Source organism: Amyelois transitella, chromosome 16 (assembly GCF_032362555.1).
Source record: "Amyelois transitella isolate CPQ chromosome 16, ilAmyTran1.1, whole genome shotgun sequence".
In the NCBI taxonomy this organism is placed as follows: domain Eukaryota; kingdom Metazoa; phylum Arthropoda; class Insecta; order Lepidoptera; family Pyralidae; genus Amyelois; species Amyelois transitella.
The window spans coordinates 2,787,442-3,328,835 of NC_083519.1; the positions used below are offsets into that span (position 1 = coordinate 2,787,442).

General features: G+C 36.7%; 36 protein-coding genes and 2 non-coding genes across 49 annotated transcripts; 13 read left to right on the forward strand and 25 right to left on the reverse strand.

Moving 5' to 3' along the window:
• Positions 1-44,855: 44,855 nt before the first annotated feature.
• On the reverse strand, positions 44,856-287,022 carry LOC106143309 (furin-like protease 2). Of its 3 annotated transcripts, XM_060948389.1 has the most exons (15): positions 286,775-287,022; positions 181,413-181,453; positions 135,890-136,156; positions 81,610-81,714; positions 64,409-64,579; positions 63,365-63,499; positions 62,339-62,646; positions 60,466-62,262; positions 60,065-60,298; positions 57,770-57,928; positions 57,164-57,303; positions 56,513-56,768; positions 53,731-53,825; positions 51,951-52,114; positions 44,856-48,656 (listed from the first exon to the last, which is right to left on the reverse strand). In XM_060948389.1, the coding sequence occupies exons 3-15, from the start codon at positions 136,049-136,051 to the stop codon at positions 48,477-48,479; spliced, it is 3,906 nt and encodes a 1,301-aa protein (XP_060804372.1). In that variant the 5' UTR covers positions 136,052-136,156; positions 181,413-181,453; positions 286,775-287,022; the 3' UTR covers positions 44,856-48,476. The 3 variants fall into 3 exon arrangements, with proteins under 3 accessions (XP_060804372.1, XP_060804370.1, XP_060804371.1); XM_060948387.1 differs by lacking the exon at positions 181,413-181,453; XM_060948388.1 differs by lacking the exons at positions 181,413-181,453; positions 286,775-287,022 and adding an exon at positions 255,151-255,306.
• Trnag-gcc (transfer RNA glycine (anticodon GCC)) lies at positions 101,819-101,889 on the forward strand. Its single transcript has one exon. It is a non-coding gene; the product is annotated as a tRNA-Gly (tRNA).
• Trnas-gcu (transfer RNA serine (anticodon GCU)) lies at positions 112,648-112,729 on the forward strand. The gene has a single exon. It is a non-coding gene; the product is annotated as a tRNA-Ser (tRNA).
• On the reverse strand, positions 142,453-146,806 carry LOC106131326 (uncharacterized). The gene is made up of 3 exons (XM_060948533.1): positions 146,491-146,806; positions 145,081-146,023; positions 142,453-143,260 (listed from the first exon to the last, which is right to left on the reverse strand). The coding sequence occupies exons 1-2, from the start codon at positions 146,594-146,596 to the stop codon at positions 145,086-145,088; spliced, it is 1,044 nt and encodes a 347-aa protein (XP_060804516.1). The 5' UTR covers positions 146,597-146,806; the 3' UTR covers positions 142,453-143,260; positions 145,081-145,085.
• Positions 287,023-287,766: 744 nt separating the features above from the next.
• Positions 287,767-295,893, forward strand: LOC106143312 (secretory carrier-associated membrane protein 1). The gene is made up of 8 exons (XM_013345363.2): positions 287,767-287,980; positions 288,054-288,155; positions 288,504-288,635; positions 290,369-290,573; positions 291,037-291,295; positions 291,894-292,011; positions 292,614-292,773; positions 293,593-295,893. The coding sequence occupies exons 1-7, from the start codon at positions 287,924-287,926 to the stop codon at positions 292,767-292,769; spliced, it is 1,029 nt and encodes a 342-aa protein (XP_013200817.1). The 5' UTR covers positions 287,767-287,923; the 3' UTR covers positions 292,770-292,773; positions 293,593-295,893.
• Positions 295,894-296,028: 135 nt separating this feature from the next.
• Positions 296,029-299,698, reverse strand: LOC106143311 (pre-mRNA-splicing factor RBM22). The gene is made up of 7 exons (XM_060948390.1): positions 299,552-299,698; positions 299,406-299,459; positions 298,805-299,298; positions 298,514-298,687; positions 297,967-298,109; positions 297,218-297,330; positions 296,029-297,048 (listed from the first exon to the last, which is right to left on the reverse strand). Exons 1-7 carry the CDS (start codon positions 299,603-299,605, stop codon positions 296,845-296,847), a joined length of 1,236 nt encoding a protein of 411 aa, XP_060804373.1. The 5' UTR covers positions 299,606-299,698; the 3' UTR covers positions 296,029-296,844.
• Positions 299,699-301,423: 1,725 nt separating this feature from the next.
• Positions 301,424-304,093, reverse strand: LOC132901764 (pre-mRNA-splicing factor RBM22-like). The gene is made up of 7 exons (XM_060948583.1): positions 303,882-304,093; positions 303,728-303,781; positions 303,084-303,577; positions 302,793-302,966; positions 302,403-302,545; positions 302,088-302,200; positions 301,424-301,866 (listed from the first exon to the last, which is right to left on the reverse strand). The coding sequence occupies exons 1-7, from the start codon at positions 303,933-303,935 to the stop codon at positions 301,669-301,671; spliced, it is 1,230 nt and encodes a 409-aa protein (XP_060804566.1). The 5' UTR covers positions 303,936-304,093; the 3' UTR covers positions 301,424-301,668.
• Positions 304,094-305,808: 1,715 nt separating this feature from the next.
• On the reverse strand, positions 305,809-308,478 carry LOC132902644 (pre-mRNA-splicing factor RBM22-like). The gene is made up of 7 exons (XM_060948584.1): positions 308,267-308,478; positions 308,113-308,166; positions 307,469-307,962; positions 307,178-307,351; positions 306,788-306,930; positions 306,473-306,585; positions 305,809-306,251 (listed from the first exon to the last, which is right to left on the reverse strand). Exons 1-7 carry the CDS (start codon positions 308,318-308,320, stop codon positions 306,054-306,056), a joined length of 1,230 nt encoding a protein of 409 aa, XP_060804567.1. The 5' UTR covers positions 308,321-308,478; the 3' UTR covers positions 305,809-306,053.
• A 1,715-nt stretch (positions 308,479-310,193) lies between these two features.
• LOC132902647 (pre-mRNA-splicing factor RBM22-like) lies at positions 310,194-312,866 on the reverse strand. Its single transcript, XM_060948587.1, has 7 exons — positions 312,652-312,866; positions 312,498-312,551; positions 311,854-312,347; positions 311,563-311,736; positions 311,173-311,315; positions 310,858-310,970; positions 310,194-310,636 (listed from the first exon to the last, which is right to left on the reverse strand). Exons 1-7 carry the CDS (start codon positions 312,703-312,705, stop codon positions 310,439-310,441), a joined length of 1,230 nt encoding a protein of 409 aa, XP_060804570.1. The 5' UTR covers positions 312,706-312,866; the 3' UTR covers positions 310,194-310,438.
• A 1,712-nt stretch (positions 312,867-314,578) lies between these two features.
• Positions 314,579-317,248, reverse strand: LOC132902637 (pre-mRNA-splicing factor RBM22-like). Its single transcript, XM_060948576.1, has 7 exons — positions 317,037-317,248; positions 316,883-316,936; positions 316,239-316,732; positions 315,948-316,121; positions 315,558-315,700; positions 315,243-315,355; positions 314,579-315,021 (listed from the first exon to the last, which is right to left on the reverse strand). The coding sequence occupies exons 1-7, from the start codon at positions 317,088-317,090 to the stop codon at positions 314,824-314,826; spliced, it is 1,230 nt and encodes a 409-aa protein (XP_060804559.1). The 5' UTR covers positions 317,091-317,248; the 3' UTR covers positions 314,579-314,823.
• Positions 317,249-318,967: 1,719 nt separating this feature from the next.
• Positions 318,968-321,640, reverse strand: LOC132902646 (pre-mRNA-splicing factor RBM22-like). Its single transcript, XM_060948586.1, has 7 exons — positions 321,426-321,640; positions 321,272-321,325; positions 320,628-321,121; positions 320,337-320,510; positions 319,947-320,089; positions 319,632-319,744; positions 318,968-319,410 (listed from the first exon to the last, which is right to left on the reverse strand). The coding sequence occupies exons 1-7, from the start codon at positions 321,477-321,479 to the stop codon at positions 319,213-319,215; spliced, it is 1,230 nt and encodes a 409-aa protein (XP_060804569.1). The 5' UTR covers positions 321,480-321,640; the 3' UTR covers positions 318,968-319,212.
• Positions 321,641-323,364: 1,724 nt separating this feature from the next.
• On the reverse strand, positions 323,365-332,145 carry LOC132902642 (pre-mRNA-splicing factor RBM22-like). Its single transcript, XM_060948581.1, has 7 exons — positions 331,922-332,145; positions 331,768-331,821; positions 325,024-325,517; positions 324,733-324,906; positions 324,343-324,485; positions 324,028-324,140; positions 323,365-323,807 (listed from the first exon to the last, which is right to left on the reverse strand). The coding sequence occupies exons 1-7, from the start codon at positions 331,973-331,975 to the stop codon at positions 323,610-323,612; spliced, it is 1,230 nt and encodes a 409-aa protein (XP_060804564.1). The 5' UTR covers positions 331,976-332,145; the 3' UTR covers positions 323,365-323,609.
• Positions 332,146-333,842: 1,697 nt separating this feature from the next.
• Positions 333,843-336,523, reverse strand: LOC132902633 (pre-mRNA-splicing factor RBM22-like). The gene is made up of 7 exons (XM_060948572.1): positions 336,301-336,523; positions 336,147-336,200; positions 335,503-335,996; positions 335,212-335,385; positions 334,822-334,964; positions 334,507-334,619; positions 333,843-334,285 (listed from the first exon to the last, which is right to left on the reverse strand). Exons 1-7 carry the CDS (start codon positions 336,352-336,354, stop codon positions 334,088-334,090), a joined length of 1,230 nt encoding a protein of 409 aa, XP_060804555.1. The 5' UTR covers positions 336,355-336,523; the 3' UTR covers positions 333,843-334,087.
• A 1,697-nt stretch (positions 336,524-338,220) lies between these two features.
• On the reverse strand, positions 338,221-340,900 carry LOC132902640 (pre-mRNA-splicing factor RBM22-like). Its single transcript, XM_060948579.1, has 7 exons — positions 340,678-340,900; positions 340,524-340,577; positions 339,880-340,373; positions 339,589-339,762; positions 339,199-339,341; positions 338,884-338,996; positions 338,221-338,663 (listed from the first exon to the last, which is right to left on the reverse strand). The coding sequence occupies exons 1-7, from the start codon at positions 340,729-340,731 to the stop codon at positions 338,466-338,468; spliced, it is 1,230 nt and encodes a 409-aa protein (XP_060804562.1). The 5' UTR covers positions 340,732-340,900; the 3' UTR covers positions 338,221-338,465.
• A 1,714-nt stretch (positions 340,901-342,614) lies between these two features.
• On the reverse strand, positions 342,615-345,295 carry LOC132902635 (pre-mRNA-splicing factor RBM22-like). Its single transcript, XM_060948574.1, has 7 exons — positions 345,073-345,295; positions 344,919-344,972; positions 344,275-344,768; positions 343,984-344,157; positions 343,594-343,736; positions 343,279-343,391; positions 342,615-343,057 (listed from the first exon to the last, which is right to left on the reverse strand). Exons 1-7 carry the CDS (start codon positions 345,124-345,126, stop codon positions 342,860-342,862), a joined length of 1,230 nt encoding a protein of 409 aa, XP_060804557.1. The 5' UTR covers positions 345,127-345,295; the 3' UTR covers positions 342,615-342,859.
• A 1,709-nt stretch (positions 345,296-347,004) lies between these two features.
• Positions 347,005-349,684, reverse strand: LOC132902643 (pre-mRNA-splicing factor RBM22-like). Its single transcript, XM_060948582.1, has 7 exons — positions 349,466-349,684; positions 349,308-349,361; positions 348,664-349,157; positions 348,373-348,546; positions 347,983-348,125; positions 347,668-347,780; positions 347,005-347,447 (listed from the first exon to the last, which is right to left on the reverse strand). The coding sequence occupies exons 1-7, from the start codon at positions 349,517-349,519 to the stop codon at positions 347,250-347,252; spliced, it is 1,230 nt and encodes a 409-aa protein (XP_060804565.1). The 5' UTR covers positions 349,520-349,684; the 3' UTR covers positions 347,005-347,249.
• Positions 349,685-351,396: 1,712 nt separating this feature from the next.
• LOC132902641 (pre-mRNA-splicing factor RBM22-like) lies at positions 351,397-354,076 on the reverse strand. The gene is made up of 7 exons (XM_060948580.1): positions 353,854-354,076; positions 353,700-353,753; positions 353,056-353,549; positions 352,765-352,938; positions 352,375-352,517; positions 352,060-352,172; positions 351,397-351,839 (listed from the first exon to the last, which is right to left on the reverse strand). Exons 1-7 carry the CDS (start codon positions 353,905-353,907, stop codon positions 351,642-351,644), a joined length of 1,230 nt encoding a protein of 409 aa, XP_060804563.1. The 5' UTR covers positions 353,908-354,076; the 3' UTR covers positions 351,397-351,641.
• Positions 354,077-355,774: 1,698 nt separating this feature from the next.
• Positions 355,775-358,455, reverse strand: LOC132902636 (pre-mRNA-splicing factor RBM22-like). Its single transcript, XM_060948575.1, has 7 exons — positions 358,233-358,455; positions 358,079-358,132; positions 357,435-357,928; positions 357,144-357,317; positions 356,754-356,896; positions 356,439-356,551; positions 355,775-356,217 (listed from the first exon to the last, which is right to left on the reverse strand). The coding sequence occupies exons 1-7, from the start codon at positions 358,284-358,286 to the stop codon at positions 356,020-356,022; spliced, it is 1,230 nt and encodes a 409-aa protein (XP_060804558.1). The 5' UTR covers positions 358,287-358,455; the 3' UTR covers positions 355,775-356,019.
• Positions 358,456-360,153: 1,698 nt separating this feature from the next.
• Positions 360,154-362,834, reverse strand: LOC132902634 (pre-mRNA-splicing factor RBM22-like). Its single transcript, XM_060948573.1, has 7 exons — positions 362,612-362,834; positions 362,458-362,511; positions 361,814-362,307; positions 361,523-361,696; positions 361,133-361,275; positions 360,818-360,930; positions 360,154-360,596 (listed from the first exon to the last, which is right to left on the reverse strand). The coding sequence occupies exons 1-7, from the start codon at positions 362,663-362,665 to the stop codon at positions 360,399-360,401; spliced, it is 1,230 nt and encodes a 409-aa protein (XP_060804556.1). The 5' UTR covers positions 362,666-362,834; the 3' UTR covers positions 360,154-360,398.
• Positions 362,835-364,531: 1,697 nt separating this feature from the next.
• Positions 364,532-367,211, reverse strand: LOC132902638 (pre-mRNA-splicing factor RBM22-like). Its single transcript, XM_060948577.1, has 7 exons — positions 366,989-367,211; positions 366,835-366,888; positions 366,191-366,684; positions 365,900-366,073; positions 365,510-365,652; positions 365,195-365,307; positions 364,532-364,974 (listed from the first exon to the last, which is right to left on the reverse strand). The coding sequence occupies exons 1-7, from the start codon at positions 367,040-367,042 to the stop codon at positions 364,777-364,779; spliced, it is 1,230 nt and encodes a 409-aa protein (XP_060804560.1). The 5' UTR covers positions 367,043-367,211; the 3' UTR covers positions 364,532-364,776.
• A 1,714-nt stretch (positions 367,212-368,925) lies between these two features.
• On the reverse strand, positions 368,926-371,605 carry LOC132902639 (pre-mRNA-splicing factor RBM22-like). Its single transcript, XM_060948578.1, has 7 exons — positions 371,383-371,605; positions 371,229-371,282; positions 370,585-371,078; positions 370,294-370,467; positions 369,904-370,046; positions 369,589-369,701; positions 368,926-369,368 (listed from the first exon to the last, which is right to left on the reverse strand). Exons 1-7 carry the CDS (start codon positions 371,434-371,436, stop codon positions 369,171-369,173), a joined length of 1,230 nt encoding a protein of 409 aa, XP_060804561.1. The 5' UTR covers positions 371,437-371,605; the 3' UTR covers positions 368,926-369,170.
• Positions 371,606-374,773: 3,168 nt separating this feature from the next.
• On the reverse strand, positions 374,774-377,468 carry LOC132902645 (pre-mRNA-splicing factor RBM22-like). Its single transcript, XM_060948585.1, has 7 exons — positions 377,240-377,468; positions 377,086-377,139; positions 376,447-376,940; positions 376,156-376,329; positions 375,769-375,911; positions 375,438-375,550; positions 374,774-375,216 (listed from the first exon to the last, which is right to left on the reverse strand). Exons 1-7 carry the CDS (start codon positions 377,291-377,293, stop codon positions 375,019-375,021), a joined length of 1,230 nt encoding a protein of 409 aa, XP_060804568.1. The 5' UTR covers positions 377,294-377,468; the 3' UTR covers positions 374,774-375,018.
• Positions 377,469-378,011: 543 nt separating this feature from the next.
• On the forward strand, positions 378,012-382,379 carry LOC106136026 (superkiller complex protein 8). The gene is made up of 7 exons (XM_013336458.2): positions 378,012-378,206; positions 378,286-378,407; positions 378,994-379,160; positions 380,840-381,075; positions 381,365-381,552; positions 381,827-381,998; positions 382,257-382,379. Exons 1-7 carry the CDS (start codon positions 378,189-378,191, stop codon positions 382,344-382,346), a joined length of 993 nt encoding a protein of 330 aa, XP_013191912.2. The 5' UTR covers positions 378,012-378,188; the 3' UTR covers positions 382,347-382,379.
• A 1,768-nt stretch (positions 382,380-384,147) lies between these two features.
• LOC106136034 (superkiller complex protein 8) lies at positions 384,148-387,997 on the forward strand. 2 transcript variants are annotated; one of them, XM_013336466.2, is made up of 7 exons: positions 384,148-384,292; positions 384,368-384,456; positions 384,625-384,773; positions 384,990-385,225; positions 385,823-386,010; positions 386,632-386,800; positions 387,850-387,997. In XM_013336466.2, the coding sequence occupies exons 1-7, from the start codon at positions 384,275-384,277 to the stop codon at positions 387,952-387,954; spliced, it is 954 nt and encodes a 317-aa protein (XP_013191920.2). In that variant the 5' UTR covers positions 384,148-384,274; the 3' UTR covers positions 387,955-387,997. The 2 variants fall into 2 exon arrangements, with proteins under 2 accessions (XP_013191920.2, XP_060804487.1); XM_060948504.1 differs by having other exon boundaries at positions 384,168-384,292; positions 384,348-384,456.
• Positions 387,998-390,581: 2,584 nt separating this feature from the next.
• On the reverse strand, positions 390,582-391,526 carry LOC106136035 (larval cuticle protein A2B-like). Its single transcript, XM_013336467.2, has 2 exons — positions 391,515-391,526; positions 390,582-391,160 (listed from the first exon to the last, which is right to left on the reverse strand). Exons 1-2 carry the CDS (start codon positions 391,524-391,526, stop codon positions 390,582-390,584), a joined length of 591 nt encoding a protein of 196 aa, XP_013191921.2.
• Positions 390,909-400,438, forward strand: LOC106136033 (cuticle protein 8-like). The gene is made up of 3 exons (XM_060948482.1): positions 390,909-391,802; positions 399,331-399,456; positions 399,743-400,438. The coding sequence occupies exons 2-3, from the start codon at positions 399,445-399,447 to the stop codon at positions 400,436-400,438; spliced, it is 708 nt and encodes a 235-aa protein (XP_060804465.1). The 5' UTR covers positions 390,909-391,802; positions 399,331-399,444.
• A 1,617-nt stretch (positions 400,439-402,055) lies between these two features.
• On the forward strand, positions 402,056-403,169 carry LOC106136021 (cuticle protein 7). Its single transcript, XM_013336452.2, has 2 exons — positions 402,056-402,067; positions 402,732-403,169. Exons 1-2 carry the CDS (start codon positions 402,056-402,058, stop codon positions 403,167-403,169), a joined length of 450 nt encoding a protein of 149 aa, XP_013191906.2.
• Positions 403,170-423,452: 20,283 nt separating this feature from the next.
• On the forward strand, positions 423,453-425,424 carry LOC106136022 (forkhead box protein L1). The gene has a single exon (XM_013336453.2). The coding sequence runs from the start codon at positions 423,454-423,456 to the stop codon at positions 424,396-424,398; it is 945 nt and encodes a 314-aa protein (XP_013191907.1). The 5' UTR covers position 423,453; the 3' UTR covers positions 424,399-425,424.
• Positions 425,425-448,942: 23,518 nt separating this feature from the next.
• LOC106136042 (ubiquitin carboxyl-terminal hydrolase 3) lies at positions 448,943-469,089 on the reverse strand. 3 transcript variants are annotated; one of them, XM_013336479.2, is made up of 10 exons: positions 468,828-469,089; positions 467,276-467,420; positions 466,431-466,767; positions 465,883-466,236; positions 463,927-464,072; positions 463,051-463,165; positions 454,163-454,294; positions 453,175-453,317; positions 452,448-452,597; positions 448,943-452,059 (listed from the first exon to the last, which is right to left on the reverse strand). In XM_013336479.2, the coding sequence occupies exons 1-10, from the start codon at positions 468,916-468,918 to the stop codon at positions 451,900-451,902; spliced, it is 1,773 nt and encodes a 590-aa protein (XP_013191933.2). In that variant the 5' UTR covers positions 468,919-469,089; the 3' UTR covers positions 448,943-451,899. The 3 variants fall into 3 exon arrangements, with proteins under 3 accessions (XP_013191933.2, XP_060804386.1, XP_060804387.1); XM_060948403.1 differs by having other exon boundaries at positions 467,276-467,426; positions 468,828-469,088; XM_060948404.1 differs by lacking the exon at positions 468,828-469,089 and adding an exon at positions 468,729-468,820 and having other exon boundaries at positions 467,276-467,426.
• A 1,068-nt stretch (positions 469,090-470,157) lies between these two features.
• Positions 470,158-471,690, reverse strand: LOC106136032 (small ribosomal subunit protein eS17). Its single transcript, XM_013336463.2, has 3 exons — positions 471,551-471,690; positions 471,257-471,408; positions 470,158-470,427 (listed from the first exon to the last, which is right to left on the reverse strand). Exons 1-3 carry the CDS (start codon positions 471,551-471,553, stop codon positions 470,181-470,183), a joined length of 402 nt encoding a protein of 133 aa, XP_013191917.1. The 5' UTR covers positions 471,554-471,690; the 3' UTR covers positions 470,158-470,180.
• Positions 471,691-474,086: 2,396 nt separating this feature from the next.
• LOC106136044 (46 kDa FK506-binding nuclear protein) lies at positions 474,087-480,972 on the forward strand. Its single transcript, XM_060948391.1, has 9 exons — positions 474,087-474,302; positions 475,806-476,033; positions 476,351-476,523; positions 476,841-477,001; positions 477,470-477,581; positions 477,995-478,108; positions 478,342-478,509; positions 478,925-479,097; positions 480,516-480,972. Exons 1-9 carry the CDS (start codon positions 474,293-474,295, stop codon positions 480,595-480,597), a joined length of 1,221 nt encoding a protein of 406 aa, XP_060804374.1. The 5' UTR covers positions 474,087-474,292; the 3' UTR covers positions 480,598-480,972.
• Positions 480,973-481,730: 758 nt separating this feature from the next.
• On the reverse strand, positions 481,731-482,413 carry LOC106136036 (UPF0729 protein AAEL015238). The gene has a single exon (XM_013336468.2). It carries the CDS (start codon positions 482,226-482,228, stop codon positions 481,962-481,964), a length of 267 nt encoding a protein of 88 aa, XP_013191922.2. The 5' UTR covers positions 482,229-482,413; the 3' UTR covers positions 481,731-481,961.
• Positions 482,414-483,929: 1,516 nt separating this feature from the next.
• LOC106136031 (uncharacterized) lies at positions 483,930-501,875 on the reverse strand. The gene is made up of 4 exons (XM_013336462.2): positions 501,719-501,875; positions 501,546-501,628; positions 486,478-486,664; positions 483,930-485,729 (listed from the first exon to the last, which is right to left on the reverse strand). The coding sequence occupies exons 2-4, from the start codon at positions 501,576-501,578 to the stop codon at positions 485,098-485,100; spliced, it is 852 nt and encodes a 283-aa protein (XP_013191916.1). The 5' UTR covers positions 501,579-501,628; positions 501,719-501,875; the 3' UTR covers positions 483,930-485,097.
• Positions 487,916-489,702, forward strand: LOC132902653 (uncharacterized). The gene is made up of 2 exons (XM_060948609.1): positions 487,916-487,964; positions 488,331-489,702. The coding sequence occupies exon 2, from the start codon at positions 488,332-488,334 to the stop codon at positions 489,700-489,702; it is 1,371 nt and encodes a 456-aa protein (XP_060804592.1). The 5' UTR covers positions 487,916-487,964; position 488,331.
• Positions 501,876-507,496: 5,621 nt separating the features above from the next.
• On the forward strand, positions 507,497-515,983 carry LOC106136037 (uncharacterized). Of its 6 annotated transcripts, none has more exons than XM_060948454.1 (3): positions 507,497-507,624; positions 508,953-514,721; positions 515,055-515,983. In XM_060948454.1, the coding sequence occupies exons 1-3, from the start codon at positions 507,618-507,620 to the stop codon at positions 515,888-515,890; spliced, it is 6,612 nt and encodes a 2,203-aa protein (XP_060804437.1). In that variant the 5' UTR covers positions 507,497-507,617; the 3' UTR covers positions 515,891-515,983. The 6 variants fall into 6 exon arrangements, with proteins under 6 accessions (XP_060804437.1, XP_060804438.1, XP_060804440.1 ...); XM_060948455.1 differs by having other exon boundaries at positions 508,953-514,031; positions 514,377-515,983; XM_060948457.1 differs by having other exon boundaries at positions 508,953-510,212; positions 510,570-515,983.
• Positions 515,984-516,862: 879 nt separating this feature from the next.
• LOC106136038 (chondroitin proteoglycan-2-like) lies at positions 516,863-518,402 on the forward strand. Its single transcript, XM_013336471.2, has 2 exons — positions 516,863-517,019; positions 517,373-518,402. The coding sequence occupies exons 1-2, from the start codon at positions 517,013-517,015 to the stop codon at positions 518,338-518,340; spliced, it is 975 nt and encodes a 324-aa protein (XP_013191925.2). The 5' UTR covers positions 516,863-517,012; the 3' UTR covers positions 518,341-518,402.
• Positions 518,403-518,781: 379 nt separating this feature from the next.
• On the reverse strand, positions 518,782-522,193 carry LOC106136046 (uncharacterized). The gene is made up of 3 exons (XM_013336483.2): positions 522,140-522,193; positions 521,040-521,779; positions 518,782-519,048 (listed from the first exon to the last, which is right to left on the reverse strand). The coding sequence occupies exons 1-3, from the start codon at positions 522,144-522,146 to the stop codon at positions 518,965-518,967; spliced, it is 831 nt and encodes a 276-aa protein (XP_013191937.2). The 5' UTR covers positions 522,147-522,193; the 3' UTR covers positions 518,782-518,964.
• Positions 522,194-523,514: 1,321 nt separating this feature from the next.
• LOC106136024 (voltage-dependent calcium channel subunit alpha-2/delta-3) lies at positions 523,515-539,311 on the forward strand. Of its 2 annotated transcripts, XM_060948459.1 has the most exons (25): positions 523,515-523,746; positions 524,297-524,561; positions 524,848-525,013; positions 525,238-525,369; positions 525,533-525,816; positions 526,297-526,526; positions 526,841-527,063; positions 527,417-527,557; positions 527,837-527,929; positions 528,006-528,029; positions 528,444-528,470; positions 528,789-528,869; positions 528,940-529,014; positions 529,378-529,485; positions 530,574-530,836; positions 532,080-532,237; positions 532,831-532,968; positions 533,504-533,697; positions 535,755-535,889; positions 536,235-536,504; positions 536,945-537,038; positions 537,264-537,430; positions 537,803-537,967; positions 538,554-538,697; positions 539,081-539,311. In XM_060948459.1, exons 1-25 carry the CDS (start codon positions 523,520-523,522, stop codon positions 539,273-539,275), a joined length of 3,999 nt encoding a protein of 1,332 aa, XP_060804442.1. In that variant the 5' UTR covers positions 523,515-523,519; the 3' UTR covers positions 539,276-539,311. The 2 variants fall into 2 exon arrangements, with proteins under 2 accessions (XP_060804442.1, XP_060804443.1); XM_060948460.1 differs by lacking the exon at positions 528,006-528,029.
• Positions 539,312-541,394: the final 2,083 nt, after the last annotated feature.

A 541,394-nucleotide genomic window follows, 5' to 3' on the forward strand; every position in this document is an offset into this window, starting at 1 on the left:
CTGTTAATTCTGTAACCTCGTTATTTTATCACAGCGCCGGCGCGCGATTGATTTGTATTTTGCGTGACCATATTGTTAATTCAGTTGTTATTATTATTTCTTAAGTTTAAATTAAAAACTAACAAATGGGCAGATAAAGAATTTATAGAACACGAGCGAATTAATTTTAAAGCCTTTGTGAGATTAAAATATTTATTGTTTCTAAGTATATTTATTATACGTTTCGTGTGCCATTTGGTTCCCGGCACCAAAGAAAAAAAGATAAGAACCACTCCTTAGCCTAACAGCTGAACGTGGCCTGTCAGTCTTTCAAGATTGCAGGCTCTGTCTTCTTCGCAAGCGGTATAGACGTGATTATATGAATGAAAGAATAATATTAATATGGATATTTCAGTAAAGACCATAAATAATAAATAAGAATCCCAAGTTTATAAGCATATGACTTAGTAACCTTTTACGACATTCACAGGAAAGAGATGGAGTGGTTCTAATCTTTTTTATATTGGTGCCGGGACCCACACGGCAATATTAATTAATAATAAATTAGGTAATATTATATAAATGTAAAAGTGTGTTTCTGTAAATGTTAGTCCGTCTTTTACGTCAAAACCACTTAATAGATGAAATTTTGCATACAAGTAGTATGGAGAGAAGGGTAAGTTTTCACGCGAGTCACAGGCGAGAATTAGTCTTTTTCATAATTTTTTAGGTCATCAAGGCTCTCGCAAACGATATGAATACAAATGTCTTGTTAATTGAGGTCAGGGTAATTTCTTGCAAATGAAACTTTAAGTTTCAAGTTGATGACTTTGTTATTTACATTTTTATGGCCATGACGGATTATTATATATATTCATTTATAAATTTAATAAATTATAGCTACAACATGTAAGTCAGATGCCGAAATTAATTGTAGAAATTGGCAAATTAGAATTCTTTAATTTCTATCGAAATTTTTAATGTCAAGTGTACTATAATATTTGTGTTAATAAATTGCTCTTGCACGAGGCTTCTCTCCCGTGGGATTTACTAGAAATAAAGTAGATTACTTCTGAAGCTTTTGTTTATCTCTGTGCTAAATATAATCAAAATAATTCCAGTTGGTTTTGCCTTTACCCGTCAGAAACAAATCTACAAAACTTTACCTTACGATATTATACATATATTGTATTAATTTTCTATATTGGTATATTGTATTTGTATTACATTTCTGATGTTTAAAAAACACCCTGTATAATCACAACGTCTCGTTTTCATTTCGATCGTAACTTTTAAAATTCAAATGCACCCCGCTACGTCGTAGCAGTGCTACGATCAGCTACGGTGCTACGACGTAGCAAGCATAGCCGTAGAATACAAATTTTTACTAAATGGAATAGTGAGGTTGGTGCATTCCACGTATTATTCTCGAGATAAAAAATAATGCACTTATCTGTGAACTGAGAATAAAGTCGCGGGAATAATAAGTGACATATTTTATAGACGTTAAGATGTTTTTACATACAAACAATCACGTCTATATCCTTTACGAGGTAGACAGAGCCAACAGCCTAGAAAATAGTGAAAGGATTTGCAAAAAACTTGTATTATTTTGCAGGTGGCGCTAAATTCGACGCTTTTTGAAGATTGCGCTAAATTCACGCTAAAACACGCGAAACTGCGGGTAAAAACTAGTGAGCTTATAAGTCCCATCAAGAAAATTATGTCAATTGTTAATTGCATTGTCGTTCAACACGGCGTGTAACATTCAACGGCACGTACCTGAACCGACCCTTAATGAATTCGTTAATGAAAATTAACACTACGTTTCAATATGAACGCCGCCTGATAAAGAATCGGGTTATTCCTGACGCAATTTGTTTGATAGCTTTTTTACCTTTTAAATTTTGCTCGTGTTCTGAATTTGAACGTGATATTTAATTCATGCAGCTTTGTTTGTTTTATTTATTACTAGTTTTTGCCCGTAGCTTCGTCCGCGTGTATTTAGCGCCATTTATAATATGCGACGAATTTAACGCCATCAACAAAAAAAAGACGAAATTAGCACCTCCTACGATAAAGCAATGAATAACGGCCCAAAATCACCTACAAAAGTATACAAGTATTTCGCAAATCCCACGGGAACAATAGCTTTTACGATTTATGAGATTCAAATAGTGATAGGTTGCGAGCCCATCGCCTTAAATACGAATCCCAAGTTTATAAACTTAGGCTTAAAAGCCTATCCCTAAGTCGCCTTTTACGACATCCATGGGAAAGAGCTGGAGTGGTCCTATTCTTTCTTCTATTGGTGCCGGGAACCACACGGCACCAAATACCCAAGAATTTAATAACAAAGAATAACTCTGTTCCATCGCACCGCGACCCCGTTTCTACCGCTAGTCTAGTCATCGCGGGCAATTCACATAAAAATCGTGCCAAATTACCGAAATTGAGAAACAGCTTGCATTCATGGCCGCATTTAAAAGTTGAAAACGTTTCCAGTTTCATTAACGATTATACCTCGGCTTTACGGCACTAATTATGCACGCAATTTGGCTCGAATTTTACTAGCTGACACGGTCGGCCTTGCGCGTACGTATGTCAGTCGATGGAGCCAATTTCATCATGTAAAGTTCTAGATTTTACAAGCGGACCTCAGGCCCAAAAGCACTATGGTTGAGAGAGCAATATGAATTTTCCCAATTTTCAGGAAATACCTACGCGTGCGCAACGCGTAGGAATTTCCTGAAAAATGGTATTTGTCAAGGTTATGTTTGCATATGCCAAATATGACCGATCAAATAAGTAGTTCTTATTTATTATTATTGATTTAGTATTCCTAAACCTTCCCATGGATATCGTAAAAGGCGACTAAGGGTAAGGTTAATAAATTTTGTATATTTATTGTTGGCGACTACCCATTAATTATTGCTTTTGATACCATTCTCAGATAATCGAGTTAAAAAAAATAAACAATCTCTTTATTTGACCTTAATTACATCCCTCAAAATAAGATTTAACAGAATTACACTTTTTATCTCGTGATCAATCAAGTTTTGTTTCAAATTGTTTTATTTACTCCAGAGGCGAATGCCGAACGGTTTCGGAGCTTTTCCGAAACGAAAAAGTTTCAATGAGATTGTATTGGCCACCACCCAACATAAAACTCGCACCCTTACCACTTAGATTTAAAACAAAATACTAACTTACAAACATACATATGGTCATGTTTATATCCCTTGGAGCCACGTTTAGCTTTATGGTTAAATGACAGAATTGAAATTCAAATAGTGACAGGTTGTTAGCCTATCGCCTAAAAAAAGAATCCCAAGTTTGTAAGCCTATCCCTTAGTCGCCTTTTACGATGTCAATAGGAAAGAGACGGAGTGGTCCTATTCTTTTTCGTACTGGTGCCGGGAATCACCATTTTTTTTTCGCCATTTATTAAGTATTTCGAATAATAAAAAAGTGCTAATGAAAAAGTTTATTTGTTCCTTAAGATGAAAAAACTGCGACGAGTGGGTGCGAGAACCCAACTTGCTAGAACTGAATCAGTTTACTATGTTACAAACGCAGACTCGATTGAAAGGTATTATCCACTAACATTACTTTTCAAACGTGCTGGATTTGAAATACATATCTAAATATAGATTTAACTGTTAAGTGTACAGAAAAAAAATTAAAGTATCAAAATCCGCGATCCTAAATACGTCATATCACCCCGGCCGGCGGAAAAGCGACGCGTAAGATTCAGAGGTCAACGACACAATTCATTCAGCTGAGCTATTTCGACAACTCTTGATCTTGATACTAGTAAAATAATTTATTTTTCAGACATTTATTTACATGTTTAGTTTTAATTTCTTTTTGTAGTATTGGTCTTAAAGTGTGTGACATAGTTTTTGAGGGTTTTTTAAATGTGAAAATGATGACGTTTAATTTAAATAAAAATAGGCTCAAACAGCAAGTTAAACAACAGTCTATGTTTAAAAGAATGCAGTTGTTTTAAATGTCACCCTGTAGATATACTTCATATAAAAAAGGGGAAAAAAACAGAAATATGGACTAATGATTACTCAAAAGCACGTTTTTCGCTTCATTCGTCATCCATTTCTCAATACGAAAATACGGACAAGCCGACAGGTTAATACGATACATCGTAATTCTCTTTGTCGGAATGAGCAAAAATACAACACACAAAATGACTGTCACGTGTCATGAGCAGAGAGTCAAAGCGAATTATAGAGCAAATTCGATGAAAACGTTGCGGAGATGAAATTTATCTTCGAACTTTATCAAATTTTATTAATCGTATACGCTAATTTATATATAAACTGTGTGTGGTCCTATTCTTAAGTGTCGTGAGGTTCCCAGCGCTTTTGTATAGGACCATTCCATATCTTTCCCATGAATGTCGTACCGTGTGGTTCCCGGCACCAAGACAAAAAAGAATAGAACCACTCCATCTCTTTCCCATGGATGTCGTAAAAGGCAAATAAGGGATAGGCTTACCTGTCACTAGGTATATGAATCTCGATTCTATCATTAAGGCAAATAGCTGAGCATGCCCTATCAGTCTTTTCGAAACTGTTGGCTCTGTCTACCCCACAAGGGATGTAGACGTGACCATATGTATATATGTAATGTCGTGCCAACAGTCCTGAAAAAACTGGAAGAGCAAGTCCAGCTGTATGGTTTTATGTTGGAATTGAGATTTAAATAGTGACAGGTTGCTAGCCCATCGCCTACAAGAGTAATCCCAAGTGTATAACCCTATCCCTTAGTCTCGTTTGTAACAAGTCAAAATATATATACGAGTATATAACCCTTCACTTGCACAGTGGGTCAACTTAACACCAATGGCGTTATTATCGCACGAAATCACAATCAACCGCCTTTGTTCCGTGGACATCAGTAATCAGGCGAGTTGGTCTAGCAGCTGTGGTTTTTGGCAATTTCGCTCGTGTAAACCATATATGTTACTTGTTAGTTTGTAAATATGTGATGTAGCAGCTGTATGATGGAATTGAAATTCAAATAGTGGCAGGTTGCAGCCTGTAATCTGCAAGAAGAATCTCAAGTGTACCAGCCTACTTCTAAGTCGCCTTTTACGACATCCATGAGAAAGATATGGAGTGGTTCTATTCTTAAGTGCCGGAAACCATACGACACTATTGAATTGTAGTTAAGGCATAATTCTCGTGTCACAATTTTCGTTCGTCCTCCGAAACACCTTAACCGATTGTCATGAAATTTTGTAAGCATATTGAGCTAGTTTGAAAATCGTCCAACATCTATTTTTCATACCCCTTAGTAATTTTAGTAGTGGGTTGTCCACCATTAACATTTTTTTTTAACTAGAAATACTTAAAAAATATTTATATGGCAAAACAACGTTTGCCGGGACAGCTAATATATACATATATGCCCTGGAAATAAAACCAATCTTATAAAATGTCTGTCTTGTTATTATTGTCTGACTAATACAAAATTTAAACGACAAAAACGCGTCACCGCCAAAATTATTAGGTACTTGATTAAGATACCTGAGTTATAGCGGTGCGTTTACTTCCAATTTGTCAAAAAGATAACATTGTTAGGTACGTGAGGGGAATTATCTTAAACAGCATTCGTCTTCCTGAATAATTACTGGCGACTTTTTTTTTTGAGTTTCGAACGGGTGGAGACAAACTTTTTTTTACTTTTTAATATTTGTCAAAAAGTGCGACAGCTATGTTCAAGTGGTTTTGATACGGTATGGGTACGGAAGCCTGTTTGGGATACTACTAAGGACATATAAGTAATTCAAGAGTATTTTTTTACTTTTTAAACTTAAAATAACAAATATAGATTAACAAATTAGTATTTTATCCATTTTCTACATTTTTTTTGGATTGATCTAAAAAATTACTTAGGTATATTAAAAGCACATGTGAAGACGAACAAGCTACGCTACAGCTTTTTCTTCAAAGTCTTTAAATAACAAAGAATAATCGAAAATCTGAAACGTAAACTAAATATTTGCTAGAATTTATCCAATATTCCTGACTATATAAGTATTTAGCTGTATTCGCCTTTGTAGATTAAAGAAGCGATAGGCTTAATCTTGGGATTCCTCTTATAGGCGATGGCTAGCAACTTATCACTATTAAAATCTCAATTCCATCATAAAGCCATACAGCTGAACTTAGTCTTTCAGTCTTTTCAAGACTACTCTGTCTACTCCACAAGATATATAGACGTGACTATATGTATGTATGTTACCGAGGTCTGCTCAAAAAATTACCTAAATTAGTAGAAAATACCCGAAAATATAACTAAAACCTAACTCTATTCGTCGCCTACCTAACGGGAATACAAAAATCACAATGTACGAGTAACATTCCGCAATCTCCTCTCTAATTGGTGTCAAACAAACCAATAATAATTTCTGGAGTGAAGCGAGCTTACCAAAACGAAATTCCGATTGTATACCCCGTCGCATTTACAACAACCAAGAAAGCTATGAATAAATTTCCAAGTTCGTTACCAAGTGGATTGACTGGCTTGCCACTGAGGTGCTGGCTTCCGATGCAAATTATTTTATAGACTGACACCCAAGCCTTTCTGACGTATCTATAGGCATTGAGTTAATATTTATGGAGTAGAATAGCCAATGTGCTGAGAGGAGGTCTTGATTTTAAACAATGGGCTTAATCAAAAGTCGCTCGGGTTTTCTTACCACTTCCTCGTGATATTATTCACAGTCACATCCTCACACACATCCAGTTGCTTGAATGTGCAGGTTTCCTCTCCGTAAAAGCGTAGGTTAGCACTCAAAATGCGACTTACTTATGAAATTACCATGTTTTATACACATAAATTGAAAAAACATCCACCTAACATTATAGATGAGAAAGTATTTATTTGTGTGTTTGTTACCTCTTCACGTGTTATCTATTGAACCAATCTTTCTGCAATTATGCGTTAATACAAAACCTTTATTCTTTTGCAGGTGGCGCTCAATTTGCGCGGACGAAGCTGCGGAAAAAAGCTAGAATATATAATATATAAAAATAGTTTTACTAAATTTTAATTGGTATTTTCAAGACTGTTGGCTCTGTCTACCCCGCAAGGGATATAGACGTGACCGTATGTATGTATGTTTAATTGGTATCAACTCAGCGCAAAGGTATTGTTCGCAACGTCTGTTCTATACGCTTGTTATAATACTTCATTGACAAACACCGGAGCCTCTCCAATGTAATATGATACAGCTTGCTTCTGTCATTTACGTCATTCTTTAATTTCACGCTGCAGGGTTCTAGTCTGGTTTGACAGACATTTGAAAGGCAGTCTATATGTTATCAAAGTTTAGTTCATTCGGCAAGTAATTCTTGTTCCCAACTTTGAGAGTTGATTCTCGGTCAGATTATTTATTATTATGACGGAATAGGGTGTGTTTTGATGCTGATTTATTAAATGTATTTCTTTAGTATCTTTATTATTATGGTAGTCCTTAATACGGAAACACTTATTACAGTGATAGCTCAATTTATAAGGTTTTATCCTTTATACTTAACGAATTAAAGAAGGTATTTGTGGATTTTTTTTTCCGAAATAAACTTTGCAGAAAGTTTTAACAAGGCCCACTGCATCGCGTTGTATTGTTGCAGTACAATTTCACGGCCAATACTTTATATTTTAAATCGCCCATCTAGTAGGATGAAATAATAACCCCAGACGTTTTACGAACGGTATTTTTTATGTTACCTTACCGAGTTTATTGCCAAATGTTTATTGTTTATAATTATTTTAAATATTAAATTTATATTGAGAGGAGGTTGTTTGAGTTATTCCATTACACTCAGTTGTCACACTCAGTCACTCAGTTAAATCTCCTTTATCTTGCCCGACTTACGAATCTCCTTCTCAGTCTGACGTCTAATTAATAATAATTGACAACAATCAATAGAATACTAAACAGTATTGTCTATTTAACTCACTTAAATATATGATGTAATTAACTTTAATTTTTACAATCGAATCAGAAGTGTAAATACTTTTTTAAACTAATGTTTTTTTACTAACTCTAAAATGCTAAAAAAACCTTATAAAACACCATAAAAATAAAGTCTATCTATTGTAATATTTACGTGCAATAAAGTTTAAATAACGATTTTAATTATATTTATTAATATAAGTATATTGATGACTCGAACTACTATTTAATGTTACAAGTGTTTTTTACTATCTGTCATTATCAGTAATATGTGTCTAACAAAGTAAATAAATGCGATAGTTTCATTAAACTATACTAGTGGATGGGAGCCAAACCTAACCGCATTAGCAGTCAGGTCTTGCAGCCAATCGCTGCACCAGATATACCAGAATAAATAACAGCATATCTAGCTCAACATCTAGTATATCAACTAGTCAACATGCAAGTTATACAACTTTATAGTAACAAAATATAACAATTTTGAAATTTCATTTAACATTAAAATTTAAAATGTACGCAATTTTTATTTAGTGGCATACATTAGTTTCAATCGATATAGCCTTTACAGAGAGACAAATAATATCATGAGTGGACCTGCACATTCAGGCAAATGGATGTGTTGCTAGCAACCTGTGATTGGCATTCGAATCTCAATTCCATCATATCATGAAGCAATACTTACAAAGTTCGGCGAACGTGGTCTCTCAGTCTTTTCAAGACTTTCGGCTCTGTCAACCCTGCAGGGATGTAGACGTGACAATAACTATATATGTACATAACGAAAAAAAAAAACCTCATACTTAAAAAACCTTACTCCTGACCCAAAATTCAAAATTCTGTATATTTCAACTTGATAAATTACCATCCGCAAATAATTCACAAAACGTTAGACCGACCCTGCCCAATTATATAAAATGTATATTTAGCCTTAACAATGAATTACTTCGCGCTGGTTACAATGAAATTGCATTAAATATTTATAAGCTTCAACATTTTAATATCAAAAGCTCCTGGATAAAGCTCACATATTCTTTGTGGCTTCCGAGCTCTCCTTGGTAGCCGCTGTCTGGGTATTTTAAGGACTTTGCGTTGTTCTTGACGTTGGCTTTCTTTATGCACTGGAGAAAATTTACTGAGCCATGAAAAAAATAAATTATAACTACTGAATTGATTAATAAAAAGAAAAACAAAAACTTGATCATTTAAAAATTAATGATCATATTAAATCAAGTTTTATGTTAATTCTAGAACACGTGAATAGAGAACTGTTTTCAGTATAAACCCAATTTTATTTTCAATACAAAAATCTAAAATTAAAGTTTTCTGACTATTTTTATACCTAGTTAATAACGATATCAAATTTTAATAAAAGCTCACGATTGCTTTAGAGAACTCAATAAAATTATGTTTATCATGATATATGTAGATAATATTATGACATTACTCGTATACTGTCCGTATTTATAATTAAATTGGATGAATCGTATACCTATTTAATCAAATAGGATTGTCTAAAGATGATTTGAACAATAATAATAAACAAAGACATTTTAGCAAATTTTTCTTCTGTTAAAAAAATCTTATTTTGAATATTCAAATTTCGTAATGAAGAATCTATAGGTGGCAGCCGGCGGCGTTAAACGTTGAAATATTCACAGATTAAAAATTTAAGAAATTAAAAAGAAATTTGTTACTTTGGTGCTAATGATAATTATTCCTAAACGTCCATTTAAAAATAATTTTGAAAAATTCACGTCAGCTTTATCTTTTCCTCCATTGTTCTGCTCATTTAGCCTAATTACAGAATAATAATTGAGAGATTAAATGAAAAATTCTGGTAGAGCATTAAGCTACGATATAATTTTTAAACAAAAACTTACCCAATCCAGGATCATGGTCAAATTTGCGTACCTTCTCCTCTTCCGAGAGGAAAAAGATTAAACAAAAATTATTATAATTCAATAGCATCAATGGACTCTGATCTAACAATGCAAAAAAAATTGTCGAATTGAGAACCTTCTCCTTTTTTGAAGCCAGTTAAAAAACTAGACACAGTGAAGAAATATTATGAGAGCAAAGATTATTTTTATTTAGACTTTGTATTAGATCTTACACTTTTCATGGTCAGGTATCACACGCTACCCGCGGATCTAGCATCGTATATTTCACATTTCTTAGGGAAATTCCCCTTTAGGGAAATTTCTAGTCAACAAGCCCGACTAACCAGAAAAGAGAATCATTCATTTGAAATTCGAAAATAGACCGTCGAATGACACAAATTCCCGCTTTTTTTCACTCAATCCTAATGTACATTTACGGAGCGTGTAAATAAAACGGCTACTAAATTAATACCCCTGTTTTCATTCAATCAACATCTGACTCTCCAATTAACGATTTCAGATTTATTGCTTCACAATACTGTTCCATTCCGGATTTCATTGCAATCAAATTAAAACGAAGTGTCGGAACAAAATGGCAAACAGAAGATGATGCTGTACAATTGTACAATTTTATGAATTGACTTTTGACAATACGCAATGTCTGTTACCCGATATTAAATGTTGAAACATTTACCGTCTTATACTTAATGGTATACATACATAAAATCATGCCTCATTTCCGGAGGTGCACTACATTTTCCTCTGTCGCGATCTCTGCTTATTTCTTTGGCATTTCCCACATTCATTACTCTCTTCATACAACGTGACCTTTGACACCCCGTTGGATCTAGGTATGTCCGTGTAGACTTTCCCATTCCGAAATTTCCATTCTTTTAGAATATTTCCTTTTTCATCCTCTCCAAATGACCATTAGGTATTTACTTTTTCAGCTCATCCAGCAGCTTATATTTTATAATACTACGAACAGTCGAACATGTCTCTAGCTCTAGTTCAGCCAAATACAGTGTCTATGATCTAGTGGTCTACGAAAAGTATATAAAATAAGATTTATCAATAATATAACTCGCCTTAATTTTTTTAATTCGCATTTATTCTGTTAGGTAGAAAAATTCTGGCAGTAGGTAAAAAAAATGACTTATGTCATTCTAAACATAAAAGAAGTAAAAACATTTCTCGTGTTATTAAACCAAATCTTATTTAAAAATTAAATCGTTCCATTTAAAATAAAATTGAGGACGGAGTGTGCACGGGCGATTCTGTCACCTAGCGGGGATGAGTGCCCGCGAAAAGAGATTTATTTGCCTCGCCACACCGCAAGTCCGGTGGAGGGGGTCGAAGACCGAATTAGTGTTACCAGCATGGAAAATATATGGGTTATTGAAAAGAGTAAAGATACGGTGTGAAAAGGTGAATAGCCGTGATTTATTTTGTGCTGCAATTTTTCAGTGTTAATATTTGCAAAATGTTTGAGGAGAAAGGCGAGAATTTATGTGTGCTTTGTCACATAGGTATATTTTTCTTTATATAATTTAATTTTACACAAAATTTACTGAGTATAGTAATAAAAAGTTGTCGCAATACTGAAACTAAGTATTCAAGGTAAAACTCGACTTCGATTCTTATCCTTAATTTTATTAAGATACCTATTTAACCTTCAAATCTACCTTAAACAAATGTTGCCAGGTCGCTGTTTTTCTCTTAATTTAAAGATACTTAATAAAAGTGATCGCTATAAAGAATATTGGCATTACGGTTTCATCCATCGTACCCGCGTGGTCCTCAGCATTTTAGAGGTTAATAACTACTTAGGTACTCCCTGATTTCTGTTGGCTGTAAAGATTTCTGCAGAATGATAGGACCATTGCAAAATAATTTGACATCTTTCACAATTTTTCTGCCGGACTAACTAAACCACGTGAAAGTAATTTTCCGACCGAACATTACTTACCTCAGGAGGTAAGTAATGTTCGGTTAAAAAATTACGTTAAATTTACCCAACAGCTCAAGAGCTATTGAGTTAAAAGAACAAAGGAAGGATTATTCCATGCGAGAAAAATCCTCATATAAAACTAATTCTACTTGGAGACTATTATTCCACCAAATGGACTGGCCTGATAAAGGTGTATTTCACCTCCTTTGTAACCAAACCTTTGTTTGTGCACGTATATATTGAACGCGTTGAGCGACACGACGCGACGCGACCAAGTTACTTTATATGGAAACTAGAAGACTTTCGCGGCTGTGTCCGGAAAAATCTCGTTAATTCCCATTCCCGCGGAAATTTCGGGAAATACTCTCTTAGCAACCTTGGACTGTATCAGGAACCTCCATAAGTCTTATATGTGTGTATGTGTATGGTACATAAAATTATTATTTAAGTAATGATTGGAAAAAAAATATGTATAATTCACGATGATAATTTGTTAAAAAAATGAACTTACATAATGTAATATTTTTTTTGGTAAGTAGGTATTTTATTTCATTGGAAAACAATATGTTTAACATACAAAATTTACTATAATTTATTAATCAAAATAAAAACACAACATTAAATCTGCGAATTTAATTTCTCAAATTTTAAATCTCGAATAATGCATTAATTTATTTAACAAAAGAATGCGCCGCGCCATGTAATTATCACACATTTCATTTTGGAAAGTTACGAAACAAAAACATATTTAACTAAAAAAACGCAAAACGCAAACTGGTGGTATAATAAAAAAACAGTAGTTACAAAGATAATTACTAACTAACAGCTACGTATTTTACGCGCCAAAAAACGAGCTAACCTCAAACTGACTTTCTTGTTTCAGCGCGTATAAAATAATAAAGCTCTCTCACTCGCACATAACCTTTTCCGTACATAAACGCTTTAGCACCCTGCTGGCAAAATTGAACATTTGTTAGTCTGTGGACGTAGCGGTTTTGAATTGTAAAGATAATATTTTCATTCTTTACAGCTTAGTTTGAAATGGAAAACTGCAATTTGTTTATTTTTGCAGCATCGCGATGGCAACACTTGAGTATTTAAAAACAGTACTGTTTCAACCATAGAATTCAGAATAATATAATACTAGAAGTTGGTAGTATTTGAATCCCAGGTGAACGTGGCCTTTCAGTATTTTTGAGACTTGTAGGCTCTGTATTCCCCTGAGGCTAAGGATAAAGACGTGATTATATGCATGTATGTAAAGAAGTGCTTAGTACTGGTGGTGAGGTCACTCACAACTGTTGGTAATGACCCCATAACATTTTCATTGTACCTCTCAATTCTAAGATTTATTTGACAACTTTACAACTGCGCAGAAATAATTCCCATTCTTACAAATACAGTATGGCATTTCTATTTATCCTATTATCCTATATTATTCAATTCCCTATGGTTTCAACAAACGTATCGATTACCTTTTGGTTTTTTATTAATAAATTAATAAAGCAACATTTTAAATACGCTATTATACCCAAAAATACCAAACAAATTCGAGAAGTAGTTAAACTAAGCTAATAATATACTTAGACCGTAAAATCTTAACAGATAACGTTCAGGCCGCTGAAATTGAATAGAAAGCAGCGAAAGATTTATGGCACAACCTCTTGGCGCAAAAATCTTAAATCTAAAACAACTACAGTCTGCTCCTCAGATGATAAATTATATTTTGTACAATATGGCATGTTTCAGTCGTCGAAAACTCTGCTTGTGACGTAGGTAATTTTAACTCGTGAAAATGGAGGGTTAAGTTGTCCATTGGAATGTCGTTAAAGCCGACTTTATGTTTAGATTACAATGCATCTAGATTATATGTGTAGTGTTTTAGTGTTGATGTCGTTGCGTAAAATCATTGTATGTGGCAGTCTATTCTTGTTCTACGCGGTTTGTAAAAGGCTATTAAAAATGGGCTTTACTTGTCATTCTTATTCTCATTCACCATCTCTGAATCTTAATTCCTTTGATTTGGCTAAACGTTGCCCCAGGGATAGGCCTCGAAATAAATAAGTATGTTCGTTTATATATCCCAATATTAATCTAAAAGTTCAAATGGAAGGCAATATAATCAGCGTTGTGTGAAATTTATTAAAGGACATAAAAGGTCTATATTTAAAATCTAAATCCTGTCATACGATATGAAAGATTACCTGAAAACAAACCACGGCAGGCGGTTGTTCCAGGTGATAAGAAAAACCGAGTAGAAATAAATAATTGATTCTAACATAATATTTATACAATTTTTCGTTAGCCATTTCTTTCGTCTGAAAGCTTGGCATTTTGTTCTTCAGTCGTAAGCTTTGTTGAAAAAAAAACAAGCTTGTGACATAGCAAATAAAATACCTACAAGATAGCTATCTTCATTGGTAGGTCCAAGGTCATAGCACTTCCGCCTGACCCAGGCAAACGAAGCAGGCTCAAGAAATCTGGCCTCGACTTCGCGAAAGATGCAGGCCAGTTGCTTTAAACTGAGGAAGCCCAAAAGTGATCAAGTATGTATCGGAAAGTAATCCATGCCAGTGTCCCGTTTTTTGTCTTAACTAACTGTGCCCGCGACTTCGTCCTCGTGGAATTGTTATTTTGGGCATCATTGAAGCCCTCAAAGATGAATCATTTTTTTCTCACATTTTCCATTATTTCTTCGCTCCTAAAAGTTGCAGGGTGATGTTATATAGCCTAAAGCCTTCCTCGATAAATGGTCTATTTAACCCAAAAAGAATTTTTCAATTTAAACCTGAAGTTCCTGAGATGAGCGCGTTCAAACAAACAAACAAGCAAACAAACTGTTAAAAAGCGGAACAGCGGTAGTTTTTCGCGCGATAAAAAAGGTGCCGCGCGTGTCATGCTTCGGGGACTGGACTCGAAACATATCATTGAAGTGAGCAACCAAGACCACACTAATATGTGAGAGAGTAAAACCAAGAATTTTTGCCAACGCTACAGAAACCGCGGACAGAATTGAGTCTCAACATAATCTTAAATTTATCACCTAAGACTGAAAAAGAGAATGACACAACTTCCCTTTTAACGACTGACATGCACTCGATACAAACAAATTGGCACTTATTGTTACTTTTATTGTTTGTTATATATATATGTTTTATTGTAAATTATATTTATTACCTTCTCCTTTTAGCTAAATACTATAGTTTACTATTGTTTATTGATGCCTTGATTTATTAAACTTACATAAGTAATTTTAGGTCTATTTTAGAAGAGCGGATACTCCTAACACAAGTGGATTATGCACTTAAATAGAGGCTCCGGCCACTAATTTGTTACCCGCTGAAGGCTTATAACATCACGCTGCAACTTTTAGGAGCGGAAAGAAACGGAGAAAATTATTCATCCTTGAGGGCTTCAACGATGCCGAAAATAACTATTCCACGCGGACGAAGTCGCGGGCACAGCTAGTGCAATACACATGTAGTGCACTTAAATGGAAACTCCAGCAACTAATTTATTACCCGCTTGAAAGTTACTTTTTTTTTTAATTTTCATAATTTTTATTTTTATTTTTTATTATTTATAATCGCCGCCTCTTTTGCCTCACCATGAAGATGGCTTTGGGGAAACTGCTCAATTCAGAAACACATGTGCGTGTCACGCTGAACAAGATTGATGGTGGCACCTGCTATATCCTCCCAATAGAGAAAATTGGCTGCGACGTCTTATTTGATGAAATGTACTGTAATTATACTAAACATTGGTTTGTCTTTCTTGAAACTAAAAAAAAAATTTGACTAACAATTTTTTTTTTACTTTTGTTTGATTAAATTTGTCAATTAAACAAAAACGTAAGTGTTGTTGACTCGAAATTAAGAAGGCATCACCGAATTTCAAGCATACTTAAAAAATATTATTTTATATGATTGTTTTTAATTTAATTTACCTCAAACAGAATAATTTTTAATTCTTATTTTTATCAACACCATTTTATATAAAATTTTCTTTTCTTTTGTATCTTTCGATCAGTGTTTAAATAATTTGCATTCTGCGTTCATCTATATTCAGGTAGGCATTTCACGCAATAATACTCATTGTATTCGTCCTATGGAAAGTTCTCGAAGCGTTTTCACACACGCGTCACGTCGCGTCGATTTTCGAGTTTGTCGCGACGACTCCGTTATTCTTATTTCATCGCGATTTAGTCCTGACGACGTATGCTTTTTAACGGCCTCAGGAAAATCCCTTACTGTCACTAAAATTATTTACTTGTCTTATATAGTCGCTAGTTGATTCCGGTCACGTACTGCGGACGCGTCAGAGCCTTCGCGATGCTGATTTGAGGAAGGTTTGTTATGTCGATTGTGGAAAATGGAATCAAGTACTGTGTTATAAAGTATAAAATCAGCTGTGTGTCTTCATCCTGGCGTTAATATTGCTTATATAAATTTCTAAATAATTTCCTTGTAAAATCTATCTATTCTATACTTATAATAGATTTATTATATATGTAAAGAGGTCAATTCTGTACATGAAATATATTTCCAAAATAACTATCGGGGGGTGATTAGGGATTGATACTGATGCCAAAAACGTAATCAGTAAATTTAATGTCTGTCTGTCTGTATAACCATTATAGAAACAAAAACTAGTCGACTGATTTTAATGAAACTTAGTGTAATTATTTTTTCATACTTCTGAGCTTTTATCACGCTTTTAGAATATTTTTTATACGCAATAATTACTAAGAGCAGAGCAGTGAAGAGAAATATTGGGAAAACGGGAGAAGTTACTCCATTTTCAAGCTTCCGTCGTGTGTGCTACCTTAAATTATAAATACCTACATTTTTACGGCACTTTCAACTTTTTAACACGTTATCAGAAAAGTGTATGAACATTTGCAACTAGGAAATATTATCATAACAAACGATATCCATATTTATTTTTTACTGACGAAAATTATCTAGGTACATACTTAAATAATTTCAAAATAAAGCGCATAAAATTTTTAAGAAGCATATTATTTTTATAGTTTAGGTAGTAATAAAACAAAATATTTTTGCTTAGAACCGAATGAAGTCGTAAAGTTAAAGCAAAACGTTACTACGCTATAAAAATGGAGAAAACTTAAGTAAGGAGGTGTAGGTACTAACGGTTCATAATAAAGTTAATGAAATAAGTATAAGGGGAAACTTTAATTCTTCTACCGCCACGGATTGTAGTGAAACAGGAAATTAAATTTACTGGAAATAGTTAAGGTTTATTATAAGCTTACTAATTGTTGCACGTTTAATATGTAAAAAAAAATCAACTTATAATGTTATTCCAATATCTAAGGTTTAACCTTTATAAGTAGTTTTAGCTTTACTTTTAATTTGAGTTAATTTTAATTAAGATCTCTATTTATGAATCAATTTAAATATTGACTAAGTAGATACACAAGTTTCAGTGTGATTTTAGCTTAAAATATATTTAAGAACTTTATTTACTTTATGACAAAAAATTGAATGAAATAGTAAAAAAAAAGTTACTGCAAAATTTTAAAAATAATCTATTTAGTAGTTTTTCCATCTTTTTTCCATGGATGCCGTAAAAGGCGACTAAGGGATAGACTAATAAACTTGGGATTCTTCTTTGAGGCGATGGGCTAGCAACCTGTCACTATCTCAATTCAGTCATTAAAGCAATCAGCTGCACGTGGCCCATCTGTCTTTTCGGGACTGTTGGCTCTTTCGACCCTGCAAGGGATAAAGACGTAATCATATGTATGTTTGTATGTAATTTTCTGCGTAAAAGTGTAACAAACACACACACACACGTTTCACACATCCGTACAAAGTTTCGCACAAACAATATAAGTAGCACCATTACCATTCAATCATTAAGCTGAATAGCTGAACGTGACCATATGTACATATGTATGTATGTATTACCCCCACTTCTATTCACACGTGTTAAAGCATATTGTTTAAAGTTGTATAACGCACTGGCCGCTAAGAAAAAAAGAAAATTTTTAAAAAATGAAAAAGACAACCTATCCTGTTGTTAATTTTCAAAACAATAATTTAAGACGAATTGAAGTTAGGATTATTTTTAATACAATTACTTTGTCCAATTTAATTCTAATTTTTTTACACATATTGATCATATTTTCACGAATAAATACATTCATAGACTGTTTGTAAAAACCCCGTGGAAGCCTATAAGCTTCAAATTAACATTATCAAGGTTCCGTTTCATGTACCCGGCTTCGATTCCCATTTGTACCCTTTCACGCGTACTTAGCTTTGAAGGTACACTTACCTTTAAAGCCCTATTGATGTTCAAATTCTTTCACAATACTTAACACCCGACAAAGAAGAGGTGTGTTATAAATTCGACGTGTCTGAACTGGAGTAATTTTGTTTGGCTAGCATAAACATATTTTGTGAATGTAAATTAGGTTAAATTACACATTGGAATTATAATTTAATATAACTACAATTGATCACACTTGGAAATGGAGGGGAAGGCAGATACTATTTTTATATTTGCACTTGCAACGATCCCTGCATACTTATTTCGCTTCATCTAACTGCACCAACCTTTTCATGCCAAGTCATCAATTTAGGGTACTCTTAAACTTTCCCTAGAACTCAGAGCTGTCGCATCTAGAATAATAGATCTATGAACTCAGGTGCCCAATACAATTTCATAGAAAGTTTGCGGAACGGAACGATTACCGGCATCCATCGGCGAAACATCTTCAATAAATCAAAGGGAGTGTTATTAAGGAACACGTCTCGGCTAATATCCCAACTTCGCTTCATCTCAACGTTATGGATTAAAATTATCCTGCTTTGCCAGTGTTGCCAATTCTCAAAGAATGCAAAAGTAAATAAATAAATATAAACAGGACGAATTACACATATAAAGTTGGCCTCGAAGTAAGTTCGAGACTTGTATTACGAGATACTAACTCAACGATACTATATTTTATAAGAAATACTTATATAGATAAACATCCAAGACCCAGGCCAATCAGAAAAAGTTCTTTTCTCACCATGCTCTGGCCGGGATTCGAACCCGAAAAAGTGCAAAATTAAAGCGCTGAAGATGGTTAAGACAATATTGACGAGCAAAAAAGAAAAAACCACCACGTGGACTTGATACCAAAACCATCTTACATTTTAATATCACAATTTTAAATGTGCTACTGTTGGGCGCTGACGAAGTCTAAAAGGCGCTAAATCTAGCGCCAATGGCACTTAGTTGGAAACACTGTTCTTTGCTCCACTTTGTAGGATTTACGCCGGTTTTTGTGGAAAGATTGTGTCCCATTGCAATTATAATAAAAGGCAAGTGGAAATGCCACAAGGATTTGTCGAGGAAAATAAACGTAGATAATTTATTTATCGATGCATATATTTGTTTATACTATAACTCCGTGTTAACGATGCCGTGTGGTACCCGGCACCCATAGAAAAACAAAATCGCCATCTTTTTCCTATTGATGTCGTAAAAGGCGACTAAGGGATAGCCTAATAAACTTGGGATTCGTCTTTTAGGCGATGGGCTAGCAACCTATTTGAATCTCAATTGTATCATTGAGGCAAAAAGCTGAACGTGACTTATTACCGCAAGGTTGCGGAGGTCAAATGGCAGTCGCTTCGTGTAAAAACCCGACTCACCCAATCCAGGATCCATGGTCAAAGTCATATACACCGGGCTCCACTCCATAGTGTTGAGAATGCAACCGGGACTAAAGTCAGATTACAAAATATTTTTGAAAGACAATTTTTCGATTACCTTAATTGGCCTTCCAAGTCCTATACCTACAAGCAGGCCTTAAAACCTTTAAATGTCTGTCCCTTATATAAATTGTATGGTTATTAATTACTAACACAATATATTAAAATATATATTAATAGCCCTTGATCTAAAAGATGGTACGGGGATTTCTTTAAACAGAATTTAGCTTCACATATGATTTCATTTATACTTATAGTCTTATTAAAAGTTGCTAATTCTACTTTACATAAAAAGAGCTATAATGTATTCCAGAGTAAAATAAATTTAAATTGTATCCAGATTTAACTAATGGATAAAGTTTTAAATCCGTTTTAACAGAATTGGAGCATTGGGAATAATTGGGCTGTAATAGACATACCTTTGTGGTTTGAAAAGATTAAACGCTTGTGTGGTATTTCATTTGATAAATGATTTTAATGCATAGGTATTAATTGTTTTAGTGGGAACAATAATGGACTTAGTCGTAATACTAATTATTCAATTATTAGCTAATTTCACTTGAATTACTAATTAAACTATCCAAAAAGGATATAAACAATAATTGGTACACATTATTATAAAGTGCTGGCAGTTATATTTGAATACTATTTTGTAGAAAATATTAGATAAAATAATTACATGCAACTGAACGTGGCCTTCAAAATTTTCTTTGAAAGCTCTGCCTACCCTGTTATAGATAGTATGTTATAAAATATGCCCAACGATAGGTACCTGCTGATTTACTTTAATGTTACGTTCTTGATTGTATTTATGTAGGCATTTTAAGTAACTTCCTGCTATTGGTATAATGCCTGTAATAAAGTGCAATAAAGAGTTTACAAACAAACAAACAAACCTATTATTTCCATATTCCACAATCGACATAACAAACCTTATTAGAACCAAAAGGCGCTGACGTGTCCGCAGAACGCGAACGGATTAAACTAACGACTATATTAGACAAATAAATTATTTTAGCGACAGTAAAGGAATTTTCCTGTTACCGTTAGAAAGCAAAGATCGCCACGATTTAATAAATTAATATTAATAATCACGTCTCTATTACTTACGCGGTAGACAGAACCAATAGTCTTGAAAAGACTGTAAGGTCTCGTTCAGCTTAATGTTGGAATTTACTAGCACATCGCGTAAAAGAAGAATTCCCAGTTCACCCTTGATAGACTTTTACAACCACGGGAAATTAATCAAACGACACACACTATTTATTGTTTTCTTTTTACCAAACCAGGACGGAACCACACCAAATAATGCTTTCTCTCTCTTTTTCATCAATACAGGTTTCAAAATACAAAGTAATATTTTACATAACCCTTACCAGTCGCTTTGTACATAATTAAAAATTTACGTAAGTATAAAATTTTCCTCAAAGTTGCCGGCTACAAGGCTTATTTCACTTGCGCAACGGTGCGTGATCTTACCCCGTGTATGTATCAAATTGATTAATTTACACCACAAAACACTCCACGGTCACACGTGTATGAGAATTCGCCAATTAGCACCTCTTGTTCGTAACTTCAAAGGCGTTCGTTTGGCTTCGACGCCATTGCAAGTAAGGTGGAAACAAGACGTGTACTTACTGGGTACTTATATGATACTAGCTGTGCCCGCGACTTCGCCCGCGTGGAATAGTTATTTTGGGCATCATTAAAGCCCTCAAGGAAAAATAACTTTTTGTTTCACATTTTCCATTATTTCTACGCTCCTAATAGTTGCAGCGTGATGTTTAATAGCCTAAAGTCTTCCTCGATAAATGGTCTATTCAACATAGAATTTTCCAATTCGAACCAGTAGTTCCTGAGATTCGCTAATCTTGTTTAATAAAACACAAACAAAACAAACAAACAAACTCTTTAGCTTTATAATATTAGTAAAGATAAATGGTTGTGTATAATTTTATAAGCGTAACTTTCATGAGATCCGTTATATCGATGGCTTCAGAAGCTTTTATTCTTTGTTCTTGGTCTACTTATCAATATGTATATTATATCAAAGCGAAAAACACTCACACATTGACTAACTTACTGATTACGAAATCTCAAAAACTGCTGAGTCTATGCCAAGATGGATTATATCTAGGAGATGCCCGCTAAGAGAGGATTTTTGTAAATTCCCGCGGGAATGGGAGATAACGGGATTATTCGTTTTACGCGGGAGGAGACGCGGGCGCACACTAGTTAATATATAATGAGTTCAAAAATATTTCCCTAAGCTGAAAATTCGATACAATTAATGCCCAATTGTGATCCAAACAGTAAAGTTCCTTCTAACAATGTCAAGTAGGTCAGACGGGAACAGCACTGTATAACATTATTTTTACTGGCTCTGTCTACCACGCAAGGGATATATCTCATATATATTACAAGTCAAATTCCCATAACTCGAAGAAATTGTAAGAAACTTTTTTCAATAATAGGCAAGTTGTTTCTTAGATTTAATTTTATAAAACAGTTTACAGAGATTGGCGTCTAATAAATCAAGTTCAAGGCGTCTTTTCTTGTTGTCACTTCACTTCACTTTTTAATATTAAGGCTCCATCGTTCAACAAAACGATGATTTTGCCAATGTCAAGGTTGAAAAATACACGTCTTAGTCAAAATTTGATAGTAATTTTTGTATATTAAAAATGTCAGTCAGTTTTGTTCATCAAAAACTCAAGTCAAAGTGTCTGTCTGTCTATGGAGGCTGAACGGCCGCTATATACCTAAAACCTAAATATATATATGAAGTCATTTAGTTATTTCTTTACTGATTATTCTGTAATCTAATATCTACAATCATTCAATTCTATTGCTTTGTTCACTTGAATATACGCGGTACATCTCCATTATTACCAAGCCTTAGGGCAATCAAACACTGGGAATGCAATCTCCACCAGCGAAGTGGCTTGGTCACTTTCTGCCAATCTTCGATCCTGACCAATGGTTTATTCTCTCAATAAAATTAGTACTATCGTGAAATTCCCGAGTTTTAATCAGATTATATCGAACCGTAGTTATGGTAGCATTGAAAATGTACCTTGAATCTGTTAATTTTATAATTTAAACAATATTATTTTTAGCATCATTCAAGGCATTGGCCAAATTTATTCACGATAATCTCATTAGTAATTTTCATCTCAACAAAGCCATATCCATCTTAGCATATCAAAATTTCAAACTCTACTTTTTATGGGAATATTTTTTTTTATACTTTTTTAAAATTAGAATTGACACTTTGACATACATTCAGAAATTAGGTAAATGTTGAAGATTAAAAAAGGATAAATCCGATATATTGTTATCGCTAACTTTACGATTCGAAATTGGAATTATGTAGACACCAGAATAATCCCGCAGCCGCCGAAGCATTGGCGAATCCAAATCAAACGTAGTGGCATCTTGGAGAAGCCAGCGAAGTGGAAGTGTCCAATAAACGGCTAATATAAATTGAGTCTCTGACTACGATTGGCTAGTTTATTAGATAAGTCAAGAGTGTCCTGAATTGACATTGCAGGTAGATAGTTATGAATGTGGATGTAGCGAAAGAAATATGCAGGGATCATGGCAACTGGAAAGCTGTCCACATTCTATTCTAAGTTTGGATATTTGTGAAATTGACGTTGTTGAAGAAAATGCTACAGTGCAGTTTGTTACCACTTTTTCTGCACTGACGCCTTGGCAGCGGCAGTAAACTTAGTTTTAAGTCATTTTTGACGTCAAACAATGTTGTGAAACCAAAAGATTTGACAATTATTAATCGTTATGAAGTATCCTATAATAATGAATATATGTTTTGAATAAGTCTTCCCCCTGGCATCAATCCAGGTTCCATTCTTACCTCACTTGAGAGGAACCAGGGGTGAGTTTAATCATTCTCACAACATACAAGAAACACACACACACCCACCTTTTAGTAAGGTTTTAATCCTAAGAAAGAAAGAGAAAGAAAGAGTCAAGTGGAGTTGTGTTTTCTGCCTCTTAAGAATTTTAAGAAGTCAACAAGACCGAATTCCCTTTAACTATTTTAATTTTAATATAGTGCCGTGTGGTTCCCGGCACCAATACAAAAAAGAATAGGACCACTCCATCTCTTTCCCATGGATGTCGTAAAAGGCGACTAAGGGATAGGCTTACAAACTTGGGATTCTTTTTTAGGCGACCGGCTAGCAACCTGTCACTATTTGAATCTCAATTCTATCATTAAGCCAAATAGCTGAGCGTGGCCTTTCGGTCTTTTCAAGACTGTTGGCTCTGTCTACCCCGTAAGGGATATAGACGTGATGATATGTATGTATGTATGTATGTATGTATTTTAATTTTATGCCATAGTATAAACACTTTACTAGGACCACTCCATAACTTTACCATGAATGTCGTGAACGGCGATTAAGGCTCTGCAAACCAAATATTGTTACTTTATTTTCAAATAGGCACATTAATGTATTGCAGCTTTTACTATGAAAAAATGAATAAAGGTAAGGTTTCGCTGTGAGGGAGGTCAGACTCGAGTTGCTTCGTGGAAAAATCTGACTGAACAAGTTCAGGATCGTGGTCAAACAACGCACCCCTGGACTCCTCTCCAGAGGGGCAAGGATGTTATCATAATTATTGACAGTAAGAAGATAAATGCGTTTGCGCATACCAGAGCCTGAAGTAAAGCGGTAGAAGGTCCAACTGGGAAAAAGAGAGGGAGTGACACATTTAATATTAATTTTGAATCAAATAAATCTACATTCATACTCATAGTCACGTCTATATCCCTTATCCCTTGTCTAACAGTCCTGAAAAGACTGACAGGTAACGTTCAGCTGTATCGCTTCATGATGGAATTGAGATTCAAATAGTGACAGGTTTCTAGCCTATCGCCTACAAGAGGAATCCTAAGTTTATAAACCAATCCCTTAGTCGCCTTTTACGATATCCATGGGAAACACGTGTAGTTATTATATTCTAAAGTGCTGGAAACCACACGGCACATTATATACAATAAATTTAATAAGGAACATTTAAATCTATTAGCAAAACAAACAAATTCCAAGACTTCCAATATAGAACTAGACTTCCAATAGGCCGTGTGGTTCCCGGCACTATTACAAAAAAGAATAGGACCACTCCATCTCTTTCCCATGGATGTCGTAAAAGGCGACTAAGGGATAGGCTTATAAACTTAGGATTCCTCTTTTAGGCGATGGGCTAGCAACCTGTCACTATTTGAATCTCGGTTCTATCATTAAGCCAAATAGCTGAACGTGGCCATTCAGTCTTTTCAAGACTGTTGGCTCTGTCTACCCCGCAAGGGATATAGACGTGATCATATGTATATGTATGTATCCAATATAGAATTGTGGTTTGAACTCGAAGTCCAGAGTTCTGGAATGATCCGGAATGCTGTGGAGCGTCACTAATTGGTTCTCTGACTTTAATTACTGGATTCTAACTGACTGACCGCTACAGCTTCACCTGCCTACCTTTAGTTTGAACTGTTTGTAACTAACTAAACTATAAAGTTAGGTATATTCTTAAGTACTAACTATATATATATAGGGGTGCGCGGTGCGCTTCTTAACGTACCGGACGTGTTAATGAAGCTCGTGTGTTTATAAATTTTAAATGTGGTGTTTCCTGAAAGTTGAGTAGTTGAACTTCGATAACCAGATTTCTAACTTTATAATTGTGTGTTTCGTGTTTATTTCGTAAATGATTGGATGAAACTGGCTGTGTAAAGTGGAAAACATTTAATACAAATTCAATGAACAAAGTGTATATGCAGTGACGGTGAGGTAGATGAAAGATAAATCATCGCTGAAATCATCAAGTGACTCATAATCTTGCAGTGAACGTTTAGTATTACATTGAAACTTTCGTCACTTGAAATTAACCGCAGTTGGCTGTGCGGAAAAGTGCACGGCTGAGACGTGCGTCAATGATCACCGGTTCAAATCCCGCTCGACTCTTTTTTATTTTTTTATTTTTTCCTTTCTAATTTTATTTTTATCTCATTCACGACTTACCCTGTTCGTTTTCAAGTTTTGTTACTCAAAATGGAGATCAATAATAATTGTGCCGGCTGCCTAAAACCGATTGAAAAGGGCCAATTCTTAATATGCTGTTCTTGTAAAAAGAAATACGACCTTATTTGTGCAAATGTATCGGAGCAGCGTTTCTATAATACTCTGACACACGAGCACAGAGCATCCTGGAAATGTCCATTGTGCATATGCAAGCTGCCCAGGTCGGATAACACCAATACACCCGTTCGAGGTTCGGAAAATGGTGTGACGCAGCGTCGCGGGGCAGCGGTAGACAGTCCTCGGGAGCGGCCGGCGATGCTGCCTATATCATCTGACCTCAACAACACAGCTCTTAATGATACGCTGGACATCGCAGATACCCAGATGTTGTTCCTCGAGCTTCGTCAGTTTCGGGAGGAGTACAGGGAGGATAGGAGTATTGATAGGGCGCATATGAGGATGCTAGCGGAGTCTCTGGACAGGATTACGATGCGACTTGATGAGAATGATAAGAAAGTTGAACAACTACAAGTGCGTGTTGAGAGCCTTGAGAATCTGGTAGGAAGGCAAACTATGGAACGCGAGACTGTGACTGATGAGGTTGAGAAATCCTTGCTAAATACTATAGCAGATTTAAAGTCCGAAATTAATGATCGTAATCAGGACCACTTGCTCAATGACGTTGAAATCACCTGTGTGGCGGAGCATCCTGGAGAGAGCCTGCCTCATATCGCTATCACACTCGCTGAAAAGTTAGGAGTCAAACTCGTTTGCGAGGACCTCGTCGACGTGTCACGTGTGGGTTCTCCCGCAGTGACTCTGGACGTCGCTGCGACAACTTCGCCGCCGCGCCCCAGACCGATTGTCGTACGGCTAGCACGTCGAGCACTCCGAGATCAGTTGCTGAAGGCAGCACGTGTTCGCCGTGGCGCCACTACCGAAGGGACGGGCCTTCCTTCCCCCCCGCGCAGATTTTATGTCAATGAGCGCCTGACTAAATTAAACAGGCAATTATTTCGACGAGCGCGTGAGTTGGCGACTTTGCACAAATGGCGTTACGTCTGGACTCGAGATGGCCGAATATACGTACGGCAGTATCAATCACCGGATGTGCCGCGGCATCGTCTGCGCAATGAACAGGATATCATGCGGGTTTTTGGGCTGGAAACAATTCGCGCTACTGAAAGCACATAAACGGGGCTTCGACTACTTCCTTGCCTCATTTAATCTGTCTTGTTCGTTTACCTTCCTCCATTATCGTTGGATGTTTGTGTTGTATTTTATTTATACTGTTTTTGACATACTTCCGGTCGCTGGTTTAGTTGTGCTTAACACTTACCGGAGTATGGCGTTCTCGTTCACTCATCCATCTTTATGTACTAAAAAGAAATTGTTTTCCATGTTAACAATCACTGCTTTTAGTGAGAATTTTTTCTTTGAATTTGTCTTGTTATTAATATTTAATTGCTGCTGCTATTTTATATCTATTTCTTCACGATTTTGTCAGTGCTTCGTCCAGAATGATAGTGTCATCCTTCAACTACTTGTCTTCATCTTGTTGTTTATCTGGATAGTCACTCTGTGTTTTGCAGTAATACAAAAATGTGGAATAACTTACACGACACGACAACTTACTATTAACCACTCTTTTTCTTTACATTATACAATTATAATTTCACACATTCGCATGTTTATTTTAATACAACAATTATCTTATCATATATATATTAAATTTCTACTATTGGAAGTCAAATGTAATTCCCTGCTTCACTACTGTCTCCCTCCTTTGCACCTTTCATCTTATATGTCGTCACAGTAATGACACACAAGACTAGATATTTTGGTCTTGGACTTTTTAATGCTGGTTCTTTGAACACTAAACAAGATGACTTCCTAATGGCTATGGCCCGTTATCAGGCTGAAATAGTTGCAATTAATGAAACTTGGTTGCCTTCGGGACATGAGGAGCGGGCGCCTGCTCCACCTGGTTACCGGTTTCTCACCTCTCCGCGCCCTAATCACTTGTGTGGCGGTCGTGGTGGTGGGGTTGGTTTCTACGTGAAGCGTGGACTGCGTGTCCGCGTCGTCAAGCATCCTGAGGCAGACATAGAACAGATGTGGTTGTCCACGCGAGTAAATGGGTATTCAATCGCAGTCGGCACTGCATATAGATCTCAGCGGGTGAAGGTCGACATGTTTATTGATGCTCTGACTGAGTCGACTGTATTTTTCTCTGATCACGATCTTGTTGTATTCCTTGGTGACGTTAACATTGACATGTTAAATCCGGCAGAGGATAACACATTGAAATTCCTAAATTATCTGGATTGTATGGACCTTAACCAAGTAGTCAGTGAACCTACTCACTTCACTTCGCACTCTGCAAAACTTATTGATGTGGTCTGCACAAATGCCCCTACTCGTAAAGTCTCAGTTACTAATATAACTGGTTGTGTGGATGGTCACGCGATGATCAACGTCGAGGTGCTTTTGAAAAAGGCCAAAGTACCCTCAAAATATATTTATTATCGGCCCTTGAAAAAAATCGATATGAATGAATTTAATGGTGACTTGGCTTTAATAGATTGGACTTCTCTTTCTGATATAGCTGATATCGGGGCTTTGGTCGACAAATTCAGTAGAACTGTGCTTGAGATATTTGATAAACATGCTCCAGTAAAGAAAACAAAAATTGTTCATGGACACTCTCTCCCTTGGGTAACGGATACCTGTAGGCTTATGATAGATCTACGTGATGAGGCCCTCAAAAAATTTAGGAAATCAAAATCTGACGCTGATAGAAAACATTATATTGAATTTAAAAAACTGGTTAAGACTAGTATTGCCAATGAAAAGACTGCTTATTTCAATCACTACATTAACTCACAGATAAGTAACAGCAAAACCTTTTGGAGCAATTTGAAGGAAAAAATTCTTGTGGATGCCAGCAGAAATGACAGCTTACCTAGTAGTTTTGACAATCCCCACGTAATAAATAATCATTTTCTCAATATTCCTGTCAGTAATGTAGCTAATTTATCTAATCTAACATTTTATGAATTTAATCGATTTAATGATTCAATTTTTTTCCAATTTAAACCTATATCTGAGAATGACGTTGGCAAAATTATTCTTGCAATTAAGTCAAATGCCGTTGGATATGATGGGATCAGTCGAGATATGATCATCCTTACTCTTCCTTCTACTTTAAGCATTATTACTAGGATCATTAATTTGTCTCTTCTTTCTGGCGAGTTTCCTCCTCAATGGAGGGAGGCTGTGGTTACTCCGATCCCTAAGACTAACAATCCCAGTAGCTTATCTGAACTTAGACCAATAAGCCTGCTATCTTATCTTTCGAAGGTTCTTGAAAAAGCAGCACAGTTACAACTTTCGAAATACATCGAAGCAAATAAAATATTGCCTACGTTACAGTCTGGTTTTCGCAGGAGCCGTGGCACCCTCACTACTTTGATTGACGTCACTGATAATATATTGGCTGAGCAGGATGAGGGTCGTGGTACTTTGCTCACTTTACTGGATTATTCGCGTGCTTTTGATAGCCTTGACATCTCTCTGCTTCTTTCAAAGTTAGCGTATTACGGCCTAGATCATCATTGCGTCAGATGGTTTCATAGCTACCTTTTCGGCAGATCGCAGCGAGTTAGACTGACAAGAGAGGATGGTTCATACCTCATGTCTACTCCCAAACCAGTGAACCGTGGGATCCCTCAAGGATCTATACTCGGGCCCCTCCTCTTCATAATCTATAGTGCCGATCTAACTAACGACATTAGGCATTGCAGATATCACTGTTACGCGGATGACGTACAGTTATACATTTCACATAAGCCAGAAGAAGTATCATCTGCAGTGGTTAAAATGAATGAGGACCTGGAACTTATCGCCGATTGGTCAGCTAAAAACTCGTTAGTACTTAACCCTTCGAAGACTAAAACGCTAATCCTTGGTACTAGAGTCCAAATTCAGAAGACTATAAGCAGTAATCCTAAAATAACATTGCTAGGTTCAGCTGTGGAAAGAGTCGATGAGGCGAAAAACCTGGGCATAGTTATGGATGGTGAGCTTCGTTTTGAGAAACACGTGTTGGAGGTCGTCAGAAACTGCTTCTTTCGTTTGAAGGTTTTATACAAGGTTAGAAATTTTTTGTCAGAGAATGTACGTATTAGGTTGTGTGAGGCTCTGGTTTTATCGCGGCTCAATTACGGGGATGTTGTCTATGGGCCTCGCTTATTGGAAAGAACTCGGCGATTAATTCAACGTGTACAAAATGCATGCTGCCGATTTTGTTTTGATATTCCACCTCGAAGTCGCATTACGCCATACCTTAACAAGGCCTCCATGTTAAATATGGACTCGCGCAGGCAACTACATCTTGCTAGTTTATTATTCGGAGTTATAAGACACGGGATCCCTGAGTATCTCCACTCTAAAATAAAATTCAACACCCAGCATAACGCGAGATCATGTCGGCCCCCATTACTAACTTATCGACACAAAACGGCTGCATTCAGGGGCAGCTTCCGCTACCAGGCCACTAAATGTTGGAATAATATACCTCCCCCCATTAGGCTTCAAGCATCTATCACTTTGTTCAAAGTTAAATTCCGCAGGCATCTTTTGGATCTGCAGAACTTGCATATTCGGCACTGATGGCGGTTTCTGCTTCTCATGTACTCTTTTATTCCATTCCCATTATATATTTAAATAAATGTTTCAAGAAAAAGGTTTATAACGTTACACAAGCGATGCCGGGGCATGTGTTGAATTTTCAAATATTTTGGATACTCTTTTGGTTATTATGTCGCTACATTTATCACACTTATACAAATGAAACTTTTAAGTCACGATCACGACACGAGTCTTTGTTTATTTTTTATTACGTACTCAGATTGACCTGCACTAGCACCTAGGTCATAACTGAAAATCAGCGTATTGCTCTATAGCAATAAATTCGTTGAGTTGTGACCTTTTTGTATTGCTGCAACTCACACCCTAATTAATTTGTATTCCGTATGTTCATTGTAAATTGTGTGTAGCAATTCAAATAAATGAATTATCTATCTATCTATCTATCTATATTGAAATGGATATATACTCGCGCCATACAAATGGGATTACTATATAATGTATTGTTCCTACTTAAATCCTGTTACCATTATTTGCCTATCCCTTAGTCCCATTTATGAAATCTATGTATCTTTTTAAATTAATAAATATAATATATTTATTAATTTAAAAATTGGTATTGTATATTATACAATACCTACCTACATTATGTCGCGTGATTGTCCTTTACTGTCCAACAGTCTCAAAAGGACTCAGATATTCTGATATGATTTGTCTCCCTTGGTCAAACTTTTACAATCTTCACGAAAAGAGAAACAGCTAGAACACAATATGTTTTTTTTTCTAACAGACGGGCACGGAATCACATTACGCATTCTCTCTATGCTTTTTGAAAATTCGCGTGATTATTAAACAATTTGGCAAAGGTCTTATAGGTACCATATAGAGAAAGATAAATCGTTGGGAGAGTGAGACAGAAAGATTATCAAGTCAGTTTCAAGTCTAGATCACTTGATATCTCGATACAAGAACACAACTTGCAGCCTAACATCGGGTTATAGCACATTCAATGCTCTTACTACGAACTCGCGCCGACCTCCTGATATAAAAATAAATCCTTACTATTTACGAGTAATTTATTTTCCTTTTTTTTAAATGCAGATATTTATTTATGAAAATGAACTCAACTTGAAACTAATAATTGAAGCTTTAGTTTTAATTTGAGCAAAATTTTATAACATCTTATAAAAAAGAAAGAAAAAAAGATGATTACTAACTCAAATTTAATTTAAAAAGTGCACAGTCCCCGCATATCATATAGTTAATAAATATAATACATGAAGTATGTTAGAGATACCAGAATCACTGCAAAAATCAATAGTTGCGTTCAAGGTGTTATATATGTGCCGTGTTGTTCCCGGCACCAATACAAAAAAAGAAAAGGACCACTCCATCTTTTCCCCATGGGTGTCGTAAAAGGTGACTAAGGGATAGGCTTATACACTTGGGATTCTTTTTTAGGCTAGCACTAGCTAGGCTAGCACCCTGCCACTATTCGAATCTCAATTCTATCATTGTTCCAAACAGCTGAATGTGGCCTATCAGTCTTTTCAAGACTGTTGGCTCTGTCTATCCCGCAAGGGATATAGACGTGACTTTACGCACGTACGTACGTAAGATGGTTCATCTAAGCATTTGCGAACGTAAACCGATCATATTTCATAGTAGGAGCTCAGATTACCGCGGACCGATAGTGAAGTGTTTGATTTCCATGACTTTACTAACTGGCCGGATAGGACCGGCTGGAAGTGACGAAGTCACTCTGACTTGTGATATAACAGTTTGACCTAGAAATACTTGACGTTGATAATTGTTTATGAAATATTTGGTGAATTTGATGCGGTTGTTTATGTGACCTGTAGCATCTGTAGCAGCTGTCTCGTTTCACGTCATAATAAAAAGCGAAAGAGCGATAGTTTTTCGCGCGAAAAAAAATTATGCACTTTTAATGCATATTTGATAATGAGGTACACTCAACTGCATATCAAGTTCCAGAACTCTGTACCGTTGCGTTGTAATATGGTTGAATTGGCAGTGAATTTGTGTAAATCGATTATGTTTTTGCCTGTACTTAACTCTGACCTTACACGTCCATTTAATACTGAACATTATTTTTATCCCTTACGAAGCAGATAGAGTAAAAGTAATAAGATATAACTGGATGATATAATTATCACGTACATAAACACAATTTGCCTGCCAGTATTTAAAAATTTAACGTTTCAAAGCATTTTTGTTGGCGTTCCTACAAATGGTGCTCTAAATGGATCACGTTTACGATGCCCTCTGAAAAATGTATTGCAACATAGATGAATGAGAGCGTCGGGGATTGCATGATAAATAATTGAAACACCGCCATTGTGATGTGGCAACACCGACAATGTTGTTACATAAGTTTTGTAAAACAAACAATGATACCCCACGGTTTTGGCAAACATTTTGTTAGGCCGTTGTTTTGTGCCATGTTAATTATTAAACTATAGTTGGTAAACGCAGTTTTTGTGTTAGTAGTTTGGATGAATTTTTAACTTGTGTAATGGCGACAGATTTTGACAGATTCTCAGCAGAATAGGTTAGAACTTAATATGAGCATTTTGTATGTAGTGGGGACTCATGGCAAAAACATTAAGTAAGTATTATTTGCTACAATTTTTCAAGGCGCCTACATAATTGGTATGCTAATAATTTGGGATTCTTCTTTTAGGCGATGGGCTAGCAACGTGCCTCTTTATTGAATCTCAATTCTATCATTTAGCCAAACAACTAAGCGTGACTTATCAGTATTTTCAAGAATATTGGCTCTGTCTACCACGCAACGGATATAGACCTGATTATATGTATGTTTGCATGTATTTTTGAAAAAAAAACCTGGAAACCTTACATTCCAAATTTCAGATCGTTAGACCTAGCGGGTTGGGTTGTAGGTACGTTGTTTTATATTAAAGAAAAAAATAATTTTGTTCCTGTTGTTTGCAAATTAATTTTGATCTTATTAATTATTAATTCTAATGAGGGCTTAAGTTTATGACGTAACGTGATCACGATTGTGAATCGGATGCTGATAACATCTTAATTACGTTGGCTACGTTAAAGGTTGAATTATCTCAGCTACACATATCTTTTGACTAAAATAGGCTTCAAATAATTATTATTTATAAGTTTGTCTTTACATCTAGTAGTTATCTAGACTGATAGGCCACGTTCAGCTGTTTGGCTTAATGAAATAATTGAGATTCAAATAGTGACAGGTTGCTAGCGCATCGTCTAAAAGATGAATCCCAAGTTTATAAACCTTTCCCTTAGTCGCCTTTTACGACTTCCATGGGAACGAGATGAATTAGTCCTATTCTTTTTTTTATTGCTGCCGGGAACCATACGGCGCAAATCAACAACACTATGTTGTATATGTTGTGTTGTGTTGTATAAAAATATATATTATAGCATCAAAATACGTGACAGGCTTTATTTTCAGGTTTTATTGCAAAACAATGTCTGTAACCCCTCACATTTCCACGCGGGTATAAATTGGCACGCTTTTCGTTTCGAACAGTGTGACCAACGACCAACTATATCCGTTTCCTGCATTTTTTCCCCCCTTTTTTGCAGAATTTATGCTACACTCTGCTTTCATCAATTTTTAAAATGGGTGCATATCTATAGAATTCTCAACTGTTGAAGTTTGGTATAAATAGTAATTTTCATCCATTTTACGTTATTCCCGGTCACGTTCTTTCCTCACCCGAGAGAGAGAGAGAGAAGAGAGAGAGAACCCTGGGTGCGCCTATGACCATGATTCTGGATTGGGAAAGTCAGGTATTTACACGAAACGAAGGCCCGTCTAACCTCCGCAACCATTGCAGTGAAACTACACTTATATTGAATCATCTATACTTCTATACTAAAATTATAAAGCTGAAGAGTTTGTTTGTATGTTTGAACGCGCTAATCTCAAGAACTACTGGTTCGAATTGAAAAATTCTTTTTGCGTTGAATAGACCATTTATCGAGGAAGGCTTTAGGCTATATAACATCACGCTGCAACTATAAGACGCAAAGAAATAATGGAATATGTGTAAAAAACGGGGAACATTATTCATCCTTGAGGGCTTCAATTATGCCCAAAATAACTATTTCACGCGAACGAAGCCGCGGGCACAGCTAGTGTTTTATTGCCTGAATGAGCAAATTTCCTCATGATGTTTTCTCTCACTATAAGGGCATCGGTTAGCAAACTATGTAGGTATATAATTAGAAAGAATCATACTTAGAACATGCTTTGAACCTCTAACACGGTTTTCAGTCGAGCTTAACCCTTCGACCACCCGTGCTCTAAAAACAAAAGTTAAACGAAACTTAACATACGAAAATTTACATGACTTTTTTAATATAATGCAGTGTTATATTACTTTTTTCATTAAATTTATCAGCATGTCAAAGGGAAGCGAGGCAAAACAGTACCGAATAACGCAAGTAATTTCATCACTCACGACTTGTCACGCGCTGTACATTTTTAACCCACTTTAATAAGGTAGGTTCTGTAAACCAATGTGCTCGATACAGCTTTTTTTGGAAATCGAACATATTTTTAAAAATATTAGGATTTTTTTATCTATATGATGAAATTAATGATGAAAATATGGAAGCTAGTCTTAATAATATCTATCTTTTGCACACGACTCCGCCCGCGTGTAAAGTACTATTGTTCTCCATACTCCGCACCATTTGATTGCAAAATGGACAAAAAACACACTTTTACACTAATAATATTACTATTTACGAGTATATATTGATGGCATAAAAAGTAACACAAAGAAAGTTAACTACATCTGTTTATAACTGTATATGAAACGAATGCACAATAAACAAAGTGCTGTACATCATTTGATTAATGTATCGGCAAAAGCAGCGAACTTACCGTCATATTTCATCAGTTAGGTTAGTTTTAATCAGTCGTTAGGAGAGAAACTCCCCAAGGCATCGTTAACAAATGCCAACTATACTTTTTCACATCTTGTCCCGAAAAATCTTGTACTGAACTGTTTATATTTTTATTACATCTCGACCCGAAATTTAAACCGTGCTTTCTGAAGGACCTTTTAAAATTTTGTTGATAAAGTCAATTATTGTACTAATTACTAGCTTGCCGACGCTTCATTAATAAACTGCTCCAATAAATTTGTTTACATATTTGAAACACAATTTGATTATCACTGTTATTATTCAGTTTATAAGCCTAAGTAAAATAGAATAATTAGCTTTATTTAGCAGATCTTTTTTATGTTTTTAGAGTCAAATGAGATCGAGTTATATAATATTTTTATGCAAAATAAATGGATCATTTATTTATAGCCACAATAACATTAATTCGGGCCAAGATATAAATAAGCTAACTTTGTGTCGTTCCACGCAGAATCCAGATGGTTTAAATAGCTTTTTAACACAATTACACTGACTTCATGGTACATTTTGAGACATTATGTTTATTGTTATTTACTGTGAGCACATTTTTTATAACTTTTAGCCTGAAACTGATTAATTTAGCCGGCGTAATGCGGAGGAAGTTTAGCACAAAGGGAGCATTTTTATTAAATATTTCGACCTTCAAGTTCAGTGGAGTTTTTATTTGACAGCCCAACTTGTATTGTAAAAAAAAACGTTATACTTAATCTGTGCAAATTTAGTAGTCGAACTTATGAAATAAATTTATCGGTTTATAAGTACTTAAGTTTCTAAGTATTAAAAAATAATTATTATGGAATTAGGATCCTCCCTATCTACTGATATGCATTTTTTTAATGAATTAGTTGTTAGCGCTTATGTCCTTTAATCACCTCCTATGACATCAACAAGAAGAGTGGTTCCATTCCATTATACCGGAAAACGCAAGGGACCCAACACACATACTATATTTGAAATAAAGCTATTTTTACGATATTGTGTACACATAAATTGTCACCTTACCTTTGTATTGTAATACCAACAATTGGTGTTTACCGCAGTCGAATCTTCATGTGGTACAGTCGATGCGAAATTGTAAAAAGAAATTGAATTTAAAGTGCTCTTATTCACGAATATTAAATAAAAAAATATGTGTCATATTATTTCTCTTTCCAGCTTTTAGGTTAACTAGAGTGGCAACAAAATAAAAATAAGGCATATTATGAGACATATTGCCTTTCAACCTTTTACAAATAAATGGCCGAGCATCAGGAGTAACTGGTGAAGGCATCGTCATAATCCCACGAAGTTTAATAGCTGATGTTGCTACTCGCATGCAGATGAAGAAAGACTATTCTATAATCAGACAGTGGTATTATTTTGTAATTCTACTATCGTATCAATAATAAGCACAGCCATTTTTTCTTTTTTATTTGAATCAAATTTTTTTTTTTGGATTCTGAATATGTATTTAACTATGACAGTTTTTCTATTTTCAACGTCGGTGGTCGAATCGGTAGGGTGTCTGGTTAAAATGCGTGATGCGGAGAAAGGCCAGGTTCGAATCCCACCAATAATTATTTTCTAAGTTACGTACATTAGTTTATATACTAACCGAAGCTCATACGGCAAGGGAAACATCGTGAGGAAACCTGCACATTCAAACAACTGGATGTGTAACCATAATCGGTTTAGCTACGGTTAAGTATATATTAAGTAAAGGTTGCGGAGGTCAGATGGGAGTCGCTTCATATAAAAACCAATCTAAGGCATACCCCGGGCTACTCTCCAGAGTGGTAAAGATGCAACCAGCACAAAAACCAGGAAAAGAAGAGATTTTTTTATTTCCAAACATGGCAAAGATAGGTACGCGAGATTAAATTCAAATTTTCTACCCGACTGTACGTCAGCCTCTTGTCTGAATCAAACACAAGGAACGAATCACAAAGCATGTGGGGTAAGTCCCGAATCCCTTTGTTCGCGTCGCTATAAATTAGTGCCGCAGTGAAAGATGTCTTATCTCCCAACTCCATCATAGACATTGTGCCCCCTGGTAATTAAATATGTGAGTGTACATACATAAATAGGCCATTTCTTTAGGTATAAAATTAAAGGAAACACGTTTTTGTCGAAAAATACATTTCTAAAATAAAGTTTGAATTCAAATTCAATATGATCCATAATCTAAACCAAGTTAAGTTCTTCTATAGGATCATGGAAGGGACTTACTCTCTCCAGAATCACAAGCAAATCTCGAGGGAGACCTTAAAAAATGTTTTCCTCCTTATTTCCTTAAAAAGGATAATCAATATTTTATTGCATTATAAAAGACAGAAAGTAAATAAAAATATGATGCTTCCTTAGACTAAGAAACTTAATAATGAAATAAAATATTTGGCCTCTGTGGCGCAGCGGTAGTGCGCTTGTCTGTGACACCGGAAGTCCCGGGTTCGAATCAGGGCATGATGAGAAACGGACTTTCTCTGATTGGCCTGGGTCTTGGATGTTTATCTATATAATAAGTATTTAATATAAAATACAGTATTGTTGAGTTAGCATCTCGTAACACAAGTTTCGAACTTACTTATAGGCTGAGTTAGCCTCAAAGTAATTTCTAATCTGTATAATTTGTCCCGTATATTATATTTATTATTTATTTATAATTTTAGATTAAAAAAAAAATCATATTTCATTGAAACAAATATTTGTTCCAAGCTTAATCACTTAGATATTAATGCTCAATTTAATATCCTTCAAATTTCTCACAATTTGCGCTCATTACGTCACAACTCAGCCGGCACCCGTCACATTAACTTCAAAATTAAATGCTACACGTAAAATTATCACGTTAGGTTCCCAAGAAACACATCAGATTTCATAATGCCGTAGAATTTCTTGGGCTTGATATTATCTGGCGCGAGTTGACACGTAATTAGTAAATGGTACAGTTCTACACATAATAAGCTTCAATATTATGATGCGTAAAAATAATAAAAGTTGATTAGAATCCGTGCCGTCACTGTAGAATAGGACCACATCATATCTTTGCTATGGATGTCGTAAAAGGCGACTAAGGGAATGGCTAATAAACTTGGGATTCTTCTTGTTGGCGATGGGCTAGCCTGTCACTATTTGAATCTAAATTCCATCATTTAGCAATACTTCTGAACTGGCTCTGTCTAGCCCGCAAGGGATAAACATGTATGTATGTATGTTGATGAGAATCTATCTTCGTTTTTCTTGTTCCGTCCCTAAGTGCTTTTAGGTACCGAATCAAACTGAAAACATGTCACATAGTCCGTGGCGTGGTGGAGTGACATATTTATAAATACCAAATAAATAATAATAATATAATTTAATAATATTTATTTTTATTTATTGCTATTTATTTTTAATGTAACGCGAATGTTTTAAATCAGTTATTCGCCATTGACTGTACCTACTAATTATTCAGAACAATGAGTTTTATTAAGGGCGGAGTAGGCGCCGCTATTAATTACTACTGCAAAATTACAGCTATATAACAGTAGGCGTTGAGCTACCTTAGCTAATAATTTATTATTTGTTTTGTGCGAGGCATTCAGTGCTGAGACCAGGTTTAGTCTTTTAATTAGACAGACATACACACAAAAAGGCTAATGTGTTCCTACCCTTTTTTTAGGCGACAAGCTAGCAACTTGTCACTATTTGAATCTCAATTCCATCATTAAACCATAAGCTGAACGTGGCATATCAGTTTATCACGACTGTTGGCTCTGTCTACTTCGCAAGGGATATATATATACGTGATTATATGTATGTCTTTACTATTTTTTCGTCGGTGTAAATAATTTTACAAATGGACATTAACCACGTAATTTGACATTTCTACGGAAATTAAATACTTATCATTATTTATTCCCAAATTCAACTTGGAATCCACTACTCGTATAATGTAACCAAATCCAGGCGACCCGAAAAAGAAAACAATTTCAGGGGACCAAACTGTGGAACACTTCGGTAAATTCATATCGAACTTTGCGAATATTTTCTTGTAAAAGGCATACATTATTTATGTTCCGAGTGATCTCGTTGGGGGCATTGGGGATGCTTTGTTTAGAAGGTATGGGACGTGACGCATGCCATAAAAGTTGGCTAGAGTTACGTAGATCCGGTGTGACGTGACGGCAAATAGTTTTGGTAACACAAAGTATTAAAAATACAATTTTGATAAAAGTATAAGTCTTTGGGGCTCAACCTTGAGACTCTCAAGAAATTATCAATTACAAGAAAAAAATATTAATAAATTGAAAAAAATAAAAATAAGAAAAAAGCTCTTAATTTGTAAATTGTGTAATGTCATAAATATTAGCATAAATCATTAGCGCGCGGCAACGTGCCAAAAAAGCTGGTCGCATTGCCACGTTGGGTGGCTCTTTCTTTGGTCTAAAAAGTTTCCAGCCAGTCAGGAGATACCTCGATATGCCTCTAAGAAAGAAAGTTAAAAATCTGAGGCTGACATACCCCAAGGACCCAAGTTTTCCATCCCAAAAGGCTCAAAAATATAGTTATTAGAAATACATACATACATACCTCATCTAAAGTTAATCGTCATGGCCGCAAGCGAACTAACACATTATATTATGATGATGAAGAAACTGTATTTTAGCCAACCACCAAAAGCAGAGTAAGTATATAATAGAGCGCGTAGTGTATCCGAGCCTACGTTTCTACTATGAAATAAATTGAATTATCTTCGGCGTTCGTTCGACGGCGGCGTGTCCAGGGACGGAGTTATTGAATTTATTTACATAGGGGAAAGAGGCTATTAGATATTGTGAAAAATTCGGGTATATTTCAATGGAACCCTTTTATTTTTCGCTTTTCTAGTTGACATCACAAGTAACTATATCAAGTATTATTGACGTAATATGGATTTTTCTTTATTGTTTCGCAAGGTAGTAACAAGCTAGTCTTTTACTCATTCATTGATGTCCTGTTTGGCGCAGTTCCTGGTTCTGAACTAGAGGAACTGGGTTTATCACCGGTCAGGTCATGGCGGAAATCGAACTTGTGCTTAGTTTAATTTGTATTTATAAATACTATATTAAATAATATTTAAAAATATAAATTCTTAAATTTAAATAAACATAGTATTATTAAGTTCGTAACTCATAACACAAATCTCTTACTTACTTTGAGGATGTCAGTTGTCAGTGTGATTTGTCCAAAATTTATTTAATACCTATAAACATAATTATCTTTCGTTGTACAAATTCATTCAATCTTAGTTTGAGTCTCATTAGAACCATCGTCTGACTTTTCGAAGATTCTAAAGCTAGATTTTTGAGTTCACAAATCGAAACAAAAAGTCTAGAAATGGACCGATCGAATTACCGATACGCAGAATACTGAAACGTTACGAAATTGGCACGTATGGAGGGAATAGAATTTCAAAGTTAAAAAATTGAACTAACATCGAATATTTCAGTTGCCATTTTAAAAATAAAAGCAGTAGCGTTCTACGTTATTTGTAACTCTTTTTCTCATCTTTGCGTGTTCCCAATTGCATCCTTCGCCTCTATGTTTAAGAAATCGAGGATTATTTTCTCACAAGTAGTGGAAATAAAAAAATTGCCAAAATAAAGAAGAAGAATGTAATTTCAAGGAAAAAAACACGACTCTGGTTTGTCCTCTGCAACCTTTGCAGGTGAACCTAACCGCTATAGCAATTCTCTATTATATATATTAGCGACCCGCCCCGCCTTTGCACGGTTAGCATTTATACATATAGATACGAAGTCGCGGGCAACAGCTAGTTTTAAATACATACATACATAAAATCACGCCTCTTTCCCGGAGGGAAAGGCAAAGACCTCTTTCCACTTGCCACGGTCTCTGCATACTTCCTTAGATAAACTTTTTTAACAAACATATAGTTTTTAATATTTGAATAAAAATCCCACGAGAGCGACGCCAAGCGCTAAAGCTACTAATCAATAACTCTAAGCAATAGGATCCAATTTAGCATCAGGTGGATGCGTAGGCTGAAAAACATTTACAAAACCAATAATTGCTTTTCGACAAAACGCAAAACGCTAACAATTCTTGTTAATCCGATAATCCATCAACCTAACAACATATTGATTTTATCAAAAGACTCTTTTAAATTACGTATAACTACTTTTTTTAACTTACATTTAAATAACTACGTATTAAAATGATATGACGTGGTAACTACGTTTTCATCCCTGACGGAGGGGACAGAGTTAATAGTCACAAGATTCTCATAGTCACGTCAATATCCCTTGCGAAAACGACAGAGCCAACAGTCTTGAAAAAGACTGAGATTCAAATAGTAACAGGTTGCTAGCCCATCGCCTAAAAGAATCCAAGTATATAAGCCTATCCCTTAGTCGACATAAATGGGTACGAAATGGAGTGGTCGTATTCTGTTTTTTTATTGATGCCAGGGACCACAAGGCGTTATGATTCAGAGATACTAAATAGGGAATAGAATTTCTTATATGTACAATTTTACCATGATACAATCAGGTATGTAGTGGAAATTCGTATAGGATTCAATAGTACCTACAGTACCTGACATACCTTATCTAGGATCCATGTTCAACGGCGTACTTCGACTTTCTCTCCAAAGTGGCGAGAATGTACATACATATAATCACGTCTTTATCCCTTGCAGGGTAGACAGAGCCAAAAACGAGACCGTGGTTCCCGGCACCAATAAAGAAAAAATAATAGGACACTCCGTCTCATTACCATGGATGTCGTAAAAGGCGACTAAGGGATAGGCTTATAAACTTCGGATTCTTCTTTTGGACGATGGGCTAGTAACCTGTCACTGCATGAGTCTCAGTTCTGTCATTAAGCCAAACAGTTATTTCAAGACTGTTGGCTCTATCTACCCCGCAAGGGATATAGACGCGATTATATACATACATAAAATCACGCCTCTTTCCCGGAGGGGTAGGCAGACACTATCTCTTTCCACTTGCCACGATCTCTGCATATTTCCTTCGCTTCATCCACATTCATAACTCTCTTCACGCGATTATATGTATGTAATTATATAATTTAATGTAATTCAAACCATTCTTTGTATGTATAGAAACCAAATGAATGTCTCACCGGCCGCCCCCGTGGTCAAAGGACCGACAAAAACCTTAATTTATCTTTGTAGGCTCGAGGGACGAAAAGAAAGGTAGAATTCCGATAATGCTTTTTTTCCCTTCTATATGTTAATGATGTGGTCTATCAAATGTCTGTCTGTTAGGAGTCGTTCGTTCCATAGGGTAAATTGAATTTACTTGTGACATAAAATAAATATATAAAAAATGTTTTTTAAGGAGGATTTTGTTCTAAGAAGTCTAATTCATCCATATAACTATGTCGGATCAGTTCACCTGGGTAAACTAATATGTTATTCTTTTGGTAAAACATCGAGGTATATTGATCAAATTAAGGACGTCCTGGCAAAGGGTCAAGTCAAGCGTACCAGAAACTTGCATGAAGAGAGTTATTAGTGCGGATGAAGCGAAGGAAGTATGCAGAGGAAAGAGGTAGTCTCTGTCTACCCCTCCGGGAAAGAAGGCGTGATTTTATATATGTATGTTTGTATGTATTACTAAATATAAATGATTGCCTTCTTTTTATCACTCCCTGGTATTAGTACCGGTTACGTCCTCTGCACTTTGGAGAGAAGCCCAAGGTGCGTCTATGTCCACTTATCCTGGATTGGGTAAACAAATATTATAAATATAAATAAATATATACGGGACAAATTACACTGATTGAGTTAGCCTCGAAGTAAGTTCGAAACTTGTGTTACGAGATACTAACTCAACGATACTATATTTTATAATAAATACTTATATAGATAAACATCCAAGACCCAGGACAATCAGAAAAAGTTCTTTTCTCATCATGCCTTGACCGGGATTCGAACCCGGGACCTCCGGTGTCACAGACAAGCGTACTACCGCTGAGCCGCAGAGGCCATCAAATATTGGATTTGTAACACGTCCAGTTCTTTGTGAGGTGCAGGTTTCCTCACGACGTTTCCATCGCCATTAGAGGAGTTAGAAATCAAACCAAGTTTATTGTACAGTAACAAATTTATAGGTTATTGACCTGCATGTTAATAAATCTACAAAATTATCGCTTCATTCGGAATAAAAACGAAATAAAGTTGTTGGCTGCCAACCAATAAATCAGCTATCAGTACCAACGTCCATATCTATAGACAGACAGACAAAATAGCCATTTTAAATTCTGTGCTTGCAAATAGAGACTCGATGATGAATGGAATTATTTTTATTTGACTTTCAATATGTGTGTGTATTAAAAGAAAATTTCCTGGCAAAATACGGGGAATCTTTTATTTTAAAAAAATATATTGCGAGTAGACAACCATACTATTCTGATAGTAAAATTAAAAATTCCGTGATGTACACGCGACTACCTAAAACATGTACACGATACAAATATGTACATGTACACAAAGATTAAAACATAACCCAACGGACCTCTATTACATTGTGCAACGAAATTCCTATACGAGGCCCTTACATTTCGACCGCGACGACATTTGTATTATAGTTGGGCAGGTAGGGTCAGAATATCAGGCGCTTGTTATTGGGCTCGCATATATTACCGGCCCAATATCGCGTATTTGCATAGTATTGTCCGCGGCATTAACATTTAGACTGGGCCCAGTACCTTTAATGTTGGGATGTATTGCGAGACGGGTCTATTTCCGGAGGGCCCAATTTTCTTTTACAATTTCGAATTTGGAAGAACTTTTTTTTTAGTCGTAGGCTATCTATAGCTTCTTTCAATCTACTGGAGAACGTCAAAAAGAAATAGTAGTAGTACGATATTCTAGTAGTTCCGGGAACAACACGGCACTGTTAAATCTATGAAATAATTAAACTTTAAAACCAACAGTTGAATATGCAAACGCTGTGATGAAAGAGATAATAAAAATTCAACTAAGTTAGTGCGAATTGCTCAGATTTTTAAATTTACCTTTTGCAAGTTTTATTTCCAGTTAAGACAACATTCATTCCGTTCTCAAAAGAAATCTTACCTTTTTTTAAAACGCAATAATCTAACAACGCATCTTAAAAGTATCCTTCAGTTTGAAGTAAAGTTAAATGCATTTAAAAATGTCTAAAGCTTCAAAGGTCGTTTCTATAAACGCAAGATGAAAACATGATAAATAAAGAAAAAAGTTAACCAGAACGCCATTTGAAAGCGTAAAATGAAAACTGAAAACTTAGATGGAGTGTGAAAGGCTCCTCGATTTGTACACGGCAGCGGTGCATTGTGTGTTTGAGACGGGCTTTTTATTCCCTTTTTATCGGCGCCCACACACACCACGCTTTAGAAATAAGACGAAAATATTTACTAACAGCTTCTTAGGTTAGAAATTTTTTTCTCTTTAATCTTTGCCCCTTCGCAGTTGCACCTTCCACCAAAGGGCTTCAGAGCCTGGGGTCCGCTTTCCTATATTTATCTTTCCACTTTGTCCTGTCTTCGACGTCTTCAGTATTCAGACCATTGGCACACATCTTTAACGACGTTAAGCAAGGTTTTCTTCGGCTGGACTGAACCTAGAGCCGGCTGAGGCGGCATAGTGAAAAAGGAAGAAAGGAAAATGGGATCTAAAAGACATTTCAATGAAAAACTATATGACACAGACTTCCTTTTTATTACAAATATTAATTGCACATAAGAATATTTCATACAAAAATATATTCTTAATTAAAAAGATTCCCACTAAAACAAAGTACAAAACTGTAATAGACCGCGTCTATTACAGACAAAGGATTTCATATAATAAGCTTAAATATTCCAAAATAATTTTAAAATCTCATAGACGCTCAGATGTCAAGATGTTTTCGCAAAACTAACCATAATTAGCATAAATAATTAATAATAATTTACACAATTAATTCTGATCATTGATGAAATATTGAGACCAAAATACTCGAAGCTATAATATAATAGCTACAAAATAGAACATTAAATTCGATTTACAATAATAGTAGTGTAACTGACAGTATGTTTTACACATTAAAGGTATCCCAGCTGAATTGTGACCTATTTCCAAAATAACACGTAATGTATAACGCCAGTACAATATATTCTATTAATAATTCATTTATTAACAATTCAACAATCTAGCTAACTCTTATTATATACATTTGTGACAAATGGTAACATTTTTTTTTATATTCATCCTTATAAATGAGGTGGCCTATTTTCAAAGAATCGATTTCGATTTGAAAGCAATTCAATATTATTAGAAATCAATTTACGAACGCCGAGGCACCTTAGACCGATGAAAAATAGACACTCCAATGAAATTAAGTATCAGAAATTACTGTCCTGTATTTTTGTGGCAAATCGAATTCTTTCCTATTTGAAACCGATGGCTTCGTGAGAATTATTTGAAAATATCAAAACTGCTCTATTTATCATTTTATAGTTATAAATACATGGCCAAACTAGTTTTTATAGGCAAAAAATATTAACTCCTAGAACTTACATACATACAAACATATAGTCACGTCTATATCCCTTACGGGGAAGACAGAGCCAATAGTCCCGAAAAGACTGAATGGCCACTTTCAGCTGCTCGGCTTAATGATAGAATTGAGAACTGAACTCCTAGAACTTAAAGTCGCAAATGAAGAGAATTCATTAATAACTCGCTGAAAATTAAATCAATTTTCCAAAACATATCGAAAAAACAATCAATAATACGTCGTTCTAAAAGAAATTTAAAAGCCACACTTTTCGGCGTTATCAATTTATTACTATTGCCATTCAAATCGAAAACGGGGACTTTATTTTTAAAACAGATAAACTGTAAAAACAATGTTGATTAGAGCCAAAGTTAGGATTTATTATTATGACTATAAAATTCATCTTAGAAAATTCTAGCTTGTAACATAACGATTGAAAAACTCAGCATAGGTGAAATGACCTTATAAAATTTCACTATTACATAAACTATCCTAAAAATAAGCTTTACTACTTAGAATTAACTTTAGAATTATGACGAGGTGTAAGTTATAAGAATATATTTGAAATTATCATCAGGTTTTATTTATTTGAATCATAGAACCAGATATTGAGTAGAGGTGGTCTGGGCTTAATTTTTTTTTATCTCTCTCTGAAATGTACTGTTATTGATAAGAAATTGGACAAATAAACAATCCACCTGATCAGTGGTTTTCTAGAAGTGTAGTGTAGGTTATATTTTGCTTTACCCATGGCTAATGAAATCCTTCATACAGTTTAACAAGAACATTTAGCAAATTAAAAAATATAAGACATATTATTATGAGATTGACTAAAATGCTTCAGTTATTTCATCCACTTCTACTAAATATATATTCTATGATTTCAATAATATAAAGTCGGATATCAAAAAAAAATATTGTACGTTTATTCATTTCTACGGTAACTTCTGGTTCTAAAACTACTTTATAATTAAAATAATGTAAATTATAATAATATACAGGTATTGTGACATCGATTTGGAGCCGATTGAGGTATTAAATTCAATATTGATGATCAATTTGTGGCAATTACTATGGCTTGGACGACCAAAATGACTTTAGATTTATACGTTCGCTGTTACTTTTTAAATTGATTGAAAAAATATTGCCCAAAAACAGGTTACAGGTTATTAACGTTTGATATGACTAGCTCAATTACATTAATCATCTAATTAATAATTTAATACATATTATTGAATTTAGAGAGCTTATATTCGGTTCCACGAGATAAATTATTAATATTTAAACAAACATACGAACATTCATTATGAATGAGTGATTTATTTGGTGTTGAATCGTATTACATTGAATTGAGGTCAGGCAGGCGGCAAAACTTAAAAAATTGACAAATATTTTCAATGCATGTTAATTGTAATTTTCATGCTATTTATGGAATAAATACTTCATTAATGTATAAAAAATAGGTTCATGCAAATAATTTAAATATTACTTATACAATTTTATTTTGAATCCATGTCATACAAATGGAATGTTTAATACCTGGTAAAAGAGCTTAAGGCTTGCTTTTTGGAAACCAATACTGTGTAGATTATAAATAAATTTTGATTTCTTCGTACTTCCCTTCTATCCTTCGTAATTGAATTTTTAATAAAAGTATTTCTTGAGAATTCCTTTTCTTGAAAAGATTTACCTTTCCATTAGCGGATATAGTCAATTTTAACGCAATGAAAACTAATCTTATAAGTTTTTCGTAGAATATTTTGTACCGCTAAGAAAATGCCTAAGGTTCGTTGACACATGCATGATTGATCCAGGTCACGTTTGGAGATATCGATTTCTTGTCGAGTGCCGGCTCTAAACGTAAGCACGACTTGGAACAAATTGTTTACAGGAATCGGACAATTTCCAATAGGTACATTAAATACGATTTGCAACGTTTTTTACTTCTATATTATCCACTGCCTGCCTAGTTTTTGAGAGATAAGAAATGGGGATAGGTACCATTTTACAAAAAAAATAATCGATTATACAATTTAAAAAGTAACAGCACGCAGTTTCCAAAAGACCAATTCGCACGACGCTGAGATTACCCGACAAAATGTGTTAACTGAAAAACACATTTGGTTGGTAATAAATTAATTTTTATATATGTCATGCAAATCGATCTAAATATAAGAACTAAGCTTGAATATCACATAACACGGCAAGGGGTCATTGCCCCGTCGTACGAACATTTTGTTCAAACTTACAATTTACACCTAGCTAAGTATATTACATACGTAAATTTACGTCCCACAGACTTCTGTACAAGATCCGCGCGATATTCGAATAGCAAAATTAAATTCTATTGTTGACATGTCACCGCGACAAGAAATAGTGATAGAATCAATGGTGAACGAACATGTTTAACACGTTACGTATAGGCCACGAGAACTGGCTATGCGACAATTCACACATTTGGAATCGCACACGTTTGTTTTGTCGTCACACCGCGCGATTCGCCAGGGAAATTCGCCAGTCGCCAGTCGGCGCTGCGTGCGGCTTACGTACAACATTTATTTATTTGTTTCTACCTTTAGTCGCTTCTTGCTATTTTTGCTGCGACAAATTGTTCTTGGTAATGTGAGTGCGCGTCTGTATTCGCTCCGCCAACCACATTGCTTGGAAAAATCGCTTCATAATTAGGAAGTTGTGATGTATCACTACATTTTTCTTACCGCTACCCGCGTCTTCGCACGCGGAGCACAAGTCTACGTACACTTACGTCTACGATCACAGCGCGCTATATAGAATGTTCTAGAAGTGGCTCGTGTTCTTGTTCGAGGTTGTCGTCGAACTCTCTAGAAGGGAACGCGTGAGACTTCACTATGGTCACCTCACCGTCCTCGTTGCAAGCGAGCGGCGAGTACAGAGCGCCGCGGATAGCTCGCGAGTCCTTGCGCGGTACTCGGGGACTGCGCATCTGTTGAAGAAAAAATAGCACGTTAGCACAATTGAAAATAGAATTAATGATCTAGAAAATACGAGTGTAATTGGACTGAATGATTGTTGTGAAGGTTAAGTTAATTTATGTATTAATCAGAAATATTATTTTTCGTCAAAACCCGTTATACGTTTAAAGTATTTTATTCTTCAGTCTAAGGATTTTTTTAAGACTTAGTTTATTCATTTACCAAGCAAAGCGAAAGTTTTCCCACTCCGTTCCTTTGAAATAAGCTTAGTCTGGAGAAATGCAAATATTTTTATATAACATAAAATTCAATAAGTACATAAACAAAACCGAACTTTAAAAATATTTTGTATCAGACAAATAATGCCTTTCGGCCGCCATGGCAACTAAACTTCGCAACCAGTTGAGAAAAAGACATTTTCATTCTTTGTCGGCAACCAGTTATGAATAAGGATTTTTTTTTCTTTATAAGCAACTAGTTGCCAACAAGGAATTTCTCAAAAACACTAGTTGCAGTATAAGAATTTAATTTCTTCTTACGCAACAATGTAGTAATGTCCTCATCGAATACAAACACTGATCAATAAGTACATAGATTTCGTACTAGCTGTAGCCCGTGACTTCGTGAACGCTCAAACCACTACCTACACCACGGAGGCGGTTATTGTCCCTGTTATATTAAAACAAATATATTTTAATAGTGTTCATTTATTTATATTAACTGAGTGACTTAAACCGCTAAAACGAAATTGCAAAAGGGCTAATAATCTCCAAACAGTGACCAACAGATATCTTTTTTTCTACTAATTCACTCAACGCCTGGTCAATCTCCTCGTCAATTGCCTTATACTCTTTATTCTTTTTACTTTTAATATTTAAATCATAAGATTTATATTCTGTTGACAGAATATCCAATAATTGTGGCAACGTTGGATATTTTCTTCCAATATATCTATTAATTTTCGCATGCCATCCTTCAAGGCTATTATTAGTTCTTATATTTTCGTTACCACAAGAGCAAGACATCATCATTTCATTTTTCTTTATCCATTGTTTATTAAAGTATTTATTAAATTTTTGCAACCCGTCAGATGGATTTCTAGGGTTTTTGCTCATAACATATTCATATCCTTTTTCTATGTATTGAACAGGAAGACGAGCTAAACCAACGCACCGTGCAACATGCCTCTTTTCGGTTCTTAATTTGACATTTAAAGCTTTTGCTTTTTTCCATAAGCAACGATTAAAATGAAAGTAGCAGCCTTTGAATATAATTTTTGGAAATACTTTTTTAATTGCATTTATTGCTGCCACTTCGAAATCAAGGGTTATTTTTTGGGGGTTCCAACCGATGCTTGTCTTGATTAGGCTGAACAAAACTTTGTATGTTTCTGTTTTTTTATCCGGCAGCAGAGCAAAAATTAAAGGAGCTACTGAATTGTTATTCTTATTGTATCCATGTATTGAATATAGTTGATAAAATCCTTTCGGACAACACTTAAAAGTGCCGTCAGCGTAAAAATGATGATACTTATTCATCTCCTTTCTGTTTTCATTAGAACAGAACACGATGATTCGTTTATCGTCATCCACGTAGTCAGCAACACAAAAATTTTTATATTTAGTGGGTACAATAAAATCATGACAATTATTAAAACGTGACTTTGCAACGCCCAAAACTTTGTTTCTTTCATTATATAATCCCGTCTTTATGTTATTAAACTGTGGTATTTTATTTATAAATTGAAAACCGTCGTTTTTGAGTCCTTTGACAACATCCTCATACTGTTTTTGAATCGATATAAAATTACAACTGCTCCTTTGCTTCAAGTCGTCCATCTTTTTCAAAATTAAATTTTTTCCAATATCAGCTTCACAGTCTGCGTCATGTTCCTTTGTTATTTTAATTATTTCATTTCGTGCATTTATGGTTAAATTACCTCTGCATCCATTTTTAACATAGCATTTATAAAATGAGTCTCCATTTTTATATATTTTTTTACGATGATAACGGCGTCCTTCATGTAATATTGATACACCTCCTCTTCTTGTAGTTATATATTCTACTGTAGAGGAATTTGGATATATGTTTGAAGTAGACATCACAATGAAATAAAATTCGTTTTTTTTCAAGCGAGGCTAGTTCGCGACAAAATATGTGTACTGACTTGACAGGGAAAATTAATGACATATTATTTAATTGACATATATCAATTAAAAGGAAAAATAATCCTGGCCAGTAATTCTAGAAATAGGATTTAATATAAGTACGGATTGACCGCAAAGATTGTCAACCCATTACTTCCCATTATTTTTGACGCAACTTGTTGTCAAGAAAGAATTTTAAATCATTTTTCACAACTGGTTGAGAAACTCAGTTGCCATGGTCGATAAAAATTTTCTTGGTTGGCAACTAGTTGCTTACAAAGAAAAAAAAATCCTTATTCGTAACTAGTTGCCGATAAGGAATTGAAATGTCTTTTTCTCAACCGGTTGCGAAGTTTGGTTGCCATGACGGCCGAAAGGAAATAATGCAATGAAAATATTGCAGAAGCGTGGTCATTAAAATAAAGAGTAAATTTGCAATCAACTTATTTATGACTCGGCGAGCAAAAGCAACCGTCTGAAATGCTGTTACTGTCTGTCTGTTACACCGTAGCGAGCGATAGATACTAATAGGAACAAGTCTAGAGTTCATTCGAAAACTTTATTTTAATATGTCACTACAATACAGAAGAGTTCATAGTTCGTAAAAACATACTGAAGCGGCTTTATAATTACTGTTTTCTTTGAATAATTTCTAAATAACAAACAGCCTTTTGAAAATCCTGTAAAAATCAAGTTTTTTTTACCGAAATTTCAAGTCAAAACAACTTGTTGTAGGGCTACGTAAAAAACTCATTTCTAATTACATTTTATATGGCAACTAACACGCGATGACGGTGTTATTCCGTAATCTAATGTGGCTGCCGTGTGAAGGCGTATTTCATGTTTATTCCTGCCGTTAATGTTTAACGATCAAAAAATATCAATTTATCGCGGCTATATAGCTTAATTACAACGGGCATAAGGTTTTTTTTATGACAATTTGCAAAATGGAAAAAGTTTTTATTTTTGCTATTTTAATAAAGATAAAATCCACTTCATTCCATTTTGTTCAAAACTGAACTAAAGAGACGCTAAAGAGAATTCGTATAAAGTGAACGAAAAAATGCACAATCAGAAGAATAAAGTGGGGGCAGCGTACCGGCTATTTGGCTTATATAGAAAAAAGTTGCGAGCGTTATAGGTTGGTACACTACTTACCTGTAATACCAACAGAACAGCTAAAAATAATCCAGCGGCAACCGCGCACACTGTCAGAGTGACAGCCGCCACGCTCGGCGCGGCGCGGGCGCTCGGCGCGGTGTGAAGCGCGGACCACTCCGCTATACGTCGCTTGCCCGCCACCGATGAATTTATACATTCACCTGTAAATAATTTTTCTGTCGATAAAATTGTAAAACAATTGATCGGATGAAAGTGGCTGAATTGATACAATTCTTTTGACATGTTAATGTGATGTTAATACGGCTAAAGAAAAGTTGTCGTGTAAAATGTTTTTATTTAATTTACTGCAACACGGTGTGTGATGCAAAAAAAAATACAATAAAACACTTTGTTTTCATAAAAGTCTATTACATTTTTTTTTTAATTGTTTATCAAAAAAGCTGATAACAATATACCTTTGCCTTCTCTATTTAAATGCACATTAATCTAAGACCATAAAGCAATATCTGTATTACATTATACCAAAAATTACAAGACACAAAAGAGTTCAAAACATTTAAGATAATAGACCACTTTCTTCGTGTGGAATAATGAAGAAAGTTCTGTACAAAAATGTTCTTTTCAACCACCAACACAGCGTAAATTTAGTTAACATCTACTCCCTTATTACGTTTAAAATTTCGCATTCAATTTAGCCGTTCGCTCATAACTGTGTACAAGCGGTCCGTTCAAGTTCGCCTCTTGCCAGTCGCTGATGAGCTTACACACTCGCGAAAATAGAATAACCCAACAATTTTGTCCTATCACTATCTCATGTGTCGATATGATGAATAACCCCACTGGATTCTACTCACTGTACGATGCATTATTAAAATAAATAAAATATTAAACTGCGAAATATGAAACTCATTTACACACAACAGTGTTGTTTAGAAACTACAACATATATAGGTAATAGAAACTTCTTTGCGAAATATTCCTTTTCCACCCTTCACACAAGGAGGATGGGCACTTTTAGTCCATGCTAAAATAAAAAAAAAACTTTAAGCGGTCACCTCTTGAACCAATTTAAAAGCAAGTTTTGTTAATTTTTTGTACTTCATATTAAATAAGGACTGTAACCCTGATATACGGCTCATGAATACCCAACAATGTGTACTATCACTATCTGTAGCGATTTTAATGAATCACCCCACTAGAACCTACTCACTGTACTATGCATTATTGAAACTAGTATTGTACCTACATGCACTGAAACGCTTTGTTTTCAAGATTGATTGATTGTGTTTTGTTTTGTTTTGTATATTTTGATCGATGAACGTGGATTGTGTTCTCAATTGATGTACATCGATTTTTTTTCGAATGAATTCAGCTAACTACGAAAATAGAATAAAAATCCAATATCCTTTGATGGCGCAGCCATGAAGGAAATTTCGCAATCTGCTACCGCGAACTAGTTATTTTCCCTGTTAGGACGTTGTAAGTAAGAAATGAAAGTGTATATATACTTATGGGCTTTACTCAATAGTAACTCTAAATTTCATATTATTTTTCAGTAGGTACTCTGGATTTTTCACGTTTATTTCTCAAAAATCTTTTTATTGCATACATGTACTTTTGGCATTTTAATTAAAATCTTTTATAGAATATAAACTACTCGGCGTTCGCAGTTTGAAGCAGAGGTAAATTACACCAAAGCCTTGTTTATAGTACATCGTAACAAAAAATTTGGATACTCTTAGAAATGTCAGCAACGCAGGCAGTGTGGCAAACTTAAGACTCACGAGTTTCATGTTTTTTTTTTAAATCAACTTACCTGTATCGGGGTGACAGTGGCAGCAATCCGGCGCAGGCGTCGAGTTGGTGACCGTGCTGTGCTCTGTGCAACACGGCACGCATTGGTTGTTTAGTCTGAAACAAAAATAACATGTAAACGAAATCTATGCTGTGAATGTAGCCAAGCTTTATTCTTCATTGTAGCCTAAGTAATACGCAATTTCGGGGCAAGTTAGTTTATTTGGTTAAGGTTTGACTTAACTAACAGTGATTCACGACAAAAAAAAATATCTAAAAGAAAACTAACTGTAAAAGCAGCTGTGTTTGTTTTTCGCTGCGAGGAGAGATGAATTTTGGATAGGTATGGCGTGTGCGTAAATATCTTTTAACATATTTTACTAAACATACATGCTAATACTTACATAAATAAATAGGAACAATAAAATAAACAATGCTTTTATTTTATAAAATTATTATTTTAGCTACATAAGGATAAAGCACATTGAAAACGAAGCACATTTTTAAATAACCAACATTTGTACATTTATAAATAACAACACAATGTACTTTATCCATCGATCGGTAAGTAGTATCTGGTTCCACGAATACAGCAACCACGCCGGCATTGGAACACACACATCAGGGGCGCGGAACATTCCCGTTTGTGTGAAAGTTATTTCGCCAATTCGCCCGAACGCGTAGCATACCGCATTGTAGATTTCAGACCGGAGTTATGTTAACAGTCGAATGTTACTCCGAATTGTTTAAATGTGAATAAAATTGTATGGAGATGTGTATTTAATGTCACACAATACACTATTTCGCAAACCAAATTAAAGTTTTATTTTGCGGATAGTGTTAGAGTAAATTAAATTTATTTATTACAAATGTTAATTTGTTTGTTCTTGTTTTCAATTCTATTATTACTTAGTAGGTACATGTATTACTTATATTTAAGCGAAATTCTAATGTGATCTTTCACTCATTAGTCAATCTTACGTATTTTCTCTACCTAACTAGACGTTCACCGCGAGTTGAGACCTCGCGAACACATAAATTAGTGAATACCTATCTCAAAAACTTCTTGACCGCTTTGATGCCCCGCGAACTTAATGCGCGGTAAGGAGCCAGATAACAGAAGGTTAAAATTTCTATGGACAGATCCTACATAACTTTTAATTTCATTAAAATCAGACTTACTCACCAATATGATTGTAAATACTGATAGAGATCATTACATCATGGACTGGATATAAAATTTTTATTCGATTAATTTTACATATTCTTAAAAACATTCTTTCAGGACTTTATTGCCTTATATTACTGGTGATTTTCACAAATTCTTTACTTGACGAGGTTCAAGAATGTTCTCAAATATACAAAAGGGCTGCCACCCTATCTGTTAGGCATCCTTACGAGGGCCGTTAGGGCCCATAAGTCTTGAAGAGGCTAAAAGAACACAGATTACGGCCGAAGAATACTTTTACGAAACAGATTTTCTATACAGGTAAATTTGAGCCTGGGCCCAATCTGTGTAATCTGTCTGTACCTAAACACAGTGTAAAGAAAACCCTATCCAATCTGCGAAGGTTCTATTTATTGGTTTCTTGCCAAAAAAAAGTACCTACAATTTTTTTTAAAAGTACTTATATAATAAATATAAGGACGGTGTTAGAAAATGATTTTAATGAATTAAATTGTTTTACGGAAACATAAATGGCAACACTAAGACGTGCCGATTTAATTTGCCCCTAGACCGGTGTTGCCACCTTCTTTGAATTTGCTTAATACTTGATTTTTATACATGTCATTCAGATTTTTGTAAAACATTATTTTTTAGTTTCTATATATATTTATATAAGTACCTACCGCTTCGAATAATTCGATAAATATTACTTACGAAACCAAAAAAGTTTGCGAAATCGATATATCATAAACCGATATATCATAAAGAAAGAAGTCAAAGAAATAAGAATAGAATCACCAAGGGATTCGGTAACATTGTGAAGGAATATTTTCGCGCCTAAACTTAGTTACAATCTCGTGGGAAAAACATAGATCCAAGATCATTTTTGCAGGTAAATTTAGATATAGGAATTTGTCAATATTTTATAGACAAGAACGTATCAACATAGATGAAGTATAATAAATATACATATTTATAATTGCTTCTACCATCAGCCAAATGCATGCAGCATTTGCCTAACAACTAGTTGTCTAACCAATTTGAGGGGCCGAAGAAGTGTAATCACGATCCTGGATTGCATAATCCAGACTACCCATCTGACCTCCGCAACCTTTTAAGAGGTGACACATCCAGTTACCTCAATGTGCAGGCTTCCTCACCTGTCTAGCCTCAAAGACGGGTTGCAGCTAAACCGCCCCAGGCCGGATGGTCCTGCAGGAAGAATCGCAGCTTCTATACGCCGCACTGCCAGTAGTACAGTACTGTCGTAGTACTGGGACCCCAGACATTCCATGCAAAATCCCCCGTCTATCATAAAGTGGGTCTAACACAACTTGAAATATGAAGGCATCTTGTATTGTACCGAGGAACGTGTCTTCAAAAGGAAGAATCCTCTTGGCGTTAGTTCTGCTTACGGTTAGAACTTTCTGCAGAGGAGACCGAATCAATCAACACGTTCCTTGATTGGATAATTCAGGTTTTTACTGGCAAACGACTCCCGTACCTATGACTTCCGCACTTTTTGCAGAGAAACCTTACCTATATTAGATCATGGTTACACTGCCCATCCAGTCGCCTTAATGTGCAGGTTTTTCATAAGTTTTCCGTCTCTGTAAAAGCAATATATGTATCTCACCTGTCCAGCCTTAAAGGGCGCGAGCAGGCTGTACAGCTGAACTGGCCCGGGCCAGAGCAAGTCCTGCAAGAAGTATCGCAGCCTCGACACGCCGCATTGCCGGCGTCGTAGTACTGGGAACCCAGGCACTCCATACATAAACCCCCGTCTAACATGAAGCGGGGTGGGCACGACTTGCAGTGGAGGGGGCCGGAGCCGTCACACTCCCGGCAGTAGTGGTGGCAATGCCGGCAACCGCCTAAGCTCTGGTAGAAGCCTGTAACGAGATTGAAAATTAGTAATTGTTCAAAACGAACCTCGTTCGATCATTTTCAGCTAGTAAGAAATTTCTGTACTTTCTTTCATATCTCGAAATCTTCTGAGCTACTTTTGATGCAGAGTGATCTTACTAATTGTGTAACAATTTCATCAAAATTGAATCTACAGAAAAGGCTTTCCATAAATAATTATCTTTCTTGCTTTTGATTTTACGAACAGCCTACCTTACTTCGAAGATATCGTGGAAAAAAGACGCAGGAAGCGCATTCCAAATTTTAGTATTTTGTATAATAAAAGTTTTGGTGAAACAAAAGGTGCGTTGGACATACATTTAATTTTGTCCACTTATCGTCTGACAGGGGAAAGTTGCGAAGGGCATTATTAAGACCTTACCCTGTGGACATTCAGGATGGCACTCGCCAGCAGCCAGCCTCCATCCTTGGGGGCAGGAAGCGCACTGATCTCTTCGCGGACCGATGCACGTCCGACATGATATGTAGCATTTTGAGCAGACGCCGCGATCAGCGTAGAACCTGTTGGTGATGGTGAATTATTTGGATTAAAATGTGTCGATTGGTCGAACAGTATTCGATGCTTTCTTCATTAACAGAGCTATGGATTTAGAATTGAGCAATCTCAAAACATGTAACGTAGCAGTTAGGTACTTTTCTTCGTGGATTCAAAACGTATAGAGAAGATATGTTGGAATATGGGCCACGTCGCGGACTGATTCTGAACCATAGAGTAAAAAAACATTATAAATAAGAAAAGAGAAAATACAAGCTGCCTTTCTGCACGCAAATACTACTGACCGGGAAGTGCAACCAGTCCTGTTTATATAATAATTCCTACCAAGAAATACTATTTTGTCTCCTCCGATTTTTTCTATCCATTTCTTTTTTGGTTCTCGGTAATCTCAATTTTCAGCTCGTATGAAACTTGGAAAATCAGGTTTTAAATATATGATCAAACACAAGTAATTAAGCAAAATGATCTTACCCATCTGCGCATGCGGTTCTGCAAGCGCCGGACTGTAGAAGAAGGCTGCCGGCGCAGGCAGTACAGTTCAGTCTCGAGACACACTCGGAGCAGCCGTGCACACAGCGCATGCACTTCCCCGCTTCAGCGTAGTACCCACGCCCGCATTCCGTCACGCAGCTGAATGGAACAATTGAAACCATACTAATGTCGTAAAGAGAAAAGGTTTGTATTTTTGTTAGTAACGAATAAACTGAAAAACTTCTGGAAATATATTGAAGATTTGGCACAGATATAGAACAGAGCTTCAAGACTAGCTTTCTGTACTGTTTTCTGGATATTTTTCACGGGAACGGGGTTAATGTGAATTTAACGTCTGTGAAACATATATATCATAGTAGAGCCAGAGACTTGACTGGAAGTTAATTATAACGCCAATAGGAAAATGTTTGGTTAGATTAAATTTCCTTAACAGGCAGGTGTTAACCCGTATCGTGCTGAAAGTGCGGGCATCATCAACAGAGTTAAATCAGTTTTGCGCTGCAACCGGCCACCGCCCGACAGCTTGACGTATTCAGTTCTTGCTAATTCGGTCACGTACTAGGAAAAATGGATTGTAAATTGCGTTTTTTGTTCTTACGGGGACTTAGTGCCAAAAATTTGGAAAATTGCTTTTAGTGGTGTTGGCGCTGGATACTTCTTTTTGGCATTGTCCTGGTTGCAGAAGAGAGATCAAGTCATATTACAGTGAAGCGATAGCTCTCTGAACTTCGACGACTTGACACCATATCGACACATGTATTTTTAACAGACTTAACCCCCTTTTTAGATCTTCAAGGCAAAACCCCCTTGTAAATGGCTGTTAATTATGTAAGTAGTCATGAACAGAGTTAAATCAGCTTCGCGCTGCGGCCCCGACAGGTTGACGTATCCAGGTCTCGCTAACTCGGCCACGTGCGTCAGTGGATACAGCGGGCTTCCGTTCAGGAAAGTGGATTCTAAAATACTTTTAATACATTTGATTTTTTGTTTAGGCAACATAATTTGCCAATTATTAGATTTATTATGTTGATTGAATTTACTAGTTTCGGAGCTAGAAAAAGTTGGATAGATATAACGTATCTTGTTTAAGGGACAGATTAAGAGTACCCTAAAGCAACGAGTTGCATGATAGATGTATAGAAAACTAAATAATTATGCAAGGATCGTCGCAAGTGGAGCGACTGTACTGAAGTGGCCTCTGTCTACCTCACCAGGATAGGGAATACAGTTTAAATATACCTAAGTATATGATTCCTTTGATTTTGGCAAACGCCAAAGTGATACAATCTTAATTATTTGCACATGGATAAACGTTCATGTTATTGAGATAGTCGTATGTTTCCAATTGATAACATAAAATGTTAAAACTAAGTAGATTGCCGCGTGGTAAAATAGAGCCACTATATATTTTCCCACAGATGACACAAAAGGCTAATGCAACTAATGGATAGGCTTAGGATTCCTCAAGTAAGCGATGGGCTAGCAACATTTCACTATTATAATCTAAATTCCATCAAAAATCCATACAGCTGAACGTGGCGTTTTAGTCTTTTTTAAACTGTTGGCCCTATCTGCCCCGCATGAGATATAGACGTGACTAATGTATGTATGTAAGTTTTACATCGAGAAAATAGAATATACCAGGAAGAAAATACAGTTTTAATTGTAGATTTATCTTTATGAGGGCATTCCCAGAATATGTTAGAAGATTGTTATACCTACACCAAAAGTTTGGTAACAAATGCGTGTACCAGGTAAATTTTTCTAGAACTTATTTAGGAATTTATTGGAATGATACTTTTTGAAGCGTAATAAAATATTCTTTCGGTTGTTTAGCGTCTTATGTCAACTTATTTTGTACCAATTCTAATAACATAAAATACTTAATGTTAAGAACGTATTTCAGTCGAAATAGGAATGCTACCACGCAATTATGTCATTCACAATACGTTACATTTCTCTTGAAATAAGGTAATGTCAAATATATTTCCTATATATTATTGGTAACATACATACATGTAATCACTTCTATATCCCTTGCGGGGTAAACAGAGCCAACAATCATGAAAAGACTGATAGACCACGTTCAGCTGTTTGGCTCAATGATAGAATTGAGATTTAAATAGTAACAGGTTGTTAGCCCATCGCCTTAAAGAAGACTCCCAAGTTTATAAGCCTATCAATTAGTCGCCTACAAAATCCATGGAGTGGTTCTATTCTTAAGTGCCAAAAACCATATGGCACTATATTAACATGATAAACAATCACAAATACCTATAATCCTGCAGGAGATCAGGCGACGGGCATGTCAAACAGTGTCCGTCGTCTTCGCCATAACAAGACTCGCACGCCTCGTGACACCGACGACATCTCTGTCCGTCGATGAACTCTCCCGCGGTACACCTGTCCGAACCTTGGCGGGTACATTTGCCCTTCTTGTTCAATTCCCAACCGGAATCGCATGTGAGACAAAAGCCGCTAGTGCAGGCACTGCAGCCTATTGGACACCTGAGAGTTAAGAAAAGTTAAGTTGTAATATCAAAATTAATCTGCTATTAAATAAAAATATTCTTAAAGCTGTCCAAAAAATATTATTATTAAAATTATAATAGACCGATGCGTTTTTGAAATAACGATAGTTTATGGGAAATGATAGATATTTATGTGTTACTTACTTCATACACTCTTTCCTCTTCTTATCAGCGTAATAGCTTGCAGGGCATGTGGAGAGGCAACGTCCATCCAACAAGTAACTCGACGGATGACACGTGACGCATTGAGCTTCTCCCGGCCCTTCGCAAGTCACACACGAGTTGTGGCATTTCGCGCAAGAGTAGTCTTCAGTTTCAAAGTAAGATGGCGGACAAGACGCCGCGCACGTCCCATCGTGTAGAACCAAATGGTGTTCACACGAAGTACACGCATCAGCTCTGTCAGAACAGGTTGCACAATGCGCTGCGCATGGACGACAAACTGAAGATTCACTGTCCTCCCAATAGCCGTCAGGACATTGCTGCAAACACACCGCCAAGTCCGCCACCAATAAGTGAGCCGGAGCACAAGTCAAACACGAGTCCTGACCAGGCCCGACGCAAGTCTCACACGACTCGTGACACGGCCAACAAACTCCGCCCTGATTGGCGAAACTCCTCGGAGGACATCTCGACACGCAAGCGTCGTCTAATCTATAATGCTTGCAAGCGATACATTGAGTCGGTCCTTTACCATAGCATCCTTGAAGATCGCATTCGGGATCACATTCGTGTATGACGCGCTTGTCATTACTATCAGCGAGGACATTCTCCCCATGCGGAGAAGGGACGTTATGTCCGTCGAGGTTGGCTACCGCTTTCTCCGGGTTTGAGCCGGAGGCAAACAAAGCGGGAAAGTTTTGGTAATTAGCAAACGCGTCACCGTTGTAAAAAGGGTCCCCGAGAGTTTCGTAACCGTCCGCTGCGGTTGGGAAGGCAAACGGCGGGGCGACCGCCGATGGTCTCTTTGATCGTAATCTTACGGGGTCCACTGATGTACCGTAGAATATCAACTGCCATTTTTTTAGGATTCCAGGCTGATTCACATGTCTGTTTCCACCGTTTACAATTTGTAGTTTCCATCTACCTTCGGCATGTTCACCCCAGAAGTGAACGCTGAGGAATGGCCAATCGTCAAAGTTAGAACTGACGACATCACGAGGTCTTTCAAAGAGTAAAGTCGAAACCGTTCCCATTGGTGAAGTGAGCAGTATGCGCAAGTTCCCTCGAGGGAAAAACCTCAAGGATATCTTGCATTGAACATGTTCTAGATGTCGTACTTCATTAACTGTACCACTGCAACCATTAACATCCATATGAGTTGTGAGGGTGTAACCAAACGACGAATCAATTTGTTTGTCTTCATTTATTTCTTGTGATTTACAAATGTGTTGTGGTGGGACGGAAACCCATTGTTCTGCTAAATTTACCATTTCTGCGGCATCCATTAAACCATATCCGAACTTGTGGCTTACTTTTCTCTTTACACCGTTAACTATCCAACCACTTTCTTTCTCCAAAGGTTGTGGCCTTGACGTGAGTACAACTAAATATTGCATGTCTCTCCATGTCAGATCAGGGTTAGCTTCTAAAGCTAAAGCACATATGCCAGCTGCTAATGGAGCAGAAGCAGAAGTTCCAGTATGTTCGACAGTGCAAATATGATCAGGTCGTAACCTTCCATCCATATCGACCGTTGCTACACTCTTGTCATGTCCAGGAGTTCCAGAACTATATGTCGTAGCAAGTGTAGAAGAGCATTCTTCTAAATACCAAGGTTTATATCCACCTTGTGTAGCGCTAGAGATCGATAGAGTAAATATGCTGTTCGTATAGCCGTCACAATTACAAGAATCAGTATGTCTGCCACCATTTCCTGAAGCCCATACGAATATAGATCCTTTGCCGTTACGCCCGCTTGTGACTCCGTAAATGAATGCCCTGATGAAGAAAAACACACCGTTTATAACAATTTTCAACATAGATTTATATTATTATTAAAAACACAAATACTCACCTTCTTGCCAACGGTCCTGGCCCATCTACCGTCTTTCCATCATCTTCAGGTCCCCATGACGCGCTGTAGATATCAATATGATCTGGATTAAGTCCTAACGCTCTAGCTTCTACTGCATCGTTGACCACACCGTCCAACATCCTGACTCCACCAATACTGGCATTGTATGCAACTCCTACGCCACAGTACTGATTGTAGGCGACTGCTGCTACTTCGCCGGCGCAACGGGTACCGTGTTTGTTATCGCCGTTGTCTTGGGGCATGGGATCATCATCATTGCCATTGATATCTGTTGATGCGTTGGGGTCCTAATAGAAATACAACATTTTAATTTCTTTGAAACTCAGGGCATGATTCAGATTACCTACCACCCAATAATTCCCAGAAAATCTTTGATGATAGCTAAACGTAATAGTTTACTGGCCTTTCACTTCCAAAGTAAAATATTTAGAAATGTATATAAACAAATAACAAAAGCTCGCGTCCAAAATAACAACAGTGTCCCACCAAACCATATTTCTAAGAAAAGATTAGTCTAATTCAAGTTTCATGGTATAATGTTTCCTTATTAATTCAATTAACTTGAGCAAGAAACCCAAATTTTATGCAACAATGAGCAGTTTCATGTTGCTGATGAAATTATAAACCTTTAACAAGTGAAAGTAATCTGGTGGCTTTACGGGCTAACTTAGGACACAGTATGCGGGCAGTTTGTCTATATTAAGCTCTTACCAACCATAGGCTTAACAGAGATGGTAATTAGGTCTGTAACAGTACTAAACTAGGCTTCCTGCTCAGATGTCGTCAATAAATTGTGATAGTCGATTTCACTGTTTCGAAGTTATGGTTTATTTACTTTGTATTTTAAATAGAATAAAATTAAAATGATAGTTTAGAGATTTTACAAAAAAATTACAGAATAATTACAGTAAATAAATATATACGGGACAAATAGCACTGATTGAGTTTCTTCCCGTATATTTTATTATTTAAAATTCCCGTAAAATTACAATAGTTAGTACTCACATAATTTTGCGCTAAATCAGGGTGGTTTGTCTGTATTCCATCGTCAAGTATGGACACGACGACCCCTTTCCCTGTGTAGCCTTTCTGCCAGGCCGGGACCACGTTCATGTCTAACCCATCCTTGGCTCCACCGTTCTGTTGGTAATTTACATTACATCAACATCTTGGCGTTATTGCTTGTCGCGCTCTCTCTCTCTATGGAGAGAGCTTACGGTCATGATCCAATAATAGAGAAGTCAAATAAACAGAACAGACCTTCCATACCCCGTTGCAATGGCACGCGTTTCACATAATAATAAAAAGCTAAACAGCGATAGTTTTTAGCGCGGTTAAAAAAGGCGTCACGCGTGCCTTAGTTTCGGGGGCTGATACATTTTTTTTTAACTTCATGACCAATAGATGATGATGCATCTTTGCAACTCAAAAAGGTCTTTTTGATCCTGGGCTCAATATCCGGTTAGGACAAATCCTATACACTCAATTCGACGTAGTATAATATAATTCGAATAAGTATTTTCACAGCATGTAAATGATGCTGCACATGCATTTGAATGCTGTATTTCTCGAGTTCAAAGCTATGAAGCTAAATCCGAGAACTGTGATATAAAAGGAACTGCTGGGCACTTTACACACCTTTAACCAAACACCTGTACATTTCAAAAGTCTAATCGACAATCGGCACAAAATTTCGCATCCGTATGCAAGAATGCAAAACTTAGTGCCCAATCCGAGTAAAGTGCCGTATACATACATATAATCACGTCTATATCCCTTGCGGGGTAGACAGAGCCAAGTCTTGAAAATACTGATAGGCCACGTTCAGCTGTTTGGCTTAATGATAGAATTGAGATTCAAATAGTAGACCTGTGTAAACAGGTCGCTAGCCCATCCTCTAAAAGAAGAATCTCAAGTTTATAAGCCTACCCATTGATCGCCTTTTACGCCACCCATGAGAATGAGACGGAGTGGTCCTATTCTTTTTTTATTAATGCCGATAAACCACACGGCACAAAAGTATAATTTGCTCTAAATTAAAATACTTACCAAATACCACTCCTCTTTGTACAGTGGATCTGGGAAGAAGATAGGGGCGGCGAGGGCCCTATTCTGCGTGCGGTGCGGCCTCCGGGAGATCTGCGAGAATAGACCCCCGTCGAAATGATTGTAGTCGCGTTTCACTCTCCGCCGCTCTCTTTGCTGTTGGACCCATCGGACCTGAGGCAAGAAATTAACAGTCTTTAATATGCATTCATACATATATGTATACAGCTACGTCTATATCCCTTGCGGGGTAGACAGAGCCAACAGTCTTGAAAGACTGATACGCCACGTTAATATGCATTCATACCTGTATACAGTTACGTCTATATCCCTTGCGGGGTAGACAGAGCCAACAGTCTTAAAAGACTGATAGGCCACGTTAATATGCATTCATACATGTACACAGTTACGTACCCTTGCGGGGTAGACAGAGCCAACACTCTTGAAAGACTGATAGGCCACGTTAATATGCATTCATACATGTATACAGTTACGTCTATATTCCTTGCGGGGTAGACAGAGCCAACAGTCTTGAAAGACTGATATGCCACGTTGACCTGTATGGCTAAATGATAGAATTGACATTTAAATAGTATCTAACAGGTTGCTGGCTTATCGTCTACAAGAAGAATCCCAAGTCTTTAATATGATTTTCGTGAAAGTCCCGATGTAAAAACAATATACATACATATCTGTCTATCGGTCTGTGCTACGTTTGTAACAAATTCATAAACATTAGTCATTCATTAAAAAAAAACAAATAAAATGTATCCAACCACTGCCTATTACCAGTATTGATAATAAAATTTCAACGTACAGATTTTATTTAAACGACACAGAACACAGCAAACCAAAGTAATAATTCCGATATAGCCGTAAAGGATCCGTTCGTTTCGTGACCTGAATGCGATTACATTCGGTTCTAAGTACTTTAAGAGGTTTTTTTTGTGGACTAATAGGTCTTTATTATCGCCAGTTGGCTTCCCGCCAAGCATTAGAGGCCCGAACAAAATGTCCCCGTCAATTAGTATAATCCTCCTTTTGCTGAACGCGGTCAATGGGCAAGTAATTATGTAATTGTTATTTCTGGATTATTCGTGTCACATACGAAATTACACTGTTGTACGGGCCTGTGATCCTGTAGGAATTTTCAGAGAAATGGTTTTGTAAATCCTGAGTATATTTATTCTATATCGCGTCGAGTTACAAACGTGAACGTAGCTTTTCAGTTTTTTCAAGCTTGTTGGCTCTGTAGACCCCGCAAGGGATATAGAAGGGACTTTTTGTATATATGTTGGTTACAAAAAAATAATATTATTAAACACATAAACATTACAAGCAATACACAAAGAATGTAACAGTGGACAATAAATATGTAAAAAAACAGTGAGCACCCTTTAAGAAGATCTTTTCATTTATAATGAAAAGTTTGATCAAAACAGATGAAGCGAAAGAAGTATGCAAAGATCTTGCCAAGTGAAAAGATTTCGTCCCTACATAAGTACCCCTACGGGAAAAAGGTGATATTGTATTTATGTAAAATAACAAGGTGACAAGCTAACAAACAAGAAACGAAATCACAATTCTCAAAAGACCTCTTACAATGACACAAGTCTATGTTTAGAAGCGGCAATTTCACAGTAACACGCGTTCCGTAGCTGCGCCGTATTAGCATAAGAAAGGCTGCATTTTCATTGCTTTTTAAAATGTCAAGTTTAAAAGGACGTAAATTGGATGCTGGATGCGCGATTTTATTGTACTAGTAATGGATAGTGGTGTTTTTGTCAGACGTTCACTTAGCTGGCGGAGAAGAAGCACAAACGTGACCTAACTAGGAACCATTTCTATTAAAAGTTCACAGAATAATACACAAAGAAAGTGCCGTGTGATTCTCGACCCTTAAGAATATGACCATTTCTTTCCCTTGGAAGTTGTTAAAGGCGATTAAGTGAATAGACACATTTCCGTAGTTCAGCTTTTATAATGATCTAATATGGGTTAGGTTCCCTTGCTAAGGTTGCGGAGGGCGTTGTGCTCAAAAACCTGACTTAGCCTATCCAGGTTCAAATCTAAAGTCTTCAGAGGAAGAACCAAAGACAATATACTAGGACTTGATTATGAATGATATGGTTTGGCAGGGTTCCTAGGCTCGGGGTCTACTCAAAACCATAAACTACACGAAACACAATTAAAAATATATACTTTCGAACACATATAGCTACGAAGCGGATGAGAATTCTCTACGGTATTTCACAAGTTCCTATCTTACCGACACACGAACAGAATCATCTCACAATTAACACAAACGAGGGGAAAATATCGCGCGAACTTTTTAATAAAAAAAAATTCGCCACGTTAAATTGTATTGTCTTGGCTGTGTGTACTCTAATTTCATTAGCAACAGTGGCAAGTAAAAATGCCAGAGTGGAAAGCGGGCGGTGGGTAGTCTAGGGAGGTAGAGGTCACACGTATTTTATCGGAGCGGTTGGCGGGCATATGAACAACCAAGAAACGGCCACTGTTTGTCACACCCACGTGTAATTTAATAAAAAAACCAACGCATTCATTCTCCACACTTTTCTGCGGCGCTTGTAAAAGAAATTAGACAGCGTGACATATGAAAAACATACGTGGTTAGCCATTCTTGCTCCGAGAGAATAAAGACTTTAAAATGTTTTGCGCTTATATTTTTATCTCGTTGTTGTTTAAAAAAATATACCTCCCTTTGGTATCTTCTATCCCATTATTTTGCGTCGGAGAGAGTCATTTATTCAAATTATATTTCATCAATTGAATTATGGGAAACAAGGGAAAAAGAGAGAGCCCTGTGAAAACAGCATTTTGTTTGTCAGATAAGAATGTTCCGTCATCGTATAACTATGTTATAAATACCTATAAAGGATGAAAATATTCGGTCGGCGCGGACGAAAATCATTTCTGTTTACAAATAGCGCGGCGGGCGCATTGTTTTCAGGGAGCGCGTTCAGCTGAGCAAACAACAGATGTCGCCTACACCAAACATAGTTATCTCCGTCTTGGGGCGGCAAAAAATATATGCGGAACGAACGTACCGAATGAGGTTTAATAAAGCTCCTTTGTGCTTATACACCACGGCGTAATAGGGTCCTAAACTAATAAACCGGGCTCGGCTGCGGTCGCGCGCAAGACGCACCGAACGGCTTTAAACAGATTTGCGAAGGAAAAAATGGCACGCTCATATGTATAGTAGTTGACCCTTGTCATTGTTGTGGGACCCAATTTGCAGGGCTAACAAATAAGGTCGGTATTTGTTGTTCGGTTAAAATTGTCACTGGCGATTAAGTGTGACAAAAATAGGGTATTCCGTTATGAATAGGTCGGGAGAAGGTCTCATCAACATCAGAACGGCCGAGCGGGGGATCGGCCACGCCTAGGAGTTTTATTAGGCCATGTCCGGCGGTCCAAGTTCCCCGGCCGCCCCGAGCCGTCCCGGCTTGTTACTATACAAAGACACGACTCTGTCATGGTACGTTAACACCGCAAACTTTGCTTACAATAAATTCAAACTTGGAAGAGCGAGGAGACTAACTGTGTTTTGGTTGGTACGCGAGTGCCAATTTATGCGGTGCGTGTCTGTAAGTATATATATGTATAAACGCAAGTTAGAGGTTGAAATTTGGTTTAGTGGCGTAGAATTATTTATAATTTGAACTTTAGGAGGATAATCTGGATAATATATTACACTTTTGTTTAATGTTTGACCATTAATAATTTTTTAAAACCCGTGTTTCTATTTATCATACCCGAGATTTTAAAAGTAACAAATAATTCAAATATCCATGTCCATTCAAAAATGTCTAGTGTCAACTGAAATACCAATAGACATTATAGTGTTAGCAACGCCAATAGAAATAGATCCGATGCCGTATATTTCCCGTAAACGGAAACGGATATGGGTGCGTGGGTACGTTGCGTACAAAAATGTATGTATATTCAGGCCCAATTCGCTATCACGCGATGACTTATTGTCAAATACGTCTGTAATGGAAAAATAATGCGTCCGATCTCATTTTACACATGCGCTTCAGAAGTGGAGTAACACACACTTTGTTATTTGTTGTTTAAGGCTCTGAGAAACAAAACAAAAACGAGTATAAAAAGAAAAATTTGTTTCGACTTATACCGCACTGGATTTTTCAGCAAGGCTGGCTATCCTATGTAATAACTGTACACATCGTTAAGTTTTTCTCTTTTCATTTACTTTCCTGTTTCTACAAATAAAAATATTGATGTTCCATCTTACTTTACTATAAAAGTTATAATAACATGAGCTACTTTACAGCAACCGAGGTTTTTTAATATATAACTTAAGATCGCTATTTTGTTTATCACAGAAATGTAATTTTAAGTAAAAAAGAAATGTATTTTGAAATACAGAAAACATTTTGAATTTTATTCGCCTCAAAATGTCTAATGTATAGAAAGAATACCTACCTTTAATTTCCAAGGGAGCGTGGCGTGGCGATTTTAATTTGTCTTCTAGGAAAAAATCTTATCTTTTAACATTGAAATCATGCCTTAATCATGCCTTATTATTTTTATGATTTCATAACAGAAAAAATTACGGCGTTTTATTAAATCGAATTTAAATAAGCATTCAGCATACTTACAAAAAGAGAAATTGGATAAACTTTGTTGCAAAACATTGTAGCTAATGCGAACCAACAAACCGCCATATCTGTTGTTCACTTTATTTTACACTTTTCCTTAAGAGGCTTTTATTATTAATCTTCTATATGCCTGTCTAAGTAATTCATGTTCTACCAAATATCTAAGTGGCATCGAGTTTTCTCTACGGTACGGCTCTTATATCCTTTTGAAGAGAAAATGGTCTGGTGTATTTGGAAATCTTATACTGTTATTGGTAGTAATATGTTTTGCCTCCACAATCTGCCCGAATCGTACGTACACGTTGTCAAGTATAATAAAATACTCGGGACTAAATAATACACTTTTATCTTGTGCCTTAAAGCTTTGTATGTAGAGTCCAATTTCGCAGGCAAATTTTCTTTGTTGTTTGATCGTATCATTTTATTTTCATTCTTCGTGATGATGTTATTGTTATGGCACAGTCGCTCACAGTTCTGCGATGTTCAACAATTCGTAAAAAAGTCTTTATTACGTCGTGTTATGATTTCATTTTCGGTGTTATGGTCATAGAAACTACAAGAAATTATGGCGTGTTTAAAGCCCTGGATAAATATGGTAGCCTTATTTTGTTGACCCCTTTCGCAAATAGCATACCTAATAGGTATTTAGACGTTTTTAATAGCTTAGTGCGGCTCAATGGCATATCTTGTTATTGCTCGATCTTCAAATTATTTAAACCGGCATGAATTGGAAGTATTTCTGTCTGTTCGCCATTATGAGTTAACTGTCGAAAAAAAAACTAAATCTAGACAATTCAAGATCCGAAACCAAACTCATAAACTAAATTCTTATCATACGAAACCTTGGAAACAGTATTTTCTAAATATAATCTGTAGAACAGAAATAAAACATATACTTGTAAAGTTGACGTTGTTGAAGAAAATGCTGCAGTGCAGTTTGTGGCCGCTTATTTTGCACTGACGCTTTGGACGCGGCAGTAAACTTAGTTTTAAGTAAGTTTATTTGACGTCAACCAATGTTGTGAAACCAAAAGATATGACAATAATTAAGTGATATTCAAGTGTCCCATAATAACGAATAAAAGTTTTGAATTTGAATAACAATTTATTTTTACTTCCAACAATGCACTACTTCAAGCATTCTTCTACTTATTGAAAAGGTTTGTTATTCCCCTTTTGTACGATGCATGCTGTTAGTTTTATAGCTTCATAGTTCTCATACTTGTGATTTCGTCGTGAGTAGAATAACTTTTGAACCACAGCGGTAACGAGGACTTTGTAGGAGGTCGTATGTTCAAATTGTAATAATAACTTGTTCAAATTGCAGCATATACAGTGGGTTGCCAAATTAATAGGGACAGTCGAAAAATATTGTTTTTTTACACTTTATTGGTCCATAACTAATTAAAAACGTTGTTTTGAGTTATAATTATATTTAATAATATTAGACACACATCTTACAAGTAGTTTAAACAAAAAAATAACAGTCTTTGGGTAATTAGAAAATATTAGCAGGTATTACGAAAATGGCAATGAGATATTGCTAATATTTTGTCACATTTCCTTTAGCCTGAATGAGTGCTTCGATCCGCCTCGGCATACTTTCTATGCACTGTTTGGCACTTTCCTTTATTTTAGGGTTGTGGTGCCACACATTTATTAATTTTTCGATCAGTTTTACCTTGGTGGTTATCACTTCCTTGGCAATTTCCGCCTTGGTAATTTCCCATAAGTTTTCGATGGGGTTCATGTCTGGAGAATTGCCAGGCCAAGGTAAAACTGGTATATTGTGGTCTGCTAAAAATTTTGTTACACTCCTTGCTTTATGGCATGGTGCTGAGTCATGCATGAACATGAATTCCTCCCCCTCTGAGAACCATTCCCGGAGTTGCGGCAACAAGCGAGTTTCTAGGACCTGCCTGTATTGGTCCTGTCTCATGGTTCCCTGGACAATGTAGAGACGCCCAACCCCTTTAGCACTTATGACAGACCATACCATTATTTTAACAGGGTGTTTAACGCGTTCCACAATGCAGTCAGGGTGAAATTTCTCGCCTGGGCGCCGCCTGACAAAGTTGCTTTTGTCGGCAAGAATCTCAAATGTTGATTCGTCTGAGAAACACACCTGAAAAAAAATATTTATAACTTATATGAAAATCTTTTTAGATAATATACCATAATATTAATATAAATTATCAATTGACATTAAAACTGACCTTGCTCCAGTCTTCAACACTCATCAGACGGTGTTCACGAGCCCAAGCAAGTCGTTTCTTCTTCATCGCCTCTGTCAGTCGCGGTTTTTTAGCTGGGCGATGTCCGGTCAGGCCTTCCTCTGCCAACCTACGCTGTACAGTTCTCTTCGAAACTTGTATTCCAGACTCCTGTACCATCTGGGTTAACAATCCAGCACTTTTCTTCCTGTTTTGCAAACACATATCCCTGATTTTCCTATCGGACCGTGGTGTCGTAATCCGTTTTCTTCCGCATTTGCCTTTTCTTTTGGGCAAAAGTGGCTGATCTTGATCCAGATTTATTTTTATTTTATTTACTACCGACTTAGAAACACCAGCCAGTTCTGCTATCTTCCTCTGAGAATGACTTGTGTGCAAAAGAAGGGTTTTAACCTCAGATTTTTTTCTTGGAGACAAATCTACCCCTCGACCCATAGTGAAAGCTGTAAAAATAAAAAATTAATTAATTTCGTCCTAAAATCAGCCCCAAAATACTTAAGATTTAATAAAAATAAAGTAATACTTACTTGCAGTCAATAATAATTTCACAAAATCACAAAATAACTTTTTAAAATAATTAGTTACTTATTTTACTTTTACACGTGTGAAGGACTGCGCGTCTCTCCCGATAATAAAATATTTTTACAAAATAAACAAATCCCATAACACTTGAAATTTACTTTCAAGTTGATCTGTAGAGGTGCTGTGAACATAAAAATACATTCCAGGACCACTTACACCACTTGAAATAGCAGTCAAACGCGCCTGAAGAAAAAATATGATAAAAAATGTGACTGTCCCTATTAATTTGGCAACCCACTGTAGTACTCGCCACTGACCTCTATTATCGCTGGACAGAATTCGAGTGGAGTGACAGTTCGTGTATCGATTCAAACGAGATTCGAACGCCTGTCAACAGCAGATATACTAAAGGTGATTGGCTGTGCAATGCACTCAAATCAATATTCGATCATATTCCATGTTTGAACTTTTAAGATTCAATTGTTTACACGTATTGGACAATAAGTTCTAACTCGGAAAAAAATTGTCTGTCAAATTTGTCGAAATTAATACCTCTCAAAAAGTAATGTTAGAACCGTCACCACTAGAATTACGAAAAGAAAACTAAAAAACAGCAATCGTAATAAAAGTTCATATGATTTAAACAGACCACATCTCACCCGGAAGACACTCACACTTTTATTATTTGTTGTTAGTTTCACATCCATTATCGCTGGTGTGGTTCCCGTGTGGTTCCCGGCACCATTACAAAAGAATAGGACCACTCCATCTCTTTCCCACGGATGTCGTAAGAGCCGACTAAGGGATAGACTTGGGATTCCTCTTTAATGTAAATCCCTGCCAATCTAAGGTCTGCCGCGCCGATGGATGCATGGCTAGGGGCGAGCCTAGTCTCGAGCGTGCCACTTCCGCCATGGGGTTGGGCGACCCCCAGGTAATGGCTAGCCTTACCCTGGCATGCGGGGCTCTGCTGGGGCGGACAAAATTTTTCCCTAGCGTCTCGTGGGAATCGCATGGATGCAAATTTTTTGAAAGAGCACCTAGATGGCGGCGATGGTGTCCGCACCCCATCACGTCTCGTTCCCGGCGGGAGCGGTATGCGGTCTGCTGAAAGCCGCTTTGCGACGATTAATGTAAGAGGAGGAATGAAGGATAAGATTGAGGAAGTATGCCAGATGATGGATGAAAGACGTTTGGATGTGTTGTGCGTGAATGAAACGAAGCGGATAGGATGCGACGCGACGCAGCACGGCCCTTACACGGCGTATTGGTCTGGAATTTCCAGTACCAGCCGAGGCTGTCAAGGGGTCGGTCTAATTCTTTCTGCACGAATGGCTGAGTGCGTGAATGAGTATGAGTGTGTCAGCCCTCGTCTTCTATGGATTAGGCTGAAAGTTGGAATCACTCGGATCTTCGTTCTAGGTGTTTATGCACCTTGGGATGTGGGTTCGAGGGGTACAACATCAGCAAAAAGCGAAAACGAGGAGTTCTGGAATAGTGTAAGAGAAGTATTGAAAGTTACCAAGCCAAATGAGAAGATTATTATGTTAGGTGATTTTAATGGATGGGTGGGTGTAAAGCGTGATGGATATGAAAAGGTGCTTGGTGCGTTTGGTGACGAAAAGGTGAATGATAATGGAAGAAGTGTATTAGAAATTTGTCTAGAGTGGGATCTTTTTGTGTCGAACTCAATGTTTCAACATAAAGAGATCCACACCTACACAAGAGTGGAAGGTATTTTAAAAAGTATGATAGACTTTGTGATTGTAGATGAAAGATTGAAGAACAAAGTGCTGGATACCCGTGCATATCGCGGTGCTGGCATTGACTCGGACCATTTACTGGTGATATCCCGGATAAGGGGTATCTTCAATCGCTGGCGGCACAGGGTAAGGGAGCAAACCAGCGCTTTGGAAAGAGTAAAAGTAGAAAATTTGCAAGATATGGATGTAGGTTAGAAGTATATTAATAGACTGAAGGATGAATTTGAAGATTTAGAGGAAATGAGCGATATTGAAGATGGATGGAAGGAATTTAAAGAAAGAATTGTGAAAGTAGCTGTTGAAGTGTGTGGTGTAAGTAGAAGAAGGAAAGGAAAAAATCACAAAAATGCGTGGATGAGTAAAGATGTGCAAGAACTTGTGCGATTAAAGAAGAAAGCATGGCTGGATTTGTTAGCAGCAAAAGCTAACTTAAGAATGCAAGAGGTTATAGATGAAGATGTGAATGAAGCACGTAAGGAATATAAGAAAATGAAAGATTTGGTTAAGAAAGCTGTGATTAGAAAGAAAGAAGAGTATAAAGAGGATTTTGATAAAAGGCTATCAGAAGACTTTCAGTCAAATCTGAAAGTATTCTGGAAATCCGTAAGGTCAGCCCGAGGAAATACTATAACCAGAGAGCTGACTAGGATCAGATGCCAGGATGGTAGCGTTGTGAAAGGAGAAGAATGTGTACTAAAGATATGGAAGGACTATTTTGAAAGTTTATTTGAAAAAAAGGAAGGAAATAAGAAAGATTTCTGCTATAGCGAAGAAAAAGAGAATGAGATGGAAGGCGAAATTGAAATGTTCGAAATTGTGGAAGCACTTAAGAGTATGAAAGCGGGAAAGGCTGCTGGGTGTGATAGAGTGTCGGTCGAGATGCTTAAAGCAGGAAAAGGCGTAGTAGCTAGTCAGTTGTACTGCCTTTTCAATTTGTGTTGGAGAAGCGGCCGAGTACCAAAAGATTGGTGTAAGGCTGTTATCGTGCCACTTTACAAAGGAAAAGGGTCACAGCTGGACTGCAAAAATTATCGTGGTATAAGCCTGCTTAGCGTCGTCGGCAAATTGTATGCTAAGGTATTGATTAATAGAGTCAGGAATGAAACTAATGACAAAATATGGGATGCTCAAGCGGGATTTCGAAAGGGAATGGGATGTACTGATCAGGTCTTTTCCTTGCGGTGCATAGCCGAAAAGTTTTTGACCAAGAGTCAAAAAGTCTATTGCACATTCGTAGATCTGGAAAAGGCCTATGACAGAGTTGAGAGGAATGAATTGTGGTCAGCACTTTCTATGCATGGGGTGAGCAGTCTCTTAATACGAGCACTGAAATCCTTATATGAGGATTCGAGTGCTTGTGTCAGGATAAACGGAGCGCACACTGAGTGGTTTAAGATTGAGAAAGGCGTTAGGCAAGGATGTGTTGCGTCACCGTGGCTGTTCAACCTATTTATGGATAGCTGTTTGACAGATTTGAAAGAGTCTAAAAGTGGATTAAGGATGAATGAGTTACTCGTCAAATGTCTGCTCTATGCCGACGATCAGGTTATACTGGCGTCATCAGCGGAGGAGTTACAGGAGATGGTAAACTGTATGCATGAAGCTTTAAAAGAGAAAGGAATGAAAGTGAACGTAAGTAAAACTAAAACACTGGTTTTTGAAATGGAGAAAGAAATGACAGCATGTAATATTTTGATTGGAGGAGAAAAAGTGGAGCAAGTGAAAGAGTTTGTATATCTAGGATCAAAGTTTACATCAGATGGCAAGTATGATAGTGATATTGAAAGGAGAGTGAACGCGGGGAACATGGTGAATGGAGCTTTGCATGCCTTTATGAGCAGTCAGAAACTATCCAAAAAGGCTCGACTGGCTGTGCACAGGGGCGTGTTGGTCCCGACATTAATGTATGGGAGTGAAAGTTGGGTATGGCAAAAGAAGCATGAAAGCAGAATAAATGCAGTGGAAATGAGAGCGTTAAGGAGTATGATGGGTGTGAAATTGAGTGACAGGATAAGGAACAGCGTGATAAGGGAATGTTGTGATGTGAAAGAAGATGTAGTTACAGGAATAGAAAAGGGTATGTTAAGATGGTTCGGTCATGTGGAGAGGATGAATGAAAGCAGTTTGACTAAGCAGATATACAAGGAGAGTGTGGAGGGAAAGGTCGGAGTGGGAAGACCTAGACGAACGTATCTTGATCAAATTAAGGACGTCCTGGTAAAGGGTCAGGTCAAAAGTACCCGAAACCGCCGAGCTTGTATGAAGAGAGTTATGAATGTGGACGAAGCGAAAGAAGTATGCAGAGATCGTGGCAAGTGGAAAGAGGTAGTCTCTGCCTACCCCTCCGGGAAAGAGGCGTGATTGTATGTATGTATGTATGTTCACATCCATATCCCTTGGGTAGACAGAGCCAATAGTCTTGAAAAGACTGATCGGCCACGTTCAACTTATATGTACATAAAATCACTTCCTTCGCTTCATCCACATTCATAACTCTCTTCATGCAAGCTCGGCGGTTTCGGGTACTCTTGACCTGACCCTTTACCAGGACGTCCTTAATTTGATCAAGATACGTTCGTCTAGGTCTTCCCACTCCGACCTTCTCCTCCACACTCTCCTTGTATATCTGCTTAGTCAACCTGCTTTCATTCATTCTCTCTACATGACCAAACCATCTTAACATACCCTATATAACATGTTACAAATACCCTATATGTTACATGTATATAAGTTTTAGGTCGCATTTTTAGGTCTGAATCGTACCTGAACAATTATTTCTAATTACCAAGTCACTGTTTCGTAAAGCTTAGTACATATTTTAGTATGTCAATGGTTCTAGCGTACAAACTATATTTGCATCGTGCGTCGCAAGCAACCTTTATGTTCCTCTTGAGGATTGCTATTGTAAATGTTTAATTCTGCAATATGAGGTAGGATTTGGTTTGTAACACCTGGCATTTAACGACTAAGGAAATTATTGTTATTCCCAAGTTATGTCTTTAGAACTGCATGGATGCAGTTCTGTGTATGCTAAGAATATGTAGCTTTACCGTGTATGCATGAAACAAAAAACTTTGGTTATGTAACTATTTGAACCACACCTAGCTTAAAACCCTTGCTTCGCCCGGGTGAATTTAGCGCCATCTACAAAAGAGCTAATTTTATATGAGTAATTTGTAAAATTACAGGGTAGGCAATAGCAAATACGTTACTTAATTATATAAGAAACGGTAATTGACTATGATTAGCAGACGAAGCTGCGGCGAGTATTTATTAAATTAAGAGCACGTTTTAATGTTTTGACAATTTGTTTTTTGTTAAAAATACACACACATTTAATCACGTCTTATCCCTTACAGGAGAGACAGAACTAACAGTCTGAAAAGACTGAAAGGTCATGTTCATTTGTATGGCTATATGATGGAATTGAGATTTAACTAGTGAGAGGTTGCTAGTCCATCGCCTAAAAAAAAGAATCCCATGTTTATTGTGCCAGAAACCACACGGTAAAATAAAATGCATAAAATATTTGTAACATTTTCTTTCTTGTTTTAATTTAATGCAACGTTTTTGATAAATAAAAAGGAACGGTTTGCCATCAGAAAAACAATTTCCAGATCTCATCTAGCTTGTAACCTAGGCTTAATTCTAGATATTAAGACTTGACTTGACCCCACGACCTTAACCGCCCTTGAAGTGCGGCCATGATTAATTGAAAGAATGATTTATTGCAATAGTAAGACGCACTTAAGATGCTCATTTTGGGACGTTTTATACCACTAATGCGCACTTTAGCTGACTGAATGCGTGAAATCTTGACATACATACCGAAAGGATTAGAATTAACTTAGATGATGGAATGTCGCCTAAGCCGCTTTTTGCTTTTTTCCCTCTAGTTCAAATCGTGAGAACTTTTTTTTTTCAACGATAACTATCAACAATTTGGGTTTACAAGTGCAAAAGTAGTCTGCCTATACCTACCTCCGGGAAAGAAACGTGATTTTATGTTTGTACTAAGAGTCACATAGAATCAATCAAACATCGTGAAGAAACCTGCACATTCACGCAACTGAATGTGTAGCCATGATCGATCCAATACTGGTTAAGTTTAACTGTAAAGGTTGCGAAGTCAGATGGAAATCGCTTAGTGTAAAAACCTGACTCGTCCAATCCAGAACCCATGCTCAAAATGCATACTCCGTACTTCTCTCCAGAGTGGTGAGGATGCAACCGGGACTAAAGCCAGGAGGGAAAATAGTATGTCCTTAATATGTATCGCGACTGTACATATATATGTACATTTGTATATTGGCAACTGTGGGGGGTACATCTTCATCAACTGCTTACTGTATTTTATTAAACTCTCAAACAAATGGACAAACCTAATCAAGGATTGTTCTCGCGTGTAATTCTATTTGTTCTAGATGGCTAACTTCGACTGGGACGTCTGGGCAAACCCTAACCCTTGACCTTTTTGTTGGTACCAAATACTAATTTGTGTGGCACAATGGAGTTGGTATAGTTATTTGATTTAAATGCCGAATGTGTAATCCAATCTGATTATAACATTCATTAAAATGTAAAATGGCTTAAGAATATTTCGGCATGAATTAAATATGTGTGTGGTGGTGTAATGTAAGTTTAAAAGATCGAATAACAAATATCGATGTAAGAGAAATGTGTGGAGTGAAAGAGGATGTGCTGACCAAAATTCAAAAGCGTAGGTTGAGACGGTTTGGACATGTTGAGAGAATGGATGATAAAAGTGGGGCAAGGCCGGCCTTATCCAACTTTCAAGGACCAAATTTTAAATGTCTTAATAAAGAGAGACATTAGGAGTAGCAAGTGAAAATACATACATAGTATCTGCCTACCGCAATGGGAGACCGGCGTGATTGTACGTATGTATGTATGTTAAAAGTGTGTTGTATTCTTCCATAATTTATATTTTTCCAATATTGATTATTGTAATCAATGCATGCTTATTCACGGTCACTTGATAATTCAAATGACCGTTAATAAGCATGAATTTAAAGAGATTTTACAAAGAATGCCGAAATAAAGATTCCAATGCTATTACATTGACGACGATGAAGATGCCTGCATACTTTTTTCATTTAACATTATAAAATTGTGGAAACGCCAAAATATATTCCTTGTTTATGAACGGATATTTCGAGAAAATGAATAAACACAACACTTCTTTTTGGACAGTCGAGTAAAAATTGGAGACCTCCAAGTCCCTGTCACGCACATCAAAGCGAAGCCATAATCCGACGGAACTAAGTAACAAGTTTTTGATGTGTTTATCTGAAGATCCGATAACTTTTATCTGAGAGGACAAAGGATGCCGTAATGAATGGTCCCCCGTCATTTGGAATGGTCTGCGGAACTTTTTATATGTACCTATACAGTAACAATATCTCCTTTTAGAGACTACGAAATATATTCACAAACTGTATTACATTCTATCTCTCATCGTCCTCCTTCTGGTTCTTTACTTCTACATACAAACATACATATGGTCACGTCCCTTGCGGGGTAGACAGAGCCAACAAAATTGAAAAGACTAAATGGCCACGTTCAGCTATTTGGCTTAATGATAGAATCGAGATTCAAATAGTGCTAGCCCATCTCCTAAAAAAGAATCTCAAGTTTGTAAGCCTATCCCTTATTAGTCCCCTTTTACGACATCCATAGGAAAGAGATGGAGTGGTCCTATTCCACGATGAGAACACTTTTTACATAAACCACTAACATAATAAGAATGTCAAGAGTTTATTTTTATCGTAATTCAATAATGCGATAAGAACAATAAACACATTTTGATCATTACCTACACGATTAGTTCGAATTCGTAAAATACTCAGAAACGACCATTAACTTATTACAGTAAAAAGCGGTCCAATCAATCAACTTTATTACAATGATTTAATCTGTTCCATTCATATTGACATATTATTGGGTTCCCCCCTTGACCAGCAAATTAACGTTGACGTTAATCCATTAAGGATTATATTTAGGGACAATACGAGCATCGAAAAGATACAATATCATATGTCTATTAATCATATGTCTATTATTTATATTTTGTTAGACTTACATAGAATTGTAATGTATTTCTCAAATGAGTTTTGGATATTTTTTATCTTGTTAATGTTTTTTTTTTTTGTCTATTTGTAAAAAGAAATGACAATGAATAAGGTTGTTTAAAAGAAATTAGTCTTTTGCTCAATATGTGGCAATAAATATAATCGTTGAAGAAAATTCATGTCGATTGAACTTTCGTGAGTAAATTAATATTACGTATTTGGAAAAGTAAATTCTGAACCAAAACGAGAAATAATCTTTTTCTTCCACCTGGCGTTAGAGTCCCGGTTAGATTCACATCTCAATTTTTTTAATCGGCGTGTATTGGGTAAATCAGGTTATTTACCTAAGCCGTATTATTGGATTATGGTTACACATCCAGTTGCCTGACCGTGCAAGTTTCCTCACGATATTTTCTCTCACCGTGAGAGCGAAATTGAATGTCCGATTGTAACATAAGAGAGCTTTTTTGTTTTAAAGTTATTAGTTGAACTCTAATTATAGAAATCAATTATAAATTGAAAGTAAACAATGAAATCTTACAGCTGACATATTTGTAAATACGTCTCCTATTAACATTCACAACCAAAATTGTTAGATGATATACTATCAATCTGTCACGTTACCTGAAGCTGAACACAGCCTTCCGAGTGTTATGACTTTTGACTCCGTCTACGCCGTAAGACATAAAGACATGTACACGATCCATTCAAGCTTTTATTAAATATTCACAGTGCGAAACGGCACACAATACGATTTACGCCTTTTACAACGCGTGTCGCGAATTGCTTGCAGACTAATATAGAGAGATATACAGGGTACTATCAAAGTGAGTGATAACAACATTTTTTCAGCAGTCCTTCGGGATATTAAGATCCAGACAGTAAATATTACAGCTACGACAATATTGGAATAAACGAATAAAAAGGGTGCACAGTTTGTTTAGCGCGACTGCGATCTTAAAAGCTGTATTAGGGATTGTATTGCGTAAAAGGTTTATACAAATTTATATAGGGTGTTATTGTTTTCATAGTGACAATTTATTCGATAATTTCAAACCAACCGTGGGTATTATATTTTATGCCTGGTCTATTTGACACGTAATAGACAACAAGAATTCAATTGAGATATTTAAAATACATTTACAATTTACAACAATACTTGAGATTTTTAAAACACCTTCTATAATTTTTAATGAGCATGTAGGTACCACTATCCTGGGAGTCTTCTCCTGTAAAAACCTAATTTAGATCACAGGCGGACCCAGGGTTCTTCTCTAGAAAGGCGAGGACGCAACCGGGACTAACTACAAGATGAATATGAAAATATTTCACTTTAGATATTTTATTTATTTTTCAATTTAGAGCCACGTAGTTCCCGGCACATTACAAACTATTCCATATTTTCGTTCCGTAAAGAAATCCGTAAAACGCGACTAAGGGTGAGGATAACAAACTTAGGATTCATTAAGGCGATGGGCTAGCTAACGGTGACTATTGGATTTTCAATTGCACCATTACCCATACAGCTGGCGTAACGTTATGTCTTTTTGAGACTGCTGGTTCTGTCTACCTCGTAGGCAATAAAAACTATATGTATGCAGATATTTGATATGCTTAACATACATACATACACATGGTCACGTCTATATCTCTTGCGGGGTAGACAGAGCCAACAGTCCAGAAAAGACTGAATGGCCACGTTCAGCTATTTGACTTAATGATAGAATTGAGATTCAAACAGTGACAGGTTGCTAACCCATCGCCTAAAAAAGAATCCCAAGTTTGTAAGCCTATCCCTTAGTCGCCTTTTACGACATTCATGGGAAAGAGATGGAGTGGTCCTATTCTTTTTTGTATTGGTGCCGGGAACCACACGGCACCAATATATAATATGATATGCCTAAAGTTGCCAAATAAAGGGTAAATGCACTTTTATTTTGTTACCTGTGGTTCATCATTCAGCCTCCGATGGTGTTCATGGCTGGGCTCAATTGATCGTTTCCTGACTTCATGATGGGACAGCAAGTAGTAATGTTTCAGGGAACCAATCTGTAACAAGAAAAAAATAAAAAAAACATTAAAACATACCGATGTAAATAAAGGTTTTAGAGGTACACATAAGCTAATCACAACATATTATAAGTCCCCTCGTTTGCTCTGTTTGTATGTTTGTGTTAATCTCGGAAATTTGTAAACGAATTTCAGTCCTGTTTGTAATGTAAGAAAGAGGGTTTTTTGCGGAAGGTTTATTTCTATAAATGCTACCCGTGCGAAGCCTTGGCGCGTAGCTAGTAAATGTCTTAAGTGATTTCAAAAATTTTGTACGAAAACCAAAATAACTCATACAGTGCTTTACAAAGATTTTTTCTTTTTTTCTACCTGATAACAGTCATTCATATATTATGTGTGTTCTTAGCTTAATAAATGAAATTACAACTACAAAAACCTGATGAATCCTGCTACATTTGTAGTATGAAAATATTATCCTCAAACCTACAACAGTTTTGTCCGTCCTGTGCACAAAAATCCTCATAGAGTGAAATCCTTAAATCAAATCAAAATTTGAACTATTTGATTAAACTTATAGAAAAAGAGAGAAGATAAGACAAGACATATCAATGTCCGTAAGTAGCCTCAATGAGTATTTAACGCATTTAGTCACCTCCCAATTTTCCTCCCATCATTCTCCCTCAACGCAAAACCATTGTTAACCTTTAATATTCACGTTCATTAACCCTTCCGTAATAAAGTGCGCAATAAAGTTTTCGGCGTCAAAAATGATCCCGCTGAAACTTTTAACACTGAAAAACCGATTACGTAAGCGCGCGTCCCATTTTTCACGATGGCCGGGAATTTATCTCGGGACGTGCAAGTTAGGGTTGCAACAATATATCGCAAAATCCGATTTTTCACAATCTTGATATGATAATTCGATTCATTTGGATAAAATATCGTTAAGAATTCATAATGATAATATAGAAGAAAGTGTATAAGGGTAATTTAAAAAAAATGAATCTTAGGAGCGTATAAACTTATTTTTGTAATTTCATAGGTATTCAGATAGAGAATTGAAGATTCGGATGAGCTTTTTTTGTGTGATTTACTGAAACTCCACATATTACAACTACGATTCAAACTGATCATATAATCGATTATATTCATCAATTTAGCACAATTATCGATATACATATCGATATTAGAACCACCGTGCATCCCTAGTGTAAAGTCCGAAATACACCCCGATTTAATTTTGTGGCCCGCGTGCGCTGAACAGCAGGGAAAGTGCAAAATAAAAGCAGAATAATGCAGTTTCGTATGCAAGTGAACATTTCTAGGTTTGCATCGATAGATGACGTATGACAGTTATTAAGCTTTCTTAGCGAAGATAATTTTTTTTGTATATAATATCATGCTTGTTCTAGAGACATACATTTTATACAAACGAATAGTGAGACTTATTTAATTGTGAAAGTTTTAAATTCTAGTGAGAGTAAAGGCGACAAAGGGATAAGCTTATGAACTGGGGATTCTTCTTTTAGGCGATGGACTAGCAACCTGTCACTATTTGAATTTCAGTTCTATCATTAGGCCTAACAGCTGAACGTGGCATATCAGTCTTTCAAGATTGCTGGCCCTGTCTACCCCGCAAGGGATATAGACATGATTATATTAATGAATGAAAGTGTTTGGATAAAAACATATTAGCGCAAACGCCATAGTCAATAATTCATCTGCCCATATGAGGCACAAGGCTCGACACGCCCTTGGCCATTTTTTATTTAAGACTACAACAAAATTAAAGGCATGATAATCCTAAATGTATTCCCTCGACAATCATACAATATTTGGACAAACTCACGGCGCGGCGTTTCACAAAGTTTGCGGGGCTCTCACTCAACAAAAGAGGAGAGTAAATAATATAGTACCTACTTTTATTACACATTATACTTACATAAAACCTTGGCCTTTGTGGCATTTCAAATATGAGCCGGTTTCCGGACGCCAGACCCGCGGGCAACACATTACACGTCCTAAACTAAGCCCGCCCACTTCCGACCCGGCGTCCTATATACGGAACATTTAACGTGCAGAAATGAAGCTTGATTGGATGAACAGTTCAAGTTACACATTCGATTTTTAAATTTTAAAGTGACCCTGTTTAAAAATCCAGTCTCGAACCGATTTTGAGGCCTATTTCAAAAATTCTATTGACAGTACCTTAATACCTTTTAAACCTGCATCACATACCTAAATAATTAGACCAACAACGGTTCAAAAACTATCGCTTAACATAGAAAAAAATATTTGTGGCCAAGGTTGACTTGTAGACCTTGTTCGCTTCGATCGCTCGGTCAATTATATCTTCATCTTGGCAAAATTTCACTAACTTTAGAATTGTTACTTTTCTAACATTATCACGAAATGTATTTTCATTATTTAGCACTGGCAACATTATCACACAGCTTATCTCACAAAACACACCTTAGAATTTATTTAAAAATGAATTTCATTATTGAATCAAGAGTTTTTAATTTTTTTACAAATTGTAAGGGAAGAACCAAAAATATTATTATAAAAGGTGTTAATATATAAGATGCATTATTTCTATACTTATTATGTTTTCTCATCTGACGTGAATTAATATACTAGAATTTATTTGGGTTATTCGGAAGAGATTGCGATGGTGAAGGTGTTTCAGTCTTTTTATTAAGCGATTAATTTGTAATTAGGTTAGTTATTAAGCTACGAGTTTTATAGACACAAATATAAAATCTGAATATTAACGGAATACATTACTGACGTAGCATTTGGGTAGTCTTGACCTGACCTTTTGTCAGGACGACGACCCCTTTCGAATCAAGGTAAGTTCGTCGGCTTTGATATAGCAACGTGCATTCACACTCTCCTTGTATATTTGTTAAGTCAACCTCCTTTCATAGTTTAGTCCTCACTTATTATTAGAAACTAGCGACCCGCCCCGGCTTCACACGGGTGCAAAATTCGGAAAAAATATACATAAAACCCTTCCTCTTGAATCACTCTACCTGTTACAAAATACCGCATCAATATCCGTTGCGTAATTTTAAAGATTTAAGCATACAGACAAACAGACTTAAATAGCGACTTTGTTTTATACTATGTAGTGATAATGTAAACGGCTCGACGTTATCAAACTCCTTCGGTACTTACATATAATCACGTCTTTATACCTTACGGGTATACAGAGCCGGCAGTCTAATACTATATGAGAACTGAGATTCATGGTAGTGGCAGGTTGAAAGCCCATCGCCTATAAGAATGACAAGTTTAGCCTATCCCTTAACTAACTTTAAAAAATTTTAGAAAAGAAAAACAGCTGCTACATAGAATGTTTGTTCTTTGCCATCTATCCATATTGGAACCTCCTTCCACTCCTTGAGTAAGTTTGTATCAACACTATTCCAGTACCGAAGCCTATCCGTCTAAAGCTGCCTATTGACGATGGGATCACGACAAAGTCACGCGTTGACGTAAAAACGTAATAACGCCGGGTGCACACTGACGGATACTATATTTCATACGTTACGTTATATTTTGATCTCGTCCCGTCGGCTTATCCGGGCGGTGTCGGATTTTTATGATTGCCATTGCGGTATCAGTCGATTTTTATATTGGTATATCGACTTTTAGAAATTTCAGATAGGTAGTAGTTTCGTACACAAAGGAACCACATTAATTTCTCAGTTTGAATAGATGCCACGATTTTCACTTTTCACACGTGACCACTTGCTTGATATGCCTTGTAAAATTTTAAACAACTTTTTTAATTAATTTTGTCTTTAACCCTTACGGAGTAGACAAAGTCAAGAGTAACCAGAAAGGCCACGTTCAGCTGTATGGCTTTAAGATAGAATTGAGATTCAAACAGCGACAGGTTGCCAGCCCATCGCCTAAAAGGAGAATCCCAAGTTTATTCCCATTCCCAAGTCTATCCCTTGGTCGCCTTTACTAGTGGAGAGCCCTATTCTGAAGTGCGGGGAACAACACTTAGAAATATCAATAGAATAATTATCTACCGACAAATCAAGAAACTGTTACCCAAAATCAAGTGCCACCAAGAAATGCTATAGATTTCCTCGACACGAATGAACGGACAGACATTCAGATTGCATTGGTTATGAATATTGGATATGTTTGAAGTACCCCCGATCCCCGGGTACAACATAACGAGTGGCCCGCTCGAATTTCATTTCAGATATTTTGCATATGACGTGTATTGCTTTTATTCATAACTAGTTTACAAAGATTCGGTGTCAATTCACTTATAAATAAAAATTACAATCTATATTATTTATTCTATGCACTCTAATAATAGAGAGAAAAGATTTGTGATTTTGTATGTTTGTAACGAATAAACTCAAAAACTACTGGACTGATTTTCTCGAAATTAGGGACAGTTACAGAATAGACCTTCAGTAGTAACTTTTGTCAGGAATTTCCCACGGGAGTGAAGCCCCGCGCAAAATCTATTTATTTATGTGTATATAAATATATATACCTATATACGTATTCGTATATAGGTATATATATATATGTAACGTACGTTAGAATCTTTCGTTTACGCGAACAGAGCTGCGGGCAAAATCTACTACATATTTTTCAATACTTTCGCAATGCTCAAAAACTATTCAAAAGTTTTAATAATGATTGAGATATTCAATGAAAACAATTGAAAATAACTTTCATAACGGAATTTTGTATTAATTAAAAAATCGAGTTAGTTTGTCATTTTGAATTCCAATACTACTTTTTTATGGAATAGCTGAATAGAGCCTACGAGAAATAAGAAACTGCACATCTAACTGGTCTCAGACTTTTTGAATCTCAAAACTCAATAACCTTTAAGGCTTAAGGCTGCAACAGTTGAACTTAATGCTAAAAGCATTCTTGAAGCATCAGTTTGAGATCGAATACACAACAATCACATAACCTTTAGTGCACGAAATCTTATGTTATTAAACTCATTAAAAAAACATTAAAAATACGGACTTATAGCTGTAGCTAACCTTTACTTCCTTACCTTGATATGATTCTTGACTGACCTGGTTGACTGGAAGAAACCCCTTATAGGGATAAGTCCGCCATTGTGCATTTTTTATTTCTTATTTTGTACTACTAAAAATTTTAATAAATATTTACAAACAAACAAACTTAAATTAAATAAACAGCTGAACGAGGCTTTCAGTCTTTTTAAGACCATTGGCCTTTGTTGGAAGTTGTCTACCCCGCAAGGGATATAGACGTGATTGTATGCATGTATGTATGTTAAATTAAAGCGCGGTACGGACCAATCATATCATTTATAAACAAAGGTATATAGAGCAAATATAAAAATCCTATTCAACCCTAATAGTAGTAAATAGAAAATACTGAACTAAAAATATTTCGTGTAACATTTTCCCGATACGGCATATTGAAACGGTAGGCTCCGCCGCCGATAACTTATTTTCGTGGGAGATATATCAAAATAAATAGATGCACGGCCTACAGAATATTGAAGTGGAGTGAGCATGAATAAATGAATTTATATCACATTTTGTAACATATAAGAATTACATTTGATGGTCCAAAATACCACCACCACCAGAGTGATTTTGGTGGTGGTGGTATTTTTTGGCCACAATTATTGGTAACTAAATATTTTACGTAATTCACTTAAGATTTACAAATATGTTGACCACTCCATCTCTTTCCCATGGATGCCTTAAAAGGCGACTACGTAATAGGCTTATAAACTTGGGATTCATCTTTTAGGCGATGGGCTAGCAGCCTGTCACTATTTGAATCTCGATTCTATTATTAAAACAAACAGCTGAACGTGGTCTATCAGTCTTTACAAGACTGTTGGCTCTGTCTACCCCGCGAGGGATATATTCAACAACAAAATAAAAATATATTGACAGAGCCAAAAGTCTAGTAAAGACGGGAATGCCATGATTAGAATAATATATAGACGTCAATTTGAACACGATTGAACCGGGCGGAATCTATGTTTTTTTTTGTCAGCACTCCTTTTTTTTAAAAATTACCCATTGATAAATTATTAATTCAACGAAGAATTCTCCATCTTGTTTAGTAGCTCCTTGTCCATGACCGTGAGAGAAGCGGCAATGACTCTCCGAAGCCGACTGAGGAATACAGAATAACCCATATTAATGATACCGGATGGTGGCGTAAATCCTTATGGCGTATTATGACCATGACTGGTTAGATTTACGCTTTTACTTAAATTTGGAAGGTCAAATCTTTAAAGTAGAAATGCAGACCCTGGGTCTTGAAGCATGCAGTGGAAAGTTCCATTTATAACGCGTAAAATAAGAAAGAAAATATAAATTTGCTAACATTAATTTAAGAAATCGTCTAACACTACGTTAAAAAAGTATATAATGCAACTCTACTATTGTTTACAGTTCAACGTTCTCAATTCAAATTCTCTAAAAAAATACGTACTGTTTTTTTAAAGTTAAAATATACATCAATTCTTATTGATGACTTCTATCGAAGACTTCTATTGAAAACTTCGTGGAAATCTATAATTGACTTCACGTCGCGTAAGCCTCCAAACGAAATCGCTCTCTCACACCCCTTTTATTCAATAAAATGGCAATAATAGAAGACACAAAAGTGATAGGCAACTTGCAAACATATTTCTGACATGGAATATTAAAATTCAATGTCACACTTGGCGTTTCATTCCCGAGCAAAAAGCCACTTTAACTATTACATTCAGAGTTGAGATTCGTTTGTGAAAAATTTGGCTTTCTTCAAGGGAAGTTGGAGCAAAATGGTCGTTATGAAAGTTGGAAATTGTGAGACACGCCATGTGTAATGAGTTTTATCATGAACTGCGTCGGAGCATCGTCGCGTTCCGTTTGACACTCGCTGGATTTATGAAGGCTGTTCCGCTACAAACTATGTTAGCACATACTCAATGTAATAATAGCGTTATTTCGCTCGAAATGCCAAGATTGCTGATGATTTATGCTGATAGTATCCGAGTTCTCGTATGAATTGATATGTTTCGAATCTAGATTTAGGTATAGTGAGTAAGGTTGAATTATTTATTGGAAGCGTATCATTGAAGCAGTTAAATTTGTGTCTCGAGACATTATTGGCTTTGCAACATGTTTCTCGTAAATAATTTTATCTAATTACTCACAAATAAATAAAATTTGCATCTCTTCAATGCAACTTAATAAATAGGGAAAGTTTAACTGCTATAACAAATTGCACTTAATCAAAAAATAAATAGTATGCAAGTTAAAAAGAATTGCTTTTTATATTTTATATACTATTATTTTTATATTTCTTATTAACGAGTAGCTGATCCATGCTATGTCCAGTACATAGAGCAGGTATGTTTGGTCAATTATTATACTCATAGAATATATACAACTGGTCTGTGTTCCCATAACAAGGGGTAACCTATAGGGGGCGATAGCGCACCATAATGCTATGCGACAACTATTGTTAACATGTCATTTTTAATCTTGACAGGAGATCATATTGCAAGAAAAATTATATCACTTGTGTTAAAGCACATTCTATTCAGAATGTTTCACCGTACCTTCTCGTACAGATGTGAATCAGCTTTGAGTTACATTCGTCTAGATAAAAACCCCGGTAGCTCCGAGGCGGGGAGGCACCCTAAGCCCTTCGGTGAGGGACCACCTGTCTAATTTCCAACTTTCTGTGTGATATCAACTTTTTGAAGAGAAACGGCTTGGGCTTACCGGTATTCAAGTTTGTTCTGTTAACATAATATGCATTTTTTATTTAAATGAAAATATTGTGCTTTTATTAAAACTTTTCCAGTGATGTATGTATACTTTTCGAACGCGAGCTTCTATGAATTGTAAAAAAAATTCGTTTGAAAAACATGCGTTGAATTACAAAATCTTTTTTACTTTTTATTTGCTAGGCATCATATTTGTATAGAGGTTCTTAAAAACTTCCTCCATAGAACATTATCCATTAATAACAATATAATTGTGTTAAATAATATTGAAATGACATCAAAGAGAAATCTAGGGCGATTAACAAAAAACAACGTCAATTAAGCGAGCCTTAGGCTCAATTAAAGGAGAAAAAATCATCACATAACAAAAACCATCATACGCTGAATAGCAGTACCCCATTATAACTCACAGTTTTTAAACGAACATGTAATTTCAATTCCATCAATTCACAATAAACATTCACGTTATTCGACAAGTCCTCATTTTGAATCGTATTAGAAATAAATAAAATCGCTTTTTGTGCTAAAAAATACTGTAACACGTTTTTGCTCGCTATTCACAGACATAACTATAACATGTCGCAATAAATATTCTAACAGCCATAGAGTAAATAAAGATTGGCAGAGCCGCACACCTGAGCCGCGATGTTGTTAAGCCGTAGATACCTACGAGTAGTCGTTATTTTATTTATTACTTAGATAGAACGCACTCACACTTATAAATACTAATAACGAAACACACATTTTCAAGAGATATTGAGACAGTAACGTGTTTGGTAAAGGCATGATTTTAATGTTTTAATATTTTATTGATGACATACCTAACAGTCTCTGTCTACCCCTCCGGGAAAGAGGTGTGATACCTCTTTCCCGGAGGGGTAGACTGAGACTGCAACTTTCCACTTGCCATGATCCCTGCATGCTTCTTTCGCTTTCTTCTGCATATAACATTCATTACTCTCTTTATGTAAGCTCGTCAGTTTCGGGTACTCTCTGACCTGACCTTTTGCCAGGACGTCAACGTTTGATCAAGATATGTACGTTCGCCTAGGCCTTCCCCCTCCACCAGTTTCCATTCACACTCCCTTTGTATATTTGCCTAGTCAACCTACTTTCATTCATCCTCGACATAAATTTAATTTCCATCACGTCAAATCGCCTAAACAGAGTTCTATGAATTCGTCGTTAATAACATTATTAATCGATTTTTCAAATTCTTACAGAAAAACTAGTTGTTGCGCTACCGCTAAGCAAAAGTATATCTTCTTGGCTATACCATCATACGGTTTAAGATCTCGAGTAGTGTTACTATCGATATAAAACATCGAGCCGCTTTATGATCGATATCGCGTGTTTATTACCGTCGCATCAGGTCTTCTAGCCGTAACAGAACAGTTAACTTTCGTCTGGAGAGCCATAAAATATGTAGGATAACATGACACCTCTATAAATGCAGATATTTATTTTGCACGATTAAGTGCCGTAGGGATACACTAGAGGATAGTAGTACCACTCCATTTCTTTCCCATTGATGTAATAGAGGCGACTAAGGGAATAGGCACATTTATCTAGTGCAGCTTTTAACATGTTCAATATTGGTTAGGTAAGGTTCCTCTACAAAGCTTATGGCGGTCAGATGGGAGTTCGCTTCGTGTAAAACCTTTTCGGGAATATACTAATAAATAGTTTTTGAGTTATGTGATTAGGAGCATCGGTTAGTATTCAAACTATTGTACACAATTTCGAAAATAGTATTTGGTACAAGGCCGAGATGGAATTTGAACCTGTGCCATTGCATTTTACATGTGCATTATAATCGTACAATTTACCTATTCGACCGCCGACGATCTTTTTGTCAAAATACAACAAACAACACTAGAAATTATCTTTGTGCTATTGAACAACTAGTATATACTATAGCACTAGACTCCGATGGGGTTTTTCTTTTTCAAATTAAAAGCAAATTGAACAGAGGCGACCCCTTTCTCATCAAAAAGGCTGCTATTGTAGGCCTCGTAACGATAATACGTTTACAAGATGTAAAAGGGAAAATTACTTCATTGAAGAGATAACAGCTTTTTTGGCAACCGAGTCAAATATAAAATACACAACATTCAATTTCGGCAAGTTTATTTAGGTCCTAGCAACAATTTTTAGCCGTGTATTATCCGAACAGTAAAATAGAATCACTTCATATCTTTCTATGGGCATTGGAGCGACTATAGCACGGTACACATATTGTTCCCAATAAGGTGTTGTCAAGATGATACAATTACCATTATATATGTAGTATAATGCCGTCACGGACGTTGACGGACCTGCAGTCCTGCAAAGACCAAAAGGCCACGTTCAGCTGTATGGCTTAATGATATAATTGAGATTGTGATGAGTTGCTACAGTGTCCATCACCTAAAAGAAGAATCCGAAGTCTATTAGCCTATACCTTAGTCGTCTTTTACGACATCCATGGGAAAGAGGTGGAGTGGTCACATTTTTGGTTGTCAGGAACTACACGACACCAGTGTTACCAAATTATTTCAAAACATTTGAGCAAATTATTACAAAACAATTTACATCCAAGAAAATTTTCGTAATTTCTTTCTTTCTTGAAAATCAGTGGCCTTAGCTATCGCAATATAATTTTAATATCTTTTAAGTATATTAAAAAATCACATTGAAACAAAAACCAGACGCCTGCGAGCAAAGTTCCAAACATCACCGAACTTCTGAGTCATATTTGACGGAGTTTCAAGATTCCTTAAATTTGATACTCACCCTTCAAACTCATTGTTCTGATATTAATTTCGGAGTTCGATATCAGAGGAAGAGTATTCGAAACTTGGATAAATCTTGGAATTTACATTGTTGCTGTCATTATGAAGATGCCAATTAGACCGGGATCTATTACACCTGAACCGACTGAATGTCCTTTGTCCAAGTTTCGCCTAATCGTACCTATGTAAGGCGTATCCATTAATGAAGTCTTAGAAGACGTGTTTGGTGAAACCCTTAATTAGTTTCGAACAGAGTAGAGCAACGGCCCTTCATACATGTAGAATGAAGCTTGTCCGACACCAAAAATTTGTTTTACATAGATATGCGCAGTTGAAATATAAATATATATGAATGAAAACAGGTTGACTAAGCAGATATACATGGAGAGTGTGGAGGGAAAGGTCGGAGTGGGAAGACCTAGACGAACGTATCTTGATCAAATTAAGGACGTCCTGGTAAAGGGTCAGGTCAAAAGTACCCGAAACCGCCGAGCTTGCATGAAGCGAGTTATGAATGTGGATAAAGCGAAGGAAATATGCAGAGATCGTGGCAAGTGGTAAGAGGTAGTCTCAGCCTACCCCTCCGGGAAAAAGGTGTGATTTTATGTATGTATGTATGTTTATAAAAAGCAAGTTAACGCCATATACAAAATGAAATCAAATAAAGAGATCTCATTCATTAATTCCACTGCTCACATTTTTCGCGTCATCAGAGCCCCTGTAATAATAACAATTTCAATATTAAAATAACCGCACTTAATTACGTAATCGTCGAATTTCACCGCAAAGCGGCTGGCACGCTATTAATCCTCAACAGAGTGCTACTTGCTATAAGCATCCACTTTAAGCAGATAATAACTTAATCTGACGTCATAGCGAGGCTGAGTTCTGGTACATAAATTGTGGCCGAGTGAAAAATAGACGCGGTCGACGAGTGGACTCCCGCTGTTCTTGTTGGTTTTATCCCCAGTATATTTGTGAAATTGGACTATATGTTTTCTTGTATGCATGGTTTATATATTTTTTATGTAAATACTTTGTAAAAGGAAGCGAAATGACGCCCCAGATTGAGATAAAAGCAAAAAACGAATATAAAAGTATCTCACAGTCTCTCAGCAAACAGAAAAACAGTTTTGATATAGTGCAACACTAGAAAACATTGTATATTTCTTATTCGCCCATATCGTAGGTTGGGTTAATACCGACTTATAATAATAATAAAAAAGCTTTAAATTATGTGTGCATTGTATGCTTATAATCCAAAACTACGAATCGGCGCTTCAAATTAATTAAGACCTGTTTTACAATACATACATACATACATACATAAACTCACGCCTCTTTCCCGGAGGGGTAGGCAGAGACTACCTCTTTCCACTTGCCACGATCCCTGCATACTTCCTTTGCTTCATCCACATTCATAACTCTCTTCATGCAAGCTCGGCGGTTTCGGTTTTACAATAAGACACAAAAAAACAGGCTTACGCATTTAAGATTTAAATAAAAAAAAAACCTAATACAAAACTGCGGTGATAAAGGAAAAAAAACATTCAAAAACCTAGCGGCAGGCTCCGAATATATGTATCTTGAATATTACAGTGCCCACGGCGGGCGAATCGTGAAAGTGCTCCACTCTACTAACGTATGAATTTATTTTTAAACTGCGGCCCAATTTATTGACTCTACAGAAGTAATGGTAAATATTACCTTTATTTTTGCTAAGGCAAAAGATTATGTCCTGAAATCTATGATCTAAATGGACACAGTTGTCAACAGCTTTGATACAATGCGTTTTTTGTCCGATTAAATTCAATAACGTAAAGAGCAATATTATGGATAGATTAATGAAAGTGATTATCATGTAAAATATTTTTAAGTAGCGTTTTTAAGTCACTTGTGAATGGCCTTAATTACACTACCTACTTGCTTGAAGTCAATCCAAATAACAAAACGATACCCTTAATATACACGGACCTATCACGCCATTATCCCTTCTAAGTTTGACAGCGCCAAGTCACAGGACTCGAAAGCGATGTAACATATATTGAACCAAAATGGCGGCGGTTTAGTCAAATGTTTTAGTAATCAACCACACACGCATACTATGCCTATGTTTTTCCTTGTAAATGAGCACATTTTAAACAGTGTTCAAAAAATAAAATTCTTTTTTCCAGAACATTTCATTTCAAGAGACTTACGCAGTTCACTACAAAGAAAATTTTTACGTAAAGCAATATTTTACCTGAAAATAATGAAAAGAAGTCCAGATCTCCTCTGATCGGAGATAAGGCCACAGAAATAATACTTTGATAAGCGACGCCATCATTCAATTTGAACACAAATAATGAAAATACAGAAGCGATTCTTAGTATTCTCGCAGTACTATGTAACATACAAATATTGTTCTCAAACTAAGTTATATTAGAAAATATGTAGCGTCCTTATTGCACAAAATCCTTTAAATCAATGAAAGTTGGATTTAAAAAGAAAGCCATAAAGAGTAGATTTCAATTTCTCATTCTGTTCTAAATTAAGGAGTAAATAATATTTTGTTAACTTTCTTCTTGTACAAAAACTATATCTACAAATTTCTTTATACGAGAATTAAATAATAATTAATAATACTATTTTCTGTGATATCGTTATTGTACACTTTGAGTGATACTTTATTTTGTGTAATATGAAAAGACAACGAACCATCGGAATGATAACGTCTTTACGAAAATTTAAATGTATTTTTGTTTCAAACAAATATTTTTGTTTATTTTCTGTGCTGTAAACGAAACATAAACATATTGCTTCGATGACACCTAGCCTCAGAATGGTCAGAAACTTAACATGCTTCGGCAAAACACCACAATGAATGTTAAAAGAACTTAAAACAAAATGGGAGACAAAAATTCGCTTGGCCTATGTATCAAAACCATATTAGGCATTGAAAAATTTTATTTGGATTTATGAAGAGTTGGTATAAAAACAAACAATAAGTATCTATAATTATTATTTTAGATAAAATATTCTAATGTATGTTTCGGGGGTAATATAATTTATTTCGTAAGAATAACAACTAACAACAAGCAAGCTATTTAGATAACAAAAACAAGAGAACTCTCAACTTTTATATTAAACGAGATTCTAATTTCCAAGTTTTCTCAAAAGTTTGATTCGTTTCTTTGATATGAAGTTTCTAGAAAACCAATATTGTTTGTATTGAAATATTAATTCTAACTAAATGAGTTACGTTTTCTATGTACTTTTACTGAATTTTAAGGACTAAAGTTCAAAAATATCTACAAAACACAATATTATAAACTTAAAACGACCTTCCCAGCTTGATGAGATGTATTTATTTATGATTTGGTTGCACCTAAATCAAAACACGATCATCATTAAATCTCCGGAACTGCTACAAGTTTATAGGCATGCCCGTAAATTTTGGGAGCGTGCGAACTAATAAAGATATAATATCCTAATTCCACCTGTACGAGGTCCGCGCCAGAATTAACAAGATCCTCGCACCTCTCGGGCACATTACCGCCTTAACGTCTAATCCGACACACGTCTCACGAAGGACCAACGTCGGAAATTATTAGTCGCTTGCCTTACAAATTATCCGGCCCAATGTGGACTCCGGGTAACTCAGTTACAGGAACTCGCGCCGGTTAATTTACAGCGCACCCCTACAAATTAATATCTCTGATTTGGACCCTTGTCAGCGGGAGGCCAACAACGGGTCCCAGGGTTCGACCCAAGTTAAAAGAGCCGGCGATATCGAAAACTTTGAGAGCAGCACAGGATTTCCGAATATGCGATTTATGGCGATGAAATGTCGATACGAAGTTTTCTTTTAACGATATCTCACAAAATGTTGGTGAGAGTTTTGAACGAGTGAATTAAATCTAATATCGAAGTGAAAATGAGTTCTGTTCATGAAGATTTATGGTCGTCAATTTTAGAAGCGTAAACTCGCAATAATAAATTATTCCAAACATTATAAATTTGCTTTCTGTGTAACATGGAAAACTTTTGAGGGAGATGTTATTCCAAATGTTAAACAAAATTATTGTTTGTTCGCGTAGGTGACAGATAGAAACATCATGATTTCGCATCCGATTCATCATTCAACCACAAAATTAAGCTACGCCCTAAGTGTGAGACGAGCATGTAAACACCTAATATTGGTGAAACAGAGTAATTGTAACGTGGCGTCACCCTGCCACCATTAGCCCACCACACCGCAAATAGCTTCAGCAATTAGAGCCCAAATTACCTAACTACTGGGTTATAGTTCTGAGTGGTCAATTATTGGACGTGCAATTCTATCTTTGTTTGTTCCGACTGCAATTACTCGTACCGATGACGACACGTCGTTTACCTATTGGGAAAAAGGTTTGAGAGTGATTGACAATCGATTCCAACTAAAAATAGTGAGGTTTGGTTTGTAAAAGAAGAATTTGGTGCTGCAATGATCATTATGTGTCAAGATAGATTCATTGTTACAGCTATGAACTTAAGAAAACATATATAACCCTAATAGCTATTTAGGTGAATTTCCCACAAGCAGGCTCTTTCAATGGAAATAGAGGAAAATAATGGGGGAAGAATAAAAAAATTTGATGAAATAAAGCAAAAAGTAAACTATACAACAGAAACTAAAAAAAATAATTGAGAAAAGGGATGAATGGAGGAAGCTCTACTTAACTCCAAGAGCTCTTTCATTTAAGAAGAAAAAGGCTGAAATTGCTGATATAACATGCCTCGAGGCTAACTCAATCTGTGTAATTTGTCCCTTATATATTTATTTTTAAGAGACGCTCTCAACACGGTAACATTCCTTCTTACATCCAATGTAGTATAGCATTATACGTTCACCCAACACAAACAGTCTTTTCTTGCGTTTCACATAAATTACACTACAAAATTAATGAGCGTTGAGAACACACCGTAGTTTGCATCCAGACCGGCTTCTACATTTTCAGCACTATTAATTCAACATCCTTTTTACGAAGTATTTGCCATAGGTTCACCCAAATTACTCTTAATATCATCATCTTATAAACTTGGGATTCTTCTTTTAGGCGTCAGGCTAGCAACCTATCACTATTTGAATCTCAATTGAACTCAGCTGAACGTGGCCTATCAGTCTTTTCAAGACTGTTGGCTCTGTCTACCTCGCAAGGGATATAGACGTGACTATATGTATGTATGTATGTTTCAGAGAAATTTCACTTCAAAACTAATGTGTAACGAAGCCGCCGAGACACCGTAGCTTGCATCCAGGCCGGCTCCTAGCCGTAAAGTGCGAGTGACGACATATTAATCTCTGCCTGAGTCGCTTTAATATTCAGACTGCGCCCGTCTCGAACAAATACCGCTCTGCCTGATAAATCTTGGCTTACTTAGTTGTATGAGAAATGTGAAATACTAGTTCTAGAGTTAGATTTTTTAATCATGTAAAACGTATACCAAACAAAAATTATAGAACTGGGCCTATGTAAGATTGATATATCACACGACTTTTCACTCAAAGATCATATTATCTTCGATGACATTACATTAAATAGGAGAATGATGACAAAAACTACATCTTTTTACTTGCCACGATCCCTGCATACTTAAATTGCGTAATCCTCATTCATAACTATATTCATACAATCTCGGCTATTTGGGGTACCTACTCTTGACCTGATTTTTTAACCAAGAAAAACACAAAATCATTTTCTAGCATAATTTGTTTCTGACGTCAAAATAACAGAGAAAGGCCAATCGTTAACTATGATTCAACCAACTAGAACGTGATTATTGAATAAATCTTTTAATTTTTCCATTGGTTTTTAAGTCAATGTTATACTTAAGAACGAAATTTGTTTTACAATTTCTCAATCCTGATCAGTAAATATTTCACATGCAAATTCGTGTCTCCTCAATCGGATTATGATCCTGCTTGCTCAGTGCATCTCAATAAATCATGGGCACCCAACGTCTAAACGGCAAGTTTATGTTACGGTTCTGTAACTGGATATACCAAGTGAATGGGCCACCTGATACTTGAATGCAGATTTGTTAACCGTCTTATATGAAGTGCAGTGTGGTTCCCGGCACGAATACAAAAAAGAATAGGACCACTCCATCTCTTTCCCATGGATGTCGTAAAAGGCGACTAAGGGATAGGCTTATAAACTTGGGATTCTTCTTTTAGGCGATGGGCAAGCAACTTGTCACTATTTGAACCTCAATTCTATCATTAAGCCAAATAGCTGAACGTGGCCATTTAGTCTTCAAGACTGTTGGCTCTGTCTACCCCGCATGGGATATAGACGTGACCATATGTATGTCTTATATGAAGTCCGTACAAAATATTTTTTAATACTTACTTATAAACTATTTTTTTAAGTTTTTATCTATTCGTTAGATATTTTGTAACGCGACAGCGAAGCGTACAACTGTCACTATTTGATTCTCAGTTCCATCGTTATGTCATACTCAGCTGAACGAGCATTTCAGTCTTTTTGAGACAGTACATGTATGTATATAAGCCTACAACAATACTGTTACCCACCCAGTTTATATTGGTTTGGTTTGGACAAATGTGTTTATGGAACTAATCGCGTAGTTTTAGGCAAAATTTGAAGAGAACCACATTTTCTTAACTAAATTACTTTTATAAAATTAAATAATACTCGCAAAGATAGTGTGAAGAAAGATTTCAGGAATACGTTGTCCGAAACAGAGAGAGGAATTGTAGAGAAGACATATCATACTCTCATTACACATCTGAGTTGGGGCTGACCTGACAGTAATAGTATAGTTAAGAACACTTCTAAAACCTTACACGAAATTGAAAACCCTAGTATAAAATATAATACGTTATCGGTGAAATATCAATATCGTATTCCAAGCACCCATACAGTCATACATATTGAACTACATCTGTCAAATCCAAGTGTGCATCGGATGTCGGGAATAAAACGCGTTTCCAATACCGAGCGATTCGTCCACCACGGAGTAATGTATTCGAGAACGATGCTCTATACAAACGATGGATTTTTATCGATTCTAAGGCTGGTTTCAGAATAACGCATTTGATCAGCGCCGGTCACACGCGCGCTTACAATTACACTAGGATAATAGTAACGCAGTTCAAACGCGCCCATCGTAAGGCGTGTGCTATCGTGGTTCGGTCAGCGCTGCCAATGCGCCTGTACACACGGCTCAAGAGATACCTGGGCCACCTACCTTATACACTAATCAAGGCGAAGTGGTACATCTATCTCCTGAGCTCACCGTATTTTGAAACAAAACGCAATACTTGTTTCACAGCGCTCCGCCGGACAAGCGCGTTTGTGGCCGGCGCTGGCCCACGGCGCATCTCGCCGGCGTCACTCTACAACCAGCTTAACGACGGGACGGATTCGAGTCGTGTAATCGTTTGCTTCTGCAATATTTGTTTACAGGAAATATCGAAACACGAAGCCTGAATTTTAAGTTGTGGTGATTTTCCGAGAAATGAGAAAGAATCGTAATTTTTATGTCTTTCAGATTTTACTCGAAAATGTCTATTTGTACAACGATTACCTTCCTATAAATAGTCACAAAGGCAGCCAAAAGCGTAACAAGAATAGAAACGTCAGCATGAAAACTGTCGAAACCCGAAAGTATCGAGGTCTAACACAGCGGGCTATCGTGACAAAAAAAAATTGTACAAAAGTATACATACATACATACATACATATGGTCACGTCTATATCCCTTGCGGGCTAGACAGAGCCAACACTCTTGAAAGACTGAATGGCCACGTTCAGCTATTTGGCTTAATGATAGAGTTGAGATTCAACTAGTGACAGGTTGCTGGCCCATCGCCTAAAAAAGAATCCCAAGTTTGTAAGCCCATCCCTTAGTCGCCTTTTACGACATCCATGGGAAAGAGATGGAGTGGTCCTATTCTTTTTTGTATTGGTGCCGGGAACCACACGGACACATACAAAAGTATAAAAAACAAATTTATACTAATAAAAATTACTTGTTGTTTGCACTTTTTCCCAAGTCCATTAGAGGCCCGGGTCCGCTATCAACATTCTTTTATCACTGTTTTGTGTATATGTGTGCACATCAGAATTGAGTTATTCATAATTCTGAATTTTCTAGCGATCCGTTACATTACACCTCAGCATTGCAGAAAGATAGGGTTCCTAAGGTTAGCCTCGATCTTAACTTAACTCACCGCTTAGTAACCTCGCAAATCTCCAGTGGAAAGGCAGCTTAGAGCTGGCTTAGCGAAGATAAAATATCAACCTATAGGATGGCTTCCGCTTTATTTTACTACCCTCACTAAACGTTTCTCTGTTCCAATGGAAAGTGGCTTAACGTAGCTAAACAAAGCGATTCCCAGTTTATTTTAAAAATCCTTTTGAAATTTACCCAGACAAGATCGGAACAACGATTCTGACGAACTTTGGAACAATTCAAATTGGTAAAATAAACTCCCCATTTTCGCTAGGCCAAACGTTAAGTAAATAACTTGTGTACGCTTTCCCTACACGGCAAATGTTTCTCAAAGTTGTCATATAAAAACGTTGTTAGAATAAATATGTGGCGCACGTCAGCGTAATGTATTCATCCTAGCTCGGAGCGGATGTAGGTATATCCCATTGGATGATACCTTATCGATTCATACAGGGATCGGATACATTTGAGGTGACGTTTGAGTACCCTTTTCGTGATGCTGCAATAATGTATTACAGTATGTTTTGTAAAGTATAATGTAAGCTATAGAAGCTCAAAAAAAATTACTATTTATAGATTCCAGAACCTATTTTATAGGAACTTGCGAATATTTTTTATACACGGCATTCTTGCCTACTTTGTAGTAAATATGTAATATGATCAGCGAGCGAAAAAATCTTTATTCTTTAGGTATCTTTCACCTCATTTAGAATAATCTTTTTTTCACCAATACAAACCTTTCTCATCATCTCATCGAAATCTCAAACATGCCTTGAATTAATTTATCTAAAATAAAAATTGCATAATATGAAGATTTGAGGCGGTTTCGTCCTGAGGGAAGGCTCACCGTAAGATCATCAAAATTAGCAACTTATTCGCCGAAAAGTTATTATTAGTACATTTATATATATAGGCGTGAGTTTATGTATGTATGTATGTATATATATAAATGACCACGGTAAAATCATTGAAACGGATATCTTAAACACTCGACCATCGATGCTCTTCAATCCACTATTGGGTATGTTCCTGTAAAATGCAGTAGTAGAATAGGATATATTTTAAAACCGTTGGGATAGACGAAATCCGAACCGAACAGGTACGACACGAGAGAGAGGCGAACAAAAGTGCCGGTACGTAGCATAGATGAAAATTCTTTTTCTTTTTTAATCCGACGCCAGTTTGAGAGCAACTGTAGTAATTTTAATGAATTTGACAACGATACATACATACAGTGCTTAAAAAATGTACTGGAAATAAATTAAATTACACAATCAGTAATTCAATAACTTCAAGGTTGCAGAAATGTGCTGATAATGAAAATGTTGAATCAAGTGTTCTATTCAAGCGATACTTAAATTTAGCAATTACTCACGTAGCATCGGTGGTTCAGTGGTAGAATGCTCGCCTGCCACGCGGGCGACCCGGGTTCGATTCCCGGCCGATGCAATTGTTTTTATTTTATCTGTTATATTTTTTATTTTATTTTATTTGTAAGAAACTGCGAAGAATAGAAATCGCTCATAACGTAGGTCGATAATCCAATAATCCTAAGTTGGTATGGCGTGACGGCCAAGCGGTTCCGTAATCTCCGGCTTAGGTGTTACAACATTAGCGAAAGCAATATCGCTAAATTGCGCAGTTGTGTTCACTACACTAAGCTAACAGGTAATACATACTCCCTTAATAGAAAGAATTTTTTTTCTCATAATAATTTTATTTTCGAGTATAGTTTATATTGTTGTATATTTCTTTAAAAAAAATTACTTCCAAAAAAGTTTGTGTAAAAATATTGATTGTCATTTTTGCCACATTAATATTCTTATTTGGACTGTTGACATTTTGAAAACGTTTATGTTAAACATAATTGATATTTTGGTTCTTTAAAATATTCCGTTCGATCAACAACGACGAATACCTGGGCAGTAGTCTAGTATCAAGAATTTAAATAAAAATTATCAATGTAGTTACAAAATAATTGTCTATGGTTCTCATGCAGTCTTGGATCCTATAATCTAGTAACCTGATATCCCAATGGATTTAGGATTCAGTAGCACCAATAGTAGCTGCAGCATTAGCAAAAGCGCAATTGTCGTCATTTTTAGAGCAAACAAAATGAATTAATTGGATTTTAAGTTCGTTTAAGTATGAACATCAAATTATATATTTAGCAATTGTACTGTAAAAAAAACATTGCTCGGAATATGTGTGTGAAATATGGCTATTCAAAAATCGCTGAAAATCTAATAGATCCGGTTCAATAAATATTTTTTTCTATGATGATCATACATAATATTTGTATATTATTCGTGCAATAAAATTTTCTGAACGATTTGCTGTTAGGTTGAAAACCACCCATATAAACAAACGTATAATATATTTTTTACACCTTTGAGTTTCAAGTTTAGTACTACTAAATTGAGTGTAATGTCACCCAAATTATTTCGTCTAAAAAAAGTCGTTTAAAGCTATCATTAAAAATAAGTAAAACCCTAACTTAAATCACTTAATTCCGACTTCACCTCGCCAACTCTTCAAATCCGGACTGCTCACACGCGAGAATCCGAGTGAAAAGTAGATTTTTGTTCGGCCTCAGTTGTTCACCGTCGCGTCTAATGTTAAGCACAAAGGTCTGACTCTATCATTAAAGAAAAAAAAAACTAAAATCTGACACTAAATCGCTTAATTCCGACTTCATCTCGTCAACTCTTCGAATCCGGACTGCTCACACACGTGAATCCGAGTGAAAAGTAGATTTTTGTTCGGCCTCAGTTGTTCACCGTCGCGTCTAATGTTAAGCACCCTCGTTTCGAGAGCTGCCTTTGAGCACGGCTCTTTGCTACTAAAAGTAAATGACGTTGCAGCGAGAGGCGCATTCACGCGGTGTCGATGCGACCTATTTTTGTCGCTACCTTCCTACGAATTGTCTGAATGTGGAATTGACACTGACAACTCGGATTCATTGGGTTGTGGTCAACGTTTTTATTGAATTTTTTTGACAATTTGTTTGCCATTTCTAGTTGGCATCGATAACTCATCATTGAGATTTTCATATTTTTTTTCTACTTTAACTAACCAGTTATAGATTCATATTATTGTTTTGGTACATTGTTATAATTTTAAGAGAGACGTTCTAGTAAAAGGTCAGGTCATGAGTACCCGTAACCGACGATCTTACAAGAAGACTTATGAATGTAGATGAAGCGAAATAAGTGTGCAGGGATCGTGGCAAGTGGAAAAGTCTCCTATTGGAGAGAACGTCTTTTGTCTACTACATAGGGGAGACCTAGGAAGGTTGTGACAATTTTTGCTTTAAGGAGTATATCTCGACGGAGAATCATAGCACAATTATAAACTCTATATCATATTATAGCGTAACTCTTACTCTTTCAAAAACTATCACATAAGTCAATAAAAAGTGGAAGGTTTCTGAGCATTTCCACAAAAACTGGAGGTACTCCTTTTGTCACAACTCTCCTAACACCGAGGTAAGTTGTGACAATTCTATTTTTAGACTTTTTGTGATAAATAAAAATAATATTATGGGAATATAAACAAAAACACACATAATTTTGCATAAAAGTAATATAATTATAATTTTTGCCATGAATATAGGAATTAGAACGATATTAAATATTAAAAAAAACATTAATTATTTTTTGTTATTGATAAGCGATCAATAGTTTTATAAGGAGGTAAAATTATTAATCTAATCGGACAAACAATTACGACAGACTATTATTGCAGCTCGCCTCCAGTGCAATCTTCGAGAGATCAACCTTTGCATTCAAGGCACTGAACCCACTTCTCATTTGATCTGCTATTTTCATAAGGTTCAAGGCAGGCAGCATAAGCAAAAGCAATCATTTTCCGCATCTTCATCTATATCGCCTTCACCCTTCTTGTTGATTTTCTTGGCTTCCTTAGGTTTCTTCTCTTTTTCGGTCAAAACACGATTTTTCACACTTTTTAACTTACTTTTTTTTCTATAGCAGCAATTTCATTCTTGATAGGTGTGTCGGTTAGCACCGTTGACTTGATCTTGCGTCTATTAGGCTTAACTGATTCTGGAGAGATCACATTAGAGACCGTAGCAAGAGGAGTACAAGCTGTAGACTTATTTTTGCCACCTAGGAGAGTTGTGACAGCGTGTCACAACTCTCCTAGGTGGCAAAAATCAGGACACCGTCGGAATATTATTTTGTAAATTCGAAACAAGATGCAAACACAATAAAATATTACCATGCTTAGAAACTTAAATAGACATGCTCCATAAAAAAATAATGAAAACCCACGTTAGTGTTATAGGTTGTGATATAAACACAATCAAAATATTTATGAAAAACTTACTTTTTGGATATTTTTTCGTGCCGTCGTCGTGCTCTCGCAACCGCTTGCCATGGGCCCCCGTGCTTACTGCGTCAAATGGCGCGTCACAAGAGAGACTATTGTGGACTGTTGCCGTCCAGCTAACGGTCACGAATTTTCAGAAATCATCGCTGTCACAACTCTCCTCTGTCACAACTCACCCAGGTCTCCCCTACTACTTATAGTATTTTAAGTAGGTAGTTTTATATTATCTACTATTAGTACGACTTTGCTTACATGTACAAATTACTTAGTTCAATGACCTTGTTGACGGTATCTACTTATCTAGATTTTTAAGTAATCCTTTCTTTTCCCAATAAACAATATTGTCGTTTATATAGCCTCAAGTTAATATTAAAATTCAACCCACATGACACTTAACAATGACTTGGCAAGCGTTTTACGACTATCCTTAGGGTACAAGGGCCATAAACAATACTCGGAAGAGTTTCAATGTGATAACATCTTTATGGCAATTTGATAAGGGCGTGTGAAATGGCTCACATGAATCCATTCAATCCACTCAATTTATTCAGGATTCTCAATGTGAATATCTCAAAAACTATTTAACCTATTTCAATGCCCGATTAAAGTCGTAATTAAAAACTATATTAACAGATCGTACACACATTTTAAGTTTCATCAAAATCAGACCAACAGTTTGAAAGTTATTGCGTTACAAACATACATACAAAAAGGTATTGTCGCTCCAAATTATAAATAAACTCTCTTACAGTAGTACCCCATTTCGATTGGTATATTTTTTCGTTTGTTTATAATTTGATCGGAACTTGATTGGTAGATTACAATGCATTATTTAAACCTCATTGCATTATTCCTATATATAATCCGTTAGCCATTTAGCTAGCGGTTCGTTACGGAGCTAAATAGAGTAAATACAGGATTTAATTTTATCCTAGTTATCGTTTTCATTACAGTAAGTACCCACTGCGCTAAACGGAATGCATTCGCGACTGCAATGTGCAAATAAATATGCATCGCAAATACCTCTGTTTGAAAGTTTTCTATGTGGAACTTGTAATTATAGTTACATTTAATCATATCATATTATTAACAATCATCAAATTTTAGTTCAATGACTTTGTTTGATTGAAAATAAATAAATAAATAGATGACTAATTTATTGGTTGATTCACTTCACATAACTAATATGAAACTTACAGAGATCTAATTACGACAATGGAAGCTTGTATTATACACAAAAATACAAATACAAAGTGATCTGCATAAGATCATGAATAAGCGGTTAGGAAAGCATAAGCCGACCTATTTCGAATACCTACCTAAATTCTCAAAATAATGAAAAATAATTGCCGCGTTTCTCAGCCATACCTACCAATGCGCAAAATAACAATGTGCCATAAACGGAAATCGAACCCGGAACCAGGCGTTGGCGCGCCGCCAGCGGCCGTCGTCGGTGAAATTCAATCAAAATGCTGGGATATGCCGAAATCCGTGCTCATGAAAGATTTTTTTCGACCGATAGGCTCAGGCGGGTGGCATGCGGTTTGAATATTGCCACCTAACTAGGTGATGCGGTTCTGAAGAAGTGACTGATGTGATGCATGGATAAAACTTGACGACAAAATACAATTTATAGGATAGATTTTGGAGTTGTACCTGTCGTTGCCTCAGAACGCGGCGTTCAAAGAAGTAACCACACATCAGCGCTGTGGGTGGAATGTAACTCGTCCGGCGCCTTAAAATAACGTTTACTATCATGTAAATTCGACGACACACGTGTTGTCAACGGAGCTTCAATGTCAATCCAAAGAAAATGAATATACTGCAGAACTACTCTAGTACTCGTATAATTCTTACTCATAATGTATAATCTAGATATGATCTGAGCGACAAAATATTTTATGCAACTAGGTAAACTCTTGTACGAGGTGGTTCTGTCTACCCCGCAAGGGGTATAGACGTGACGATATGTATGATCTTTCTTCTTCTATAGCCTATTTAACCATCTCGGTAAAGATCTCTTTCAACCATTGCTTTTGAAATTGACTTTTCTGAATCTCATATTAACCCGACTATCTTCATCGCGACTTATTTATATGCCACCTATCTATTCTTTGCTAGATTAATGATTAATTTTCTCACACGTAACTTATTAGCTAATTTCCATTTAATTACATATCGCTGACAAACAAATGCTGTTTCCTATACAAATATAACGGGAACATAATGAAAATAATTGTCATACACAAACTGTTGTGGAGGGACAATGCGGATGGAGTACAATGGGCCGCCTCCAGCCCTTGAGTTTTAATAGCATGTATTTACATTACAGCTATTCACAACCATTCTCAATTAACATCATTTGATTAAACACTCGCATAACAAGGGTTGAGATTTTAATTTGATGTCATCTTTATACCTGAATGGGCAACGCGGTTATTTTTCGTAATATATTTTTGCTGAAATTTATCAATATGTTATAAAAAAACATTGGATGACACCAATAAAAATAGAATAGGACCACTTCGTCTCTTTCCCATGGATGTCGTAGAAGGCGACTAAGGGACTGACTTATAAACTTGAGATTCTTCTTTTAGGCGATGGGCTAGCAACCTGTCCCTATTTGGATCTTAATTGTATTAAGCCAAACAGCTGAACGTGGCCTATCAGTATTTTCAAGACTTTTGGCTTTGTCTACCCCGCAAGGGATATAGACGTGAATATGCATGTATGTATGACATAATATACAATCGTTACCTATTCAAAATATTGATCGACATTTTGTTTGTAGTTTTAAAATATATGACACAAGATCTTTGGAAGATCCGTTGATAGCGATCGAAACGCCTTCTCAACACGGCGCGACTAAAATAAATATTTCAACAAATTCACCTCACATCGAAATATATAAACAATAGGCCAACAACACATCGATCACTCACCTCAAATAATACAAGCATTCGTACGTAAACGAGCATCGTACATCAAGAGGTTTCCTAACGTCCGTAAATATCTCCCGTTTTCGAGGCACCTTATAATAAAAACATCATCCCCCCGAGGAAGTCCCGTCGTCTGAGAGAAAAATAACGCCACATTAGACGCGATAAGTTCGCAAATGCGTACTATTCTGAATACACATACAATGAGCGCGATAAATGTGAGAGGGGCAGGAGCAGGTGCGCGCTGTTGGCCCGCTTCGGGAGATACATGCGTTTGCGAAGAAATGGCGTGAAAAAATTATGTTTCGTTTTTTTTTTTTTTTTTGGACGGATTGTGTATGTTTGCAAAGAGTTTAGACTATTTTTTTTAGAAAAATATTCAACAGTTGAACTTTAAGCTCATGATATTTAAGGTCTCTAATAAGATTTGAAGTAGATTAACGGAAGATGTAAGATTTTGTTCTACAGTCCAATAAGCTCCTGATGTTTTTTCCGGGGGTCTCCATGTTTATTTCAAATAGCGACAGTCAATATAATTATTCTGCTTTTAAAGAATTCTTTCCAAATACTTTAAAAAGTGTACGTGACGTCAATAAATGTATCCAATTTTCAACATATATCTATTCTATTCTTATCTACATATATACGTTATAATGACAACGGTTATCGTACACCTCTTATATTGAAACGACACGCTAAATGGTCTCGATCCAGGGAGAAAGCATTTTTCAAATTGCTTACAATCCCGTCTGAACCTAAAGTTGCTATACCCTTAATCTCCTTTTACGGCATACACGAAAACATAAGCAGTGATCCTAATCTAAAGTTCCGAGAACCACATTTAATTCAGATGTATTAAGTTACTTGTTTCCACCCTTATTTCCGGATCAATACAAAAAGTTTACTGCCTCTCCCATTCAGCCACCTTTTATTTATTACTGTTCAGTGCAGTCACGGCAACTTAAGTACACTTAATAGTGTATTCCTATGGAGTAACAAGAAAGTTTTAACGGTCACACTTGGCGGGCCGCAAAGTTGTGGTTCACCGACATGCGGGCTTTGGGAACTGTCACAGTGAAAACTCGACTACATTGATGTTAATACAGGGTGCATTTTTATTCGTTACAGAATGTTTACTGTATGATTGATTGGTCGATGAAGCTTAGTGGGTTTTCATATGAACAAAAATAATAAAGTGGAACTCCTGTAAAAGGTTGATCAGCTGATCGGTCTTGGTATAGCAAAGAAAAATTATTTTTTGCTCTTTGTTATTATGTTTTTATGGGAACCAATTCAGTTTCATCTTCTGAATTTGAGTGTAAACTTTATGAAAGATGACATTATAAAAAAGAAATAATATATGCACAAAAAATAAATACGAAAATGCACAAAAACACTCATCGATTCGCCCCGTCAACTCGCCGATGCGCTCCGGGGCCTGATTGGCCCCTCATTTGGCCCGATTGTGTCCCCGAATACATAATCGCGGGGCCATTAAGATAATCTGCGATGTACGCATGTGGGCCTTATCACTGATTGCTATGCTGAATGCGAGACAGGACCATCGATCGAAATGATTAAGGGATTATTGAAGTATTCAAATATATTGTGTACGGTTTTTTCAATAACATTGTCATAGCTAATTTGAACCCCAATACCATCATTAAGCCTAAATGGTAAATGCTGTATATACTTTTGTGTACTAAATAAATAAAGCCATAAACTTGCACGTGGCCTTTCACGTCGGAACGGAACGTCTTTTCTAGACTGTTGGCTCTGTCTATCCCGTAAGGGATAAAGACGCGAAACTATGAATGTAGAATAAAAAACACATCAACTCTTACGGTGAGGGAAGACATTGCGCAAAATCCTGCACTAGATATGTTACCATGTTCCAATATAAGTTGGTTTTCTGCAATGCTTGAGGAGGTCAGATGGGAGTCGTTGCGTGTAAGAACCTGCCTCACCCAATACCGGATCATGGTCATAGGAGCACACTGGGCTTCTCTCTTCTTCTCTCTCTCTTCTTCTACTAGAGAAAAAATTAAAAACACTTACGAAGAGACTTTACGAAAACTTTTAATTAAGAATGACGTTCTGAGCAAACCGCACTTTCCCAACCAGTTTCCTTACCTGAAACAAAATAATACTCAGATTAGCGTATTTTTTTTAAACTATTTAGTATTAAATAAATTAAAAAATAACCATCACACGGGTTTTTTGCTTTACCTTCAGAAAAAATCAATTAAAACATTGTAAATTAATAAAGTACTAAACCCAAACAGGTTCATTCATATAAATGACATGTGAAGCACGAAGTCACAGCAAGTATACCCTCTTTTAGTATCGTAGATAAAAAACAAACCATTTCAACGTTTGTATGAAAAAAAATGGTCTCTGGTTCCTCATTCCAATTATGAGAAAGTATTCCAATTACTCAGACAGACCGTTATGTAAGTTCTAATGAAAGAAACTACAGGTCCATTAACAGCGAATATACATTCGTGGAAAGTAGCGAGCGTATAATAATGATATCTAGATATTGTTATAGCTCCTATGTAAGCGGAATTAATTCCTGGTGTGCCCCGTAGATGAACGAAAAAGGGAGATGAAAACGTGGTTTCGATCATTCTGGTGAATGATGTGAACGTTATTGTCTTGATCAAGTGGATGATAAAGAGCACTAAAGTACTCAATGTTTTATCAAACAAATAGTACGTAATTTAGATTGGTTAAAGACTTAATAATTAAAAAGGTTAGTACAATGAAACTTAAAAAAAAATATCGGATCCTAAATCGGTGAACTATATTTGCGGTAGTATGTCATCGCTCATATAGCATATTAAACACGACTGCAGGTAAATAACCAATAGTAGTACAGTAGGCGGGTGAAACCTTAAGTTCACATCATAAAATACATTGATGCATAATTTTAAAGCTAATAGTAAAAGATAATATTTGTAGGTCTTATGAATAACACATCTCTCTCCTTCCATAATCTGTAGATGTTACCGTCACGGCACGGCATAATGAAATTATGCAGTCAGTAGTTTTATTTACAAGGTCTTAACTTGCTGTCTGTTTCATTTTAACTAAATTTTGCTAGAAATATTTGTTGGAAAATATGTTTATTTTTCTTCGTGAACACATAATAAAAAAGTTTTCTTCACAGTTTTAAATTAAAGTAGCTTTATCCCAATCCGAAAGTAAGTTTGTTTATTGCCTCTTTACACGTCATATACTGAACCGATCGGTTTGAAATTATATATATTACATACATAAAATCACGCCTCTTTCCCGGAGGGGTAGGCTATTATATATATTAATTATATATCGGGAAGTGAAGGACAAAGGGTACCTTTTATACCAGTAAAAACGTGGAATTAGCGAAATACCTACCTATTATTTTTAGTTCCCAGTCAAAATAAAAAAAAAAACAAACTGATTTAGCCTAATATATTACAACCAATACCGATTTTACACTCCGTGACACACCACAGTAGCACAATCAATTCAAAAGACAAACTTTCGATAAGTACCCAAATAAATTCAGCTATTAGATTCGCGAGTTGAAAATTTGCGAGGCAAATCCTTGGAAGTTTTACGCGCCTACAATTGGTTAGCGCTCTTGAAGTGAGCGTGAATTTAGGCAATTCATCGGCATATGAATATTGGTACTCCGTTAACATCTTATATAATCCGTGCTATCCACATTTAAATAAAAACGTAAAGTAGGTAATGTAGTGAATTAGTAGGCTTTCAAGAGAGTAACATGTTTAAAATATTAACCCACCCGGGAAAGGCAAGAGGTATACATACATACATATAATCACGTCTATTTCCCTAGTGGGGTAGACAGAGCCACCAGTCTTGAAAAGTCTGAAAGGCCACGTTCAGCTGTTTGGCTTAGTGATAGGATTAAGATTAAAATAATGACAGGTTGCTAGACCATCGCCTAAAAGAAGAATCCTATTTTTATAAACCTATCCCTTACTCGCCTTTTACGACATCCATGGAAAAGAGATGGAATTGGCCTATTCTTGTCATCTAATAGTGCCGGGAACCACACGGCACAGATGCGAGATGTATGCAACACTTAATTCACTGAGATCGACGTGACGTATCCCCATGGACACAATTTTGTTCCGTTACCGCAGTACGTACGGACGTTAAGTGGACGCAAACAGGACGCCCGTCCCCATCCCGTGTCCCACTTAGGGGACATTTTAAATTGCCGTTTTCAGGCACATACATTGACATTTTTGTAAGTGAACTGATTGGGATTCTTCGTTTTGGCGATGGGCTAGCAATCTTTCACAATTTGAATCACAATTCTACGACTAAGCGATACAGCTGATCGTGGCCTTTTCGAGACTGTTGGCTCTGTCTATCCTTTACGATAAACACGTGATTATATCGAGCGATAGCTCCCCTCTTATGCTTTATTTAAAATGTTAGCGCCCCTCGTCTGGAGAAGCCAAAGGTCACGAACTGACCTGGGTTTGAACCCGGGGTATACAGATTCAACGGCAAAACCACTATTACTGCAACAAAGAACCTTATTAAAAAATAAAAAGAACTTGGAAGGTACTTATTTATTTACATAACAAGTATTTTTTATTTGATTGACGTAACCAATTACCTTATAACTGATGTAAGTACTAAGCTAATAAATGGTATACTTTGTACGTCTTATACCTAGATCACGACATCACGCAAGTACGTGATATTACACTATAATTAAAAAGATATAACTATAATAATAATCAGTAGGTACGATAAGCACATAACCATTTCAATTATTTGTTTAATTGTCATCATTAAGCAACTGAACAAATATGATGAAGTGGTACATGTAGCACAATGCATAGTGCCTTAAAAGATAGTCGTGTGTAATTTCGTCACGCCGTCACAAGACGAGGTGGCCGAGAGGTTAAGGCGTTGGACTGCTAATCCAATGTGCTCTGCACGCGTGGGTTCGAATCCCATCCTCGTCGTATTTTTTTTTTATTTTAATTTTTAATATTTTCTTTTTGTTTATTTAACGTGATATGTATATTTTTTATTATTTGTGTGGCAGTTAATTTGCGAATAATCAAACTCAATACTATTACGGAACATAGGAAACAGAATACTAAATTATGAACCTTCCAAAATTTACAGATTTTTAATGAAAAAAATGATGCATTTTTTCTTATTATCAACATGAGTATTTACACGAAACTGTGATTATTTTAAATTTGAACATTGGAAGGAAAGGAACAAGACGAACGTACCTTTATCAAATCGTGGACGTCCTGGCGTAAGGTCAGGTCAAGAGTGTCCTAAAACGACAAGATTGCAATAAAGGAATACTTAAGTCTCTGTCTACAGCTCCGTGAAAGACTGTGTTTATTGTTCCCTAAATAAAAAATAAAAAAAATAACCTAAATTATCGAGAAAAATGCTACACATTTAAAAAATTCAGCTCGAGTCTGAAACAGAAATTAAGGGGACGCTATATTGAATTTGTGTGTGTATTTGTTCGTCTGTACGAAATTAGATAAATTATTTTTACAAAAAAGATTCGTACAAAAGCAGCTAAAGAATGGGAAGCAATAAACTTTGCGAATGTCAAATTCACTCCGAATGGTAAATCGAGGCGTCTTAGTAAACGTCGCAGTTTGAAACACACGAGCGGTTTTTTTTACTGATGGATTAGGACCGTGACTCCCATTGCGGAAGGGAATTTCCTTATCTGGTACTCACAAGTTAATATTATGACATAGGGTGATGATTTACAAAAAGCCAAACATCTTTGTGTTATGAAGGAACTAAAGCACTTCAATTAAAATGTAATTTAATAAACTAAAATAACAAAATGCCAATCTTCTGCTCCGACTAAAGTCGTCCTTTGCTGTCTTTTGTTGAAAAACAATTTTTATTTAATGTATGCATATACATATATAGTCATGTCTATATACCTTGCGGGGTAGACATAGCCAACAGTCTCGGCAAGACTGAAAGGCCACGTTCAGCTGTTTGATCAGATGTATTAGTGTAAAAAATGAAAAATATCGCGTTATAAAACCAACAAACTACGTTTGAAATTTAATAATCCTAACCTGAAAATTTTGGGAAAACGCCTCTGCGAATAATTGTTAAGTATTTAGAATATTTTCAATAGAAACAATTAGTAGCATGCGCACGTACACACCACAGATAAAACAAACAAAGGGCTTAATAACGAAACGTCACTGGACAACATACAGAACAACACGCCTATAAAAGTAAGTCCGTGTTCCTCATATTTTTTCTTACTTACACAAGCAATTTGAATATTTTTTTTATTCAAATAAAATATAGCTGCATCTTTTTCAGAAATGAAATAAAATAAAAAAAACTTGGCGTAATAAATGACATACATACATACATACAGTCACGTCTATATCCCTTGCGGGGTAGACAGAGCCAACTGTCTTGTAAAGACTGATAGGCCACGTTCAGCTATTTGGCTTTAAGATAGAGTTGAGATTCAAATAGTGACAGGTTGCTAGCCCATCGCCTAAAAAAGAATCCCAAGTATGTAAGCCTATCCCTTAGTCGCCTTTTACGACATCCATGGGAAAGAGATGGAGTGGTCCCATTCTTTTTTGTATCGCGTAATAAATGAACATATAATAAACATGAAGGATATTTAGTATCATTCCCACTCACTTTAATTAAAAAAAAATGGTAACCAACTTTAAATTTTAAAATTTGCGCATAGTGAGAAGCCACTGACACCCAAAAATTTTTTCTTCGCAGCCACGCCAATGAAGTTTATTTTAATGGTTATGTCAGTATTTTATATTTAAATTCCATAAAGCTTTATCTCCGTATTGGTCTGTGACGACGCCCGTCTGCTCGGCGAAGGATCGTCCTCCGTCGGAAATGGCTTTGTTTCCTTCGCGCGGAACAGACGCGCGCCCATCCGACGGGAAATAAAATAAATGAATATCACATTATGGGGGCAATGTAAAAAAAAAACCGGCCAATTACGAGTAGAATTCGCGCAAGTTAGGTTCAGTACGTCATTACGTTTGTTACTTTAATATTTATTTGTTTCATATTCACGTTTGTACCTGTTTATTGAAATCAACCAAATAATTGCTTACAAATATGAAGAAATGCCAAATGACATACAATTTCTTGGATTTTTATAACAACGCCATTTAACGCAAATCGGTAGAACTACAACGCAGTTAATACATACCACGTTGCATGTCCACTCCTCTCAATCAAGAGAAATCTCTAAACTTATGAGGAGTGGACTTATGAGAGAGCTTTATTTAAAGCGGATTGCACTATCGATAGACAAAAACAAAATACGTTTGTTCTATAGGAGTCCCCCTTTAATAATTTCATTCATGTTATTTAATTATTTATTTGTGAAAATTTTGAGCATCTACCTGTTACTATTATTAGGTAATATTGAGCAAAACAATACGAAAAAAGCACTTTTATTGTATGGGGTCCCTTCATTTATTTAATTTTAAATTTTGATTATTTGTTGTTATAGCGGCAACTGCAATATTTAATTTAAAAATATTCCAGCTTTCTAGCTATCACCAATACAGCCTAGTGACAAACAGACAGACAGGTAAAGGCTTTGTAATAAGGTCCCGTTTTGACCTTTTTGGTATGGAACCCTAAAAAACGTCAGCCGACGTTACAGGGGGAAGTTTTCAAAGTGGCAAATCAGATATTTTAAAAATATTTTTTATCTTGTGGAACGCAGAAAAATCTCAAAAAATCTTTTCATCCCTTTTCCCGAGTGTGTTTCCCGAGTAGCAAGGTAATTACTGGCGGAAAGTCGTAATTAGGTGTGACAAAAAGGAAGAAAAAAGAACTACAAAGGTGGCCTAAGACCCTAAAAATACGGGGCCCTAAAAATGGATAATCGCATTCATTCGCCTTTTAAGTATAAAGAAATCAAATTGCATTTTAAATTATGTTAAATATAAAATTCTTTATACAATAATATCACTTGGGTTCATCAAAACTTGAAACTCTTCTCGACATTGAGTATCTTTGCCTATTTCTAAACTTCGGCAAGATTAATAAATAAGTACTTACTTCATTATGCTAATCGAGGAAGTCCATTAATGTAACAAAATTAATAATTAGCTTTGTTTTGTTTAATTAACGCGCTTTTCTTTGAAATTTGATTGGCTGTGAGACTATTAGATGATTTTGAACATGATTTCTTGGATATTTCCTTCTTAAAATATTAAGGGCCATTAAAATTTATAGGAATCTCTAAATAGGAAAGTTTCGATAATTTTTATATGATAAATGATATTTGAAAGAGCATCATATTATCTAGCATCGTAGCATCATATAACTACGTTATTGAGATGATGTCGCAGCGTCATAAATCAGTTGAAATAAATCTTGAACCGAATTTGATATTCGAACCAGATCAGATCGATACATACTCAGCGATGAAACAACAGTACGCTATTGACGATAAAAACGTATACGACGACGGTATAATATCGCACGCGAACGGAATTCTGATAAAAACACTTCGATCAACCGTTCGCAATGGTTCATCGAAATAAAAACTGCAGCTTATTCATTTCATGGCCGACTTGCCGCGCCCCGTATACAAAATCCCGAAAGTATACTGCGATATAAAGGTGAGTACCCATTAGCACACATTAAGTTACTTGTCAAGCCTGTTATGTGAATATGCGCTTATATAGGTACACACTTTAATATCTGTACTCATCCCATACATACATATACTTAATCATCTTAATAATTTAATGAGCTAACAAAGCCAATAGTCTCGAAAAGCCTAAAAGGCCAGGTTTACAGGTATGGCTTAATGATGGAATTGAGATTCAAATAGTGACAGGTTACAAGCCCATCGACCAGTTGCATCATGTAATTAGCTGACTTAGCCTATATCAAGCCTAGTTATCAAGCGAGGTAATCCAGGGTTCTCTGCCTTTTCGGCGAAAATCGTTTGGCAGATCATCACTTGCCAATCAACGTTTCGCAGAATTTTATTTCGCGGAATAATCATTTGCCAACTATATCACTTAATTTTGTTTCATTTCCCAACTTAACTATTGCCAACTGTACGTTTGGTCTGGCTTTTATAATGACACTTTTCACAAGGCCAACTTTCAAGTAGCGAACGTTTCAGTTAGAGTAATATTCATTTAATTTTATGTAATGTTTACCAAATAATATATTATTGTTTTTTTTTCCATAATTATTTTTCTACTGTAGCTAATATTCAAGTGCCCTGTGTAGTGAAACAAAAGCGATTCGGTTCTGGCACTTCGCCGGCCGCTGCCGCGGCACGCTCGCTTCGCTCGCTCGGCTCGTGCGTTGATGGTCGCAGTTCTAACCTAACCTAACCGATTTCTTTCGATTTCACCTCAACTACGTTAATAAAGGAAACCGTTGCCAACGAGGGGGAAATAGAAAATATATTAACAGGTGTCCCACCAGAACCTAAGAAAAAAAAAATACTTAGACAAAGACGAAAGAATCAACAGAATTCTTGAACACAAATCTTCATATTCACATGAAAATTATTAATGTGCATTGCTGCTAATTTAAAGTGTTAATTTTTTTTGTAATTCTTTAATAAAAATTGCATGTCGAAATTAGTTTATTTTATATCATAATATAAATGTACGAAAAAGGTACTGTTATACAGACGAAACGTTATTCGTCTAAAAGTTGTCTGGCCTAGTGAAGGATTTGATAAATGATAAGTGCCCGAAACGTGTTCTGTCATTATAATAATGAGCTTAACAATAATTCTACCAAATGAAACGTTATCATACAAAAACTTGACAATCGTTAGTTGTCAAAGTGAAAATCAGGCGAACCGTTGTTTGGCAAGTGATAATCCGCTAAACAATTTTCGGCGAGAAGGCAGGATACCGTAATCCAGATTATTATCTCCAGAAATAACAAAACCAGGAAGAAAAAAATTGTCAAATCAAAGTTTCCAAATTTTATGGAAATTTTTTTAATGATTCTTTATACAATAAATCATTCATTCATTCATTTACAAAAAGTCAGAAATATATAATAATATTCTACGAATGAATACTACAGTAACGGCTTAATGGACGGCCATCTTGATATACTCATCGTCCAATGGATACGTATCAATGTTTGATTCTGAATATTCATCGGATGCACGGAGCGCAAATTCGGAGTACGAGCGCATGTAAATAGTAAACACAGGTTAAAAATACAGATATTTTGTTTCTAAAACAGGGCTGGCGATTTGCATACTTTAGAGAAAACATCAAACGAAAATAGTGTGTTAGAAAAGCAGCCGAATAAACTTTTCGAAGAAAAATATTGAAGCTGAATGACCACAGAATAGTTAACGGGATACATTAACCTCTAGACTTCCACAAATATCCTTTAGGGGTAGACAGAGCCAGTAGTCACATGGTCGCATTTAGCTGGATGACCTAGTGATAGAATTGGCCTTTACTGATGGTGATACGTTGCTGCCATCGCCAATAATAAAGTCCCGCTTATGGGACTGGTGGAGCGGGAAGGCCTAGACGAAAGTATTGGTCAACTCGAAGACGTTCTGGCAAATGATCAGGTCAAGAGTACCCGAAAAATTATGCAGAAGTCGTGGCAAGTTGACAGATGTAGTCTCTGCCTACCCCTCTTCTCTTACGGGAAAGAGGCGTGATTTATGTTTGTATGTAAACACAATTAAAGGGATTATAAATTTTACGATGACTTCATGATAGCTGTTAAATTTATAAATTTTTATGTTCTATCTTTGTCGCTCTTACGTAATGGTCAAATATCTGTCCTGCTGTTATATTAATCGAGTTATAATATTTTAATATGTTTATATCGCTTGACTATCTGAAAAACTTGAAAATTTACACCACTCGGTCGATTGACTGGCAGAAAACGTCCTAGACTTTAACACCACCGTTTATTTATTTTATTTATTTATTTATTTATTCTTTATTGTAACAATTACAATTTGTAAAGTACAATAGGCGGACTACCGTTATTCTGTTTACTTTTACCGCCGCAACAGCTTAGGGCTAAGACATACTTCAGAGTAGCGTACCTTAATAAACGAGTCCAAAAAGTGTTTTTTGTAATGAAGTTATATAAATAAAAACACGTTCACACTCTCGCCAGCCCTACGCGTTATAATCGTGATGGTCATACATTGATCGGTACTGGAGAAGCAAACATAAAGGTTTGCCCTCTGTATTAATGCAGCGTTCGTACTGAATAACTAGCCATTTGAGATATTAACCCGCAATGAATGGCAGACGTTTTATTATTGTCCATATATGTATCTCGCCGCTGAGGAAAAAACCTTTCAAATTACGATGCGGAGAGCTTTGTTCTGTTAGTTTAGGTTTAACGGAATCGTGCATATTTCTATTGTGACATTGGCTTTTAACAGATTTATAAAACTCTTTCCTTGACGAGTAAGTGACTGACTGACAGACAACACACAACCCAAACCGCTGGGTCTAGAAACTTGAAATTTGGCATGTAGGTACCTTGTGTGGCCTAGGGAAGTACTTAAAAGGTTTCCCGCGAGAACGAATTCCCGAAATTTGTATTACGCGGGTGTTCTGTGGGTAGTTGTCAATAAACGCGCAGCCCAAATAACTGGGTCTAGAATTTTAAAATTTAGCATACATCCTACAGATAAGCACGTCTATATCCCTTGCAGGGTAGACAGAGCCGACAGTCTTGAAAAGACTGATAGGCCACGTTCAGATGTTTGGCTTAATAATGGAATGAGATTCAAATAGTGACAGGTTGCTAGCCCATCGCCTAAAAGAAGAATCCCAAGTTAATATCCCTTAGTCGCCTTTCACGATATCCATGGGAAAGAGATGGAGTGGTCCTATTCTTTTTTCTATTGGTGAACTCGGGAACCAAACGGCAGCTAACCAGCTACTCTGTAATACTCGTATGTATGGAAATTTGAGTAAATGTAGTACCTAACCTTAATCTTCGTATTTCAAAATTTCAACGCAAACGGAGTTGCGGGCAACAACTAGTTTATAATATAAGTAGGATAAAACACTGCATAAAAAGTAATTATATTTCAACGAGTGTACACGAAGCACAGAATTCATGTTGCATTAGCTGCACGAACTAACAACATTCACAGAAAACACTAACATAATTATTGACATGTAATTGGTTTCTGACATGGACATGCATCAAGTTGACACATTAAAAAGTGGTCGAGTGTGTTTGTTGTTTGCAAAGAAAGGTTCCGTAAAGAACAAAAGAATTAAAATAAAAAGGTATACTTATACGACAAGTTTCAGTTGTGTTTTTTCGTAAGCGATTTACTAAGCATAAATTTACTAAGTTTTCGACAGAAAACATAAGACACTCAAAACTCGAGTGAGATTTAAAAAAAGTCTTGTATTATTGTAGCAGTTAAGTTTATTTTATGATCATAATGCGCATTTTCCTTCCTATGCGCTTCCCAATACGCCTTAAGAGAAAATGAAGTTTTGCTTAAAAGGAAAAGTACATAAATACACTGTGTCATTTGGCTCCTTTGTTTCAAGACCAGTGGATAAAAGAAGAATGTGACTAAGTAACTGACTGACATATCAACGCATATCCCAAACCTTCGTCTCTTCGTCGTTTGTCGAGAGACTTATAATTTGGCGTGTAGGTTTTTTATGTGGTCTAGGGGTGCACTAAAAGATAATTTCCCGAAATTCCCGCGGGAATGGGAACAATAGTGATTTTCCGTTTTACGCGGGCGGAGCCGCGGACGTCCTCTCGTACTAGACAATATACATAATATACATGTTTTATTCCTTACAGGGTTGCTTGGGTTCAATATCGAAATCGAAATGGTGCAGTGGAGTTATACCTTTATTTACAGGTTGCGTGTGAATTTTAACACGTAAGGCATACGGCGGTTCCCACGACTGTTGTGTTTGTACCCATGCCTTCGGATAAATAACTGATGACTGAATAACAAACTTCAGTCAGAAATTTAAAGTGATATATCGGTCATCTTACAATTATTTTCAGAATACGTAAATAAATATGATATAAATCTCACTCTTGCAGATAATTAAAAACGAAACAAATCATTGAACAACTGAACACACATTGACATGGGAAATTTTTCCAAAATAAGAAGATCTTTTTAACACAGTAAAACCGAACTGAACAAAAAACCACAGACGTCTCAACAAGCTAGATAGGACAAACTAAATTTAAAAAGAAAATAGAGCTGACCGCAATACCTATAGACGTAATAATATAAAGATAAGATAAATAAGATTTACCAAATTGGTCGTAAAATGCTATGAATTTAAGAGAATCACATAATTGACTCGCTTCAGTTTTTTAAACTCTCAAACTTCACTCTGTAAACATGCCAGTAAATAATGATAGGCTGCACTGTATTTAGTTTTCCGAGTAGCAGTTCACTGCAAACTAATTGTTGTGTGGGCTCTTATTTTATTTCCGATCACTAGTGGCTGAAAAGAGCCAGCCATTAAACGCTTGTACTTAATTTAGCACCAGAACTGGCGCTGTTTCGTTGGTAAATATACGGTTGTATAGAGTTGTTTGACTGAGGAAAACTAATATTGCTTTACGTCAGCCGTTTAAGGTGAGAAAATTTCAACAATATTATCGTGAACACTCTGTAAGCGTTCTTATTTTGCAAGCGATTTAAACTTCAATGAATATAATTATTTTATTTACTCATTTTAAATGTGAATAATATGTATAATAATAATAAAAAAAATAGACATTTAATATGTTTTTATTCAGATTTTGTTCGACACGACCGCATCGATTCCGGGCGGCCGCAGAAACATTACAAATTCGCTCCACTTCCGACCGACCCCAAGCTATAACTCACTTTTATTTGTCCACGACGAATTCCTTGCATGTGTTTACTGTTCACATCGAGAACCTGATTATTATACGAATATAATTACGTATGTAGTGGTGGCGCCGCTGTGGAGGCCCTATGTTGTGATTTACAGCGGTGTGGTGTGCGATTACCGATTTCAGACGGTCCAAACACCTTGATATTTGACACGCGATATAGTTTTCTTTTTTTTTATTTTGATCCTATACTTAGTCTAAACGATCGAGCCATAAATATTATCGTGGCAGGAAACGAAGAGGTAAGTTCAAGCAAAGCTTATATTTATGCTTCACCCCTACCTATTAATAATTCTGTGACCCTGTACTAGATTTATCTGTTACCAAAATATAGAGTATTAATTTATTTATCAAATTAACATATTATCCAACTAAACTAAAAATATAACATATGAGTATCAATGAAACTGTTTTTTTTACTTTCATTACGTACGCAAATTTTTTGTAGCACGAAACGTCAGTCACCCTTTCTACGCGAATAGAGTCGAAATCCTTTGCTCCTGTCAGACATAATGTAATATCTTTCTGAAAGGCGCCGGTGACAGGTGCTCGGAGCGTACTCCAAATCTCGCTATGAAAAATGCGCACAGGTCTAAGGAGAATTACATAATGCAGGAATGTGTCAACGGGCGTCAGTGTTACCAGCTTACGGCGTTAAATCTGGCGTTTTTTTTGCGTTATATTCGGAGTTTAATAACGCCTAGCGACCATTCGCAGAATTTATCGCTTATAAATTCAAGCGTTTAGAAAGTCTGAATAGGTGGCTAAAAAAGTCAACTAAGTAAGTAGCATTTACTCCTTACAGCAGACCTACTTTACTTCAACACCAGATGAATTATCTTTTGACAGCTAACATCTCAATTTAATGTAATATACATTGGTGCTTTTTTTATCTACATCAAACCTCTTTCATCTTTACGTGTTCACAGTTGCTCGCTCCCCTACTACTTCAAGATCCCCAAACTTCGAGATCTGAGGTCCGTTTTTTCCAGATTTCTTTCCAGTTTGTCTACCACGTCTTCCTTTTGTCTTTATTTAAATCTAGCTTATTTAGCGCGCTTTCATCAAAGAGTTGGCAACAGCAACGGGCGCGAACATGCGAATTTCAGATTCTTTGTGTCGGTAATAAGAGGCAATACGCCAGATGCTCCCCCCTGGATGTTACATACAGCCGCCCGACATTCTTCACGAACATGTGTTTATTATGTCTCCTTCTATCTGCGTAAATATGATTTTCATTGTGTGTAATAAAGTCATAATAAAGGCCGGGACGGAAGGAAACTCGGCCTTTCCTGTCTCGCCCCGCAAATACGGTAATTCTCTTGTGTACGGCGAAGTAATGGGCTTTGTGAAATTACACTCGGATTTTAATATCGGCTCCGTGAAAGACTGTGTTTTTTAAACACGCGTATTTTTAATGTGTATACCGAACGTAAGGTAACGGAATAAGACTATCTACGTTAATTCCTCTATTTCTCTCCTAAATGGTCCTAATTGTACCCTCAGATTTTGCGCTTTGACGCTTTGAGTCAGCTATAAGTTAGTTACTTTGTTAAAAAAATAACAACTCTTTCATTTGCTCACAGCTTAGTGAACTTTGCTTCATAAAATCTTCAGATAGCATAAACGGGGTCATCCTGTATTCAAGTTAAACTAGACACTTCTATGAAGTCAAGGGATGTCGACCAAACAAAACCAAAACCATCTTACACCTCGTCTCACCTTCGTCACAAAGTTTACAGTTCGGCAACCCTAAAACTATCTAGCAACTAATTCCGGTGTCATTGTATCTAAAGTACCGATACCCAAACAAACTGACCGACATGTTGACGACTCGTCCATTTCCATATCGTCCACTTTATCACCAGAAGCCGGCCCCTCAATTAATCATTAGAATCAACTAAATCTAAACTTCGATTCGATCGTCCAGCCCTTAGTCCCTCCCTGTGTCCAATTTATGTAGGGTTAACATACATTGGTTAGTGTATTGTTAAATATATATTATGTTAATGTGTATATACATATATCAGCGAAATAACACAAGAACCGGGAATATTTTGATGTAAAAAGGCTTTTATCATCAATCTGTGACAATGATGATCAAAAATAACACAAGGCTATTAGCTGTTACGTACAAGTCATGATTTTATTTAACAAGCAACTGATTACATTGATATACTGATACACTGATACAGGTAAAACATTATAATTCCGTGGCAAACAACGTCAGAGCACACACCATAACGGTAATTACTCGTATCATCTTGAAATCTATATCCTGAAATATCCTGAACCTCGCTTGCTCATTTGAAGCGGTATGAGACTACCAACGTCATTCTCGGTACTTCTACAATCATCCTTCTTCCTACTAATATTATGTATGCGAAAGTTTGTAAGGATGTGGATTCATCCATTCGTATAATCACGTCTATATCCCTTGTGAGGTAGACAGAGCCAGCAGTCTTGAAAGACTGATCCTATTATCCTTTAGTATCCTTTAGTCGCCTATTGCGACATCCATGGGAAAGAGATATGAATGTAAGTTTGTTACTCTTTTATGTAAAATCTACTACACATATTTTGATGAAATCTTGGTACTCGGGCAGAATATTACCTCGAACGACATAATAAGTTTTTTTACTCCGAAATTTCAACGGGACCTAACCCCGGAACGCAGCTAGTAATCCATAATTTTCCTAAAATACGGCAACCCTAACTCGTGATCCGAACGTTACGCCGAATAAACTTAAGTTGTGTCTAATTGAATTAGACGCGGCCCTTTTACCCCGGGGCGGTGCCGACTATCTCCGAAATACTGGATCATGGTATGGACCGGCCCCAATATCGTAGGGTTGATGGCCGTTCAGGGTCACTTATCTGTGGAAATGTAGAAAAAACATGCAAGTCGAAAGACTCGCTAAATTTCTAATCTTCTATTCCTATAATTTCTATCATTCGCTATCATTTCTATTAAAAATATCTTCGCGTTACCCCTGGTTGGTTCTCACAAAATATTGCGCCTTTATCTCATACGGGTTAGACAGAGCTCATTGTCACTAGACAGCCATGTTTAGATGACATAATGATAAAATCTAGCTGAAGAGGAAATCTCAAATTTCCTTCGAGAATAAAAATACCGACTACGGTTCACACCAGACGGGCGCATCTAGTGTGTTATTATACAACCTATTAATAATGATATCCTATCTTTAATTAAAAGTATTGAAAAAATGCCATGTGGTTCCCGGTACCAATACAAAAAACAATAGGACCATTCCATCTCTTTCCCATGGATGTCATAAAACGCAACTAAGTGCTAAGTAACTAACTAAGGCATACAAACTTGGGATTCTTTAAAGGCGATGGGCTAGCAACCTGTCACTTTTGAATCTCAATTCTATCATTAAGCCAAATAGCTGAACTAGGCCATTCAGTCTTTTGAAGACTGTTGGCTCTGTCTACCCCGCGACGGATATAGACGTGACCATATGTATGTATTGAAAAAATTTTGGCGATACCACCAATAACATCGTTAAATCTATGAGAAATCAAACAAAGCGGTCGCGTTCCGTTTCGCATTTCGCTCATGGAGGCCCATAAAATCAGTCTATTTTATTACGCCCCATTATTTCGCTCCATGGCCCGCGATACCTTTAGTTACCTGTGAACAGTGAGGGAATAAACCCCACGCCCTTACTCGTACTTTATTTGTTCGCGATTTCAATTAATGGCCCGCTTGGTGGTGAATCTAGAATGAAGGAAGATTTATAATCGTGATTGAAGTGAAAAACGTACATACTCGTATTATAGAAATCGTGTCAAGTCTGCTACCTACAGTGAAAAAGGCGTTATATATATATGACGTGAAACGGGAAAGCGATACGCGATAAAAACGGCGTCGCATGAGCCATGCTCGTCCCGCAAATATGATGCACTTCAGGCAGTCGCTGGCAAGAATATGAATTGTCAACAAGTTAATCGTCAATCTATTATAATTAAGGTTTTCCTCTACGCATGGTACTTTTGTTGGCAAATGGGATATAACGCAATATGTCATGGAGTGTAGCGACATTTGCAATACATACCGCAATTCAATGATAATGACTCCATGTTGTAATCTTTAAATTGTTATTCGCGTAGGTATAGATAATAGGTTCTAGCAAATTGGAGTCACTCAACCTTTGCCGGCATCGAGACTGGATCAAAGGTCAATACATGACTTTGTATCATAATTTTGTCTTTGCGATTCATAACTTTTCGCTTTAATACTAAGCAATTTTACCTGTGGATGATTCTGAAGTGGGTAAGTCAAGTTTGATACGAAGCAACTCTTGTCTTACCCCGCAACCTTTACAACCTAATCTTTAACTATATTAGGTCATGGTCACATATCCAATTCCGTGAAATGCAGGTTACTTATAGTAAGATACGAACCTGAGAATCATGCTTAAAGTCTGATATCTGAGCCATTCGTTTGATTCTAAGACCGTAAACACAAAACGCATCTAGTTCCACTATAAACATTCAATAGCGCGTCATTGTTGAGAAGTGTCTCTAAACACTACTGCGTTCTGCAGCCGTGTGTGACGTGCCCCGGTAAATCGCACCGCAAGGACTCTCGTGACGCGTAACGCGGTGTGCGCTCACCTTAAGAGAATTTAGTGAACATACCTTTAAAGTTGGCAAACACAGCCGATGTAAACATTAAGTTCTTTTGGAAGTGAATTTTAAATATGTTATACATTTCTCTGTTACATTATGCTTATACTGCAAAACAACTGAGTTCAGCTGCAGGTGATTTAAACACCCAAAGCTACATCGTTTATTGCAGTTAATTTTCTAAACTTTCATACAAGTAAAGTAAAGGGTGTCACAAAAAACTAGTTCCATCACAAACATTCAAAAGCGTGTCATTGTTGAGAAGTGTCGCTTAACACTACCCCGTTTTGGAGCCGTGTGTTCGACGTGCTCCGGTGAATCGCGCCGCAAGGACTCTCGTGACGCCCGACGGCGACAGTGTGTGCTCACCTTGAGAGAATTCAGTGAACGTACCGTGTAGTTGGTAAACATTCGTTACGGGATGTTCTTTTTACAGCCGAAATTTCAAAGTACTTTGGAAGTATGAGACGAACTATGAAGAGTTTTAAAACTGAGATACATTGCTAGTTTCCTAAAATAAACAGCTTGCTGAAATTTTATTATGAAGCAAAATAAATAATAAATATTACATAATTTTGTGTTTTTCGTATTAACCAACAATAAAAATAATAACTTCATTAATTTTTTAACTAGATTTGCAGTCTACTTCTTTAAATTTAATTGCGACATCGCACTTATAGCGAGGCGAGGATGCATCTAATATTCACACGGCTGTGATCAGAACATCCTTGTACCCAATTGAAATCGAAATGCACTACGTATTGTGACAATTAATAAAAAATAATTTTAATGTACTTAATTTAGATTTTCCATAACCACATCCAAGAGAAGAGACAAAGTCTTTAAAATTTAATTGCGACATCGCACTTGTAGCGTGGCGAGGGAACATTAAATATTCACACGCGGTGTGTGGGCTGCGATCAGGAGCTCCTTGTACCGATTGTGTATATCTTTGTATTTGTTGGTTTAATTACACTATAGACAGGATATTTTAGGTACGCGTTGCTGCCTTATGCACATTCACACTAATAATAAAGAGAAAAGATTTGTATACAGAACGAATAAACAGTTTGTCAAGAAATTTGGCACCGATATAGAATTGACCTTTGGTAGTAACATAGGCTGGTATTTTTTTTCTAAAATTTCCTATGGGAGCGAAGCTCCGCGCATATGCTAGTTTATAACAACTCAAGGGTCTAAGATTGGAAGTCATAAGATGAGAAAGAGATTTTTTACCAAAAGCAATTACATAATTTACAAGAATAGAGGACAAACTAACACAACACATGTTGCGGCCCTACAGCCTCCATGGACAGACAGACTTAAGACTATTACCAGAGAAAATACAGTTACTTATGTCTGATGCTCTCATCAGTTTCATAATACGTTTAAGAGCCTGTCAAATATTTAACACTCATATCGGCAAACGATTATATTATTACAGCTGTAAGACAAAGGTTATATAATGACACGAACACCATCCCGACGTGGTGATAATTGGTTATTGTTAACACCTGTCAAGTGTTAAGACAATGGAATGTTATGGGAGACGTAACGTTTGGTTCAAGTTATTGTCTATAATAAAATTTATTAAAAAGCTATGTGGCATCGAAAATGCGATTAACAAAATAAAGCGTATTAACCAAAGTAAAAGGTGGAAAATACATACATACATACATAAAATCACGCCTCTTTCCCGGAGGGGTAGGCAGAGACCACCTCTTTCCACTTGCCACGATACTTCCTTTGCTTCATCTACATTCATATCTCTCGAAAATACATCGAACTTTAACGACAAATTAAGAATCAAAATTTACAAAACAAAATTTTAATTTAACTGTTCTCAGAAGAAAGAGAATATTTGACATCTAATCTCTAACAAAGTCTTAATAATGTACATCGACATCTGTTTTTTTAATGTTTAAATTTTTATTGTTTCTGGAAAAAAATCAAAATTTTAATGTGATATATAATTCCATATCACTCGAGATATTCCTGTCGTAAATTAGAGGAAACTATGGCTTAAAGACTTAAATAAGCTGTGAAAGAGAAAGGCCTCCAAAAAAATTATTCCGAGTATTATATTACTTTCTTGTTACATCTATAGAAGCGAAGCCTTATAAGTTCTCTCTGTAATTTAAATTTGACTTGCTAATAGAACTACTAATCACAATAAAGCAATTTCTTCCAGAATGTTAAAACCGTATCATTTGAATCGTAATTTAAGTTCTTAAGTACTGTATTGCGTTTCTTTTATCCAAGGACATATTGCAAAGGGTTGTTATAAAACTATTATGGTTAACGTTAAGGTTCAAGTCATAAGAAGTTGACCTATATAAGCAATCATCTAATTTTAGCCTCGTAATAGCGTCGCGGTCAAATCGGTAATGTTATTTAAACTCAGGTTTACCTGCAAAGGTTGCGGAGGTCAGATGGGATGGATCGCTTCGTGTCAAAACCTGACTCACCCATCCAGGATCCATGGTCAAAGGCACACCCCGGATTTCTCTCCCAGAGTGGTGAGAATGCAACCGCCACTCGCAACACTAAAGCCAGTAGGGAGAAGATCTAATTTTGGCTGTCTCAACATTAAAAGACATTTAATATCTCACTATCCATCCATCAACGGTAAGTAAACAAAATATTTTATTGGTTATCTTCAAAGATATGTCATACAAACGGCATTACAAAATCATCAAAATAAACCTACTGCCATACTTTTTACATTCATTTGAAGTTAAAAGAAATAAAACAGCTACACGATCCTCAACAATGTTCAAATGCATTAAACCGGATTATATGCTCATATAAATTTCTAAATCACATTATCAATTCTAGATTTTACAAATCAAATATAATTCGCTATCCGCATTCTCCTAAACCTTGTGCCACACCCCAAACCGCCGCTAAACGCCCCTCGTCTCCGAGTTTACGTTTCGCATCACGTACTGCCGTCGATGGCCCTCGGAGGAGCGCCATTCTTCCCATCCGTTTTATAAGTATTCAATGGTGTTCCCGAACGGGCGCCAGGAGTAGCTGTTTACCCGGGATCTGTAGTTCGTACACATCATTTTATCGGTCTTATCGGTTGGGCGTTTTGTAACTTTGTTTTTTTTTTTTTTTGGCAATATTATTATGTAGTTTTTATGCGAATTTTGGGGATCGAAGTCAGTGTAAGTCGAGAGGATTCGTGCATCAACTTAAGCAAGCTTGGCGCAGTAAGCTAAACCGTTTTTGACTAGTTCATAACTAAAGAATATGGATCTGAATCAATATCAAGATTATTTATTTGTTTAATAGACCCAATGTGTCTTTAATTAAATTATATTCATTGATTCATATAATCACGTCTATATCCCTTGCGGGGTAGATAGAGCCAGCAGTCTTGAAAGACTAATAGGCCACGTTCAGCTATTAGGCTTAAGGCCTAAAAGAAGAATCCCAAATTTTATCTTTAGCCTATCATGTCTCTTTAATTTTTTTAAACATTTTGTCCATAATATTAAAAGATTCATTGTGATTGAAGCTAAGCAACACACGCCAGTAATCTCATAAAGATCCCATTTCATAAAAGCAGTCCCACCCACGTCTTCGCTTTTAATACTGCCCATTCTTTAAAGTCACTTAAAATCCTGTAGACTACAGTCTCCATTTTCCGACAAAAACTCTTACTCGACACGACGTGTCAGTCGCCTTAAAAACTGAGACAGAAGACGTGACAACTGTAATTGCGCATAGCGTCGAGCAAAAACCCAGTTTATTGCGTTTCCGTAAATGAGAGCAGTCGACTTATTTAGACAGACTCCTCCTTATCTAAGTTCGGGGTTTTTGTTTCTTTGTTTGTTATATCTTTGTTGCACAGAAATTTACACAGTCACAAGAAATATAACATAGTCGTAAAAGAAATAAAATAAATCACTTGCAATGGCGGACTTATCCCATGAAGAGATCTCTGCCAGTCAACTGGCGTTTTGTGTGTGTTTGCCTTTATATCCGCAACGTCGAATGATTCGATTTTTACTTTGATTTTTGACTAGAATATTATCTTTTTCCTCCTGGCTATAGTTCTTGTTACACCTCACCTGACCTCTAGAGAGATCATTGACAAGATAAAGATTCTAAATTGGAAAGTCAAGTTAACAGTAAGCGATAGTTCCGGTTGACCTTCCCACACACTATGTAGGGGTACCTAACCTATATTGGATGGTTACACATCCAGTTGCCTGAATGTGCAGGTTTCTTCACAAATGTCTCCTTCACCGTTAGAGCATCGGTTAGCACTCAAATAACATTGATATAACACAGCAAAGAGTCATTGGTCCATGGTTGTGTGTCATGGCTTGTCGTGGTAGGATTTTAAACTGCACATTTCTTTTCCTTATAACCGTCGACGTTCTTAACAATGCAATCATTTATATACGTAATTTATACGTGATATATTGTGTACGTGATATATACATAGATATAAGGACCTTTCATTTAACTATAACATTCAAGTTTTATGCATGTAATGCGGTCATTACGTTTTGCATCTTGGCATGTGATTGCACTTTATTTAGCTTTACTGTACTTTACGTGAGTATGTTGCAATAAATGTTTATTATTTCCTCAATTTCATTACATTTTTTATTGTAGTAACAAACATTTAGATGCCAGTGATGATAAGGTAATGCTGCAAATTAAACATTATGACTACTCATTTATATGACACATTATGTTACTTTCTCATATGACGCAATATCTCAAAACACACAAATATGATCTTGCCTCTTTCCCGGAGGGGTTGGCAGAGAAATTTTTTTATTCGCCAATAGTCCCTGCATTTTTCTATTGGTTTTTCCACGTTCATCAATCTTTTAATGAAAGCATACATTTTGGTCTAACTTATACATATTTGCTACTGCTAGCATTACATCAACCTACCAAAATTCACTGCGACTTTACATACTTCTTTTTCGCTTTTAACCACAAAACATAAATGTAGATCCTGAATAAGAACGTAATGTTGCATAAAATTGTTACTACTTAAATCACGAGCTTCTCCAAATTTAAACTCGTCCAAGTGTTTGTCGTTAACGACTTGCATAACTCGGCTGTACCGTGTCTTTGACGGCGGGCCAGACAGCCATTTATTTATTTACTAATTTATGTACACAGAAAACATCGAGACTGATAAACACAAGAAACAAAATTACAAAGGCTCTGCTGATTTCAAAAGAAATCTCTTCCAGCAGACCCTTTAAAATTATACAGCCATTTAAAATTATACATTTTAAAAAACTTCCAGAATTTTCACCATCTTGTCTATTTTGTGTCAGTTTTGTTATAGTGGATGAATAAACCATGTATAACTGTATATTACACGTGACACAAATAACAATATTTCCTTAGACAAAATTACGTCGCACAGTAATTCAGTTGTGTAGTGAAATCTCTACGCCACTTAGTGAAAATGCTAATTTTGGATTGGATATCCATACATCCTCCAACTTAACTTTTTAATTTTTTTATGTTAAGTTATTTATATGTTGCGCAGTTTTAATAAAATCCTCCTGAGTTTTGGTCCAGTTGTTCACAGGATCCAGAAGTTAGAAAATCATGGAATTACCGATTTGTTTCCTCCGTCCATATTTCAGTGTTAACATTTATAAATCCAGCAGAAAAGTGGGAAAAGTTTACTTTGCTATCAAGCATCACGTTCTCTCAGGGTTCACACACTTGCGGCATAAATCATTTGATTTGTTTTGCATCATAAAGAAAGCAAAGAGTCTATAATGCGACAGGAAATATGATTCATGCTCGCTGGTTATTCCCAAAGAGGTGGATTAAATTGAAGACAGTATAGAACTGCCACTTGAAACAGTATAAGATCCAAAGGACGCACAGACACATCCTAAGCGGTGTTGTCTCGCGGTAAATGTACATGAGGTGTATAAAAATTAAAATATTACATGTATAAACGTTTTTTAGATAAGCTGTTGCCTGACAATGACTGAAATTCATTATTTACTGCCAGCTTAAAGAAACAAACGTGGGCTGATACGAAAGCCTAAGCGTAATATCACATAACATTTTATCTCTTTAAACCTAACGGGGAGGTTTTTCCTATCAATTCGTTTCTCTCTTTTTACCATAGAACCTTCGAGACTGTTTTGGCAGAAAACCCTCAACATTATTGTCCTCACACACGAGTTATTCTTCTTCACAATCATTATTCCACAAACGTTGGAGCACTCAAGTTGTTTCTGTACATTTCCCGACTTCAAATTCAATATACCGGCATAACCGGCTTCGGACCATCAGTTCTGGCTAGGTAAAAATTTGATATCGGAAATGTTCGAGCAATGGCTGTGTCTGACACTTGTGGAGTTATTCCTGGACTGGCTTCCATTAATGCCGGGGAAAAGGAGAGGTAGTGGATTCTGAGAAAAGCGGCGGCTGACATCCTTGTGGTGACTGTATGATTTTATGGGCTGTTAGGCAAAGAGGTGGAAGTGATAGTTGTTGATTGGTACATGCAGGATCTGGTCTTACTCTTTTTTCGCCGCATCTATTTGTCTTTATGCAATAAATAGGTCTATCCTTAAATCATAAAATCTCTGCAATAACTGGTTGTAATCCTGCTTAACGTGGCCATTTTGAAACTGTTAGCTCTATCTGCCCCCTACATACATATGTATGTTTCAACAGGTCGGGTCGAAACAATCTAAAAGTTATTTGAACTACTGAATGGTAATAAATTACGCACCTTAATCAGCATCTCATAAATCATTCCGCATACTTTAAAGCAGTTAGAAAACGACCGATATTATTGTTCGTTAATCATCGTGTCAACAAACTAAACAATATACATATAACCAACAAGTAAGCGTGGCCACTGACACAAATCTAGGTAGATACCGCCAGTTCACGGTGTTCTACGGTGAAAACCAATGACTGTCAAGTTTTATTTTACTGTCCAATATAATAATTTAGAGTCATTTGATAGCGTCTATTCTGGTAACAAAGAAAAACCGCAGTGTTTCCCAGCTGCTTCTCTGCCCGTGTACAGTTTAGACAACAAAGAGTTTTCACACTTACAACTCGGCTTAATAAAATTTTAAAGGGTCTAGCTAGATCCATGTCTGTGCGCGTGGCTGTCTTTCCAGACGTCCAATTAAGTTTTCTCAAGTGATTAATGTTTCTAATATCTGTTTCGAGGTTTAGTTTCTGAACTTCTTTTTGTCTGGACTGGGCTTGGACGTTGGACGTCTTTGTTCAAATAGAATTTGAAGTAAACTAGTATAAAATGCGAGCTTATTAAAGCGATTTGGACTTTTTTTTTTTTCATTTTATTCTTTGATTATATTTACGCTCAGCGTATGTCACCTAACAAAGAATAAATATTTTATACACAATAGAATTGTTCTTTAGGATTTACCATATACGAGAATATAATAATTTATATTCTTTAATTTTACGTCATATTTTAGAATGTGTCGTAATTACATTTTCTAAAAAGTTTATCTACAAAACGTGTATGTGTTGATCGTAATAAGTATGGGCTAAATGTTTCCTAAAATAAGGTATGCTCAACACTATTACGACTAACAAGTCGTGTGTGTTGTGTTTATATGTTGTCTACAAATGTAACAACATTTGTAGACAACATATAAACACAATTCTAGAAAAACTATGTAAAAATTGGGAGCAGACAAGAAAAAAGTGAGCAGACAAGACACCCAATGAGCTGTAACATGTAAAATCCGTACTTACAAAAAGTTCCCGCAGAATCTGCCGTATTTTCGGGAGCAAAGACAATTTGTCGTTTACCAACGGTTCCCTACGAGGTGACAATGTCGCCGTCGACTCACATAGTTGCGTAATATCCCGACTTCTCTCTCCTGTTCACGGTACATTTGGCAGGGAAGTTTTCCTATCAAATTATTTTACTTACACAGTGTAGCAATGTATAGGTGTCCGAAGGTTTAACGCAGAAATTGTCGACCAAATATATTTTTTTTCTTTACGCTAAAACTGTGAAAGGAATTTAAGGGTTCAAAATGTTGAGTTGGTGGTCTTTCGGACTTTTCGAGCCTGTTGGCTCTCTGTCAACCCCGTAAAGGATATAGACGTGATGAATATATAATGTATTAAAGCATTTTTCTTTTATAAATATCCTATTTACTAGCTGTGCCCGCAACTTCGTCCGCGTGGAATAGTTATTTTGGGCATCATATTTATTTTTGCAAACATCCTCCTCGGCTTTATCAATTATAGCTGCTAATTGTTATGCGACTCGGTCAGGCGGTCACGCGTATTAGAAAGAACGCTGGTTCGCCGTATTAAGCTGTTTCGCTGCAAATTGCTTATAACGACTATATCTCAAAACCTATTCGTCTGATTTATATACTGTAAATGGCAATTTTAGTCTACATGAAAAGCCGAAAGTAATAAACATATTTATTTGGATAAGGATTAATACTGAATTAAAGCAAATTGGTTTCAAAATAACTTATGTTTATAATGAAAAAATAATCTTAAAAAATGAACATAAAAGTGGTTATTGTAAGTAAACCTTAAGAGATAGATATATGCTCTCGCGGACTTTTTTGTAGCAAAAAATGAGTACTTCACATCTTTAGTACATTGTTTTACTATATCTTTGTTGGTTTGCGCAGCGTTCGCGTGGAAAGCTCGCAGATGGCTGACTCATTCAACTTTCACCTGCATTGTTGTCGTTTCCCGTGGGAAATCCGGGATAAAATGTAGCCTATAGCCTTCCTCGATAAATAGACTATCTAACAGTGAAAGAATTATTCAAATCGGTTCAGTAGTTTCTGAGATTAGCGCGTTTAAACAAACAAACAAACAAACAAAACAAACTCTTCAGCTTTATAATATTAGTATAGATATGAATAAGAAGACTTATTAATAACCAAAAATTATACTTACGTTACTGTTGTTATCAACTGTTAACCGCAACTAAAAGCATCTTCCTACATTCGAAACAATCATTTTACTATTGATTATTATACACAAATTTTAACTTTTATGCTGTGTGGTGTCATGTGGAGCCATCGCCAAAAATAAGAATCCCAACACCTGGTATTATTCATAAACAGTATAATATAACGCGAAAATTAAAAAAAAAAGTTAAACGAAGTATCCCACGAACCGAATTAATCAGAACAACATACCTGTCCATGATTGTGGAAGCCGTGCCTCCTGGCGATGTCGTCCACAGCACCAGGGCCGGCGGGCACGTGCACCGCGAACTGGTCGTGGTAGAGCGTCTCCGGCAGCCCCTGAGACACCTGCAGCGCGGCCAGCAGAGCCAGCGCGTACATACATATAGTCACGTCCCTTGCGGGGCAGACAGAGCCAATAGTCCTGGAGAGACTGACAGGCCACGTTCAGCTGTTTGGATTTATGATAGAATTGAGATTCAAACAGTGACAGGTTGCTAGCCCATCGCCTAAAATAAGAATCACAATACCTGGTATTTATACTCGTAAATAAATAGTATACTACAACGCGAAAGCTTAAAATCAGTTAACCGAAGGATCCCTTGAACATACCTGTCCATGATTGTGGAAGCCGTGCCTCCTGGCGATTTCGTCCACGGCACCCGGGCCGGCGGGCACGTGCACCGCGAACTGGTCGTGGTAGAGCGTCTCCGGCAGCCCCTGAGACACGTGCAGCGCGGCCAGCAGAGCCAGCGCGCACCATGACGGCACCATCACACAAACTGACACCGCACTAATGGCACAACGACATCTGTCGACCGATTCGCGAAACTACGCAAACTTAGTTTCGTTCCGAAACGCTTGCATCCCAACCGTTAACTGTGGACAAAAAGACAATGTTGACTTTAATGAATAGATCTTTTGAACATGCAAGGGTTAGGGAAGTAGATACGCAAAAGAAGTATGGAAAGATCGTTGGAGTCGGACAGCACTTGCCATGACGATTTTTCTTAATTGTTTATATTCATTCATGACCTTATGCAAGCTAGATTTAGTGTACCTGCTCTGACCTCTCAGGTCGGGACGTCCCCAATTTAATCATAAACCTTTCCAAAATCTCTATTAGACTTTCATCTAAAGAATACAGAAGTAAAATACATTTTATATTTCTTCTATTTTTCTTAACAAGCAAAATTTGGCTTAATATCGTGCCTTCAAAACTTTAAAAACCTAACTTTTGACCTAAAACTGATTTCCACATATTATACTCCAATTATATAAGATTTCAGGGAAACAGATTATCGGCTTTCAGGAATCCAAATTAAATACCCAGTTCTTGGACTTTTCCGTCAGAAGGAATATATACTAAGAAACATTTTCATTCGTAATAAAAACAGAAGTTAATAATTTTATTGGAAAATATTACTCATAACAAATACTTAAATATTAATCAATTGTTAAAAAAATTAAATTAGGCTATGAACGGCTTAATTTTAAGCTCCCTCTAATTGTAACAGCCACGGCTCTCGAACACAAAAGGCGAGAGATATTAAATTTTAATAAAGAGTAATACCCGCCACCGTGCAGGCTTTATTTAGCCTTATTTTTATGTTCAAGGGAACTCCATAAATATAGGAGAAATTTTGGTTACGATAAACATATTTGTCTGCGAAGGCACCGCGGCAAATCACGCGCCAGATAGAACGCAATAAGCGGACGCACAAACGCGAACAAGTTAAAAAAATCCCGGCCAAATCCCGAGATAATCCAGATAAGCCACGCGGGCAAAGTATGAAAAGCCTGACCATGAATATATCACGGATATTTATGAAATTTTATTTGGAAATTCATCCGGCCGAAGTAAAACCTTTCCTTCCTTTGTCGCGTTACGGCTTCGCTTTAATAGATTCTTAGATATGATTGTGAATATTTTAAAGAGCACTTAAGGTCCATCCAGTTATTTTTTAAAAATTGGATAGGATCAATTATGAGATAAGTATTTCGAATTGTGATGAGTGCTACTGTGGGCGATCATTTAATTTGCTGTTATCGCTATTGTGTTTATTATGTTGCTCTGGCGATGTATTTGGCGAAACTAAATTCTAATTAATATGGGTCATGTAAGGCGACTGAGAAACTTACATAGCATGCTCAGTTATATAGCACTTAAAAACGCTGTCAGAAATAAATATCACTAGAAGTGTATAAACATGTATACAACAAATTAAACATATTCTAAATATTATAATCATATCTGCATTACACAAAGCCATCTCCGTCAAACAAGTTATCACATTCATTCTCGTCACTTCGCAAATGAACTCCCGACTCGGCACAACAGCACAGAGTTACGATACAGCTAAACTTTAGCTCAAGTTCTGGTACCTAGGAGGAAGTTAGCTTGGACGGGGAAATGCCTAGCTACTTGGATTTACGCTACAAACTTGGTTCCTTAATTTGAGATTTCCCGGATTTGTTTTGTATTTAAGTAGTGTTTTTTTTTTTTTAGTTTTTATTAAAAAAATTAAAAATTTATTAAACATTGGAATATAAATAAATCGGAACAATATAATTATTCCCATTTCTGTTTTCTGTACATGGTTAATTTAATTTTTAAACAACGCTTAAAGGAATCAACTTTGTACTCCTAAAACCTCAAAATCCCTTTCATCGGCTGTAAAGCGTAAACTACCTTTTAGGTTACTCCGAAAATATATGTAGATCTAATTCCGGATCGTTTTGAGATGATATTAATTTCACCGTCACAGTAGGTTATAAATAAATTGCTAACTAGAACAAAGTTTGTCAAACTGGCAAATCAGTTGCGGTTAGATATTTGAGGTGACAAGAGTTAGGTTTATTTTTGCCAAGAAAACGCCTATTATATTATGTAGAGTTAGTAAGCATAAACTATTTAAACAATTTCTGAAGATACTGAATAATTTAACGTTTATTTGTACAATAAAACTGTTATGAAAGTTTATTGTTACGAGTTAAATGAATACGAGTTAAATTAACCGTAATGATAAAAATAAACCTTTTGTATTATTACCAAACAATCACACATCACCCGAATCACACATTATCACGATCCATGCATACTTCTTTCGCTTCATCTATATTCATAACTTCAACCGCATACAAATTCAATAAACATCATAACAAATCGTCCACAAGTCATAAATTTGTCAGAAAATTTAAGATTAAGAAAACAATACTTGTCAGAAGAATTCTAATATCCGTGGCATTTACCCCCACCATAGCGTGCTATGGCTATGACCACAGCTTAACACTGACATAAAATGCTTGGAAATATTGGCGTGGTTCCGCACTGCAGATTTTCACTGGCGGTTTTACGGTTATGTCGCACTCTGCTGGGTGTCCCCGCCAGAGATATGATTCGGGGAATTTTAATATCCTGTTTAACAAAGATACCGTCTGAGCCTGTTATATCTCCCATATATTGTCGAGTTAAATACGCGAGGGGCGCTTCCATCAGGGGCGACTTTGTTTTATACTAAGTAGTGATAAACATTGGAATATAAATAAATCGGAACAATATAATTATTCCCATTTCTATTTTCTGTACATAGTTAATTATTTGTAAACAACGCTTAAAGGAATCAACTTGGCAGTCCTAAAACCTCAAAATTCCTTTCATCGGCTGTATAGGGTAAACTACCTTTTAGGTTTCTCCGAAATAAGATCTAATTTGATCGTTTTGAGATGATATTAATTTCACCGTCACAGTAGGTTATAAATAAATTGCTAACTAGAACAGTTCGTCAAACTGGCAAATCAGTTGCGGTTAGATATTTGAGGTGACATGAGCTTGGTTAAATTATTTTCGTCAAGAAAACGCCCATTATATTATGTAGAATTCTTAACTATTAAAATAATTTTGAAGATACTGAATAATTTAACATTTATTTGTACAATAAATTGTGAGTTACGAGTTAAATGAATACTAGTAAAATTTACTGTAACGATAAAAATAAACCTTATTTATTATTACCAAACCTTAGACACATATATACATATAATCACACATCTCCCGCAGGGGTAGCCAGCGACTATATTTATTAACTTGTTACGATACATGCATACTTCTTTCGCTTCATCTATATTCATAACTTCAACCGCATGCAAATTCAATAAACATCATAACAAATCGTCCACAAGTCATAAATTTGTCACAAAATTTAAGATTAAGAAAACAATACTTGTCAGAAGAATTCTAATATCCGTGGCATTTACCCCCACCATAGCGTGCTATGACCACAGCTTAACACTGATATAAAATGCTTGAAAATATTGGCGTGGTTCCGCACTGCAGATTTTCACTGGCGGTTTTACGGTTATGTCGCACTCTGCTGGGTGTCCCCGCCAGAGATATGATTCGGGGAATTTTAATATCCTGTTTAACAAAGATACCGTCTGAGCCTGTTATATCTCCCATATATTGTCGAGTTAAATACGCGAGGGGCGCTTCCATCAGGGGCGATAGTGAATCTGAGGAAAATTTTGCAATATCAACTCCGTATACTAATGTAGTTATGTTAATACCAAAATAGCGCCGCCCTTGTTATTTAATTCCTTACGTATGAATTCGTCTTTGAGTTTCTTATTATTACAAAGTAACATCCAGAACATGTAATATTTAATCTGTTGATATTTGTGGTTATATACATCACAGTGAACGATTTTTACAGATAGACTTAAACATCGCTCAGAAGTCGCTTAAATTGATCATTGTATCACTCTATGACACGGAATTAAAAAATAAATTAGCTTATAAATCAAAAATTGAAAATTTGTTCAACAACAACTTAAATCAGTGTCCCTTTATAAGTAATAAATATGTTTTAATTTTCTCATCAAAGTGCTACAAATATCGAATGAAAATTGTAATATACTTCTAACGTCGAAGCAAAGTAAATAACGAACTGAACCCCAAACCGCACGGAAATTCGAAATTCATTAACACGATTCCTTAAATATTGCTCAATTTTCGCACAACATATTTGCTTTATTCTTATTAAAATGGTGTCAACAGAGCTAACTCGTTGGAAAAACAAAAGGGCTGCGTTTTCCATAAAATGGCGGGTGTTACTCGCCCCGGGACGATATTTAAAAGGGCTTGCATTAATTCGACCCTCCCGGAATGTTTCTATTACTTGTGGTCAAGATATGTATACGACTTAATTTATTTGAGTACAAACCTTTATTGTATGTATATGCTTTTTACATAATAAGCCGTATCACCGGAGTTTAAGATGCAGTATTTGTAGTGATTCGAGTAATGTAAAGATGAAGTACTTAAATTTAAAAAGTGTCTATCAAGTTTCAAATGTAAGTGAGGAGTGAAGCGATTAAATGGGTTAAAAAACGCACATAGAAATCTTTTATATCAGAAATTCATAGTGTAATTAAGCACTATGTCTTTAGGATGCGGAAGTAACTATTTGCACGATTAAAATAAAATGACTGAAAAAATTGACAAGACCTTATGATTTCCTTCTTTTTGTAGGCTGACTTAGAATGTTGAATCTGTCTGCCCCGTTAAATATAAAATACATTGCATATTTGAAAAATACTCTAAATAGTTTTATTTAGAGTGTGAAAGAGACAAACTTATTAGTGAATATGAAATACATAAATTGAAAAACAGATTTTAAATATTCCACCGAAATTCATTGTATTTTTGACATCCGTGCTCCCCATAAAAAGCAAAATTTTCGTTGCATTAATTTACGAGTATCACGAACTGGAAACTTGGTCGGCATTGTATGAGGTCACCCTAATTAGCGGGTGTCGTTGCATTATCATACAAACTGCATTAAGCTATGAACACGAGTAAAACACAAGACACTGTGAAACATACATACATAATCACGTCCATATCACTTACGGGGTACACAGAGTCAACAGTTTTGAAAAGACTGAAATGCCACGTACAACTGTATGGCTTAATGATGGAATTGAAATTCAAATAATAACAGGTTGCTAGCCCATCGACTACAAGAAAAAACAAAGGCAAAATAAAGCATTAAATTCCAAAACATAAAAGCACACCGTAAGGTTTCGTACCTGCATTACCAAGTTAACGTTTCTGGGAAATCTAGCGCAAATAAACCAACTGAAGCCTTAGAGGGGAAACTCACAAATAGTTGTTGGTTCGACACGCCATACAGCCAACGTCAAAGAACGCGATCATTCTAACTTTTTAAACTACGCCGCTGCACTTGTGGGACTTTATCCATAAGTTGAATAAAAGGAACTTATGCTATCTCGTGATAAATAAAAATCTCGAAGTAAACTTTGGCCATGCGTTTATTTTGAAAGTTTTTATATTGTTGATATACTGCCGCGCGATGTACAATGTAAGTTTGGCGTTTACTTTTTATTGTAGCGAAAAGTTGCACACTAGTATATTTTTAATGATCCGAGCCGTGTCAGGTTTACCTGATAATATATGATCAAACGAACTTCACAAGTGAAGTTCGATCAATATTATATGATTCGCTTCATTCGAAGATATATTTAATACTAGTAGTCCTTTTAGTCTACAAGATAGCTCACGCACGATTTTTAAGAGACAATCGATGTTTAAATCGATAAGTCAAATGAAATCGATTGATTCAACCACTCATCGTTCCTTGTTCCAACCGTCATTCTTTTAGAGATAGAGACGATGCAGAACTTTGCTTTCGGGAAAGGGTGAGGGGGGACCTTATATCTTCGAATGAAGCGAATCATATAATATTGATCGAACTTCACTTGTGAAGTTCGTTTGATCATATATTATATTTCTTCGCTTCATTCTTCAGATATATTTAATACTAGTAGATGTTAAGAGAAAAGTTTTGCAGTCGACTAAATAAAACAATTAAGGAACTTCTACTAATCATTTTAATATGTACTCAAGGTACGTTAATTAAGGATACATTCTTACTTATAAATAGAACAATAATAACCACAAACCCTGTTATTATCTCAATCTTGTAATATTGAATGAGCAAAAGTATGATCATCTAATATTGGTCGATGATAGAATTGAGCGAAAACCTTCGACGCATTTGTCCAGCCGGCAGCTTTCCGTATGGTATCGATAGAGGTCCCACGAGTGGCAGCTGTGGACGTGGCTGCGTGTCGTGTGCTGTGCGCGCTGAACGTCGACACGTCTACACCGCTTTCTGCTAGCGTCTGCTTTATCCATCTACTTATTGACTGTGCTGTCGCGCTCTTGTACGGGCGCTTCACAGTTATTAAGAGATAAGGTATATTAGCAGGTCGGTCTTGTTTTGTAACGAGAATGTAATCTTGAAGAACTGTGGCAGGACAAATGCGTGGATTTTCATGAAAAAAAGGTAGAAATAAACATGGTTGTTCTCTGCCTGGAGCGGATGTCTTCAACATGTCTTTGATTTCTATGTTAACTCCTGTCGAAGTAATGGTAATATTTTCTAGCTTTATAAGAGACATGGTTTGAACTCGCTGTGCCGTGCATAAAGCTAATAAGATCACTAGTTTTTTTGTAATTTTTTCTCGGCTGAGTTCTTTATTGGGATACCATTCGGAAATATAACTGAGAACTACTTGCGGATCCCATGTATTAGAGTATTTAGGAAAGCTAGGTCTTAATTTAAATGCTCCTTTAAGGAGTCTTTTAATACGGTCATCAGATCCAATATTACTACCTAGTAAAAGTGATAATGCTGATCTGTGATTATTTAAGGATCCATATGAGGCTCCATTATAATACTGCGAACTTAAGAAAGATAAAACTGTCGGCACATAGCAATCAAAGACATCTAGACTATTGTCATTGCAATATTGCCACCAGAGCTTAAATGAAACATTATATTGTCGCATAGTATTCTTGGCCAATGATGCTAACATGAGATCTAGGGTCGAGTCTGGAGCACCCCGCGAGGAGAACGCTTGCCTGAGAGAATCGCGGCACCCAGGGTAAGGTGATTTCTGTAACACGATTTTATACGATGAACATTGGGATTTAACCAAACTATATCGGAGGTGGTCATTCTCATTAATTGAGGATACCATGGCTGAGATGGCCAAAAGGGGAATACTAGTATTCCGGTAGCATTTTCTTGTATTATTTTTTGAAGACACTTAAGAATAAGTGAAAATGGTGGAAAGGCATAAAAAAAATATTTATTCCATTTTACTGTAAAAGCATCAATAGAAAAGGCGTCAGGATCTTTTCTCCACGAAATGTAGTTGTGGCATTTAGCATTGGCCCGAGAAGCAAAAAGATCTATTGCTGGATATCCTAAGCGATTAGTAATCTTTTCAAAAGCCAAATCGGATAATTGGCATTCCGTATCTGGATTGAGTTTACGAGACTCTTCATCTGCTTCGAAATTATCCTTTGTATTAATGTAAGATGCAAACAACCAAATATTTCTTTCCTCGGACCATTGCCATATTTGTCTAGCCAGATTGTTCAAGTGGGGGAATTGTATACCACCCATACGATTAACGTAGCTGATCGCTGTCGTGTTATCAATACGTAATAAAATTGAACAATTAGATTTTTTACTTGCAAAATATTTGAGACCTAGAAAAACTGCTAATAATTCTAAATAGTTTATATGCGATTCGAGTTCATCGGACCTCCAAGCCCCGTTTGTTCTACTTTTATTGCATACTGCACCCCAGCCAGTACGAGATGCATCTGTGAATATTTCCAAATCAAAGTCTGCTATTTTTAGGGAATTATTACAAGTTAAAACATTAAGCTTCCACCAGTTAAGGTCTTCTAAGATTACAGAATCAAAATTGAATTTTGCTTCGTAATTTGCGCATTTCTTAAGTGCTAGAAATTTTTGACGTTCTAAAATTTTTGTGTATAACCAACCGTATTTAACTGCGGGGCAAGCAGCTACTAGAATTCCTATAATTTGAGCGAATTCTCTTATAGTACATTTCGGGGCTTTTGAGAATTTCGTTACCAAATCTAAAATCTTGTATCGCTTTTCAGAAGGTAAAGACAAAGTTTGATGAACTGAATCATATATAAATCCAAGAAATTTGCATGACTGTTTAGGCTCTAATGAGCTTTTTTCGTAATTTATAATAAAGCCCAGACATTTTAAGAGTTTTAGTGTTATTTTAACGTTATTATAACAATCATTATAGTCATCTCCGATGCACAAAACGTCATCTAAATAAAATACATTTTTAAAGCCCTGGGAACGAAGATAAGACATTACTTCTTTCATAATTTTAGTAAATACTCTAGGAGCGACCGAAAGACCATACGGTAATGCATTGAATTCATATGTACTAATATGGTCATTTTCGTCCTGATGAAGAAATCTTAAAAACTTTCTATCAGACTCATAAATTGAAACGAGAAAATAAGCTTCTTTAAGGTCAATAGTAGCCATGAAGCCATTTTGTGGTATAAGTTTAGATGCCGTCCGGAAGTCCTCCATTTTAAAATGTTGTTTAGAAACAAATGTATTTAATTTTCTTAAATTTAAAATAAAACGTTTATCGCCATTTGGTTTTGGGGCTAAGAATGTTTGCGATATGAACTCACCAACACAAGGTTCGCAAGAGCGAATCGCACCGAGATCTATAAGTTTATTTATAGCCACAGTCATCTCTGCATTTTCGGAGGCTGTACGTGACAATAAAGGAACATGTGTCTGTATAACATGAGACTCAAAAGGGATAGAAAATCCAAAACGAATCCAGTCTAAGACTACAGGATTTGATGTTATTTTAAGCCAGCAGTTATAGAAATAAGAAATTCTACCAGCATGTTGTACCTGGTTCACTGACGAGTTGCGGTTGTTTTCGATTTGCTCGTGACCGCTGTGCTCGACGATTGTTGCGCTTGAGACCGGCGTGTCACAGGGGCAATCGTCCTGCTTGGTCCTCGGCGCCCCCCCCTGTTCTGATGGTAGCGCGAAGACCCGGTCCAGTTTCCCTGGTATGAGCCAGTTTGTTTGGTCTGGTAATGCGAGCGCAGAACTGGTGTTGGGTGTTCTGTATTAGACGTACTTTTAGAAGTCTTTACAAATTTTTTGATAGAAAGGCCTTGTTTTTCAATCGTTTTTGAGGCCTTTATTTTTTCACCCAACTTATTCCCGTACAACGTGTCATCTCTTTCGCTGCCTTGGACAACATTAAGGAATGGTTTCGCGAGAGAGTAATTAATAACACTAATACGCGCCTGCGTCTCTTGAAAGTGAAGGTCAGTAAGTATTCGGCATCCATCGCTTAATATTTTAATGGCTTCTACTTTATTATCCGAGGTTAGCATCGATGTCAAAGCCTTATTAATAGCCGATATGCCAATCCCTAATTGCTGCTGCGCAGTCTCCTTCTTCTTGTCCCGTTGCCTGGCTGCCTCAGCTATAGCGGCCGATACCTCACGATTCAATTTTGGCGCTTGCAATAAAGTGTAATTTTCGGGTATAAGGTACTCCTTCATCAGCTTCTCCTTTGCTTCTTTTGGTAAGCCTTTTTTAAGGATAGGTTCCCATCGCTGGGCTAGATTACGATGAATAGCTTCCCCAAATTTACTTTTATCCTCAATTTCTTCTCCAAGCGCGGTAAGTACATCCGGGTCAAGTTCCGGGGTGGCATCAGCATCGGCGTTATTTTCTGGTACCGGTATTGAGAGTTCATCGATAAGTACTGGGGCAGACTCTCCAGGTGTACCGTTATTCGGGGTTGGCGAAGTGGAACTGCGAGACGAGTTATCGTCTGAAAAATATAAAACGATTTGTAATCGTTCAGCGACCGTTTTAACCATCGTGTTAACTCACGGTTAACCGCCCGGTATTTGGTCTATATAGAGAGGTGACCTTCGTGTTAACTCACGGTTAACCGCCCGGTATTTAAACTCTATACACAGGTGACCTTCGTGTTAACTCACGGTTAACCGCCAGGTTTTAAGAGATACCTACTATGAATACCAGTAGTTACATAGTAAGTACTTGCGTAAATAAAATAAATCCCTTGTAAAAGTTGCTATTACTGTATGGCGGATTTATATTTTATGTTTGAGGGTAGGTTAAAAATGCATTTTCTATGTACTTATTTCATATAAGGGATTTTGATATGGTCTAAAATTATAAATTGTTAGCAAGGCATTTTAAGTGTACCATTTGATAAAATTTTCATTTCGAGGAAATGATATTTAAACAATGGGTAATGTATTAGTTACTCACCAGTATCTGTTGAAGATTCTATAAAAATTCGACGGCGTTTCCGTTTTTGTTGATCTTCGAGCTGTTTAAGTTTTTTCTTTAAGTATTGTAGATCACGTTTCGACATTTTTTATGAAGAAATAAATTTTATTTTTTCCGAGTAGGGTATGCGTGTGTAAGCTATCTCGCACGAAAAAAGAATGACGGTTGGAACAAGGAACGATGAGTGGTTGAATCAATCGATTTCATTTGACTTATCGATTTAAACATCGATTGTCTCTTAAAAATCGTGCGTGAGCTATCTTGTAGACTAAAAGGACTACTAGTATTAAATATATCTGAAGAATGAAGCGAAGAAATATAATCCATGCTTAAATCGTGGCACCGTGTCAAAGCAACAGGTATATATGGAAGAATTAAGTATTTAAAATGAAAGCATTATAAAAAAAACCGTTTTAAAATACTTATTGAATTAAGCAAGAATTGATAACCACACTAAGCTTTATAGGGTCAAGACTGACGAGCTTGCATGAATAGAGTTATTAAAGTGGATGAAGCGAAAGAAGAGATGTAGTCTTTGTTTTCCGAAATAGTAAACTCCGTAAAAGAGGCGTGGTTTTATCTAAGTATACAGATAACATTATAATTGAAAACTATCAATAAGTTACACTAATAAGTGATATCATATGTTTATTTTTTATATGTGCTTCAATTTTAAATTTGAACCGGAATTTTTAAACCAATAGATCTGAGGCACGTGTAAAGTTCAAACTAAGGTGATCGCTCCCCGCATGTAGGTTACAAACATAGTTGCATAACGCTGTGTAACATGATAATGTTATTGAACAAGTGATACATAAGTTATCCGCAAGGTGTTCTGCGAGGACGGATATTTTATCCAGGAATTTGGGGACAAAATGCCACAATGTCTTGAAATATTAAAGTGTACTTCCGACTTCGTATGCAGTAAAATGTTATTTGCGACTGAATGTTGGTTATAAATTAAAGATAATTTTTATTTATTTAAAATATTTTCTTTGGAAGCATAAGAAAAATAACTTTTTGTTTTTTGTATGGTAAGTTATCTTTTTTTATATCGGAGCAATGAGAATTTTTAACATCTATAGTTGTGTATGATTAATAATTTTGAATTTGTATATTACCTTGCGATACTTTCTAACTAGAAATATAAGTAATGGTTAAGTTATTTAGGGTCGCGATGATCAAAAAAAGGTCTAGTTAGAATAATTTGCTAAAGAAACTTCTGTTTGATAACACTTTAAAAGACAAGAACTTATAATCAATCGGTAGAAGGGTTCTATTTTAGTGTAAATAGAAGTGGCTCGTAGATTTTATAGCCACGGCGATTTCCAATCGGCCATAAAATCTTTGGGCCACAAGACACTGATTTTAGCACGTTTTGTAGCTAAAGTATTATTTCAAATAGGTACTTATGCGCCTTTGTAAAAGCCCATAATGTGTTACTACAGCCACAGGCTATTTATCCAACAGCAGTGAATCAAGGTTTTTCAAAGCATTGAACTTGGTACTATATCAGATTTATTTTAACCATTTACAATGCCAAAAATATTTAAATGAAACCTTTACCAAACCAAGTCTGTCTTCTTCATTAGGTCAGAAAATCGCATAATTACGTATGCACGTCGATTCTTCCGCGCGCCCTCATCCAAAGCGCAGTTTAAACCAAACGAGCGAACACCTCAATAATTAGTCCGTTATTCGCAGCCGAGCATCGCGGCATGAATAAAACATCGTTTACGAAACACAAGTGCCATTACGACAACCACTAAAACTAGACCTACCCACCCCCTCCCCCTAGTATGGACAAACGACGCGGAAGATTGTTGTCGAGAGTTTCCTAGGGGTCCACCGAGACTGGTCTCGATTTACAGGGCCTTCGAGTACGAGGCAAATCAAACACGCTCCAGGCAAACAATCGGTGACGTGGCAAACATAGCCCACTATTAATGCGATTAATTGGAATGTATTTAGCATTGAATCAAAGTATTAATTATGTATTATGCTTTGCGGTTCAATGTGTAGAAATATGTTTGGGGAACAAAGGCGCGCGGAACGCATCAGCGGTATTCCACATGTACGATTACGGAATTTAAATCGACCTAGTAAATAAGCTGTTTTGATTGTACTAGTACATGTAATTAATTTAGGATATATCTAGCGCAAGGAGACCATACAGTTTGACAGTATTAAGTGATGCTTACAATCTACGACGCCAACATTGTCACATTTGTACTACAAGAAACTTTTTCATATAGGATCAAAGTCCTATTTCTGTTCCTATCTAAGAAAAACGCAGAAAGCCTTTAATTAAGACAAAACATCTGTTTGCTCTTGAACAATCTAATCTAATCTCCAGCTGACCCAAGACTCGTGTACACAATTCAGTTAAATTCAAACTGCAGTTAACATAGTCTGTAACTGCATATACGTAAACAGCACACGAGTTGCAAGTTGGCATAACTCAATCGATGAAGTAAAATATTAACTCGCCCGCCAGCTGAGGCGGGTGAGCAAACATGACGTCTAATTCGGCCTCAGATCAGGGTATAAGGAGATATGATTAAGAGCCTCTAGACACACAGAGCGGGTTTTTATCAACTCCGTCTGTGATTGGATATGAAACGTCCAAAAGCAGCAAGTAGACAGCTATTGATACATACATATGTATACATATAATCAGTGATAGGCCACGCTCAGCTGTTAATAATTAATGATAGAATTAAGATTGAAATACATCAATAACACAGCTATAGAAGATGTTCTTTTTTTAAATTGTTTATTTTTTATATTGAAACTTCAGTTTCTCTAACACATTAAGAGTGAGAATCATTGATATTATTTTCTTAACTTCTTAAGGGATCCAACATTGCGGAAACCTTATACTGATATACTTATAAGGTATGAACATATCCTGTACAACTTCAAAGATATTTACAGTCATAAGAAAGAAGTTAAGACATATTTCGATAACAATTGTGAAATATTAAATCTGTATCTACTTTTTCAATGATCTCTAACCTGAACTCCTTCGGTTTCTAGTAGTTTGTGTGGTGCTAGTGTGGTTTCCCGATTAAAGCTGATCAATGTCTTAATGATATTGGATTCAGATTATTTCGTAATTACTTTTTAAAATATCATTGTGAAAATCTTTTCATTTATAACTTGTTAATTTATAGAAATGTTTGGTTTTGTTAGTTATAGAATATATTTCATGCAATAAGATAATTTTTGTTTAGAATCATGTATTCATGTAGGTATATATTATTATTCTGATAGCGAAGAAAAAACGAGTGGATAGCTTTTATAACAATGAACATTTCATACGAGAAAGTTCAAATTGTATATGAAAGATAACTTATTTTTCTAGACAAGTTAGGCGGCTAAGTTGAACTGTAGACTCGCCACCTGAAGTTTAAATTTGAACTGCGATACTTCCCAACTCGCTAACACATTTATAGAAATGCAGCGACAAAAATAGAGTGGGAAATGTGTTTGTACATTGGCTTGACATCAGGTGATTGGTTTGTATATATGCCTGCTTAAAATACATGTATGAGATACCACGTCTTCAAACCTCACAGGGTAGATAGAGTCGAAAGTCTCAAAAAGACTTGAAGTTCATCTTTTAAGTTTTTTCATGCTTTAAGTTTTACCCTAATGAAATTAATAATTCCATCAACTATCAATTCATCTTCATACTTCAAAACAGACTGAACCGATATGGTTGCTCTACAAACTTAAAATTTATTGACATTATATCCTTCACATTTTTCAGAATTTTAATTTCATCAAAATCAGACGAACGGTTCGAAAGTTATCGCCTTACAAACATACATACTAAAAAGTCGTTTCACCCCCAAGTTCATTGGTAGACCCCAATCGCTTCGTTCGCTCAGTAAAAAAAAAATACATGTGATAAAAATGACAGTCATAAATTCATTACGAAGTATAAAAAAAAGAATTTTAATAACGAACACGTACATTTTTTTTCGTGGAAAATTTAATACGAATCACTATGAAAAGTCAATTAGAGCTTTAGAGCTTTATTTACCTGAATGTTATATCGATTCTAGGAACTAATGAAAACAGGAAACATATTTTGTAGTAAATTCGTGCTTTCATTTTTCAGTTCATTGCTTTTTGAATCAACTTCCACAACATATACTGAAAATTATTTTCGCTATACTCGAATATCTGGTGCGAAAATTACTTCGTTATAACAAACTATTAAAAGTTCATGCTAGTTCAGTTTTTTTTTTTATTAACTCATATAGTCACGTCTATATCCCTTGCGGGGTAGACAGTGCCAACAGTCTTGAAAATACTGTTAGGTAGGCCACGTTCAGCTGTTTGGATTTATGATAGTCTTGGGATTCAAAGAGTAACAGGTTGCTAGCCCGTCGCCTAAAAGAAGAATCTCAAGTTTATAAGCCTATCCCTTAGTCGCCTCTTATGACACCCATGGGAAATGAGATGGAGTGGTCCTATCCTTTTTTATATTGGTGCTGAGAACCACAAGGCAAAATCATTTAAATAAACTACATATATGTATGTAGTCTATATCCCTGACGGGGTAGACAGAGCCAATAGTCTTGAAAATACTGAAAGGCAACGTAACAAACTGTATAGCTAAATGATGGATATTTGTAAATTACCTTATATTGAATTTTCATTCTAGCAGGAAAGGAATATTATATATTATTACTATCACCCACATAAAGGTTCTCTGCTTAACCCGATGGTAGACTGTTAGATAGAATTGAGTCCGGCTATTGTACTTTACAAATTGTAAATGTTATAATAAAGAATAAATATATAATTAAATAAAGGCAATATTGAGAAGAAAAATACGTGATTTTATATGTATGTGTACGAAACTAGTTTTAATATTGCCACTACTACAATAAAACAAAAGGAAATATTGAGGGCTTATTATGCCACAGCACGCGGCGTAGCGCCGCGTAGCACATTGCTCTCGACGTGCTACGAAGTGCTACGCCTACATAATGCTACGTGCCTACGAAGCTACGAGAGCCGGCAAAGTGCAAACGGCCAACAAACTAGCCTAAGTTTATGTACGCTCGACGTCAAGTGGTGTATAATATAGTCATACTTTTTTTATATATTATTATTAAACTTCAATAATTGATTTTAGTGCCGTGTGGTTCCCGGCAAGCAACCCATCACTATTTGAATCTCAATTCTATCATTAAGCCAAACAGCTGAACGTGGCCTATCAGTCTTTTCAAGACTATTGGCTCTGTCTACCCCGTAAGGGATAAAGACGTGATCATATGTATGTATGTATGGTTCCCGGCACCACTACAAAAAAGAATAGGACCACTCCATGTCTTTCCCATGGATGTCGTAAAAGGCGACTAAGGGTTAGGCTTACAAACTTGGGATTCTTTTTTTAGGCGATGGGCTAGCAACCTGTCACTTTTTGAATCTCAATTCTATCATTAAGCCAAATAGCTGAACGTGGCCATTCAGTCTTTTCAAGACTGTTGACTTTGTCTACCCCGCAAGGGATATATACGTGACCATATGTATGTATGTATGTATTGATTTTATAATTTACTAGGATCCAGGAGTATGTCTGTCTGTGTGCCCAAACTATGCAGTATTTTTGTTTATTCCCTACCTTGTTTATGGACCAATGTCTGTACTGTATGTCTGTGTAAGTCTTCCTACGGTGAATTATGTTATGCTATTTTTTTTGTTGTTATAATATGTTATGTTATGTGTGATTGCGATTGTGATTGTAAGGATTCTTGTAGAAGAAGGAATAGTGGAAATTGTACCGTATAAATAATAAATCAAAAACTGAATTTAAATAGATAGTTCTTAAAAAATGTCTTATCAAACTATCGCAGTTTAAAATTTACTTTAATAGATTCTTCTTCTTCTCACCCTAAAAGAACAAATATGATTTCTGTTGAAAACTTGAATGTCAAACTACTTAAGCACTTACAATATTTACACAAGATTCAAAACAGACGAAAGTTAGTAGAAAGTACGAAACTTTGTCTGCAAAATAAGGGAAGATTCAAAATTTTAGTGAATGTTTTTGGTGAATAATGAATATAATTATTGTTCGCGAAATGATATTGTTTCTGAAATTAAATCATACTTTCATTAATTTATTCCACATTTTGAACAAGGAGCTTTAACATATTGATTGGAAATGTATTTTTATTCTATAACTAGCTTCCCCCCGCGACTTCGTCCGCGCGGAAGTCGGTCATCGCGTCGATGGTTTATTTCTCCATTTTGAGTAACTCTGACAATGACATCTTATAAATATCTATTGGACCCAATTACGGCTAGGCCTATAATAATTAAGGAGATCCCTCTATTAAACTACTGCTGTTGAGTTCGCGTTCTGTAGTAAGTAGTCCGGTCAATTTAGACCAAAAAATAAGAATGAAGCTACATTAATTCCCATCAAGTTGAAAATGAGTATAATTGTTTAAAATACAATCAAAAGCATTATTTCAAAATTCCCCATGATTCCGGTTTAAGGAAAAAATTACCCAAGGACAAAGGTAAAAAAATGGGGTTTTCACGATTTTCTTCAAAACGGTAAGTTTTATCGGAAAATTACCTCAGACATAGATTGTAGATCATAAAGTTATCTATAAAAAGGAATCAATAATTTTTTTCAACAAAGCTACCGTTTCTGAGATATAACGATGGAAAAAGTTGCAAGCGTCATAATATGCATAAGCACGTCTCGTAGGTATATACTCTGTGTAGCAGTAATATAAGTAAAAATATTGTTCTGTCGGTAATTTTAACTTGAATTCAAAATATAAAATATACATAAGTATAATGAAACCCAGTCCCTTCATTTATACTGTAGTGAAACCTTGAGACAACATCTGTCTCTCTGTTTAATTGTGTACGTGGCTAGGGTCGTATACCTGCTTTATCTCAGAATGCTCAACACATGAAATACCGTTAGTCTTTAATAATAGTAGTCCTTGCGGGGATACCGTTGACGGCTATGGACACCACGGCCTCTCATGCCCTAGGAGTGCCGGCCGTTTAGGGCGCCATGCCGCCCTAAATAATATAATCCTCCGTGCTTTTGCCACCATCCATGTTCCAGCCGTTCTAGAACCAAACGGTCTGGCTCGGGATGATGCCAAGAGACCGGATGGTATGACTTCGGTACCCTGGAGATTGGGGCGGCCTTTGGTGTGGGATGCTACTTGTGTCGACACACTTGCACCGTCTCATTATCAGGGTACTAAATCTAAGGCCGGTTCTGCTTCAAATGAGGCAAAAAACCTCAGAAGGCGCAAATATGTAGGTATCGGTAATACCTATACTTTTCAACCTTTTGGGGTAGAAACTCTGGGACCGGGGAGCCTATCTGCCCATCAGCTTTTCTGACAATTGTCGAAGAAGCTAATTGAAGTATCTCTTGACCGGAGGGCTGGAAATTATCTGGCTCAGAGAATCAGCATTGCCATTCAAATTGGTAATTCTGCCAGCCTTCTGGGCACACTCCCGCATGTTGATACTATGCAGGGATTGTACAATTTATAAATTAAATTTTAGTTTGTAGTCATCTTTTTTCTTTCTTTTTATAAGTAGTTTTAGTTTTAATTTGATTTAATTGTAATCTCTATTATTGTCCTAAGATGATTTTCTTCACTTAGGGTTATTATAATTTTTTTAAATAATAAAAGCAAAAGTCTAGTCTTGAGTGCCACTGCGTAGTGAAAACACGTGTTTATTCTAACCTATTTCAGACTTTTTCATGTTTAATAATAAAAATGTTAAAAAAATGCGCTAATAGTACACTACCTCAGAGGTGGCGTGGAAACGTGTGCATATTATGACGCTTGCAACTTTTTGCATCGTTATATCTCAGAAACGGTAGCTTTATCGAAAAAAAATTTTGATACCTTTTTTTATAGATAACTTTATGATTTACAATTTATGCATATACATACATACATATGGTCAAGTCTATATCCCCCGCGGGGTAGACAGAGCCAACAGTCTTGAAAAGACTGAATGGCCACGTTCAGCTCTTTGGCTACATGATAGAATTGAGATTTAAATAGTGACAGGTTGCTAGCCCATCGCCTACAAAAGAATCCCAAATTTGTAAGCCAATCCCTTAGTCGCCTTTTACGACATCCATGGGAAAGAGATGGAGTGGTCCTATTCTTTTTTGTATTGGTGCCGGGAACCACACGGCACAAATTATGTCTGAGGTAATTTTCCGATTTGAAAAACTTACCGTTTTGAAGAAAATCGCGAAACACCCATTTTTTACCTTTGACCTTGGGTATTTTTTTTTCCTTAAACCGGAATCATGGGGAATTGTGAAATAATGCTTTTGATTGTGTTTTAAACAATTATACTCATTTTCAGCTTGATGGGAATTAATGTAGCTTCGAATGTCTAGATTGACCGGACTTAATTATTTTTTTCATAGTAATTGCAAAGCAAACGGTTCAAGCTATATCCGACTTTCGGCGCTGTAAGTTACGGCGCTGAATCCACTGCGGGTAACGTAACGTGTGTTCGCGGTTCTACAGAACAACGTCTATGGATAAACTGAATAATTAAGATTTTTTTTTCTTCGTTTTTTTTTCAGGATAAAAAGTATCCTATTTTATGCCCAGGATAATAGGGTATAATTATACCAAGTTTCATTAAAATCGAACCGTTAGTTTTTACGTGATGCCTGAACATACAGACAGACAGACAAAAATTTTTTTAATCACATATTTGTGTTTGGTATCGATCCAGTAACACTCCCTGCTATTTATTTTTTCAATATTTTCAATGTACAGAATTGACCCTTCTACAGATTTATTATATGTATAGATAAGATATTTTCCCGGGGCGTTTCTCAATTCAATTCAATTCAAAATCTTTATTGCATATCATAAAGTACATCAGTTGAATTACATGAAAACACACTTCGCATGTCATCATGTATATTTTTTATTGGGAATTTTATTGCGTTTTTCTTTATCGGTGTAAGGTATTTTTGTCCTGAGGTTTTAGTGAAAATTTAGTAATTTGCTAAAATTTTCTCTTTTTTACAACTTCATTAAACATGTTTTGAGAATTGTTATAAATACTTACTTAAAATCGTTTTTTAACTGTTGACGGTGACAGATAACATTATAAGGAAACATAGATACAGTTTTTTATATTGGAACTGGGAACCACACAGCACAATATTAATCAACAAAAATATATTAGCTAAACTAAGTGCCGTTTTACGGAAAGCTTTTTGTAAACGACATCGCAAAGTTGTAACAAGTTTTGATTGAAACGCGACTTCAATTAGTGCGCGGTTCGACTTGGCTGTTAGTGCGGGTTCGCGGGTAACTAACCTGATAATAATATAAAATCTGCGTTAACATCAAACGAATTTGGAACGGGAATGTTCGTAATAGTTTAACTGCCGTTTGAGGAAAGAGATACAATTATATCCCATTGTTTCAAAACGCTTATGACGCATTTAAGATTTAAAATGCTGCAGTGTATTTTACGAACTCTCTTCAAATTTAACCGTTACAAAACAAGGCTTCAACTGTAAGAATAGAAAAGAGTGGAATAGATTTATTTTCAAAACTGAACACAAGGTATCACTTATTGACGTCACATCACTCAAATCTTATTATTACTGCTACCGCTTCTAAAGCGCATGTGTAGAAGAAGCGGCGGAACAAACTACACTGCAGCATTTTCACTGGACGTCAATTTACAAATATAGATCTCTTAAATGCGTCATAAGCGTCTTGAAACAAAGAACTGTACTTGTAAATATAGATGTCTTAAATCTAAATCGTGAAGGAATCCACATTGTCTACATTAAAAAACATAAATGAATAAATATTAAAAATATTATCCTCAAAATCATCCTGTAAATAATATTCCCGTTAAAATAATTAAATACAGCTCACAAACCAATGTAAGTACACACGTAACATGGTACCGTACGAGCGATTGATTCTAAAGGGGCTTATACACGGCCGCAGCTAAGAGCCTATTGTGTAGAAGGGCTGTTGTGTAGATGCGAGGGTTGGACGGTCATACAACGATGGACGATGAATTTCAAACTTATTAATACGAGTACATACATCTCTTTACCATGGATGTCGTTAAAGGCGACTAAGGGATAGGCTTACAAACTTGGGATTCTTTTTTTAGGCGATGGGCTAGCAACCTGTCACTAGTTGAATGTCAATTCTATCGTTAAGCCAAATAGCTGAACGTGGCCATTCAGTCTTTTCAAGACTTTTGGCTCTGTCTACCCCGCAAGGGATATAGACGTGACCATATGTATGTATGTATAATAATGAATAAAAATTTTGAATTTGTATAAATACTGCCTGTACTATACTTCTAGATGTTATACCTCCATGGGCCTTACGAGTAGCTCACAGCGTGGAGAGCTCTTTGTTTACAACAGGAGCTAGAGCACTTGGCGACAGGGAGCTTGGCCCGGGGGATATCGCAACGCATTTATGAATTTTAAATAGAGATGTGTTATAATAAAGAGAGAGTAGGCAGTCGAACCGTTAAGATGTCTGAATATGACAGCGTGATGTACCCGGGTAGCAAAGATTCAATTTCAAGTAAATATCACACACATGATGGCATCTCACTTCTCTTTGTGGAGTCCTACTTTTTGGTACCATTATATTTTTTGCTCGACTTGGCGGGCGCACTGCCGTGCCCCTAGAAAATTATACTTTCACGTAACACGTCATGATGATCATCAAACAATAACAGTCGGTAAAAATTGGCAACGACCAAAACGAGAATAACAGCTGAAACGTGACATACCCGCAAATTGCAACTATTATATCGTCTCTCACATGAAAGCACCCTTAATTTGTCCCGCGCCGTGTGAAAGGTTTTTCAAAATAGATTCTGTGAAATCTTTCCAAGTAACATTCTATTATAGACATCAGAGGCTGACCTTAAGCCCGTTTCTACGGAGATAAGTTCATGTCATAATGCTAATTTAAGATATATATTTACGAACACTTTTCTTTTGCGGAACTTGGCCTTCTAGTTTCCTTCGAATCTTTTCGATACTGTTGGCTCAGTCTCCCCGTAAGTAATATAGACATTAAATGTATATGTTTACAAGAAATTTTTGCTTTAGTTCGAAAATTAAAAGGAACTAAGTAGCTTTTACCTGATTTATGTAGACCGCATGTAAGTTTCTATTGAAATTTTATGTACATTGTAGTTTAAACGAAAGTCAACTATATTGCCTACAGTTATGACAAAGAAATAGTAGTCTAAACAACAAAACTATATTTGTTTTATAAAGTGAAATTATTTATGTTTATAATTGTAACGAATACATTAAAAGGGCTAAAATTTATTAACATTTAACACAGCAAGACCTTCAGAAATTATATAGAATACTTTGATTTTGGGAGATTTGTATCAAAGACAAAGCGATATTTCGAAAAATTGTATTTTAAATTATATTTTTACTGTAAACAAATGATCAGAATTGACTGTAGTTTTCCAAAAAGATTTTCGATTAAATTTTATCACATTTTGAATTTAATCTCATAAATGTAAGGTTAAATCAACAACGAATAAATTAAATTCAGCCCGGGGCCGTACCGAAAGTCGGAAACTCAACATGGTATATCGTAGTCGAATTATTTTAAATTCATCAAGTGAATTTTATATTTGTACTCCACAACATTTTATTTTGTGCTCTCATGATCCGATCGTTGGCTTGTACACTTTAATTTACTGAATAAATAATGCAATTCGAATTTTACAGGTTTTATTAAAAATGCATGCAATTTGTAGGGAAAGCTGAATGTGGACATCGGAGCTTAACGATCTCTCGCTAGGATGGTAAGTACGATTAATATTCTCGGTGTCATGGCTATTTATTCATCTTCCTCTTCTTATCTAGTTGAAAGGCACATACATTCATAAAATTACGCCTCTCAGAAAACTAGATTACTATTAATTTTGTTTAAACTTGTTTCACTCACCTAAGCACAATTTGTTGGTGGTAGAAATGGTTATATCATCCAAATATTAGTCGTGTCCTTTCAACCTCACATTACTCATACACAGATGCTAATGACGAGTTTGTTTTGATTAATGCTTACCTGTAACAAAAAAATTTAAATTTAGCTTGTTGAATATAAAATATTGCAGAAGAGACCATTATTGAATTCAAGTTACCTATTAAAAGCGGATCCAATGTTGTGAAACCAAAAGATATGACAATTATTTAGTGATGTATGAAATGTTCCATAGAAATTAATATTTTTTTTAGCTAGAAGCAGTAGAAAGTGTAAAGATGTAATTTATAAAGCTTAAATATTTTATACATACATCGATTGCGCAAATTTATCAATATGAAAGAAAAAGAAAAGAATTAAATGCTACACTATTTTAGAACACTATACTTAAAATAAGAAACATAATTAAACTTATACAAGTATATAAATATGACGAAAAGCTATAATTATCTTAAAATACATACTTCGCATTGGTTTCAAATTAAATTTTCGTTCAATTTTCGGCTCCGAATACTCAATTATGTCTTGTGACTGTACCAAGCCAGCTCTTGAAATACACCGGCCTTAAAACCGTGAATCCGACCGGAGGTATCGACAGTCATACGGCATTAAGACATATCGTGTGCGACGTACCGAATTATTGCCAATCCGATATATTGGACAGAAACCCGAACTAATTTGTCAGGCCAATGACAACCGCTTTGCATATTCACGACACGAGAGCGAAGATCTCACGACTCCCAGATATTATTCATATTAGCCCGATATCCCACGGGAGCCAAGGGAAGGCGAAATTAGACGGGAGTGGATTAGTATCTAATTTATAAGCTATTCTCCGGAGTAATTTGAATTGTAAAATTTAATGCTACATGCCATAACGATCATTAATTTATGAGGGAAACCGATGAACCGAACTCTCAGCGAATTACGTATTCTCCAGGAAATAGCTACTTTGTTAAGATGTACTTTATTAAATATTACATTACAAGACGCGAACAAACATGCCGCTTTTATACTGAGAGGTTCCAAGAAACATAACTTTATCAAATAACCTAAATTAGATGTGATTACTCGGAATCGATGGGAATGTTGAATTATGGAAGTGTAATCAGAAGTAAAAATACTTTTGTTTCAAGAACCAAGTCAATTGAATTCTCGATTGTTTCGTAAAGTTAATTTTGAACTTCAAATAATATTAGTGTAGGCACAAAACAGACAAAAAAAAATTCAATTATCAGTTATTTATAAAATTAAAATAAAAAGCTATCGTGTAGTAAATAGGAAAATAAATATGAAAACGATTTTTTACTTCTTTTCAATTAGAATCACTTTTTATATAACAAAAATCTGTGCCCAATCAAATCACCCTGGCAATAAATGAAACGCCAAAGTGTGTTGCCAATTTAATTGTAAAAAAAAAAGTTAAAATGGATCATCGCAAATTGTGTTTCGTCGAGTTCGGAAAACGGGGGTGAATTTCTTTGCAAATTGGACAGTGGAAAAGTTGTTACCTTAAAGTAAGTAGAGCGAACTATATTGAAGCCAATTTTCTTGGCATTAAACTTTGTGAGGGGTCCAAAAATGATATTTGTGACGTCGATGTTATCGGCTATTTTGAGCAACCTCTTAGGGGAAAAGCCTCCTTTAAACTTAAACTACTTTTTAAATGAAAAAACAAAATAAATAACTCCAGTGTTTAAAATAATTTTGATATTTTTGTATAATAGGGTTGCACGTAGTTCAGTCATATCAGTCTATTAACGTCAGACATCAAGTGACGTCCTTTTATCTTTTATCAAGGTAGTTTCGGAATCATTTGGCACAGCATGTTAATAAAGGACTACTCCTACCAAGCGCTCCACCCACGTAAAACAGGACAGTTAAAATATCTATATAGCAAGTTAAACTTGTAAACTCTATTCACGTCCGCCGTGTATCGGCGCCGTGGGTAATGTATGCAAAACGAGCTAATAAAACGGGGGCCGACGTTAGCGCAGTAAATTCGAGAGCAGTGACGTTTATCCAAAGTTACATCCGTTACAATAACAGTGACTGCAACGATATCCGAGCGCGGCCGTCCATTTGTTCTAGTTCCGGTGCTGTTCTCTAATGTAATGGAAAACTTTGCACAAACACGTACTGAGGCGTCGCATTAGACGTTCAGAGTTTGAGGTATCGCACCCACATGTTCTTGAAGTAAGCGAAGCCAGTTGCTGCTGTTAAATCAATAAACAATCATAACCTAATGCATGCTCTTAATAATATGATTGAATTTTAATCGCTTGGTTGGATATTTATATTGCGTGTTTGAGTAAAATCGTGTGATTTATATGATGGAGCACAGACCTTGATTCTCTAAGAACGAATAATATTTCCGGGACTGGATATTATGTAATAGAGAAACCTGCAGATCCAAAGCTTTGTATCTTGTATTGACTAAATAAAAACTCATCTATATACCTCAAATTTACATGGGTGCGAGCCCTCCCTTGAACTAAACGGCTCGCCACGGCCAAGCTCCAGTTTAAAACGTCATTAAAATTCAGAACGTGGCCAGCGCTTGTATCTACTCGAGTTCAAAAATATTTCACATTACGCTGTATCCGAGGCGAGCGTTTAATCAAGTCTACCTACATACGAGGAGCGCTTTGTGCGCCAAATTATTTTAATTAACATGTCTTATTGTTTGATGGGTTTTAGTACACGATGATGTTTTTTTTGCACTAGAGCGGAGTCAATTGTAGTCGGATCAATCTGTTATACAGATTATGGAATTCACTTCAAGCCTTGGTACCAATTTTCTACAAATTTACATTATCTTGTTTGATACACATTTAACGATTGCACTTGTATAGTCGTATTGAAAAAGACGGTTTAAATTTCATTCAATTAAATCAATCAATAAATGCATAAGCAGGTAGAAGACTGATGACTTAATTCGGGCTCACGCCGTCCTTTTTGTCCCACTTTTATACGCGTTCAAGTAACGCCCGGAGGAAATGAGAAGGTTATCGGTATCTAAATCCTCGCCGTGGGGTCCCTGAATTCCTAATAGATATATAAAATCCGGGGCGTCGTATAATTCAATTTCGGTCGGAGGAATGGTCGGACGGTCGGAGCAATTTATGTGTGGACACGGCAGGACGGTACGACGTGACGATAGCGCGCGGTCCGCACGTCGTTTCGGACGTGTCTGTGACTGCGGCCAGCTCGTCGGCAATTCGGCAAATATTTACACCGAAATCATACGGAGACATGTAGACCGCATGTCGCGTGTTAGAGACGCAGATATGTAATTCACTGCGGCTAACTGCCTCTGTGATTCGTTCGGTAAGGCAGGTATGTAATGGGTGCGTTGAGGGTTTAGTCCTTTAGTAAAAAAAAATCAAGTCTTACATCGTGAAATTACTGGGTTACACATTAATTTTCAAAGAGAGAGAGAGTGTCAGCACGGACAGAATGAACTTGTCAACTCTGTGATAAAAATCTATGGGTCGGCGCGCAAGGCGAGAGTCAGATGTTTTAGATTTTTATTACTTCAAGTAATCTTTATTTTACGATCTGCGAAGAATACATGATGCCATTTCTTCGCTCTCAGTATATATAGAAACAAGCACGTTCTCCGCGAAATACAGGTAACGCATTTGGGACACTAAGCGCTTTACCTAGGAAGAAGCTTTGAATTACGGTAAGCGTAGTACTGGGACCATAAGAATCCTCGAGTTGTGAACAAAGCTAACACAAGCCAGCGCTGTATCGCTTTACAGCTTACGCTTGAATTTATTCTCCAATATCTCTTTTCTAATTTACTTCTTCCGTTGAGCGAACGTGTTCTTAGAATGTGCCGGTATTTTCTGAAATTGCCGTATGTGTTTGGTTATTACACTAATATCGTGAAGATATCAACGGTATCGATAGTTTTTAATAATATAAAGCAATTTTGGAGATCATTAATAAGATCAAATAACTGTACATGTATTACTCCTTTACCCGCAAATGTGCGAACGTCGGTGGTCGAATAGGTAAGGTGCCTGGTTGTGTGTGGCGCAAAAATGGCACAGGTTCTAATCCCACCATGGCCATGTGACTATTTTCGAATTAATGTACATACGTTTGACAACAAACCGACGTTCTTACGGTAAGAGAAAACATCGTGAGGAAACCTGCACATTCAGGAAACTGGATGTGTAACTGTGTGATCCAATACGGTTTAGGTTTAGTTGAAAAAGTTACGGAGGTCAGACGGGAATCGCTTCATAAAAACCTCACTCACCAAGCATACATGTTCAAAGGCACACCCCGGGCTCCTCTCCAGAATGGTGAGGATGCAACTGGGACTAAGAGCCAGGAGGAAGAAGTGCGATAAAATCTGATTAAACATTAAATTATAACCCACGGTTTGAATAGAATAGAACAGGTTTATTTACAAAATTGGATACAAGGTATCACTTATTGACGTCAACATCACTTAAATCTTATTATAACTACTACCGCTTCCAAACCGCATCTGTAGAAGAAGCCAATCATTTTACGTCAATTTACAGTTTGCGATAAACGAAAAACGTTAAACGTAGTTAAACTTGTCAAGGCTAGTTAACTGTTTAAGGCTTTCTAGCCTTGTCAGTGCGCACGTGCAATGACAGTACACGTACGTCGTCAGAACATCGGTGATGACGACAAATGGTAACGCTCCCGACTCACAGACATGGTTTATTGCAGCGGTCGCTCGTATGGTTTATTGCAAGCACACTAAGTCGCTTGGGCGATAAGTCATAGAATTCGGATTTTCTTGTCTCAGTGTTAGTTAGTTTGTGTGTAGTTACACACAAAATGATTGAATTGAATTAAACACCTCGAGTTCAAGACAACAACCGTTTTATTCAAATATCCACCTCACGATAATAAATAACTACACAACATCTTTCCCTTAAAATATTTACTACAATATTACCCTTTACAAAAAAAAAAATGAAAATGAAACAACATAACTTTAACTTCTAATTATTTTCACTTGCCCATATAAAGATATTACCTACACCTAAATATTAAGTTTAGATTTATAAAGTATTTATATGTGATTAAAAAAACATGTAATTATAACTACACAACACTAACATTTGTAGACAGAGCCAATAGCTTGCTATTTTAATCACATCACGTGACAGAAGCCTCGTTTAATTGGTAATGGAATGAAAAAGAAACAGGATGTCTCATCACCAAACCAGTGCAATTTTGCTGTGAAACCAAAAGATATAACAATTATTAAGTGATATCAAGTATCCCATAATAATGAATACAATTTTTGAATTTGGAATTTAAAAAGTCAAATTTTGTAAAATCGCAGGCAACGAATAATGCAATTTTTAAAAAAGGCCTTTCACATCCATTTAATGCCATTTTCAATTACCCCCGAGACTCTTGAATTAAGAATAGCGCCATAGAAAGGCAAATTGTATTTTGCTTCGAACCTGTCGTCTGGCTTCTAAGACTAAGATAAAATCAATAATGCACATCTTGAACTGAGGATCCTCATCGTGGTAAAATTGGCGTGCTGCAAATCGGCTCGACGGATAAAATAAGTTGATTCACTTTATTACTGCTATTATTGAAGATGAAACTAATCGTAATGCATTCATATAGTCACATCTATATCCGCTATGGAGTAGACAGAGCCAACAGTAATTTTCCTAAGATATAACTTGTTTTTCAGAACGAAGTCATGACACAGCCATTCAGTCTTTTCATGAAAGTCAAGTCAGACAAAATATTGACTATGTATGACTATATGTATGTATGTGAAGTCATAACGAAGACCGGCAGTCCGAAAAATATCTCTCTTTTTTCCGTCATATTTCCTTCAACATACAACGGCATATAATTTGGCATACGTATAACATAGCTACTTGGTAATTTGTCTTGTAAAAACCCTTAACGTAAGCAATTTTTAAAAGCATCAAATTAAAAAAGGTGAGTCAAATATTTTGTGGAATAAATGTTGAAAATTCGCAAACATAACCTAGCTTTTAATAGCTTTAAGAACATTTAAAAAGACATTACAGGCAAGTAATTCCAGGCAATTTTGGAAAGCACCTAAAACCGCGTCATTTCAAACCGCATTTAGCTATCTGAATATGCAAACACAAAGCCAAGTGAAAATTGGGTCTCTTTAAACCGATAAAGTATGGTGACACGAATGTCCCGCTGCCGTATCAACGTACTGTGCCAAAGTAAGCCGATTTAGTGCTAGTTTTGGGCTTGAATTGCTCGTTAGTTAAAAAGATAGCCGTATTCCAGCCCTATTTTGAGAATATTAGGGAATTCAGCAAGGAGTTTAAACTATTAGAGCTGTCAAAGGCTTAATTCACGTTATTCACATGTTCATTTTGCATTACTCCTCCCGAAGTTAGTCTAAGTTACATCCTCACCTCTCTGGAGAGGAGCGCCTTTGACTATGATTTTGGTTTGAGTAAGTCAGATTTTTATAGGGAGCGTTTTCCGTGTGACCACTGTCACTTGAGCCGGGAACTCGCAAATATTATATACCTTAACTAAAATATACAAAGTATATAAAAAGTAGTTAAGAGACAAAGACCTCGTTTAGTAACTTTAGAGACCAAAGACCTAACTTTAAGCCTTTATCAGTTTTAAACTTTAGAATTTTAGTCATATCCAATATCAATTTTGTAGTGAAACCACGTCTCTTTATCCCATAAATTATGGCGACACGAGTGGGTAGCTGGGAATAAACTCAGAGCAAGTTGTCGGAATATGAATTAAAATGCGTACTGCTGTATAACATTGGAGTAATTGAATCGCCCAACGAATGTAAACACAAAAATATTTTAATTTGATATAGAAATTAATTTATTTTCAAAATGGGATACATAGTAATGACGTCAACATAACTTATCTAATTATATAAATAGAACCGCTACTAAAATGTAGAAGAAGCGGCGGAACAAACTACACTGATGAATCGTATAGACCATGCAAGTCGACTTCTAATTTATTCTAAAACGTAGGCAGATTTAGAAGATTCAAATCTAAATTGTCATAATTTTACGCCTCTAAAACCGAAGAACTATTTACATTCGGCGCACTTGAACATTGAAACCACGACACAAAATTGTTGAAACATGAAAATATGTTGCCAGCTGTAAACATCACAGGATCGTGTGTACCTTTGTACTCTATTGAAACCTGACTACCAACTTTCATATTAGACGGTACCGTGCAACTTAACTGTGGAACTATGTGCGATCAGCCTTATTCTATATTCAACCCGTCCGAATGTCAGAACGGCGATACTAAGCGAGTGTTGAATAGTTGTGCTGCTGTAGAAATATCGCGGAATCGTGGCATAGTGTATTGCCGGTACGGTCGCCTGAAGAGAAGTTTGAACCTCTACGGTCGTCATATTGCTCTGCAGGCGACTGTACATGCAGGAAACACATAACTATCTGGATATATTGACACGATTATAGCAATGTGGTGATCCATGTGTATCGAGATAAGTTATTGCCTGCAGTAAGCCGATACCTTGGCACTCAAGTTCTCAACTTTCATATAAGACATTCTCTATGGCACGTGCATTGTGTTCTGTGTTTTTGAAAGTACATTTTCCCTATAGTTTAATTCATATTTGGTGTATAGGTACTCTATGCAAGTGCAGTTGTTAAAGACCATTTATGCAGCGGGATGGTACCTTGATCAAATCGAAGACGTTCTAGCAAAAGTTAAGGTCAACAGTACCCGAAACCGGCGAGCTTGCATGAAGAGAGTTATGAATGTGGAAGCGAAAGAAGTATGCAGGGATCGTAGAAAGATGTGGTCTCTGCCTACCCCTCCGGGAAAGAGGCGTCATATGTGTATATACGTATGATAAATGGATATCGTTTATATATTCCGCTATTTTGTTAAAATATTTACATTCTAATGACTTCATAAAACACAGTTAAAATATTAATCTAAAACTTACAAAACGAACTTAATTATTTCTGTAAAATTTCATATGAATTAATTTCATAACAATGTATTATTTCATCCACATTTCTATTCTAAGTTTGAATTATTGTTAAGTTAAAGTTATTGAAGTATATGCTGCAGTGCAGTTTGTTACCCCTTCTTCTGCACTGAAGCTTTAGAAGCGGCAGTAAATTAAGTTTAAAGTAATTTTTTAACGTCAACCGAAACGTTAAAATGTCCCATAAAAATGAAAAAAAAATAGTAATTTTTTTAATCTCTCAATATCTAAAACAAAGAACAGCTTCAGCGCTATGAGACGTTGAAGTTAGTTCAGTTACTTTAATAAACAGTTGTAAAAATAAAAACTAACATCTCTATGTTAGTTTTTAACAAAAGACAAGGAAGAGCTAGACAAAGATCGAGAAAGTTCCAGTGTGTCCAGTCCGAGAAACGAGAACAAAGGATTTGCAACTTACATGTTTTAATAGCGGCGGCACTTAGCGTTTATTACGTCGTCTATGGCTGACTCTAAAAGCCTAATCTAGGAAATTAACTGTGGTTTTTATTAACAAATATGTCAACAATACAATACTTTGCAAATTATATTTATTTGAAGAAACATACATTATGAATATGTTGAGCAAAGGAGGACTTATCGCTAAGCAATCTCTTCCAGCCAACCTTTGGGTAGTGAAAGGTAAAAACCTGAAACCGGGAAGAATACTTGCAGTACATTTTTAACGAGTGAAAGTTTAGCTAAACGCCACCTACAACAGAAAACTGGTTTTTCACAAATCCCACGAGAACTATAGTTTTTACCGGGATGAAAAGTCCCTTCTCCAGACTCTTAATTGTAAATGTTTATGCAAAATTCCAATAAGTGTCGTTCAGTAGGTAATGCGTGAAGAGACAAAAAAAAAAAAACTTTTTACAATATTAGTTAGTATTAAGGATGACGTATCACTGAATCAAATATAATCGCTGTGTGCCGTTTTTCTTTCACAACGAATTTAATTGCTATACTCGTACAGCATTCAAACGCTAAAAGCATCATGGTGGCCTTTGTGCCTAGAACGGGTCTTGTTAATAAAATATTTTGATGGAGTATATTGCTTATGAAATTCTGTAGTCAATTTGACGAAGCGAGTAGGTGACAAACAATTGCTGATTTTCTATAGCTTTTTGACCATGCATGTAGCTAAAATCTGTTTTTTTTTTAATTAAACTTCATAAATAAATTTTACAGATAAAATTCAATTTGAAAATTTATTTATTTATTTATAAACTTTAATTAATCGGCATAAATTAATTAAACTGCAGGATATGGAATAAATTATTAAATAAATTACTGTCACAATTAAATGAAGACAATATTATTACAACCCTGTTGTTTCCGTGCTCTGCGTTCCGTGTCGTCGTCGCGTGCACATGCAGATAAACGCGTGGCATTCAAAAACAAACGTTTGCGCGGGGCTTAATTGAAATAATATTCCTTTGTCCGCGGGCCAAAGGAGATTGAGGGCAGGACATGCGGCATTTTTGTTGTTTTTCCTCCCGCCAAATGAGAAATACTTCCCTCTTTGTGATATACGACGCCCACCGTCCGATTACGGCCAAATAAAAAAAAACAGGCACCAAACTTCCTAAACAACATATTTACGGAGCTTTTGTGGATTTGTTCGAGTGTGATTGTATTGTCGCCTTATGAAATAAGGTAATGATGATTGATTATATGAGCGAAATCATCTTTTTTTGTTTGTTTGTTGGTTCCGCGTCCGAGAACTTCTATAGAAATACGTAAAGAGCAGTTACGTCATTGTCCCAAGCACTAATGGTCAGTCATCAGACGTACAGATCAGCCAATGTTTTACAAAATTCCGTTTAGTTCCAGATACTAAATATTTATTGACATTTCAACTCTATGCTCTGTAAATTTGCATGAAGTTATTTGCAAATTTCCTATTGTACGTCTGATCATGTTCAGAACCTCAAACGGCGTTCCTTATCTTTGAAATGCAAGAGTAAAGACACCTCTCCATTAGTTTGGATACGCTATACCTAGGAATGCACTGAATCGACTTGGTATAGATTTCTGATCTACTAGAAATAAATCAAATAGCTCAAGATGGCTACCAAATGCTTAATCTTAATTTTATTTGGCAAAATCTGTGTGATGTTTTTTAAAAAATCATAGTTGCCATATTTTATTTAAATTAAGAAATCAGGAAGATTATAGAACCTCAGGGCCCGAAACTCAACAACTGATGATATAAGTGAACATAAAAAGATTAGAACCGAAGCACAAATGTTACGAAGAGATCACGACCCTCAGCAACTAAGTACGGCATTAGAAGAACTTAGCGTAGCTTTTATAGCCGCACTCTTCTATGAAACTCCAGCCTTACCGATCCGTGAGAACTGATGCAATAAGATGGGTTGGTTGTATGCAGAATGCCGCGTAACTACTACGATGTAGAACATAAACTGTAGTTAACTACAAGTTAGTTTGTATGCACGTAGCGAGTTGCATTGGCTTACAGTTCGAATAAATTAATGAACGCATTCTTAATACGGGGAAACTTCAATCATTGTTATATTTAAATTATAGTTTATTATTCAGTTCAGGATTAATATATGTATTAATACATGTATCAAGATTTTATTCAGCGAAACCAAAATAATAAATCCGGGTTAATAAATGAAAAAGCAGCATTCAACCTCCGTACCATGCGCGCCGCCGTTTTTATCGCGCGAAAAAACTATCGTTGTTTCGCTTTTATTATGACATGAAACGGGACAGCCATAGTACGATAAATACGGCGTCGCGCGTGTCATGCTAGAGGGCAGAAGTCCAAATTTAACTCTAACCTTGGGGCATGGATCCGAGGGGCACAAAGACAAATTTAGATGTAGTCAATGTCAGGGACTTGTCCATATGCTTTATATTTGTATGATCAGGCCACGTTCTTCTGTCGTTGACTGTACGATGTGCTAATAATACAGTTTGATTTTGATTCCAAGTGACGACTTCGAATCAAATGTTGTGTTCGCCTTTTCGCCATGGAGGTAATCAAAATAATTCTGAATCATTAAAATGCAGAACAACTAATAACATTATGCAGATAAAATCTGTCGTTAGTCACTGCGTGTATGGAAAATCCGGATTAGTTATCGATGTGATTTCAGCCAGTGTGCAAATTACCTTATTACATTGATAACGTTTCCACGTTAATTTGTCGTTATTAATTTTCATATTTTACAGTTCGCAGCGTAGACACTCCGTAAAATTCATTAAAAAGTTAGGTATTACTATACCATCTGTGAATTATTTCCATCGGAGATGTCCGGTTTATGCGTAAAGACAAACGGTAAGAGAGTGCCTAATTAATTTAAAACCAAGAATCTTCGTTTATAATTTTCCAACACATCAATTGAAAGAAATTGAGCAATCTTTTATTTTTCGCATACTTTAGATATGACATGCATTATACTTAAAGAGAATATTTTTCATTCCGATAATATCAATTTCACTCATTGACAGATATTATGACAGGGGATCTCGTAAAGTAGGCGAATATTCGGCATTCGTATCCCAAGTTGATATACCGCTGAGATATTATTAGGGTTTTGGAGTTATCATGCCATATGGGGTAAGAGTTAGAAGCCAATATTTCTAAGAAGGCTATGAATTTAACAAGTCTAATAAAGAGAGAAAAATTGCGCCAAAAAAGATAGGGAACAAAAGTTACTGACAAAAAGTTTAACAAGTGGGAAAAGATAAATATATTTTATATGAACAATATCGAGAAAGAGATAAAATAAATGTTCATGTCAATTTCGATAAAAAAAAAATATATATTAAATAAAAAAATTTAAAAAAATATTAATTACATTGAGAGTTTTCAATATACCAAGTAGATATTCAAAAATAAATGTTTTGCAAAATCTATTCAAAGAGAAAGGTTAGGTATATACCGTTACATGAGACAAAATCTTTGAAATCTTAACATTTAACGGCTGAAATATCCCGTTAAATGTTAAGAGAGAATAAAAATCACCTCAGTTAGGCAATAACTTGGTCCAGTGTCAATAAACCACCAATAAAAACAATTTTAATAAGCTAACAAACATTCATATTTTGGGAGCTGCTCATTACACACAACCACTGCCCAATTAATACACTAATGAATGCCGATATCAAAATGTGCAAATTAATATCATTTCAATCAATAATAGTCGGGGAATCTATGAATGCTCATAAGGTTGTTTAATAACTGCGATCATGATCGTGTGGCGAAGTGGCCGAAGGGATTGAAAATGAAAATAGGATTAATTTAAATGCTAATCTAAATGATGCAACAAGGCCCGAAGGTAAATTATGTTTATGGTTAATTAAGATAACATGTAATGTTAGGAGCGCCGGTGGTATGATCGGTAAGATGCCCGATAAACATGTAATCAGCAAAGGCACAGGTTCAAATCCCGCCGTACCTATGACTATATTCGAATTTATGTATATAAGTTTGAAAACCAACAGCTGCTCTTACGTTCAGGCAACTGCATGTGTAACCATGATGATCTATGATCCAATATGACTAAGGTTCCTGCAAAAGTTGCGGAGGTCAGATAAGAGACGCATTACTGTAACAAAATTAATAAAAAAAAAAAGTAGAATTTGAATCCATGGTCAAAGGCATACCCGGGCTCCTCTGCAGAGTCGTGGCGATGCAACCAGGTCTATAATCAGGAGAAAGAGAAGAAAAATGAAAAACCTTTGAGGTGTTTGAAAATGTTTAATATAAATATAAATAGAGGCACCCTGCCTAAAAGGCGCACCCCGGGTTCCTCTCCACAGCGGTGGAGGATGTAACTGGTAACGCTAATAGAAGGCACTACATGTAACATCTAATACAGACCAAAATCTGGGGCATACCGAAGCCTGGCCGACGACGAGTCTCCTAGTTTAAAATCTATATTAATGGTATACAATGGGCACAATAACAAGATTTCGATTAGGCTTCTTTAAAGTACCGGTAGCGTTGATGGGTTTGAATTCTCAAGTCATGATTATCATGATGACCAAGTTTTAAAGAAGTAGTCCTTTATGGTTCATTGAGCAAGGAGATAATAAGCAATATGAACGACCCCAATGTTCAAATAACAGCGTTTATAAACAATAGACGGATAGCTATTGAGCATATTTCGCAATCAATGAATAGGAATGTTAAACTCTATGTTGGCCAAGGGCGTATAGTTTCCTAGATGGCTGTAATTGCTTAATGCTTACAATGCTACTAAATGTTGTTGAGAAATTTAATATTTCTTGAAATATTGAACGAATTTGAAAAGAAAGTGTAAGAAAATTGAACGCGAGCTTTATAATAAAGAATGTAAGAAAACTAGTAAAGACTGGAGCAAGAAGTTGACAACGGCCAAAATCAAAAAAAATTGTTGGTAGGTTGGTTTGTTTATAGCTTTTGAATCTCTGATAAACTACATATAATTAAAACTAAAGGACACCTGCGGCTCCGCCCGCGTATAGCGAAAAATAACCATAATAAGTAAAAGTAAAGAGAAAACAAACAAACAGAAAAACTTACTTTCGCATTTACAATATTAGTTGGAATTTTAAAGATGTATATATACCATTCAAAAATGTTTATTTAAAAATAAAACTGTGCTCATTTTCAAAGCTATTCAAGCACATAATCAATTCTTTCAAAGCTATTTCGAAGAATTACAAATTGTGGCTAAATCATAAGTCTGCTAACATTAAACTGATTCCTAGAATAGCTTGCAGCGAACACTTTCGGCATAAAAATTTAAACGCTTTACTATTGACGGACATGATGTGAAAATTGTAGCTATTTGTAGCAAGAGATCAATACTTAAGCTTATTCACTACATTCAGCGTTACGAATTGGCCATTAGATAAGAAAAAAAACTACACTAATGATAAGGAGGTCTTATATAATCGTGCTTTAATTTTGTGAAATCAATATTTTTGTTCACTAGTAATCTGTTACGGAAGTTATATAAATGAGGGATTATAATGTAACTTCTAGTACTATGCTAGTTTATCATTTGATCAATTCAAAAGATAAAAAAAAAATTAAAAATGTGAACATTTATAAGCAATGTCACCAAACAAGTATGTGCAAAAACACGTGTGCATACGAGTATTTTACAAAAACGACAACATTCACAAAAATATGTATGTTGATAGTAAAACGCAATTTCAGCACTTAGTATTACGAGTCCGCACAACGGTATAAATGGAGATATTACGCGGGGAACAACTAAACATGGCCGGCTTACCACCTACCGGTAGCATTAATTAAAAATAACCGCCAAGTTGCGCTTCCAACTAATGGAATGGAAGCTCTGTCCGCTACCAACTTCAGAGCAACTCTTAAATGTAAATAAACTAATTTCACTCCGTTTCGGTGACACAGTGCCGTTTTGTTTGTTTCGTTCGTTTGCGGTTGGACGTTACGGAATTGTGAATTTTCAGCTGCTTTTAATCCATACGTATGTATAATAAAATTGTAGCTTAATTGATTGTACTTGAAATATATTGAGGAATATGACGAACAACAGCAAAAAAATATGATATTTTTAAATTGTCTCTGTCCGTATGTTTGTTTATACTCGCATCGAAAACTATTGCTTCGATTTTAATGTGGTTTTCTCTGACGTGTTAAGCTTGGTACAAAAACTGGTATACAAAATATTCTCCCTCCACCCCTCTAATGGGCAATACAGGGGGTCAGCTCTTGTGTATTGGTAAATAAAGTCGCAGTTAACAGCTAGTTACTTAATGAACGTTTAATTTCGACCAATTATAGCTATCACATGACGAATATCGCCAGGCACAGCAATCGAGCACCAATTTGGTTGCCGACGTGGAAATCTTCCGGTGAGCTGCCAAATTACCGAGCGATGCAAATGCCTATGCAACTCTGTCCATTGGCACCGGCAAGGCCAATTAAAACCTGTGCTGCTGTGATCAAAGAACAGTGTGCGGACCTGAGCCGTGTGGTTTTCGTCAGTCAGTAGAGATAAATTAAAATCAATCCATCTCTTAGTTTGCGTAAATACATCATCTAGTCTTTATTCCTTACGGCATAAAGTGTCAAATACTGGAAGGCTACCTTCAGCTGTTTGGCTTAACGACAGAAATTAGATTCAAAAAGTGACAGATTGCTAGCCCATCACCCATAAGAGGAATTCCAAGTTAATAAGCCTTTCTTTTGATTGACTTTTACAATATACACGGTAAGAGAAGCAGCTGGCAGATATAACGTTTTTTCGGGAACCACACGCCACCTTGTAATAGATGTCGCATTAACTGAACTTAATAATAAAATGCATCAGAGATTTGCACGACTGATGATCTTAAATTTTTCTTGCGTAATCTTTTAACAGTATCATTTAAATGCTGTCCATAGCCGACACTTTTCGCTTCACTTTGAACAGCAAATGTAATCAATACGTTTGTAGCGAGAGACGGGTGTGCCGTCAAAAGACCAATACGCCATTGAAGATATTAGTTTGTTGTGTAAAATGCCAGTGTTGGTGTCGAGCGTAACCGCAAACTTGAAATCAAACCGTTGGCGTATATTCTCTCAACGCGAACTTTTAATTGCGGCTCCCAGTTATACACAGTTCATATCTGTGAGAAAATTCGTGTTAGAGTTTAATGAATTTTGTACAGCGAAATTCGGCGGTATTCACGGAATGGTTATGTAGGTAAGTAATATTGCCTCGTGAGGGAATTAAGGAACCTTGCAAAGGTTAAATAAGTTGGTGGTGCACCCGCATTGCTTTGCTGTATAAAGTCATTATACAGACTGACCAAGGTCGCATTGCTTCATTTCTAGGTTGGTTGGTAGTGCGGTTTTTAGTGCTTCTTTTTCCTGCTTTTGTAATTTCGTATCTTTTATTTGAATTAATTTTTTTTGTAATTTCAAATATATCATTGTTTCATAGTCCTGTCAACAAGGATGTGTGACATGACGATTTTGTTTTTTTTTTTCAACTTGCTCGTATGTCACAAGGCTTATAACTTTATTTGTCAGTCATGACAATAAGGTCTTTTTATTCACACAAATATTTCAAATTAATAGCAAATGCATAACAGACATAAACTTTTATAAAACAAAAATTGCAATCTCAATTCACGTTATTCACGCCGCCTCCCGACAAAGCTCATGCAATATGGGCCAACGAATCTTTTTCAACATTAAAACGAAAGGATGTAGGTCAATGAATGAATGAATGAAAAACTCTTTAAATATAATAAAACATCATGTATGAATATTAAAGGCTTATAAACGCGGGATTATATTTTCAGACGATTTGCCAACAACCTGTTTGTATATCTGTATCTCGATTCATTTTTAAGCTGTTCAGCTAAACGCGGCCTTCAAATCTCTGCCTACTCCGCACGGGAAAAAGACGTTCGAAATGTAGGTACATTATGAAAAGTACAATATAAAGAAGAACGTAGGCGCTATATATATTTTTATACAAAAACTATTATACAAAATGAGATATTGAGCTTAGTGGAGTCGTATCATAAAATACGGCGATGTCAAGTACATCTGTCACATTATACATGCCACTGATAACAATGAGATGCCTAGGAATGGCGGCATTATGCGAACGGCTGAATAATAATAGGCCCAAATGATGTATAGAATTTATAGTGCAGACCTTATGATCAAAGTGAACGTTTATGTGATATGTCATGATAGTAGTCTTTGAGCCGACAAAGCTCATGCAATATGGGCCAACGAATCTTTTTCAACATTAAAACGAAAGGATGTAGGTCAATGAATGAATGAATGAAAAACTCTTTAAATATAATAAAACATCATGTATGAATATTAAAGGCTTATAAACGCGGGATTATATTTTCAGACGATTTGCCAACAACCTGTTTGTATATCTGTATCTCGATTCATTTTTAAGCTGTTCAGCTAAACGCGGCCTTCAAATCTCTGCCTACTCCGCACGGGAAAAAGACGTTCGAAATGTAGGTACATTATGAAAAGTACAATATAAAGAAGAACGTAGGCGCTATATATATTTTTATACAAAAACTATTATACAAAATGAGATATTGAGCTTAGTGGAGTCGTATCATAAAATACGGCGATGTCAAGTACATCTGTCACATTATACATGCCACTGATAACAATGAGATGCCTAGGAATGGCGGCATTATGCGAACGGCTGAATAATAATAGGCCCAAATGATGTATAGAATTTATAGTGCAGACCTTATGATCAAAGTGAACGTTTATGTGATATGTCATGATAGTAGTCTTTGAGGTAACGCGAGATTACATTCCCTGTGCTTATTCAGTGTTTGGATGTTATTTTAAATTAACAATCTTGAATAACAAAACGAAATGAGAATTAAGGATATCAATACAATAATTCGAATCAATTTCTCAAAACTCGCAAAAATTTCTTTCTTAGAAAACGCAAAATTTTCGTACTGGCCATTTAGCGTCAAATGTCATTTTTTCTATGACAGTTCTGTGTAAAACTTTTAAATCAGATTCTAATCTATGGTTCAAGGATCTTCATCTTCCTCCCGACATTTATACCAGTTTCATCCTCACCTGTCATCAATATGTGCCTTTTGTCCCTAGATTGGTAAGTTTTCACAGCTTACAATATTTCCATGAGACTTATGGGAAGTCACTGATCGTCACGACACAGGGAACTAGTGTGGCGGACAGTGATACTGTTATTTTGTTAAATGTATTTTTTGTGCTAAATAAATATTTCTTTCTTTCTTTCAAAACTATACTAGTACTACCCAAACATACAGTGACGCATTAAATTAAAGCCAATACAAAAACCAAACGGATTAATATCGATTACCATTCAAAAGATAATTAGCGAACGCATTCACGTGTTGTACAGCTAACTGTATGTCAAGTTACCCTGCACTAAACTCAAATTCGGTGGTAGAGGCAAATTCGCAGTGTATTTGGGTAGGTTGATATGCTATTGACCGTACAGCAGATGACAGATAATCAGAAGAGATAGAGGCTTCACGGGCCGGCCCCAAATTAATTAAACCGAATTAGTGTCGTATACCGTGTCATTGATAACACTGTGATAATAGACCCTGGCGCTTATCGATGGAACTGACAGATAACAGAGTTGTCGTGATAATAATTTATCATCGAACTTAAAAATTAAATCACACATAGTTTGGGCACACATAAGAGCGATACGGTCTTATGCCTGATGACCTGACTCACCCAATCCAGGATCCATGGTCACAGCCATACCGGGCTTCTCTCCAGCGTGGTGAGGATGCAACCGGGACTAAAGCCAAGAGGAAGAAGCACATGGAGATCTTTTCTATTCACTAGAACACTACACATGACGAATTACTTACAGAAATATATTTTTACCCGCTGTGTAAGTTGCCTTCCTATTAGCAATATTACAGTTTCAGTTACACAAGTTGAATACAGCAAAGAACGAAACGAACGCTCCGCAGATTCTTTTGTACCATCTGTATCTTGACTCATTTCGCTCGCGTTCACTCACACAATACCACTGAAGAGCAATAAGTACTAATCTTCATTTTGAATTACATCGTACGACGTCAATTGTTGCCGTTGAGGAAAATTTCAATATGGCTGTGGAATTGAAAGCCTTTCAGGGCTATCGAGATCGTGATGTACAATTAAATATATCGACGGTTGAAAGGCTAATTGTGGTAAGCGCCATTTTGTGAAAGCTGAGAAAAAGCGGTTTAAAGTTTTAATTTTTGGAAAAAAATTCGCTGTTAAAAAATGGCTTGACCGATTTTGATAAAATTAATACAGTATATTTATAAGGTTAAAAAGTACGTAAAACCATTATTTCTGTTACTATTTAGCAATATTTCAGTAATTTTATGGCGCTTACATCAAAATGACACTTTTCCAGGGAAAGGCAAAATGGGTTAAATGCTTGAAATGAACAAATAACTTGACAGCAAAATGAGTCAAATGCTTGAAGTGAACAAATAACTGGACAGCAAAATGGTTCAAGCGCCCATCCCATGTAATACAAAATAATTGAAAATGATTTAAATGCCATGTAATTTTCAACACTAAATTGATATTTCAGTTTAAAAGACAAAATAATACAAAAAGAAAATTGAGCAATTGAAACAAACGGCATGCCAATAGAAAGGTGATCATGACTTTAGGTTCTTGTCATCAATACAATAATTTTTTTAACATTTAATAACGGTTATTTTTAAATAAAACAAAAAAGAAATCCTTATATGAGGATTCGAGTGCTTGTGTCAGGATAAACGGAGCGCACACTGAGTGGTTTAAGATTGAGAAAGGCGTTACGCAAGGATGTGTTGCGTCACCGGAACCGTTCAACCAAAGAGTCTGAAAGTGGATTAAGGATGAGTGAGTTACTCATCAAATGTCTGCTCTATGCCGACGATCAGGTTATACTGGCGTCATCAGCGGAGGAGTTACAGCAGATGGTAAACTGTATGCATGAAGCTTTAAAAGAGAACGGAATGAAAGTGAACGTAAGTAAAACTAAAACACTGGTTTTTGAAATGGAAAAAGAAATGACAGCATGTAATATTTTGATTGGAGGAGAAAAAGTTGAGCAAGTGAAAGAGTTTGTATATCTAGGATTAAAGTTTACATCAGATGGCAAGTGTAATAGTGATATTGAAAGGAGAGTGAATGCGGGGAACATGGTGAATGGAGCTTTGCATGCCTTTATGAGCAGTCAGAAACTACCCAAAAAGGCTCGGTTGGCTGTGCATAGGGGCGTGTTGGTCCCGACATTAATGTTTGGAAGTGAAAGTTGGGTATGGCAAAAGAAGCACGAAAGCAGAATAAATGCAGTGGAAATGAGAGCGTTAAGGAGTATGATGGGTGTGAAATTGAGTGACCGGATAAGGAACAGCGTGATAAGGGAATGTTGTGATGTGAAAGAAGAAGTATTGACAGGAATAGAAAAGGGTATGTTGAGATGGTTCGGTCATGTGGAGAGGATGAATGAAAACAGGTTGACTAAGCAGATATACATGGAGAGTGTGGAGGGAAAGGTCGGAGAGGGAAGACCTAGACGAACGTATCTTGATCAAATTAAGGACATCCTGGTAAAGGGTCAGGTCAAAAGTACCCGAAACCGCCGAGCATGCATGAAGAGAGTTATGAATGTGGATGAAGCGAAGGAAGTATGCAGAGATCGTGGCAAGTGGAAACAGGTAGTCTCTGCTTACCCCTCCGGGAAAGAGGCGTGATTTAATGTATGTATGTATGTAGAAAGAAATGACAGCATGTAATATTTTGATTGGAGGAGAAAAAGTTCAGCAAGTGAAAGAGTTTGTATATATCTAGGATCAAAGTTTACATCAGATGGCAAGTGTGTTAGTGATATTGAAAGGAGAGTGAACGCAGGGAACATGGTGAATGGAGCTTTGCATGCCTTTATGAGCAGTCAGAAACTATCCAAAAAGGCTCGACTGGCTGTGCATAGGGGCGTGTTGGTTCCGACTTTAATGTATGGGAGTGAAAGTTGGGTATGGCAAAAGAAGCACGAAAGCAGAATAAATGCAGTGGAAATGAGAGCGTTAAGGAGTATGATGGGTGTGAAATTGAGTGACCGGATAAGGAACAGCGTTGTAAGGAAATGTTGTGATTTGAAAGAAGATGTAGTTACAGAAATAGAAAATAAAGGAGCATGCATGAAGAGAGTTATGAATGTGGATGAAGCGAAGGAAGTATGCAGAGATCGTGACAAGTGGAAAGAGGTAGTCTCTGCCTACCCCTCCGGGAAAGAGGCGTGATTTTATGTATGTATGTATGTACAACTTCGTTAACCGCCGGCGTTTGACTGACGCCGAAGACGCGCGCGAGCGCGAGCGAAACATGCCTCGGTAGCGCACACAACACGATAACTACCTACATCGTGCAACAAAATGTGTCAAACGACATGCGTGTGTGGGGCGATGGAAAACAAAAACGGCTAAGCGACGAACATCAATATTATCTTAGAAATCAAAATGGGTCAAGCGACCATATCCTATAAAAAGCGAAAAGGCAAATTGGCGCAATCGCCTCTGATTTTCAAAATAGTATGATGCAATGTAATCCATACGCCTTGACACAAAAATTATGATAAAAGTCAAAAAGGTTTAAGTGGCAGATCCACAAATTTACCCAAATCTTTGTCGTTTAGATCAATGACCGCCAAAATGAGACCCTTTTTTGCGGTTGTGTCAAGCGCCAAAAAAATGCTCAGAAAAATATGAGAGTGAGCCCAAACGATGGAGAAAAATTCGCTGATTCCAAATATGTATATAACTCAATATCTCAAAAAATGTCGCTTGACACAATTAGCCTTTCAACCGTCGATATAATAATAAAATAATACAATTATATATTTACTGCATTCCAAACGCAATCGTTCCGCCATTTTTTTTTATAATGGTATTTTGCTTGAACAGGAACAGTTATAGTAACACACCTGGATTGGTATAATGACATGAATAAACCTACTCCTATTCTAAAGTCCAGGAACCAGACCATGTAACCCAATATATATTATTTTCATTAGAAGTTTGGCTCTGCCTGATGGGAATCAATAAGATGTATGAAGTTAATGAGATGAATGAAAAAAATGATGATGAATAAGACGTATGAGTGAGAACACATTACTTATTACTTATTCACTCTTGGCTTGAAAATAGAGAAGCTGAGAGGAAATAATATTACGAGTAATAATATTACGCGTATTACTAAGAATTTATTCCTATTTTCATACATCCTTCGTTTGAACACACATATTTCATAAGCCACCTCGGAGAAGCTATTTTCTATAGTTCTGGCACGTGTCTCCGCGACACGTCTCACGCCTCATCCATTTTACTAGTAAAGGCATATTTCTTTTCATAAATAATTCTAGAAAATTCCCTTTATATTCCGTGATGCTTTAGCTAATGAGATGGTTTCCACAGAAAATTATTCGTGAAGCTTATATTCATTTTTTCAACTAATATGTACGCGGTTATTTAAATTTTGCTTTGCCCTCCGCATACGTTTATTTAAGTAAAATCGCGCTAGAAACTGAATTGAGATAAAATTCCTAGGTCTTCAAATTCTTAATCAAAACTTATCCGGTGACTGCTTACTTGCCAAAAAACCTAAGAATTAATTATTTACGATATTGTTTGAAAACGAATTAGCCTACTGCGCGAGTCGAAACTAATAGTATTTGTAGTGATTTATATAACTTAAAACATAGCTTAATTCATTGACTATAAGCACATTTCGAGCTCAGTTGGGCTACATTCCCAGCGTTCATGTTGGCAGAACAATAAATAGCATGTTTTTCCTTGGACATTACTTGTTCCCAGTTTGCGAATAAAGCGATTCAATTTACAAGGCGCATGTCTACGCTATAGCCGGGAATTTCTATTGCAATTTGTTTCTGGACCGTCCAGATGGTTGGCGGAATTCAGTTTTAGTCTTCCTAACGTCTTATAAAGAAGGAAATATGTATGTTACTCAGTTAACGATAAACGGAAAATATTGGATGATCTAATTTCTTTACCTTTTGTACCTACATACGTACAATGAGAGTAGGTAACCGATGTAGATGACCAATAAAACAAAAAAACAGCAACCAGAGACTATTTTTTATTTTATTATATTATATTCTACTTGTTTCCCAAAGGGAGGTATTATTATAAGAAATATGGTCATTGGTCGTACCAATAGTAGATCATATTTGATTACCAACGTTTACTATGCGTAAATCATTATCGAAATGTATCAAAGAGTTTGATCTAAGTTAAATGTTTACTTCTCTTATTTTACTTACGTAAATGTACTTCAGTTCAAAATCAGGTCTCAGGAGCTTACCTGTAAAATAATAAGAGTACCTATTACAAATTATGTCTAAAATTAAATCATGAAATATCGATCTTGGGTAAAAAATATCAATCAAAAATGTCGAAATAAAACACCTAATAATAAGTCTTTTAATATAACTATTGCCTTTGATAAAGTCTACTTAAAGTCATACATTTCAAGCCTTACAGATACCCTACTGACATGCTGTACACGTTAAGCGGTCTCTTATCAGTGCGAAAACTGTATGTACTACAAATTACACTCAGAGCTCATAAAAGACTTGCATTTGATCCTCAAATTCTAAATAAAAGAAGAAAACATAATGTGGCACCAATACAGGCCTTTAAAACAAAATATGCTCACAGACAATTCACCTATCAGTCAGCTCATTTGTACAATGTATTAAATAGTAAATTGAACACATATCAGATGAATAAGTATAATTGTAAAAAAACTGTTACTAATTGGTTAAAAACACAAAATTATGAGGAAGTCGAATCAATCATCTATACGTCTTAATAGGAAATATCTGTACTAATTAACTATCTACTAACTTGTATATTCACATATGTACAAATAAAATATAATAACTTTGATAACTTCACTATAACAAACGTACCATTTTGACTTATTACAAACAAGACTGTACCAAAATTTTTTACCTAAGACAACGAAAATGTTATAATTTCCCACAAACGACTGACATGCACTCGATATAAACAAGTTGGCACTTATTGTTACTTTTGTTATTTGTTCTATTTATATTTTATTGTAAATTATATATTTTTTTAGCTTAATACTATTGTTTATTGATGCCTTATAATTATTTAACTTACATATGTAATTATAGGACTACTTTAGAAGAGCGGAATCTCCAAACACATGTGCATTATGCATTTAAATGGAGCCTCCTGCCACTAATTTGTTACCCGCTTGTAAGTTACTTAATAAATTTTTTTTTCATTTTCATAAACGGACTTTATGTAACATACCTACGTACATTAATCTTTTGTTTATCCCTTACGAGGTAGCCAAAACAGAATCGAAAAATCTAAAAGACCGCGTTCATTTGTATGGCCTAACGATGGAATTGAGATTCAAATATTTACCTAAGCAGTAATATAGCTTACACATCAAGCAAGCGAAACCGCTAGTGGTAGCTAGTTCACACAAACACAACAAACCCGCGTACAAAACAACTTCTCATCTAATTCCGTGACATGCACGTTACATCTTGATTACGTCAGCCATCCGTCCGTATGTCTGCTAAGTCAATACGGACAATTAAACATTAATATGACATCAATCCTACCTATTATCGTTGGTAATCGAGTGGAGATTTATGTACATAGATTATATTGCAGAGCTTAGCCAAATGACATTTCAATACTGATAGCAATATTGGTGAATACGGTGTGATTTTCGCTGATCGGATCAAATGACTACGCAACCGAATACTCATCAGCATTAATGCGAACTAATATTGGTGTGCATAATCATGAACTTAGGTAATGCTAATGAAGCGATTAAACTTTTCGTTTTACGTAATCCATTTAATTATAGGGAGATAATTCGCACCTTATCCTACAAATATTATATATGCGAATGTTTGTGAGTATGTCAGTATGGATGTTTGTTACTCCTTCACGGAAAAAATACTGAACCGATTACGATGAATACTTTTTATCCCGATATTCCCGCGGGATTGATAGGGTTTGCTTGCGGAAGAAGTCGCGGGCGGTCTCTAGTTTATTACATTTTGGTGCCGTTTGGTTCTAGGCGCTAAAGAATAGGACCACTCCATCTCTTTCTCATAGATGTCGTAAAATGCGACTAAGGGAAAGGCATATAAATATGGGATTTTCTTGAAGGCGATGGGCTAGCAACCTGTCATATCTATTTGAGTTTCAATTCCATTTCGAAGCAGGTGAACGTGGCTTATCGGCCTTTTCAAGACTGTTAGCTCTGTCTACCCTGCAAAGGATATATATATTCGTGATAATATGTATGTATGTGACGCGGGGCACACAACCAAAACTATAATGGATTAGCTTTAATCGCGTCAAAGTCAGCCGATAATTCCAAAATCGTCAGTATCACAATGTGAATGTCACCGTGCATAATTAAATAGTTATATTATCCTGACGTAAGACGTAATGAGCATCCATATCAGACCTTCCTTTGGTAAAAGCGGACCTACTCTCATAGCCTGTTACGGGCATGTTCAAAGGTTTAAGACTTTAATTCGCTTTATTAGATTTTTTCTATCTACAAAACTTTATACCCGAAAATCCCTTCCTCCTCCTCCCTTCAAAGTCGTGTAAAGTCCAGTATGTGTATAGGAATATAAATGAAAATACTTCATTGGTGAATAGCAAGCATTTAATTAAAATACTTTGAGTAACGAAGACACCTGCAAAAGTTATAAAACCGTGCCGCAGATGGCAACTCCCACATCCCGGATAATGTAAAATGGTTTGCTCCTATATTATAGTAACTGTCTGGACATACAAATTAACTTGTATACGTACTTGCTTTAATGCGAATAGTTGTGAAATACCTGACGTTGACAAATAGAGAGAATTTCCCTCCCCCTATATAGAGACCTAGCTTTTTTTTTTTTTAAGTTTTTCGAATTCAGCCGACTTACACATACATACATACATACATACATATGGTCACGTCTATCTCCCTTGCGGGGTAGACAGAGCCAACAGTCTTGAAAAGACTTAATGGCCACGTTCAGCTATTTGGCTTAACGATAGAATTGACTGACACATATGTACCTACATATCATCAGACACGTCAATCGTAACGTCATCCCCCTGGAGTTCTCTACTTTCTGGAGAGGAGCCCCCGGATAGGAAGCTTAGCATTATAATTGTAAGATTGGGGAAAATATGTGGATTAAAGGTACATAACATCCTTCATTTTCAACAAGGTTAAATAACTACAGCAACATTAAAAGATCCTTATATTAAGCGAAAATTACCTTCACTGGCATTGGATTATGAAACCTTTTCAATATCTTAAAGCTTTGCTTCTGAGATTGCAACATTACGTCGCCGGAGAGCAGGAATAGAAGCTGTATCGAATTGAACTGCATCGTCGAAGCCTCCTTTGATCCTTTAAGCCTGTATTTGCTTAGGACATACATACATAAAATCACGCATCTTTTCCGAAGGGGTAGCCAGAGACTACTACTCCCTTTGCTTCATTATAGATTACAAGCTCTCTTTATACAAGCTTTTTAGGGTACTCATACTGCTTAGGACCACACCAGCGATTAGTTTTACAGTATTTGTTTCTATTTTTATAAGTTTTATAGAATTTTATGAAATTTACACTTCTTGGTTATTTCCATATCCAGGTCTCATAAACATTAAAACACAGACAAACTAACCCATCACATTCTTGTCACTAATTTTACTGGCAACGCTGAAATTTTCAAAGACGAATAAACTTCTTCATGTCTATAACTAAAAGATTATAAAACAACGATAACTCAGTCTTGGCTCTTAATTTGTTATGTTATGTCACCGGAGAATAGAAATAAGTTTCTTTTCCTCTTCCTAATGAAGTTAATTCCTGTAATATCCTAATCACCTGAGAGAGGTCCAAGGTGCGTCTTTTCCCATGATACTGGATTGGTCAGTTCATGGTCAGGTTTTCACATCTGACTCTCGTCGTCAGACCTCCGTAACCTTTTTTTTTCCTACGTACGATAAATTACATAGATTGTGTAGGCCTCTTGTGTTACGAGATACTAACTCAAAGATACTATATTTTATAATATAAACTTATATAGATAAACATCCAAGACCAATTAGAAAAAGTTTGTTTCTCATCATATCCTAGCCGAACCATATAAGAGGAACCTAACCCATATTGGATCATGTTAAAAGCTGCACAAAATGAATGTGCCTATAAATATATATAGAATCTGTATCGAGTAGGGATGCATCTCCACAGTCTTCTTTGATCCCTTAAGCCTGTATTTGCTTAGGAGCACACAACGAGGGTGTCAGTGTAAATATTTAAAATGATCTATTGTGTTCACGCCTTTGCGGTGACATTGTTTGACTGTTCTGTTTTATTAATTGAAATTGTAATTAATTAATTTGAGACTTTTAGATACTTGCTTCTATTTTGGTATTTTCATGTTTAAATTGTTGAGATAAATCTCAAAAATTCCTGAAATTGCTTCTAGCATTAAGTCCGCCAATTGTGGTATACGTTTGTATTTTTTACAATAAAGTTTAAAGAAATAAATAAATTAAAACACATAGATTTTTTTTTCTGATCTCCTTCTTTACCGCGATGTAAGATAAAACAACTTAAACTATACAATTTCAAATTAGCGGTACAATTTTATTTTAGTGTCAATTAAGATTTTATACAAATATCTGAAATTAACACTTTTATCCAAATAGCCAAATGTGACCTCTCAGTCTCTCGAAGACCGTTGGCTCTGTCTGCCCTGCAAGAGATATAGACGTTCCGAAGACCGTTGGCTCTGTCTACCTCCCAAGGGATATAGACGTGACCACATGTATGTAGAAAAAAGAATTTCGTATCCATGCCATAAACGGGACAGAGGGACGTATAAGGGCCGCTAAAACGGAATTTAAAACATACGCTGCTGTCTCTCATTTACGCCGTTCAAAAAGAATAATGCGGCAATTAGTTGGCAAAACAAAGGACCGGAGTTACAACGCTTTTTCAACGGCTATGGCGACACGTTTTTTTAACACAAGAATCGTAATTTCGTATTAAATTCTTTCTAATCGTAACGCATTCTCAGCTCTTGTTGTACAATTATTTTAGCACGATTGTTCGTGAGTATTCTCTCTCTCTTTCTCGTCATTGTGTGTTGCATCTCCGCCTTCATGTCTCAGGCCCTTTGGTCCGCTCTTCGGGGCCTAGGGTCTGCTGTTGTTAAGTGTTCGCCGTCAATATTTAAAAAAAGAGATAAACTGTCCACCAAGTCCTAATGAGACTTCGTTTTCAATCGAGACAACACAATTCCTGGCTTTATAAGATTCCCTTCCCTGAACTTCAATCTTGTAAAAGAGCACAGAGTAAGCAACTTTGTTCAGTGCTCTGTGCAAGAATGGAATACCAATCGTTTCGAGCCGCGACAAAGACCATTACTCGCATCTATTGAATTTGTTGACCAAAAAAAGGTAATTATCGGGAACTTCACTGTCATTTTGTATTAGGAAGCTATTATACAAACCTAGGCATTCATACAAAAATAAACTAATTAATTATCGAGGTAGTGTCTGCCTACCCCTCCGGGAAAGAGGAGTGATTTTATGTATGTATGTATTATCGCCCTTAAACTTTGCTCTCTCATAAAAAAACACAAGAAATACATCAGGCACGATCTTGACTATGGGCGTTTCAGTGCTCTGTGACACAGCGGAATACAAATCGTGTTGAGTTGCGACAAAGACTATCACTAGCATCTATTAGCAACAGTGACGGGTTAATTACTCAGCGGAACCGGGTTCGCACTCGCAAAGGCGCGATAAAATCTCACCTAGTGTTCAGTAAACCTTGTTGTCGAGGGGTTAATGTATTTGACTGTAAAAAATGCCCTTCAAAAGTGGACAGATTCCATTAAACTAAAATAACAATAAGATACAATTCAATACTAAACTAAAAAAAAATTCCATGCTGGTCTGCATATAAGCATATTAGAACATACATAAGTGTATGCTGTCAAACAAGGTACAGTTGATAAACTACAACCTACCCCTATCTCTGAATCGCAATTCTATCATTAAATAAAAGGAATTATTGCAACACCAAATTTATTACTTTTTAAGAAATGTTTTGTAAAGTGGCAACATTGACTTTTTCTCTTGCTTGTCCCGGTATTTGGTTAGAATACACGTTTAATGGAAGCCCAACAGTTTTATTTACCGCAGCGAGCAAACGCCAGCCGTACCAATATAAGATACAGTCCAAGAAGGTCGACACAGGAATCTTATTTCATCATTAGGCCATACAGCTGAGCGTTGCCTTCCACCTTTACGAAATTTTTGGCTCTGCCTTCCCCGTTCCCGGATACTGGCCAGAAATGTGTGTGTACGATGTAAATCAATGGAATTTCATATATTTTACAAACAGCGAATGAAATTGTAAAGCTATAGTTATTTTAAGAGGATATTATATTCTCAGAAAATAATATTACGAAACGATGATGTATGACGCATTTTGTTATTTTCTAGGAAGGATTACATTATTAAAATTATATAGGTATAATGTAACAATGTGCACCGTACACGTGTAAGTTATAAATAAATTGTATTGGTTTGGATTTATTCAAGAATTGTAAAGTATGTATTAATAAAATTTCATTTGTGTAGGATCATCACAAAAAATTATATGTTTTAACTGTTTTCTTTTCGTATTAAATAAAAAATGGCTGATGTCTATTGCTCTGTTCATACTTTTTCTTTGAGAATTATGAGTAACTCGGTGAGTGATCATCGAGTTACTTATAATTCCATCAAGGTAATTCATTTCCACTTCTAAATGTAACCATCTTACATTCATGCGTAGTTTTTTCTCTACGAACACGTTCAATATAATTACACAAATTCTGTCAGAGATTCCCAAAGCGTGATGCTCCACGCGTCACGTAATTATTCGGTACATCAGTTAGAGGGCGTGACGGCGACAAGTCGACGTGATGGAAATACCAACAAGTGTTTATTTTACCGTGATAAAATTAGTAAAGCCTATTACCGACCAAGAAAACATTAAATGCTGACTCCGTTCAGAAATAATGTTGAAGTAAAACACAGGCCGAAAGGAAAAGGTTTAAGGAAAATTCTGAAAATTAATAAAAAATGTCAACAGTAAAATGTTGCGATGTCGAAAAATATCAACTCAAGTCGAGCCTAACTTTCGTTGCAAAGTCAATGGGCTAAGAAGTAATTCATGAGTGGCAAAGCGCACCTAGTTGCTGATGAAATATAATAAAGAATGTGTGTAAATATTCATCTCTGTAATTAAGCACTTATAAAAGAATAAGTAATATTAATATTCATTGAAGAATTATTCATTAAATATTATAAGAAAAAGTGAAATTTATTCAAGGGTAAGTTTATTTATATTTAGGTAGGTTATATTATTTGAAACTCCGTGAACATAAAGATCATTTATTAAAGTACAAAATCTTACGGGCGTAGTAAAAATAAACTTAGCATTAACAGCACCAATAAACGAGGCGATAACAAAACTCCGAGACGAACGTCGTCCAACATTAATTACTGTGGAGCCCACAAAAGCTAGTCGCCTTGTCAAAGAACTTGTTCGGCGACTTGGCCAAGTTTGAACACCGCTGGCTGGCTTACTTTTTCCCTTCTTGCACAGAAATTAGAGTACCTATGCTATGATTCCTTTCATCCATAACAACCGCTGAAACTCGTCAAGCGCGAGTTCGCTTTGCTTTGTTTTTATATCGCCCGTAAGCGATCGTTGTAGTTGGACGGAACAATGCAAAGTTTCGCTCCCAGTTGAGATTGAAAATGAGACGAAATTACGAGGAAATTGGGATCTGCGGCAGCGGACTTCCGCAATCAAATCGGCAGTTGATAGCCGAAAAGTGGGTAGCTTAAAGTCCATTATATCATCTATTTAAAGAAATCACATTGTAAAAGACACCTGATTAATTTAATTACCAGGCCAACAATCAAATTAATTAGGAAAGGGGGATAAAGATCTCTTTCAATCCGGGGATCTTCTGAGCGCTGTTGTCTTTCCGACGTAGCCCGAAATCGGCTTTTCATTAATTGTAAGGTGTTATCGCTTTTCCACAGGGATCACAATAGCCGAGTAGGGTATAATTATATTAATCGGGATAGACAGTGCGAGTGATATGACATACACGGCCCGAAATATAAGGTGGATCAAAATAGCGGCGATCTGCCATACTCCTACCATACCTGGAGTAGGTAGGTACTTTTACATTTATTGGTTGGCAGGCTATCTCTGGAGAGACGTCCGAATATTTTTTGTAGTAAAAAAAACTCAACATCAGCCTGATCAATCGGATTTATTGAGTTCTAATATCTGCTCGACCAGTGTATATCCTCAATAGCGGCCACGGACCCTCGTGTAGCGTAACATCGACGCTGATCTGACGCGAACCGACAGATTAATTTATTAGCCGATGGTTGACTTGACTGAAAATCGACCACAGACTTAGAACTAGCTAGACCCCGCGAGTGTTTACTTCGCGTACCAAAACCAGAAGGCCATGGTCACAGGGTTAGAAACTGATTTTCTCGATCGATCGAATTTAATAAATATGTATGATCTTCATAAACCGAAGTATTAAGATTTACCATCGCTATATCAAGCTGTATCAGAAAAATATACCCGAAGTTATGAAAAAAAATCAAATGAAGTGTGTTAAACATTACACCCTAATAATTTTACAAAACGCAGGATATTTTATAAGCTTTGCTTTTATACAGGTGTGTGAAATAGCGTTATCTAATTACATCTCTCTCTCATCCTTGCGTATTCCCAACTGCACCCTCTGCCACTATTCTTCGAGGCACGGCATCGTCTTATGTCGATTGATTTGACGTTGTGGTGGTATCTAGCTACATCCATGTCTGTGCAATCGAATAAGTTATTAGTGTCATATTTTCCTCGATCGCTGTCTTCTGAGGGATTTATCGGCTCCCATTATCGACTCCTTGTTTAATTCACGTGGATATAAATGTTATTAATTTTGATCAGATTTAATTTACTACGGCTTCTTTATTTGTCAATCAGGATCGGTAAAGGCTCGATTAATTATGTTTTGCCGAGTGAGTTGTTAATTAAGATTTAATAAAATTAAAGGTGTACAAATTACACTAAATATGATAACATCAAAATAAGGTATGGTGAACTGGAATATAATAATAATAATAAATATATACATGCTTAACAACATTTAGTATTTAAAATTGTGGGTTCCTTGTTATAATTATAACACTAAATAAATTTGCTTTAAGGTATCAGGCATCAATATTACAATTGATAAAATCAAATTAAATCCATGTAAAGTTAGGTCTATTAGTCTACTTAAACGATATCAGAGTAACCGGCGCAGATTGCGTAACACAAGTTTTTCTTTACTAGCAGCTCTAGCCGCATATCATCATTATCAAAGCGTAAAAGTTCGTTAATAGTGATGCCCAGGCGGTTAGAAGCCATTATTAAAAGTTGCGGTTAGTTTCACCTTAAAGTTCGCTCATTAAAACTTAGCACCTGAAAGGAACAAAACATTCTTCCCGCTCGCCCTAACGAAACTGTGCACCACGCGTATAAATCAAAAACTTTCACATTCCCTGTTTCACTCATTTAAATTGTTTGAAATATTTCGTCTGTTTTATCTTGTATTTCTTGATACATATATTAACTGTGACACGCGCAAAGCAAACGTTGCGGCGTCTGCAAAACATCGCGAGATTATGTTGTGTCTGTTATTGCATTTAATTGTTGGTTTTACATTGTGCCGTGGCTGGAGTCACGTTTCGCTTTATCGGCATTGGCTGAGTAATTGGCATGCCGGAGATAGCGAACACAAATATCCAGAGGATGGATAACACTTTTCCAAAAATTTATAGTTTCATTTCTTTGCTCCTCACTATTAGCTTCAATACAACGATGCAACTACATATCCGTTAGATTTATTTGCCTCCAGTCAATGATCACGGTGTTGTTATATAAAAGAGGACAACGAAAGCAGTTACAGCGAATGGAATGATATTACATGATTTTTTGTTTCAAGAACCACGAAATCATTAAAATAATAAACGACAAATAACGTTCAAATCTGCCTGAACAAACTGAAACAATTATAATGTGCAAGATTGTGGTAGAGTGATATCTGTTAGCAGCCTCAATTTGTACTTCAATCGAAGTGAACCTGCGGCATACATCCAACTGCAACTGACATACACGTATCCTCTCACGAAGCCGATCAGCACACCTCAAAAATAACGTATCGCAAAACCGCAAAATTTTACCCAATTTGTGAAGTCTCGACAACAGCGGCAATCAGAAATTTCATCCCGACATTTGCGGCGCCCGACGTCTGTTTTATACGAAAGCTAATAATGTGGTGTACATCAAATTTGTTTATGTACGTAACGTGTCTCGCTCGCGACGTGCACGAATAATAAATGCCAGCGTTATTCCGGCAGGAGCGGCGGAGACACGGGCTTACAGCCGCGAGGGGTTCAGCCATTCTTCACATTTTTGCGGCGCCTTTGCCGTCGCACGCGGAAATACTCTCGAAATTTCAGTCTCAGTCTCGCTAAAAAGGTACGCTTTGTGCATGGCTACGTTAAGCCGACTGTTTTGATATTCCCCCACAGGTGGTTCTGTGCGTTTTTATTTCGCTCGCTAAGAACAAAAACTAACAATGCCACTTGCGGAACTAGCAGCTTATTTAACTTACATAGGTCAAGCGACGTCTACGCCAACGTTGCTCGTGACATTTTTGTTTTGAAACGTTAAAGTTGTTTATTTATTGCGAAGTTCAGACGTACGTTGTTTTCTTTTCTGAAAACATTACGGTAGCAACAACATTTTTCATCTAACAACCGTCGTCATCGATGCGAATCGTATCGTATCGGCGATTCGGAACGTGTTTGTGCAAACTTCCCCGTTCCGTTTCACGCTATACATGTTTGGACACTCCACGAAACTAGCCTGAACTAGAAATTATAGGCCACGTTGTTTTTGGCACAATTCGCGAGGATTTATGCTACTCCCAGACATCAACTGCACTCATAAACAGTGCATGCGTTCGCAGCAGTGAATAATGGCTCCTCTCTTGTTGAATACATAGTTCGTTTACACGTCGCCGTAAATTTTCCAAATAGTTGTTGTGACAATTTAATACACTACGCTTGGATATTTTTGATTTCTATTAGAGTCAGTCTAGTTATGTCATAAATAAATAAAATTTGTAATCTTATCATTAATATTTGACTTATCAAACGAATTCTAGAACTAGACTGTGAAAAAAAAGGGTAGATCTATAAAATATAAATTTAAATTATTTTTGACATTTGGATACAAATGTTACCTGTTTTCACAAATAAAAATATTGATTGATTTTTACATTGAGCAAAATTTCCCGGTCCATTATAAAATAAATTTATGGATACATAAATCGTGTCTTTATTCCTTGCTAACAGTTTCAAGACCAAGACTCTTTCAAGCGGGTGCCTAAATAACGATATTGAAAATCATCTTAAAAAACTACGATGAACAACTACGAATTAAAAATCTAACAGCAGTGCTAAAAGAAATCGCATTCCCGTAAGCCCGGACAATAGGCTCTAATTAACCATTGTCAACAGACAAGTCGGGTCGCGGTCGGCGTACGAACTCGGTAAGTCACGTAATCGTCCGGAAATGGTATAGCGTCGCTCCGGATTACGGCCGATCACGTCCCGCGGTAAACTGTTTAGATCAGATTTTTTTCTATTGGGCTTTTGTGGAACCGAATATACGAGTATGTGGAGGCTGCACTATAAGTTACTAAATTTTTTGGAGGTTTTGGGTATTTTGACCTTACCAGTCGCCAGGACGTCTTTAATTTGATTAGGGATTTTGAATTTTCGTCCAGATCAATACTATTATTAGCTACGAACTTAGTCATATCAGTTTTAAGAAATACTAAACGTATAGGTCCAAGTAAATATGAACATACATACATACATACATATGATCACGTCTATATCCCTTGCGGGGTAGACAGAGCCAACAGTCTTGAAAAGACTGAATGGCCACGTTCAGCTATTTGGCTTAATGATAGAACCGAGATTCAAATAGTGACAGGTTGCTAGCCCATCGCCTAAAAGAGGAATCCTAAGTTTATAAGCCTATCCCTTAGTCGCCTTTTACGACATCCATGGGAAAGAGATGGAGTGGTCCTATTCTTTTTTGTAATAGTGCCGGGAACCACACGGCATTCGAAACGATTCATTATTACTATCGTTAGCGTCCACCGCCAAAAATCGACGTCCATTCATTTATATAAATAAAACTTGTGTGCGAGCAATATTGGTCGTATTTCAGCGATCGCGCCTTATCATCGTCGCTGTACAAAAAGTCCAAGTTCATAATTTACCCGTACCCTGTGGAATAACCACCCAATTGAATGGGTAGACCGATAGGCAAGATTAATGATAGTGAAAATAAAATATTTATTGGTGTTAGAATCTTATCACGCAAATGTGGGGAGTGTGTGAGGTAATAGCTTTTTGTGGATAACGTAAGCTTTTGTGCATTGCCATCACATTTAAATAAAAATTTATGTCCTGATAAAATCAAATAGACAGATAAACTTTTTATAGCATCATACGAGTAAAACATACAAAACAGCACAAAAAAGACAGGGACAGGTACAAAGGCGGATTTATCGCTAATGCAATATCTTGCAAGTCAACCTTAAGGTGGTAGGTAACCAAACAGTAGATTGGCGTTGGCGCAGGGCAAAATAAATAAATGATACCATGATGACCAGATACGATATAACTATCTATTTCATTCAATTATTCATATAATCACGTCTATATCCTTTGCGGGGTAGACAGAGCCAGCTGTTTTAAAAGAGTGACAGGCCACATGCAGCTATTAGGCTTAGTGATAGAATCTACTATCTATTTCTTGCCCAAAATAAAAAGACGGACTTTACTATTTATCTTGCCAAACATTAAAATAAAGTCATTTCAACAAGACATTTTTATACAATAATTGTAAGATAATTTGAAACATTAAAAATACAAAAAGTACTTTTAAGAGTATTGTATAAAACAATAACCGTGATCTGAAGGAAGGAAGGATAGTTTTCAATAAAGCGTGGTATTTACAAAACTGGCAGGATCCATCTGCCAACAAGCCAAGCACTCAGACTCAGATATTCGATTTAACGAAATAACTTCGGAGCAAATAAACACGTACTGCGGAATCTACTCCCGCCGGGCGGAATGCAAAATGTGATTTAAGCATGTGTTAAGTTTCGGATTAAATGGGTCGTGGACCTACAGTTCAAGATTATTACGAATACTTTCTAATAATATACATACAAAAGTAACTATACGGTTTTTCTATGAACATTGCAAAAAATAATTGAAGGGGGATAAGATACCCGGAATCGATATGTCTGGTGTCCGTATCAATTTACACGTGTATAGTGCAAGATGGATATCAAACCATCGTCGGTTTGTAGTAAGTAAAAAAAAAATATCAGTAGCTGTAATAGCTATTTAAACGATTCTTATGAATTTTAAAAAAATTAATGAATACACCTTATTTATACCTAACAGAAGAAATGAAAGGAAATTATAACACTCTCTAAAACAAAGTACTTTTTAGATTATCTTGTGAAACAGGATTAAGTCACAGATTATGTATAAGTGAATCCTGCCTCATGCACAACCTAGTTACACATAATTCTTAATAAAAAAATTATTTATTTATCCTTTATTATTGATAACTTCCTGTTCGTTTCATCCTTAGAATGGACTAAGGTTACTTACTCTCCCGGCAAGTAGTCACGACAAAAAGATGTACAGCCCATTTTTTTTTTGCATACTGAAACATAACTTAACAATCTTGATTCTTGATAAAATATACATTTTTTAATTGATTTATAACCATGAGAAGAAAAAGCAAGACCTGTTTTTAACCATACTACAATTTATAAATGTATTTTTCAACAAAGACTTATTACCTTAATGAAATGGACTATACGATACTTACGCGTTCAAATTATTTATCAATGCTCACAGTAAATCTCGAATAGTTCCTAAACATAAGCTTACAAGTGCTATATGTGTTATGTGTGTGTGTGTAGTCACGCTATGTGGCGTGTTGTCGCGGTGATGAACATGTAATTACTTCTCCGACTGAGAACAGGGCTGCCTGTAGCTTGATACATAGGTACATACATAAAATCACGCCTCTTTCCCGGACGGGTAAGCAGAGACTTCGTTTTTCCACTTGCCACGATCCCTGCATACTTCTTTCGCTTTATTCACTTTGATAACTCTATTTATGTTAACTTGAAGTTGGAAAGATTCGTCGTATTTATCAGTAAATGTCGAATAGTTTCTAAACATTAGGTAACATGTCCTATGTGTTGCCACGCTGTGTCGTGTTGATGAACATGTAATCACTTCTCCTACTGGGAACAGGGCTGCCGACTTAATGAATGATGCCGGGTTATGATTTAAGTTGTCTCAATTTTTTGCACAACTTTAAAAACTAAACGGTAGATTTGAAGTTTGCCACACACTTGAACGTTAAAACCAAACTTTATAACTTATAGTTAAAAAACTTAACTCTAAAACCAGTATCTGAAAAAAACAATCAGAATGTCACGTTATTACGGCGTTACATGTTTACTTATTTATACATTTTCAATTCCTTTATGAATGGAGTTACGAAAATAGTTTGAACCTTTTCGAGTTATACACAATTATTATTATTTTTCAATTACACGCAGTTTTTAACGGACCTTAGGATTAAAAACAACTGCGAAAGTATTAAGAATTTATTAATAATTAATTTATCACGACATTAATGCAGGAGTCATCAGACCTGTCATGCTGTATGGAGCAGAGTGTTGGGCAACGAAAGCGACGGATGAAAGAAAACTGCATGCAAGTGAGATGCGAATGTTACGATGGATGTGTGGAGTGACAAGAATGGATAAAATACGTAATGAGTATATAAGAGGAAGTATAAAAGTAGCGCCAATAAATGAAAAGATGAATGGTAATAAGCTAGGTTGGTACGGACACATCATGAGAAGAGAGGAAGGTCATGTTACTAAAAGAGCCTTAAATATAAAAGTGAAAGGTTCAAGAAATAGGGGAAGAGCGAAAAAGAGATCGATGGACGGCGTAAAGGATAATATGAGGAGAAAGGGAGTGACCAGTGAGATGGCAATTGACAGAAGTCATTGGAAAAAACTAACATACTGTGCCGACCCCACGTAGAAAGTGGGAAAAGGTAACGACGAAGAAGAAGAAGATTAATGCAGGAGTCAGAGATTTTTGATTTGATGATTGATTTCTCTATTAAAATTATTTTGGACAACCCTAAACATATTTACTACAACTCCCCCACTCCTACAGCGTACACAGAGTATAATAATTGAACCATTCACCATACATTCGTAAGCACCATAACAGAGTGACTAATTACCATAACAAGTGTCGCGCTATTGACTGCTGAGCTTCAAATTATGACGGGGTGATGTTCATTAGCTAAATTGATTTTCATCTTATTCAAAATTTATCAATTAAGTTATTAACTCATGTTATAAAGCTTCCAACTTGATGCACATCGCCGAAGTTACTTATCATACATAGATTAATATTTTCTTATGTACAATATAGTCATTTATTCATCCAAGCTACAGCTACAGCGAAAAAAACAAAGAAAAAAAATTTGGTACACATCATTAAGACGATACGCAATGAGTTAGCAATATATGCTGTATCTTACATACATACATTTCTTCATATTACTGAATGTGGCTTTCAGATCTGGTGGCTCTGTCTACCCGTCAGAAATAAATACTTGATAAATGTGTGTACATTATTAACAAACACAAATTGTATTCTAATAGGAAAGACACAGTTAATGTCACCGATAACGACTTCGAACTGAATTCCGAATTACCCAACTTCGAGTATAACTGATTCACGTTTGGCTTGTGATAAAACAAATTTAGTTTGTGTTGTGCCGTGTGGTTTCCGGCACCAATACAAAAAAGAATAGGACCACTCCATCTCTTTCCCATGGATGTCGTAAAAGCCGACTAAGGGGTAGGCTTATAAACTTGGGATTCTTCTTTTAGGCGATGGGCTAGCAACCTGTCACTATTTGAATCTCAATCCTATCTTAAAGCCAAATAGCTGAACGTGGCCTATCAGTCTTTACAAGACTGTAGGCTCTGTCTACCCCGCTAGGGATATAGACGTGATTGTATGTATGTATGTATGTATGTAGTTTTGTTAATTTAATTTTTATCACCATAAATTTAACAATTTGCTGATTATATGAAACTAGTTTTTACCCGCAGCTTCGTCCGAGCGGTTATTTAGCGCCACCTATTAAAGAATACAGGTTTTTCGCTTACCCATTAGAACTATAGTTTAACCGAGATGAAAAGTACCCATGTCTTTCTCTAGATTCTGAATTATACGAGTATAAACACAAAATTTCTTTCAAGAATATTGTTTCAGTAGATCACGCGTGAATAGACAACAAACAAACAAATAAACTTACTTCCGCAATTATATTTGTTTGTATATATGCATGACGTCTATGAAAAACTCATTTAAGGAAAGTACTAATTTAAAAAAATATATCAAAGTTAAATTATGCTGAAACAACTGTATTTGAATTAGTTACTTACCCGTGTATTACGTGACTTGCATGGCATTTGTTGTAATTATTCCTAACTCCAACATGACATATCACGACGAGTTGTAATTACGGACTAAAGACCAATTCGTGACTTGATGATGATTTTCAAAGCTTACATTTCGGCGGTTTCGGGTACTCTTGACCTGACCCTTTGCCAGGACGATTGATTTAATTATGTAATGTGACTAACCAGTAGTTCATGAGAGTAAAACTGAAAACAGTTATCTCATCATCATTCATTATCTTTGTCTTTGGATCATAGGTCATTGATAAAGCATGTTATACTGACGATAGACAATGTTAATACACACTTAAGTTTATCATTTCATTTTCAAACGAGGTATTAGACTATATTTTCAATTTAGTAATAATAATAACTAAAGTAACTACAATACTCTATCCTGAATGTGGAATTTAACACAAGTTTACTGAGGAACAAATTACATACTCGTGTTAGAACTAGAGCCTTATAAAGGTTGAAAGCCTATTTGTTGTTACTATTCCAACTGAAGTTTTAACAGGACACTACAGGGTGTGCACGAAAATGGGTAAATCCAAATTGGCGGGACAGGCGGTGCCGCTGGACACGGGAAGGGACTTTGATAAATACCAACAAGAACGCGACCTCATTTGTTACTTAGAAACAATAGTAAGCCTTGGCACTAATTTCGTTGTACTTAATAAGAACTGATTGCGTCTGAGAATCTCCCTAATTACATAATTCGAGTAAGATTTTTTTAATTACAATAATGAAGTAATGCCTTGTCCAGTAGGCTTTTCTTAAGAAAAAGTTGGATTGATCGTAATAATTTTTCCTTTTATGTATATACAAAGTAAATCAACTTTTGCTTGCTGAGTTGTGACTGCGATGAGAGTACTTAAAATAATTTGACTATTAAACTACGCTTGTAAAATTTGTTAGAATGTCTAGGAATTACGTTTTAAATTTTAGACAGTACTAAACGCTTGAACGGCGTCTTAAATGTCATAGACATCTATGTACATAAAGTCATACTGATACATCGGTCGGCCGAGGACCACGCCAAGCTTGTCAGGCATTCGAACAGGACATTCGATGTGTTCACAAATCGTTCGATACCTGAACACAACTGCTCTGAATTCAGACAGATAGGTAGCACATATAGGAATGAAGTCAAAGTTTTGATGAAAGAGAAAATAGGAACAGACGTAGTTTCGGAATTAATGTTTTGGAATTTTAAATATTGATGTTTAGTGAAACAGCCGAACTTGCATGAAGAGAGTTATGAATGTGGATGAAGCGAAAGAAGTATGCAGGGATCGTGGCAAGTGGAAAGATGTAGTTTCTGCCTACACCTCCGGTAAAAAGGTGTGATTTTATGTATGTATAGTTTATGTATATACATAATACAATTTTTCTTTTAATTTTACGAAACTTTCCGTTTTTATTTTGTTCACTATCTTCACAAACACACATGAAATTTAACGAAAGCAAAATACTGATATGTACTTAATACTGCAAAGCAGCCAAATATTAACGACTTTACATTTCCTAAAACTTTTACATACCCCAATAAAAGTAAAATGATATTCCTTCAGTGTGAGTGAAAATTGAGTGTATCCTGTTAGCTCGGCCCAGCGGTGCATAAATTGCGCACCGGCTTGCATGCCGATGCCACGGATTTATCAGACGTCTGCGTTTGCAGGAGACAGCCGCCATATTGCGGGCTTGATGACAATCATTTCTACCCCAAAAAATTGTGTACTTTTTTCGTTATATGCTTGTTTGCGGCATATTTTACATTTAATGCCCATGTGTTGGTTTATGTTATGCATGATTTCAGGGATTTATCAGAAATCTGCATCTGCAGGAGACAGCCGCCATACTGCGGACTTGATGACAATTATTCCTACCCCAAAATCTGTTTTGTGTCGTTATATTAGGCGGCTTGCTTGCGGTTTATTGTACTTCTTTAATTGGTAATTTAGATATCAATTGATATCTATGCATTAACAAATATACGTATTTTATTATACATAACACAAAAAGTATAATATATACATAAATGTTTTCATGTGTTTATTCTTTGGGTAATATTTTGAATGACAATAATAATAAGAAAACAATATATGAGACCAATTTTACAGAATGTTTATTTTGATATTGATGTAGACAAAATAAATATACGTTTTGATCTTGTCACGAACACTTCAACTATGTGAAGTCATGACGCAGCACCCGCGGTTCCGAGTACTCCGGCCACCGTTGTCGCTGCATGGGAACGGGTTGCGCAACGTCCATCGTCCGACCGCCCGGCAACTTCAGAGAACTCATTCCGTATCCTCACATCGGTTCGGTCTCACTTGTATTGTTATAATTTAACATTGTAGTAATTTTAAATTAATATATGTAATTCTTTAGTTCATTATTAAATAGTTAAAAAGATTTTGGTTTTTTTTGAAAGCTGCGGCTATCACCCGCTTAATTGGCGCAGTCGGTAGGATAGTCAAAATATACGCAGTGCGTGGCGCGAAAGGACTCTAAAATCGAATTCTGTCGGCTCCGCATAGCCGCTGCGTGACTTTGATATCTACGTGCGGGAAGAAGCTGCAGTGATCCAGACATCGATCATCAAAGATACCAGAATCATGCTGTAAGTACTTTGAATCTTTCAAGTATTTGCTAATTCCTATTCCCAATAGATTATCCCATAGAATAATCCTTTTATATTTTATGTGTGTAGTTTTACGCTTTTGTTTCCTTATATATAATTATATGCTATCGTTTAATGCCCGGTTCAAACATCTTTCATCCTCGCGAATCTAGAAGTTTTAGTCCTAGTAGGAGAAGTGCTAATAGAATAAATTTGCTAGACGGGCATAGGAATATTAATATTAGTGAAACCATGGCTAATGACGGAGTAGATATTATTTATAAATCCTTGAGGTTATTACCAGAATTTGATGGAAATCCATACATACTTACACGGTTTCTTAACTTATGCGATCAACTAGTAGTTAAACATTTTAGTGTAGCGCCCGGTCATGAGCTAACGAACTCAGCGCTTATCAATGGAATATTAAATAAAGTTACAGGACAAGCTGCTAGGCTTATTAACTCTAGTGGCATACCAGAAAATTGGAGTAGCATTAGACAGGCTCTTATTAATAACTTTGCAGACCATCGCGATGAAACAGCCCTTTACAATGACTTATCACTACAGACTCAAGGGTCAAGCAGTCCCCAAGAATTTTATGAGCGTTGTCAAAGCCTCTTTAGTACTATAATGACCTACATAAATCTACATGAAACTATCGAGACTACTATTGAAGCTAAACGTAAATTATATCAAAAACTAACTCTTCAGTGTTATTTACGAGGCCTTAAAGATCCATTAGGAGCTAGAATTCGTTGCATGAGACCTGAGAGCATGGAGAAAGCATTAGAGTTTGTTCAGGATGAGCTTAATACTCTCTATTTACAACAGCGCAACTCAGGAGGTCTTAGTAAGAATGATTGGCAATCACATCAGCCTAGACAATTTAATTTACCTTTGAATAATTTTACTATGCCTAAACCTATTGGAAACCAAGGATTTCAAATGCCTAAACAACAAAATAATCCGTTTAATGCGCCCGGTCTATCAAGGCAGGTCCCGCCTTCATATCAGTTTCAGGGCTGGAGGCCTAATCAAACTCCCTTTGCTGGTCCTAGCCGTACTCAACAGATTTTCCGCGCGCCCCCTCCAAATTATAGGGCCCAGAGTAATATGTTCCGGTTGCCCCCTAAACCGCAACCACAGCAATCTAATGCTAATAACTTTCCGCGTCCTATGAGTGGAGTCAGTCACTTTGCCACTAAACCATTACCACCATCAGGGCATGACTGGCGTAAATCAGGTAATCCGCCACCCTCAAATTATTTCAAGACTCGTGAAGTCAATTTCAATGAATTTGATAATGCGTTTGATGTCTTAGATTATGAACAACTCTATAACAATGACTATTACTATGATGCTATGTACAATGATTACGAGTATCAGCCTGAATATTACCTTGCCGATAATTATGAACACCCTAACTATGCCGAATCTACCATTGTCGAAGAAATAAGCTCTAATCCGATTTCTGCAAATGATGAAAATTTTCCGAAGGTCCCCAAATCCGAAAAGCCAAAATAGAAGTTAATCTCCAAACCCAAAGGCAACTTGCTTATGTCCAGATTAATGAACCCCCACTTAAATTACTAATAGACACTGGTGCTAATCAATCTTTTATAAGTCCTTTAGCGATAGAAAAGTATTTTGGCAACATCCCATTAAACTATGAACCTTTCAAAGTGACCAGTATTCATGCGACTAGTAAAAATAACTATTCCATTACATTACCATGTTTTTCGGAATTTAATGAACAAGATAACATTACCCTATTTGTTTACGACTTCCATCAATTCTTTGACGGCCTTATAGGACTAGATTTACTTAATAGTTGGGAGTCTAATATAGACTTAAAGAACAATATATTATTAACTAAGAATGCTAATATACCTATAAAATTATATGATTCGCGTAATGTTAATCTTTATGAAGATATAATCCCGGCTCAGTCTTCAAAATTAGTAAGATTACCAATTAACGCTAAAGATGGTGATGTATTAGTGTCTAACCAAACTATGTGTAACTGTTTAATATCGGATTGCTTAACTGAAGTAAAAGACAGTCGTGGTTGGGTTGAGGTCACTAATCCAACAGGTAATGACGTCATTTTCTCTATGGATCGTCCCGTGTCAATAGAATTATTTAATGTTGAGTTTACTAGTAACGATTATACTGAAATAGCTAAACGCGCCGAACTAGTTTTACCTAAACTCCGTACTGAACATTTAAATCCTGAAGAACTAGCTAATTTAAGAGCGTTATGTGAGCGTTATGCCGATGTATTCTACCTAGAAGGTGAACCTTTAACGTTCACTAATAAGATAAAACACAGCATTAAAACCACGGATGAGGCTCCAGTATATACTAAGAGTTATAGATATCCCTTTGTGCATAGACAAGAAGTTAAAGATCAGATAACTAAAATGTTAGAGCAGAATATCATACGTCCATCTGAGTCCGCTTGGAGCTCACCCATTTGGGTTGTTCCCAAAAAGACCGATGCTTCAGGTAAGACCAAATGGCGATTAGTAGTAGATTTCAGGAAAGTTAACGAGAAAACAATTGATGACAAGTACCCTATCCCAAATATAACCGATGTATTGGATAAGCTAGGCAAGTGCCAATATTTTACTACCTTAGATTTGGCTAGTGGCTTCTATCAAGTTGAAATGAACCCTCAGGATATCCATAAAACTGCATTTAACGTTGAAAATGGGCATTACGAATTCTTGAGGATGCCCATGGGATTGAAAAATTCGCCATCAACCTTCCAAAGGGTGATGGATAATGTGCTCAGAGATCTTCAAAACGATGTGTGCCTAGTTTATTTAGATGATATAATAGTGTATAGTACATCCCTCCAGGAGCACATGGTAAATCTAGAAAAAGTGTTCAAAAAACTACGAGACTCTAATTTCAAAATTCAGCTTGACAAGTCCGAATTTTTGAAGTTGGAGACTGAGTTTCTTGGTCATGTTATTAGCGCAGATGGTGTGAAACCTAATCCTAGTAAAATAGAAGCCATAGCTAAATATCCCTTGCCTAAGACTACTACTGAAATCAAGCGTTTTCTCGGTTTACTAGGGTATTATAGGAAATTCATCCCTGATTTTGCTCGTGTCACAAAGCCCCTAACTCAGTGCCTAAAAAAAGGTAGCAAAATTACTTTAGATCAAAATTATACACGTTGTTTTGAACACTGTAAAACCCTTTTAACAAATGACCCCATTCTTCAGTACCCCGATTTTAATAAGGAATTCTTGCTAACGACTGATGCCTCTAATGTCGCAATAGGCGCGATTCTATCACAAGGCCCAATAGGGTCCGATAAACCAATTTCATATGCTTCACGCACATTGAACTCAAGTGAACTAAATTACAGTACTATAGAAAAAGAACTATTGGCTATAGTTTGGGCAACTAAGTATTTTAGACCTTATCTATTTGGACGAAAATTTAAAATTTTAACTGATCATAAGCCTTTACAATGGGTAATGAATCTTAAAGAGCCCAACTCGAGACTTACAAGATGGCGTTTAAAATTGAGTGAATACGATTTCACAGTTGCATATAAACCAGGAACACGCAACACTAACGCAGATGCATTATCTCGCGTTGAGATTAATAATGAGATCGCTAGCTCAATAGCTGTTAACCCATCGGAACAAGACCCTCTCGATGGACCTGATACAGGAACAGTACCGGAAATTGCTGGTTCTGAAACTCTCACAGCTCATACAGATGCAGAAGCTCCCATCTTGGAAGTCCCGATCACAGATGACCCCTTAAATAAATTCACTAGACAAATGGTTCTTACTGTGGTTAACGATATTAAAGCTAAAACAGTCGCTACCAAACCATTTGATACGCATTCTAGATTTTCTATACAAATTTCAGAATCCAACCTTCAGGAAGACGTCATAAACGCTATACGTGAATACGTTCACCCTAAAATTAAAACTGGCCTATTAATTCATCCACCTACAGCTATGTATTCTATAATACCTATAATACAAAATACCTTCAAAAATTCAGCTATGAACCTTGTTTTAGCTAAAAGAGAAGTAGAGAATGTTAGAGAATACCTTAAGCAACAAGAAATTATCAGTAAATACCATGATGGAAAGACGAACCATCGCGGTATAAACGAATGCTTTTTAGCACTATCTCACAAGTACTATTGGCCAAAAATGCGCGAACACATAACTAAATTTATTAATGATTGCACAATATGTGGGCAAGCTAAGTACGATCGAAATCCAGTACAACAAAAATTCTGTGTAGTCCCACCTGCTAGCAAACCTTTTGAATTAGTTCACGTAGATCTTTTATCTATACAAAATGAAAAATTTATGACGATAATAGACGCCTTTTCCAAATATGCTCAGGTCTATTACTTGAGAGATGGTACTGCGGTAAGCGTAGTTCAAGCATTACTAAAGTTTTCTACTCACCATGGTATACCTATAACACTAGTTTCTGATAATGGGCCGGAATTCACAAATCAGTTACTTTCAGAATTTGTAAAACTTCATAAAATTCAGCATCATAGGATAGCACCCCATACTCCAAATGAAAATGGTATAGTGGAAAGGTTCCACTCAACAATCCTTGAACATCTCCGTATTTTAAAAATCCAGCATAAGAATGAATCTACTATTAATTTAATGCCATACGCCCTTCTAGGTTACAACCATAGTATACATAGTTTTACTAAATGTAAACCAATAGAGTTAATCACTGGGCACTTTGACCCTCGAGACCCTATTAACATCGATCTATCTGCTCATTTGTTACAACAATACATTACCAATCATAAGAATAGAATGAAGATAGTCTATGATTTAATTCATGAAGCTGGTGTCTCATCTCGCGCAGAGATAACTAATAGACATAATAAATCCCGTGAAGCAGAAGTCAATTATTCCCCAGACCAGCAGATTTTTGTGAAAAATCCGATGGCGTCTAGACAAAAACTGGCCCCACGCTATACACTTGATAAAGTCATGACTAATCTTCCTATTCATATATACACCCGTAAGAAAAGTGGTCCCGTTGCTAAATCTAGATTAAAAAAATTACCAAGGAGTGCAAATTTGTTGCAGGATCCTCCTGATGCTTCAGGTGCTTCTTCTTCGCACAGCCCTCACACAGGAGATAAAACTTGAAAACCTTGGAGGTAGCCCCGGTATACTGCCCTTCAAGTTGGGTCCCACTAAGCTAACATCTCATCATCATTCTTTTATTCAGAGCATAAATCTTCTAGAATTACAAGAAAAAGTAAATTCAGTAAAGAGTCAGATAACTAGTATGAGTCCTGAACTAAATAACAAAACCCTATCGTTATTTGAGCCTCATGTCATTTATTTAAGAAATAAGCTTCAAAGTGTCTCTGATCAGTTAGAAACATTTGAAACTAACCGCGTAAAAAGAGGACTAATTGATGGGCTTGGATCTGTGGTGAAAAGCATCACCGGTAACTTAGATTATACTGATGCTTTACGATATAACAAAGCTATTAAAGTTCTAGAAGACAATGAGAATAAAATTGCTATGGAATACAATAGTCATGTCAGCCTTACTAAGGACTGGATGGCCCGTTATGGTAAAATAATAGAAAGTATAACTAGTAATCAGAATAGGATAGAAGAACTTTTTTCTAAGATTAGTCAATCGATTGCCACTAGGGATAACGATTTAGTTAAATATGCACATCTAGCACAAATGTTTCTTATTTTAGGAGATAACGTTGATTATATTGCACAAGAGCTAGTTAAGTTGCAAAACGTTTTAGCTTTTATAAGAGCCCGCACCATGCACCACTCTATTTTAAGTCTAAAATCTTTACATGAACTAATAGATAAATTACGGAATTTATATGGATCTAGTAGAATTATGGACATAGATTCGAGAGAATATTATAACATTATTAAAGTCGGATCCTACTACTTACAAAATGAAATTATTATAGTCTATAAATTTCCTATTGTCCTTTCTGAAACGTATGATTTATATAAATTGTCTATTATCCCAAATAATCACTCTGAAATCCTAGTTCCACCTTCCCGTTTCTTAGCAATATACGAGAAAGACTTCAGGTACATAGAGACAGAATGTCCGAAGACCCATAAGTGGTATCTTTGTGAACAAGACTACAACATGCAAAGTCAATCATCCCCGGATTGCATCCAGCAACTCATAACTACTCAGAAGAAATCAGAGACCTGCAAACCAACTATGATCACACTTCAAAGACCAGCATTCGAAGAATTAGACAACAGACACTACGCTATTAGCTTTCCACGCCCTGTTAAAGTTCATCTATCTTGTGGACAAGACCTATATAAGGAATTACAAGGCAGCTACCTAGCTGTCGTCCCGCACAGTTGTTATCTAGCAACCACTGATTTTACAATCACGAATACGGATGATCACCTGAAAGGACAAGCACTAAAAATTATCGACATTCCTGAAGATTTGCCAAGCCTACAACCATCACCTGCATTCAAGCTGAACTCTATCAATCTCAATGAGCTACACGCTGTCAGCACGAAGATCTCTATGCAACCACCTATATCTATAAACAGCACCAATGACAATGGGTTATACCATACTACGATACCAATCTACACTGTGTTACTCGGTGCAACTGCACTAATTATTGCCCTAATATATCGCAAGTACCGTGCCAATCGAATTGCAATGACTGCTAACACTATCGCATTGGAACAAAATGAAATGCATGAAATGAATGCTACTATAAATAGCACCAGAATAGATCCTGCTCAACATCCAGCTCCTTTCTTGACCAAAGTCTTCAATAGTCGCTGTTCTACGGGGGGAGATGTCACGAACACTTCAACTATGTGAAGTCATGACGCAGCACCCGCGGTTCCGAGTACTCCGGCCACCGTTGTCGCTGCATGGGAACGGGTTGCGCAACGTCCATCGTCCGACCGCCCGGCAACTTCAGAGAACTCATTCCGTATCCTCACATCGGTTCGGTCTCACTTGTATTGTTATAATTTAACATTGTAGTAATTTTAAATTAATATATGTAATTCTTTAGTTCATTATTAAATAGTTAAAAAGATTTTGGTTTTTTTTGAAAGCTGCGGCTATCACCCGCTTAATTATCTTATAAATATTGACTTCTCAAGTCTCGAGTAAACACAAGACAAAGACAATTCTATAGGTCAGTTTCTATTTTCAAAGGCGTCTCAAAGGTATGTCACAATCTTGGTATAGTAGCAGGGACAAATGTGAAATATTCCGTGCACTGTCAGACTTGCAATCCGAGTCGATCCGACGGAGGTACCTTAACAATGCAAGCGTTTACAATCTGCGGCGAGAGACATTGTACGAGTATGCTCTTGATGCCAATTAGGCGTGCAGGTAACCCAAATTCTCTATGTCGTGTTTCGATTTTAGGACTGAGGACTATGTATGGATAAGACAAGTGATTGAACTTTTTTTATTGAAGTTTTGAACACATGTAGTATATGTAGTGGTATTGCAGAATATATACATTAAAACGTATAAAAGGGATACTTGCTACTGATCGCGTATTTTGAATGCCTGACATCGACGTTTCTATATGCAGAAGACAATTGTTGAATTCAAAGTGTAAGGGAGTGGAGAAATCAAAATAACAAGAAATGCATTAATTATACAGGGTGCATTTTTAATATTCATCTTTAGTCGATGACTTATTTAGAATAATAATGTCGATGCAAATGAAAATTCGACCATTCATAACTATTTTGACAGATACTGTAAGACCACTTGAATTTAAGTAACAAGTTCTCCAGAACTATTAACAGTGAGAGCACTTCAATAACAAAGTACTGGAAACATTCACAAATCTAATAGTTGGTCAAGTTTCGATTGGAATTATGAACAGTTTACGAGATTCCGAAGCAAAAACAATAGTCAACAACGCAATTTACAATTTCAAACAGAAACATGTAAAAGTTTGAATTAATAAAAGTTAAAGTAGATGTAGAAAAAAGTTGGCGAAAACTCTTTGTTTAATTAGCCGCTACAAAGCTGAGGCTACCAAGTTTAGGATTAAAATGAACACATTGAAGTTTCCATGCATTTGCAATAAAAAGTTTATACTTGTACAATTTCGCATTTATGCGCGTCTCGTGAGACATTAATGATAATTTTAATCGATTAATTCTGAATGAATGTACACTTTTATTGTGCTTGATACTCGAAGACGAAATTTCGAAAAATCATTCTTTATCAACTTTTATTATGACGTTGACAAATTTCTGCGAAATCTTTCAATGATTTATTTTTTATTTTTTACCAATTTCCGGCGTTTGCTTTATCAATAGTCAGTTAACACAGTATTTACAGATGTAATTGCACAATATAAATGGATTTCGAGATTAAATTAGACTATATAATGATCTTTCTGTAACAAAACAAGTGATGTTTGCACATTCACGCTTCACATATAATGTCTCAATTATTGCACCATAGTTGAGTACTACTATTCCACCCAACATTACCATATTCAAATAGGAACATCAAGTTAATTTACTGCGGATCTTAAATTACCTTTGAAATTAGATATATTTCGCCGCCAGGGATGTAATTTACATTTATTATCGCCGCTTGAATATTCCTTGTAGGAATTTCTGGCTATTTGAGTACTTATCGGAAAGATTAAATGGTGTCTTAATTAAAAAATGGAAGTCCGCCGTCTCCGAGGGCCTTCCCAGTGTTTCCAGGGTGATTTAATTAAGAGTCGCGTGGCAACGCGGTTTAGCTTCGTGCTGGACAAAAGGGATTCAGTGCGGCATAAAGCCAACTTACAGTGCTGGATACATTTTTCATATTGACGTGAGGAAAATCTTTATGACGTATGATTTACATACCACTCATAGGCCGATGTTTACCTTGAATCTAATATTATGGAAAAAAAGGTGACTATTAATTAAGTTGCGTCGCAATGTGGTCTAGCTTCGTACTGGACAAAAGAGATTCAGTGCGGCGTAAAGCAAATTTATAGTACTGGATAATTTTTTCAGATTGACGTGAGGGAACATCTATAACGTTTGATTTACATTCCGCTCATAGGGCGTCGTTTACCTGAATCTAATATCATGGAAAATAGGTGACTATTAATAAAGTTACGTGGCAATGTGGTCTAGCATCGTACTGGATAAAAGAAGAATTCTGTGCGGCAATGTAAGATTTTAGAGACACGATTATTTTCCAATTTTCGTGTGGGCAAAAACACCTCACTATGCTATGCAAACTCTTCGCCTAATATGAAAAAATAAGGTGACTCACTTCGAGTCAACTTACCTCATTAACACTCAAAGTAGTATCTTGAAAAAAATATATTTTATAAGGCCGCAATTGTTTTTAAGTCGGATTACTTTAAGTCGAACTTAATACGATCATCGCAGCTCTTTATCCGAAATGTTAAAACGTGTAATATTATATACCCTCAAGTGTTTAACATAATGTCAGAGCATTACACAAAATGAGGAACCAATATAAATCGATTTAATCCCTTGTCGTCGCGCAAACGAGACGTTGAAATCTCATTAAATATTCCCTAATACGAAACCCTATGCTTGCCACTCAAGATTCTGAATAAACGATTTCCATGAAATGTACGTAGAATCATCTTAAGAACGAAAAACATTAGGTGGATTGTGCTTTGAAGTAAGTAGTGAAACATTATAAGGTTTTCGAAAGGAATAATAATTGTAATGAATTAGTGCTTATATGACTTAATAAAGGAGTTGATTGTTGTTGAGGGAGATGCAGATAGCCACAGTAAAAGTTTTTTTCTAGTCGCGTTAGGTAACCACGAGGTTATATCCTTTTACGACCATGATCCTGAATAGGGTGAGTCAAGTTTTTACATGAAGCGACTCCCATCTGATGTCTGCAACCTTTGCAGGGGAATCTAACTCATATAGGGATCATGGTTACACATTCAGTTGCCTGAATTTGCAGGTTTCTAAACGATATAATACCTCAACTGAAAAGCATCGGTTAGCACTCAAACTAATATACACAACTCAAAAAAGAGTCCTAGGTACGGTCGCGTTCATAATTGCAGTCATAGTTCGCAAAACTTTATAGCTTGCAGTCACCGCTATCACTCACACATTCACACAAATAACACAATAAACAACAAGCGGTGAAGCGTTGGGTAGGGTAACGCGCCATCAAGAAGAGGGTAGTGTAAAAAGTCGCCGCGCAGCGTCGTTCGCTTAGTAACACAGCGACACGCCACATAGCGGAGATCCATGGTGGAACAGTACGAAAATAATGGCTTCATACCGACCTGAAAATTTGCGGAACAGTTCGACACATCAGTGGTTACTGTTCGTCGAGTTTGCACCGTGAGGGACTACACCACAGACAGCCAGCAAGAAATAAATATAATAAAATAAATATATACGGGACAAATTACACTGATTGAGTTAGCCTCGAAGTAAGTTCGAAACTTGTGTTACGAGATACTAACTCAACGATACTATATTTTATAATAAATACTTATATAGATAAACATCCAAGACCCAGGACAATCAGAAAAAGTTCTTTTCTCATCATGCCTTGACCGGGATTCGAACCCGGGACCTCCGGTGTCACAGACAAGCGTACTACCGCTGAGCCACAGAGGCCGGCCCTAGAAAGCCGTATTTATCCGAAATAAATAAGCAAAAACGTTTAGAATTTGCTCGGGAGTATTTGGATATTGTCTGGAAAAAAGCGATATTTACGGATGAAAAGTTCGTTTACGTCATCGCATCACGGTAGGCTTCATTTATGGCGAAGAAATGCAACTCGGTATAAAGAAAAAAATATTATGCCAAATATGGAGTCTGGACGCATATCAGTAAATATGTGGGGTTGGATGAGTGCTGCTGGACCTGGGGAACAGGTGTGGATAGCAGGACGCGCTACAGCTGCTCATTATGTGCAAGTGCTGGAAGAAACCATGTTGCCAACTGTGCGGTGTATTTATCCGATTGATGATATGCCAACAATATCATTTGTGCAACACAACTGCCCTGTGCATCGAGTCTATATAGTGCGTGAAAGGTTCTGCCAGTTTATGTTAAAAGTACTAATTACTTAGATAGTATTTTAAGGACAGCTTCAATATCTTTTCTTTATGAAAACGAATAATTAAGCTGTAACCTTAATAACAGGAGATAAGTGGATGATACAATAAGTGTAATATGCTGTATGTATAGCTTTATATAATCATCAATATGTAAACAAAACTATAGGCAAACTGTTTCAATAAAATTTACTAATTTTAACTAATTATTGAATGTTTTATTTTCCTCCCTCTTGTTTAATATTTCTTGCTGATTTCCGTGTTTGAAGGCACGGGTATTGAAATTCTTAGATATCAGTTAGTTAGTTAGTCAGTCAGTTACTTAGTTCAAATGGCACCTTGAAACATTAAAAATTGTCAGTAACACTAAATTTTTTTTTAAATAGACAAAAATATCCTTGATTAACTTCGGAATCCAAGTAACGCTAGTAACTAGAACAAGCGAGTGTGAGCAAGCGAGATTATCTAATATATCTTAGATCTCACTTGCTCACACGAAGTAATAAAATTGCTACCCAATAACTTTCAAAGGAACCACTACCTATGTTAGGGTCGTGTGCAGACAAACTTTCAACCTTATTGAAATGACATAAGTCTGGCAGTCGCAGGCGTCCCTCTATAGGCAAATCTTATGCAAATAATGAGAGACGACGATATCTCGATCGACAATTATCGGGCCCAGTTCGGCCATCGTTGATTACTGTCTCTTTCTGTTTTGTTATGTTATATGTCATAGAATAATAAACTGTTTTACTTAGTAATCATTGGTATTAAAGACCGTATTCATTTGATGGAATATTTATTCTTTTTAAATATGCATGTGTGTGTGTATCTAGTGGAACCACAGTGCACGCTATTTTAACCCGTAAGAATTTTAAAACTATGACTGCAGATATGAACGCGATCGTACATGGCCAAGGTAAAATTTGAACCTATGTGTTTCATTTCTTGCTCATTAAATTAATGTAACTTGTACAAATTTCACTGCAAACTTTTATTAAAAATATTAATTGGAAACCTCTTGCAAAGGGTTTCAACAATTTGTGAGCAAAATGAGTTTTCGATTCGTGCAGTCATTTAATAATGAGCTGACATTGTGTCACTAACGCAGTGCTTTCCTTTGAACGTAGTGCTCGGGTCAGTTAATTAATTAGTTATGTAAACAATGAATTTGTAAAACCATTTTCACAATATTTTAGCTGCATTTATTACAATAAAACAATGAATATACTTATAGTCAATATTTATATATTACAAGATGATATGACTGAAGCGTAATATAAAAACAAAACAATTTTTTCTGAGTTTCTGTGGGAATTCCGAATATTCCTTTTAGTATCCCTAGACTTTCCAACACATGTCAAATTTAATTTTTCTACGGTTTATAATTCCGGCAACACCTTATCTATGAATAAGTCAGTAACATATAGGTATCTTATTTATATTAATGGATTATAAGTAAATTAATTTTAGGATTCACGTAAAACGGAGCTTAAAAACTTGGCCCCATCGCCCGATAGACATTCATTTGAATAAGAAATTTGGAAAACAAGGTGTTAAATCCGGCAAAGCCAGTAATGGCTGCCAAAATGGCAGTGTGACAGTGGAAAAATTCATCCAGCCGGGGCAGTAATCTGTCAAGTTTTAGCTTCACATTAACGTAATGACTACGCCTGAAGCGAATGCCATTTTGTCTCCTAAGCCATGTACGACGACCTTTATTTTGTATGGCTATAAAACAAGCTATGACGAAAAAATAAATGTCCGAAGTCTTGAAGATACTGCAGTGGAGTACGTTATTATGCATTGAACTATGGTAAACTTAGATGTTCTCAGATGCATTTTGGGAAACGTGGAATCACAATTTTCCCTAAAAGCTCAAACGTTAGTTTGTTTTGATTCTATAGTGAATAAGAGCTACTGCATAATTAAGACTGCTTAGTTTCCACTGTTATTCATTCCAAGTTCTATTTCTTCAAACCACAATCCTACTTCTTCTGTCCCGTCAAAGCCATATAACAAGAAGTAAATGAGAGTTCTTGTTATCTCATAATTGAGGCAATACTTTTCACGTTTCGAACACAAATTTGCTTGTTTTGTGGCCCTAATCTAATACAGTGCGACAGGCTTTTTGCTATCCGATAATTCGGCGGTGCTCCACAGCGCACTTTTTCGTCGTTCACTGATCACAGCCGGGATTTCGCTAATTCGACAGCTTAACTACAAATGTACCGCTAGAGATGACTTTCACAGAGAAATTTCTTTGATTGAACGATTTGTGTCCATTGCGTAACAGAATTGTTTTAACTTATTTATTTTTTTGTGCGGATCACTAAAATAGACGTACAGTCAATAGAACAGTATAAATATTGAAGTTCTTGAATTATTGTTTTGAAGACGATTGCTGAGAGTGAATGACTACTCCCCGCTCAAACGTTTCCATTCGTATCAAACAAAGACTTTCATCGATTGTATAAATACGAATCCTAAAAATTTTGGATATAAATATTACCCGCAACGAAAGCTATTTGGAACGATGAAGGCAAGACAGAGTGGAAATGTCCAATGCCCACGTTGCCGATCTCACTCAAGATGTACAGACATCATCCAGTAACCCACAAGGCCATTCCAGCGTATTTACACACAATGCAATGTAAAAATATCGCAAAAGCCGCAACCAACAACAAATGATCCATGGAACCGTACAACTGAAAGTGTACAACTGAGAAGAAGAAGAATAATCATTCGTTTTCCTGATTGTCCTACCACAAGATGTCTGCTCATGACCTCAATCTAAAGATGACGGGAAGCGCCCCTCCCGTCTAGATTTCCGAGCTCCTGTTAACAAAGAAACCTAGCCTAGTTAAACCAAACTAGGCTAGGTTTCCTTGTCGTGTTATTCTAAGAAAGAGCCTATTATTTAAATTGGTTCAAGAAATTTTCACTGCAAACAAATAGTGTTTTAATCTAAAGACCTTAGAACCACGGCACGACATACATTTAGAGAGCATATTATATTTTCTTCCAAAAAGCGAAAACATTAGATTGTTTATCCGACTTGTCTAATTAGGACATGTAACGTATACAAACTAACAGTGTACGTCAACAAATAAACCAACGGAAACTTACAGATAATAATGATGTTTGTAAGTAACCCGCTATCGATGCTTACCTGCAAACAAAAGAAATAAGTCACGATAAATAGGAGTTAACATAAAAACTTGTACATATAAAAATTCTTAATCGCAAATTATCATTAACATGTGATGATTGCAAACTAGAGATCGGGAAACTGTATGTATTACGCAGTCTGACCGAATACTGTCCAGTGACTAGAAATTATACTGTCGTGTAATTAAAAAGTAGTGCCCTTGTACTAAATTCTCTTTAGTTTAAGTTCTACCCTTTCTTTTTCGTGATATACAAAAAATTATAAATAAATAAATACTTTGTTACAGATAGAACATAACAAAAACAATCTTTTTAAAACCGAATTCCAATCATCCAATCAAGCCACGTCTCACTTTATGTCACATAAAATCATAAAGTTTAGCGCCGTGCCAATGCCAATAAATATTACATCGCTGAAAAAGGGTCACACAGCAAATCTTGTAACTTATAGGTATACATATAGAATCTAAAATTATCCAGGCTAGTCACAATAACGGTGTTCAGATGGACACCTGCCAACCCTTGTCCCGGTGGCCAGAGGACCCTCTTTAACCACTCCTTACGGCCCGAAATAATTGCCGATACACGAATTATTTCTAATAAGGATTACCATTGGATACGTATCCGCCTTTTATAATTGAAACGCGATACTTCGCCGTAATAATAATTGGGTCTGCTTCCAGGAAAAGCAAATCTAATTAATGCCAAAGGTAAATATACGCGGAGATGGTATTATTTTTTTGTTTTTATTAGGATAGGTGTATTTGTAGACTCACTTGGTTATTGGAAATAATAACGTTGTTAAGTCAATCAAACGTGACGGTGATATGGTATATAGCACTTACTTATGTTACAATGTAGTATTTCTCCCTAGTCAGGATATGATGCCTGATTTAGTGTTTAATATAAAATAAAGTATGATTTAATTTGTATCTCATAATATTAATTTGAAACTTACTTTGGAATTAGATCCAGTATTTATTTGTATAAGCAATTCAGCGTTTTAAAGATGCCACTGCCTCATTTGTTACATTTTCATTTACAACGGTTAATACTCCTAAGTCCGAAAGTAATATCCCACTGTATTACATTTCAAACACTTTAAGATGAAGACATTACATTTATCTAGATAACAACGAAAATAGACAGCCTCGACGACTAAATTGGTCCATTAATTAGAGCTTATTATCTTGAGTGCATCCTGCAATTAAGGAATCCAGATTTAGCCACTCGAAACATCGGAATCGACTTCCAGCCACGATATTCTGCAATGGAACAATCAAATTTCATTTGTCATTGGGAATACAAATAAGTTCTTCATCTAGTTCCCAAATCCTACATCTCTTGGAATACATTCAAGATGTCGTTTGCAATTTTCTTGTAGTTCAAATATATCTTTCATCTGTTCATTGGCTTACTATCCATGATGAGCTGGAATAGTGGCTATGGTGTTTCACGTAAAAAGAAAAGAATTTGTTTATTAAATAACACATTTCCCAAGAAATCGATCCGAAATGACGGGAAGTATTCGAGTTGTCAAACTTCACACTAATTAACTGCTTTTGATAAGGAAGGGCTCGTCAGTCGTATCAGACAAAACAGTGATTAATAACTGCTTCAAGTTCATAGGGCCGGTTGTCCTGTGAGGGAAGGCGTTTAAAATTAATATCGGGTTGTCATAGAAACGCAAGGTAACACTTCCGAAGCGACATTTGGCTAGGGTTGTGCTGAATATCGTGGTATTAAACTGGATAATTTGTTTGATAGGATGTCAATAAATCCTTGAATTTATTAGCTCCTTTCCCAGTTACCCAGAACAAACTACCAAGATTATTGCAATTACGAACTTGTAAGATAGGTACTGAATAAATAATACTTTTACAATTCGAAATGCTATCGACAACACTTGTAGAAATCTCTTTATTAAAACATTAACTTTAAGCAGGTTCGATATTGATCAAGAAACTTTGTATGGAGGAATGATCATCAAAAAACTTTGTTTTACCGTTACAGCTTTACCATAACTCATAAATGCAGACAAGCACGATAACCTTAAACAAATTAACCGGCAATATAATACAATCACTGGAAGGGTTGAACCACAATCGGGAGTCAGTCACTCGTGTCATTACTAAAATATCGCAAACCGGAATAAATCGAGTACTTAATACGATTATCGGCACAGCCCTATTACGGCTTGAGCGATGTGAATCGATGGCGTTCATTCCTTGTTGCCATCACGTTTTCAATTAGTGTATTCAGGTTGACTCGGGCTTGCAGATGTTCCGCTGAACGTGGGATTTGAACGTTTCGTTCATGCTTCGCAGATCATACTGTCGTTATGTCGACCGTTTCAGTGCAATTTCGGACGAAAACGGAACGTTACTTGAGATGGTAAACTCCGAGTATATTGAAATTAATGTTTTAGTCCGGATTAATAACGTCTGACCAAATAGAAGGGGGTTGTTAGTTTGACATCTCTGATCTGAGTGTCAGTTTTATTGAAATCCGTGTCTGACAAGTCAAAATTGTTGCTGGCGCTGAGGTTCTTTATGCGGTTTGGGTAGAATAAAAGATAATTTCTCTTAATTCCTACTCATCACACCGTTTTCATTATACGCGGGCGGAGCTGCGGGCGCAAATACTATAGTAGTAAATAAACGTAGACATGTTTAACTATACAACCTCCAAGCATACACGAACGTCTTCATAACTCTGTTGTAGGTAAAACAAATTATACGTGTACTTGTTGCCAGACACGTGCTGTGGAAACTAAACTAATAACTGAGCGAAATTAAATGGAATGTAGTATGAGTTGAATATGTATAGTTTAACTAGAAACTTGATTATTATAATCGAGTTTGTTTTGATTTGATAAAGAAAAGCCTGTAAGAATACTAAAAGAAAAAAAATGTAAATAAAACATAAATAAAAATAAATAAATAAATATAAACGGGACAAATTACACACATTTCGAGACTTGTGTTACGAGATTATGAACTCAACGATACTATATTATAATAAATACTTATATACATAAACATCCAAGACCCAGGCCAATCAGAAAAAGTTCTTTTCTCATCATGCCCTGACCATGTCACAGACAAGCATATTGCCGCTGCGCCACAGAGGCCGTCGCACATACGCATTCATGTTTCTATTTTTTTTAAACAGATCAATGCAATAACAAACCGACGATTGCATGAAGAGAATGGCGAATGTGGATGGATAGAAAGAAGTTGGCTGCGATCGTGGCTACGAGTACATTTAGAGGAAAAAAATATTTTTTTATAATTTTTGAAACTTTTTAAAATATTGTTAAATACTCATGAATAAACGTCGCACCGTAGATTCAAATTAACCTTTCGTTCATTTATCGAGAGATATTCAGATATTCCAGAAAAATCTCCGGCCCCATCCATCAAGCACGTCAACATAGGATCCGGGGCGACACGTGTCGGTTCGGCGCCAAACAACGACGCGATGCGATGCGACGCGATGCATAGCGATTATACATGATCGACGAGCGACTGACGTCCAGGCAGGACGTTAAAGCTTTTTGTGCAGATATTTCAAATATAATACAAATATTACATAGTGCAGATCATTTTCTAAAATATGATCAACATTCCAACAGTAGATGTAAACAAATAGCTGATTAATTTCAAATTTTTATACGTGTGGTTCCCGGCACCAATACAAAAAAGAATAAGACCACTCCATCTCGTTCCCATGTATTTCGTAAAAGGCGACTAAGAGATAGGCTTATAAACTTAGAATCCTTTAAGGCGATGGGCTAGCAACCTGTCACTATTTTAATCTCAATTCCATCATAAAGCCAAACAGCTGAACGTTGCCTATCAGTCTTTTCAAGACTGTTGGCTCTGTCTACCCCGCAAGGGATATAGACGTGATTATATAGATAGTGAAAAAACATCGGTACTACCTTTACCAATAACAAATCAAATAAATTCTTGAGTTTATTCACGTTTGAAACTCAATATTTTTACTGGAGTGCAGTAACAAAGGGATAGTTTGCAGATCGTAAAATCACAGTCTGCACTTTGCATGTAAAGTTACTGAGAGCAGACACTGATCGGGGGGATCGGATAAACAAATAAACGTGTTGAGACGGTAGCATAATATCACAAAGGAATGACGAGGATACAAGCCAACGCGACCAGGAATATTTTTCTTTTCAACATTAAACTTCTTAATGAGGTTGGCAAAATAATTGTTGTAACACTAGGAAGAAACAGCGTAGCGTTAATTAAAAACAGCACCGCAATGGAGGGTCGTGGTCAGAGGAACATGTAACATAAATAATAACGCGGGCCCAACACAAGAGTTGAATGTACAACAAAAAGGGGCCAACGCTACAAAAGTTCTGGATCCTTTCATAACTTTTTTGAGAACCATTTTTGCGCCATTATTTTATTATGCCTCATTTGACTAAAAGAAAGTCCGAGCGTCCATGTTATATGTCGGTCCCTTCGCTTAAAATATGTATGGAGTTGGTACTACGGACAAACTCAACCCTAAAGTTGCGTTTTTAAATCAACAAATTGGATTTGCGCCGCGTCCCCGTCCCAAGGAAGGTTTTGTTTCGATTCGGACATTTTATCCGATTGTTGGATATTGGTCAGAACGCATATTTTTTTATTGTATTAGATTTATATATGAATATGAAGGATATTTATTGTCAGTAGGTAGTGTTAACTTACATTGACCAAGAGACATACACAACACATTTTAGCTTCCTACGTCTAGTACTTGCGGCATTACCTTGCCTGTTAGCCAAACACCAAAGAGTAACAGATAAAACTATAAAATTAAATTTAAGCTCTTTATGAAATTAGTTTTCCATCAGGGGTGAACTAAAAATAAACTAAGCAATGTTTTCATGTGCATCAGCGGAGAAACCCAATAGCGGTCAATTTATAAAGCTTCCAACGAGTGGATTCCACTAATGGCGGGCGCAGGGCACTGGATTACCGGCGATGGAAGTGACAAGAGACCAGCGGTTATAAAAAGTAGTGTATTTTAAAACATATATCATAGTTATTCCCTCCCCCGTTAATTCACCGTTTATTCATAAGGTTACATAAATCACATCTCTTCCTGAAATAGTATGCAGAGATACTCGTATTATGAACCTTATCAATGACGTTTGCAGGCCGAAGGATATTGCCTAATGTCGCCGTGAATGCATCTTTTAATATGTTTAAGAATAATCCGTTTGTACTGCTTATGAGCGGTGAAGAGAATTTCTTTTGTTTTTATTAGAGTTTAGTGCGAAACAGTTATGTTCAGTTATCATGTTCCTGGCGTTTTATTTGCTGTTTAGTTAATTTCACATTGTAAGTGTAGCAAAAAATTAGACTCCGCTGATCGCTTTCATTAGTATTCACACCAAAAAAATAGTATTGCAAAATAAACCAACTGTTCATCACGGTCTGGTCAACAGAACTATTCATTACGTTTTAATGTAGATAATAGTTAAAATTAAACAGCGCGCAATCAAAACAATTCATAGCCATTTTCATTAATTATTCTTATGAATTTGGCTGATGATGATTAATATTAAGGATATCATGTTACAAATTTCATTTCAGTTTATTCGAATGGATTGTTGTTTTTTAGTCACAAAATGTTTTTGAACGTAGAACTCTTACGTTTCGGAAGCTCGAACATCAAACCCCTTTGCAATATATACGAAAGAACGGTGTTCTTGATTTGCCTTATCTAATATCACACTGCACAATTATTTAAAAATGACGCAGTAGACATAGATCTAACAATAAGTGCGCAAAAAAATAAAAAAAGCAATTTGGCATAAAGAATGATTGTACAGCTTTAATCCTTAGAGGAGCAACAATATTTGAGCGATGCTTCAGGGTCGTATCTATTGGATGAAAGGATCCCCGGCTTTGTGAGCATGTGTTTGACGTGCAAATAATCTTGACACACAAATATCACCGAGCACTATCCCGTCTGGACTGATTATTTCCTTTACATCTATTTGAGCCATATTTTTGCTGCACAAATATGAGCCCGGCTTGAGCAATCATATTACATGCCTCCTTGTCGAAATTGCGTTAGTTGTGATGAATACTTCTTGATTGTTAGTCATAACATATATTGACAAGTTCCTTATTGTGTCTAAAGAATATATAAAATGTTAAGCAGTTCAGTCAACTGTTATGAAATACATTACAAGGGGATTTCTGATGTGTCCTGGCCTCTCTCTGGATAGAGCTCGCGGTAGACCCGAGACCACAATCGCAGATTGGTCAAGTCAGATTGTTACACGAAGCGACTTCCGCCTTACCTTCACAACCTTACAGGGGTCTGCAAATCTAGCCCGCATCTGAATACAAAAATATGGCAAACCAAAACGCGCGTAATTGGCGTAAATCCAGATATCACTATCACTACATAGTATAAAACAAAGTCGCCCATTTTGTCTGTAGTCCCTTCGTATGCATAAAACTTTAAAACTACGCAACGGATTTTGATGCGGTTTTCACTAATAGAAAGAGTATTTTCTCCGACAGGTTTTTATATATAATTGAAATACATTGAAACTATATTAGCTGAGTTATAGCGATTTATGTCCAAGAAGTCAGAAAAAAAATCTAATTGAAGATTGCATTTGTGCGTGCGCCGCTTATACCGTTGGATACAAGTAAGAACAATGTATAGCAAAAACATTGGTCTTTATTAGTTCTACAAAAAAGTCCGCGATGACATATATCCAGCTTTTTTATTTAAGTCACAAAAACTACTTTTCTGTATTAAAAAACATTTAATTCGTTGGGTGATGTTTAACTGGTGATATGACCAATAATACATATATCCTTATCAAAATAAGTAAGTTCATCATCACGAGCATTTAATTTAGATTATTTTTGCAGTTTACAGTGTGTTATTTAGACATATAGTTTAGGAGATATCACGATATTAGTATTGCGGCACGGTACGGGCCGGCCGCGGCGGCGGGGGCAGCGTCCCTATAAATAGCGCGTCGGCGGCAGCGGCTCCCCGTTTGCATCCGCTCGCGAGTTTGCATTGCTCGCATTGCTCAAAGGCAAAGTCCAAAGCCGAGGTTCGTCCCAACTGGGAGCCCCTTGCGCGCTTTTGCCGAAAAGGCTGTTAGGAGGAGCGTCAAGCCCTCGCCTAAAAACGTCCCGCTGTAATAGTGAATGCCCCTCAGGCAAACTATGTTCTCATAGTCAAAAAAAAAAAAAAAACAGCGGCTCCCCATTAGCACTTTGAAATTGGAAGCGATCGGACGCGTTTATTTATCGCAGCTCTTTGAGAAAAATAAAACGTGCTTTTCAGCGCGACAACAATAATTGTATGATAATAGTAGGTATTGTATTCTAAGGTTAGTATTAAATCGCACTTATTAGTAAGATTAGTTTTTTAAAATATAAAACCGTAATTTATGGATTGATATTTTCTATTAAGATTTTGGTTAAAATTTAAAGTTAGGTCAATTTAATATTAGGGAAATAATTAAAAAAAAAATCGTAATTTAAGGTAAGATAAGTTCAGAAAAAGAACTTAATATAATAGGTATCTTTCTTTTGTTTCTAAGTACATATTTAGATATTTTTTTACTGAGGCACATGCGAATAATATGGGAGTTAGTGTCATAATGTGTGTGTAATAAGTAGCGGGATACACGCAAACGAAGTTGCGCGGGTCAGCTAGTTTAAAAATATGATAAGAAACTAGTGATAAAGATTGCTTGATGTAGTACCTATACGTTTAATTAGACTAAACCGTTTTTCAATAACAACTCACTAAGATGTTTACTTTTCAAATTTAAGATCCATCTATCATTTCCAATATTATTGTAGACTTACATTTGAATCACGTTTTCGTACCATCAGCAGGAGACCGTAGAACTCTCAAGTCCTACATGTGCATACCGAACTAATTAGGCACCCGCTTGGAACAATGGCGAACGGCGGTGTTTCGCCGAATTGAGAAATTGCTGCATAATTTAACATCGCGCACGGCTTTTATGGCACCCCTAATTTCGAGTGGCGGTCGTGGAGCTTAATTTCCTCAAGTTTCTTACATGGATGGAGCAACATTATTTTGACCGTAGAAAAAGGAAAATAAAATGATCATCTTTGGATAATTCGCTAAGCACTAATCTTATACAACTGGCAAATGAGCGCAGATCCGCTCGCGTAGAAAGAAACCCTTTTTAATTTTTTTTCTTTTAACTTGCTACCCTCAGTTGTTTCGGCTGTACGTCTCCGTCAGTTACTAAGTAACACAAAAGTTTTATAAAATGCAATAATGACGATTACAAAATTCATAAATCCATTAACATTTTACAAGGTTTAATATTTTTGTAGATCTTTATTGCCGTGTGGTTCCCGGCACCAATACAAAAAGAATAGGACCACTCCATCTCTTTCCCATGGATGTCGTAAAAGGCGCCTAAGGGATAGGCTTACAAACTTGGGATTCATTTTTTAGGCGATGGGCTAGCAACCTGTCACTATTTGAATCTTAATTCTATCATTAAGCCAAATAACTGAACGTGGTCATTCAGTCTTTTCAAGACTGTTGGCTCTGTCTACCCCGCAACGGATATAGACGTGACCATTTGTATGTATGTATCTTTATTGCTTCATAGCAATTGCAATCTATTCCTAAACACTTCAAGGGACTCGTCTACAAGTTTAATATTTGAGATGAAATTTAATCAACCATATCTTTGTCTGGTTGTGAAACATAAAGCCTTAAATTCCAAGTATGTACAGCGTAGAAATCCACATTATTATCTCGTAACTTATTAGGCTTCGCGTTTACTATCGTGTTCTATGAAATATGAAGGCAAGCAGATGCGAGTAATGACAGAGAAACTATGTTTAACGATAATAAAACGCTCCTCTGATAATAAATTGTAACAAGCAAAACAAATATTTTAAACAGTAATTGTAAAAGGAGCCGCACGGAGTTAATTCAGATATGATACTAGTTTCGGTTGTTTCATAATTTATACGTGTGTGGAAATACTTGAACAAAAAGTACTGGTTCATAATATGTACATTAGTTTGAGTGGTAACCGATGCTATTACGTAAGGGAAAACATCGTGAGGAAACCTGCACATTCAGGCAACTGAGTTTACAATATAAAGTATGAATGAAGAACAACAATATGAGTTAGATTCCACTGCAAAGATTGCCGAGGTCAGATGGGAGTCGCTTTGTGTGAAAACCTTACTCACATAATCCAGGATCATGTCGAACCCCGGGCTCCTCCGGAGAAAGGTGAGGATGTTACCGAGACTAACGCTAGGAGGAAGAAAAACATCTACTGGTTCAGATTGTGTTCTGTTAATAATAAAGGGTCATAACTTTCATCATGTACTTGACGTTCAGACTGTCAGAATCACTGTTAGGACCACAATCTAGGAAGTTGATCACAGCATATTTCTTTTGTGGATATGTAATCTTCCCTAAACGAAGACTAAGACTTATCAACTAGCTAAAGAATTAAAAACAGAGCCTTTAAAAAATAAAAACACAACGAAGTAGCCCTTAAAAGCTGATGCCGATAAAATTACCTTCAAAATATAAACTTACATAAAACGGAACGTGCTAATCCTCACTCGATTTTCGATCGCTGCGAGACGCTAGCATTAGTCCGAGTAAACCCCGTTCCATCTTACGCGTTAAAAGCTCCAGCTAAAAATACTAGAGCTGAGCCATTAAATCGGGCGACGTGTCGGCATCTCCGGCTGTTCATACACCGACAGGGGTCACCGATTCTCCCGGCTACCCAACATCATCAATCAAGTTTACTCCCGCATTAACGTAATGACCGGCCCTGGCGGATGTCGCCTTATTTTCCCTTTTTTTCAACACTTCCTGTCGGGAACGTCCACTCGTGTCTTCTTCTTCCGGGCGTTAATCCCGGTTACATCCTCAACTGTCTGGAGAATCCATGATCTTGGATTTAATAAGTTGTGTTTTAACACGTAGCCACTCCCGTCTGACCTCCGGAACCTCTGCAGGGAAACCAAATCCACATTTGATCATAGTTACAAATTCAATGTTTGCCCGACTGTTAAAATATCTTTTGCGGGAGCAACAGAAATGTTACAGATACAAGTCTATTTGAATACACTATCCTTATACCTTCTCTCTGACACAAATCTGTACACGACAATACAAATTTTATTTTTGCAAAACCGCACTTTTTTAAAATCTATGTTACATTGTCTTTTCAAGAGATTTTCATTCATTTCAACATTTCATTCGAGTGGACGCGCCCCTCTCTTGAAGGCAATTTTGTACCCGATACTCTACGTTTCCGCACTGATGGAAATCTATGAAGGATAACCACTATTATATGTTTTTAATTTCCATTCCGACGCGGTTATCAATCTTCGTTATATCGCGAAATGGATTTGTAATGTGAAAGTTCATTTGTTTTTCAGATAGTTTTTTGCACAAAACAACAAATATAGAAAAAAACAAGTGTGTTAATTTCCCGCATAGATTTTTTGGAACAGAACAGTTTTGATTTAAGATCTTCATTTGTAAATTGACGTAGGTATATGATTTTAAAAAAATACTGCAATGTATTCTGCGGTAGTAACTTTATTCTAAGTATCTTTTGATATCTTTAATTGTCCTTAAAGACATGAGACAGACAGACATAAGACCTTGTTGGATACTATTTTGAAAATAAATCTATTTCTATTTAATTTACAGGAACACCCACAGATACAAATGTTAACATCAGTCACAACCAACATTGAAAATTTATTTATGCACTCTCTATGTTTTTATTTCTCGTTTGTTATTTTCTGGAGATTATGGGAAGATAAGCGTCGGTCGAGACGGTTAATCTCGCGATCTCTGTGTTTGTACTGTAGATAAGAACAGAATTCAGTGGAAAAAGGAAATGGTTCAACGTCGAGACGCCTTGATAGCCATTTGAATAATGCATTGAAACGAATCCGCGTTGGCAAATCGGCGGACAAAACGGTTGCTAATGAGAAAATAGAGGTATAATTATTTTATTTTACTTTCTCAAGAGAGAAAATTGGAATCGCTATTTTTTGTGGAAGCTAATTCGGATGTTGTCAGATGCTAGCGTCTTATACCCAAATTAATAAGCCTTTGTCTATCATGACATTAACAGTCTGATCGGCAGGAAAAGCAGCTGGTACACACTATGTTTCCCTTTGCTACCAAACCAATATGGAAGACATAAATTTTATTTATATTAAAAAGCGCCGGTGAAAATCAGCATTATGTAAACGCCGCGAGCAAAGTCAAGAACCTCCTACTAAATTCCTGCAGGAATGTGGATTCCTTGAAACCGCAGGTTGCGTAATACGCAGCGTACTAGTGTGTAAATTGTAGAGATGTTTAAATTTCTGAATATATTATTGAAATCAGTTATGATATTTTTTTATTTTATGAAATGAATTATATATTTAAAATATTCAAAAGCTTGGTTCAATAAAGTAATGATATTATTTTTCAAATGAACCTGAAACCACATCCCGGAACTCAGTCTACTCAGTCCTACTTAATCGTAAAGTTGAAACTTTACTACCAACATTGTGTTAAATAGTTTTCGGTACAGGACCATTCCAACTATATTCCGTGGAAGACATAAAAGGCAATTGAAAGTATAAGCACCTACATCAATACGTAACATTAGCATTTAGCATTTCTATAGAGGGTTGACATCAGGCAGGCAATTGTAAAACTAAGTCAAATATTTAAAATTGATAAGTAAATATATACGGAACAAATTACACAGATCGAATTAGCCCCGAAGGTAAGTTAGACACTTGTGTTAAGGGAACCCAACTCAACGACACAAAAATGGAAAGTGAAGGGTAGGCAAGCAGACCCCAGGCCAAAACACAGTATCGAAAAGTAAAACACACGTTAAAATAAGAGAGAGAGAGAGAGAGAGAGAGAGAGTAAAACTACAGCTTTTATTTCACGCGCAGACCATTTTCACTAACACCGGGAAATTCCTTTAGGGAATTCATTGCATAATTTAGTGCCATATTATAAATTAGCTTCCCCGCTCCCGATCATTATTTTAAACAGTTACCTTTACGATATTTGTTGAAAGGCAATTTGTATTCCAAGTTAATGGTACTAAGGTTCAGATTACAGACCATTGTTAAGCCATTGCAATCTTGTTTATTGGCGGGTAGCTGTGCCATTTTCTTAAATTAAGTGCTACTACAAACATGCATAAAAATAGAGTAATTCTCCTAATAAGAGCCTAATATCAATTTAATCATGAAGCCAAAAAGCTAAACGTGGCCTATCAGTCTTTTCACTGTTGGCTCGTTCTACCCCGCAAGGGATATAGACGTGACTATATATATATATATATGTATGTATGTACCGGGAAGAACTGATTTACATATAATGACATGCATAAACTTAAGTTTTGAAATGTTAGCCTTTATACGCCTCTAAAGTATAATCTATCTCAATGATGGAAATATTAAAAATAGTTCATCTGTTTATCATGTAAAAGATACATATCTGTACACGTTTTTGTCATAATAATCATTATTTACATACCTTTTAATTAGAAAATTATGATTTTCATTTACTATTTTAGACATAGCAGTACATATAGGCGATGGACATTTATAATACAATAACAGAATATAATAGACTACAAACTTATTTTGTCTATCTAGAATAGTTGGTCAACGAACCATAAAATAAGAGACTTTGTTGCAGATAATGAATTTGCGGAGATAGACGTAGGCTAAACTAAATTAAAAAGCCTTCGGGCGCCACTGAAAGTGTGTTACGGACTATCGTCTTAGTATAAAATCCTGAAGATTGAATTACCCGACGGCATGATGCGAAGTAGTAGGGTGCAAATTGCTCAGACGTGAAATAGGTCACAGCACACAGCCTAGGAAGACTGAGACGTATACAAACATTACTATCAGTAGTGGCATAGTACTTCTGACTGCCACACTCATCACTGCATCACATGTATATTTCCGCTTACAGATTAATATTATTAAGGAAATTTGAAACTTTAAATTGAACATTCATTGTTTCAAGCAGATGTACACTGATAAAATGTAAACAGACACGAAATGGCCAATCGAATCACTAGTCACACAAAACAGGCGCGCACCAACCAATCATTATTAGAACCGATACATAATTAGCGATGCTGTTTATTTAAAGCGATCGTAGTAAATTGGCGCAGCGGCAATAATGTCCATCTACAAACAGAATGTCCTATTAGTCGTCTATAAGCAAATAGGCATCAAATGCGACCACAGTATGTAATTAGAGTAGTCATGCGCCAACAAACAAAATAACGCGGTCGCATACATTGCGCGCCCATAATTATCGTTTGGCCGAAACGGCCGTAATGTATTTGGTCGTTCGCGTCGCTATTAAATTATAAATCAAAAGTGCAAACCGGATTAAGTTCAGCGGTCGCGTAGCCGAATGTAGTCAGGAGATAAGCGATATCTAAAAACAATCAGCAAATGTATCAATCAAACAAAAATCTATTCCGCTAACGTCACACGCTGAAACTGCGTGTGTGGAATCACAAATAAAAACGCAGACCGAATGCTGGCACATGTTATCACATTTATTCGCAATCCGGTATGCATGATGCTGAGGGAAAAAGTGAAGCGCAGGAATCGAACATGCCATCAGGAATCTCGTTTTGTGGTAGATATTTCTTCACATTTTTCACAATAGGAATACAGTTGATTCAGATTCATCTGTAATAAAACGTCACGTTACCGTTAGAGCGTTTATCCACATTGAACATGAACAAATGTACAAAAAATAATTCACTATCAACAACCAAGCGAGTTCCTTAAAACAATATATCTACGTTTGAGAAATGTCTAGAATATACAAAATTACACAAAGTTTTCTTTTATATATCTTCAGAAATGGAAACATGAAAGAACACAAAGGAATTTTCTGCCCTGACATGTGAGGTCCCGAGATCAAATGCCTTGTTCTGTGTAGACGCGACACTGCTGGGACAACCACTCAGCTGTTTATTCAATATGAGCACACGAGAAAACATGTGCAGAAATGGCCTGAAAGAATACGAGTAAGTACTTAATATTATATTAGAGAAAATATATTTCTGGGCGAAGAAAATTCTAGAGTATTTCTTGGCCTCGGGCGTAACGGTTTCAATGTTCATTTTACTTATTTTTAGCATTACCAAGTTTATGTTTTGTAATTTTCCATCCATCCATTTAAGTGATGGTGTTAGATTGGCTATGCAGATTTATACAAAACGTATTTTATTGTTAAGCAAATTTGCAGCTTTACTAAGGAAATACTAACTAAGAGTAGATGTGCAGTAGATATATTAAGAATTTATCAAACCAGTTAGCCCATAAACTATAGTCATAAAGAAAATCCTTCCTGATAACGGGCATGTCTCTAAAATAATTTCCTTTCACTTTCTAAAACCACTTTCAAAATCCAGGGATACACTGCAACTGATACGGCGAATTACATAATCGTAGCTAAAACCCGAGGGCAATGCAATATTCGGGTTGAACCACAGACATAGAACCAACTAGACCCTGGGAATGTATGTATACAGTCACCTGCAGATAAACTTGCCTCTTTTGATATCGGTTTGTAGGAACATCATGATTCATTTGGTGGTCATTTTATATACCATTGACTGTTCTTTACATACTATATATAGCATATTATGGACTTCTTTTTGTAATTATTGGTATTGATCTTAATTAACTAAAGTATATATGGATTCTGGTGCTGTTACGCGTTGTTAAAGAAAAGTCTCATTAAAGATTTAACCCCTTATTTTGCTGTGTTAACTTTACATTCCAAATTTGATACCCTTGGTATTCATATCGCTGAAACGGCTGTATCTAGCTAGATGTATGTCTGTGGATTGTGGGTTTATTTCATAATAGACATTTGTGCAGCTGCATTATTACAAGACCGTATGCAGTGTGCACCGTAGTTATTCAGCACAAGGACTTGCTTACGCGCAGTTCACCATTATGTAGAGGCTAGTAAATTAACTAAAGTTGTATTGAAATATTAAATTAAATTTGATAACACTGAATAAAATTATAGTAATCTAAATAAGTTGAAGGCTAGGTAATAAGTGATGAAACCGAAACAATGACCATTCTCTCATAGATGCCATTGGTCTCAGTCAGTCCGTTAACTTAATGTCTTGTTTTAATAAAAATCCGCCCGAGCGTAGGTACTTCTGTCGCGCCTGAACGTTTCACTTATTCATGACGCTTAGATTAAATGGCCCGGAGCTTGATAAATCGACTGTACAAAAGCACCAAATTGGGAATAAATTTTCACTACGAAAAAATATCACGCGACAGCCTGACAAAACGGACAGTTTGAAAATTAATTGTTTAGGAGATACGGTATTAAAATTGATACAATACCACACATTGAATGCATAACGTAACGTATTTGTTCACTCCAATAAACCGTTTGCATTATTCAAAAGGCTGTATGGATTTCGCAGGTCGGGGGCCGAATTTAATTTCACTCGTAATTCACCCGTGTCCGCGGGAGATAGCCATCGAAAAATAAATTCATTACTTAATTCCGCGCGTAAACAATACACCGGTCCCCGCCATTCGGATGGGTGTCATGGTGGGTAATTATTATTTTGGACTGTGATTGCTTAAAGGAAAGTTACTCAAACTGTACTACGTAATTGGATATAACAGCCGTTCAGACCGTCTGAACCTTGTGTATCCCACCGCAAACACCAAGACCCTTCTAAAGTTTCAAATCCTTAATCGCCTTATTTGTTTGTATCGATGCTATAGATAGCCAGCGTAACCGACCAATAACGGCCCACACGGAAGCGAACCCACAAAACCTTAAATTAAAAGCCAACAACGCTCCAATTGTTGTACAACACGGAAAAGAGAAATGCGTCTGTTCTAATTGCATTTCAAGAAGAAAAATGGCGTACATTTTCTTGCGGGAGCAGGGTCCCATAGAGAGCGCGAGATCGCGTCGAATTGACATTGAGCGATTGACACGCCGGTCGACGGTCGTCCGAGCGTGAATTATAGACTAGCAACTGGCGTGTTTCGGACAGATCCCGTCGATATGTGCCACCGCATATTATACCATCTTTCCAAATGGAAGCGAAGACAGTGCACGTCGAGGCAAAAACATTGGCAAGATTACCGATTAGAGCTGTTCGCATGATACAAAGCCAAGAAGGGAGGTCAAAGCAAATTAATTCATTGATATGTCTGTGTCCAGCCGTGAGCCTGTCACGTATCTTTGTAATGCTTCAGACGGTTTCAATTAGGAGTGTGATTTGTCTGACATTGGGGAATGAAGCATGTTTGAAACAGAATCCCGCGACCCATCTCAACACAATGAAGGTAAGATTCAAAAGGGACGGCCTCTCTAACAAGGTGTCAGCTACCTGACACTATTGTGTGATGTGTGATACTTTGAAGGGCGAATATTCACGATCCAATAAACGACCCATATAAGCCTAGCGGTTCAATTGTATAGAAATGTACCCATTTGGCGTTTCTACGTTGTAGGACTTGCATGTTATTATACCAAAATATCAACGATACAAAAGACTAATCCATCAGCAATGTAGTGTAGAGCATTAGCGCCCCTTTTCAGCTAAGAATTTCTGATCGCTTGAACGATCAGGTCTCGCTTGAAATACTCAACTGGACAGAAACATAACAGATTAAAAGGTCGTCTCGTCGTCTTTTTTAATGTATTAATTATAATAGCAAACCATATCTTAAAACTCTTATAATTATCTTATAATATGTAAACCTCGATGCGGCCGCAGAATTACCATCACACACTCCATTTACAATTATAATCAAGTCTCGAGCTTTATTCCCATTGTACCTGGCAAAATTAATTTAATTCCATTAACGTAACTCTTGAGCAAATATTTGAGATCTAATCCTGAGTTTGCGTAACTCTCACGTACATAATAACATATAACAACATTATAGAACTCAGGATATGTAAGCATCGGTATAGCCTGAAGATTTCACGACTACATGTACAGGTAACTGAAGATGATAACAACTAACAAGGAGGCATCTAATTATCGAGTTACTATGCTGTTCGAGAAGTTAACAACTCGTGTTACCTACATGTGAATGCACACGCTTATAATGTCGTCAGATGCAAACGAATTGCATTACAAACATTAAAGCAATGAGCAATGCTTCTTGCTTGTTTGATTTGGGTAATAGGGGAATCAAGACTAGAATAGAATGGAATATACATTCATTTGCTGTAATGCCTCACTAATTCTTTTCTCGCAGTAAGAGTTAGGATTGCTTATTAACGTGCTTGAAAAATTTACAGTGTCAAAAAGCGGTTGTACAATTAGAACCCGGCACCTTTCAAAGTTCAACATCTTACGCACCAAAGTCTTCGTTATTTAATACATACAATAAAATCACGTCTCTTTCCCGCAGGGGTAGGCAGAGACTACCTCTTTCCAGTTGCCACGATCGCTGCATACTTCCTTCGCTTCATCCACATTCATAACTCTCTTCATGCAAGCTCGGCGGTTTATTCAATATTTCAATCTAATTAATTAAACAATCTAGTTGTCATTTAAAAAATTAAATAATTTTATGTGAACAACAAACCAATGAAACCAGTCATCATTCTATATATTGACAATTCTTCAACGTGAGCCATTAGCATATTAATGGTAAATACGCAAATAGCTTCGTACACCAGTGATATTGAATATCGATGTTTCGGACCCCAATTTTCACACGTGGCCGGACCTGTTCAACCTTTTCGGGGCCTTTAACGTTTTCATATTACTCGTAAAAGCGGTTCCATAGAACTGCAGACATCACGTTGACATTTCACATAGAGATGAATAAATTTAGACATCCCTTTCAATTACCACGCAAATATTAACTTGAGCTTCTACTTTTAAAAATTTAGCCACTATTGTTTATTTTAAAACAAAGAGTGAAAATCACATAACAAAAAATAGGACAACTTTATTCGAATCATATGCTCTATAATTATTACTTAAAGTGGTTACTTCTTCAGAGTACCTAATTTTATCAGTTTTTAGAACCACTTAATAGGATATTCATTATATCGTGTACTAAAATTACATTACTAATTTTGAATACCTAGAATGAAACGTTTTCTCTGCTCATCTCAATCAAGTTCTTAAGCATAAATTGTAAAATAAAAACAAACATAATTTCTTTATCTTTGAGACAAAGAGAACTGAAAAACAGCATTCCAATAAGAACATTAAGAGGACAGCCAGTGAAAGTGAACGGCGCTGTTGGACTCTCGATTTGCCACAGAATGCGAACTATGACATCACACAACTTTGTATTACATGGCGGCATACAAAGAACTTACTGAATGGCTCGCAACCGATTTTGAAAAATTTGATATTATCACTTGAGCTACACTACAATTACATGTAATTTAAAATACTTATACAATTTTCACAATCAATGGAAAAGATTTAGAACTAGATTCATGATTCGCGGTAATAACATAGAAGTTCCTAATGTTTACCTAAAGAACCTAAATTATAATTTAAATATGTCTATGACTTTTGCCATAAACATAACTTCACTTATTTTTATTGTTCCATAGAACCTTGGCATCACCCAATTGCTATTCACCACAGCAAGACAAACTTCCGATTGTATGATTCGCGTCATGACTATTCATCACACACATATAACAAACGAAAGTGAAGCCGCAACTTGTATGTGCATCACGCAGAGTAGGTCCATATCTTGTTTCGTAGCATGAACACCGCTTTGAAAGCTACGCTCTTTAAGCTCTCAAACCATCAAAATTTAGAGATATTACAGCCTTTTCTATGAAAAGTTGTATAAATCGCTCCGCCATATCTCTCCGAGTTTTGTCGATGGTTTGAAACAATTGTCGCCGTTTTCGTGAAAAAACCTGACTCATCCAATCCAGAATCCACCATCAAGGGCGTAACCCGAGACTATAGCCAGGAGATAAGAAGAAGGTTTTAAATGCTCTGTGAAAGGCGGCATATATAGCGTCCGAAATACTGTCGGGATGCCCGAAGCGTGATAGCATACTTTGTAAACAAAATCGACATTGGCATAGGTTTTAGTTAGTAGTTTTAGCAATTTTCAAATTCGACGTGCGCAACATTGTCAAAATGTTGCCATAAAAATAGGTTATTCTGTCTGCGCATTGTACGTACAATATCAATGCATCAAGTAGAAAGTGACAGCGCGTTTCAATTTCGGCACAGCGGAAACGCGTCTGCGGCGGTTTTCGTACATTTAAAAATACCGTTAGCGTAAATGTTTCATCCATTATTTGAATTGTGATGATAATTTGTTCAAATAAAAGTTAATGTTAATATGTATGTACAATGGAAGATAAAACAATGGTTGTTTAATTAAAAATATTCCCATATGCATTTGGATATCGTGTCAACACTGGTGGCAACTCATTTTAATAACTGCGGTAAATATGGGACAACAAATTTAACGGGACATCATCTACTTACTTTTACTTTATACAAAAAAAAAGGAAAAGCTGTGAACGAAAACAGAAAGAATTAATATGATGCATGCAGCGAAAGATGTATGCAGAAATTGTGGTAAGATGTAGTCTCTGCCTGGTGCCTACCCCTCCGGAAAGAGGCATGATTTTATGTATGCATGTGAAAAACAAATTTTACATACATACATATAGTCACGTCTTGCGGGGTACACAGAGCCAACAGTCTTGTAAACACTAAAGGCCAAGTTTCGTTGGATGGCATATTGATGGAATTGATATTCAAATATAATAATAGTGACAGGTTGCTAGCCCGTCGTCTACGTAAAGAATCCCAAGTTTATTAGCGTTTCCCTGAGTCGTTTTTCACACAATCATGGGAAATACGTATATAGTGCTCGTATTCTCAAGTGCCGGGAACCACACGGCGCACAAATTTTACGTCTCTCATTGACAATTCCATAATTTCATTAATAAAACAAATTATCATGTAAATACTGGCTAAAAGCTGCAGGTGAAAATATTAATTTGCGAGGCGCCGGCATTAACACCTGCGAAGTATTAAGCCATGTCACAAGTTCAAGCCGGCTTACACCGCGGCCGCAGCTTTGTAACACGTTACAGTATGCAAATTGTATCGCGATCACGTATCAAATTATACGGAAATTTGAATGTTGAGGTTGAGACGACGGCTGACATTTCTACGCGTGAATAATTGATAGTGCTGATTGATTAAAAAAACTCGTTTCAGGAGATGGAAATACTCGTACAATTAGTGCCGTTTATAGAATCCTATATTGTTTTTAACAATGTTACTACTAGAGTTTTTAATAAATTAAATCAACGAAATCTTTATTGACTGCCAAAGATTAGATTTTTTTTTCAGTTTTTCAATTATTTCGTCATAATTATTGTGCCCAGTAATTGTACTGGCCGATAATCGATAGTGTCGATGTAACTTCCCGTGATATGGGAAGAACATGAGAATTGAATTTAAAGTACAACTGTCCCAAGTAAAATGTTGTGTCCGCATTAATGACATATCACTACCCAAGTCACGCACATACGAGTAGCTCTCAAGAATGAGGAAGGTATTCTTTTGACGTCCAAAAATTGATTGAAATGAAAAAAAAATGTTACATTTAGGTAATTCAAGTCGTCGAAAATCTCCGCAGAGTAAAATGGAACGGGTATTCGCAACAAATAAAGGCATTCCACGGGAACTATTGTTCGTTTGACAATCGCAAAGGAATCTGTAGGGGCGCGGTCGGGCGGCCGCGACTTTACGGCAAAGCGAATTGACTTTCTATTTTATTGTGTTGCCACTAACGCGACGTTGACGGCGGCACTTATTGCACTTCGCGAGACTTTTTATTCAGCACGACGTGACCGAATTGGCCGCAGCGAAATTGGACGTCTTCTCAGTACTATGTAGCCGTTCTTATTGAATGATTGCACTTGTCCTTTGGTTCGTGGTGAGAGAAACATTGAGATAATTCGACGACATTCACACCATTATGTGGATTACACGTGTTATATAAAAAAGGCATTGCGAATGGCGATTTTTCATACTTCTCGGTTCTATACCACAGTGAAATTTGAATGGCTAAAATAATCAAGGCTGAGAGTATTAAATTGAGAGAGTAAAGTGTTCTAATAAGAGTAGTTCGAGAAAGTATATTCATTAAACTTTCTTAGTATCACCTCCTAGTCTTCAAGTGCACATATGTATTTGTCATAGTCTTGTTATCACATATGTTTGTGCAATGTAAGTAAAATCAATATAAACTTAGCATAAAACATGTACATATTGACATATACAAATAAGGGACTCTGCATCAGTATTACTTACTCCCAAATGGAAATGATTATCGGACGATTGGGTCGTATACTCTATACAAATCTCCATCTCGTACTTACCTGAAACAAACATAACATATCAACAATTATTTTAGGTCAATAAGATTGTGATTGGTAGTAAACTCAAAGAATTGTTTACATAGCCTCCATCAAGAACCTTGCGCAAAGCAAACAACGAAAAATATTCAATGTTGGCTCACACACATTTTGTATTCCTATAACCAAACGCAAACACATAACGTACATTTTTACATCGCAAAAATAACCCTTATTGAGTGCAAACATTTGCAATATCGTCATTCGACAGCCCTTCCGCAATACGTCGCCGACGTATAGTCGTCCCATCGAGGAAACGATACGAATACAGCTAAACAGATTGAATCCGAACAAACAAATCATCCAAACGGACGTTCTGTATTCAAATCAGTAAATAGCTATAGCGTCCGGCGATGTGAGTAGAGTTATGATACAAATGACGAGTTTAATCGAAAAACAAGCGGAGCATAAACATCGTGGTAAACGGACCACCGCGCGCCTCTTGCTAAGGGGTGCGAAAAAAGGTTTTAGATTAGCTCGCAGTCACCTGGAAATGCGTCTGTTGATCGATCGAACGCCATGAAAAATTGGAATTAAAAATCATTTACCTACAGGAAATTCAGCAGAACTTTTATTAGAGCAAGAAATGATTTAACTTGAAAAAAATTCAAGAGAACTCTCTCGTGATTGCAACTCGCACGAAACACATACTGTTTTAACATTTATTCATTTGATATAATTAAAACTCTATCATCTGACACTAGTAATTGGATCATCAATGGTGAAAGGATTTCGGTAGTAAATCAAAGTCGTTATCAAAGTCACATCACTATTATGTGTAACAGACAGTGCAGATCCGGTTATTTCGCGAGATTAAACACCAAACTTCGACCTGATAATGGCTGGGTTAACGGTTTCCAATAATAACCCACAATGTTTCTTAATTGACTCACTAGGAACAATGTTACAATCTGCCATTCATTACGTATTTGGATATGCGCGTTTGGCGCAGATTAAGGGTTTATACACAACGCAGATATATTGCTTTGGATATGCTTACGATAATAATAATGGCAAAATTTAACCGCAATTTATTATCATTTCAAAGAACTATATTTGGGGAGGACATGTTTGCAGATTGGCATGAGTGTCTGGACGCAAGCCCGGATATTGTATCCGCGATATGTTCAAAATTGATGTCCGTGTTTACAAAATGGCCTCCGCACCCCTTGTGGATGCCACGGTAATTTACCTTTAGGGATTTGTTGCAGTGTAGGGGGAAGTCCCCCAGTGGCGGACACCTAAGGTTATTTCAAAATAAAACATAAAATATTTAAGGAATGTTTATAAAATTATGACTTATATTAGATAACAAAGTTAGAAATCAAATTAATTTAACAAAAATGCAACCTCTGCTAAAAAATAATGAATACTAACAAACAAACTTTGGTAACAAAAAACATAATTTTAAAAAGTGGCACCTAGTACCGGACGAATATTTGTGCACGCAACTGACACCAGTTTCATCACAGTTATAAATTCTTGAGGGTGTGAATGTTGTACTGTTTCATCAGCTTTTCAAGGTTGTCGTAGAAGAGATCCACTCGTGGTTTGTTAAATCCTAGGGGGCGCATCATGCTTGTCGATTCCGGTGTTCTCAACGAAATGTCAGAATGCCTTTTCATGAAGTCGTAATTTTTTATTGCGACTTTTATTTTTTATTTATCAGCACTGCCTTTTTCTTTATTAAATCGATGAGGAATCTTCATGACTTCAGCTAAGTCGTATACTAATTTTAGAAACTTCTTTTTCATGAGCGGCATGCATCTATTTGATAAATCTTTAATGTGGTCCACCAAGACTTCTTCATACTCTGCTGAGAAGGTGTTAGTGAATCTACCTAATTTTTTGTATTTTTTTTTTCTCGATTACTGCCTTTATTTAATGTATAGTGCTTTTAGGAATATTGTATCGCATTGCAGCTTGTCTTACACTCAGTTCTTTTGACATAACTTTATCAATAGCAGTTTGTAAGCTCTGTGGATCCCAGGATCCTTTCTTTTTCTTCTCTTCCATTTTAACTATCTTCTTTCTTTTATACTCTAAAACAAAATTAAATAATTAGAATAATATACGTAATTTCTTACAAGAAATATCAATATGTTTACTGTCCGGCACTAAGGGACGACTTAGTGTCCGGTGCTAAGGGACACACATTTTCGTTTATTAGATGGTACCTACTAAAATTGTTTAAAAGATGTAATAATATTCTACCATTTTACGGATAACAATCGAGTACTGATTTTATCTTTGAATACCACTCAAATGTTAATGCATAAATATACTAGAATTACTTACATTGATATTTAGGTGACGCCGTGATTTCGAGCCTAAAACAGCAAATGGTTACTCCTGCCGCGGCCGTGTGCGTCGCTGGCGAGGCACGGCGCGTGATCTTGTACCTGTATGCCCCAGCACCCCTTTCACTTGTATTTTGAATCGAACTGATTTGTACTCGCTTGAATAGTACGAGTGTCCGGCGCTAGCTGCCGTCCGGCGTTACGGGACTTCCCCCTAAGCTATTAGCATGAAACGAGCATTGTTTGCTTGGTATTAATAAGTGTTTAGTACGTAAACTCTAAAAGCATCTTCTGCAAGTATACGCAAGCAAACGGATAAGAAATCAGTTGAGGAATGCAAAAATTTTGCAACTAAATACAAATCATGTTGATCTAGATACATAAGCGCTAATATTGTTATCATTTATAAGTTAACTAAAATTACTCATGACATGAAGCATTACCATCTGGATCTCCAAATACTAATGCCTAAAGAAAATAGATCCCAAAAGACGTGACTGTTTTAGAAGATTCCTTATAAAGAAAAAATATCGCAAAGGTAACTTTCTCTAACTCGCAGACAGTTGCACAATTCCCTACAGGGCTGTCGCTTACTGTATCGTTTCTCATGACTCACCCTTTGCGGCGCTGATTTCAGATCTTTGAAGTGATGACGTTGTTTGATGTTGATCATAAAGATAATAGAGGGATTTGATACAGTGCAGGTTCTATTTATATTTATTTGTTTTCGAAAAGCATAAATCAGTATAGTTCAACCAACCACATTTGCCTGACACTTCGTAAAAAAGCATTAGGTATATATTACTACAGTTTTTTTTTTTTTGTGGAATAGAGAAAAACATAACAAACTTTGTGCAATTACACTTCCCAAGATATATAGGTACATGTGAAATTTTAAGTTCGTTAGTTTATAATTTTTATTACTGTTCATTGTTTGTCCGTCGCTCATTACTCATCAGCTCTCGGTCGAGTTTTTATACATTCAGTGATTGAGACATAAATTCATTGACCTTCGTGAAATAATGTGGAATTAATAATAATTAGCGAAAACATTGCAATATCATCCAGCGAGCCTTGTAATTAGTGCTGGTCGAAGCGGTAACCTTGCAAATGATGTAGGTGCTAATTATCCTTTATAATGAACACGTCTGATCAGGATCATAGTCCGACACGAATCTCGTAAAAAAAATCTCTATTTATTTATAAAACTTAACTACCTTGTACGATGTATCATAAATACAATGTACTTTCGCTTTCATTTCCAAATGTTAAATTGGATTGCAATGTTTCGCCAACGATTTCTCCTCACGTATATCGCCTTAAAGCTGCAAAATTTAATAAAGTTGAGTCGGTATTAAAACAATAGGCTAATTTTTTGGAAAAGGTACATCAGAGAGCATTGTATTGTACCTACTTCAAATCATTTTGGATAAAACATGTAAATGTCTCTTTCAAATTATAATGAAAACATAATTTCGTCGAATTTCAACTAACACTAATAAAGACACAAGTTTAAACATGTTTATGTTCAAAATTAGGTACAGGAAGTCATTTGCTTATGCCGTTGACATTCCAGATATTACGGCCTGGGTACGCGCACGCGATCACAACTTGAGCAATTTAACAATCCTGTGTTTTAACAGATTACTGCCAAGTTTGTGCCTCACGGAATTACCATTTCAATAAAAAACGTCGCACGCAAACCACAAACAATGTATGTAGTGATTAAGTTGCTATTGGATATTGTTGATTCGCAAGTTCTAGACTTTAAGCATTCAATGTAAGTTATCGCTTTAAATGGAATTGTAGAAATGTTAACAGGGGTCTTTATTTAAGTACACTTTTTTTTTCTGGCGAGAAACTAAATCATATATAGAACCAACAGTTCCCAATATGAACTTTCCAGACGGGACTGCGTTTTAGTTACATATTGTACTGTACAATACACCGTATATGGCCACAGACATGGACCAATTGCCGTGTACCATGTGCCGTGTGGTTTCCGGCACCAATACAAAAAAGAATAGGACCACTCCATCTCTTTCCCATGGATGTCGTAAAAGCCGACTAAGGAGTAGGCTTATAAACTTGGGATTCTGCTTTTAGGCGATGGGCTAGCAACCTGTCACTATTTGAATCTCAATCCTATCTTAAAGCCAAATAGCTGAACGTGGCCTATCAGTCTTTACAAGACTGTAGGCTCTGTCTACCCCGCAAGGGATATAGACGTGATTGTATGTATGTATGTATGTATGTACATGGACCAATTCCATGAAGAGATCCTACCGGTACAAAAGCTAAGGGGAAGATGATAAGTTTATTTGTTACCTATTCATAGTTAAACCACCGAACCGAACCATAAATAGGAAAGTATCTCAAAAGTGGTGTTCCGAATGATGAACAAAATTTCATTTCTCGACCCGCTGACTCGACACGAGTCCGATGCTCTAACTCGCAAAAACTGTAAATGTAACGTCAGCTCTGATTGGTGCGGGTGACATAAAAACTTTCACATCGAATCAGTTTCGATGTCACCGAGTTGAAGCACGGTAAACACAGTTTATATCAATGCTCATTTATAGACTTGGCTATTTGGGTAAAAAGTTTAATTTGTCATTAAAAAGAATGACGCCATTGATCTAACTGGCGAAAAGTGTAAAAGTAACGTCAAATCTAATCGGTGCGGGTGGCATAAAAAAATTCACATTGAATCAGTTTTAATGTCACCGAGTTGAGACATGATAAACACCATTTGTTTTGATGCTTATTTATAAAAATTGCAAGTACGGTTATTTATATTCCATTGTCTTCTTGCTACTGGATACAGCGGCACTCTCAAAACTAAGTATAATAAAAAATTGAACTAAAAAAACTTTCTTATAAACACATATACATTATCAAACATACCAGAAGCACTATTCAGGCAGTCGTAATTGGTCCTTGGCACACAGTGGCTTTTACGATCAAACTGTCCATCCATTTAGCTGGTAATAGGCCATCGATGTCCTGTCCTCGGTAGTTACTTTAACGATCGGATTAAGAATGGGTATGCGACTCTGCCAGCCCTTCTAAAGGTCGTGTGACGTCATCACGGAATAGGTATTCTTCCCCCAATAGAATTTTCAAAGCTAACGCTAATTACTTAATTAATTCTTCCATAAATGGAATTTTGCGTGCTGAAGTAATGTTAGTACAGTAAAAATATTATCTGGTATATATTTATGAAGAGCAGATAATAGACAATCCTTGTTATCCTTAATTAGATATTCACTCAGACTGTACAATAGATGCCTGTGAATAATATTGTAGACTAGCTGTTGCCCGCGACTTCGTCCGCGTAAATTTCAAATTTTTCCGCGTATACTTATTTCCAGGCAAACTCATGCCTTGAGTTCATTCAAATGACGATAACTTTTTATTTAGTGTACCTACTTTAAATATTTTTCTGAGTTAAAACAAATCAATTGTTAAAAGTTTTAAGGAAATCGGTTCAGTACTTTCGGAGATAAGAGTGAAAGAAAAAATTATTTTGCTTTCTATTATTCATTCAAAGTGTCCCTCTATCCATTTCAGTCAAAAATACTAAATGTACAGACAAAATATTTTTACTGTTTTATTATATGTATAGATATATAACCAAATAGAGAAATGATGTTAATGAATATAGACAAGTTTGATGGAACAAACGCGACGTGTTTTACTGCTTTCAGAATAAATTCGGTTACCATTGCCACTGGGCACGAATTTTTACTACGTCCATTCACAAAGCCTCTTATGCCCATTTCGAAACCTACATAGTTCGAATAATATTTCAAAGCAAATAGAAGCGAAATAGGTTTAAATACATTTGATAGTTGGAACTAACAATACGTAGTGCATCCCAGCACAAAGGCTTTTGTAATTGCCATGGTGAGTGCATTGTCATAATACAATTACTATCTATTGGCACTCCCGTTTATGACCTAGTGCCGTCAAAATAGAAGCCTCTGTTTTACCGGCACACAAAATAATTACACATGCGCCATTTGAGGCATCTAATTATAGGGAAAATGGGGATATGGTATCGTCGAAATGTTTCGGCGTTGCAGGATTCGGTGTTATGTGAAAAAAATATAAGTGACAGATTTGGTGAAAATTTCAGTGTTAAGTCAATAATTGTGGTAAAAATTTATGCTGCTCATCCCCCCGGCTAAGAGGCGTAAAAATGGGCATGATTTTGGATGTATTATGTATCTTGGTAAACCACCTTTAAAATATTATAAACATATATAACTCTGAAAAAATAAAACTAACATACTGTGCCGACCCCACGTAGAAAGTGGGAAAAGGTAACGACGAAGAAGAAGAAGAAGATAACTCTGAAAAAGTCCTGGCTGCTGTAGGAATCAAAATATTCATCACGATTTTCACGATCAATACAAAAAAAAAGCTTAATCTCGTAGAAAATGTTGCAAATTATAACAATTTATCGCATAAGCTTTCAAACGTGAACTAGTTACAAGGCAACAATGACTGGCGCTCGGTCGTTTTCAACAATTCTCAAACTACTTAAAGTTTCGTACAACTTTCGTTGATTGCTATTTCAATAGGAACAGCTACTGTACCAATTCAGCCTTTGTTAGTACGGAGAAAGTGGAGTCGCCAATGATTCCTATTCTAGTAAATTATAAAGAACATTGTTCACTGAACCTGCGTTATGCGCCTGAACAAAGAAATTATTCTCGTCAGTTTTTTAAAGTCGTAGTCGTGAATTCGCTTTCGATCTTAGTCAAACAAGATTCATCTCAACCATAATCTAAGTCATTCGTGGTTTCATTCTTATAAATTTAAAATTAAATCAATCAAGTCGATTGCCAATATTTTAAAAATACACGCAATAATAAGCAAACTTTAACTTTGCACGCTAAATGTTAAACGTCGATTCTAACTTAATATTCAGTACATTACATAATATATTGTTGTGTGTTAGGAATTTCCAACTTTGCATGTTGAAGCATCTCCAAACACATCACCCGCAATAAATAACGGAATTATGAAGGCATAACAAACCGGAGCATACAACTGTAAGTAGATAAGAAATGTACAATAATTTGAAACATTGCGGTAATTCTAAGTTAAACGGAATAGTATTGTAAGTAAGGAACTATGAAACGCGGAACTGCCATTGACACTAAACAAGTTTCGAGCAACTTAGAACTAGGGTTGTCATCGGATGTTTTGGACATTACAACATTGGTCAAGTTCAAGTTTCAATGAAAGCGAACTTGAATTATTGGCAAGGTCGGCCAGCAAGCCGTGTCACTCAATGAATCTACATTATAACAAGACTGAGTTTGTAATATGTATTCTATACACTTTGATGAATCCTCATGATTTTGTTACAAAAGATTGCGACAAAATTATACCGAGACTACAACGATGCAAAACCTCGTGTTAAAGTAAATGCCTTATTGACAATTCCAAAATTATTTAAAAAATAATGCTCTTTCTACTTGCATCATTTTAAGCATTTCCTGAGACCAGCTTAAACTTTAAACAACTAACTATACCTTTAAGTTATTATCAAAAAACAATATTATCAGTCAAGAACGAATAAGAACAAGACTTAAGAACAAACAGTGAAATAAACCGAAAATTCCAGATAAAATCAATTTCTACGCGATAACCCTAAATACAAGACAGTGACAAGTCATTAGAGATTTACGTACTAACACACAATGCACATTAGGTAGTACACCTATTTCCTGAGGGGCTTTGGCATGTCAAAACTGAACTCAGTGGTAACCCTATTGACAAAGGCGTACACTCGCGAGCAAGTTATTCGCGAGGACAAGTTAAATGAGACAATAAGTAACAGTAGCGACTCACACGAGTCACACGAGTTCAACTGGCTCCAGCTAATATCACAGTTGTATTTAAGAAACACGAGACTGAAAGTTGAGCAGTTTATTTTAATGAACATATAGACTTTAATGAAATTGTAATCTCAAGTGTCGAGTAAATGAGGAAATATGTAAAACTAGCTGTATGATACCTATGTTGCGGTTAAAAATACCCGAACAGATTGCCTCTGTCTAAATCAGAACGTAAATAGAATCAGCTGAACTGAGCAACTAAAGCATCCCTTCCACATTTAGAACTTCTCACTTAGCTTTATCTAAAATATAATATACTATTCCACATAAAGAAAATAATCATGTAAAAAAACTGAATGATGTAAGGATGATATTTAATCTGGCTAACAATTAGCCAAGCCACTGAAATCTTCGACAAATATTTTAAGATCAAACTTACAAAAACATGATTTCACAATTAAGACTTTTATAATTCGTACTTCGCCATCTTGGATCATAGATATCACAGTCGTCATTGTGATCACTTTTAACAAACCATGAAGAACTGAACTAAACTCATCTGATAAGATATAAGACATTTTCTTACGATGTACTACCGAAGTAAGGCGGTGCATTAACTGTCCGACCGAACCTCCTTTGTGGTGTAAAAATAGTAGCTGTCTTGGTACAATAGGCTGCTCGGAGTGCCTCCGTGAATTCCCGCATTCTCTCTGCGGACAGCTGACGTTGACAAATGATGGTTTAACACTTGAGACTTAGATACAAAGACAGGTGATCCGGCAGGAGCGGCCATTCGTTCGGCTTTATTTGTAAGTACTCCGAACGCTAGACTTAGAACACTTGGTATAAATGGAAAAATAAAGAATTTCTTTCGAAGCTTACCACCAAGAGAAACATTTCCAGTTATTGATAAATATTAGAATAGATTGGCTTTTCCTCGAATTGATTCTGCGGTGGTTTGATATTTGATTGGTATTTATTAGTCAGTTGGTTACTTTGATTTTATCAATACTTAATCATATTTCTGCGAAAAGTGTTAAAGTAATTTGATAAGTTGATGGATAAGGAAATCCTAATATGCTTTACATCTTTTTATTATTCGTTCTGGGAAGATAACAACAGATCCATTACACTTTACCTTTTTTAAGCATCTTCTTCTTTTCAGTGTCATAAATATCAAAAGCAGAAAGGATTCGATGATGTACGAGAAATAGTGACAAAAGTGGGTCAGTGTCACTGGGAGGGACATTCATTCATGCATTCATGCTGTGTGTCCATCACAAATACAGATTGAGAAACCATGTGCTCTACATTTGATAAACATTTCAAAACATCAGTGATGCAAAAAAGGCTTGACCTACAAATAAAAAGCGCGATTACTTGGACAAAATTAACTTTCACAATTGCATTACTAATTATGAATCTTCATACTTGAACTACAAATGCAGCCATGCAATATGATAAACAGTGAAACTTTTTATATATTTTATACATAATATTCTTGCAAACTTTTCGAAACTCTACTTAAACCAAACTTGGATGCGACCAGCAATTTTCGCTTTATATTATAACATGAAACAGAAAAGTGATAGTTTTTAAAAACGGCGTCACGCGTGTCATGCTACTACTGAATCGCTGTTAACTCTTCTCTCCAGAGAAGTGAGGATGTAACAGAGACTAACGTCAGGAAGAAGAAATATACAAACAAGCATTATATACGTAGCGTAACAAGATCCACAACCGTATTTGAAGTCAAAAATAACCAGAAAACAGACTTAATAAATACAGATAAAAGTAATGTGTAGGTAATTAATATAAAATGAGTAATGTCGTAATTGGTCGAAGTCGGTGCAGATTCGCCGCTTGCGTCAGAGCATCTTGCGCAACGATCACGTGTAGAAAGTGTATCCGCGTTACACTGAGTGCAATGATTCTTGACATTGGTGCTTTCAAGTGCATTTATATTTTGTTTCTGGCGATCTAAAGCGAATCTTCTTTTTTTAATAAGAGCGTAGCCAAGCTACTAACACTGAAAATAGTTATACTGAGATTAATAGAAAGTTATTAATAATTATAATATAACTTAAGAACTATAACTCTAATTTTGATGAAATTTAAAATGTATGATCTGACAATAGAAGTGTCCGCGAGGTCTTAATCCCCGGCGAGCGTCTAGTTAGATAGATTTCAGCTGCTTTTCTCACTCTGATTAAGAGCACATGAATAATTAATATATACCTACTACTATACAAGTCATTTGACTCCAGTTTGATTTCAAAAACAAATGTGCAAGCATTTGAAACAAGCTATTATAGCGTCAAAAGTTATGGTAGGTTCGGCACTTAGTATCGCTTTATAACAATGAATTGATTTATACAATACCATGTATCATTCAGATTTTCTTATTTCAAAATTGCCAAATTATGGAAGTTATAATAATAATTATGGACCTAATATGCATAAAAATTGCAATTACATTATTTTATTTAGGCAATTAATTTAATAACATTTTGCGAAGCTTCAAGACTAGAATAGCATTTTCAAAGAAACTATTTCGATATCGAATCAAGAAGTGACCTCACTTTACTCTTGAAGTGAAAGGTACGCAATGACGCTACCTCGAGTATTCCTTTTATCTTTCACTCGGTTCTCGAATTTACAAATCTAGAAAAGCAAAATCGGCACTAACTTGGGAGCATTCACCTTACCAAAGTTAAAAGCAATCGTGAAATAACCAAAATAAGAAACCAAACAACACCGAGTTAGTACCTAGTCTTGAACTCGGATTATGTCGCTAGACGGTTTTTACTAAAATTGGTTTCAAACATTGTTTTGTATCAATTTTTCACAAATTGAAATTCAGTTGACATCGTCTCACTGCGCAGAGACAGAGTTGGAATATAAAATATGTACTTTATAAAGATCCCTAGAGATGTTGTGTTTTTGAACAACATAAAAGCTTTTGCACCACAGCTGAATCTGAATAACGTAGTTTTTAGTTTTAATGAAACAAAATTAAATCATTAAAAGGCCTTTATTCAAAGAGTGTGTGAAATACCAAAAGGTTCCTGACATTTTACCCTAAATCCTTCCTGGCTTATTTAATAACACAATAATAAAGGGCAGAGATTTCACACATTTATATTCTTCTCGCGAGCGTGCCGAATCCCAAAGCGTTCTTATCACGAGTGAGTTACGAACTAACTCGAAGTATTCTCAACTTCACGCCGCCACATTACTCGATAATTGATAAAGTTTAACATACTATACTCGTATGTGGTGTTGACTATGTATCTAGAAAGACAACGCTTCCCATCACTAATTCATAGTTAGGTACCTAAAGCTAAAATAAAAAAAATCCAAATTAATAAGAAATGGCAACTTGCCACTTAAAATTTCAGCCTAACTTTACAGCTTATCAATTGAAATCATCACACAATTTTGGGCAATGAATTATTGCACTAATCTACCTTTCTGTGAAAAACAATCTTTTCAAAGAGTCTCTACAAAACAATTTTTCCTTACATCTTTGTTTTATACATTTCAGCAAAGTGATATGCATAGATTTCATTAAAATGCTTTGCTAATAGCGATCAGTTATCTATTTCTATAATTGTCAATGTCGTGTGGGGTAAATATTGGTAAAACTGTTCGGGTGAAACCGGTTAAATGGCTTGAACTGAAGTCGTACGCTGAAACGCCGAATTTAGCTTAGTTTCATAGGAAATCTAACTTGGGAATCGCAGATTCGGTCGCAATTTATCGCGTATTATTTTATAATATCCGTGGCTGAAATGTATGAATCCAGCAGTACATATAGACAAATAAATACAACTAAACATTTGAGGTAATAGCTACTGTTACAATCGGGATGTTTAGTTTCTAATCTCCTATAATAAGTGTTTTGTCTCGTATTGTGTTACCTACTGAATGAGTGACTGATACACGGAGACGCGTAGCTGAAATTATTATGTATAGGTAGCTGAAATTTCATTTCAATATTGACATGTATTTTACTTTTGTGAATGGATACCCCAAAATTTTCAACACAACAGAAAATAAACGAGATTGTTGTAAAACGCAGACGCAGCTGTTTGGATAATCTGGTCCCTTGCAAATTATAAATCAATTATTCATTAAGAACTAGTACTGCTACATCAATACTAATTAGAAATATGATAGGCTATATTTACGTAAACATCCCAATCAGCGGCGAAAACAAAGGCAATTGTATTCTAATCATATTGGGTCAACAAATGATTCCGATTCACGTGACGAGATCTAAATACTGAACTATTTATTTACTTACACACAGAATACGATAGGCTTACCTACATTCATGACACTATTATATTCGGTCTTATTAAAAGGTCACATACCCTTCCCGGTATTTCTGTAAGGATATAACTAATCTAAGGTATATACATAACTATTTTACCCCTTTACCTTTCGATCAAATCATGAGATGCTTTACACCTTTCTCTCCAATGAAATGGTATAAATATGTACATTGCTACGAGTTATCTATTTATAAAGGATAATCTGGAGAATAAATAAGACCATTTCCAAAGATATATGCATATTAAAATAGGAATAACCATCCAGCTGATTTTCATATTTATCATATTCAATGTAAATCTAGACGCAAAAATGAGAACAACATTCGCAGTGACACTGCAATTTATACGTGTCACGTCTCATAATGTTCTGGAGGGGACACGTTAGAAGGAAATACATTTCTCGAACAATCTGTGGAGCTCATCCTTCTTAGAACACAATGCGTGTCAGCCCACTAGGAAGAATACGTGGAGAATGAGGCTTGACCGGTGCATTACATGCCACTGGTCGGTGGGTTACTTTATGAATCACTTGATATTTTGATACATATAAAAGAGGAGGGAGTGAAATGCGAATAATTTTTTATTCGAGCAGGAAAATATGCTGCGGTTTTTGTACTCTTACACAATGACTTGTTTTAAATGAGTTTAATTCAATCTTTATACAATGAATTTCAAACTTAATACTTTACCTACATTGCTTTAATATATTTCGCAATTTGCAACTTCTCTCACGCAATGCGATCTGGCGGTTTAATGGCCGTCAGTCGCCAATAGGGTTGACATAGCTGCAAGTTTCTAGAGATGATAGAAGATACCCTAACATTTGGGTAAAAACTGGCAGGTTGAATGGCGACGAGCGGGGGTAACTTCAGCGCTCAAAGAACTACGCTCGCTCGTTGGCAAGCCAGATTGCGACATGAGTCTCAATTCAAGCGCAAATTTGGGCCGGACACGCAATCAAAAGCTTCTTAATACCGTTTTTAGCTGATACGTGTTTATCAATTATTCTTACATTTTAAAATGTTCATCAAACAGTTATAATTGTAAATGTTTTGGAGCACTTATCACTGTTTCGGGCAAGGAGCTCTTCAAATGCACAACACGATTTGGTAGAAAGTGTGCCCTATGATTGCTAGCACACTAACGCTTGTTTAGTTTTAAGAAGCGCCTTCTCAGAAGTAGTTTTTTTTTTTTTTTTTTGCAAACATAACCCCATTATTTTCTACATTGTAGTAGTTTACCCGGACGCCTGGCAACCCTAATTGCCAGTTGCATGTGCATGCGACACGTGACGCAACAGTCGCGTGCGAGCTAACTGGAGCAGAACCAACACGATACCCTCAAGGTCGAACGTTACCATTAGCACGGTTTCCGTCCACTAAACTGCTCAAATCATCTGTTTAACAAGTGTATAAGATCTAAGTTTAGTACAGATAAACTGGTATTGTAGGTACCAGACCATACAAAACAGAAATTGATTAAAATACAGCAATCTATGTATAAATTATATACGCACGTATCGAATGTTATTACTACTTTAGTGTTGGAACGAATAAAAAAAACGATCAAACAGTTCGCATCAAAACCTGTTTATTAAAGACGCTGCTATGAGATTCAGAAAAATAAGCAAACTAATAAACACTCACCCCTTCCGATAGGGGGTTAAAGCCCAATATTCATTGCTACAACGAGCGCTTTAACAATTCATACGAACGAGATCGGTATTTGATTGATTGCTGTTCCACTCACCACGCAGGCTTCAATACTCAAAGCTAAACTCGACCAATTAATTAAACAGGAACTTTGCTTGGCAAATACTACAAAAAGATCCGCGATTCCCCCCGGTACTGATTAATTAAGTGCCATTATGGAGCCTTTGAAATATTACGCCGGCTTCTCATGATTGTCAAAAACAATAATGACGGGCCGGCAAAAACGGGGCCTTTGTTCATACTATGCGGTAGTAAAAAATTGTAAACTTACGTCAGACAAATCATTGTACTTTAGGTTTACACATACAAGTTATGTCCACGAATATAACACATTATTGTTATAGGAATAAATAAACGTGCCGTGTGGTTCCCGGCATTAATAGCAAAAGAATAGGACCACTTCATCTCTCTTCCATGGATGTCGTGAAGGGCGACAAAGGGATAAGCTTATGTCCTTGGGATTCTTTGTTTAAGCGATGGGCTAGCAACCTGTCACTTTTAGAATCTCATTCCTATCATTAAGCCACCAGCTGAACGTGGCTTTTCTGGCTTTTGAAGACTGTTGGCTCTGTCTACTGCGCGAGGGATATAGACGTGATTATATGTTATGTTATGAATAAATAACTTGAGCACTGTGTAACCATGATCCAAATCAAAATGAGGTTCCCCTGAGCTAAGTTTGTAGATACGGGTGGTTTAAGTGCAGCGATTCCTCGCTTTCCAGTTTATTTCAACATGTCCTATTGCGCAGAAAAAAAATAACTGAATGGTACAAATCACGTTCGGAAATTGAGATTGTCAGTAGTTTTGAAGAATTCCTTTGCATAAAGAAAGAGCATCTTTCAAGTTCCAACTGCAAAATAACTTGCATTGGGCACATGCCATGCATATTGCATGGTGCATGATAAACGTCTAGTCACGAAGTATTAGAACCCTGACATCAATATTGGAATGCTTAGAACCAGTCTCTTACATAAGTATATTTAAATTCAGAATTATAATGCCAATGTATGGTTATAATACCGATAGCATACCGAGGTATTTAATGAATTATTAAAAAGGTTATAGGGAACTTCTTAATTGAGAAAAAAACCCCGTGTTTATAGGAATGATATGGTGCCTACGTGTTTTATTATTTTCATATCGTGGTTCGTACCTATTTACAAGAGAATTTGCTTGAATTGTACTAAGCTTTAAAGTACTTCGAGTATGTTCTGATGTTAATTCAATTTTATGCGTTAAGGTAATAGTGCAATCTATAGACGTTTCACACTTACAATAACTGCTGAATATATATACATAAATATGGTCATGTCTATATCCCTTGTGGGGTAGACAGAGCCAACAGTCTTGAAAAGACTGATAGGCCACGCTCAGCTATTTGACTTAATGATAAAATTGAAATTCAAATAGTGACAGGTAGCCAGCCTATCGCCTAAAAAAATTCTAAGTTTATAAGCCTATCCCTTAGTCGCCTTTTACGACATCCATGGGAAAGAGATGGAGTGGTCCTATTCTTTTTTGTACTGTTGCGGGGAACCACACGGCACATATTTATACTACATTTATTATTTATTGCACCCGCGACTTATAATGTTCAGCCTTATAATTCTATATTTTTTGTAAGTGTTTTCAACCATGACCGATCGAACACCATTGCCGTGTAAACTGTCTCAATGCTAAGCTAATTGTCATGCAATACATGTCAAGAGCAGTTAAGCCTTGAATACATTGATTTCAACACAAATACATTACACGAAACAGTGCTTTTGTTTTATAAATTCACGTCCGTAAAACGCGGATTTTTCTGTGTATTGGATATTAAAAACCATTAGCCGAAAACGTATGCACATATAAATAAAGGTGACTGACTGTACTTACACATATTGAATATTCATCAAGTTCGTTTCAAATTGAATTTAAATACACAAAGCTAATTCCAGCTGACGATATTCGTGAAGGATTTAATAAAAAAAAATTACAAGTATTCCAATACTGATATAATGTAGATTATTTTGTAACTATATTGGTTACCTAGCTCAGTTAATGTCACTAGTCCTGTGGGACTAATGGGAATAAAAATAGGACACAAATGGGACACCTGAATAGTGGGATAAGACTGGCTTTCTTATATTCTTAGTCGTGGATCATTAATGAAAATAACATGAATTTGATAATTTTTTTTCAAGAAGTATTGTAACGATTTGATGGATATGATGTACTACGTAATTAAACCAAACGAGGTTGCGTTGCCCAATAACCTCAAGTGCAACTGAATATAACTATACTCGTATATAGCGTTTCAAAACGTTTTGGTTTTACTTGGGAGTTTGAAGGAGTTTTCGAGACCATTGGCTCATCTTCTTCATCCTGACTTTTTAGTCCCGGTTGCATTATTATCACTCTGGAGAAGCGTAGGTAGCGGGGTATGCCTTTGACCACGGACCTTGGATTGGGTGAGTTAGGTTTTTACACGAAGCGACTCCCGTCTAACCTCTGCAACCTTTGTAGGAAAACCTAACCGGTATTGCACCGATCATGGTTACGTATCCAGTATACGTAACCATGATCGGTGCAATACCGGTTCCTGAATGTGCAGTGCAGGTTTCCTCACAATGTTTTCCCTCACCGTACGGGCTTTAGCTCTGTCTACACTTAAAAGAAAAAGACGATGATACATGAGGAGTGGCATGCCGATACGTTCGCTACGCCTCCATTAGATGCGCCGTGCGATAAAGACATTATTATCAAACAAGTGTCACACGTACGACTTTCTCAACACGACATTAGTTCCAGCCTCCGGAGATGATCTTCAACAAAATCACTAAGCATGACTCACAATTCGGCCGTAATTTATTTTTTTGTGTTAAGCAACTATACAATATAATTCCTAAAATAGACTTGTAAAAAAATATTAGCGAGCAACGGACCGATTAGAGTCACCACGCGACGCGATCCATCAACACGCCGAAACTAAGATGGATGCGGAAAAAACGCTTTGCTTTCGGCGAGTGACGATTTGACCAAAATGAGACCACGGGAATAAAACTGCTCTTTTTGTTAATTTATTTATTTGTTATCGTGAGATGCATTCTGTTCAAACTGGAACGGAGGCAAAATGTTGAAAATTTGCATAGTGTTTCTCTTCGTCTTGAAGACTTTAAAAGATGTTAATAAGCGAAGAGGTTGTAATTTTACACATGTTAAGTATAATGTAGCATCAGTTAGTTAATTTTGAGATCAGCTAAATTATACACGCTTGTTCTTATTCAGGTTTGGGCAAAAGAATTTTGAAAGAGCAGCCAAAAAGTAACTAATTTCTACTCGGTAAATATGAAAGTAAATCTGGCCGTTCGACTGTAGCAAGAATAGAATAGAATACATTTATTTTAAAAATTGGATACAAGTTCTCACTTATTGACGTCACATCACTTGAATCTAATTATAACTACAACCGCTTCCAAATCGCATGTGTAGAAGAAGTTGAAGAAACAAGTTAATATAATACCTAAACACGCTAATAGTTGTTTCTACGCCAGGACTAGTTTTAGCAAAAGGCAAAGCTCCCTTAAACTGCATGCATAAACTTCAATCTAATGCTCGTAGCTTGAAACTATTGCCTTACGTAGTGAAAACCAGCAAGGCGTAACTAAGTAAGATTCAGAAGTCAACACTTGCCGCGTATAACTTAGTATCTGCACGATAAGAACATCCTGTCAGGGCATGATTAAAACCGATTTTTTGCTGGACTGGATCTTGGGTGTTAATCTATTGTTTTTATTAGAAAATATGTTCTCATCTCTTACTTTTAACTTTCATTATCACAACAATACTTATCATAAGTAATGAAAGTTAAAAGTGAGAGAGAATGGTCCGAAAACGGAAGACGTCGCAGACCGGACAAAAAGAAAAAACAAATGTTAAAGGAAAGCGGAACCCAAAACACAATGATAGAGAGTGCAAATGGGAATGCGCATGCGACATGAGAGAATCGTTGAGTTTATATCCCCCCATAACACGAGGTTCAAACTTATATTGGGGCTAGCTCAATCTGTGCGATTGGTCGCGTATATATTTATTTTATCAAACACTATCGTGTTGTGCTGATATTAATTTACCAGCACGGTCGGCCGACAATGCACCGGGGGCTGGCAAAACTCCAACGATCACCGTCGTGACCACCCCGGTCGATAAGACACTTTGTAACATTTCCAACATTAAGACCACGAGATTCCAAGGTTTACGCGATTCCGGGCCATTGATTCTGCCACATTGTCGACACAGGATTGTTCATTGCGGAACTCTTGTTTAGAGTTAGCTTTCTTATTTATAGTCAAACTTGAGTTTAGCCGCGGCTCCACCCGCGTTAATTGAAAAATTTCATTATTTTCCTTTTTCTACAAAATTCTAGATTACATCTTAGTGCACCCCTTGATTACTTACATAAAAAAACCTACATGCCAAATTTGAAATATCTATCCAGCAGTTAGAGCTATGCGTTTATATGTATTAATTAGTATGTGACTCGTTTTATATATTTCGATTTACAATTTATATATTAAGATAGATACCCACCGTATTGAAATCCAAATGTTACCCACAAAACAAGATTTCATTAAACACTTTGCACGAAAACACTGAACAAATAGCAACACTGCACTAGCGTAAAATACTCAAAACTCGTGATTGGCTAGCAGCCGCAGGCGCAGTCCGCGGCAGCCGATCCGTAGATTGACCAAGACCAACTGACAGCTCGCTGGAACCAACTTGCGTAACCGACAGAACCGTGACCTTTGCCGTAACACATTCGCCGTGCCTACGATCACTTCAAAACACGACGTCAGTCAATGTGTTCTAGACGAGAGCCTGACCAATCGGTTACGTGAACATCGATTACGGCTCCTTTTACTCGCTTTCTATTACGTACGCTTAATGCGTTAGGTAAATACATACACTTCACCTGTACGAGTATTAAGATATTCAAGATTCACTCGTGAAATTTTTATCGTTTTTTTTTAAATTTGGTTTGTTTATTTGTAACTAATTAAAGCAATTAGCTTGTTACGTCACTATACATGAATACGAACTTACATCTATCCGTTATACAATAATGTTTCTTTATAATATTTGGATGAAAAAAACTACTTAGGCTACTTACACGGCGATAAAAGCTCAAAGTAATATTTGCGTAAATAACCATTTGCAAAAATTTTATAGCAAAGACTGTTAGAACAGCAGGCATCAAAATGAATCGGCAACAATCACAAAGCACTGCATTACGCTTCCGCATATAAATCCTACTAAGTGTAAAAAAGGACGTTAAAACACTGAGTGTTCCTAACTATTTGTCATATGAATTCATTTCGCCGCCGCAGAACTGTAACACTATTTTTACGAGTGTAATAAATTGACCGCTGAAAACGTTCGCATTGAGTTCATCCCGGGTTGCGCCGCTGGGGAAACTTTTAAGCATGATCACCAACGACTATTGGATAAAGTGCCAATATCAATTTAACGTGTGGGAGACGTCATTAGGCGACGTGGAAGAGTGCCAAGTTGTGCAACACGGCCAAGTCACGGCTGGGGTGGCCATGCAAGCCTCCTTTCAACTGCTTAGTAAACTTTTCAAGGGAATTCAGCTAAAGGTAGATGAATATTACGAGTATCCTTGGGCGCTCATTGACATTCATGAAATATGCTTCCTTAAGCTTGGTTTCTCAAGAATTTAAACCATATGCTGGTTTGAACTGATTTAGTGTTTTATTCTTAGGAAATAGTTTGGTCTTTCTAGAAAAAATATTAATAATATATTTGTATTATGCCAGAGAAGCAGTACTTATACATTAATATACGTCACTTTCAATTCCTCATAAATAAATAATTACTTCCGAGTTGCACTTTCACTGTTACTTAAAATCAAATAACATGACCAAAGATTAAACATAAAAAATTGAAAATTGTTATTTTCAGTTTATTTAAATCATAAGATTATATTGTGAACAGGTTGCAAAGAATACTGTATTGCATTTTACAATTTAACTAACTGGCCGATTTATCATAAAAATGATCTCGGCTTGAATACCTTACTCGCATTATTATACTCTACAACACAATAGAGACGTGAAGCGAAGATGAGCTATTCTATTTCTAAACAAAGATGTGAAACAACATCTAGCTGAACTATGAAAGAATCTAGGGCGACCAGTTTATAGTACTGGAGCATGCAAGCGACTCGTTCCACGTCGGGGTTTTTTACTGCCATAATTCCAACTCAATAACTTTTAGTTATCGTTACAAGCGAGAAAAAGTCTACAATCGACCTTCGGTTCAATGCCAGGCTCACTATCAATGCTGTTTTGTTACTTAAAACGAGAACGTTCACAGCAACAGCAAATGTAGAAATAGGCGGAAATATAAACCGAAGCAACCTTTAATAAATTCAGAGGATGTTGCTATTAGTCAGCTAAAAATGTATAACACCGCAACGGATTTAACCAATCCAAAATTTTAGCAACGCTTGCTAGTAAGAACTAATGCGAGGAATTTTAAGCCTTATTACTCTGGTGGAAGGTCGGTCATATTTATGAGTACAGTAGACACTTTGGCAGCAGCATGTGAAAGCCTTTAGTGGCGTTATATTTTACACTTCGGTCCATTTAGACCTGCGGGCCGGCCATTATAATGGTGTTAAAGAAAATTACTTCCGACTCGGCACACGCGAATCGGTCAGCCACGCGAGCTTTTATTAAGAATAAGGTAATATTGGTAAGTAATATGTAATGAAATTTAACATCCACAAATAACTTAATAAAAGTAACTTGTTCCAAGATACGTTTTATTTTTCTCATCCTTGAAAGCGTTAATTCTATTTTAGTCATTAGGTAATGTGGTAAATATTTTTTAATACATTTGATCAATGTTAATGGAAGAACGGAAGACGCGCGCAGGTGCTAGTGTCTAATACCAACATATTAATATTAATAACTGGTTGTGACTTTTTTGGCTAAGAAGAAAAGTATCAATAGATCATATCATCGTCCCCCAAATATTCCAATAAAGAATAATATTAATAACTTCGAAAATCGGACCCAGTGGAAAGAGAAAAGTCGGAAGGCGGACCCCGGGACCCGAAACATTTCTGTGGTGGGTGCAACCGGGATCACGCAGAGATGAAAAAGAGAGCACTATGCTATTTCATTTCAATTAACAGATTTTTCAAAAGCCACAAATTTCCCTCCATATCTCGATTTGGTAGACACATACAAAATTATATTCTCCAAGACATACGAACCTTTATCGCCAAGAAAAGTGAGCAAGGGAAATTCCGGCATTAATAAAATCTCGCTTCGCCTCTTAATAATAAATGATAAATGTTACTTAAGCGGTGTAATGTATTCAATATCACTTTCACTAATGTGTTGCGAACGCTTCCGTAATTTATATTTTGGGTGTTAACTGATATCGTATTGAGAGCCGGTTTCTCTCTAAATCGTAAAAATATTTCTTCTCTATTTAATAAACTCTATTTAAGATGGGTTATGTTCTTAAAATTAGTTCTTTCTACATACTAGTTAATGTAGAATAGAGAAATGAACAAACTTCTGTTTATCGCCTTGTTGCGAACAAGAACAGACATTAAATTTCATAATGTTCATCAAGAATTTCATTCACACCTCTAAATTAGTCATACGCATAATCTGAAACCATTCCTGACACGTAGTGAACGTAATAATGCAAATAAGACGCTCGAACTTAATCACAACAAAATATGCTTCGGCTAGCAATACACACACGTCGCGACTAATCTTCTCGGGCAAACACGTCCGCGTACATAAGCATACTTTCATTTACTTAACACTACGTATAAGGCACACAATACACTGCGGAATTGCTGCAATTCAAAATTTATCCACTTTATTTCCTTCATCCTCCTAAGTATTCTTATTTTCCTAATAAGCCTTCGCTGTTAACTGAGAGTCGTTAAAGAGCCTCATACAAACATATATAAAAATGTTCAAGAGAGCTTTCTTTTCCATCATGTACTATAAAAAAAAAACCTTTAAAAGCCGTTGATATATACGTGGCGTTCGATTCTTGTGATCATTCGTTCTGTCGACCACATAAGACGTCGATATGTGGATAATTCCCCTCAAGCACCTCCCTTACGCATCGGTGAAAACCAAGCGTTAAACTGTAACAGACGTGACAACACATTCAATTGGCAGCTTTAGGGCCTGGATACGTTACGTCGTAGTCAGTAAATCACCCCATAATTAGCACGAGCAGGCTCAACGTGTCACTCTACACCTCCTAAGGCGTTTATAATGAGATGTTTAGAATGGGATTACAACTCGGAATGCTCTTAGCGATAGCTGTTTCGTTGAAGGGGTTTATTTATAACGATTTGAGTATCGAGGGGAATTCGTTGAGACTGTGGCAAGTGGCAAGTTCCCCTAGGGAAACAGGCGTGATAAATATGTATGTTTATTCGAGTCACATTAATCATTATAAGACATGACTTAGATGAACATTTATGTTATCTTAGAAAAAAAATATCCGAAAATTGTAACATTAGATTGGCCAGACATACTAACAGGTATAACAACACTTATACTTATTATGACCTGATAAATATGCAACGATAACAAAGAGAAATTTTAACCTTGGATTAATGGTATCCACTAAGAAGGCCTTTTCCCCTCCATAGCGCCGCAACAGCTGAAGTGGAAAAAGTAAACACTTCTAAAGAATCGAATGCAATCTCTGAAGCAAGTTAAGCTGACATTACAACGCTGATAGCACGAGTAACGAGTGGCCGCACTATCCAGCTTTAAAACTCGATGCACATCGCAGCTGCAGTTTCATTGCACTTATACGACTGCTATAAAACTGTGTTTTTTTTTAATCTACTCGTCCATAAACAATTATCTTTGGTTTTATATCTCCTTAACGTTTCAATTGGTATCAAGAGTGGAAAGCATAGTGCTGAGTGGAAAGTAAAGTGCTCACAAATGTTAAAAATAAAATCGTTGAGAGCGTCTTTATATGACTGTCAAAATTATAAATTGATAGGTCATAGCTGAACTGATAGTGATACTTATTTCTGTATCTCACAATACAAAGAGACGACGGTACATTGTTTTTCAGTCCAGCTTAATTCAGAACCAATCGCAATTGTGTCGGATCCGTAATTTAAAATGACCATCCTAATGCGCTTTCATCGTTTGGTAAACCGATCGTGCCATTCCATTAGTACGGATATTTCCTTGATGTTATAATCGAATGATGCAAATACGAAGATTATCTTAAAGACACGTAACGTCCTAACAGTTCTTATTTTATTTATACCTACCAGATGAGTTGATAATAGCCCTAGTTGAAATGAACTCTATTATTCAAATTACACCCCTTACTGATACCTCATGAGACTGCTCTTATATCAAAACTACAGATAGTATTGTCACATATAAAATTAATAGAACACATAGATATGATATGTAGTTAAGCTATATCGAAGTGCTCGCATGAAGACAGGCTTTGGAGGCATAATATCTGTTCTGTGCTCAATTGTTTAATCACTGAAGTTCCCCGATACAGGCCGCCGGCGCGGAAACTTCTACAGCTGATAGGCCAGGCTCGTTTCGCTTAATGTGCAGCCTCTGAAGTGCACTCTACTCTGTAATTACAGCGGGCTACACACGAACCTATAGTGCAACGTTCTGTCATTCGACTGTCTCCCGATCGTATTATGGATTCTGTTTAAATTGCGGTACTTGGCCCCGATATCGTTTGAATGGTTCTTGTGGTAGTTATAGGGATTTAGTTTCAAGTAGATCTACTTCAAATTCCAAGTACCTATTTGCTGCAAATTATAAACATCCTATTGCTAGTGCAACAGGAAAGCATTTACAACATGTCAGAAAGTATCAATGACATTTCGAATTGTATATTTTATATACAGCAACTTAGCTTCAAAATTGCAAACATTTAAGAGCTACAAACGTCCGTATTTATCAGAGATTTAGTAAAGGTTCGGTACAGAAACGGCCGCTTTTCCTCCATCAATCTTGTTGACGTAGTCGATAAATGACGTATTTGAGATGAAACAGGAAGATTTAAATGATGAATTAAACCGCTTGTGGCATTACTTTTTATGTTTCTCCTGATTCTTGGACGGACTCCAACCAGACGATATCTGATAGATTAATGCGTGTTTTCGAACAAAATACATTAATCTTTGAAACAGAAACAAAGCGGTACGAATTGGGATCCAAGTCTGTTTGACCGCAGGATAACTAATAGCCGAAGCAGTTTAATTTTGGAAAACCTAGTGTTCTGCTTCGGGTTTACTTACACACGCTCTATGATGCCTTGCGAAATCAATATTCCGAGTAGTGCAGAAACTAAAATCTATTTGTGAAAAAGTTTGTTTTTTTTTTTAAGGAAATATCATTGACTATGCACACCACAAGTTTGGTGAAGCCTTTCGACAGAAAGAGTCTTTAAATTTACAGTCTTAAGTACGCAGCAACTTCTACAAAATATGTAGTACCTACACACTCTCCTCCCAAGACTAGGTGTGATCAGCAATGTATTCTGTCCCATCATTCAAATTTTACAGGTAGTATTCACGTGTATTGGTTGTAATAAAGCCATTGTCGACTCTGGGATGCAATCGACAAGGCCTGAATGGCTCGCCATAGCCGTGCCAGAACCAGACGTACATTCGACGGCAGCCGATAGCTCAGCTAGCTTATCGATATTAGGTACAACGAAATCTCTGTAATCATGCTGTATTCTCTCTTTAGACACTTTACATGGTGTATAAAGATTTTGGCTTTTAAACAGTCTGACTTTTTTACCTTCTCCTATAATACTCGTACAAAAACTTACTTTGACCGATAGATACAAGTCAAACCTTCCATCAATTAAGAGATAACCTAACCCCTGAAATTCTAAATATTAAATAGGAAATTTATAGTATGTTAAATTAAATAGCTTCTCACAGATACATTAGCGGATACGCTACCTCACATCTTCCCACGCCGGAACACTGCCGGTGATGGTGTCAGCCGGCAAGCTATTCACAGCACAGCCTTCTGAAACAGCTGCTTTGTTTACCGATAGTGTAATGGATAGTTAGGTACCTGTTCATACACATCACTTCTTCATTCCTTCACTGTAGAAAAAGTCAATAGTCACAAGACTCAAAGGCCACTTTAGCTGGATGGCTTGATGATGGAAAAAGGTAATTTAACATAATTTTTCGTGCTTTAATATAATCCTAATTGCTCAGATTCATTAACAAAATCTCAATATTGGTTTTGTCCGTAGTGAGTTAGTTCGGTCTTCTGGGTAACATCTTGTTTAGCCCAAAAACAATTTTAGGCGACTGGAGTTACATTTGAAAATCTTAATAAATAAGAAATTTTCTTAATAGCTCTTATTATTAGCTTATACAACTCACATCTTAGCTCATGCCGGAAAGCTGTCTGTGACGGTGGCAGCCGACAAGCTATTCACAGCACTTGTCTTCTGTGACCTGCTTTGTTTACCGATAGCGTATGTACATTTTGTAGTTCAACCGGAATCTTTGACGAGCTGTATCGTTGGAAATCACCTGTGTTGTTTTGTGAAATCGAATATTACATATGGTGAAGTATATTAAACACAACGGATAACTATTTAACCAAAAAAAAATTTAAAACTTGAGTTTATGAATTGAAAAGTAGATAGTAAGTCTATTGAAAAATGTGATGATCGCAGTGTGATTAAGATATTGGACTCCTGACTACAATAAAACTAAAACACTTGCTTTGTGAGCTATTACTTCATTCACCCAATCTATGTAACCCAAACTTACATCATATTTCATTGACTCTAAAACTGTATTTATTTTCCCAATTAATAAATTTAATACCCGTTCAGAAACCAAGTCAACAGGAAATGTCTAACGTCGTCAGACGGCAGTTCCCGCGGACTTCCGCCACATTGACACCGTGTCACGTGACTCGTTTCCCAGCATCCGTCCTACTACAATCTGCGATGACCTGCCTAATTATGCTGTTGTTGTTCAACAAAGACTTTGAAGACTAAATAGAAGGTATATATTCGTCTTGCTAAGCGCGCAGGCAAAACGTAGAAAAACATCCAGTTGCACATTCGGGTAACTAGATGTGTTACCATGACTCAATATGGGTAACGTTCCCCTGTAAAGGTTGCAGAGGTCAGACGGGCGTCGCTTCAAGTAAACTCCTGGATCTTGGTCACAGGCGTACCCTTTTCAGTTAATTGAGGACGCAACCGGGACTATCGCCAGGAGGAAGACGATGACATTAGTTCTAGTATGAGTCTTGATCGGAGAGTTTTAATTGTACTAATTAAGAAATCTATAGCTAAAGGGTAAATTCCAAATGATTGATGTCATGGACTATTACTAATTGATTTGTAATTTTCCGGTTCTCTTTCTTAGTTTTTAATAGTTCATAGATATGTATGTATGTTACATAAGGTAATGCAGTAGATCACTTTTCTAGGTTCTCATAGTTCATAGAAATATTAAATGAGGTGAATAGTTCTCTTATCTAAGTTCAAATTCATAGAAATTTAAAATGAGGTAATGCAATAGATTACCTGTCTGTACTAAAATGTTAAATATTGATAGTAAAATATATATAGCAGACGACTTTATGCCAAAGCTATATCAAATAAGCATACTAAGCAATCAAGACTAGAAAGCAAAACTTTCACAGTAACATAGAGATCGCTAAGAATAAATTTCCCAAAATTCCCACGGGACAGAACAGGAGGCGCGTAACCAAAGTGTTGTAAAAGAGGTCGCACGCTTTCAATTCAAACTAGGCGTAACCGATGAACTGCCATATCTGACTATTTGCGTAGTGAACTCATTATTATCTATTAGCACTGATAATAATACTCTATTAGGTTATCGCTACACTAGTGAGACTCGCCTTCCTATAGTAAATACTAGTGGAATCGTAAAATACGGACGAATAATCAGTCTTATATTTCTGTAAGTAGAATCTTATGTACAAGTACGGCGTAACATACCTGAAACAAACAAAATCTTTGTTAAAATATAAAATCAATACTTAACACATGTATGTACATTTTTATCATCAAAACGTGGTACTCTTTTTATTGAACACACCATCAAACAAGCATCATCGCCCCTAAAGTTGATGCAAATTTATAGATATTTGCAAAACTGACAAGATATAAAAGCAATCCAAATATCTAGCTGTTTAAATATGACCAATCCAATATAATTTAAAAAAAAAAACTCCATCTCAGATCACCTCTTTATCACCAAGGTGCTCAATAGTTTTATATCACGAAACGACACGCAGTAACAACACTATCCAGAACAATTCGCACTTACGAATGAATAACGACAGTGTATCGCAATTCACGCAGAATGCGAGGAAGTCAATCATAAAGATAAAGCTGGTGCCATAAAGACCACAGATATAATTTACAACAAAACAGGCGATTCCACATGTACTGACGACAATCAACTTACAAGTAATTTTAGTCTTTATGACGAAGCAATAGATGTTAAAATACCATGATTTTAATGAATTTATGTCGCAAGTATTTTTTACGATACGGATTTTCAAGAAGTTTCTATTGTAAATTGAATATGGGCAACAGACAAAACTGATGCTATGGTTTTTTTTAACTATGCTACTTTGACTCTAAAACTTTGACCAATAACTTCAAAATCTTCCTAGTAGTTCTATAAAATAGTGGTGAGGCAACATTAATAAATGAACACGAACAATTTAGTTTGACTCTTATAAAATGTCCTACTGCAAAATAATTACACCGTCAAAGGCTTTCAATGTTTTAGAATTTTCAGGATTCCTTTCAACTTGACTCCTGCAGCGTACGTCGCAGTATATGAGATTCAACAGTTTTATCACGTCGTAAAGCGGTTCCGGGTAACGGGAACGACAGCAGTTAATTGCTATATTTTCGGGATAAATGCGGGAATTAATTTAATATTCATTGAGCCCCGAATCAGGGGTCGTCGAATACTTCAAGTGCCACAGTCGCGGCCTTTACAGTTTGTTGTGAATGTACAATATATCTATTTTGATATGTAATCAAAATAAAACGCCAACATACGCTATAATGTATTTAGTTGTATACAACTGTGGTCAAGTATCAGTTTCTTTTTATTAAGTAAGTGAATATAAATAAGTCATAGTATAGTTTCATAGTCTTATATGACCATGATCTTGAACAGATTTTCCAATTGCTTAGACAATGATTGACTTAAACCGAATAGTGGCCTAGTAGCGATTAAATTAATCCGATTCACTTCATCTTTCTCTTCATTCATGCAGACAGTTGTTGTATAGCTCCAGTTACACTTCATACTCAAACAATAATTAAAGTTGAGTCATAACACAGAATGCATCAGACTGGGCGAGTTTACTGGAAGATTTGGAATGATTTATGAATGCTGAAAGAGAAAAGGCAATTTTTTATTGTTTATATTAGAAGAGTGACTAGCATATTTCAAAATTATTGATATACTTGTACAAACAATATTGAGACATCGTTAAAAATTTTTTTCACAATGTCAAGATTTAATTTACATTGAATATTTTTGAAACCTTCCACGAGAAAGAAAAATCTTAATAAAAGTCTTGCAAAAAATAACATACATACATACATTCAAAAAATCACGCCATTCATCGCTCTCTTCACGCTAGCTAGTTACGAAGAATTAACCATAAATATTTGTATCAAACTTATGGTTTCGTTTTAATGATAATGACTCAAGCGACTTCAACACATGCCAAACGAATAATATAGCAAAGAATAAAAATACAAACACATAGTAACGTCTATGCGGAGAGAGGAGACAGGGCCAACAGTCTTGAAAAGTCTGAAAGCTGTACGATAGAAAGAATAAAAAAATAAAGAATACCTATAGCGAAAAAATATTACGTCTCAGTTAACTTGCCTAATGTGAGCACACTCCGCTGTCGCTGACATGCGTCGAGGTGACATAACTCACACTTAGTAAGCAAATGTGACAATTTATTAAGCCTTCGCATTTCGCGCATGTAACGTGGAGTTCGCTAGTTTCAAATGTCGTGAGATTAATGATAATGTGCCGTCAGGTGACACACCGCCCTGTCTGAAACGGCGCATAATTATGTGGATATCTTAATTACTCTGAACTAAGTTATCGCATGTCGACATTATCAGAACTAGACAGATATACGAATAATGAAGTGAGGTTGGAAATTTAAAAGTGGTGAAATACCTTTGTATTTATCGGATATTAAAAGGTACCTTAATAATATGGCAAAAATTTCTTGACAAGTTTATTTTATTAAACGGAAGCATTAATTTCCGGATGAAAATCGCATTAAGCGTTTTTAATTTGTAAGGAATAATTCACAATGTTAGTGCAAATTTAATTAAACTTTCTCATGCCATATCGTACAACACGTTTCTATATGTAACAGGAGTGAAAACTCAATGGCATGTGATGGAGTGAACAGGCTTCACTAGCTAAAGTGGGACGGTCACCAAAGAATGAGAGAAGAGAGATATAACTTCTTTTGACCAGAGATGTAAACGAAAAAATTGAAACTTAGATATAAACCTTTTTAGCTTTTACTGCAATAACTGACCGGGTTATACTTACTTTAAACATTTTGTGAGAAATGTTTCTTTTTGACACTCTACTAATATTATAGTAGCTTGCATCTATACTAATATTATAAAACTATGTTTGTTTGTTTGAACGCGCTAATCTCAGGTTCAGGAAATTCTTTTTGCGTCGAATAGACCATTTATCGAGGAAGGCTTTAGACTGTATAACATCACGCTGCAACTATAAGGAGCGAAGAAATAATGGAAAATGTGAAAAAAACGAGGGAAACTATTCATCCTTGAGGACTTCAATGATACCCAAAATAACTATTCCACGCGGACGAGGTCGCGGGCAGAGCTAGTTAATCATATGATGCTAATTCTGCGTTTTCATTATTTCGTGTGAGCTACGCAGGCAGTTAAGTGAGTACATTGTAATCGCACATCTGATCCTCGGATTAGAGTCCTATTCTGCAACTACTCGTTCGTAAGCCCAGTAATGATCGCCGTAGTTCGCACGCTTTGTCCCGCCCCGCCGACCTCCCACTGGCATGATAAAATAAGATCCTTTGTATCATGTCATGCGGTATACCGAACGCCCGCTCACTCACTACAATGCATAGGTTAAGACCCAGTGTCGTCTTTAACGATATCTAGTTCGCAAGATATGGAATATTCTCAGAATTGTGCGAACTGTCTTTGTGTTTATTAATTTTAGTAGTTTCATTCATCAGGCTTAGAAATGACATTTGCGGTTTTAAAATATTTCACAATATTTCAAAAAGTATTTCACAATAGAATTTTAAGTTATACCAGTCTGTACAATGTAATAAAGATCAGTTATAAAACCACGGGTTTATAGAACCAATTTTGGAATAATGACCACTCTTTGATTGGGGCTACCACGGGTATTTTGGGTCCTAGATTTATCACATTAGTCTTAAATCGCCTACCTAGTCACAGGAATTGAAAAGGGTATGGTTAGATGGTTTGGTCGTGTGAAGAGGATGCAGGAATCCCGGTTAACTAAGCAAATATACAAGGAGAAAAGGTTGGAGTGGGAAAGCCTGGACGAACGTACCTTGATCAAATTAAGTATTCCTGGCAAACGTTAGGTCAAGAGTACCCGAAACCGCCGAGCTTGCATGATATTTAAAAAAAAGGATGAATGCGGATGACACGAAAGAAGAATGCAGAGATCGTGGCAAGTGGAAATATGTACCCCGCCCTCCTCCGACCTCCGGGAATGAGGCGTGATTTTATGTATGTACATATACGTAAAATATAACGTACACACCATCGCAGACATTAGTTATATAGTTTTTTCATTAAAGTAAAGATACATAGCCAAATCTAATTCAATATAGGCATCGCCATTCACTATGAGCGAGCATTGTAAATCACCTAAGCCCTGACTGAAAGCTGGCATCCTATCCACTTTATAGGTCATTTCATTCATTCCATTCACTTATTCCCTCGAAGGGATCTCCGTTACGACCGACTGGGTTTCTCAAATATACCTAATTTTATCGTAACAATAAGATGTTTCTTTTCAATTTAACAAATTAAATGGTGCGTATAGAAGTTGAGCTGGATAATCCTACTGAATTCCGAAGGTCGTGATAAATGGTGGCACTTGATAATTATCGTCGGCTCTTCAAGGTTTAATTTGTAAAATGACACTTTACAAAACAAAGTCGTTTAACTTCACGCTGTCTGTCCCAATGTAATGTATGCTCAACATTAATCACGTCTTGATACCTTACGGGGTAGACAGAGCCAACAGTCTCACAAAGACTGAAAAGCTACGTTCAGCAGAATTACTCAAAGAAGAAATTGAGATTAACATAATGACAGGTTGTTAGCCCATCGCTTAAAAGAAGAATCAAAAGTTTATTAGCCATCTCTATATATGCTTTAAAATCTAAAATTACCCCATAAATTTGATTGCGGATTCTTTAAAGTGACTGATTCAAGAGAAAAGTTAATATGACGTACGTATATTATAACATTAGCATTGCACCAGTGCGAAGTCAGGGCAGGTTTAAAATAAATTCCAAAAAAAAATCACTCAAGCTATCATTACCTAGTAATGATAATTTCAAAAATCCAAACATTACGAAAAACGAGAAAAGCCTGTAATTAGTTAACTTATCTTAAAATTTATTATTTCACGGCCGAAAACGAAATGGCGTTGATTGAAAAATAAAAGCAATATTCGCTTCGGCGGCTTAATCGATAATAAAATACCATTTGGACGTACTTATTTAAGCCGCGTTTCCAATATGAATTATTTAATATTCCCACAGGAGCATCGGTCGTTGCAATTTTCCACCGAGTTGCCTGCGCGCCACAGCGTCGCGTTGTTTGAATAAAAGCCATGATTACACTCGCTCATTAATGCTACAGTGCATTGCATATGTTACACAAAAGCACAACTAATCGATGTGTTCAAACTTAAGTTACCTATTAAATCACGTGTACAACATTCATTCGTTTAGGAGTTGTTCAGACAACAAGATACTTAGTCGTTCGCCGCAAACTTAGACCTCGCAAACATTTTTGTATTTTTTTTTTTAATGAAATAGTGAATTTTTCAAAATCTGATTGACCGATGTCGATGCCCTAAGAACTTAAAAATTCTACTGAGAAATCCTACATACATTTTAAATTTCAACAAAATTAAACCAACAGTTCAAAAGTTATCGCATTACAAACAAACGAAAAATGTATTTTCAGCCCAAGTTGATTGGTAGATAAATGTAATAAATAGTAACATATCCATTACACATTGATAAAGTTGACGTTCTGTTTTCTTTCATTACGTTGGTACTACAGTCACGTGATTCACACGTGCAACTGCACAATGTCTTTTAAGCGTGCTGCAGCTAATTCAAACTTTATTGCACAAACATGGCAAATATTTCTGCTAAATGTCAATCTACGACGGAGTGACTGACCTTTCTAAACGAAACACCACGAAATATTAGCAAATTTCAAATCTTGCTAGTGAAACACCGAAAGCAGTTTATCTTCTTTCTCATGAAGGATTTTTTATCAAAGACTTATTATATTATTTTCAGACTGAACTTAATAAACCATGTGGACGTTTTCCCTTTAGACTTTTACATTCCACACATTACACTTTACCTCAAAGTTCCTATACTTCCATCAGACGATCGAACCATCGAAAGGGGTTTCACCATTTATATTTTTCAGTAAGCAATCATTAGAAAACTCTAGTTTGCAACTATTTACGATTGTATGTTTTTGATAAGCGTCAACACCATGAACAATTTTAAGAAGCGTAAACCATATTATTGGGTTAAACTGTAAGACTAATTACCCGTTAAATTGACTACAATAGCCCGTAAAGCAGCAATTTGCATCGAAACAATTTATTATGCGGCAGTTAAATTAATATTACGTTACAATGTTGTGTTTATCGCCAATACTACGACTTAATTAACGCAATTAATATAAGGAGTAGTAACTAATGTGTCTGCTTAGATGAGTCAATAGTAGGTAGATAAGATGATACACTTACCAACAGGAAAATACAGTCATTACAGCAAAGGAAACATGAAAATGAAACAAAGGCAGACTAATCATTTATAATAAGAATGGGCTTTTAACGGCTTGTAATTTTTTTTTGTATCCCAAAACACATTAAAGGTTCATGAAATACCTACCTTATAAATCATTGTTATCCTCACACTTTGCTTTCTCCGCTCAAAATTTCTATCCGAAATGGCAAACGATAAAAATTAGGCGTACCAACCAACAAATTACTGTTATTACTCGTCATTACGCATTCGGGGCCCGCGCAAATTGCGCGTCGACAGCCATAAAGAACTTTTCCTAAAATGAATCTCTCTCGTTGCGTCACCGACTTATCTAACATCACGTTTTTATTCGCACTGGCTAACGATCCAGTGTACCAGGAAAATACTATATAAGGGTGACGTGAACGCATCATAAAATAAAATGACGAAGACGTCGGCAAAAGCAGGTTGGTTATGTTCGTGGTGAAGCACGTCGTAACTGAATATGGTCGATTTGAAAGAAAACTTAAGAAGTTTATATAACTAACGGTATTGATACATTTAACAAAATAATCCTATAATCGCAAATTTAACAAAGTAGATTCGGTAAATTCGTGTTTTCTTAATTTGTAATAATACTGAACCAATCAAATTTCAATCAACACTGTTTCGATGACAATATGAATGCAAAATACGCGGCATATTTAAAAAAGCATTTAATCCCCTAAAATTAAACACAAATCCCATAAACTGTTTTTATCAAAATTGGCCTCTTAATTGTACACTGTAGTGCGAACGTAGAGTACTGCAAGGTAGAATAGAAATTGTTTTATTGGGTAAGTTGGTTCAGTTGGCGCAAGCCAAGAGTCGCGTTCATTAACTATTCTGCGCAGAGGACTATTGTTTACCGGTGTATTGTGCTCACCTTCAGAATTCCAGACTCGCTCATGATATTCCAGAACTTTTGCGGTTTGATACATCACATAATTGTGAATAAAATCTAGTTAGCGAAAAGTTCTTCTTTAAGCGAACACTTGCATTGTGGTAAGCGAACGCTGCAAATCAAAAAGTGAATCATCATCTGAGCGTATTCCCAGTTGCATCTTTAACGGCAAAGCTTCTAAGCCCAGGTATATGGTAGTAGCTAGTAGCCAGTTTATTCCAGTAACTAATTCGTTTCCGTTGATCTAAGTGATGTTGAATTAGCGAGATTAGTGGTTAGTAGATTATACAATTGCCATCGAATCTACTGAAGTTCTAAACTTCTTAAAAATAGTAGATAACTAGTCCTCGAATATTAAGACTATATTTTAAATACATTATAGTTATCGTTTATTTGACGCAGTTAGTCGTTTTTACTCTGTAAAAGCGGCACGAGCGTTAGATTTTCAGTTGGCATTAGCTCGATCTGAGTTTATAATCGTAGGCTTACTGCTCCCCCTTTCTTATTTGAACCCACTACCTCTAGTAGACAAACTCTTTTAGCGCAGGATCTTTTCTGTCATAAAACATTTGTTGTTACTACATACTTACAAGCGGCTTATATCTGGAAGCAACACGTCTTGCGTGATCTATTGACCTGGGTGTAAAAAAGCTCTAAATGGTAGTATACATAGTATTGTAAATCAAATTTTATCATCTCGTCCTTGATTATTCTAATCCACCTGTTTAAGAACTAGTTTGGTAAGAAACCTGAATGTTGTCAAAATATTTCAATTCGCAATATTTCACACCAAAATTACCACCGATTTTATGAGAATCAGTCACCGTTTTATTACCACCTTAAGTAGCAATAAGCGAAAGTTATAAAATATTTATGCTAATTTTATTACCCGATTTAGGTATAATTTCATACATACCAAGTAGGTCTGTCTTCGATCGTTTCCGTGGTGATTTATGGGTTTAGGGTATTAAGTTTTAATTATCATTTATCAATCCGATAAAAATTAAGCAAAATTTTGTATACATAGTTAAATGAGTTCTGGCCAATTGGCAGAAAATATCTGAAAAATACAAACTCAAATTACTATCACAATTATAAACAGTCGGCAAAGAACAGCAAATTCTAACACATTTCATAGCGAACGTCAGATCAAAAATAAACTTGTGAAAAGTCTTTGAAGCTAACAAATAACGGGTTTCCACCAAAAGGATAACAATACTAATGACAGAGGTTCTCCAATGTCCGGTGTAGGAACAGACATGAATACACTGGTCGGCATTGTCTCGCTTCCGAAGCTACATTTATAAGTTATTGGAAATAAAACTTGGCTTGGACATGTCACGGGGCAAACAAACTTGGGAATTAGTGGAGCTGGTGCCAAAAACGTTGGCGACCGGCGACGATAGCACAATGCTGAAATGTGCTTATGCACTTTCTGAAACAGTGAATTTGAACCGTTGATCGCCTATTACGTTAAGTTAATATTTGTTACTTGCTTATAAAAAAAAGAAACCGTGCCGTGTGATTTCCGGCACCAATAGAAAAAAGAATAGGACCACTCCATCTCTTTCCCATGGATGTCGTAAAAGGCGACTAAGGGATAGGCTTACAAACTTAGGATTCTTTTTAGGCGATGGGCTAGGAATCTGTCACTATTTGAATCTCAATTCTATCATTAAGCTAAATAGCCGAACGTGGCCTATCAGTCTGTCAAGACTGTTGTCTACCCCACAAGGAATATAGACGTAATCATATGTATTGTATATATGTAAAAAAAGAAATAACAATCGTTCAATAAAAAAAGTCGAAAAATTTCTACGATCTTAAATGAGTTCAAAGATTAGTAGCCAAGCGTTGCTCAATTAGAACAAGATCTTACTCATCTAATCGATTTGGCCTGTATCCAACGCTGCATGACAACAAACAACAAAACGTACGTATGTACGTGACAAGCAATGCATTTTAAAATCGAAGAATTAGATATTTACGTAAGACCCACGTGAGTGTTACGAGGTCTAGTCTAGGGAAAAACAGACGGTGTGACGGAACGTGACTAGCATGGTACCTGCAAAACAAATTTTACTGGACGCCTGTTTAATGAAGTTTTGAGTCACCCATTCGATAAGCGGACTTTTAAGTTTCATGTTGTTTTAGATGAATCTCGATCAAGACAAGAGTAACGAACTTTTTCTTATTCGCCGTCTTGGATGATTATCTTTGTAAGTATTTATTATAAATATACTAGGTATATAGTATAGTTGAGTTAGTATCTCGTAACACTAGTTTTCCAAGAACTAAGTTCGAGACTAACTCAATCTGTGTAATTCGTCCCGTTTGTACCTATTTATTATTTATAGATTCAGTTTCAGCTGTATGAGACGACTATATTTCTGACTGAATTCAATTAATTTTTTGTTAAAAATGCAATTATACGTGTTTTAGATTAAATCTTCTTTCATTGCTATGTATACTCGTAAATCTATTTTCAATACAAATATAAGAAATTTTACATAAAACCCATATGAAATGGGAGACAAGGAAATTCGATGAAAAACAAACGTTGTGGTGGCATTACGTGACTGGCTTGGGGAACCGCAAATTTCACTGGCCGCCTCTTGAATGAAATTTTGACTCTGCAGACGGCATTTTGCATCGCTAACATGTAATTCCTATTTAGTTCTGTTTTCCTGGTCAGTTTCAGCCGTAGAGCAATACCAAAAATTTATTTATTTACGATCTTTATAATCAGTTCTTTTACTTTCATATTGATTATGGATCTTCTTTTACTTTCGAATTATCCAAGCCCAATTTTTATTTTTAACGTTTACTTTTATTGTTAATATTGGTTCCTTACATTTTTTTCTTTACAAACATTATTAACATACTAAAACCTAAGGGCGCTAACCTAAAAAACACCCGAATCAACCGCAACATTTCGAGAGCGTACTATTTTACTTAATCGTAATATTATTCATGAACTCCAATTTCGTAGTTTAGCCTGAGGTAATATTTAGTATTATTTAGTGCTTTACAAAGGCTATAACAATAAACCGCGTCAGCGCTGCACTCATAAACCGTTATCTCAAAAGTTATACCGCTGCAGGATTTACTGACCACTTCTCGAATTGGGGCGTTTTTAAACCATGAATATGCAAGAAGGTAAAAGAGAATTTTAAGAGTGGTATTGCTTCCGGTATTCAACTTGTACCGGTACCGCAGCGTTATTACCATGCGATTTACAACTCTTTACCGGCAAACAATGGGGTATTTTTAGAGTAGCTATCCTGCAGAGCTCATCGAAGATCAAGTCGCATTGGCGGGTTACATTGAAAATCAATGGTTTTACATCAACCAAAAAGTATTTTAAGAAATTAATGATAGTGTCGGTGTTTCTACCTATTATTTTTTAATACTTTTATTATACACAGGAACATTTTTAACTGTTTGTATTATAAGGTTTAATACAGGTACTCTGGCAGCTAAAAGTAGAAAGCATGGAAAAAGGTCCCACCAATAACAACAGAATGCATCTTAAATTTGAGATAATGATTAAAGAAAAATCTCGAAAAAGGCGATATTTTGTATGTATAACTTGGCCCTATATAATTCTAACCCTTTTCATGCATACCCTCTAATTTGCGCGAGCTCTACTCTTTATGAGGGTTCTATTTACGCCGGCGACGGGGAGACGAAGGAAGTCCGGGCCCACTTCCCACCGGGATACGTGGAAATTTTAAAGGTAAACACCGATGACTTGCCCTCTTCCAGCAAAGCGAGTGCGCCATTGTTTATTGAGGATTCCTCCTTGTTAATAGACAATGGAAGTTTGTTTCGTTTGCGTTGTATCTTCATACGAGACTGCGTTGCCAACGAGTTGAGTTTCTAACTTCAAAATTTGAAACGGAAATCTTTAAGTCAACATTATAATAATGAGAGGAAACTTGAACCGCAATAGATCGGGGATATTGGAATCTTGGCGATTTATCTTACCACACGTTTCTGGCTTAGTGGAGATATTATAGCGTCATGTGACGCGTGGCTCACGTTCGATCTTATTGACGCATTGAAAACCAGACATATGTACGTGATATTGACAAGCAGTAGGGGATCAGACATACATGTTCATTTACATAAGCGAACATGCTAATATGGTAATAGATTCTAATACAGATCCAACGTGGTTGCGAAACAGTACTGACTTCTACTTTGGAATTCTATTTTTTATAACCCCACATAAACAATGAACGTGTAGAAATTTACTCCGCTACGTGGTCAGCCGGGTCGTGGCGACGAACATGCGGCTTTCAGTTTTTCTCCTACAATTTACAACCGCTAAACTGGCGAACAAAACCGCAGCTTATTTACACGCCGCCATCAAAAGGAAGTCCGAACGAACGGATGGCCCGCCACCGAGGAAAACTGGAATAAATCACTAGATTTACGACATCTGAAACGCTACTGTTTTAAAAGAAAAACACGTTTGCAAACAAGTCATAATGGCAGCGGGCGGCTTCCCCTAATAGGCAATTTTGGAAATTAACTTTGTTTGCAAAACAAATAATTTGTTTAAGCTTTATATACAGAGATATTCGGAATACAGTAAACGAGTGTTGTGTTTCGCTCGCGTTATGCAAACAAACAAATTACGCACGAGAGCACAAAAAGCGGCCGCAGAGCTGGATTCTAAGAAGATTCCAGGGTAATGTTGACCGAGCAACTTAGAGTTGTGTAATCCGACAATTTGCCGTTCCTAACTCGCAAACATAACAAAACAAGGCGAACATATTCCCGGGCCGAAAGGAACTACACTCGAAAAGGCAACTAGCTGCGAGAGAACCTTATATTGTTCAATTTATGATATGTTCTGCCACGCTCCGATTTTTGCGTTCATTTTCACAGTATCTGGGCGATATTTCGCTGAAATGATAACGGTATACGGGTGACTGGATCGCAACACAATACCTAAAATGTCGGTTGTTCTCTTACGGTAATCGTCGTTAAATGAAAACAGTCATAATACAATGCAGAGGCAAGTATAACATTGAAAAGAAAATATCACACATTAGTGTTTGGTTTACTTAACAACTTCCAATAGCAAAAAAATGAAATGAACAAAAACAAAAAGCAAGCAAGTAAGCAACACACTAACTACATTAATACGTTAGATGTTTCCAGTTTAATGGAAGAAGACAAAAATCACGTTAATTGTGGCCAAAAAGGCCATCTGGTATTGGTAAAGCTGCACTAAGTCACAGTCCATAAACCGATTTAGATAATTCAGACACAAACACAACATACAAGGTTTAATAAAAACAATTCAAAGCTAGGGTTTCGTTTACATAATTATCGAGGACAACGATGAATTTGCAACTACTTTGCTCTGGGCATTACCGAAGTTGGGTCAAAATATCCTCAGATAAGTGTTTATTGGTCAATTAGTGGCAAACGAAATAGGACTATGGGGTGAGCGTAAACCTGATAATGGACAAGATACGATCACAGATACGGACAGTGCCTGTTTGCGAACGTGCGCCCATTGTCAATGAAATATTGGCGGCTTAAATTGAGTCCTAGTTCTACAATAAGTCGGCCATTTAGTTGCCTATTGTTTCTTCATAATTATTGTTTGCTGGCTTGATTTGTTTGTCAAATATGAATAGGACTTAAAGCCTTGTACTTAGTTTTTGAACATTGATGCAGTCAGTGCCAGCAAAAGATTACATACTTCCTTATTATGCTATTTCTGGAATCAAGTTAACATCAGACCTTTAAAAACATAACCAAAAAGTGTAAAAATATAACGAATCTATCCGAAATACGACTTACCAAGATAGACAGTACTATTGCAATCATCCTACTAACTAACAATGTCTCTACATTGCAACTACCTAGATCTTCGGTTTCTCACGATCTGAATAGTTTAATGACACAAAATAATGTTAGTGCAGAAGTAAAACACGTCACCAATTCATTTTTTCAAACATTTCGCAAAAGCACTGACTATCTTAATGCAACGGTTACCTATATTGATGCTTGTTGCTGAACATACTATACAATAAGTGTGTTGAAATATAAATTTACTCCATTAATTAAATACGTACATAAATTGATTTTCAAATTCATTAGTAATTAATAACATATAATTACACAAAGACTACGCAGGTGACATGCGATTTGAAACGTCTATGTCCTGAGACCGGAATGATTTAATTTTGAAAACTATTTGATGTTTTATCGCACGTTGATATAACAGAAAACCAAAACAGATTGCACTTTGTAATATTTTTTATATTTAGTTGCTTCTATAACAAGACAAGAACAAGACTTTAAAACCCCATAAAACTACTCGTATCAATTTTGAATGCGGTACCAATTCTGTAATCTATTTAGTTTGTAGTTCGCTCGTCACGCGAGGCAAGTACAGTTTGAATGTCATCGTATTTTAACCTTTGACGTTAAAGACCTGTGTTATCTCACGTTTTTACTTATCTAATAAAGATATGGCACAGAAAAAACGAATATTAACTATGCCCCTTCTTGGTCTTTCGTGGCCGAGGTCAATAGCAACCGGCTGTGTTGTAAATGCTTCAATGACTTTTTACAATGCTGATTTTTTAATTAAGGAAGTTATGTCAGTTTTGGTTTCTAGTAACGTATATAAAAAGCAAAAAAAGTGCTTAAGAGAATACAAATATTTAAATATTTTGGCTTTGTAAATAAATTATATAGCTTATAGATATGCTATTCATACGTCTTACCTACAAAATAAGTTTAATACTTATTGCCGATTTATTTATTAACCCTCTGCCATTTTACGACACCATTCTATTGTATTACAAGCGTGGCCTTACTTAACAGCATGGCTGATTTATGATTGAGATGGCAATTCACGATCGATTGTGCAAATAAACTAACAACTCACTCTACAGGGAAGAGAATGTTACAATATCCTTTTTCTATCTTCTTTGTCCTGGCGTTAATGCCGGTTACATCCTCACCTCTCTAGAGAGTTTTACATGAAGGGACTTTTGTCTGAACTCCGCAATCTTTGCAGGGGAAACAATAATGAATCATGGTAAAATTTGCACATGTTGATTGTGGCTATTCCCTTAGTCGCCTTTAACCACATCCATGGGAAAGCGATGGAGTGTTCCTATTCTAAAGAGCACATGACACAAATCCTTCTTGACGCTGATAAAAGATGCCTTATTTCTGTTAATGAAGATAAGATTTAGCATAGTTTGATATTCTGCTGTTTGTAAATGTAAATGTAGTTCGCAGATGACTTATCATGCGATCGTATAGTCAACTTGTAGCAGCTAGAATCATGCTTTGTTTGCATCGTTCCAGTAGACTTGCTCGTGTATGGATACTGTTACTTACTGGATTGCGTTACTTTACTCATAGCCTAATATTGCAATGTCGACGAGTTAATTGCATCAACCAGGAAATAAATCACTTGATATATATTTGCTTTTTAAACTACGAGCATCATTATATTTTATATTTATTCTCTTTTTCGAGTTTTGTATTCTTTTGTTCCATGCTCACTGATAAGCAAGCAAAGCAAAGGTCCGGAGGCCAAATGTTAATCACTCCACAAAATTTTTGACTTTACAATTGGATCGTGGTCAAGACTAAGCGTCTAAAGTATGAAAAGTTGTTGATAAAGAAAATAAAAGCTAATTATGGCTATATTTTTTAAAGTATAAAATCTGCAAACCATGCGGTACCATCAATCGGCCTGTATTTCACCTTTAGTAGAGTACACATTAAATGGTCCTATCGCATAAAGAATCCAACACGAAACTGTTGGCCAGTAAAACGGTGTGTATCGATCCACGCCAAATGAAATAAACGTGGCATGCTATTTTTAGTCCAAACTTACTTATGTATGAGAATAAGTACTAAGCGGGTAATAGCGTGACCACAAGCGATCCAAACGGTTTACAATTAAAACCTTCCATCAAGGACCCGCAACTGGGAGCAGGAAGTATCTTCCATAACAGTGAATCTCTCAAGTCCGCATTAAGTCCAACAATCCTTTGTGGAAGACGAACTACTTACTTATTTACAAATAACTACGAGTAAGTTTCCTCCGCAAAGTCCTCTTCATTCAGAGTGAAGTTTTTCATGTCTTGCACATTAATTTTTCATTCACAATGGCCGAGTTTAAAATAAGGTATTGTGTCAGAGTTTATTATTATACTAGAGGCCGCCCGCGACTTCGTCCGCATGGAAACCCTATCAATCCCGCGGGAACTCTGGGATAAAAAGTAGCCTATGTGTTATTCTGGGTCTTCAGCTACCTACATACCAAATTTCATGGTAATCGGTTCAGTAGTTTTTGCGTGAAAGAGTAACAAACATCCATACATCCATACAAACTTTCGCCTTTATAATAGTAGTAGGATAATAGTAGTAGGATGTATGTATGTGGTATAGTCATGTGGAATGGAATGTAAAAGACAAAGGCGGGACAGGCAAAAGTATACGGAAGACAAAGATGGGTTTAGACGGGAGATAAGGCTAATTATTTAATTTTATTGTGAGATCACAGGAAGGTCGCGCTTAGGCGACGGCCTCCGTGACAGGCGTCCAAATTGCGGCTCGGCTGCGAATTATTCAGTTCCGTGAGATAATTGCCGGTCGTATATCGTTGCTGTAAACGGAGGTCTATTTACGCATATATTTGCCATTAAACTATCTTAGTTTCATTTAAAAGGATTAATATACAAAATGTCAAATTTCGTGAAATACGAGAAATGTTTGGGACAAAAAAATTTTAGCAACAAACATGTACGTGTCGCTTGAGCGGTTTCAAATTGGCACATATAGCTGCATTTTAGTAAAGACCATTTTATTTACGAACAAGCTCGGCACGAATCACATCGTAACCGGCAACTCAGTGAAAATTGTACAGTCCTGTACAAGACTTATAGTTGACTACGAAAATTGTGACCACACAAATAACTTTTATAGGGCAATTTGCAACGAAGTTCTGTCATCAGGAACCCCCGTAAATCGCTGAGCGAATCGTAAACGAGCGACGATTACACTGGCGGCCAGTTACACTTCTACTGAGACAATAAAACGAAATATGACAGTTGACAATTTATCACCATTAGCTGGCAATTCTTACTTCAACGCGGAATTTATTATTCGCCCGAGAGCCTCGGAGATTCGCGAAAGGAGATATTACTCAATGTCAACCGGCACGGTAAAGTTACAGTCCAAACCCCACAGCTACTAGAAACGTGAAATATGTAGATTATAAAAAAATACAAAAGTAAAACTCTTTTATTTTACTGCGATACGAGAAAATCGAAACCAGTTTTGCGTTTCACTTCTTCCATAATGACGGAAAAGTTAGGAAAAAATATCACACAAAGCGAAGAAGGAAGTGGCATTAAGATGACATGTTTTATCCTTCGTCTTATGTTTTGCGTACAAAAAGTTATGTTTCAGATCTGACTATTCTGAAAATTTTCATTCAATCAATCTGAAAATTAAAAATTGTGATGTTTTTCTGAAGGATACGACAAAACTTTCCAACACTTAGAGAACAAACAACAAGCCATGTAGGAAATACATATATATATCCGCAGCAGATAAAGCGATCTTTTTGTCCGTACCAAATCCTGTACAATTCGTCTCGGACATCGCGTGCCAAGCACTCGCACGTAACTAATGGTATGGCGGGATAATGGCGACATTAGCTAGTTTAAAACCGCCGGCATTGTCCCAGTAAAAACACATATTACACAAAATGTACGTATACTAGTAATTCCTTGTAAAAGAGGTTAAAATCAATAGGTACTTAGACACAACATCATCACTTGAACGTCATATGACGAGATGAGACGAGGAATGAACGAAAAAACGTTAAGTTTTACTGTAGTAACTAATCTTCCTAAATATTTAAAAAAATACACATTATTTCAGGTAAATCTTGTGTGTATTTTTAATCTGTACAATTTAAATTATTGAAAACATTTTAATGTTTTCCTCCTCAAATTAATAAGAACTTGTGAATGTAGTTGAAAAACCATGTAACCTTCTATTGCGTCGACTTTTCTGCACATTTATTATTTTGTGCCATAACCAGTTGCCGTTGTACTGTAGATTTAATAAGTTGTAGCCTGACAGACAAGGTCGCCCGTTCACTGCTTCTATTACTTAAACATATCCGCCTTTTAAAATGTCGCGTATGTTAAGTTCTTGAAGGAGCTAGCTAGGTAATAACTAACTAGAACTGGTAGCCTGTAAGACTAAAAAGTATTTTTAAGCAGATAAAGTCTGTGTTATGTGAGGTAACCTCAAGACCTAATTTTTAAATACCTATTTAGAGCATAGAAGAGTTTAAAAATAAACATACGCGGCAATCATTTTAAATAAGATTTACTGATAAGTATCTTATTCTCCTACTCGATAAAAATAACTTTTCTGTCTAAAAAATTATAATAATATGTACGTATTAGTTATTTTTAGGTGCAATCAAGTGCATTTTCCTAATGAAATTACGCCATATTTTCAGATTTCCCGCGCAAATATCTAAGTGTTGAACAGCCTTCTATTTAGCCCGGCACTGCGCTATAATCGTACATAAAGCTGAAAGGATTTGGAACAAAGCGAACTTCCTATCGATTGAATTCTCCCCAATTGTAGGTACTTAATTAAATTCTATTTTACTGAAAGGTTTCCTTCTTGGAGTTTGAACTACAGAGCTAAAAGTAGAACGCCGTCGCAATGCTTTGTTTCAGTGCAAGTTCAAGTGGAAAACTGTTAACTGGCAGTTAATTTTCAATAATAATCATCTGGTTATCCATACTTTATTTTAATCTCTCTTGTATTATAATTTTTTATTACTTAATTATTCTATCTAGGTAAGTACTTAACGTATTTTTTTTACTTTCCAACATGTAAAAATCACGATTATTGCCTCACTTAGTCAGAACTACGGGTATCATTTAAAATTAAAAGGATGCTAAATGAAAATATATTAATATTTTTGTAAAAAGTATTTGAAAGTTTATTTCAGAACAAAGTTGTTGGTCTTTTTAGCAACTAATCGGAAAAATTTTTTCGACCCGCTTTCCAATGACCCTGAACCTGTTATTTAGGCTCAGCACTGATTCCATCAATCCTGATATAGTGACAAAAACAGCCATTTCCTCGAGTTGATTACATCACAAACTACCTTTCGACCACTTGGCCGGGACTTATCGTGACAAATAGTGCCATCAGTTGCGGAGAAGTCGAAAATACGAAGCTCGGTTAAATGGTGTTTGAGATTCTCTTTTTGGGGAAAACATGTGAAAAAAAAAACAATTCATAAAGTTTGTACTTATTGTAATAAGTTTTAGTAGTGGTTGTTGGTTGAAGTGGTGTGTTTGTCAAACTTGATTCATTGACACAACTGCTCAGACTGGTTAAGATCATTAAAACATTTGACCGTTTGGTACACAAAACAATCAAATCCCAATCTTCTAATTAAAAAAAATATGCTTAAAATCGGAAAGTACTAAGTACTGGCAGATAAATTTACGTCCTTTTATATAGCAAGACAGCAATAAGTTTGATTTTATCTAGCCAAAAAGCCTGATCTAATATGGCGTCACATCGACGCCTATAGACGTTCATCGGCCGAAATCATCGACAAAGTTGAGCTATACGAGTGCAGTGGCCCGTAAAGATGGTTCCTTGCGTAATCCGCTCTACATAGCAAACGCATTTTCACGCACATTCATTACGCCCCGGATAAACGTAAAATTGACCTTTACGCCTGTTCTATCTTAGAACTCATTTAGAGCAAAACATTGAAAGTACAGACGTACAGCCATATTGAAAATATCCTGAGACGTTCTGAAATATGCTGGTTCTCCAATGACTTTATTCGTTGGTATTCTCTATATACGAAAGTTAAATTAAAATTATTAAATTGATGGTAAGCTATCATGGTCTTACGATAAGGGAAACATCAAGAGAAAACCTGCACATACATTCAGGCGAACCATGGTCCAAGCTTGGTTAGATTCCTCTGCAAGAATACACATATTGACATCTACATAACAAAAGTCTAATCATATCTAATACCGCTTCCAAAGCGCAAGTGTAGAAGTAGCTAGCAAGTTTTACGAGGTAAGAGGTCAGAGTCGGATCACTCCCGTGTAAAAACCAAGCCAATCGGCTTGTCCACTTCAGAATAGTGCTCACAGGCGGAATCTGGGCTCCTCTTGAGGAACGTAAAGATGCAACCGTGACAAACACCAGGAGGATGGTGATACGAATATTCAGAAATGTAATTTGCGAGATAAAGCTTATCACATAATATTGATCGGAGAGAGTAAGTAGTACTGCATTCGTGCCTACATGTTTACTATATTTGTTACATGTTTACAGTTCGATTGAATAGCTGTTGTCAATTCAATGAGATCATTTTAATAACACAATGATAAACGAAACCGGTTAATGAACAAATTCATTAACAAAATTAATTATTTGATGAGTTATTACGATTTCTGCTTCATGTGTAAAACTGCACGTTTGAACCAATTCGTAACACCGATATAATATTGCAACTTATATTGTGATACGTATGTTTTACGAAACTATGTAGGTATCTAGTGGCTATATGGTTTGAATGATAAAGTTTCAGACTAGTGCCACAAAAATAAGAAAAAGATAAATTTAAAAAAAAATGTGGGATTGGTGAAAGTAAAACAGTGCGGAATTATATCGTAAGTCTTTTTATTTTATTAGACTTCTTCAAAACACATCTTTTAACGTCTTACATCGTACCACAGACTCCCACAGACAGAAGAGACATTCTATCTTTTAATGTTGCCAGTATAAAAATAAGTAAGAGGTCGGCTAACAAAAAGGATATAAACAAAAGCAAAAAACAACAAAAAGTCATTTTATACTAAAAATTTTTTTATCGTTAGCGTCGAATTAAGTTCGAAACTACTACGTACTAAAGGGATAGGCTTACAAAATTGGGATTTTTTTTTAGGCGATGAGTTAGCAACCTGTCACTATTTGAATCTCAATTCTATCATTAAGCCAAATAACCGAACGTGGCCATTCAGTCTTTTCAAGACTGTTGGCTTTGTCTACCCCGCAAGGGATATAGACGTGACCATATGTATGTATGTATAATAAACACTTATATATAGATAAAAACATCCAAAACCCAGGCCAATAAGAGAAAGTTCGCTTCTTATCACGCCCTGGCTGCTATTCGAACCCGGGACCCCCGGCGTGACAGACAAGCGCTCTACCGCTGCGCCACAGAGGTCGCCAATTTTACATCGATAATAAAATAATCCAAGACCATGCATGCGGACAACCGCTTAACACTTCAAAGTAAAGATTTTCAAAACAAATTACCACATTGACTTTTATTGGTGACATACAAATGAAAATGGGATATAGTCATAATTATCACTACATAGTATAAAGCTAAGTCGCTTCCCGCGTCTGTCTCTCTGTTTGTAGGTATGTATGCTTAGATCTTTAAAACTTCGAAGTGCGAAACCGGGGCGGGTCGCTAGTAAAATACATAAATAAAATTTACACTAAAAGTTTATTCATTATACGTTACCCGCCGGCTACTATATTTCGAAAAAGAAAGCGATAAATATTCATATTGTTGGCCTATTATTTTCAAGTTTCGTCCCATCGACCAATTAGCTAGCTACAACTTTAAGATATTAATTATATATATGTAATTTTTTATAATTATTCATAAATGAGCTTTACCTCTGTATTACCTTTGCTTTGTTTTCATAGTTTGTTTTTGTAGAATCTATGTTTTGATTGTCTTGTGAACATTCAATAGTGGGTGTGTACTAGCATCTCACATTGTCTCAATGGGAAGTTCCCATTCCCATATAATTCTATTGCTGACACATCCATTCTGTTATAGCTATAACAGCAAAATACAGAACATTTACAGTGGGGCCATATATAAAAGTACCTATACCACTTTCATATGAAAGTCATATTGTAGGTGGTATACTTTTCTCTGTAGCCCACTGTAAATAGAACAAGCCTTGGTGCAGCCTTAATCCCCTAATAATAAGTGATAAGATGTTTGAAACTGAGTCAAACTTCATTAGCATAATGAAGATATGTGGATCAGACAAAAATTGTTTCCCTTCCACAATTCTGTCTTCATTCATCTACATACATCTTGATATTTTGTTTACATCATCAGTTTAGAGCACTCCTGACTTGACCTAACCTTTCACTAGAATGTCACAATTTCATCAAGGTATATTTGTATCTGCAAAAGGGTTTTTTTCTTGATGATTCCACCGGGTTGCACTGACCATGGTCACTGTTTTAATATCATGCAACGGAAAAGTTTAAAAGTATTAAAGGTGTGTTTATTTTAGCCTCTAAAAGACATAAATAATAACAATTAACTAGAATTCAGGTTGCAATACGAGAATGGAGTTAATAGGTTATTAAAACTAGGTGCCTCATTAGAACTTGTATACATCACAGAATATTAAATGGAAAGATTTCAAATTGTTATAAAATCCAATATATTAACTGAAACACAGTTCAATACAAGATGGTATTTATCTAGTGTAGCTTTTACAATCATTCAATTAGGATATTTCTGCAAATGTTTCAAAGGTCAGATGGGAGTCGCATTGTGGTACCCAATACAAGATCATGGTCAAGGCACGCACTGGGCTCCTTTTCAGTAAGGTGACAATGTAACCATGATAAACGCCAGGAGGAAGAAAGATTATAAAAAAATCTTTAATCTCAGTGTTAACACTGATGTGAATTGTCATTTTTAATAGAGTAGGCAGATTCTTGAGTATGAAAACCTTGACTGTCAGTAAAATGAAAAAATCTTACTTAACTATGTAAATTTATAGAGATTTATGTCAGTTGGATCTTGGACCTATTAAACTAACTACCTATTAAAATTATTTCATCAATACTCAAGTATAAAAATAAATTTATTTAAACTGTTATCAATGAAATGAAGGTCACTGACTTGCTAGAAGCGATGCCCTTTAACACTCGGATTTGATATGACTTTTGTGTGTTGTTTTATTTCATACTTACATACACTCATATACAACATGATAATGCTATTGTAATGCAATTTACCTTAAAAAATACAAAGCAATTTCTACATTTTTTGTTTTTTTTTCTGTTTTATACACAATCTTAACATTTTTGTACCTCCGAAAATAAATAAACTTGTAAGCAGCAGAGAAAGTAAAAATGCTCAATGTTTTAAGATAGGATATGCAAATTTGATACTTCTGGTTTTGATAGTGAAAGCATTTTTTTTTTTTTTTTTTTTTTTATTTTATTAAAGAAACCAACAGCGTATACATTAAATATTAATACAGTATTAAACTTATGCTATTATAAGGCCAATGACAGGTTTCTCTTACTATTACTGTAATAAAGTCAATAGTTACTGATGAACTGATGACTATACTGATGATTATAACTTAACAACAGGTTGTAACTAATGGTTTTGTTAGTTTTTCTTTTAAAATCTTCTTTCATGCAAGTACTAATTACAATCAGATAATAATCTAAGAACCTACAAGGCATGATAGTTTTAGGATAAAAAGTATTGAAACCTATGGAAAGAGAACTATTGATATAGTAGGTAACTATTAAGGCCAAGAAATATTTTTAGGTCTTTCACCAGTCCTTGAGAACAAATCCACGATGTTGGCAAACTCAACATAACAAGAGACCGATAAATTATCTCAACATGCGCAATAACTTCCTGGATATCAAGTTAAAACAACTTTCGCTTCGTCTGTGGCTGCGCACGCGTCTATGACAACGGCCAGACACTACCAGTTGCGCATGCGGCGCACCTCCAAGGAATACCAACCAGGACATATCATGAATTACATCGTACACGTACTTAAACCACTTCTACATTACGCAAGTCTCGAGGCATGCTCCAAATGCAGTTAACAAGTGGCCACTATTTTACCCCTTTTAAACTGCATACGTAACCGAAAAATCTCAGTGCGCTTGACCATGATATGTGAAATAAAAAGGCAGTACTCACCGAAATGTTTATCGTTCCAAATCCCAAACAATATAAAAACTCACTCACACAGTTAGTCCACAATACACAGATTATTCACCTCTTGACATCTGACATCGTTCAATTAATTAATTGTTGCACGGTTATTTTTCACCCGATGTTAAAATGAGTAAAAGCGTGAGCAATAAAAACAATACTGTATAACAAAAGTTGAGAAAACGATCGCAAAATAACGCCAGAAAACGTAAACAGCTGGCGACTTTGACAGAATTCTCACACAAACTGACACTTGTAAATTGCCAACTTCAAAATTCACTTTCGCCTTCCCACAGTTAGCCAACGTTTCAAAATAAAAGGACAGGCGATCACAATCATTCAGAAAAATATGTTAGTTGTAAGGTTATGTACCTTAAGATATAAATTATAAAATAATTCAGATAAATATCATATATTATGTATGATAAAATCCTAGATAAAACTAATTGTTGTTCAACGTCATATCGTGTAGATATGAAATCCACAAGCATTTATAATTTTGTTATGATATGTAGTGAACAAGTAGCTTCCAATAAAAATAATATAATGAATAAAATGAACATCTAAATCTAGAAAACGTAAAACGGCCCGTAGCCAAATTTTATAGTATTTCGATATACATGCACATTTGTTAAAGAATCTCCAACTCTCACACGTAAGAATTGTATTTTTAAAGACATAGTATTTATATTTTATATTATGAAGAAAGTAATTTTTATTCTTCTATTCTAATGAGGAATAAATCTTGCTTTTATTTATATTTCATAAACCTACTTACTGCAATGATTATCTAGCAGATATTTTGTTTTTTAAATAAAATACGTAAAAAGAAGCAAGTACAACGGGAAGAAGATAATATATACACTAGGAAAAACAACTTCATTTATGTACTTTGATTAAATTGGAATTTTATAGACTATTTCTGCGATTTTAACAATGTCAACAAAATATTATTTTATTGGTAGCAACATCTTCATTAACTGTCAATAATCGTCACATCAGCAGATCTGTCATTTCGGTCGATTGTTATCTCTATTTTATGCTAAAATTATTTATTCATTTGTGAGGTGGCTTTTTCCTTTGTTTTTGATACTTAATTAGGAGTAAGAAAGTGGCTTAATTAACTTTGTACCAATGCCTACGTTCGAGGATAATCCGTTTAGTGATCCAACCATAGACAATCCATTTTCTGTGAGTAAGCCTGTGCTGCGAAATAAATATTATTTTGTCGTTCTGTTGATATATTTTCGAAGTTGTGTTTCAGGATCCAGCGGTTCAGCAAGTTGCAAGAAGTACAACTAATGCCACACGAGGTCTCGACGACTACAATCCATTCGACGGTCAACAAAATGCAAATCAGCCTACGGTAATTTTTTCTTATTGGTATTAAGTGGGAGGTATGCACACAGATTTCGGCGATACATTTACGAAGACCAGTCAAAATGCACTATTATGAGTCATATTTATATCGAAGTTTTATACTTACCCAATTGTTGTTGCTTAATAATTTCTTACATGTGATTTGTGTTAATGGCTCAATATTATGATGAAGTGAAAAATTATTAGTACTGTAGTGTTAAAGCTTACTAAGTAAATTAAATTGGGAACATTGAATCTGTTCTAAAAGGACCCTTTTGTGAATTCTTAAGAATTGTCATGGTTGTAATAAAAAAAAATTATATAAGATTCTATTAAGAATTTTTTCATTTTTTAGGCACCGCAACAACCCACACAGCCTGCCATCATGCAGGCTGTGTCTCCCCCAAGTGGTAACTACCAGAGACCACAGCAGCCGTCACAGCAGGCACAGGGAGCTCCACCAAACTTCACCACTGCAGACTTTCAGGTAACATGTTTAAAATAAAATTTTAATAATATAACGAAAAGCGAATGTATTCCCCAAAATGTTCTTGAAAGGTTCCAACTCAAAATGCCTAGTACTATAATAGTCATACATTGGTGACACAGTCATTGTATTAACTTAGCACATATATGTATAGAACTTTGTCATTGAAAGTATTGAATAATAAATAAAAGTCTTACAAATAGAATAAATTTCTAAGACATTCCTGCAAGGTAAGAAAAAAAAGTTATTTATTTATAACCACCTTCAAAATAATACAAGATGAACCTTTGCCAGACTCTAAATTATATATATGTGAAATTTCAAGAAGATTGAACCAATCTTAGATAATACATGAAGAGATAACAAACAAACTTTCACATTTTTTATATTACTTGAAATAGGAATAAATAGTTATATAGTTTTTAAATATTGATAGGATGTTTTCTTAGTGTGAAAATCAGAAATGTATCTTATTCAAAATTGAAAATATAGATGTTCATTATTTTGTAAATAGAACAATTAGTGTTTAGCTAACGCATGAAATTAACACGTTTTTTGCTTTTTCACAATGCACAAAGGAGCTAAAGGTAAATAATCACTTATGACTCATTCATTTTTTATTGTATATCTTCTATTGCCTTGGACTATCATTTCATTGATATGACATCACATATGTTTTTTACTTAGTCATTAAAAAAACCCTTATCAAAGTTTATATTTATTTATTTTTTGTATATGTTTATGTGAAATTTCATTCATATGAGTTTTCTTTATTTGTATCTTGGAGTATTATAGACTTAATTATGATTTAATAAATAAAAGTATTTAGCCAATGACAGATTGAGCAAAAAGGTGGTATAATCTAAGGCTTCACTAACATAGAGATTTTATATATCTTAAACAACAGCTTGATTTTGTCTTTCAAAATAACACAGATTAATTGATAACAAATTAATTTATTTGATAAGTAGATTGCAAGATGTAGTGCTTGTTTACTTATACATATTTTGGTAAGATACTAACTGAATAAGATAAGAGACTTAACTTGAACCATTTCGTGGTCCTTGTGGCATCTTTAGTGATAATGCTTCAGAGCTTGTGGTCTTTCTGAGGTGGATTCGATAAAAGTAAAAAAGTAACTTATCCATTCCACCTATTTTCACACATTGCAATTACTGTCTTCTTATCTTTAAAGAAGTCCAGAGAGAAAATAATCTACATATATGAATGTTAAAAAAAGAATATATAAGTATTAAAATGCTTGACATAATAACGCCCTGGATAAATTGGCATAAATTAAACGCCTACTCCCGTCAAATACCGCAATGTTAGTTCCATTTTGCACTTGCTATCATCTCCTAGTCAATTCACAGTTTGAGTGTCTTATTTTGTTTTTTGGTTCCATTTAATTTTTAATGATTAATTATAATCCAATTAGATCATATAATGGTTTCGCTGTTTTCATTCGTAATACGATAAGGAGGGACTTCACTTATTCACCAAGCATTAAGATTAAAAAATGTTCTATAATTTGCATCACATTTTTTCCAACTAATAATTGTATTAAGTTCGGCCAGTAAAAGTTTTAGATCTAATTTATAACCAGCCGAGCCAACTGTGAGCACGTTCTTTATTCATAACTGGCTGGTTAACAATAATTACCTTCATAATTTTCACCTCTCTGTCCTTACCTTAAATTGTGACAAAAAATGATGACTGAAATCGATCTCCAGCGGAGACAAGAGGAATTAGAACGCAAGGCTGAGGAACTCGCGCGGCGGGAGGCGGAACTAAGAGCGGGCTCCGCCGGCAGACGCAACAACTGGCCGCCGCTGCCCACCTTCTGCCCCGTGCAGCCCTGCTTCTACCAGGACATCAATGTGGATATCCCGTTGGAGTTCCAGAGGGTCGTGAGGCACTTGTACCATTTGTGGATGTGTGAGTATCTGCTCTTTTATTTGTTAAAATTATATAAATTTAACTTCTCTGGCGTAGGAGTTTCGGGATGAAAAGAACTTATTATGTTATTCCAGGGTAAACATATACCAAATTTGATCAAAATCCGCCAAATCTATGATTTTGTGTCAAAAAGGTTCTAATACACATCCTTACAAACTTTGACATTTATTTAAGTAGGACGGTAGGAAGAATGTTCTGTTTTTTGATGAATTTTCAAACTTCAAAGAAATTGATAAACATTTTTTGCATACAAATTGAGTGTGGTGCTGTTTATAAACAAGGTCTGAATTTTAAGTTGTTGTTTTAAGTTATCCAGCCAGAAAACATTGTTATCACCATCTTCGAAGGCTTAATAATATTTCATAAAATAATTTTTCAAACTTTCAAAGCCACAAAATTCATGTAATGGGCCAATTTTTTAATTACAAAATATTGTCCACAGTCCACGCCCTGGTCTTAGCTCTGAATATCATCGGGGCCATGTCCCTCATGTTCGTGGATCAAGGGTTCACGATCTTCGGCCTGTCCATACTCTACTTCGTGCTGTTAACACCATTCAGTTTCATCTGTTGGTACCGTCCCATCTACAAGGCGTTCCGAAGCGACTCCTCCTTCAACTTCATGGTGTTTTTCTTCATATTCCTGTTCCAAATCATCATCACTCTCGTCCAATCCATCGGATTCAGCGATGGAGGGTCTTGGTAAGTCACCTATGTTATTTGAATCTTCAGTGTTTTGACTCTAATTTCATTTTTCTTCATCTAGTTGACTGATGCTGTATGATCACTTTATATGTTGGAATTATGATTTTATATCCATTTAGTTTCATCTGCTAGTAAGTTTAATATTTATTTGTGCAAACAAGTGTTTTTTAAAGATGGTTAAAAGGTGTTTAGAGATATCAGTGTAATTAAAGCGCAATTAAATGGGGTCATTAACTTAATATAACGTATCAATACCCATTTGTAATGATTGTTTTTAATTTTATAATAAGTTTTGCTTTAGTACCTCTTTTATTTAAGTGTAATTAATTACTGTATTAGTAGCTTATAGTATAATGTCACTAGTGTTGATTTAATTCATCTGAATATTTATTCTATTTGTATTACTTACCTAATTAATTTTATATAAGTGATAGCAATATCTAGGTTCGAAAACAGTATAGAATATACATATATTCCTTATTTGTAATGACTCAGTTCATATCAATATAAAAAATAAATATTTTTGTTTTTTTCTTAACGAATTAACTAAATAACTTCTGGATCGAATTCGATTATTCTAATTAATTGTTCACAGCGGATTAATAACGAGCATCAACGCGTTCAAAGTGAACGTCGCTGTGGGGATCATCACTATGCTGGTGACTATCGGCTTCATCACGTGCGTGGTGGCTGACGTCATGCTTCTCACTAAGGTATTAAAATTCTAGTAAAACAGAAAAATAAACGTGCTAAGTGCGATTCGTACTCGCGCAAGAAGGCGAGGTTCCATGCCATTCATATTATCTATGAGAGAAAAAAAAATATTACATTCATACATATGGTCACGTCTATATCCCTTGCGGGGTAGACAGAGCCAACAGGCTTGAAAAGGCTGAAAGCCACGTTCAGCTATTTGGCTTAATGATGGAATTGAAATTCAAATAGTGACAGGTTGCTAGCCCATCGCCTAACTAAGAATCCCAAGTTTGTAAGCCTATCCCTTAGTCGTCTTTTACGACATCCATGAGAAAGAGATGGAGTGGTCCTATTCTTTTTGTATTGGTGCCGGTAACCACACGGCAAAAAAAAATATTATTATTTTTTTGTTGAATAGCGGCAACAGAAACACCGTCGATTAGTTACCATCTTTTAGTAAGTGTTTGTCTGTAACACAGTTATGTATTTCTGTCTAAGAGAGGATATCCCGAAATTTCCGTGGGAGCAGAAAATTACCGTGCTTTTTCGTACCGCGGCCGAACGCTAGTTACCTACTTAAAAGTATAGCAATGTCCACACATTTTTTTTTCTCTTCCAGGTGCACAGAATCTACAGGTCAACGGGCGCTTCTCTAGCCAAAGCTCAAGCGGAGTTCACAACGGAAATACTCCGCAACCAACACGTTCAGACCGCCGCCTCTAACGCGGCCGCAGCCGCTGTCAACGCGCAGATAGCAAACGCCAACAGATACTAGACGGGTGTGTGTTGCGGAGACTTATACATACATTCATACATATAATCACGTCTATATCCCTTGCGGGGAAGACAGAGCCAACAGTCTTGTATAGACTGATAGGCCACGTTAAGCTGTTTGGCTTAAAGATAGAATTGAGATTCAAATAGTGACAGGTTGCTATCATCGCCTAATAGAAGAATCTCAAGTTTGTAAGCTTACCCCTTAGTCGCCTTTTACGAAATCCATGGGAAAGACTTTTATCGCACCAAAGCCCGTGGCGCTACCAACCTTCCGGTTATAAGAGCCGAATCATGGGAGGAGTGCACTGCTAGAGCGTTAGCTCTTTAATAGCGCACCCTTTCTTGACCCCCTACAGAATAGAATAGATACATAAATCACGCCTCTTTCAAGGTGGGTTAGACAGAGACCACATCTTAGAATAGAATAGAATAAATTTATTTTCAAAATTGGATACAAGTTATCACTTATTGACGTCACATCACTTAATATCTGCTATTGTTTTAGTAGACCAGCTGTCAAGCATTTTTTTTTAAACGTCTTCTAAAAATAAGGAGGTTCTCGGTTGGACCTCTATGTATGTTTGTCTGCGATTATTATCTCGCGCTTTGCCGAACTGATATAGATGTTGTTATTGGGAAAGTTTATTACAATTAGGAGAAGGTTTTCAAATAAAAAATTAAATATTGAACCGCCTTTAAAAATTAGTATATTGATTGGAGCCGGTTCTCTTATTATAAAAGTCATGATAGTTTACAAGCCTTTTTGCCTTTTTTTGTGCGTGTCCCCGGTTGCACCCTTAACATTTGTATTTTTGTTACAGTTATAAACGATATGACAGGGCAGCGAACGCCGCCCGACCGGGAAGTACAATCTATCAAGATAACGCTTTCTGATATAAAAAAGTATTTATTATATTCGCCTTGACACTGTAAATTGTAAGGGTTTGACTAAAGAAATCACTATTTTCACTTCGCATATTCCTATGAACAATATCCTTTTTAAGATAATAGCAGTTACTTTCTCACTGGGTAATTATGTGGAGTGGCTATAGCCAAAGGAACTGACTTTGCTGGAAAATGGTTCAGAACAATTACTTATGGAATATTCAGAAATTACCAACCAAATGACAACCAAGCGGTCATATGCTATCGCGAGACTATTATTTTCAATTATTCTGAAGAGTCATATAGAAATTGATGTTATCGTGTCTCTCTCTCTCACTCTAAAAAGTAGATAAAGATGGCACGAGAGTTGACAACGTCATGCTTGGCACGTAAGTTGATTGTTCTACTTATTCTATTGATCTATACGCAATACAGTGATGTATGAAGCGTTAACGTCTGTTGGCCAAAGTATCTGCACGTACCGCCGCCATTTTGGTTCAACTTATATTCTGAGTGTCTGCCTATACGTTTGATTATTCAGTTATTTAGAAATTAATTTTCACGATCACGTATTTAAAAAGAGATTGGCAAAGTTTTATTATTTATATATAATTTTTTTATATTTTTTTAGTATGATATTTGATGAACTTATATTGAGTCCTTTAACTGAATTATATTATAATCGCTTCTATCGTTAGAAAACAATAAACTATTATGATCAAAATTGTATTAAATATCATACTAAAACATAGGAAGTAGCAGTTATTTATAAACTGATTAGTTATACGGCCAAAATGTGATATGGCTGTGTATTTATAATTCTTGGGATCAATTCATACTAACGCAAAGTCGAAGAATATATTTTTTTAATAAGTTGGCATACGAAATACAAGTCTTATCTTTACTATGATTGTTATAAAGAAGCCTGTGTTTTGAAAAAAATACTTAAATTTGACAAAAAGGTCAAATAATCCGAACAATAGCTGAAGAAATATTCAGAAAATTTCAAAACTAAAGCGTCTTTCAAAATTATTATTTGTTGATTTTTTATGCTAACTATAATAGTTTGAGACACTTTAACTCTGCGCCAGTATGTATTGAACTTTAATGTTATTGTATCGATCTTAAAATGTTTTCGCATTTCATTAATTACCTATATTAAATGTTTGTAATAAATATTTCGATGCTAGCTATGCAATGATTTAGTTTTATTAATTGAGCTTATTGACGCTATAACTATAAAATAAAATCGTTAATTGTTAAAAATTCAATCGTGACACATCTGGATTATAATTTAATCGAGAGGTTTTTCAATAATTTTCATTAATAATACGTACATTTTCATTGGTATTAGAAATTTTATATCGTGTGAACATTCCATATAAAGAATGTGTTAATGAATGTGTTTAACTTTGGAAATTGGTGTTACGGATTTTCAGTATCGTGATTCATATTGAATTTTCTTAAAGTAGATGTGTTCGATTTTCTACTTCATAGTTGTATTGGACCATTTACTTAACCTTTCCCAAATTTCCGAAGCTCTTGCCTAGTGTGCAGTCTATCTTTAGCACAACACTAGTATTTATATCATTGTATAAAAAAATTAGCGTAAGATAAGCATAACTAGTCAATTGACTATATTGCATTGAAATCCCCATGGGAATTGGAATAAGACAATGGAAATGTCATGTTGTATTACATACTATAGTAATGTGTCGTCGTCTTGCAACACAATTTACTGCGCAGTGGTAAAGCTGAAAATATAAAACTGGGTTTTTAAGTTATGGTCTCTGATAGTGGTGATTAAATAAAGTCAACAGTACATCAACCTACCCAAATTCACTGCAAATTAGCCTCTATTATCACAGCATAGAGTTCCTGTGCAGGGTAACTTGATATGCGATTGACTGTACCACAAAGTTTGCACCATAGTTTATCAGTGGTAGGTACCATCAGTTGCGATGACACATTTGTCACTTTTTAGTCTCATTCCGACTTCTATGGAAGAAACCGCTTAATTCATCCAATTGATTGTATCATGACTGTTACTTGTTAGGACACAATAAGTAGGTAATATATATCTGGGCCTAGACTAATGTAAATTATTTATAATACCGTCCTTACCCAGATAAATGGTAAGAGAAGGCACTTAGTAGATATATCTAAATGTTTACTGTTTTATAACGATTAAGTCATGTTATAAACTTATGATTAATAATAAATATAGTTTCAGATTATTTGTTTTTATTAATTAGCTTTGAAAAAAGCCATCCACCGTTCAGAAATCTGTGTAAATTTCGCAGCAGGGATCTTAAGAAAACTGTTTTACAGTATGTATAAAATGGAAGTTAAAAAAAAAAACAAAAAAATTACATTACACCGTTTATTATTCTTTTTTTGTTATTTACAGAACATACATAATGTATTATTACAAAACATTATTTATTATAAGTCCTACTGCCCTATTCATACACAAATATGCTAATTAAACATTTGATCGCAAACATTTCATCTGAAAAATCCTCATGCTTTATAGTTCTTATAGTCTAGTCTAGAATATATATTGTCTAGAATAATGAAGATCTACGTCTATAGTAAATCTTTATTGTAAAAAGTAGGTTTAAAATAAAAAAGAGTAATTTAAAAGTATAAGAGTACAATCATATGTACAATATAATTTTTTTTTGCTTTTCGAAAAATACATTTAGCAGTTCACCAACATACTGGCTTTCCTAGCTTTTGTTGTATTTGGTTCGTTTGGCGAAAACTGATGCTTACATGCAAGTTGTTACGCAAATTTATTCCCAACTTGCGTAACAACTTTCAAACGCTTCCAAATTACAGTTGTTCACATAAATTTAATAACACGCATATCTAAAAATTACTATTAGGGAAGAAGTAAACTCAAAATAGAAAGATCAAGTTATTAATTAAGCTACTATAACTTAGCGCTCAACTTTAAGGCTCAATTCACCCCGAGATTAAAGAGACGGCACGCGCGCGAGAGACGCTGGACACGTGCGCGGGCGCCGGCACTGCGCGCCGTTTTCATACGATTGTAAAACGAAACGATGTATTCTCTCTGCTTTGCTTAAAACCGCTTCTATCTCGGTGTGAAGTGAGCTTTACACAACTTATACCTTTCAATAGGTATGTCTTAAACATAATCATTAAATTTACAATTAACACTATGCTTGAGGCGTGTTCGCGTGTGCGTGGGCCCCAAGCCTGCTGGGGTCCTGGCTGGGGTAGTGGAGCCCCGCCGGCGGGGGCGGGGGCCCTGGGGGCGGTGCCCCGGGTCCCATCGGGGGTCCGCCCCACGCCGGCCAACCCGGGCCTCCATAATGGTGAAGGTTGAAAAAGTCGTTTGGACGATTTGGAGGTGGCTGCATCTGTAATATAACAAAATTATTAATCTTCTTCATTATGTAAAAGGACTACTAGAGTGCAATTGCCCATAAACAGCAAACGGCCAAAAAAAATTTGCTTATATTACTTGGTTGGTGCATACAAATTAACTCGCAATTCAGAAATTCCAATACACGTGGAAGAAATACATACCTGAGGTGGGAATGAATGCAAGAATGCTGGCGGTGGAGGCAATGTGCCAGGAAGCCCAGGCACTGGCTCCAACCTGGGAGCCATATCATTTTGCTCATTTGCACCTTGTCGACCTGTAAATTAAAATATTGTTGTCAGTTTCGAAATCATACTCCTGTTAACAATGATTGATGCAAAAAATATTTCATGTTCCCTAATGAGTAAGGCATTACACATTCCATCCAGTCACTCAAGATGTTATCCCTCACAGTAAGAGAGAGAAAGAAAACAAAATTAAAAGTCCCTTTTATTCGAATATATTTTATTTATTTATTTTATTTTATTTTATAACACACTAGCAGCTTATTAAGCTGATGCGTGTGTATCCAAAACTTTGGAGATTTTATCTAATCTATTCTTAAAACTGTTGACCGAAGGTGCAGTGACAACACTCTCATTGAGCCGGTTCCAGTCTCGAACTACACGATTTGATATAAAATTTTCCTTGGGTTTCCTCTTTGCTGAAGTGCGATATAATTTCAAAGAATGACCCCTTAATCTATTGCTTCCCGCGAGTTTGAACAGATATTGCAGATTAGGTACATCATAATGTCCTGATAATATTTTATAGGTCTCGATCAGGCGGCCTCTCTGTCTGCGACGCTCCAAGGTTGTGAGATTCAGTTCCTTTAACCTCTGTTCATATGGTTTGTTTCTCAATAACTTTACTAGTTTTGTTGCTTTCTATATAATGAAACATTGTGTTTTACCTTGCGATTTTCCCCACTTGATGGTAAGCCTCTTTTCTCCGATCACGAGCCTGTTGAATGTCTTCTCTGCTGCATGTTCCGCTGCACTTCTCGTTGTGTATTGAACGAAGGCACATTGAGCTCGAGGCACTAGAGTTACGGATCTAGAACAAACAATAAATTCTTGTTGAAGATCATGTGTTACCTGTTTTGGTATTAATGAGCTTAATGAAGAAACTTAAAGGGGGACCACACCCAAGATTAGGCTGTTTCCTTCAATTTAAGAGAGCTACTATACTGAGTGGAGTCTGCCTGTATCAAATTTAACCCTATTACAAGAAACCATGATATAAACGTACAATTAACAAGTTTGTTAGTATCATAATATGTACTACGTAAAAATTAAATATACTTAAATACTTGTTGTTATTGAAGAGCGGGATCTCCTAACACAGGTAATTCCTTACTTAAAAGGAGATCTCGGTCACAAATATTTTTGATCTAAGTTGGTACAGAAATAAAGAAATTATTTATTTATTTTATCATTTATTTGAAAAGAAGCATTTACCTTATTTCTCCATACTGATAGAAATGGCCCCTCAGTTCCTCTTCGTTGATGTTGTCCGGAAGGTTGCCCACATACAGTGTTGTGACCGTGTTGTCTTCAGGTGGAGGTAGTGCCGGCATGGCAGCTGCTCGACGCATCAACTTCTCGGCTACAGGGTCATTTACGCCATAATATCTGTTTTTGAAAAAAGATTTAAATTAGTGACTCGTACACAAAAAACAACTGATAAACAAGGTATTCCTTTGTAAAGAGTAATCTAAAAAATAAGCACAAATAGATGGTTATACTTGCCTGTCTTTGATGTTCTGGTCGGCCAATGGGTCATCTGGGTCAGTGGGCTTCTCGTGGCGATATGGACATTCTTCACCACGACGACATTCTCCTTTCACCCAGAAAGAGCAAACATGTGGTCTATTTCTCTTATAATAAGGGGCTGTCCGAGCCAAACGTAACAACAGATCCGAAGCACCCTTCGATTTCAAAGCAGAGTTACTTGGCTGACTTGCATCAGACTTTGACATTTGATTGTCCAGATTCTGTATGTAATACTCCTTATTGACTTCGTTTCGTGGTAGATCATCTTGAATTTTGAGAGCAGCGTCTCTAACTTGAATCGGAAGCCCATATTCAAGGTCCAAAAGGCATGTTTGGCACACATTCTTCAATTTGGAACAGGTCTGGCAGATTTCCGTTTTCTTGAAGCGCATGCGGGATCCAGGGCACCAACGGAATACAGTGAAAGGACGTACACATATTTTACACTCCTTTCCATATTTTTCCTTGGTCTGAAACGAAAAACCAAGTGTTAAGTTATATTAAACCACTATTATAATGTTACAAAAATATATATTAGATATGTATATTATGAAAGAAACAGAAATAAAACAATTACCATTCGTATATATGGGTTATCGCCCAAACACGTCTGACATAATATCGGGAAGTCCTGCAAAGACAAATAATGGTTAATTAGTTTAATGGGATTTCACATACAGGAATACTTATGAAAAAATTTATTCTGAATCTTTGATTACTTACAGAATCTTCCCAATTTTGTCGGTTGTAGGTGTTCGTAGACTTCGAAACTGCCATCTCAGATACTAACTCAAATATCAGCACGATAGTAATAACATAAAATGACCAAATCCTATATGACAAACCACGACGATCAAGCAAACTGACAGACGTAACTCTAACGCAGTGAAGTGAACGATTGAACGTTACAACATCGATATTTCAACACGTGAAACATCGATTAGTCGACGACACTCGATATTTATCGATTTCCGACGATCATCGATGTATCGATGTAATATGAATATATTATACATAAATTCATATAAATTCTAGTATTCAATGACCAATGTGTTGAAAGAATCAAAGAGTCAGCATGTTCGAAAAGTGCAAAGAGTTTTATAAATCAGCAGTAGATTGTTTGGTAACATTATCTTATTTTACTTTAAGTAAATACCTACATGTATAAATGTATAAATATTAATATACATCGTAACATCGATGATACGGGCACATACAGTTTTTTTTGTCCCGGACACCTAATCTAAATCGTAATGTCGATTGACAAAAAAAAAATGAAGTACCTAGTTAGATTTTTTTATGTGTTCCCCCCGAAAAAAAATTCAATGATTTAAATGAATGAATGATAAACAATTTTTATGGTTGTTTTATTGATTGCTTACGCCGCAGAACACCTTGGATGACGTTCGCAATAACATCAAATCAAATGTCGCATGACATCGATATTATGACTTCGATAATCATCGCGTGTCGATGTTTGGCTATCGATGCCATCATCGATGTTTTTGCAACACCGATCACCCCTACGTGCACAGACAATGATAATAATAATATTGTAATGTCAGGGAACGCGGTGTTGCCAACTGCTGCTCTGCATTGCCGTACCACCCACACACATTTGTCAGGTAGAAACTCTGATTGCTGACTCCGTAGGTATCTTTTTTCCGTGGAGATCGTAGAAGGCGACCAAGGGGGACGGTTAATAAACTTGAGGTTCTTCTTGTAGGCGATGATGGGCTAGCGACCTGTCACTATTTCAATCTCAAGACTGTACCTACGCTCTGTCTACTCCGCAAGGGATAAAGACGTGATTATATGTATGTAACTAGGTACGCGCACGTTTTATTATTATTATCGTGTGTGGTTCCCGGCACACCACCAGGCAGTTCAGTCTTCTCGAGACTGTCGATATTTTAAATCATATCCACATGTTAATTATGTAGGTACTTACATATGTATATGCAAAGGTGTAATGAGTCATTACTACACACTTCTATGATCTCTCTACTTGTCCAAGTACCTACGGTATAGTCGCCGGGCGGGGGCACTACTTTCTCGATTGACGATTGTTACCTAATATCGTACTGATCAGGTGACCAACGTGTGAACGCTGTTTGCGTAACGCGCCGAGATGACTTAGATGTGTGCTCAAAAAAACGACAACGTTTCGAGAAATGGCCCCCTACACATCGGTGGCCCAACGTGTACAGGGCCCTTTAGACACATTTCATAAAATGTTGATAGATTGTCGGATTTAAATTACCCCAAAAAATTTCTAGAAGTAGATAAATACTTACCTATATATAACAGTTGGTTACACACGTTACAATAAAATGTATGTAAATTTTATATATCATATTCCTATTTATTACGTGTCGAATGGACGGAATACTGAGTGTGACCAGCGACACTACCCCATAGGATCAGAAGAATCCAAACTTACAATTGACATTTACAATTTGCTTCTCGTGCAAGAAGCAGGCCGCCAATCATATACAAACTATTTTTTAAGTGGTACGTACCTACGTACGTACACCAAGTATGAATCGTACGTAAAGAACTAAGACGAGTGGAGATTTAAAAGGAACAAAACAATTTAAACGTTAAACTTGTATATTATTCACATACGATACTAATGTATCATTACAAAATATACCTTATTAATTCTATTTTCCTATTTATACACACGCATGCTAAGTGTTTAACATTTCTTACAGTCTGGTCCTATTTGGACCTGTGCCTAATCCTACTTGATTATTATCGTACAACTTCTTATTTGCAAACAGCTTTTATCTACAATCAACAATTCTTAAACATGATCGCAAAGTTTACAATTACAATTAACACTGTGTTCGAAGCGCGTTCGCGTGTGCGTGGGCACCAAGCCGGCTGGGGTCCTGGCTGGGGTAGTGGTGCCCCGCCGGCGCCGGGGGCGGTGCGCCGGGTCCCATCGGCGGTCCGACCCACGCCGGCCAACCCGGGCCTCCATAATGGTGAAGGTTGAAAAAGTCGTTCGTACGATTTGGAGGTGGCTGCATCTGTAATATAACAAAATTATTAATTTTCTTTATCATGTAAAATGACTGCTGGCGGGCGATGGTCCATACACATGTATTGCATAGTTGCAAGTAGAAATGTTACATCACAAGTGAAGGTACACAGCAAACGGCCAAAAAAATTTTGCTTATATTACTTAGTTGGTACGTACGAATTGTACTCCCAATTCAGAAATTCCAAAACGTATGGAAGTAATACATACCTGAGGTGGGAATGAATGCAAGAATGCTGGCGGTGGAGGCAATGTGCCAGGAAGCCCAGGCACTGGCTCCAACCTGGGAGCCATATCATTATGCTCATTTGCACCTTGTCGACCTGTAAATTAAAATATTGTTGTCAGTTTCGAAATCATACTAGTGTTAACAATGATAGATGCAAAAATTATTTCATGTTCCTTAATGAGTAAGGCATCACGCATTCCATCCAGTCCACTCAAGATGTTATCCCTCACAGTAAGAGAAGAGAGAGAAAAAGAGTCCCTTTTGTTACAAATAAATAATGAAACGTTGTGTTTTACCTTGCGATTTTCCCCACTTGATGGTAAGCCTCTTCTCTCCGATCACGAGCCTGTTGAACGTCTTCTCTGCTGCATGTTCCGCTGCACTCCTCGTTGTGTATTGAACGAAGGCACATTGAGCTCGAGACACCAGAGTTACGGATCTAGAAAAAAACAACAAATTCTGATTGAACATCATGTGATCTCTGTTTTGGTATTAATGAGCTTAATGAAGAAACTTATTAAAGGGGGAGCGCACCCAAGATCAGGCCGATACCATCAATTTGTGACAGCTACTGTACTGAGTGGAGTCTGCCTGTGTCAAATTTAATCCTATATCCACAAGAAACCATGATATAAACGTACAATTAACATGTTTGCCATTATCATAATTTGAAAAGAAGCATTTACCTGATTTCTCCATATTGATAGAAATGGCCCCTCAGTTCCTCTTCGTTGATGTTGTCCGGAAGGTTGCCCACATACAGTGTTGTGACCGTGTTGTCTTCAGGTGGAAGTAGTGCCGGCATGGCAGCCGCTCGACGCATCAACTTCTCGGCTACAGGGTCATTTACGCCATAATATCTGTTTTTGAAAAAAGATTTAAATTAGTGACTCGTACACAAAAAACAACTGATAAACAAGGTATTCCTTTGTAAAGAGTAATCTTAAAAATAAGCACAAATAGATGGTTATACTTGCCTGTCCTTGATGTTCTGGTCGGCCAATGGGTCATCAGGGTCAGTGGGCTTCTCGTGGCGATATGGACATTCTTCTCCACGACGACATTCTCCTTTCACCCAGAAAGAGCAAACATGTGGTCTATTTCTCTTATAATATGGAGCTGTACGAGCCAAACGTGACAACAGATCCGAAGCACCCTTCGATTTCAATGCAGAGTTGCTTGGCTGACTTGCGTCACACTTTGACATCTGACTGTCCAGATTCTGTATGTAATACTCCTTATTGACTTCGTTTCGTGGTAGATCATCTTGAATTTTGAGAGCAGCGTCTCTAACTTGAATCGGAAGCCCATATTCAAGGTCCAAAAGGCATGTTTGGCACACATTCTTCAATTTGGAACAGGTCTGGCAGATTTCCGTTTTCTTGAAGCGCATGCGGGATCCAGGGCACCAACGGAATACAGTGAAAGGACGTACACATATTTTACACTCCTTTCCATGTTTTTCCTTGGTCTGAAACGAAAAAGAAGGTGTTAATGCATGTTATATTATTTTATCACTATAAGTATAATGTGACAAAAATATGTGTATCAGGTATGTACATATATACCTACATATAAGTAGGTATTAAATTAAATAAACAGAAATAAAATGATTACATACCATTCGTACGTATGGGTTATCGCCCAAACACGTTTGACATAATATCGGGAAGTCCTGCAAAGACAAATAATGATTAGTTAGTTTTATGGTATTTCAAATACATGAATAGGTACATATATAAAAATGTTACTTCTGAATCTTTATGATTACTTACAGAATCTTCCCAATTTTGTCGATTGTAGGTGTTCGTAGTCTTCGAAACTGCCATCTCAGATAATATAACACCAATATCAGCACCACAGTTAAAGGTGAAAAATATTAAATGATCAACAAATAAACAATGTAGGCACCACGTAAGTACGACGACTGACTGAAGCCGAATGACTGACGTGGATCGTGGACAGTGGACTGACTGACGTGACTCAAACGCAGTGAAGTGAACGATTGAACGTTACAACATCGATATTTCAACACGTGAAACATCGATTAGTCGACGACACTCGATATTTATCGATTTCCGACGATCATCGATGTATCGATGTAATATGAATATATTATACATAAATTCATATAAATTCTAGTATTCAATGACCAATGTGTTGAAAGAATCAAAGAGTCAGCATGTTCGAAAAGTGCAAAGAGTTTTATAAATCAGCAATAGATTGTTTGGTAACATTATCTTATTTTACTTTAAGTAAATACCTACATGTATAAATGTATAAATATTAATATACATCGTAACATCGATGATACGGGCACATACAGTTTTTTTTGTCCCGGACACCTAATCTAAATCGTAATGTCGATTGACAAAAAAAAAATGAAGTACCTAGTTAGATTTTTTTATGTGTTCCCCCCGAAAAAAAATTCAATGATTTAAATGAATGAATGATAAACAATTTTTATGGTTGTTTTATTGATTGCTTACGCCGCAGAACACCTTGGATGACGTTCGCAATAACATCAAATCAAATGTCGCATGACATCGATATTATGACTTCGATAATCATCGCGTGTCGATGTTTGGCTATCGATGCCATCATCGATGTTTTTGCAACACCGATCACCCCTACGTGCACAGACAATGATAATAATAATATTGTAATGTCAGGGAACGCGGTGTTGCCAACTGCTGCTCTGCATTGCCGTACCACCCACACACATTTGTCAGGTAGAAACTCTGATTGCTGACTCCGTAGGTATCTTTTTTCCGTGGAGATCGTAGAAGGCGACCAAGGGGGACGGTTAATAAACTTGAGGTTCTTCTTGTAGGCGATGATGGGCTAGCGACCTGTCACTATTTCAATCTCAAGACTGTACCTACGCTCTGTCTACTCCGCAAGGGATAAAGACGTGATTATATGTATGTAACTAGGTACGCGCACGTTTTATTATTATTATCGTGTGTGGTTCCCGGCACACCACCAGGCAGTTCAGTCTTCTCGAGACTGTCGATATTTTAAATCATATCCACATGTTAATTATGTAGGTACTTACATATGTATATGCAAAGGTGTAATGAGTCATTACTACACACTTCTATGATCTCTCTACTTGTCCAAGTACCTACGGTATAGTCGCCGGGCGGGGGCACTACTTTCTCGATTGACGATTGTTACCTAATATCGTACTGATCAGGTGACCAACGTGTGAACGCTGTTTGCGTAACGCGCCGAGATGACTTAGATGTGTGCTCAAAAAAACGACAACGTTTCGAGAAATGGCCCCCTACACATCGGTGGCCCAACGTGTACAGGGCCCTTTAGACACATTTCATAAAATGTTGATAGATTGTCGGATTTAAATTACCCCAAAAAATTTCTAGAAGTAGATAAATACTTACCTATATATAACAGTTGGTTACACACGTTACAATAAAATGTATGTAAATTTTATATATCATATTCCTATTTATTACGTGTCGAATGGACGGAATACTGAGTGTGACCAGCGACACTACCCCATAGGATCAGAAGAATCCAAACTTACAATTGACATTTACAATTTGCTTCTCGTGCAAGAAGCAGGCCGCCAATCATATACAAACTATTTTTTAAGTGGTACGTACCTACGTACGTACACCAAGTATGAATCGTACGTAAAGAACTAAGACGAGTGGAGATTTAAAAGGAACAAAACAATTTAAACGTTAAACTTGTATATTATTCACATACGATACTAATGTATCATTACAAAATATACCTTATTAATTCTATTTTCCTATTTATACACACGCATGCTAAGTGTTTAACATTTCTTACAGTCTGGTCCTATTTGGACCTGTGCCTAATCCTACTTGATTATTATCGTACAACTTCTTATTTGCAAACAGCTTTTATCTACAATCAACAATTCTTAAACATGATCGCAAAGTTTACAATTACAATTAACACTGTGTTCGAAGCGCGTTCGCGTGTGCGTGGGCACCAAGCCGGCTGGGGTCCTGGCTGGGGTAGTGGTGCCCCGCCGGCGCCGGGGGCGGTGCGCCGGGTCCCATCGGCGGTCCGACCCACGCCGGCCAACCCGGGCCTCCATAATGGTGAAGGTTGAAAAAGTCGTTCGTACGATTTGGAGGTGGCTGCATCTGTAATATAACAAAATTATTAATTTTCTTTATCATGTAAAATGACTGCTGGCGGGCGATGGTCCATACACATGTATTGCATAGTTGCAAGTAGAAATGTTACATCACAAGTGAAGGTACACAGCAAACGGCCAAAAAAATTTTGCTTATATTACTTAGTTGGTACGTACGAATTGTACTCCCAATTCAGAAATTCCAAAACGTATGGAAGTAATACATACCTGAGGTGGGAATGAATGCAAGAATGCTGGCGGTGGAGGCAATGTGCCAGGAAGCCCAGGCACTGGCTCCAACCTGGGAGCCATATCATTATGCTCATTTGCACCTTGTCGACCTGTAAATTAAAATATTGTTGTCAGTTTCGAAATCATACTAGTGTTAACAATGATAGATGCAAAAATTATTTCATGTTCCTTAATGAGTAAGGCATCACGCATTCCATCCAGTCCACTCAAGATGTTATCCCTCACAGTAAGAGAAGAGAGAGAAAAAGAGTCCCTTTTGTTACAAATAAATAATGAAACGTTGTGTTTTACCTTGCGATTTTCCCCACTTGATGGTAAGCCTCTTCTCTCCGATCACGAGCCTGTTGAACGTCTTCTCTGCTGCATGTTCCGCTGCACTCCTCGTTGTGTATTGAACGAAGGCACATTGAGCTCGAGACACCAGAGTTACGGATCTAGAAAAAAACAACAAATTCTGATTGAACATCATGTGATCTCTGTTTTGGTATTAATGAGCTTAATGAAGAAACTTATTAAAGGGGGAGCGCACCCAAGATCAGGCCGATACCATCAATTTGTGACAGCTACTGTACTGAGTGGAGTCTGCCTGTGTCAAATTTAATCCTATATCCACAAGAAACCATGATATAAACGTACAATTAACATGTTTGCCATTATCATAATTTGAAAAGAAGCATTTACCTGATTTCTCCATATTGATAGAAATGGCCCCTCAGTTCCTCTTCGTTGATGTTGTCCGGAAGGTTGCCCACATACAGTGTTGTGACCGTGTTGTCTTCAGGTGGAAGTAGTGCCGGCATGGCAGCCGCTCGACGCATCAACTTCTCGGCTACAGGGTCATTTACGCCATAATATCTGTTTTTGAAAAAAGATTTAAATTAGTGACTCGTACACAAAAAACAACTGATAAACAAGGTATTCCTTTGTAAAGAGTAATCTTAAAAATAAGCACAAATAGATGGTTATACTTGCCTGTCCTTGATGTTCTGGTCGGCCAATGGGTCATCAGGGTCAGTGGGCTTCTCGTGGCGATATGGACATTCTTCTCCACGACGACATTCTCCTTTCACCCAGAAAGAGCAAACATGTGGTCTATTTCTCTTATAATATGGAGCTGTACGAGCCAAACGTGACAACAGATCCGAAGCACCCTTCGATTTCAATGCAGAGTTGCTTGGCTGACTTGCGTCACACTTTGACATCTGACTGTCCAGATTCTGTATGTAATACTCCTTATTGACTTCGTTTCGTGGTAGATCATCTTGAATTTTGAGAGCAGCGTCTCTAACTTGAATCGGAAGCCCATATTCAAGGTCCAAAAGGCATGTTTGGCACACATTCTTCAATTTGGAACAGGTCTGGCAGATTTCCGTTTTCTTGAAGCGCATGCGGGATCCAGGGCACCAACGGAATACAGTGAAAGGACGTACACATATTTTACACTCCTTTCCATGTTTTTCCTTGGTCTGAAACGAAAAAGAAGGTGTTAATGCATGTTATATTATTTTATCACTATAAGTATAATGTGACAAAAATATGTGTATCAGGTATGTACATATATACCTACATATAAGTAGGTATTAAATTAAATAAACAGAAATAAAATGATTACATACCATTCGTACGTATGGGTTATCGCCCAAACACGTTTGACATAATATCGGGAAGTCCTGCAAAGACAAATAATGATTAGTTAGTTTTATGGTATTTCAAATACATGAATAGGTACATATATAAAAATGTTACTTCTGAATCTTTATGATTACTTACAGAATCTTCCCAATTTTGTCGATTGTAGGTGTTCGTAGTCTTCGAAACTGCCATCTCAGATAATATAACACCAATATCAGCACCACAGTTAAAGGTGAAAAATATTAAATGATCAACAAATAAACAATGTAGGCACCACGTAAGTACGACGACTGACTGAAGCCGAATGACTGACGTGGATCGTGGACAGTGGACTGACTGACGTGACTCAAACGCAGTGAAGTGAACGATTGAACGTTACAACATCGATATTTCAACACGTGAAACATCGATTAGTCGACGACACTCGATATTTATCGATTTCCGACGATCATCGATGTATCGATGTAATATGAATATATTATACATAAATTCATATAAATTCTAGTATTCAATGACCAATGTGTTGAAAGAATCAAAGAGTCAGCATGTTCGAAAAGTGCAAAGAGTTTTATAAATCAGCAGTAGATTGTTTGGTAACATTATCTTATTTTACTTTAAGTAAATACCTACATGTATAAATGTATAAATATTAATATACATCGTAACATCGATGATACGGGCACATACAGTTTTTTTTGTCCCGGACACCTAATCTAAATCGTAATGTCGATTGACAAAAAAAAAATGAAGTACCTAGTTAGATTTTTTTATGTGTTCCCCCCGAAAAAAAATTCAATGATTTAAATGAATGAATGATAAACAATTTTTATGGTTGTTTTATTGATTGCTTACGCCGCAGAACACCTTGGATGACGTTCGCAATAACATCAAATCAAATGTCGCATGACATCGATATTATGACTTCGATAATCATCGCGTGTCGATGTTTGGCTATCGATGCCATCATCGATGTTTTTGCAACACCGATCACCCCTACGTGCACAGACAATGATAATAATAATATTGTAATGTCAGGGAACGCGGTGTTGCCAACTGCTGCTCTGCATTGCCGTACCACCCACACACATTTGTCAGGTAGAAACTCTGATTGCTGACTCCGTAGGTATCTTTTTTCCGTGGAGATCGTAGAAGGCGACCAAGGGGGACGGTTAATAAACTTGAGGTTCTTCTTGTAGGCGATGATGGGCTAGCGACCTGTCACTATTTCAATCTCAAGACTGTACCTACGCTCTGTCTACTCCGCAAGGGATAAAGACGTGATTATATGTATGTAACTAGGTACGCGCACGTTTTATTATTATTATCGTGTGTGGTTCCCGGCACACCACCAGGCAGTTCAGTCTTCTCGAGACTGTCGATATTTTAAATCATATCCACATGTTAATTATGTAGGTACTTACATATGTATATGCAAAGGTGTAATGAGTCATTACTACACACTTCTATGATCTCTCTACTTGTCCAAGTACCTACGGTATAGTCGCCGGGCGGGGGCACTACTTTCTCGATTGACGATTGTTACCTAATATCGTACTGATCAGGTGACCAACGTGTGAACGCTGTTTGCGTAACGCGCCGAGATGACTTAGATGTGTGCTCAAAAAAACGACAACGTTTCGAGAAATGGCCCCCTACACATCGGTGGCCCAACGTGTACAGGGCCCTTTAGACACATTTCATAAAATGTTGATAGATTGTCGGATTTAAATTACCCCAAAAAATTTCTAGAAGTAGATAAATACTTACCTATATATAACAGTTGGTTACACACGTTACAATAAAATGTATGTAAATTTTATATATCATATTCCTATTTATTACGTGTCGAATGGACGGAATACTGAGTGTGACCAGCGACACTACCCCATAGGATCAGAAGAATCCAAACTTACAATTGACATTTACAATTTGCTTCTCGTGCAAGAAGCAGGCCGCCAATCATATACAAACTATTTTTTAAGTGGTACGTACCTACGTACGTACACCAAGTATGAATCGTACGTAAAGAACTAAGACGAGTGGAGATTTAAAAGGAACAAAACAATTTAAACGTTAAACTTGTATATTATTCACATACGATACTAATGTATCATTACAAAATATACCTTATTAATTCTATTTTCCTATTTATACACACGCATGCTAAGTGTTTAACATTTCTTACAGTCTGGTCCTATTTGGACCTGTGCCTAATCCTACTTGATTATTATCGTACAACTTCTTATTTGCAAACAGCTTTTATCTACAATCAACAATTCTTAAACATGATCGCAAAGTTTACAATTACAATTAACACTGTGTTCGAAGCGCGTTCGCGTGTGCGTGGGCACCAAGCCGGCTGGGGTCCTGGCTGGGGTAGTGGTGCCCCGCCGGCGCCGGGGGCGGTGCGCCGGGTCCCATCGGCGGTCCGACCCACGCCGGCCAACCCGGGCCTCCATAATGGTGAAGGTTGAAAAAGTCGTTCGTACGATTTGGAGGTGGCTGCATCTGTAATATAACAAAATTATTAATTTTCTTTATCATGTAAAATGACTGCTGGCGGGCGATGGTCCATACACATGTATTGCATAGTTGCAAGTAGAAATGTTACATCACAAGTGAAGGTACACAGCAAACGGCCAAAAAAATTTTGCTTATATTACTTAGTTGGTACGTACGAATTGTACTCCCAATTCAGAAATTCCAAAACGTATGGAAGTAATACATACCTGAGGTGGGAATGAATGCAAGAATGCTGGCGGTGGAGGCAATGTGCCAGGAAGCCCAGGCACTGGCTCCAACCTGGGAGCCATATCATTATGCTCATTTGCACCTTGTCGACCTGTAAATTAAAATATTGTTGTCAGTTTCGAAATCATACTAGTGTTAACAATGATAGATGCAAAAATTATTTCATGTTCCTTAATGAGTAAGGCATCACGCATTCCATCCAGTCCACTCAAGATGTTATCCCTCACAGTAAGAGAAGAGAGAGAAAAAGAGTCCCTTTTGTTACAAATAAATAATGAAACGTTGTGTTTTACCTTGCGATTTTCCCCACTTGATGGTAAGCCTCTTCTCTCCGATCACGAGCCTGTTGAACGTCTTCTCTGCTGCATGTTCCGCTGCACTCCTCGTTGTGTATTGAACGAAGGCACATTGAGCTCGAGACACCAGAGTTACGGATCTAGAAAAAAACAACAAATTCTGATTGAACATCATGTGATCTCTGTTTTGGTATTAATGAGCTTAATGAAGAAACTTATTAAAGGGGGAGCGCACCCAAGATCAGGCCGATACCATCAATTTGTGACAGCTACTGTACTGAGTGGAGTCTGCCTGTGTCAAATTTAATCCTATATCCACAAGAAACCATGATATAAACGTACAATTAACATGTTTGCCATTATCATAATTTGAAAAGAAGCATTTACCTGATTTCTCCATATTGATAGAAATGGCCCCTCAGTTCCTCTTCGTTGATGTTTTCCGGAAGGTTGCCCACATACAGTGTTGTGACCGTGTTGTCTTCAGGTGGAAGTAGTGCCGGCATGGCAGCCGCTCGACGCATCAACTTCTCGGCTACAGGGTCATTTACGCCATAATATCTGTTTTTGAAAAAAGATTTAAATTAGTGACTCGTACACAAAAAACAACTGATAAACAAGGTATTCCTTTGTAAAGAGTAATCTTAAAAATAAGCACAAATAGATGGTTATACTTGCCTGTCCTTGATGTTCTGGTCGGCCAATGGGTCATCAGGGTCAGTGGGCTTCTCGTGGCGATATGGACATTCTTCTCCACGACGACATTCTCCTTTCACCCAGAAAGAGCAAACATGTGGTCTATTTCTCTTATAATATGGAGCTGTACGAGCCAAACGTGACAACAGATCCGAAGCACCCTTCGATTTCAATGCAGAGTTGCTTGGCTGACTTGCGTCACACTTTGACATCTGACTGTCCAGATTCTGTATGTAATACTCCTTATTGACTTCGTTTCGTGGTAGATCATCTTGAATTTTGAGAGCAGCGTCTCTAACTTGAATCGGAAGCCCATATTCAAGGTCCAAAAGGCATGTTTGGCACACATTCTTCAATTTGGAACAGGTCTGGCAGATTTCCGTTTTCTTGAAGCGCATGCGGGATCCAGGGCACCAACGGAATACAGTGAAAGGACGTACACATATTTTACACTCCTTTCCATGTTTTTCCTTGGTCTGAAACGAAAAAGAAGGTGTTAATGCATGTTATATTATTTTATCACTATAAGTATAATGTGACAAAAATATGTGTATCAGGTATGTACATATATACCTACATATAAGTAGGTATTAAATTAAATAAACAGAAATAAAATGATTACATACCATTCGTACGTATGGGTTATCGCCCAAACACGTCTGACATAATATCGGGAAGTCCTGCAAAGACAAATAATGATTAGTTAGTTTTATGGTATTTCAAATACATGAATAGGTACATATATAAAAATGTTACTTCTGAATCTTTATGATTACTTACAGAATCTTCCCAATTTTGTCGATTGTAGGTGTTCGTAGTCTTCGAAACTGCCATCTCAGATAATATAACACCAATATCAGCACCACAGTTAAAGGTGAAAAATATTAAATGATCAACAAATAAACAATGTAGGCACCACGTAAGTACGACGACTGACTGAAGCCGAATGACTGACGTGGATCGTGGACAGTGGACTGACTGACGTGACTCAAACGCAGTGAAGTGAACGATTGAACGTTACAACATCGATATTTCAACACGTGAAACATCGATTAGTCGACGACACTCGATATTTATCGATTTCCGACGATCATCGATGTATCGATGTAATATGAATATATTATACATAAATTCATATAAATTCTAGTATTCAATGACCAATGTGTTGAAAGAATCAAAGAGTCAGCATGTTCGAAAAGTGCAAAGAGTTTTATAAATCAGCAGTAGATTGTTTGGTAACATTATCTTATTTTACTTTAAGTAAATACCTACATGTATAAATGTATAAATATTAATATACATCGTAACATCGATGATACGGGCACATACAGTTTTTTTTGTCCCGGACACCTAATCTAAATCGTAATGTCGATTGACAAAAAAAAAATGAAGTACCTAGTTAGATTTTTTTATGTGTTCCCCCCGAAAAAAAATTCAATGATTTAAATGAATGAATGATAAACAATTTTTATGGTTGTTTTATTGATTGCTTACGCCGCAGAACACCTTGGATGACGTTCGCAATAACATCAAATCAAATGTCGCATGACATCGATATTATGACTTCGATAATCATCGCGTGTCGATGTTTGGCTATCGATGCCATCATCGATGTTTTTGCAACACCGATCACCCCTACGTGCACAGACAATGATAATAATAATATTGTAATGTCAGGGAACGCGGTGTTGCCAACTGCTGCTCTGCATTGCCGTACCACCCACACACATTTGTCAGGTAGAAACTCTGATTGCTGACTCCGTAGGTATCTTTTTTCCGTGGAGATCGTAGAAGGCGACCAAGGGGGACGGTTAATAAACTTGAGGTTCTTCTTGTAGGCGATGATGGGCTAGCGACCTGTCACTATTTCAATCTCAAGACTGTACCTACGCTCTGTCTACTCCGCAAGGGATAAAGACGTGATTATATGTATGTAACTAGGTACGCGCACGTTTTATTATTATTATCGTGTGTGGTTCCCGGCACACCACCAGGCAGTTCAGTCTTCTCGAGACTGTCGATATTTTAAATCATATCCACATGTTAATTATGTAGGTACTTACATATGTATATGCAAAGGTGTAATGAGTCATTACTACACACTTCTATGATCTCTCTACTTGTCCAAGTACCTACGGTATAGTCGCCGGGCGGGGGCACTACTTTCTCGATTGACGATTGTTACCTAATATCGTACTGATCAGGTGACCAACGTGTGAACGCTGTTTGCGTAACGCGCCGAGATGACTTAGATGTGTGCTCAAAAAAACGACAACGTTTCGAGAAATGGCCCCCTACACATCGGTGGCCCAACGTGTACAGGGCCCTTTAGACACATTTCATAAAATGTTGATAGATTGTCGGATTTAAATTACCCCAAAAAATTTCTAGAAGTAGATAAATACTTACCTATATATAACAGTTGGTTACACACGTTACAATAAAATGTATGTAAATTTTATATATCATATTCCTATTTATTACGTGTCGAATGGACGGAATACTGAGTGTGACCAGCGACACTACCCCATAGGATCAGAAGAATCCAAACTTACAATTGACATTTACAATTTGCTTCTCGTGCAAGAAGCAGGCCGCCAATCATATACAAACTATTTTTTAAGTGGTACGTACCTACGTACGTACACCAAGTATGAATCGTACGTAAAGAACTAAGACGAGTGGAGATTTAAAAGGAACAAAACAATTTAAACGTTAAACTTGTATATTATTCACATACGATACTAATGTATCATTACAAAATATACCTTATTAATTCTATTTTCCTATTTATACACACGCATGCTAAGTGTTTAACATTTCTTACAGTCTGGTCCTATTTGGACCTGTGCCTAATCCTACTTGATTATTATCGTACAACTTCTTATTTGCAAACAGCTTTTATCTACAATCAACAATTCTTAAACATGATCGCAAAGTTTACAATTACAATTAACACTGTGTTCGAAGCGCGTTCGCGTGTGCGTGGGCACCAAGCCGGCTGGGGTCCTGGCTGGGGTAGTGGTGCCCCGCCGGCGCCGGGGGCGGTGCGCCGGGTCCCATCGGCGGTCCGACCCACGCCGGCCAACCCGGGCCTCCATAATGGTGAAGGTTGAAAAAGTCGTTCGTACGATTTGGAGGTGGCTGCATCTGTAATATAACAAAATTATTAATTTTCTTTATCATGTAAAATGACTGCTGGCGGGCGATGGTCCATACACATGTATTGCATAGTTGCAAGTAGAAATGTTACATCACAAGTGAAGGTACACAGCAAACGGCCAAAAAAATTTTGCTTATATTACTTAGTTGGTACGTACGAATTGTACTCCCAATTCAGAAATTCCAAAACGTATGGAAGTAATACATACCTGAGGTGGGAATGAATGCAAGAATGCTGGCGGTGGAGGCAATGTGCCAGGAAGCCCAGGCACTGGCTCCAACCTGGGAGCCATATCATTATGCTCATTTGCACCTTGTCGACCTGTAAATTAAAATATTGTTGTCAGTTTCGAAATCATACTAGTGTTAACAATGATAGATGCAAAAATTATTTCATGTTCCTTAATGAGTAAGGCATCACGCATTCCATCCAGTCCACTCAAGATGTTATCCCTCACAGTAAGAGAAGAGAGAGAAAAAGAGTCCCTTTTGTTACAAATAAATAATGAAACGTTGTGTTTTACCTTGCGATTTTCCCCACTTGATGGTAAGCCTCTTCTCTCCGATCACGAGCCTGTTGAACGTCTTCTCTGCTGCATGTTCCGCTGCACTCCTCGTTGTGTATTGAACGAAGGCACATTGAGCTCGAGACACCAGAGTTACGGATCTAGAAAAAAACAACAAATTCTGATTGAACATCATGTGATCTCTGTTTTGGTATTAATGAGCTTAATGAAGAAACTTATTAAAGGGGGAGCGCACCCAAGATCAGGCCGATACCATCAATTTGTGACAGCTACTGTACTGAGTGGAGTCTGCCTGTGTCAAATTTAATCCTATATCCACAAGAAACCATGATATAAACGTACAATTAACATGTTTGCCATTATCATAATTTGAAAAGAAGCATTTACCTGATTTCTCCATATTGATAGAAATGGCCCCTCAGTTCCTCTTCGTTGATGTTGTCCGGAAGGTTGCCCACATACAGTGTTGTGACCGTGTTGTCTTCAGGTGGAAGTAGTGCCGGCATGGCAGCCGCTCGACGCATCAACTTCTCGGCTACAGGGTCATTTACGCCATAATATCTGTTTTTGAAAAAAGATTTAAATTAGTGACTCGTACACAAAAAACAACTGATAAACAAGGTATTCCTTTGTAAAGAGTAATCTTAAAAATAAGCACAAATAGATGGTTATACTTGCCTGTCCTTGATGTTCTGGTCGGCCAATGGGTCATCAGGGTCAGTGGGCTTCTCGTGGCGATATGGACATTCTTCTCCACGACGACATTCTCCTTTCACCCAGAAAGAGCAAACATGTGGTCTATTTCTCTTATAATATGGAGCTGTACGAGCCAAACGTGACAACAGATCCGAAGCACCCTTCGATTTCAATGCAGAGTTGCTTGGCTGACTTGCGTCACACTTTGACATCTGACTGTCCAGATTCTGTATGTAATACTCCTTATTGACTTCGTTTCGTGGTAGATCATCTTGAATTTTGAGAGCAGCGTCTCTAACTTGAATCGGAAGCCCATATTCAAGGTCCAAAAGGCATGTTTGGCACACATTCTTCAATTTGGAACAGGTCTGGCAGATTTCCGTTTTCTTGAAGCGCATGCGGGATCCAGGGCACCAACGGAATACAGTGAAAGGACGTACACATATTTTACACTCCTTTCCATGTTTTTCCTTGGTCTGAAACGAAAAAGAAGGTGTTAATGCATGTTATATTATTTTATCACTATAAGTATAATGTGACAAAAATATGTGTATCAGGTATGTACATATATACCTACATATAAGTAGGTATTAAATTAAATAAACAGAAATAAAATGATTACATACCATTCGTACGTATGGGTTATCGCCCAAACACGTCTGACATAATATCGGGAAGTCCTGCAAAGACAAATAATGATTAGTTAGTTTTATGGTATTTCAAATACATGAATAGGTACATATATAAAAATGTTACTTCTGAATCTTTATGATTACTTACAGAATCTTCCCAATTTTGTCGATTGTAGGTGTTCGTAGTCTTCGAAACTGCCATCTCAGATAATATAACACCAATATCAGCACCACAGTTAAAGGTGAAAAATATTAAATGATCAACAAATAAACAATGTAGGCACCACGTAAGTACGACGACTGACTGAAGCCGAATGACTGACGTGGATCGTGGACAGTGGACTGACTGACGTGACTCAAACGCAGTGAAGTGAACGATTGAACGTTACAACATCGATATTTCAACACGTGAAACATCGATTAGTCGACGACACTCGATATTTATCGATTTCCGACGATCATCGATGTATCGATGTAATATGAATATATTATACATAAATTCATATAAATTCTAGTATTCAATGACCAATGTGTTGAAAGAATCAAAGAGTCAGCATGTTCGAAAAGTGCAAAGAGTTTTATAAATCAGCAGTAGATTGTTTGGTAACATTATCTTATTTTACTTTAAGTAAATACCTACATGTATAAATGTATAAATATTAATATACATCGTAACATCGATGATACGGGCACATACAGTTTTTTTTGTCCCGGACACCTAATCTAAATCGTAATGTCGATTGACAAAAAAAAAATGAAGTACCTAGTTAGATTTTTTTATGTGTTCCCCCCGAAAAAAAATTCAATGATTTAAATGAATGAATGATAAACAATTTTTATGGTTGTTTTATTGATTGCTTACGCCGCAGAACACCTTGGATGACGTTCGCAATAACATCAAATCAAATGTCGCATGACATCGATATTATGACTTCGATAATCATCGCGTGTCGATGTTTGGCTATCGATGCCATCATCGATGTTTTTGCAACACCGATCACCCCTACGTGCACAGACAATGATAATAATAATATTGTAATGTCAGGGAACGCGGTGTTGCCAACTGCTGCTCTGCATTGCCGTACCACCCACACACATTTGTCAGGTAGAAACTCTGATTGCTGACTCCGTAGGTATCTTTTTTCCGTGGAGATCGTAGAAGGCGACCAAGGGGGACGGTTAATAAACTTGAGGTTCTTCTTGTAGGCGATGATGGGCTAGCGACCTGTCACTATTTCAATCTCAAGACTGTACCTACGCTCTGTCTACTCCGCAAGGGATAAAGACGTGATTATATGTATGTAACTAGGTACGCGCACGTTTTATTATTATTATCGTGTGTGGTTCCCGGCACACCACCAGGCAGTTCAGTTCAGTCTTCTCGAGACTGTCGATATTTTAAATCATATCCACATGTTAATTATGTAGGTACTTACATATGTATATGCAAAGGTGTAATGAGTCATTACTACACACTTCTATGATCTCTCTACTTGTCCAAGTACCTACGGTATAGTCGCCGGGCGGGGGCACTACTTTCTCGATTGACGATTGTTACCTAATATCGTACTGATCAGGTGACCAACGTGTGAACGCTGTTTGCGTAACGCGCCGAGATGACTCAGATGTGTGCTCAAAAAAACGACAACGTTTCGAGAAATGGCCCCCTACACATCGGTGGCCCAACGTGTACAGGGCCCTTTAGACACATTTCATAAAATGTTGATAGATTGTCGGATTTAAATTACCCCAAAAAATTTCTAGAAGTAGATAAATACTTACCTATATATAACAGTTGGTTACACACGTTACAATAAAATGTATGTAAATTTTATATATCATATTCCTATTTATTACGTGTCGAATGGACGGAATACTGAGTGTGACCAGCGACACTACCCCATAGGATCAGAAGAATCCAAACTTACAATTGACATTTACAATTTGCTTCTCGTGCAAGAAGCAGGCCGCCAATCATATACAAACTATTTTTAAGTGGTACGTACCTACGTACGTACACCAAGTATGAATCGTACGTAAAGAACTAAGACGAGTGGAGATTTAAAAGGAACAAAACAATTTAAACGTTAAACTTGTATATTATTCACATACGATACTAATGTATCATTACAAAATATACCTTATTAATTCTATTTTCCTATTTATACACACGCATGCTAAGTGTTTAACATTTCTTACAGTCTGGTCCTATTTGGACCTGTGCCTAATCCTACTTGATTATTATCGTACAACTTCTTATTTGCAAACAGCTTTTATCTACAATCAACAATTCTTAAACATGATCGCAAAGTTTACAATTACAATTAACACTGTGTTCGAAGCGCGTTCGCGTGTGCGTGGGCACCAAGCCGGCTGGGGTCCTGGCTGGGGTAGTGGTGCCCCGCCGGCGCCGGGGGCGGTGCGCCGGGTCCCATCGGCGGTCCGACCCACGCCGGCCAACCCGGGCCTCCATAATGGTGAAGGTTGAAAAAGTCGTTCGTACGATTTGGAGGTGGCTGCATCTGTAATATAACAAAATTATTAATTTTCTTTATCATGTAAAATGACTGCTGGCGGGCGATGGTCCATACACATGTATTGCATAGTTGCAAGTAGAAATGTTACATCACAAGTGAAGGTACACAGCAAACGGCCAAAAAAATTTTGCTTATATTACTTAGTTGGTACGTACGAATTGTACTCCCAATTCAGAAATTCCAAAACGTATGGAAGTAATACATACCTGAGGTGGGAATGAATGCAAGAATGCTGGCGGTGGAGGCAATGTGCCAGGAAGCCCAGGCACTGGCTCCAACCTGGGAGCCATATCATTATGCTCATTTGCACCTTGTCGACCTGTAAATTAAAATATTGTTGTCAGTTTCGAAATCATACTAGTGTTAACAATGATAGATGCAAAAATTATTTCATGTTCCTTAATGAGTAAGGCATCACGCATTCCATCCAGTCCACTCAAGATGTTATCCCTCACAGTAAGAGAAGAGAGAGAAAAAGAGTCCCTTTTGTTACAAATAAATAATGAAACGTTGTGTTTTACCTTGCGATTTTCCCCACTTGATGGTAAGCCTCTTCTCTCCGATCACGAGCCTGTTGAACGTCTTCTCTGCTGCATGTTCCGCTGCACTCCTCGTTGTGTATTGAACGAAGGCACATTGAGCTCGAGACACCAGAGTTACGGATCTAGAAAAAAACAACAAATTCTGATTGAACATCATGTGATCTCTGTTTTGGTATTAATGAGCTTAATGAAGAAACTTATTAAAGGGGGAGCGCACCCAAGATCAGGCCGATACCATCAATTTGTGACAGCTACTGTACTGAGTGGAGTCTGCCTGTGTCAAATTTAATCCTATATCCACAAGAAACCATGATATAAACGTACAATTAACATGTTTGCCATTATCATAATTTGAAAAGAAGCATTTACCTGATTTCTCCATATTGATAGAAATGGCCCCTCAGTTCCTCTTTGTTGATGTTGTCCGGAAGGTTGCCCACATACAGTGTTGTGACCGTGTTGTCTTCAGGTGGAAGTAGTGCCGGCATGGCAGCCGCTCGACGCATCAACTTCTCGGCTACAGGGTCATTTACGCCATAATATCTGTTTTTGAAAAAAGATTTAAATTAGTGACTCGTACACAAAAAACAACTGATAAACAAGGTATTCCTTTGTAAAGAGTAATCTTAAAAATAAGCACAAATAGATGGTTATACTTGCCTGTCCTTGATGTTCTGGTCGGCCAATGGGTCATCAGGGTCAGTGGGCTTCTCGTGGCGATATGGACATTCTTCTCCACGACGACATTCTCCTTTCACCCAGAAAGAGCAAACATGTGGTCTATTTCTCTTATAATATGGAGCTGTACGAGCCAAACGTGACAACAGATCCGAAGCACCCTTCGATTTCAATGCAGAGTTGCTTGGCTGACTTGCGTCACACTTTGACATCTGACTGTCCAGATTCTGTATGTAATACTCCTTATTGACTTCGTTTCGTGGTAGATCATCTTGAATTTTGAGAGCAGCGTCTCTAACTTGAATCGGAAGCCCATATTCAAGGTCCAAAAGGCATGTTTGGCACACATTCTTCAATTTGGAACAGGTCTGGCAGATTTCCGTTTTCTTGAAGCGCATGCGGGATCCAGGGCACCAACGGAATACAGTGAAAGGACGTACACATATTTTACACTCCTTTCCATGTTTTTCCTTGGTCTGAAACGAAAAAGAAGGTGTTAATGCATGTTATATTATTTTATCACTATAAGTATAATGTGACAAAAATATGTGTATCAGGTATGTACATATATACCTACATATAAGTAGGTATTAAATTAAATAAACAGAAATAAAATGATTACATACCATTCGTACGTATGGGTTATCGCCCAAACACGTCTGACATAATATCGGGAAGTCCTGCAAAGACAAATAATGATTAGTTAGTTTTATGGTATTTCAAATACATGAATAGGTACATATATAAAAATGTTACTTCTGAATCTTTATGATTACTTACAGAATCTTCCCAATTTTGTCGATTGTAGGTGTTCGTAGTCTTCGAAACTGCCATCTCAGATAATATAACACCAATATCAGCACCACAGTTAAAGGTGAAAAATATTAAATGATCAACAAATAAACAATGTAGGCACCACGTAAGTACGACGACTGACTGAAGCCGAATGACTGACGTGGATCGTGGACAGTGGACTGACTGACGTGACTCAAACGCAGTGAAGTGAACGATTGAACGTTACAACATCGATATTTCAACACGTGAAACATCGATTAGTCGACGACACTCGATATTTATCGATTTCCGACGATCATCGATGTATCGATGTAATATGAATATATTATACATAAATTCATATAAATTCTAGTATTCAATGACCAATGTGTTGGAGAAAGCATTAAAAGAATCAAAGAGTCAGCATGTTCGAAAAGTGCAAAGAGTTTTATAAATCAGCAGTAGATTGTTTGGTAACATTATCTTATTTTACTTTAAGTAAATACCTACATGTATAAATGTATAAATATTAATATACATCGTAACATCGATGATACGGGCACATACAGTTTTTTTTGTCCCGGACACCTAATCTAAATCGTAATGTCGATTGACAAAAAAAAAATGAAGTACCTAGTTAGATTTTTTTATGTGTTCCCCCCGAAAAAAAATTCAATGATTTAAATGAATGAATGATAAACAATTTTTATGGTTGTTTTATTGATTGCTTACGCCGCAGAACACCTTGGATGACGTTCGCAATAACATCAAATCAAATGTCGCATGACATCGATATTATGACTTCGATAATCATCGCGTGTCGATGTTTGGCTATCGATGCCATCATCGATGTTTTTGCAACACCGATCACCCCTACGTGCACAGACAATGATAATAATAATATTGTAATGTCAGGGAACGCGGTGTTGCCAACTGCTGCTCTGCATTGCCGTACCACCCACACACATTTGTCAGGTAGAAACTCTGATTGCTGACTCCGTAGGTATCTTTTTTCCGTGGAGATCGTAGAAGGCGACCAAGGGGGACGGTTAATAAACTTGAGGTTCTTCTTGTAGGCGATGATGGGCTAGCGACCTGTCACTATTTCAATCTCAAGACTGTACCTACGCTCTGTCTACTCCGCAAGGGATAAAGACGTGATTATATGTATGTAACTAGGTACGCGCACGTTTTATTATTATTATCGTGTGTGGTTCCCGGCACACCACCAGGCAGTTCAGTCTTCTCGAGACTGTCGATATTTTAAATCATATCCACATGTTAATTATGTAGGTACTTACATATGTATATGCAAAGGTGTAATGAGTCATTACTACACACTTCTATGATCTCTCTACTTGTCCAAGTACCTACGGTATAGTCGCCGGGCGGGGGCACTACTTTCTCGATTGACGATTGTTACCTAATATCGTACTGATCAGGTGACCAACGTGTGAACGCTGTTTGCGTAACGCGCCGAGATGACTCAGATGTGTGCTCAAAAAAACGACAACGTTTCGAGAAATGGCCCCCTACACATCGGTGGCCCAACGTGTACAGGGCCCTTTAGACACATTTCATAAAATGTTGATAGATTGTCGGATTTAAATTACCCCAAAAAATTTCTAGAAGTAGATAAATACTTACCTATATATAACAGTTGGTTACACACGTTACAATAAAATGTATGTAAATTTTATATATCATATTCCTATTTATTACGTGTCGAATGGACGGAATACTGAGTGTGACCAGCGACACTACCCCATAGGATCAGAAGAATCCAAACTTACAATTGACATTTACAATTTGCTTCTCGTGCAAGAAGCAGGCCGCCAATCATATACAAACTATTTTTTAAGTGGTACGTACCTACGTACGTACACCAAGTATGAATCGTACGTAAAGAACTAAGACGAGTGGAGATTTAAAAGGAACAAAACAATTTAAACGTTAAACTTGTATATTATTCACATACGATACTAATGTATCATTACAAAATATACCTTATTAATTCTATTTTCCTATTTATACACACGCATGCTAAGTGTTTAACATTTCTTACAGTCTGGTCCTATTTGGACCTGTGCCTAATCCTACTTGATTATTATCGTACAACTTCTTATTTGCAAACAGCTTTTATCTACAATCAACAATTCTTAAACATGATCGCAAAGTTTACAATTACAATTAACACTGTGTTCGAAGCGCGTTCGCGTGTGCGTGGGCACCAAGCCGGCTGGGGTCCTGGCTGGGGTAGTGGTGCCCCGCCGGCGCCGGGGGCGGTGCGCCGGGTCCCATCGGCGGTCCGACCCACGCCGGCCAACCCGGGCCTCCATAATGGTGAAGGTTGAAAAAGTCGTTCGTACGATTTGGAGGTGGCTGCATCTGTAATATAACAAAATTATTAATTTTCTTTATCATGTAAAATGACTGCTGGCGGGCGATGGTCCATACACATGTATTGCATAGTTGCAAGTAGAAATGTTACATCACAAGTGAAGGTACACAGCAAACGACCAAAAAATTTTGCTTATATTACTTAGTTGGTACGTACGAATTGTACTCCCAATTCAGAAATTCCAAAACGTATGGAAGTAATACATACCTGAGGTGGGAATGAATGCAAGAATGCTGGCGGTGGAGGCAATGTGCCAGGAAGCCCAGGCACTGGCTCCAACCTGGGAGCCATATCATTATGCTCATTTGCACCTTGTCGACCTGTAAATTAAAATATTGTTGTCAGTTTCGAAATCATACTAGTGTTAACAATGATAGATGCAAAAATTATTTCATGTTCCTTAATGAGTAAGGCATCACGCATTCCATCCAGTCCACTCAAGATGTTATCCCTCACAGTAAGAGAAGAGAGAGAAAAAGAGTCCCTTTTGTTACAAATAAATAATGAAACGTTGTGTTTTACCTTGCGATTTTCCCCACTTGATGGTAAGCCTCTTCTCTCCGATCACGAGCCTGTTGAACGTCTTCTCTGCTGCATGTTCCGCTGCACTCCTCGTTGTGTATTGAACGAAGGCACATTGAGCTCGAGACACCAGAGTTACGGATCTAGAAAAAAACAACAAATTCTGATTGAACATCATGTGATCTCTGTTTTGGTATTAATGAGCTTAATGAAGAAACTTATTAAAGGGGGAGCGCACCCAAGATCAGGCCGATACCATCAATTTGTGACAGCTACTGTACTGAGTGGAGTCTGCCTGTGTCAAATTTAATCCTATATCCACAAGAAACCATGATATAAACGTACAATTAACATGTTTGCCATTATCATAATTTGAAAAGAAGCATTTACCTGATTTCTCCATATTGATAGAAATGGCCCCTCAGTTCCTCTTCGTTGATGTTGTCCGGAAGGTTGCCCACATACAGTGTTGTGACCGTGTTGTCTTCAGGTGGAAGTAGTGCCGGCATGGCAGCCGCTCGACGCATCAACTTCTCGGCTACAGGGTCATTTACGCCATAATATCTGTTTTTGAAAAAAGATTTAAATTAGTGACTCGTACACAAAAAACAACTGATAAACAAGGTATTCCTTTGTAAAGAGTAATCTTAAAAATAAGCACAAATAGATGGTTATACTTGCCTGTCCTTGATGTTCTGGTCGGCCAATGGGTCATCAGGGTCAGTGGGCTTCTCGTGGCGATATGGACATTCTTCTCCACGACGACATTCTCCTTTCACCCAGAAAGAGCAAACATGTGGTCTATTTCTCTTATAATATGGAGCTGTACGAGCCAAACGTGACAACAGATCCGAAGCACCCTTCGATTTCAATGCAGAGTTGCTTGGCTGACTTGCGTCACACTTTGACATCTGACTGTCCAGATTCTGTATGTAATACTCCTTATTGACTTCGTTTCGTGGTAGATCATCTTGAATTTTGAGAGCAGCGTCTCTAACTTGAATCGGAAGCCCATATTCAAGGTCCAAAAGGCATGTTTGGCACACATTCTTCAATTTGGAACAGGTCTGGCAGATTTCCGTTTTCTTGAAGCGCATGCGGGATCCAGGGCACCAACGGAATACAGTGAAAGGACGTACACATATTTTACACTCCTTTCCATGTTTTTCCTTGGTCTGAAACGAAAAAGAAGGTGTTAATGCATGTTATATTATTTTATCACTATAAGTATAATGTGACAAAAATATGTGTATCAGGTATGTACATATATACCTACATATAAGTAGGTATTAAATTAAATAAACAGAAATAAAGTGATTACATATGTGGCTACCAGCATACTTACCATCAAGTACCAACATACTTACCAACAAGCTTACCTTACCGAATAACAAGAACAACAGTTACCTTCACAATACCCAAACCTTACCAGGATATAATAGATATAATACATATATATATAAGAGATGAATAAAACAAATCAAGCACTTTAATATCATGCCGACTTCGTTGCCCAGAAACCAGAAGAAGCTAGTTCTGAAAAGAACTGTTTTGTGAGTGCGTGCACATGGACATGCCACACATCGTGCATCAGCAGTTCTTCCAGGCAGCATCAGCATCTTCACACGCCAATTGTTCACACTGCATTATTGTCCATCGGATCTCCGTCCGAAACAACACAACTCAAGAGTTCGACGCGCACACTGCACTTCGCGAGAGCATCACGAGCGCGACCTCACGCCGCAAGTTCAAATTAACACTGAGGCGGGGAGCAAGCAGCAAGACGGTTTTATACGCAAGCAAGTTTCGCCCAACAAACATCGCGTGCACACCGCACGTGGCGCCCTCGGCGCGCCTGCGGCCGCACCGGGCGTCACAGAAACTCAAGCTCGACACGTGTAGCGGAAACGAGACGGAGCTATCCAGACTCAAGAGACAGCAATGCAAAATTCTCAGAAATCTATGCAAATCAATTTTATTATCCTCAAAAACTTTTCGATAGATTTCTACTTGTAAATACAATCACACTATTGGCTATAATTCGATATTTCTGATTTGTTAAAAATAATCTCTCTTCTTCATTGGTAATAATTCCGTATTTATGATTCGTCCTTGCATTTTCCTTTGTAAATAGTTTTATATAAATATGTCCAACTTTTGTAAATAAACCATTCCATTCTCACCTTCTGAAACGGAGTATTATTCTGAACTACAAACCCTGGAGAATCTCTCTCTCTCTCCAAATTGGTGACCTCCGACTGAACAACATCAAGAAGAAGAATCCCTGCTCGTCGGCCCAGCGGAAAAATTCCTGAAGAAAGAAAATTTCAACGCGGAATCTCTGCCCGACTGCAACAAAAGAAGGAATCATCATGGACGCCGAAAAATCTGCCGCAAATGCCGCCGCCGCCGCCGCATCGCAGTCCACACAGCCCGATCCAGCCCACGTCCACAACCAGCCCGAAATCGCCAACATATCCCTCGCTCTGCGGATACCACCATTCTGGCGCGACCGACCACGTCTATGGTTCTACAGTTTCGAGGCTGCCACCCACGACCAAAGGAAGGGTGAACAGAAGATGGCGCAGATGGTCATCGCTCGTCTCGAAAAGCAAGACATAGAGCAAATCAGCGACCTCCTCTACAATCCGCCAGAGACGAACCCATACCAGGCGATCAAAGAGCGTCTCATCACCGCCTATGAAGAATCGGACAGCCGGCAATTCCAAAAGCTTCTGTCCGAAATGGAGCTAGGCGACCAAAAACCGACCCACCTGCTACGGCGGATGCGCGATCTCGCTCGAGACAGAATTCCCGACGCCACACTACGACTCATGTGGACCAACCATCTACCGGCACATATTCGCTCTGTCCTCGCCGTAAGCGAATCGTTCAGCACGACAACCGCATTAGAAGAGCTTGCCCTACTTGCCGACAAAATGATGGAACAACATCGGGAAATTTCCGCCATCAACATAACCACGTCGTCGCAATTATCATCACAAGCCCAGTCATCATCGCAACCGTCAGATACACAATTTCTTATAAATGAATTAAGAAAACTTTCCGTCGAAATCGCCGAACTGAAATCAAGGCCGCCATACAACAACAACAACAACAACAATTATCGAAGAAATCGATCCCAGTCCCGGAACCGCAACTATTCTCGTCCCAACTCACGAGATAATTCGCCATCGCCACATTGTTTTTACCACCGACGTTTTGGAGCACAAGCGAGAAAATGTACATCGCCCTGTTCCTACATCGAGAAGCCGGAAAACTAGACCGAACGTTGGCCGAGGCGGAACCCAGCGTTCTCCCATGTACATACCGCCTATTCGTCACAGATAAAAAGACTGGTTTATCTTTCCTGGTGGACACCGGTGCGAACATTTCGGCTATACCTAGGCTAAAAACCAGCCTAACTAAGCCGCTACCCTACAAGCTGTATGCCGCCAACAACACCGTCATATCAACATACGGCGAAAAAACACTCGAACTTGATCTCAACCTACGTCGTCCATACAAGTGGAAATTCATCGTTGCAGACGTATCGAAGCCGATCCTGGGAGCCGATTTTCTCAAACATCATCAACTCATCGTCGATCTCAAAAACAAAAGACTAATCGACAACGTTACGAGTCTAAAGGTCAACGCCCCTGTTCGAGCAACATCTGTACCTACAATACGCAGTATAGACTCGAATAATTCGTATCACGCGATACTCGCCGATTATCCCGGAATTACTCGTCTCACCGCCATGAATATCAACAATAGCAAGATCAACGTTCAACATTACATCGAAACTGAAGGTCAACCTGTTCACTGCCGAGCTCGTCCCATACCACCTCATTGCTACGAGAAAGTCAAACAAGAGTTCCAAAACATGATTGAACAAGGACTTTGTCGACCCAGCAAGAGCCCATGGTCATCACCACTTCACGTCGTACCAAAGAAGAACGGAGACATCAGAGTCTGTGGTGATTATCGCCGTCTCAATGCGATCACCAAACCCGACCGCTATCCAGTACCAAGGGTTAAAGACTTCACCTACCAGCTTGCCGGGAAGACCATATTCTCAGTTTTGGATTTAAATCGAGCTTATCAACAACTGATGGTTCGTGAGGAAGACATCGAGAAGACAGCCATCATCACACCGATGGGACTATTCGAATTCCCACGAATGTGTCCAGGTCTCAAGAACGCAGGCCAAACCTTCCAACGTTTCATCCACCAAGTACTCAGAGGACAACCTTTCGTCTTTCCATTCATCGACGACGTACTCATAGCATCAGAAAACGAAACCCAGCACCGTGAACACCTACGGCAAGTACTCGAACGACTTGAAGAACATGGCATTACCATCAACCCAGCAAAATGTCACTTTGGCCAACCTGAAGTAAAGTTCTTGGGCTACATCGTATCCAAAGATGGTATCAAACCACCAGCTGAAAAGGTAGACATCATCTCAAAGTACCCCAAGCCCAACACTATCGAAGAACTACGGCGTTTTCTCGGTATGTTGAATTTCTACCGCGATCACATACCTAACGCCGCATCTATCCAAGCACCACTCAATGCACATCTCCACAACGTCAAGAAACGTGACAAAACCGTCATACAATGGACACAAGAGTCATCGGACGCATTCGAAGCATGTAAAAACAGCATATGCAACGCTGCTTTACTCGCCCACCCGTCCCACGATGCTACTTACGCCCTATTTTGCGACGCTTCGGATAAATCAGCTGGCGCCGTGCTACAACAATACATCGACGAAAAATGGCAACCACTTGGCTATTTTTCTAAGAAGTTTTCCAGCGCACAAACAAAATATTCAACATACGACAGAGAACTACAAGCAATCTACATGGCCGTCAAACACTTCCGAAAAATGTTCGAGGGACGTCCACTGATCATCTTCACCGATCACAAACCTCTTACGTTCGCTATGCACAAAATAACGTCGACTACAGAAACGCCACGCCGTACCCGACAACTCCTATTCATCAGCGAGTTCACAACCGACATACGCCATGTGAGCGGAAAAAACAACATCGTAGCCGATGCCCTAAGTCGCATAGAAGCAGTGTCATTCCCGTCTACAATCAATTACGAAGAAATTGCAAAAGCCCAACACGAAGACACATCTGTACTCGACTTACAAAAACAAGACAACATCTGTCTCAAGAAAATCATCATTCCCAACACCGACGTCGAACTCTACTGCGAAACATCAACATCGAACATACGACCATACATCCCCGAACAATATCGTGAAGAAGTATTCAAGAGTGTACACAACATCAACCACCCCGGTACACGCACAACACGGAAGATGGCATCTCAGAAATATTTTTGGCCGTCAATGAATAGCGACATCTCAAGATGGACGAAAAGCTGCATCGATTGTCAAAAAAACAAAGTTCAACGCCATACCTACAGCGAAGTTTCGAAATTCCCGCCAACTGAACGTTTTCGACACGTACACGTGGACATCGTCGGACCGCTACCTACGACACCTCAAGGTTATCGCTACCTAGTAACCATGATTGACCGCGAAACGAAATGGCCCGAAGCAATACCTACCGAGGAAATAACAGCTGACAAAGTTACCGAAGTAATTTACAACCACTGGATTACGAGATTCGGATGCCCTACAACACTCACCAGCGACCAAGGACGTCAGTTCGAAAGTCAACTTTTCAACAACCTTATGAAGCTTATGGGAATCACGAAAAATCGCACTACGGCATACCATCCGCAATCAAACGGTATCGTCGAACGCTGGCACAGAACACTGAAGACCGCACTACGCACCCGGCTATCAAGTTCAAGGTCATGGATCGACGAGTTACCTACAGTACTATTCGGATTACGCGCCACCCTACGCACAGACGCTGAAGTTAGCCCAGCCGAACTCACATATGGCTATAACTTACGTCTACCGGGTGAATTTTTCACTACGTCATCAATACCTACATCAATGGACTACAACTTCGTCGAAAAACTACGATCTACCATCAAAGAACATAGCCCGCAACAGTCAACAGTACATCACAACAGCAATCCACGCATCTTCATTCATAAAGACCTACAAGATTGCACACACGTATTTGTTCGTGTCGACGCCGTTAAGAAGTCACTTCAATCACCATACGAAGGCCCTTATCGAGTTATCAAGAGACTAACGGACAAGTACTACACAATTCAACTACCGGATCGCGAGTCAAACATTTCAATCGACCGACTCAAACCTGCCTACCTATTGCAAGACGACGACATCGCAAATTCATCAACAATGTCAACACAAGTTCAAGCTCAAGCTACACTAGGTCAAAGTCAAGCTATCGCTAAGGCACAGGCGCAAGAAAGTACCTCACCACAGAAAATTCCCGCTCCGGTCAATACGAGCAACATGACGCCACAACAAATGGATAAGAAAACTCGTGTCGGCCGTGCCGTCAGGTTGCCGGTACGTTTCACTTGAGGGGGAGTACTGTGGCTACCAGCATACTTACCATCAAGTACCAACATACTTACCAACAAGCTTACCTTACCGAATAACAAGAACAACAGTTACCTTCACAATACCCAAACCTTACCAGGATATAATAGATATAATACATATATATATAAGAGATGAATAAAACAAATCAAGCACTTTAATATCATGCCGACTTCGTTGCCCAGAAACCAGAAGAAGCTAGTTCTGAAAAGAACTGTTTTGTGAGTGCGTGCACATGGACATGCCACACATCGTGCATCAGCAGTTCTTCCAGGCAGCATCAGCATCTTCACACGCCAATTGTTCACACTGCATTATTGTCCATCGGATCTCCGTCCGAAACAACACAACTCAAGAGTTCGACGCGCACACTGCACTTCGCGAGAGCATCACGAGCGCGACCTCACGCCGCAAGTTCAAATTAACACTGAGGCGGGGAGCAAGCAGCAAGACGGTTTTATACGCAAGCAAGTTTCGCCCAACAAACATCGCGTGCACACCGCACGTGGCGCCCTCGGCGCGCCTGCGGCCGCACCGGGCGTCACAGAAACTCAAGCTCGACACGTGTAGCGGAAACGAGACGGAGCTATCCAGACTCAAGAGACAGCAATGCAAAATTCTCAGAAATCTATGCAAATCAATTTTATTATCCTCAAAAACTTTTCGATAGATTTCTACTTGTAAATACAATCACACTATTGGCTATAATTCGATATTTCTGATTTGTTAAAAATAATCTCTCTTCTTCATTGGTAATAATTCCGTATTTATGATTCGTCCTTGCATTTTCCTTTGTAAATAGTTTTATATAAATATGTCCAACTTTTGTAAATAAACCATTCCATTCTCACCTTCTGAAACGGAGTATTATTCTGAACTACAAACCCTGGAGAATCTCTCTCTCTCTCCAAACATACCATTCGTACGTATGGGTTATCGCCCAAACACGTCTGACATAATATCGGGAAGTCCTGCAAAGACAAATAATGATTAGTTAGTTTTATGGTATTTCAAATACATGAATAGGTACATATATAAAAATGTTACTTCTGAATCTTTATGATTACTTACAGAATCTTCCCAATTTTGTCGATTGTAGGTGTTCGTAGTCTTCGAAACTGCCATCTCAGATAATATAACACCAATATCAGCACCACAGTTAAAGGTGAAAAATATTAAATGATCAACAAATAAACAATGTAGGCACCACGTAAGTACGACGACTGACTGAAGCCGAATGACTGACGTGGATCGTGGACAGTGGACTGACTGACGTGACTCAAACGCAGTGAAGTGAACGATTGAACGTTACAACATCGATATTTCAACACGTGAAACATCGATTAGTCGACGACACTCGATATTTATCGATTTCCGACGATCATCGATGTAATATGAATATATTATACATATAAATTCATATAAATTCTAGTATTCAATGACCAATGTGTTGAAAGAATCAAAGAGTCAGCATGTTCGAAAAGTGCAAAGAGTTTTATAAATCAGCAGTAGATTGTTTGGTAACATTATCTTATTTTACTTTAAGTAAATACCTACATGTATAAATGTATAAATATTAATATACATCGTAACATCGATGATACGGGCACATACAGTTTTTTTTGTCCCGGACACCTAATCTAAATCGTAATGTCGATTGACAAAAAAAAAATGAAGTACCTAGTTAGATTTTTTTATGTGTTCCCCCCGAAAAAAAATTCAATGATTTAAATGAATGAATGATAAACAATTTTTATGGTTGTTTTATTGATTGCTTACGCCGCAGAACACCTTGGATGACGTTCGCAATAACATCAAATCAAATGTCGCATGACATCGATATTATGACTTCGATAATCATCGCGTGTCGATGTTTGGCTATCGATGCCATCATCGATGTTTTTGCAACACCGATCACCCCTACGTGCACAGACAATGATAATAATAATATTGTAATGTCAGGGAACGCGGTGTTGCCAACTGCTGCTCTGCATTGCCGTACCACCCACACACATTTGTCAGGTAGAAACTCTGATTGCTGACTCCGTAGGTATCTTTTTTCCGTGGAGATCGTAGAAGGCGACCAAGGGGGACGGTTAATAAACTTGAGGTTCTTCTTGTAGGCGATGATGGGCTAGCGACCTGTCACTATTTCAATCTCAAGACTGTACCTACGCTCTGTCTACTCCGCAAGGGATAAAGACGTGATTATATGTATGTAACTAGGTACGCGCACGTTTTATTATTATTATCGTGTGTGGTTCCCGGCACACCACCAGGCAGTTCAGTCTTCTCGAGACTGTCGATATTTTAAATCATATCCACATGTTAATTATGTAGGTACTTACATATGTATATGCAAAGGTGTAATGAGTCATTACTACACACTTCTATGATCTCTCTACTTGTCCAAGTACCTACGGTATAGTCGCCGGGCGGGGGCACTACTTTCTCGATTGACGATTGTTACCTAATATCGTACTGATCAGGTGACCAACGTGTGAACGCTGTTTGCGTAACGCGCCGAGATGACTTAGATGTGTGCTCAAAAAAACGACAACGTTTCGAGAAATGGCCCCCTACACATCGGTGGCCCAACGTGTACAGGGCCCTTTAGACACATTTCATAAAATGTTGATAGATTGTCGGATTTAAATTACCCCAAAAAATTTCTAGAAGTAGATAAATACTTACCTATATATAACAGTTGGTTACACACGTTACAATAAAATGTATGTAAATTTTATATATCATATTCCTATTTATTACGTGTCGAATGGACGGAATACTGAGTGTGACCAGCGACACTACCCCATAGGATCAGAAGAATCCAAACTTACAATTGACATTTACAATTTGCTTCTCGTGCAAGAAGCAGGCCGCCAATCATATACAAACTATTTTTTAAGTGGTACGTACCTACGTACGTACACCAAGTATGAATCGTACGTAAAGAACTAAGACGAGTGGAGATTTAAAAGGAACAAAACAATTTAAACGTTAAACTTGTATATTATTCACATACGATACTAATGTATCATTACAAAATATACCTTATTAATTCTATTTTCCTATTTATACACACGCATGCTAAGTGTTTAACATTTCTTACAGTCTGGTCCTATTTGGACCTGTGCCTAATCCTACTTGATTATTATCGTACAACTTCTTATTTGCAAACAGCTTTTATCTACAATCAACAATTCTTAAACATGATCGCAAAGTTTACAATTACAATTAACACTGTGTTCGAAGCGCGTTCGCGTGTGCGTGGGCACCAAGCCGGCTGGGGTCCTGGCTGGGGTAGTGGTGCCCCGCCGGCGCCGGGGGCGGTGCGCCGGGTCCCATCGGCGGTCCGACCCACGCCGGCCAACCCGGGCCTCCATAATGGTGAAGGTTGAAAAAGTCGTTCGTACGATTTGGAGGTGGCTGCATCTGTAATATAACAAAATTATTAATTTTCTTTATCATGTAAAATGACTGCTGGCGGGCGATGGTCCATACACATGTATTGCATAGTTGCAAGTAGAAATGTTACATCACAAGTGAAGGTACACAGCAAACGGCCAAAAAAATTTTGCTTATATTACTTAGTTGGTACGTACGAATTGTACTCCCAATTCAGAAATTCCAAAACGTATGGAAGTAATACATACCTGAGGTGGGAATGAATGCAAGAATGCTGGCGGTGGAGGCAATGTGCCAGGAAGCCCAGGCACTGGCTCCAACCTGGGAGCCATATCATTATGCTCATTTGCACCTTGTCGACCTGTAAATTAAAATATTGTTGTCAGTTTCGAAATCATACTAGTGTTAACAATGATAGATGCAAAAATTATTTCATGTTCCTTAATGAGTAAGGCATCACGCATTCCATCCAGTCCACTCAAGATGTTATCCCTCACAGTAAGAGAAGAGAGAGAAAAAGAGTCCCTTTTGTTACAAATAAATAATGAAACGTTGTGTTTTACCTTGCGATTTTCCCCACTTGATGGTAAGCCTCTTCTCTCCGATCACGAGCCTGTTGAACGTCTTCTCTGCTGCATGTTCCGCTGCACTCCTCGTTGTGTATTGAACGAAGGCACATTGAGCTCGAGACACCAGAGTTACGGATCTAGAAAAAAACAACAAATTCTGATTGAACATCATGTGATCTCTGTTTTGGTATTAATGAGCTTAATGAAGAAACTTATTAAAGGGGGAGCGCACCCAAGATCAGGCCGATACCATCAATTTGTGACAGCTACTGTACTGAGTGGAGTCTGCCTGTGTCAAATTTAATCCTATATCCACAAGAAACCATGATATAAACGTACAATTAACATGTTTGCCATTATCATAATTTGAAAAGAAGCATTTACCTGATTTCTCCATATTGATAGAAATGGCCCCTCAGTTCCTCTTCGTTGATGTTGTCCGGAAGGTTGCCCACATACAGTGTTGTGACCGTGTTGTCTTCAGGTGGAAGTAGTGCCGGCATGGCAGCCGCTCGACGCATCAACTTCTCGGCTACAGGGTCATTTACGCCATAATATCTGTTTTTGAAAAAAGATTTAAATTAGTGACTCGTACACAAAAAACAACTGATAAACAAGGTATTCCTTTGTAAAGAGTAATCTTAAAAATAAGCACAAATAGATGGTTATACTTGCCTGTCCTTGATGTTCTGGTCGGCCAATGGGTCATCAGGGTCAGTGGGCTTCTCGTGGCGATATGGACATTCTTCTCCACGACGACATTCTCCTTTCACCCAGAAAGAGCAAACATGTGGTCTATTTCTCTTATAATATGGAGCTGTACGAGCCAAACGTGACAACAGATCCGAAGCACCCTTCGATTTCAATGCAGAGTTGCTTGGCTGACTTGCGTCACACTTTGACATCTGACTGTCCAGATTCTGTATGTAATACTCCTTATTGACTTCGTTTCGTGGTAGATCATCTTGAATTTTGAGAGCAGCGTCTCTAACTTGAATCGGAAGCCCATATTCAAGGTCCAAAAGGCATGTTTGGCACACATTCTTCAATTTGGAACAGGTCTGGCAGATTTCCGTTTTCTTGAAGCGCATGCGGGATCCAGGGCACCAACGGAATACAGTGAAAGGACGTACACATATTTTACACTCCTTTCCATGTTTTTCCTTGGTCTGAAACGAAAAAGAAGGTGTTAATGCATGTTATATTATTTTATCACTATAAGTATAATGTGACAAAAATATGTGTATCAGGTATGTACATATATACCTACATATAAGTAGGTATTAAATTAAATAAACAGAAATAAAATGATTACATACCATTCGTACGTATGGGTTATCGCCCAAACACGTCTGACATAATATCGGGAAGTCCTGCAAAGACAAATAATGATTAGTTAGTTTTATGGTATTTCAAATACATGAATAGGTACATATATAAAAATGTTACTTCTGAATCTTTATGATTACTTACAGAATCTTCCCAATTTTGTCGATTGTAGGTGTTCGTAGTCTTCGAAACTGCCATCTCAGATAATATAACACCAATATCAGCACCACAGTTAAAGGTGAAAAATATTAAATGATCAACAAATAAACAATGTAGGCACCACGTAAGTACGACGACTGACTGAAGCCGAATGACTGACGTGGATCGTGGACAGTGGACTGACTGACGTGACTCAAACGCAGTGAAGTGAACGATTGAACGTTACAACATCGATATTTCAACACGTGAAACATCGATTAGTCGACGACACTCGATATTTATCGATTTCCGACGATCATCGATGTAATATGAATATATTATACATATAAATTCATATAAATTCTAGTATTCAATGACCAATGTGTTGAAAGAATCAAAGAGTCAGCATGTTCGAAAAGTGCAAAGAGTTTTATAAATCAGCAGTAGATTGTTTGGTAACATTATCTTATTTTACTTTAAGTAAATACCTACATGTATAAATGTATAAATATTAATATACATCGTAACATCGATGATACGGGCACATACAGTTTTTTTTGTCCCGGACACCTAATCTAAATCGTAATGTCGATTGACAAAAAAAAAATGAAGTACCTAGTTAGATTTTTTTATGTGTTCCCCCCGAAAAAAAATTCAATGATTTAAATGAATGAATGATAAACAATTTTTATGGTTGTTTTATTGATTGCTTACGCCGCAGAACACCTTGGATGACGTTCGCAATAACATCAAATCAAATGTCGCATGACATCGATATTATGACTTCGATAATCATCGCGTGTCGATGTTTGGCTATCGATGCCATCATCGATGTTTTTGCAACACCGATCACCCCTACGTGCACAGACAATGATAATAATAATATTGTAATGTCAGGGAACGCGGTGTTGCCAACTGCTGCTCTGCATTGCCGTACCACCCACACACATTTGTCAGGTAGAAACTCTGATTGCTGACTCCGTAGGTATCTTTTTTCCGTGGAGATCGTAGAAGGCGACCAAGGGGGACGGTTAATAAACTTGAGGTTCTTCTTGTAGGCGATGATGGGCTAGCGACCTGTCACTATTTCAATCTCAAGACTGTACCTACGCTCTGTCTACTCCGCAAGGGATAAAGACGTGATTATATGTATGTAACTAGGTACGCGCACGTTTTATTATTATTATCGTGTGTGGTTCCCGGCACACCACCAGGCAGTTCAGTCTTCTCGAGACTGTCGATATTTTAAATCATATCCACATGTTAATTATGTAGGTACTTACATATGTATATGCAAAGGTGTAATGAGTCATTACTACACACTTCTATGATCTCTCTACTTGTCCAAGTACCTACGGTATAGTCGCCGGGCGGGGGCACTACTTTCTCGATTGACGATTGTTACCTAATATCGTACTGATCAGGTGACCAACGTGTGAACGCTGTTTGCGTAACGCGCCGAGATGACTCAGATGTGTGCTCAAAAAAACGACAACGTTTCGAGAAATGGCCCCCTACACATCGGTGGCCCAACGTGTACAGGGCCCTTTAGACACATTTCATAAAATGTTGATAGATTGTCGGATTTAAATTACCCCAAAAAATTTCTAGAAGTAGATAAATACTTACCTATATATAACAGTTGGTTACACACGTTACAATAAAATGTATGTAAATTTTATATATCATATTCCTATTTATTACGTGTCGAATGGACGGAATACTGAGTGTGACCAGCGACACTACCCCATAGGATCAGAAGAATCCAAACTTACAATTGACATTTACAATTTGCTTCTCGTGCAAGAAGCAGGCCGCCAATCATATACAAACTATTTTTAAGTGGTACGTACCTACGTACGTACACCAAGTATGAATCGTACGTAAAGAACTAAGACGAGTGGAGATTTAAAAGGAACAAAACAATTTAAACGTTAAACTTGTATATTATTCACATACGATACTAATGTATCATTACAAAATATACCTTATTAATTCTATTTTCCTATTTATACACACGCATGCTAAGTGTTTAACATTTCTTACAGTCTGGTCCTATTTGGACCTGTGCCTAATCCTACTTGATTATTATCGTACAACTTCTTATTTGCAAACAGCTTTTATCTACAATCAACAATTCTTAAACATGATCGCAAAGTTTACAATTACAATTAACACTGTGTTCGAAGCGCGTTCGCGTGTGCGTGGGCACCAAGCCGGCTGGGGTCCTGGCTGGGGTAGTGGTGCCCCGCCGGCGCCGGGGGCGGTGCGCCGGGTCCCATCGGCGGTCCGACCCACGCCGGCCAACCCGGGCCTCCATAATGGTGAAGGTTGAAAAAGTCGTTCGTACGATTTGGAGGTGGCTGCATCTGTAATATAACAAAATTATTAATTTTCTTTATCATGTAAAATGACTGCTGGCGGGCGATGGTCCATACACATGTATTGCATAGTTGCAAGTAGAAATGTTACATCACAAGTGAAGGTACACAGCAAACGGCCAAAAAATTTTGCTTATATTACTTAGTTGGTACGTACGAATTGTACTCCCAATTCAGAAATTCCAAAACGTATGGAAGTAATACATACCTGAGGTGGGAATGAATGCAAGAATGCTGGCGGTGGAGGCAATGTGCCAGGAAGCCCAGGCACTGGCTCCAACCTGGGAGCCATATCATTATGCTCATTTGCACCTTGTCGACCTGTAAATTAAAATATTGTTGTCAGTTTCGAAATCATACTAGTGTTAACAATGATAGATGCAAAAATTATTTCATGTTCCTTAATGAGTAAGGCATCACGCATTCCATCCAGTCCACTCAAGATGTTATCCCTCACAGTAAGAGAAGAGAGAGAAAAAGAGTCCCTTTTGTTACAAATAAATAATGAAACGTTGTGTTTTACCTTGCGATTTTCCCCACTTGATGGTAAGCCTCTTCTCTCCGATCACGAGCCTGTTGAACGTCTTCTCTGCTGCATGTTCCGCTGCACTCCTCGTTGTGTATTGAACGAAGGCACATTGAGCTCGAGACACCAGAGTTACGGATCTAGAAAAAAACAACAAATTCTGATTGAACATCATGTGATCTCTGTTTTGGTATTAATGAGCTTAATGAAGAAACTTATTAAAGGGGGAGCGCACCCAAGATCAGGCCGATACCATCAATTTGTGACAGCTACTGTACTGAGTGGAGTCTGCCTGTGTCAAATTTAATCCTATATCCACAAGAAACCATGATATAAACGTACAATTAACATGTTTGCCATTATCATAATTTGAAAAGAAGCATTTACCTGATTTCTCCATATTGATAGAAATGGCCCCTCAGTTCCTCTTCGTTGATGTTGTCCGGAAGGTTGCCCACATACAGTGTTGTGACCGTGTTGTCTTCAGGTGGAAGTAGTGCCGGCATGGCAGCCGCTCGACGCATCAACTTCTCGGCTACAGGGTCATTTACGCCATAATATCTGTTTTTGAAAAAAGATTTAAATTAGTGACTCGTACACAAAAAACAACTGATAAACAAGGTATTCCTTTGTAAAGAGTAATCTTAAAAATAAGCACAAATAGATGGTTATACTTGCCTGTCCTTGATGTTCTGGTCGGCCAATGGGTCATCAGGGTCAGTGGGCTTCTCGTGGCGATATGGACATTCTTCTCCACGACGACATTCTCCTTTCACCCAGAAAGAGCAAACATGTGGTCTATTTCTCTTATAATATGGAGCTGTACGAGCCAAACGTGACAACAGATCCGAAGCACCCTTCGATTTCAATGCAGAGTTGCTTGGCTGACTTGCGTCACACTTTGACATCTGACTGTCCAGATTCTGTATGTAATACTCCTTATTGACTTCGTTTCGTGGTAGATCATCTTGAATTTTGAGAGCAGCGTCTCTAACTTGAATCGGAAGCCCATATTCAAGGTCCAAAAGGCATGTTTGGCACACATTCTTCAATTTGGAACAGGTCTGGCAGATTTCCGTTTTCTTGAAGCGCATGCGGGATCCAGGGCACCAACGGAATACAGTGAAAGGACGTACACATATTTTACACTCCTTTCCATGTTTTTCCTTGGTCTGAAACGAAAAAGAAGGTGTTAATGCATGTTATATTATTTTATCACTATAAGTATAATGTGACAAAAATATGTGTATCAGGTATGTACATATATACCTACATATAAGTAGGTATTAAATTAAATAAACAGAAATAAAATGATTACATACCATTCGTACGTATGGGTTATCGCCCAAACACGTCTGACATAATATCGGGAAGTCCTGCAAAGACAAATAATGATTAGTTAGTTTTATGGTATTTCAAATACATGAATAGGTACATATATAAAAATGTTACTTCTGAATCTTTATGATTACTTACAGAATCTTCCCAATTTTGTCGATTGTAGGTGTTCGTAGTCTTCGAAACTGCCATCTCAGATAATATAACACCAATATCAGCACCACAGTTAAAGGTGAAAAATATTAAATGATCAACAAATAAACAATGTAGGCACCACGTAAGTACGACGACTGACTGAAGCCGAATGACTGACGTGGATCGTGGACAGTGGACTGACTGACGTGACTCAAACGCAGTGAAGTGAACGATTGAACGTTACAACATCGATATTTCAACACGTGAAACATCGATTAGTCGACGACACTCGATATTTATCGATTTCCGACGATCATCGATGTAATATGAATATATTATACATATAAATTCATATAAATTCTAGTATTCAATGACCAATGTGTTGGAGAAAGCATTAAAAGAATCAAAGAGTCAGCATGTTCGAAAAGTGCAAAGAGTTTTATAAATCAGCAGTAGATTGTTTGGTAACATTATCTTATTTTACTTTAAGTAAATACCTACATGTATAAATGTATAAATATTAATATACATCGTAACATCGATGATACGGGCACATACAGTTTTTTTTGTCCCGGACACCTAATCTAAATCGTAATGTCGATTGACAAAAAAAAATGAAGTACCTAGTTAGATTTTTTTATGTGTTCCCCCCGAAAAAAAATTCAATGATTTAAATGAATGAATGATAAACAATTTTTATGGTTGTTTTATTGATTGCTTACGCCGCAGAACACCTTGGATGACGTTCGCAATAACATCAAATCAAATGTCGCATGACATCGATATTATGACTTCGATAATCATCGCGTGTCGATGTTTGGCTATCGATGCCATCATCGATGTTTTTGCAACACCGATCACCCCTACGTGCACAGACAATGATAATAATAATATTGTAATGTCAGGGAACGCGGTGTTGCCAACTGCTGCTCTGCATTGCCGTACCACCCACACACATTTGTCAGGTAGAAACTCTGATTGCTGACTCCGTAGGTATCTTTTTTCCGTGGAGATCGTAGAAGGCGACCAAGGGGGACGGTTAATAAACTTGAGGTTCTTCTTGTAGGCGATGATGGGCTAGCGACCTGTCACTATTTCAATCTCAAGACTGTACCTACGCTCTGTCTACTCCGCAAGGGATAAAGACGTGATTATATGTATGTAACTAGGTACGCGCACGTTTTATTATTATTATCGTGTGTGGTTCCCGGCACACCACCAGGCAGTTCAGTTCAGTCTTCTCGAGACTGTCGATATTTTAAATCATATCCACATGTTAATTATGTAGGTACTTACATATGTATATGCAAAGGTGTAATGAGTCATTACTACACACTTCTATGATCTCTCTACTTGTCCAAGTACCTACGGTATAGTCGCCGGGCGGGGGCACTACTTTCTCGATTGACGATTGTTACCTAATATCGTACTGATCAGGTGACCAACGTGTGAACGCTGTTTGCGTAACGCGCCGAGATGACTTAGATGTGTGCTCAAAAAAACGACAACGTTTCGAGAAATGGCCCCCTACACATCGGTGGCCCAACGTGTACAGGGCCCTTTAGACACATTTCATAAAATGTTGATAGATTGTCGGATTTAAATTACCCCAAAAAATTTCTAGAAGTAGATAAATACTTACCTATATATAACAGTTGGTTACACACGTTACAATAAAATGTATGTAAATTTTATATATCATATTCCTATTTATTACGTGTCGAATGGACGGAATACTGAGTGTGACCAGCGACACTACCCCATAGGATCAGAAGAATCCAAACTTACAATTGACATTTACAATTTGCTTCTCGTGCAAGAAGCAGGCCGCCAATCATATACAAACTATTTTTTAAGTGGTACGTACCTACGTACGTACACCAAGTATGAATCGTACGTAAAGAACTAAGACGAGTGGAGATTTAAAAGGAACAAAACAATTTAAACGTTAAACTTGTATATTATTCACATACGATACTAATGTATCATTACAAAATATACCTTATTAATTCTATTTTCCTATTTATACACACGCATGCTAAGTGTTTAACATTTCTTACAGTCTGGTCCTATTTGGACCTGTGCCTAATCCTACTTGATTATTATCGTACAACTTCTTATTTGCAAACAGCTTTTATCTACAATCAACAATTCTTAAACATGATCGCAAAGTTTACAATTACAATTAACACTGTGTTCGAAGCGCGTTCGCGTGTGCGTGGGCACCAAGCCGGCTGGGGTCCTGGCTGGGGTAGTGGTGCCCCGCCGGCGCCGGGGGCGGTGCGCCGGGTCCCATCGGCGGTCCGACCCACGCCGGCCAACCCGGGCCTCCATAATGGTGAAGGTTGAAAAAGTCGTTCGTACGATTTGGAGGTGGCTGCATCTGTAATATAACAAAATTATTAATTTTCTTTATCATGTAAAATGACTGCTGGCGGGCGATGGTCCATACACATGTATTGCATAGTTGCAAGTAGAAATGTTACATCACAAGTGAAGGTACACAGCAAACGGCCAAAAAAATTTTGCTTATATTACTTAGTTGGTACGTACGAATTGTACTCCCAATTCAGAAATTCCAAAACGTATGGAAGTAATACATACCTGAGGTGGGAATGAATGCAAGAATGCTGGCGGTGGAGGCAATGTGCCAGGAAGCCCAGGCACTGGCTCCAACCTGGGAGCCATATCATTATGCTCATTTGCACCTTGTCGACCTGTAAATTAAAATATTGTTGTCAGTTTCGAAATCATACTAGTGTTAACAATGATAGATGCAAAAATTATTTCATGTTCCTTAATGAGTAAGGCATCACGCATTCCATCCAGTCCACTCAAGATGTTATCCCTCACAGTAAGAGAAGAGAGAGAAAAAGAGTCCCTTTTGTTACAAATAAATAATGAAACGTTGTGTTTTACCTTGCGATTTTCCCCACTTGATGGTAAGCCTCTTCTCTCCGATCACGAGCCTGTTGAACGTCTTCTCTGCTGCATGTTCCGCTGCACTCCTCGTTGTGTATTGAACGAAGGCACATTGAGCTCGAGACACCAGAGTTACGGATCTAGAAAAAAACAACAAATTCTGATTGAACATCATGTGATCTCTGTTTTGGTATTAATGAGCTTAATGAAGAAACTTATTAAAGGGGGAGCGCACCCAAGATCAGGCCGATACCATCAATTTGTGACAGCTACTGTACTGAGTGGAGTCTGCCTGTGTCAAATTTAATCCTATATCCACAAGAAACCATGATATAAACGTACAATTAACATGTTTGCCATTATCATAATTTGAAAAGAAGCATTTACCTGATTTCTCCATATTGATAGAAATGGCCCCTCAGTTCCTCTTCGTTGATGTTGTCCGGAAGGTTGCCCACATACAGTGTTGTGACCGTGTTGTCTTCAGGTGGAAGTAGTGCCGGCATGGCAGCCGCTCGACGCATCAACTTCTCGGCTACAGGGTCATTTACGCCATAATATCTGTTTTTGAAAAAAGATTTAAATTAGTGACTCGTACACAAAAAACAACTGATAAACAAGGTATTCCTTTGTAAAGAGTAATCTTAAAAATAAGCACAAATAGATGGTTATACTTGCCTGTCCTTGATGTTCTGGTCGGCCAATGGGTCATCAGGGTCAGTGGGCTTCTCGTGGCGATATGGACATTCTTCTCCACGACGACATTCTCCTTTCACCCAGAAAGAGCAAACATGTGGTCTATTTCTCTTATAATATGGAGCTGTACGAGCCAAACGTGACAACAGATCCGAAGCACCCTTCGATTTCAATGCAGAGTTGCTTGGCTGACTTGCGTCACACTTTGACATCTGACTGTCCAGATTCTGTATGTAATACTCCTTATTGACTTCGTTTCGTGGTAGATCATCTTGAATTTTGAGAGCAGCGTCTCTAACTTGAATCGGAAGCCCATATTCAAGGTCCAAAAGGCATGTTTGGCACACATTCTTCAATTTGGAACAGGTCTGGCAGATTTCCGTTTTCTTGAAGCGCATGCGGGATCCAGGGCACCAACGGAATACAGTGAAAGGACGTACACATATTTTACACTCCTTTCCATGTTTTTCCTTGGTCTGAAACGAAAAAGAAGGTGTTAATGCATGTTATATTATTTTATCACTATAAGTATAATGTGACAAAAATATGTGTATCAGGTATGTACATATATACCTACATATAAGTAGGTATTAAATTAAATAAACAGAAATAAAATGATTACATACCATTCGTACGTATGGGTTATCGCCCAAACACGTCTGACATAATATCGGGAAGTCCTGCAAAGACAAATAATGATTAGTTAGTTTTATGGTATTTCAAATACATGAATAGGTACATATATAAAAATGTTACTTCTGAATCTTTATGATTACTTACAGAATCTTCCCAATTTTGTCGATTGTAGGTGTTCGTAGTCTTCGAAACTGCCATCTCAGATAATATAACACCAATATCAGCACCACAGTTAAAGGTGAAAAATATTAAATGATCAACAAATAAACAATGTAGGCACCACGTAAGTACGACGACTGACTGAAGCCGAATGACTGACGTGGATCGTGGACAGTGGACTGACTGACGTGACTCAAACGCAGTGAAGTGAACGATTGAACGTTACAACATCGATATTTCAACACGTGAAACATCGATTAGTCGACGACACTCGATATTTATCGATTTCCGACGATCATCGATGTAATATGAATATATTATACATATAAATTCATATAAATTCTAGTATTCAATGACCAATGTGTTGGAGAAAGCATTAAAAGAATCAAAGAGTCAGCATGTTCGAAAAGTGCAAAGAGTTTTATAAATCAGCAGTAGATTGTTTGGTAACATTATCTTATTTTACTTTAAGTAAATACCTACATGTATAAATGTATAAATATTAATATACATCGTAACATCGATGATACGGGCACATACAGTTTTTTTTGTCCCGGACACCTAATCTAAATCGTAATGTCGATTGACAAAAAAAAAATGAAGTACCTAGTTAGATTTTTTTATGTGTTCCCCCCGAAAAAAAATTCAATAATTTAAATGAATGAATGATAAACAATTTTTATGGTTGTTTTATTGATTGCTTACGCCGCAGAACACCTTGGATGACGTTCGCAATAACATCAAATCAAATGTCGCATGACATCGATATTATGACTTCGATAATCATCGCGTGTCGATGTTTGGCTATCGATGCCATCATCGATGTTTTTGCAACACCGATCACCCCTACGTGCACAGACAATGATAATAATAATATTGTAATGTCAGGGAACGCGGTGTTGCCAACTGCTGCTCTGCATTGCCGTACCACCCACACACATTTGTCAGGTAGAAACTCTGATTGCTGACTCCGTAGGTATCTTTTTTCCGTGGAGATCGTAGAAGGCGACCAAGGGGGACGGTTAATAAACTTGAGGTTCTTCTTGTAGGCGATGATGGGCTAGCGACCTGTCACTATTTCAATCTCAAGACTGTACCTACGCTCTGTCTACTCCGCAAGGGATAAAGACGTGATTATATGTATGTAACTAGGTACGCGCACGTTTTATTATTATTATCGTGTGTGGTTCCCGGCACACCACCAGGCAGTTCAGTCTTCTCGAGACTGTCGATATTTTAAATCATATCCACATGTTAATTATGTAGGTACTTACATATGTATATGCAAAGGTGTAATGAGTCATTACTACACACTTCTATGATCTCTCTACTTGTCCAAGTACCTACGGTATAGTCGCCGGGCGGGGGCACTACTTTCTCGATTGACGATTGTTACCTAATATCGTACTGATCAGGTGACCAACGTGTGAACGCTGTTTGCGTAACGCGCCGAGATGACTCAGATGTGTGCTCAAAAAAACGACAACGTTTCGAGAAATGGCCCCCTACACATCGGTGGCCCAACGTGTACAGGGCCCTTTAGACACATTTCATAAAATGTTGATAGATTGTCGGATTTAAATTACCCCAAAAAATTTCTAGAAGTAGATAAATACTTACCTATATATAACAGTTGGTTACACACGTTACAATAAAATGTATGTAAATTTTATATATCATATTCCTATTTATTACGTGTCGAATGGACGGAATACTGAGTGTGACCAGCGACACTACCCCATAGGATCAGAAGAATCCAAACTTACAATTGACATTTACAATTTGCTTCTCGTGCAAGAAGCAGGCCGCCAATCATATACAAACTATTTTTAAGTGGTACGTACCTACGTACGTACACCAAGTATGAATCGTACGTAAAGAACTAAGACGAGTGGAGATTTAAAAGGAACAAAACAATTTAAACGTTAAACTTGTATATTATTCACATACGATACTAATGTATCATTACAAAATATACCTTATTAATTCTATTTTCCTATTTATACACACGCATGCTAAGTGTTTAACATTTCTTACAGTCTGGTCCTATTTGGACCTGTGCCTAATCCTACTTGATTATTATCGTACAACTTCTTATTTGCAAACAGCTTTTATCTACAATCAACAATTCTTAAACATGATCGCAAAGTTTACAATTACAATTAACACTGTGTTCGAAGCGCGTTCGCGTGTGCGTGGGCACCAAGCCGGCTGGGGTCCTGGCTGGGGTAGTGGTGCCCCGCCGGCGCCGGGGGCGGTGCGCCGGGTCCCATCGGCGGTCCGACCCACGCCGGCCAACCCGGGCCTCCATAATGGTGAAGGTTGAAAAAGTCGTTCGTACGATTTGGAGGTGGCTGCATCTGTAATATAACAAAATTATTAATTTTCTTTATCATGTAAAATGACTGCTGGCGGGCGATGGTCCATACACATGTATTGCATAGTTGCAAGTAGAAATGTTACATCACAAGTGAAGGTACACAGCAAACGGCCAAAAAATTTTGCTTATATTACTTAGTTGGTACGTACGAATTGTACTCCCAATTCAGAAATTCCAAAACGTATGGAAGTAATACATACCTGAGGTGGGAATGAATGCAAGAATGCTGGCGGTGGAGGCAATGTGCCAGGAAGCCCAGGCACTGGCTCCAACCTGGGAGCCATATCATTATGCTCATTTGCACCTTGTCGACCTGTAAATTAAAATATTGTTGTCAGTTTCGAAATCATACTAGTGTTAACAATGATAGATGCAAAAATTATTTCATGTTCCTTAATGAGTAAGGCATCACGCATTCCATCCAGTCCACTCAAGATGTTATCCCTCACAGTAAGAGAAGAGAGAGAAAAAGAGTCCCTTTTGTTACAAATAAATAATGAAACGTTGTGTTTTACCTTGCGATTTTCCCCACTTGATGGTAAGCCTCTTCTCTCCGATCACGAGCCTGTTGAACGTCTTCTCTGCTGCATGTTCCGCTGCACTCCTCGTTGTGTATTGAACGAAGGCACATTGAGCTCGAGACACCAGAGTTACGGATCTAGAAAAAAACAACAAATTCTGATTGAACATCATGTGATCTCTGTTTTGGTATTAATGAGCTTAATGAAGAAACTTATTAAAGGGGGAGCGCACCCAAGATCAGGCCGATACCATCAATTTGTGACAGCTACTGTACTGAGTGGAGTCTGCCTGTGTCAAATTTAATCCTATATCCACAAGAAACCATGATATAAACGTACAATTAACATGTTTGCCATTATCATAATTTGAAAAGAAGCATTTACCTGATTTCTCCATATTGATAGAAATGGCCCCTCAGTTCCTCTTCGTTGATGTTGTCCGGAAGGTTGCCCACATACAGTGTTGTGACCGTGTTGTCTTCAGGTGGAAGTAGTGCCGGCATGGCAGCCGCTCGACGCATCAACTTCTCGGCTACAGGGTCATTTACGCCATAATATCTGTTTTTGAAAAAAGATTTAAATTAGTGACTCGTACACAAAAAACAACTGATAAACAAGGTATTCCTTTGTAAAGAGTAATCTTAAAAATAAGCACAAATAGATGGTTATACTTGCCTGTCCTTGATGTTCTGGTCGGCCAATGGGTCATCAGGGTCAGTGGGCTTCTCGTGGCGATATGGACATTCTTCTCCACGACGACATTCTCCTTTCACCCAGAAAGAGCAAACATGTGGTCTATTTCTCTTATAATATGGAGCTGTACGAGCCAAACGTGACAACAGATCCGAAGCACCCTTCGATTTCAATGCAGAGTTGCTTGGCTGACTTGCGTCACACTTTGACATCTGACTGTCCAGATTCTGTATGTAATACTCCTTATTGACTTCGTTTCGTGGTAGATCATCTTGAATTTTGAGAGCAGCGTCTCTAACTTGAATCGGAAGCCCATATTCAAGGTCCAAAAGGCATGTTTGGCACACATTCTTCAATTTGGAACAGGTCTGGCAGATTTCCGTTTTCTTGAAGCGCATGCGGGATCCAGGGCACCAACGGAATACAGTGAAAGGACGTACACATATTTTACACTCCTTTCCATGTTTTTCCTTGGTCTGAAACGAAAAAGAAGGTGTTAATGCATGTTATATTATTTTATCACTATAAGTATAATGTGACAAAAATATGTGTATCAGGTATGTACATATATACCTACATATAAGTAGGTATTAAATTAAATAAACAGAAATAAAATGATTACATACCATTCGTACGTATGGGTTATCGCCCAAACACGTCTGACATAATATCGGGAAGTCCTGCAAAGACAAATAATGATTAGTTAGTTTTATGGTACCTATTTCAAATACATGAATAGGTACATATATAAAAATGTTACTTCTGAATCTTTATGATTACTTACAGAATCTTCCCAATTTTGTCGATTGTAGGTGTTCGTAGTCTTCGAAACTGCCATCTCAGATAATATAACACCAATATCAGCACCACAGTTAAAGGTGAAAAATATTAAATGATCAACAAATAAACAATGTAGGCACCACGTAAGTACGACGACTGACTGAAGCCGAATGACTGACGTGGATCGTGGACAGTGGACTGACTGACGTGACTCAAACGCAGTGAAGTGAACGATTGAACGTTACAACATCGATATTTCAACACGTGAAACATCGATTAGTCGACGACACTCGATATTTATCGATTTCCGACGATCATCGATGTAATATGAATATATTATACATATAAATTCATATAAATTCTAGTATTCAATGACCAATGTGTTGGAGAAAGCATTAAAAGAATCAAAGAGTCAGCATGTTCGAAAAGTGCAAAGAGTTTTATAAATCAGCAGTAGATTGTTTGGTAACATTATCTTATTTTACTTTAAGTAAATACCTACATGTATAAATGTATAAATATTAATATACATCGTAACATCGATGATACGGGCACATACAGTTTTTTTTGTCCCGGACACCTAATCTAAATCGTAATGTCGATTGACAAAAAAAAATGAAGTACCTAGTTAGATTTTTTTATGTGTTCCCCCCGAAAAAAAATTCAATGATTTAAATGAATGAATGATAAACAATTTTTATGGTTGTTTTATTGATTGCTTACGCCGCAGAACACCTTGGATGACGTTCGCAATAACATCAAATCAAATGTCGCATGACATCGATATTATGACTTCGATAATCATCGCGTGTCGATGTTTGGCTATCGATGCCATCATCGATGTTTTTGCAACACCGATCACCCCTACGTGCACAGACAATGATAATAATAATATTGTAATGTCAGGGAACGCGGTGTTGCCAACTGCTGCTCTGCATTGCCGTACCACCCACACACATTTGTCAGGTAGAAACTCTGATTGCTGACTCCGTAGGTATCTTTTTTCCGTGGAGATCGTAGAAGGCGACCAAGGGGGACGGTTAATAAACTTGAGGTTCTTCTTGTAGGCGATGATGGGCTAGCGACCTGTCACTATTTCAATCTCAAGACTGTACCTACGCTCTGTCTACTCCGCAAGGGATAAAGACGTGATTATATGTATGTAACTAGGTACGCGCACGTTTTATTATTATTATCGTGTGTGGTTCCCGGCACACCACCAGGCAGTTCAGTCTTCTCGAGACTGTCGATATTTTAAATCATATCCACATGTTAATTATGTAGGTACTTACATATGTATATGCAAAGGTGTAATGAGTCATTACTACACACTTCTATGATCTCTCTACTTGTCCAAGTACCTACGGTATAGTCGCCGGGCGGGGGCACTACTTTCTCGATTGACGATTGTTACCTAATATCGTACTGATCAGGTGACCAACGTGTGAACGCTGTTTGCGTAACGCGCCGAGATGACTCAGATGTGTGCTCAAAAAAACGACAACGTTTCGAGAAATGGCCCCCTACACATCGGTGGCCCAACGTGTACAGGGCCCTTTAGACACATTTCATAAAATGTTGATAGATTGTCGGATTTAAATTACCCCAAAAAATTTCTAGAAGTAGATAAATACTTACCTATATATAACAGTTGGTTACACACGTTACAATAAAATGTATGTAAATTTTATATATCATATTCCTATTTATTACGTGTCGAATGGACGGAATACTGAGTGTGACCAGCGACACTACCCCATAGGATCAGAAGAATCCAAACTTACAATTGACATTTACAATTTGCTTCTCGTGCAAGAAGCAGGCCGCCAATCATATACAAACTATTTTTAAGTGGTACGTACCTACGTACGTACACCAAGTATGAATCGTACGTAAAGAACTAAGACGAGTGGAGATTTAAAAGGAACAAAACAATTTAAACGTTAAACTTGTATATTATTCACATACGATACTAATGTATCATTACAAAATATACCTTATTAATTCTATTTTCCTATTTATACACACGCATGCTAAGTGTTTAACATTTCTTACAGTCTGGTCCTATTTGGACCTGTGCCTAATCCTACTTGATTATTATCGTACAACTTCTTATTTGCAAACAGCTTTTATCTACAATCAACAATTCTTAAACATGATCGCAAAGTTTACAATTACAATTAACACTGTGTTCGAAGCGCGTTCGCGTGTGCGTGGGCACCAAGCCGGCTGGGGTCCTGGCTGGGGTAGTGGTGCCCCGCCGGCGCCGGGGGCGGTGCGCCGGGTCCCATCGGCGGTCCGACCCACGCCGGCCAACCCGGGCCTCCATAATGGTGAAGGTTGAAAAAGTCGTTCGTACGATTTGGAGGTGGCTGCATCTGTAATATAACAAAATTATTAATTTTCTTTATCATGTAAAATGACTGCTGGCGGGCGATGGTCCATACACATGTATTGCATAGTTGCAAGTAGAAATGTTACATCACAAGTGAAGGTACACAGCAAACGGCCAAAAAATTTTGCTTATATTACTTAGTTGGTACGTACGAATTGTACTCCCAATTCAGAAATTCCAAAACGTATGGAAGTAATACATACCTGAGGTGGGAATGAATGCAAGAATGCTGGCGGTGGAGGCAATGTGCCAGGAAGCCCAGGCACTGGCTCCAACCTGGGAGCCATATCATTATGCTCATTTGCACCTTGTCGACCTGTAAATTAAAATATTGTTGTCAGTTTCGAAATCATACTAGTGTTAACAATGATAGATGCAAAAATTATTTCATGTTCCTTAATGAGTAAGGCATCACGCATTCCATCCAGTCCACTCAAGATGTTATCCCTCACAGTAAGAGAAGAGAGAGAAAAAGAGTCCCTTTTGTTACAAATAAATAATGAAACGTTGTGTTTTACCTTGCGATTTTCCCCACTTGATGGTAAGCCTCTTCTCTCCGATCACGAGCCTGTTGAACGTCTTCTCTGCTGCATGTTCCGCTGCACTCCTCGTTGTGTATTGAACGAAGGCACATTGAGCTCGAGACACCAGAGTTACGGATCTAGAAAAAAACAACAAATTCTGATTGAACATCATGTGATCTCTGTTTTGGTATTAATGAGCTTAATGAAGAAACTTATTAAAGGGGGAGCGCACCCAAGATCAGGCCGATACCATCAATTTGTGACAGCTACTGTACTGAGTGGAGTCTGCCTGTGTCAAATTTAATCCTATATCCACAAGAAACCATGATATAAACGTACAATTAACATGTTTGCCATTATCATAATTTGAAAAGAAGCATTTACCTGATTTCTCCATATTGATAGAAATGGCCCCTCAGTTCCTCTTCGTTGATGTTGTCCGGAAGGTTGCCCACATACAGTGTTGTGACCGTGTTGTCTTCAGGTGGAAGTAGTGCCGGCATGGCAGCCGCTCGACGCATCAACTTCTCGGCTACAGGGTCATTTACGCCATAATATCTGTTTTTGAAAAAAGATTTAAATTAGTGACTCGTACACAAAAAACAACTGATAAACAAGGTATTCCTTTGTAAAGAGTAATCTTAAAAATAAGCACAAATAGATGGTTATACTTGCCTGTCCTTGATGTTCTGGTCGGCCAATGGGTCATCAGGGTCAGTGGGCTTCTCGTGGCGATATGGACATTCTTCTCCACGACGACATTCTCCTTTCACCCAGAAAGAGCAAACATGTGGTCTATTTCTCTTATAATATGGAGCTGTACGAGCCAAACGTGACAACAGATCCGAAGCACCCTTCGATTTCAATGCAGAGTTGCTTGGCTGACTTGCGTCACACTTTGACATCTGACTGTCCAGATTCTGTATGTAATACTCCTTATTGACTTCGTTTCGTGGTAGATCATCTTGAATTTTGAGAGCAGCGTCTCTAACTTGAATCGGAAGCCCATATTCAAGGTCCAAAAGGCATGTTTGGCACACATTCTTCAATTTGGAACAGGTCTGGCAGATTTCCGTTTTCTTGAAGCGCATGCGGGATCCAGGGCACCAACGGAATACAGTGAAAGGACGTACACATATTTTACACTCCTTTCCATGTTTTTCCTTGGTCTGAAACGAAAAAGAAGGTGTTAATGCATGTTATATTATTTTATCACTATAAGTATAATGTGACAAAAATATGTGTATCAGGTATGTACATATATACCTACATATAAGTAGGTATTAAATTAAATAAACAGAAATAAAATGATTACATACCATTCGTACGTATGGGTTATCGCCCAAACACGTCTGACATAATATCGGGAAGTCCTGCAAAGACAAATAATGATTAGTTAGTTTTATGGTATTTCAAATACATGAATAGGTACATATATAAAAATGTTACTTCTGAATCTTTATGATTACTTACAGAATCTTCCCAATTTTGTCGATTGTAGGTGTTCGTAGTCTTCGAAACTGCCATCTCAGATAATATAACACCAATATCAGCACCACAGTTAAAGGTGAAAAATATTAAATGATCAACAAATAAACAATGTAGGCACCACGTAAGTACGACGACTGACTGAAGCCGAATGACTGACGTGGATCGTGGACAGTGGACTGACTGACGTGACTCAAACGCAGTGAAGTGAACGATTGAACGTTACAACATCGATATTTCAACACGTGAAACATCGATTAGTCGACGACACTCGATATTTATCGATTTCCGACGATCATCGATGTAATATGAATATATTATACATATAAATTCATATAAATTCTAGTATTCAATGACCAATGTGTTGAAAGAATCAAAGAGTCAGCATGTTCGAAAAGTGCAAAGAGTTTTATAAATCAGCAGTAGATTGTTTGGTAACATTATCTTATTTTACTTTAAGTAAATACCTACATGTATAAATGTATAAATATTAATATACATCGTAACATCGATGATACGGGCACATACAGTTTTTTTTGTCTCGGACACCTAATCTAAATCGTAATGTCGATTGACAAAAAAAAAATGAAGTACCTAGTTAGATTTTTTTATGTGTTCCCCCCGAAAAAAAATTCAATGATTTAAATGAATGAATGATAAACAATTTTTATGGTTGTTTTATTGATTGCTTACGCCGCAGAACACCTTGGATGACGTTCGCAATAACATCAAATCAAATGTCGCATGACATCGATATTATGACTTCGATAATCATCGCGTGTCGATGTTTGGCTATCGATGCCATCATCGATGTTTTTGCAACACCGATCACCCCTACGTGCACAGACAATGATAATAATAATATTGTAATGTCAGGGAACGCGGTGTTGCCAACTGCTGCTCTGCATTGCCGTACCACCCACACACATTTGTCAGGTAGAAACTCTGATTGCTGACTCCGTAGGTATCTTTTTTCCGTGGAGATCGTAGAAGGCGACCAAGGGGGACGGTTAATAAACTTGAGGTTCTTCTTGTAGGCGATGATGGGCTAGCGACCTGTCACTATTTCAATCTCAAGACTGTACCTACGCTCTGTCTACTCCGCAAGGGATAAAGACGTGATTATATGTATGTAACTAGGTACGCGCACGTTTTATTATTATTATCGTGTGTGGTTCCCGGCACACCACCAGGCAGTTCAGTCTTCTCGAGACTGTCGATATTTTAAATCATATCCACATGTTAATTATGTAGGTACTTACATATGTATATGCAAAGGTGTAATGAGTCATTACTACACACTTCTATGATCTCTCTACTTGTCCAAGTACCTACGGTATAGTCGCCGGGCGGGGGCACTACTTTCTCGATTGACGATTGTTACCTAATATCGTACTGATCAGGTGACCAACGTGTGAACGCTGTTTGCGTAACGCGCCGAGATGACTTAGATGTGTGCTCAAAAAAACGACAACGTTTCGAGAAATGGCCCCCTACACATCGGTGGCCCAACGTGTACAGGGCCCTTTAGACACATTTCATAAAATGTTGATAGATTGTCGGATTTAAATTACCCCAAAAAATTTCTAGAAGTAGATAAATACTTACCTATATATAACAGTTGGTTACACACGTTACAATAAAATGTATGTAAATTTTATATATCATATTCCTATTTATTACGTGTCGAATGGACGGAATACTGAGTGTGACCAGCGACACTACCCCATAGGATCAGAAGAATCCAAACTTACAATTGACATTTACAATTTGCTTCTCGTGCAAGAAGCAGGCCGCCAATCATATACAAACTATTTTTTAAGTGGTACGTACCTACGTACGTACACCAAGTATGAATCGTACGTAAAGAACTAAGACGAGTGGAGATTTAAAAGGAACAAAACAATTTAAACGTTAAACTTGTATATTATTCACATACGATACTAATGTATCATTACAAAATATACCTTATTAATTCTATTTTCCTATTTATACACACGCATGCTAAGTGTTTAACATTTCTTACAGTCTGGTCCTATTTGGACCTGTGCCTAATCCTACTTGATTATTATCGTACAACTTCTTATTTGCAAACAGCTTTTATCTACAATCAACAATTCTTAAACATGATCGCAAAGTTTACAATTACAATTAACACTGTGTTCGAAGCGCGTTCGCGTGTGCGTGGGCACCAAGCCGGCTGGGGTCCTGGCTGGGGTAGTGGTGCCCCGCCGGCGCCGGGGGCGGTGCGCCGGGTCCCATCGGCGGTCCGACCCACGCCGGCCAACCCGGGCCTCCATAATGGTGAAGGTTGAAAAAGTCGTTCGTACGATTTGGAGGTGGCTGCATCTGTAATATAACAAAATTATTAATTTTCTTTATCATGTAAAATGACTGCTGGCGGGCGATGGTCCATACACATGTATTGCATAGTTGCAAGTAGAAATGTTACATCACAAGTGAAGGTACACAGCAAACGGCCAAAAAAATTTTGCTTATATTACTTAGTTGGTACGTACGAATTGTACTCCCAATTCAGAAATTCCAAAACGTATGGAAGTAATACATACCTGAGGTGGGAATGAATGCAAGAATGCTGGCGGTGGAGGCAATGTGCCAGGAAGCCCAGGCACTGGCTCCAACCTGGGAGCCATATCATTATGCTCATTTGCACCTTGTCGACCTGTAAATTAAAATATTGTTGTCAGTTTCGAAATCATACTAGTGTTAACAATGATAGATGCAAAAATTATTTCATGTTCCTTAATGAGTAAGGCATCACGCATTCCATCCAGTCCACTCAAGATGTTATCCCTCACAGTAAGAGAAGAGAGAGAAAAAGAGTCCCTTTTGTTACAAATAAATAATGAAACGTTGTGTTTTACCTTGCGATTTTCCCCACTTGATGGTAAGCCTCTTCTCTCCGATCACGAGCCTGTTGAACGTCTTCTCTGCTGCATGTTCCGCTGCACTCCTCGTTGTGTATTGAACGAAGGCACATTGAGCTCGAGACACCAGAGTTACGGATCTAGAAAAAAACAACAAATTCTGATTGAACATCATGTGATCTCTGTTTTGGTATTAATGAGCTTAATGAAGAAACTTATTAAAGGGGGAGCGCACCCAAGATCAGGCCGATACCATCAATTTGTGACAGCTACTGTACTGAGTGGAGTCTGCCTGTGTCAAATTTAATCCTATATCCACAAGAAACCATGATATAAACGTACAATTAACATGTTTGCCATTATCATAATTTGAAAAGAAGCATTTACCTGATTTCTCCATATTGATAGAAATGGCCCCTCAGTTCCTCTTCGTTGATGTTGTCCGGAAGGTTGCCCACATACAGTGTTGTGACCGTGTTGTCTTCAGGTGGAAGTAGTGCCGGCATGGCAGCCGCTCGACGCATCAACTTCTCGGCTACAGGGTCATTTACGCCATAATATCTGTTTTTGAAAAAAGATTTAAATTAGTGACTCGTACACAAAAAACAACTGATAAACAAGGTATTCCTTTGTAAAGAGTAATCTTAAAAATAAGCACAAATAGATGGTTATACTTGCCTGTCCTTGATGTTCTGGTCGGCCAATGGGTCATCAGGGTCAGTGGGCTTCTCGTGGCGATATGGACATTCTTCTCCACGACGACATTCTCCTTTCACCCAGAAAGAGCAAACATGTGGTCTATTTCTCTTATAATATGGAGCTGTACGAGCCAAACGTGACAACAGATCCGAAGCACCCTTCGATTTCAATGCAGAGTTGCTTGGCTGACTTGCGTCACACTTTGACATCTGACTGTCCAGATTCTGTATGTAATACTCCTTATTGACTTCGTTTCGTGGTAGATCATCTTGAATTTTGAGAGCAGCGTCTCTAACTTGAATCGGAAGCCCATATTCAAGGTCCAAAAGGCATGTTTGGCACACATTCTTCAATTTGGAACAGGTCTGGCAGATTTCCGTTTTCTTGAAGCGCATGCGGGATCCAGGGCACCAACGGAATACAGTGAAAGGACGTACACATATTTTACACTCCTTTCCATGTTTTTCCTTGGTCTGAAACGAAAAAGAAGGTGTTAATGCATGTTATATTATTTTATCACTATAAGTATAATGTGACAAAAATATGTGTATCAGGTATGTACATATATACCTACATATAAGTAGGTATTAAATTAAATAAACAGAAATAAAATGATTACATACCATTCGTACGTATGGGTTATCGCCCAAACACGTCTGACATAATATCGGGAAGTCCTGCAAAGACAAATAATGATTAGTTAGTTTTATGGTATTTCAAATACATGAATAGGTACATATATAAAAATGTTACTTCTGAATCTTTATGATTACTTACAGAATCTTCCCAATTTTGTCGATTGTAGGTGTTCGTAGTCTTCGAAACTGCCATCTCAGATAATATAACACCAATATCAGCACCACAGTTAAAGGTGAAAAATATTAAATGATCAACAAATAAACAATGTAGGCACCACGTAAGTACGACGACTGACTGAAGCCGAATGACTGACGTGGATCGTGGACAGTGGACTGACTGACGTGACTCAAACGCAGTGAAGTGAACGATTGAACGTTACAACATCGATATTTCAACACGTGAAACATCGATTAGTCGACGACACTCGATATTTATCGATTTCCGACGATCATCGATGTAATATGAATATATTATACATATAAATTCATATAAATTCTAGTATTCAATGACCAATGTGTTGAAAGAATCAAAGAGTCAGCATGTTCGAAAAGTGCAAAGAGTTTTATAAATCAGCAGTAGATTGTTTGGTAACATTATCTTATTTTACTTTAAGTAAATACCTACATGTATAAATGTATAAATATTAATATACATCGTAACATCGATGATACGGGCACATACAGTTTTTTTTGTCTCGGACACCTAATCTAAATCGTAATGTCGATTGACAAAAAAAAAATGAAGTACCTAGTTAGATTTTTTTATGTGTTCCCCCCGAAAAAAAATTCAATGATTTAAATGAATGAATGATAAACAATTTTTATGGTTGTTTTATTGATTGCTTACGCCGCAGAACACCTTGGATGACGTTCGCAATAACATCAAATCAAATGTCGCATGACATCGATATTATGACTTCGATAATCATCGCGTGTCGATGTTTGGCTATCGATGCCATCATCGATGTTTTTGCAACACCGATCACCCCTACGTGCACAGACAATGATAATAATAATATTGTAATGTCAGGGAACGCGGTGTTGCCAACTGCTGCTCTGCATTGCCGTACCACCCACACACATTTGTCAGGTAGAAACTCTGATTGCTGACTCCGTAGGTATCTTTTTTCCGTGGAGATCGTAGAAGGCGACCAAGGGGGACGGTTAATAAACTTGAGGTTCTTCTTGTAGGCGATGATGGGCTAGCGACCTGTCACTATTTCAATCTCAAGACTGTACCTACGCTCTGTCTACTCCGCAAGGGATAAAGACGTGATTATATGTATGTAACTAGGTACGCGCACGTTTTATTATTATTATCGTGTGTGGTTCCCGGCACACCACCAGGCAGTTCAGTCTTCTCGAGACTGTCGATATTTTAAATCATATCCACATGTTAATTATGTAGGTACTTACATATGTATATGCAAAGGTGTAATGAGTCATTACTACACACTTCTATGATCTCTCTACTTGTCCAAGTACCTACGGTATAGTCGCCGGGCGGGGGCACTACTTTCTCGATTGACGATTGTTACCTAATATCGTACTGATCAGGTGACCAACGTGTGAACGCTGTTTGCGTAACGCGCCGAGATGACTTAGATGTGTGCTCAAAAAAACGACAACGTTTCGAGAAATGGCCCCCTACACATCGGTGGCCCAACGTGTACAGGGCCCTTTAGACACATTTCATAAAATGTTGATAGATTGTCGGATTTAAATTACCCCAAAAAATTTCTAGAAGTAGATAAATACTTACCTATATATAACAGTTGGTTACACACGTTACAATAAAATGTATGTAAATTTTATATATCATATTCCTATTTATTACGTGTCGAATGGACGGAATACTGAGTGTGACCAGCGACACTACCCCATAGGATCAGAAGAATCCAAACTTACAATTGACATTTACAATTTGCTTCTCGTGCAAGAAGCAGGCCGCCAATCATATACAAACTATTTTTTAAGTGGTACGTACCTACGTACGTACACCAAGTATGAATCGTACGTAAAGAACTAAGACGAGTGGAGATTTAAAAGGAACAAAACAATTTAAACGTTAAACTTGTATATTATTCACATACGATACTAATGTATCATTACAAAATATACCTTATTAATTCTATTTTCCTATTTATACACACGCATGCTAAGTGTTTAACATTTCTTACAGTCTGGTCCTATTTGGACCTGTGCCTAATCCTACTTGATTATTATCGTACAACTTCTTATTTGCAAACAGCTTTTATCTACAATCAACAATTCTTAAACATGATCGCAAAGTTTACAATTACAATTAACACTGTGTTCGAAGCGCGTTCGCGTGTGCGTGGGCACCAAGCCGGCTGGGGTCCTGGCTGGGGTAGTGGTGCCCCGCCGGCGCCGGGGGCGGTGCGCCGGGTCCCATCGGCGGTCCGACCCACGCCGGCCAACCCGGGCCTCCATAATGGTGAAGGTTGAAAAAGTCGTTCGTACGATTTGGAGGTGGCTGCATCTGTAATATAACAAAATTATTAATTTTCTTTATCATGTAAAATGACTGCTGGCGGGCGATGGTCCATACACATGTATTGCATAGTTGCAAGTAGAAATGTTACATCACAAGTGAAGGTACACAGCAAACGGCCAAAAAAATTTTGCTTATATTACTTAGTTGGTACGTACGAATTGTACTCCCAATTCAGAAATTCCAAAACGTATGGAAGTAATACATACCTGAGGTGGGAATGAATGCAAGAATGCTGGCGGTGGAGGCAATGTGCCAGGAAGCCCAGGCACTGGCTCCAACCTGGGAGCCATATCATTATGCTCATTTGCACCTTGTCGACCTGTAAATTAAAATATTGTTGTCAGTTTCGAAATCATACTAGTGTTAACAATGATAGATGCAAAAATTATTTCATGTTCCTTAATGAGTAAGGCATCACGCATTCCATCCAGTCCACTCAAGATGTTATCCCTCACAGTAAGAGAAGAGAGAGAAAAAGAGTCCCTTTTGTTACAAATAAATAATGAAACGTTGTGTTTTACCTTGCGATTTTCCCCACTTGATGGTAAGCCTCTTCTCTCCGATCACGAGCCTGTTGAACGTCTTCTCTGCTGCATGTTCCGCTGCACTCCTCGTTGTGTATTGAACGAAGGCACATTGAGCTCGAGACACCAGAGTTACGGATCTAGAAAAAAACAACAAATTCTGATTGAACATCATGTGATCTCTGTTTTGGTATTAATGAGCTTAATGAAGAAACTTATTAAAGGGGGAGCGCACCCAAGATCAGGCCGATACCATCAATTTGTGACAGCTACTGTACTGAGTGGAGTCTGCCTGTGTCAAATTTAATCCTATATCCACAAGAAACCATGATATAAACGTACAATTAACATGTTTGCCATTATCATAATTTGAAAAGAAGCATTTACCTGATTTCTCCATATTGATAGAAATGGCCCCTCAGTTCCTCTTCGTTGATGTTGTCCGGAAGGTTGCCCACATACAGTGTTGTGACCGTGTTGTCTTCAGGTGGAAGTAGTGCCGGCATGGCAGCCGCTCGACGCATCAACTTCTCGGCTACAGGGTCATTTACGCCATAATATCTGTTTTTGAAAAAAGATTTAAATTAGTGACTCGTACACAAAAAACAACTGATAAACAAGGTATTCCTTTGTAAAGAGTAATCTTAAAAATAAGCACAAATAGATGGTTATACTTGCCTGTCCTTGATGTTCTGGTCGGCCAATGGGTCATCAGGGTCAGTGGGCTTCTCGTGGCGATATGGACATTCTTCTCCACGACGACATTCTCCTTTCACCCAGAAAGAGCAAACATGTGGTCTATTTCTCTTATAATATGGAGCTGTACGAGCCAAACGTGACAACAGATCCGAAGCACCCTTCGATTTCAATGCAGAGTTGCTTGGCTGACTTGCGTCACACTTTGACATCTGACTGTCCAGATTCTGTATGTAATACTCCTTATTGACTTCGTTTCGTGGTAGATCATCTTGAATTTTGAGAGCAGCGTCTCTAACTTGAATCGGAAGCCCATATTCAAGGTCCAAAAGGCATGTTTGGCACACATTCTTCAATTTGGAACAGGTCTGGCAGATTTCCGTTTTCTTGAAGCGCATGCGGGATCCAGGGCACCAACGGAATACAGTGAAAGGACGTACACATATTTTACACTCCTTTCCATGTTTTTCCTTGGTCTGAAACGAAAAAGAAGGTGTTAATGCATGTTATATTATTTTATCACTATAAGTATAATGTGACAAAAATATGTGTATCAGGTATGTACATATATACCTACATATAAGTAGGTATTAAATTAAATAAACAGAAATAAAATGATTACATACCATTCGTACGTATGGGTTATCGCCCAAACACGTCTGACATAATATCGGGAAGTCCTGCAAAGACAAATAATGATTAGTTAGTTTTATGGTATTTCAAATACATGAATAGGTACATATATAAAAATGTTACTTCTGAATCTTTATGATTACTTACAGAATCTTCCCAATTTTGTCGATTGTAGGTGTTCGTAGTCTTCGAAACTGCCATCTCAGATAATATAACACCAATATCAGCACCACAGTTAAAGGTGAAAAATATTAAATGATCAACAAATAAACAATGTAGGCACCACGTAAGTACGACGACTGACTGAAGCCGAATGACTGACGTGGATCGTGGACAGTGGACTGACTGACGTGACTCAAACGCAGTGAAGTGAACGATTGAACGTTACAACATCGATATTTCAACACGTGAAACATCGATTAGTCGACGACACTCGATATTTATCGATTTCCGACGATCATCGATGTAATATGAATATATTATACATATAAATTCATATAAATTCTAGTATTCAATGACCAATGTGTTGAAAGAATCAAAGAGTCAGCATGTTCGAAAAGTGCAAAGAGTTTTATAAATCAGCAGTAGATTGTTTGGTAACATTATCTTATTTTACTTTAAGTAAATACCTACATGTATAAATGTATAAATATTAATATACATCGTAACATCGATGATACGGGCACATACAGTTTTTTTTGTCCCGGACACCTAATCTAAATCGTAATGTCGATTGACAAAAAAAAAATGAAGTACCTAGTTAGATTTTTTTATGTGTTCCCCCCGAAAAAAAATTCAATGATTTAAATGAATGAATGATAAACAATTTTTATGGTTGTTTTATTGATTGCTTACGCCGCAGAACACCTTGGATGACGTTCGCAATAACATCAAATCAAATGTCGCATGACATCGATATTATGACTTCGATAATCATCGCGTGTCGATGTTTGGCTATCGATGCCATCATCGATGTTTTTGCAACACCGATCACCCCTACGTGCACAGACAATGATAATAATAATATTGTAATGTCAGGGAACGCGGTGTTGCCAACTGCTGCTCTGCATTGCCGTACCACCCACACACATTTGTCAGGTAGAAACTCTGATTGCTGACTCCGTAGGTATCTTTTTTCCGTGGAGATCGTAGAAGGCGACCAAGGGGGACGGTTAATAAACTTGAGGTTCTTCTTGTAGGCGATGATGGGCTAGCGACCTGTCACTATTTCAATCTCAAGACTGTACCTACGCTCTGTCTACTCCGCAAGGGATAAAGACGTGATTATATGTATGTAACTAGGTACGCGCACGTTTTATTATTATTATCGTGTGTGGTTCCCGGCACACCACCAGGCAGTTCAGTCTTCTCGAGACTGTCGATATTTTAAATCATATCCACATGTTAATTATGTAGGTACTTACATATGTATATGCAAAGGTGTAATGAGTCATTACTACACACTTCTATGATCTCTCTACTTGTCCAAGTACCTACGGTATAGTCGCCGGGCGGGGGCACTACTTTCTCGATTGACGATTGTTACCTAATATCGTACTGATCAGGTGACCAACGTGTGAACGCTGTTTGCGTAACGCGCCGAGATGACTCAGATGTGTGCTCAAAAAAACGACAACGTTTCGAGAAATGGCCCCCTACACATCGGTGGCCCAACGTGTACAGGGCCCTTTAGACACATTTCATAAAATGTTGATAGATTGTCGGATTTAAATTACCCCAAAAAATTTCTAGAAGTAGATAAATACTTACCTATATATAACAGTTGGTTACACACGTTACAATAAAATGTATGTAAATTTTATATATCATATTCCTATTTATTACGTGTCGAATGGACGGAATACTGAGTGTGACCAGCGACACTACCCCATAGGATCAGAAGAATCCAAACTTACAATTGACATTTACAATTTGCTTCTCGTGCAAGAAGCAGGCCGCCAATCATATACAAACTATTTTTAAGTGGTACGTACCTACGTACGTACACCAAGTATGAATCGTACGTAAAGAACTAAGACGAGTGGAGATTTAAAAGGAACAAAACAATTTAAACGTTAAACTTGTATATTATTCACATACGATACTAATGTATCATTACAAAATATACCTTATTAATTCTATTTTCCTATTTATACACACGCATGCTAAGTGTTTAACATTTCTTACAGTCTGGTCCTATTTGGACCTGTGCCTAATCCTACTTGATTATTATCGTACAACTTCTTATTTGCAAACAGCTTTTATCTACAATCAACAATTCTTAAACATGATCGCAAAGTTTACAATTACAATTAACACTGTGTTCGAAGCGCGTTCGCGTGTGCGTGGGCACCAAGCCGGCTGGGGTCCTGGCTGGGGTAGTGGTGCCCCGCCGGCGCCGGGGGCGGTGCGCCGGGTCCCATCGGCGGTCCGACCCACGCCGGCCAACCCGGGCCTCCATAATGGTGAAGGTTGAAAAAGTCGTTCGTACGATTTGGAGGTGGCTGCATCTGTAATATAACAAAATTATTAATTTTCTTTATCATGTAAAATGACTGCTGGCGGGCGATGGTCCATACACATGTATTGCATAGTTGCAAGTAGAAATGTTACATCACAAGTGAAGGTACACAGCAAACGGCCAAAAAATTTTGCTTATATTACTTAGTTGGTACGTACGAATTGTACTCCCAATTCAGAAATTCCAAAACGTATGGAAGTAATACATACCTGAGGTGGGAATGAATGCAAGAATGCTGGCGGTGGAGGCAATGTGCCAGGAAGCCCAGGCACTGGCTCCAACCTGGGAGCCATATCATTATGCTCATTTGCACCTTGTCGACCTGTAAATTAAAATATTGTTGTCAGTTTCGAAATCATACTAGTGTTAACAATGATAGATGCAAAAATTATTTCATGTTCCTTAATGAGTAAGGCATCACGCATTCCATCCAGTCCACTCAAGATGTTATCCCTCACAGTAAGAGAAGAGAGAGAAAAAGAGTCCCTTTTGTTACAAATAAATAATGAAACGTTGTGTTTTACCTTGCGATTTTCCCCACTTGATGGTAAGCCTCTTCTCTCCGATCACGAGCCTGTTGAACGTCTTCTCTGCTGCATGTTCCGCTGCACTCCTCGTTGTGTATTGAACGAAGGCACATTGAGCTCGAGACACCAGAGTTACGGATCTAGAAAAAAACAACAAATTCTGATTGAACATCATGTGATCTCTGTTTTGGTATTAATGAGCTTAATGAAGAAACTTATTAAAGGGGGAGCGCACCCAAGATCAGGCCGATACCATCAATTTGTGACAGCTACTGTACTGAGTGGAGTCTGCCTGTGTCAAATTTAATCCTATATCCACAAGAAACCATGATATAAACGTACAATTAACATGTTTGCCATTATCATAATTTGAAAAGAAGCATTTACCTGATTTCTCCATATTGATAGAAATGGCCCCTCAGTTCCTCTTCGTTGATGTTGTCCGGAAGGTTGCCCACATACAGTGTTGTGACCGTGTTGTCTTCAGGTGGAAGTAGTGCCGGCATGGCAGCCGCTCGACGCATCAACTTCTCGGCTACAGGGTCATTTACGCCATAATATCTGTTTTTGAAAAAAGATTTAAATTAGTGACTCGTACACAAAAAACAACTGATAAACAAGGTATTCCTTTGTAAAGAGTAATCTTAAAAATAAGCACAAATAGATGGTTATACTTGCCTGTCCTTGATGTTCTGGTCGGCCAATGGGTCATCAGGGTCAGTGGGCTTCTCGTGGCGATATGGACATTCTTCTCCACGACGACATTCTCCTTTCACCCAGAAAGAGCAAACATGTGGTCTATTTCTCTTATAATATGGAGCTGTACGAGCCAAACGTGACAACAGATCCGAAGCACCCTTCGATTTCAATGCAGAGTTGCTTGGCTGACTTGCGTCACACTTTGACATCTGACTGTCCAGATTCTGTATGTAATACTCCTTATTGACTTCGTTTCGTGGTAGATCATCTTGAATTTTGAGAGCAGCGTCTCTAACTTGAATCGGAAGCCCATATTCAAGGTCCAAAAGGCATGTTTGGCACACATTCTTCAATTTGGAACAGGTCTGGCAGATTTCCGTTTTCTTGAAGCGCATGCGGGATCCAGGGCACCAACGGAATACAGTGAAAGGACGTACACATATTTTACACTCCTTTCCATGTTTTTCCTTGGTCTGAAACGAAAAAGAAGGTGTTAATGCATGTTATATTATTTTATCACTATAAGTATAATGTGACAAAAATATGTGTATCAGGTATGTACATATATACCTACATATAAGTAGGTATTAAATTAAATAAACAGAAATAAAATGATTACATACCATTCGTACGTATGGGTTATCGCCCAAACACGTCTGACATAATATCGGGAAGTCCTGCAAAGACAAATAATGATTAGTTAGTTTTATGGTATTTCAAATACATGAATAGGTACATATATAAAAATGTTACTTCTGAATCTTTATGATTACTTACAGAATCTTCCCAATTTTGTCGATTGTAGGTGTTCGTAGTCTTCGAAACTGCCATCTCAGATAATATAACACCAATATCAGCACCACAGTTAAAGGTGAAAAATATTAAATGATCAACAAATAAACAATGTAGGCACCACGTAAGTACGACGACTGACTGAAGCCGAATGACTGACGTGGATCGTGGACAGTGGACTGACTGACGTGACTCAAACGCAGTGAAGTGAACGATTGAACGTTACAACATCGATATTTCAACACGTGAAACATCGATTAGTCGACGACACTCGATATTTATCGATTTCCGACGATCATCGATGTAATATGAATATATTATACATATAAATTCATATAAATTCTAGTATTCAATGACCAATGTGTTGGAGAAAGCATTAAAAGAATCAAAGAGTCAGCATGTTCGAAAAGTGCAAAGAGTTTTATAAATCAGCAGTAGATTGTTTGGTAACATTATCTTATTTTACTTTAAGTAAATACCTACATGTATAAATGTATAAATATTAATATACATCGTAACATCGATGATACGGGCACATACAGTTTTTTTTGTCCCGGACACCTAATCTAAATCGTAATGTCGATTGACAAAAAAAAATGAAGTACCTAGTTAGATTTTTTTATGTGTTCCCCCCGAAAAAAAATTCAATGATTTAAATGAATGAATGATAAACAATTTTTATGGTTGTTTTATTGATTGCTTACGCCGCAGAACACCTTGGATGACGTTCGCAATAACATCAAATCAAATGTCGCATGACATCGATATTATGACTTCGATAATCATCGCGTGTCGATGTTTGGCTATCGATGCCATCATCGATGTTTTTGCAACACCGATCACCCCTACGTGCACAGACAATGATAATAATAATATTGTAATGTCAGGGAACGCGGTGTTGCCAACTGCTGCTCTGCATTGCCGTACCACCCACACACATTTGTCAGGTAGAAACTCTGATTGCTGACTCCGTAGGTATCTTTTTTCCGTGGAGATCGTAGAAGGCGACCAAGGGGGACGGTTAATAAACTTGAGGTTCTTCTTGTAGGCGATGATGGGCTAGCGACCTGTCACTATTTCAATCTCAAGACTGTACCTACGCTCTGTCTACTCTGCAAGGGATAAAGACGTGATTATATGTATGTAACTAGGTACGCGCACGTTTTATTATTATTATCGTGTGTGGTTCCCGGCACACCACCAGGCAGTTCAGTTCAGTCTTCTCGAGACTGTCGATATTTTAAATCATATCCACATGTTAATTATGTAGGTACTTACATATGTATATGCAAAGGTGTAATGAGTCATTACTACACACTTCTATGATCTCTCTACTTGTCCAAGTACCTACGGTATAGTCGCCGGGCGGGGGCACTACTTTCTCGATTGACGATTGTTACCTAATATCGTACTGATCAGGTGACCAACGTGTGAACGCTGTTTGCGTAACGCGCCGAGATGACTTAGATGTGTGCTCAAAAAAACGACAACGTTTCGAGAAATGGCCCCCTACACATCGGTGGCCCAACGTGTACAGGGCCCTTTAGACACATTTCATAAAATGTTGATAGATTGTCGGATTTAAATTACCCCAAAAAATTTCTAGAAGTAGATAAATACTTACCTATATATAACAGTTGGTTACACACGTTACAATAAAATGTATGTAAATTTTATATATCATATTCCTATTTATTACGTGTCGAATGGACGGAATACTGAGTGTGACCAGCGACACTACCCCATAGGATCAGAAGAATCCAAACTTACAATTGACATTTACAATTTGCTTCTCGTGCAAGAAGCAGGCCGCCAATCATATACAAACTATTTTTTAAGTGGTACGTACCTACGTACGTACACCAAGTATGAATCGTACGTAAAGAACTAAGACGAGTGGAGATTTAAAAGGAACAAAACAATTTAAACGTTAAACTTGTATATTATTCACATACGATACTAATGTATCATTACAAAATATACCTTATTAATTCTATTTTCCTATTTATACACACGCATGCTAAGTGTTTAACATTTCTTACAGTCTGGTCCTATTTGGACCTGTGCCTAATCCTACTTGATTATTATCGTACAACTTCTTATTTGCAAACAGCTTTTATCTACAATCAACAATTCTTAAACATGATCGCAAAGTTTACAATTACAATTAACACTGTGTTCGAAGCGCGTTCGCGTGTGCGTGGGCACCAAGCCGGCTGGGGTCCTGGCTGGGGTAGTGGTGCCCCGCCGGCGCCGGGGGCGGTGCGCCGGGTCCCATCGGCGGTCCGACCCACGCCGGCCAACCCGGGCCTCCATAATGGTGAAGGTTGAAAAAGTCGTTCGTACGATTTGGAGGTGGCTGCATCTGTAATATAACAAAATTATTAATTTTCTTTATCATGTAAAATGACTGCTGGCGGGCGATGGTCCATACACATGTATTGCATAGTTGCAAGTAGAAATGTTACATCACAAGTGAAGGTACACAGCAAACGGCCAAAAAATTTTGCTTATATTACTTAGTTGGTACGTACGAATTGTACTCCCAATTCAGAAATTCCAAAACGTATGGAAGTAATACATACCTGAGGTGGGAATGAATGCAAGAATGCTGGCGGTGGAGGCAATGTGCCAGGAAGCCCAGGCACTGGCTCCAACCTGGGAGCCATATCATTATGCTCATTTGCACCTTGTCGACCTGTAAATTAAAATATTGTTGTCAGTTTCGAAATCATACTAGTGTTAACAATGATAGATGCAAAAATTATTTCATGTTCCTTAATGAGTAAGGCATCACGCATTCCATCCAGTCCACTCAAGATGTTATCCCTCACAGTAAGAGAAGAGAGAGAAAAAGAGTCCCTTTTGTTACAAATAAATAATGAAACGTTGTGTTTTACCTTGCGATTTTCCCCACTTGATGGTAAGCCTCTTCTCTCCGATCACGAGCCTGTTGAACGTCTTCTCTGCTGCATGTTCCGCTGCACTCCTCGTTGTGTATTGAACGAAGGCACATTGAGCTCGAGACACCAGAGTTACGGATCTAGAAAAAAACAACAAATTCTGATTGAACATCATGTGATCTCTGTTTTGGTATTAATGAGCTTAATGAAGAAACTTATTAAAGGGGGAGCGCACCCAAGATCAGGCCGATACCATCAATTTGTGACAGCTACTGTACTGAGTGGAGTCTGCCTGTGTCAAATTTAATCCTATATCCACAAGAAACCATGATATAAACGTACAATTAACATGTTTGCCATTATCATAATTTGAAAAGAAGCATTTACCTGATTTCTCCATATTGATAGAAATGGCCCCTCAGTTCCTCTTCGTTGATGTTGTCCGGAAGGTTGCCCACATACAGTGTTGTGACCGTGTTGTCTTCAGGTGGAAGTAGTGCCGGCATGGCAGCCGCTCGACGCATCAACTTCTCGGCTACAGGGTCATTTACGCCATAATATCTGTTTTTGAAAAAAGATTTAAATTAGTGACTCGTACACAAAAAACAACTGATAAACAAGGTATTCCTTTGTAAAGAGTAATCTTAAAAATAAGCACAAATAGATGGTTATACTTGCCTGTCCTTGATGTTCTGGTCGGCCAATGGGTCATCAGGGTCAGTGGGCTTCTCGTGGCGATATGGACATTCTTCTCCACGACGACATTCTCCTTTCACCCAGAAAGAGCAAACATGTGGTCTATTTCTCTTATAATATGGAGCTGTACGAGCCAAACGTGACAACAGATCCGAAGCACCCTTCGATTTCAATGCAGAGTTGCTTGGCTGACTTGCGTCACACTTTGACATCTGACTGTCCAGATTCTGTATGTAATACTCCTTATTGACTTCGTTTCGTGGTAGATCATCTTGAATTTTGAGAGCAGCGTCTCTAACTTGAATCGGAAGCCCATATTCAAGGTCCAAAAGGCATGTTTGGCACACATTCTTCAATTTGGAACAGGTCTGGCAGATTTCCGTTTTCTTGAAGCGCATGCGGGATCCAGGGCACCAACGGAATACAGTGAAAGGACGTACACATATTTTACACTCCTTTCCATGTTTTTCCTTGGTCTGAAACGAAAAAGAAGGTGTTAATGCATGTTATATTATTTTATCACTATAAGTATAATGTGACAAAAATATGTGTATCAGGTATGTACATATATACCTACATATAAGTAGGTATTAAATTAAATAAACAGAAATAAAATGATTACATACCATTCGTACGTATGGGTTATCGCCCAAACACGTCTGACATAATATCGGGAAGTCCTGCAAAGACAAATAATGATTAGTTAGTTTTATGGTATTTCAAATACATGAATAGGTACATATATAAAAATGTTACTTCTGAATCTTTATGATTACTTACAGAATCTTCCCAATTTTGTCGATTGTAGGTGTTCGTAGTCTTCGAAACTGCCATCTCAGATAATATAACACCAATATCAGCACCACAGTTAAAGGTGAAAAATATTAAATGATCAACAAATAAACAATGTAGGCACCACGTAAGTACGACGACTGACTGAAGCCGAATGACTGACGTGGATCGTGGACAGTGGACTGACTGACGTGACTCAAACGCAGTGAAGTGAACGATTGAACGTTACAACATCGATATTTCAACACGTGAAACATCGATTAGTCGACGACACTCGATATTTATCGATTTCCGACGATCATCGATGTAATATGAATATATTATACATATAAATTCATATAAATTCTAGTATTCAATGACCAATGTGTTGAAAGAATCAAAGAGTCAGCATGTTCGAAAAGTGCAAAGAGTTTTATAAATCAGCAGTAGATTGTTTGGTAACATTATCTTATTTTACTTTAAGTAAATACCTACATGTATAAATGTATAAATATTAATATACATCGTAACATCGATGATACGGGCACATACAGTTTTTTTTGTCCCGGACACCTAATCTAAATCGTAATGTCGATTGACAAAAAAAAATGAAGTACCTAGTTAGATTTTTTTATGTGTTCCCCCCGAAAAAAAATTCAATGATTTAAATGAATGAATGATAAACAATTTTTATGGTTGTTTTATTGATTGCTTACGCCGCAGAACACCTTGGATGACGTTCGCAATAACATCAAATCAAATGTCGCATGACATCGATATTATGACTTCGATAATCATCGCGTGTCGATGTTTGGCTATCGATGCCATCATCGATGTTTTTGCAACACCGATCACCCCTACGTGCACAGACAATGATAATAATAATATTGTAATGTCAGGGAACGCGGTGTTGCCAACTGCTGCTCTGCATTGCCGTACCACCCACACACATTTGTCAGGTAGAAACTCTGATTGCTGACTCCGTAGGTATCTTTTTTCCGTGGAGATCGTAGAAGGCGACCAAGGGGGACGGTTAATAAACTTGAGGTTCTTCTTGTAGGCGATGATGGGCTAGCGACCTGTCACTATTTCAATCTCAAGACTGTACCTACGCTCTGTCTACTCCGCAAGGGATAAAGACGTGATTATATGTATGTAACTAGGTACGCGCACGTTTTATTATTATTATCGTGTGTGGTTCCCGGCACACCACCAGGCAGTTCAGTCTTCTCGAGACTGTCGATATTTTAAATCATATCCACATGTTAATTATGTAGGTACTTACATATGTATATGCAAAGGTGTAATGAGTCATTACTACACACTTCTATGATCTCTCTACTTGTCCAAGTACCTACGGTATAGTCGCCGGGCGGGGGCACTACTTTCTCGATTGACGATTGTTACCTAATATCGTACTGATCAGGTGACCAACGTGTGAACGCTGTTTGCGTAACGCGCCGAGATGACTCAGATGTGTGCTCAAAAAAACGACAACGTTTCGAGAAATGGCCCCCTACACATCGGTGGCCCAACGTGTACAGGGCCCTTTAGACACATTTCATAAAATGTTGATAGATTGTCGGATTTAAATTACCCCAAAAAATTTCTAGAAGTAGATAAATACTTACCTATATATAACAGTTGGTTACACACGTTACAATAAAATGTATGTAAATTCAAATTCAAATTCAAATTCAAACTTTTATTTGCATAATATGAGTACAACAAGGTCTTAAATATAATGTATAACAGATCTTCATATTTACCCTTTCGGGTGTTGCAAACATTTTTATGTATTAGTAGACATACAAACTTATACATAAAGGTACCTACTTAGTATCACATTATAATTTTAAATCTAATTAGAATTGTTTAAACCTAGTATTGCACAATTTATATTTATCTGTTAATAGGTGCTTATTTATTATTATTGTAAATATTTATAATGTTCTAATGTTTTCAAGTTTACAATGTAAAACTATTATAATCTTACTACCTACTTATTTAAATTAAGGTACTCATCTATAGAATAAAAATTGTTTTGAAGAAGCATAGACTTAATTTTTTTATTAAAGTGAGTTAATTTATTTTCATTTTTTATAGAATTTGGTAGTTTATTATAAATTTTTATTCCCATATGAAATGGGCTTTGGTGGAGCATTTTTATTCTTGCAGGTTGAATGCATAAGTTATTTTTATTTCTTGTGTGATATGTATGTGTATCTTTTATTTGAGTGAATAAATGCTTATTTTTGTGTACAAATTGACATATATCCTGAATGTAAATTGAAGGTAGTGTTAGTAATTCAAATTTTTTATAATATGGTTTGCAGCTTTCAGTATTTTTTATTTCTGCTAATATTCTAACACATTTTTTCTGTAATATAAATACTTCATGAGCGCTACTGCTATTACCCCATAGCATTACCCCATACTTTAGCCAGGAGTAAGCATACGCATAGTAAGCCGATAGTGCAGTTTCAAGATTTGTGCAATGTTTTATTTGATATAGTGCATATATAAATTTACTTAATTTTGCTTTGACATTTTCTATGTGACTTTTCCAGTTTATATGAGAATCTATATGTATACCTAATAAATTAAAAGTATTCACTGTTTCTATATCTGTTTTATTATATTGAATAAGAGAAGTATCTAATGGTGCTTTGTTTACAGATGTAAATTGCATTAGCTTTGTCTTTTTGTAATTTATTTCCAGGTTATGATCACTAAGCCATTTTTCAGCTATATTAAGTTTATCTAATACTATTGATTTTATATCTATATTACTATTATTATCATGTCCAATCAAAATTGACAGATCATCTGCAAAAAGAATACTAGTTGTATTTTCTTTATCAAAAATTTTTGGCAGGTCATTAATATATATTATAAATAGTATACATCCTAATACGCTCCCTTGAGGTATAGCACATGTTAAACTTGTTTCATTAGATTTTATTATTTCTATTGTATTATTGTGGTCATTGTAAAACGTTATTTGTACAATTTGTTTTCTATTTTGCAAGTAAGATTGGAACCACTGATATGCTCGTCCACGAACCCCAGATCCATATAATTTGGACAATAATATTTTATGAGATACTTTATCATAAGCCTTAGTCATATCAAGCAAAAGACCAAAGGCATGTTTCTTCTCGTTAATATGTCGTAAGGCGTTTTGAATATAATACTGAGTGTGACCAGCGACACTACCCCATAGGATCAGAAGAATCCAAACTTACAATTGACATTTACAATTTGCTTCTCGTGCAAGAAGCAGGCCGCCAATCATATACAAACTATTTTTTAAGTGGTACGTACCTACGTACGTACACCAAGTATGAATCGTACGTAAAGAACTAAGACGAGTGGAGATTTAAAAGGAACAAAACAATTTAAACGTTAAACTTGTATATTATTCACATACGATACTAATGTATCATTACAAAATATACCTTATTAATTCTATTTTCCTATTTATACACACGCATGCTAAGTGTTTAACATTTCTTACAGTCTGGTCCTATTTGGACCTGTGCCTAATCCTACTTGATTATTATCGTACAACTTCTTATTTGCAAACAGCTTTTATCTACAATCAACAATTCTTAAACATGATCGCAAAGTTTACAATTACAATTAACACTGTGTTCGAAGCGCGTTCGCGTGTGCGTGGGCACCAAGCCGGCTGGGGTCCTGGCTGGGGTAGTGGTGCCCCGCCGGCGCCGGGGGCGGTGCGCCGGGTCCCATCGGCGGTCCGACCCACGCCGGCCAACCCGGGCCTCCATAATGGTGAAGGTTGAAAAAGTCGTTCGTACGATTTGGAGGTGGCTGCATCTGTAATATAACAAAATTATTAATTTTCTTTATCATGTAAAATGACTGCTGGCGGGCGATGGTCCATACACATGTATTGCATAGTTGCAAGTAGAAATGTTACATCACAAGTGAAGGTACACAGCAAACGGCCAAAAAAATTTTGCTTATATTACTTAGTTGGTACGTACGAATTGTACTCCCAATTCAGAAATTCCAAAACGTATGGAAGTAATACATACCTGAGGTGGGAATGAATGCAAGAATGCTGGCGGTGGAGGCAATGTGCCAGGAAGCCCAGGCACTGGCTCCAACCTCGGAGCCATATCATTATGCTCATTTGCACCTTGTCGACCTGTAAATTAAAATATTGTTGTCAGTCTCGAAATCATACTAGTGTTAACAATGATAGATGCAAAAATTATTTCATGTTCCTTAATGAGTAAGGCATCACGCATTCCATCCAGTCCACTCAAGATGTTATCACTCACAGTAAGAGAAGAGAGAGAAAAAAAAAAAATTAGAAAAAGAGTCCCTTTTGTTACAATAATTAATAATGAAACGTTGTTTTACCTTGCGATTTTCCCCACTTGATGGTAAGCCTCTTCTCTCCGATCACGAGTCTGTTGAACGTCTTCTCTGCTGCATGTTCCGCTGCATTCCTCGTTGTGTATTGAACGAAGGCACATTGAGCTCGAGACACCAGAGTTACGGATCTAGAAAAAAACAACAAATTCTGATTGAACATCATGTGATCTCTGTTTTGGTATTAATGAGCTTAATGAAGAAACTTATTAAAGGGGGAGCGCACCCAAGATCAGGCCGATACCATCAATTTGTGACAGCTACTGTACTGAGTGGAGTCTGCCTGTGTCAAATTTAATCCTATCACAAGAAACCATGATATAAACGTACAATTAACATGTTTGCCATTATCATAATTTGAAAAGATGCATTTACCTGATTTCTCCATATTGATAGAAATGGCCCCTCAGTTCCTCTTCGTTGATGTTGTCCGGAAGGTTGCCCACATACAGTGTTGTGACCGTGTTGTCTTCAGGTGGAAGTAGTGCCGGCATGGCAGCCGCTCGACGCATCAACTTCTCGGCTACAGGGTCATTTACGCCATAATATCTGTTTTTGAAAAAAGATTTAAATTAGTGACTCGTACACAAAAAACAACTGATAAACAAGGTATTCCTTTGTAAAGAGTAATCTTAAAAATAAGCACAAATAGATGGTTATACTTGCCTGTCCTTGATGTTCTGGTCGGCCAATGGGTCATCAGGGTCAGTGGGCTTCTCGTGGCGATATGGACATTCTTCTCCACGACGACATTCTCCTTTCACCCAGAAAGAGCAAACATGTGGTCTATTTCTCTTATAATATGGAGCTGTACGAGCCAAACGTGACAACAGATCCGAAGCACCCTTCGATTTCAATGCAGAGTTGCTTGGCTGACTTGCGTCACACTTTGACATCTGACTGTCCAGATTCTGTATGTAATACTCCTTATTGACTTCGTTTCGTGGTAGATCATCTTGAATTTTGAGAGCAGCGTCTCTAACTTGAATCGGAAGCCCATATTCAAGGTCCAAAAGGCATGTTTGGCACACATTCTTCAATTTGGAACAGGTCTGGCAGATTTCCGTTTTCTTGAAGCGCATGCGGGATCCAGGGCACCAACGGAATACAGTGAAAGGACGTACACATATTTTACACTCCTTTCCATGTTTTTCCTTGGTCTGAAACGAAAAAGAAGGTGTTAATGCATGTTATATTATTTTATCACTATAAGTATAATGTGACAAAAATATGTGTATCAGGTATGTACATATATACCTACATATAAGTAGGTATTAAATAAACAGAAATAAAATGATTACATACCATTCGTACGTATGGGTTATCGCCCAAACACGTCTGACATAATATCGGGAAGTCCTGCAAAGACAAATAATGGTTAGTTAGTTTTATGGTATTTCAAATACATGAATAGGTACATATATAAAAATGTTACTTCTGAATCTTTATGATTACTTACAGAATCTTCCCAATTTTGTCGATTGTAGGTGTTCGTAGTCTTCGAAACTGCCATCTCAGATAATATAACACCAATATCAGCACCACAGTTAAAGGTGAAAAATATTAAATGATCAACAAATAAACAATGTAGGCACCACGTAAGTACGACGACTGACTGAAGCCGAATGACTGACGTGGATCGTGGACAGTGGACTGACTGACGTGACTCAAACGCAGTGAAGTGAACGATTGAACGTTACAACATCGATATTTCAACACGTGAAACATCGATTAGTCGACGACACTCGATATTTATCGATTTCCGACGATCATCTATGTAATATGAATATATTATACATAAATTCATATAAATTCTAGTATTCAATGACCAATGTGTTGGAGAAAGCATTAAAAGAATCAAATTAAATCATCAATGTAACATCGATGACACGGGCATATACAGTTTTTTTTCTCCCGGACACCTAATCTAAATCGTAATGTCGATTGACAAAAAAAAATGAAGTACCTAAGTGGTTAGATTATTTTATGTGTTCCCCCCGAAAAAAAATTCAATGATTTAAATGAATGAATTATAAACAATTTTTATGGTTGTTTTATTGATTGCTGAAGCCGCAGAAGACCTTGGATGACGTTCGCAAAAAAATCAAATCAAATGTCGCATGACATCGATATGATGACTTTGATAATCATCGCGTGTCGATGTTTGGCTATCGATGCCATCATCGATGTTTTTGCAACACCGATCACCTCTACGTGCACAGACAATAATAATAATATTGTAAAGTCAGGGAACGCGAAAAAATTTGTTGTCCTTTACCTTTTCTGCTTTCAATAATTCAGTTGGTTACTACAATTTTTTGTTTAGGTTTTTTAATTGAATGTTGAATTCATTGTTTGTTGAATTCTTGTAGGAACCTGTTTTGTAATATTGTAATTAAATACAAATTATGTCTATTACAACTCTGGTATGTAATCTTCAAATATTATAGAAGTTCCGGTGTTTCTTTCCTGATCACTGTTCTCCTAACCTTTTACTTTTTACAGTATTATTTACAATTAAGAAAAGAGAATGCACACGATGATTCAATATGGTGTTGTGCTTGGAGCCGTATGGAGAAAGTAAAATCCAAAAATAACGAAAACGATGAAAATCCTGAAAATTTACAGTAAGCATCTATTATCTATCTCTAGGTGCTATATTTTCTATCCTTTCCTATATTATAAATGCGAAAGTTTGTATTGTAAGGATATGTGGTTGTGTGTGTCTGTAGGTACTGGAAGTATTTTGACGAACTAGGTATTTAGGTAGGCAGAGACTACCTCTTTCCACTTGCCACGATCTCTGCATACTTCCTTCGCTTCATCCACATTCATAACTCTCTTCATGCAAGCTCGGCGGTTTCGGGTACTTTTGACCTGACCCTTTGCCAGGACATCCTTAATTTGATCAAGATACATTCATCTAGGTCTTCCCACTCTGATCTTTCCCTCATAATATAACATTATTTTATATTGTATAGGTTGTTTGACATCATTTAGTGATACCTTTATCCTGTTTTAAAAACAAATTTTAGTTCAAACAATAAATAATGTGTTCATTAAGCTTACACCCATCATCTTGCATTTTTATGTTATTACTAATGAGACAGAGATCCAAATTACATTGTTTTTCAACTACCTGTGTCTATGAACTGCCTGCAATAAAAAGAAATTGATGGTATTTTTTTTAATTACCAGTGATTTATTTTTTAGAGAAACAAACAATTCTTCTGAAGAATTTCAAAATTACATAATCACAGGTGGATTGGATGATATTGTCAAGGTTTGGCAGTTAGAAAATGGAAAATTAGAAGTTAAACATAAATTGGAGGGACATTCTCTTGGTATAATATCTGTAGCTGTTAGTCCTGATGGAAAAAGTAAGTCTGGGAATGCTGGTATGCTAAATTATTAGCAAGTACAGATAGGAGGCTTAACTGATTTAATATGGATATTTTTAACTTCCATTACATTCTGTGCCATGTGATTCCCGGCACCAATACAATAAAGAATAGGACCACTCCATCTCTTTCCCATGGATGTCGTAAAAGGCGACTAAGGGATAGGCTTACAAACTTGGTTTTCTTTTTTAGGCAATGGGTTAGCAACCTGTCACTATTTGAATCTCAATTTTATCATTAAGCTAAATACCTGAATGTGGCCATTCAGGCTTTTCAAGACTGTTGGCTCTGTCTACCCTGCAAGGGATGTGGACGTGACCATATGTATGTATTTTTAACTTCATCTCCCTAGAAAATGACATAATGGATAATTTTAATATACACATATCAGATTTTATCCCTGGGGGTAAACAGCAGGGTTGTTGTGAATGCCAATTTTTCACATCTTTGGATAAGAATAGGGATGTGGATATGGATATTTGAGATTTAATTTAAGTTAAAGAATTAAACTATGATATATTAGTATAAACATTTTATTTACGTAAAGGAGTATTAAGTGTTTTTAGTAAGTAAAATAAAAAATACAAGTATGTATTATAATTTAATAAAGAATTATATTGCAATCTCACATGTCATGCCATGGCCCTGCCTTAGCAAATAAATACATTAGTATTTATATAATACTTGCTGTCCCGGCAAATGTTGTTTTGCCATATAAATAACTTTTAAGTAATTTCTAGTTAAAAAAATATGTTAAGGGTGGACAACCAAGAAATACATACATATTTAAGGCTTCCTGCAGATGCTGCCGTGGCACCAGCCTTTAAACTGGTTCCCTGGAGGTGAGACCTCGTCAGTGTGTTGAGTCACTAGTGGCTGTACCCATCGTCCACCACCAAAGTCATTCTATCTGGTCTCTTGTCATAATCCTGAGCGAAGCCTTTTGGTTCTAAAATGAATGGGATATGATATTGATAGTAGGAAGAGCCCCAATTGATAATGTTATTCAGGTCAGCGTGCCGCACGAACGTCTATGGTTACGATGAGCAATTGTAAAATCGCAAAACAAAAAGCATCGTTATGCAGCTATGAACCTAAGTTAGCTGATGGTAAGGCTTGTGACCAAAGGTCGGATTCCCATACCAACAACCAAGAGATGAGCACACTCTGCAGAATTTTTTTATTTTTTTTTATTTTTTTTTATTTTTTTTTTAGAGATACTAACTCAACGATACTATATTTTATAATAAATACTTATATGGATAAACATCCAAGACCCAGGCCAATCAGAGAAAGTTCTTTTCTCCTCATGCCCTGGCCGGGATTTGAACCCGGGACCTCTGGTGTCACAGACAGTGCGTACTACCGCTGCGCCACAGAGGCCGTCAAATTGCCAGATGATTCTAGTGGCTTATCTTGAGCAACTTTGCAAAGCGGCCCATCCTACTGTCTCTGCTCATTCGGTTGCTCTGGAGAATTATAATATGGAAGGAGAACAGACCAGGCATTTCTGGCCTCCGTAACATAGGAATTTTTTTTAGATAGGTACACTATTTTGACAATCACAAATATCTGGGACTACACAACCAAAAAGTATAAGAGATTGTTTTTCTTTTCTCTTTTAATTATAATAAATTATTTAAATATAATAATTTCAGCACTAGCAAGTAGTTCCCAAGATTCGTCATTAATACTCTGGGACATTGCGACGGGTGACAAATTGAAAACGATGGAGTCCGGACCAACAGATGTCTGGACATTGGACTTTTCACCTGATGGTAAACACGTGATATCTGGAAGCAATCATGGGAAAATATTGATATTCAGTGTGGAAACAGGGAAACAAGAACAAACATTGGATACTAGAGGGAAATTTTTGCTTAGTGTTGCTTATGTAAGTTTTTATTGTTTTGTACCTCAAAATGATTGAACTCTGTTGTGTGATTCTTGTAGTTAAATTAAATATTGTTACTAAAGCTAGTTTAAAGGTTTAGAGGTCATGACATACATTCAAAAAGATATAGTCCTAATTTTTTTTAAATATTGACAATGAAAGATTTTTTTAAATACTAATGCATATTCATATGGTCAAGATATAATCTGCAGGTTACTTCCAATTAACTTTGCAATTGAAAATTAAAAAATAAAATTAACAAATTTGAATGTCGAATCAAATATTTCAGAGCCCCGACGGCAAGCACATAGCAAGCGGTGCTCTAGACGGGATCATCAATATTTTCGACGTAGCGCAAGGCAAACTGGTCCACACGCTAGAAGGGCACGCGATGCCTATCCGAAGTCTCTGCTTCTCGCCAGACTCACAGCTATTGTTGACGGCCTCTGATGACGGCCATATGAAACTTTATGATGTGTAAGTTTCTTCCTCTTAGCTATAGTCCCAGTTATACCCTCACCACTCTGAAGACGTACCCAGGGCACAACCTGTATTGAAACAAGGATATATTACATACTAAGCTAACTGACATCACTAAAGGACTGGAAGACTATTTTTTTGTTTTTATTTTAAGTCAAAACCGTTAATCTCATGGTATAAAAACTTGAAGCCAGAAGCTTATTTGGCATAGTTCTTATTGTCTCTGTATAGATTAAAAAAATATATATTTTTTATTTTATTTTGTTTTCAGAATACATGCCAACTTAGCTGGAACGTTATCTGGACATGCCTCATGGGTTCTCTCAGTAGCATTTTCCCCAGATGGCAAGCGATTTGTATCGGGTAGTGCAGATAGAACAGTCCGTGTTTGGGACCTCGATAGCATGCAATGCCAGAATGTGTTTAAAGAACATAATGATCAGGTTTAGACTTTTATATGAAATATGCATTTGCCGCATAACTATGCATTTTATAAGACACTCCACCTTTTTCCCATGGATATCCAAAGGAGAAAGAAGTAAAAGGCGACTAAGAGAAAAGACAGATTCATCTTGTGCAAGCTTCTAGTTTGGTCTGGTAGCAAAGAAAAATAGTGTCAGCTTCTTTTCCAATTTTAAGAATTTATTGTGAAACTTGAAATATTTATTAAAAAGTAAGATTGAATTTGTTTTTTTTTTCAGGTTTGGGGCGTGAAATTCAATGCAGAGAGTAATAAAATAGTATCAGTTTCAGAAGATAAAAGTATAAATATATATGACTGCCCATTATAATTTGTAATTATTTATTAAATAAATGAAAACTAAAACATTTGGATTTTTATTATTTTGGGTTATGAAAAACCAAACAAATGAGAATATAAAGATCTGCACTTAGCCCTAAATGGTGGCTTACTTTTGTATTTCGTACTACCGGCCATGGATATACAAGGGACCCCATATGTATGTTTCTTGATTTTATGTATTATTTCTTATCATATCCTATCATATACTATCATAGTATAAGGGGTGACCAAGGTGATAGAAAGAGAGATAGAAATAGATAAGACATACGGCTCTTAAAGACTGCTTAGTATCCAAATGGCTAGTGGCGTAGAGATGTCGCCGCGACATCTCTACGCCACTGGCTCATCATAACCCTTCTCCTAACACAGTCGAATAAAAAAACTAATTCGAAATTATGCTATACCTATACATGTGCTATACCTCAAGGGAGCGTATTAGGATGTATACTATTTATAATATATATTAATGACCTGCCAAAAATTTTTGATAAAGAAAATACAACTAGTATTCTTTTTGCAGATGATCTGTCAATTTTGATTGGACATGATAATAATAGTAATATAGATATAAAATCAATAGTATTAGATAAACTTAATATAGCTGAAAAATGGCTTAGTGATCATAACCTGGAAATAAATTACAAAAAGACAAAGCTAATGCAATTTACATCTGTAAACAAAGCACCATTAGATACTTCTCTTATTCAATATAATAAAACAGATATAGAAACAGTGAATACTTTTAATTTATTAGGCATACATATAGATTCTCATATTAACTGGAAAAGTCACATAGAAAATGTCAAAGCAAAATTAAGTAAATTTATATATGCACTATATCAAATAAAACATTGCACAAATCTTGAAACTGCACTATCGGCTTACTATGCGTATGCTTACTCCTGGCTAAAGTATGGGGTAATGCTATGGGGTAATAGCAGTAGCGCTCATGAAGTATTTATATTACAGAAAAAATGTGTTAGAATATTAGCAGAAATAAAAAATACTGAAAGCTGCAAACCATATTATAAAAAATTTGAATTACTAACACTACCTTCAATTTACATTCAGGATATATGTCAATTTGTACACAAAAATAAGCATTTATTCACTCAAATAAAAGATACACATACATATCACACAAGAAATAAAAATAACTTATGCATTCAACCTGCAAGAATAAAAATGCTCCACCAAAGCCCATTTCATATGGGAATAAAAATTTATAATAAACTACCAAATTTTATAAAAAATGAAAATAAATTAACTCACTTTAATAAAAAAATTAAGTCTATGCTTCTTCAAAACAATTTTTATTCTATAGATGAGTACCTTAATTTAAATAAGTAGGTAGTAGGATTATAATAGTTTTACATTGTAAACTTGAAAACATTAGAACATTATAAATATTTACAATAATAATAAATAAGCACCTATTAACAGATAAATATAAATTGTGCAATACTAGGTTTAAACAATTCTAATTAGATTTAAAATTATAATGTGATACTAAGTAGGTACCTTTATGTATAAGTTTGTATGTCTACTAATACATAAAAATGTTTGCAACACCCGAAAGGGTAAATATGAAGATCTGTTATACATTATATTTAAGACCTTGTTGTACTCATATTATGCAAATAAAAGTTTGAATTTGAATTTGAATTTATGACTTCTGAACGAATGCTGCTGACCTCAGCTGTTCACCTGTCAATGCTGTCATTGCGAGTCTGTCTGAACTGTCAGAGATGAAAAGTTGTTGTTTTGTTTGCTGATTTTACGAAACTTATATTAAAAATTTCTGACTTACATTATTTACGTTTAGAACTGTGTAACCTTAGACATTATATATTAAAACCTGTGTGTCTAACTTATTTGTAACTTTCGTACATACATTTCGTATACATTCAAGTCAATATGCCTGCAGCATCTACGGTAAGTCAACGCTGTTGCAAAACTGTAAAAAACTTCATTTACCTCTATTAACTAGATATCTAAATTGCTTTTCAGCATTCAATACTTCTAAAAAAAGAAAATGTGCATGAAGATCCCATTTACAGCTGTAAATGGGCAAAAACGAACACAACTGGTGATTCCATGTAAGATTTCAAAACCTCTTTAAAGTTTTAATGAACTATATTAGCAACCTATCAAACTATATTAAGAGAAAATAAAATATACTAGAATCACGTCTGATCTTTCAGATAAAATAATATTTTTTGTGAATTAATTTTTAATGTACTATGTTACCAATGTTTACTTTTCAGGGGCAATTTGAAAGACTTTATAGTGACCGGAGGTTTGGATGGCTTAGTTAAAGTATGGCACTTTGAGAACAATAAGTTAGAACTTATGCACACTCTACAAGGACATGCCATGGCTGTTGTTTCAGTTGCGGCTAGTCCAGATGGACATAGTAAGATTTGCACATATATATTATGAATCCCTTGCAGGGTAGACAGAGCCAACAGTCTTTAAAAGGCTAAAAGGCCACATTCAGCTGTATGGCTTAACAATTTATTTGAGATTCATATTTCATATGAGTTGAGTTTTAATAAAACTCAAGAGAGAGTAAACTTGGGTTGCTACTGTAACAGTTTTACTTAACAATTTTCTATCAACTCTTTTTCAGCTATAGCAAGTGCTTCCCAAGACTCATGTTTGATCATCTGGGACCTGTTATCAGGAAACAAAGTTCATGAGATAGAGACAGGGGCCACAGACGTGTGGTCTGTTGCCTTTTCTCCTGATGGCACTCAGGTTGTCTCTGGCAGCCATACAGGGAAGATTTTTATCTATGGAATACAGAAGGGAACCGCAGATAGAATGTTGGATTCAAGAGGGAAATTCGCAATGAGTATTGCTTGGGTAAGAGCAGCTTTTTCGCTATTAAATAAATGAATTGACTATGAAATCTTTTAAGAGAATCTTGAAGCATGTTTTTATGAAAACTTTATACTCAAATTAACTTGCTATTGTCTTCATTTGTAAATTATACAGCCAGATTTATCATCGTAGATATAAATAGTCTTCCAATTGGGTTTAAAATACATAGAATTTTGTGAATTTCGCATATATCTTACTTAACCAACATTGTGCAACCATTTTAAAGTGAACCAAAATTCATAATATTTATTTAAGAAAGGGAAATTTAATTATATAAATATTCTTGCAATGAGGTAAATGTAAATAAATTTATCACTTTTCTTTCCATGAATAAATAAGAAAGAATATAAAAGAAAACTTTTATTAATAATTTCTACTATGTTGTAATTTTATGCCCTCTCGATCGGGAAGACTTACAAACTAAACAAAACACATTAATACCGCTCCAAAATTCATCTCACCTCTCATCGGTCTACTGGAAGAGATTTCTATTGAAATAATTATCACCTTTGGACTAGAATTACTGTATTTAATTCTCCTGTATATAATTTGTGTACATAAATAAAAATTTTGTTCTAGAGTCCAGACAATAAGTACATAGTAAGCGGTGCAGTGGACGGTACCGTGTGCATATTCGACGTAGCTCAAGCCAAACTATTGCACACAATCGAAGCACATACCCATTCTGTTCGAAGTGTGGCTTTTTCGCCCAATTCTCAACTAATTGTGACCGCTTCGGAAGACGGGAAAGTGAAGATTTATAATGTGTAATTATTTGATTGTTTTTGTATTATTCCGAAACGTTGTATTATAATTTCCAGTACCATATAATTAAGTAAGTTCAGTTCGAAGCTAATAGGAAACGCGAATACTCCAAGAAAAGTCAGACTTAAAACAAAATCCACTTTAGAATAAAACCATATTTTCCATGGATGTTGTAAATGGCGACTAACAGATATGAAACTTGGGATTCCTCTTGTTGGCGATGGGCTAGCAACCTGTCACTATTTAAATCTCAATTCCAACATGAAACCATACCTACAGCTGAAGGTAGCCAGTTGCAAGTAGCAAGGGAAATGGACGTGACTATGTGTTAAGAAAATAAGGATTAAGTTTTAAAAAGTAAGATATAAATAAATATATACGGGACAAATTACACTTACAAAGTTTCCCTCAAAGTAAGGTCGAAACTTCTATGACACCAACTCGATAATACCTAAGATATGAATGGTTTTTTATATCTCCTTTGCATGTAGGTATAGTAAATGCTGTTTTTTCGCTCTGACTCAATATAGCTTTTGCTGAGACATTTTAGAATACTCGGGCGAAAATATAGAACTACTGAACTAATGCCTTATGAAATCGAAAACATATTTTTTTAAACACAGAGCAAGTGCCAGCCTCCAGTCAACCCTTAACCATAAGACATGGGTATTCTCTGCTCTGTTCTCGCCGGATGGCAGTCGCGTAGCCGCAGCGGCCGCCGACGGGACCGTTCAAATCGCCAGTGTGGACAAGCTCAAAGTACTCCATACATTTCAAGAGCACACGGCCGCAGTAAGTCCTTTTTAGTAACTACAAGCTGTGCCCGCAACTTCGTCCGCGTGGAATAATAATTTTGGGCATAATTCAAGCCCAAGGATGAATCATTTTCCCCGTTTTTTTCACATTTTCCATTATTTCGTTGCTCCTTATAGTTGCAGCGTGATGTTATATAGCCTTAAATCTTCCTCTATAAATAATCTGTTCAACGCAATAAGAATTTTTCAATTCGAACAGAAGTCCTTAGATTAGCGCGTTCAAACAAACAAACTCTTCAGCTTTATCACTACATAGTATAAAACAAAGTCGCTATTTTAGTCTGTTTGTCTGTATGCTTAAATCTTTAAAATGACGCAACGGATGTTGATGCGGTTTTTTGTAACAGGTAGAGTGATTCAAGTGGAAGGTTTTTATGTATAATAACATTTATAATTTTGCACCCGTGCGAAGCCGGGGCAGGTCGCTAGTAATATTAATATAGATAGGTTATGTACTGAGTAAAATTAAATTATTTATCGCAATCGTTACTGATATTATAAATGTGAAAAGAAGTTTGTTTGTTACCTATACATATATTTAAGCCATCGAATCAAGTCGAATGAAACTAAGTAAAGGACTATAAGCAACTTTTTATAGTAATTCCTACGGGAACAAGAATTTTAGCGCGTTGGGAGCTGCGGGTCATCTTATAGTGTGTTGAAGGCGCATTTATTATGACAGTTCATAACGTTTCGTTGATAAGTGATTTTGTTCTGATAATAATTTAATATATAAACGACATCTACCTATTTGACTCATATTTGCAGTGCCCGCGTAAAAAAAGCTTTCTATGTTCACTTCTGTTCCCGTGGGAATTTCGGAAAATCCTCTTTAGTGTACCTTTAGACTATATAAGGATACTCGTACATGTAGGTTACATGTCAAATTTCAAGTTTCTAGACCTCAGTCAGCTAGTCAGTCGGTTAGTCAATGTTTTGGTAAAATAACAGCAATACTTCAGTGGTTACATCTACAAACTATATTCTTCAAATCCAGCTCAAACTTATTAACCATTTTGTTTTTAGGTATGCAGTCTTCAGTTCAACACTACTGGCGATAAACTTATATCCGTATCTAAAGACAAGAGTTTAATTCTATATGAATGTCCCCTGCCTGTTAAAAAGAAATAAAGTTATTTAAATTATGTAAAATTTTATTGGATTGTCCTACTTTGCTTCGCTTGTCGACTTTTAAGAGGGGTAAAATGAGACGCCTTATTAACTGCGAATAGTTTAAATTTTGTGTGTGCAAGATATTCTATTGTAGTGGTATAGGTCGGTACTATAAAATTGGGATAATATCGGATAGTTATTGACCTGTCATTAAAAAAAAATTCTTTTTTTTTCAGAATATATTTGTTTTAACACAGATAAAAAAATATTTATTTAGTCTTCATTCATTTATATTGTACAGCTACGCCCTCTATCTGACTTTGGGGTAATGATGTATCTGTGGTCTCGTAGTTAGATGTCACCACAAGATGGGTTGTGAGGATATGTTGTAACACTTTCTAGTCTCTGTCTCACCTGTAAGGGATATGGACGTGACACATGTGCATTTGTAGGAAACCTTCGTTACATAGGTACCTACATACTTACATATTAGATTTATTTTAAAAGAAGTACTATAGCAATAAAATTAATTTACTAACTCTACATATTTATTTATTTATTATAACTTTTTTGGTATTATACAATTAATCATTATGACTGTAAACTAAAACGAATTATATTAAAAAAAGATAATTTCAATTAAATTTACTAATCTACTAATATAAAACAGCACAAAATAAAAGAAAAACAAGTACCTATATATTTTTAATCAAAATGCATAGAATATATTTATTTTCAAACTTGAATGCAAGGCTTCACTTATTGACGTTACATCACTGAAGTCTAATTATATCCACTACCGCTTTCAAAGCGCATGTGAAAAAGAAGCGGCGGAACAAACAACACTGCAGCAATTTCACCGGACGTCAATTTACAAAAATAGATCTCTTATATCTAAATCGTGGACGAATGCACATTGTTTACATTAAAAAATATGAATGAATATAAAGCTATTGATTTCAATCCGAATATTTCGTCAAAATACTAATTATACCTGACTTTTTTAACTAATCGGGAAATCGGGAAACAATCGTGAGGAAACATGCATATAAAAATATACAGCTACTAAGTAGGTCGTCATTCTTTCATAGCAACATTGCGTTGTAGACAGAGCTAGCAGTCTTGAAAGTCTTATGTATAGGCCACGAGCGGCTTATTTATAGAATTATTCACTGATAGAATTAGAAGTAGGTCGTACTTACTAATAACATCTTCGTGTGTGCTTTTTTCCTTTTTCTTTGACGACCTATTAAATCAATAATAAAAAATATTTCAATTACAAATTGAGAACACACAAACAGCGAACAGAAAGCGTTTCATTCACCACAGAGCGTTATATAATGGAGGTATTTATCAATAATATTTACATCGGTAGAGCAATTGGCATGGGCTTAATTTGCGGGAATTACGCGCGCCCCGCGGGAAATCTGCTTTGCATTCAATTTTCCGAGCACAGATAAAAAAGAAATCACTTCACCGCCGCCGCCTGGCAACGGCGATCCGTAGGGACAAACTGCGGGGTTCAGTAATGTTTTTTGAAAATTTGACATTCGTTCTTTCAGTTTACCACAGATAGGAGAGAATACTTTTGTTCAGGTAGGTACCTACCGTTAAAATGCTCATTAAAAAACTATGGAAAATATCTTAGTTTTATATGTCATTTTGGTCATTAAAATATGTTTTTCTTGTAGTGTTTGTTGAGTTATAATGATGTTTGTTTTCATGATTCTGCTGGAAAAAATATATATTTTTTATGAGCAAGCAGCGCCTATTCCTATTACAACGGTTTCTGTATACCTACATATTTTTGTTTAAATAATTACTTTTGAATCTAATTAAAAATGATCGTGATTTTAACAAGTCTACTTTAACGCATAGTAGGTAGGTAGAGTACTTATATCCTATCTAAGACTTTGGCATATATATAAATGCAAATTCATTGCCCAACTAATACACTTAACGATTGAGGCAGTTACAGTTCGGCCAGTGGCTAGTTAGTCAAAATTCTCTATAAACCAGTTGGCGTATAGGCACAGGTTGACAAGCATATTGTTGTACGGAGGTATCGCTTTCGTAATCACGACGGCCGGCGGCTACATTCAATGAGATGAAATCACTATGCGGCGCGATGAATAATTCAGGTGCGGTCCGATATACCCCCTCTCTCCCTATTGGACACTATGGTCATGTTCATGTATGAATCTGAGTGCTGAATTTTAAGGAATTTTCAGTTCCAGATTGTACTCTGTAGGTGGATATTCTGTAAACGAATGTTAGCTGTGTGCTAGGGCACACAGCAAACATTTGTTTACAGAATATCCAGAATATAGAATATAACAGAATATATATCTAATATTAAAGAAAATCTCTTGAAATCCGGTCAGTTATTGCTGTGCTTATATTTTAGAGGCTAAATTCTAGTAGTTAAATAAATTTAACTCCTTTTTATTCTTATTGAGCAAGGACAGGTAATAATTGTATTATCTGTGATTTGTTTTTTTTTTGGAAGTGGAATGTAAATCCACTTTAGAATTTTAACGGATCACAGAGGCTGTTAATAAAGTATAAATAAAAAATCAAATATAACAGTGAAATCAATAATTTAATAAGGTCTAGTGATAATAAATTATTAGCCTCGGAATTATCTAGTGGTGGTAGGAGACCGCGGGGGAGGAGAAGGTGACTTGAGCGAGGGGGGCGGCATAGGCGACCTTCGCTACTTTGGCGACGGGAGCGGCGTAGTGAACTTGAGCGGGAGCGTAGGCTACCTTGGCTACGGGAGCGGCGTAGTGGACTTGAGCAGGCGCGGCGTAGGCCACCTTGGCTACAGGAGCGGCGTAGTGTACTTGAGCGGGCGCGTAGGCGAGTTTAGCTACGGGAGCGGCGTAGGCGATTTTGGCTACCGGAGCGGCTACGAGTTTGGCGACGGGAGCGGGGTGGGGTTGTCCTTCGTAGCGGACGATGGCGTTGAATCCGTGTTCCTTGTCTGATGTGTATTCCACAATACGGTGGACTCCATCGGGTTGCACCAAGGAGTAGGATCCGTGGACGGCGTCTCCGGCGCGGCTTTCCTTCTGCTGCTTGATATCTCCGGTGTGGTCATCGTGGACGGAGTATTCGAACTCGTAGTGGGCTGGTGCCTCGGGTTCGGCGTACACCACCTTGGCGAGGGGAGCCAGGGGGATGGCGGAGGCGGCGACGGCCAGGGAAAGGATGACGACGAACTGGAAAAACAAGATAAACCTTGTTAGTAGTATAGAAGTAATGGATTTTCGGTGAATTTACTATTTAGAACATAATTCGTATCTTTGTTTTCTGAACATTTTTTCTTTATTCCATAAGCCATGATGCAATTGAAATAAGAAATTATAATAGCACCAAATGCTGACGTTATCCTGAACTAATTCAATAAATAGCCAATGTCAGAATATAAATAAATACTACTCGTATGTACTATTAATTATTTTATAAAAAGGAAATGTACTGAAATGTAATTGTTCGATAATTTTAATTGAAGAAAACATATAATAAAATATCCTCAGATAAAATAATAATTAATCTTTTCTAAATGCACTTACTTTAGCGGCCATTGTTGTTGTTTTGCTCGTTGAAGCTCGACTATATCACTGCAATGCACCAGTTCACTTTTTATACATGATATTTCGCCTACAGGCCTTTGGGCACAGTTGACCGTACACTAATTAAGGCTCACAATTGATTGAGAGGTGAAGGTCAGTGAGCTAAGGTCGATATGTTGATGGATATGCAGGAGATTAGCACCTGGTTGATATGGCAATGGACAGACGACGTTATCATTGGAATATTCAATAGATTGCGAAATAAAGAAAGCCCTAAGGGCACACTCGGTGAGTAACAAAGTTACAATGTCTGTGATCGATTCAACTAATAAGTGTAATTGTTTATAATTTTTCAGACACAAATAATTTGTCTTACCTAATACATACATACATATAATCACGTGTGCCGTGTGGTTCCCGGCACCAATACAAAAAAGAATAGGACCACACCATCTCTTTCTCATGGATGTCGTAAAAGGCGACTTAGGGATAGGCTTACAAACTTGGGATTCTTTTTTAGACGATGGGCTGGCAACCTGTCACTATTTGAATCTCAATTCTATCATTAAGCCAAATAGCAGAACGTGGCCATTCAGTCTTTTCAAGACTGTTGGCTCTGTCTACCTCTGTCAAGGGATATAGACGTGATGATATGTATGTATGTATGTATATAATCACGTCGATTACCCTCACGGGGTCGACAGAGCTAACAATCTCAAAAAGACCAATAGGCCAAATTCAGTTGTTTGGCCCTACGACAGAATTGAGATTCAAATAGTGACAGGTTGCCAGGCCATCGCCTATAAGGAGAATCCTAAGTTTATAAGTATTTCCCATAATCGCCATTTACGACTTCCATGGGAAAGAGATGGAGAGGATAGATATTTTTGTCCATATCTGATAAAGAAAAAGCTTAAATGTGATATTTAGTTTTGGAAAAAAAAGGTTTAAAAAAAAAAGATAATAATGATTTGTATAGATAATAGGTATGTTATAGTTTTTATGCGATGCTCTCCCGTTTGATCACTGTAAACTTGCAAGGTCACTTAATCTAAAATGGACTATTTACTCGACTTAAAAAAAGAATGATATACACGTTAAAATTTACCGTTTGACCATTGACGTACTAAGTATGCAAATGATAGTAAATAATTATAGTTGACAGATAATCGTTTTCTTTGGATCCATCGATTGATGAAATATTCGTATTGAAATCATTAGTTTTACATTCATTCATGTTTTTTAATGTAGACAATGTGCATTCGTCCACGATTTAGTTTTAAGAGATCTATATTTGTAAATGGACGTCCGGTGAAAATGCTGCAGTGTAATTTGTACCGCCGTTTCTTCTACAGATGCGCTTTGGAAGCGGTAATAGTTATAATTAGATTTAAGTGAAGTGACGTCAATAAGTGTTCGTACCTAGTATCTAATTTAAAAAAAATCAATTCTAAGTATTGCATCATTATTCTCACAATCGATTCAAAACACCACTGCAAATTTTCTTCCTGTGGTTCATAACAATACATAATAATTATTAAATTTGTAAGTACCTTGCTTTTACATAGGAATTCGGAATTGCACTCGTTATATAATAGCCGCCGGAAATACCAAGCGAATGCATTAACTTGACCTTCCACACCTTGGAGATATTTCTCCATATGCAACAATTAATACGATGGAATCAGTTTATAAAAAAACCGGATTTTAATTTGTAAACTGTAATATGTAACTGGTTGTAATCTCAGAAAATTATAAAATGAAGACTGAGCGGCTTACAGTTTTTTAGGTGTTCGTTTTTTTTTACATTTAAGTAGTATGTAAGTTAAGATATATTTCTAAAGTGAATTTAATAAAAATGGAAGGTTAGCGATTAGTTAGAATCACTTCTTATTAAAAAACCTTTCTCATGTTCACTGTGAGGCACTTGTACATTATTGATTTAAAGTGGCTTCAAATAATATAAATTTGATTTTACGCAAATAAGAATATTAACATTATTATTAATGTATTCCTTTTAAATTTTGGCTTTATGTCTATTCTCATAAAATAAAATAAAAATGTTAAAGATAATATATTGTAGATACAACTATCCAAATCTTTATGGCTCTCTTATGAGTCTGTAAGTTATAGATAATAAATACGTTATAAAACAGCGTGGGGGGGCCGCGGCGACTTTACTTTTTACTTTGGTAGTAATTTGGCAGGAAAAAGTGGTCGACCGAGGCCTTGACCGACTTCGCCTAGGCGGGGTTCTGTTAATACGAGTAGCACGCGCCAGATAAACTGATTGATGGGAGTAAGACAAGATACCGAAGTCATTACCTTCTCATTGTTAGAGAAATGTATTACTTATGCTAAGTTCGCTGAACAGGTCCATTTGTCTCGTGACCTGGCTGGCTTTATTTGACAAGCATGTCGACATGTGTGACTTTAATAAATTGTACAAGTTGATAAATCAATTTGGATATTGTTTAAATATTACAATATGTAAGATATATTTTGATATATTGTGTGAAAGAACAAACCCCCTTTCGGTGTTCGTCAAGTTATTTATGACTTGGCTGAATTTGGTATCGGAGTATAATGTTAAAGTTAAAGACCATTTTGACTTTTTTATTACTCACAAATACTTGAAATTAAGTTATATTTAATTCTTTTTTTAATATTCCCTTACCAAAACACATATACCTTAATTAACATGGAGAGAAAAAAGGCTTCTTTAAGTAGTATGTAATTATTAAAAAGAGTCCTACATCTTAACACGGATGAAGTCGTGTACAATTATTTTAGCAATAGGTATGTAAACTTACTCAACTCTGTAATCAGGATTGTACTTTATCATTTTTATAGCAATAGTTTAGCAATTTAAATCTGGAGCACATTCAGCAAGCAATACATATACTAATAGTAATGATCTGGTTATACCTGTTTGAATGTTCCTTATACGTGAGAAAAATTACCACAAACATTGAAAATTACAACATTTTTCTAATTAACTTATAGTCTAAAGCGAAGGTTAATTTGTGTTTTATGGCCAATGTCGTACGTATGACATTTTTAATTATTCCGTTATAATAAAAATACTTAACTTTGTGACATTAAAATCGAGCGGAAAAACGGATTATGGTTAAATAGGTACTACTTGGGTGCGGTTAAAATGACGAAAGTTATAATGAAATCTTAGATATTGTGTTCTTAAAATCGACAAATGATTGTGTGGGCCCAGTATGAATATTCTACCTGTTATAAATTAAAGATCTGTCTTTTAATGAAAGCGATCGAAAATAAAACCTTTGGTTTCCGTATGGGGAAACAGTGAACACCATATTTAGGAAATCATCCAGTTTGATAACCGTTTATAAAACTACTTGTAAGTACACAAAAAAAATATACCTACCAACGTAATTATAAATGAAATTGGTTTCAAAATGATATAAGTAATTGTCGGCTATTACAAGACTAGTTTGCCAGCATTGCTTTGTTTCATTGGAGTGTATCATCATTTTGTTGCTCGTAACAGAGGAAGAGCCACGCCTTGCTTATATCTATTACTTCAGCTGCTGTATTGAATGTTTAGATCGTAGGGCTGCCATCAAGTTACCCCGACACTTACAAATTTTCAAGGCAAGTTTGTGTGAATAGGCTTTATTAAAAGGTGTGTGTGTAAAACATCAAGCATATTGAGGTAAAACGCATTCATGTTTTACCATGAATTTTCATGGTAAAACATGTTTCTTTTGAAAGACCTTTCAACTATTGCAGTTTTTGCAGGTTAATAAAAAACGGTGCATTGGTTGATAGCGGATTTCATCTCAAATTGTCAATTATAACCTGAGTTTATAAAAACAAATCAACGCGTACGAAACTAACGAAACTAAATTTCTACAACTTTTGAAAACACTTAGCATGAAAATATTTAAATGGAAGAAATGTACTGTAGTTCATTACCTTATGCCAAATTTTTTGGCATGATGCAATATCATAAGGACTTACTTTATGCCCGTTATTGTTTCACGATGTTTCGGCCTTCAAATCGAAATAACAAGATTATTTTTAATGAATAAATATTTTAATATAATATACATTCACAAACATAATCACGTCTTCATCCCTTCGGGGTAGAAACGCACAACAATCATAAAAAGGCTGAAAGACCACGCTCAGCTGTATGGAATGATGGAACAGTGACAGGTTGCTAGCCCTAAAAGTAATTTTAATATGTAAAATCGAATTTGTAACAGTGGACGATATAGCAACCCTACCTAATAAATCCCACTTAGATCTATGCGGTAACACTTACGCATATTACGAAATCTTTCTTTAACAAAATAGATAATGAAACCATTCAAGTATAAAATCACTGATTAACAAACGTCTTGATAACATTCACGCTACACTGGGCTCATATGAATTATTCACTACCCTTAGGTAGTTTAATTATGGTTATTTTTGTAAGACTTTTACGAGAATATAATTGATAATTTACAATAAAAAAATTAGTAAGTCTTAAATAGTCAAATCATAAGTATAGCAATAAGTCTTAGGTACCTCCTTTATTAGTAGGTAGATATTGTTTATCATATTACCAAATTATTATTTTATACATATCTGATTAATAAATGCGAAAGTCTATATCTTTCTGTTACACTATTACGGCTAAACCGCTGGACCGATTTTCATGTAATTTTGTTCGATTATAGTAGATTTATTGGTACGCCTTTCATATATAATAGTATAACTTGTTTATAAATCATTTATCCATTTATAGGTCCTCGCAAATAGATGACAAAAGGAACATGAACACAATATAAGAGAATAATAAAAGATTCAATTGTTTGAGGTCAAACAAAGCTATATTTGAGCAAATAAAATTATTATTATCATATCTTCTCCCATGTCTTGGGCTTAGGGCGATGTGTCTTGGCTTTCTATATAATTGGTTTAGTTATATGTAGAAACACTTAATCTTGATACCTACATATTGTCAATTTACCATAAGAATTCGATCGTAACAATAAATGGAAGATTACTGAATTTGAACGAATCTTTTAGATCTTATTTGATGATATGTAGTAAATATCACTGTGTATCACATTAAAAGTTAAAGTCAGGTATTCCTCGCTTTTACGAAAGTAGGTAATTTTACAACGAATACCTACATAAGCGCAAAAATTAAAAACTTACGAGGCTTATGAAATTCAATTAACAGTTTTGTCAACATCAATCTGCGATGATTTAACACAAACGTAATCTTTAGAAAATATCACTCAATATTTTTGATTACATCATGTTATCTCCGAATTTATTTAAATTTTTTAGGTATGTTTTAATGTTATGATCTTGATACTTTACATTGGCTTGTTATTCTGATGAGACGGGTGTAACTATTTAAATAATTACTTGAAATAATTGAAATAAAATACACATAGGTATATGTTTAGCAGGACTCATATTAACTTCGCATCAGTATCATTGGTTGCATTAATCTCGAAAAATGGAAATTTATAAACAATTTTCTCGTATTACAGAAATTAAACTACGCTTTCTGCTATAAAAAAAGCCTAGCTAAAACTTTTTTCATTAAATCTATCATTTTTAGGGGATTTTTAACAGCCGGTATTAGCAGAGTTTAAAAAAAAACATTTGATAATTGTAAAGTATCAAAATGCTTTAGGTAATGTAAATAACCAAATTACTAATTCAAACATTAGTGATTCATACTTGAATAGTTAATGATTGTGACACTTTTTTGCTTGACTGCCCCAAAACATAGACTATGTTATTTCAGTGTAGGTATCGGATGTATTTAAACTAAAAGGGCTTATTAGAAAATGGGTGAAATTATATTTAAAAAAGGGTAAACAAAACATATAGTCACGTCTATATCCCTTGCGGGATAGACAGAGCCAACAGTCATCAAAAGACTGAAAGGCCACCTACAGCTGTTTTGCTTAATGATAGAATTGAGATTCAAATAGTGACAGGTCGCTAAAAGAGGAATTCCAAGTAAGTATATAAGCCCATCCCTTTGTCGCCTTTTACGACATCCACGGGAAAGAGATGGAGTGGTCCTATTGTTTTTTCTATTGGTGCCAGGAACCGCACGGCATAGAAAGGGTACCTATACTTAAAAACTAAATTAATTTACGCAAAAGAGAAATCTGATAAGTTGTAGAAAGTGAGTTATTTTGAATATTGTGAGATTTTAATATAGTTCCATTAAAAAAAATATAAACTGCGTTTTTAAGACACGCTGTATATACTATTTCGCTTTTCTTGTGACCCCCTCACCGTGGTTTTTGACGTAACGTCATATTATTTAATAGTTATGGTCCACCTTATTATTCTTCATTTGTGCAATATCAGGGGCTGTATGCTGATACAGCATTTAGCTCAAGAATTTTAACCTAAAATCTAAGCATATTTTGTAAATCAATATAGGTATGCATACAGAATTGTTTTTTTTATTAATTTTGTTTTTCCAAAAATGTAATGGTCGGTCTTAAATGAATGTATTGTTTAATAAGTTGCACTGTCTTGCCTTGCATTAGTTTGGCTTTCGATCTTCGTTCCATTCATATAAAAACTATGTTTGTATTCATAGAAATGAGAATATCACAGATCATTATGGTTTATTTTTTTTTTAGATTTAGGGTTTCACTTATACAAATAAATTAATTAAGACGACTAATTACATCAGCTAATCAGGTAGTCTGTGCCTATCCCTCCGGGAAAGAGGCGTGATTTTATGTATGTATGTATCTTTTATAATGCGTCGTGTAGATGATTCACTGCACTGATTCTTTAAAAAAATATATGTATTTGTCATTCCAGGGGTCATTCTACAAATATCAAAACATAATATCAATATTTTGACTCGATAGAAAAAATCACAAATGTAGGTCTAAAAATAAAATCAAAAATGTAGGTCTAAAAAAATTAAATTCAGTGAATAAAACTTCGTAAAAATGTACCTAAGCCTAGGTACATTTCTTTTTGCATTACCTTGTGTATCAAACAATTAAAAACTCTATTTAAGTATGTAAAACACCAGTTTGAAATGTTGTATAAGGCAGAACTATTAATAATTTAGTGGTATCAGTACTTGCAATACTTGACAAGTCATACATATTATTTCGATCGCTAAAGGAGATAAAAGTTTCACAAGAAGCTAATGTCAGATTTTGCGCAAAGTTGAACGTGTATCTTAATTTTTAGTCGTGTAGTCTAATTTAGTAGACACATATATTTTTAACAGAATTCGTAACACGGTAGAGTTGTTGTATGCTTTTTTTGCAGTATGCATGTGCACTTTATCGCACCACCAACTTAAAGTTTTTCTGTTTGGTCTGCTGGTACTTTCGTAAATATGGACAAAAAGTAAGGCTAACCTGGGATTCCTTTTAGTCCATTTTTACGAAAGCCATGTATGAATGGCCATGCCTTGTATGCACTTTAAAATAGGACCGCTCAATATCTTTCCCATGGCTTTCGTTTATCGATTCAATCATTGAGCCCTTCAGTTTTTTCAAGTCTGTTGGCTCTGTTTACACCGCTAAGGATATAGATGCGGTTATATGTATGCCCCCAGATAAATGCGCCAATAAAGTATGTGTTATTATAATTAATTGGTCATCAAAATATGGAATGCTGACTAATTTATCTTCAATATATTACTTACATAATTTCCTCTGAACCAATTATTGACCCTTGCGGCAAGATCTACCCGAGTACAAGAACGTCTACAAAGATATCTATATTTTAAACTTTATTGCTTTTGCATTAAGGTCTACAAAGATGTGTCTATTTTTAGATGTGTATGAGTCGTTGAAGGCGGCAAGTGCGCCACTGCGTCTGCGCAACAGCCTCCGACATATAAAAGCTCTGCGACACACAGTAGCGACACATTACACCTTCACAAGACAACATGGTAGCCAAAGTAAGTTGTCAAAGACCAGTAGTTAATTATTATTTTTTAAATTCATATATTCGCAGAACTACATTCTGAAATTAAACTCTTCGATTAGTGTATCGGTTAAGGTTTAAAAAGTTATTTGACATCTATAAAAGTTTTAATTAAAATTAAAAATGTGTTCTGACATGCAAATAAAATGCACTGCAAAAGTATTGTTTTCATATGCAGTGACGTCACATTGTTTTAGGGTTTACCCTATATGTATCAGGATTTTAGTGAATAAAGATTCACAATCCAACAATATTTTCAGATCGCAACTTTCTTCTGCCTGGTGGCGGCTGCAGCAGCAGTGGCTGTTCCAGCAGTTCCCGTCGCCAAAGTGGTGTACGCCGAACAAGAGGCCCCAGCCCACTACGAGTACGAATACTCAGTGCAGGACCAACACAGTGGCGACGTTAAATCCCAGAAGGAAAACCGCAACGGCGACGCTGTGCAAGGATACTACACTCTTGTCCAACCGGACGGCGTCCAGCGTATTGTAGAATACACTTCAGACAAAGAACATGGATTCAACGCCGTAGTCCGCTACGAAGGCCAACCTCATCCAGCTCCCGTAGCCAAGGTTGCCTACGCGCCCGCTCCCGTAGCTAAAGTAGCCTACGCGCCCGCTCCTGTTGCCTACGCGGCTGCCCCCGCGCCTGTGCACTACGCAGCTCCCGTAGCCAAAGTAGCCTACGCCGCCCCTGCCCCTGTGCACTACGCCGCTCCGGTAGCTAAAGTCGCCTACGCCCCGGCCCCCGTCTCCTACGCCGCTCCCGTAGCTAAAGTGGCCTACGCCGCTCCCGTAGCCAAGGTAGCCTACGCCCCTGCCCCGGTCCACTACGCCGCTCCTGCCCCAGTCTACGCGCAGGCCCCCGTAGCCAAAGTAGCCTACGCAGCTCCTGCCTACACACAAAACTTGGGCAGTGTTTCCTTCTCCTCTCCAGCCGTCTCTTACCACCACTAGAGTATAGTGCCATCTAGTTAATTTAATGCCATAATTATTTATTTTGATAAATAAATCTTTTTAGTAAATTTATTTAATTATTTTATTTTGCCCATCCATAATTTTTGATGATTGCGATGTGTAATCACATACATATTTTCCCTAAAAAAAATGATGATTGCCTAGGTACAACGAAATCGATACCAAGGTCATTTGCTCTTACAGCCATAGAAGCCTCCAGGCATGGACCGTGAGTAGTCCCATAAATAAGACCAAAACTTGAATGAGTTACATCACATGACTAACGATAATGTTTTGATGGCTGATACATATACCTATTGACTACACTTGTTCGCTCGTGAATTATGAATTTCATTTGTGAATTAAGAACGCCCCCTATATCCGCGTGAGGCGAAAGATCCCGCTAGTACCCGCGTTTATTTCGTAAAATTCTCTCCTATTTATTGCACCCCTAGAACTTCAATTTTAAATTTCTAGACCCAGCGGTTTGGGTTGTACTTACGTTGACATATCAGCCAGTTAGTAATAATGTCACCTGTTATATATGTATTTAAATCATCATCCTTTTAGATTTTTTGTCGACAGTATCCTACCTTCGACACGGGAGAGTATTTATTCTATCGGAATAGGGGGTTGATCATCGAACAGTTTGGGTGTCTGAATAAAAAAGCTCCATGCACAGGTTCAAATCTCACCGCTGCCATGTAGCAATGACTTTTTTCTGAGACTTTTTACCGTACATTGGTTTTATTTGAATACTGATGCCCTCAAGGCGAGGTAAACCATAGAAGAACCTGCAAATCTATGCAATTGGTTGTATAACCATGATACGATATGGGTTCCCTTGCAAATTTTGCGGAGATCAGATGGGAGTCGCTTTGTGTTATAACTTGATTTCCTCCTCCTCGCGTCGTATACCTCATTGCTGAGGGTCGTGACTCCCCCGCCGAATCACTTTCTCTTTGATCTCTTCCTTCCACCTGTTGCGATCCTTTGCGTCGTGGAGGGCCTTATGGAGATCGGTGTTTAGTGACGATCGGATTTGATCCGACCATCTTGTAGGGCTGCGACCTCTAGGTCTTTTTCCGTCAACCTTGCCTGTCACCATTAGCTGCTCCTATAACTTGATTTACCCACTCCATTATGGACATAGGCCTTCCCGACTCCTCCTCAGAGATGTGAGGACGTAACCAGGACTAATGACAGAAAGACGAATATAGACTGAAAGAATCTACTTTTCATTCTTTTGTAACCAGACGACCAAATTTGTCAAAGGGTAAGGTCAAAAATACCCGAAACCGCCGAGCTTGCATGAAGAGAGTTATAAATGTGGGTGAAGCGAAGGAAGTACGCAGAAATCCAGGCAAGTGAAAAAATGTAATCTCTGCCTACCCCTCCGTAAAAAAGGCGTGATCTTATGTATGTATGTACTACATCCAAATTTGTTTTTTGGAGTTTCATCTACGTGAAGCTGTACTTACGTGTCTATTAACCGTGGAGTCTTTGCGTGTTCGCGATGATGCCCGCTGACTGTGGATCAGTATATATTGGCTGCACCTCCTACTGATAGCACATTATCTAGCTCGGCTAGCCACGACTACGCCCACGCAAGACAATATGATTGCCAGAGTAAGTCGAGCTTTGTTTTACGGAAAATAAAAATTTTAAGTATTTATATTTGTGGAATAAAAAGAAATACCTGCCAGACTTTTCAGAAATGTTCTTTGTTTTACGAGAAATATTCTGTAATCAATATATTCATTTGTTAACTACGAGTACATAATGTCAAAGCGATACCTATAGCTACGATAATTCACTGGAAAAAAATTACAGTCGAATTGACCTGAATTGAATTGATTGATTGAGAAACTCCCATGTATTTGATGTCGGTTAAATAGTGAAGTAATTTTCAACTTAGTTAAATAATGGTGCCTAAAAACAATAATAAAGTTATATTAAATGTACTTAGTTAATATGATGTATTTACTTACTTTAAATGTATGTAGTACTTGGGATTCCTCTTGCAGGCGATAGGCTAGCGACCTTTTACTGTTAGCTCTGTCAATCCCGCAAGGGATATCCGTTACATACTTACTTACATTTGAAGTACTTACATACATAATTATGATGCAACTATTTATATGTATGTACTTTAAATAGTAGTACCTACATAGCATTATTTTTAGATAAAAATAAATGAACAGAATAAAGGGAACAACAGAAGTGACTATTTGTATTTCACGTATAAAATAAATCACAAATACATTGATGCAATCTTTCAAAACATTTTCAGATCCCACTGTTCTTCTGCCTGGTGGCTGCCACAGCGGCGGTGACAGTGTCCCCCCTGCCTTCTTCAGCCACCAAAACAGTACACGCCGAACCCGAAGCACCAGCCCACTACACATTCGAGTATTCAGTCGACGACAGACACTATGGAGACATGAAATCGCACAGAGAAACCCGCGACGGTGACGTCATCAAAGGCTCCTACTCACTCCTGCAACCCGACGGTACGCAGCGGATTGTCGAGTACACTGTCGATAAAAAAAGCGGATTCAAAGCCAAAGTACGCTATGAAGGTAAACCCGTCTCTTCCCCGCCGAAGATCAAACCCGCTCCAGTCGCCGAGGTAGTGTACGCGTCCTCTCAGGCACCAGACGCGAAAGAAGAGTCGTCAAACTACCGCAACGTCTCTTTTAGATCTCCACATGTATCTTATTACCACTAGATAATGTTATTTAAGCTTATTTATTGTGCCAAATATACGAAGTTATATCGAGTTTGGTGCTTATTTTTCGAATGGGGAAAGAATTGTACAAGGAGGCGTCAAACGGCGTATCCGATATCAAAACGCTGCAAACGAAGTTAGGAGGAAGCGTGCGGGTAGTGTCGGGGAATCAATTGAATTATGTAGCATTATGAGGCGAGTGGCTCTAGTTACGCGGCACGTCCGCGCCGGGCTCTGCCCCCGCGGGCCCGCAGCCCGAGAAAAATAATGAGAGTGCAGAGTGCACTCGTGTGTCTAGTAGGTATTCGGTATTTAAACTGATAGTTAAATGTTGCAAGTTTAATAAATACCGACCTATACATTTATATTATTACTGGCGGCCCGCGACGGTGGTTTCGTACTTGGTAGGCACTGCACTATACAAAATGCTTTAACATCCGCCTAGTAATGTACCTTTTTAACTATGAAATAATTTTGATTATCGGTTCAGAATTTACGATCAGTATAAATGGACAATATGTTTTAACGGACTTACATCCATAACAATACCGCCATCTTATTTTAGATTTAATTTTAATTTTTCAACTAGACATTTCGCTTCATTAAAAATTTCAGATATGAAAGAAGCCTAATATGTTACTTCTCTATCGGATATTAGAAACGGCTCGGTCGATTTTTACTTACAAATAAAAAAAATTGCTCTTTTTAATATTACTATGTTATGATAGCATCTGTATACTCATTATTTTAGACCCTGACGCATTGCTCTTGACACCCGTTTATTCGGCTAGTTTGGGAGACTGCTTCAATTAGAGTCTCGACTCTCCACAGTGTTTCCCCTCAGCCGTCTCTAACCCCAACCCAGGGAGGGGCAGGGAGGTCCAACGGGTTGTACAGTAAGCAAAAAGCTACGTGTCTGCATTAATGATTGCAGGCAAATATAAATTGACAGTACCGAGCAAAAGTGGTTGTTACGATCGGCGGAGGGCGGTGGATGTGTGATGTGAATATTTATTTGTGTCGGTTTGCATCTTCTATGTATTATTGCTGACGGAGGGTAAACGCGGTATAAAGAAACGAGGTAATGCATTGCGACAGCTGTTAAGATGTATCGACTCCTAAATCTCGAAGATCTACTACATTTCGATGTAAAGTATGCGAGGAAAGTTTGCGACGCGGATACAATATCTATACTACTCTACTTACCTTCGCTCATTTCGAGGTATTAAATTTTACTCAAAAAACCTACTGTTATCACAGAACTGATAATAAACTTTTCATTTTTTTCGAATAAATAAATCATTCCAAACAAACTGAATTGCCGGAATATATATATTTGTTTCAAACAGACCGACATTATTTCATCCGCGTATATCCCGCTCGACGGGCCGACTTTCAATAAAACGATACGCGTTTACACATTGCCCTGAATATTTAATGTGGAATAAATAATAAGCTCTGTAAATATTTTGCAGCAGCTTTCCAATCCAACCACAAAGAGTTGTCTCGTTAATCCGTCCATGTACAATAGACATTAAAAAGTACAGGCCAGTGTTTCTCAAAGCGCAATCCTGGATGTCCTAATCTATCCATCTGACTTAGAATTTTAAGAAAATTTACATAATGGCATTGGCATTGGAACAAATGCACAACATAATGCAGTACTAAAACTTTAGTAGGTATCTATGGTTAAATTAAAGCCGACAGCGTTTAATCAAAATTGGTATTAAGAGAAAGATATATAGAATATGTAAACAAAATGAGATTTCGGAGCTCTATAATTATTTATACATAGTGCAAAATTTAATACTCTATCTGAGACAATAAAAGCTAAAACTTCACCAATTATTCAACTTTGAGAACCACTGGTATAAGTGATTACACACTACACTAGTAGCCCGCCCCGACCGCGTCTGCTCACGTTTGTTATGCATTATCACTGATATTATACCGACTGTCAACAATTCCTAAGAGATTTGACGTAATTCACAGTGAAGGGTTGTTGTTTGAGAGATTATGTTTGGTACGCGCTGGATCTATTGAGGACCTAATCTCTTGTGGTAATAGCTTGTAGTTAAAGTACCATTAACCAGTTTTTGGCCGAGACGTCGTAGGCGTGGAATTTTAACTAACATGAATAAAATTAAATATTGCTCAACAAAATTGAAGGCTAAGTCATTATTTCCCTAATTAAAAAGTGTGCTGATTACTGTATTTTAAGAACTCAATATTATTCTTTTGAGACCTAGGATTATCTAGGGGAAGGGCAAACCATTAAGTTATATATATATATATTACTATAAAGTTATGTGTAGACAAACATCAAAACACATCATCAACCAAACGGCGATTATTGAAATCTTTACCCAAGTATCAAAATTTTTGGAAATACGCACAGAAGCATAACAAAAGCTAACGTAACATTCTTACAATTATTCCACTTGAAAGTCTTCCTACCAACTAATTACAAAGCCTAACAAGCGACCGACAATAGCGATTCGTCAAACTATTTTGTCACATTATTTCCCCAATCTACGGCACACGCGGCGCGTGTGGGGCACACGGCGTGCCTTTTGTGGTGCTGCAGATTGCATCCGGATGACCGCCGTGTTAAGTTACACGCTTGATATCAATAGCCAGATCAATATTGTGATATGGAATATCGAATTCGTCAGGAAATGTTCTGCGGGAAAAAATGTGTTGAAACGGAGTGCTGTCAACATATTTACGAGTAGTTATATAAAATATTGTTTCAATTTATAATGTAGTAATCATTTGAACTTCTAATTTTTAGTTGGTTTTAAAGGCGAACCGATACCCTGGTAACTGGTAATAGCCGTTCGAACACAGTCGAAACAGACATCAGCTCATGATTACATTACTTTCAATAAACAAATCTGTTAGACTGTAAGCAAAGCTAAATATTAGGTAAAATCAAAAAGAAAATATATAAGCTATCGACCCCAATAGAGTTAGCTCGCCCTTACAAAAGTTTCTTATTGTTGTACGTATATTTTCCTAATATTTACGATTGCAAAGTTTCAGTGGCTCCACCCCCCGCCAGAGGCTTCAGGGAGGCTTGTGTTAGTGATAGGGTTGCTATAAGATATTTAGAGATCAACTCATATTTTTTACAGAAAACCTACAAATCATTTAGCATATTTAATCGACAGCTACTAAGAGTTTGCTTTTTCTAGGTCGTATTTTTATGTTAAACCATGTACTGCCTATTACTTTCATTAAGTAGGCGTTTTAGGGTCTTGTATTTGTTCCAAAGCGTTCTAGAGATAGGTGCATATGTTAGTCCTGCCTAATCAAGTCCGAACATAGAATGATGGACCCAAAAGGGTCAATTTCAGGCAAAATGTTATGCTGGGTGCTGCTGCTGCTACACACAACGCTGGACATACTATACCTACGTTACTACTTACATATAATTATGTTTATATCCCTTGTTACTCGCTTACAGGCTGCTAGCCCATCGCCTAAAATTGGAATCCCAAGTTTATAAGCCTATCCCTTAGTCACCTTTTACGACATCCATGGGAGACAGGTGGAGTGATCCTATTTTTTTTTCTATCGGTGCCGGGAACCACACGCCACTTAGACATTGCCTGCAAGTATTTTATGTTCACCACTTTTTGGCAGCCCTAGTCAGGGGGCGAGAGTCCACAAGCCCGACGGAAACAATTAGGCTGAGCGCAAGCGCGCCTTCCGCTCGCTCCTAATGGCCGTATCTCGACGCTCCATGTAGGTATTGCCATTATAATTGACAGCCGTATACAATGAGATTAGGTAACTATCTGTTGTCTGTAATTAGGTAGTTGAATTAATTGTTAACAATTCGGTTATGACCAATCCGCACTTTATGAATCGTGGTGGTTAATTATAGCGGTGAAAATATTGCAACTTTTTTTAGAAATGTAATATTTTATTAGTATAGTACTTACATAGGTACTAATGCATTTACGAATACCATGCCGAATTGGAATACTTATCCTTTTGAAAGGTCAGATTAAAAGAAGGTACCTACCCTAAACCGGCAATCTTGCATGAGTAATAATTAATGTAAGATAAGTCCGCCATTGCAAGTGATTTGTTTCTTTTATAACTATGTACGTACTATTTTCTTGTTACTGTGTAAATTTTTATGCAATTAAGATATTACATACATACATTATGTGGACGAAGCGAAAGAAGTTTTATGCAAAGATCGTGACAAGTGGAAATACATATGTAGTTTCTGCCAACCCATCAAAAAAAGAGACGTTATTTTATGTATGACTTGTGCAACAAATATTACAACAAAGCGCCTATGGTATTCACGCCAGCAAACACGCACTAACACAATAATTTGCGCATTCGAATGTAATCGCTTGCAACCCTTTATTAACGAACTAATGAGTCTCTAAACACCCCGTTATCCCTTACGACGTATTCCCATGACATCTGCTTTGTTCCCCAAATCTATTTATTCATATCGTATGGCTAATTTTGGGCTAAGCCGCGTTGTATGGGTTATTGAATTATCCATTCCGTTTGTGGGGACGTCGAAGAGGTCCCTAGGGACTGATACTAAGGACACGCTTACTCGTTTCTAAGCTCTGCTAACTTTTTTATTAAGTTTTTGTAAGGGAAAATATTTTCCTACATACATACATACAAACACGTCTTTATCCCTTGCGGGGAAGACAGAGCCAACAGTCTTGAAAAGACTGATAGGCCACGTTCAGCTGTTTGGCTTAATGATAAAATTGAGATTCAAAAAGTGACAAGTTGCTAGCATGCTAGCGTCTAAAAGATTTTCGCCGAAAATATTTTACTAATAAGTAGGTATTAACTACCTACACTTAATAGTTTAGCTTATCAAGTATGGATTCTGCTAAGTATTTTTATATAATTAGGTATCTAATTATGTTTATTAAAACGCATTTGGGCATTTGGGTATAAGGGAATTAATGATGGAACTGAGCTTCAGATACATACCCACTTAAAGTTAACAAGCCTCTGGCCCATGGTGTTAACGAAGAATCCCAAGTTTGATTTATTAAAAACACGTTAAATACCAATATTTTCAATTTTCAATTTACAAAGTATAAAACAAACAGAAATGTTATGGTAAGACAACATTCAGTCCCCGCTCCCCAAGTAAGGGCCGTTCCACAAAACGTCGAGTCTCTCATGAATATTCAGCAGCCTGTTTCACGTTTGTGAATAAATGTTTAGAGCTTGCGCCAAATTAAACTCCCACGTAGATTTTACTGAACGCCCTGTAGGTACTTGCGTAAATTCAATTTTGGCAAATAATTTTAGATAGTACCTGCCGTCCCGGCAGTTTAGAATAGGACCACTCCATATCTTTCCCATGTATGTCGTATAAGGCGACGAAGGGATAGTAGATAGGCTTGTGATTCTTCTTGTAGGCGATTAGCAATCTGTCACTTTTAAATCTCAATTCCATCAGTTAGCCATACAACTGAACGTGGCTTTTCAGTCTATTCAAGACTGTTGGCCTCTGTCTTGGTAAGTATTTAATAGTAATTTTGTTTGGTAAGTAGTCATTTTGTGTCAATAATCATTAGGATATACACATAAACTTACTTTAGAGAATATGCGTAATACGCATGGAAAATCCAGGTTCAAATCCTACCTGGGCCATGTAAGTACCAATGACTTTTCTGAGTTTTGTACGAATACTTTATTCTTAGTTCGAATGGTAATCGATGTTCTATCGGTGCGGGAAATCGTGAGGAAACACATTTAGGCAAATGGAACAACTAACCGTGATCCAAATGATCCCCTTCTAAAGTTGCGTAGATCAGACGAAAGCAAATTCGTGTAAAACCAGACTTCATCTAATCCAGGACATGAACACAGTCAAACCCCGAGATCCTCTTAGAGAGCTAGGATGAAAGCGGGCAGAATGATGTAAATATGTGTAAGTAAATTTAGAAAAGAGATCATAATAATAACCATAGTTTATTAAAAAACAAAATAATTAATTTAACAAATGTGTTTTACGTTAGATCTTCTTTAATTTCATTTATAACCTAAGGCAATTTTGTCTAAAAAAACTCGGTAAGAGTAAATCTTTCTCAATAAATATTATTTGCCACTCATTCATATAACATAATTGTTGTCAAAATTTGTCGTTGAAACAAATCGTAACAAAGTCAAATATTCAAATGGGGGTCGTAATAGGGCACCATACAAAAGCAAAGATGGCATAATCGCGCATTGTCGGTGTGCCTTCGCGCGAAAACATCTATATAACCGCCATTAAATCTCAAGCATTTAGCTTAATTACTTTAATGGATCATTGGCGTACAATGGATGAGGACCACTCAATTATGTGGCATTCAGGGCTGGGCTGTTTGCTCTGGTACTGGGACCCGTGACGTCACGAGGGCTCTCATTGGCTACCACCCGCGGAGGGTAGGTCCCCTCACCCTCGCGGCTGTAAGGATTTGTGGACTTTTCTTTTTCATGACACGAAGTTCAATTATTTTCACATGGCTGTGGTAAGAACTGTCGTAATTTTTGATTTAAACCAACTTTTTTATTCCGTGAGTGGAGTAAAGTGATCCTTCTACTTCTCTTATGTAACAGTAGTAGGTATTTACCTATTTACAGGCACTCTTAATGTAGAGAGTTAATCCTTTTTTGAGTCGTCGAATTACAATACAAGGAATATAAGAAATTATCGGGTTTTATTGGCAAGAAATAAGTGAACATAATCTACGAGAATACGAGCGAAAAATTTCTCTTCTATATATTGCTATCTTCATCATCCTCTTTCTGACATGAGTACTAGTTGTGTCGTCTTCTCATTTGTCTGGGGAGGACACCGGGGTCACCTATGATCACGAGTCTATAGAGTGCTATACCCATTACCTATACCTCATCCATCACCCGCTTTTATCACCTCATCCACGATATTCCAACCCCAACTACTGTCATCCCGCAGCCGTCCCCGCCAGCATTAATGTTATTATTTGGCAACATTTACTAAATAATTTGCTCGTTAAACGCCGATCTCCCCCTAACTACCGTATTGTGCCAGCCGATTTTCCCTCCCTCGGGACCTAACGACGGATTCAACCAGACTCAACATTAATTACAACCAGCCTTTTGTGTAGATATTTGCGGCAACATGCTCTTTTGTCGGCGATATGAAATTAATAATGTTGTTGGGATTAGAAAATAGTTTCGATGAAGTCTAACAGGTGCGCCGGTTTGGACTTGATGAGTTTTCGCTAAGCCCCGCCGGGATTTGCAGTTCAGAGATTTCAAAGAAAATTAGCTTTTTAGCCGATACTGTATTAAGAAAGACAGTGTTATTCTGTGAGAATAATGTAAGTAATCTCTATCCCGAAATTGTAGGCAAAGAATTCACACGATCTTCGTAGTAAACCGCAGGATTAAAGAAACAAAATTTAATCCTAGCCTTATAAAATGTAACGTTCATTCATGTAACTCCTCGTAGTGTTGTTACGTATGTAAATTGGCCGCTGTTAGACGCGGGTGTTTGGGTAATTGTTTTCACTCCCCATGCGACGCGACGCATTTCTAACGGTACAAATAATTATGTAGATATGTGTGAAAATAGGTGTGTAATTCGCTTAAAGATAATAACTTTCCAAACCAGTTATTGTTTTAAGGCCGTTGTTTTTACTATATTATATTTTTTAATGGTTTGTAAAGATTTAAATTTAGAATTAAATAATTTAATTGCGGCGTGTGCGTGAATCTTTGCAGTTATCTACGTATATTTGTACCACCTAGGTACGAGTAGGTATATATTTTTCATTACCAAACGCAATACCGATTTGAATAAGACAACTGATGTACCTTTTTGATATGCAATAAAGATTTTGAATTCTGAAATAGAATTGAATTAATATTTGCGTCATACACTAGTTGCGTATAGACTATGTAGATTATTTCCTCTGCCAATAATCGGCACAGACTCGCCCAGAGTACAGATCCTGCAAACGTCAATTTCCAAAGAGTACATACCTAGTGGAATAGTGTTCCTGGAGGATTGATAAATATTCATCCCTCTGTCTGAACAACGGCACTGTATTTGCGATAAGAAATGAGCTTTATTCCCTATGGAGCAAGCTCGAAATTTGCGATCAAAGTTACACGAATGCTCGGGGCTTCAATATCTCTCGTTTGATTTTGTACTAGAAAATAGTTCTGTCTGTATGTTCGAGTTGCAGGGACTAAGCACTTATAACTACATTTGTAATGCCAAGTTAGGTTGGGGTCACAGTTGATTCATTTTGACTTTTATTTTGGAGTTATCATAATGCACTAATGCATTTCTTGCCTTTGGTCTCCTTCCGCCATGAGGTTTATTGGAAGAGATCCGTAATAATATTTGTTTTCTTGGCGTATAAACATCGTAACAAAAAGTTGGTACATATATGTGTATTAATTTGTTAATTTATATAAAGTATTTTAATTAGCGATCGATGTATAATTATTTTCATAGCTTTATGTTATGGAACCGAACAGACCGCTCTGATATTTTAAAACCATACATAATATACAGATACTTATAAAATATTAAATGTCACTTCTATATCTAGTGTAGTATTATGAGGAACCGGATGTAATCCGAAATTTTAACATGCGTGGGAGTGTGACGGCCGTCCCGACTGACCATTGTGCCCAATAGGTGGCACCCAGTCCAGGGAGACGATTTTAGACAACTTAACAATACACCGAATCCCAGATTAAGATCCTATCTCAAACTGCAACTAAACACTTCACAAACCAATTCATTTCAAGAACAGTTAGTTTCGAGTGGCAAAAAAGGTGATGGTCTGACCGAAATACAGTTATTGTTGGCAAAATAAGTTATTGTGAAGTCGGTAGCAAAAACGGGGACAATGGCAGTGTAATTGAATTAAGTACGGGAGGGTTTTCATGCGTCCTTCAGAATATAATCGCTCGGACATAACACTTGAACAGATGGCTACTGGTATTTATAACTTCCTGTCTGGTTTTAATTTTGAGTTTGATTTTGTAAATCCTTCATACTTATGGAGTAGTTATGTTATTGATGTGTCATCATCAGATCAGATCGGAATAATGTAAATAATATGGTTTTTATGCTAACAAGAAGGTACATAGCATAATATAATATAATTATGTGGAATTTTACAAGCGCCTGAATGTTATTTATAATTCCATAGCAGCATATTGCAGATTGTGTTCTACCTAGCTGGCTTCAAACCTGGGACTCCGCTAAACATTGCACTTAAGCGTAAGATACTCCACATGATATAAAAAGACATGACATCATTTTTCATAAATTTTCCTGAAACAAAAGGTTAGGATTATGTCAATTTATAACGCGTGATGACACAGACGATAAATTACCGAAATGCGGAATCACAGTTGTAAAAACTAACCACGACGCAGTTTTCGGGTTCGCCAATAAATACATTACGGCCATGAGCCGGTGAAATATTTACCAAATACTGGGAATAAATCCACGTCGGCATTTTGCCCATTCATTACTGCTGCCGGCCGACGGGATAAAACAGCTGAAATAACAATTTTTCAAAATTTTCAATCGGCAACTGTACGGATGTAACCTACAAATTGCTCGCTATATATATCGTATCGAAGTACTTCTTATATTATTTCGATTACTAGGTCTACATGTTGCCTCTGCTTGTAACTTAAGAACAAAAAAATTAAACAGTAGTTTCAAAGATTGTTTATTTAGTATAGCTTCTTAGGTTAAGAGTACTACATAGGTATATAAAGGGCATTTTTTTTTGGTTTGCAAACTTTTTTATTGTTGCCTTAAATTAATGTTTAAGTAATCATAATTATAGCAAGTGAATTCTCTCATCATATTTACGAGTTTTCTGATGCAATGTCTGCTTTCTGGCAACTTTCTTCCCCTTGGCGCTAGTTCCGGCTACATTCTCACTTCTCTGAAGAGGAACCCGGGGTGCGCTTTTTACTAAGGTCCTAGAATTCGGGGAGTCAGCTACATTCGGGGGATGCCAAGCCAGGTTAACTTCGGTTGGCCTTATCTTACTTAGAAACGGTGGAGACGGCATGTGCAGACTTTTGTACTGAGGAGAGATTTTTATTAACAAAATTGCTTTATACCTACTGAGATCATAAAAATGTTACTATTTATCTCTGGTATTGGAGTACTTAAGTAAGTAAATTATATTTAGTAGCGCAAAAAAATTGACAAATATTTTTACGATCGCCTGCTTGCTTACTACCACCTACCTTAAGATTTTCTGATGTAATTGCGTTGTAAGTAGAAGGTAGTTTTTATCATGACATATCAGTGTTGGTCCAGAGAATTCAACGATCTGAGAATATCACATGGCTTTACGATCCCTTGGTACACGATAAAGTTAATAAAAACAAATGTTACAATTTCCCTATTACACAGAAAGGAAACACGAGTAGCATTCTGTAATTTAAAAAAAAATGTTCCCATAGGTTAAGCTGTAAGCTGTTTAAATATTTATGAATTATTTACTTATTGACAAAACAAAATGGGCGACAATAGCATTGTGGTTAACAATAGTGTGTGATCCCAGAATGGGTGTTTTTATTCGCAAATGTGTACGGTTAACAGCATATCAACTTATAAAACTGCAAATTCACCTCTATTACAGCGTCGTAGAGTTTAATGCAGGATACTTATACAGTGTTGACTGTACAATCCATTGACCACTCGATAGCTTTCCGCCGAGTAATGGGGCTTGAATGACCATCAGTGTATAGTTAAATAAGGGTATTGTTCCGAAAATAAAGCTTTTGTCATTTTGAAAGGCGAAAATTTTGATGTGTTAATTGTTTTCTTATTTCGGTTAAGTAGGTAGGTACTGATTTAATATTATGACATTGAATTGCAAAAAATGTGATGTAGGATGTCAGTAATGTTTTTGTACGAAAAATTTGTTGTTGGTAACATTTTAGCGTCAACATAAATAAGTTTATTGAAAAAAAAAATTGGTTCATAGGTATAGTAAAATAAGTAGAATGCATATAAAAATTGCTTTGTTTAAAGATAAAATATATTACGTGTTTATTTAGTAATAAATGGTTTTTTTTATTTCCCAAATATATTTTAAACCTATACCTAAGTAATCACATAAAAATTAGGATAGTTACTATTTTTGTAAACTCCAACAGTCATTTGGGTTTATATATTTAAACCAATTCTCATAGTAGCAAATATAATACATATTGCTACGATCGGCGTCGTAGCGTGTGTGTAGCAGTCGTAGCACTTACTCGTAGCAAATATGATCATGGTTAATTGAATGATAATTTTAGAATAAATATGAACGAAATATTAATAAGTCATAGTCGTACTAGTAAAAAAAACTCTAACGTCGCAATATTTACTTCATTTTTAGCCGCTGAGCTCAAATCCGAAGCTATCTTTTTGCTATAAACAGCACATAACTGATATCGTTCATGTTTTAAAAAGATAAGGCTTTAAATTCTTTTCACCCTAAAACTTCATTACACTGATCTTCTGTAGCACTTTTGGCTGAAATTGTTCATTAGTACTTTTGTCCCTAATTCGCCTCATACCAGTAAATTTGTCAAGTGGCTACCGATCACCCACTGCGTCAATATTAACAAGTACAAGAGACAACTATTCTTTAATGAAACAAGTGGACACCTCGAGAGGCACAATAGGGTCCAATAGGGCCATATGCCACAGTGTTGTAATCCACTTAGCAAGGTAATCGCTGTAAGTCCCCGGTAATCCGGCGCTGGCTATTGTGGCGATGGGAAGTGCGCAGGAGTGGAAGTAATAAAATCACGAGTGGCGACAGGCGGGGATTTATGTTAAACTTTTTTATATGCTTAAGTAGTAATCTATAATAATAAACGGGAATAATATTTTTTATTTGCTCCAAATAAACTTAAAACTTTGCATCGATTTTTTTTACTCAACACAGAGATAAATTAAGACTGTAAACGTTAACAAGGGATCTTTTGTTTTTCTTCCTACCGACGTAACTTCGGGCAAAAGCCTAGTGTAAAAGTTATTATTGATGTGCATTTCGATTACCCAACAAGTTAAAGTCTAAACAAACACAAGCGTCATCCTCAAATTACACTAAGTACTTTACTGTTCCAGTAAGCATGACGTCTTATCTTAATCTTGTATCGAACGCCTATCTCCCATCTACACTTAGCGCAGATAAAGGAACACCCAAAAAATATTTATTGTGTTTACACAAATACGTAGGTGGTAATCCGAGAAACGCGACGATCGTTCCAAATATTAAGTCAGAGAAAGGGGCCATTGTGACGAAAAGATAGAGAAAAAAAAACTTAATAATATTATTGGGTTCTAATTTCGTTTGTAATTGTTAATCGTGGTATATAAAAGTGTCAGCGAGCGTGAATGGAGGTGCCAATTTGTATAGAATTACCACTCGAATCGGCCCTCGGAGCTTCTGTTACACAATGTAGAATTGCACAAAAAATGCATAATAAATTGTACCGAGGTGAGATCCTAATAAAATAAATCTGATTATTCAAGTGTTGCGTGCGAGTTGACGCGGCGCATTCTCGTATTATTTCCGTGAATCATTTTATGTGGTGAAGAATTAACTCAAGTATACTTTTGAGCAGGCTATTTTGGTGATATTTAGTGAGAAAACATTTTCAGAATATAATTTTAAGTGCCGTATTCTACAAAATTATTATCAAATAGCTTACGCCCGCAACTCCACCGCATTAAATTAAATTCCTTAAAGTATAGCTTAGGTATGTCCTTATTCAAGGTCGATTAACTATTTTTTGACATGTAAAAGCATATAATTTGGTAGATCATTATATTTGCATTTTTATTATTTTTATTCGTTCAGTCATTGATATCTGTTAGGTTTAACTGAGACTCTTCGTTGATATGTTAGTCAATCAGTCAAGTGACCTCTCAACTATAGGTGCCTACTATATTTGACCTACAATAAATAAAATTAAATATATTCAAGAACACATAATAAGGGGTTCCTTATAAATAATACTTATAATGTTTACCTATTTTTAAGATTTTTGTGAGTACGTTCTACGTATTACCAATTTTTATTACAAAGTTTTGGTTTAATAACTTAACGATTTTTCATAAGGTAGGTTAGTGCATAGGTCCATAGCACGAATCGACAAAATGAGTTGCCGAAATATGTAGTTTTTTTTTTTCAAAATAAGTCCAATATACTAAAATATACCTAGCAGCCTAAAATACCTCCCTAGAAATAATAAAATCTAAACGAAGCAACTTTGCAACAACTAAAAATAACCAAGATCAAACAATGTTCTTATTTTAAATCAAAAGGCGTCCTTTAAAAGCCGTTCTATAGATAGGTAGGTGGAATCTAAGCAGACAGGAGTGGCGCCCTCTCTTAATTAGCCCCCTCCCCCCTTCTCCCCTTTTCGCCTGTTTCCCCCTGAAAACAGACTCAAAACAACAAGTACTGTATGTTAAGGTTTTGCCTTTGTTCTCTGCATTTTTGTGAGCTCGTGTGTAATCTCAAAGGAATGGTTGCACATTTTTCAACAATTTTCTTTTGGATTAACTATGCACTGAAATGTTGCCACATTCTAAAATGTGTGTAATTAGCGGAGCAAGCGAAGGCTGTGGTGAAATACTTACGTAATATTTTTTTCTTTAAAAATGGTGTTTTATTTAAACAAATTTTTAAAAATATTGTCATCGCTGAATAAATGAATTAACCTGTTCTTTAAATAGATGACTAATAAACGGTCTCATTACGTCATACAAGCCCTAGGCTAGCTTTTGTTATAAGAAGCAAATTTACTTACATTTCTTGTAGATGCGATATGATTTTCTAGAAGTGAAGGCGCGTTGATATCTTTTACACACATTTTCGACACATGACTACGAATATGTAATGAAGAAAAATTATGTCAAACTTCCAGCTGAAATGAAAGATAAATCAGGAAATTACACGTAAATATTTCCAAAGCAAATAAATATATCGAAGTCTGGAAATCTCCCGTCGAAATCGGCGGCGGCATCCGTCGGGCGCGGGATTATCTTCAAATAAGCGCATTACATTCCCACTTGCGCTGTGTGATCCCTATAACCACACAGCCTAAAATATCCACGTACTAAACTTTCTTGTCACTGACTAAACGAAAGATTTCTTAAACGAAATTCTATATACTGTGGCAATATAAGCCACTGGTGTATAGGTATATGATGCTTACTTGTGGGGAAAGCCCGCGTATCGTCTATACGGTTTTATTTGCAGATATACGAAATAACTAAGGTTTCAATGCTCACTACTCACTGTAATCTGGGATTTGGCTACGACATGGCCAAATAAGAATTTTAAGCTGGATTTTGGGTTAGGAATAAAGGTAATTGGTTAAGGTCGTGTTGTTATAAGGTAAAGCGTAATTTCGCTATATGAATGTTGCAGAAGGCGAATTAAATACTAAAAACTATTGTATGAAATCATAGAGTAACAGAAAGTTCTGCTGTAATTTAGATATTCACAATTATCACAATGAAAACGTACCAACTTAATTATTTTTAATAAATTTATTCAACCAATTTATATCGACCACAACCTATCCTCTAAATCACACCACGTTCACACAATCTGCGCAAATTTTAAGCGATTCACAATTGCTTGTAACAAAATGTATGTAAATTGATTTATATTCTACCTGGCTTTACTTATTGTTGTCCTAATTGCCGCGAGTTGAAGGCGGGCCACCCCGCCCACCGCTCAAAGCACTTTGTCCTCGACTGTACTCGCTCATTTACTCTGCACGCTGAACGCGACTGTACGCCCCGCAGTTTATTTTATGTTTGTATTGTTTATATAAAACTGACGCAAAGGCGTGGCCGTTTGTGCGAATTCGTAATAATAGAGCCGAATAACAGCAATTCATTACATTAGCATAAACGGGTAAATTGTTTAGGTTGGTCGGTAGTGCGAAAAGTTTGGACGCTTAAATAATATTTGCTATTTCAATAACCGCTTATTATATTAACGCAGTTGAATTTTCGAAATGGTAGCACCGACTGAATTTGTAATGCAGTTGAAAAGCATGGACGCAACATTAACGAGTACCTACTTAATTATTTGGCATCCTTTTTTTGGTAAAGTCTTCTTTGATAAAAACCATAGAGTTCCCCTCTTTTACATACACATACAATCCCAAAAAATAAACATAAAGCCACATCTTCCGTTCCCCATATATTGCAAAGTTTTACCTACACGTCGCAAAATATAACAGTACAAGTTGTTTCAGCAGACGTAGGTAAACATTCCACCGCCAAGCGACGGCTTCGTTTGCATAAAATTATCATGCCCCTCGCAACTTCGCTAATACCTCCTTTGTGACGCGAAAATATTTTGCGAACAGTTTTCCACACAAAGTCCCTAATTCAATACGCGGAGCGCGGTTTGCGGCTGACTTCAAGAGTCACTGTAAATTTTTATATTCATCTCAGTTATTTTGAGGTAAAAGTTAATTTACTTTTGTATATGAAAACTCAAAGCTTATTTATAGAATCTTAAAACACTTCTATAGAGAGTTTTTTGATAATTTGATGGCATATAACTTATAATTGACTTTATAGATTACGAATGAATGTTTAAACGGCAGATTTTTGGTATTTATTTGATATGTTGATCAATTTAGGTGACTTTTCTCGATCACCTGGCCTATTCGTTGAGATGTTGGAACTCAAATAGTTGATCAATTTCTGCTTATAGTATCTTCTTCTTCTATCACCTTCTCAGTAGGTAATATGGTAAATTATTTGAATCGTATTTTGTTGTTCTACAGTAACTGTTCTTGATCACTGGCCAAAAGTAGAAGTCTAGAAGGAAAATATTCGTCCAATTGGTATGGAAAAAGAGAAATTTATACAGGATTCTTGCAAGTAGGTGAGTTGTGTTTACCACACATAAAAATATAATTTGTTACCCTCATGATGAGATAGAACAAACGAATACAAAAAGTTCACTATTAGTACAAAGGATTTTTACACTATTTTCGAATTCAATGTTCGGTAAATTGAATGAATGAATTGGCTGATATAATTAAAATGCGTGTTTGCTCTGCGGCAGCGGACTGGGACGGATTTCATCGATCGGTTATTTAAAAACTGCGCAAAGCTTTGTCAAACATGTATCGTGAATGCTAATGTTATAAATGCAAAGTCTGTAAGTGCTTTGATGACCGATTTTCATGAAATATTGTAAGGATATAATAGTTTATAATATTTTACCTACTAGAGGTAAAACAAAGATATTTTTTCTAGACAGCCCAATGTGAATGAACCCCAGGGTAAGATAAATATTTCATTACCTATTTGTAACTTTACTAATGATACTATTCACGATGATAGAACAAACAATTTTATATACCTACATGTAGGTAAACATTTGTTAACAATTGAGCAGAAAACTAAAAGTCAACTTTGCAAAAAACTGAAGCTGTCAAATAAAAGTCAGAATTGAGATCGAACTTAAAAAAATCAGTATTTTGTCTACATTGAAGAAATAGAAATAGATTTCATATCAAAATAGGTCACAAGTATCCACTACCGCTTCTAAAGCGAAACTTCTTCATGTGTAGAAGAAAGAATTAGTTTTTATAAGTACTACCTCAACTGTCTACTAAACTGCCCTAACTAAAATTATATTTTTGGATAAAGTTATTTTACTATTAGAGATTAGACACAATTTACAGGCAAAATACAGTTTTAAGTATTAAATGAATTTTATGGTTTTCGTCAATAAAAGATTTTACGGTCAGTCATTTAAAACTAACCGGAAGTCACGTGAGGTGTCCGTCCGTGATCGCTGCAATAAAATTCCCATTATTTGACGTTCCTGTATCAAAAATATCATGTTTTTATCTCCCTATGGGGTAGACAGAGTTTAGGCTATCAGGACTCAAGTTTCGGCTGGAGAGCTTATCATGAAACCATCATCAAAACGTGAATCCTGTGAGCCTGAACTCTGTCTTCCCCATAGGGATTTAAATTAATTATATATATAATTTGAGAAGAAGTCAGAAGACTGTTGGCTCTGTCTACCCCGCAAGGGATATAGACGTGACCATATGTATGTATTAATTTAAACGCGCATGCAACGAAACCTTTATTTTATCTCGGGCGTCTCAAATCGCGTTACAATGACCGTGGTCACCGAGCGACGAGAAAGTTTAGGTAAAATCGCTTATTTGCTTACCTAAATATATCTTTATTGAATAGAAATTTACACATTAACCAGAAAATACATTGTTATAAATGAAACAAATCACTTGCAATGACGGACTTATCCCATGAAGGGATCTCTTTTAGTCAACCGGAAACAATAAAGGAACTAGATAATTCATTAAAAAGCGGCAAGTCACTGTGTTTTTAGCAACAATAAAATAATATTTTTTTTATTTTGTCAATTTGCGCAGAAAGAATAGACCACTCAATTTTTTTACCATACCTAGATGTCGTTAAAGGCGATTAAGGGGAGGCTCATAAACTTAGCATTCTTCTTGTTGGTATATTTGAATCACAATTCCATAATTTAGCCATACAACCGAACGTGGCCTTTCACCGTTTTCAAGTGGCTTTGTCTACCTCGCAAGGGATATAGATGTGACTAAGCTTATGTAGGTATGAATGCACAGATAAAGTAGCAGCAGACAGATAACCAAAACATTACAATACAAGAGTACCTAAGACATTATTACAAAATCCGGTACAGTAAGATGGTAATTGTGAATGCCACACTTTGAGTTCGCACTCATAAATAAGTATCTTATAATTAATAGTAAGTTATTACAACTTTATGCAAAAAAAAACATTTCTTTTTTCAAGATATCCAATAATACCTAAATTTCAACTAATTATACTTAGTCTCTGAGTAAAATCGCGGACAGACGGAAGATTACACATGGCAAAATTAAGAACTTAGGTATATAGGTTTCTTGTTTAATACGGAATCCTAAAAGGATGACATTTTTACAATTTATACTTAACCGTGTTTGTATTTGAACACGTATGCAAAAAACAATTATTAAAATCTATTCAATGTAGGTAAGCATAGCACCAAGGTATAGTTTCTACCTATCTAGCTATTAAAACTTATGTCAATTATAATCTTAGGTAAAATGTATACTTTAATACTAATTGGCTCAAGCTAGCGCAATAAATTCATGATTTGATAGACCTGTGATTTGCTCGATATAAATAGTTGTAATTTGTTGTTATTAATGTAATAAACAACAAATTAACTTATTATGTTTAATCTTAATTACTTTGTAATGAAACCTCCTTGTGGCGACATCACTATGTCACAATCACCGACGCTATCAGTAAAAAACAGCGAATAGTCTAAATCGCGCAAGCAAATATTTCACGGATTGGAGGACATACCTATACAACCTCTGACACAACATTGTCGGAACCGCGGTTCCCCAGGCATCACACCTAGCCTGGCGGAAGATCTTCCCTTTGGTGGCGGTCGAGCCGAATCATCGCTCCTGCTTAAGTGGTCATTATTTAGCGATGATTTGATATGAATCAGAAGTGGTCATACCAGGTCGTTGCTGATTAAGTAGTAATTCATTAAATAACAAAAATACAATTGTAATTTGTTCAAGTGAAATTATAAGCAATTAAAACTGTAACAAAGAGCAAGGCCAAAGTGTGTCATTATCAAAGATTTATTGAATCCGTTAAATGAAATAAAAAAAGTTACGAAACAAAAATACCGAAAGTCGAAAACGTTCAGGTGAAACAATAGGAAATAAATGACGTAAACAGCGGCTACAAATCTGCTCCGGTTTCCGTAGCCGTAGCCGTAGCATTGTCTACGAACGTAAATATTTCCTGTAATTACGTTATTCCCCGAAACACTGCTTTCTGTATAAAACACAAAGCGAGCTGAGAAGATAGTAAACAAAATGGCGAATTTAAATGGGCGGCAACTGCATTGTTGGCGCCAACACTCGCCGTCTCGCTCACACCTGTGCGAAACCATGTCTCTATATTTTCATTTCTCATTCATAACCAGAACAATAATACATTGAGGCTGGCACATCTACAGTGTAAAAACGACTTTATTTATTTTAAGTCTGGGCTCAAATTGTAGTAGTCAAAAATAAGGGTAAGCGCTATCACAGCGACTCCGTGGTGACACGTGGAACTGTTGCACGATAGTCCGTCCTATTCTCTCACAGGAAGTTAAGGGTATTTTTGTATCGGCGTCCCGCTTACACTTAGGTTCTGAGGAGTAATGTGTTGTTGTGTGTTGTGATATCGCTAAAATAACAGGGAAGCACTCACTACGAAGTTGTCATTTGTAACGGTTTCGCTGTGGATGGTAAGCAAAAAAACAAGACTTTTTCTTGTATAAAAAAGGCACTTAAATAAAGTCACGTCTGTATCCATTAGGGGGTAGACAGAGCCCACAATCTCGAAAAGATTGGAAGGCCACAGTTTATGATTGAGAGATTGCTAGCCTCGCATCGCCTCAAAGAGAAAGCTTTAGTTTATTGTTTTTGCCTTAGTCGCCTTTTACGAAATCAATGGGATAAAATGCAGTGGTCCTATTCTTAAGTGCCGGGAACCAATCGTCTACTTATGTATTGACACCAAAGTTGGTCTATTCCATCAGAAGCTTCTTTTTGGGACATCGAGCTAGGGACATGAATCACTAAGATGGCCGTCACACCTAAAACGTAACACAAAGTTGTTATTGAAGCAAAGGCGACAAAAGACAAATGGTACGCGTATGCCACATCAAAATTGCAACACTTTCCAATAGGCCTACCTATTGTTGAATAACATTTAGTTTAACGAGTTTTTTTATTTTCGAAACGAAAAGGCCGCCATAATATCTTTTGCTTATTTATCTGTGTGGCATCATAACTTCCGGATGGAATAAACCGTCCGAAATTGTTTTTTTTTTAGTTTTTGTAGACAAAACGCACACTTAATAACAATAGAACTAAGTGGGATTCAAAATTAAATCTTGCTATCTGTAAGCCAGTCAAAACCTTTATATTTTTTTGTCAGTAGTACAGTCTGTAGCCTCAAGGCAGGGCTCGTGGAGTCGCAAGCCATGGAGTAGGGCGTCGCCAAACAAAAACACGTATACACCGAGCGGGACTCTATGATTGGCCGGCCGCGTCGCCGGCAGACGCCCCCGGCTCGCGCCCGCCACGGGCTCCGCATCAGGAGCATTTCCCGCCGCGCGCTCCAATCGACAACATGTGCAGCGGAGCCGAAGGTGGCTCCTGGCCGCTCGGCAAAGATGCACCCGCCGTCACCGCCGCCGCGATCGACCACTACAGGTTACAACTCTACAATTACGCCGTCGCCGAAAGACTTCGGCTGTACCCACCGAGTGTAGCACCATGCTACTCGCCGTACGGACCACGACTCGCCTTATCTATGTCCCTGCTCCAACAACGAGCGCTTCAGCCAGAAGAACCCAAACCACAACACAGTTATATCGGACTCATTGCCATGGCCATCCTGAGCTCGCCGGATCGGAAACTAGTGTTATCTGACATTTACCAACACATCCTCGACAACTATCCGTATTTTCGAAGTCGCGGGCCCGGGTGGAGGAATTCGATAAGACACAATTTGTCTCTGAACGACTGCTTCGTGAAAGCCGGGAGGTCGGCCAATGGAAAAGGACATTACTGGGCGATACATCCGGCCAACATAGAAGATTTTAGAAAAGGGGACTTCAGGAGGCGTAAAGCGCAAAGGAAAGTGAGGAAACATATGGGGTTAGCCGTGGACGACGACGGCGAGGATTCTCCGTCACCGCCGCCTCAGTCGCCGCCACCGACAACAATGCCGTTGCCTTTCTGGGGGACCGGAAGACTGCCGGGTGGCTGTCAGGCCCGCAAAAGGCAGTTTGACGTTGCATCCTTACTGGCGCCTGACGACGCTCCAGAGAAACGTCGTCGAGACAGCAGCGGCGAAGAGGAGCACGAGGAGGACATAGATGTGGTAGCCAGTGATCAGGAGGAGCGAGTGGGGGAGGAGGAGACGCGGGTGCTGGCGCCAGCCGCGCAGTACCCGCTGCTGGGCGGCTGGTGGCCGGCGCTGGACCCGGCGCTGCTGCAGCAGCTCCGGCGGCACACGCCCGCGCCCGCCTCGCTCAGCCCCGACGACACACAGCGACCCCTCGACACGTAGGCAGTGATACGTGATAAACTTGTGTTAATGTGAATACTAGTTTATAGACTACGCTCAGTCGGCACTCAATTATGATTACGAGTAGTCAATGCCCAAGTGGCCCAGTGTAAATAGGTAGCCTACTTACTTAAAATTTCTTATTTTTCTGTACGTAGATTATTTGTTCTTATATCCTTTCTCCGAATTAAGTCTATTTCTTAACCTATTTTCGTAACAGTAAAATTTTTGGCGGGTCTGATAATATGAAAAAAATGTAGTTCTCGTTTTCATTGCCTGAAAGAGATTGCAGTGCGATAGGTACGATTTGTTTTTTTTATTATTTCTTATTGAATTTTACGTAAAAATCTATACTCCTCTTTATGTTATGGTGTATTAAATAGGTAAAGAAACTAAATACGTTTGCCACATAGGTATTATGTTTCTAATAATACCAACTTACTTAGTGCCGTGTGGTTCCCGGCAAAAAAGAATAGGACCACTCCATCATAAAGACATATTTTACATCACTTACATGAGAACATAAAAAAATAAGTTCGTTGTCACACTAATAAACGAAATATAGGTAACAGCAAAAGTTCAGTAAACTGAGATTATGTGCTCGGCTAATTGTCTCTTGAATACATCGAACGAGGTAATATTTTTGATACAAGAGGGTATCTTGTAAAAAAGGGCGCACCTTCGCACGTTATTGTCGACTGGCCGTACCTAATATTTGGTTCGTGTCCTAGGCAAAATAATGAAGCTCCCGCGTCGAGTGCAGGTGCGTAATATCTACTTGTAGAAAAATTGTAAACCCACGTAAGTATAGTGTCCGACGGAGGAAATCCATTCTAACATCAAAAAAAAGTCCAAATCATTTACACGCTATCATCTCCGAGCGTTAACATAGGAGGATCTGTAAAAATATTGTAAATTTTTGTACAAATGCTATCAATAATATTAAATAAATTACGTAGCCTAGTAGCAATGGCTCATAAAAATGTATAATGCCAGTTTTATAAGATAACAAGTCTGAAAACGACCAATCATCTGTCCTATATACCTAGATTTATTTGTATATTTATTAAAGTTAATTAATTCTTTGTTGTTATTGGTCACATATTGTAAGTACACATATTGTTGTTGATTAACTAGAAACTATTAATGTAATATAAATAAAAGTCAAGCAAGTCTAATAAAATAGATGGTATAACTAATTAATTATTTTATTTCCTTAATTTAGTACCCTGATTAACTTAATTATTCATTGATTAATAAATGACTTATTACAAAAATCACCTGTTCTCAATGCTCGAATTACGACACAAGAGGTCTACACAACAAATAAAAGTACGCACACACACTCTTTTATATATACGTATACAACTTGTGATTCTTGTTGTAAGCGATGGGCTGATATCTGTCACTATTTGAATCTCAATTCCATCATTAAGCCATACTTACCACACTTTATACATTTTACAGATGAACGTGGTCTTTCAGTCTTTACGAGGCTGTTGGCTCTGTTTACCCCGTTAAGGGATAAATACGTGAGTATATGTATGTATGTTTGTATGCATGTATTGACACACATACAAGGTTGTTATCTTTTACGGAGTAGACAGAGCCATTAACTAAAAAGACTCAGATGCCACGTTAGGTGGATGACTTCATGATGGAAATAATTAAAGCAACAGCGATGGCGTCAACTAAAGCTACAAATCAATGTATTGTGTAAATTAATACAATTTGACCGATATAGCAACCCATTTAGGTGCATTCATCAGAAAAACTAGTTCTATTCAGTAAAGTGAACACTACGAGTACCTACCATAGATTACAAAGGTGAATCATTAGGCAGGCAGTGAAATAATTTGTTATTATCAAAACTTTTATTTTATTAAGTATCTATCAAATGTGGTATTAATAGCTAGGTATACGTTATATTTCATCTTCTAAATTTAAAGTAGGTATTTTATACTGTTTCCGTAGCTTCACTTTGCTAATCTAGGTAATTTAAATACCTATAAGCAAAGTAAAAATAGTATCTTTTTGAATTAATCGATGTGAATTGAATCTTATTGTTGTAATGAATGTGGATGAAGCGAAGGAAGTATGCAGAGATCGTGACAAGTGGAAAGATGTACGAGTAGTCTCTGCCTACCTCTCCGGGAAGAAGGCGTGATTTTATGTATGTATGTATGATATGAATCTTTTTATTGAACTTTTATTTGAGTGGCAGCTTGTTTCAAGGACGAAATTACATAATTTTATTAAATTCGAAAATTCTTTTATTTAATGCAATATTGTGCCGTGTGGTTGCCGGCACCAATACAAAAAAGAATAGGACCACTCCATCTCTTTCCCATGGATGTCGTAAAAGGCGACTAAGGGATAGGCTTGCAAACTTGGGATTCTTTTTCAGGCGATGGGCTAGCAACCTGTCACTATTTGAATCTCAATTCTATCATTAAGCCAAATAGCTGAACGTGGCCATTCAGTCTTTTCAAGACTGTTGGCTCTGTCTACCCCGCAAGGGATATAGACGTGACCATATGTATGTATGTATGTAATGCAATATCATTAGGTAGATAACAAATAATGTAAGTAAGTATTCTCTGTCAATGTATGTAATTCATGTATGTTTACGCGTGTTTATATGGCAGAAACTTACTATATCAAATGTAAACTTATCTTTATCTCAATACTGAACGTGAATTTCAGTCGCCGTCTCTGCCTACCCCTCCGGGAAAGAGGCGTGATTTTATGTATGTATGTATGTATGTAATTTCAGTCTTTTTAAGATTGTCGGCTTTGGCTACCCCATAATGGATAAAAACGTGTTTGTATGTATGAATGCTGAACCAAAATCGACATTTTGTTTAAAGTTATTAACTTTTTCAAATATGAAGCAAACAAGGATTTAATTATCACAATCATGTTTGATTCGAGTTTCTTTTATGCCTGTACATAGATACATACAAATCTTCTCTTATTCATTGATTAAATTTATAAATATTCAGGGTAACAAGTATGAAATATTTTTCAAAAGTTACTCTAACAGTTCCGAAGATACTTTATCAGAAAGTGATTTGTTTTTGTTTGTAAGTAGTTATTTAAGAATTTGAAAAGAGGCGACTTATTAACAATAATCTATTTTAACAGTATAACAATAGTAAGTTAACTACTTCTGGGTACTTATTTCAAAACTAGTGTCCCGCCACGGCGTCAGCAGCAGATAATGTAGGTAGCTTACGATACCTTTTAACGGTTAAAGAATTTCTTTTGAATCGGTTGTGTATTTTCGAAGATAATCCCGTAATAACAAATAAACAAAGTTGCAAACTTTACCTCTGTCTATCCCATAAAGGATAAAGACTATGTAAAGTAGAATTTTACAATAGGTATTATAAAAAAACATATATAATAATTATACATACATAATATTCCTTGCGGGGTAGACAGACCCAACAGTCTTGAAAAGACTGATAGGCCACCACCAGAATACTAATTATATCTCTCATTAATTAAATTTATAATATACCTAAGTGTCAGTCACTTGTCTAATAACTTGACCATATCTCATATTTCTTCAAAACGGAAGAGATGTGGTGATAATACTTACAATTGGCACCTTACTTTATAAAGGGTGAACCAAAAAGATCATATCTTTGACAGAGAAAAAGGTAATATTAGGAGATGTGTCGATAAACGAACCAATTTTGCATTCTCACGGTTCGACGATTTGCAAGTTAGCCGTTTTGTGATAAACATCACTTTGGGAAAGGCTTATAAAATTGAATTGGAAATTGTGGATTCGTCTTTAAAACGGATCAATGACATCATTAGCCAAACAGATAAATAAATATATACGGGACAAATAATACTGATTGAGTTAGCCTCGAAGTATGTTCGAGACTTGTGTTTCGACATACTAACTCAACAATACTATAATAATTTATAATAAAAACTTATATAGATAAACATCCAAGACCCAGGCCAGTCAGAAAAAGATTCGAACCCGGGACCTCCGATGTCAAAGCTTACCTACTACCTCTGCTCCACAGAGGCCGATATATAAAAGTGATATTTTAATTGCATTACTTTTGGCGTTGTTTATAAGGATATGAGTTGTTGGTTTCTTTTATATAGGTACTAGAGGCCGCCCGCGACTTCGTCCGCATGGAAACCCTATCAATCCCGCGGGAACTCTGGGATAAAAAGTAGCCTATGTGTTATTGTCTTCAGCTACCTACATACCAAATTTCATGGTAATCGGTTCAGTAGTTTTTGCGTGAAAGAGTAACAAACATCCATACAAACTTATTAGGATTAGGTATACGTAGGCTTGCTAGCGGCTCGCCACGGCTTGCTATATCACAGGCAGATAATATTTTAACGTTAAAAAAATTACATGATCGTTCATATTTTTTGAATATTAGCCGTTTAGTAGCAAACTTTACCTCTTTATAATATATATATATATATATATATATATATATCTTTATTATATTAATTAGTATGACTAAAACTAGTACTTTTTATAGTACAGGAAAGAAGATGACGTCCGCAGCCCCATTTCCAATTCAGCGTCAAGCGAGGCCTGCTCCTCATTATCGGCGGTGTTTCACTATCTAAGAAGAATTAAAATATGCACATGTGTGTGAATCTAGTAGAACCACAGTGCACGCTATTTCAACCCGTAATAATTTTAAGACTATGACTGCAGATATGAACACGATCTTACTTATTACAGGTGCCCAGATTATTTGCAACTTATTTGTGTTTTGTTAAAATTCTTTAAGGGTGTTTAAGTTTCAATAAATAATAATGAATAATAATAAGTTAATTTAAGAAAGCAAAGTTTATCTGTTTATACTTAATGACCAGTAAATAAACTGCAAACCAAACTAAACACCAGATAAGTGTTGAACCTTTTACAGCTAGAAATGAAAGCCTTATCTTATCTCTGTGTCACAACAAAATAATTTTTTTTAGTTCTTCAAGTTACAAACGGGTGGTTTTATCGGAATTGATGCGTCACTTCCTTGCCTATTACAAAAAGTCTCATAAACTGCACATTACCCCAAATAATGTTATAGCAGTTACAAAAAAAGGTAATAGGTAGAGTTAAATTAAATTTTGATAATTTTGCATGTTGGTTGTTAATATTTATGAGGAAAATAAAACCTTGATAGCGCCCAGACAGTGATATATACGTGGCTTTATGTCTGCTTCTATGTCGTTACCTATTCCCACTTTCTACGTGGGGTCGGCACAGTATGCTAGTGACTTTATATAGGACGTGACTTTTTGTATGCATGTTGAAATATTATGCTAGTTTGTACGCGAATAGTTAAATTGAAATATATATGTATATCTACAAGGACAAAATATGATATCGAATCTATCCTACAAATATTACAAATGCGAAAGTTTTGTTTTGTCTTAAAATATTTGTTAACCTTTCAAGCAAATTTCACGCATAAAAATTTGGTATGTAGGTAGCTGATGACTCCATCTGAAGTTCCCGCGGGATTGATTATGATAGGGTTACGCGGACAAAGTCGCGGGCGGCCTCTATATTGCACAAAATAAACTTCTACTGCGTGAGGCGTAGCTCTGGCTACGAATATATCATAGTAGCGTAGCGCTGGCGTAGCACTCGTAGCAATGTATGTTTGTATTGTACTCACTATAATTACAATTATAATAAGTAAATGTTTTTAATTTATTATATTAAGCATTTGTAAATATCAATCAATGGTCTTTCGTGTAGATCCAGTATTATGCGCATAATTTTTCATATGTCTAACCCGAAATTTAGTTATTGGTTGTTTCTCAATCTCTCTTTATCTAGGCAACCAATCCGAAAATGTTATACTCATGTTCCGTTCAGATGTGACTATTATATAAGTCAGATTCCATCTGAAATTATAGAATATACCTATTTATTCATTCCACTCAACCTTCTGTAAACGACATGAAACATTTCTCAAACAAATGACAACTGAATCTTCCGAAACAGCCTGAAAGCGTCCATTAGGCCATCGAGGTGTGAAGGCGAGAGTGACCCGCGCTAAAACGGGTCCACTCCCGCGAATTGCCCACTCCCAAATCTAAACGCTCCCAATTCCGCCAAGTGCTGACAAAGGCCGACTTTTAGCGCCAACAATGCGAGAATGTAGCAAATTACCGCCGTTCGACACTTGAAAGCGCCCATCGAAACGCACCGGCTGGCACATTGTCGCCGAACGGTTTGCGCCTCGAAACAAACGATCACAATAAACAGTAAAAAGGAAAGTGTATAGTATTTTGGGTGGAAGTGCGCGGGCACAAAGCCAGTAATAGGTGTTAATGCGTCGGAATCGGCGGACGCGCACAATGCGACCCCCGCGGCCGTCTAATACGACACATTGTACGTATATTTTTATAACAAATCATCGTTTCGTTAATTGACGCGGATTTTTTGGGACGATTTCTAAACGAGTGGTCTTGAAAAGAGACGCGGGAGGGTGAAATGTTATTCGAAGAAACAGTTTGATGATTCAGTCAATCATGAACAATTTTTCATAAAGCGATTCTAGAATGTATTTAAATATTAGATTTAGAATGTATTTAAATAGTACCGTGCGGTACCCGGCAATTTAGAATAGGACCGTTTCATATCTATCGACTAAGGGAAAGGCTAATAAACTTATGATTCTTCTTTTAGCCAATGGGCTAACAGCTTGCTCTATTTATCTCAATTCCCTCATCTCGTCTTTGTGAGAATGATGGCTCTGTCTAACCCGTAAGATGTGAGGACGTGATTATATGTATGTATGTTTACAATTGACGAAACCATACAAATCTCATTGTTATTAGGAAACCAGGCGACCAGACATGCGTGCAACTATAAAATGAAACAAAAAAGGGGAAACATCCTAAAATCTCCAGTATATAATTGACGCAATATGGGTGTCGAAACTAGGACAAACATAGTCGGGGCGCCAAGCAAACACTATTGACAAACAGTTGAAGAGGACCGCCCGCAGATTCGCACTTACTGGAACCACTCGAAGGACCAAGTGGGAACATTCGATATTGAGCAGCTGATGTTTGCCCACATTCCAACTTAAATTTCATAGTTCAATGATTTAGTTCTTTGTAATAGTAGTGTAAGGTAAATAAACAAGAATAAGTTTTACAAATACAAAATGTATGTATATTTTTTTACAAATTATATTGTTCCAGCTGTAGTCCAGCGCTTAGAATAGAATCAATCGATCTCTTTCTCATGATATCTTTATAATGCATCTCTTTCCTTGATCCCATAGGGGTTAGGTTCATGCAAAGGTCGTAGAGGTTAGACTAACGTCGCTTTGTGTAAAACCAGTAGGTAATCTTGTCCTACCTCCTAGGAAAACAGTGTCACAAAACCGCTAAGCATGCAACAGTAAACATTATGCAATGAATGCAATAACCTACTCGCATAACCAAAGTTATAAGGGTTCATAAAAACGACCAAATCTTTTTGAGAAAAGGTAGGTAGTGCAATTACGCTTTACTTGGCTGGTCTTGGCGGCGGCTCTCCTGTGCCTCCAGATAATTTAATGTAGGTACTCCTACACCATAAAAATAAACATTCGAAATTTATTATGCTAGTTTAGCTATCTATAGTTATCTATTACTAATAATAGAATAGAATTACTAAAAATAGTAATAGAATTAAAATGAAAACTTAATATGTTGTTTGTTTTTAATATCTGTATTGCATACTAATTTACATAGTTAGGTACTTACAAGAAATAATACATAGTTATAAAAGAAATAAATCACTTGCAATGGCGGACTTATCCCATGAAGGAATCCCATATATACATATTATGTAAATTTCCCTTACTAATAGGTCAGCCATTAGTCGCATATCGGTTCGAGTTTTTAGATATCAAAAGTGCGACTCATTGATCCCGGAACTGAACGTCCCGGGTGGAATATAAATCGGATTCTGTTCCCAGGCAAAATAAATTTGTTGGCGCATAAAATGGCTAAGGGTGAGTGGCACTTCAGTATCGAGGGTTCGCGACCAGCGTACTTATACATATAAGTCTCCCCTAGCATTGATTTAGTAGTAAATTATCAATGTTATTAACTTTTCATTTAAAAATTAATCGCCTTAACAAAATTATGACTAGTAGTATATTTTTTACTAGTATACTGAAGGTATACCTATTTGTCAATAATGTTATAATCTTATTTTATAGTATTGTTATCATTAGTTACACTATGATTTACTCAAACATTTTTTATTTCAAGTTTGAATATAAATTATTCTAAGAAAGTAATCTCAAGAAATGGTTCCGTTGTATAAATACAAATACAATAGTACGGAACCCTAATAAAATGTCAATGTCTGCGGCCATGTATGTTGACATGCATTGGGAGGTAGCCGCGCGGAGTCATTTAATTGTGGCGGATGCTGGGCTCCCGTCGACAATAATGCAGTTCTACTACCCCGTGAACAATGTCCTGACAAGGGGCTGCTAGTACCACGGAACTAATTTAAGTAATTGACATGTTATATTGTGACGTCTCGGTAAAATAAACCCGTTTGATTCCAACCACGGCCGAATGTCTTGTTTCTGAGTTATTTACATCAGTTTGATTCCTAACAGATGAGGGAAATCATTTTACCTACATATGCCTACTTTATTTTGGACTAGCTGACCCGGCAAACGCTGTTTTGCCAATTATTTTTATATATTATTACGGAACCCTATTTTTTTCCAAAATAAAATATAGTCTATGTTACTCGTGGATAATGTAGCTTTCGAATAGTGAAAGAATTTTTAAAATCGGTCCAGTAGTTTTTAAGCCTATTCATTACAACCAAACAAACAAAGTTTTCCTCTTTATAATATTAGTGTAGATTAAATAAAGTATAATCACAGTTTTATACCTTAAGAGGTCAACAAAAGCAAGAGTCACGAAAAGACTGAAAGGCTACTTGAGCTGTATGGGTTAATGATAAATTGAGATCATTAGATAGATAACCATGATCCAATGTTTTATTATGAAGTAGAACCTAATCTAGGTTTTCAATAAAGGCGAGTATCTACCTTACAACTCATTCGACGAGTAAGAGAACTTATCAAAATAAACTTAATAAAAAAGAATTATTCGGCTTTATGGCACACTAGAGGCCGCCCGTGACTTCGTCCGCATGGATACCCTATCAATCCCGCGGGAACTCCTATATGTTATTCTGGGTCTTCAGCTACCTACATACCAAATTTCATCGTTATCGGTTCAGTAGTTTTTGCATGAAAGAGTAACAAACATCCATACTGACATACTCACAAAACTTTCGCATATAGGTAATATTAGTAGGATATGAAGTCAATTTCTTACTCGCAACTACCTATATAAAGTTTCGATACGTGACTTCAATATTTGAATATAAACATGATCAGTATTCGATTTAATTTCCGAGTGTTTATCGACAACAGCGGACCACCGAGACGATGCCACATTCAAACGCTTAAAATATCTATAGCCGTGTCTATGACAACACTGTTATTTTGTTAAACACTTTCTATAGCGATCGACGATCAATCCTTTCGAGAAACGATACACTTAGCAGTGTTTGTTTTACGAACACGGCCCACGTCTCGGTATAAATACATTATTTTTATTGTGTGGACTCGTCGGTCACCTAAACCGTGAAGTTTTGAAATGTAGACGGGGACAAAGAGGTTCGGGGAAGATTTGTCTTGAGTGTTGACACGGGCGCGACACATAATGCTCGCAAACGCAGTCCGCGCTCGCCATCTCGATGACTCGTCATTCTCTCAAGATGACTTACCATATTTTCGCTTTTTGTAACTCCAGTTCAGCAACACTAATCCTAATAAAATGTTATTTCAATTAATTAAACTGTTCAGAAGAAGAACCCATCATTTTAATCTGTCGTGTGAATAAATTCAGTTGTTATGTTTTATTATATTTGGCACGAAATATCTTAAATATTTGCTTGAAATGTTTATTTTCCCACCTTTGTATGAAATTATATAAACATTTTAAAGTATAGGACAGGCATATTTAGTTAGCCATCGATGTTATTGTTGTGTGAATCTCCAAATTCCTGGTAGGTGAATTCGTTGAGCAAACACGAGCAACAACAAACATTTCTAAATACGGAGGCAAACACCACAATAATACGAGATTTTTTTTCTTAATTACTTTGTGAGACACGTTTTCCACTTGAACATTACGTAAACAAAGTTCAAAAAACTCTCCCATGAAAATATCGGTAGCTCATTAATGCTCGAAAGTTTGGCTAAATATTTGATCGTTCCGGCAGAGTCGTAATTACTGTTGTGGCTTTGGCCACGAAGACTGGTAGTTGGTATAACAGCGGTATGTTTATGGAAGACGAACGAGGCTCATTAGAAACACATCGGGCAACATGTGTAAATAAATACGTATTGAGATTGAGATGAGTCGCAAACATCTCCAACGGTCGATGAGCTGAGCGCGGGCGCAGAGGTTTTAAAATTAATATCATGAACAGATGATGATACTTCAATCCTCTCCTCCTGTTTTCTTCTCCTGGCATTAGTCATGATTATATCCTTACCTTACTGGAAAGGAACCCGGGATGCGTGTTTAAATACTGGATTGGGTGAATCAGGTTTTACACGAAGCGACTCCCAACTGACCTCTGCAACATTTGTTGGAAAAATTACTCATATTGGATCATGGTTACACATTCAGTTGCCTAAATGTACCTATAGGTTCTTTGCAATGTTTTCCTTTCTCCGTCTCCTCTTTTGTCTTTTATATTTATATCTTGCAGTTATGAAACAATAACGCATAATGATTAAAATAACAATTGAATTTAACATCTGTTAAACATATTGTCAACACTGGATATCTTTCTTTTCTCTGCATATTTTATTCAGGCGAGTAATCAATACTGGTATTCTTTTGAGATAGCCAGGCATCGGGTGCCAACTAAATAAAAATATTGATTGTCATTCAACAACAGTTTATTTTAATTTTTAAAATAAACAAAAACAATTAAATAATAAGAACTCTTTCCCTTTTTTGTTTTCCTGTTAATTCATTCTGTAACGAATACCGACCCAGAACAAAATCTTTTTTGTTTATAAATGATATTTATTAGATTGTATTCATATCTTTCTTCGTCCTGTCAGTCCCGGTTGCATTCTCATCACTTTGGAGAGGAGCCCGGGGTAAGCTTCTGACCATGGGATCCTGGATTGGGTGAGTCAGGTTTTTACACGAAGCCACTCCCATCTGACCTCCGCAACCTTTGCAAGTGAACCTAATACATATTTCTATCGATCATGGTAACATACATTCAGTTGCCTGAATGTGTAGGTTTCTTCACGATGTTTTCCCTCACCGTAAGGGCATCGGTTAGTTTTCAAACGAATAAAGTTAACTTCGAAAATAGTCATTGGTACATGGCCGAAGTGGGATTCGAATCCTGTGTTTCGAATTTTAACCAGGCATCTTACCGATTCGACCATCGACGCTCTATTAGATTGTATTCATATGTGTTATGATAAGTAAAAAAAATAAAAGCCTTTCTCTTGATTGACTTAAGCAATCTGTACAGCACACATTTTGTTTTTTCTTCGCTTTCAGACCAGCAATAAAATGATTTACAGTACCCACAGTATTTAGACCATAGAGTTATGAAATACAAGCTCGTTTATTCCAATTGTTTACCACAACAAGACTACTATACCGGCAGCCGTAGACAACTAAAACTCGATATTTTCGTTTCCCGTAACGCAATAAGCCAGAGCAAGCAATAACAGAAGAGCTGAGACAACATTCGCCTGAGGAGACGATCTCAGGTTACAATCGTGACAAACACACTCCATCTATTATCATTTACAATAGTCGGTAGTTCAATTACTTTACTAAGTTTTGATGTTTAATAAGTATTTAATTTATGTTTAAGTTTTTAAATGTCGTATCATTCACAAGAAAGCTAAACTAAATACAACTTTTTGGTGTTAATTCTGGCTGCGCCCTACTTGGGAAGAATCCGGTGCCGAGATGATCCAAGACTGGTCAGGTCAGTGGTCCAGGAGTGGTAATGTCGGTGGTGATAGTCCAGGTAATTAGGTAAGTAGTTAGTTTGACTTTTGTAACTAAAAGGCTAAACTAATCGAAGACGCATTTCTAAAGAAAAGATAACCGTATTTTAATAAATACTCGATTTTATATATTTACTATTACTGTTGTTTTTGACTAAAACTGATTGTCAAACGCATAGCAAACCACTTCAGCCTATAAGAGCAAGGTTCATTTCAAGCGTACGCATATATATTTCGAGCCGTATCGTTGCTTGTCTGTTTGTCTGCCCCTTGACACATGCTGTTTACTTTTGCATTCTTTTAGTTGGGTCTCGACCTGGTTGACCCTTGAAAGCCCACGGATTCGAAGTTTAGACGTTTACCTGAATGTTTTTATGTATTTTTATTTTATATGGTAAAGACAGAGAGGTTGGTTAAGCGAGCGAGCAAAGCGAGTGAGGTTTTCCAATCAAACCGAGAAAACATTTTTGGATGTATGCAGTTTGTAACGCGATAACTATAAAACCGCTGGTTTGATTTTGATGAAACTAAAAAGGTATGTAGGATCTGACATAGAATTTTAAGTTCGTGGTGTAACAAAATCGGTTTAGGTCTAAAATATTACAGATATTCCCAATTATCTTCTTTGACAGGTTGCAAGCGCAATGCCTAAAATAAAATCTATTTCGGAAGCCTTCCTTTTACTGAAGGTTCTCTCAAGTTATACGCGTATACACAGAAATTCAGCATACAGCGCGTCATTAGCATGCACAATGTGAGCGCCTTCGGCGGAGGCAGCGCGTGTTCAGTGTCCGTCGGCCGGCATTGAGTTAGCTAGATGATAATTGCGACGCCTGCAGACCCGTGTTTGTACGGTAACGTTTATGTGGACTCATACATAAGATTAATATGTGTTACCTACTTCAGCCATATTTACATACATTACGTCATCGCGAGATCCTGGAAAACCTTGAAGGCCGTGTTTAGCTTTATGGATGGTTTGTTGACGGAATTTGATACCCATAGTGACACGTTGCTAGCCCATTGCCTATAATAAGAATCTCAAGAAGCCCTTATCTTGGCTCCGCTTTTAAACTTTTCAGTGCAAAAGGTTAGGTATTCGAGTGACCCGTAGCCGCAGCCTAATCATATTTTTCATATGTCATCAAACTCAATTTTGACTTCATTCATTACAAGCATAATTCACTATTCACAAAATAATAATGTATAATCGTGCATTGAGAGAAATCGAAATATGTAACAAAGGAACTTTGTTGTAGAAGAACTAACTTACGCAACACCAACAGTACTGTTTATTCGCTGCCTCCGCCCTCAGCGAGCGTGTCGTTCATTGGCGGCCTTTGTTTCCACAACATGGCTGCAATCTCAGCCTTCGTTATATTTACGCATATTGTTACCACACGCACCACTATAATAGATCTATGTTACCTCTCACTTGTCACACCTATTGAGGTCTGTCTAAAACGGTTAGAGTGCTTGTTTTCGAGGGCCATTGTTAATTTGATTCGATTGAGTTCTTACCGAAAGCGATACCGCTCGTATTGTTTGGCTGATTTTACATAACGAGGCGGCAAACGTGGCTCGCTTTGTGCGCGGCCCATCGGCCCATTGTGGGGGAGGATCCAAACGTTTGAGATGGGAATTGAAAGGCGCCGCGCGATGACGAGGCGCGAGCCTGCCTGCGACCCAAGGCGAAAACGAGAGCGCCTGTATTTTTAAATTACATACATAATTTAGTGCCGTGTAGTTCCCGGCACCAAAGAGAAAGAATAGGACCACTCCATCTCCTTCCCATAGATGTAGTAAAAGGCAACTAAGGGATAAGCTTATGTATAAACTTGGAATTCTTCTTTTAGGCGATGGGCTAGTACGATTAACCTGTCCTTTGAATCTCAATTCTATTTTAAGCCGAATAACTGAATGTGGCCTATCAGCCTTTTCGAAGTTGTTGGCTCTGTCTACCACGCAAGGAATATAGACGTTATTGTATGTATATTAACGTCTTTATTAGGTCTCATAGCGAAGAAATAACATGATGTGGACAAGCTTTACCTACCTTTCTGCGAAGATTTTATTACTCGATTATGGGAAAGTTTTCATATGCCTATACATTTGGATTTCTTCTTGTCACTACTATCTACCCCGTAAGTGGTATTTATAAGTCCTCGTATAGTACAATATAAATGTTTAGAAAAAACCTTTTCTTGTATATAGTTTAGTAGGCATCAGTCTTGCCCTTTGCTCTTTTTCGCCTCGTCTCGTCACTTGTACCACACTCTCACATTGCGTCACTCAAGCCGCTCTTTGAACTGTCCAAATGATTGTTTTATATTTTGTAAAGCATCGAACACTGCCCCTATTCTATGCTGACGTAATGTAACATTTCAATTAGGTACAATAGCATTTTACAATAAAAGTTCTAACGGTTTTTTATTTGATGACTCAAAATCAAAGGATTTTTATTAATTGATGATGAGTTGTTTTTTAGAAAATTGAAAAGAATATGTTTTAATTATGCTTTTTAAATCTGAGCGTAAAAGTTAATTGATGATTATTTGTTAAATGCTTAGAACTTATATTACTTTTTTTAAATATGACATTCTGTAATATAAATCACTTTCATAAGCCTATAAGAAATAGCTTAGATACTACAAGAAAATTAAAATTAATGTTTACATTTTTAAACAAATGTTCCGTTTCTCGTAATAAAAATAGATCTGATAAATTTACAACGGAAGTAACAAACATAAACTTGGGTTAATAAAAATGGCATGTAGGTAGTATATAGTAGTATACAATTTCGTAGGCTCGTAGCTCCGAGTCTACGAAAAGCGTAGCAGGGTGCTACGACTACGACGATAATACGCGAACTTAAACAATTCAATCAGTTTATTTGGAAATATTTATTTTTCATCTCTCTCTCTCTCTCTCTCTCTCATCTCGAGTCCCACCGCGGTTGAGATATTTTTCTGACCTAAATGTTTGTTAACGATTTTTAAAGTTCTCAATAAGTTCGTTATTTTGTCTAAATCTGAAATCCCAAACTCTTTTACCGTTGGTACAGTCGGCCTAAGTGTCTGATGGGCCACTTCCAAACCAGAATAGTGTTAGAGTGTTAGCAGCAGTGATTATAGAGCGCGGCATGTAATGACAGGGCGGCTAATGCATCCACTATGCGTTTTCATGCTGTCGCTACTCGCGGCTCCAAATTAGAGATCGCTCTTGCCTATTTCTCATTTTGGGAATGTAAGCACTTGTTAAATAAATAGTTTCTGAGTCGCACATTGTGTTCGTTTTAACCGGGATGCCGATAGGATCAGATGGGGACAAACAAGCAAAATGTTTTATGAAGTCCTCAGTAGTGGGGTCCCAACTAGAAGAACTAATTCAATGGTTTGTAGTATACAAACTAAGTACTATGATAATAAATAGAATTTTTTAGATAATTAGGTACTTATCACATTTTTTTATCGCCGACACAAAAATAAAACTACCTATTATTTTTCATATAGGTGCTCAATTTTATATAAGTTTATGCAGTAATAGATTTTTCACTTTTACTAGTCAGTGCAATAAGAATGATTGAAATATATTGTAAATCGCTTTCAGATCACCACATTCCCAAATGCCGACGTGTTATAATCGATATGATCAGCCCGCGGCGCCATATGATCTGCTGATGAAATAATTGACACTCCATCGAACGATGCAAAAAAAAAAGAAAAAAAGTCTTAAGTAGTCGGTTCCTTGTTTGAATTAAATGCTCCTTTGATTTAAACACGCCGATTGGCATGTTTTTCTTTGCTCTAAGTGTTAAAAAAAAGTTCTCACGTTTGAATTAAAATGCGCGCCGTGTTTGTGATTTTGTGATATTGTTTATAAAAAACATACATGTTTAATTGAAACATCATTATAACAATTTTTATATTGATAAGCTAGACTTTTATGAAAAGTATTGATTAATCTAGATTAACATTCTACGTATTAAATGTTACATACTTAAATATAACAAAAATAAATAATCTCACAGTTAAGTGTTTTATGTTTGAGTAAGTACTATTATATCTTCTTAACCTACTACCTAAAAACATATTTCAAAACATTAAGAGCAATACTTAATTCCGCGGAAAGTACAGAACAAACTTATAACTGGCACCTTTCACAACAGAAGTGGCAAAAAAATAAAAGTTCCCTTCGATATTTGGGTTATTATAGAAAGTGCAGTATTAAATAGTAATTTGTGTAAAAACGTGTCGATTAGCCGTCAGCGGTGACGGCTGGCAACACCGACGTTTCCTAAAACATTTTTGGAAACAAAAGTGTCAAATCATGCGAGCCATTTACGCGGTAATAATCTGAAGTCGTAAACATTTTTAAATCTAAAATAGATGTTTAATTTTATTAATTAAAATCAAATTGACAAAACAAAGTAGGGTTATTTAGGTACTACTTATGCACGTAACTTGACCTAAATTAGTATTTTGTCACTAAAAGAAAGTAATAGAATATAGTCTCAGGGTATGGGAACTGGATATATCTTCCACCCAAAGGTTGACTGGAAGAGATTGCATTAGCGATAAGTCCTCCTTTGTACCATCTCTATCTGTTTTCTGAGAGAAAACAAAGTTACACAACAGACAAAAAAGATTTTTATCTATCTACACTGTTTTTGTTATAAGCGCCGCCACCATTTTAGTTTAACTAACAACCGGTATTCCATCAATAAGCAACGTCGCACAGCATTTAAACTGTAAAATTAAAAGAAATAGTTAAAATATTATATTAAATGACGTAAAACAAAACCATTAAAATTGTATTATGCCAACTTGCACAGCCCTTTTTCGTGGCTGAATTACAAACATCCATACTAATACTATATCGAATAATCGAGCGGTAACACTATGTGGTAGGTAGTACTTACCTACAAGAAAATTATTCAGTTCAACAGGCAGACAAAGAATTATTCCGAACTTGTAATGTAGTTATAAAAAAACTTAAAATGGAGAATAAAATGTTGTAAACATCTGAACTGTGCCTGTTGTTTACCGACACGCAGTTAGATGCCGATCGCACGACACAAACAGCGATTGTATCGGAGGCAAACCAACTAAAATCAAGTAGCTCCATTATGAGTTTCATAAAATTACTTAATACTACTATTCATAATTTTTTTTCTGAAACGTTGATAGGTAGACTGTTTGCTGATAATTCAGCTACGCTAACACTGTGTTCTCAGAATTAATTTTGCCTTACTAACGAAAAAACGCAAAGTGGTACTAAGTAGGTCCACGAAAAGCTTTACTATTCTTACAACATCTACATGGAAGACAGTTCTCCTTAAATGAGCAAACATAAAAATCGTAGCGCTTTAAGCGGAATTTTTAAGTCCTTTTTCAATATTACATAGGTATATATACTAGCTTTTACCCGCAAGCGATGCTGCTTGCGTGAATTTAGCGCCATCTACAAAAAGCAACGAATACTTAAAACGCCACCTAGTTAAAATAAGCGACGAATTTATAATAGAATACAGGTTTTTCGTAAAACCCACGGGAACTATAGTTTTTACCGGGATGGACAATGTACCTACTTACTACCCTAGGTCCTTCTCCAGACTCTTAATAACACCAGTACGTGATATTTCAAGAATATTAATTCAGAAGATAACCCTTGGAGCGGCAACAAACAAACAATCTCGCATTTATAATATTAGTTGAGATCGGAATATGACAGTGTGTTTTTGTTATCCGTACTTCACGTCAAAATCACAGAAAGAATCTCCTTAAAATTTTGCATACATATAGTGTACGGAGAATGACTTAGGATACTTTTATTAAGCGAAAACAAGTAGGTAATATAATCTTATGGTTATAACTGCACAAGTTTACATTAACATGAAGAAAAGCCAGTCATCTCTAAAGCAATTACGATATGCATATAGCGATTAAAAAATGCAAGCGAACTATGACCGTTGGCTACATTAATGCATAGCTTGCTCGCAATTACTTCACGCCGATACCGGGTTATTAAGTTTTTTTCTCCTTACTGAATATTTATAAAGTAATTTCACTAAAAGGAAATAAATTGTAGAGGGGCTGTTTAATGTAAATCATTTTCAGGACTAGTAAACTGAACGCAGGAATCGTTGTGGGTAGATAGATGTAAGTAGTCTCTATCTACCCCTCTGAGAAAGAAGCTTGACTATTTGTATGTTAGCTTCAGCACCCACACTGTCGGTGTTCGAACGGCTAAAATGTGCAAGTATTGTTTGTGGGGGCACAGGTTCAAATCCTTCATCGGCCACCTACCAATGACTCTTTAATGTGCCAACCTAACTATGATCCAATATATGTGACTAAGGTGCAAAGGTTTCGGAGGTCAGATGGGATTAAACTAACTAACCTAACCTAACCCAACCATCATGGTCGTAATGGCACACCAGAACTCCTCTCAAGAACAATGAGAATATAACGTCTCGGTGAGGAAATTGTACCTACTTACTAGTACAGAAAAGTTAAACTAAAAGGTTTTGTCTTTGATGATTACTCACCGGTAAGAGTTAACTAAGTACTTCTAAAACAATAAAAAATCGATCGGGTATCAATAATACCACTTGATACATAATAATAAATTCAGGCTGAGTAAATATTTACAGCTGCGGCAATTACGTTTCATTTTACATAATAAGATAATGTCGTATAGCGAGTGTAGTTTTAAGTGGTAAGTAAAGGAAGCGGCGAGGCGGCGCGGCGGCCTGTAATTACAAGAGATCGCCTGATACCGCTGGCTTTATCTCGAACACTCTTCTATTTAGGGATATGCAAGGTGATTTTAATATCGATAAATATATCGATAACTTTATCGAATTGATGAAAATATCAATAATCTTTCATATCAACGGTTTGTATTTATACATACATACATACATACATAAAATCACGCCTCTTTCCCGGAGGGGTAGGCAGAGACTACCGACGACGAACGTATCTTGATCAAATTAAGGACGTCCTGGTAAAGGGTCAGGTCAAAAGTACCCGAAACCGCCGAGCTTGTATGAAGAGAGTTATGAATGTGGACGAAGCGAAAGAAGTATGCAGAGATCGTGGCAAGTGGAAAGAGGTTTGTATTTATAATTTCGATATTTTAAATATGTGCGTTAATCTGTAAAACATCCCAAAAATGCTCATCCGAATCTTCAATTCCCTATCTGAAATGACCAAAAAAGGTCATCCGCTGCTAATTTTCACTTTTAATTATCCTATATACTTGAAGAGAGTTATGAATGTGGATGAAGCGAAGGAAGAATGCAGAGATCGTGGCAAGTGGAAAGAGGTAGTCTCTGCCTACCCCTCCGGGAAAGAGGCGTGATTTTATGCATGTATGTATACTTGGCGATATTATTATGCGTTAAGCATCTCATATAATTATGATGACAATAATATAATATCGATGTAGCTTATCGATATTCGATATCGCTTTCAGCATTTATCTCTGATCCAACTTCCATTAAGCAAATATACAGCTTTGTAGCACACTAATCATACATTACATTATTTTACCAACCAATTAAAAATATTTTGATAGACAAAAATAATAATTGCACGTTGTTGCCTCTTCAATGCTAATGGACGGTTCCTGAGAGGCAAACATTTTCGCTTCCGTGATAAACGGTTTTTATCTTCAGTTTTTATTTATTGTTTAATGTATGCAAACTATTGTTGTTAGTTGGTGGAAACAATGGTTTCGTGTATAATTTTGTTAGATAAATAATTAGCTAGTCACTTACGAATGAGTCAGTCTTTATATTAGGTCGTAAACACAGGTATGAACCCCCGATAACTTATTTTTTTATATTGTATTGTTTTTATAGTTTATAGATTAAACTTCAATAATGAGTTTACACTGCCATAAATACTACAGATATCCTTCAGTAAAATAGACTAAAAATTAAATATGTTTGACGCCTCTGATTGCCACGTTCTAGATAGATATAGCTAATAAGCCAGCCTAGATTATTGAGATGTTGTTCAAGATGGTTCATATAGCTATGTACTTAATACAATTTCAATAAATCTTTATTGTATGTTAGGAAATAAGAAATATCCCGAGGAAAAAAAGAGTCTTCATTAGCGCCATGGCGCTTGTTGAAACGATCAAATTTACTGGATTTTTATAAACTGAGTGTATCGCTCAGATTTTTTTTAAATTAGGTGAGATGAAATAGAATGAAATAGAGATGAAAATAGAATGGTTATGGATTATAGTAATAAAATGTCTAACTAGTATTATAAAAAAAATATTATCTATTGATCTAGATGCATGATCGGCACGACATCAATTGAACTATTCTAATTAAACGACTCCTCGCATAATCAGGTGTAAATTAAGTGAAATTGAGAGATGAAACACGTCAGTATCGTAATGGAGCGAATGAAGCGCGCCGGCGGCGGCTAATTTGTGAATTAGCGTCGCACTGAGGCCGGCACTCAAAGCCGTGTGACGGTGTGATCTAATTAATTGCCTTTGTAGTGCCGGCCAGCGTAGACACGTTATTTTCGCGGTAATGACACTATTTGGATTATTTTACATGGAAATGACATACTTAATTTCCCTAAATCAAATGTAGCCTATATCTTCTTGAATTAAAAATCTTTCGAAAGAATAACTTGCATAGCGGCTAATTTGTAATTTAGCGTCGCACTGAGGCCGGCACTCAAATCTGTATGACGGTGTGATCTAATTAATTGCCTTTGCAATGTCTTAACGCTAACCGGAGTAGATAAGTTTGAAAACTGCTTTAGCTGCTTTAAGTACTTAAAATACCATAACATAATTTTTTTATGATTAAGATTAAGTAGGAATTTGTTATCAAAGGCGTTATGGCGAAGAGAAAAAAACTTTTAAGAATAAGGCCACAAATATTCCATAGTGTCATTTTTCAAGTTTTTTTGGCAGGTCCATCCAGAATGATGTATTAAGTTAATACATATAATGTTTATTATTATGAGTTAGTCAAAGATATTATTTATACCTACCATTTTATACCTACACGTATTAGATTAAATATTTCACTTTTTACTACTAGAATGGGTTTTGTAGATATTTAATGTAACTTAAAAATAATCACGGATACAAACAGTCGTTTTATAAATATGTAGTGATAGATTCAGTGTATTGTTGCCCAAGTACACTCGACAACATACCAAGCTAACGTTATTTGGCCGCCTAATGGAGTAAGTGCCTCGGCAAATGGCGCGAGCCACGGAGCTTTTAATGCAATTTCGCTCCCTTTGTGCCCGGAATTGGCGCAATCAATCCATTTACACTTTGTTTCGCCAACATTGACACTATACTAACACCTCGTGACTCGTGAGACTGCCTTTCAGTAACAAATTGCTTGTTCGCGTTCAAGTAAATTGAGGCAAATTTGTTTAGTTGTCTTTTAACGCTGGCTGATTCGATTAAATAAGATTGTCTCAACATTTCTAAGTAATGGAGAGGCGATTTATATTTTGAATTAAATTTAGAAACAAATATTATTTATGGACTACTGATTAAATCGAAGAGAACCTAGGGCAGTTGGGATGTGGTTGTTGCAATAGGTGAAAGTAAATTCTCTTAATTTCATTTGGCGACAACCACATAAATGAAAATGATCCTGTGTATACTCCTGGGAACAATACGGCAGACTGTACCTAAAAATAACATCTCATGGGTTTATTTTTTCCATGGGTTAAAGTTTTTTAACGATAGGTCTGAAACACCATGCCCTTTTATGCAAACTCACCATCGTCTTATTTTTAGTCATACATACATACATATAATCACGTTCATATCCCTTGCGGGGTAGACAGAGCCAACAGTCTTACAAATACCGATAGGCCACGCTCAGCCACTTGGCTTAATGACAGAATTGAGATTCATATAGTGACAGGTTGCTAGCCTCTCGCCTAAAAGAAGAATAGCATTTTAATATTTTTAGTCATGATTGCAGAATACTTACATTCTCGGAATAGGAAGTCAGTGTTCGCGTAGGACCAGGACCCTGAAGTGGGTGGACTAGGTATTTTCCTTCATCATTGATCTTGTAAACTGTTTCTACCTACGTATATTGTACCCAAAAAGTACTACCTACCTATACGAACTCTTTCATCATTTAAGCGTACCTACCTATTATTTTCTTGTCATATATCTGACATTGTCAAATTTATTACGCCATTTGATGGCAATTTGTTATTGTTGGGTAAATACTATAGTACATACTCATTGCTAACATAGGTACTCATTGCTAAACACTTGAAATGAAAAGGAGAGACACTTCTAGTCACATAAATCGAAATCACACTACTATTAATGGTAGGTTAGTAGGAAGTAATCTCGGTTGTTGGTGACCCGCATGGTTGCCGGTGATGTACCTACCTATGTAGAATACCTATATTCCACCACAACCTGGGCCTGGTAAGGGATAAAGACGTGATTGTATGTATATATATATTTTTCACATCTGGCTATGAATAAAGAAGGTGGCGATTAAAAGACAAACGATTTGGTACCAAGCAGTCGTTCGTAAAGTCTTGGATAATGTCTTCACATTTGCTTTATTTACATTTTAGAATAGCACCACTCCCACCTCTTTCCCGTGGATGTTATAAAAGGAATTTTAGAGAATAAGCACATTCATCTAAGTGCAAGATTTCATGTTGTCCTGATCTTAGAAAAGCACTTACTGATTAATTTTGATCGTTATTTTTCAGGCAATTATCAAAAGCCACAGCGCACTAACATAGTGAGTCCAGAATTACTCTTTGGACATCTCTGGATGCAAGAACAGGAAAGTAATGGAGTTAAAATAATCGAATTAGACTCTAACTCGTCAAACAATGATGTCAACGACAATCAAGATGAACAAACATTCAGCCACGCCTGGAGCTACATAAACCAAGATAGGTTCAGAATACCAGAGCCTCCTAAAAATGATTACAAAGTTAACTATAAAGCTAGGGAAAATCATCGGCACAATACAACGCGATACAGACAAGAGGCATATTCACCTGAAAACGATAGAAATTATGTCAACAACAGTTTCTTCCATTCAAATTTTCAAGAATCTGTTAATAACCTTTTAGGAAATGAAAATTGTAGTTATCGTCGTAAAACAGACTCTTTTAGAAACACGAATTCTTATCCTAAAACCCCTGACTCTTCGATAGATGTCGAATATATAGATCGTAGTGATTTGAAGGAAAATACAGCATGGAACGCTGATGATAGATACTACGACGAAATTTTAACTTACGATCCTAATTTAGAAACCGAAAAACGTACAATTTACATATATTCATTTAAAAATAAACACCTTTTTACGGATAATGATGGTACAAATGTGTCTAAAAGTAGTTCTACTAGTACAAATGTAGGTGATGAACAAATTAATGATAAAAGCTATGAAAGAATCCCATCGCCTATACCTGATATGTATGTGCCTAAATTAAACTTATTACAACCGCCTAACTTACCCACTGTTACTGAAATCACTGAACCTAATGGTTCTGAGGGAATTTCCATATCGAAATACGACGCAAAAATGCTCAATGGATGGTTTCCATATCATTCTTATGCAAACCGGGAGAAAGAGTTTGACTGTCGCTCGAACAACATCATAAGTTGGATGTCACTTTCACCCAGAAATAAATGCCAGAGTTATAAAAGTAGGGTGCTCTGTGAAAATTGTAGAAATCAGTCCAAATTTCAAATACTCAGAGAAGTTAGTCCTATCGCTGAAGAAGATGCGCAGAACATGAATAACGTCACCGACCCAAAACCAGTTCTCGGAGACATGCTAAAGGTTGATGGTAAGAATTCCAAAATAGACGACAGAACACAATTCAATAATGATATCACGATAGTGGAAAATCTTTTAGAAGATAGAGGTGACCATCTCCACAACAAATCCTTTCAGAAGGTCAAAATACGGATCAATCCTAAAACTTCTATAGACCCTACTAAAATTACCGAGCCCATAGAAAAACTCGGCAGCAATAATTGGATCGGCGATGAGACCATAGTTAGTAAACACAAAAGTTCTGATCAGTTGCGAAATCCCGAAGCTGTACAGAACGAGTGTACCCCAGAAGGTGATGTTAGTAGAAGATTATGGGAAAACAATATGGTGCTATTGAAGCCTGCAGAATGGTCGGCGTTCTATCCAGTAGAAAGCAGTGTACCCTCTTTACATTTATCTATAGAAACTGAAATTGAAGAGGTAACCTGGTTTAGGCGCATAATTCGTTGCCTGAAATGTTTCAAATAACTATTTTGAATTAGGAACTCCAATTAGGCTTTAAACAAATTGTCTTGGTCAGAAGAAAATTATTTCCTGATAAAATTTACATAAAAATGTAGCATTAACTTAAATGTATAAAGGAATGTAAATAAAACTACACGCATGGTGTTTAAATTGGCGAATTTATTAAATTCAATCACTATCAACTTCCAGTAATTGAAGTACTTACAAAATAAAACTGCTATTCAATATACTTGCAAAAAGAGAATATTTCACGACACAATAAAATCATTTGTCTGCAAGTAACGCAAACTTCAATCTAGCGGTACTGTTGTGAGAAAGCTTATTTATTTTTACAATCAATCGGCAGCAATAAATACTCGAACTGCACAACAGTAACGCGAATGTCATAAGTTTAAGGACAATATACACGAGTTAAACTATCACATGTTACACAAAAATGTCTATCTCGCATTTTATAACGCTGTTACAAACTAAAATCCACAGTTAAACCATAATTCGTTATAGGAATGTAAAATAGCATGCAATAAGAATTGTTCAAAAGACTTGATTTAAAGATTTCCTTGCCTGTCCGCATAAATATTTGTAAAATGCTTTGGAATCACCAACAGATGTTTAGTTGGAAATCGAGTACATTACAGCCAAATTAATTAATCAATCAATCTAAACCTTAACCGAAAACCTTAGCTGGCATGGTATGGAACCCGTCATGCGAGAGTTCGACTCGCACTTGGCCGTCTTTTTTATATTTACCAGCTCCTTACTTAAATAGCTCTACCAGAAGGTAGAGAGACTTTTTAAAAATTCTAGGGATGAGTCATTCAAACAAGAACATACATTTATGAGACAACATACATTTAAAAACCAATTTCCAAAAATTAATAACAGTCAGTTTACATACACTTAAAATTTTAAAAGGCTGCACATAATCATATACTTAAATTCCAACGAAACGTCTGATGTGTTTGGGTATTCTTAAATATAAGCTCAATATAATGATTTCTCAACAACTGCGTAAACTATTTATTATTTATGAGTATTAAACATGTTTAAGACCTGATTCGAAAAGGCAAACACTACACGAGGTACTTATCAAAGCTTTCGCGGCATTAAACAAACTCGACGCACGCCACTCGGATGTAACTGTCAAATTAAATATTTAAATTTGAAAATTTAAGTCCAATCGTTTATTGCGTTCGTAAATGCACCGCATGAAAATCTTAATAACACTGACTGAACACACTGGCGACACATATAAGTCTTAATTATAATTAAAATTTGTTGTCAAATCAACAAAATGATCAATAGACCTGTAAAGAATAGCATAGCAAGACGCGATGAGGCCAAGGTACTTTGTAAGGAAATACTTTTAACATGACATTACTTTTATGTAATAGTTTCCTTTTTATATTTATATTGATTCAGTACATTCTTGCTATTTTTATTTATATTCTAGTAACTTAGTCGCCTCGCGTTGTGTTGTATTGTGTCGCAAGTGTGCTTAGTTTTAGTCGAGTCGGATTTTCGTCAATATATACATAGTTGATTGGCGTAATATGCGAAGCCATTTAGATAAGTATTAAATATTGACTTAACTATTCGCTTGATACTTGGGTATATAAAGCTTTAAAGTAATGTTTACAATTTTGAATAAAATCATACAAAAATCAGATACCCTAGCTGGGAATGCATAAATGTTATATATTTCATAATTAGAAAAAAAAAGATTCACAGAGTAGAGCATAAACATCAATTTTCAAACGAAAATTTCAAATAAAATTTCTAGTAGGAAATAAAAAAGTGAATTGGCACCAGTTACAAAAAAAATATTTTCAAATAGCATATTTAAAATAAAAAAAAACTCTATTTCATACACAAAAAAACCGTTTTCCGATTTCACAACCTTTTTTATTAGAAATGATCCTTATTTAGCATATAGAATGATTTCTAGAGTTACATGTATAAATTATCGCAGGCTTAGAACATTGAACATGTCTTATCTTCTGTTTAACCCTATGTATGTGATAGTTTACCTCAGGTCAGCAGTCTTTGCTGACCTGAGGTAAGCTCTTACTCTACTAACCTTTTGATTTAGAGAAGATTGAAGAAGATTAGTATGTTCGACTTGTCAACTTTCGTTACTAGGCCTCCAGGCAAAAAGTGTTTTTAATGTAAGAGTTGAAGATTAGAAACGAGAAAAGAGAATTGGTGATTGAATCGGCAAGGTGTCCGGATAGAACTCAAACTAATGTACATAACTCAACAGTCATTGGTACATGGCCGAGGCATAAACTGTGCTTCAACACTCATTACTTGCACATTTTAGCCGTTCAACCACCGACGTTCTCAATTTTATTAAATCATCTTGTATGAAAATCAGAATCAAGATATCTGCAGTAAATGCAAAATCAATCGAGGGAACCAAGGGATTAAAAGATTGTGAGTGATATTCTTATGACCTCTGCCTATTACACCAACTCGACTCCGACACTTCTCTCTTAGAGTAAGTTCATACAAGACTTGACGCCAGATTATTACATGACTCTTAATGTGAACTCGCCCTTTCAGTAGTAGTCGTGACGTGAGCCATTGATATTTGAGCTTCATGATTCTTCAAGTTTGAATTTCTTGCCTGTTTTATATGAATGCCTTGTTTTGATATAGTTTTGAAAATGAACAAAGTCCAAGATTCCTTAACCCAGTAAAGATTCTATTATTAACTGACTTTTCAAATTAGGTTTATAACCTGGAAAATAAATTAATCTGGATGTTTCTGTCACTGTAACAGTTCAAGAATTGCACTGTAATTACTATATCATAAAGCTCAAAAATCATCAAAATTTCATGTTAATAATATCTTGATGAACTCCACATTTAAATCAAAATCACACTAACACTATATCGACTTGACAATGCACCATAAGTGGGGCTCACATCAATTGATATAATTACCCCAAAAGGTAAATCATGCCAGCGGCTGCGTCGAGAGCGTTTAAAACCTTAAATAGATCACTATAAAGAACACTTTTAATCGCGAACACTTCACTATACGGAGCACAATACATTCCGTGTACACTTCAATCGCAGTCCCATATTTCGTCACGACTGCGGCAGGGTTGGTTCCTGCCGGATGTAGAACAGTATGTACGGCTTGCACGAGGCGACTGCTTCGGCATTGGTCGGTCGGACAGTGTGGTCGTTGAAATGGAACCACGATGAAGAGTTGATAGCGAATGCGGTGTAGTGGCCGGATCCAGCGCTGTAACATACGAAGTTAATTATTGTAAAAATTATTGGCATATAATAATAATTTTGGTTGACAATGTTTTGTTCTCAACAAATTTTTTTTAGAACTTTTTTTTTCAGAAGTAACTTTAATTAAGTTGAGACTGAAGTTTAGATCTCTCAGCACTTTTGCTGTGGATGTTGTAGGACTTAACTAAAGAACAAACTAAGTAAGGTTTCTTGGTGTCAAACATGTAGTATGCATTCTTAATCTACTGCCACATTTGTGAAATACCTAATACAAAGTCTGCAAATCATTCCCAAAATTTATATAATATTCCTTATACCACCACAGTAACGTGCCATATTTAGTGGACCTTAAGTTTTATAGCCAAATATAGTCATAGATACATATAACTTACCCCGATCCGTGGTGTACGATAACAGCGGCGAGATCGTAAAGTTGATTGTGTGGATTGGAGCGCCGAGTATGAACGTTACTACCGCGGGGAACGAAGCCGGACATGTCTAACGCACGCAGGGGGAACGATATCGCTGTGTCCACTTTGGTCCTGCAAATAACAAATAATAATTGCCATTAGATCATTCATTTTTTTATTGGTGCCCTGTGGTTCCCGGCACCAATACAAAAAAGAATAGGACCACTCCATCTCTTTCCCATGGATGTCGTAAAGGGCGACTAAGGGATAGGCTTACAAACCTGTGATCCTTTTTGGGCGATGGGTTAGCAACCTGTCACTATTTGAATCTCAATTCTATCATTAAGCCAAATAGCTGAACGTGGCCATTTAGACTTTTCAAGACTGTTGGCTCTGTCTACCCCGCATGGGATATAGACGTGACCATATGTATGTATGTATTTATGTATGTATGCATGTTAGATTATAAAACCATACAGCTGAACAAGGTCTTTCAGTCCTTTCAAGACGGTTCTGTCTTCCCCACAAGGGATATAGACGTGATTTTAAAGTTTTTTCACACTTAAATTGACACAAAATTATTTATGTGTTTGTTATTTTCTAAAAGTTTACTAGTAGAAAATTCTATTAGCATTAAGTCCACCTACTGTACCTTCAAGTCTCAATAAAGTTTGAAATAAATAATACATGTATGTATGTTGCAAATTACCTGAAATAGTTATGCCACCGGAACCGTTTAAGATGAAGACAGAGGACATTTGGAAGCCGACGGATCCAGAACTGCTTGGTGGACTTCTGCTTGCATTTGCAGCTGCTGCAGAAGTAACGCTCCGTGTCCGCTAGCTCTTCCACCTGGAAAACACGTTCAGACAAGTTCTTCATATATTTATTTATTTCAAATTTACACAAGTACATGACACATTTTGCCGTATGGTTCCCGGCACCAATAGAAAAAAGAAAAGGACTCATCCATCTTTTTACATGGAAGTCGTAAAAGGCAACTAAGGGATGGGCATTTGAGTTTTATAGGCGATGGGACCTGTTACTATTTGAATCTCAATTCTATCATTAAGCCAAAGAGAGGAAAATGGCCTATTGGACTTTTCAAAACTTTTGGCTTTGCAGCGCAAGGGATATAAGACGTGATTAAGATTTTTTATTCCATTATTCATATAAATATTCATATACAAAATTACAGCTTTCTATCTCTTCTTAGAGGCTCTTAGTAGAACTTACTTGTATGGGAACTACCTTAAAAAATATACCTAGAAGATATTTTTCAAGACTTTATCAAAACTTTTTCCAAGATCCCTTTATTAATATACACATCCATACCAAAATACAGTTTTCTACCACTTACAGTCTCCGAGTAATACCGCGGACAGATAGACTGACAGACACGGCGAAACTACAAGGGTATCTTGTTTAGAGTGCCGTGTGGTTCCCGGCACCGATAAAAAAAAAGAATAGGACCACTCCATCCCGTTCCCATGGATATCGTAAAAGGCGACTAAGGGATAGGCTTATAAACTTGCGATTCTCCTTTTAGGCGATGGGCTAGCAACCCGTCACTATTTGAATCTCAATTCTATCATTAAGCCAAACAGCTGAACGTGGCTACCCCGTAAGGGATAAAGACGTGATCATATGTATGTACGTATCTTGTTTTCTACGGAACCCTAAAAACGATCCATTACCTGAACGAAGCTGGTGAGACAGTCGGTGAGGGCCACGGGCGCGTCGTGTCTCCCCACTTCGGGCAACTCCAGCGACAGGTCCAAGAACGGGTCGAACTTCTTGCTTTCCGTGCCGCACGCCAAGCAACGCACCTGCAATTTGGTAAAATTTGGCATCACTACATAGTATAAAACAAAGTCGCTATTTTAGTCTGTTTGTCTGTATGCTTAAATCTTTAAAATTACGCAACGGATTTTGATGCGGTTTTTTGTAACAGGTACGAGTGATTCAAGAGGAAGGTTTTTATGTATAATAACATTTATGATTTTGCACCCGTGCGAAGCCGGGGCGGGTCGCTAGTACATAATAACTCCTATTAACCTCTTGAATCACCCTTATCATTAAAAAGAAATTGCATTAAAATCCGTTGTGTAGTTTTGAAGAAATAAGCCTACAGATATACGGACAGGCGAAGAAAACAACTTTGCTTTATACTATGTAGCGATAGTGAAGGATATTCTGCATATAAACAACACTCTCTGACATGTGCCGTGTGGTTTCCGGCGCTTTTGAATAGGACCACTCCACCTCTTTCCTATGGACGTCGTTATAGGCGACTAAGGGAATAGGCACGTTTATCTAGTTCAGCTTTTACAATAATCCAATATAGTGTGAAAACTTCGGCTCTTCAAGGTGGTGAGGATGTAACCAGAATTTAAGCCAGAAGAAAGGAGACTGCCTGATTGTATTTGAATGCTTTTAATTTTATTTTATTAAAGAAGCTAACAGCAATTACATAAATTAAATTTCAAGGTTCTTCTACTAAAGTTTTGACATGTATTATTAAGTTGCTTCTTTGGTCAATTCATTCTTATTAGAAATTTTTAGGTTTAAAGATCTTTATTTGACTCACAAAGAATTAAATTCACTTACAATGAGCCTTAATCTAAAACAAAATAATAGTAAACAAGTAACGCATTCAAGCAGTGTTAAATTTTTAAATAAACACAGTTGTCACAACAATAATTTTAAGCTTGTTCGTATGTTACGGGATTGTCCTATAGGAAGACCGCTGACCTGTCACATCATTGCACACGGCACCGATGCAATGAATTGCGCAAGTGAAGTAAAGTGCCGACGCAGCAGCACGTGCAAGCCTCGACGCCCGCCCGGAGACCGGACGCCTCGGCCACTTGGGCTTCACACTTCGACCCATGCACTTACTTGTAATTAGTCGTAATTATAACTTGTAATTTCATTCTTTTAATAAATTAGTATTTTAAATTTTGGTTTTTTTTGAGACCTCCGACTCGCTGGACCATAATTGGCGCAGTCTTGGTAGTAGGCTCGAGCTAGGCGTGCGCGATCGCGATCAAGATTTCCGCTGGAATTCAGCCCGAGTCCCGCGTGACTAGCTGGTTCTCGAACCTTCGTCGAGCTGACCTACTCATCTCTACTCGTCGAGCTGAGGGCGGAGGAGATATCCGATCTTCGATATCACTCAAGAAGGACCAGGTATCGAGACATGATACTGTAAGTACGCTACAATTTATTCGTGGTGTTGCTTTCCCTATTTCCTAATTTCCTAGTGTAGTAAACTTCCAAAATTTTTCACCCTCGTAAATTACCTCATAGCTCTGCATCCAGGCAGGCTAGAGACACTTTTATTGATAGTAATAGAGATTTAGATTCATTAGATTTAGATAGTAATAGCGTAGAAATGGCTCAGCAGCAAATACCATTAGGACAGCCGTCCACTGGGCATGTTGAACCTGACACTATAATTAAGGCCCTTCGATTGGCGCCTGACTTTGATGGCAATCCTCATACACTGCCTCGCTTTATACAATTATGCGATCAGATTGTAGGAGCCTATTGGACGGAGGATAACCACCTCACCAATCTGTTCTTGATTAACGGCATACTAAACAAGATAAAGGGCAATGCCGCATTGACTATAAATGCGAATGGTATTCCATCCGATTGGTTAGGTATCAGAAACCATCTTATTAATAATTTCAGTGACCAAAGAGATGAGACCACTTTGTATAACGATCTAGCTATGCAAGTTCAAGGTAATAGCTCTCCTCAAGAGTTCTACGATAGGTGTCAGACATTGTTTAGCACTATAATGACGTTTGTAACCTTACACGAAAGCATCCCCACGACCGTAACTGCTAAGAGAGACCTGTATAAAAAATTGACAATGCAGGCTTTTGTTCGCGGACTCAAAGAACCTTTGGGATCTCGTATAAGGTGCATGCGTCCAGAGAGCATGGAGAAAGCATTGGAGTTTGTTCAGGAGGAGTTAAATACTATGTATTTACAGCAACGTAATGAAGGACTCCCTAAAAACTTACAAGGGTCATCCGCCTCTAAACCTGTACAGACACCAACGCCATCGCCACAAACTCAACTACCTCAAATACCTAAACCTTTCACCTTTGGTCCTATGACACAATTTCCACCTCGTCAGAATTTTAATAATTATCAACCTAAACCTAATGCACAATTCCAACTCAATCAAACTACACCTCGCATGCCTACACGCACCCAACAGATGTTCGCAGCACCACCTCGAAATTATAATGCCAATAGTAATATGTTCAGATTACCAAATCGAAATTTTAATAATAATGCCGGTCCTCGCCCTATGAGCGGCGTTAATCATTTTACACCAAGAGTTTTACCACCTAGTGGCCATGACTGGACCAAACATGGCAATCCGCCTCCCACAAATTATTTCAAATCTCGAGATGTGAATCTGAACGAGTGTTATGCTTATGATTCTGATTATAATTACTACCCCGTGTATTACGAACCAGACTATAGTGACTATAATAACTATAACTACGTTGAACCTATTGACTACGACAGGACTAACTATAATGTTTTTGACGAAAACCTGTATACTGGACAAGGACCGAGTATATCGGAAGTGACTTATAATGGACAGACAGATAACCTTCCCCAGCCATCGTCTAGCCAAGCTGAGGATTTTCAGATAGCCAGCCTTACAAAAAAGTTAAAATAGAAGTTAATCTGCAAACACAACGACAGTTACCCTATGTGCAGATAACTGATCCCCCTCTTAAACTTCTATTGGACACTGGCGCAAACCAATCTTTCCTTAGTCCCATTGCAGCAAAGAAATACTACCCTCATGTGCAATTGAATTATGACCCCTTTCAAATAACTAATATACACGGTACTTCTAAAAGTGATCATTCTATAACTTTACCGTGTTTCCAAGAATTCAATTGTGATAATGACATTACATTATTCCTTTATGACTTTCACGAGTTCTTTGATGGATTAATAGGGTTAGATTTGCTCACCCAATGGGAAGCCAAACTTGATCTTAAAGACTTAATAATAGTAACTAGCAACGCGTCCAACCCTATCAAAATGTATAACTCGCGCAACGTTAACCTCTACGAGGATATCATACCAGCTAAATCTTCTAAGTTACTTAGACTTCCTATCAATGTAGGGGACGGTGATGCTTATATACCGGAACAAGTATTGTGTAACTGCCTAATTCATGAATGTATAACCTCAGTTAAGAACAATCGCGGTGTGATAGAAATTGAAAACCCATCCGATCACGATGTTATATTATCTTTGGATAGACCCGCGAATGCCGAACTGTTCAATGTCGATAGTGCTAGCATAGATCAGCAGCCCATGTCTAAGCGAACCCAAGAGGTTCTGTCGCGTCTACGTACAGACCACCTCAACGCAGAAGAGAAAGCCAACCTACTACAGCTTTGCTCACAATACTCAGATATATTTTATATTGATGGTGAAGCCTTGACATTCACCAACCAAGTTAAACATTCTATTAAAACCACGGATGAGGTACCGATCTACACTAAAAGCCACAGGTATCCCTTTATACACAGACAAGAAGTCCGTGATCAAATTCAAAAAATGTTAGATCAGGGAATAATAAGGCCCTCGGAGTCTGCATGGAGCTCCCCCATCTGGGTAGTTCCCAAGAAATTAGATGCATCCGGCAAACAAAAATGGCGTTTAGTTGTCGATTTTCGTAAACTAAACGAAAAGACTATTGACGACAAGTACCCTATACCGAACATCAATGACGTACTTGACAAGCTAGGAAAGTGTCAATACTTCACTACACTTGATTTGGCGTCCGGATTTTATCAATGCGAAATGAATCCACAAGATATACCTAAAACAGCCTTCAATGTAGAGCACGGGCACTTTGAATTCCTTCGGATGCCGATGGGATTAAAAAATGCGCCATCAACCTTTCAAAGAGTGATGGACAATGTCCTTAGAGGCCTTCAAAATGAAATATGCCTGGTATACTTGGACGACATAATAGTCTTTAGTACTTCTCTCCAAGAGCACATCCTTAACCTTGAAAAGGTTTTTCAGAGACTCAGGGAATCTAACTTCAAAGTACAAATGGACAAGTCAGAGTTCCTCAAGCTTGAGACTGCCTATTTAGGTCACGTCATAACTCGTGACGGTATCAAGCCAAATCCCGATAAAATATCCGCAATAGTTAAATATCCAATCCCCAAAACCAGTAAGGAAATCAAACAATTTTTAGGCCTCCTCGGTTACTACCGAAAATTCATACCAGATTTTGCCCGTATAACCAAGCCAATGACCCACTGTCTTAAGAAAGGTCAGAGAATATCAATTGATAATCCGGCTTACGTTAAGTGTTTTGAGACATGTAAAAGCTTACTGACAAATGACCCCATACTTAAATACCCTGACTTTGAAAAAGAATTCATACTGACTACAGACGCAAGTAACTTCGCAATCGGAGCCATATTATCTCAAGGGCCCATAGGTTCCGACAAACCTATATCCTACGCGTCTCGTACTCTTAATACCAGTGAGACCAACTATAGCACAATAGAGAAAGAGCTATTAGCCATAGTTTGGGCCACCAAGTATTTCAGGCCATACTTGTTTGGTAGAAAATTTAAGGTGTTAACAGATCATAAACCACTCCAGTGGCTAATGAGTCTGCGTGAACCCAATTCTCGGCTTACAAGATGGAAACTGAAATTAAGCGAGTACGATTTCAGTGTCATATACAAAAAAGGCAAAAGCAATACGAACGCCGACGCACTGTCTAGGGTAGAAATTCACAATGAAGAATTAGACCAATTGTTAGACGACCTACAGTCCATAATAGGTAATCCATCAGAAAAACCACAGACATTACAGGGTTCCACAACAGCCACGGTACATACCAGTGAGGAGAACCCGATATTAGAAGTCCCCATTACCGATGAACCCCTTAATAAATTTCACCGACAGCTCGTCATAACTATCGTAGGTGACGTAAAAAAGCGACCTGTCGTAACTAAACCATTTGATACACATACCCGAGTTTCAGTACAGATTTCGGAATCAAATTTAGAACAAGAAGTTATTAATACAGTCAAAGAATATGTAAATCCTAAAGTTAAGACTGGTATGTTGTTAAACCCCCCACTTGCGATGTATTCAATCATACCTATCATTCAAAATAATTTCAAAAATTCAGCTATGAACCTTGTACTTTGTAAAAGTGAAATAGAGAATGTCAAACAGTACTTGAGGCAACAAGAAATAATCAGCAACTATCACAATGGCAAAACTAACCATCGTGGTATAAATGAATGTTTCTTGTCCCTTTCTCATCGCTACTTTTGGCCCAAGATGAAAGAACACATCGCAAAATTTATAGGAGAATGTACCATATGCGGGCAGGCTAAATATGACAGAAACCCCGTTAAGCCACAATTTAATCTTGTCCCACCTGTGTCTAAGCCCTTCGAAGTAGTCCATATGGATCTTTTCACTGCCCAAAACGAGAAATATCTAACTTTCATTGACGTTTTCTCGAAATATGCACAGGCATACATCCTTAGGGATGGTACAGCACTCAGCATCCTACAAGGGCTCCTAACATTCTGTACCCATCATGGACTTCCCTTAACAATAGTCACCGACCAGGGACCAGAGTTTAATAACCAAATGTTTTCAGAGTTCGTAAGATTACATAAAATAACACACCACAAGACCTTGGCCCATACACCTAGTGATAATGGCAACATAGAACGATTCCATTCTACCCTTCTTGAACATCTCCGTATTCTTAGTATCCAACAAAAAACAGAGCCCATTGTTAATCTAATGCCTTATGCTCTCATAGCTTACAATAGTTCCGTACATAGTTTTACTAAGTGTAGACCATATGATCTAATAAATGGCCACTTTAACCCCCGAGATCCCATAGACATAGATGTTACTGGACACTTAATGCAACAGTACCTACAAACACACAAAGACCGAATGAAGACAGTGTACGAACTAATACATGACTCTACCACCGTTGAACGTGAGGCTATTATAGAGAACCGAAATAAAAATCGCGAGCCGGAAATAGAATACCAACCCCAACAACAAGTTTTTATAACCAACCCTTCAGCCAGTAGGCAAAAGATAGCCCCAAGATATACCCAAGATACTGTATTGGCGGATTTGCCGATCCATATCTATACTTCTAAAAAGCGCGGCCCAATTGCAAAAGTTAGACTGAAAAGAATCCCCAAGTCAGCAAAATTGTTGCAGGTTACTCCTAACTCTGACCGTGACACGAGCGCAAGAAGTTCAAGTTGACAGCCTGGAAGACGGACCTGGACTTTTGCCCTTCAAATTGGGACCTACTAGACTAGTAACACATGACCACTCCTTCCTACAATACATTGAGCTTAGTAGCATTGAGAAACATATTGAACTTGTTAAACACCAAATCGTAGAACTAAAAGTTAGATTACCTAATGATACTTATCAAATATTTGAACACCAGGTAGATTACTTAAGTAACAAATTAAATAAAACAACATACGAACTGGACAGTCTAGAACCCCATCGTTTACGAAGAGGTCTCGTAGATGGTCTAGGGTCTATGATAAAAAGTATAACAGGAAATTTAGATTATACAGACGCTATAAACTATAATAAGGCCATTGAATCTCTTGAAACCAATCAAAAGAAATTAGCTAGTAACTATAATACCCACGTTAGCTTAAATAAGGAGTGGATGGCTCATCATGCGAGTGTATTAGTTAGTCTAGTAGAAAATCAAAAGAAACTTAACCATACATTGAATATTCTTCTAGACGACGAGATCCATAAGAATAGCAATCTGATAAAATACGCTAAGTTAGCTCAGTTCTTATCGATCGTCACCAATAATATAGATGAACTCTCAAACGAATTACGCAGAATAGAAGATATATTGGCGTTCACTCGTACATCAAGTGTCCATCACTCGATGTTAAGAGTCGACATTTTAAGTAAGATTATTAGAAAACTTAAGGAATTATATAATAACGAACAATTATTAGATATAGATTTAAGAGACTATTATAATATCATACAGGCAGGTTCATATTATATGAATAGACAAATAGTTATAGTTTTCAAGTTTCCAATACTTTCAACAGAAACCTATGATCTTTATAAATTACCTATAGTACCCAACCAATATAACCAAATCCTAATACCCCCTCATCCTTTACTAGCAACCAACGGTAAAGAGTACATGTACATAGAGGCAGAATGCCCGAAGATACAATCTCGATACCTATGTCAACCAACAACTTACCAGCAAATTAGATCGGATTCTGACTGTATCCAGACACTCATCTTCAGACAGGCCATCGACGACTCCTGCCAGCAGATCACCGTCAATCTTACAAGAGAGACGCTAGAAAAGTTGGATGACAGACATTACATCCTAACTCTTCCACGGCCAACCAAAGTACGATTTACATGTGAGCGAGATGAATACCGAATTCTGCATCGTAGCCATCTCATTACTATTCCACGTCGGTGTTCAGTTCAAACAGATGACTTCACCATCTACAACTCTCAAGATCGCGTCGAAGGACAACCCGTCAAGATATTCAACATCCCCGATAACCCGGACCTACACATCTCATCGCAGCCAGCGATAACTCTTAATTCTATCGACCTGAAGATGCTTCGGAACATTCAAGATAGAGTTTTATCCCAGAAACCCATGGAAATGGACGAAGTGAATACAGCATCCCTATACCACACTACAGTACCATTATATGTATTGCTGAGCATCACTGCAGTCGCAGCTACGGTTATATTAAGCCGCAAATATATGAACCGAAGACAGAATCCTGGAACCACAGACGATATCCCGAAGACTGAAGAAACTTCCAGATCCACAACTATATACAGCATCCCAAGCCCTGCAAACAGAATATCGAACGCAACATTTTCGTTAAAGAACCTAAAATAGTTGCGTTTCTAAGGGTGGAGGTGTTACGGGATTGTCCTATAGGAAGACCGCTGACCTGTCACATCATTGCACACGGCACCGATGCAATGAATTGCGCAAGTGAAGTAAAGTGCCGACGCAGCAGCACGTGCAAGCCTCGACGCCCGCCCGGAGACCGGACGCCTCGGCCACTTGGGCTTCACACTTCGACCCATGCACTTACTTGTAATTAGTCGTAATTATAACTTGTAATTTCATTCTTTTAATAAATTAGTATTTTAAATTTTGGTTTTTTTTGAGACCTCCGACTCGCTGGACCATAATTCGTAGACATAAATAAATAAATAAATAAATATATACGGGACAAATTACACAGATTGAGTTAGCCTCGAAGTAAGTTCGAAACTTGTGTTACGAGATACTAATTCAACGATACTATATTTTATAATAAATACTTATATAGATAAACATCCAAGACCCAGGCCAATCAGAAAAAGTTCAGACATGTTTTTTTGTTTTTCAAATCAAACTTACAACAAAATCTTTTTAATTTTTCAGCCATTATTGCCGTTTGAATTTATTGATCTATGACATGATTACGATGATTCTTACCTCGCTCTGCAGAGTGCCTCCGAACACGGCCGTGACGATGGAGGCTGAGGGGGTCCGGGATACGAACCCACTGTCCCGGTCCGGCGGCAGCAACTGTAGCAACTCCGTGTGTAGTCTGAAATATATAACGATAAATTAAATTTCCCTAAGTCTGATTTATGTTTTATTTCAACTAAATCTCAATTCTATCATTAAGCCACCACGTGACCATTCAGTCTTTTCAAGACTGTTGGCTCTGTCTACCCCGCAAGGGATATAGACGTGACCATATGTATGTATGTATTCAACTAATCTTGAAATCAAAGTATTTAGGTTCTGTCCTTATTTTTTATTATTTTCTAGTCAAAGCAGTGTTAAAAAAAATGCAGATAGTAATGACACTATGAACATGCAAAAATGGGAGTTAATGAGAATAACGTCACCAGGGTCAAACTATGGTGCTACCCTGGCGTTATAAGTCATAATTTTGCGTGCTCAAATCACATAATGACAAGTCACCTAATAGAACAAAATCCACCGGATTTGGTTATTCTTTTGTCTCTTACTATTCTCTTCATGAAGATGCAACCACAATAAATAATTTATATCAGTGATGAATTATATGCCGTGTGGTTCCCGGCACCAACAGAAAAAAGAATAGGACCACTCCATCTCTCTCCCATGGATGTCGTATAACGCGACTAAGGGGTAGGCTTATAAACTTGGGATTCTTCTTTTAGGCGATGGGCTAGCAACCTGTCACTATTTTAACCTAAATTCTATCATTAACCCAAATAGCTGAACGTGGCCTATCAGTCTTTTCAAGACTGTTGGCTCTGTCTACCCCGCAAGGGATATAGACGTGATTATATGTGATGAATTATATTTTGGATTTACCTGTCAAGCATGTAACGCAAGAATTCGTGGGCGTCTTGCTGCTGGTAACCCCTGAACCTAGGCACCACTTTCCAGATCACAAGGAACAGGCACTCGGGAGATATGGCCGCCTTCGAGCCGCAACCGCTGTTCAGGTTGATTAGAACCTGGAATAAGTCACATCAGGATTCATATGAGCATAATATTTTTAGAATCATATTAATAACAAAATGGTTGGTTTATACATCATTCAAATTATACTCTTATTAACGACCGGCTTCTCAAGGGTAGCATTTATTGATAATTAATCTTGCTCAGAAAACCCTCATCTCAAAATCCGTCCACAACTTTCCGCGATTGATTCTCTACAAGTCATTAAGAGATCTTCTTTACAAGTCATTAAAGTATAATAAAATAATCAAGCGACTCAACTTTTTCGTCAGTACATCTATAATCTGATAAGTGCTATGCGACCTTAAAGGGCAAATGTAACGGTCAGATCTATGTTAGTAGAAAATTACTGAAACACACACACACACATATAATCACGTCTACTTATATGCCTTGTGGGTTAGACAGAACCAATAGTCTTAAATAGACTGACAGGCCATGTTCAGCTGTTTCGCTTAATTCAAGTAGTGACAAGTTGCTAGCCCATCGCCTAAAAGAAAAATCTCAACTTTATAAGCTGCTGAAATTTGCCATATAAGTAGATGAAGACACAGGCAAATAAGGCAGGCAAATAAAATGTTTATTTAATCTACACTTCTTAGTCACATGTCTGTGTTAAATTTCAAGTAATATTTACATCAATAATGGAAAATATTTTTCATTAATAAAAGGAAAACCTTATCACCTAGAGATATGCAAAAATTTATTATAAAAACAGATTTTTATCTTTACCCTTGATAGGGCGTCTGCACACAGCTGTCTCATGATTCCTGATATATTTTATCGAGAAACGCTTCGTACATTAGTTACAATGCGAGATCCATAATGCAAACATACTACTTATTGAAATTCTAAGTGGGAAATGTCACAGCGCGATTGTACCGATTCCCTCTCCCGGCATCATAATCGAGAATTTTTCTACATTGTGTCTTATAAGGAATAAAAGAACTCCGAATAAAATAAAAATAAGAAGTGTCGTTTCTCCACAGAAATCAATTTAAGTGTATCACTTTTCGCCAAATGTGCAAAAGGCCACATAGAATATGAACTTACATTGAGCACTATACCTACAATAAACTTTATTATTTATTTATTTACTAATTTATTGACACAGAAAACATCGAGAATTTTAAACACAAGAATCAAAATTACAAAGGTTCTACTTATTATTTACTTGGTGATAATTTAGAGAAAAATAAATAAATAAGATGAAGCTAAAAATCACTTCACTGAGCCTGAGAAAAGCGAAGCGAAGCCCAAGTTAATTTTTAGGGCATTCCTCATTAAAAATGTATAAATATGCATGAGGTCCTTCTCAACAACTTTTTGATATACTTAATGTGTTTCATAGTTCCCGCCATAATACTTTTGGAAGTATGCAAAAGGTTCAATTCTGCGTAGAACGACTCTCGCAGACGTCGCAATTTACAAATATATCATCGTCAAAATCAGTCTACAATGTAAATTTATTTAAAAACGAAACAATAGTCCTCCATTTCAATAAGAACTCGCGCGGCATATTAAACGGAGCGAATCGCGAGTGTGCGCGAGGTTTTATGGACCCAGTTTTTGTTATCATAATATCCTTGAAGGAGGACATTGACCTTTTTGGATACGTAACTGCGTAGTGCTTAACTCACAGACGCTAACAGCAGACAGTAAACACGCAATGTTTTATGTTTATCGAACTCAAAAATTTGTAAACAATTTATAGATCATTTTAATCTATCTATCTTACTTCTCACACAAACAAAATCAAGAAGTTGGCTGTAATAAAAAAAAAATAATCTCAATATTAGGACTCGCCTTTCTCAATTCTTCGGCCATTACAACGTCATGCATTTCTTGTCTCGTATAGCTTCTTGAATGATAAACTTTTTGCCGCCCGTTAGTCTTTACCTCCAAAGAGGGCAGCTGACTGAAATAGCAGCTAAATTCCTGTATATTATTCAGACTTTGCAGCACAGCATTCATGAAACATGTGTTGCCTAAATTTTTTAATCCTACGACTTTCTTTTCTCTTTGGCTCTTGCCATTGCACGTGGAGGGCTTCTTTTCCTTACTCCTGCCGGTCTGGGAGTTTTCTGCGGAACTGCTGTCTCCAGAATGAGATCTTTTGCGTGAACGTGGTCTTAAGCTACGGACTTTTTCTTCTGTGGTCTGGAACAAGTAACATAGTCTTACAAAAAACAATTATATAGGTACCAGTCATAGTCACTACGAAATAAAAAGTCACTACATTTTCATCTGCGGGAGGGCAATCAAGATAAAAAACTTGATTGATGATAATTCTTCCTTTTAAACACACTCAAAACAAAACAATTCAAATTCAAATCAATACAAGCACAACTCACCTTAGCACCTTTAGAAGATTTACTTTCAATGGTTTCCGGCGTAGCATTATCAGCTATACCAGATATATTACTAAAAGAACTACTCGGTGTCACGTCGGGACTTCTGTCCCCTTCTTTTACACCGTTAGGCGACACAGGCATTTCGCTTACAGCATTCGATGTATCAGATATAGAACTATTTCCACCGTCGCTACCTTCCTTGCTGTTTTCCTCAATTTGTTCAATATTGCTATTTTCGTCCGCCCCATTATCGGTTCTAGTTTGCATAATACTTTGCCTTATTTTATCTATTGTTTGTTGTTCTGTGTCGTTCGCTACATAGTCGTCACATTTATAGCTGAAAAATTGTAAACAAGTTGTAGAGTATGCTTGCAAACCTTGCTGTTTTCCTTTGAAACCAGTTTAATCGGACCATTCATCTAATGCTGTGAATGTCTTATGAGGCTAATAAAAAAAGCTCTAACTACTTATGAATTAAAAAGTCTCAAGGTCAGAAAAATATTCTACTGTAAAAACTACGACATTGAAATTTTCAAATAATTATTCTGTTCTGCTTTACTCAAAGCCAATAAAAAATAAAGTGATTTTTATTTATTGGCATTTAAATTTAAAAAAAAAATTATATGTATATAGTTAGGTACGCAACAAAATTCATAAAAACAGTAAAAAGGATGAGAGGAGAATAAAGGATAATGTTGGTTGCATGTTTAGAGTAGGTATACAAAGTGAAATGGCAATATATAATATGTCAGGGTGGAAAGGGTTTTGCTCAGCAGTCAGACATGGACAACATACAAAAATATAAAATTGTTTGAAAAGCTTAAAAGAAATGAAGGTTTCATTACCAGTAGACTGAATAAACATCACAGCTCATGCACAACTGGTGCTCAGTGCTTTCTGCATGTAACTTGGCATGCCCGTTGACATATCGGCCACAATTCACTGCCCCGCATTGCAGGCACAGCCAGTTCTGTTCCTTTACTGCACATTCTGTAACTATCAAAGGAATTTTTGTTAAATCATGGAAAATAAAATGCTTGAGTGATTCCTTAATAAAAGGTGATTTGTATTTTTTATTCACTGATGGCATAGGTAGTTAGTTACTTTTAATTAAATAATTTTACATACATAATATAATCATGTCTATATCCCTAGTGGAGTAAGCAAAGCCAACAGTCTTAAAAAGACTCATAGGCCACATCCAACTGTTTGGCTTAATGATAGAATTTCGATTCAAATAGTGACAGATTGCTAGCCCATAGCCTAAAAGAAGAATCCCAAGTTTATAAGCCTTTCCATTAGTCGCCTTTTTCGACATGCATAGGAAAGAGATGGAGTGGTCCTATTCTTTTTTCTATTTGTGCAGAGAACCATACGGCACATAAATAACTTTGAAGTTTTATAATGAACTTTCCTACTTTTTGATCTTCATACTTATAGGTATCATCACACTCATAAACTAGATAGGTTAGGAAGGTTAGGTATGATCATTACTATCATCATTCTAAAATCAGATATATCTATATATCTGATTTTAGAATGATAATTCCTTGATAAAAAACAATTCATTAAAATGATAAACTGATGAAGTAAAATAAACCTTGACTAGGACCAGTCCCAAACACATTTCAATTTCCATTTGATGCTGAAGTCAGATTAAATTGAGTAATAAAAGCAGTTCTAGAGGAATAGAATAGAATATAGAATTCTTATTGATATATTTAGGTATCCATTTCTTTATGCATTTCAAAGGGCATTCTACTACTTTATGGTATAAATAAAGAAATGACCTTTCACTTAGGTAGTTTTATATATGTTCATTAAAACACCTACATATTAATAAAGATTTCATACATCATATCAGGAACTTTGTTATACATAGCATCTATATTATACTGGTAGTTCAGCACACATAAAAATTGATTGGCTGGCCTGATAGTGAATTGTAATGTATGTACATCAGCACAGTACAATATTGTCCTTATAAATTGATTTATTTAATGAGTCACTTCATGATTCTCTATAGTGTATGTAGCAGTAACGACCCGAAAATTGTGTAGGTACCTTTGTATGATAAAAAGGCAGTGCAGTAAAAGTAGAGACTTATTTGCTTAGCTACCAGTTGCTACCTATTCCGCAGTTTCTTGTTCAAAATAGCCCTACTTCATGTGGTTATCTTTATTTAAATGAAATGCGTCAGAAAAGCAACATCATTCACGGTCACCCATGCCAACCCCCCCCTCCCGCAACCTGCGAACAGCTGATTATTTCAACTCGTATTGATTTTTCTAAACTAACCTCCATCTACATCCGTATGTAAAATAGCAACCTCATATTCCTCCTCTTATTATTAGCAACTTAGATGAATACATTACGGTTAAAAATTAATTGAAATACCTGAACAACTGAAGTTCTTTGTGATTATGGTGTCCTCGACGTTGAATTCGGTGTCCAATTTGACGTTATCTAACAAATGCGTACATTCCATTCTTCATAATATAATTTATATATTCACTAGAAATGATATTGTAAGCTGTGAATTTAATTCATAAAACTAAGAATTAATTCGTAATACGGCACAGCAATCTCAGAATAGGTAGGTAGGTACTTATTCAACTCAGAGAAATATGAAATGAATGAAAGGAAGGAGTCAGCAAATGACATTTGTCATGAAAACAAGCGAGAGAGAGAAACAGTTCAACAAAAACAATTAATTGTGTTCGGATACAATCTCAAATAAAAAGATATTGACAATTTTAAATAAAAATAGAGCTAAAACATCCATACTTAGCAGTTAAAAAATACCTTAAGCAAGGTAAAGATTGTTAATTTTGGTAACAAAATTATCCGTTCGTTCATATAATTATTCGTTTTGTTCTAGCTTCGTGTGTGACGGATTGTACTTTTATTTTACTCAACCAATAGAAAACAAAAATCGAAGAAATCCGAATACCTACAACCTACTTATGAATTTAGGTTGGCACTTGGAAATCGTATTTCCGCATCCGCGTGCATTGCAAAACTTGTTAACTTATTTTTATGGACTATAATTTATCAAATAAAATTAGTTAAATACATAACAGAAGGGAAAATTAATTTCGCTGAGATGAAAATTTCTTATTGGCTAAGAAGTTTCCGGTAATAAACTATATTGTATTAATCAGTTCACGGAATAGCGTTTACTGCCTATTATAGACCTCTCTGGAAAACTTTATTGGTAATGTAGGAAAAACATTTCGTTAACCACTAAACTTAAAAAACCATTTCATACGCCCGCTTGAATTATTACATTACATCTGTGTATTTATGTCTGTGCAATAGATGTTTTTTTATTTCGATGTCTACTTATAGAAATAATGGAATTACGTTCAAAACAAGATACTTCCCGAAATAAAGTAAAAAGTTGGTGACTAATGCCATCTATTGGAGAATAAAATAAGTGGTAGTTGCATGAAATAGGTATTCCTGCGCAGAATCCATTATTTTTCTTTATTCATCTCCGCTATTGTTTGCACTCTGCACATTTTTTAGAACACACTGTAGGCTTTTATTGTTCATTACCTAACTAAAAAGTTCCAATTATCCTTACTTCTGAAATTATTGTTCTGAAGTTTCTATAGCTTCACAATTGTTAATGTATGATTTATCTGTGAAAGAATACTTGCAAGGTTAATTTTCTTTAAGCTTATCTGCATGTGTACAGGTTGCGTAAATAAAAGTAACTCAATTTATTTTATAAATTTATTACACTTAATTACGTCTGCCACCATAACCACCCTGAGTGGCTGGCTGCGTCAGCTGCAGACCATTGATGTTGTTAAAGTCAAGCATTTTCAACATGTCCTTAGTGTCTGGGTCAACCTCAATGATGTCATGTTCCAGTGCGGAAACTTCAGGAACGTAGTTGTCACGTCGCTCCCTCTCCTCCTCCTGCAGCTTGATAGAGATTCCACGGACTTGGGAGTGACGGAGACGTCTCATCAAGTGGGTGGCGAACCTGAAGAGGAGAGTGGAAGAACTTTATTAATATCTTAACTTAGTTGAGAAGCTTACTGTGTAGAATAAAAATACTTTCCACTCTTCTATCTTACATAAATTTAGACATTCTAATTTATTCCCTAACTAATCTAGCGACACAATAGAATTTCGTAAATTCCAAATGCTTCATAATTTTACTTGAAACATTTAGGACATCTGAATTATGTGTTCAATGTGATATAGAAAAATTTTATACATTTTTTTCTAGTACAGAAACCTCAGAAAAAGCATGTTTGCTAGACATCCATCATGTGGGCTAAATTAACAAAATTAAATCACTTTGGTGGAAAGTGACATGAGGTTGCATCTCATCTGGATGACACTACCCTAAATATCGAATTTTGATACGATTTTCCCTGAAATGCAAATCATTTCTTAGAAGGTTTAGTATTTGTGTAGACAAAGACGATAATCACAAGACTCAAAAGGTCATGTTAAACTGCATGCAGGCCATCCAGTTTTAAAAGCATTAAAATTCAAAGATGATGATTAATTGTCTAAAAGCAAAATCGAAATTTTGATACACTGCAAAAATGTTTACAAGGTATTTACTTGAATACCTGGCGTACAAAAACTTGTGTTTATATTTATTTATATATAAAATATATAAATATGATCACGATAAATTAACAACAATGTTAAGAATATTCGAAACACTTTTTTTATGCTGAAGTCGATCTGATGAACATTTTTTGTACAAAACAATGTAAAATAAGATTATGTATGTATACAAAACATACATATCATAAAGAAGTAGGTAGGTACTTAACTGAGAGTGAAAAACTTACCCTGCAATTTTGTTACGGAGAGGTTTGGTAGGAATGATAGCGATTTCTTCACATATTCTCTTGTTTGTGTCGAAATCAAGGGTGAGTTTAGTATAATACTTCTCTATGATAATCTTCGCCGCTTTCTTGACGGTTTTAGTTCTAACACGGCCCTGGAAGATGTAAGGTTAGAACGTAAATATACATGTAAATTTACGAAAACATATTTACAAAAACAATATAAGCACTTGTGTCACTTAATTCAGTGTAAGATTTAGCAGATTTTTAAGGATTTTATCTACAAATAAAAATTACCATGATTGTGACTTGCTCTCGTCTTCTGACAGATAGCAAAAAGAAACTAGAAAGAAAGAAGCGAAAACAATTATGTCAAAAGTAGCCATAGACAATTTTAAATTTGATATTCCTGTACTGACGTTCCACACAAATTGTTCCTACTCACTTTGCAAATTGTCTCTGCAATTCATTGCCGCAACGAGGGACCCAGTTGCTTCTTATATAGACAAGTTTTTATGATTGTTAGTATACAGCGACCGTCGTAGGTTTTAATAAACTAGTTTAGTAAAAATCATTCACTCGTGGCTCCGTTTGCCCGGAATACTAAAAGGCCCTCTATGTCCTTCTCTGTACTATATTCTTCGATCAAGTATAAAAAAAACTAGATACACAACACCACCACAGAAAAATATCCTCACCAAATGAACGCTCACTCGACCTTTTGGGTTGCCTTTTCATTCAGTAGCATTCGTCCGTTCCAAATGTAAACATGCAACACTGCGTGTTCAATGCAAAATTGTAAAAATCACACGTCCAGAAAGTTAAAGGAACATGGAGTGGCATTTTTAAGATAATTTTTTTTGTTATTAATACAATATGCATGAAATTCCATTAAATTTAAGCCAGAAAACCTTTTAAAACATTATTTTAGTTTATATTTATGACATTCATAAATATATATATATACATAATACATGTACAACATACATACATACATAAAATCACGCCTCTTTCCCGGAGAGGTAGGCAGAGACTACCTCTTTCCACTTGCCACGATCTCTGCATACTTCCTTCGCTTCATCCATGTACTATTAATATTATTACATCCATGTAGATTAATATTATTATTAATTTACATTATTATTAATAATTTTTAGGCCCATTGTTGTAATTTTACAACAATGGGCCTAAAAATGTATAGGGAGCGGTATATGGATGGCTGCTACCTGAAATTCGTTTGCAACATAGTTATAACAATTGGGTCCCACGGCGACAGGCCACAGCAACAAATTGCACGTGAGTAGGGTCGGATAGGCCTTTTTTACTAATAATGACATCTTCAGTAATCAACTGTCAAATTTAATAATTATTGTCTATAGCCTCTGGCAATTCACCGATGTCACCAACATACAGCTAGCAGCACTAATCTAGCGCTTTATTGGCTATAACAGCGTTTAAATTTGAAGTAAAACTTAGTAATCTAATATTTATATTTTCATAAGATTAAAAAAAGATGAAAAAATATTGCATGTCTGAAAGGGCAAACTGTTGATACAGTTAAATTAATATTTCTATCCACATGTCTACACAGTTATGCAATAAATATTTTGAATTTGGAATGTCCCTATGACGAGTACAGGATGGTAGTGAGACTCCATGTTGTACTCCAACATATCTGTAGTGATCTTAGTGGTAGCTAGTAAGCCTCTTAGGAGCGTCAGGTCGATTACATTCAGCAAGTAAGCGGCGTAGCCGGGGTTGGAACCTTAGCACCTCTTACCTCGTACCCTTCTCCTTTTAGCGTCGTCAAAGAGGCGGCGTCTATAGGGATATATACGCGTTGAGATCCAGGCGGTGCGCTTGAAATTAAAATCGCAAATTCCCGGATCGGAGAGCCATCATACATCATACAAATCTCAACGCCCAGTGCGTAGAACGGTTGAAGCTGCACATGTGGTATCGGCACTTAATTTCTTTTAACTAAAAGGGAAGCTCACGATAGGCAAATGCCTGTTATTAAAATTTCATCACGCCGATAGACATAGTAGTTGGGGAACTGATTCTGATCTGAGATCAGAACGATGTCAACTTACCACTGATTTCAGAAGGCTGCATCTAGTCTTGGAGAGTTCACTGACATTCTAGTCGATGATCCGTTAAGCTTTATAAGAGAGTCGTTGGCTTCGGGGCTGCTCTGGGCAGTCAGCAACACTGTGTGCCTTTTCGTTCCGCAATAACTTGTAGTACATACACCGGGCAGGACATATAGTTGGCTATGTGTAGGAGCGACCTGAAACAGACCCTGGCGGCGGTTAAACTTGGCAATTCAAGAATGATATAAATAATGGATACCCGCGCTCAAACTGGCTGTACGTGGAAAATAACAAATTAGGGAAGACATGGCAGTCCCTCCGTACGATGGAAGACAGACACATAGAGGAAACTGTGGAGAAACGGATGCGAGAGCATAGAAGTAGGTACAGAACACCCGAGGAGGAGGCAAAGCTATCTATTTTAAGAACATTGCGGATTCGGGAAACCTTGCTCATTGGGGTCAGATTTACCGGGTTGCGTAGGAGAGGCAGATACGCCAAAGGTCACGCTGCAAAAAGGGAACGGGAAACCTCTTATCGACCCGAAGGCGTGCTTATCTATCACGTTGCTGTCAGTCTTTTGTAGGTATGCTCTAAGAATGCGAAAAATCTTGTGTTGAGTCAAACATGGTGGTGGTTTACTGGCTGCAGCATATACCCCAAAATACATAATCTTCGCAAACTGGCGCTTTTTAAGTCCAATTGTAAGTTTTTAATAGATACAGTTGGCAACAGCGTTTCGTCCGTCACCCGCCCGCCTCATTTTCGTTTCGTTCGTTTTTCTCGTGGTCGAGGTCGTCAGTGGTAGTTTCAGAGGTTTTGCCGCTTTGTAACTTAAATTGTTGTGATATCTATGAGAATAAGTATTTTAAAGTGCGTGGACATCTACGAATAAGCCGACCTTTCTTTCGTTAATACATAATAACTAGTACTTAAACTATTCAAGATGTTTTGGGGTAAGTGCCGCAGCCGGTAAACCACCACCACGTGTCTCTCACCACCACATTTTAATTTTTACTCTATTTAGATTCTATTTAGATTTAATAAATGCTTATACTTTCAATAAAGATCTCCCTACATTGTTACAAGTAACGACGTACTTGACGATACCAAGGTTTTTATAATAAGTAATGGTCAAATGAGACATCTGTCCTCACTTTGTTCAAAAGCATTGATTATTCAATTTTTGATAAATGTACGATGATTATTTAAACATTTATACATAAAATTGATAGGCACCTAAAATATATATTGTGGCAGTGGATGTATGTCCATTTTACACAAGGTGATTTTTGGGGTTCTGTACCTAAAAGGTAAAAGCTACTATGTACTAAGCTTCTGCTGTCTGTCATCAGGCTGTATCTCACAGATAGAAGATCTTAAATTTTTTACAGAATTATCTTGTATATTACTTCAAAATAAATAATTTATTAACATATTATTTATTATATGTAACTTTATAACACAATTTCTTAATAAATTAATGAATAAATAAATAAATAAGTCATTATGTCCACCTATTAAATATATAAAATAAAAATAAAATAAGATAGGTGCCGTGTGGTTCCCGGCACCAATAAAAAAAAAGAATAGGACCACTCCATCTCTTTCCCATGGATGTCGTAAAAGGCGACTAAGGGATAGGCTTACAAACAAGGGATTCTTTTTTAGGCGACAGGCTAGCAACCTGTCACTATTTGAATCTCAATTCTATCATTAAGCCAAATAGCTGAACGTGGCCTTTCAGTCTTTTCAAGACTGTTGGCTCTGTCTACCCCGTAAGGGATATAGACGTGATGATATGTATGTATGTATGTATGTAAAATAAGATAAAAATAGCCTTTATTGCTGTTTTACAAAGGTATGGTTTGTAACACAATCCATTTTCATTGCATGACAGCTTTGTTTCCAAACTTCCCTGTTCCTTGCCACCCTGATCCAATGTCCAATGATGACCAGCAGTTTATTTGAGCACATCTTCCCACATTGTTTTCTGTCAGCCTTGGATCCTTTAATCATCCCTGGGATACTATTCTGTTACAATTTTGGACTATTTATCTTGCTGCTCCCTCAACATATATCACACCAACATAATACATATACATCACCAAACATAACAAAATAACTCTTAAGTAATCAACTTTAGAAGAAGACACCCCAAGTCCGCTGGTTACTGTGGGGGAACATGACCAAGATCTCCCAAAAAGATACTAAAGTAATATATATAGATAAAGAACTTATTATTAAGGGAGGCTTTGAGTAAGAAATGTGATGATGATACAGAACCACTTGTGTGTGAGTTCAACTCTCACCGTCCTGATTTTTTATTTTTGCAATATGATTGCACCAGTTAATCATTTGAATTTATATGAAAACTGCATCAAATACCCCATACAATTGATCTTTTATCTTTTAAACAGATTGAGAAAATAGCTAATGTACTTATTTATTTTGTCAAGGACTCATAATGGAGCCTAACAAGCGGTACACGCAAATAGTGGAGAAGCCATTCCACATATCACAGGCCGCCATGGACATCTCTACAGGGGACAATGACCCGTGTCAAGTGATGGTCGTTGTAGACGGCAAGAATTTCCTCGTGTGCACACTACAGAAAAACAAAACCATTCAAGTTCCATTGGACTTGTACTTCAAAGCTGGGGATGCAGTTTCTTTCCTTACAAATGGTAAGTGATTAAGAACTTCTGAAATTATCTTGTAACAATGTGACATTATAGTCAACATGACATTATACTGTAATATGGAAGTATAAAAATGATGTCTCTATAACATCAAAGAATGATTAAAATTTATGAAAAGTCATGTCCTTGTGCAATGCAAACTTTTTAAACTGATGCAATATGCAAAAGAAATTTTTCAGAAGGTACCCTGACTTCTCAAATGGTCACATTAATTCCAATATTAAAGCCATACAGCTTCCAGTCTTTTCAAGGGTTAGCTCTTTTTCCCATAAGGGTTAAAGACTTTTATGTGTGTATTTCAGGTAAATGCAATGTGCACTTAACGGGCTACTTGGACCCCGAGTTTGAGGAGGAGTTATCTGAGGAGGAGGAGGAGGAAGAAGATGAAGAGGAGGAGGTCCCCGCCCTCGTGCCTGCCAAGAACAAGAGGAAACTGGAAAACAGCAACGATTCCACTGCTGCCAAGAAAGCTAAGGTAAATTTTTGTTTATCTACAGACATATAATCACATCTATATCTCTTGTGGAGTAGATAGAGCCAACAGTCCTAAAAAGTAAAGGTCACATTCAGATGTTTTGTTTTATGATAGAGAGCCAGCAACCCTGTAAAGTCTGAAAGGCCATGTTCAGCTGTATGGGTTTATAATGGAATTGAGGTTGAAACTGTGACAGGTTGCTAGCCCATCACCTAAAAGAAGAATCCTAAGTTTATTAGCTGTTCCTTAATTATTAGCCTATTCAATTAGCCCTATGAAAACAGTTTTAAAAATAAAATAATATTACAATATTTTAGCAAGACAAGAAGTCCAACAAGAAGCCAGCTGCCGACGACAGTTCTGATGACGATGACGACGATGATGATCATCTCAAGAAGTTCCTTGACGGCGAGGACATTGACACTGATGAGAATGACGAGTCGTTCAAAGTCAACACGTCTGGCGAAGCAGATGATAGGTAAAGAAAGACCTTGTTAGACCATTTGGACCATACAATTTGGAGAACTCTAATTCTTTAGTTTTAAAATTTATAATTTTTTTTATTTAATTCAGTGGGTTATTTTGTTAGAAAGTTTAACAGACAGGCTTTCAAATTTATAGTATGTAAAGAAGACATCTTCTCCACTTCCTCACCACTTGAGAAGAGGCTGGGGTGCATGAGCATGTATTGGGTGAGTCAGGTTTTTACATGAAGCAACTTCCATCTGACCTACCCTAGATGAATTTGTCTATTCCCTTACTTGCCTTGCCTTAACATTTACTTGCTTTGCCTTTAACATTACTTTTTTTAAGGATTTAAATTACACTTTTATTATGAGGCTTGATTCTGTTGCTGAGACAGACAGATAATCAGACATTACTTTGCAGTTTGCATACTTTTTGTAGTATTGAATTAGTAAACTAAATTTGATACGTTCTTTGACAGTGATGAGGAAGACTCTGATGATGAGGAAGCCGATGAAGAGGCGGAAGAAGAGGAAGATGATGATGATGAAATGGAAACATCTAACGCTGACACCACATTAGATACCAGCAAGGTATATTATTTTCATACAACATTTTCAGCTATTGTTTATTGCTTATATGATCCAAATTAAGAAACTATGATTTAAAGTTTACGGAAAAAAAAAGACTGATGGCCTTCCACATCCCACTTTCCTTTCAAATATCCCTTTATCTGTAATACCAAAAGCCTTTGCTTATTTACCCAATAGGATAAACATGCATCTTTATACCTTACGGAGTAGGCAGAGCCGACTGTCTTGAAAAGACCGACAGGCCACATACAGCTAGAAGACTGTCGGCTCTGGCTACCCCGCCACGGATTTAGTCGTGACTATTTGTATGTATGTAACAAAATTTCTTTAAAATTAAATTGTTTTATAAGTTACCTAAGTTGTTTTTAACTTCAAAAAAGCAGGTTCTCAATTCGACGGTATTTTTATTATAGGAAGAGAAGATAGACATGTCTAAGCTGACCAAGTCTCAGAAGAAAAGGCTGAAGAAGAAGCTCCGTGACCAAGCAAAAACCCAGCCCCAAGTGAATGGTGTCGACAAGTCCAAGGTTTGTTTTTTCAGCATAGGATGCAGACTATTTATAAAATGTTGGATTAGGCATTTGTCTTCCATCTCACCTGATGGTAAGTGACGATGAAGATGTTACATTACATGCCTATATATACAAGAGATACCCATTTATTTTACTTTTGAATGTTCGCAGTTTTATGGGTTATATGTAGCTCAATAAATTGTATGATTACTGGTTGGTTTTATTAATTTACTTTATGATATTGACAGAAGGAGAAGGCAGATGGTCAACAAAAGGCAGATAAGAAAAAGGCCGAAACCAAGAAGGAAGACGGCGCCGCGGAGAAGAAAGAGAAAAAGTCTCTTAGTGGCGGAGTCTCCATTGAAGATACGAAGGTTGGGTCTGGACCTGCAGCAAAACCCGGGAAATTCGTCACGGTAATTATTTTTTCACTTTTTTATAATCTGCAGAGATTTATTGCAAACTAAAGAAGTACAGAGTGTGAGGGTAACAATAATTAAACACTGTGTCATGTTTGAAGTAATGCAAATGTTAAGAAGCCCTTGAATGGTGGTAAATGGGAGGGGTGAATGACAAAATCATTTGAATACATCAGACCATTAACTATGCTTTGGAATTACAGTTTTATATTATTTCACTAAGCATGTTTTTTTTTAATCGTACATGCAAAAATATAGTTACATCTATATCCCCTGGCGGCTAGACAGAGCAAACAGTCTCAAAGACACTGAAAGACCATAATCAGCTGTATAGCTTGATAGTAGATTTCTTGAAGCCAATAAGTAATACACAAGGCAAGCTCTTGTTAACATACCAATTTCGTCCCCACAGGTATACTACGAAGGTCGCCTGAAGCAAAACAACAAGATGTTCGACAACTGCCTGAAGGGGCCGGGCTTCAAGTTTCGGCTGGGCGCCAAGGACGTGATCTCCGGCTGGGACGTGGGCATCGCTGGCATGAAGGTCGGAGGCAAGAGGAGGATCATCTGCCCGCCCGCTATGGCGTAAGTCGCCTTGATTATTTTCTCAGCTAATTACTTATTACATGATATGAGACAGGTTACTGGTAGGACATGGTTATTAGAGAAGGTTGTGCTGACTGGAAAATAGATTGTGCAGAAAAATCAATATATCTTGAATAGGGCTAGGAGTACTACATAACTAACAATTAAAAGAAAAATTCTTTTAAATCTAATAATTATTTAATAATCAGTAATCTGTCACTAATCATAAAATTCCTAACGTATTCAATCTTTGAATTGTTTATAATAACCTAATTAACTTTAGCAAACCTCTACGAAATTATAAGCAAAAATAATGAATAGCAAATAATTCCTCCTAATTCCTAACAAACTTTTTGAAGCGCAGTAAAAGGTCGTAAATGACTGTAATGCGGCTTCCTTTAATATTATTATTTGTGTAAAGCAGAAGGCATATTCGCAAAGCAGTGGGACATAATAAAATATTTTAATAAGATGTGTTCTACTACTATGCCAGATTTTTGCAATGACGGTGTTGGGAGTTTTTTATGATTGTAGAAGGCAGCATTACCATATCTGTAATACAGCCGAGACCAGCTGAGGGTTCTTCATCGGATTCAGACTTTCGTTTTTTGACATCAAATGAGGCGCCCACCAAGTAGATTTTTTTTGTAAAGGCAGTGCGTCGATATCTCTAATAGTTTGGTTGGGCTCTTGTGTTTTCTAATCAAGGTAACCACCTGGTACCCTACCTACCCACTCCAGATCTTCGATTATCCTAGCTTTTATTTGTGGCCATTAAACCCTAACTCTGTACCAAATTTCAACTCTCTGAGTTTATAGGAAGTACAAGTTTGAACTATTATGATCATTAGTGTCATAAATGCGAAAATTTGATTTCGCCTCACTTCGGAACACAGACTTGAAATTTTGGATTTAAAGTATGTGATTGTAGCTTACTGGATGACGAAAATTTGTGCGTTCTGGTCTTATCCAGAGGTTCTCAGATAGTTTGCTTTGCGCTCGACTGGCGGGGGCACTGCCATGCCCCTATATGAAAGCTTATGTAATTAAGTACTTTATTTGCTGCTAAACAATCTACACGAATTGCACGAAATAAACATACAAAGTTATCTATCTGCTGTAAGTTGTCAAGTCTTTTTAATTAACATGAGTCAAGGTTTTCCTTTTGCCCTTGTAGCCATTCTTGTATCTTTCTGGCCATCTGCTCTTTAATTAAACCATGAGCTCCACTCAATGCTGCTTCAGCAAGCGGCTACAACTAATATAGCCACAATTTATTCAGTTGATATATAGCTGATTGGCATGACCTCAATATTTTTATTGATTTTGTACCACCTGTCAATGACATATGATACATCCTATTTATAAGTTTTATGTTATTTAATGATCTCTTTCAACGTTTTCATTCTTTTTTTCAGGTATGGTGCTAAAGGTTCACCCCCAGTAATTCCGCCTAATGCTACCTTAGTGTTTGATGTAGAATTGAAGAATGTGAAATGAAATGTTTAAAGTTATTCATAGGAGTGTCATGGACATGTTGTTTTTGGTTATTTTGTTGAAAGGATGCCATTTGATGAGGACGCTACGTCGTAATTTTAAGCATACACTATGAAATATCTGCAATGTATTTTACAAGTTAATTATTTTTGTTGTCCATCCCCAGTTTTATAGTATTTGTTGAATCTATTGCAAATATTTCATATAAGCTAATATTATATAAGTTCAGTGTAAGATTAAATTTAATGTAAGGATTAAACTGGACATTTTTAATAATATAAGATAAATTTTGTGACTTCTGAAAAATAATCATATGTATGTAAGGTTTATGTCATTGTATCATCTTTCAGAACAGGAATACATGTGTATGAATATCAAGCACTTGTTTTTTTTACATCCTTCCGTATGGTGTACCTATAGCATTCCCCAACATTTATAACCTTTTTTAACCAAAACTCCCAGTTCTATAGCCATGAAGTGAATACATATCTGATCAAATGGGTTTTGTAACATAACTCAATAACAACATTTTTGTTATTAATGCATTGTAAGTCACGGGAAAGCCTTATTAACTTTCTGAATCTAAATTTTCTCCCCTATAAACATTGAAATCCTGTAAAGGATTAATATGTGTGCTTAGTTATTCATCCAACTATAATAAAATGGATGTTAAAAACTACTGAATCAATCACCATGTCATTTTACATACATATAGTTAGAAGTATGGAGAAAGTCATAGGATATTTTCATGTAAGCAAGGGCTAGTTGTCCATAAAATTTAATTTACATAATAAATAGGTAATTGTCATGTAAAGAAAGCAAAAAAAATTTGATCTAAAATAATGACAGGTTTTAAATCTGTGGTTGAACACAGTTTACATATGTATAGTCATGTTTATATCCTTTGCAGGGTAGACAACTGTCTTGAAAAGACTGAAAGACCACATTTAGCTGTATGGCTTTAAGATGGAATTAAGATTTAAATACTGACAGGTTGTTAACCCATTGTCTACAAGAGGAATCCCAAATTATTAAGGCCTATCCCTAAGTCGCCCTTTACGACTTTCATAGGAAAGATATAGAGTGGTTTTATTGTAAAGTGCGGCAGAACAACACAGTTTTAAAGAAAATATTCCTTGAATATGTAATAAATATTTAATTTTTTAACAATTTAAACACATCATTGAAACAATTAAGGTAGCTTCATTAAGCTATTAGCTATCACACTTATTAAAATTTAGTGATTAAAGTTGGTGAAAGACGCAACTGCTTCTTAGTCTTAGTGCAATAACTAGGTATGTTTCTGGAAATGCTTTGGCTCGCTTACATTTACATATATCCAGCATGTCGTCAACTTGATAAACTTCTCAGTCAGCCTTTAGTCTACTTTCAACAGGTTGTGTTTCATCCAGAGATTCATGTTGCCCCTCTTGTTCAATTGTCTCTTTGTCTTTTTTACTTTTGGGCGCAAAAGCGCACACGCCTCCCTCACATTTAAATGGAAACTCTGTCTTGACGTTTCCATCAGCGTCCTTTACGGCCCAGGGATTCCAAAACCGTAACACGTAGGGTTGAATAAACTTGTGCCACAAGAACAGTAGAACGGGAATGATGAAACATGGCACGCAAACCATTATAATTTCTTTTTTGATTAAATCACGAACACGATTTTACAATTGGCTATTTATCTTGTTATTATCAGTGTGAGAAAGATATAGTAATTAATGGATCATGAATAAGATTTTATAAATATTTTTTTTACTTTTCTTTAATGACTAATTTTTATTTATCAATTCATATTTGTGACATGACATGTGTATGTGTCAATGTCAAATGAGTGATAGCAATTTGTTTCGTACCTACACTGTACAAGCCAAGATCGAAAAGCAATGGTGTCTTTTATCAATATTCCAAGAGATTCCCCCCAATTTCATGACGTATCATGGGCCACCTACAGTGACCGTTCTTCACAGCTTTGTCTCTAATGGGAACACAATACCTGTAATAGCAATTAGGAACGTAGTACGAGCAAACATTTGGCTGCGCTGGGCACCGAACCCAATTACGTCATGTACGGTGTGTTGGAAAATGTTTTGGCCACGGGTGAATGAATTTGTTGATTAATGAAAAATGAACTTTTAAAAAGTGTTGAATGAAAAGATTATTTGAAAATAATTTGACGTATGTAATGGCCTCTTAAATGCATGTGCAATGCATTTTTGACATAGTATTGACATAATCTTTACGGTATGTACATATCCTAATATACAATTTGAAGTAATATTCGTATTGAAATCAATAATTTTATACTTATTCACACACATACACACTTATAATCACATATATATCTCTTGCGGGGAAGACAGAGCCAATATTCTCTAAAAGACTAATAGGACACGCTCAGCTGTTTGGCTTAATGGTAGAATTGAGATTCAAATAGTGACAGGTTGCTAGCCCATCGTCTAAAAGAAGAATCCCAAATTTATAAGCCTATCTCTAAATTGCCTTTTACGAAATCCATGGTAAAGAGAAACACACGGTACTACTACTACTGATTGAAATTTATATAAAAGAATAAGTTAATGCCCTTACTGTACTTAACTGGCTGTTCTTAACTGGATGCTCTTAGAGTGAGGCCGTGTTAACATCGTAGGGAAACTGATTCAATGTGGGTTAGGTTCCCCTGCAAAGGTTGCAGAGGTCAGACAGGAGGTGAAAACCTGACGTATCCAATCCAATATTGCGTTTAGAGGAGAACAACGGGCTCTTCTCCAGAAAGGTGAGGACGCAACCGGGACTAACGCCAGAAGGATAATGATTTGGGGTACTGTCCGACAATTATTAATAGGTATTATACAGATAGTATAATACATATTAATCTGTCTAATAATAATCTTATAGAAGTACGAATGACACAAACTTATACATTCATCACACGCGCGCAGTTGCTGATGTGAACTCTGGTTCTTAATTATGATATAAAACGTTGAGTAAGGTAATCAAAAACAAGAAAAACCGGTCTAAATATTCAGATGTCGTGTAGAATGTTAAACTTAAAATTATATGAACAAGTCCGCATTGATTTATTGAAGCCATGTATTGTCCTTTGAAATATTGTTTAGGCACCTTAATTTTAGTACCTAAATAAATAAACTATGTCATCGAATCACATATTGATATATTGAATCTCAGTTATAAGATAATTTTCATAGCTTTACAACTGCACAGAAAACTGCGTGTATAGGTGTTAACGTATAGTAAGGCAAGTGAAGAAAGGTTAGTATTAGTATTTTGAAAGAAATTAAATGAAGTATTTAGATTAACAAACTCATTTATTTCCCATCTTACTTACAAATAAAATTCAATTAAAACTACTTACATAGTTATTAAAAATGAGTTATTCTTACTGTATAATCTAACTGTGCCAAAAATTAAAAATAAATAGTAAAGTGTCCGTCCACTGAATGATAACAACGTTGAGACGAGGCATTAGATGTCTCTCAATTTTATTTCCTTTAATGGGAAATTGGCTTTATTACGTTTACTAAATCTTTAGATATCTGCAAGCTACGTTTGCCTGGCTAATTATTGCATTTCAATATTCTGAATAGTTCATTAATATAATAAACTAAAATGTTCACAAATTAAATAAATCTACTTGAGTTGAGACTCCCAAACTAAAAATAGGTATCTATCAATGAACAAATTGGACACAATAGATACATGTACGATAAGATAACAAATAGATAAATGATAATATTATGATACACTTTACTACTAAGTATATAACATGAATTTACATTTATCAAAATTGTATTGAGATCTTTCTCACAGCACTCGAATTGTACTTACTTTAATAATCTTATAATATCATATTTAACGAACAAGTATTTAAATATTGTTTATAACTTATCAGGAAATATTTTTATAAAAAATAGATTGTACTTATTTGATAATCTATATAAAGGCTGACTCTCTTTTCTTTGAAATAGTACATACTTAAAACTTATAATATATTTATATCTATAGAGGTAGTTTAAATAGTTATCTACTAGTATTAAGTTAAATTTGGTGTACATACACCACGACCTTATATCTTGTACCTAAGTACAATACAAAATAGATACCTATTTGATTACAGGTGTTAATAGATTGAAAATGGTTGTTTTTCATAAGTTTCATTTTGTTTAACAAAATTATTTATTAAAATAGAGAGATTAAAGTATTTAAAGTAAAGGAACAAGGTGGACAACGCCTTTAACAAATGTGAATAAGTTATCTACATAAACTGATTATTATTTACATAAACAATCCAACAATATTTACATTTCTCAATTTATCTAATGGCAAAGTGGCTCAATATCCTAGATTTAGTAAAAAATATTCAATATTCATTATAAGTTTTTTTATATACGAGTCTCTTATGGCACCGTCGAATATCACAACACTAGTTTCATCAGACTGGACTGGTATCACTTGTTAAGAACTAAAGTAACGTCAGTATCACAACGCGAGGTCGAATTTGACACCTTTCAGAGCTTCCTGGAGCCCGGCCGGCAGCTCCGGCACGCGGTAGATCGGGTCGGAGAGCGGCGGCAGCGCGAGCGCATCGACTGACTTCTTGTACAAGTTGTAGGACTCGTACAGTTGCGACACGCGAGCGATCTCGTCCTTCGTCATCGACACTCCACGCAGCTGCTTTCTGAAGTCAACGTCTAGAGATTCGCCGCATTTAGGGCAAGTGGCGTCCTGTGGGTACGGTTTGACCCTCTTGGCGCTGTGCCGGCAAGAGACCGGTTCCACAAATTTGGCTTTTTTCTTGATTTGCATGTCCCGCGGCTTGTCGCGACTGTCGGAGAGCATGATCACTCTGTCGGCGCGCATGGCTCTGTGGGCGCGCGAAACTATCTCCCCTCCCCCCGACATCAGCGCGCGCCTCAGCTGCTCGGGCGGGTTCTGAAAGTCGTAGTAGATGCAGCGGGACTCCGAGCTGTTCGATTTATTGTTCTCAATGCTCAGACTGTACTGCAGGCGGATCTTCTGGGGCTCGCTGCTGTGCTTCAGGTACACGTGTATCGGTACATCTATCGACGCGCAGCCGGACTCTTGAATTTCGTACGGCGGCTCTTGGCACACTGTAAAATAAAGTTTACATATTTTTTTTAAATAACATTAAATGTATTTTACTTGTAGAAACCGAGATAAAATATCACATACCGCAACGGGCTATCAACAAATGAGATAACGATAATGAGCGTGTATAATGATGAAAGGCGTTTCACGCGTGAGAGTAACAACTTTATGTATAAGTAAGTGTTACTTAGTTAAGAATATTATCTGAGGTTGGCTTTTGCTACGAAACAATACACGACATTGGTGACGCATGTATCTGCTATTTGTACTACTGCGAAGAACCACGCGTTGCACGCTAGATATATTAATTTGTTTAGTTGTATTTGTTTGTACCTATGTACATGCAAAATAAACAAATTATCCTAAATTGCGAGATTTGGTCTAAGTTAACGAGAACCTCTCCCAATAACGGTCTTATATTTAAAACGATCATTGGATATTATTATTGGCGCGTCGTTCAATTGTATTAAAATGATCAAAAATCCTGTTTCGAATCTTTATCACTGTTTTACTGTCTTTAGCATAATTCTAGATTTGATGGTAACTAGAAAATAATCTACAATACATAAAATGGTTACTAAACAAATCGCATATTTGATTAAGAAACCGGGTATAAAACCAATTCACGTCACTAATGGCGGGTTAAAAAAAAGCCCAATATTTGTAGTAACATAACACTAAATGTCTTAGCACCTGAAGATTTTAAGGTAACAGTTTAATATGATAAAAATAAAATAGATGCTTGCTTACCTCTCTTTGGGTACATGAAGATGCTAGCTGGATGTAGGTAGAAGACGACCTTGTGAACAAAGCTGCTGATGTCTTTGCCACTGACACCTCGCACCCACAGTCGCCAATCAAACGACAGAGACCTCCCTTGCGTCGACCGACGCGGCTCGCAAACGTGGCCCACCTCTAACCAAATGCGTACAGACATCTGTAATAAAAGAAACATATTGGTTAGGTAAATATAATATTGTACAGCTACTCGTTAATACTACTAGTGATTTAAACGTTTTTTGAGCTAATGCATAATAATATTGTTAAGACAAAATATTTATATTGCTGTTATTTTAAATCTATAAATTTGAACATAGGAAAGAATAAATTTTAAAGAAATTATTTTTTAATAGACAGACAAATCTTTTAGGAGAGATTCCCAGGGGACAGAATCCCCGCGCATTAATTAGGTACGCTAAGCTACATAAATATAACTACACGTTTTTTTCCAAGGGAAAATCTTTCCACTTGTATTATTCTTTTGGAAATATTACATAGCATGTTTTTAACAAAATAATTACTTTAAAAAACCCAAAATTTATGAGTTTTTTTTTCAAAATAGGTTATGAACAAAAAAAACCAAACCAAACCAAAACCACGTGACAAAAAAAATCAAATAATTGAAGACCCCGACGGATTTTCGGGATAAAAACTACTTATTATATTGTTCCAACCCCCGTGGCATGGCACGCGCGACGCAGTTTTTATCGTGCAAAAAACTATCGCTGTTCCTTTTTACGTCATAAATAATATTATAAAACGGGGCTGGTTATTATTTACCCGTAAGTATACAAAACTTCATTAAAATCTCTTCAGAAGATTTTGCGTCGACATCTACATATCCTTGCGATAGGAGTAAGATGTAAATATTATATATTTATTTACTCATACTATCGTGTTCCAGTTTTGTATTACTTTAAACATAACAATTATTATTAAAACGTTTATGAGGTTCGAGTGTATGGAAAGGAATTTTACTCATTATTGTATAGGTATTTTGAATTAAACAGACCGTGAAATAATATTATACCTAGGTACCATTACAATAATCAGAAAATAATTTTAGTTACCTACATTTACGATTTCATACGCTCGTAACTGATAGATATCTGAGTGAAATACGCGATATAATAAAAAGAATATACCTGTCTCTATCTATCTCTTACAGGGTGGACAGAACCAATAGTTTCGAAAGCCAGCTTCAGCTGTTATAAATAAGCATCGATTAAGTAAAATAAGATTAGTGAGGTAATTGACCAGTCCACCTAACGACGTCAATTAAACATTTTGGTAGGGTAACCTGGTCTATGAGTACGCATCCGATAAGAGTACGCAACACCCGATGCCGTGAAGTTGTTTACGATACTCGGCTTACTTCAGTCGTATTTTGATGTCAACTGAACTAAAAAGTGCTGTGCGAAAAAAAAGTCAAATCCGGATGAAAACAAAGAAATTACGTAAGTTTAAAGATTTTTGGTCAAAATATTAAGTTTTTTTAGGATTTTGAAAGTATTTTCGAGACAAGAATGTACTTATTTTGTAAAAACCAAGTGAACTGTGTAGTTCTCAAAGGCAATGTTTAACTCATGCAGCCCGTGTAATTCCGGTCAACGCCAAGAGGTGGCGTTAAATTTCGCTCGTTTCCGATTTGGTTAGAATGTGTATGAGTACGCACTTATGTACCGTAAAAGAGTGCGCGCGTACTCTTACACGCAATTATTTTTAAAGCTTGTTTAGTTAATGTATTTATTATTTATCGTTGTTAATATTTCCATAAAGAAATATTATATGTAATTTGTAGGTAATTTTTATATTGTACACAGGATGTCTAGACGTCAAAGAAAAAGCGAAAGAAGTCTTTGTACTCCAGAACAGTGGCTCAACGCTAAAACACGCGTTGAGGCAGGCGAATCAAAGAGGTCAGTTGCTAAATCCTTGGGGATGCATGAAGCCACCTTGCGTAAGAGGCTGAAGAGATCCTCTCCAGCTGCAAGTTTGGGTAGGTACTCACAAACCTTTTCCAGTGAAATGGAAACAGAGCTCTGCAATTATATAAAAAAAATAGATAACATGTTCTATGGATTAACAACTCAAAAAATACGAGAAATTGCTTATGATTTTGCTGAAAAGAATGGATTAGAACATCGTTTCAATAAAGAAAAAAAAATGGCTGGTACAGAGTGGCTCCGACTTTTTTTGAAACGGCACCCAGATTTGTCGTTACGAGCACCTACTTCCACCAGCGTCGCTCGTGCAATAGGCTTTAATAAGCCCCAATGCGATCGCTATTTCGAAAATCTGGCGAAATTGTTAGACTCATACAAGTTCCCTCCTCATGCAATTTATAATATGGACGAAACCGGAATTTCCACAGTGCCAAATAAAGCTCCAAAGGTGATATCTATAAAAGGGAAGCGTTGCGTGAACAAGATTTCCAGTGCTGAACGTGGCATCAATGTAACCCTCGTGAATGCAGTTAATGCAGCAGGGAATTTTATACCACCAGCCTTCATATTTCCACGCAAACGTATGAAGGCCGAGCTTTTGGATGGAGCCCCACCTTCCTCTATAGGAATGGTGTCAGATTCGAGTTACATCAACAGTTCTTTGTTTGTCGATTGGTTATCTCATTTTAAATACCACGCAAAACCTTGCAAAGATAATCCAGTACTATTAATACTCGATAACCACACGTCACACTGCACATTAGACGCGGTCAATTTTTTCCGGGAAAACCACATTCACGCCTTGACAATCCCTCCTCACAGTAGTCATAAAACTCAACCACTCGATCGCTGCATCCATAACAGCCTCAAAATTTTTTATGCATCAGAGTGTGAAAAATGGTTGCGTAACCATCCTGGTCGAGTGATAACCGTTTATCAGATTGCTCAAATATTGACTCCGGCTTACCTTAAAGCGGCTACCCCCGCAAATGGCATCCAGAGTTTCAAGATATCCGGAATTCAACCGTTCAACCCGGACATTTTTGGAGAAGAAGATTTCTTAGCTAGTGCAGTGACAGAAAGACCACTGACAGAATCTCTTTCAACACAGATTCCTCAATCGGCTGATGATCTGCCAGAAAATATGCCTTTGCCAGAATTCGATGAAACACATGTTTCTCAATCAGCTGATGATCTGCCTGAAAACATGCCTTCGGCAGAATCTAATGAACACAGATTTCCCAACTGACTGATGATTTGGTACTAAATGTTGACCTAGAGAATAATGATCCCAGAAATTCTCCACAACCCTCGTGCTCAAACAATTCTACTTCATATGTTCAGCCGTTCGTTAAGACAGATAGAGCGCGAACACCACTTGCCAGTATCTATGTTCAAAGCACCGGATCGCCTCACATACCGCTTGAAGATTTAGCTCCCCTACCACGAGCTGAATGTCTGTCAAGATCTAACCGTAAAAGGGCAAAATCTGATATTTTGAGTGGGTCGCCATATAAGTTGGCTCTCGAGGAGTCCTTGGCTTCAAAGAAAGAACCTAAAAATGTACTGAAGATAAAACTAAAGACTGGTCCAAGACCAAATTCTAAACATGTTTCTAAAAAAGGCAAACAAAATTTTAAAGTGCCAAAGAGTATTCCCAAAAAAAAAGTTTGGAGATGCCCAGCATGCACTGAAATATACGTAGACCCCCCCGCAGAAGATTGGATAGGTTGCTCAAAATGTTCCGAATGGTGGCATGAGGCTTGTACGAATTACGAGGGTCGAGGAAATTTTATTTGCCGCCTCTGCAAGTAAGAAAAAAGTAATGGAAGATCTGCGTACTCTTGTCGACGTATTTGCGTACTCTTATCCAATAGTACTTGTAAGAGTACGCAATTCACAATTTTGATTATTTTGATTTTTATGAACGATAAAACTTAATTATGTAATTTTTTATGTTACTTTATGTAAGATTTTTAAATTATAAGCATAATAAATGGCTAGTTGATTTCCTAAACTACATTTTTATTTTTATTTAACATTTTGAACCTTAAGTGCGTACTCCTAGACCAGGTTACCCTAATATTAAAACAAAACTAATAACAGCTATTGGTAATTTACAAATGACTTTATCCTAATAGTTAAGGATCGCAATATGTAATGGCCGGACAAACGAAATTGGTAAAAACCCTTAATTATCTATCCAAGTAGTAACATTTTGCATTGTTGAGATTTAAAAATTGAGAATTTTGAAAGGTGGTGATTAGCGGAATGTCCTTGTTTGGTCTATTCATGGATTGAAAATAAATAAATTTAATATAATTACGCATATAAGACATCATCAACAATAAATATAATGTCGGACGGGATCACTCTACTTTTATCAAGACAACGAAGTCAACTAACTGATTGTTGCAATGGTGAAATTGTTAAATGTACACTTATCCTTCAACCAAATATCATGTCCTTATAAATATCTACTGCTCGAAGAAATATAGTAGTTTCCTAGACAGCCATGCATACACAGGAACATACGTAACATACATTGGATTTTAATGGTTAAATTAATTATGAATACGTAGTTAATTCCTTAATAATATTATACTAAAAAATATAACCATATTTTACGTATAGACTTTAAAACTTTCATTCTGGAAACAGAGTGCTTAACCCCGACAAACAATTGTAACGAAAATTTTAATTTTAATTGTAAAAATTGCTGACCTTTTATCTTCCTCGCAGCGTTAACACAAATATTCACTGGCTGACTAACACTCTAAACACTTCTGCTCTATTCTGCCGCTGTACTGTGTGTAACTAGCGGGTACGTGCCGGAAGGGAAAAAGCAGGGTAGTTTCCCTTTCACTCCCATCATAATATAGGATAATTTAAATGAATATTGCAGTAGGGCAATCACGGTATTTAATGACATTTGAAATGAAGTCCAATCCCGGAATGACTTTGGTTTATTTGCAATTCAGTTTGAATAGATTTCAGTATCGCGCTGTCCTTTAAATTGTTACTGAACAGCGTATCCGCCCGCCATCTTGTCAAGAAATTTTTCATGCTCCATATGTACTGTATGTACATAAAGTACCAACTTCGCCGAGGCCCATACCAATTTCAAAGTACTGCCTGGTGGCACAGCGAACGTTCTGACTGCAACAAATCTAACGTTGGATCCGATCACTCGACTTTTATCAAGACAATCGCGCTATCATTTAAATTGTAACCGAACAGCGTATCCGCCCGCCATCTTGTCTTGACAATTACCGTACTTGATATTTATTTGCTGTGTTGCTAGTTTTCGTTTATCAGAACAACATCAAAAGACGGTAATATTATTGTTAATTTCAGTTTTGTTATGTAAGCACCTTTCATTTAGTATACACGATAATGCTTACGTTATATTTGGTTTTTAAAAATACTTATTTATTCACAAATTTAACTGCGATAGTGACTGATGATGAAAATTGACAAAAATCGTTTTATGATCGTGGCAAACTGTAGGGAAACCAAAAAATATCTAACTAAATGAATCATTATGAGAATTAATTTTTTTAATACAAATATTGTAATAGCTTTGTAATACATCCTGAAATGTTCTTTGAACATATTAATTGAGCTATTTTATTGTCTATTATTATTATTGTCCATGATTAATGTATTTTATTGTCCATTATTGGAAAATTGCAGTTATCACTAAGACATTTTTCACGCTCCGTAAGCTAGACAGTAGAACTAAAAACGTAAATGCTAATGTATCAACTTCACCGAGGCTCACATAAATTTCAAAGTACTGGTGGCACAGACAACGTACTGACGACTGACTACTGTAACGCTGGATGGGATCACTCGACTTTTATCAAGACTACAAAGTCAACTAACTGATGTTGCAATGGTGAAATTGTTTAATGTACACTTATTCTTCAACCAAATATCATTATAAATATCTACTGCTCGAAGACCGTAAGATCATAACCAAATAATATATACTTCTCCAAGAAATATAGTAGTTTCTACACAGCCACGCTGCATGGTGAGTTATTATTGATCAAATATATGTACATACTTAAATTAGATTTTTAATGGTAAATTAATTATGAATACGTAGTTAATTCCTTAATAATATTGTACTAAAAAAATATTACCATATTTTACGTATTGACTCAAAAACTTTAATTTTGGAAACAGAGTGCTTAACCCCGACAAACAATTGTAACTAAAATTTTAATTTTAATTGTAAAAAAGCTGACCTTTTATCTTCCTCGCAGCGTTAACACAAATATTCACTGGCTGACTAACACTCGAAACACTTCTGCTCTATTCCGCCGCTGTACTGTGTGTAACTAGCGGGTACGTGCCGGAAGGGAAAGAGCAGGGTAGTTTCCCTTTCACTCCCATTATAATATAGGATATAATTATGACAAATCCAAATTCGACTGAAAATCCAACAATGGCGCATGTGTTATTGGCTATGTTATCTTAATGATGTTATTTTATACTTTTATTTGCATGAAAACATTATTTTCAAGGCTTGGAAATCATATTTTTTTTCCGAACGTTAACGACTTTTTACCTATAGAACGATTTGTGTTCGTTTGAACTGAGCCTTAAAATAAACGTTTTTGGGGATGGATGTATAGTTTCAATCGTTGAATTAAACGTTTTTAAACATTTAAAACGGGGATTTTCTTTTTCTTAAGCCGGTAATCACGGTATTTAATGACATTTGAAATGAAGTCCAATCCTGGAATGACTTTGGTTTATTTGCAATTCAGTTTGAATAGATTTCAGTATCGCGCTGTCCTTTAAATTGTAACTGAACAGCGTATCCGCCCGCCATCTTGTCAAGAAATTTTTCATGCTCCATATGTACTGTATGTACATAAAGTACCAACTTCGCCGAGGCCCATACCAATTTCAAAGTACTGACTGGTGGCACAGCGAACGTACTGACTGCAACAAATCTAACGTTGGATCCGATCACTCGACTTTTATCAGGACAATCGCGCTATCATTTAAATTGTAACCGAACAGCGTATCCGCCCGCCATCTTGTCTTGACAATTACCGTACTTGATATTTATTTGCTGTGTAGCTAGTTTTCGTTTATCAGAACAACATGAAAAGACGGTAATATTATTGTTAATTTCAGTTTTGTTATGTAAGCACTTTTCATTTAGTATACACGATAATGCTTACGTTATATTTGGTTTTTAAAAATACTTATTTATTCACAAATTTAACTGCGCTAGTGACTGATGATGAAAATTGACAAAAATCGTTTTATGATCGTGGCAAACTGTAGGGAAACCAGAAAATATCTAACTAAATGAATCATTATGAGAAATAATTTTTTTAATAAAAATATTGTAATAGCTTTGTAATACATTCTGAGATGTTCTTTGAACATATTGATTGAGCTATTTTATTGTCCATTATTGTCTTTGCCTAGCCAGTGCCAGGAAAATTGCAGTTATTACTAAGACATTTTTCATGCTCCGTAAGCTAGACAAGGTATATAACTTTTATCACGACAACGAAGTCAACTAACTGATTGTTGCAATGGTGAAATTGTTAAATGTACACTTATCCTTCAACCAAATATCATGTCCTTATAAATATCTACTGCTCGAAGAAATAAAGTAGTTTCCTAGACAGCCATGCATACACATAGGAACATACGTAACATACTCACATTGGATTTTTAATGGATTTGAAATATAATTATGACAAGTCCCTTTTCGACTTAAAATCCAAAAAATGGCGCATAATTAATTGGCTAAGTTATCTTAATGATGTTATTTTATATTTTTATCTGCAAGTAGGTAAACATTATTTTCACGGCTTGGAAATCGTAATATTTTTTCGAAACGTTAACGACTTTTTACCAACAGAACGATTTGTTTGATATATAGTTTCAATCGTTTTTCGTATGACTATGGACTGGTTGCGATTTAAGTCTTGCGAGATTTCAATATCGCGCTATCTTTTTAATTATAACTGTCTAACCTCGAACGAACTAGAACAAAATCGTTCTATTGATTGAAACCGTTATAGATTTTAAGCTAGTTTTTTGGTAAATACTTACTTGTTTTATGAGTATAGTCGGGTATCGATTGAGCGTTCGCGTGAGATAGCACAAGTTTGCTTGACATTTAAACTCTATGGTTTTTTGTCAACACCGCTTTTTGTCAACAAGTTTAGAAAAGTTTTTAAGGACTATTTTTAAATTTCTAGAACTGCCTATAGAACCTTGCGATCTTCCACAGCATCTCTGGCTTCGTGGACGTCACGCAATATACTGCCATCTTCTGTTTTCAACAAAGTCAGCTGCCTCTGCCCAATAGACAAATTCCTCGCGAATATTTGGACCTTTATTCCGCTCTATCGTTTATTTAATGGTTAGTATTAAAGTTGCGTGGTGAATTGAATTATGTCATTTATATATAATCTAATATATTTAAACGAGAAATTCTTGTATATATATAATCAGGATCTCGAAAAACGCTCCAACGATTTTCATGAAAGTTACAGATTAGGGGCTTTTCGGCTCAAGGAATCGATTTCCTTATAAATCCTTATAAATATCTATATATATGTAACATTTTTATGAATAGAAATTAAGCACCATTCTAATTAATATTACAAATGATCACTGATAAATTCGCAAAATAAAATTGATACACGCACGATAGAATGAGACGGGAATTACCTAAAGGTGAAAGCTCAAGAACCATCATGAAAAACCACAAGATACCCATGACGACATTACAACATGGCGAGGCACCCCTAAGAAATTAAAAATATGTTTTGACATATAGGTAATGTCCAATCCGAAGACTACTGAACCTAGAAAAGCAAGTAGACGAAGCCGCATAGTACGTCCAATGCTAATCGTCTACTTTTTTTCATACTTGCATAGTTTGAAGACGAAGTAATTTAACAAAATTAACATTCATGATGGATTGTTTTTTACAGTATAATATCCTCTGGCACTTTGCTTTAAATGAAAGAAAGAAAGAAAGAAAAATCTTTATTTGGCGCAAGATGTAACATAACATTTTCATTCATAAACAGAGATAAAAAAAAAAAAAAAATACATGATGCGACCAAAAGGGTTTCCACTCAGCATATGCATGTGTATGATGAGGTTACACAATGCGCTGATTTTCAGTGGAACCTAGTACGGAGGCTTTGCCATTCAATATGAAGGATACAAAATGATTTCTTTATTGATTATGTGTTATTTTTTCTACTTTTTACTTAAGTATTTTTATTACATTATTGGGCACGTTATGAAAAGGGAAAAAAGTACTTTTAAATATTCAGTCAGTCTGGAATTCATGCACAATAATGCACATCCCCTATGCTGCACTGCTTAATCATTTTTAATTTTCCATCGTTGAAGTCAAACACACACACACATGTTCATTATAGGAATCACTCAAACAAAAGACAATAAACGAATAATATTATTATGTTTTTCATTAGGGATTAAAACCAATTTTTTTGTCGGTATTTTTTTCAGATTGATAATTTTTTTTCAGTTAATGTCATTATTAAACTTCGCTTCATTATTAAATTTTATCTTAACCTTCACCTATTTTCACATAATAATTCTACCAATCTATGCGATCAAATATCGTTTCAAATATGTTTACGGTCAACAATAAAATCTTTATGTTGCTTGCAGAATTGTATACTAACACATTTCGGAATTTAAGGTTGTAAATATATGACTAAATTTATTTGAATTCATATAAAAAAGTAACGTTTAGGTACTATGTTCCGATATGGGTTAGGTCTCGGCAAAGATTGGGAGTTCAGCCGAGAGTCACTTAGTGAAAAAACCCTAACTAACTTACCCAATCCAGGATCATTTGGTCAAAAGGCGCAACCCTGGCTCCTCTCCAGAAGGGTTTCTATTTAGAATTTAATAGGAAACAAACATACCTAGCTTAAAAGACATTAATAACACAATAATCAGAATAATAATATTAAAAAATACCTCGACAGTATAGGGTAGGTATAGCAGGTAGAAATAAGCACCACGTAACTAATTAGTTGTGTTATGTGTGGTATTAACAATACCAAATCAATAACCGATGCATCCTAATGAATATTGACATTTTGGAGACATAGGTATTCCTAAAATGTGCTTGTAGCATCCTCAGCCAATTTGCCTACTTGTTGCAATAAAGTGGTGCATTTGAGTAATTTCTCGAAAGTTGGCTCTGGAGCTAGGTTTTTTGCCACCCTTAAGGATTGCTACTATGCTACGATCTTTGCATAATTATTTCGCTTCATCCACATTCTTCAGTCCTGAAAGTAATATCCCGACAAAAGGCACGTATGTCAACAAGCAGTTTTTTTTTCCATAAATTATGGAATAACACTCACCATCTTGAATTTGTAATGGAAGTCCACCGTCCTTATCGCAATGCAAGCAAACTGAACAAATTTCACTTAAATGCCGACGCTGCGGTACCACAAATACATCATAGAGTAGTTAGCAGTAGAGGCAGTTTCATTTTATGTAGGTATTTACCAAAAAAATTAAGCTTAAAATAAAAAATTAAAGGACTTCAGTCCACTTAAACATAATAAATAAAGTAATATGTATGTTTATCTTTAATTATGTAGAAATGTATTATTTATTATACTACATCATCATTGCTTTTTATGTGCAGGCAGCCTTTTTAATTTTGGATTTTCCTTTATATTTTGGTTGACTGGAAGAAATCCCATGAGGGATAAGTCCGCCATTGTACATATTTTCTAAATCCAATAACTGTTTTGTAATTTGTTATATTTATTTTTATGTGCAACAAACAGTTTACAAACAAACAAACAAAAATAAACAAGGTTTCAATCTTATCTTACCCAAGGGAAGAACTCATAACAATAAAATAAAGGTGCCGGGTAGATAGAGAATTCTATGGTCGTAGCTCAAAGCTTACCAACTCCTATTCTACTGGCTCAAAAACGTTTTAAATAAATTTGTTTTTCATTATCGTACTTTTAAGGAATAGCTTCTTAGTACGAGTATTTTACGAAAATACATTAGTTTCAAAATCATAGGAATAATTGTTGAGACCATTACATTACGTTTGAATAATAAATGTTCATTCGCCTGATTGTTTGTTTTGTCATTTTTGGTGTAAGGTTTCATATGAATAAGCATTGGCTGGATTGGTTATATCGTGTTAGCTTGTCATTAAATACACACATTTCTCTATCAAATAATTTAGGAAATGGGCTTTAGAAACCGACTGGACATTCCGATAACAAGCCGTGGCGAAACAAGTGAACCATTGAATCCATACATATAATAAAATTATAATTGACCGATGTCTGTAAGTACATACATATAGTCACGTCTATATCCTTAGCTGGGTAGACAGAGGCTACAGTCTTAAAAAGTCTGAAAGGCCACATTCAGCTGTACGGCTTTATGATGGAATAGAGATTCAAAAATTGTGACAGGTCATTGCGTACGAGAGCAATCCCAAGCTTGTAAGCCTATACCTTAGTTGCTTTTTATGACATCCATGGCAACGATATGAAGTAATTATATTCTAAAATGCCGGAAACCACACGGTCTGTGCTTTAATAAAACGACACGGGAGATCTTTGATTATAAAAATTCCCCACATTTTTATTATTAGAATTTCTCCCTGTGTGTAGTGTGTGTGTTTGTGCTCGCATCACGCGAAAACTATAGCTGCGATTTAAATGCGGTTTCCGCGCATTTGTTTGGCTTGGTCCAACTCAAAAACACTAGGGCAGTAAACCCTTTTATTTTTATTGAAATTTTCAGTAAACAAAGTCGTAACCAACATCTAATTCGAAACAATATAAATAAGTTAGGTATTCCAATTTCTATAGGCTTAAAGTAAGCGTGTACATTTCAATACCATTTCATGAAAGATAAAATATACAGCACATAGACATTAATTTTACTGCCCTTCGATTGAGTATGAAATTGTACAGCATTCACGGTTAACCTGCGAATTATAATTCAATTTCAAATCGGTAAATATCATCAATGATGCGCATTATTTTCGACGTTGAATATGATAGATATTAGATTCTTAAAATCATTTACTTATATATATATAATAGTGCCGTGTGGTTCATGGCACCAACTGTAAAAAGAATAGGACCACGCCATCTCTTTTCCATGGATATCGTAAAAGCGGCTAAGGGATAAGCTTATAAACTTGCTATTGTTCTTTTACGCGATGCGAAGTAATACTATAAATTCTGTCATTAAGCCAAACAGCTAAACGTGGCCTATCAGTCTTTTCAAGATTGTTGGCTCTGTCTACTCCGCAAGGGATTACATGTATGTATGTATGCATATATTTCTGCGTAAAATATTTCCTTGGGGAGAAACCCAGGTTCAGTCAGAATATTACATGTACTTCAATCTGACTGCAAATTAACACTTAAAAAAATATCGACACTTACTTATTCATGAGATTTGCTGATAAAATAAATATTCAGATTATTATTATTTATAGTTTTTTTAAGAATATTGTTCCGCCGCTACTTCTTCAGTTGCGCTTTGAAAGAGTTGGTAAATTTAATAATAGCGTAAGTTGCGTAGACGTCATGCTTCCTTTTTCAAAAATAAATTTGTTTCTAAAGCACTTCAATGTATTATTTCCTAATATGTGTAATGCCCCAATCCTAATGATTTGAAAACTGAAGACGCCGCTAATCAGATAATGTGAAAAGATAAATGTAGGAAAGCGCACGCTGCCTCGAAGCACTATGATGGACGGTTTAATTGGAAATGCACAAAGATAAGAGAGAGATATTCCATAATATGGCTACGTAATATAGGTTACCGTAGCGTAGCTCAATGCTCAAGTACTACGCCGTAGCAAATGCTTTTACGACACTGCATAGATTGCTACGCTACGAATTTATAATTTGGGCCTTCTTATGAAGTACGTAACTGAAGTACGCACAGAATTATTCGCAGAACTCTTATAGGTAAAATAAAAAAATATTTCAATGTAAGTATCACGTTTTTTATATTACTTCAGAAATCTAACATTATTTTTTAAATTATTACTTTATGGTATTATTATAGTTTGTTTACTTATATTTTCACAAAGTTACACCTGCGCTTTAGAGAAAGAGACATTACAAAAACAATTAGTTAATAATAATGAAGGTTGTGGGCTTTCGATTGATAAGAGTTGACTGATAAGCCGTCTGTGTGTCAACACGTGACCGGCGTGACGAGTAGATGTAGAAATGGTGACGACAGCACCCACTCAGAAATGTTCTAAAACATTTTTTATTTCATTTCAATGAATTTTCATTTCAATTATGTCATTGTAATAAATCTTCATTTTTTTTTTATTTTGTTGTAATGATTGATAAGGGATAATGAGTCTTCTTACTGCCCCCGATGCACGGCGCGCGCGACGCCTTACTATCGCTGTTTCTATTTACATTATAATGTGAAACGGACAAGCAACAGTTTTTCGCGCGATAAAAATGACGTCGCGCGTGCAACGCTACGGAGGCTGGCATTGATCCCGGTTTCATCCTTACCGCTCTCAAAAGGATCCCGGGCTTTTTACTAAAGTATAATAAGTATTTATTTTTATGTTTAACTAGCTTCCGCCGGCGACTCCGCCTGAGTGAAATGTACTCCATGTCCTTCTCCGTATTTCTCGCTATATGTATACAAAATGACATGGATATAGTTTTAGTGGTTTTGACGTGAAAGACGGACAAACAAACAAACACACTTTCAATGTATAATATTAGTAAAGAGGAACTGCACTATAGCCATGGAAAATTTCAATAAAAAAGGAGTAACATAACTCCCGAAAATCTACAATATCTCTTAATTTATATTGCATGTTGGTGTATTTTTTCTGTTATGGTCATGGATATTATCTCGTGTTTAAAAGAACATTTGTGGCAATTGGAATAGTTATTGGCAACCTATCGATATTCAATAGCACTATCAATAGTGGTAATCGCTGAAAATCTTTAGAGCGCAATAAATGTCAGTCCTCTTACATATAGCTTTAGTTGTCGTTAATTCCATTTTGTTTAAAACGACGTTTTTATCTATATCATTAGTGCAACGTGGGTCATTTACCTGTCCTCGTTAGTTAAATGTTGTTGAGACCTAGACTCCTTTTTATGAGTACTAAATTGTTAATGTTTACTAAACTAATTTTATGAAAACGTTCAGTATTGATTGTAAATACTGAAAATATCATAAACATTTTTTCACCGTTAAAAAGGTAATATCTGCGTGTGTTACAGTCTATGTACATACATAGACTGTATGTAACAATGTACAATATGGAATTAATTACATACATATGTACCGCGGGCGATGCCGTGCCGAGCCGTTAATTAGTATATTATAAGTATTTCTTAAACTAATTGTCGCCAGCGATATTGTACGATTCAAATGAATATGCTCATCAGGCTGAACGACTAATTATTAGGTAGTTCTGGTGATCATCATAAACAACAAACATCTATCTGTTTTATTAGGCACTTATATGTACATAATGTATTGATGAAAATGATGCCTGTCGTGTCGTATGACGTTCATATCCTAAGTCAAGTATCTAACCATCCTCCGTTTGTAGATTCAAACACATTATTTCACAACTAAAATCCTACATTTTAAAAGCCAAGTTTTACACTTATTTCTGTGGCGTTTATGACTAAGCATTAGGTAATCGTATGATAATAATATTCGTAGTAGGCACAACGAGGTTTCTTGACCGACGAGTGAACGTTCGTGTAAAAACTTCCGTGTGCTGACAACAAATAATAAAATTCGGTTCTCGTCAATAATGATAGACCCGAGCTAGTAATTACTTCGACCTCGCAAGCTCATGCTATATTGAATTAAATTTGAAGCATAGCTATATTCTGCTCTATTGACAATATTCCGTTTATTGTGTCAGCAGTCCACGGCCACTCGGCCACTGTCGCGCCAGTCTCGCGACGCAAACACAACAGAACTGACGTCTCACTCAGTTGTCATTGATTCATCAAAGTCACCCCATTAGTCGGACAGTTGGACACTCACCGACTTGTCATGATGAAGAGGACCTTCAGTCATTTTCCAGAATATGATAAAAGCGCCGTACTTCGTGCGGAGACGGCTGACATCTGCAAAAAGAGTCCACCGAGGTCACATGAGTCGAAGACACTTAAGACACAGCAAACTTTAGGTGTCATTGTGAATCGAATGGAGCTCACTTGTGCTGCGGGGACCGTAAGCAAAGATGCATGGAGGCAGCTATGGGGACGCGGGCGGGAGTCAAACTCGCGACATGTCTGACAAGGAGGCGCCGGCGAGGTTTGTTTATCACTGAGGTGACGTGCGCCCGCGCACCCGCTCCGCCACAGCTGACGCGCTCCGACAGCTGACGTACGCCACGTTCCGTTCACTTTACAGCTTCTGAGCGATACGCGAGCAAAAATATATTTAGAATTACTAAAAAATAACGATATACCAACCAAAAGGAAAACTGATCTAATTTTAGATTAATATGTACGAGTATTATAACAATGTAAAACATCAAACAATGCCACTTCTTGAAGATTTCAAAAACTTTCCAAATACCCACGCACGTGGATTTATGTAGGTACATACCTACACCTGTTAACAATTGGAATGCGAAATGTAGTCATTCTGTTTATACTAAATTAAACATAGAAATATAATTTTGAGTTTATTTCCATGGAATTAAGAATTGGGTTGAAACAAAGTAAATAAAAATAGTATTTTGGTATTAAAATCATGTTTTTGTTTAATTCAAAACATGTTGCAATGACTTGATAACGCCTGTTTAACTAGTGGAACGTGAATATTATTTTATGCTCATTAGAAATACTAAGGCGCTTTTGTTATGGATAATGACTTGATGATTCAGATTAATTTTATACACACATATTATTTATTTAACAATTTATGTACACAACATTATTTAGGACAAAAATACAAAGAAAATGAACAAAGTACAAATGTGGCCGTGTGGTTCTTGGTACCAATTGAAAAAAAGAATAGGACCACTCCATCTCTTTTCCCACAGATGTCGTAAAAGGCAACTACCAGATAGCTATAAACTTGGGATTCTTCCTTAAGGCGATGGGCTAGCAACCTATCAATATTTGAATTTCTTTTCTATCATTAAGCCAAACAGCTAAACGTGGCCAGTATCAGACTTTTTAAAACTGTTGGGTCTGTCTACCTCGCAAGGGATATAAACATAATTGTACCTATGTAATAAATCGCTTCCAGCAGACTCTTTTTGATCATCTTTTTCGTTTAGTTAGTTAATTTGTTAGTTTTAAATACTATCATTAAAGTATTGTGGCAAACTCTATTATACTTATATGTAAATAGTCAGTACGAATATCAATGTTTAGACCACTGGTTTATATACAAGATCATACATTTATTAATAACTGAAATTTAAGAAATGACGCAGCCTTATAAATATAAGGAGGATGGAGCAGCTTAGGATGCAGCATAAATTAGTCCACTCCTTTTAATTTAGCAGCTAGAAGTCGTTGTAAAACTACATCAACTCCGAACATGGACTCCAAATCTATCTGGAGTGTAGGTCAAATATGTTGAAGTTTTAGTAATTGGTGCGTGAAATATAAAATATACTGGAAGTCATTTCTAAATGTTCATTATTATATCCATCTGACTATGATATCGCTATGATAAAAAAGATAAAATAAAAAAAGTACAGTAAACAATATACCCTTCTCGTTCGGTTATACTTATCAATGGAATCGTGAGACCTCCGCTGCTCTCGCAGTTTATAACCCCAATACCACCCCTTGACTCACTAATTATCCTTTAAATCCCTTGATGTAAACTGTGATTCATCAGAAAAACATGACAAACGCTTGAGCTCGAACGTCCGGCCCACGCCGACCTTCCAAATCATCGATGTGCCACGGTTTCGAAAACTATTAGTCCGGGCGTTATTCAGGCGATTGGGAATGCGCATCTGAATGTTAACTCTATTACAGCAATCTCAAAGGTTAAAATAAATAACATTAAGGTGAATACCGGGCTCCTATCCCGGGAGTTGAGGAAATAACCGGGGCTAACGCCAGGACAAAGAAGGAGGCAAACTCAATTGTTTTCTAGTTCATGTATCATCTATATACTTACCTTACGATATATGTACAATGCAGTATTTGATGGTATCTACGTGTACTAGAAATCAAGTTTTTTTTTATGAGTTAGAGAAATTGAAATGAGCCTAAAATAAGATTATATCAATCCTCATCTGAATAATAAGATTCAAGTATAGAATATAAACAAAAAAGAGTACATTAACCTCGAGATAGGCAAACCTATTTTATTTAGCACAATGTACTTGTTATTGAACCCTTCTTAGGAAACTCAACAAAGGACAGTTATTATTTTCAATAATTTCCTAGATCGTTCCAGATAAGATCGACAGATATGCTATCTTAACATCACATTAAAATAATTATGTTTGATGTGTAGCGCGCGATCCAGGGCTTGATAGTGTTTATATATTGTTTTTACGCAGATTTCTAAGAATATGAATGACGAAACTTTTCGATAAAGATTTGAAACCTGTCACTACCTGCCACTGATTTTTTTTTCCGAATTATTAAATTTACAGAATTTGTTCAACAAGATTAATGAAAAAATAAGGGATGTGGCTTAGTAAGATTTGGTAAAGTTAATTCATTGAGCTAAGATGAGACCGATGATAGGTTGAAGAGGCATTTATTTTGCTAAGTCTAAAAGAATCCAAACTGAGTTATCTTAAAAGAATAACCTTGCCTTGTGCTTATTTATAAAAGTGGAAAAAAAAACTGAAATATAATGAAAAAGACTTTTATTTATTTTATGACAATAGTGCATTTATAATCGGTCAGTAAATTTAATTCATTATTTTTATGAACGATATGATAATGTGATTGATTAATTTATTTATGGACTCCCAACTTGCACTATGCCACGATAACGGGTAAGTACCGAAAGAATATGCAAAAATATATTGGTAGAACCTAAGTATCCCTAAAGGAAGTCTTATAATAATAAGACTAATATATATAATAATAAGACTAATACTCCGCAGGGCAGCTTGTGGCGAGCTGTTGGGGAGTAGCGACCCCACGGACCTGAGTGCTCCCAGGGGAGGCCCCTGTTCCTCGCCTCCGATCTTCCTTCGCCAAGGTCGGAGTGGAAACCGATGAGGGACAGGACCCCTACCTCTGGCTTGCCTTAACCGGCCGGTCAGAGTGGAGTCGCGAGAGCTATACGCTCGAAGGATGGAAGTGTAAAATGTCATAACGCCGGGGGTGCCTGACTGGATCACCACGATTTCACGCCCCGCAGTCTCACCTCTCGACATTCTTAGCCACCCACGCCGATGTTGCCCCTTTGTTGCCAATCATGGTGACTGATTTGAGGGGCCCATTTAGTGAGTGGCGAGTCACCACCTGCCACATAATAGTCACGTATTCATGATTATGGCAGGTGTCCGAACTTCTCCAACAATAGCCCAGTTTAAATCCATCCAAACGTCAACTCCATAACCCATAATCCTTTTCCTTATTTTGTAATAGCTCCACCTCCTGCCGAGACCTGTTCATGGACATATCATCTATTGATATGCCCGGGAACGGGTTTTGGCAGGAGAACAACATAACATCAACTTCTCCAAAGGGCCTCTACGTGTTGGATTTATATCCCCACGCAAGCCTCTCAAAAATCCGGGGTGTATAGACCCGTGAAATCTAAGAAGACTAATAATAAGAATAATATAATAAGACTAATAATAAGAATAATAAAAAAACATAGTATACTTCAAAATGTGGCCGTGTGGCTCCCGGCACCAATACAAAAAAGAATAGGACCACTCCATCTCTTTCCCATGGATATCGTAAAAGGCGACCAAGGGATAGGCTTACAAACTTGGGATTCTTTTTTAGGCGATTGGCTAGCAACCTGTCACTAGTTGAATCTAAATTCTATCGTTAAGCCAAATAGCTGAACGTGGCCATTCAGTCTTTTCAAGACTGTTGGCTCTGTCTACCCCGCAAGGGATATAGACGTGACCATATGTATGTATGTATGTATACTTCAAAATAACACTAACTGTTGATTCCAGAATCTGTTCCTATTCCAAGTTTAAGAAAAATTACATTGTGACCATGTTTAATCGTTTGTAACTGCGACTTAAGAGTAGGACACATAACATAAACATAATCATAAAAAAATCACGCCTCTTTCCCGGAGGGGTAGGCAGAGACTACCTCTTTCCACTTGCTACGATCTCTGCATACTTCCTTCGCTTCATCCACATTCATAACTCTCTTAATGCAAGCTCGGCGGTTTCGGGTACTCTTGACCGGACCCTTTACCAGAACGTCCTTAATTTGATCAAGATACGTTCGTCTAGGCCTTTCTATTCCCACACCGACCTTTCCCTCCACACATTGTTTCGTTTTGTGATAGGCGACTGAGAATAAGTTCATCTAGAACAAGCCATGCGTGTGTGGTAGCGAGGAAAAAATATAATGAGTGCCAGCTGGTTTTCTTTTTATAAACATGAAAAATAAAACAAGTAAAATGCACTCGTAAACTTGGTTACCATTTCTTCTGCACTGGCGCTTTGGAGGTGACACTAAACTTAATTTCCAGTAATTTATTCGACAACAACCACTGTTGTGAAACCAAAAGATATGACTATTAAAATGTGATGTCCGAGATGTCCCAATAAATAAATAAAAATGAATTTGAATTTGATTTGGGATTCCTTTTTGGCGAAGGTCTCGCTCCCTCGCTACGTCGAAATCTCAAATGTGGTCTTGTGAATATTTAACCCTACTCCATAAGGCAAAAAGAGGTAGGTATACCTAATACGGGTGTAAGTAGTTTAGGTATCGTTTGTTAATTGAGATTATAATTTTAATTGTTGGCACATAATTAAATCAAATTGGAAGATAACGCTTCGACAATTATCGTTGCATCAGGATACAATACCTTACTAACTCATCATAGCGATTCATCACTTCGTTATCCTTTTTCAGTTGCATTTGAAGATAATTTTCACGTCTTATCGGCCGATTGTGGGCTTTTTCAAAAATACCTATACAAGTAGGTATTGGTGTTTCTATGTAATACAATACAATAACCCTTTATTCGCCACAACAAATTACAGCAAACCACGTCTTTGTAATAACATTTCAGCAATAGGTCTACGCCGTGTGGTTCCCGGTACTCCATATCCCTTTCCCATGTGTCTTAAAAACGACCAAAACCATAGGAAGGTTCAGATAATGTAGCTGTTATTAGATTCAATATGGGTTAGGCAAGTTGCAAAGGTTGCGGAGGACAGATGGGAGTCGCTTCGTGTGAAAACAAATTGCCCAATCTAGTATCATGATCATTGATCGTGTAACCGGGACTAACTCCAGGATGACGAAAAAGTAATATTAATAGTACTTAGTAATTATAATTACAAAGAATCACCTAAATTCATCATACGAAAATTGTGACTTGGGTTTCTTCTTTTAGGCGATGGGCAAGCAACCTGTTTACTACAAGCCAACTTATAACATTTGAACTGTCAAGCGTTCAAATTAGCTGGTAAATATGACTACCTAATTGGTTCGGGCAAAAGTTCGGGCTAAAGATTTCCGGGATTAGAATTTGTCAGAACTAAAAATAGATCTGTCGACAGACTGACTTAACAGTTACAAACTGGAACTCCCGAAAGCCAATAAGAAATTTTCGTAGATCTATAATTTTTTTTTTATTAATTTAATTCCAAACTATTTTTACACAACACTCAAACATTGCTTGTTTTATCAAAAAAAGTTAAAGGCTTAAACTCTTAATCTTGAGCAACGCCCGGGCAAAAGTTAGTTAAATAAAAAGTCCTGAATGATGAACATTTGTTTAGATTCTGTTTTATTTGTAAGAATATGATAATAATCAATTGTCATTTAATCAGGCCGATAATCTTAATTATTATCTAGGGGTTTTCGTCAATCTCATAAGGTATAAATTGTGTGCAATTTGACGATACGATATCAGTTGTAGTGCAATTACCAAAGTGGAACAAACAAATTCCTGGAATATTGGGATATGAAAGGCAAGTACTTACGTGTGTGTGAATGTGATGGTGAATACAGTAACTTGTAGAAATAATCTATTTTTAATTATAGATAAAGTTTAAAATAAATATTTTTTTATATTGGTTGTCGTATATAAAAGAGCAAAATAATCACTACATATATAAAGCCCCAGTATTTTCTTTCTCTGCATGTATGTGCTAATCTCGGAAAGTTGTGGACGGAATTGGTACCTGCCTAAAATTTTGGAAAGGGGGTTTTCAAAGAAAGATTTATGTATACTTTTAATGCTACCTGTGCGAAACCACGCGGGTTGCTAGCAGATTATAAATGTAAACAAAAAAATGTATCTCGTAGCCCAAATTCAATCTACATATTTCATATGTTATATTGTGATGAAATACCAAAAATCCATAAATAGATGATTATCTACATTCTTAGTAAATATTAAATTGAATTTTGATTAGTATGTAAGTGCGTTCCTAATTATCTCCTTCGTTAACTACTGAACTACTTGAATGCTGCCACTACCAAACCTAGGCGATTTACCAAGGTTACTGGCTATCCGACTTCTATGCCTATACATACATACATATAGTCACGTCTATATCCCTTGCGGGGTAGACAGGGCCAAATTAAGCGTAAATAATTTATTTAGCTTATTTTTTCTTAAGTCGCTACTTGACAATTTGCTTTAGCTGATAAAAATTAATAGTATAGTAGCATGAATATTTATTCAATTAAATTACGTAGTGATATCAATATTGCAATATTAACAACTAAGCGTTGTGCTTGAGAAATAAAATTTCATTTTTTTTTTAATTAATGACATTTTCTAATCATTTCCATATTTAAATAATTCAAACATAAATTTTTAATTTTTTAAGGGTCATATAGGAAATGGTTATGAGATGAGTATATGAAAGGATAAGTTTTATTTAACTTAAAAATAATAATAATGGGGTATACAATCCAAAATAATAGCAAGTTGCATAAATATTGTTGTGGCGCCAGGATACCTGTTTTTTTTTATAAATTTATAAATGCTATTATTATTTTAATAATATAAATAAATAAAACAAAAATTAGTTTATATATTTTTAATTTGAGTTATATAATGTTCCTCGCTATCCTCATGGAAAAGAGAATTTAGAGACTCCTTAGAGAATACTTAATTTATAAATATTTCTTTTTATGTGTATAAATACTTATATAGTCAATTATGCATATCATAATAGAGGTTTCTATTAGGAAAAAAATGAAGATCGCTGAAATGAAGTTCATAGTAGTAGTAGTTTTCATTTCATTGTAGTTAACTACGAAAATTTATGATTAATTTTATTTCTAGGTATAACACTAACGCTGCTTGCGGCGTTAGCACTCTCAGAGGGTGCCCGCTTAACTTGGAGTGACTGTCTTAACACAGATACTGTAAATATCTTAGTACCACACGAAAACTGCCATAAATTTTACCAGTGTGATGATGGAAAATTGATCACAAGAAAATGTCCTGCAAAGTTAGTGTTCAATGTAGACGACCAACGATGTGACTGGCCCTATAACGTTGACTGTCAAAATAGAGTTATTCCTGAAGACAGTTCTGAAGAAGAAGCTGAATCTGGAACCGGTGGAGGAAATAATGACCCTGGTCAGGCACCTGAAATCTGCGCTGCTGATGAGTCAGACAGTATCTTAGTAGCCCACGAGTACTGCAACAAATATTATATCTGCAGTGATGGTAAACCTGTTGCTGTTTCGTGTCCCTCAGGTTTGTTCTTCAATGCTGATATAGATCAATGTGATTGGCCAAAGAACGTGGAATGCGATCGAGAAATTGCACCACAACCACAGCCTGAAGATTCCGATGAAAACAATAGTGATGAAGTTGAAGTTCCAAAACCAGAACCTCAGCCCGAACCTCAACCAGAACCTCAACCAGATAGCAGTGAAGCAGACAATAATGGACCTGTCGGTGGAGGAAATGGCGATCCTAGTCTAGCACCTGAAATTTGTGCTGCTGCAGATTCTGAGGGCACGCTTATCGCTCATGAGTATTGTAACAAATTCTATATATGCAATGGAGGCAGACCAGTTGCCCAACAATGCTACCCTGGGCTTTTCTTCAACCCTGACACAGATCAGTGCGACTGGCCTAGAAACGTAGATTGTGATCGTGAAATCGCGCCTCAACCACAGCCTGAAGATTCCGATGAAAGCAATAGTGATGAAGTTGTAGTCCCTGAGCCAGAACCACAGCCCGAACCTCAACCAGAACCTCTACCAGATAGCAGTGAAGAAGACAATAATGGACCTGTCGGTGGAGGAAATGGCGATCCTAGTCTAGCACCTGAAATTTGTGCTGCTGCAGATTCTGAGGGAACACTTATCGCTCATGAGTATTGCAATAAATTCTATATATGCAATGGAGGCCGACCAGTTGCCCAACAATGCTCCCCTGGGCTTTTCTTCAACCCTAACACAGATCAGTGCGACTGGCCTAGAAACGTAGATTGTGATCGTGAAATCGCGCCTCAACCACAGCCTGAAGATTCCGATGAAAGCAATAGTGATGAAGTTGTAGTCCCTGAGCCAGAACCACAGCCAGAACCTCAACCAGAACCTCAACCAGATAGCAGTGAAGAAGACAATAATGGACCTGTCGGTGGAGGAAATGGCGATCCTAGTCTAGCACCTGAAATTTGTGCTGCTGCAGATTCTGAGGGAACACTTATCGCTCATGAGTATTGCAATAAATTCTATATATGCAATGGAGGCCGACCAGTTGCCCAACAATGCTCCCCTGGGCTTTTCTTCAACCCTAACACAGATCAGTGCGACTGGCCTAGAAACGTAGATTGTGATCGTGAAATCGCGCCTCAACCACAGCCTGAAGATTCCGATGAAAGCAATAGTAATGAAGTTGTAATCCCTGAGCCAGAACCACAGCCCGAACCTCAACCAGAACCTCAACCAGATAGCAGTGAAGAAGACAATAATGGACCTGTCGGTGGAGGAAATGGCGATCCTAGTCTAGCACCTGAAATTTGTGCTGCTGCAGATTCTGAGGGAACACTTATCGCTCATGAGTATTGCAATAAATTCTATATATGCAATGGAGGCCGACCAGTTGCCCAACAATGCTCTCCTGGGCTTTTCTTCAACCCTAACACAGATCAGTGCGACTGGCCTAGAAACGTAGATTGTGATCGTGAAATCGCGCCACAACCACAGCCTGAAGATTCCGATGAAAGCAATAGTAATGAAGTTGTAGTCCCTGAGCCAGAACCACAGCCAGAACCTCAACCAGAACCTCAACCAGATAGCAGTGAAGAAGACAATAATGGACCTGTCGGTGGAGGAAATGGCGATCCTAGTCTAGCACCTGAAATTTGTGCTGCTGCAGATTCTGAGGGAACACTTATCGCTCATGAGTATTGCAATAAATTCTATATATGCAATGGAGGCCGACCAGTTGCCCAACAATGCTCCCCTGGGCTTTTCTTCAACCCTAACACAGATCAGTGCGACTGGCCTAGAAACGTAGATTGTGATCGTGAAATCGCGCCTCAACCACAGCCTGAAGATTCCGATGAAAGCAATAGTAATGAAGTTGTAGTCCCTGAGCCAGAACCACAGCCCGAACCTCAACCAGAACCTCAACCAGATAGCAGTGAAGAAGACAATAATGGACCTGTCGGTGGAGGAAATGGCGATCCTAGTCTAGCACCTGAAATTTGTGCTGCTGCAGATTCCGAGGGAACACTTATCGCTCATGAGTATTGCAATAAATTCTATATATGCAATGGAGGCAGACCAGTTGCCCAACAATGCTCCCCTGGGCTTTTCTTTAACCCTAACACAGATCAGTGCGACTGGCCTAGAAACGTAGATTGTGATCGTGAAATCGCGCCACAACCACAGCCTGAAGATTCCGATGAAAGCAATAGTAATGAAGTTGTAGTCCCTGAGCCAGAACCACAGCCAGAACCTCAACCAGAACCTCAACCAGATAGCAGTGAAGAAGACAATAATGGACCTGTCGGTGGAGGAAATGGCGATCCTAGTCTAGCACCTGAAATTTGTGCTGCTGCAGATTCTGAGGGAACACTTATCGCTCATGAGTATTGCAATAAATTCTATATATGCAATGGAGGCCGACCAGTTGCCCAACAATGCTCCCCTGGGCTTTTCTTCAACCCTAACACAGATCAGTGCGACTGGCCTAGAAACGTAGATTGTGATCGTGAAATCGCGCCTCAACCACAGCCTGAAGATTCCGATGAAAGCAATAGTAATGAAGTTGTAGTCCCTGAGCCAGAACCACAGCCCGAACCTCAACCAGAACCTCAACCAGATAGCAGTGAAGAAGACAATAATGGACCTGTCGGTGGAGGAAATGGCGATCCTAGTCTAGCACCTGAAATTTGTGCTGCTGCAGATTCTGAGGGAACACTTATCGCTCATGAGTATTGCAATAAATTCTATATTTGCAATGGAGGCCGACCAGTTGCCCAACAATGCTCCCCTGGGCTTTTCTTCAACCCTAACACAGATCAGTGCGACTGGCCTAGAAACGTAGATTGTGATCGTGAAATCGCGCCACAACCACAGCCTGAAGATTCCGATGAAAGCAATAGTAATGAAGTTGTAGTCCCTGAGCCAGAACCACAGCCAGAACCTCAACCAGAACCTCAACCAGAACCTCAACCAGATAGCAGTGAAGAAGACAATAATGGACCTGTCGGTGGAGGAAATGGCGATCCTAGTCTAGCACCTGAAATTTGTGCTGCTGCAGATTCTGAGGGAACACTTATCGCTCATGAGTATTGCAATAAATTCTATATATGCAATGGAGGCCGACCAGTTGCCCAACAATGCTCCCCTGGGCTTTTCTTCAACCCTAACACAGATCAGTGCGACTGGCCTAGAAACGTAGATTGTGATCGTGAAATCGCGCCTCAACCACAGCCTGAAGATTCCGATGAAAGCAATAGTAATGAAGTTGTAGTCCCTGAGCCAGAACCACAGCCCGAACCTCAACCAGAACCTCAACCAGATAGCAGTGAAGAAGACAATAATGGACCTGTCGGTGGAGGAAATGGCGATCCTAGTCTAGCACCTGAAATTTGTGCTGCTGCAGATTCCGAGGGAACACTTATCGCTCATGAGTATTGCAATAAATTCTATATATGCAATGGAGGCAGACCAGTTGCCCAACAATGCTCCCCTGGGCTTTTCTTTAACCCTAACACAGATCAGTGCGACTGGCCTAGAAACGTAGATTGTGATCGTGAAATCGCGCCACAACCACAGCCTGAAGATTCCGATGAAAGCAATAGTAATGAAGTTGTAGTCCCTGAGCCAGAACCACAGCCAGAACCTCAACCAGAACCTCAACCAGAACCTCAACCAGATAGCAGTGAAGAAGACAATAATGGACCTGTCGGTGGAGGAAATGGCGATCCTAGTCTAGCACCTGAAATTTGTGCTGCTGCAGATTCTGAGGGAACACTTATCGCTCATGAGTATTGCAATAAATTCTATATATGCAATGGAGGCCGACCAGTTGCCCAACAATGCTCCCCTGGGCTTTTCTTCAACCCTAACACAGATCAGTGCGACTGGCCTAGAAACGTAGATTGTGATCGTGAAATCGCGCCTCAACCACAGCCTGAAGATTCCGATGAAAGCAATAGTAATGAAGTTGTAGTCCCTGAGCCAGAACCACAGCCCGAACCTCAACCAGAACCTCAACCAGATAGCAGTGAAGAAGACAATAATGGACCTGTCGGTGGAGGAAATGGCGATCCTAGTCTAGCACCTGAAATTTGTGCTGCTGCAGATTCTGAGGGAACACTTATCGCTCATGAGTATTGCAATAAATTCTATATATGCAATGGAGGCCGACCAGTTGCCCAACAATGCTCCCCTGGGCTTTTCTTCAACCCTAACACAGATCAGTGCGACTGGCCTAGAAACGTAGATTGTGATCGTGAAATCGCGCCTCAACCACAGCCTGAAGATTCCGATGAAAGCAATAGTAATGAAGTTGTAGTCCCTGAGCCAGAACCACAGCCCGAACCTCAACCAGAACCTCAACCAGATAGCAGTGAAGAAGACAATAATGGACCTGTCGGTGGAGGAAATGGCGATCCTAGTCTAGCACCTGAAATTTGTGCTGCTGCAGATTCTGAGGGCACGCTTATCGCTCATGAGTATTGTAACAAATTCTATATATGCAATGGAGGCAGACCAGTTGCCCAACAATGCTCCCCTGGGCTTTTCTTCAACCCTAACACAGATCAGTGCGACTGGCCTAGAAACGTAGATTGTGATCGTGAAATCGCGCCTCAACCACAGCCTGAAGATTCCGATGAAAGCAATAGTAATGAAGTTGTAGTCCCTGAGCCAGAACCACAGCCCGAACCTCAACCAGAACCTCAACCAGATAGCAGTGAAGAAGACAATAACGGACCTGTCGGTGGAGGAAATGGCGATCCTAGTCTAGCACCTGAAATTTGTGCTGCTGCAGATTCTGAGGGAACACTTATCGCTCATGAGTATTGCAATAAATTCTATATATGCAATGGAGGCCGACCAGTGGCCCAACAATGCTCCCCTGGGCTTTTCTTTAACCCTAACACAGATCAGTGCGACTGGCCTAGAAACGTAGATTGTGATCGTGAAATCGCGCCACAACCACAGCCTGAAGATTCCAATGAAAGCAATAGTAATGAAGTTGTAATCCCTGAGCCAGAACCACAGCCCGAACCTCAACCAGAACCTCAACCAGATAGCAGTGAAGAAGACAATAATGGACCTGTCGGTGGAGGAAATGGCGATCCTAGTCTAGCACCTGAAATTTGTGCTGCTGCAGATTCTGAGGGAACACTTATCGCTCATGAGTATTGCAATAAATTCTATATATGCAATGGAGGCCGACCGGTTGCCCAACAATGCTCCCCTGGGCTTTTCTTCAACCCTAACACAGATCAGTGCGACTGGCCTAGAAACGTAGATTGTGATCGTGAAATCGCGCCTCAACCACAGCCTGAAGATTCCGATGAAAGCAATAGTAATGAAGTTGTAGTCCCTGAGCCAGAACCACAGCCAGAACCTCAACCAGAACCTCAACCAGATAGCAGTGAAGAAGACAATAATGGACCTGTCGGTGGAGGAAATGGCGATCCTAGTCTAGCACCTGAAATTTGTGCTGCTGCAGATTCTGAGGGCACGCTTATCGCTCATGAGTATTGTAACAAATTCTATATATGCAATGGAGGCAGACCAGTTGCCCAACAATGCTCCCCTGGGCTTTTCTTCAACCCTAACACAGATCAGTGCGACTGGCCTAGAAACGTAGATTGTGATCGTGAAATCGCGCCTCAACCACAGCCTGAAGATTCCGATGAAAGCAATAGTAATGAAGTTGTAGTCCCTGAGCCAGAACCACAGCCGGAACCTCAGCCGGAACCTCAGCCAGAAGGCGGTGAAGGAGGAAATAATGAACCTTCTGGTAACGGAAATAATGATCCAAATGAAGCTCCCTCTATTTGCGCTGCCGAGGAATCTGATGGAATCTTAATTGCTCATGAATTTTGCAATAAGTTTTATATTTGCAGGCAGGGGATACCAGTAACCTTGATATGCCCTCTAGGACTATTTTTCAATGCATATAAAGATCAATGCGACTGGCCTAAAAATGTCAAATGTGACCGAGAAATCGCACCCCAACCCGAAACTTCAAACGAAAATAATGATAATTTGATCATAATTCCTGAGCTTGATTTAAACCCGCTACCGCAACCAGACGATGGACACGATGATCCGAGTCAAGTAGCTTCCATCTGTGCCGCTTCTGAATCAGAGGGAGCTTTGGTGGCTCATGAAAACTGCAATCAATTTTATATTTGTATTCAAGGCAATCCTCTAACTTTAATATGCCCTAACGATCTTTTATTCAATCCTTCCACTAAGCAGTGTGACTGGCCTGAGAAAGTAAACTGTGCAGGTGGCATTGCAGCCCGACCTGAAAGCAATGATAATAATCCAGAGGATGTGAAGGATGGCAATAGTGATCCTACTGCTGCTCCTTCGATCTGTGCCGCTGATAATTCCGATGGTATTCTAGTCGCTCACGAAAATTGCAACCAGTTCTATGTATGTTCTAATGGTATTCCAGTTGCTCTTACATGTCCCCTAGATCTGATGTACAATCCTGGTTCCGAGCAGTGTGACTGGTCCGATGAAGTAGACTGCGGAAATAGAATTAAGGATTTATATTAGATGTATATTACCGGATAGACAAAAAAAAATATTTAAATAATTAACAAATATGCGAACTTTTTATTTATACTGCAATAAATGATTAAATTGTAACCTTATGACTTGTTATTTTTAAATAACTAGCAGAAATGGTGTTCTTTCTGTGCATAAAATTATTTATGTGATATGATTTTGTATATAGCAATAATAGATTTTTTCATTCGAGAAAAAAACCTGTACACGTATATATGTAATTAAAACATATATTTCTCTTTATACTCAAGTTTTATTATTTTAAAAGTCTCGAGCACATTTGGGATACTGAATTGGTGTATACAATGTCATACTGTAACTTTGAGACTTGTTATTACCATATAACGAGTAAAAAGGCTATGTTTACATACTAATTTATGATATTATTGGCAATTCAATGTATTAACCACAATAAAACTTTATATTCCATAATAAATATGGTTTTCTTTTAAAATGAAGGATAACATTATTTTAAAAGTACAGTAGACTTCAAAATGGATTATTCGAAATAATACAAGACTGTAGAAGTGATAGGTACTGGTAAACAAAGCGTCGCAACTAATGGTAAACGACACCATTAGTCACCACTAAATTTTTGTTTTGCATCTTAATTGTTAAACAGCTTTACAACTTTACTTTACTTTGTTTTTAGTATCTGCGTTGTATGACACTGACACATGTTTTCTTTAGTTTCAAATACAGTATATAGCATTTCTATTGTCTTATATTATTGCAATAGAAATCTGCTCATCTTAGTTTCGGAACGACTTAAGCTGATACACATAATAAAGACTAATGATGATGCACATTTTAAAGATTAAATAGATTTATATTTTATACCTATTTTTTCTATTTATTTAACATTTATTACTCACCATTGATTTCGATTTTATTCATTACTGACTTCAAAGACGCCGCTAGCCGGAAACAGGTTGATAAATAATCAAATCTTAACAAGAATCAAACAGATAATCTTAATTGGGGTTCTAAGTAATTTACAAAATAATTACATTAATATGTCCTGTACTTAAAAATATACTATAAATGAATGCAATTTAATTTTCTTCAGTCAGTTGTAGAGCAACGTTGGAGGTAAATCAGACTTCCGATATGAAAGGCAAGTGTCAGATAATTCTTCTTAAAATTTAAGAACTTCCTCAAAACAAGCTTAAAGGAGTTGGATAATTATCACCTTCCAAATAATGTATCTTTACAAAAATCGCTAATGTTCTTAATATTGCTTGACAATTGCTTGTCTCAGGGTCATGTGCATTATTAAAGAAGCAATGAAAAATTTACTACCTTCTTACTAATTTTCGCATTAGGAAACATACTAATAACCTTTTTTTTGTCTTGGCTTTTGCAACGACGGTGATCTTATCCAACAACGGTGAAAAATAACATTTGCATTCCATAAATAAGAAACTCACTGATAACCCTAGATTCGGCTCATATGACTTTTGTTTACAGGTATAGGAGTGTTACTGCTTTTTGCAGTAACTTTCTGTGAAGGTGCGGTGACGAGTCGAAAAGAATGTTCAACTGATACCCAATTGATTCCTCATGAAAATTGTAATCAATATTATCATTGCGTCCATGGTCTTCTCATAGTTCGTAATTGCTCTGCTAATCTTTATTTTAATCCGGAGACTGAAAAGTGTGACTGGCCTATAAATGTTGATTGTGACAATTATGAAGATAACGATGCAGACGATTGCAGCTCAGGTAAAGCTGAAGGACAATTTTTAGTTCACGAAAACTGTAACCAGTACTACAGATGCGTTCATGGAAACTTAATTGAATATACTTGTAACCCGGGTCTGGAATTCAATTTTGAAACTCTACAATGCGATTGGTCTCATAATGTCAATTGTGATGAAGTAACTCCAACACCTGATGATATAACTTCAGTAACAGAAACAGATATACCTGATGTGGAAATAACTACACCTACGGATAATTGCGAAAAAGATCTAGAAGAGTGTAGTAAAGAAAAGGAGAGTAATGAAGAAAGTAGCATTGAAAATGTTAGCAATAAAAGTGCCAGTAATGAAAATGATACAAAAGAAGTTGACAGCAACGAAGATGAGAGTCAAGAAAACAGTAGTGAAGACTCCAGTATTGAATCTAAAAGTAGTGAAGAGGCCAGTAAAGAAGATAATAGCAATGAAGATACTGAAACAGATATAGAAAAAATATGTGCAGGCGAAAATTCTGATGGAGTGTTGATCCCTCATGAAGATTGCAGCAAGTTTTACATTTGTTCGGGAGGCAAACCTGTGGTTACGAATTGCCCATCCGATCTTTTATATAATCCTGATACTGCAAAATGTGATTGGCCTAAAAACGTTGATTGTGATAATAACAAAAAGTCTTACTTAAAGAAGAAGCTTGAAGTAGCTGTTATTGTTACTGTACAAGGGAAAAAAAATGTTTGAAAATTGCTTCAAATAAATTGTGAATATTTCATTAAAAATAAAATATAACATAATTGTTCATATATCATATTTTTTTGCGACGATTTATTAGCAGAAGAAATAAAGGGATAATTGTTAGCTGTTTTTGCACTTACTGTCATTTTTATTTTATTTAATTTGAAATTAAAAGGTGCCAGATGACGACTGTAGGTACAAACCTGTATTTATAAAACGAAATATCTATTGGGTCTTGGGCGAATCAAACACGCTATTTCATATCGCTATAGTGTTATAGATGTGTATCTAACAAAGAAGAATATATATCTTTTAAAGGTAAAGACAAATTAAAAACTGATAGAAAAAAGCACCTTATAAAAAAGAATAGAAATGAAATCTCATAAAAGACAGATAAAATTTTTAATTAATATATTCCTAGGCAAGGGGTATAATAAAATCACGCAGTTTGTTACATTATTTATTTATTATCAATAGGCACAGAAATCGAAATAATATTGTCTTATTGTTTCCATTACTATGCCAATAACAATATTGAATTATTCGCTACCGATGCGTAGTCAATCATCAGTTTAGATTCAGCAGCCAATCACTTGAAGTAAGTTAAAATGGACGCACCAAAGAATTTCTCTATACACTGATCAGCATTGGCCTCACTGGTATACGTTTATTGAACGCTAGCTGGCATCCAGCATCCGCAGGGAAGTCACATACCTGGAATTAGATAAATATTTAGCTTTAAAATTAATCACTGACATTCGGTTTGATTGAGAGAATCTATCGAATCGGAGATGACCAGCAAACTGTCAGGTCAATAGTACCCGAAACCGACTAGCTTGCATGAAGAGAGTTCTGAATGTGGATGAAGCGAAAGAAGTATGCAGGGATCGTGGCAAGTGGAAAGATGTGTTCTGCCTGTCCCTCCGGGAAGGAGGCGTGATTTTATGTATGTATGTATGTATGAGAGTATCTACTATTAAACAAAAAGCTTCCGGCTAAAAATAAATTTAGTTATGCAAAGAAGCAATGTGACCAGCATTTTCAGCGAGTTTTGAGTTTTGATAGGTATTGAAGAACGTATGATTTGAATTTTCTAATCCATGCTGGTGTGGTAACGAAGAAAAAACATAGTGTGTGCCAGCATCTGTGTGTGCAGATTGTACAAGTCATTCAAGGAAAGGGCTAATAAACTCAAGTCTGGGTATCCTGAGCTCCGTTTCCGCGATAAACACCTGGATACTGATGGTTTAAATTTAAAAAATTAAGAAAATTACTGAAGAAGTAAATAAATGAGCATTTTCTGCTGAGAAAAGAAAATTACAACGAACGTTAGACGACACTGACATTGAAAAAATAAGGACAAACACTTTATTATCAAAGTATGATTCACGACATGATTGAAATAAACGTTGCATTTTATTACTTTTCCTTTTCTAATTGAGACATTACTGTTATTATTAAAAGAACAATAAGTTAATCAGTAATTTATTGATAACGACGTGCTAAGTCATTGTCAAAATCACAAAATAGCAAATATTGTGGACGTTTGGCAAACATGGCATTATTAAACTATGGACGATATTCTATTCTTATAGAAAATATATACCTTCGTGATACCATTTTATGAATGATCGTTTCGATTTCTGAATAAGATCTCTCCATCTGATACCCCGGATGTTGTAAGAGTCAAGTAAGTATACTCCATAGGCACTTTCACTTTGACCTACAACGACTCTGTAGGATCCAAAGTTAAGTCGAATTTCTTCGATGACAGAATAATGTTTAATCTTTATGTGACCTAACTTACTCTTCGAGTGTGGTCATAGAGTAGTATTGGGTAACTAAAATTGAACGGCAATTGTCTAGTTTCGTAATTTCATGACAAAACTAGTTGTGTATATCGGGTGTTTGATGAGGAGAACGCGAACCAATCCAATTGACGACGACACAACTGTGACCAGCACGAGTACGATGATGAATGGTGAATATCGTAAAATTTTAAAGTTGTTAGAAATTTCTCTCGCTCGTTTTTAGGGTTCCGTACGTCTGAATACAAAAACTTATAGGATCACTCGTGTGTCTGTCCGTCCGCCGCTTAGTCAATTATCTCCGAATCTATTAGACCGATTAAGTTGAAATTTGGTACACATATCAATTCCTGTGACCCAAACACAGAGGTGTGACGTGAGCAGATGAAATCTGTATATGGGGGGTCATTCTTGGGGGGAAGGGGAAAATTAAAAAAAAATTGCATCGTGTGGCATATCAAATGAAAGGTCTTGTTGAGAAGATCTTAAATGTATTTTTTTGTAATTTTAAAATAAATAGTTTCCAAGTTATTCAAGAAAATAGACGAAAATTGACCATTCCCCCCCCCTTATCTCCGAAACTACTGAACCTAAAATTTTGAAAAAAATACAGAAATTAGTTTTCTCCTTATAGATTATAGGAAAACCTATAAGAAGACCATGATATTAAAATAACATGGTAAATCACTCAAACATCACAACAAACAAATTTGGGTCAGATTTAAAAAAACATGATAGGTAACATCGTACGGAACCCTCTTTTTTTTCACATATTTTTAACTTATATTTCCAACTAATACTTTTGAATCATTATCATAGGCGGACCATAAAAAATAATCGAAGTGGAATAACTGAATGTTATAATGAATACTGAATATCTGATGAGTGTACACTCACCTGAAGCTGAGGATTAAAATGGAGGGATCTGGGGCACTGTCTCAACACCTTCTCCCCAAACACGCAATAGTAGAACTGATTGCAGTCCTCTTCGCTCGGCAGCAGCCAGTGGATCAGCGGGTTTACTGGGCAACCATTTTCTAGGAATTCGAATTCTGGTTCCTGAGTAGATTCCTCTGATTCTGGCACGATTACTTCTTCTGATTCACTTTCTGACTCTGGCTCAGGTACCGCTTCGTCAGATTCGCTTTCAACGTCTGGCTCAGGTGCCGCTTCGTCTGATTCGCTTTCAACATCAGGCTCAGGCGCTACTTCGTCAGATTCGCTTTCAACGTCTGGCTCAGGCACCGCTTCATCAGATTCGCTTTCGGCCTCTGATTCAGGTACAGCTTCGTCAGATTCACTTTCAGCATCTGGTTCTGGTACTACTTCATCAGATTCACTTTCTGATTCTGGAACTGGCACGATTACAGTGGTTTCTTCATTGTCTCCTTCTTCGGGCTCGATTCTGTCACCGCAGTCGACTCTGTCTTTCCAGTCACATTGTTCGTAGTCAATATTGTAGTATAATCCGGCTGGGCAGTTCTGTGGGACGGGTACTCCGTACGTGCATTTGTAAAACTTGTCGCAGTCTTCGTGGGGAAGCAATAACTCCAGTTCCCAGTTCGAAGCCTGATCGGTCGGGCATTGGTTGGCGCAAGCTACCGCTGCTACTGCAACGGCTAATGTTACCAGTATTCCTGAAAATAAAAAGAAAATGTTAGAATGGTGATAAAAACGAATATGAGTTATGCTAATAAAAGCGTAGGACTCGTAGACGAATCGTAGCTCGTAGCAATGTCTCGTCGTAGCGCTCGTAGAGCATCTACGCCGAAGTCTACGTCAATATTTTTAATTGTAGTTGTTTTTTGATTTTAAAATTGAAGATTTTGCTTTGTCGCATAATTGCAAATAATTGTGTGAAATACTTTGAAATATCAATACCAAACAAATAATATATGGCATTACTGTAAGACACTATTTTTAACACAAAAACTATCACAACTTATACTTTGGTTTTATTTTCAACCGACTTCTAAAAGGAGATTATTTAATTCTACCTTTCATTCCGCCTTCAATACTCTGACTAATCAGATAATCTCTCTTATTACGTCTTTTTATACTGATCCTATTATCTCATTAATTACTAAAGATTTTTTTAATTAAGATTTAATCAAAGATATACTTACCAATTTGCCATGTTTGCTATTTGACACGCATTAGAATATCAAATAGTATAATATAGTATATTTAACAATCATGACAACTAAACAAAATCATAATTATTGCCCTTCCATAGATTTTTCTTTTTTATGGCTCTTATATTAAACATCCACAGTTTTTCCATTTTTTTAAATGGAGATTGCTTAGTGATATACATGTTGAATAAACACATTACTTGAGTAAACCAAAGTAAGAAAATATTTATTTTTAATATACTAGTTAATTATTAATATTTTTTTACATAGTTATCTAATTAATCTCAATCTGATTATTTATTATCATTTTTATCGAAACGATCGTCCAGCAAAATATTGTGCGTCTGGTCAAGTGTTTTTCTGATAGTTTTATCTAGGTAATTATGCTACTGGGCATAGAAATAAATTTGAAATAAAATACGATTATCACAAAAATAAAATTATTTTTAATTAATCGCAATGCCATCTTTGTGTCATAGAGCCCAAAGTGGCCTTTTACTCTTTTTGAGGTTTTGGGCTCTATCTACCCCATAAGGAATAATTGTTTACTTAATTCGACTATTTTTTAATAAAGATATTTATCATTCTTTCTACATATGTATGTACATAATCACGTCTATATAACTTGCGGGGTAGACAAAACCAACCGTCTTGTAAAGTCTGAAAGGCCATGTTCAGCTGTCTGGCTCAATAATGAAATCGAATTTAACAGTGATAGGTTGCCAGCCCACTGCCTAAAAAAAATCTTTAATTTATAAGCCAATAAAGTATAGGCTTATAAATTCAGATTCAGAGATTTTTCTTCTGCGTTTTACGACATCCATGGAAAAATTTAACATCAATTTATATCTCGTTGCCATTGACCCCGTCTGAACGGATCCATGGGAAGTCCGGCGCCAGCGTGGCGGCAGCCGACGCCGGCGCGCCGTCCTGCCCTAGCTCGGGAGATCCGTCTTATCTTACACAGCCTTATTACATGAAACGTGTTTGTCCTTTTTAAGCCTGAATTAAGAATTGTTTTATTAATAAAATATTAATTATTGCAACATAGAGTTTATAAACAATGTGTACGAGATAATTCATCATATTGAAGTTGGAAATTAAAAAGCGTTTCGATAAATAAACTTTCTAAAGAAAATAATTTACTATTACATAACAAAATAATTTGTTTGATAGAGTGTTTCTGAAAATATCGTTTCTAAATAAATATCATGAATATTTTAATATGATAATATTGAAATCATGAATTCCCAGTACTTAATCATCTTAATCTTAATAATAAACACGAACGGTTTAAAACATAAAAAGGTAAACAAAACGGAACCAGTGAAAGTTAGTGTAAATAAAAGTGAAGTACACAAGAATGTATCAGAGTTTGAATCTGTGAGGAGTAAGAAGGGACAGAAAGTGCCGACGCCACCGCCCCCAACTACAACAGAGAAGCCTATCCCTATTATACCACCTGAGATGTAAGTACTTACGATAACCTAAAAATCTTTAATAGGTGTGTATAACTGAATGTCAATTTTTGCTAATATTACAAAGCGAAGAGTTTTATAATTGTTAATTTTTAATTTGAAAAACTGATAGTTTTACAAACGACAAAACGATAACCTCAAACTGTATGTCCTGAAAAATCTGTCATCAGTGTTAGTAATTTAACAAAACAATGTGGCAAAGAAACACATAAAATTCATAGGAATTGTAATTAGGTAACATTATGTCCAATAATATTACAACTTACAATTCTTACGGCACGCATCACATCATGCCACTAATCTATATAGGGCATGCCCACAAAAGTCTGAACTATCACCATTTCTATAGGCACAATTTTTTGCCCTAGTGAGTAAGCCACCAAGAAATCGTATTCGTATATTATCGATTGTCTTATTTAGATTTTTGCGTATATTGTTTCTCTATTTTATAGTAATGCATTCCAGCGATTATAGGTGATGTGAACCAATTATTATTATTTAATGACAATTATTATTATTTAATGGCTATTATTGATCCCAGGGTACAAGAATGGGCTCAAGAAATATCCGAAATGCTGTTCCAACACGAAGACCGCGTGGTCCGAAGAAAAGAATTGCTGGAGAAGTTTTCAGATATAAAAATAGAGGAAAGGAATGGGTTTTCCATTGTGCAGAAGATGGCCAAGGATTTGGAGGATCTGCTCACGAGACGCACACGAGCTGCAGAGAGAATAGGAAGACATGCGGAGGCGCTAGCCAGTTCCACTGGACCTACGCCGCGAGGATACACCTACTTCAGAAGTGAGGTTAGTGAGAAACAAGTATTTATAAAAAACGGTCGGGCTAGGATGATAGACTGAATTTTTCTGATTTCGCGACTTTGATGAAGCTTATAATTGTCGTTGCATACGGTGAAAGCGCTTTGTCCTGTTGTCGCCTCTTATGACACAGAAAGAGATGTAATAATTATTGTCCCGTAAAATCGGCTAACGGTTCACCCAGATTATTTGAAGTAACAATACGGCGACGATCTGCGCACATTGTTTTCATATTTATGATTCTATTATAATTTCCTGTGTATTTTTTTTTCAGGGATTAAATGAACTGAAGACAAAGCAATACCCTGATTCAAAATACGAAATGAGAACCTGGTGCAGGAGCTTGTACAATATTCCTCTGAAGAAAAGCTTGCATTTTGACGGTGACATCTCTTTAGAAGCTTCCAGTGTATATGTTGCTGTAGAAGTTTTCGATTGTGGTAATTTTTAATTATTTTATAATAATTTGACTGACTATCTGACTACCACCTTTTTCTGAGACTTTTTCCAAGGTAATTTAACCAAACTATGTCATGTGAGAGGCATGCAATGGTAAAATAAATATAATAACGGTTTTAAAAATAGTTAAATAGATAAAGTATTTCCTTAATGACCTGAATTAAGTTGTTATGCACTAAAAATAATAAGTTTATTTTTGTTTTAGTGCCACCTGTTAAAGAACATTTGTACTGGTCAGAAGGATTGATAAGCACATTTAAAGAAAATTATGCACAAGATGCCACGATGGATTTTCAGTATTTTTGCAGTGCCAAAGGATTCCTACGCCACTATCCAGGTATATCATGACACCACATGCACTTAACAATAAAAAAAATTGTTATACTTACCCTTGTAGTTTTGGAAGTGTTTTTGTTCACTTTTTTTTAAAAACTAAACGCAAATTGTGCACGTGATTATCCATTACGTCTCTGAAAAACTAAATCTTATTTCACTTACAGCGGCTTTATGGAGCAGCATGTACCAACTGCACTTGGAAGACGAGGCAGACGTGTACGACTGCCGCCTACGCCCTTGGTACGTGGCGGCGGCGGGCGCTCCTCGGGATATCCTCATTTTACTTGACGCTTCGGGATCAATGAATAATTCCTTTAATTCCATCATAGCGGAGAAGTTTACGCTGGCCTTCCTCAGTGCTCTTACTGACGACGATCAAGTCAACGTGTTGAGATTCAACGTCATTGTAGAATCGCCCATCAGCTGTTTTAACGAGAAACTTGTGCCCGTTAGTATGATCTCTGAAATGCATATAATCTGTGTTAAACAGTAAAGTTGCATAGAAAAAAAATCGTGGTTAAATAATACTTGGGATTCTCCTTTTAGGCGATGGGCTAGCAACCTGTTTATTAAAACACTATTTGAATCTCAATTCAATCATTAAGCCTAATAGCTAAACGAGGCCTCTAATTCTTTTGAAGTCTGTTGGCTCTCTCAACCCAGCAAGGGATATAGACGATATAATATATGGATAAAATATTGAACAGTTAGCCTATTCCATGCAAGCATGTAAATTCCAACCCTAATTCACTAATAAATTAGCGAAACACTTTGTTGTTTACTCAATAAGATGAGCTTGAAATCCGAGGGGAATAAGCCTCAATTTCACATACCTAATTAGGTACTCAATATCTAGTAGTATATTTTTGATACCATATTATCAGATAGGAACATAATGTGATTATTTAAACAACAATATATTTATCAGGCCAACCACGTGAACTCGGCCGCAATGATGGCTGCCCTCAAAGACACCAGGCTGATCAACGAGACGAACATGAAGCTGGTACTGACGTATGCCGTGGAGATGTTGCAACGGCAACAGAAAGAACCCGACCATCCACCGGCTTGCCAACAAGCTATCGTTCTGGTCGCTGATTGTATTGACAGGAACTTTACTGAGCTGATGAAGGAGTTGGATCCTAAGGGTCATATCAGGTAAAAGGTCATAACAGCTCGACAGATCTTGATTGAGAGAAAGGCCCACTTTCAGTTTTCCCCAACAACGATGGCCGACTCCTAGTTTTGTAGCTTAAAATTTCTACTTTTTCTCCAAATTTTAATGTCGTCGTCTCTAAATTTTAATGTCGTAACAGTGTTGTACCATCTGAAACTCCTGATATTACCTAAGTTTTTAAAAAATAAACTATAACTAAACTTCATAAAAATATTACTCGAACCATCTGTCAAGATTTTCACTAAATATTTCATCAAGATCAATAAATGTATTACTTATATTCCGAACCTTCTAGACTTTTCGTCCTCTGGCTTCACGACATCCACGGTCTCAGAGACAACACCCGCGCGTACGCCGACCAGATCAGCTGCGATAGAGACGGGTACTTTGCGGAGCTGACCACGCATGCTGACGTCACGGAGCAGGTCATACAGATCCTGAGAGTCCTCGAGCGGCCTCTAGTGTCGCAGAGGAAGGAAAGGCTAAAAGTGTTCAGCGATGTCTACGCTCATGTGGAGGTAATAAAGTCACTGTAAAGTCAAAGGTAAGAATGATTGAATTTAAAGATAGTCTTCCCATTTGTCTAGGAAATAAGTATCTATCTTTATAAGGAAGGAAGAACTGTAAGATTGAGCAGTTGAAAAATTCACAATTTAGGGATCTTGAAACCTGCCGTGCCAACCTATTACATACCATATTTATCGTTTATTTATATGTATTTTTGCAACATAATAACATAAACATTACAAACAAAGATACAAACATTTTACTGGCTGTATCCCCAGAATATTTTGTTTAGTTTATAATAATTTATCTATAAGTGATCCTATTGGTCCTCATTACCATCTATGTATCATCATCGCTTTCCCAGGATCCACGAAGAGCAGAACTCTATTGGCAACTGAAAGAGAACGCCGAGCAAATGTACAGGTATAAACAGCTTCGGAAAGACAAGAAAGCGCTGCTTAACAGTTCCCGTCTGATGGAAGACTACTTACACCAAGAAACATTGGTAAGACTTACAAACTTACCAAAAATTTGTTCCTAGTTTTGTTTACACACTTAACATTTCACGCACGTTTCTTCTAAATAGGCATTTAAAAGAAACGTGCCTAGTCCTAAAAAGAAGTTTGATCGTCAAATAAAGCTTTATTAGCTTCGCGCCTGGACATTCTTGGTGAAGAAGGTTAGAATGTAGAGCTTGTCCTTAAAATAAAATAGTTCTTAAATGTAGTTAAAGAATTGAATTTTCTCGTCTCAATTCTCATGGTATATGGTTGTTTTGTTTCAGGATACAGACGGCCATTATTATGAGGGCGAGGAAATCGACTACCGGCTCCAAATAAGCGTCTCAGTACCAGTTTTTGATTTCACTACCGTAGAGGTAAGTTCTCATTATTATGCCTATGTAATTCGTAACTGTAACGTATAAATTGACTTATTCATATTTTCCTTTACAGAATATTACTAAAAAGTTGGATGAGGTAAGAATTATTTATTTTAATAATAATTCGAATCCCACATTTAAGGGAAAAAAAACCGTTAAACCTACATTAGATTTTTAAACGGCGGCGGACATTGCAACCGACTAAAAAGAGTAAGGGACGAAAGTTCGGTTCAAGATCTGTTCATAAAATCGTCACAGAACTAAAATAAAATTTCCACTTCGTATATAATATCAACATCACGCATGACAATAATGTGTAACATTATAATATATGTATTTATTCATATCCGTTTTAGATATACATATATGTACCTATGTCATGCATGGTGTGGATATTATTAACGAAGTATTATTATTTTTTATTTTATTAAGAATATTCATTTCAGTTGGCCACGTATTTAATGTGTCAACATGCTGCGCTATAATAAAAAAATATTTGTTTCTATTTCAGGAAAAGCAGAGAATATCTACAAGAACGGTAACTAACTGTCATTAAAATTACTGTTAACTGTAATTACCTTTGTTTCACCCAAGCTCTTCAGGACATATTTTTGCACTGTTTTCATTATTCTATCATATTAAAAATAATTATATTATTTTATTTGTTTACAAATTTATGTACACAGAAACATCGAGAATGACAAACACAAGAAACAAAGTTACATATGTACTGCTGATTTCAAAGAAATCTCTTATAGCATTATCTTTATTAATAAATATGTTTAATAAAACATAGTAATTACTCCCTATTGTGTCTAATCAAATGTCAAATCATGTCCTAAACTTCTTTTTTCAGTACCCAGTAAATCGCCTGTTGGGGGTCGCAGGGGTTGACATTCCAATAGATCATCTTAAATTAATACTACCATATTACCAGGTAACAAACCATTCAATCTAATTGACACAGGCACAAATAGATTCATTCAAATGAGTTTGAATCATTTCAGCTCGGAGGGGGCGGTGACCTGTTCGTGCTCGACCACCGAGGCAACATCGTACTGCATGATAATTTGAAGCCAGTTGTAAGTTCTTCTTCGTAAATATATATAAGTAGTCCCCAACACTTTAGGTAAGGTTAGGACCATTCCATCTCTTTCTTATGGATGTCGTAGGAAGCCACTAAGGTAATAGGCAATTTCATCTCATGCAGCTTTTACCATGATCCGTTACGGATTAGGTTCCCCTGCTAAGTGGGCGGATTTAAAAAGGAGTCGCTTCGAGTGAAAACCTGACTTACCCAATCTAGGAAGAAGAAGAAAACATGTAAGCCGTATTTTGCATAAGGTCGTATACAGAAAGAATGCTGGAACGTTTATTCGTTACAAACATACAAATCTTTGTATATGTAACGAATAATGTGAAGACTTCACATTCACTTTTTCCAGCTTGATGGCGATATTTTGAAGCCAGGTTACCGCACCGTCGACTTCTCTGAAATGGAACAGGCTGGTGTAAGTCACCCGCCAAGGCGATATCCTCAGAAATGGCGAGAGGTTAGTATCTAAAATTACAAAAAACCTACATATTAGTCACGCATAAGGTGAAGGTGGCTAAATATAATGCTAAAGCTTTATAAAGTTACACAAAATAAAATAATGCATATTGAACAACTAGTGGAATTAATGAGATGTTAGGAATCGTGGAGTGGAACTTGAAAGATGTAGTCTCTGCGTACCCCTCCGGGAAAAAGGCGTCATTTTCATGTATTTATTTGTGTGTCATAAACTTTGTGCATTTTAACTTCTTTTTTTTATAGAAAGCACTATTTGTTTTTCTATTACCCATATCACCATTAACTTAATCATCACATAACATTTATCATCCAGCCTTCAACTTCAATTGTCTGTTGCCATGATTACAATTACACAATCCAAAATACTACAAACAAAGAGGCGGATACACAATATTATCACCAAATCCAGTAATAGCATTTACTTGTTTTTATTATCGTAATAGGATTACGTTTAATTAAGTACTTTTATTGTTTTAGCTTGGTGTAGCATTGGTGGTAGATCAAACAAACAGAAGCAGGAGTATTCTTACGTACCTAAAATCATGCATCATTCAGATGGCAGGGAATATTTACATCTTTTCACTTGCCCCCGATTCCTATAGGAATATATACATTATAGTATTTCATCTACATACATTCATGGTTCTCTTCATGCAAGCTTGTCAGTTTAAGATAATTTTGATTATTTTTATCCCAGTTGGGTCGCCCCAACTTGATTTTTTCTATGATCCTTTCAGATAGGTACCTGGGCGACTGTAGTATATCCACATCCCTTTTTGGGATAAGTTAGCCATTGGTGTTTTTCTTTACTTATATTTCGTTATACTATTAAGTACCTACCATAATGTGCAACCTAGGCTCCTTTTCAATTGAGGAAACCTGGATTAACGCCTGAAGAAAAAGTACCTACAATGAAGACGTTACAATTTTTATTTATAAAAAAAACCAATCCAGTTGGGTCGCAAATCCAGAAAAAAACGATTTTCCCATAATTTCACCCAAAAACATTCACCTGGAGAAAGAGAAGTGTACCTACCATAAAACCTTAAAGAACATCATTTTTCCCAGCTCCGCAAGGCACTGGTCTTAGACCAAACTAACGGGAGCAGGACAATCCTAGCGAAGAACATCTTCGACGGCGGCATGAGGGCGAGGGTGGAACAGCGGGAGTATCACTGGCAGCGGGTGCTGGAACACTACACGGCGGTGGTGGTGATCCCCGCCAGCTACAACCGGCGCCGAGCGGTGCCCGCGGGAGTTTTCACGCAGAAATTGGCGGCTGAAGCTCTGAAGACGCTATCGAGGAGCGAATTTTCTATCCATCCTCAATGGTAATCTAATTATCTTAAGTGCGGTTAAGATTTTATGGTTAATTGAACAAAAAGTGTATGTAGATACTTTGAATTTTCTCGATGCTAATCTAAATTCCGTCATAACACCATTCAGCTCAACGTTGCCTTTTCGTCGGGTCTTTTCGAGACTATTGGTCCTATCTACCACGTAAGGAACATGTGGTAAAAGATCAAGGGTAAGTACAGTAAGTACAGTTCAGTTCAGTTCAGTAAGTAAGAACAGTTCCCACTGTGGTACACCCGCACACATACACACAGTGGTACACCCGCACCACTGGCAACGGCTGCAGCACCATCACATCAATGGTGCTGCAGCTAAAGCTCTGAAGACGTTGTCAAAACTCTTTAAGAGACTTGGGATTCTTCTTTAGAAGCGATAGGCTAGCAACCTCTCACTATTTGAATCACATTGACTCTGTATTTGACCGCGACATCGCAATTTCTTTGTTTTTTTTTTACCTTTACAGTTGGGGAAAACTTTTCAAGGTATAGTAAGCTGCTAAGAAAAATATACCACCTTGATATAGTAGATCGAAGGTGGTATCTTTTGTTGTGCATTGTACTTATTTCAAATTTATAAGAAACTTGCTTGTTTAAGTAATTAAAATCTAATCAAATTATCATTTCTATCATCTACGTGACGTGGGACTCACGTAGGACGTGGTAGATGTGCGATTAGATTTCAAATATATTATGAGTACAAGGATCACACCAAAATTAATAAGACATTCTAATAACTCGATTCGATCGATTCAAAGAGTTTTCGGTATTCGACCCTTAAGAATAGGACCCCTTCATATCTTTCCCATGGATTTCATAAAAGGCGAATAAGGGAGGGGCTTAATAACCTTGAGATTCTTTTTGTAGGGACGGGCTAGCGACCTGTCGGTATTTGAATCTCAATTCCATCGGTGGGCCATACAGCTGAACTTGACGTTTAAACGTTTACATTTTTTCTAGTAAATAAACTCCTTGAAACTCAATTGGCTGCCGAGGACTAGTCAAGTTGGACATAGTAACTAGACTATATATACTATGTCCTTTCTTCTTTTTCCTTCTTAGATTATTTTTCTTCTTTAGACTTTGCAGGCGAACCTATGTAACTATAACGACGAAACATATTGGATCGAAGTTCATAATATCGGTAGGAATTGCACAATCAACCAGCCAAAAGCTGGTCCAATGACTATCTACAGATAAGATAACAATCTGTATTTCCCAGGCTGTACTGCCGACACGTGGAGCCAAGGTTCACGACCCGTGAAGACGAGGTCCGACACTTCGTCAGGAGGAGAAGCGAGGAACCAAACTTTGCCATGAAGAAAACCGACTACTTCTTTTCTTCCATCGGACCTGGTCTATTTGATGAACCATATCAATGTTAGTAAGAAGTGTTGGTATTATTGCAAAATAAAATGGAAAAAAAATTTCTACGAGTTTATCGCTGAGTCAGTGTCTCAAATTTGAACTTATAAAGGCTAACTCGAACTGTAGGTATCGCGTGTGTTGGACTATTTATTCATATTTAACAATTAGTTTCGCTCTCACAATTTCAACTAATAACGACGTAATTGAAATTTGAATTGCATAATTGATTTATTTCTAGCAGTTCAACTAACACGGCACACCAAAGTTCGATACGATTTGTATGGAGCAGCTTTCTTACAAACATCACGTAGAGCCTCTACGACGTACCTGGTAGACTCTCTAAAGATCGTAGCAATTCGTAGAGCCTCTACAAAGTGTATATTTTACAAACAGTTATTTAAATTAATAAGCAAATTTTCTGTACTGTACTCATGAAACACAGTAATTTGAGACCACATAAGTAGAGAAATGAAAATCCCCACTACGATACAAGGTCAATTCCTCACCAACAGTTAGTTGGCTTTACCAAACTTTGTGATTGCTGCGCTCTTCTCGCTTTTACGTTTTTAATACAAAGGTCGATAACGAAGATAAAACATTAACAGGTAATGAAGAATTAATGGCCCGGCTGTGCAAGGAGGCTGTAGCGACCGCGAAGTGGGCGGACGAGCACGAGGACCCCGACAGCGGTCGGGACTGCTCCAACTGCGAGCTGGGATCAGTCACGGCCTTCTTTGCCAGCGGTAACTTATCTTTAATAAGAAACGGGGAAATGACTTACTAGCTTTAGGATCACGGTCATAGGTGGATCCTATGCTCCGCTCTAGAAGAAAGAAAACCAGGATAAACACTAGAAGGATGATGAGGAGATCCCGACAACGGCCGGGGCTCCCCTACTGCAAACTAGGATCACCGCCTTCTTTGCGAGCGTTATATTATTATCTTAAGAGTTCTTATCTTAAGAGTTCCATCAGTTCTAAGTCACCTTGATAAAAACTATATCAAGGTGACTTAGAACTGATGGAACGACTGCGCAAAAAAGCTGTATTGTGAAAAATAGGAGTGGATTAGAAAGGTAACTCACGAAGTGGCTCCTATTTGATCTCCATGTCCACAACCCTGTTTACAATTGAACCTAAAATCTCACATTAAATCTCTTATCATGGCTGTTGGACTAGCTTTTTCCTAGAGGCTCGTTTCCTTAAGTGATCCTATCGCAGAATATTACACTGTCGCTTTTTTATTTTATTTTCCTCATAAATGTTTTTAACATTTTAGAAAGCGGTCTAACCCGTTGGCAGCAATACCACGCGACGACGTCCCACCTCGAGCCACCAGACGGGTCTGTCTGGCCCGGCGGCCCCAGCGAGACCTGGTACAAGCGCGCCGTGTCCTTCCCTGACACATTGGTGATACATGCTCCTGTTACTCCTTACAGGAAGATGCGGAATTCCGACGTCAGAGTAAGACCGGTGAGGAGTTCTAATTACATTTTACTACTAGTAGTTATTTCATATTTCAATATCTCAGTCCATCGTAGTTGTTTCTTTCAATATGTGTAATTTGTTCCGTATATGTTACTATAATTATGTTACGTTTCAGTATACATATGTTCTGTAGCAGCTAAACTTGGGCTTCGATTCGTCTATTGGCTTTGTCTTCCCTTACAGGATGAAGACATAGGTATTTGAATTAAAATTTTGTGATGAGTTTTATTTTTATTCAATCCAGCAAGCATAAACGGCTATTACACATTTACATATACATTAATTTAGCTTGTGGACAAATCAGACAGTGGTGATTGAAAAAAGAGTCAACTACCATATTCATATAACAATTTCCATATAATTTCTCTCTATTTTAGTTCCATCAAAAAGAACTTAAGAACCAACAAACTGTAGAAGGGTTTAAAGACTTTATAAAACCTTGTAAATTGAATTGCGCGTGAATATTGACATTGACTGATCTAGAAGTGGCTCGAAGTCGGTAACATTATCATCTTTAATTTTTGTGATAACAATCTAATATTTTGCCGTTTTTGATAACAATTTAAACATGCCTATAATTTCTGATAAAATATGTTTTACACTATAGGGCAAATATTTCGCAATACTTAGGTTTCAAAATAACTGTTATATAGTAACCACACACAAAGTATTATAAGCGAAGACTAGCTCCGCAGCTAGTTATAATAAATAAGAATTTTCAAATTATAATCAATAAAGGGAACAAGAACTGAGACTGTAAAGTGTAGAATAACCTTTTCTCACTATCCCATAAATTCTCTCTCATGAAATATTCTTGTGATTGCCTGGTAGAGATTGTATAATGCGATAAGGCCGCCTTTTGTACATTACCTTGGTATACGTTCAGGATAAGTTATTTTGTTAAACTTTATGTGCAATAAAGGGTATTCTAACTTCAACCTATTTATATATTTATTTTAGTGTATGGGTTGAAAATTTAGCACAAAATAATCTGTAATACTCTCAGAAATCGGTATATAGAATATTACAATTTATATAACAACAATAAAGCCCCAAATAACGCTACAGCAAAACCTAATCATTTAACTTCCTACTCATGAAACCTCATGTGATTCACTCTCTTTGTTATCGTTATCAGTGAACCCATTAATTACACGTACCTAACAATATTTCCGCGCAATGATAAAAGACAAATCACTGTTCTTGACTTCTGTATCGGATAACGAACGTTATCTATTTTAAATGCATTCTTTATTCTATACAAATATATACCTTTAATATTTGTGTACATAATGATATCATATATGTAGGTACTGTACTGTACAGTTGGGTGAAAAAGTCCAACTTAACGAAATATTTTCTAAGAAAAAGTAAGTATTCAAGATAATATTGCCCATAAAAAATACAAATGTAGTAGAAACATACATCATGAATATGTTGAGCAAAGGCGAACTTATCGCTAAGCAATCTCTTCCAGGCAATCTAAAATATATGGACTTTTGCACTTTGGTACTAAGGAGTACTCATATATGTTATAATTGATTGTGAAGGTAGTGAATAAAGCAAGTCTTGGTCTCACATGCCTTTCATTTACAACATGGCGACAGCTGTGGGATACATATTTATTAGGAATAAGCAATATATTATTATTTCAAACATTTCCTTAGACCGTTACCTTTATTATTTTTATGATTGCCCTTTTTGATTTCGCAACTCTATCAAATATCAATAGCGTTTTATTTTAGTATAAATACTTGTACCTACCCATACACAGTAACTCTTTACATTTGATGTATACCTATGTTTATTGGTTTAATTATGATTATTTTCAGATAATGATGAACCGGTCTTTATTAATTGAACGATATGGTGAAATCAAGATTTCTTATGTCGTGGATTCAAATCACTGTCATTTTTGTAAATTTAAAATTTATTAGAATCCACCTCAAACTCATTGTGCATAAACCTCAATTTTTTCAGACTTAAAGAAGAAGGAGATTCCTAATTCGACCGTATTTTTGTTATATTTATATTATACGCAGGTAGGTGAGCGATCCGAATGGCTGACCGCCGCCCGGACGCTGGGGACTCCGGCCAAGGGCACGGTGGGTGTCGCAGGGTTCCACTTCCATCCTAGACACATGGAAGACGTTCTGCGAGCTACGACGAACTTTCCGGTAAGATTGTGCTTTAAGATATTTTATCGTGACAGGAAAATTAGTTATAAAAAAATATTTTTTCAGGGATTTATATTTTTACCTGACTGACGTCCCACACTAACACTCAAACTATTTATGTATAACATAAGTAACTGAAAACTTCAGAAAATGTTTTGAACATAATTATGTGCAATTAACTAGTTATGCACCAACTGCTGTCTGAAATTTCTTGAATCATTCAAAACTCTAATATTACAACTATACTAACTACTGAAGTTATTATATTATTATCATTTTCATTCCACAATCAGGGCTGTAATTGCTCATTTAAAATATTTAGATAGATATCTCTTATTATTTTAGTGTACCAGTACAAATAAGGACAAATGTGAGGTCCAATGCGACGGCATCATCTGGTCTTGCGTGGTGATCGACGAGGGGGCTTGGATCGTGGCCGGAGACTTAGAATACGAGAGGAAGACCACAGAGTACCCTGTGAGGCGCCACCTAGCGGCCGTGTACCCGGCGGCTATGTCAGCCCTACTGAACCATACCGTGTATCGGCTGAATTGGATTCATGACTATCAAGCGGTATGCTTCCCGAGGAAGGATAGCTCGGCTGCGATTGCTGTTGTAAGTTTGTGGACATTCTAGACCCTCTCGGCAAATAAGGCCAGAATCATCCATTCATTCGTATAGATATAAGCAATCATGAGCACTAATAAGTAAAGCGCGTTATTTTCCGGGAACTCTTTAATACTTAGATTGTTGTATTTGTGATATATACATACATAAAATCACGCCTCTTTCCCGGAGGGGTAGGCAGAGACTACCTCTTTCCAATTGCCACGATCTCTGCATACTTCCTTCGCTTCATCCACATTCATAACTCTCTTCATGCTTTATGTTATTGATGTGTTTGTGATAACCATTTACTTTTAAGTTTTAACCCATGAGATTGAAGGACCTTTAATTTTAATAACAGTAACATCACACATAAACTTAGTAGGTACTTTGTTTTCTGTACTTTTCTTAATCCTCAATTTGACTTATTATTATATTTTCTCCTTCAGATTTCGACCCTGCTGAAATCTTTTTGGTGCACTGCGATAGTTCTTTTTCATCTTTCGAAGGAAATTGGAACGTTTTTCACTTTACTTGGTTCCAGTAAGTATCTCTCTTTAATCAACTAAGAAACTATAATTGACAGCAGACAATAGAACAAGCAAACCCCGTAAGTCAAATAACTAATCTTTAGTCAACCGACTTTTGACAAGAATAAGATGAAGGAATTACTTTTCTTGGTTAATAAAAAATCTAGTAACTAATGTCTTCTGCATAAACTGTAGTAAGAAGTCTTTTATAATAAAAATGCTTACATGTGTCTTCCAGCTAGTTTTGTAAACGCCGACACCGAGGAAGAAAAAAGGAAACGTCGTCGTCGTCTGTTCCGGGACTACGAGTTGGAGAAATACGAGAGTCTGTACGACGATCGAGTGCTCGTGAATCGCACGCGCATCGCCGCCTGCGACCGCTCGCGGCCCATGTATCAGCTGCAGGTGAAGCGCAAGAATTATTTTTTTGAGCTTTCTCATTGCCTGTTCCTAGTGGCACACTCCATCGCTATGATCTGGAAAACTAGGCTTTGAGTCATGCACGCCTGCGACCACACAATTAATTTGAGTAGGTTGACCAATTTCATTTGGTAAGATTTGATTTGCTTTGACGTATTGACTCGTCTGTGCATGAACAGCTGATTTACGAACTTTGCTAAGACATTGTCTTTTCTTTCCTCTCGATGTTAAGACGTACATATGCCTAATTGTCAGCTTTGGTGAATAAGCGAGAGTAGGTACGTCGTAAATAGTGAAACGCCGATTACAGTTGTATGATAAGTACACATTATCACCAAAATTTTTATAAACCGACAGGACACGAAAGAAGCTAAAGAGGCTTTGAAGCAGTCCATGTCTCCCTGCAAATGGCCACTTGTAGCAGCCCCTGTGCCCGGAACGAACCTGCTTCTGTTGGCCGTGTACAAACTGTGCGACTACACTGGAGGCCGCGCTGTTCCCGACCCGCTCACTAACCAGAAGGTACGATGTTTCTAGAAGCATTTTAATAAAATAGGACACTAAGTAACAAACGGACAATAGGAAATTAAAGTCTTGAAAAAAAAATTGTGAAATACCAAGCCCTGATGCATCCCTTGTTTCCTTGCCGCTGGCCTGGCAGATATTTTTTATTTAAATATTGATAACGTGTAATTCCAGGCATCAATGAAAAAAAGAAATGGGCCACACTATTTCTTTTCTATGAGTGTCGTAAAAGGCGACTAAAGGCTAGGCTTTTAAACTTGGAATTCTTCTTTTAGACTATTCGATAGGCTAGCAACCTGACACTATTTGAATCTCAATTCTATCATTAAGCCAAGATTGTTGTCTCTGTCTATCCCGTAATATAGTCCCGGGATATAGGAGTGATTGTATGTATGTAAACAGCAGACATAAAAATAGTACACAATTGTATACTAATTTACAGACTTATAATTGTACTTACCTCAGGTTTCTGAATCTGCAATCATTATGATAAAAGTAAGTACCTACCTAAAGTGCTTTAGGTCATGTGCCTTGAATAACAAGGAGCTTCTTCCTTACTCAGGAAATACCTTAAACATTACAGATCGATATGAAACAAATCGAACTGCCTTCGGACATCGAGTGGGGCGCGATGAATGACGAGAGCTGGTTAGCGTGCTGGCGGAACCTCGAGCCACTGCCCGGACGACCGCCACACACTCGCTGCTACCCTCACCAATATGCACAGGTAACCTAGGATCTAACCTCATAATTGAAACGTTATTACACAGAATAGATTTCTCATCTTTATCATAAAGCTAGACGTAGGTAGTTGTACATGCGATTTTGTTATGCAATTGACAGATGTGAAAAACTAACCAACTAAACAATCTCAAGACCGTCGAGTACTAGATAGATATAATAAGGACGGCTCTTTCCCCAGGGATAGGCAGAGATTACTTGCCAAGATCCTTGCATATTTCTTTCGCTTCATCCACAACTTAATGCAACCTCAGAGGTACCCGATTGGATCATACGTTAATCTAGGCTTTCCACTTCAGTCGTTTCCATTCCTACTCCTCTAAAAGATAAATGGTGAAATTATTCACGTACATTCTTTTTATTTTTCAGGAGGCGGGCTACCGTCAATGCGGACCTTGGGTGCCGAACCCTGACCAACCCGAGGAAGATGAAGAAGAGGTTGAAGAAGACGAGTACGATGAAGAAGAGGAAGACACGGGAATTTGGTCCTTCCTGAAAGTTATCAACCACGCCAGCAGACATTCTCCAACAGTTTTATTGCTACTCTGCGTCTTCACTCTTTAACAAATGCCTACTTAATATCCTATCACCTTAAACTTTGTAAAATGATCATGAATGAATAATGATTAAGATAGTCATCATCTTGGCATTTCTCCCGTCGAATTTGCCCTTAGGAGCCTGGTCTGCGAACGCTGTTAACTCTGTAGCTAAAAATACATTTTCAAAATTTATCTCATTCTAGAATCTTACGCATTGGGGGTTTTACCTCACGCACTATGGCGTGCGTAAAACCCCCAATGCGTGACATTGCAATATTGCTATTGATCACAAATTATGACGATTTTTAAATCATGATTTATATACTCCAAATAATTCGAATGTGACGTTGCATTAAAATGTTTTAATGAGATAGTTACCTGTATGAGGTAATTACTCATCACCTTGTAAGTTTAAGGGGTGGCGATGTAGGAGTATAAAAAAATGCTCAAATTTTGTTAGGTACTTCTTATATTTCAATTAACGTAGGTTTTTGGTTCGGAGCTCTCTAATACTGATAGAATGAATTAGGTACATGGAAAATAAATATAGCTGTTAAACAATATCACAAAAGTATTATGAAAATATAACAAAATTCAAACGTAGGAATGAATATCACAAAAATATTCTTTTTTTTTTGTTTAACTAAAATATGACATTGTTTTTGAAACAAAGAAAAAAATATAACACTTATATACACTAAAACCAAGGAATCAATAAAATAACAAGCCAAAAGACTTGTCGAATACGGAATGATTGCACATAGATAAATTTGTAAAATAATAAATATTGTTTCTTATTGAATCCTACAGTTCACTAATGGGACAAAAATCGAAATTGATTTAAAAATATATCTTTGCCAGCACTTTTGATGCAATTTGGTTATATTATTTCAACAATAAAATAGGCCCCATTCATTGTGTTTACCGATCCGAATTTAGTTATAGAACATATTGATTGACCTAGGATATTGTATAAACGATGTTGCCATACCAAATTTTTACGTTTGGAATTCAAGTTTTTGGGGTGTTAAAGTCATGAACCAATATCGTGATACCATCACACATACACGTCTTAAAGAAATTTAGTTAATAAGTTTTTCATTTAATTCACTGAACACTAAAGGGTAATTCATAAATGATTTATAATGTTAAATGTAGCTTATCTTGCAGTCAATATGTTCTAAACCGTACTTTTACATTTACACTTTACAATTAAATATATTTTTTAGATAATATCATGTAATTTAATGCGTACAACCCTGAAAAGTCAGACTATTAACATTCTATTCCTTTATGTTTGCCTAAGTGAAACATTTCTCTTTTAAACAAAATATGAATAAATTACATTATTAAACTTTGTGATATCGTTATTTCATATCTTAAATATCTTAATTAGACAAAATAGATTACCGGTCTACAAACAAATCATCTTTATCGTCATAAGACTTCTGTATGCTCAAGTTTCGAAGTTATTATTTAAAAAGCAAAGAAACATTTCAGAGAAATTTGAAAATAAGAAAACAATCGTGACATTAACTTGATCGTACAAGGAGTCTTACGTCATCATACACACCATAGTCCTTGAAATAAAACTTTAACTCTGTGAAAGCAAGATGGAATGACAACCTTTATTTACGTGCGAAAAAGAGAGAAGACCATAAAATGCATTTGTCATGCGTCACAGAGATCAAGCATATTTTATGGACTATTATCTCCGTAACAAGACTTCAACACACCTCGACATACTTCAGTTGGAACATGCCTGCATTTAACATCTTCCTTTATCCATGTCTGATGGACCTTTCATTTCATTTAAACATCGCTTTAATCTTCAGATTTTACCACACATGCTTGCATGCTTTGCATATTTATATATTTATATTTGACTGCTACGTATATTTATTTTAAAACAATGAATTTTAACTTGAATGGTTCTGTTAAAAACCGCAATATTAAAACCGGAAAGAAAGTCACGACAATAGTTTACGTAAAATTGAATTTGTAGGAAACACAACTACTCTTACACAACCCGCCGAAAAGTCATACAAATCACACCCACAAAGTGCCTTCCTTATTTCTAGCGGTCTGAAATAGGTCATACAAGTTATTAAAGGTACTTTTATAGGTAAACCCGTAAGGAGATA

Coding starts and splice junctions, on each gene's coding strand:
- LOC106143309 (XM_060948387.1), bottom strand. CDS start 136,051: ATGGTGCCGTCATGGTGCGCGCTGGCTCTGCTGGCCGCGCTGCACGTG. Junction 57,929..60,064: donor GATCTCCTGCAGGATTATAG/GTATTTGTGATT, acceptor TGTTCCATTCAG/CTGCGTGACGGAATGCGGGC. Junction 53,826..56,512: donor CGCCCTTTAAGGCTGGACAG/GTGAGATACATA, acceptor TTTTTGTTTCAG/ACTAAACAACCAATGCGTGC.
- LOC106131326 (XM_060948533.1), bottom strand. CDS start 146,596: ATGTCGAAACGTGATCTACAATACTTAAAGAAAAAACTTAAACAGCTC. Junction 146,024..146,490: donor AGAATCTTCAACAGATACTG/GTGAGTAACTAA, acceptor TATATTTTTCAG/ACGATAACTCGTCTCGCAGT.
- LOC106143312 (XM_013345363.2), top strand. CDS start 287,924: ATGCCTACGTTCGAGGATAATCCGTTTAGTGATCCAACCATAGACAAT. Junction 288,636..290,368: donor TCACCACTGCAGACTTTCAG/GTAACATGTTTA, acceptor ATCGATCTCCAG/CGGAGACAAGAGGAATTAGA. Junction 292,012..292,613: donor ACGTCATGCTTCTCACTAAG/GTATTAAAATTC, acceptor TTTCTCTTCCAG/GTGCACAGAATCTACAGGTC.
- LOC106143311 (XM_060948390.1), bottom strand. CDS start 299,605: ATGGCAGTTTCGAAGTCTACGAACACCTACAACCGACAAAATTGGGAA. Junction 299,299..299,405: donor ATAACCCATATATACGAATG/GTAATTGTTTTA, acceptor TTTTCGTTTCAG/ACCAAGGAAAAATATGGAAA. Junction 298,688..298,804: donor GACCAGAACATCAAAGACAG/GCAAGTATAACC, acceptor TTTCAAAAACAG/ATATTATGGCGTAAATGACC.
- LOC132901764 (XM_060948583.1), bottom strand. CDS start 303,935: ATGGCAGTTTCGAAGACTACGAACACCTACAATCGACAAAATTGGGAA. Junction 303,782..303,881: donor GACAAAATTGGGAAGATTCT/GTAAGTAATCAT, acceptor TTGTCTTTGCAG/GACTTCCCGATATTATGTCA. Junction 302,967..303,083: donor GACCAGAACATCAAGGACAG/GCAAGTATAACC, acceptor TTTCAAAAACAG/ATATTATGGCGTAAATGACC.
- LOC132902644 (XM_060948584.1), bottom strand. CDS start 308,320: ATGGCAGTTTCGAAGACTACGAACACCTACAATCGACAAAATTGGGAA. Junction 306,931..307,177: donor TATCAATATGGAGAAATCAG/GTAAATGCTTCT, acceptor GTTTTTTTCTAG/ATCCGTAACTCTGGTGTCTC. Junction 306,586..306,787: donor CAAGTGGGGAAAATCGCAAG/GTAAAACACAAC, acceptor TTTAATTTACAG/GTCGACAAGGTGCAAATGAG.
- LOC132902647 (XM_060948587.1), bottom strand. CDS start 312,705: ATGGCAGTTTCGAAGACTACGAACACCTACAATCGACAAAATTGGGAA. Junction 312,348..312,497: donor ATAACCCATACGTACGAATG/GTATGTAATCAT, acceptor TTTTCGTTTCAG/ACCAAGGAAAAACATGGAAA. Junction 311,737..311,853: donor GACCAGAACATCAAGGACAG/GCAAGTATAACC, acceptor TTTCAAAAACAG/ATATTATGGCGTAAATGACC.
- LOC132902637 (XM_060948576.1), bottom strand. CDS start 317,090: ATGGCAGTTTCGAAGACTACGAACACCTACAATCGACAAAATTGGGAA. Junction 316,733..316,882: donor ATAACCCATACGTACGAATG/GTATGTAATCAT, acceptor TTTTCGTTTCAG/ACCAAGGAAAAACATGGAAA. Junction 315,022..315,242: donor TGCATTCATTCCCACCTCAG/GTATGTATTACT, acceptor GTTATATTACAG/ATGCAGCCACCTCCAAATCG.
- LOC132902646 (XM_060948586.1), bottom strand. CDS start 321,479: ATGGCAGTTTCGAAGACTACGAACACCTACAATCGACAAAATTGGGAA. Junction 319,745..319,946: donor CAAGTGGGGAAAATCGCAAG/GTAAAACACAAC, acceptor TTTAATTTACAG/GTCGACAAGGTGCAAATGAG. Junction 319,411..319,631: donor TGCATTCATTCCCACCTCAG/GTATGTATTACT, acceptor GTTATATTACAG/ATGCAGCCACCTCCAAATCG.
- LOC132902642 (XM_060948581.1), bottom strand. CDS start 331,975: ATGGCAGTTTCGAAGACTACGAACACCTACAATCGACAAAATTGGGAA. Junction 325,518..331,767: donor ATAACCCATACGTACGAATG/GTATGTTTGGAG, acceptor TTTTCGTTTCAG/ACCAAGGAAAAACATGGAAA. Junction 324,907..325,023: donor GACCAGAACATCAAGGACAG/GCAAGTATAACC, acceptor TTTCAAAAACAG/ATATTATGGCGTAAATGACC.
- LOC132902633 (XM_060948572.1), bottom strand. CDS start 336,354: ATGGCAGTTTCGAAGACTACGAACACCTACAATCGACAAAATTGGGAA. Junction 335,997..336,146: donor ATAACCCATACGTACGAATG/GTATGTAATCAT, acceptor TTTTCGTTTCAG/ACCAAGGAAAAACATGGAAA. Junction 334,965..335,211: donor TATCAATATGGAGAAATCAG/GTAAATGCTTCT, acceptor GTTTTTTTCTAG/ATCCGTAACTCTGGTGTCTC.
- LOC132902640 (XM_060948579.1), bottom strand. CDS start 340,731: ATGGCAGTTTCGAAGACTACGAACACCTACAATCGACAAAATTGGGAA. Junction 339,342..339,588: donor TATCAATATGGAGAAATCAG/GTAAATGCTTCT, acceptor GTTTTTTTCTAG/ATCCGTAACTCTGGTGTCTC. Junction 338,997..339,198: donor CAAGTGGGGAAAATCGCAAG/GTAAAACACAAC, acceptor TTTAATTTACAG/GTCGACAAGGTGCAAATGAG.
- LOC132902635 (XM_060948574.1), bottom strand. CDS start 345,126: ATGGCAGTTTCGAAGACTACGAACACCTACAATCGACAAAATTGGGAA. Junction 344,769..344,918: donor ATAACCCATACGTACGAATG/GTATGTAATCAT, acceptor TTTTCGTTTCAG/ACCAAGGAAAAACATGGAAA. Junction 343,392..343,593: donor CAAGTGGGGAAAATCGCAAG/GTAAAACACAAC, acceptor TTTAATTTACAG/GTCGACAAGGTGCAAATGAG.
- LOC132902643 (XM_060948582.1), bottom strand. CDS start 349,519: ATGGCAGTTTCGAAGACTACGAACACCTACAATCGACAAAATTGGGAA. Junction 348,547..348,663: donor GACCAGAACATCAAGGACAG/GCAAGTATAACC, acceptor TTTCAAAAACAG/ATATTATGGCGTAAATGACC. Junction 348,126..348,372: donor TATCAATATGGAGAAATCAG/GTAAATGCTTCT, acceptor GTTTTTTTCTAG/ATCCGTAACTCTGGTGTCTC.
- LOC132902641 (XM_060948580.1), bottom strand. CDS start 353,907: ATGGCAGTTTCGAAGACTACGAACACCTACAATCGACAAAATTGGGAA. Junction 353,754..353,853: donor GACAAAATTGGGAAGATTCT/GTAAGTAATCAT, acceptor TTGTCTTTGCAG/GACTTCCCGATATTATGTCA. Junction 352,939..353,055: donor GACCAGAACATCAAGGACAG/GCAAGTATAACC, acceptor TTTCAAAAACAG/ATATTATGGCGTAAATGACC.
- LOC132902636 (XM_060948575.1), bottom strand. CDS start 358,286: ATGGCAGTTTCGAAGACTACGAACACCTACAATCGACAAAATTGGGAA. Junction 357,318..357,434: donor GACCAGAACATCAAGGACAG/GCAAGTATAACC, acceptor TTTCAAAAACAG/ATATTATGGCGTAAATGACC. Junction 356,218..356,438: donor TGCATTCATTCCCACCTCAG/GTATGTATTACT, acceptor GTTATATTACAG/ATGCAGCCACCTCCAAATCG.
- LOC132902634 (XM_060948573.1), bottom strand. CDS start 362,665: ATGGCAGTTTCGAAGACTACGAACACCTACAATCGACAAAATTGGGAA. Junction 362,512..362,611: donor GACAAAATTGGGAAGATTCT/GTAAGTAATCAT, acceptor TTGTCTTTGCAG/GACTTCCCGATATTATGTCA. Junction 360,931..361,132: donor CAAGTGGGGAAAATCGCAAG/GTAAAACACAAC, acceptor TTTAATTTACAG/GTCGACAAGGTGCAAATGAG.
- LOC132902638 (XM_060948577.1), bottom strand. CDS start 367,042: ATGGCAGTTTCGAAGACTACGAACACCTACAATCGACAAAATTGGGAA. Junction 366,074..366,190: donor GACCAGAACATCAAGGACAG/GCAAGTATAACC, acceptor TTTCAAAAACAG/ATATTATGGCGTAAATGACC. Junction 365,308..365,509: donor CAAGTGGGGAAAATCGCAAG/GTAAAACACAAC, acceptor TTTAATTTACAG/GTCGACAAGGTGCAAATGAG.
- LOC132902639 (XM_060948578.1), bottom strand. CDS start 371,436: ATGGCAGTTTCGAAGACTACGAACACCTACAATCGACAAAATTGGGAA. Junction 371,079..371,228: donor ATAACCCATACGTACGAATG/GTATGTAATCAT, acceptor TTTTCGTTTCAG/ACCAAGGAAAAACATGGAAA. Junction 369,369..369,588: donor TGCATTCATTCCCACCTCAG/GTATGTATTACT, acceptor GTTATATTACAG/ATGCAGCCACCTCCAAATCG.
- LOC132902645 (XM_060948585.1), bottom strand. CDS start 377,293: ATGGCAGTTTCGAAGACTACGAACACCTACAATCGACAAAATTGGGAA. Junction 375,551..375,768: donor CAAGTGGGGAAAATCGCAAG/GTAAAACAACGT, acceptor TTTAATTTACAG/GTCGACAAGGTGCAAATGAG. Junction 375,217..375,437: donor TGCATTCATTCCCACCTCAG/GTATGTATTACT, acceptor GTTATATTACAG/ATGCAGCCACCTCCAAATCG.
- LOC106136026 (XM_013336458.2), top strand. Junction 381,076..381,364: donor TTTTGCTTAGTGTTGCTTAT/GTAAGTTTTTAT, acceptor CAAATATTTCAG/AGCCCCGACGGCAAGCACAT. Junction 381,553..381,826: donor CATATGAAACTTTATGATGT/GTAAGTTTCTTC, acceptor TTTTGTTTTCAG/AATACATGCCAACTTAGCTG.
- LOC106136034 (XM_013336466.2), top strand. Junction 385,226..385,822: donor TCGCAATGAGTATTGCTTGG/GTAAGAGCAGCT, acceptor ATTTTGTTCTAG/AGTCCAGACAATAAGTACAT. Junction 386,011..386,631: donor AAAGTGAAGATTTATAATGT/GTAATTATTTGA, acceptor TTTTAAACACAG/AGCAAGTGCCAGCCTCCAGT.
- LOC106136022 (XM_013336453.2), top strand. CDS start 423,454: ATGTGCAGCGGAGCCGAAGGTGGCTCCTGGCCGCTCGGCAAAGATGCA.
- LOC106136042 (XM_060948403.1), bottom strand. CDS start 468,918: ATGGAATGTACGCATTTGTTAGATAACGTCAAATTGGACACCGAATTC. Junction 466,237..466,430: donor AATCTTCTAAAGGTGCTAAG/GTGAGTTGTGCT, acceptor TACTTGTTCCAG/ACCACAGAAGAAAAAGTCCG. Junction 452,060..452,447: donor ATCGTACACCACGGATCGGG/GTAAGTTATATG, acceptor CGTATGTTACAG/CGCTGGATCCGGCCACTACA.
- LOC106136032 (XM_013336463.2), bottom strand. Junction 470,428..471,256: donor CTCCGTAACAAAATTGCAGG/GTAAGTTTTTCA, acceptor TCTCCTCTTCAG/GTTCGCCACCCACTTGATGA.
- LOC106136044 (XM_060948391.1), top strand. Junction 477,582..477,994: donor CCACATTAGATACCAGCAAG/GTATATTATTTT, acceptor TTTTTATTATAG/GAAGAGAAGATAGACATGTC. Junction 479,098..480,515: donor ATCTGCCCGCCCGCTATGGC/GTAAGTCGCCTT, acceptor TCTTTTTTTCAG/GTATGGTGCTAAAGGTTCAC.
- LOC106136036 (XM_013336468.2), bottom strand. CDS start 482,228: ATGGTTTGCGTGCCATGTTTCATCATTCCCGTTCTACTGTTCTTGTGG.
- LOC132902653 (XM_060948609.1), top strand. CDS start 488,332: ATGTCTAGACGTCAAAGAAAAAGCGAAAGAAGTCTTTGTACTCCAGAA.
- LOC106136031 (XM_013336462.2), bottom strand. CDS start 501,578: ATGACTGAAGGTCCTCTTCATCATGACAAGTCG. Junction 486,665..501,545: donor CTCTTCATCATGACAAGTCG/GTGAGTGTCCAA, acceptor CTTTTATTACAG/ATGTCTGTACGCATTTGGTT. Junction 485,730..486,477: donor CTTCATGTACCCAAAGAGAG/GTAAGCAAGCAT, acceptor TTTATTTTACAG/TGTGCCAAGAGCCGCCGTAC.
- LOC106136046 (XM_013336483.2), bottom strand. Junction 519,049..521,039: donor ATTTTAATCCTCAGCTTCAG/GTGAGTGTACAC, acceptor ATCTAATTCCAG/GTATGTGACTTCCCTGCGGA.
- LOC106136024 (XM_060948459.1), top strand. CDS start 523,520: ATGAATTCCCAGTACTTAATCATCTTAATCTTAATAATAAACACGAAC. Junction 525,817..526,296: donor TTAACGAGAAACTTGTGCCC/GTTAGTATGATC, acceptor TATATTTATCAG/GCCAACCACGTGAACTCGGC. Junction 528,471..528,788: donor AGAGAATATCTACAAGAACG/GTAACTAACTGT, acceptor TTCTTTTTTCAG/TACCCAGTAAATCGCCTGTT.